At 35.7% G+C, this 496,476-nt stretch overlaps 3 protein-coding genes, 1 long non-coding RNA gene and 1 pseudogene across 7 annotated transcripts; 3 read left to right on the forward strand and 2 right to left on the reverse strand.

The window, feature by feature from the left end:
- The first annotated feature begins 67,977 nt into the window (after window positions 1-67,977).
- LOC148130189 (uncharacterized) lies at window positions 67,978-69,007 on the forward strand (annotated as a pseudogene).
- Window positions 69,008-237,484: 168,477 nt separating this feature from the next.
- Window positions 237,485-273,604, reverse strand: RASSF9 (Ras association domain family member 9). The gene is made up of 2 exons (XM_026667678.2): window positions 273,338-273,604; window positions 237,485-242,398 (listed from the first exon to the last, which is right to left on the reverse strand). The coding sequence occupies exons 1-2, from the start codon at window positions 273,382-273,384 to the stop codon at window positions 241,129-241,131; spliced, it is 1,317 nt and encodes a 438-aa protein (XP_026523463.1). The 5' UTR covers window positions 273,385-273,604; the 3' UTR covers window positions 237,485-241,128.
- An 18,494-nt stretch (window positions 273,605-292,098) lies between these two features.
- NTS (neurotensin) lies at window positions 292,099-314,102 on the forward strand. Of its 2 annotated transcripts, none has more exons than XM_026667652.2 (5): window positions 292,099-292,172; window positions 293,752-294,133; window positions 298,846-298,907; window positions 310,505-310,726; window positions 312,615-314,102. In XM_026667652.2, exons 2-5 carry the CDS (start codon window positions 294,061-294,063, stop codon window positions 312,762-312,764), a joined length of 507 nt encoding a protein of 168 aa, XP_026523437.1. In that variant the 5' UTR covers window positions 292,099-292,172; window positions 293,752-294,060; the 3' UTR covers window positions 312,765-314,102. The 2 variants fall into 2 exon arrangements, with proteins under 2 accessions (XP_026523437.1, XP_026523438.1); XM_026667653.2 differs by having other exon boundaries at window positions 312,618-313,021.
- Window positions 314,103-325,222: 11,120 nt separating this feature from the next.
- Window positions 325,223-351,876, forward strand: LOC148130190 (uncharacterized). Of its 3 annotated transcripts, none has more exons than XR_015750070.1 (5): window positions 325,223-325,343; window positions 334,815-334,885; window positions 339,721-339,787; window positions 348,212-348,262; window positions 350,024-351,274. It is a non-coding gene; the product is annotated as an uncharacterized LOC148130190 (long non-coding RNA). The 3 variants fall into 3 exon arrangements; XR_015750071.1 differs by having other exon boundaries at window positions 325,253-325,343; window positions 348,201-348,262; window positions 350,024-351,876; XR_015750072.1 differs by lacking the exons at window positions 348,212-348,262; window positions 350,024-351,274 and adding an exon at window positions 344,649-346,755 and having other exon boundaries at window positions 325,253-325,343.
- MGAT4C (MGAT4 family member C) lies at window positions 341,825-477,605 on the reverse strand. The gene is made up of 6 exons (XM_087968045.1): window positions 477,426-477,605; window positions 476,123-476,182; window positions 401,317-401,361; window positions 355,198-355,344; window positions 349,153-349,300; window positions 341,825-343,539 (listed from the first exon to the last, which is right to left on the reverse strand). The coding sequence occupies exons 4-6, from the start codon at window positions 355,324-355,326 to the stop codon at window positions 342,383-342,385; spliced, it is 1,434 nt and encodes a 477-aa protein (XP_087824171.1). The 5' UTR covers window positions 355,327-355,344; window positions 401,317-401,361; window positions 476,123-476,182; window positions 477,426-477,605; the 3' UTR covers window positions 341,825-342,382.
- Between the last annotated feature and the right edge of the window lie 18,871 nt (window positions 477,606-496,476).

Here is a 496,476-nt window from a genome sequence, read left to right on the forward strand (position 1 = left end):
GTGAGCTAATTTTCTGCATACCTGAACAGCTACAACTTATAATGTTTGCTACAAAAAGTCTACATTTGTTGCATGACATTAAGAATGTTTGTGTACTACAACAGGTAAATAAACATAGATCTGCATGAAATGCTTCACATAAAACATATCTACATACTGTGTAAAGGAAGCATATCAAACTACATGTGTAGGTATAATTTTGCACATGAACATAAAATATGCAGCAAAATGTTTCATTGAGAGGAATCTTGTATTGGGCTGCCTTACCAGGTGGCCTTGCTTTCTTTTAGGATATCCAGGTTGCTTCCTTTATCTAACACCAAGGGCCTAGAGTGACACAAACTATACCTGGCAAACTGCATTTTATATGGCTTGTCTTCACGATGCTGCTTTTGTTTCATCTCCGCTAAACAGATCCAATTTTTGCTTATTTGGAGGCCTTGATATGACCTACAATCAATCTCCTTGATTTTGATGATGACCCGCTTAAGTGCCAGAATCTGTCTAGCTTCTATTGCAGGCAGCCCTCCATGACCAGTTGGTCTGGGTTAAGAATAGATGGGAAATTGGCTTCCAAAGAGGCAGCTATACAGATGATGCCTGATTAGGGCTTTCCAAAGTCCTTTCCAAATCAGGAGCATTAGGCACATACATTTAATGACCTTTTGAAAGAATATTACCTCAGTCTGTTTGTTTGCTTTCAAAAATATGGTTTCAGTGGACATTTGAAAGAACCGTAGACCTGGGCTTAAAAAGCAGGACTGTCTCACTTGACAGAATGCTAGTCCTGTGCTTCACAAAAAGCTGATTTATAACCTAGAAAGAAAGCTGGTTCTATCAGGAGGGTGTTACTGGTTCTGTCACCATTGATTGGTTTACATGTTTTTGAGCACTTCTGCCAGAAAAGGGAAATATGATATTATTATTATTATTATTATTATTATTATTATTATTATTATTATTATTATTATTATTATTATTATTATTATTATTATTATTATTATCATCTTCATCGTTATCATTATTATTCAGGGAAGGGATGTTCACCATTTTATGTCAGCTTGCTATTCAGGGGCTTCTTTCAGAAGCTTTTGAGCATGGGGACTTGCTATCATTCTCTTGCTGTGGTAGATGCGAATAAAGCACATTCATCAGTTACGGCCTCCTGCTTCACTCTGCTCTGCTCCTCCATCTGAGGCCTGTCAGCCAGGCTATTTTTAGACACAGGTTTAGAGCTCTTTCAAAGGAATTTCCGAGCCTGTATTTTTTTAAAAAAACAACAACGGGCTAGTGCTGAGACATTGACCAGTTGACAGGTCACAGGCATAGAATACCTCTGATCTTTGTTTCTGGGCAAATTGGCATGGTGCTGAATGCACCACTCCAAGTCTTTATCTCTACTTGTCCCAGTTAAGTTAGGAAAAGCAAGTGGCTGTGGTTTCCTGCTGGCATATAATGCCTAGTAGGAGAGAAACGAGATCAAAGGAATGCATCAGTTGCTTCACTTACCTGGTCCACATTCAAATTTTAAGGTCAGTACCTGTAGCTGCTGTTGATGCTGGGTACATCTCAGGCAAATGTTATGCTAGCGTACTTTTCTGCCTCCTCAGGAATAATGGATAGCATTTTAACAGCCTGTTTCAGCCTTCACACTTAACTCATTTGGCTGTTGAATTTCCCCTGCAGTCCTCCCAATAAATTTTATTTTTGAATATATATTTTAGATTGTGAATAGAAGACTCTACTTCAGCTACAAAAAATATACCCAGACAAAGTTATGATTAACATAGTGAAAAAAAGATATAGCTCCATTGAGAAAGCATCTCAGTAATGACAAAAGGGTGACATCCACAGGAAAAAAGAAAGTATTAGAGGCATGACAAATAGGTGTAGAAGCAATATTATATATTTACTGGCTTTGCTATTTAAGTGTGAAGACTAGACTGAGCAAAGAAAGAAAGAAAGAAAAATAGATATTTTTTAATACTGGAATTGCATTCTTCCCTGTTGGTCCAAGTTACTGATCAAACTTATTAAATATTATTACTGATATGTTCATCTTGAGCATCTTGTGAGAAATGAAGATTTAGGAAGTGATAGTATCTATGGCAAACATTCTTAATATGCCTTTTAATGAATCTTTTTAACACATAAAGATACAATGGATTTTTTTAAAAAGATAATTTTTTCTGCTAATTTTAATGATTATAGGAAGATGAAAATTGCTATTTTCTATTGCTATTTAATGACAATCAGAAGAGATTGATAGTCTAAAAAGATCTGTACATTCATAAGATGTGTAAAGCACTATAATAATTGAGTTTTATGTTTCAATACAATATTTAATAGCAATCAAAATCAGATATTTTTATTATAACAATCCATTCACTTGTATTATGTTAATAACAGCTGAAAAGTACATTTTGAAGTAAACTTATAATTTATTTTGGTAGTATGAAAATGCAAAGTCCAAATGGAGAAGCACCCTAAGGGGTTTTGAAAAATTTTCTGTTAATAATGTAGACATATTTTTCTGATTTTTGTATAGGAAGAATAAATTTTCTAATTATTTCTCAATGAAAGGATACCTCTGTTAAAACCACAATTGCATCAATATATAAAAGGGAGAAAAAAGGAGTTAGACATTACTTATTTGCATTATATGGATGATTATGACATATTCATATATATTCCTTGGCTACCATTTGTAAATATTACAGACTATCACAGATATTTTTTTGAAATTCTTATTTTATTTTAAAATGAATGACAAATAGTAAGAAAATAAACATACAAGACACTATGTGTAAATCTGACACTTTTTGACACTGTGTAAATCTGACAAACATATTTACAAATATGCTGGTGAAGGATTTATCTTTAAGCAACATGGGTTGGTCTTAAGTACAATATCCGTTAATAGCTATTCTGCAATTATGGAAAATGTTTTTTTAAAAGAAAATTTAAAAAAAGATTTCCTATACCTTTTTTCCATGGGATGTTAAAAACAATAAATGAGCTGGTTCTCTTAAAATTTTAATATACTTTCAAAAAAAATTCTATGGATATTTATTTTGTTGTCAAAATTGTATCTGTTCTGTTATTGGGGTAATATTAGATATTAGGAGAAAGACAAAAATGAAATGATTAAATGATTCATGAATTTCTGTTCAACCTTTCCTACTTTTGCCAACTATTACTCATTTCCCACTCTTTCCTCTCCTTTATACATTTATAACACTTCTAATTCAGTTCTGGTGGTTCCCTCATTTTTAAAACTTCTGGATTTTATACTGCACATAAAACACTATGAATACTATCAGTATCTGTAGAAATTGGTTTTTTCCCATCCACAATACATGTCCATAGTAACTGAATAAAAATTTGATTCTTCCCAATTCACATTTTAACGGGACCTTTCAATCTCCTGCACTGATTCTAAATTCAAGGTAGTCTTTTTATGTACGCTTCTCCTCAGAAAGACATTTGCAGGTCACAACCCATGAAAGACAGTGCAGGGCAGAGGAAATTCATACACTCTTCTATTCCATGCAGCCTCCTATACCATGTCCAGACTGTTGTTTGTATGTGTGTCTATGGGGGGGGTAGGGGGGGGGTAGGTGAATCTCTGTGACTAAAATTCTGCTCAAAGGCTCTCTCAGTCCAGTTCATCATTCACTATTTACTAACCATTTGACTATATATTTCATGCTTGGGAGCCCTTCTTCAATACTAGAGGCATCTTGATGAAGTGACTCAAAACTCTCAGGAATCCCTTTTTCTTCTGCAAGGTAAGAAATTGCAGGCAATGTTGCTAATTCCAGACTTTTACTAAGCTGAAACATGAATTTGTAAAGTTGGAAGAAGATCTATAATAGTTCAAACTTGAGTTGAACTTTCAAACTGACTGCAGTCCATCTTAGTCAAGGTTTGTCTGTGTGGTATGTTGAATTGCGCATGATTCAAGGCAAAACTCCCTCTGACTGTTCATCAGGAGCGAGACAAAACTGCTGCTCCTTTACAGGATGTCAGTGCCTCTGTTATATGAAGGAATTAAATTGTCAGCAAACATTCTGAAATTTCTGGTAGGAGAGAAAAAAGAAACAAGGCATGTGTGTGTTGGGATGAAGGGAGGGAAGATGGAAGAGGGAGGGGGCATTGAAGAAAAATACTTTACATCTGGTGAATTGCTATCTGCTTTGATTTACTTCTCCTCCCTTTCCCCTGTCACATTCCGGACTCCTTCAGATGAACGAAATATTTGCTTCTTTGAAAGAAACATTCTCCCAAGTTCAGAAAGGCAAATACAACTTAATTGAAATAAAGGAATATTTGAGATTGGGCCTTGAGTAGAACAGGATACAGGCCAGCCTTTGCTCATTCTTGCTTTTTTTCTCACAACCCCTGAACTTCAACAGGAAGGGAAGACAATCTCCTTGCAGAAAGAAAGTCTAGGCAATAAAATTACAAGAGGACAAGAGGAGACACTGCATCAAAGATTGCTGACTACCACATTATGGTACAGTAGTTCCTTCTACTGTTAATATACTGTCAACCAAGCATTAAGTCTTTAAATTGCCATTTGCATGCTTCCTACTAAGAAGGCACATACAGGCACATTGACTGTACCTATAAGTTTATTTAGAAAATTGATATGGCACCCACCGTTTATTAATTCTGAGTGGCTTGCAAAAATACAGTAAAAACAGTCATAAAAACAACATTAAAAGTGTATGTCAGGTATAAAACACAAAGCTAAAATATTTTTTTAAAATAGATAAGTTTCATCTCCAATGACACTTCATTTAATAAGATGAATTGCAATACTTGAGGGCTTTTGAAAACAGATTATCAACAAGGTTGCACTCTTCCTCCTCCTCCCAATATACGGTAATCTATTTCACATTATCTCCTTGCCAAACTCAAGTATGATTGGAAAGGATAAAAACAATCCATTTCATCTCAGAACTTCTGGAACTGCAAAACCATCACATCTTTAACAATTGCCAAACATGGAGATAGATTCAATGAACTGGGTCCAAAGTTGACCCTTTAAGTAAAACTTTCAGTTTTATGTAACTTCTTTTAAGGTGCAGGGGAACAACGCCTGGAAAAAAAATGTGTGCATGTGTGTGAATTCTTTTCTTTGGTAGGAAGAAATTCTTAGGGACCCTTGTAAGCCAAGCAGTAAAACAGCATCAAATATGCAAAAATGGAGGCAAACAAAATCAAAAGCCTTATCTACTTCCATAAGAGAGATGTAATATATCTGATACAAATGAATATTATTATATGAGATATTGCATAAACTAGGTATGGTACTGCCCAAAGTGACACAAAGCCCACATGAGCTTAAAATGTTTTGTCTGAAAATATCTGCCTAAACTGTATGCAGTGAAGCTCAGTGATAAGAAAGTTTGGCTAGAATTATAGCAGGTTAAATCATCTTCCACACAACCCTCAAAACTCTTTTGGATGGTTCTCCTGAATGCAGTCAATGCCGCCAATGAGGACACACATTATTTCTCCCTGATTGCCATGACAAATTTCACAATGATACCTTTACTGCCTTTGATTGGATATGGTTCTGTATGTTCACACTGATTGTTCTCATTTCTGGACACTCTTGGTAACCAGCACAGTGATCTCAGCATGGGATTAACCTGAACTGGTGAGATTGCTCTGCCATCTAACTGGCATTGGTATTGCATTCTAGATTGCAATTTCCAGATTATCTCCAAAAGCTACCCCATGTAGACTGCATTGCAGTAGTGATCAAAGCATACATTATCATTGCCAGGGAATCTTAAGCACAACAAGCGCAGGAATTTTTTAGCAAGATTTGTGAAGCCAGCCCTACCTCATGAACCAGATCTTTTAGGAGGAAATGTGTCCCCAAATAGTATATTTGTTAGAGTCAGCATTACCACAATGTTTATTGCAAAATTCTGATCATGGTAGGAATTAATCTGAACTTGTTTCCATCCTTAACAGCTTCTGGATAGTGATTCAGACTTTTCCTAACCCTTGTAGTTTGGCCTGGAATGAGAATGTATAATTCTACATTGATATCTCATCCCAAATCCCAGCATATTATTAGCTTATCCAACAACTTCATAATGATGTTAAATAACAGGACAGAACTCTGAAACATTCCTGTATCGGAGCATCCAAGAATGTGAATGCTGCCTTTCAGCTGGCAGATTTCTTTTTCTTCCTCCTGTGATTATTTATGAGTATGTGTGTGTGTATGTGTGCATATATCCATACATTTACAGCTTAAATTTGTTGATGTTTCTTACTGCAATCTTTGTCCTTTCTTCACTTCAGCAGATCAGCTAGATGTGGCACTCTGAATCCATTCAATTTATTACATACTTTTACATCTTATTCTTCAACTCAAGGGAGCTTCCAATACCTTTGAATAGAAAATGCCAGAGGAAATTTGTTTCAAAATTAGTGTAACTAACCAATATCATCACCACATACTGGTAAGAGCAGCAAGAAGGTTGCAGGACAAGCTGAAGCACTTCACTTACATCTTTAAATATATACTAGGGCCCCAGTTAAAAATGTAGTGAAAAATATTGACTAGATTACATTAGCACCTAAATGGAATAAAATTCAAAATAACTAATCTGATTATTCAGTCTCAAGCCTATAATATTCTTCTGTCACATTAAGGTTGATGACAACTTTTAAATGTGGGGGGACATATGGGGTCCTTGGGGTTCAAATCCTGAATATCTTTCTTACAGTATAGTTGATTTGTTTGTTACATTTACTTGTTGCCTTCCCTCCAAATCCCCCTATTTCGATAAGAAACCCCATGAGGCAACTGATATTGAAAAATGACAAAGGTCACTCATTATGTATCATGTTTGAGTGGGGGGGATGCCATATTAAATCTAGAAGAAGAGTTACATGTACTGAGTCATTACCATGGCTACCCCCCCCCCCCGATATATTTGGTAGCTATAAAAAGGTTTTTGGTTTTCCACTTCTAATGAATGCATAGATAGATTTTCTCCATGATTACCAGGTCTTTTAAGTCCAATGGTGCACTCACCACCACTGTAACTGAATCCATCCACCTTGTAGCTGGTTGTCCCCTTATTCTCTTTCTTTCTGCCTTTCTCGATTTTACACCCTTTTCCAGAGACCTGGAGATATTTTGGGGATGTGTTAAACACATGCAAACTTATGAAACAAAGTGATGACTTATGTATACTGATAACTGAGCACAAACATTGAGAATTTTTGGTCACTTGAAGAAATTTAGAAGTAAACATCCATGTACACTTCACCATATACTAAAAATTTGTAGTGTGTGAGATAATCATTTCCAGGTAAGTAAATTTCAGAAAAGTCATTTCCACCTAAAAATAATGGACAATATTTTCATTTTTTCTTTAAATATTTATCTGTCAGTTGCTACTGTATTTTAGAAATTGTAATGCACAGCATTCACAATAATTTAAAGACATTCTAAATTTTAAAGAAGGCCTTATGAATGTTGCAGTACATACATTTATACACACACACACACAAACCAGATAAAAAACAGGGAACTTGTTTTACTTAAGGATTTTTGTGGGGAGAAGCTCACTCTTTAGAGGGAAATTTGTTTTTCTAAAAATAGAATAACTGTACAATTCAGTATACTGCAAATATAAGGAAAATTTAAATGCTCATGGTACAGATCTTAAACGTTAGAGTGGCTCTTGTTTGAATTAAAATAGTCAAGCTTAAAGCATATTTACTCATTTCTAAGGTATGCTATCATTACCATATTCAACACATTGAGATATTCTTTCTTGCCTCTAGTTGGTTAAAAATTACAAAAAAACGATAGAGCTGTCTCAAAATAGCTTGCTTGGGTAGAAATTGTCTAAGTTATAGTATATTAATTCTCATTCATGTTCTTGAAACAATCAGCCCAAGACCATAAACAATAAGGATAGTGCTCTGATGAATCAATGATTGCAGTGAACCTTATCTGTGTCTATTGGCTTGAAGAACTGAACATATGGTCAAACATATGCAGTTTATGGATTACATGGCCTTTAGAAATTTCTATGAGGTTTCTGAGCTTCCGGTTTGAGCGTCTTTGGCAACAGACAGAAATCCGTGATCGTGCGCGGTTTCGGTCTGGGCTCACCGCTGGAGCGCCCCGAGCCGGCTGGTTTCAGGGCTAAGCCACCCCGTAGAGGTGGTGAAGAGGGGGGAGACTGCCAGCAGGGTTGAGGAGAGCCGCATCTCTCCTCCTCAGCTGGCCATTACTCCCTTTCCTGAAGGCGGTTGCAGTGGTGGTCAGAAATGGCCACCTCAAAGACGAACTCGACCAGAAAAGAATGTGCAGGAGGAAGATAAGAAGTGAAAGTTCTGGCTGACCGGGTTAAATTGCAAAAGCAACAACTAAGGTACCCTGGAATTTAAACTAAAAAAAAATAACATTGTTCCCAAAGAAGATTCTGAAGCAGTGAAGGAAAGTGAAAAGGGAAAGGTTTGTTTTTTTTTTTCTCCTCTCCCTTTCCCTATATTGACAACTAAGAGACTTAAATAAGAAATCAGGAAAAAAAATCCGCTTTGACATCAATAGGCAATTAAGCTGAAAATAAAATAAAATGTCAAAGGGATAATAAAGATTTCTGGACACTAAATTTTTTTTAAAAGCAGGAAAGGAGAGAAAAAGAATAAAAGGGCAGGATCTGGAAAAAAGGGAGGAGACTGCCTGGAATTAAAAGGAATTTACAGTAAAACTTCAATAAGACTTCTAAAAGATACATTTTAACTGAAACTTGGCAACTAAATAGTAGAACCCCAGGAAGAGAAAGTGAAAAAAAGCAAAAAGAAACAGCTTGCGTGTATTTGGATTACTTGGTGATCTTTGGATTCTTGTTTATTGCATTTGAATGACTAAAATCAATCGGGTGGTTGTTTAAAAATTTATACAATGGCACTACTTCTGGATGAATTGAAAATGGAACTTAAAAAGTACAAAGAAGATGCACAAGAAGGGAGAGGTTCTTTTGGCTTCGTTTTTCAATTCTTAGAAATGGAGATTTGGAACTATGAGAAACAACAAGGAATGCCTGCAAAACAAGAAGACTGGGACAAAGAAGAAGCCATCTTTAATGAACAAGTAATTCTATGTGAGGAAGAAAAAGGAAAGGAGGGAAAGAGAATGGAGAATTTAAGACTTAAAAAAACAACCAAAGAAAAGAAAAATAGTTCAAAAAATAAGTATAATATTGGAAAGCAACAGAAGAGGGGAATACAGAAGAGAGAAATAGAGGCAGAGAGACAAGGGGGTAAAAAGGGGAGAGAGAAGAAGAGAGGGCAGAAGGAAAGGAAAAGAAGTTACAAAGGACAGACACAAGATATAGAGAAACAGGGCCTATTTAGAGATAATGGGTGAAAATTTAACTGAAAAAGGGATTCTGTAAAGGTACATAAGATTGTATTGTTATATTAGTAATAGAAATAATTTTTAGAAAATTGGAAACAATATATGATTAAAATGAGGGATAAAATAGTTATTGTATTCTAGTGAAATGTTTGTTAACAAAACAAATGAAATAAAATAAATGAGAGAATTGAATTAGGAAGGGACGGAAACATTTTAATTAGTTAATATTTTATAAAATATAAGTGAAGAGGGGGGGGAAATTATTTATGGAAAGCTTATAACTGTTCCCATAGAAGTATGATATTTAATTGAAAAGTAATGTTAAAGCAGTTAAGATTTTAATGAATATTAACATTAATGATAGAATTGAATTGGAATGGAATGTGTTGTTTTAACTACATATATTTATGATCTTTTTTTTCTTTTTTAAGAATATAGTGTGTATTTTAAGAATGTATCAAGCAGAATCCGAATGGAAGTTATGTATTATATTGAATGTTATAATTTTAAGGTATATATTGAAGCTTAAATAAGAGTTAAATGGATAAAATTAAAAGATATAAAGGTGTCATACTCCAATCAGCAATTACAGGAGAAACTTTGTTTAATGAGAAAAGATAATATGAAATTGAAACAGGACAGACAAAAAGTGTAAATATAATGACTTGAATTGAGATGAGATAATTAAAATAAAATTGAGAAAATTAAAAGAGGGGAGAAGCTATGTAGAAAATGCAAAACAGTAATAAGATATGGAATAGAACATAAAAATGAGCATGAAATTGAATTTGTGTCTGTACGAAGAAATGTAACCCGGGATTACGCTACTTTCAAAAAAGATGTTTTATTTGTATTTCTTTGTGAAAACTCAAATAAAATTTACAAAAAAAAAAAAGAAAGAAAGAAATTTCTATGAGGTTTCTTCGTCAAGACCTAGCAATGAACTTTTCAGTCACAGAATTCTCCTCAGAATGATGGATACAGAGAGCAGAATAAGGAATGTCCTTATCTTCTATTGATGTATGCTTTTATTCCTACTGAAGAGGAAGGGAGAAGGGAAGGGAAGGGAAAGGAAAGGAAATTTGGTTGAAGGTTTAGAATGGCTTAGAGCTGGAGGAATGAGGGAATAAATGGGCAGTCAGAATCATTTTCTGAACCCTTAAAACTGACTTGGAAAAAATATCCAAATGCTGGGATTTTTTAAGAGCAAGGACTCCAATAATTTCTTAAGTGGTGTGATGCAACTTTGGGGACCGTATTCATCTTTAATTATTATATTATTAACATTTAATATTTCAGGTCCCATTTATATACTGGAAGTTATTCAAATGTGAACATGGGCATAGAAATTTGCTTCTTAAATCAGTATTCCAGTTGGGAACTTGAAAGTTATGTTCTGTCTAAAGAATTGCTGATTAGTCACCTTCTTCATGAAGGAAATTTTAAACTCTTTTTTCTTTTAAAAATAGTTCAAAATAATATTAAAATTACTTACTAATAATGCACTTTAAATGAGTTTTTATACACTTATTTGTCAGGAAAAAATGTATTGTTCTTGCTTACAATTTTAAATTCAATATTGGCATTCTTTTTGAAATCATTTGCTAATTGCCATCTTATTTCTTCCAAAAACATGTCTACAATTACTTTGGAAAAGGAGGGGGGATGAAAAAAAAAACCCTTTCCAGGTTAGCATGAGATAAAATTATTATTTTTTGAAGTAAACTAAAGTGTCAGAATTTAGAAAAGATTATGATGTTTTCATATTGCAAGTAAATGATTCATATTGGAGTAAATGATTGCTATGAAGTGGTGTTACTGAGCTATAAATCCAAATATTTCTGTGAATTTGTTGGTGAGAATTTTCTCCTGCATTAAGGGAAATAAGAAGAGAAAATACAAGCATTTTGCAATTAAGTAGCAAAACTCTTCTTGAAAATGTTTTTTTATTTCTTAGAAAATTTCCACAGAATCTTGTTCAAGGTATATTTTCAGATAATTTTCTCAATACTATTAACAAGAGAGCAAGATTTCTTTCCCAATGTCTCCAGTGTTTTAAAGCCAGAATATCCTCTGGTCTTTCCCAGAACATGTTACTTATTGTTAGTATTATTTACGATGATGAAGTACAAAGCAATCTTGATAAGCTCTAAACAGCAAAATTCCTAGCAATAGACAGCAGTAGTGGAGACTTTGCAGCCAATCAACCATTGTGTAAAATTACCCCAACTGAGGGGAAGAGGGTGTGGATGCAAATTTCCTGCCATTTCTAACTAATTGGAAAGACTGTGTTTAAATTAAACTTTCCCTCACTATGTTTATGGTGGAAATTATTCTGGTTACATACTGCAGGCATACCCTGATGCAGTTAGACAAGCAGGTATTCACGATCTTGCTGGAGCAGAAGCGTGATGAGATGCAGACACCGCTTTAAACTTGTCATGCCTCTGCACACAGCTCCATAGCTGCAATGAATGAAAGTCTATCGAAGGCAGCTTTCCACATGATGAATGGGGAACCAGATAACCCATGTCAGTTTGAAGCCGTTAGATTGCAGAGTTATGTTAGATTAGTCTTTATGACCTTAAAGAGTCATAAGACAAGAATCATATTTTTTGAATCAAATCACTGATACAATATGTGCTTGAGCATCTTGTTCATTGATCTGGGAGATATTGAAAGTGGGCCTCATTTAGGAATCAACAAATTTTATGTGGTTGAAGACTTTGGAAGACTCTGAGGGATATGGTGAGAAAATTGTGTAAAACACAGGAGCTTCTTCTTTTTGTTTTTCTTGGGGAAGACTTTCTTATTTTATTCTGCTATGTGGAATATATTCTTGGGTTTACAGCCTTATTTTTGTGTTTCCCTTGCTTTCAAATGCTTTGGAAGCAAGGGAAATGATTATGGCCAGGAGAGCTCCAGGACCTGCAGAAAAAAGTCTCAGAACAGGTGGTCAGAGCCTATTCCAAATCTCAAAATGGTCAATTCTTAAATGCAGAATCATAGGGTGCTCATTTACCATGCAATCACTGAAGGGTTATTTCATGTGAATAGTTGCTTGTGTGAATCAGTTACCAGATGCTTACATGGTCATTTTCTGTCAATTGCTAGTCTGCCTGTCATCTCATGCAATATGAGATGAATGCAATAATGATCCTTTTTATAATGGCAAGGCCTAACTTGCACTGTTGGACTTTGTTTCAAAATGCTTGTTACCAATGGTGGGATTCAATTTTTTTTTACTACTGGTTCTGTGGGAGTGACTTGGTGGGCATGGCAGGGGAAGGATACTGTAAAATCTCCAGTCAGAGGTGATACTTGCCGATTCTCCGAACTACTCAAAATTTCAGCTACTGGTTCTCCAGAACGGATGAATACCACTTCTGCTTGTTACTAGGATACTGAATATATGAAAGATGTTTATGCTATAGCAAAGCCCATTGTAAAACATTAAAGTTTTGCCCAAAGTTGGCAGTTAATATAATGTGTCCCATTGATACAAGACTCTTCTGCTTTTTCAGGATGAGGATGATGATAAATCGCACTATTATTGTATAATCCAGTTTAGATCTATTTAAAAATAAGCTATTTAGATAAGGGTGTATAGATTTTCAGTCTGAAATAAAACCTTGTTTGTTCTGTCTCAAATATAAATCCTACCATTTCATTGGGTCTTAATTCCAGATAAACACTGAAAACATTGCACCCTTGATTTCTCCTCCTTTTTTCTCCCATTATGGTGGCTGTATGATGTTATGGTTTAGAATGTTCAACTAGGATCCAGATGACTCAGAGTCAAGTCCAAGCTTAGCCAGAGATGGTCCCCGAGTAACTTTGGGCCAATCACCATCTCTCATCCAGATCTACCTCACAGGCAGTTGCTAGGAGAAAACTGGAAAAGGGAACAACATTTATGCTCTTTTCATTTCTATGAATGAAGATAGATAATTCATTTCCCAAAGCCAACGTGGAGTCTCTCTAAAACCTATTTTTGGTTTTCAAAGCACTCCAGAATAGGTAGCTAACATTTAGCAACCAAATGGCTAAATTTTAGTAGCATATTATTTCATGTTTGTTTTTCAGAAATAAATGGGATTGCAAAATCTATGAAAGATGGACTGTACTCATCCACCCTTAATTTTCATCAACCCCCAAGAAAATACAGCAAAATTATTCTCCTAAAATTTGGCTGAAAAGCAACCCAATTTTATCAATCTCCTTACACTCGCCTGACTGCAAGAACAGTGATATTTTTTTCATCACGAGACCAACCTCATCTTGTTTGAATGTACTGGTGGCTGTTTACATTTTAAAATAATGGCAGCCGATTCATCTAGTGGCATTTTAACAAAACTCACTTATTTAAAAATATTTCACTCTTCAAAACAAATTTCCCATAAATCAGAATATAATGCAAGCTATACTAACAAATCTACCACGAGGTCCTTCAGTGATGACTTTTTAAAAATACAGTAAAAAAATGAGGATTTCATGATTTTTTGCTAGAATAAATAACACAATTTCATCAATTTTGCAGTGCTAACTTGTTCCAGGATATCTATTTAAATGTGATGATTGACTTGTAAAAATATGGTTTTCTTCCATTTTTTTAAATTCTAGTGATGATAGAATTAAAATTGTCTGTCTGTAAATCTCTGAATGGTTTGCAACATTTAGTTAAATATGTTTTGGCAGAGACAGCAGTTTAAGGCTTGTATTTTCCAGCAGAAAGCAAATGAGGCTGATTTTTAATGCATCATTAATACTGCATAATCCAGGATGCTACTTTCTATAAAGATACAAATTCTGATAACTGAAGCAGATAAACAATGTGAACAGACATGGAGTTACACTGATGACAGTTTGGCCCACACATTTCTCATGAAAGCCATCATTTGGGGCCAGGAAAAATTAAATCTCAATGCCAAAATCCTGTTAGATTTGCAAAACAAGTATGGAGTTTGACCTTCCTTTCCTCCAATTTGCTCACACATAAAGTATATGTCTATATTGCTTTCTCTGGCATTTTAGGAGACATCAATTGAGTATGTACTTTATGGGAGGAAAGCTGAGATGATAATGGAAATCCTTTCCTTTGACTTTGAAAAAGAAACACATAAAATTTAGCCTTGATGAGGGACATTCTGTTCAACTATTTCTGCCTGTTAGGATAGAACTAATTACTCCTTGGATCCACATTGTCCTTTATATCTGCTGTGTCCAGATGTTCCAGACTCCTGTAGAATTTTCCACTAGTAACTAAACTTCAAAATGCAGTTAGTCAGAACATGAGAAGTAACATTTTAACTGCAGAAGCTGATCTATAATTTAGGAACAACACAAATTGAGACAAAGACTGGGATGGATAAAGAAGTTTCTTGTATTTATATCCTGCATTTTTCTAGGAGCTCAAGTGGATGCATGTACTATAATCTGATGAGATATGTGAAATTTGGGCTCAGTTTACCATACTTTATTGAAAACTACAGATAGCTGAGTATACTCAATATGTTATATATTAAACTATCATTTAAAGATGATAATCCTGAATTCATACAATATAGGAAGTCCAAACCAAACTAAGATGATTGATGATGCACTGTGTGAACTAGGTAATGACCAACCTCAAGTCACAGACCGAGCTTTGTTACTGAGAATTTTGAATCTAGATTTTCTTGATGCCTCTCTGATTCACTGGATTTATCCTAACAGTGAAAAGTTCATTGGACACTTAATTAGAAACCCCAGGTCTTTACATTGTCAGTATTTCCTTGATTCTCCAACCACCGTGGTATTTTTTTGTAGGTGATGATGTTATAAAATTTACAGAAAGTATTGCTCTGCAATCAGTTATGTGAGTGTTTTAGCATCTGTCAGCTAAGAGGCTTGTAGTTTCAATTACTGTACTGCCTTTTATATAATCTAACTATATAATAAAATGTGACTATTATCTCCTGGGTAGAAACTTAAGATCTTTGCAGATTGAATGCTGGGTTTTAACCTCATTCTCAACACAACTGTAAAAAGGATATTATTGAATAGGGTATCTTCCCAATAGTTTTAATAAAGCAATAAAAATCATGTCCTGAAAACATAGACTCACTAAACTGGGCAAATAACAACTTTAAAATCACAGTGCAACATTGTATGAAATATAAATGCTTTAGAGACAAGGCTTAGGTGAAAGCCTGCTACAACACATTTAACAGTCAGGGGCAGCATAAAACATATTTTTAGTATAGCAGTAAGTTATAATTCCTTAGTTCTCATATAGTTCAATCATTTGATTGATAGATTATTTGCCATCAAATGAGTAACCATATAGATAGATTTTCTTCATGACAATCTATCCCTAACCTGGTCTTTCAGATCTTCCAAGGATGCTCACCTCACCATTGTAATTAAGCCCATCTTGCTAGTTGTTCTTTTCTTCTCTTTCCTTCCACATTTCCCAGCATTATAGCATCCTCTAGATCTTTGGTCTTTGTATAATTTGTCCAAAGTAGGATAATTTGAGTCAGGTCATTTGTGCCTGGGTTGATTTGTTTGATGATACATCTGTTTGTTTTCTTGGCTGTCCACAGGATTTCAGGAATCTTCACCAAAATCAAGGTTTAAAAGTATCAATATTGTTCCTATCTTGCTTTTTCAAATTCTAATAGTTCAATCACATAGCTTACTTAATTGTTGAATTAAATCTTGCAACTTAACTGAAATTTACAGCCGTATTTTCTACTCCTGTTATTGTTTGTCAGTTAAAATGCATTTATTGCAAGTAGAATCTCCAAATTAAGAAAAAAACCCAAACAAAAACGATTCTGATGAAGAAAAGCAGTTTTTGCAAATAATCAATTTCTGTATTCCCCCCCTCCCAAGTGTTTGGGTTGAAAGCCAGCATGAAATATTATATACATTAATTGACCTAATTCTCCTCTGGACTGTCAGCAAAGGATCTAACAAAGCTACTCAGAGAGCCACTTAAACCACTGTATTTATCCGCACTTCCTATTTATACTACTAAATGTTTAAAACAACACTGGCTCATTCATTTGCTCTTTCTTTCAAATTCCTTTGGCAGGGCTGTATGTTTTGAGGGTGTCACTGGGCCTCCTCTCAAATAAATAAGGGCTGTGAAGAAGAAGAAGGAGGAGGAGGAGGAGGAGGAGGAGGAGGAGGAGGAGGAGGAGGAGGAGGAGGAGGAAACAAAATCTGCAGCTACAAAGTAGTTTGGACTCATTAAATGCCGATGGCCCACAAGGGGGGTTAATTATAAGGGAGAGAACACACATCATGCTAAAATATAGCCCTGTTTTCTATCACTTGTTACCATTTGACTGTCTGTCTCAGGAAAGTGAATTTAATATATCTTCCTGGCCATCAGTTGCCCTTTTGGTTACTCCTTTTCCCTCTGATGTAGCTCGATTTTCTTAAAGGACATACAGAGATGAATGAGCTCTTACAACACGTAGAAGTGAAAGAAAACATTTCTTTCTGCACCAGAACAGATGAGATTCATCATTAAAAGAATGGATTTGACCTTGTCAAGTGAACCAAAGCAATTTATAAATAAACTCTCTTTTCTGTGTGGGGGGAGATACTTTCCATCAAGTACTAAATTAGAAGAGAAATAGTAATATCCATAGCTACCTTGCAGTGGGTTGAATTCAGCTGCTATTCTGTTTAGGGTAGGCTTGTTGAACTCAATGGAAGTAGTTACAATTAACTTAAATCCCATACATTTAAAATGGTTCATCCTTGTATCTTAGTTAATCATTATGCAAGTAAATAACTGCTTGAAATACATAATATTATATTGTTTTAATTGCATTGTTAAAGAAGTATTCAGAATGACAAATTGCAAATAGTTGGGATGCCAATAGGGGCACTGCAGAAATGCTGAAGTGCATGGGACTTGTGGACTAAAATTGAATGCTACTGCAATTTAATGCATCTTATTCCTAGCTAATGCTGGACATAATTCTTCGTGTGTGTGTGTGTGTGTAAATGTGTATATATATGTACACACATACACACACACACACTTATTGCTACAATCTTTTATTTTACTAATAAGTAAATTCAAACATTGTGGTTTTCTCCTTCACTCCATGTCCATGGCAGGAAAAGTAAAAGTGGATTGAATTTTTATGTTGCATGAAAATAATTATTATATATGACATCATTTTCAAGCCAAACTTTTAAACTTTACTCACTTGCCATTCCAAATAAAATATTTTTTTTACCAATGCAGATTAAAGTTGAACATGGCAGATAAGAACAATTAGAAAACGTTCAACTAAACTGGAGTGTGGCAATGAAAGTGTTAAGGGCATGATAGCTGGGGGACACACACACACCACGATGCCCCTTTTGTCTTGATTCTCTAAGCATGTGCCTGTTTTCCTTAATGGTTAATCCAGGGCTGAAGAATTGTGGTCCTAACTGAAGAATCTGCCAGTATTTATCTGCAATTTGTCATTAACCTAGCATTTTGAATATACTTATTGCTTGATTAACTTTCTTATATTTAATCTTAAACCAGCGAATTGCAGTTATTTTAAAACTGAGCTACAATATGTGAAATATAGATCTTGGACCTAGGTTTTCCCTCTACAAAAAAAATTATAATTCTAAAAAAAGGTAACATTATATCATAACTATGAAAAATGAAAATTTTGCTATACAGTGGAGTTTGACCTGCAGTTATTCCACAAGAATGTTATATATTCATTTATTTTTAAAATACCACATTCAGTATAGAGAGTAGGAGTAAAAAAAAGTGACCCTAATTCTTTGTTGTTGGTATGTTACAAATAATCAGCCCACTCTAATGTCAAACTTCAGAAAAAAATCTTACGTACAGTAGACCATCTGTGAAGCCTGTGGAAAAGCCTGTGGAAAAGATAGTCTATGAACTCTGCTGTGTGACCACAAAATGAGATTATTGACTCTCCGTCAACAATTGGGGCTGGAATATGACCAAAAGAGAATTTCTCAAGCAGTTACAAAAGGACCACACTGCAACTGTTCATAGCTCTTCAGCAGATTTATGTTTTAATTCATTAATGGGTCACATTATCAAGTGCAGTCTCACTAAGACAAAAAGACTGCAGGGAAAAATATCTGCTGCAGATCTACATTGCTGCATTATGACTCATAGATTTATAAGCTATGCTAAACAGTTTAAAGCAAAAAAAATTTAGTCTTTGCTATTACAGTATTTGCCTTGTTAGATCAAAATAAAGTTGTACTTAATACAATGCAGTGTTTCCATGAGCAGCTAAACTGGATACCAATAGAAGTCACAAATTGAAGTGATGCCCCAAATAACCCCCCAAATAACACATCTTTGAATATACCACTTTTGGCCATGAATATGCAATTAGTTATAATAATTAATAGTACCAACCTTCTTCATTCTGCCATGCTTACATTGTCAAGCCTTTTAGAGACAATGACTGCATTTTTATGAACTCACATACTAACGGAGTTAGAAAAAATCATGAAACTGCCTAGCGCAACTCCTTGCTCAGTGTAAAAATATATGATGCAATTATGATGTCCAGTTTACTCAATTTATCCAACAAAATGGATACCCAAGGAAGGAAATTTGATTAAAAAGTCCCTGGCCATTCAACCTAATACAGCACAACCAACACAAACCCTAAAAAGAATTACATTGCCATACATCAAGAATATCTCAGAAACCACCAACATACTACCACAATCATATGGAATCAGTATAGCATATAAGCCAACTAAAGCCCTTGAAAACATCCTAAGCAGATCAAAAGATCCAGTAACCCCTGAAGAAAAAACAGGAGTCATCTACAACATACAATGTAAGAACTGCAACAATCACTATGTAGGACAAACAGGCAGAAGATTGGCAGAATGCAACCATAAACACCAAGTCAGAAGACATGACAAAATTTATTTAATTTCACAACATATAGAGAGATTTAACCATAGTTTCAATTGGGAAAATGTGACAATCCTAGACCAGGCCAGGTCCAAAAATGCCAGGGAATTTCTAGAAGCTTGACACTCTGACAAATCATCCATCAATAGACACATAGACATTAACAACATCTATAGACTATGGAAAAGAGACAATCGACCAGTCCAAAAGAGAACAAAATGAATCCTGCATTTCTCCACCAGTAATCAGCACCCAAAGCAACACAGATTAACTCCAAGGTTAACTTCAAACCAACAGTCAAGTAAACAATACCCAAATCAAGAAACTGCCAAGGAGCCATCAGTAAACAAGCCAACCAAAGAATATCCAAGACCACCCCTACTCACACAGACAGGTAAGACACCAGAACATAAACTGACAGCAAACAGCACTCCTTTCTAGCAGTGATAATGTTACCTAATTAGAGTAATGAAATTTCTGCAAGAAAACAAAAGAGCACCAAGGACCCTTCATTTCAACCCTGAGCTACAAATATTGTCCTTTATTGAAACTTCTCTATGTTTTCCTCTTCTTCAATTGGTAAGAAGTTCCTGGGTACCATTAATCAGAGACTGGTTTCCTTTGGGAGCAGAAGTCACTGAAGCTTTTGCTTTTTAATGTATTTGCAAATATATAAATATTGGTTTTCAGCAAACAGTTTTTATGTTCATAACAATGCAAATTAGTATTGTGCTTTCAGGTTTCACAGCTTGATCTATGCTCCCCCTTTCTCTGCTTCAAAACTGCAAGAACTTGTGTTTCTTTCTGCTTTGCACATAGATATGCTTTACTAATCCTTTCATTCAACCAGAGGTTTGCTACTGAAATTCTCTAGTCAGAACATTTCAAGCTAACTTCTAAACTGCTTTGGATGGCTCAAAACATTAAGTGTTTATTTACTTAAGGAAAGACATATGCAGACTTATAACCTTAATGGATGAATATGTACTGCTTGATTCTGCCGTTTAGGATTTAAATAAGGAGTAAGTGTGACTTTCCTATTTCATCCATACATATAAAGAGCCAGCTTAGCCTAGCGGTTTCTTCGCAATCTGAGTAATTATACATACACAGAGAGAAACACAAGAAAAAAAATCTTCAAACTAAAGCAAATGAACTCAACGCTATGATCCAGGAGATGGATATTTTGTACTACTAGTAAAGAAAAAAAAATCAAATAATTAATGCCAGGGGTTGAAATAATTGGAGGCATAAAACTTCATCAGAATCATAGATTTCAATGTATCTTTGTTTTTAAAAGAGATGGGCTGGAATCTGGTTATCTCTATTTTATGGACAAGAGTCAAAGAAAGAGCAGTATAGACATAAATGAGCATTTCAGAGTACAGGTCATTTGGCATGTGGAGGAGGAGGAGGCTTCCTTTTTTTCCCTCCTTCCTTCATCTCCTCCCTAGAACTATTTGCAGATGTTTTAATGGCTATTTTTATTCTTTTGTGTCATTATACTGTATGATCCTCATCCCAACAAAACAATAAACTTCCCTCCCTCCCTCCCTCCCTCCCTCCCTCCTTCCTTCCTTCCTTCCTTCCTTCCTTCCTTCCTTCCTTCCTTCCTTCCTTCCTTCCTTCTTTTTAGTCAAATGTTGCTTTTTTCAGAGCTTTTGATCTTGATCTTCCATAACAACTGATTCCACATTGCTGTTATGCACCCCTAGAATCTTCTAAGATGTTTCCTTTCACTTTTCTAACTCCTTCTGGCTGTTGTTGCTACAAAAAGCAGAGGGGAATGATTTCTCTCCTCATTGGTATAAAATCTTAAATAACTGACATTGTAGGAGACAATGATCAACAAAATGGAGCCAGCTTTGAGCAGGGAAGGAGACAGAAGATAAAGAATAGTTATCTAATGGATATGAAGGATATTTTGTGAACAGAAGCTTGTGTGTAAATGGCTATTTTTTTTCTTGCTTTGCATTCTGGGATGACTTTTTAAAAAAGTGAACCATATTCTGCATTTTTAGAAAAACTTGAGCTATAAGCATGTTCAACCCAAGGCAACATACAGATATTTAATATCCAATTTATTCTTTTTCTCTGCAATCATATTTTTCAAAAGCAGAATCAAAGTGTAAGTTTTATTTAGGGAAATAGAAAAGGCCTGTTCACACATTTAAAAACTGATTTGCATCTTGTTATCTTAGTAAGCTTTATTTATTTAGCATATAGCATATTTTGGATGGTAGTTGTATTTTATCTTTTTTCCACAAAAGGCTACGTTTGACTACTTGCATGATGGTATACCCTAGGCAATGTTCTATCTTAACATAGTGGCTAAAAGTCTATACACACAGCAACTGAACTGGATATCCCTCATAGGCAAAAACTATAGAGGCAGCAATTAGATTACAACAGTTCTTTTAAGAACTTACTGACAAAAGATATTGGACCTCGGATCCATATTTTGCAACTAAAGAAGGTTTAAATAGAAATAAATGTGAATACTTAAGCAGGTTGGCCATAGATAATAGGACAGATGTTATACCACTACAAGAAACTCATTTGGTTGATGAGGAACCAATTAAAGCTCGAAGGAAAATCCTGGGATACAAAATTGTAGCTGATTTAACAAATAATGTCCATGGCTCCTTAATGTATCTTATTAAGCTTATGCAATGTATATTAATTGATGCTAACATTTGCCTTCTGACTACCAGCTAAGAAAAACTAAAATCATTTTGATGCATTTGAAGGAAATCAAACTGGTTGGCAAAGTTGGTCTAAAATAGCTAAACCAGCTCTATGAGATTTCTTAATCATGGTAATAGATGACAGAATATTAAGAACATATAATACATGTTTTCATGAACATTAAGCTGTTTTCTTGTATTCAGTCTATTGCACTGTATTGACCCACCTAATAACCTGCATTTTCTAGGCAGATTAAAATTTAAAGCATTAATAGCAATTTAAAGATAAAATAGAAGGGCTAAATGAATCCATCTGCTGTGAAAAACCTTCTAAATGCCTGAGGATTCAAGGCTTAATAGAATATATGTAGCTCAGGTTTGAATTGTGCAGTCCTTGGGCTCTCTGAGTTTGGTTGTTTTCTTGCTATCCGACTCCATGATTCAAGGATTCATGACTCTACAACTCCATGATACAAGGACTCACTGAATTCATAATTTCTTACATTCCCTAAAAAGAATGAAAAAAGATGCTGGATTTCACTCCTAGCGCGTAGTCAATGCTCCTGGTGGAAGTGCATATAGAAGAAAATTAATTTCATTTATTCAAGATAGGCCTTTTGTTTACCCCTCCAATGCACCTGCAGTTTTTGAACACAATCCTGTCACAAGTTCTAAGACTTTTTGAATAGATTCTGTTACTATCTTTTACTAGATATTTACATAGTCCAACAGTTGCATTTTAAAATGTTTTATTTCTGAAGACTTTGAGAGATATTTAATAAATATATCAGGCCAAAACTTACTCTCCCAGATCCTTCATATGTGTGTGTGTGTGTATGTTGCTTTTTAAAACTTTATTTCTTCTTGAGAGGGGAAGGAGGGGATTTTAACTTACAGATTTTTTTTAAAAAAAGAATCTCTATGAAGTTTCACTGAGATATTTCAAAAGTACTGACTTAGTCATTGTAGAAGTCATTGTTCATCTAAGATAATATTTAATGGAGGAAAAAAATGTTACTCTGTCTCTTCATCTATTTGTGTCCAAGTTATAATATATACAATGGCATTTCGTTCCCTGTGATTTTGTTTAAATCAATGAGAAAGCCAGTTAACAGATTTGTTTATTTTTATTTTTTTTGCTGTAATATATAATACCTTATCTGTCTGAATTTTTGTTCCAGCATTAGTACAGCTATGGCTGAGAAACCAGCAGTTCTGTCTACTATCAGGTTGCATTTTTCATATGCATCATGTTGTAGCTGAACATGATAGATGAAGTGTGAGCTTATGAACAACTCTTTGAAGGTTACAGCGGCCTTCACAAAAAAGATGGAGAGCTATATTGTTTGTCAGACAATGTAAAATACAGTTTATAAAGAAAAATATTTTTAAGCCAATGTATGACATCATCCTTAACTAAAATCTCTCTCTCTCTCTCTCTCTCTCTGTGTGTGTGTGTGTATGTGTGTGAGTGAGTGTTTAAGTGTGTGTGTGTGTTTGTGTATGTGTGTGTATGTATAACAGCATTTAGTATTTGGCAACAGGACAACTCACAACAGACAATGTGAGTCTATTTCATGAAAAAGAGTTAGCGTTCTTCATTTAATGTTATTTTCAAAAGTAATATAGATGAGTAATGGTTACTGTCCATCTTATGAAAAGCAATCCTGAGTTAATTCAGTTTGGATAATAAACCTTAAACTGTTTTAAATCTTACTGATCAATGCATCTCATGATGATCCTGGAACATTTAATGATAAACCATTAATTATAAACCAGTCTATCATCCATACAACATTCATGCTACTTTATAGTAAGGAACTTATTTATTTCACAAGTTTTAATACTGTCCTAATCTTTAGGCATGTTCTGTCTGCTTTCTTAAACTTACACATTAATGAACCAAAAGGATATTCTAAACAGTTTCACATCATGAAAGAGTCAATTTTAGCATTTATGGAGACTTACACTCCATAAATTCTGATATAAAGAACGATAAACAAATGTTAATATCTTGGGCTGCATAGAAATAATGCAATATCTAATTATAGGCATATCCAAAGTAAAAAAAAAAAATTTCTTGGAAGAAATCTTGAATATAATTGTGTTTCAGATTTCATTATCGGTTCAAGCTATGCCAGCCACCAAATTAATATTAATATATATAAAAATTGCTTTGAAAAATAAAAAGAGCTATTACAGATACTATTTATAAAAATGCAGTGGAAGTTTAGAAGACCATTAATAGCAAAAGAATATGATATGCATTAAGTATGAAAATTTAAATATGTAGTTCTACAGTTAGAAAGTTTTACTGTAATTTAATGGAAAATGCAGCACTTATTTTCTTTTTAAAGAAGATTGTGGCCAGGTTTTCCATGTTCAATCTGCTATTCAGGTCCTGACTATTAATGGGTGACCTCAAGGACACCCAGTTCTCATTTAACACAATTGTTTATCATGTGAAGACATGATAAAGAATCACATTAAGAACTTCATTTGAACAGCTTCATTTGGAACAGACAAAAGAGAATGAAAATGATATATGCAACTAGTTGTACCCATACAAGTAAGTTCTGATTAGCTTCAGTACCCACCAAATATAATGCTTGGAAACCTCTAAGGACTTCCTTTTAAAACTGAGGTCCTCAAGGTTACTCTGGCTAAACTCCAGCCATCATCTTTATTTCCAAAAATACCAGCAGATCCTAAGTAGAGCCATATGATGTTTTCTTAGAAATAAGAATGATAAAGTGGCTATGGCACACTTTTTAAAACTGTTTTTAACATTAAAATTAAGTTCATCTGCTCCAAGAAAAGGATAAGATAGCAAATATAACTGGAATCATTCTCCAGGAGTGGGCTACAAGAGGTAAATTTTGATAAGCCAGTACTTTGTAACTGTAAAATTTCTCATAGAATTCTCCCCCCACTTTTTTTATGACAAATGCCAAACATGCCAATCAACCTCATCAAATTAGGATTTCTGGTTGAAATAATATCAGGCATTATGATAAGCAAAAAGGAAGAAGGAACCCTTTAAGAAAATTAGTATAAACCACTGTTTACTGTTTGAATTTGACGGTTCATATTTATTTGTAGCTACATCCACTCAAGATGATTTGGAAAGTTGCACATTACCCATTACTCAAAAAGAAAAGTCCAGATTTTATGGGCAAAAATAGCCAGATGTCTAAGAATTCCCCTAGGAATGTATTTTAAAAGAAACCTGCAGCTTACAACAAACTGAATAATTGTCATGCTTGTAGGATTTATTTTATAGAAAACCATGTGATTGTTATATTTGTAAATAAAATATGGTCTAGGCAAAGCTTTATTTTAATCTTGCAGAAATGAATCAAGATCTGGTTCCCTGCAGCAATTATACATGAAGAAGGAGTGAATGTTTGCATTTCAGTTTCTTTGGCAAATGTAAGCCAGACAACAAGGCAGCCATTGATCTCCAAGGATTATCACAAAACAAGTTTGCTTTGCTTTGGGGTTGCCATTTATCATTCCAGACAAAAACCTGATTGTGTTTCTTTTTAATATTTAAAATTTGGAAGGGGAGGGGAAAATGGAATGATATAATTCCTGTGCGTGAGGTGAGGCCAATTTCTACTAGTCCTTGGCATTATGATTAAGACATCGTGTGCATTAGCTATTGATTTGCCTATATTTTTCTGCCTCTTTTCATATGTTTCTTTGTTGCATCCCACTTTCCAATATCCCAGTTAAAACAGTGATAACATGATTAGATATTGATTGCATATTTATTTTGATGACTGGAAAGAGAGAAATGGAAAAAGAATTTTTTCTTGGTATTATTCTCTTACTTTTTAAAATCTAAATTGGCCCATCCAATATGTTCTTCCTTACTGTATCTTACTTTCTGGCCCCATTAGAATGAAGATTTTCCCATCTCGTTCAGTCTTCTGAACTTTTCCACAGAAAGTTTGAAGATAAACAGACTGTTCCCACCTTATATTATCTTATTTCCATTTTCAAATTAATTAATTTGCTTCATATTTGTGAATGTATATTCAGTATATAATTTATCTATTCATTGTATTTTACATTTTCTGAAAATGTTGATATTTTCATTCTTTACCCTGGGCATTTTAATGGCATGATAATTCATCTTTATGTAACTGACAATAGTCTTTATTGATTCAATGGTATTTAAGTAGAATGAATGAATAATTCTCAGTGTGGATTGCATTTATAAAATGTTCAATTATTTCACTTAGCTTTAATTATATAATTCAGGCAACCTTATGTTCATTAATATCTCAGAATTATGGTTAACATTGATGTCAATCTTTCCCCCTCTTTATTTTTGGATGTTTAAATTGTCTGATTATCATAATGTTGGCAATGCCTAATATATATTGTGCAAATGTCACTGTGTCCAGCTGATATCTGGTTAAATATTTAAAGTTTTAGGAAAAACCATATGAGATTGAGAAACATTTGATATAACATTACTAAACAAAATTCATATGGGAGCTATTTCTAGTCTAGCTTGGATTTTATTGATCACTTAGCTCTCCTAAGTAATTCATGACTTCTGGCTTAGCTTTGCAAATAGGTATGCTTCTGTATACAAGTCAAATTGTATATATTTGTTATTTTGTTTTACTTGGAGAAGCAAATGTATTTCTAGAGACTAACCTTTAGAAAATCTTTAGGCATTTTACAAATATAGCTTAGTTCTGAAGAGCAATTGTATCAAATGACAACATTTTTCTTCCTTTTTTACTGTAGAAATATGATGCAATATACGATACATTATTGCATATATGTATTTACCCGAAACTTTTTCTGTTGTATTAGTTTTCACTGTGTTATCCCTTTGCCTTGAAATAATATTTTTTAAAACCTGGAACTAATAGTTTTGATATTTTTGCCATTTGGTATGAATGCCAGAAAAGGTACACAAAAAATATAATTGTCATTTGCTTGCTTTAAATAGTTTCATTAAATGCAAGAGGCTCCTCATAACAAAGTAGCTAGAAGTCAGAGGAAAAGCATGATCTCAACCTCTTCTCTGATCCTATCTTATTCAGATCAAAAAGTTGCGAGGAGCTGTAAATTTAGTATAAATATGGAACAATGTTCTAGCATACTGAGACATTTCTTGATATGATCACTTATTTTGTACAATAATCTGGATAAAATATATGATTGTGTTTAGAGGAATATGGTTAATAATCTTAGCACTTTTATACAGTACATCCTTTTGTAGTCAACCCAACCTACTTCAGATCTTCATGCTGAATATTTAAAGATAATCAACAGGGGATGTTATGGACAGAACTTGTTTGAGTCACTTTCCTTTCTATGAAGTTTAATGTTTGTGTAATAATTGAATAGAGCATAATATTGCTATACACTCCCCTCAAGGGAATTATTATGACAATTTTAATACTACTTTATGGATATATAATTAGTGACGCAAAACTATTTGATATCTTTCCAGTGATAATACTACTAAATTCAGAAAAAAAGACATCATTTGTGTCTTGTAAAAGTGAATGGAGTTTTAGTACAATATTTGTCAACTGTATAAGCTTTTATTTTAGATTATGGTAGAACAAGCTTTGCTATTGCATAAACAATATTATATTACTAACTTATACAACTAACAATTATATTATGAGTTTCTATTCCAAAACCAAGGCTGGTTTGTTGCAATCTGCAATCTGCCTTTTAGTCATAGGCTGAATCTACAAATTATTTAAAAAGTACAGGAACTTGAACAAACTTACTGGTTCAGTTTTAAAAAAAGGTAAGCCATGTTTCCAAACCACAATGGTAGCTTTATACATCTTGGTAAGCCAAAGCCAAATCACATTAAGCTATACTATGATGCGTGAACCCCAATAATATAGTGAAAGACTTTAAGCCAAGAGTAATTATTGATTTAGATAAAATATTTATTATAATAACCATTCAATATAGATTGGAAACCTACATGAAAAAAGAGATGCCAGAGTTCAAGCTAGGTTTAGAAAAGGCTGAAGAACATGAGACATGCTTGTGGAAGTTGTGGAATGAGCTAAGAAAAGTTGGAATCCCAGAAATTTAATTGTCAGGAAAAACATATATACAAAAACATATATCCAGAGAGAACAGAGTAAAACAGACTGGCTCCCAAATTGGCCAGGGAGTGAAACAAGCTTATCTACTCTTCCCATATTTATTCAACTTTTATGTGGAATATATATTAAGGGAAGTTGGACGGGAAGAAGATGAGCATGGTTTTAAAACTGGACAAAGGAAGATCAATAACCTGTGTTATGCTGATGCAACTATCCTAATAGCTGAGTATGCAAAGAATCTGTCAGCCCAGAATACAGTGAATAAGCAGGATTAAAATCAAATATAAAAATAACCAAATTAATGACAATTGGTGGAACAATCAGCTTTAGAATTGACAATGAAGATATCAAAGTGGTAGATAGCTCTGTTTTTTAGGACCAGCCTATAAACCACAGATTAGCACTCAGTAGAGCAGCTATGAAGGCCTTGATATGATTCATATGCCATGATAGCTTACACATATTAGAATCATGCAAGCCATGGTATTCCCTGTGATTCTCTATGGAAGTGAAAGTTGGATTTTTAAAAGTTGGGCACACTTGGCCAATAAAGAATCCATTCATTCATTCATTAAGAAGCACAATGGGAATACTATTAATGCTTCTGCATTTTGGTGTGGGAGATGACTCTAGAGAGTATCATGGATAGCCAAGGAAATAAACCAATGTATTATCGAACAAATCAAACTAGAGTTCTCACGCAAGGCACAAATGACCAGCGTCAAATTCATCCCACTTTGGACACATTATATGAAGACTAAGCTCTTTGGAAAAGGTTCTAATGCTAGGAAAGGTAAAAGGGAAGAAAAGAAGGAGATGACCAGCAGTGGATGGATTCAGTTACAGAGGCAATGAACGTACACATGAAAAAAAAGGTTAGGAATAGACCATCTTTGAGAAAATCTATCTGTGTGGTAGATAATCTATCTGTATGGTAGAAATCAATAATCTGATTTCACCAAAGCTCTTTTCCCTAAATGGTAGTAATGTAAGACTTTTCATGAATACATTATTATAATATTGAACTAATCCCAGTCAATTTATGAGGATTATAATATGTAACTTCTCAGCTATTTCTTCTAGCTATTTCCTGTTAAATTATCTCTCATGTACTAAACATTTTCCCTCGATAGTAAACATTTGATTTTAGGGTCAAAGTATTTTGGCTGTTGGCTGATACACCACAGAATATGAGAAAAGTTAAATTTCTCTTGCTGTATAAACATTATAAATTAAGCTATATTATATATATATTCATTCCATTTGACATACATTTTCATCACAATATTCCTTTTCAGAATAAGCAATGTTATGCAAATTATAGAAAGGAATTAAGAAATAGTAAAATAAAATAATCAAGGGCATGGGTAAGAAAAGAAAAAAAAAACATATCTAAACTAGTTATAAAATATTTGTTTCTACCATACCATAGGTTTATAGGCCACATTTTCTTCTTGAAATGTCTTAACTTTCTTTTCTTTTTGACAATTTCCAACCACATTTTTTCCCATCTTTCTGCTTACCTGTGAAATATTTGATGTTCTTCATATATCTGTTTGGCAATTTAATCCTCGTTCCAGAGGTGGTATACAGTAGATTCTGACCAGTTCTGGAGAACCGGTAGCAGAAATTTTGAGTAGTTTGGAGAACTGGTGGTAACTTTCCCCCAGTAGTGGGGAGGGAATTGAGATTTTACAGTATCCTTCCCCTGCCACACCCACTAAACTATGCCCATAGAATTGGTAGTTAAACATTTTGAATCCCACCACTGTCTCATTCATTCTGGATATATGGTCAAATCACTTTTTTCATAGTCATCGCTCACTTTAGTATTTAATCCATATTCATTCAGCACCCATTCAGTCTTGAACTATCTCTTTTTGTTATGCTACCCATAGTAATATATATTATGTTTCTTCTGACATATCAAACTCTCTTTGCCATTAGCAAAGAAGAAACATCTTCTTATACCCAGATGTTTTTACTTCTTTCAGCAAACATTCCTTCTTCACAACACACTATATATCTATCCCCCATTCTACCAGCTTTTGTATGTATTCAAACTTCTTCATCCACTTTCCATTTCTAATACACATTTTATTGACATATACAGATTCATGTTCCTTTCCTAGGTTTTTTTTCTTGCTGTTTACATAACCTGCAATCATTTGCTCCATTGACTCTATAATATAAATATAAATAACTTTGTTTTTGATAATAGCTTTTGCTCATTTTAAGCCATCTCCTCCTCAGTGCAACATAAAGTTTGTTTAATATTCACTGTAGGTCATTTGGGTTCTTAGACAAAATAATGACATTATTTCCATACAGTTAACATTGAGCAGGGATTACAATACCAGTGTGCAATCTCCTTAATTATGTAATGTATATCTGGATTAATTCATATGGAATTCTTTTGGTGACAAGAGATTTGTTGATCCTACCCTGAGGTAGAGTGAAGTAACCACCTTAGGCAAAGGAGGGAGGAATGATGGTAAAGCGTCAGAGAAAAAACTATATGTGCTACAGGTTATTCTCTGTTTCTCTGAAATTGTCTTTCAGTAGGCAGAATGTTGTCCCGCACTGAAAAGTTAATCATAATCCTAATGAGCCACAGTGGCACTGTGGTTAGAGTGCATGTACTGCAGGCTACTTCTGCTGACTTCTGCTGCCTGCAGTTTGGAAGTTCAAATCTCACCAGACTCAAGGTTGACTCATCCTTCCATCCTTCCGAGGTGAGTAAAATGAAGACCCAAACTGTTGGGGACAATATGCTGACTCTGTAAACCATTTTAGAGAGGGCTGTAAAGCACTATAAAGCAGTATATAAATCTAAGTGCTATTGCTATAAGTCTAGTTGGCTGCTAGACATGAAGCAGAAGATAGCATCTCTACTTGGCCACTTAATAGAAATGTCTTTGACTACTATTTTCCTCTCATCTTTTTCTTTCTCTTCTCTTTATAATATACTGTATTTGTTGTTATTTAAATAAGAAGTTAAGGTAAAAGGTAAAGAAGCACCTGCATATTTTACTCCACTAGTTGTTGCCCACTACATGGGGAGGTACTAATCTCTATTTCAAGGCCATTGAAATACAGTACTGTCTGAAGACATTTCTGTGGTCATGTGGCCAGCATGATGTCACAGGACACTTTTACCTTTGCACCAAAGTGGTACCTATTTATCTACTCATATTTGCATTCTTTTGAAGTGCTCGGTTGGCAGACATTGGGGATAGGATGGGAGCTCACCCTGTTGCATGATGCTCAGGTCTCAAACCCAGGCTGCCAGCTTTCCAGCTCACATGACTAGCATCTTAACTGCTGAGCTACTGCACTGCCCTAAATAAGAAATTAGGGAATGATTAATTTATGCAGAACATATTCTCTCTTTTTTAAATGCAGCAAAGTAAATTTAACAGTCCAATGACTTGATAGCAAGTTATTTCTGAAAGTGTGCTTACATTCAGAAGTGGTATCTGACTCAAATGCAGATGCTATTTTTAATTAAATACAGATAGATTTCGCATACTTCTTTTTTATTGTCTAGAGCACAAATTGGAGAACCCAATAATTTATGCATTGGCTTTTAAATTTTAATATTTGTGACTTATGGAACTGGGCAGTCTATTAGTTACTTCATGCATACTTCTAATTTTATATAAGTTTTATTTCCTATGTGCTGAAACATATTCAAATAGTACTGTTAGGACCCACACAATTTTTCCAATGCTAAAAATGAAAATATACTGTAATGGCTTCTAAGGAAGAAGGAAGAATAATTTATTAACTGTCCAATTATCGTATGTAGACTTTTATATTATTTTTTGAAATCTCAGTGGGATTTGAAGGTCATCTACTTTAACTATTGTACAAAAAAGTTATCTATACCGAATATACAATATATATTGTCAGTCTTCAAATTGTGGTTGTCTTCCATTGCTATCTTCCCCTGTAATGTAAATATTTAGCAACAGTACAACATATGCATAATTCACATCCTGTGGCCATATGTTTATTCTGTGGATGAAAGTACTTTAGTTGAGGTCAAAATTTCTATTTGAAAACATACTTGATTTGAATATATGTCCAGAATAACACTGTAATAAAGATTTTTTTAAAAGCCATTAGAATAGAGAAAAGGTATTATAATAGCTGACCATGAACAGTGAAGACTAGGGAGGTCGTAACATAAGCATTACTTTATTTCTATTTAAATATAATGTGTCTGAGATGTGTGTGTGTGTGTTTGTAACTACATATCTATATATAATACTATGCAAATATATATCTGCTTTGATCTTTCTTCCTCCAATTTACCCACAAAGATAAATAGAAAGTAAATCTTATGGTTTCTTTTGTTATAACATTTCAAATTATTTCTGCCAGTTCTAGATCCTTGAAGTGGGTAGGGAAAATAAGATCAGTGTGGTCAACATGCCTTCACATGTTCCAATAAACTTTCTTTTCTGGCACTGGATTCTGATAAACAACTTGTTTTAAAGACATACTTTTAAAGGCATGGAGGGAGAATTCTTTGCATATGCCCAGTTCAATATGACAGCACTCACGGTTAACAGAAACCACAGTAAGAACAGGACATCAAAAGGGAAGCTTACATTTTTCAAAGCAGCAGGGGATGAAGTTGAAGAAACCTCAAACTCTCTGCTCTGATAATATAAGAATCTGGCCAAATATATGCAACGAGTTTCATGTCTCTCACACCTGTTATCAACTCTCTACTGTGACACTTTCTTTTGTATTTATGAGGAATTCCCCCCCCCCCCAAGATTGATAATTTTATTCTTGATTACATTATTGTTATTCATATACTATTTTGGGCTCTCTTGGGAAGAAGACTGGTGCAACAAGTAAAGAAAAAGAAAGAAACAGCAGTAGTGATGTTATGATATATAAGCATTTGAAGATAGCTTTTTTTTCCTAGAGAAAGAAAAGTTACCGTTCAAAATTCTTAACTGCTACCCTTCAGAAAATGCTGTAATTAGATATTTTTTTCCTCTTTAAATTTAACTGGTGGGGGAAACTCTAAAAGGCCTATTGAAACAGAGCAGCTCAAGCTTTAAAGAGCGACAATCATGGAAAGGTTATTAAGAGTAGTCAAGATTGCATTATACTTGTCTCATGAAACAAGGTTTAGGGCACAGAGTCATTTTCCAAATGTTATTAATAGATAAAAAGTAATCCACAAGTAAATGATTCCAGACTGTAGCTACTGTGTGTATCTGGGCTAGACATATATATCTCTACGTATTGTTTTTCTAGTCTGACTAATTGTCTTTGTTTTTAATGACTCTCCTTTATATGTCTGTTTTATGTTTCACAAATATTTAACCATGGCATTCTTTGTCACCAAGAGTTCCATCCATTCTTGTGAGAGGTAGACACTGGCAATCCTAGTTCAAACAGAATATTGATCACACTGTCAGCTAAATGAGAGTACATAAAGTTCACTACTAACAAGGGCAACATCCTGCCCAACGCTTTTATCTTTCTTGGTGACCTCAATCTACCTCATATAAACTGGACCTTAAATGAATGTAAAACTGAACCCATATATGCAACCTTCTACAATGCAGTAACAAATCTAGGACTGGAACAACTAGTAACCAATAATACTAGACTTAACAACTTCCTCGACATCATCTTCTGCAATAGTCTGAATTCAATTTACGGAATACAAATTAAAGAACCCTTTTCCAATGGTAACCACAACATGATTGACTTGTGTCTCAACATACATCCACACAAAAATCATCCTAATGATGGGATGCCCAATTATAACTTCAAAAAAGGCAACTATGATCTTATAGACAATGATCTCTCATCTCTTGATTGGCAACTTCTATTCACTGGATGCAATACTGTAGAAGACCATTACAACTTATTTTTTCTTGAAGTCAAAAGAGTCATCAAACTATATGTACCAATAACAACTCCCAAAACTAGAAAAAACAAATTACCCATAACAATAAGGAAGCTTCAATCCAAAAAGAAATCACTTTGGCGGAAAAACAAATCTGGTCACATTGCCAACTTCAAAAGCCGATACAAAAATTTATGCCACCAGATAAAGACTGAATGCATCAATTATCACATTAAACAAGAGGAAAACCTTCTACGCACCAATTCCACCCATGCTTTCTACAATTTTGTAAACAACAAAGTAAAAGGCTCAAGGTCCATTCCACTCCTGAAAGGACCTAATGGTAAAGACTGCAATGACGACACCATTAAAGCAAACCTCTTTAACACATTCTTTGGGTCAGTATTTGTAAACAGCAATGGATCATACCCAGTATTTCCTAGTCGAACAACAGACAACTACAGTGATCTAATACAAATCGATTTTACAGATGACAATGTTGAAAAAGCACTATGCAATCTAAAACCATCTCTATCTATTGGACCAGACGGAATATGTGCCTACTTCTTAAAAAAGCTATCTACTGCCAAGCATAATCTTTGAAAAATCTTTTAGGACCAGCTCCTTGGCAAACCTATGGTCACAAGCCACAGTCATCCCCATCTTCAAAAAAGGAGACCCCAGCCTAGTTGAAAATTACAGACCAATCTCTTTATGCTGCGACTCCTGTAATGTCATGGAATCAATTATTAACCAATCCATTATCCTCCACTTAGAGACAAACAACCTACTCTCTAATAAACAATTTGGTTTCAGAAAAAAACTATCCTGTAATCTGCAACTCTTACACTGCAAAAACATATGGACTACACAACTCAATCAGGGCAAAGCAATAGACGCAATCTACATAGACTTCTGTAAAGCCTTTGATTCAGTGGTACACGACAAACTACTACTAAAACTAAAATCTTATGGTATCCCTGGACACCTGCATAACTGGATAGAAGCATTCCTGTCAAACAGATAACAAATGGTCAAAATTGGGAATGTCCTATCAAATTCTGTACCTGTCAACAGTGGTGTCCCCCAAGGCAGTGTTCTAGGACCAACTCTCTTCATACTCTACATAAATGACCTCTGTGATCATATTAAGAGCAACCGCGTTCTCTTCACTGATGATGTAAAGCTATTCAATACCACAGACAATACTGCTACCCTTCAAAAAGACCTCAACTATGTATCAGAATGGTCAAACAAATGGCAACTTCAAATTTCAACAAATAAATGCTCTGTCTTACATATTGGCAAAAAAATATATCAGAAAATAAAATACAAGCTGAATAGTCAAGACCTTGTTAATGATCCAAACTCTGTCAAGGTCCTTGGAGTACTCATCTCTAATGATCTAAGTGCTAGAGCCCACTGTAACTACATAGCCAAAAAGGCATTAAGAGTTGTTAACCTAATCCTGCATAGCTTTTTCTCTGGTAATATCACACTACTAACTAGAGCATACAAAACATTTGCTAGACCAATACTGGAATGCAGCTCATCAGTCTGGAACCCATATTACGTATCTGATATTAATACAGTTGAGAAAGTCCAGAAATATTTCACAAGAGTTCTCCACTCCTCTACTTGTTGCAGAATACCTTATGCCATCAGACTTGAAATTCTAGACCTAGAAAATCTAGAACTACGCCGCCTTCGGTCCGATCTAAGTATAGTATATAAAATTATACATTGCAATGTCCTACCTGTCAATGAATACTTCAGCTTCAACCATAACAATACAAGAGCACACAATAGATACAAACTCAAGGTAAACCGCACCAAACTTGATTGCAGGAAATATGACTTCAGCAACAGAGTGGTCAATGTCTGGAATACTCTACCTGACTCTGTGGTTTCTTCTCCATACCCCCAAAACTTTAACCTTAGACTGTCTACTGTTGACCTCGCCCTTTCCTAAGAGGTCTGTAGGGGGCGTGCATAAGTGCACCAATGTGCCTACCATCCCTGTCCTATTGTTTCTTTTTATTTTTCTTATATGTATCTTTTTCATGTATTCATAACTATGTTTATATTTATACCTGTTATCTTATAATCGTTTGACAAAATAAATAAATAAAATAAAATAAATACAGCTGTGTGAACTAATACATACATTGCCACTGTTTAAAAATAGCCCTGAAAAAGGAATACATAAGATGACATTAACACTATTGCAGGGAGGATGAGTCGGAAGCCAGATATACTCCATGATCTTCTTTGTAGTCTGAGAATGGCAGACTGAAGCTTGGACTGGAATGTAGCTAAAGCTGTCTTGTATTTTGGATTTGGGCCTGAGAAAGTTGAGGAAGTTCAAACAGGCATAGTCTGTGATATTGCACATTTAGCATATCTGCCTATGGATATTCTCAATCATCCAGGTCATGATTGTCCTAAAGGTGCTTTATCTAAAAGGCAACTGGATTTTCTTGGGTTTTTTGTTTGAGAAAAAGCCCTGTGAGGTGAAAGTTACAGGTAACCCTTGACCTATGTCCACAATTGAGCCTAAAATGTCTGCAAAGTGAGACAGTAAATTTTGCCCCATTTTGGGATCTTTCCTGCCAACATTGTCAAGTGAATCACTGCAGTTGTTAAATTAGTAATGCGGCTATTAAGTGAATCTGGCTTCCCCATTGACTTTACTTATTAGAAGGTAGCAAAAGGTGATCACATGACCTGGGACAAGCAAGCGTCATAAATATGAGTCAGTTGCCAAGAGCCTGAATTTTGATCAAGTGACCATGGGGATGCTGCAATGGTCACAAGTATGAAAAACGGTCATAAATCACTGTTTTTCAGTGCTGTTGCAATTTTGAACAGTCACTAAATTAACTATTGTAAATTGAACTGCCTGTATAGAATGAAGAAAATTCCCTATGAGGAATGCCAATTTTAGGGACCAAGGCTGTCAATTAGTCTTCTTCCTTCGCTTTTTCCATGTTGTGATTAACTCTTTTCCACAATCGTGTCATATAAGTTTACACAAGACCTCAGATAATTAGTTGTTAGACTGAATAGTAATAGGGCTGATAAAAATTTGTGTCGATCAACCAACTATAAGATTAGGAATAGGCTGGCTAAATGCAAAGTGTACCCCAACATGCATTCACTATTCCAGACCAATTGATCATTCTGTTTTAGCTGACTACATATGAATCCAATGGTCTCGGATTCTGATTACAGATGGAATCTGTCATTATATTGACTACAGTGGTTCCTCTTCAGCTTAAACCCCTTATTGTAGGTTATTCAATATCTGTAGTTATAAGACTAAGCTATAAGATGAAACGTCAAAAACAATTCTGTTTTAAAATTTTGTAGCATTTAGATTAACTAATGCTATAGAAATATTTAGGGAACAGCTACAGGAATATCAATGCAAAAAATCATTTAGGCTTCTGGAAGTGATTGGGAATGTGCTATGAGAATTTAGAATTACTATTTTTTTTTATTCTGTCACATAATTTTATATGGCAACTTATTTTTTACCCCAATCATTTCCAAATATGTTTTGCTATGGATTATGTGGGGCAGCTATGTACAGTAAAAAGCTCTTAGCATTCACAGTGATTAGCAACAGAATTGGCTGGCTCACTTGTGATTGGTAAGCAAGGAGCTTCTGTAAAATTAATTGAGTCTTAATAAAAACCGTAGGAGAAGTATGAAAAGTAACAACATGAAAACATTTTTTCAGTGTTTATAATTTGATAACACATCCTAACTCGACCTTACCAGGAGGCAAATTAGACTGATAGGTAATGTTTCCAAAAGTTTCTAAAATTGGAGGAATGAAAACAGTGAAAAATAGGGTCAGCTGTAGATCTTCCTTCAGACTCTTGATTTTTAAAATGTATTTATTTGTTTTGTTGAGGTAATTCCCCATTAGGAGAATGAGCGCACACAGGGAGACGTAGTGAGAGTAGTGAAGAATAATACACACACAGCACACAGATACACTGTTCAGTAAATGTAAGTTTTTACTTCCAATAAACGTTTAAGCACAGTCCAAAATAAGCAGTCCAAGTCATTCACAGGTAAGGCAGTCAGTGTTCAGTACAGGGATAATCCAAATATCAAAGTGCAGTATCAAAAAACAGTTCAGTAACAGACTTACATCAATGATCAGTAACAGTCATTAGGAGGAACGGCAACTCTCTCCAACAGAAGAAAACAGATACTCACTGAGACTAAACTAAACAACCCAGGTTTCTGGCTCCATCTTATGGCCATTTGAGGAAACACACCCAATTACAATTTTAGCATTCTCTTAAAGGCATAGTATTAAAATGTCTATCCTAGTTTATATATTTCCAACCCAAATAACTGTTAGGTGACTTACATTCCTAACATGTTTGAAAAATGGAATTGATGTAAATGAAAATATTTTGTTTGACTGATTGATTTACCTGCACTGGATTTCTGATAGTCTGGATGAAGTCTTTGTAAACAGCAATGGCTCATGCCCCACATTTCCTAGTCGTACCACAACTAACTGTAGTGACCTACTACATATTGACTTTACAGAAGATAACGAAGAAAAAGCATTACGAAACCAAAAACCATCCCTATATGTTGGCCTCGATGGATTATGTGCATACTTCTTAAAAAAGCTTTCCTCTGCCATAGAGGAACCCCTAATCATTGTATATGAGATATCATTCAGAACCAGCTTCTTACCAAACCTATGGTCCTTAGCTATGGTCATCCCTATCTTCAAAAAAGGTGACCCCAGCTTCGTTGAAAACTACAGACTAATCTCACTGTGTTGTGTCACATGCAAAGTCATGGAATCAATCATTAACCAATTCATCACTCTCCACTTAGATTAGAGTCAAACAACCTACTCTCCAAAAAATAATTTGTTTCAGGAAAAAATTGTCCTTTAATCTACAACTCCTACACTGCAAAAATGTATGGACTACTCTACTTGACCAGGGTAAAGCTATAGACACAATTTACATAGACTTCTGCAAAGCCTTTGGTTCAGTGGTACATGACAAACTAAACTAAACTCTTACGGCATTTCCGGATCCCTCCATAAGTGGATTACTGCATTCCTGTCAAACAGGCAACAAATAATAAAAATAGGGAGCGCTATATCAAACCCTGCTCCAGTTAACAACGGTGTCCCCCAAGGCAGTGTTCTAGGACCCACAATCTTTATACTCTATATAAATGACCTTTATGATCACCTTATAAGCAACTGCATTCTCTTTGCAGATGACGTAAAACTATTCAACATCACTGGCAATGTTACTATCCTTCAAAGCGACCTTGATTATGTGTCTGAATGGTTAAACATCTGGCAACTCCAAATCTCGACCAACAAATGCTCTGTCCAACACATTGGTAAAAAAAAATCAGTACACCAAATACAAACTAGGCGGATATGACCTCATTGATGATCCTCACTCTGTCAGGACCTTGGAGTTCTCATATCAAATGACCTAAGCACCAGAGCTCACTGTAACAGCATTGCCAAAAAGGCATTAAGAGTTGTAAATCTAATCTTACGAAGCTTCTCCTCCGGAAATATTGAATTGCTAACTAGAGCATACAAAACTTTTGCCAGACCAATACTCAAATACAGCTCATCAGTCTGGAATCCACACCACTTTCTTAACAATTCAACACTTGAATTATGAAACAGGTGGCTGTTTAACCTGAACAAATAATGGGTAGAAAGCTTTGGTTTTGGATGCATATTGAAAACCAGGAAGTCAGATTTGGCTATTCAAATATCTCAACAGGATGCTAAATTACCAGAGGTCTGGAAGGTGTTGCTGAACTACAGAAAATGTGAAATTTTTACAAGTGTGTGTGTGAAGTGTATTTGCATGTTTGTGTTTCTTTATTCCTTACTATCAATTTCTATTGCTATAGTTACAGATATATTCTTTACTAGCATAAATTCTTGTAACAAAATGCAAGAAATTATCACAGTGATATGAATTCTGAGAAACTGAGACTTGAATATGCCACCAAGCTTCCATTTCTTTGGCCAGCAGATGATGATACTGAATCTTTACCATGCGTTCATTTTTGAGAAATTAGTTTGATTAGATAATCTTTAGAAAGAAAGAAAAGATGTTTGACTTAAAATGTATTGTTGGAGTAGGTATTTACATTATCTAAATAAAACTAAATTGGTTTAAATCTGATCAGGAAAAGAAAACTGGTTATTTTCCATTGAAAGTTTAACCCATTCACATATTGACATAGGAATAAATAGGATTTATTCACTGAACCGTAATCTATATCCCACTAATTTCATAATAACTTGTTTGATATCTACATTTGATGGGAACTACAGAAGTTGGTCCACATTCTCTAATTACTCTTGTATTTGAAAATACATATAGATGTAATGTGAGATTGTATTTATAACTGTCATTGTTGTTTTTCTTTTTCTCAAAGGACTTTGGCATAATTAACATGGTTTCCAAAGGAGTTCCTATTATAAAAAGGCAGATACTTATTCTGCAATTGGAACATTACACAAGTAATGTTTACAGTCATCATGGTAATCTGGATTCTATGCAGATAAAACATCAAAGAATCTTCTGGTGTCTTACAACACTGAATACTTTTGCAGAATATGCTTTGAGAATCTATAATTCACTTTGTAAAATGCATCATTAGGATAAGATTAAGTCATAGAAGTTTACACCAATATATACATTAACTTTTATTTTGTTTCTTCGTGGTTCTTGTTGTAACATGGCTACTCTGGAAAATATTCTGCTACAAACCAAGTGTCATATCTGAAGTGTAGTTTACCAAAATTTCCCAGGATTTTAATCCAGAATATTCTATTGCATAGCTACATTGAAAATGGAAATGAGTAGAGGAAAACTCTCACATGCTGTGATCAGTATAATTTGAGTTTGAGCAATTTAGAAGCATACCTCCCAAACTCATAATCTATAGTCACTGTAAATGAACAGTCATTTTCATAATAAATTTTGTTTTCAGATGTGGTGCAGGCATCTGTCCCCTCATTTTATCATAATATTTGTAAGAATACATTTCTCATACTTTAGTTGAGTAAATCTTAACTGTATTTGAGAAAAAAAATAGTACTGTATAACTAGAACCACATTCTTTGTTTTGGTTTGGCTGAAAGTAATTAGAAGTCAGGTATTAGTGTTTACCTAGTGAATTAAGAGCAATGATAGTTCTTCCCTGTAACTAATCCTAGTGGAAAGCCAAAGAAGAATATTAAAGCCAGCTGAGCTCAGGTGGTCATCCAGCAAATATTTGGGTATGTTCCAGGATGACCACGGAGCACTCAGCATGGCTTCTTACTTGAGAAAGGAGGTGCTAATGCTTTTAATCCAGTTTATAATTCTTGTTAGCATTATTGGCAGTTGATCTCTTGGAACAACAGGGACTCAGCAACAACATCAATTTAATTCTGCTCTTAAACAAGGGATCCAGCTCAAGGATTTTCTGAATAGCTAATTTAAAAGTTGCACACATGTTAAAAATGACAGAATTTTTTTTTCTGAATTAGCAGTTGAGACAGGTTCCCCCAATAACAAAATATGGTATAAAAGAGACATTACAAATATGAAACCTTATTTAGCAAAGTAATTTTTTCAGATAAATTTTATTTATTTAGCATATGGCAAATACATGGACTTATAATAGGTCAAATGTCAATGTCCAGTCCACCCAGCCATTCAAGGACAGATAAATTTATTTTTTTCAGATAAAATTATGGGTTGACTCCACCCTTAAGTAATCAAATGCATCTTTCAGACATAATTAACATGAGTTAATTATGACTACTTTTATCTTAATTTCAGTGAACCTATTCTTAATAGGACAACTGAATGTATCCTTATGCACAAACTCCACAAACAAGCCTTCTGGTTCTTATAGGAGATTTAGTTCTATAAGGAAACAAATCCAGTCACAGTGATACTATAGGGAAAAAAAATGTATCCAAAAATTTGAATATTTGCTTGGCTGCAGAATCTCTACTCCTGTGGTATTGAAATTATACTGAAATGAAAAAACATGTTTTCAGTTTTTCTAAGCTTCATGAGGATATTCTCTAATGACTCTTACTTTTGTATCGTGTGTTCAAAATACCAAATAACATCTGTACAAAATTCATGCAGCTTTTCTTATAATTAGTTACCAAATTTAATTATTACACATTATTAAGTTTTGTATTTTAGCTTTTATTTATTGTATAGGAAGAAAAGGAACTGTATAAAAAGCAAGCTAGTCATTATGCAAAAATAGTACATTTTGCATGTTAATTTTAAAAAAATTGTATTATTGCATTGAAAAATATGGATAATACTTTATAGAATACTGATAGTAATTAAATTCAGAATTATTTATATAATAGAAAATGGTAACACTGTGATGATTAAAATGTATTAAACTTGTACAGATGAAAAAAAGTATCAATCTTAAATTTGATTTCCAAATGTTATTTGATCATATAGTTGCTTCTGTTGTGCACTAAATAGCAAATATGTTGTTGATAAGGAATTGTAAAGTGCATAAGATTATTTTATATTATAAAAAAATAGATCTTGAGTTTTAAATATTTTAAGTAGCAATCAGGGTCAGAATGACAGAACATAGAGATGGAGATTTAATGCCAAAATGGAAGACCTGAAGGAGCATATTGTGTTGAAAAAAATCTATATGGTTGTTAGAAGTCAATACTAACTTGTTGGCATTGACAATCTCCATCTCCAATATTAATCCCACTTCCTCACCCACTTAACTACCTCCCCACATACTTGGTACCAATGACAGCTGTCTTTTCCAGGAAATAGCTCTTTTAGAGCTGGGGTTGACATTAGTACAACAGTGTGGGAGAAAAGTTAAACCCATCTTTATGAACTTTGTTAGACTTCTTCACTAGTTCACTTTAAATATTAAAAGCAGATATGTGGAATGCATGCATTCATGAAACTCCTAGTTTGGCCAAAGGTAATGGAGCTTTCATTCTTTAAATAAGAAAAATTGATTCAGCAGCTTTGCTGACTTGATAATTTTAAGTATATTTTTGTAACTATTAAAAGTTATAGTAGTTAGAAAGATTTCTTCAGCCAATGTCAGATTCTGTGCATTTCTGTGGAATGTTGAGATATATCTATGTATCTAGAGGTGGGCATACAGAAAATCTAACCCAGGATTGTTATGACATTTTGTGCCAGAATAGGTACTGTTCAAGCATTTCTTTCTTTTGCATCAGGATAGTTTGTTTGATGTTGCCACATTAATTCTCACTGGTATGTAAGTTTCTTATTGATACATCTAGTAAGACTGGGTTATTAAATCAAACTTTATTTCTTCTTATAACATTCAGTCCTACGTACTTTCACCTATTTGTTTATTATAAGTGTATGCTATTTCAGTCAAGCAAATCAAAGTGGCTGGAAATATTTGACAATAAAATCTGCAAATATGTGTGTGAATTGCATGTATAGATAGTTCATCTTCAAGTATAATAGCAATAAAGAGTATCCAGACACTCTATGTACATATTTCATCAACACTTCAGTAGCTGAATGCCTAGCAAGGTTTTAACAGACTTTATAAGGGAGGTGCTCATCTTATTTGGTGGGAATTTTTCCCCACATGGAGGAATTCTGGTAGATAATGGTTACCCCTGAATACTCTTCCAGCTTCCTTCATGGGGAAAGGGCTCTAAGTACCCTCTCCCTACCAATGCTCCTTGGGTGAGCAAATTCTACTTGGAGTAATCAGTCTCACAAACAAGATTTTATAAGCACTTTCCTATTTTTTTATGTTCTTTTACTTTTGCAGAATTATTCTTGTGAAAGAGATGACAGAAGTTGAATTGCACTGTGTGAAATAATCAAAGGCCAGCTGCTTATAGAAAAAGCGTGAAATCATTTGTATTAGTTTTGCTGACTTGTCTCTTTATAAAACTTAATTTATGGTTTTCCAAAGACAGATGTTTTACTCTGCTCTGGATTAAATGCTTTGGCTTTCAAATAGGATTTGCCAATTTATATGGTGCAGGTAGAAAAAAACTTAGTAACTTAGTAAGCTCAAATGTTTTAAGTGGAAGCAGTGGTGGAAGAAAACAATAACAACAAAGCCATATTTGGATTTGGTAAACAAACCTGCAGATTGTTTAAGAATCATGGTTCTCTTTATCTGTGAAAATGGGGAAGAGAACTAACCTCAAAAAGACAGCAAACATTGTTGAAACTTTGGAAATATACACTTTTGTCATCTGCTATAAATAAAGTTAAGTGGTATCACTCTTTAAAGGAATTTTTATTTGAAATTTTTACCATTGTGTCCAAGCTGGGGCTTTGTGTTTTTGGCTTGAATATGAATGTAGAAAAAATAATTTTGTTTTAGCTCTTCTTCAGATAAATAGGAGTGTATAGTTGCAAATTATTGAGAATTTAAAGGGTACTCATATTTAGAAGAATTAGGTTTGATTGATACTGATTTATTAATTGCATATGTGACGAGATTACTGAATGCAATTTTACAGTTGTACTAATGTGTTTGAAGATGACATCTGGATAATTTGGGTGGATATGCAAATATGTCACATGTAGTTGTATCACAGCAGGTCAATCATGCATCAAATGTTGACACATCAAATAACTAGAATATGCTTCATATATTCAACATATTAGAAGTTTGGAAGCTGGGGAAGAAGGTGGAGCCTCCTCACTGACAGACCGTAGATCATATCTCTCTGCGGCTATGGTCTGTGCTCTTTCGTTGGAGAGCCCCGATCATTACGATTAGGGGCTGAAGCTGCCTTGGAGGGGCGGTGGAGTAAGGGGAAGCTGCAAGCCAGGTTGAGGGGAGCCTCATCTCCCCTCCTGGGCTTGGTCTTTTTCCTCCTGAAGATGACTGCAGCGGTGGTTTAAAATGGCCACCCCGAAGAGGAGGACTCAGCTGGATTAAGATTTGTGCAGGAGGGAAGAAAGAGGTGGTATAACATCTGAACCAGGACAATTGGGCGATGCAGCTAAACAAAAGTACCCTGGGATTAAGGTAACATGAAATTTTTAAGAAAAGAAAAGTGAGCAGCGAAATTACAAAGGGACAGGAAAAAAAAAGAAAATATTTCTGACAGCTAAGTGGGGCTTCGAACCGGGAAAGGAAGAAGCCGGAAGTAAAGATTTAACTAAGTTGGACTAAAATATTTTGGCAATAAACAGGCATAAAATAAAGCTGGACTTAAGATTGTCAAAAAATAATAATAATAAAGTTTACAAATTGGAGACTGGACTGTGTTGGAATATTGAGGTTCGAAAAACCCTAAATAAAAAAATAGGGGAAAAAAGTGAAGACTTTGTATAATGGAGAGTGCCACCTTTTGACAAAAACTTGAGCTCAAACAAGGGAAAGCATCCTGTTTCTGAATGAACTTGTGTGGATATAATATTAAAGAAATATTGAAATAAAGTAAGAATCTTAGAAAGTGAAAGCAGAACTAGAGTAAAGAAAAAAGCAAGGAAAGACTGACTGTGGGATTGATTGATGTTTTTGGTATAGACCCTGGGCTGGAACAATTGAGAACTTTAGAAAATTGAAAGAAGAAAGAAGGAAAGTAAAAGTGCTTTTTTTTGTGGACTTTAACGATCATAAAATAAAAGAGTGTTTAATGATGATATCTCTTCGGGAATTAAAAATGGAACTTAAAAATATGAGAGAATTACTACAGGAAAGAGGCAAATCACTTTGTTCTGTGTAAGAAAAAATGGAAATGGCGATTGAAGAACAAGAAGAAAGAGCTTCAGAGGAGGAGGAGTCGACTCAAGGAGAAGACATTTTTTTCAAAAAAAAATTTTTTATTGGTTTTTAAAACAAACATAAACAAACAAAACATAAAAACATCAAGCCATCTTCCATATATATACAAACAGTGTGCCGGTTAGTTTACAAATTGTTTTGTGCTTCCATTTCGTTGTCTTCAATTACAATTACATTGTATTATACTCTCATATTTTCAATCAAATATTAAATACATTGATATCATTATTAATCAATCATTTGACTACACTTTTATTCATTCATGTTTTACTAAATAATCACATTTTACTTAATTTGTTTTATGACGGTTCATATTATCATCCCAAATCTATCCTAAAATCATTTTGTAGATATAATAAGAAAGGAATACATCTTTATATATTTATTATTTTCTAAAAATCTACATATTTCATTACTATATTTTATTGTCTAACCATTGATAGAATAGATCCCAAATTTTATAAAATTGTTTATCATCTTGTTCTCTAATTTCAAATGTCAATCTACTCATTTCAGCACATTCAAATATTTTCTTAATGATTTCCTCCTGTGATGGTATTTTCTCATTTTTCCAGTTTTTAGCAAATACAATCCTAGCCGCTGTTAATACATTTACAATCAGATATTTCAAGTCTTTACTATATATTTCAGGTAAAATTCCCAATAAAAATATCTCTGGTTTCAAATCTATATGCTTTTTTGTCATTTTTTCCAACCACGTGTGGATTTTAGTCCAATATTTTTGGCATCTGCACATGTCCACCACATGTGGTAATATGAGCCAATTGTCTGATGACATTTCCAACATTTTTCGGATTTATTCTTGAACATTCTTGCTATTCTTGTCGGGGGGAAATGCCACCTGTAAAACATCTTATACAAATTTTCTTTATATGCTGTTGACATTGTCATTTTATAATTTTGAGACCACAGTTTTTGCCATTTCTCTAGATCAATCCCATATCCAAAATTCTTCCCCCAAGCAATAATAGTTTCTTTAACTTGTTCTTCTTCTAGTTTAATTTCTAATAAATATCCATACAATTTTTTAATCGCCTTTTCATCAGTACCTGTCAAAATCTTTTTTTTTTTAAACAAGTTTTATTTTCAAGACAAACAATACATAAATACACATAAACACAAAACATAAAAGCATAAAAAATCTCTTTTCTGAAAGTTGCTTAGTCCCGGGTCAAAACCCTTGGTACAGACACAAGTTCAGTTTCATATTCATTTTACATACCATTTCATATCTTATTAACATTTTCAATTTTCTATATAACTTCTCCTCTCCTTTAAATTTTCTCAATTTTATTTTATTTTTTTCCTCCTCTCAATTCATATCTTAATATTTATTATTCTTTGTCTGTTCTATTCCAGCCAATCATTTATTTTTCTTCTTTAAAAAAAAGAAGAAATACTTCTCCTGTACACTATATGGAGTATGGTGCCTTTATCTTTTCCCCTTATATTTATAGTACCTAATATAAAATACATAACATAGATTGGGATTCTGTCTGGTACATTCTAAAATTATACTATATTATCAAAAATAATACAAATGTATTCATTAGTATTGATATTCATTCATATCTTAGACGTTTAACTCATTACTTTTCAATTAAATCACATGCTTTTATGAGAGCCCTATTTTCCATAATTATCCCCCCCCACATCACATATTATAGCTCAATATTTGGTTGAAATGTTCCTCCTTCTTCTACTTCAAATCTCATTTCACAAAAGATTTTGCTAGTATACCATGTTCTAATCATTAATTTTAACAATCATTTATATCTTAAACATTTTATCCATTTCAATTGAATATCATGCCTTTGTGGGAACACTTATGCTTTCCACAATTATTACCCCCACATCACAATCTTGAATCATATTTCATTACAGTACTCTCTTTTTCTTAACAAAAATTTCACTTATTTATGTTAGATATTTTATCACATTTTAAGCTACATATTATTTCTAATTTTCTATAATTACTTCTAAATACAGATATAAAAATGCAATCTTATGTACCTTTCTAGAATCCCATTAACAATAAGATCTATCCATTATCTCTGAAAAACTTTTGCTTCTTAATATCTTGCTCCCCACCATTAGAGCTTCTCATCCCTTCCTTTCTCCCTTGCTTCTTCTTCTCCTTGTCCTCTTTAACCCCTTGTCTCTCCACCTCCCTTTTATTCTGCTTTCCCCCTTTCTGTTGTTTCTTAACATAATGTCCCTTTTTCACCTTATTCTTCTCTTTTTGGGCTGTTTTTTCAGATCTTAAAGACCTCTTTTCCTTTTTCTCTTGCTTTTTCCCATCTCCAATCAAAGTCCTTTTTTTCATCAAAGATGGCTTCTTCTTCTTCTTTGTCCCCATCATCCTCATTCTGCTTCGCATAAATATAAACCGCCATTTCTAAGTATTGAAAAATAGTGCCAAGTCCATCTTCCCCTCCTTGTTTTTCTCTTTCATATTTTTGATATATAAGTTCCAATCCATCCACAGGTGATGCCATTGTGTAGAGAAAAAGTTTTTCCAAACAACCACCCAGATGATTTAATCAGAAATAATTTCCAAAGGTTCCAAAATCACCAAACAATCCAAACAGACTGTTTCTTTTAAATACCTTCTTCTTCTTCACTTTTTCTTTCTGAGGTTAAAGTAATCACAAATCCTTTTCAAATATATTTTTTGGAAGTTTTTAAACTCTTTGCAATTCTAGGCAATCTTCTCCTTATTTTCAAATTTTGCTCTGATTTTTTTTTCACTCTCCCTTCCCACTCACAGCCAAAAAGTTTTTTTTTCTTCCCGCTGTCACTTTAGGAAGGAGAGTAGAACAAAGAAAAAAAAAACTTTCCCCTTTAGGGTATTCGCAGCTTGTGGCTCTCACAAGGAACAATATATCCTTAACAGCTTTCAAGGTTCCAAATCACTTTCTCCCGTCTTGTCCCGGTTAAAAGCACCTTTCACTTTCTCCAGCTTTCTCTCTCCTGCACTTGCTTACCCGGCTGCAGCTTTCTTCGTGGCGGCCATTACTGACCGCCGTTTCTCCGCCTCGGGAAAAGGGAGTTTAGCTGGCTGGGGAGGGGGTTTGCGGCACCCCCAAACCCCTTGTCGGATCCCCCCTATCTTCAGCTGCCTCTACGGGGCAGCTATATCCCCCAGATCCAAATGGATCGGGGGAACCTTGGCGGCGAACGCAGCAGGGATCGTGCGGTCGCAAATCCCTGCCACTGCCGAAGGCTAGCAAACCGGAAATCCAGTACCTGTCAAAATCTTATCTAAGTCAGTCAGTTTATCATAGAAACCTTCTGTTTTAGAATCTTTATCATACCTTGAATGTATTTGCACATATGAAAACCAATTCATCTTTATACCTTGTTCCTCTAGTTTTTGCATAGATTTAAGTTCACCCTTTTCATTCAATATTTCACCATATCTAACTGTTTGTTCCTTTTTGTATATTATAGGATAAGAAAATGCTTCAATAGGTGATAACCAGACTGGAATTTTCAAATAACATTGTCTTTTAATCTTCTCCCAGTTTAACCACAGAGACTCCCGTATATAATGTCTTCTGAAATACCCCTGTATTTTAGTTCCTTTATACCATAAAAAAGCATGCCACCCCAACAACAGATTATGTCCTTCTAATGTCAACAATCTAGTATTTCTTAATGTTATCCATTCCTTAATCCACATCAAATTTGTAGCTTGGTAATACAACTCCCAATTAGGCAAACCAAATCCTCCTCTTATTCTAGCGTCTTGCAAGAGTTTTAATTTTATTCTCGCTTTCTTACCTTGCCATATACATTTCAACACAATTTTATTTAAATCTTCAAAGTATTCTTTTCCAAGCCTAATTGGAATTGTTTGGAACAAATATAAAATTCTGGGTAATATATTCATCTTGATTGTTGATATTCTCCCTATTAATGACAGTTGTAAATTTTCCCATTTCACCAAATCTAGCGCTATCTGCTGCTTAAGTTTGATATAATTATTCTCTTTTAGTGTACTGCATCTTGCTGTCAAATATATCCCCAGGTACTTGATCTTATTCGTGACCTGGATTTTCAATAGATCTGCCAGTTCTTCCTTTTGTCTTGATAACATATTCTTTGTCAGGATCTTTGTCTTATCTTTATTTATTTTCAAACCATCCACCTTTCCATATGTCTCTATCTTTTCTATCAATTTTGATGCTGTTTCTAGTGGGTCTTCTAAAATGAAAACCAGATCATCTGCAAATGCTTGCAATTTAAATTCTTCCTTTTTAATTTTCATCCTTTTTATATTCTTTTCATCTCTAATATTTCTATTTAGCACTTCCAAGGTTAAAACAAACAACAGAGGTGACAGTGGGCACCCTTGTCTTGTTCCTTTTCTTATATCGATAGAGTCTGTCAGTTCTCCTTTGACGTTTGCTTGTGATATATAGCTTCTATTGCTTGAATAAATTTTTTAGCAAAGCCCATCTGTTCCAGCAGTAATAACATGAATCACCAATTCACATTATCAAAAGCCTTCTGTGCATCTAAAAATATCAAAGCCATTTGTTTTTCCAGGATGTGCCTCGTAGTATTCCAAAGTATCCAAGATTATTCTCATATTGTCTTTAATTTGTCTCTTTGGCAGAAATCTATTTTGATTAGGATGGATAAAATTGTTTAAGTATTTTTTAAGTCTTTCTGCCAATATTGAAGCAAAGATTTTATAATCTGCATTTAGTAAGGAAATAGGTCTATAGTTCTTGATTTGTAATGGATTGGCCTCCTCTTTTGGAATAAGTGTAATATAAGCTTCTGACCATGATTTAGGTATCCTCTTCTTTAACATAACTTCATTCATAACTTCTAGTAATGGAAGATTCAATGATTCTTGTAATGTTTTATAAAATTCTGCTGGAAGTCCATCTGGGCCTGGTGCCTTTCCATTATTTTGCTTCTTGAGTGCTTCAGTTAACTCCATCATTGTTACATTGCTTTCTAACATTGTTTCAATCTCTTTATGTATCTGGGGTAGATTAGCATTCTGTAAATACAGTTTAACTCTTTCCTCATCAATATTCTCTTTTGGGTATAGTTTCCCATAATAGTCTTGTATGATTTCCTTCTTCTCTTTACTGCCATAGCAAACTTGGCCTTGGTCGTCTATTAATTGCAATATTTTCCTTGATTTTTTCTCCTTTCTCAATTTATATGCTAACCATCTACCTGGTTTATTTGCATCTTCAAAGTAGTTCTGTTTAGCACCTCTAATTTTCTGTGCTAGTTCTTCTTTTTCTATTAGACCCATTTTATGTTTAGTTATATCCATTTTTAACTTAATGTCCTTTTTCTGTGGCATTTTCTGTAGCTCTTTTTCAAGTCCTTTATACTCATCCTCTAATGCCTTAGAGGCTAATCTTTTCTTGATATTTCTTTTCCTTGTATAATCTATTATCAAGCCTCTGGCATATGCCTTCATTGTATCCCATATGTTCTGGATTGATGTATCTTCTTTTTTTTTCTCTAAAGAAAAAAGCCAGTTCTTTCTCCATCTACTGTGTGAAGTCTTTTTCCTTTAAAATAGTATTATTTAACGTCCATCTAGATCTTCTTCTTTGTCCTTTCCATTTAATTGTTATTAGATTGTGACCTGCCCAAGTACTTGTTTCAATATTTATTTCTTGAATAGACAATTAACACAAAGAATGCTACAGAGAAGTGGGGAAAGAAGGAAGGTTAAAAAGTTGAGACTTAAGAAGGCAATCAAAAGGGGGAATACCTGTGAAGTTTGGAAAGACAGAAAGACTCAGCAGAAAAGGGGAAAGGAAGATATTAAGAAAGAGAGGGATATAAATTGGAATGAGAAAAGATATGGGGAAAAGAGGGGGAGGAGAAGCAGTAAGAAACAGGCGCATGAAATAAAGAAATACAGAAATAGTAAATGTTGAAAAGAAATTGTTTTTTCAGAGATAATGGTTGATGAATTAAAAAGGGGATTCTGCAGGGTGACAAGGGGTAATAAGAATATTTCTGCAATTAAAAATATTTAGAAAATAGGGTAATATAGGGTAATTGATAACTCTTATTAAAAATTAAGGGAAATATGCTGCGGAATCCAACTGAAAAGATGTAATGATTATTATTGTAACTTCTTAAAAATAATGGTTTATTGGGAATCAAGATGAGGGAATAAAGGTACATTTTAACCACTGAGGTATCACACTCAAAGCAATAAAATGGGGGAAACTTATACTTGTTTTTTTCTTTAGTGTTAAAACTTGTATTAATTTAGAATTTATAAAAAAGAATGTGTAATGGAAAGGGAATATGACAGACTAAAGAACCAACTAAATTAATAAGTCAATATAGACTATTAAAAGCAAGGAGAGACATCGACAACCTATTATTATTATTATTATTATTATTATTATTATTATTATTATTATTATTATTATTATTATTACACAAACACATATTGTTTATCTTTATTTTTGAAAATAAATATTAAAGGATTATATTTGAAATAATTGAAATGAAACAAGATGTTTCGATTGAGATTAATGAAAGAGGCTAGAATTAATGTGTTTGTTTCTCTCCTTACTGAAAATTTGGAATGGAAAAGATAATAATAGAATTAAGTATGCATATATGAATGTATCATTGCTGTCATATTTGTATGTAAAGGTGATGACCCGGAAATATGTTGTCCACTAAAAAGAGATTTTTGTTTTTATTTGAAAAACTGAATAAAATTTGTTTAAAAAAAAAGAAGTTTGGAAGCTGTATTCTAAGTAGCTGATATTCAAAGATGTAATGCTGCATCTCAAAATTTTGTAGAACGTTATGATAGTGTGATTGTGCTTTAACCAACCTTTGGTCAGTTTGCAACTGGACACCAGGAGTGTCAAACTCACATCGTCATGGTGCCATCACATGACCTATCAGGACTTTCCCCCTTTGCTAAATCGGGTGTGAGTATGGCCAGTGCGTGATGCATCTGGCCTGCGGGCCGGGAGTTTGACAACCCTGGCTTATACCAATGGATGGGCGGCGGGGGGGGTGGGTGAGTATTCATGGTTTTATGTCAAAAATATATATTGCTTGGAGCTTCAATGAAACAAAGCACCTATCTAAACCCTGGATACCTTCAGACACAAATATTTTGGAATATATAGAGTAGAAATTGACACAACTTTTGAAATTTTCTACCATAAATTCTGTATGGATAGAGAAATGGTAGAAATAATTTCTCTGAATATCAAGAAGAAATTGGTCAAAAGTAGGATTCTACCATAGTGAGGGCTGTATTGAAAAAGGCCACTAGGAGAAATTTAATGCCTTGAATAAGAATTAAAGCATGGAAAACTGGGGCAGCTGCTGGAGAGATTATTGTACAAAGAAAGCCTAGACATTGCCATATACTATATGTCTTGATGGCTACAAACTTAAGGACAGTCAGGAATGCCCTATTCAATGCGTAAGACATTCACCTATTTTCTTCTGAGTTACTATTAAAGCAAATAATCTAGTCAAACCAAAGCTAGGTAAGGAAAAGTGTAGTTTACTTGTGGGACTAGAACAAATTAGTGCTAAATGAGCCACCCAGATAGGAATATTCTGCTGCTTGGATAAAGGAAAGGAGGTATATTTCTAATATGTGCTGACAACAGTACATTATGCTCCACTTATTACATTTAAGAGCATACCATTTGGAACATCTAGCTGGGTCTTTTCTTCATTCACCAGCACTGCATGCCTAAAATACCACATTAGTTTGCTTATGGCACAGTCTGTCCTAAAGTTTGTTTTCTCCACATTTCGCATTGGAGTCTGCTATTGGATGGGAAAGAAGATATCTAAATCAGTATCAATCCATCCAGAATGGATGCCTGTGCCTTTACTCAGAGAGCCCTTACTTATTAGATAAAGAATGGGAGACAGCAAGAATATTTAATAGTGTTCTTTCCAGCCATTTTTTTCTAACAAAAGCAAACAGAAAACACAAAGAGAATTAGAATAGCATCTTGAGGAAACTGTGTCTCTTACTACTCTAAAAGTCTAAAAACTAATCATTAGAAACATGCCATCAATGTCATTTTTACTTCAGTAAGAAAAAGCACTTCAATATTCATCTGTTCTTCTTAAGAATTTGCTATGCCTTTATCTCCACACCAATTTTAAAAGAAAAAAAGAAAAACATTAAAAAAACAACCCTCTCCCACAGGCACAGAAATTCCTTACAATGCATAACATTCAAAAATGTCAATAAAACCAAACAATGCACTTTCCCCCTTAATAACAAATTGTATTCAGATTATTGTAAAAGTTACATTTTTCTTCCACTTATGTTTCAAGTCATTTTTCTACATTACATTTGTGAACTCAATTTAATAGGATTGAAGAGGAAAAAATGATAACAAAGAAGAAATGCAATAATATTAATTTATAGTCCCAACTGATGTGGTTTCTGTTCACCTAGGTGCAGAATTTTTGGTGTATATCATCTTCACTATTAGCCTGAACTACTTTTCACATCAGACTGGCAATAAATACTCATATATTTTAATTTCCAGGCCAAAGTAATTCTTTGTAGGGAAAAGAGGTGATATAGATCTTCAAGAAATTCTTAGTCTGCACACCCTATGTCTCCTGGGATGTATCTTCATGCTACAGGAGATGTATGATCATTCTTCAGAAGGTGAATTCTGACCCATAAACCTTCATCCTAACTGCAATAGAAAATTCTGCAACATATCTGTTTTCTGAAGAGAGGGAGAGGGAGGGAGGGAGGGAAAGAGGGGGGGAGAGGAAGGGAGGGAGAAAGAGGGGGGGAGAGGGAGGGAGGGAGATACATATCTTTCAGTATATGCTTAGAAGATACCAGCAGAGATAGTGGGGCTACAGCACCCTCAGTGACAATGATTTACAGTTTTCCTTAGATCCCATGCTTGTTCTTAGACCAAGGGCAGATATAGGCTATGCCAAAAATGGGTGTAGAATAAATCACCTCTAATTAAATTCAGAAGGAGTGAAGGTGCTTTAAAAGAGATGAAAAATGTTGTTGCTCCTTCTATCTACTTATTTTCAAAAACCAGATAGAGCAATGACACTTTTATCCTACCTTTGTTTCCAATGCAACATTGGATCCTTTCATTTACCTTCAGAAGAGGGTCCATGGCTGGCTTTTCTGAGGTTGTAAAGCCTTAAAGCAGGCAATCCAAGAGATTTTTCAAAAGCTCCTGTAGCTAGTGGGGTTTTAGGATTTTTTGCAGTGTTTCATAGTAAAAAAAGGATATATTTGTCAGTTAGGGATAGTAAGAGAAAGATAATGTATAGGTAGTCCTCGACTTATCGTTCATTTAATGACCTTTCAAAGTTACAACAGCACTGAAAAAAGTGACATGACCATTTTTCACACTTACAACCATTGCAGCATTTCCATGGTCACATGATCAAGATTCAGATGCTTGGCAATTGACTCATATTGATGATGGTTGCAGTGTCCTGGTGTCATGTGATTCCTTTTTGTGCCCTTCTGATGAGCAAATTCAATGGGGAAACCAGATTCATTTAACAACCATGTTACTAACTTAACAACTTCAGTGATTCACTTAACAAGTATGGCAAGAAAGGTTGTAAAATGGAGAAAACTTGCTTAACAAATGTCTCACCCAGCAACATAAATTTTGGGCTCAATTGTGGTCGTAAGTTGAGGATTAGCTATACCATGGAATATTCTAACTGTAACATTCAGACTCAAAACACAAGATTAATTATTGAAACAAAAGTGGAATTCCATACTCACATTGTGGCAATAAAAGTTTTTCTGCCTTCTGCACAGAGGTGGATTCATAAACTGTACAGATGCAGATAACTCAACAAGAGGTCCACAACAAAGAACATTTATTGGTTCATCAGATGTCCTCATAACTCACATTTATGATGAAGTTCTTCTTTAATGACTAATCCTTTGTATATCTGTCTTGCAGTAAAAGATGGTTATCTCCTAACCCATCTCGTAGCAATAGAAAGAAGCTGCCATGAGTTAGAGAGTTCAGGCAAAAGTGAGGGAAACTCCCCCAACCCATCGAGGGTCAAATTAGTGACCAATGGGGATTACAGATGTGGCCACGTGAAATGGACTACATTTCCCAGGATACCTTTAACTATGTTTACCATGATGCATTCCTTTAAGGGGACAGCTCATAATTCCAAAGTAACTATCCAATTCCCATAGACTGGCTGGGACAGCACACTCTCCGCCTGGAATTGTAAATTCCACTATTAAGAGAAGAGTTTAATATGAGAAATAATGCAGGCAGCTCAGTTACAGAACCATAGGCTGTAGCTCAGGACTATAGAATTTGCAAATACATTGTTTATATAATTATCTGTTCTTGGTAGCAAGAAAATATTGGAAGATGACATGGAGTTAACTAAAAAAACATCCCAGATGACTTTTGCATAAGATTAAAATATCTCATTTTTATGATTTGTATTATTAATAGGTAAAAAGGTAACAAAGCCATTTTTAACAGGATTTAATTGTCTGGTATATTTATGAGTTCCTGACTTGTCATACAGATTAATGAAACTAGAATGCAGATTACTTTCTTGAACCAAAGCGTTTGTACGCCAAGCAATATAACCACATATTATGTATCAGTCCAAAGTCATGGACTGATGCTGTTTGGCTCTTTCTATTCAGTTTTCTGGCATATGTAATTTGCATTTGATTGGTTGGTTCAGTAGATATTTAGTAGATTGGTTACAGGAAAGAAATAACTGACCAATTGCAAAGCTCCAGCAGTAATAGACAACACTTGATTCTTCAGAAGCTGAACTCCAATTCTTCTCAAGCTTAATCACGTGGCTAATAGTGAGAAATGTTGGAAACTGCAGTCCAACAATACTTGATAGATCACTCTAAACTTTCCTAGCAACAAATGTGTTTGTGCATGCTCACACAAACAGAATTTTAATTTGGCTATTGAAAATGTGCTGACTTTTTGGCTACATAGCTGGTAAGGTGGACATTAGGTTTTGTTACAAAATAAGCAGATACAGCTGATTGACAGGGCTTCCTAGTGTGTTGATATATTGTCTATTTGTCTTTAACTGATAGCTAGTGAAATGTAACTCCAACTCTGTAGTTTTATTTTCAAGAATGTTTGTTGTGTAAACAGAAGGCACAAGTCACAGACTTGCTTTGTATGTTTGAGTTGTGTGTCTGTATTTCCACTTAATTTGAATTCTTAATTTGTCCCATCTTTCTTCGAAACAATTTCTGTTTTCAATTACCAAGTTCTTTAAAAAAATGCTTGGTTTTCCCTTCTCCTGAAGAATGAAAGAAAGAAGAATGAAGAGAAGTGAAAAAGGGTTTTTTTTGCAGAGTGAAAAAAAAATCAAACAATGAAGAAAAATAATGATTAGAGCTACACTGTTAGCATGTTTTCCTGGAAGTAAATCTCATTGATTATAGTGGGATCTTTTTCCCAAGTAACTACTACAACTCTGTAAATCATCTGTTATTTTGAATTGTTTTTGTTATGTAATGGAATATTAGGAGAATCAATGGATAATAATGGAACATCAGGAGAATCAATACAATATATGAAGCATTTATATCCCCTAGTGTTAATGTGCTAGTTACACATATCATGTGTACAGATAAGAAATAAATAGAAAGAATTGAATTAATTCTAGATAAGGAAATATCAGTGTATCATTCTATCTGAAAATGGTTCACTAATATTCTCTCTGGATCCCAAAAGTATGTCCATCCTTGTGCATCCTTGTGCTAGAATGACAATCTCTCTCTCTCCCTCTCTCCCCCACTCTCTCTCACTCTCTCCCCCCCTCCCCCCCTCTCTCAATAAAATCTGTTTTCTTCTGTAATGTTCTATCATGAGGTATATCCTCTATGAATCAGGGCACTTTTTTATTCAATCATTTTTATTCCTTTCTGTTTAATGCAACTTTTCTCTGAGTTCTACTTTTTGGACATAATACTTTTCTGTGGCTGCCCTGACCTTTTGGTACAGTCTTCCCACAAGATTCAGAGGGCCCCGCCCAGGGTGGGATTCAATTTTTTTAACAACCGGTTCTGTGGGCATGGCTTAATTGGTGGGCATGGCTTGGTGGTCATGTGACTGGGTGGACGTGGCTTGGTAGTCATGTTATTGGCTGGTTGTGGCAACTCAATATCACTCACATCGAGGCACCATCTCCTCGCCTGGCCTCTCATGACTGTGGGGATGCTGCAACAGTCATAAGTGTGAAAAACAGTCATAAGCTACTTTTTTCAGTGCCATTGTAACTTTGAATGGTCACTCCACACAAGCAAAGTACTAGCAAAAGAGGGAAAAAAAACTCCAGAGAAGTTCCAGAGACAGGAAGTCTAGTCCTGCCAAGAATGTAATAAGGGTTAATGGAGAGGCAGTTTCTGTAAGCAACACCAGAATGTTTCCTTCCTGCCTTCCTTACAGGACATCAATTTCTTCTAACAACCGGTTCTCCGAACTGCTTAGAGTGTTAACAACTGGTTCTTGCAAATAGGTGCAAACTGGTAGAATCCCACCCCTGCCCCCGCCCGTTTAGTTTCCCAAGATCTGGGAAAACCAGGCATTGGGCTAGAATAGAAATAAAGCCAGGAAATGCAGGTGTAAATGTAGACTTTTGTTGTGGTATTGTGGTAGGGAAATATGGTGCAGACATGGAATTAAGTCTGTTATTAAGAATCACATAGGATATTGTTTATAAATAAATGCATAAGTGAAAGTATAACTGGAAGGTTTTGTCTCAAATTACAATGCTTTGACTGCCTCCAAATATCCAATTCTTCATTCCGTATAAATATTTGATCTTTGACTATAAATTAATAAACTAATAAATTATATTCTGTGGATGAGATCCTTGCACCATGGAAGATAAGCAAATACAGATATCATTGGCAGGATGATTAGCTTTTGACATAAAATATGCTTCTGAATATTTTAGGGGGACTCATTCCAGAATTAATTCAAACCTCTATCCATGCAGATGCTCAACTTTACAATCTACATTGTAAAGTAACTTTAATCTTGTTACTCAGATCCTTCCCAAACATCTTCTTGGTAGAATTTCAGGATTTCCATGGTCTTCACTTAGAGAAATATTTGAGAAAAGTCAGTTATTTACATATTGATGTCATCTTAAACCACACCTCTGCATCAACGTTTTTCAACCTTGGCAAGGAGGTTCAATTCCCAGAATTCTCCAGCTAGCATACTTCATTTGCATGTAAAAGCATAACAGATAATCAGAGTTGGAAGGGACCTTATAGGTCATCTAGTCCAACTCCCCGCCCAAGAGGGAGACCCTACACCATTTCTGACAAATGGCAGTCCAATCACTTTTTGAAAGTCTCAAATGATGGCACTCCCACAACTTCCGAGGGCAAGCTGTTCCATTGGTTGATTGCTCTCACAACACATAATGTAATACATTATTAAATTTTGATATATCTAAATAGATAAGCAGAGAAGCAACCTAGAACTAAGGAGAAATTTTCTGATAGGGGGAACAATTAATCAATGGAAAGGGGTTGCCTTCAAAAGTTGTTGGGGCTCCATCAAGAAGAGATTGGACAGCCAGAATTGGTATCAGGTTGCTGCTTGTGCAGGGGGTTGAACTAGAAGATTTCCAAGGTCCTTTCCAACTCTGTTATTCTAGTATACACTGTTAGTACATGCTGGCTCTGAGCCACTATCCCCAACCCTTTGTATTTGCAATCTGAAAGTGCTATTTATGGTACCCAGTGGTAAAGCTCAATTGGGATTGTGAACCAGCCTTTTCTATTAAAAGTTTATGGGGTTTTGTTTAGGTTTCCTGATGAATTAATTTCCTTCACCAAAAAACAAAAACAAAAAACTTCTTCCTGAAGCTTCCCATCTACAACTTCTGATATGTGTGTGTGTGTGTGTGTGTGTGTGTGTGTATCTGTACATGTGTGTGTGTGTGTGTGTATGTGTATGTATATACATATAAAGAGCATTCTTGTTCCTCAGGACTTGTTGTCTCCTAGTAGACATTTTCAGGCTATAGTCCTGGAAAATTTTATCTTTTAATGCAAATGAAATGAAACAAGCCTGGTCCCCAGATTTTCCTTGAGTTTGCTTAATTAGCAGGTAAAAACAGTGTATTTTGGATCTGGACAAATGATTTAAAGCTTAGTCAACTGATGAGATAATCTCCCTCTCATACACAAGCATGGAAACCAATAACTCTAATGGAAAACCTGCTTTCTGAAAGACATGCTGCTCTAAATTTCCTTGGCAGACAAGATGGTACTGTGCAACATTACATGTGGTTAATGTTAGTCACATCCTTGATGTAACATAACACAAAGTCACAAAAGTAATGGGATGTGACATATGACAGCATGGCAAATCAGTCTGGCAAGTTTCTTCTGGAATGTATATGAAATGTAGGCTTATTTCTACAGTGTTTACTGTGGTAACTGTTCCCTGCTATAGCTATTAGCTGCTAACTGGAGTTCTGTGCTGCAATGATTTAGAAATAGGGGAAATGCCCATTTGGAATATATAGTTTGGTCCAGATGGCAAGATCAGACAAAGTTGCATTTGACAAGAAGGATAGAATGAATTTAGATAAAGTTTGCATTTTTACATTGCCTTTTGCTGAAAGGATGGGATGTAGAAGAAATGATCTTGGTTTGGAATTTCATAGGCAATCCAGACACACAAAGCCAAGTTACAATTGTATGCAGTTGTATAGAGAAACCCTAATGACAACATGCATGTAACATCAATTATACTTAAACAAATGTATTTATTTTTCAAATGTAGAATGCAGGTTCTATCAATACCTATATCATTAAGATCTCATAAAATTTGATGGATTCCAGATGATTCTTATAATAAAATGTGGGAAGGTTGGTGGAAATGTAATATCACATCTAGCTATGCTGATCTTCCTTGCTATCTTATCAAATATGTTTTCTTTCTTTATGGATGGGGGCAGTGGTGGGATTCAATTTTTTATTACTACCGGTTCTGTGGGTGTGGCTTGGTGGGCTTGGCTTGGTGGGTGTGGCAGGGGAAGGAAAACTGTAAAAACTTCATTCCCACCCCTCCCCACCAACCTGCTTTGCAGCTCCATTCTCCTGTTCAGAGCAACAAAAGAAGACCCAGCCAATCAGCTGGGACTTGGGAGGCAGAGAATAGATGGGGGCAGGACCAATCAGAGGAGGCATTTTCTGGTTCTCCAAACTACTCAAAATTTCCTCTATTGGTTCTCCAGAACTGGTTAGAACCAGCTGAATACCACCTCTGGATGGGGGCTTTGAAGGGGAAACATTTGTAGTGCCATTGATTCACAACTAATTATTGTGACCACTTTTCTCAGCTTCCTTCCTAGGACATAGATCTCTCTGGGAATTTATTAATTAAAAAATCAGTGATGGTAGAGATATGCAAACATATCTTTTTGAAAAAGGTTGAAATAAAAGTAAAATAAAATTTACATACTATGGCTCTCTGTCAACCTAAGCAGAAAATAAATTCTGCTTATTTTAAAATGTTGAAAGAATCAACATAAATCTACTTATACTGCACTGGAGACACGCTAATGCTTGTATTGCTCAATTGAATAGAATCATTGGAGTTTCCAGGGTGCTCAAATGCTGATGTACTGCAATTAACAAGAGAACCAGTGTGTTTTATACTGTTTATACTATACTTAATTGATTTTTTTGCTTTTGCTTTTTTTTTTAAAAAAATCTATATTCAATTATGAAAATAAATATTTGATAGCTGTCATATATTGACACACAAATCAAATAAAAATTTGGGTCTATAATCCATTATATAAAAGTCAGTTTAATTTTGATACCCTTCATGTCAGATTTGCTTCAATGTAGAGATGTGCATTTTAACCTTCAGCTTTCTGCTTATAATCAAAAAGATGTAGCAGTTGACAATTTTATATAATTAAGATCCCAGTGGTAAAAATCTGTAAGTTCATATAATTAATCTTGAGAACTTTGGTTTAGTCCATTAAGATTAAATTGTAGGGACAGAACTGTGCATTCTTCATGCTTAGGGTCTTGTATCATTTTTCCCCCTCACACAGTTACTGTAGAAAAAAGGTCATATTAAATTAGCTAAGATTATGGTAACTGAGGCAAACTGATTTTTGTTTTTGAGTTTACCTTTTTCTTTCTGGAAAAATTATTGTTTTAAATTTAAGATAAACATGTGAAATAAATAATACAGTAGCTCTGGATGCTTATGCTCTTGTACCATGTATTAGTTGGTTTATTTCTGTACTATTCTACAAATAATGGAGAATTATATTTCATCCATGATTATGATTCCAAATGTGGAAGAATAGTAATGCTGTAAATATAGGACAGCAGCTGAGAGGAGGACTGGGATTGGGGGGTCCCTGGTTTGGGTCAACCCCCATTCATGAAATAACACACTGAGTGCCATCACTCTCTCTCAGTAAAACTTATTTCAGAGGGATAACATTGTGGATCAAAATGAAGAGGAAGTACATTTCCTTGAGTTTTTTATTTTAAAGGTAAGACATAATTGTAAAAAATAAAGAAGAATAATTTATTTTCATGACCAGGACAGAGCAATTGAGCCAAGTATTTTTCAAAGTTACAGAGGAATTCACCAGACACAGGACATGTGGAAGGGGCTTATGGTAGATTCTCTTGAAGTCTTTCTTTTGGTTAGGAATTTGATGATCAGAACATAGCAAGGAAGTTTATTGCTTGTTCCAAAATCCTCTTACTTGTAGAATTCAAATATCTGCTGCTGTCAATTTGGGTATAAAATTTCCTGGAGAGCAGCCTCTGAAGTGTTTCTCTCTTTGGCAGGTGTTATAGCTTCTGTCTTCATTGATTCCAGACACGCTCCTTCAGTCTCTAGCCTAGGTAATATTGTTGGCTTTCTTGCTCATGTTTGTCTCAGCCTAGCTGCACTGTTTTTACAGAATCTTGGATTCTGTATCTCAATCTCTGATCAATAATCTTCTATCATTTCTTTATGAATTATTGACCTATAACTATGAGGCAATGGAAATCAATAAAGCATTTATTAAATGACTTATCAAAACTTATCATCTTGATTCTTCAGGGCAATTAAAAACACAAGGCGCAGCTGCAAATTCACCAACTACAAACTATTGTAGTATTTTCACTGCAGTTATGAAGCAAATTGTAAGAGGTAACAGTCAGCTGATAGGAATGACTGTGCTAAAAAATATACTTTGAACTTTTAAGTATTCAGCTTTCATTTTAAATTCACAACAATATGATATTCTATAACATATTCTGTTTTAGCATTCATCTAAAGTGTAAATGATACATTCTCCATTAGAGGCAAGATTTCTACATTTTTCTGAGACTTTGTAAATTGTCTTCTTTGAAGGGCAACTTCATTGTAGTATTTGAAATTTAGGCTTCTGAATATATTTTTGGATGTCTAATGAAAACTCATCTCTTTATATGAACCTGCCTTATACGTATGCTGCATACCTGATTTTTGGTTTCATTTCTGCTTTTTCTGCTCCCCCCCATTTTTTAAATGGAACATATTATTTTTATACCGGTTTAATCTATCAATTATATTTGGTCCATTGATTGCAAACTGATTCAATATTTATTATAATAGTAAGTGATGTGTAAATACAGTTCATCAAACAATTTAATAGATTATTTCAGGTTTCTTGATTCTTTCTTGCTACTTGAATTATTAAGTGTTAAGATAGTTTAACACTAGAAAATCTCTTTGTGGACTTCTTGGGAACATCTTATAATCTACTATAGAAACGTAGCAGTATCCACATTATCCAGTTTGGTCTAGTGGTTAAGGTATCAGGATAGAAAGCAGGAGACCATAAGTTCAAGTCCTGTATTAGCCATGAAAGTAAGTTGGCCAGTCACTATCAGCCGAACTCATCTCATAGTTGTTGCTTTGGGGAAAATAGGAAGAGACAAGTATGGTGGATAACCCCTTGAGTTATTTGTAAGAATAATAAAGGTGAAATAAATAAAATAATAAAAAACAATGATACTCAGGTAGTTTAGGAATGGTTAATGTGTGGTACCAGCTGCCAAAATATAATTATTGAGTACCTCTTTTGCAGGGGCCACATTTTTGACAACTGTTATCCTAAATTGGCAGCATAGTTTTCTCCCACTTTGAAGCAGAAAGCAATATGAATATAATAGTGTAAAGATTAATAGAATTAAAACTAAGAAAACTCATAAAATCCTTTCTCGTCATAAAATGCTAGGAAATAGAAAATCTAGATCCCATACATGCATGTGATGTGGATTTGCCACTCTACAACATTATTCTGCCTGTTGTACTCATTTCCCTTTATGGTCCCTGACCATTAAATGGTTATTGCTTGGCTAGACGATCCAACCACCATGGACAAAATAACATATAGATTAAAAATGTGTGCAACATTTGCTACCAGATATGTCAGTCAAAATGGCTAAATTCTTCACCCAGTGCAATGTGTTTACCATAATTTGTGATTTATTTATTTTAGCTGGCTACCTCCAATGAACTCTGGGTGGCATACAAATATAAAAAGTTCCATAAACACATATAAAAATCAAAATACACAGTCAATCCAGACTAAGGCAGCATTTTAAATAACAGACAAGGACCCCAGAAATACAATAACACATTGATACATCAATCCTAGGCCTGGCAACAAAACTAGATTTTCAGAACTTCCTGGAACCCTAGAACTACAGTCCTTCGCTCTGTGGAGATGCTGTCGGGATGACAGAGAAGGTACATTTCCTTGATCCCACAAGATGGCAACATTTAATGGAGGGGGCTTAGAGTACACACGCTATGTACCTTGAATCACCTTTGGAAGTCGACTAGCAACTAATGCACCTCAAAGTAGTATATATGCTGCTGTATTTTAAATCAGCAGCAGCTTGTCCGTGGTCTTCAAGGGCAGCCCCATGTAGGGAGGATGGCGATAATCTAATATTGGAGTGAAAAGGCCTTCAGTAACTGAATAGTCTTTCAACTGAGGAAGGGGCATAACAGGAGCACAAGTGAAATCTATATAAAGGCTCTCCTGGCCATAGCTGCCACTTGTTCTTTGAACAGTGAATTTATAATTTATCAGACACTACATAAAATTGTGGTTGTATCTCTCTCATTTTTTAGCACATCCAAATCAATTATTTATATGCATTCTACTATCCCAATGGCAAGTGTAAAATATTCAACTTGGCCATGATGTAGAAAACTATGTATGGGAGTATAATATCTAACCTGATAAAACCCAGGTCACCATTACATAGCAGCAAATACAACTCCAATATTTTCGTCATCAAAAATTTGCAGGCCATTTATGATAACCCTAAGTATGCAGCTATAAATTTTTTATCTCATGGAACCCATAAACAAATGAAGGAATTAATGTTTTATTATATAACCCATCAGCAATAAAACTGCTTTACCAATTCCAATAGGATATAAATTAAGAAGTTATAGTGCTATATTTATGAAAAGAATACTGGAATTTCTCATGTAAGACAACTATATTAAAAATATACGAAGTAAATATATATTCCAATTCAATTGTTAACAGAATCATGAAATTCTATTATATTTCAGAAATGAATTATCCATGCTATTTTATTTTGTCTTATTCAGTTTGCAATTGTAAGAATTATTTCCAGTCTGGAAATAATAGAAGCAGAAAAACCATTGTAAGAATAGAAATAAGATGGTTTGTATCACCTGCTTAACTTACTTTATTTTCTGCCTTCAGGCTTTAAAAACCACTTCCCATTTTTTTCTTTTAAAATAATGTACATCAGTTTAATTTATTCCAGGTCTTGACAGAAGGATCTGATTTTAAGAATTTTATATTGTTTTTTGCACTATGGGGATGTTTTTAAAAATGGCACAGTGTTGGTAAAACAATTTTAACTTCACCTTTTACTCAGCAAAATTGAACTGTTGAACATCATACCTATAGTTTATTTCAAAACTACCAAAGCTACATGGCCCATGTAATACCATCAGCATGTTATTGATGATTATTGGAAAATATTTTATTGTTCAAAGAAATATTTATATAAATATTATAACATATTTATAATTTTAGAGGGAAAATAAAATAGAGAAAGAGAGATAGAAAGAGAACAGTTCAAGGATCACATAGCCTTCTTTTAAGAAAACTTTTGCCCCTTAATTAAATAATGATACATTTTCAGATTCTCTTGGGATTTGTATGGCCTTAACTGACTTTAAAATTACAGTGACATACTTTGCACATTGATTTATTTGCTACTTTCTTGACACAATAAATAACAGTGTTTGTAACTTTTATTTTCTTTCACTTTTGAAACAATAATCATTTGGATCCAGGAATTGCTGCTGCAAATAAAAGAAGTACTATATTTGAAAAAAAAAAGATTGTAGTAAAGAGCTACGCCTGTATTTTCTGTCTTCTAATAATCATTTGGATCTTTAGAACTGCAAATAGAAGGGCTTTTATTTATTCATAGTCATCTTTGTGACCAATGGAACATTTCCAATAGCAAAACAGAGGAGGAACAGATTATTTTGCAATTGGAGTTTTTGTACTGACATCTTACTCAAGTCATTGGCAGCTTTTCTTGACATAACAGAATAACAGAGTTGGAAGCAACATTGGAATACTTCTAGTCCAACTCTCTGCTCAAGCAATAAACCCTATACCATTTCAGACAAATCATTGTCCAGTTTCTTCTTTAAAAACTCCAGTGTTGGAGCATCTGCAACTTCTGGAGGTAAGTCATTCCATGGATTAATTATTATGTTAGGAAATTTCTTTTAAGTTCTAAGTTGCTTCTCTCCTTGATTAGTTTCTACCCATTGCTTCTTGTCCTGTCTTCAAGTGCCTTGGAAAATAGCTTGACCCCCTCTTCTTTGCGGCAGCTCCTTAGATATTAGAACACCGCTATCATGTCACCCCAGTCCTTCTTTTTTTTAAACTAAACATACTCAGTTCCTGCAACTGTTCTTTGTATGTTTTAGCCTCCATTCCCCTAATCATCTTTTTTGATCTTCTTTGCACTCTTTCTAGAGTCTCAACATCTTTTTTATATTCTGGCTACTAAAACTGAATCCAATATTCCAAGCATAGTCTTACCAAGGCATTAGAGCTCGATCAACTACCCTCCACACATGCCCTTAGATTTTAATGTTTGATTTTAATTTTATACATTAAAGTATATTTATATGTTAATGTATATGCATAGACATATTTTCATGACTGCAAGTCCTCCAGAGTTACCTTATGATAAGATGGGTGGGCAATAATTTTCATAAATAAATAAATAAACAACAACAACAATAATAATAATGTAGCATTAACGCTTCACATGATCTACTACAAGAAAGCATTAGATTCACGACTGCACACCTGTATCATCAAGTGCCTAGATGTCATTGGAATATGCAAATGCATTGGCACTTTCACTGCAAATGCGATGAAGCACTGGAAAACAGAACTGTTTATTGGAAATGAAAGCTACAGACTGTCAGCATCAAAAGAGGGATTTTCCAGGGTGATTCTTTGTCACCTCTGCTGTTCATCATCACCATGACCCCACTGTCAACAATTTTACAGAAAACTAACCTGGGCTATGAAACTGCTAAAAATTGACAGAAAATCTCTCACCATGGATGATCTGAAGTTATACAGAAAAATTGGAAATTGAAATCCAGTCACTGACCAATACAGTTCGAATTTTCAGCACTGACCTCAGCATGGAGTTCGGCCTGGACAAATGCACCACAGTGGCACTGAAGAAAGGAAAAATCATAAAAAGTGATGGAATCAAAATGCCCAATGGACAAACCATCAAATGCCACAAACCCAAAGCCTACAAATACCTGGAAATACTGCAGGTGGACAATGTCAAGCATGGGCAAGTGAAAAATGTGGTCAGCAAAGAATACACACAAAAGGGTCAGAAAATTCTAAAAAGCAAACTGAATGGCGGCAACACCATCAAGGCTATAAATACTTGGGCCATACCCGTCATCAGATATACTGCCGGGATCGTAAACTAGACACAGGCAAAGATGGACAGCCTAGATAGGAAAATGAGAAAACTGCTGACCATACACTATGCGCTGCATCTGCGTAGTGACGTTGACAGGCTATATTTGCCCAGAGAAGCAGGTGGCAGAGAACTTTTGCAAGTGAAGCATGTAGTCGAAGAAGAGAAGCATGCTCTGGCAGATTATGTGAAAGACAGTGTTGAACCAGCTTTGATGGAGGTCAACAGTAGGAAGCTGCTCAAAGTGCAGCAAACCAAGAATCAATACAGGAAAACAGCAATGCAAACTCAGGCTGGCAGCTGGTGTAACAAAGCACTGCATGGACAGTTCCTTGAAAAGATCCAAGGAAAAGTAGATAAGGAAAAGACCTGATTATGGCTGACCAATGGAACACTGAAGAAAGAGACAGCAGGCCTGATTCTTGCAGCCCAACAACAAGCCATCAGAACAAATGCAATCAAAGCCAGAATAGAAAAATCTGCTGATGACCCCAAATACAGACTCTGGAAAAGAAGTGGTCGAAACCATCAATCACATACTGAACTCACTTAGACTGACTACAAACAACGTCACAACACAGTCACTCAGATGGTCCACTGGAACTTGTGTCACAACTACCATCTGCCTGTAGCAAAGAATTGGTGGGATCATAAGCCTGAAAAAGTGGTAGAAAATTAGCATGTAAAGCTATTATGGGACTTCCGAATACAGACTGACAAAGTTTTGGAACACAATACCCCAGATATCATGATTGTGGAGAATAAAAAAGTGTGGATCATTGATATTGCCATACCTGGTAAAAGCAGAATCGATCAGAAACAAAGAAGAAAAAATCACCAGATATCAGGACTTGAAAATCGAACTGCAGAGACTCTGGCATAAACCAGTGCAGGTGGTTCCAGTGGTACTCGGCACACTGGGTGCTGTGCCTAAAGACCTAGGCAAGCACTTAAAAACAATAGGTGCTGACAAAATCACCATTGGTTAGCTGCAGAATGCCACCTTACTGGGATCTGCTCGCATAATCTGCCGATACATCACACAGTCCTAAACGCTTGGGAAGTGTTTGACTAGTGATTTGTGATACAAAACCCAGCATAGTTATCTCATTTGCTGTGTACACTATCATTTTTAATAATAATAACAATAATAATAATAATAATAATAATAATAATAATAATAATAATAATAATAATAATAATAATAATAATAATAATGGAGCATTAACATTTCACATGATCTTGAATCTATCCCTCTGTTAATGCAGCCTAGGGCTGTGTTAGGTTTTTGGGCAGCTGCAAAATACTGCTGACTCTTAAGTGATTGTCCACTAGGACTCTAAGATCCCTTTCACAGTTACTACTATTGAGTCAGGTATCACCTTCTGTACCTGTGCATTTGTTTTTTCTTGCCTAAATTAGAACTTCTTTTTCTCACCATTGAATTTCATTTTGTTAGATAAGGCCCAATGTTAAAGTCTGTCAAGATCCTTTTGTATCTTGAACCTATCTTTTGGAGTGTTGGCTATTCCTGCCAGTTTGATGTCATGTGCAAATTTGATGAGTTCCCCTTCTCTCCCCTTGTCTAAATCATTGATGAAGATATTGAAGAGTACTGAGCCTAAGACAGTGTCTTGGGATACCCCACTGCATACTTCCCTCCATGTAAATGCAGTTCCATTAAAGACTACATGCTGAGTGTGGTTGGTCAGCCAGTTTTGAATCCATCTGGTGATGATGCTGTCTAACTTACATTTTTCTATCTTATCAAGTAATAGATTGTGATCTACTTTACCAAATGCCTTACTGAAGTTCAAGTAAATTATATCCCTGTATATGCCATGATATAGGTGATTGTTCATGAACAAATGAAAATCATTATGAGATGTTCCAGATACTAAATGGTATTCTAGCTCATGAGTCAGTCTCCTACCTAAGTGTTCACTGTTTATTTTCAAAATGAGTGACCAGCATTTTTTTAAAAAAAATCATACCACCTTAAATGTTTTCAAAAATGATTATGTGGTCTAACATATTTTCCCCTCAAAGAATTAATTCTATTTTTTGCAAAAATAGTTTTCAAACTCAAATACATTAGAAGCCCATACATATACCACTCACATCCGTGTATTTATTAAACCAGAATTTATATATGAAATTAGGAATACTTTCTTTGGCATTCCAGAAATGTGTTTTGTTATTTTGAGATATGAGATATGTATCAAAAAACATTTGTTATCCTTCATTTCCCTGCTCACCCTTAGCATCACAAATCCTTGTTTCAAAGTTGCCAAGAAGAGACCAAGAAATTAGTGGATGTGGAAAATAAATTGTCTTGAGTCCTAGAAGTTGTTCTGTCTGGGTCAAAGGTCTGATGCATTAGTAAGTTACTGTGAAAAGATGTTCATTCTCAGTGCCATAATGATGGCATTTTACAGACCTCATCCACCAGATATTTCTAGCCATTACTACATTTCTCTCCTTACTCCTGATGTCTCTCTTTCCCTCTCCCTCTCCCTCCCTCCCTCTTTCTCTCCCCCCTCCCATGTGTGTATGTCCATATGTGGAAATACCAGAGACAACATCTACCTGACTGAAAAGAATGATAGCATGCTGTGTGTTAGAGGAAACCTCTCTGTTATATTGTCTTCCTATTGGAAGTATATGGAATGTAAAAATTCAAGCTGCTTTTAACAATGCATGGTCAAAAATAAGCTGGATATATGATACTGACCCTGCTCTTGTGCTACCCATTAAAGTTACGTATCAAGTCTAAATTTAATCAAGGCCACATTTTATTTATACATTTCATGCATTAAACTCATTTAAAGTTCTAGTCAGATTTCATTAGAGGAAATACTACCGTGTACATCATGCAGTAGTAAAGCTAATGTGCTTCAGGAATTTGAAAGGATTTAGAGATCGGAGTGTCTGATTTCAAAAAATTTTTTTTTCCCTTTAACTTTGTGCTTCTAGCCAGTCTGTGTGCTGTGCCCGATTTGTTTCCTAGGACACTAATACAGTCAGCATGCGCTCTACAAATGTGTAAACACAGACATTCCCTCTAATCAGTGAGTTTGGTGTCTTAAGGCAAGATTATGTTTTTTTAGGAAATGCAATTTATGTTCAGGATTAAATTTCTCCTGCCGACTGATAACGTCTGAGGTTGAGTGAGATGATAAGTATTGTGTCTTGGTTTCTTGTCATAACTGTTAAACCTTCAACCACCAAGGGTATTATTTTATGTGGGTTTATTTTAGTGATGGAAGTGATGAGTTAGCCATCAGAGTTATACATATAGAAAATGAAGTTCTCCTTGGGGAAAATAAGAAAGGACAATGCCAAAGGATCGATTGTTCTAGAAAATATGTACATATCTTAAATATTTCTGAACCACATCCAGGGATCACAGAATTGTGCTTTGAAATAACAAAAGATGGAAACAATAAAAATAAATCAAATATTTGGAAACAATTGCTGGTGGAGGATGGTTGAAGGACTCCACCAATATTACACCACAACACAAGAAGTGGTAGCCAACAGTAACTCTTGCTATCATTCTTTCCTTGGCCATCTTCTCCAGCCTAGCACCACCATGAAGAATTGATTATCAATAGTTATCAGTATTTCAATTTTCCAGAAAAACTAACCCTTTACAGTATAAAAATGAACATCAATAGTATGGAGGCATTTTATAAGATATATTACATCATGTTTTGGTTGAAAATTTTGAAAGAAATCTAGGAGAGGAAGAGGAAGTAAACTGTGTTTCTCTTCTTTTGAATTCTTAACATACCCAGAAGTCAGAAGATAACATCTACGCCGCCAACTCTTTCTGTAAACAACTTATCCTCTGCAAGCAGAGAAGTAATAACTTTGATAGAGCTTCTAAGGTTATTAGACATCTAATGATAAACACATGGATTTACAGCTTTTGATTAGGATCCTTATACGGGCCCTATAGATGTAAGGACTTAAATTCTTGGAATTCTTAGCAATGTCCATCCTGGTTGAAAATTCTTCCCTGGCAGGAAAAGGTCGCCTCATATGTTGTAGCCTGGGTCTAGTTTATTGGGGCAAACTAGACACAATGTTTTTGGAGATCCTGCTATGCAGTTTAGATTTAGCTTGGACTATTTTGGAGGCTACTTAATTCAGCTAGAGATAGCTAGAGAGAAATGCTGGGGAATCAGAAAATATGACAATTAAAGAGTTGGTGCTGGCCTTGTAAATATATTCCCCTTGTTTTAAAGTAGACATAAAACTAGATATTGTCCTCCCCTCCTTATCCTGATTATCTCCCTGCCCCCCTCCCTAACTCCCCTTATTTTTGAGAAGTGATATTTTGGAAACCATTCAATAAACCCATTACAAATTTAGGACTGATAATTAAACATGATGTTATGGAAGCTTCTGTATTTCATAAATTTGGTATATTAATTCTGATTTAACATTAGTGAACGTCTATGTATTAAAGGTTTTTTCCCACTAGGTGTCAGCATAAGGTAATAATATTGAAGGTCTTTGAAAAGTAAAAGGGAATGTTTTAATTAAGTTTTTAAAAAAGACATGCAAAATAACTGCTAACCTTCATTCTTTTTGTTTCAAACCATTGTAAAAATAATTCACACTTTCAAGGCATGTTTACAATTGATATAAGGATAGAAAGTAGACATCAGAAATTTAAAAAGCCTTGGATTAATAGGCAAATAAGCATCTGGTCATTGCATAAGAATTCTATAAATGCTAGAAGTGGGGATGTTTATTTAGCTATAATGTGTGATATTGACTTTTTAACTGAAATAAGATGTAAATATTATAGTTTATAAGTGCTAGACAATGTGTGCTAACTGGTCACTGGAAGGATATCTAACAATTCCTAAAGCTCCTAATCTTTTTGGAAATCTTTTTTTTTAGTTTTAGTTTTATTCAGCCCCAGTGCCACCAGGAATGACTGAAAAATATAAACCAATCTTTCCAAAGCTGGTTATTCTAGGTTGAGTTGGAATATTCTGAAGAATCAGAGTGACTAAAGAGTCCTGATAAACTTTTATTGGAGTCAACAAATCAACAAATATATGGAGTTCATCCCAGATTCAAGATAGAATATGTTAGACTTAACAAAGAGTTTGAAAAAAAAAAACTTGATGTTTTTAAATGGATGGTTTCCACTGGGTTTTTATAAAAAAATTTAACATTAGAGCAAATTGATCATAGAGATTGTTAAGGATACTAGAGAAATAATTTTATGTTTGCTTCTAAACCTTATAGGGAATGTATTCATTCATAAAGGAAGCCAAAACACAAAAGAAAGACGACCTTGGGGAAAAAAGAGAGCCTACTTTATATTAAATTTTTGTGTGTGTCACCTACTATATGTTGTCATGAATTAATGTTATAATCCATTTTAGCATGGAACTTGCCATTTAGAATATTGAAACTAAAGTAGATAAATACTACCCCTTTGCTGCAGGAAAGTATCTGAGACAGTATAATTATGGGTAGAATAATTGTTTTATTCCATTGAAAGCATCCAATATGAGACATGCTGATTTGGTTCAATATAGCAATTTAATATTCAATTTAATATAGCAATGTTATCAGCTACTGTACATTCAGCTTAATATAACTTGCTTAAGAGGGCTCTTAGAAAATGTATTTGTGGTTCAAAAATACTACAATAAGAAAAAGTTAAAAATCATAGTAGTGCATAAGAATAAGGAAAAATATTTTGGTATATGGAAAGATGTGGTCATGCATGCTGTCAAAGATATCCTATGGTGTGATTTCACAATGAAGGGAAATAGTTGAATTTGGATTATTAAAGGATATTTTTCCAGCTCATTCAAAGAAGTTATTTTACAATAATTTGGTACCATATACTGTAGCAACCTATTAGTTTGTCTCTGCAACTTGATGTTAAACTCAGAGGTGGTATTCAGCAGGTTCTGGCCACTTCTGGAGAACCGGTAGCGGGAATTTTGAGTAGTTCGGAGAACCGGCAAATATCAGCTCTGACTGGTGATTTTACAGTATCCCTCCCCTGCCACGCCCACCAAACCAGTAGTAAAATATTTTGAATCCTACCAGTGACCAAAGATATGTAGTGGTGCTACTAAGATTAAGGGGCCTTTGGGCAAAGTGCCCTTCCCCCCCCACCCAGGAATTTAAGCCCTTAGTTTGTTTTTCTTCCAGCTTTCTGTCCCAGTGACTTACTCAAGTATGCTTTCTTTTTAATACCTCTAACTTTCAGAGTGTGGATGCCTGAATAGCAAAGCTGTATCCCCAATGGTTCTGTAGGTAATGTTTGTGAGAGAAAACAAGGAGAATGTTCAACAGGCCTTTTATAGACATTTTTAAGGGGAAAAAAGTACAGCGTTGAATTGAGGAGCTCTGAGAAGAGTATGCTCTAGGCCTATGCCTGGTGGGCCTAGCTGGAGAGATGAAATAGTAATTTCATCTCTAGTTTTGACACCCCAAGCTAACATTTAATCAAGAGGCTAAAATATTAACCCATATCTTTGACAACTGAAAAGAATTTTGGGGCAGGTTTTTTCCCCTCACAGTAGTCTATTTAAAACACTTTATAAATAGGAGCTTAATATATCTCCATTATTAGCCCCTTACTAAAATCACATGTCCATTATATACATCATTTGAGTCAGATCATGCAAGGCTAATTTTAAGCCCCTCTGCAGCAATTATAACCCTATAATTGGCTGCCATTCGTATTTGAGGTGAATGAACTTCGTAAGGTTCACATTATGAAGGTAACATAATCTTATCCCCAAAGGTCCATTCATGAGGACTGACAGAGAACTAGGCTCAGCTGCTTTGCTTTAACATCTGCATAACTGCAGAGGCAAAATGCTATGAGAAATCTAATACATCTGCCAAAGGTCTTCAACTTGACCCTGGCCTCCAGTCTCTTAAATCATAGTATTCTTCCATATATGCTTGCTGTTGAATATGTTACCAGGAAAGAAGACTCAGGCTACAAGATGTAGGTGGTCTTTCTTATGCAATGTAGCTGCAAACAGAAACTTTATCTTAAGCCAGCAAGCTGATATTTTCCAAAGAGCTTGGAAATATACCAGCCAGAGGTTGGTTGGTTAATTGCCATTATCGTTTGTATTATTATTTTTATTGCAGTAGAATGAAGAAAAATGCCTTTTTGGGTGAGACTTAACTTTAGAGATATGACATTACCATCCATTAAGTAATACAAATAATTTTGGTTTCTATTGAACATTATGTTAAATTAAGAACCAATTTTCCTTATTCTTTTAATTTTTTTTATTTCTATACTGTTTCATAATAAACTTGTATACTTCAGGAAAACATTATTTGCTTCACTAAAGATACTATATGCAAAAGATGGCTGATGTAGCCATCTTTTGCCCTGCCCTGAAGGAAGTGAGCAAATGAGTGCATGAGGGAGAGAAGGGGGATTCCTCATTAGTTGCAGGATCAGATGAGCCCTGCCTACCTACTCTGAGGTCCAAATGGAAACTGTTAGGTATAACATTGATACCAAATATGGTTTGGGTGAATAAATATATAAAACTTAGATATCATGGTTTAAGTGCTTATCACTTTAAGCACAATGCAGCAGGCAATTAGCCGATTAAGGGTGCGGTTAGAAGTTACAATATAAGGAAGCATTAGAAGCTGGAAAGCTTACTGCGACTAACTGTGACTTACTGTGACTACCTGTGCTTACTGTGACTACCTGTGCTTTACTGTGACTTACTGTGACTAACTGCGAATACTGTTTGTGACTGTGCCTGTTACTGAGATGATCCTGTCTACTACTGTTTGCTGATTTATTGCTGAATTCAACTGTTCTACTGTTTGAGCGTATTGCTGAATATCCAGCGTTTGTTCCTCTGGAGAGAGGCACCGGAGGAGGAGAAGATATCTTTATCGGCTGATAAAGATATTGCAAGGACTCTTAACTTGGACTATACTAGTGAGTCTTACTGGATGGAAATACTGTGAATGACTTAATGGACTGAATGACAATGCTTTAAACTCTAAATGGATTAAAAACTATTTAAACTACAAACAGTGTTTGTGTTCAGTGTGTGTATACTCTGGGGCCCTTCCACTCTCATTTTGGCTGCCTGGCTTGACTACTGCTGCAATACTCTGCTAGGGGTTAATCCCGAACACTAACATTGGTTATGGGCCCAGCAGCATAGTCTAACTAACCAGGATATAGCAGAGAGAGTTGGTGTGAGTTGCACATTACTGTAAAAACAAACTGTTTTAATTAGTTTAAAATAGTTAAAATATCTGAAGAGTAATGGCACAAGTAAATTTGTCACAACTGTCCATGATATCCAGGCTGGATGGAACAAACTATGTTTCATGGTCAATGAAATGTAGTTTACTTCTACGCAGAGAAGGTTTGTGGGACATTATAGCAAACCCACCAGATGTGAGTAGCTGGGATCCTGCTGATGATGATGATAACGAAAAGTTACAAGACTTTAAACTGAAGAATGAGCAGGCTTTATGCATCATAGGACTGACTCTCTGTGATCAGCAGCTTGTCCATATTCGTGGAGAAGAAAATGCTGCAAACTGCTGGGAGAACCTCAGGAAGATTTATGTTCGGGACAGTGTAGGAGCACATATAAATCTTACACGGAAGCTTTTTCGAACGCATCTTCAGAGGAATGGAGATATGTTAGTTCATTTAAACTGTATGAAGAGCATTTTTCAAGAATTGCAAGAAAAAGAGCTTATATTTAATGAACTGCAACAAGTCTACATAATATTATCTTCATTAGATCAAAGCTATGATGACTATGTGACTTCGTTAGAGGTATTGCCAAAAGAAAGCCTCTCATTAACCGAGATTACAGGCAGGCTACTAGAAGAAGCCAGAAGAAGGCGTGAGCGTGACGAGCTGAGAGAAGATAAGAAAGAAGAGAAATTATCTTCAAAGCTTGAAAGAAACCAGCAAAGCAAATTACAGCACCCGGAAGAAGAGAATTTATCTTCGACGGCATACACAATTAAAAAGTGTTTTAATTGTGGAGGCAGAGGACATTTGGCAAGATTCTGCAAAAAGAGAAAAAGCCAGAATATAAAAAGCCAAAGAAAGCATTTGAACTAGCCATGTTTAGCAACTCTGATGTGAAGAATGATCTATGGGTGGTTGACAGTGGCGCATCCCACTGCATCACAAGAGATAAGACAAAATTTATAAAAATGTCTAAAAGTTCTCAACATATATCACTTGCCAATGGCTGGAACCTGAAAGCGAAAGGAGAAGGTCTTGCACATTGTCCGTGCATAAACCAGGATATAAAAATGTTGTATGTACCGCAACTAAAGTTTAATTTGCTTTCAGTAAGGGTATTAGATAAATTAGGTTATGTAATTACTTTTAAGGATAATAATTGCATAATTGAAAAAGATAACAAAAGGGTAACTGCAGCTTTAAATGGAACATTATATGTCTTAGATAATAGTAAGAAAGGGGAGGCACAAACTGTATTTAATAATATAAAACCTCATAATGAATGTATCCATTTATTGCATAGGCGTTTGGGGCATGTAAATTTTAAAATGCTAAAACGTACAGTTGAGTTATCTGAAGGAATAAGGTTAAAACCTTGTGATAAATATTTGCGTTGTAATGTTTGCTGTGAAGATAAGAGCAAAGTATTGCCTGCAAATAGGCTAAATGGTTTCAAAACAAAAGAACCTTTAGAAGTGGTATTTGCAGACATCATAGGTCCAAAGAAACCCAGTATGGGGGTGCTAGATATATACTGAGCATTATGGACCATTATTCTAGATATGGGTTTTGCTATTTAATGAAAAGCAAAACTGAAACATATCAACATTTTTTCAATTGGCTTAGGTTTGCTGAAAGAAAGTCTAAACGACAACTGATAACCCTGGTGACAGATAATGGTACGGAATTTATTAATAACAAATTCCAGAACAGACTTAAGGTAGCTGGAATAGAGCATAAGAAGTCTGCTCCATACAGGCCAGAACATAACGCTTTTATTGAAAGAAGAGGCCAAACACTACAGGCAATGGTTAGAACAATGTTAAATGATTCTGGGTTACCTGATTCTTTGTGGGGAGGCTACAATGTGTGCTAATAACATATTGAACAACGTTGTTAATACAACAACAGGTGAAATACCATTTACCAGGTGGCATGGCAGGAAACCTGACCTAAGTTACCTGCACACATTTGGTGCACCAGCATGGGTGCATATTCCTGCACAACTCAGAAAAAAAGGGCAACATAGAGCTAAACGATTTTTCTTCGTTGGTTATCAGGCAAACCATAGGGCATATAGATTTTGGGAGAAAGGCACATCTAAAGTGTTATGTAGTGCTAGTGCCCAATTTCTAGAACATGAAGGATGGGAGAAATTAGAACAGGATGCCAATAAAGATGTAATTATTGAATCCTATAGAAATCCCATTAGTTATCCCTGTAACTTTAAAAATAAAGTAAAGAGACAAGTACAGGATGAAATAGTGCCCATAAAGGAAGAAACAGATTCAATAGCTGAACAGGATGAGGAAGATGAACAGGTAGTAGTTCAACAAAGTCCTCCTGTAAGCCCTGTAATTCCCAGAAGAACTACACGTGTATCTAGACCGCCTGATAGGTACCAGGCTAACACAGTGTGCCAGATTAATCAAGTTCCTAATTCTGTAGAAGAAATTAAAAAGTATCCTACTAAGGAAAAAGAAAGTTGGTATGCAGCAATGAATAAGGAACTGAATTCATTAAGAGATATGAAAGTGTATGAGAATGCCAAATTACCTGTAGGTAAGAAATCCATTGGCTGCAAATGGATTTTTAAGGTAAAAACAGATAAAGATGGTAATTTAATCCATAAGGCAAGGTTAGTAGCCCAAGGTTTTAGGCAGAATGCTAATGACTACGATGAGGTGTTTGCACCTAGTCTTAAGGCAGCAACCTTGAGGGCAGCTTTAGTGTGGGCAGCTAGTAAAAACTATATAGTTAACCATCTAGATGTGGAAACTGCTTACTTGCACGCCCCATTAAAACATACTATTTATATGAAAAAACCTGTTGGTATTAAAAGTGAAAATAAGGATAATAATGATTGTTGGTTGTTAAAGAAAAGCCTCTATGGTCTTAAACAATCAGGCTATGAATGGAACCAGTATATTGTAAAGGAACTAAACAATATAGGATTTAAAGCTGGTTTAGCCGATCCATGTTTGTTTAAGAGGAGACAAATGGGAAAGTATCATTATTATTACTATTCACAGATGACATTGCATTGATAACTGAAACTAATGATGAAGCTAATAAAATAATAGCATCATTAGGAAAGAGAATAAAGATCAAGCAATTAGGGGAGATAAAGAAGTATCTCGGTTTGAATATAAAGAAAACACAGAAAGGTTTTAAGATATCTCAGGAAGATAAGATAAGCAAATTGCTAAAAGATTACAAGATGGAGCTTTGTAAGCCAGCTAAGACTCCAATGAGTCAGGAGTTTAGCAACACTGATGAACAAAGCCCGGAGTTTGATAAGGTGATTTATCAATCTTTAATTGGTAGTTTGAGTTATATTAGTAATTGGTCTAGACCAGATATATCGTACTGTGTGAATCAGTTGGCTAGATTCAATTCTGCACCATGTGAAAGACACTGGATTGCAGCTAAGAGGATATTAAGATATCTTAAAAAGACAATGAATTATTCATTGTATTTAGAGCCAAAGGGTGATTTAATTCTAAGTGCATATGCAGATGCTAGCTTTGCATCAGAAAGAGACACTAGAAAGTCGACTTCAGGAACAGCCATAATGCTGGGTAAGACATTAATAGGCTGGAAGTCAATAAGACAACAGCATATAAGTTTGTCTACTATGGAGGCAGAATTCTCCTGTTTATCTCTGTTATGTACAGAATTAATAATGTATAAACAAATGTTAATTGATATAGGTATAACTGTAGATTATCCTATAATTATACATGAAGATAATCAGGCAGCAATTCAAATGGCCACAAATATTGCAGTAAAAACAAGGAGCAAGCATACAGATCTTAGATATCTAAACGTGAGACAATCTGTAAGAAGTAAGATGATTCAGCTAGAGTGACTGTATGTCGGAGGACAATTTAGCCGATAATTTTACTAAAGCCCAAGGTGCCAGTAAGCACCAGGAGAGTTGTGAAAAATTTGGGGTTAGATTGTAAAGGTATTATATATTTATTTCACCCAAAAGGGGAGTATGTTAGGTATAACATTGATACCAAATATGGTTTGGGTGAATAAATATATAAAACTTAGATATCATGGTTTAAGTGCTTATCACTTTAAGCACAATGCAGCAGGCAATTAGCCGATTAAGGGTGCGGTTAGAAGTTACAATATAAGGAAGCATTAGAAGCTGGAAAGCTTACTGCGACTAACTGTGACTTACTGTGACTACCTGTGCTTACTGTGACTTACTGTGACTACCTGTGCTTTACTGTGACTTACTGTGACTAACTGCGAATACTGTTTGTGACTGTGCCTGTTACTGAGATGATCCTGTCTACTACTGTTTGCTGATTTATTGCTGAATTCAACTGTTCTACTGTTTGAGCGTATTGCTGAATATCCAGCGTTTGTTCCTCTGGAGAGAGGCACCGGAGGAGGAGAAGATATCTTTATCGGCTGATAAAGATATTGCAAGGACTCTTAACTTGGACTATACTAGTGAGTCTTACTGGATGGAAATACTGTGAATGACTTAATGGACTGAATGACAATGCTTTAAACTCTAAATGGATTAAAAACTATTTAAACTACAAACAGTGTTTGTGTTCAGTGTGTGTATACTCTGGGGCCCTTCCACTCTCATTTTGGCTGCCTGGCTTGACTACTGCTGCAATACTCTGCTAGGGGTTAATCCCCGAACACTAACAGAAACTGACAGAAGGCTTAGCCAGAAACTGGCAGTTGGAGCCATCAAGGAACTGAGCCAAAATTGCAAGCAGCAGCCACAATAAGAGGAGGTAAAGATGGATACTCAGTTGGAGGTTGGTTGCCTCTGTTATTGCCAAGAAATTGAGTTCTATTGTTGCCAAAAAATTCAGTGAGAGAAACGGTGGAAAGCAGGGTGTAGAGCTGGTTTGGAGGAAAGCAGGGTGGAAAGTGGAGAGCTGGTTTGGAGTCAATAGCCAAACTGGTCCCAGTGCAGCTCTCCAGCCAGCACAGGATTTTGTTTTCCCTGCCATGACAGACCTTTGATCAAAGATTGGAGAGGAAAGTTGCTGAGGCCAGTGGTGGAACAGCAGAGGCAAGGGGCCAGCAAGAGGTAGAGAGCCAGTCAGGATTCGGAGTCCTAATGCATTGGTGGGATAGAGCAAAGGGATGGCCTGGAGCTGAAACTAACCTGGACCAATGACTTCCAGAGCCAGCTCATAGATTGAATGGCAGCAGCCCCTGGCAGTGAGGTAGAAGGCTGGATGTCAAAATTCACAACCTAAAGACAAGAGGCCTCCAGAGAAGCAAATTGAATCTAGAGGTGATAAAGGGCCAGATGGAGCTGGAAGTCAGGTCCAATGATGAACATGGAATCCAGAAGGCAGCAGAAGGGAGAAGACTGACCACAACTCCGCTAAGGAAAAACATTGGGAAGGACTGGCCTCTACCGGAACTGATAAGGATTGACTGAGGGGTGATTTGGGGCTTCTTGAGAGCTCAGTTCCCCTTCCTCCATGAGATGATAGGGGAAAGGCTCCAGTCTGATTAGAATGCTTTGTATACTCCTCTCTGAATAAGAGATGGAGTAAGGGGTATGTATGCATGGGGTCCTTCCCCAACCTGGGGGGAGGTTACATTGAATGAATCAGGGATGGAGAGAGTGAAGGATCTGGCTGGTACTGAGTGTTAGTGTTTAAATGTTGTTGCAGTTCCCTACTTTTCACTTACTCCTTGACAAATTGGATGGCTGGGAGAATGCCAGGCCACTAGCCCAGATGGGAGGAGGCCAAGCAGTGGTGTATTAACCATTAAGCAGACTAAGCACATGCTTAGGGCTCTAGGCTCAAAGGGGGCACTACAAAGTTGAGAAAGGAAAAAAAAAACAATTAAGGTTTGTAAAAAAATCTTGTATGTAGAAAGGAAGGGGGCACCAAGATTTGTGAGTTGCTTAGGGCACCAATGAGTCTTAATCCACGCCAAGGTAGGATGCAGAGGATCCTCTCTTGAGGTTTGGGAGGGATAACAGATTCAAGTGGTGGTGGGCATGGTGTGAAATCAGAAGGTCATTGAGTGGGAAGACATCCCTAATACTTGACCCTAGGGTAGTTTAATCTGCCATCCCTGGGTTTGGTTTCAGAGCTGACCCAGGAGTTCGTGGCTATCACCCTTTATTTGTGATTAAATAAAGATCAGAATGATTAAATGGCATGTTAAACCAACTGATATTAAACAAACAAAACAAAAACACTCCAAGTACAGCATGGAAATTAAATAATAATTCATTAAATTTCTATGCTGCAATCAGTGTTTTAACATACCATTTAATCATTAATGTTTATTTAATGACTCATTTATTAACGATCCTTTAATAATTATTATGGCTGATTGCACAGTCAGGAAGATGTCTAAATTGGATCTAGTACTTTATCCAAATGTGGAGTGGATAATAAGGACTTGGGATAGGCAGTATTGTTGCTTAGTGGTATTAAAGTATTGTTTGCAGGATGTAAACTGTTCTAAATAAAGCTGCCTTTTGCAACTGACTGAGAATGATTCTGTCAATACTGATGGCATTTAAGTAGTGATCTAGATGTTTTTGCACCCAAGGCAATGTTTGTGCCTAAAGACTAGAACCCCATGTCTTTTAATTAGTCTCCAAGTAGTCTAGTAGTTTCTACCTGAGTACCATATCAAATTGGCTGTCATGAATCACCATAGTAAAATATTATCTATATAAGAGATTATAGCAGGCAATCCAAGTTCTTTAATGTCAGAAATATTTTGTAGCTTTCTTTTTGTGTGTGTTGAGAGGGTGCAATTCAATCCAAAGGTTAACTACCATGCATCTGGACAGATAAACTATTTATTATATGATTATATCCTATTTCTCTTTTTGGACTGAATTTCAGTGCATTAGTTATTATTGTTTAAGTAAACACTGATTTAGCAATTATTCCGTCTCTCCTGGATTTGGTGAAAAGGTTTGATAGAGATGATGAGATACACAGTAGGTTGCTGGTGCTTGTTTTAGATTTTTGATCTCACTCATTCATATTCTTACAAATATTACACAGTATCAGTTATTAAAATTGAGTTTTGTGTAATGCCGTAGTATATAAACACCTTGAGGTCAAGTAGAAATCTTCTATAATTATTTTGGGAGATGTTCAACCAGGCATGAATAGCACTTCTAAATCGTTTCCAAAAGAACTGATGGTCTATGACATTGAAAGCTGCTGAAAGTGCCAGGACAATCAGTAGGATTGCACTTCCTTGCCTTGCTCCTGCCAAGATCATCAAAAAAGTTAGTTTTTAGTGCAAAAACCAGCCCTAAAAATCAACTGAAATGCAAGAATATCTGGCTTTAATCAGCCACCAGATGCTTAGTATCTTGTCCATGAGAGGGAAGTTGGCTACTGGCCTAGAATTACTTAGATCTTCTGGTCCAGTGCTGTTTTTTTTTAAGAGTAGTCTCCAATCAAATCTAAATTTTAGACTTTAAACAACTTTGATTAAGTGTATAGAGAGAGTAGTAAAGTGTCAATTCTTTCAGTACCTTTTTTATGTTAACAATCTAAACAGGAATTCAGCTTTGTTCGGGTATTTTCCCACGTCATAGTAGTTGTGCTTTTAAAGTTGTAGCGACGTTTCAGCAGAATCTCATCTGCCATCATCAGGCTTCTGTATAGTGTTCATCTGTGAGTCAGGCTTTTACAGTGGTTTCAGATTTGAATTTGGGGCAGCCTATTGCTGTGCCAGAATGGTTTTTTCTTCATCCTGATTGGTTGAGAGTCTTAGTCTGTGTTTATTGGTCTTGGAGTTTGCTGTGTTCTGCTTGATTGGTGTTTCTAATATCTTCTGTCTGTTTTTTGGCTCTTTTTGTATCTTGATTGGCTGGCAACATTGTGTTACTTTATTGGAGGCCTTTAGTGCAGCTTGGCTCCGGGTGAATGGACGGCTATCTGTATATAGAAGCCTGATGATGGCAGATGAGATTCTGCCGAAACGTTGCCACAACTTTAAAAGCACAACTACAATGACGTGGGAAAATACCCGAACAAAGCTGAATGCTATATATATATGCATACATACACACACACATATACATACACACATTGTGTGTGTGTGTGTAATTTTATAGTAACATTAAAATGAATATTATATAGCCATGTAATTTGTGTGTGTATATAATTATATAGCCATGTACAAGTGAATGTACTAATTTCAAATTGCTTCATTTTTCATTTTATTCACCAATGTATAATAATATGTATATTTTGGTTTTAACTTTGCAGCCTATTTTTTTCTGCCAATGATTATCATCATCATTGATTTTAGTATTGGTAGTTTAAGATTTTTTTTTCTTGATTGTTTCCTAGTATGATTTTTTTATAAACAAGCATTACTATTACTACTACTATTAATCCTCCCTTCCTTTCACCCATCTCTTCCCACTTATGACTGTAGGATTGTAACTTTGTCGCTTGTATCCTAATGATTTTTATTGACTGTTTCCTAGTATGATTTGATTGTTTATTGTACCCTATGACTACTACTAAGTGTTGTACCTTATGATTCTTGACTCTTGATGAATGTACATTGAAAGCATATGCACCAAGACAAATTCCTTGTGTGTCCAATCACACTTGGTCAATAAAGAATTCTATATATTTTAAAAAGTAGCATAGGGAATAATGCTGAAATGCAAGCATAATCAGTACAATTTTAACATTTATAAGAACATCTTCAGTTTTGTTACAAATGTCTTGTGCATTTTAACTGATAACTTCTTTATTATAATTAGATTGTTTCGGGTTGTGGATGGATTTAGGAAAAAACATGTTATGGAAAAGTTCACAATAACATCAAAACAAATTTCTGTCTCATTATTATTTGCATTTTCCTATCCATATTACTGGCTTGTAGTCTTACCCTGGCTTGAAAAATTAAGCCTCAATGTACCTCAAGAACCAACTCTCTATATTGGTCCTAGAGATGTGAAGCCATTTCAGGATGTGTGGTTCCCCAGGCAGTATTCTGGAGAGGTGGAGAAAAAATGTCCTACTAGATTATCATCAAAGATATTGAAGACATTTGGAAAAAGATTGATAGCAATTTTGTAGGCTGTTAAAACCTGCAATATTTTTTTAAATTGAGTCAGTATATCCTAATTACAAATTTACCTACTGTAATATTTGTTCTTATTTTACTTTGGATATGTCTTTGCTGGTCTACTTGCTTTGTTTTTAAGCCAATTTGGACTCTCTCTCTGTGTGTGTGTTTTGTTAATTAGGTTTTTTTATACAACCCATCCCAGTAATTTCTCTTGAAACTTGGTAAAGGTAACTGTTGGTTTATGTCTGCTTGCAATCTGCTATGACTACAAGGCAGTGTTTAAGCCATTGTAATCGACAGCTTCTCAGTGCAAGAGCATTTGGTTTACATTGTAATTGGTCTCTTTCCTACAGAGAATTGATACTGGTTGCGATCCAAAGGGGCTATTTATATAAAGAAATAGTCTGTACAATTGGGGCTTTCTTTGCAAATTTCCATTACATCAGCAGTAAGCAAGTCAAACTGCTTTTTTAGATTATGACCACTGTCTGGTTCTGTAGTCAGAAAAGACCATTGATTATAGCAATGTAGGAATTAATGTCAGATTATTTGTTTGAATGAATGTATGAAATGGCTTTACATTTGTGGTCCAGTTTTTTTAAACTAAAGTATCCTACATAAGATAATGTGTGGTCTCTCCTTTTCAGAACGCTTTAAATCTCCGGGACAGATTCAGTCTGTCTAAACCAATCTGACTGGATTTCCTTAGATTAAACTGTCTTTCTGTTGACAGAAGAAGTGTCCAGGCTTCAGGAAACAGGGAGGTGCAAAATGAAATTATACTTGTTCTCTGTACCAATCAGACAACATTATAATAATGAAGCTATAATGAATAATTCATCAGAAACAAATTATGCCTGGTTGATGCTTGGTAACTTGAGGGCCCAGAATAACAAACTACAAGGAAGTTTCTACCAAAAAATAATAGCTGAGGAGAGAAATGAGGAGTTATGATTGGATAGTTGGCCAGTGTCATAAAACAGATCAAGGTGCATGTTATGATTTCAAATAAAAAAAAGTAAGATGAACAGCAAGGGGGAACCATTTGGTCAGTCCATCACACAGTGATTAGTTTAATTTTAATTTTGTATTCTTCTAAAGTACTTCCACTTAGAATATGTTTTTTTGCTTAATAAAGCCAACTATCTGAAACATATCAGAACTGTACAGATTGTACCACATCTGTGATACACTAAACTTAACCGCCTCCTCATAAAATCTCAATTTTATAGACAGTAGAGCACTTTTCACACACATCCCACACAAACTTCTAAGCCAAGAATATTTTGTTGTTTTTGGCTTACATTGCTCAGAATCTCTATTTTCACTTCACTAATGGGAAAATAACAGTTTTATATACTGAAAGGTGGAAAAGTAATTTTAATGAGAGCAGGAAATAGCTCCAGACTAAATCGCACAAAATCCTCCATATCAGTAACTTTACCCTTCCAAGTTAAACCATTATTTTGATTAAAAATCTTATGAACCAGCTTCACAGATAATCTGACTGGTTACATGCTTGCCACAGCAAACTAGGGCCATGATAAAGGCAGAAACAGCTCTTGGATATTAAAGGTAGGTTTCAGATTGGAATCTTTTACTGAAAGTTAATGTCTTTTAAGAAATTTTAGAACTTCCTTTTATCTGTCAAAGCTCCAATGAGCAAATGCCAGAGTGGACAGTCCTCTCCTAAAAGAACTCCTATTACTTTGCCTGTAAGAGAAGAGCACCATCTAGTGGCAGTGAACAGATAGAAATAACTTTTTATTTTATTTTTTAATTTTATTTTCATCTTCATAGGGTGAAAATGCTGAAAATGGGAAACAAAAGGAAACAAGTCAATTATTGTTGTTAATTGTCTATTGTGATTGGGGAAGGGCAGGATTGAGGCAATAAAACTGGAACCATGCTTTTAAAAGTTTTTTAAAAAAAGTATGACTGTACATCGGGGAAGGTAGTACTCTTTTAAAAAAACTTATTTTGCCCCCGTTGCACTGATTTTATATAAGCCTATTTTTGGATTGTGTAGACATCCAGCTGGATATGTGTGCTTTAGAGTTTTATGATTACATTTGTACTTTACATTTTTCCCATGCAAATACGTTTTTTAATTCACTCGATGTGTATATTTTTCTTTCTAGTCCTAAGCAGTTCACATTCACCTTCCCTTTCCTCTTCATAGCCCTGTGAGCAGCTTAAGAGGGGAAAAAAGATTAGCCAAACCCAAGTCCACAGATGGTTGCTGAGCTGAGCTGAGATTTCATCCTAGCTCTGCCCTACTTAAATCCAGTCATTTGGAAGAGCTTTCCTAACCTGTTTGTTTCCCAGCACAATAATGATACACCCAGTGTCAGCACCTCTTACTGCTCTTCTCTGACTAGACATTTGGCCAATTTATCTTTCAAATACTTTCTGCGCCCTCTAAGAGGCATCAGGATCTGGTGAATGATGAATCGGGTAAAATTGTCATCACTCTCTGCCTCATCTTGCTGTTATTACTTAATTTTTATTGTCAAGAAAACCAAATGTTTGTTAGGTGTTCTTTAATTTCTGTCATCCCCATATCATATAAAAGTTTTGTAGGAGCCCCCAACTCTCAAAATGTAGCAGGCAAAAGGTCAGTAAAAGCTTTTCTGAGAAAAGAAAATTAGCACAAGACTGACTGTCAAAACTGAATACACTCTTGTTTTTTCCTGCCTTGAACAGGCTAGCAAGCCACATCTATAACTTAGGCTTTATGATTCCCACTTGGTTATGGTCTAGAGCCAATGGAAGACTTATGTGTCCACATCAGAAAAGGTTTGCCCACAGAAAGCAAAAAAAATATATGTCAGAAATGAAGGTGATCTGTATTCAGGATCCAAAGATAGAGTTAGCTTTCCACTAGCCTTAAAAGGGATTTATTTCAAATGGAGCCATTTCTTCCACAGCTCCATTTCAAACTGTCTGCTGCATTACATATTTCATGTTTCATGAAAATTTGGTAACAACTATGTACTGTAGAGACATTTGGCATTTCATAATAGTTTTTTCAGCATGTCACAAAATGAAAAAGACTGAATGTGAAGAAAATAATGGGAAAATATCTATGATTGTGTTTGCTCAAATATACTCAAAAGGTCTCTGCTAAGAAATTTAATATTTTTGTTAAAAGGGGGGGGGGCATGCAGTGGGGACAACCAGGGTAAGCCAGTGGCAACCTTTGCAGACATTTGAGCAAATTAAAAAATTGTTTAGTGCTTTAAACTAAACTGGGCTGGGCATTGTTTGAGACACAAGTCCCATAGGCCACGTGTTGCAATGCACATCCTTGTCTTTCAGCAAGACAAGGTCTCCCTCCTCGAGGTTTGGTTCTTTGGTCTTCCATTTACAGTGATCTTGTAGGGTAGACAGGTACTCTTGCTTCCAATGGTTCCAAAAGGTGTTGGCAAGCTGTTTAACGTGTCTCCATTGTTGTTTGTACAAGTCCTTAGAATCAAAGTTCCCTAACAGTGCGGGCCAATCACCTGTCTTTTGAGTTAGCAAGGCAGGTGGAGAATGGTCGGATTCTCAGGATCTGAAGAAACCGGAACTAAAGGTAGACCATTTATGGTGGCCGCGACTTCTGCCATAAGGGTAGATAGAGTCTCATGTGTCAGTTTAGGTGCTTTCGCCAGCATCTAATCAAGGATCCGACGAGCTATTCCAATCATGTGTTCCCACGCTCCTCCCATGTGAGATGCGTGGGGAGGATTAAATATCCATGTGCATTTGCTGGCTTTAAGATAGCCATTGAGTGGTGAGTCAGGGCGAATGCCATCTTCAATTTGTAGTTCTTTACAAGTGCCTACAAAGTTCGTCCCACAGTCAGATCTGAATACCTTGACTGGGCCTCTGTGGGCTTGAAACCTTCTAAGGGGTTGATGAAGCAAGAGGCATCCATAGATTCGATGACTTTGATATGGACCGCTCGAATACTGAGGCATGTGAAGAGTACTGCCCATCGTTTGCTGTTAGCTTGACTGCCCCTGGTCTGTCAGGCATACAAAGACCAAGAGCCGAATAAATTGAGGCCTACATTGGCAAACGGTGGTTTGGAGCTCAGGCACTCGGGTGGTAGGTCAGCCATCATCTGGTGTCGAGTCTGGCCTCATTGCTTGTGACAATGGAAGCAAGACTGCAGAACAGTTGTAATACATCTTTTGGCACCTATGATCCAGAGTCCACTCACTCTGAGGGCACCTTCTGTGAAGTGGCGACCTTGATGATGGATTAGTTCATGGTGGTGTTGTACTAACAGCCTCGTTACATGATGGTTAGCTGGAAGGATGCTGTGGTGCTTGCTGGGTGAGTCCATTTCTGCTTTGTGTGGGCGACCTCCTACTCGCAGTACCTCCTGTTCGTCGAGGTAAGGGTTCAGTCTCAGAAGTGGACTGGATTGTGGTATGGGCCTCCCTGCACTCAGGTATCTGTATTCCAACGGATATGTGTCTTGTTGCACACTTCTCAATATTCGTCTCTCAGCATGAGTGCAGTGGTCTGGGAAGTATGACTTGAAGCCTTTCCGATGACCGAGGAGATGAACGACTGTGCAGACGAGCACAGTTATTCCCAGTATGAGAGGTTTCCATTGGGAGAAGCATTCAAAGCAAGCAGGTTTTAAGGGGCCTATCTTCTCGCGTTGGAAGGTTGTTGCTAGGCAGATGACTGGAGGGACAACCGGTCCTACCTTCTTGGCTAAGGGTCGAATGTCACCATCATTATCATCATACTAGGAGTTCATACAAATCAAAATCGGGTTTTTCTGGCTTCAAGGTGTCTGTACGCCACAAGAACTCAGGTCCTTTGAGCCAGGCAAAAGTTGAAACTGGGATGCAGGAATAGACCTTGTTGCATGATCTGCATGGTTCTGATCCATTGGAACATATTGCCACTGCACGGGTTTAGAAGATCTCCTGATCCACTCAGCTCTGTTGCTCACATAGACATAGAAGCGTCTACTCTCATTGTAGATATAACCCAGTATCACTCTGCTGTCTGTATAGAAGGTGGTGGGTTCTAAGGGAAGATCTATCATCTTCCTTATTGTGTCTGATAGTTCTGCTGCCAGCGCAGCTCCGCAAAGTTCCAGTCGTGGTATAGTATGACCTTTTTGCAGTGCTAGTTTTGCCTTTCCCATGACGAATCTGACATATACGTTGCTCTCCCCACCATAGACTTTGAGGTATGCCACAGCAGCTACTGCCTTTGTTGAGGCATCTGAAAAAACATGTAGTTCCTTTCTGTGTGCCATGGAGGGCGAGATGGGAACATACGTGTGATGTAGAGTCTTTTTTATAATGTGGTGACCAAAACTGGATGCAATAATCTAGGTGTGGTCTTACTAAGGCTTTATAGAGTGGTATTAGTACTTCCCTTGATCTTTTTTTTAATTAAATTTTATTGGTTTTTAAAAACAAACATAAACAAACAAAACATAAAAACATCAAGCTATCTTCCATATGTGTACATACAGTGTGCCAGTTGGTTTACAAATTGTTTTGTGCTTCTATTTTGTAGTCTTCAATTACAATTACATTGCATATAATCTCATATTTTCAGTCAAAAATTAAATACCTTAGTATCATTATTAATCAATCATTTGACTATACTTTTATTAATTCATGTTTTACAAGATAATCATAATTTACTTAGTTTATTTTATAACGGTTCATATTATCATCCCAAATCTATCCTAAAATCATTTTGTAGATATAATAAGAAAGAAATACATCTTTATATATTTATTATTTTCTAAAAGTCTACATATTTCATTACTGTATTTTATTGTCTAACCATTGATAGAAAAGATCCCAAATTTTATAAAATTGTTTATCCTCTTGTCCTCTAATTTCAAATGTCAATCTACTCATTTCAGCGCATTCCAATATTTTCTTAATGATTTCCTCCTGTGATGGTATTTTCTCATTTTTCCAGTTTTTAGCAAATACAATCCTAGCCGCTGTTAATACATTTACAATCAGGTATTTCAAGTCTTTACTATATATTTCAGGTAAAATTCCCAATAAAAATATCTCTGGTTTCAAGTCTATATGTTTTTTTGTCATTTTTTCCAACCACATGTGGATTTTAGTCCAGTATTTTTTAGCATCTGCACAAGTCCACCACATATGGTAATATGAGCCAGGTGTCTGATGACATTTCCAACATTTTTCGGATTTATTCTTGAACATTCTTGCTATTCTTGTCGGGGGAAAATGCCACCTGTAAAACATCTTATACAAATTTTCTTTATATGCTGTTGACATTGTCATTTTATAATTTTGAGACCACAATTTTTGCCATTTCTCTAAATCGATCCCATATCCAAAATTCTTCCCCCAAGCAATCATAGTTCCTTTAACTTGTTCTTCTTCTAGTTTAATTTCTAATAAATATCCATACAGTTTTTTAATCACCTTTTCATCAGTACCTGTCAAAATCTTATCTAAATCAGTCAATTTATCATAGAAACCTTCCATTTTAGAATCTTTATCATACCTTGAATGTATTTGTGCATATGAAAACCAATTCATCTTTATACCTTGTTCCTCTAGCTTTTGTATAGATTTGAGTTCACCCTTTTCATTCAATATTTCACCATATCTAACTGTTTGTTCCTTTTTGTATATTATAGGGTAAGAAAATGCTTCAATAGTCAATAACCAGACTGGAATTTTCAAATAACATTGTCTTTTAATCTTCTCCCAGTTTAACCACAGAGACTCCCGTATATAATGCCTTCTAAAATACCCCTGTGTTTTAGTTCCTTTATACCATAAAAAAGCATGCCACCCCAACAACAAATCATGTCCTTCTAATGTCAACAATCTAATATTTCTTAGTGTTATCCATTCCTTAACCCACAACCAAATCCTCCTCTAATTCTAGCATCTTGCATGGTTTTAACTTTATTCTTGCTTTCTTACCTTGCCATATATATTTCAACACAATTTTATTTAAATCTTCAAAGTAATCTTTTCCAAGCCTAATTGGAATTGTTTGAAACAAATATAAAATTCTGGGTAATATATTCATCTTGATTGTTGAAATTCTCCCTATTAGTGACAGTTGTAAATTTTCCCATTTCGCCAGATCTAGCGCTATCTGCTGTTTAAGTTTGATATAATTATTCTCTTTTAATGTACTATATCTTGCTGTCAAATATATCCCCAAGTACTTAATCTAATTCATGACCTGAATTTTCAATAGGTCTGCCAGTTCTTCCTTTTGTCTTAATAGCATATTCTTTGTCAAGATCTTTGTCTTATCTTTATTTATTTTCAAACCAGCCACCTTTCCATATGTCTCTGTCTTTTCTATCAATTTTGATGCTGTTTCTAAAGGGTCTTCTAAGATGAAAACCAGATCATCTGCAAATGCTTACAGCTTAAATTCTTCCTTTTTGATTTTCATTCCTTTTATATTCTTTTCATCTCTAATATTTCTGTTTAGCATTTCCAAAGTTAACACAAACAACAAAGGTTATCACCTGTGGGCACCCTTGTCTTGTTCCTTTTCTTATATTGATAGAGTCTGTCAGTTCTCCCTCTATCATTACCTTTGCCGTTTGCTTATAGTATATAGCTTCTATTGCTTGAATAAATTTTCTAGCAAAACCCATCTGTTCCAATGGTAATAACATGAATCACCAATTCACATTATCAAATGCCTTCTGTGCATCTAAAAATATCAGAGCCATTTGTTTTTCAGGATGTGCCTCGTAGTATTCCAAGGTGTCCAAGATTACTCTCATATTGTCTTTAATTTGTCTCTTTGGCAGAAATCCATTTTGATCAGGATGGATAAAATTATTTAAATATTTTTAAAGTCTTCCTGCCAGTTATTGAAGCAAAGATTTTATAATCTAGATTTAGTAGAGAAAATGGGTCTATAGTTCTTAATTTGTAATGGGTCGTCCTCCTCTTTTGGAATAAGTGTAATATAGGCTTCTGACCATGATTTAGGTATCTTCTTCTTTAACATAACTTCATTCATAACTTCTAGCAATGGAAGATTCAATGATTCTTGTAATGTTTTATAAAATTCTGCCAGAAGTCCATCTGGGCCTGGTGCCTTTCCATTATTTTGCTTCTTGAGTGCTTCAGTTAACTCCATCATTGTTATATTGCTTTCTAACATTTTTTCAGTCTCTTTAGGTATCTGAGGTAAATTAGCATTCTTTAAGTACTGTTTAACTCTTTCTTCATCAATATTCTCTTGCATATATAATTTCCCATAGAAGTCTCGAATGATTTCCTTCTCTTTGCTACCATGGCAAACTCGGCCTTGGTCATCTATTAATTGCAATATTTTCATTGATTCTTTCTCCTTTCTCAATTTGTATGCTAACCATCTACCTGGTTTGTTTGCGTCTTCAAAGTAGTTCTGTTTAGCACCTCTAATTTTCTGTTCTAATTCTTCTTTTTCTATTTGACCCATTTTATGTTTAATTATATCCATTTTTAGCTTGATGTCCTTTTTCTGTGGCATTTTCTGTAGCTCTTTTTCAAGTCTTTTATGCTCATCCTCTAGGGCCTTAGAGGCTAGTCTTTTCATAGTATTCCTTTTCCTTGTATAGTCTATTATCAAGCCTCTAACATATGCCTTCATTGTACTCCATACATTCTGAAAAATCTTCTTTTTTGTTTTCTCTAAAGAAAAAAAGCCAATTCTTTCTCTATCCACTGTGTGAAGTCTTTTTCCTTTAAAATAGTATTATTTAACGTCCATCTAGATCTTCTTTTTTGTCCTTTCCATTTAATTGTCATTGGATTATGATCTGCCCAAGTACTTGTTTCAATATTTATTTCTTGAATGTTAGTTATTAATTCTGTTGACATCCATATCATATCTATTCTAGACCATGATAGGTGTCTATTTGAATAGAAGGTGTATTGTTTAGTTTTAGCATTTCTTTCTCTCCATGTATCTTTTAAGTTTATTTCATCTACCATTTTAAAAAAAGATTTAGGGAGAGTCTTTCTGTTTTGCTTTATTGTTTTCTGTGCTGTATAGTCCAATTTATTGTCTACAATTCCATTAAAATCTCCCATCATAACTATATTAGCATAGTCCACTTCGATTATTTTCATATGTAATTTTTTGTAGAATTCTTCTTGTTTGTCATTCGGAGCATAAATTGCAATCAGGAGTGTTTTCATATTATTGTCCATTATTTCCACCATTAGTATTCTCCCATCATCATCGGTATAAATCAATTTTGCTGGGATGGTCTCTTTAATATATAAAACCACTCCTCTTTTCTTACATTGCGTCAAGGAAATAAATATTTCCCCTAATTTTGGCTGTACCAACAATTGTTCATATTGTTTTTTAATATGTACTTCTTGTAGACAAATTATATCCAATTTTAATTTCTCTAATTTATGAAAGATTTTCCTTCTTTTAACGGCTGAGTTAAGTCCATTTATATTAATTGTAATCAATTTTTTCTCTTCCATGGCTATATTTTATAGTTGGGTTTAGCAGCTCTCATAGATCTTAGTTTACATTGTTCTTTGGCTTCCACCTTTCCACCTACTGTACCTTCTTCTTTTTCAGTCGCCATTTGGCAGTCCTCTTGGAATTCAATTAGTGAGATCTCTTTTTTTGCCTCTTCCTCTTTCCCTCCAAAAAATTCTGTATAAAATAATTCCGCTTTCTCAATGAGTCAATTCTATGTCTCTGTTCTTGGCATGTGAACATTAAACCTTCTGGAATCAGCCATCTATAATTCACCTCTTTTTTTGAGTAGCATTTTAGTCAGGAATCGGTATTCTCTTCTCTTCTCATCTCTCTCACTCTTCTGGGTATTTGTTTCAAGACCACAATCTCCTTGTCTTTATATTTCAATGTTTTCTCTTTTGCCACTTGCAATATTTGCATTTTAATGGCTTTCTTTGTAAATCTAATGTGAACTTCTCTTGGTAAGCTATTTCTCATCGCATATCTTGTGAAAGCTCGATAAACCTCATCTATTCCATCCATCATCTTCTCTTGAGTTATTTCCAAAGCTTCAGCCAGTATTTCTATCATTATGTCAGTTAAGTTTTGTCCTTTTTCTTCCTCTACGTTTTGGAATCTAAGATAGAATTCTGATCTATCCATCTCCCATCTCAACATACCACTTTTATCTTGTTCAACCACCATTAATCTATTATCAATATCTCCAATCTTCTTGTCTCTTTGTTTATCTTCTTCAATTTTTTTGGAATCTCTCATCATACTTCAACATCATTTGTTGGATGTTCTCCACTTTTTCATTGGTTTTCTCTGTTCTTTGTTCAATGTTCTCTGTTCTTTGTTCAATGTTCTCTGTTCTTTGTTCGATGTTCTCTATTCTCTTTTCAATGTTCTCTGATCTGGGTTGAATATTTTGAATTCCTTGCATAATCATCTGCAGAGTCACTGAATTAATAAAAAAAGAAAAATATATATTTTTTTAAAAAGAAATAATTAAAGGGAGCCTCTAGCCTAAAATATTACAAAATCAAAAAGGAGAAGAAAAAAATAGATATAAACGAAAAAACCAGTCCAGTTTCAAAATACAAGATCATGTATAGAAAATCCAGCAATGAGAAAAAAAAACATTACTTTGACATTCCTGTTTAAAATTGCCACTTAATCACTTCTGTCAAAACTTTTACAGATTCTTTCTTTTCCTTAGGGTGTCCTTTCAGATCTTAGAATAAAAAAAAAGTTCTCACCAAATCAGCACACTCTCTGTTCTCTTCCATTTCGGAGCTGTCCCAACTTCAGCAGCTTTAATGGCTGCCTCTTTGCCACTGGCAAGAAGAGCTTCTCCTGGATCTACCAGGGACTTTGCAGTATCCCTGGGATCGACAGGATGCGCTCTTCACTTTCACCGTCTCTTCGGGATGGTTTAGATTCGATAGGACCGTCGAGGAGCAAAGATATCGGCAGCGATCTCAGACCTCCAAGATCGCATGCCTTATTGTGGCGATGCCAGCTCCGCCCTCAGTACTTCCCTTGATCTTGATTGTATCCCTCTGTTAATACAATTTAGGATTGCATTAGCTTTTTTGGCTGCTGCTGCACACTGCTGGATCATATTTAGCTGATTGTCCATGAAGACTCCAAGATCTCTCTTACAGTTACTGCTATTGAGCCTGGTTTCAGCCAGTCTATATGTGTACTTTTGGTTTTTTTTTGCCTATGTGTAGGACTTTACTTTTCTCTACATTGAATTTCATTTTGTTAGATATGGCCCAGTGTTCTAGTCTGTCAAGATCCATCTGGATCTTGAGCCTATCTTCTTGGGTGTTAGCTATTCCTGCCAGCTTCGTATCATCTGCAAATTTGGTAAGTTCCCCTTCTATTCCCTCATCTAAGTCGTTAATGAAGAAATTGAAGAGTACTGGGCCTAAGATGGAATCTTGTGGCAACCCACTGCTTACTTCCCTCCATGTAGACTTAGACCCATTAAGGACTACTCGTTGAGTACAGTTTGCCAGCCAGTTGCGAGTCCATCTAGTGGTGGTGCTATCTATTCCACTTTTTTCTAGCTTACTAAGAAGTAGGTTGTGGTCTACTTTATCGAATGCCTTGCTGAAATCTAAATATATTATGTCCACAGTATTTTGCTGGTCTACTAATTTAGTCACTGTGTTGAAGAATGAAATAAGATTGGTTTGGCATGATCTGTTTTTAACAAACCCGTGCTGACTGCTAGTTATTACTTTACTTGTTTCTAGATGTTGGCAGATCTGTTGTTTTATTATCTTTTCCAGCATCTTCCCGGGTATTGATGTTAGGCTGATTGGTCTATAGTTTCCTGGGTCTGTTTTTTTTCCTTTTTTGAAGATGGGAACCACATCAGCTCTTTTCCATTCCTCTGGTAGTACCCCAGTGCTCCAGGATTTATGAAAGATATGGTGCAGTGGTTCTGAGATGACCTCTGCCAGCTCCTTTAAAACTCTGGGATGCAATAAATCAGTCCCTGGTGATTTGTTTTCATCAAGATCAGACAGGTGTTCTCCTACTATTTTTTTTTTTTTTTTTGCTTATTTTAACTTTAATTTCTGGTCTGTCTTTTACAGTTATGTTTTGAACTATAGTTTCTTTTTGCGTGAAGACAGATGCAAAGAATGAGTTAAGTTGTTCTGCTTTCTCTCTGTTGCCTGTTTCTTCCTTGCCATCTTCTCTCTTTAGTGGACTGACTGTTTCCTTGATTTTTTTTCTTGTTATTTATATGTTGGAAGAAACTTTTTTTTATTATTTATTTTATTTATTTTATTTATTTGATTTGCCAATTGTTTACAAGATAATAAGTATAAGTGTATACATAGTTGTGAATACATGAAATGGGTACATATAAGAAAAATAAAAGAATAAGAGAAACAATAGGACAGGGACGGTAGTCACGATGGTGCGCTTATGCACGCCCCCTACAGACCTCTTAGGAAAGGGGTGAGGTCAATAGTAGACAGTCTAAGGTTAAAGTTTTTGGGGTTTGGGGAAGAGACTACAGAGTCGGGTAGAGTATTCCAGACATTGACCACTCTATTGCTGAAGTCGTATTTCCTGCAATCAAGTTTGGTGCGGTTTACTTTGAGTTTGTATCTATTGTGTGCTCTTGTGTTGTTATGGTTGAAGCTGAAGTATTCATTGACAGGTAGGACATTGCAATGTATGATTTTATATACCATGCTTAAGTCAGACCGAAGACGGCGTAATTCAAGGTTTTCTAGTTTTAGAATTTCAAGTCTGGTGGCATAAGGTATTCTACAACGAGTAGAAGAGTGGAGAACTCTTCTTGTGAAATATTTCTGGACTTTCTCAATTGTGCTAATATCAGATACGTAATGAGGGTTCCAGACTGATGAACTGTATTCGAGTATTGGTCTAGCAAATGTTTTGTATGCTCTGGTTAGTAGTGTGATATTACCAGAGAAAAACTACGTAGGATTAGGTTAACAACTCTTAATGCCTTTTTGGCTATGTAGTTGCAGTGGGCTCTAGCACTTAGATCATTAGAGGTGAGTATTCCAAGGTCCTTTACAGAGCTTGTGTCATCAACAAGATCTTGACTATTCAGCTTGTATTTTATTTTCTGATTTTTTTTTGCCAATATGTAAGACAGAGCATTTATTTGTTGAGATTTGAAGTTGCCATTTGTTTGACCATTCAGATACATAGTCAAGATCTTTTTGTAGGGTAGCAGTATTGTCTGTGGTATTGAACAGCTTTACATCATCAGCGAAGAGAACGCAATTGCTCTTAATATGATCACAGAGGTCGTTTATGTAGAGTATGAAGAGAGTTGGTCCTAGAACACTGCCCTGGGGGACACCACTATTGACAGGTACTGGATTTGATAGGACGCTCCCGATTTTGACCATTTGTTGCCTGTTTGACAGGAATGCTTTTATCCAGTTATTCAGTTGTCCAGAGATACCATAGGATTTTATTTTTAGGAGTAGTTTGTCGTGTACCACTGAATCAAAGGCTTTACAGACGTCTATGTAGATTGTGTCTATTGCTTTGCCCTGGTCGAGTTGTGTCGTCCATATGTTTTTGCAGTGTAAGAGTTGCAGATTACAGGATAGTTTTTTTCTGAAACCAAATTGTTTATTGGAGAGTAGGTTGTTTGTCTCTAAGTGGAGGATGATGGATTGGTTAATAATTGATTCCATGACTTTACAGGTGACGCAGCATAAAGAGATTGGCCTGTAATTTTCAACTAGGCTTGGGTCTCCCTTTTTGAAGATGGGGATGACTGTGGCTTGTGACCATAGGTTAGGCAAGGAGCTGGTCCTGAAAGATTTTTCAAAGATTATGCTTAGAGGTTTGGCTATGGCAGTGGATAGCTTTCTTAAGAAGTAGGCACATATTCCATCCGGTCCAATAGATAGAGATGGTTTTAGATTGCGTAGTGATTTTTCGACATTGTCTTCTGTGAAATCGATATGTATTAGATCATTGTTGTTATCTGTGGTACGGCTAGGAAATACTGGGCATGATCCATTGCTGTTTACAAATACTGAGCCGAAGAATGTGTTAAAGATGTTGGCTTTAATGGTGTCATCGTTGCAGTCTTTACCATCAGGTCCTATCAAGGGAGGGATGGACCTTGAGTCTTTTAGTTTGTTGTTTACAAAATTGTAAAAAGCACGGGTGGAATTGGTGCTTAGAAGGTTTTCCTCTTGTTTAATGTGATAATTGGTGCATTCGGTCTTTATCTGGTGGCATAAATTTTTGTATCGGTTTTTGAAATTGGCAACGTGACCAGATTTGTTTTTCTGCCAGAGTGATCTTTGATTATCTTTGATTTTTGTTGCAAGTCTTTGTTCGTTCTGAGCCTCTGCTATCCTGACTTCGTCTTTGCAGATTTTGGCTATCTGCTGATATTCTGCCTTAGTTGTATGTCCTTCTTTCTATTTTTTGTACTTGTCCTTTTTTTCTTTCAATTTGCCAGAGAGATCTTTGTGAAGCCATGCTGGTTTCTTCTTGGATTTCTTGTTTTTCTTTCTCAGTGGTATTGTGCTGGTCTGGGCTTCTAGGATCATACTTTTCAGAGTTTCCCAAGATTCTTGAGTTGTTTTCCCCTTTAGGATTTTCATCCATGGAATCTTTCCCAAGTTCTCTCTGAGTTTATTGAAATCAGCTCTTTTAAAATCCAAGACTCTGGTGTCATTATGTTCTGTTGCTTGTGTTTGTGTTATGTTGAATTCTAGTAGGACATGATCACTCCCACCCAAGGTTCCTGCATTTTCAACTCCCTCTATCACTTCTTCTCTGTTTGTAAGAATTAAGTCCAGTATGGCTGTCCCTCTACTTTCACCCTCTACCTTTTGGACAATAAAGTTGTCAACTAGGTTGGTTAGGAATTTATTTGATTTCTCACTTGGTGCAGAATTAGTTTTCCAATTGATATCAGGATAATTGAAGTCCCCCATTACTATTGTTGTATGTTTCCTGCATATGTTGGTTGGTTGGCTTGCAAAAAGGACATCTATATTTTCTGCTTGATTGGGTGGCCTATAATATACACCTATGGCCATGTCATTCTTTTTTTCTTTTATATTGACCCATATGCATTCTAGGAAATTTTCATCTTTGGTTTCATGCATTTCTGTAGCAATATAGTGGTCCTTTACATACAGTGCAACTCCACCTCCTCTTTTATGGGGTCTGTTTTTTTTTGAATAGTTTGTATCCTTCTATCAGTATGTTCCAGTCATGGGTTTCATCCCACCAAGTTTCTGTTATTCCAACTATATCATATTTAACTTCATGTATTCGTAGTTTGAGTTCACCCTGTTTGTTCCCCAGACTTTGTGCATAACTTTGTGCATGTCTACATAACCTGTGTTGTGCCTGCCTGCCCCTACTTTCTGTTTGATTAGTGCACGTGGTCTGGCACTCACTATTAAATGCTTGGTTTTGGTTGGCATCAAGATTGATAATCTTACCTGCACAAACATCTATTTTTGCATGCACTGGTGTCCTTATTAGTTTTAGGCTGCTGGGGACAGAAATATTCTGAATCCATTAATTCTCTGTCCCCGCTGTTCAGTTTAAATGTTTATCCAGGAAATCTGTGAATTTAATGCCAAGTAACTCAGTCCCTTTCTTTGATGGATGCAAACCATCTCTTTTGTACAGTTTTTCATTGGACCAGCTGCAGACATCATGACTAATAAAACCAAAGCCTTCCCTTTTACACCACTCCTTTAGCCACACATTAAACTCTGCTACATGCTGCCCTTTCCCTTTTTGTTCCTTGTATACTGGTAGAACCACTGAAAAGATAAGCCTACAGCCCATATTACTAAATTCATACCCCAAGCTCTGGAAGTCTTTCTGAACATATAGTAAATCCTTCAGGGACAGATCATTTGTACCAAGATGTATAATAGCATCAACATCACAGTCCTTGCTGGCATTCTTGACTATCTTAAGAATACACTTCTTGTCTCTGCTGGCAGTAGCACCTGGTAGACACCTGACCTCTTCCAAAACCTTAGTATCCTTTCCTAAATTTACATCCCTTACACTTGAGTCCCCAACCAGAAGGTGGCTTCTCTTTTTGGATGTCTTGCTCTTCTTGTGTGACTGGTGCATAATACCTGATTCACACTGTCTCCTTTCCAAAGTAAGTTCTTCTTCTAGGACCATGGTCCCCGGCTTACTTGAGTTATCATTACCACAACTACCTTTACCTGTCACTTTAGTGTCCCTATTAAGGTCAGCAAGGGTGCTGTATCTGTTATGCTGGGACACAGCAAAAGCTTTGCGTTTATGGTCCACAGCTCTCACCCTGCCAGATCCCACAATTGTCCATACTGCCCTTTTCCTGTAGGATCTTTGTGGTAGTGGGGGCTGGTAGCATGGCAGCTCAATAGATGGCTGGATTGGGCACCTAATTTATGCTTGGAGAGCACAGATTAGAGATTCTAGATAGGTAATCTGTCCATGTAGACTGGTAATTTTTTTACAAAGAGGACAGTATCCAAGTTTGAAAAGAGTACTGTGAAAGACAGCTGTAAAACAAGTATTACACTGAACTAAGACGGTCATTATGAAATAAAATAAAATCACAATCTCAAGCGCACTTACACTAAATGTCTTATTGGTATTCTTGGTTTATAGTTATATGATATGGCCGCTATCTTTCTCCTTTCTACTCACCTTCTGCTTCCTTCACAAGCAGCCAGCAGCTCCTCCCACAACCTCTGGGAATTTGAAATGCAATGGAAACAATTCAAACTGCCTATTTCTTTTCTACTCACCTTCTGCTTCCTTCACAAGCAGCCAGCAGCTCCTCCCACAACCTCTGGGAATTTGAAATGCAATGGAAGCAATTCAAACTGCCTCTTTCTTTTCTACTCACCCTCTGGTTCCTTCACAGGCAGCCAGCAGCTCCTCCCACAACCTCTGGGAATTTGAAATGCAATAACATTTAACAGAATAACACTTAGAAGGGATGTTGGGGGGAACCCTATACCATTTCAGAGAAATAGCTGTCCAGTCTTTTAAAAATTTCCAGTGATTGATCACCCAGAACTTCTGGGGACAATTAATTGTTCTCACTGTCAGAAAGTTTCTCCTTAATTTTAGGTTGCTTCTCTCTTTGTTCAGTTTCCATCCATTGCTTCTTGTTTGCCTCCTGGTGCTTTGGAAAATACATTCCTCCCCCTTTCTTTGTGGCAGCCCCTTAAAAGCCTGTTGCCTATATCACATTGTTGAGTAAAACATGTGAGCCATTTCCTCCTTTCAGTGGTCCATGAAAGTACATCTATAGTATGCAGATAATAAAGTCAAAAAAGGTGAACAACATTTTTACAGAACTATAGATAAATTGAGGCTGGGTGACAAGGAATGGCTGGGAGGGGAGGGGCCAGGTGAGGCACCCCTTGATGTGAGTGACATTGAGTTGGCCATGCCCACCCAGTCAAATGACCACCAAGCCATGCCCACCCAGTCACGTGACCACCAAGCATGCCCACCCAGTCACATGACCACTAAGCCACACTCACCCAGTCACATGACCACCAAGCCACACCCATCAAATAAGCCATGCCCACAGAACCGGTAGTAAAAAAAATTGAATTCCACCACTGAACAAAGCTTGAAATAAAGAGAAAGATGTTTGTAGCATATTTCTGGAAAGACACATCTCCCCGTCAGCCTATTTGAACAGGCTGCATACAATTGCTTTCGATGCATATACAAATCTGTAATTATGAGATTTTATTCTGGTATTCTAACTTTAAAATGGAAAAAATAGCTAATGTACACAAATATTGATTTGGAAAGAAACCTTGTCTCCAAAGAACTCTCTAGCCACTGTATATTTTTTGGAATTCAACCATACCTATGCAAACAGTGCCAGGACTAAATTACTGGGCACAAACTTAATAATATGCAGATGTACTTGGGTTGGAAACCTAGAGGTGGGCTCAAATGTTGCCAAAATCAAAAGAGATTTTTGTTTGTTCATATTTCAGTTGAATAGGGTAATGATAAATGATAAAGGTGATCCAAGCTTTCAGCTAACCTCAATCGTATTGGTACATAGCAGCCTCATCTACAAACCATTTAAGGCTGACTGTGGACTAAAGCCAATCCAGCCTCAAAGCAAATGTAACTAAACTTCAGCTACTTCGGCTCAATTCGTGTTGAATTGTTTTAAAATATATTTGAAGGAGCAAAACATACTTGAAGGAGCTTTGTAGAGATGTAGAAAAATTAGAGATTAAATTATATCTTGCATATTTTATAATGTCCTCTCTGTTCCAATGAAGATGAATGCTTCAGGATTGATTATTCTACCACATAAAAGGAGGGTTTTATTTTTCCAGTGTGAGAGCAGGAAAAAAAAAAGCCCAAGACATGCCAGGGACTTCTTTTAAATGGATATGCTACAGTTTAGCTCTAAATGGATAGCTATTTTAAAAAATAAAGCAATCACATTTCCTTTCCTTGAATTCTACTTTTTCCTATTGTGATTAGCACTATGCGTGCTATAATATTAAGTGACTAGCTGGTTTTTTTAAAAAAAGATGCAAAATTACTATAACTATCTGAAAGGAAGATGAGCCTGAGATTAACTCCCTCTCCAAAAGGGAAGATCAAGCAGAAAAAGAAAACATCTACTTCCTTTTTTACATTTTTAGCATTTCCAAGATGACTCTGCAATCTTAATTTTTTGAAGACATAACCAGCTTTCTTTTTAGTTAAATGCAGGATGTAATAATTGCTTGTCATGTTGATAACTGTTAAGGCTATGCAGATCTTCTTTTATCTTGCTTTGATAAAGTTCAAGCGGAGCATCCTCTCAATATTCAGGGATACAACACTTCATTTAATCATTATTAAAACTATCTAAGTTTATTGGAGGTAAAATCATCATTTTACTGTAGATGAAATCACTCTTAAGAAAAAGAGGAGATATAGTTTAAAATATGAATTAAATCAGGACTGTCTGTTTATATACATTCTCACCCTACCATCCATTGTAAAGAATATGAACTTCTGCAGAGGAAATAAATTTAATTTCTTTATGTCATAATCCTACCAAATTAATTTTCTAGGAAATCCCAGTATATTATTGTTAGGGATATACACCCTAGCAGAACCTGCAGGGCAGTCAGGCAGGCAGGCAAATATATGAGACAAACGTTTTTGTAGCTTACACTCAGTAAAACAGATACACTGTGCTAGTTAAATAGTTTATTCCAGTAAGATTTTTAGCATAGTCAAACAGTCCATATATCATTCACTAGTTCAGTCCGTCCGGGGATTAATCAGTTGCAAAGTCCAGTGTCGAAAAAGAGGTCAGTAAACTTACAAATATCAGTCCAGTAATATATCTCCTTGCAGTAGAGATATGAAGAAGTAAAACCTCCTTTCTTCCTTCAGCAACAGCAAAGAACACGCAATTAACAATCCATCATCGTCAGCAAGCAATCCAGTAAGCCAGCAATCAATCCAGTTCTCTTGATCCCTCTTATAGCGATTTACAGCCACACCCAAAATTACATGCTTTGCAGTTAAAGTGACACACACTTAAACTCACTATCATAGTTTATATATATTATTTTACCCAAACTACATTAGGTAACCTATGTTACTCCTAACAATTATACCCTTACAGTTATACCCTAATGCAGTGGTCCCCAATGTTTGCATCTTGGCAGCATGGTGGGAGGGAGAGGGGAATAGGGCCAGGTGAGCAGTAGGTGAGCAGTAGGTTTGTGTGCACATGCATGCGCAGCTCAACTTACGCGAGCAGCAGACCAATGCATATGTGCTGGCCTGCCAGTTACATGACCCAAATAGGTCACTGCAAATAGGCCATGGCCTATTCTCACAGGCCTTTATAACAGAAGTAACAGGCCTTTATAACAGAAGTAGTGAAACTTACTAATTACATTCCAATGAATCTATAATCAATAGTTTGGTTTTCATTGGAAAGTATGTGGCTTTAATTTAAGAAATTTATGTATAATTCAATGAAACATTTTCATTAGAGAACTTTGAGAAAAATGATTCCTGATGAATAATACAAAACTGTGTTATAACCAGGTAATAATTTAAGAAATATTATTTTAATATAGAAAATTTCTGTTCATTGATTGCAATGCCACCAAATCAAGGAGATATAGCAATGTCATGTTGATTGTGTTGATATATTGCACAGATCACAAGAAGGGCTGAGAAGATATCTACAGACTCATCGTATCCTGAATATAAACTGTTTCAAGTCCTCCCCTTAGGACAGTGCTACAGGGCATTGCATGCCAAAACAACTAGATACAGGGGCAGGTTTTTCCCTCGCTCCATCCAGCAGAACACCTAATTTTCACAGTGCTGTCTAATGTCTTTACTATATTTACCCCTGTAGTATGGTTGCAGTATTATCACTTATCCTTATTATCTTCTTTACTCCCTGCTTTTATTGGTATTGTTATTATTATTGTTATTATTATTGTCATTATTGTCATTGTTATTATTGTTATTATTGTTATTATTATTATTATTATTATTATTATTATTATTATTATTATTATTATTATTATTATTATGTTGCTTGGCACGTACTGCACCTGAGACAAATTTCTCACACTTGGCAAATAAAGTATTCCATTCCATTCTGTTCCATTCCATTCTGGAAGGGAGAAAGAACCAAGCCCTGAGACAGGCCACAAAGTAGAGGTTCTGGACTGGACCTTTCCTCCGTTATTAATACCAACTGGAATCAGCTCCACAGAAAGCAGAATTAACACACCACAGTGCCATCTCCTGGAGCTGGTCCGATAGAATAACATGATTGATGGCATTGAAAATTTCTGAGAGATCAAGAAGAGCTACATTGGATGTCCTACCCCTATTCTGTTCCTGCCGGAAGTCATCCAAACATGTGATCAATTCTGTCTCCATTCCCTACGTTAAGCTGAATATTGTCTGAAAGGGGTCCAAACAATCCATTTCATCCAGAAACCTTTAAAGCTTCACATCACATTCCAAGTGATGACCAAAATCTCAGTCAAACCATGTGCCAGTGTCTGAGGGCATCACCAAATTTCCTGTAAAACTGGGTCTGTCCAAAATAAAATATATAAATATGATGTTATTTCCATGACATATTAGTTTAAGAAAAAGAAATGACTCTGGAAAATACATAAAATTAAATTATTTGCAATATTTTTTGTTTTTTAAAAAGCAAATAAAAGCAATTTTTTAAAAGCAAAAGAACAATAGCAAAACAATATTTGAAATGATAAAGAATCAAGATGTGAAAACATACTTTGATACCTCTGTTGGAAACACCAGTTATATTATAGGTGAGCCATTGTAACTCTGCCATATTTGTCAAGTTAAGATATGCTATTTACTTTATTATCTACTTCAGATACCCCTCACCAAAAAATCTTCACAGATATTTTCATTTTTATAACTGCCTCCTTCTGACAGTTGCTACTCAGCAAAACACTGTGTACTTTCTGTGGTTCCATCTTGCATTGTAAAATTTATTTCAATCATCTCCAAATCACAGTGGATAATTTATTTTGCTGGAATTCATTAACATTAATATATTGCCTATGCTGGTATTGAAACATATTTCTGAACTTAACTGGAAAAGGAGATTTTAGAGTTAGCAGTAAATGAATTGACTGAAATTGAGGGATAATTCTCAAGGGTAATTCTCAAAGAAGAACATGGAGTAAAAAATGTAATTGAACAAACTGATGACTATACAAAAACTAACATTGTACCCAACTCAATAGTAGATGTAGCACTGCAAAGTCCCAGACCAGCTTAACTTATGTAGAGCTGATGATTCATATGTTTTCAGGGCATGTTTTGGAATTGCTAGTGTGACAGGGAGATTTACGTGTAAACGAAAAGAATCCAGGTTTCCTCTTTTCATCTAGTTATACATTAGAGCTGATTCTGCTTAAATTCAGCGAAACTGAATATTTTTGTTTCTATGTTTTCTAATTTCTTCATTGGTTCTACCTATTCTGATTTTTTTCTAACCAGATGCTGCAAATAGGTCATATTACTTATTTCCAAATTAGTTCTTTGTTGGCTTTTATGACTGTCTTTTACTTGATTGAATTAATTGTATTAAGTTACCTCCTTTTCTGTTCTCAGCTTTCCCTAACAGTAGTTTCTTCTCTTCACCCTGGTTTCCAGCATCTCTTACCTGGTGTTCTTTGCAAATCTAATTGGTGTTTCGTTTGTCTCTTCAAATAAGCAACGGAGATGCTAGATTAGTTTGGATTTTACATCCTGTTAGGAATGTGAGTCACCTAACAGCTATTTGGGATGGAAATATATAAACCAGGATAGACATTTTAATACTGTCTCTTTAAGAGAATCCTAAAAGTGTAATTGGGTGTGGTTTCTCAAACGGCCATAAGATGGAGCCAGAAACCTGGGTTGTCTTTGTCTTAGTCTCAGAAGAGTGTGTCTCAGTGAGTCTCTGTTTTCCTTCTGTTGGAGAGTTTTGCTGTTCCTCCATTTTTCCTAATTGACTGATATTCATGGATTTGATGTAAGTCTGTTACTGAACTGTTTTTGACACTGGACTTTGTTATTGGATTGTCCCTGGAATGAAAACTGACTGATCTTACCTGTGAATGACTTTGGAGTGCTTGTTTTGAACTTTGCTTAAAACTTTTTGGAAGTAAAAACCTACATTTACTGTACAGTGTTTCTGTGTGCTGTGTGTGTATTATTCAAACACTACTCTCAATACGTCTCCCTGTACGCGCTCATTCTCCTAATGGGGAATTACCTCAACACATCCTTTTGGGTTTCCCCCCTCCAAAACCATTGCACAATATTTGTAGATTATTATTTTATGAATACAACTTATTAGCTAAAGGTAAACTTTTTGCTTTGCCTCAGAATAATTACATGTAAGCTAATAATCAAGAAGAAATATTTCCTCAATTTAAAATATAAACTAAAATAATTTATTGTTAATTAATGAAATAACAGTGATATTGACTTGAAGGTAAACTTTGAAAGTTAACAATTGCTTCTGCTGAAGAAAGCAAAACAATGGTTTAGAGACATTAACAATTATGTAAGTAATATTTATTTCAGTTGGGTTATTGGATTAAGGAAATAAGAGACCAGATTAAACATGCATATCTATTATTTCATCTATTATTAACATATAACTAACTGGAAGCATAGCCTTTCTTGAAAATATTGTACCCCGTGACAAAATGAATGGGTCATCTGATAGCTATTTATATTTTAAAGCAAACATACATGTCTAATGCAAATTTCTGCATATGACGAATGAAGTTAAATTAAATATTATATGTTTTGCAAATGTTGCTATATATCTTAATATAGTATTACACATATATTACATGTTTAAAACATATATAATAAAATTATTATCTCTATCATCTTTTGGATGCTGCTCAGATTCATTTCATGGAAATGGCATGGAAAACATTTGCAATAAATATTTTTGTGGGTGTTATTAACTCTATAAGTTTTCTCTTACTAGGAAGCTCTTCTGAACTCATGTGCATGCATGTCTGCTTCCTGTGATGTGGCCTATTTGTTTAATATAAGTTAAATGGTTTTAAAGAACAGTTGATTTATTTTGCTTAGTGAACAATAAGGATCTTCTGTAGGGTAAAGATAAAACTAGAATTTAATATCCCAATTCAAATCAAAGTCATTAACCTTGACTTGATTAAACTCTGGACTAATCACAGCATTTAAGCTCTCTTTTTATGAACTTATCATAATGCACAGTTTCTAATTACAGAGTGTACATAATAAATGTAATACAGCAAGAATGGTACATAGTAGTTTCTTGCTCTTCTATTTAAATATATATTGTCACATAGGGAGAAAATAATTGGATGAGATTGAATAAAAATATCAATTTGTATTATGTTGCATTATGTTTGAATTTTATTTTTATAAGCATTGAATTGAAGACACAAGTGAATTTTATGTAATTAACATATTATAAATTTCAGTCTACCTTCTTTATCCCAGACTGTGATGTAATATTTCCTAGTTCACTGAGCAAATAGCACGATTTAAAAATATATAAAGTTATTCCACTAGATGGAGCTAGATCTCTGAAAGTGATTTATTTTTTCTTCTTGGTAGTCAGCAACTTACTGAAAAAATGAAACTTGCCAGCAATATTTTTTTTTCCATTTAATATAAATTTTATTTGGGTTTTCACAAAAAAATAATACAAATAAAACATCTTTTTTTGAGAATAGCATGATCCCGGGTTATCACTTCTTTATACAGACACAAACTCAATTTCATATTCATCTTTGTGTTCTATTCCATATCTTATTATTATTTTAACATTTTCTCTATAATTTTTCTCCTCCCTTGGTTTTCTCAACTTTATTTTTAATTATCTCATATCTAAATTCAATTATATATCTTTTTCTAAGTTTCAATGTCTTTCCAATCATTACATTTATACTTTTGTCTGTCCTGTTTCAATTTCATATTATCTTTTCTCATTAAACAAATTTTGAAATATTTTAGGAAATATTAAAAAGACAGAATATTATATTTCCCTGAAGGGAGAAATGGAGAAACATCCTCTTGGAGAAAAAAAGCAGCCCCCGCCTTCCTTAATAGTCTACAACAGATGTTAGCATAAAGAGAGAACTAGATAGCTCTATTCATAAGCAAATACCGAGCCAAAACAGGATGAAAACCATTAAGCCATAATAGGAATTGCCCAATGTCCCTTCATTGCATCACTCTCAGAAACTTCAACCAAATGTAGCTCACACAAACACCTAGGATTTGTACTTTGCCTATAGAGCCAGCTATGACCCCTACATAACCCCTATGTGGCCCCATTGACAACAACAGCTAATACAGTACATGTTCTTGCACTGCAACAGGAAGTACAAAGTACAAGTACAAAGCACAAGACAAGGTATAACCTGCCCCCACTCTCAACTCTATGTAGTCAGCTGCAATACTCTATGGTTAATATTGCGTTTTTTCATGACTTTTTGTCATGAACAGCACCATATTAACTACAGAGTATATGTCACCATTACCTCTCATAGCGCTATGGATATTTGTCCTTTAGCAAACTCATTCCGAATCAGTAGGAAAGCTTCTCTTTGACTATCCTTTTATAACTTTGAATTACTCCTTACTTGTTAAGGTATTGAAGATTTAAGACAGAGGTCTCCAAACTTGGCGACTTTAAGACTTGTGGACTTCAACGCCTGGGAGTTGAAGTCCACAAGTCTTAAAGTCGCCAAGTTTGAGGACCCCTGATTTAAGAGCTGACCAGCTGTTGTAAGGCTGCTGTAAATGCTAATGCTATGAGAATGAGTCAGCAGGGAATTACCACTTTAAGAAGCTGTCTATATAAGAGCGGCATGAAAGGGCATCTCTCTCTCCTCATATTGTATCTCCATTGTAGTACTCCATGCGGAGTAATGAAGATTGATTACTTACAGGTATTTGCCTACCACATATATTTATGTATATAGCAGTCTTGTATATAAACCACTGTTAAAAAACAAAGCCTCTATGTACTGTGTTGTGCTCCTGGATTGTCTCACAATAGTAGTTACACTCTGACATTACTTCTCATTTTTGTCATTTGAAGATCATACTCTCGGCTTGCTTCCACCAGCTAAACTTTCAACAACTCCTGAAAGTTTTACTCTTATAAGAATTCCTAAGGCTTGTTCTCATCAATTCTCAGCTCTCTTATGTTCTTTACACCTCTGTTTTACCATATATCAGTAATGCCTGCCACTTTCTTGACACTTTATCTCTGTTGCTATAACCTTTTGATTTCTTTTGGATTTATTTGCATTCATTTTATGCTTCAGATTTACTTTGGATATTTTCACATTTCCACATTTCCCACTTTATCAGTTCCATTCTAGTTTCTATCACTTTCTAAAGAAGTCATTTCAATGCAAGTGTATTATTATTAGATTTTGCATTTTTATCCACCTATTGAGTCCTTCCCACAGACCTGAATTAGAGTGATGTCATTGTTTGGTGGTGTTAAACGTATTGCTGCAAGATATAACAAAACTTTGTGACTAACCATGGACTGCAACCAGGATCTCCCAAATCTACCCAGCCACTTAATCATTATATCACTGTCACACCATTATCTCCTCTCTACACCAGAAAGTGATCACTATGGCTTCTAAAGATGATTTGTCTACACTTGTTCCTCTGTTTGATGAATTTTGTAGGTGAATGTGTTTTATTAAAACAAATGAATTGACTCCTTAAAAGCAGCATTTTTTTCTTTCAGGAACATATATTGTAATGACCAGTAGAACTGTGTTGTGCCCTTACTGTTTCTCTGAATCATTTGTGAGATTCAGGGCACTCTTGTAATTAAAGAATTTGGAAGTTAGCTTTCTCAACAGCATGCCAATTTCTCCTCTTTTTAATCATAATTTTAAAAGTAGCTTGAAAAAGTCTAATTGGGTGGGACTGACAAGGGAGTTTCCAGAAGCAAATGGTGCCTAGAATACTTTAAACTGCTTCATTGTAAAGTTAAGAAAGCCATCAAAGAATAGTGTACATATTTATCAAAAGCCATACACTTTTAATTTTAACTGACTTGTAACTAACTGGTAATTCTGTCATGGACAATCTGTTACCATATATTTATAAATTTTGCTTCCATCTTATTCCTTGATGGCTTTGTAAATGAGTTTACATTTGTTTAAATGTTACATAGCCTCAATAAAATGGCCTCAGTAATGAGAGTTATTTTCCTGCATATAATAAACTTTTAACTGGCCTTTAATAGTGTAGAAATCATGTGATAATATTTACTTAACTTCCCCTTTCTGGGCAATCGTTATTTTACAGCATTATGTTCTAAGAAAATAAGCATTTAGCAAATATAGAAGTCCTATTTTAAGTAACATTTGAGAATGTTTACTTGAACTAACTCAGGTGGCAGTAGAATGATAAGATTAAGTCATTTACCCGATTACTTATTCAACTGAGCTGGCATATGGATGTACAGTGATATGGTACTTTACGTGGAAACTAACAAGACTGAATTTAGTTTGATTATTTCCTACAGGATAGCTTGTCTTTGACTTGTGAAGTCTTTCTGATGCCATTAAAAACTGCTGCTTTCTTGTATATTTATTTATGTTTAGCTTTTATCTTTATGGAAAGGATTTTTATAAAGCCAAGCACAAATAAATATATAAGAAAAGAGAAAAAAGTACTGAGAACAAAGTCGGAAAGATATAAAGATAAAAGTGATAAGAGAGAGTGAGAAAGAAACAGAGACAGAGAGGCAGAGATTTAAAGAAACAATTTCTGCTCTTCTATACAATAGATGCAAACAACAATACTGTTTTCCTCCTCCAAAATTATAACATATTTCCCTTCTTCCCATGAAGACCCCTTTTTAATCCGTAAATCCATAAATCAGTAGTTCGTTTTTATCCATTTTCAGCAAAAAGCTCACAAAGGGTTTCCACTGTCTTTTCTAAAAGTAGTTGTATTTTTAGAACCCTAATCAAACAAGTCAATTTAGTCAGTTTTGCAGGTCTGCCACCTTCACAATTCTCTGGGTATCTCTGTATTTTTTCCATACATAACCTCACTGCGGTTACCCTATATAAAATCAGTCATCCCTGAGTCTTTTCTACTGGCTGTCCATAAGTCCTAGTAAAAAAAATTTTTTTTCACTTTTCACAAGTATACTATGTATGGTAAAGTGTCCCTTCATACTTTTCACATTTCCAACAACAATAAGGGACAGCTTTATACATCTTAGATAATTGCTCTGATGACATACATATACCAATCGTACATCATTTTATGAAAAAGTATCTCTTAAATCAGGGATCTGCAATCACCGATCCCTGTACCAGCACCGGTCCATGGCATAACCCTAACCCTTGCCAAACCTATGGTCACTAGCCACGGTCATTCCCATCTTCGAAAAGGGAGACCCCAGCCTAGTTGAAAATTACAGACCAATCTCTTTATGCTGCGTCACCTGTAAAGTCATCGAATCAATTATTAACCAATCCATTATCCTCCACTTAGAGACAAACAACCTACTCTCTAATAATCAATTTGGTTTCAGAAAAAGACTATCCTGTAATCTGCAACTCTTACACTGCAAAAACATATGGACTACACAACTCGATCAGGGCAAAGCAATAGACGCAATTTACATAGACTTCTGTAAAGCCTTTGATTCAATGGTACATGATAAACTACTCCTAAAACTAAAATCTTATGGTATCTCTGGACAACTGCATAACTGGATAGAAGCATTCCTGTCAAACAGACAACAAATGGTCAAAATTGGGAACGTCCGATCAAATCCTGTACCTGTCAACAGTGGTGTCTCCCAAGGCAGTGTTCTAGGACCAACTCTTTTCATACTCTACATAAATGACCTCTGTGATCATATTAAGAGCAACTGTGTTCTTTTAGCTGATGATGTAAAGCTATTCAACACCACAGACAATACTGCTACCCTTCAAAAAGACCTCGACTATGTATCAGAATGGTCAAACAAATGGCAACTTCAAATCTCAACAAATAAATGCTCTGTCTTACATATTGGCAAAAAAACAACAACCCAGAAAATAAAATACAAGCTGAATAGTCAAGACCTTGCTGATGATCCAAACTCTGTCAAGGTCCTTGGAGTGCTCATCTCTAATGATCTAAGTGTTAGAGTCCACTGTAACTACACAGCCAAAAAGGCATTAAGAGTTGTTAACTTAATCCTGCATAGTTTTTTCTCTGATAATATCACACTACTAACTAGAGCATATAAAATATTTGCTAGACCAATACTTGAATGCAGCTCATCAGTCTGGAACCCGCATTACATATCTGATATTAAAACAGTTGAGAAAATCCAGAAATATTTCACAAGAAGAGTTCTCCACTCCTCTACTCGTTGCAGAACACCTTATGCCACCAGACTTGAAATTCTAGACCTAGAAAACCAAGAACTACGCCGCCTTCGGTCTGATCTAAGTATAGTATATAAAATCATACATTGCAATGTCCTGCCTGTCAATGAATACTTCAGCTTCAACCATAACAATACAAGAGCACACAATAGATACAAACTCAAGGTAAACCGCACCAAACTTGATTGAAGGAAATACGACTTCAGCAACAGAGTGGTCAATGTCTGGAATACTCTACCTGACTCTGTGGTTTCTTTCCCAAACCCCAAAAACGTTAACTTTAAACTGTCTACTATTGACCTCACCCCTTTCCTAAGAGGTCTGCTGGGGGCATGCATAAGCACACCAACGTGCCTACCGTTCCTGTCCTATTGTTTCTTTTTTTCTTATATGTATCCATTTCATGCATTCATAACCATGTTTATACTTATACCTGTTAGCTAATAATCACTTGACAAAATAAAATAAATAAATAAAAATAAATGCCAGAAACCAGTCTGCGCAAGCAAGTGAAGCCCCATCCACGGGTTGCAAGAAGCATGTGAAACCATGATCCCTCCAGTCCACGGAAAAACCTCTCTCAATGAAAACGGTCTCTGGTGCCCAAAAGGTTGGGGGCCACTGTCTTAAATTATAAGACAATTAAACTTATAAGGATTTAACTTAAAAAGGATTGTGAATTCCAGTCCTTTTAAGAACTTTCTTTCCCATTGATCATCTATATATTAAAATCAAAATTCTTAGCCTATTTTAACTTGTTTAAATATCAACAATAATGTATTTATTTCAGCAATTGCATGTTTATCATTTGCATTATATGGTCATCATCATTTTCTTTCTATATATATATAACTTTGCCCTTAGTTGTGCTTGTGAAAACCATTTAAAATATATTTTTAGATGTTAAATAAACCAGCTAGATTTTTTTTGATAATACAAAAATATGATATTATTGAGGACTTCTGGTTTGTCGGCTTCGCTAGCGGCAGGGATTTGCGATCCTGCGCGATCCCTGCCGCGCTAGCCGCTTTGGTGTCTCCGATCCGCGGATCTGGAGGCTGGGGCTGCCACGAAGAGGCAGCCAAAGATAAAGGGGAGCTGGTGAGGGGTTTGGGGGTGCTGCAGACCCCCTTCCCAGCCGGCATAACCCCTTTTTCCCAAGACGGTCGAGCGGCGGTCTGCAATGGCCGCCTCAAAGAAGCCGGCAGCTGGGCAAGATTGAGCAGGAGGAAGAGAGGAGAAAGTTGTCAAGAGAAAATTTTTTTGGCTGACCCAGGATTTTAAGAGGCGTTTAATCCTGAGAACTATGGTTTTTTGAACAACACTTCGTTTCCAGAGGAGGATTACAAGCGGCAAAATTGAGCGCTGAAAGGGAAAGTTCACTCTCCTTCCTTATGGAATCAACAAATGGCCATTGAGAAACCTGTTGTTTTTTTATAAAAGGTAAAAACTTGGCTTCTTGTTTTAAGTAGGAAGGAAGAGGACAAATATATATATATATATATATATATATATATATATATATATATATATATATATATATATATATATATATATATATATATATATATATAATTAAGATTTTGTTGGAGGGGATGCCTTGAAGATTTTGAGATCAGAAATCAATTGCAATAAGGCTTTAAAGTATAGATTGGAGGTTTTTTCCTCTCCCTTTGATACCTCCCCAGGAAGAGAAAGTGAGAACTTTGTGTATTGTTTGGACTGATTGACTCTCTCTGGATTTTTGGGGAATTGCTCTAATTTTTGAAACATTTTGGTTGCTTTAAGAAGAAGAATAAAGAATGGCTTTATCTGTTGATGAACTTAGAGAATATGAAGAAAGAAAGGACGCTGTGAAAGAAGCCTTTCTCTTTTTAGAAATGGCGCTTGTTAATTATCAAATATAACAACAGATGGAAGAAATGGAAGGAGAAGAAGAAGAAGAAGAAGACACCATCTTCAATGAATCTAAAAATTTAGTTAAGAGAGAAAGGAGAAAGAAAGGAAGGAAAATGAAGGACTTAAGACTTAAAAAAAATACTTAAGAAAGGGAAAAATAAGAAGCAAAACCAACTCAATGTTAATGTTATTGAGCAAAAGGAGAAAGGAATACAACAGAGAGGGGAAGCTAAAGGGGGAGGGAAAAAGGTTAGGTGGGATAAGAAAGGAAGGGAAAAGGGAGGGAAAAGCCACAAAGGTATAAAACAAGATGGGAAAAAAGGAATTTTGTTTAGGGATAAAGGGTAATGTATAATTTTTTTAAAAAAAGAAGATTCTGCAAGGTACATAAGATGGTATTGTAGTATTCGTATTAGAAATAGAAAACTAGAATGTTATAAGAATTAACAAAAGATTAAAATGTTGAAATGTTTAGTAATGATAGATTTTAAAATTTAATAAAAGATTAAAAGGAATGTTTGAAATATTGAGTTTAATTAAAAAGTTTAATTTACTGTTGTTCTGATCTTATTATAAACTCATTATTGTAGCACTTGTTTTTTGAAATAGATAATTGGAATGTTATAAGATTTAAAATTTAGATTTATTATTTAATTATATTAATTATTATGGATTTATTATTTTCTCTCTTTAGAGGTTAGTAGGTTGAATGTACTAAGCAGAATCAGATTGGGAATTTTAAATATTTTTAGGGGGAGGATAGAAAGGCATCATACCTTGATCAGCGATTTCAGGAGAATTTTTTTTTTTTTTTTAATTTGCTCTAGGGAATGAGATAAATGGATAATTTGGAGAATGGACAAAAAATATAAATATAATGATTTAAATTAAAATGAATTAAATAAAATAGAAATAAGGAGAGTGAAAAGCGGGGAGAAGTTATATAGAAGATATAGAATGGTAAATAAGATAGGTAATGGTATATAAGATGAGCACGAATTTAATTGAAGTCCATACAAAGAGAGGTAATCTGGGGCCAAACTACTTTCTTAAAAGAAGTTTTTATGTTTTTGTGTTTTGTGTGTCTATGTTTTCTTTGAGAATTAATAAAACCTCGGAGGAATGTTGGATGAGAATAATGTTAAACAAGACAGAGAGGAATGAAGATGATATTGAAATGGTGAAAAACAGAATGATGTTGTATAAAATAATATTTTATCTGACTTGTAAAGTTAATAATGGAGGTTTTATGTATTTAAAGGTTAATGATGGTTTGTTTGTCTTCAAAATCAATAAAATTTGTTTCAAAAAAAAATAAATATGATATTATTCATTACCCTGAAATCAAGCAACATTTTGGGGAAGGTAGTTATGAAGGGCAATCACATTATCACAGGGCACTTAGCAACAGGTCATAAATAAGAGCAGATTGCCAAATGCCCAGATTCAATCACAGCCGTAACCACCAAACCATTCATAACTTTGAACAATTGTTGAACAAATAGTCATAAGTCAAGGCTCATCTGTACTCTGTTGCCCTTTTAGTTGTTTTTAAAATACGGCAGAATAATAAAGTAGGCAATGTTGGGATTTTGTCAAATTACCTAGTTGGCATTTCCTACAAACTGTGTTTAACAGCTTTTCAGAGAGAAAGAGTGAGAGACAGAGATCATTTTCCCCCATTCACATCTAAGGTGAGGATATTTATCCCACACTGTGGGACGATGATGAAGATGATGATGAACAACAGATGTTCCTTATCCCACTGCAAAAATATATCTGATCTGAATTCAATAAAATCATTAATTCTATTGTATTAGGAAGCATAGAAAAAGTATACAATTTTTAGGATACATATTTCTATAAGCACACTTTTTTATACATGTGCACCTAGAGAAAAAAATTACCCATATTTTTTCTAATATCCCAAGCAAAACTGATAGGGCATATTATATTTTATATTAAGATATTTCATTCTGATTTTGTAACATCTAAGGCCTTTTTACTTTCCTCTTTAGTTATATTTGTTACAGTTTTCTATATGCTCTTTGAAATATCCCAGGGGACTCCCACTGCTTTTTGATCAGGTTCAGAAACATCTGGGGCACAGGTACAGCGTCCACCACAGATGCTTTCTCAGTGAACAGGAAATCCTCCTGATCCTCTCCCTCTGTGGGAAGGTCCTGGGTGACCATGTCCTTTTTGAGATGAGCCATGCTCTTGAAAAGAGCCGACTGGAAAAGGCCCTTAAAGGAGGGGAGACCTGCTACCTCCAACTTCTCATCCGAAAAATCCCTTTCTGGAAGGAGGTCCCTCTCAGAGCCATAAAATTGGCTGCTTTCAGAAGGGGAGGCCGAGCGCTCTCTGAAGTGGATCGGCTGTTCTGCAGAAGCCTGCCCCTGCCCCTGCAGGACTCCTCTGTTAGTGTCCAAATAAGACAGCTGGTGCAGCTGGTTGACCTCTTCCTGCAATTCCTGTCATTGTTTGGGAGATCCAGGCTCTCATGAAGGGTGGCATTTCTTGCATCTAAGTCTTCTCAGGCCGTAAGCCAGCTGCTGTAGGCGTAAAGGTGGCTACAGGCACAGGTCTGGCTCCGCTGGAGACTTGGTCTGCAGGTGCCACCATCAAGATCCCCTGAGGTGGCTCAGAAAAATTGTAAGAGGTCTCAGCCCTGATTTGGATGTTTCCCTGCAAACCCTGAGTACTTGAGCCCCCAGGAGACCAGGCAGTCATATACTGCCTATCTGCCAATTGGTCTGGCTGCCTGTCATTTTGAGGAGGCAAAGTTTGAGAGGTGGCTCTGTTTTCAGCCATCCTGGAATCTCTCACTGCCCTGTCAAACTGTTTGTCTTTGACCTTTTGTCTATACTTGGCCTGTCTATCATCAGCCCTAGAGGGTCTCTTAGGGGCTAGAGCCCTGGCTCTAATCCTAGCTACTGCCTCTAGACCAGCAGACCTGGGCTTAGGAGATCCCTTTACAGCCTCCTCTCTACCCTGCTGAGAAACTGACAATTCTTGATCAGCTCCCCTGGTGCCCATCTTTGAGCCCGCCAAAAATAACTGTCACTTGACAGGGGTAGAGAAAGGGAAAAAGAAGTAAAACAAAAAACAAAAAAAATATTCAGCCTAAACTGTCAGCTACAGCCACAGTAGCTGTCCACCACTTCAGGAAGCTAGTGTGACCCAAAGTGGTGAGCTCAGCCCAGCTCCACAATTCAAAAGCTGAGTCAGGGGAAAAAAGTTGAAAAACGGCTGACTCTTTGAATTGCAGCAAGCCCTGACAGGTCAGAGGCTTGCAAGCCTGGCGCTGGCTGCACCACAATTATCAGGCAGACTCAAGCATCTTGCAGCTGCCACGGTGCTCTGGGGACTGGATGGGGGATCAGGATTTAATCTTGATGGCCAGAACCCGCCCCTTAAGGGACAATCCTGGAGACGAACTGCAAGATTGTCCGCAAAAGAAATAAATGGCTGCTGCTGCCGAAAAGGGACAGAAGTGCTTAGCGGCAGCTGCGGCTCGTCCCAGGCAAGGGAAAGTGGATCAGGAGAAGGCGAGTTAAATAAGATGCCAACTCCCACCCCCAGCCCGGGTCACACGGGCTCTCAGGATCACCTCCACCCAATTTTTGGCACAAAACAGAAAAAACCAGTCCACCAGCAAGGAAAGTCAAAAAAATTAAAATAATAAGCAAAAAAACGCGAACCGGAAAAAAGGCGCGAAAAAAATGAAAGTACTAAACCGGCAAGCCGGCTAGCTGTCAAACCTGATCTAAGCCTCTCTGCGAAAAAAAGCTTAATCCAGGGGGTGAATATTCTTCTACAATCTGAACTATTCAGAGCCCTTAAAGGGTGGTCTGAACACACTTCAACATCATTCAGAACTGGGGACTGTTACCAGGGGGGGTGTCCTCAGTTTTTCAACACGGTCTGCAGAGCTAAGAGACTAGAGACTACCCATCCTGGATTCTCCCTTTGGCTCAATGGAGAATGTTACACATACACATCGTACAGTAGAGAGGCAAAGGGAAATCAAAACCTAAACTGACATGCCTTTTGAATTTAATAAAATATTGATTTCAATTTGCGATAAAACAAAGTCAATCAGCGAGACCATACAGAGATACACAATCCAACTTTTGTTTAAAAACATAAATATCCATATACGTTATTATAAAAATACAGTTATGAGCAAACTCAGGCAGTTGTCTGGTCTCAAGATTCAAGTGTCTAGTAAGTCAGATAAAAACAAAGCCTTTACTACAAGTCTGACAAAGAATTTTGAAATGTATGTTTTGAGACTGTAGAACATGGTGTATCAGATCAGTCAAAACCGATAAAAAAAGAATCCTCATACCAATACCCAACTTGTTTATTTTTCTAACATGTTGAGTCTATAGTGGAAATATCTAAATAATCCACATTCTAATATATAGTTTTATTGCTTTATTGCTCTTCTGGAGCCAGTGGTTCTAGTGGTTAAAGCACTGGGCTAGAAAGCAAGAGACCAAGGAAGTTCTAGTCCCGTCTTAGCTGAGAAAGCCAGGAAGGGGACCTGGGGCCAGTCACTCTCTCTCAGCCCAACCCATGTCATGGGGTTGTGTTGTGGGGAAAATAGGAGAAAGATGTGTTGGATATGTTTGCCACCTTCAGTTATTTGTAAGAATAATAAAGGGGGATATAAATAAATAAATAAATAAATAAACATTTTCTTTATAAACAACAGTAAACACTTATTTAATATTCATTATCACAGAGTATTTCAGCAAATTTATGAGAATTGAAATGATTGGTGTTCAATTCCAATAAGCTTTTATAGACTACCCAAAGGAAAAAGAATTAATGAGAATTAATATTATGCCTTCAAGCAGAACTTCCTGTTATTACAAAAGTCCCAGTGGACAACTAAGAAATGTATTGTGGCATCTTGTTTTAGACATAACTCTTTCCAAGTACTATTGCTCAAGATTTCCTCAGTTCCGATATAGTGAACATAATTTTTCTGCAAAGATATTCCCTGTCTCTATAGTTTTTATTTATTTTTATTTATTAAATTCATATACTGCCTCTTCCTGTTATGTTTATGTTTTCAACATTCAAATAAAGAAGTTAACTTGTATAAGTACACAGATAAATTCTTGAGTAAATGTGAATTCAATGTTTCCTCTTGCCCTTTGTTTGAAAGACCAATAGTAGCCAATCAAATGTCTGAGTGAATAGTTTATACTTTATTTACATTCACATATAATTTTAATAACCATACATATCCTCCACCATGCATCATACACAAACACACACACACAGAGAGAGAGAGAGAGAGAGAGAGTTCAATCAGTATGAATATGACTACTTGTAGAAAAGTTGAGTGTAATATTTAATATATCTTGCTTATATATACAAATATTTTGGCTGCCTGCAGTTTGTATAGTGAAGTAGATGCTATCTGCTCCCAACAAACTCTTCATTGTACACATTAGGTATAGCTAGCAGTAAATTGCTTCATTTTGCACAATAGTTTCTCATTAGCTGTATAGTAGCAGCCCAAGAAGGATTTTGTATGAACTCAAATTTAATAACCTAACTCACTAAGGATACAATTATTTTGCAATTCTTACCATTAGAATCTGAGAAGCAAAATTAGAAAACTTATCAAATGGTTCAAACTCTGGCAATTTCAAACAATAAGACAAAATCAAGACATATCTCTCATGATATATTTGAAATAAGATAATAACATCTTATTAAATTTCAATAATAGTTGCTTGGTAACAATAGGGGCTACATCTTATTGGGTTTTTTGGACACATGTGACAACAGGGGCAGTCACTTGAGCAGAGAAAAAGTCTCTTTTTTTCAAAATCAGAATGCCTGCATTAAAACAATGCTGCAAATAAAACTAGAAATCATCCAACTATTCCATTTGTAGCTCTACAGAACAGGCTTATCAAGATTTATAAGAAGAAAATACAAAACCAAATTCATTCCCAAATAAAAAAGTCATTTCTGAAAACTTTAACTTGAATAGACACTATCCATTCTGCATTATTACTTTGCTTCCTCTCTTACCCACTCTCAAATCATTAAGTGCAGCTGCAGTTAGTTGAAAATTGGCCAGTCTCTGAGTAGTGACTTTGAAACTTTCTTCTACCAAGATACCATATTTCCAAATTATAATTACTATTATAATTCCCATCATATGGAAATTCTGGTTACCTCCAGTTTTTGGTCAAAAAACAAGTTTCCATTATTAGTTTAACTTCTTGATATCTATTAATGAAAGAAAGCTGGACCTGAATATTATATTTGTTTCCTTTTATGGACAAGTTGAACTCAAGAGTAAATCAGGAGGCCTTTCAATGAAATCTATATGTTTGGTAACATTTGCTTTTGCATTATTTGGAACGTTTTATCATTATTTGTTTTTTCTCATCTCAATACTTGTGAAAAGTCCATTGGTGGTTGTGTAGGTAACGTAGTGAACACCGTTAAAATTTTTATCTAAAAATTATACTGATTTTAAGAATACTTTTATATTTCATGATTTGTTCCCCACCATATCATTGTACATAAGAACTTGAAGCTGAATGTTCATGCAATTATCCAGTTAATAATTTACTAGGCAAATTCCAAACATATTTCTCACACTGCCAGGTACCTATGATAAAAAACAGAGCTACTTCAGATAGTAGGTTTTATCAATGCTACCTTACTTGAATGGCATGGAGGACGAACAAAGAACATTACATGCAGTATATCTGCTGTTCAAAAGTTTGCTACAATGAAATATTGTATTAGAGATCCCTTAGGTCATTGCAGAGGAATAGAATCAAAAACCATTTTGAAGTCTGGGATTAAAATAGAAAGCAAGATAAAATAACTCTAAACAGAAGCCACAAAATCATGCTTGATTCTGCAGCTGTCTATAATTGATTCACAAGCTCTGGGTCCATGATGATGGCCAATCTGTAGATTGACTCAACCTTCCATTCTTCCAAGCTCAGTAAAATGAGGATCCGGATTGTTGGGAGCAATAGGCTGATTCTGTAATCCATTTAGAGACAGCTAAGAGGGCGTAAAGCACTGTGAAATGGTATATAAATCTAAGCGCCATTGCTATTGCTATTGATCAGTTTATTTTTAAAAGAATTGGGGAGAGAAACCAAACTGATAAAGTTCTTAAAGATAGACTTGTTTACTTTTGTAGTTTTCCAGTTAGTATTGTTTCTCAGTAAAAATAATTACATAATTACAAATCATTATATGAGAAGCAAATAGATTTAAAAACATGCATATTATCAGAACAAAATGAATTGAAAGAAACCTTTTCTTCTATTTAAATGCATTTCCCAGTTGTTGTTTTTAAGAAATCCCTTAGCTCACATATAGTATTCAGAAGCTGTGTGAGCCAGTGCAGTTGTGGGCCAGTGTAATCTGTGCTACAAGCTTACTAACTAGTGGAACCCCACTCCTTTTTACTGAACCAGGCTGTTTTACATTGTTGGAAGTTAAAACCCACCCCTCTCCTAGAAAAATGAAATATCCTGGGAAATATTACAAAGGCAGAATACTTCCCCTAAAAAGAGTAGAAACTCAGAGAGGCAGAAACTCAGCCCCCCCACCTTTGTTAATGGGTGGGCCATTAAGGCCTGGGCCAGAATACTTTACATAACAAAGATCTCCAGGTAAAGGTATAGCAATTGCCAAAAACCCTTTTCAGTGCATCATCATCCAGCAAGGCTCAACCAAGCCTGGAACTCAGGACAGCTTACAGAGTTGCCCCTGCACAGCCCCATGGGAGTCTGACAACCGATCAGAATACAAGCTTCAATTCAAATCCCAACAAAGGTTATAAAACCCAGGCACTCTCAGCATATCAGCCCTTCTTGATCTTTTCCTCCACCTTGAAGCATGTGATCATCCTTCCTTCTTTGGAGCTCCAAGCCTTGTGGTCTTGTCCACCATTAAACTATCTTTGCAACAACTTCCATGTTTCCAGTGTCTTTTTCCCCACTTGGAACTGAACCCAGAAGGATATTTCTTCCAACAACATACTACAAAGAATGGATAAAATATATGTTCCTGGCAGTGGCTAGTGACACAAATATAGTGCTTGTTCAGCAGTTCAATTCTCACTGGTTAAAGGTTGTCTCAGTCTTCCATCCTTCCGAGATCAATAGAATGAGGACCCAGATTGCCGGGGGCAATATGCTGACTCTGTAAAACTGCTTAGAGAGGGCTGTGAAGCAGTATATGTCTAAGTGCTATTGCTATTACTATTTCTCCTTCATAGAGAAGCATCATTATTTATGATGGAATTCCCAAATTCTCTTAGAATATAAGAGTGAAATTATGAGACACCAGAACTGATAGCATGTAAAATCCTTGGTGTATGTTCATTAAATCATGAACTCAACTTTTTAAAACCTAACCTTCTCCAAAAACTTCAAAATCCTTTCACAACATAAACAGGCATGTTGGTGGGGAACAATTATTACCAGGTTAAGGAAGATTGTGCAAGATACTTCGTATGGTTTTGTTTCTGAATGGTTTTTAGTTTCACATTCTAGTTTCACATTCTTCATCCTCGTATATATTACTGGCAATTTTATTTTGATCTAAAGCCTAAATTTTCATGTGTTGTTTATTATCTTTTGGCAACTCTAAATACTGTATTATCAAAAGGCCATTTTTGTGCTTGAGGCAAAGGACAAATGCTGTCTCTTCCAATTCTATATTCCAAGTTTAACTATATTTCTAGCTGAATCTTACTTCAAAGTTGTGTCTTCCACTGAAGCAAAGGACACTCTACCAGCTTAAGGTGACAAGATGCTGTTACGTGGCACACAAAGCTTGGTATTTCAGCTTTTCATTGCTCTCTCCAACATATGTTGTCTGAGGAAACTCTAACACATATCCAGTTCTGCTCCTAGCAGGTGAATGTGTTGACTAACAACATATTTTTTCTGTTTTATTTTTTCTACATGAGAAAATGGCTTTTGATTCGGCCAATTCTGCATTTTAAAATGCTGTTAATGTGTGAAGGACTGAAAACATAAGGACTGTCAGAGTATATTCATGAACTGGAATAGAGCTTAGTAATAAGGTCATCCAATGAGAGCTGCATTGAGGGCTGAAACTTTTAAAGAGAGAATCTGGGCATGGTTTATCTCTATTTTGTGCTCAGCTCTAAGGTGAAAGAGAAATTAACTTGCTTGGTTGCCTGCTGAACTAAAGTGAAACTGATGTCTGTTTCTGAGCTCCTGAGTTGCAGTTCTGCTCTGAACCTGTAATATGTCTGCTTCTGTTTGAGTTCTCCATGTTGGAGAAATCTACAACTGGTATTGTAAAAATTTACTTGTGTTTATAAAGAAGTTAAATGAAGCCTCAGTCAGCTGTGTTTACTTTTCTGGTGCTGAATTTAGGCTGCAATACTCTGAACAAGGACTTCATCACGGGCTCAGTCTAGATAAAGGCCTTGTCATATAATAAGCAATTCTCAATTAAGTCACCAATTTATCTTTGTGATCCCTGAAATGTGAACATATTCCTTGTGGCATTTAACATATGAGCATTTTCTTTACTGTTGTTACTTTAGCTTCTTTTGTCCAACTTTGTGTTTGATTTTTTTTAAAAAAAAACATCTGCTCCTTGTTAGCCAGCTTCAACCAACTGAAACAAAAAAATATTAATTCTAAATACCAAAATGCATTCAGTGAAACAACAGCAATGGGGATTTAATTTCTTTACCTTTGATGACTTCTGTATAAAGAAACAAAATACTTGGGAGAATAACAAAGAATGAAGTCTTGATGTTTGCTACAGTGTACTCACTGGGTTGTCAAAAGCTGAACCAGTATTCATTTCCAATGTAAGCTGACCACCTGACAGACTAAATTTAACCAATAACTCACTCATCAGTCTACATACAAAGTACTGTAAGTAGCCTCATTCTGACTTTTCTTTCTCTAATATGCTACAAAAACAGAAAAGTAAAACAAGTATCCTTTGACCACTCAGATTAATTACAAAAGTTAAAGTTGTAGGGAACTATCATGTTTCTATCAATAACATAAAAATAGCTCATCCGTTGTTTCCTCATTATCTATTTTCACTTATTCTACAAATGTAATGTAGTATTATTTACAAACCAAGCATAGTTAAAGCATCTTTTTGTTTCTGATGAGAATATTAGATAATTTCCAATTTTAAGTCATGCTTTAAAAATAAGAAAACTGGCACTCGACATCAGATTGACTTAGAGTAAACTTCTCTGTATTCATACTTGGCATTGATCTTTAAGTGCAGTTTGGAATGGGGAAGCATGTAAAAAGGCAGACAATCAAGTGGTGCAAGTTTCTATTCCATTAATAGACACACTTCTGATGAAATTTTTCCTAATGTAACTGCACAAGACTTACTGCATCTCCAAAACTCTATAGCCTACTCACAATTTCTTCCAATATCTAATAGGCTTTCTGAATTGGATGAATAATGTAATCCAAATCATTGACTGAATAAACATTAACAGATAAAATCATGGACACAAGATGGCAAAGAAGGGAATCAGACACATGAGGGAAGGAAGGTGGGAAGGAAGGTAGTTTTAGTCAACCACCTCCAATACGGTGGTTGGTTGGAAGGCCTCCCCATTGGGTCCCCAAGCCATCTGGCAAAGCCAAGTCTTAAGGCATTTGTGAAATATCAGAAGGATGAGAGCCAATCTCACCTCAGGGGATAAGAGCTATGACAGAGAAGGCTCTTCTCCTTAACTCTGCTAGCCCTAACTCCTTGGCTGATGGAATCCACTGTATCACCCCTCTGCCATCATTGGTGGGAATGGGCCAGTCTTATTGGGATGAGACAGTTCCTCAAGTAGACTGGATCCATGCCATGTAAGACTTTAAAGCTGATGGCCAACATCTTGAATTGCAGCCAGAAGCAGACCAACAACCAGGGTAGCTTGCAGAGTAGCACTATTACATGGGCCACCCTTGAAGAACTGCCTGCACTGCTACATTCTGTGCCAGTTGTAGTTTCCAGATGCTCTTCAAGGGTGGCCCCCATGTAGAGTGCATTGCAATAGTCCAAATGGGAGATGACTAGGATTTGAATGACTGAGTGCAGGAACTCTTGATCCAGGAAAGGTTGCAACTGGCTCATAAAAGAAAGTTATGCAAAGGGTCTCCTAGCTGCAACTGCCATTTGCTCTATATTAATAATAGAGAATTTACTGGTTGGATGAATAATTATGCTACTGAGATTATATAAATGACAAGTGGCTGTTTAAAGTACATAAGCATAATTAGTAAGAGTAGTAATTAAATTTAAATGAATGCTGAATACCATCTTGTATTATATCTAGACTGTTACATTAATACGGAAATTGGCATTAGATTTTAAAAATCTACATTTGCATAGTTACCTAATCTGGTTTAATTTATGCCTTTTTCAAGGAATGCAGATTATACCATTAATAATTATTTAACAATTTATATTTTTGCTATAATCATCACTAATAGAATCATCAAAAATACACCAGTAAGTTTGGGTAAATATTTGTATCTAATACAAACAGAAAGGTGAGTTTAATTAAAATATACTTAAGATCTCTAACTACTCCAAAAAAATGAAATGGCATAAGGAAAGTATTCTGGGTAGGTAGTTTTTGCTACACAACCACTTCTTTTATGACCATTCAACGTTACATTCTCATTGGAAAAAGTGAATTATGACTGATTCTCACACCTATGATCATTGCAGCATCCCATAGTCACATGATCAAAATTCAGGTACTTGGCAATTGGCATGTAGTTACAACAATTGTAGCATCCCAAGGTCATATGATTGCTATTTGTGACCTTCCTAACTTGCTTCCAACAAGCAAAGCCAATGGGGGAAACTTGATTCTCTTAATGACTGCATGATTTACCTAACAATTGCAATAGTTCACTTAACAACCATGGCAAAAAAGATCATAAAATCAGGCATGAATCACAATAGCTGCTTTGTTTAGCAACAAGAATTCTGGTCCCAATTGTGGTCATAAGTCAAGGAGTACCTGTAATGTGATTCATCAGATTGCATCCTTCCAACATACTTTACCAGCCAGTAGAAGGAGTGTGGAAGAGTGTATTCATATGTAAAATTTATTTCTATAATTTCTATAATTTCAGAATTATATTAAGAGCCATGGTGGTGCAGTGGTTAGAATGCTACTTCTGCTGACTGCCGGCTGCCAGCAGTTTGGCAGTTCGAATCTCACCAGTTCAAGCTTGACTCAGCCTTCCATCCTTCCAAGGTTAGTAAAATGAGGACCCAGGTTGCTAGGGGCAATATGTTGCCTCTGTAAACTACCTAGAGAGGGCTGTAAAGCACTGTGAAGTGGTATATAAGTCTAAGTGCTATTACTATTATGTCACTGTGGGAGTGTTCTTCTTAAAATTATTTGAGGATTTTAAATTTTAATAGGTATAGGTTATATTAAAATAGTTTAGATTTCTGCTTAACTGTTTTCCAAACCTTCCTATATATCTTGAATACTTAACTCTGATATCAAGTTGTGCTTTTTAAATTTGAACAAAGTGATAAGGAGAAGAAAGTTTAAATACTTGCATAATCTTTGTGAGGGTTTGGAAATGCCATTGGGATCAATACTTTGATATGCCTTTTTAAAAAGAAAACAAATCGGGCATACAAGCACAGCATCTGAGCTACATTGGATAAGCAAGCACACAAAGTGACCTCATAGAACAACATAATTAACAGGTATAACATAAAGGCTTCAAATCTTCCATTATCTAACCATATTCAGGAGAGAAAGAAAGCAGTTCCAACATTACATTTTTAACATGAACAGATTCTTTTTTGAACAGTTATTTCCAGCTGTACAGATTCAGAACTAAATGGTGCTTTTTAAAATTGGCAAAGAATGCTTAAGAAATCCAAGTTTAATGCAACAAAACTATCTTAAAGGCACATCTACTTCTAGCCTGCCCATATAGTTGGCTGACTTTATTTAATGTAGTGTTTCTGAAGACCAGAAAGTAACCCATGTAGTTTTGCTTCTTCTCACAACTTGGCAAGGGAAATACTTTTGTTTCCACTGAGCCCTTGTTTGGATAGTTCTGACTGATGAGAGAACAAACATGGTGTTAAGCCTGAACATAAGGCTTTGGTCGGCAAAGATGAAAAAAAGAATCTATTGATCATTTTTTCCTGATGTGCAGAATGAGAAGGTTCCTTCTTTCTTAGTATTGGGGGCGGGGTAAGGAGGAAATTAGAGATTGATAACAAAATGAAATAATCAAATAAAATCCCATAAGATAATAAAACACAATCTATTAAAAACTATTAATATCTTAGAATATTTGTACGTATGTGTCTATAATACTTTGGCTTATCACTTTGAAAGTATTGTTTAATCTGAAAGGCTACCATTCACAATTTAGCTCAAAAAATGTAGAGCGAAGATGCCCATATTACTTGAAACCATTCAACAAATTTTAAACACATGGAAAGTAAAATTAACAAATCTCAATTTATCATAGCTTTCCATGCTGCTTGTATTTCCATTTAAATTAAAGCAATAATTTATAAATGTTTGTATATAAAATTATAACAGAATCTTTAATATAAATTTGTATCCTTTTTTGCCCTTTCTATTCTTTTTTTTGAGGGGGGAAGAGATGGTTATCTCATTCCCTACTTTAGTCAATGTTTACATAGATACATAATTCCTGGACACTTTCTTGTGGAAAAAAAGTTTTAAGGAAGACAAACTGGACAAAATAAAACAAAACAATAATTGCTTTATTAGTTATCAGAGCTTTGAATAAATATCACTTGACTTTGCCACGGGCAATTTTAGGAATCAGTCTTCAGTCTATGTACTATGAAATAAAACTAAGATAAAACATTAAGCAAACACATAATGATAATTGAGCTATTTAGACGGTAATTATTAAACTGGTGGAGAAAAAGGGAAAAGTCCTGAATGGAATGCCTGGAATGTAAGTTTTAGAAAAAAAATCACTGTTCTCTTGATATCAGTGTAAGATAGTCAGTGGGCTCATACAAATATTTAAGCAAGTACTGGAGTTTAACTAGCAATGTCAAAAACAAAATCACATAGAAAAATTCTGCTACAAAAGGTAGGACAGTCATTCAATATTTTTCTACTGTCTGGATAAGCTGGGATTTTAGCTCCTAGGCTTCTTAGCCAGGTTTTCCACACAATACAGAAGTGGCTTATTTAAGAAGGGAACTATTGATAATTTAAAGAAAAGGAACAAATGTAATGAGACCAGGAATCTATCACTAGTGAAGCTGCACATTTCAATTCCACAATTTTGGTGTTTTTTTTTTAACTTCTCAGAAGTTATAGAGCTCATCTCAGCAGCCACCAACTGAGAACCAATTTTCCTCCTGAAAGTTTCAGATACTACATTATTATGAGGTGCTCAATGGCTCTTTGTGTAATTGTCAGTGAAAGCTGCCATGTCTCTACAAACTACAGTTTTTCCTAGTTGGGACTGGGGAGAAGGGGGAGGATGGAAGTTAAAAACTGAAATATAAGGCCGAAAAAGAAAGAACCACTGACATCATATTGCCCCTTAAACCTTGGTTCTTAAATTTGTGTGATGCCACCATTTAATTGAAAGATGCCACCATTTAATTGAAAGATTAGTGTCTTCTCATGATAATTTTTAATTCAAAAGGTAAATGCCAATTGCATGTCTCCTCTGAGCCAAAATTTCTCACATGAAAACTTATGATCAATATCATTTAAACTATGGTTAGGAATATTGATTACAACATTGTTCAGCAATGTTCTGTGCTATGCATAATTTTAGATTCTGGAGATTTGTGTGTTTACCCATAATCTTAATTTATGGCAGATTCTAGAAACCTATCTGACCTGAGTAGAATAAATTTAAGATTTCTACAGTAATTTTGGTATTCTATTCTGTTTGAACTAATGTAGATTTAGATTTATTAATTTAGATTTATTGCAAAGTGCCTTTCCATGTGGCTGGCAGTATGGAGGACAGCAAAGATACCTTATGTCAGAAGCATTGACATCATAAGAATAAATTGGCATACTGCACACTGTCTCCTCCCCCCCCCTTTAATCTTATAAATTGAGATTGGAAAACAATGATTATATCAAGATTGGAAAGCAATGATTACATCAGATCTTAGCAACTGATAGTCATTGCTGACCTTGCTTGTGGTCAAAACTGTGAGATGGTAATGACAAGCCTCTTCCATATTGTTTTAATAATAATAATAATAATAATAATAATAATAATAATAATAATAACATCAACAACAACAACAATAACATGGACATTTCTAGGAATCAAGCTTGATTCAAAGATTTTCCTTTTTTCTCCTCTTCTAAGTCTGGTTGTTTTCAACAAGTAAGTTGCGTTTTTACATCCAACAGCACTATCTGTTCAGTATTCTGTTGTACATGCTGTTCCCTACACAGGAATCAACAAAATTACTTTATTTCCAGCATTTATCTCTCTATTTTTTTTTTTAGCACACAGAGGGTGTCTGTCTAAAAATCTTTATTGAAAATCAAGGAGAAAAATTATAGATTCACCCTATCTTTATGTCTGGCTGACTGTCTTCCTAAGTTAATATGCTTTTTCCTAATTACCCTCAAAGGAAAAAAAATAACCAAATATAAGAAAAGGCAAGGACATAATAAAAATCCCCATTATTTTGGGTGCAATATTACTTTTATTAAAACAGTTATTAAAATTAAAAATATTTTTAAAAGACAGATTTTCTGAATTTGATATGAACATGAATATTTGTCAGGAGCATATTCACAAAAAGTTGCAAATGCATTAAAATGCAGTGATCAGCATAGGTAAGTGTGTGTGTGTGTGTGTGTGTGTGTGTGTACGTGCATATGTGCATTAAGGCAAGGGCTTGCATAGACATGATATGTTCCTTCTGTTTATAGATGTATTGCAGGAAAATATCAAGATAGATATTTTGCATATCTATCATGTATACCTATCAAAATATCCATATAGAATCTATTTCATAATTTTTCTTCTTTAGGATTAAAGGTGCTTCCAGAATAATAGAAGCTACTTTATTATTTATGAAAGACTGTATTTTTATTTTCTTCCATTGGATAGGGAATTTATTAATAACTTACAGGTCTGTAATTATTGCTATGACATGTAAGGAAGATGTATCTCTGAAACAGTTGCCTCCTCTTACAATTGACAGAATTGGTATTGGTATTTATCCTTCCTTAGCAACCATCTCATATGTCCACTATTTGCAGTTAGGACAGTAATGAAAAAGTAACATTATGACAAGTTCTCCCATTTACAACATTTCTTTGTATTTATAGCAAAGAAAAGCTAGAGTAAGATCATAAGCACAGTTATAGTTTCACCTAGAGACTGCTTCACTTAATATAAAATGCTGGACCCAATTGTGGTTGCTAATGAGGACTGCTTATAATCAGGGGTGGGATTCAAATTTTTTAACAACCGGGTCTACGGGTGTGGTTTGGTGGCGTGGCTTGGTGGTCATGTGGCTGGCTGGGCGTGGCTATGTGGCCATGTGACTGGATGGGTCAAAAGAGAGAAACTCACTTTAACAATGCTCTTGGAACAGGGTGTTGGACTAGATGACCTAGAAGGTCCCTTCCAATCCTGGATTGCTGTGCTGTTTCAAAGCATCCTCTGAAGCTGCATCTAGTGGCAGGGTTTGTGGTCCTTCCTTCCTCTCCTTTTTTTCTCTCTCTCTCTCCCTCCCTCCCTCCCTCTATCCATCCCTCCATCCATATCTCATTCACTTTCCCTTCCCTCTTTCTCCCTTCCCTTCCCTCCCTTTTTCTTTCTTTCTTTCTTTCTTTCTTTCTTTCTTTCTTTCTTTCTTTCTTTCTTTCTTTCTTTCTTTCTTTCTTTCTTTCTTTCTTTCTTTCTTTCTTTCTTTCTTATGGTGGACTGACATTCGAAATGAGACACAGGGAAATGTCTGAGAAAATGCCAGCCCTGAGTGAACTCAGGTAGCAGTATTTATTGAGAAAAAACACAAGCAAAAATACAGTATGCATATTCAGAAACAATGACCTCTACAGGAGATTACTTCACCAGCATGAGAACATACAATCTTGGAAAGTCCCAGATGTTACCTTACTAGGATGAGATCATACAGCCACGGAAAGTCTCATGGGAAAGTTTGGAAAGTCCCATGAGAAAGCACAACTGTGTACCTTGAACTTTTACCTATTTTCCTATTCCTTCTAAACTTGCAGAATCAAACAGGATGAGACACTCATGAGCAAAGGTACTCCTACCCCCACCAAGAATGTCTATATCCCTAGACTTATTGCTAGTATTTCAAAGGCCTTACAGAAAATGATAAAATGATCAATAGATTATATTACCACATTCCCTCCTTTTTATTTATTCAAAGATAGGGGTGTTTTAGTGGCATAGTACACAGTTCCCTCACGACCTGATCCCACACGCCGGAAGACTGAGGTACACATTTGTAATAGATTAGGAATACATTGAATAAAACAACATAATAAGATACATATAGCAATAATAATAACAACCCCTTGCAATAAGGAGCGAAACCATGATCCATCAGGAAGCCAGGACCACAGACTGTCCCAGAATGATGCATTAAACCCATCGGCTCCAGATTGATGCTGAGCAATACGATCTTCCATGTCCTGAACAGTTTTTGTAATGTTTGGCTCATAATTATGTATAAAAACACAGCAATGCGAATGAATTAAAGCACAAACTCCTCCTTGAGCAGCTAACATAATATCTAAAGCATATCGATTTTGCAAAGTAACTGTCACGAATTTCAGACATTTCTACATTAATCATCTTAATATTCTTTATAGTATCATTAAACATAGCAACAGTAAAATTATTTAAAATATGAATATCCCTATAGTTCATAGCAATTCCCAAAGGCGGGATGAGACCTCGAGAAATTTGTGTCCACAGATTACGCCCATTGTCAACCCGAACTCAACTCTCGACGATTTCGGATCTGAACATCAGGAGGTAATGTATCTAACTTATAGATACCGGAATGACAAACCCCAAAGTACATGTCCCTGACCAATTTGCAGGGATTTGTCGATATGCCCACAGTCCGCATAAAAACCAAAACCCTTCCAGCTGTACATAACCTTGTTGACTTGCCGCTTGCATCAGCTGTTTCATGTCTAGATATTGATACTGGCTGAATGCGTCAGACTCATTTTCCCATTTACCCAAGTTATGTTGTTCTCTGAACCATTTGTCCATAATAGTGTAATTGCAGACACTATGATTCCCCAAGAATTGCGAGTTTGTAATGTTTTGGAAACATAAATGTGCTGGAGACTGCAGTGCAGTCTTCACCTTGACTGTGAAGTTCGTGGCATATGAAATGTTATGCCCTCCGGTCTGCAAGGTAGACCGATTAAATGGAACTCCATGTAGAGTCAGTCCTTCTCCCCCTTTTCCAGGAAGATGCATACACAACCAACAATTGGTGATGTTCAAGTTTTTGGCAGTTGTACGCAAATCTTTAATATAACTGTTCTCTGCCCACAAATCATCGCCCAAATCTCCGGCACGCTGAACATGCTGTCGCTGCTCTCTCCGCACCCGAGCAGCCCAGGACAGATTAGGCAGAATCAGCAGGATCAGGAACCACAGATACGCCATCCTGCTCCTCCGAAACTTCCTTCACGGGTGCCTGCGAATGATCAGGTCGAACACACCGACCAGGAACCCAACGAATTTGACCAAGATGTTCAACTGCTGCATAACCACGTCCCACGTTATCAGCTCAGCAGGAACCCATGCCGGATCAGGAAGGAACCGCACCAACACCCGAGGTCTCACTGCATCTGTAGAAGGAGAAGAAAAATGCCTGCTGGCCGCTGCAGGGGTTACCAGACAAATTTAAAAAAATTAAAGTATATAAAGCTAGATTTAATTGATCTTGAATCGCGGAAGCCCCAGGAGCTTCCCTCCTTTTTATTTAATTTAGTCAACATGGTCTTGAGCGTGGCATTTGAGCAACAAAACACACATTCACACGCTGCTCCAAACATCCTTGTAACAGCAAAAGCAATCTTAAAATATCAGGTGATATTCCAGGAGACAAATAAGAACCTGCTACAAAGGGTAACAAATTATACACATACAATGAATCCACTATTAAATTAAAATCCTGATTGTGAAAATTTTGAAAAGCCAAAACTACAGCAGCAAGTTCTGCCTGCTGGGCAGACTTCTGCTCTGAAGTCACTTTTGTATGCCAAATTCCAGATTTATCTTTCCAAACACAAGCACCAAAAACTTTCCCTCCATCAGTAAAAACTGTAGGAGCATCTGATATGCCCAATGGTATCCTTTCTTACATTTTGGGCACTGATTTAGGACGAACACCCTGTCCCATTGATCTCTTATTCTGCTGACTTTGACCTCCTCCAGGAGCCCGACATTGCGCTTTAAAATGTCCAGGCTTCCCACAATTGAAACAATTCCCCTTTTGAGCATGTCCTGTTTGTAAAGCCAGAGCTAAAGTTTCCATGTTAAAAGACTGACTCCCTACCTTCCTACATGCATTAATCAAATCCGCGATTTCTCGCTCTCCACTTGCTACAAGTGGATTTAAGATCTTTCTGCAATCTGTGTTAGCTTGTTCTACTACTAACTTTAAAAGCAACTCTTTCTGGGCGAATTGATTATCAATTTGTCTTTCTATAGCAATTTCAGTCTGCTAATGAAATTTTCATAGGGTTCATTGTTCCCTTGTTTGATGTTAGTAAAGGTCTTCTCACCACCTTCGCCGTCAGGGAGAGCCCCTATGGCTTGAAAAATTAATTGTGGGGAAGAGCAGACCCCTCATCAGGCATACCATCTCTCTGTTGTTCCACTGTTGTAAAATTACCAGCTCCGTAAAGCTGATCTGGGGTAACATTTGCTGTTCCCCTCTGGACTGCCAGCTGTCTCCATTTCTGATCTAACACCAAATATTGAGCTGGAGTTAAAATCATATTCAACAGAGCTTTCCAGTCGGCGGAATCATTTTATTTCCATAACCAACTGCTTCTAACAATGCCTGAGTATATGGCGATCTAACACCATATTCCTTTGCTGCTTGCTTAACTTCCTTCAAAATCCTGAGAGGTAAAGGCTTCCACTCCCGCTGCGGATTCAACGCAGCATCCATGACAATTTCTACTGGATTAAGTTGAACTTCTACTCCAAACTCCACCAAATCATCTCCTGATAGTTCCCCTCTATTCTTTGCTTCTTGAATAGCTGCAGTAACTGCATCCACCTGAACCCTTAAAGGTAAACTCTTATCCTCTGACAAAGTATTTCTAGCGCCGGACAGTCCCCAGATTTATCTGGAGGTGCCGTCGGCGGCAACAACGTGCCGCATGGTAAAGCGGCAAACCTTCTTCAGGGGTGCTAGGAGGCGGTTGTTCATAAGTAGCTAACGCATCCATAATCACCCTCCAGGTTAACAAAATTGAAGAAGGGGCACGAGGTTCCTCGTGCAAACATTTCCTATCTTTTTCCAGGACTCTACTTTAATACTACCTCCCTCCGGATATGACTTAATATTTTCCAAACATACTGTAGTAAGTCCTCAATTTCTTTCTTTCCTACAGCACAACCCCTACTGCCAATTCCAAACCCAAAACTATTCCCAATGATCCCTCTCAATTCCCTGATGTGCTCTTTCTGAGCCTTGAGAGATCTCCCCCATACTCACGAAAAGAATCTATCTTCGTCCAGCGAAGAAGATGAGGGCCAGTCGGCGTCCGCGCGATGAGTATAGGATGCAGGGAAAGCGTATAGCCTTCCAAGCTATCACGTCGGGGTCACCATTTATGGTGGACTGACATTCGAAATGAGACACAGGGAAATGTCTGAGAAAATGCCAGCCCTGAGTGAACTCAGGTAGCAGTATTTATTGAGAAAAACACAAGCAAAAATACAGTATGCATATTCAGAAACAATGACCTCAACAGGAGATTACTTCACCAGCATGAGAACACACAATCTTGGAAAGTCCCAGATGTTACCTTACTAGGATGAGATCATACAGCCACGGAAAGTCTCATGGGAAAGTTTGGAAAGTCCCATGAGAAAGCACAACTGTGTACCTTGAACTTTCACCTATTTTCCTATTCCTTCTAAACTTGCAGAATCAAACAGGATGAGACACTCATGAGCAAAGGTACTCCTACCCCCACCAAGAATGTCTATATCCCTAGACTTATTGCTAGTATTTCAAAGGCCTTACAGAAAATGATAAAATGATCAATAGATTATATTACCACATTTCTTTCTTTCTTTCTTTCTTTCTTTCTTTCTTTCTTTCTTTCTTTCTTTCTTTCTTTCTTTCTTTCTTTCTTTCTTTCTTTCTTTCTTTCTTTCTTTCTTTCTTTCTTTCTTTCTCCCTTCCCTCCCTCTTTTTCTCTCTCTTTCTTTCTCTCTTCCTGTCAGATCCATGTATCTACCATCCTTCAATGGAAGAAGAAGGGGAGGAGTTGGTACAAGTAATCCTTTTTGATGTAACCTGAATATATTAAATCTTATATTGATTCTGTATAACTTACACATGATATACAACTGGAGGATTGGAGCCAGGTGTCTAGAAACTTGTCACCTCTTGAAGAGATAACTAGATGAGAAGGGACCATGTTATGTGTATGTAAATAATGTAGTTGGGTTGACAATATATAAACTACAAATATATATTTTTGTAGCTTTAAGGAAAAATACTGTAATGTATTATGCTGTGTTCTGGTTGGTTAATTATGCTACAAGTTGCCATAAGAGGGAGCTAAAGATCATAGTTTAACTCTCTTTCTCTTTCTCTTTTTCACTAATGATCTCTCTTGATATTGATACTGACTGACTACGGACCGATACTGACTAACCCTGTTTATTTTGATATTCTGTTGATATCGAAGGTTATTTGTTGTATTATGGTTTGATATTTGTCTGCTGTAAAAGACATGGAACTGGTAAGAAGACTTTATAACTAGATGTAAGAAGACTTTATAACTGGATATTTCTGGACTGTTAAAAACATCTATGACATGGACTGTTTATTGGACTGTGCTATTTCTTCAAGTAAACATTAATACAGCTTTTTCAAATCTGTGTGGCTGTATATTTCTTCATAACTGTTCTCATAAACCATTTTCCATGTGCATATCCTTTTTATACAAGTGTTACTCTGCACATATCCTAACAGACCATAAAAATTCCAGCTCTGGAAGTTACCACTCTCCTAAGATATGTTCCCAGAGAAGGGGAGGGGGGAATTAACATGTTGGTTCTTTGACTAAATCCACATTTAAATGAGGGGAGGGATTCTAACTCCTTTAACTATTACTGTATGCCTGGAAACATCTTAGACTCTGCTTTGACTAGTGCTGGGATTCAGTCCCTTTCAATAAAGGATTCCTTTTGAAATATCCAGCTTTCAGAAATTCATTATTTTTGGTTGAAGGGGAAAAGTCCAGTGCTTACATAAAGCAGAGTCTACAATAGAGGTCAAACTGGAGAGGAATTTTTTTAAAAAAACTTCACTCGACCGAGGGGACCCTGCAAAAATGTCTGAATATAGCAAGGAGCAAGGGGAAGCCGAATGCTGGGAAAAAACTCTGACAACTCCCCAGCCAGACACTGACTTTGTGTACCCCATCCAAGACAGTGAAGCTGTCGGCAAAAATTCCACAAAGCCCCAGTGGTCTATAGGCATAGGAAAGAGAGACATCTGGGACAGAAGAACCAAGGGAGTAACCTTCACCTGGGGTAACCATAAACCTGGGTGGAAATTGGAGCTGGAGGCCCTATCTGATCAGGAAGAATGGGTCGAGGAACCGCCAGCAGATGACCGACTGAAATGGTACATAAATCACCTCATGAGGGAAGCCCTGGAGGACTCAATGTGAGGGATGGACCGGGTTGCCAACGTAGGAGAGCGAGGGAACCAGAAATTGGAAAAACCTGAGCTGTCACCCCTGATCCAGCTGAGAATGATCAGGCAGTGGAAAAGCTGAAGGACCAGCACCCATACCAGGTACCCAACCCCTTGTCGCCCCAGAGCAGGGGATTAACCCGGGCCAACCCTGAGACATACAACTGCAGAGAAAGGTCCTGCCCTTGGGGATAAAATTCGATGGGGACCCCCAGAAACTGGGATTTTTCCTGGCACAAGTCCTCACCTACATGCAAGACTATGGGCGGAATTTCCCAAGCCAGGGGGTCCGAGTGCGAGTTGTCATCCTGGCCCTAGAAAGGACAGCAGCCAGATGAAAGGTGACTCTCCACAACATCAATGCCCCAGAACTGAGGAACCTCAAGTGATTCATGACAGCCCCACACCACCGCTTCAAAGACTCCCTCGCTGATAGAAAAGCCTGTGACCACATTAGAGTCGTAAAGCAAGACTGTCGCCTGGTAGCTGAGTACACCGAGGAATTTCATGATCTGGCCAGCCAAGTCAACTGGCTAGAAGATATTCTAGTCTGTTGGTTCAAAGATGGACTCAATGACGACCTGTATGCTGCCTGCCTGACCCATGGGACCCCAAACCTCCTGCATGAATGGTACCTGATGGCAGAGGAGGAGGAGATAGACATGACCCAAAACCAGTACCTTAGTGGCAAAGTCTGGAGAAGATCCCCACCCCAGGGAAAGCAGGAATTTTTCAAACCCCAAACCATCATGACCCCAAGACCAGCTGGCTGCTTTAAGTGTGGAAGAGAGGGGCACTGCACAGCAGAATGCTGTTCAAAAACCCCTGCCAGGAAGCCAGACCACCCATAAGGGGAGAAACCTGGAAAATCCAACACTCAAGGAAAAGAACTGGCTTGAGAAGCTGAGAAGCTGTGAGGTTCCGGTCACCCCCCCGACCCAGAGGAAGAACCTCCAACGCCCCAAGGAGACCTGAGCCAGTCCAAATGCAATCCGTTGTAAATCTAACATATGTTTTATGTCTTCCAGGTGGATTTATCAAACTTTTGAGGAGGGCAGGATGTCAGATCCCTGTATCTGCTATTCTTCAATGGAAGAAGAAGGCGGGGAAGTTGGTACAAGTAATCCTTTTTTATGTAACCTGAATATATTAAATCTTATATTGATCCTGTATAACTTGCACATGATATACAATTGGAGGAATGGAGCCAGATGTCTAGAAAGTTGTCACTTCTTAAAGAGATAACAAGATGAGAAGGGACTATAAAAATTCCAGCTCTGGAAGTTACCACTGGGAACTCTCCTAAGAGACGTTCCCAGAGAAGGGGAGGGGGGAATTAACATGTTGGTTCTTTGTTTGACTAAATCCATATTTAAATAAGGGGAGGGATTCTAACTCCCTTTATCTATTACTGTATGCATGGAAATATCTTAGACTCCGCTTTGACTAGTGCTGGGATTCACTCCCTTTCAATAAATGATTCCTTTTGAAATATCTAGCTTTCAGGAGTTAATTCTTTTTGGTTGAAGGGGAAAAGTCCAGTGCTTACACTTCCCTCTCTTCCCTCCCTCTTTATTTCACTCTTTCTTTCTCCCTTCCCTCTCCCTTTTTCTTTCTTTCTTTCTCTTTCTTTCTCCCCTCCCTATTTCTTTCTTTTGTTCTTTCTTTCACCCTTCTGTCCCTTTCTTTTTTTCTTTCTTCCCTCTCCCTTTTTCTTTCTTTCTTTCTCTTTCTTTCTTTCTCTTTCTTTCTCCCCTCCCTATTTCTTTCTTTTGTTCTTTCTTTCACCCTTCTGTCCCTTTCTTTTTTTCTTTCTTTTCCACCCCTCCCTCTTTCTTTTTCTTTCTTTCTTCGCATCCCCAGCACCCCGTTTTGGGCCTAATAAGCCTTCCTGTCACCTCCTGGGAACAAAAACAGGGCATGGGGGGCTGTCACAATCCCCCTGCCCCATTTTGGGCCTAGCAAGCCTCCCTGGAGCCTCCGGAGATCCAAAACAGGGCTTGGGGGCATGTCATGCCCCCCATGACCCATTTAGGGCTAGGAAGCCTCCCTAGAGCCTCAGGAGAGCCAAAATGCTGCACAGGGGGGAATGCTACATCCCCTCATGCCCCGTTTTGGCCTGGACAGACTCCTGGGAGCCAAAATGAGGTGCGAGGGGGGCACCACTCCCCTCCCAAGCCCCATTTTGGGCCTAGAAAACCTCCCTGGAGCCTCAGAAAGCCAAAACCGTTTTGGGCCTAGGATGCCTCCCTGCACTTACCTAGGAACCAGAATCAGGTGAGTGGGGACTCCTGGGAGGGGTGGGTTGGGACATTTGGTCTTTGAAACTACTGGTTCACCAAAGTGGATATAAAATTAATATCCAGTTCACCCGAACTGGTCTAAACTGGCTGAATCCCACCGCTGCATAACATTCTGTCATCCTGATGACAGGTTTTAGGGACTAAGATAACTTAAGAAGCATAGATATTCGGATATATTATTCATATTTTCCACACATTTTAACTAGCGTTGAATGTGGATTAGGAAGTTATCTTCTGCTGGAATTAGAGCCAAGAAAAATATATATCATAATTTTGGTTTCTGCTATTAATCTTATGTTACTATGAGTTTTCCTAAGTAATTTATCAGGAATTTGTTGGAGTATAAAGGTTGTGATCAGCCTGTAAACTTTACTATACATTACAAAAATATCAATGAAAATCTAGGAAAAATATTAAAACTCTGGCAACCTTTCACCATTCAGAATAATTCATTTGCTCCCTCTGTCTATTCCAATATATATTTATTATTGGCACAATATCACAGTAATTCTAATTAAGTACAGGTACATATTTGAATGAATTGATACAAAAGAATGTTGTTGAAACAAACTACTGTATCTAAATCTTATGTCTGAAAAGAAGTGAGATTATTTTGAATGATAATAACATTGTGTAAAGAATATTAATGTCAATGAGTTTAAGCTATATTAATGTCAACATGTCTACGCTGACTTTTTCTTAGTAACCAGTGGGTTGCTGATAAATATTATGCTTTCTGGTTATTTTTTCCCTCAGGCAAAATATGCATGGATATGCAGTCTTGATGTGATGCCTGTGTAGTATCTTACTGATTTTGTCTGTAGTACATCACATCAAGACTGCCTTCAAAACAGACAGAAAAATAGCAGCCATCCTAAGAAACCCCAAAGATAACATTGACCTGGAAAACCAAGGCATATATGAAGTCCCCTGTGCACCATGCCCTGCCACATACATTGGACAGACCAATAGGAGAATAAGTACCCGCCTGGATGAACACAAAAATGCAGTAAAAAAGCTGGAACACACTTCCTCACTAGTCCAACACATGAAAGCAACAGGTCATAGCATCGACTTCAATGGCACCAAAACCCTAGCCACTATAGAAAACCCCAGCCCCAGAATTATCAGAGAAGCCATAGAGATTGAAAAAAGACCTGAAAGCATGAATAGAAGAGATGATTCCACCAGACTGTCAATTATTTGGAAGCCTGCACTCACAAACAAAAGAATATCCACACCACAAGCCAGGCAAACACCTGGGCGCAAACATATATAAGTAAAGAAAACAATCAAATACATATTTATCTGATAAATATGATACCTCCAGCTCAAACACACCCCAACTAGGCACCCAGATGAAACCTAGCTTCCTAATAAATGATAGCCGTCCATTTACTCGGAGCCAAGCCGCACTAAAAGCCTCCAATACAGGAACACAATGTTGCCAGCCAATCAAGACAAAAAAAGCCACAAAACAGACAGAAGATATTAGAAACACCAATCAAGCAGAACACACCAACTCCAATACCAATAAACACAGACCAAGACTCCTAACCAATCAGGATGAAGAAAAAACCATTCTGGCACAGCAGTAGGCTAGCCCCAAATTTAAAACTGAAACGGCTGTGAAAGTCTTACTCACAGACGAACACAATACAGAAGCCTGATGATGGCAGATGAGATTCTGCCGAAACATTGCTACAACTTTAAAAGCACAACTATAATGACGTGGGAAAATACCCGAACAAAGCTGAATACCATGTATGTATGTATGTATGTATGTATGTATGTATGTATGTATGTATGTATGTATGTATATATGTATATATAATTGCTTGCAAGAAGAATTAATTTATGTATCCTATTTCATAGATGGCTACATTCTTTGTAACTGCTATACTGCTTCGAGTTCGTGGTCGTGCTGCATCTTCAACTGACCCCCACCATGAAGATGCAGCACGACCATGAACTCAAAGCGAAAGAGCAAGATCACAGCTCACCAGCTCAAATCCCCCAGTAACTAAGACCAACCTGAGCACAACCAAGCCCCCACCTGAACAGAACACACCTCCAGCCAATCAGAACATGGCCAACCCCCAACCAATCAGAACACAGCCAAACCCCAACCAATGAGAACACACCCCCACCCAATCAGAACACAGCCAAGCCCCCACCCAATCAAGTCACACCCCCACTAGCAGTTAAAAGGAAGAAGCAGCTGCAAGCTCACATCACTCTGAGAAGCACAGAGCTGAAGACAGAAACCTGAAGATGATGAATGAGACTTCATCGAAACGTTGCCTAGATACTTCCAATCTTCACGCGGGAGAAAACCCGAATAACCAAAGATCTATCTATATATCTATCTATCTATCTATCTATCTATCTATCTATCTATCTATCTATCTATCTATATATATATATATATATATATATATATAATAAAATTAAGGAGAGATATTATTAAGTATATTAGACCTTGTAGTGATAAACTGAAGGGATTAGAATAAGATAAAAGGGAAGAGATAAACAGAGAAAACACAGAAGGGAGTTGATACAATGGATGATAATATTGAAAGACTTTCTTAAGAAAATAGGTAGATTTGGGAAGCCTAAGATGTCCAGAATGACAACTACCACTAAGATTGGGAAGAAAACAACATCCAACCCAACATCAACAATAACATCACCAGCAGGACAACGTTCGATAGAGGGCATGCTGAATCCTGAGAAGGAGAGTCAGGTATCAAATATGCAAACAATTCAAATGGCATTAACAACAATACAAGAAACGATGGTGAGAAACCACACAGACTTTAAAACTGAAATGGGGGAAATGAAAGGTAAAACATGGAAACTAGATGAGAAGATAAGTACAATCCAACGAACAGTAGTAAAGACGGAACATAAAATGAAAGTAGTGGAGGCAAAGGTTGAACAAACAGATAAGAAAGTAGAATCAATGGAACAGAAATTAATGGGAGAGAACAGGAAATTAGAAGAGGCAATTGCATATTTGGAGATGGAAAAGGCTGATTTCTTCCACAGATTTCAAAATGTAACAGAAGAAAGGAGGGAGGACTTGCCCAAATTAATGGCAGATCTCATAGCAGAAGCGTTACAAAAAGAGGGCTAAGAGGTTCAAAGGGAAATCAACAAGGTATATAGAATAAACACCAACTATACAAGATGTTTTAGATTTCCAGTCTAAAAGTCTTAGACTTTTACAGGTTCATATACCATTCTCAAAGAAACAACTGAGAGATGAGATATACAAAATGACAAGAGACGAACTGCTGATATTTAAGGGAACAGAAATTGTAACGTTGAAACAAATGTCAAGATGAATAAGGGAACATAGAAAGAAATACAGATTCCTGGCCGCCCAACTGAATAAGAATAACATCCTGTTCAAATGGCTCATCCCAGAGGGAATGTTAATATCATGGCAGGATAAAATTTTTAAAATAGATAGTATAGAAAAAGTGAGGGAATTCTTTGAACTGTGTGTGGTATCAGGAGAAGACCAGAACAGCAAAGAGGAAGTGGAAAGTGGGAGCCAAGAAGAAGATCAGGTGGAGGAAAGAGAAACAGAACAAGAGAAAAGAGAGCAGGAAGAAGTGGAAAGAGAAGGCGTAAGAACGAGACACCAAATGAGATTAAATAAGCTTCAACAAGAAACAACTATAGAGTAAGATGGCAGAAGAAATCAAATTGATTTCCATTAACATCAATGGTTTAAATTCACAAATTAAGAGGAAAAAAACAATAATTAAACTACAGAAATTGAACTTAGATATTATATGCCTTCAAGAAACACATATCCAGAAACATCCAAGTAAACTGTTAGAAGCACCAAAGTTAGAAGATTTATACGTATCTCTAGCCCAACAAAAAAAGAGGGGGATAGCAATATATATTAGGAAACATTTACAAGCAAAACAGGTATATGCAGACAAGGAGCATAGGATTTTGATGTTAGAAGTTTATATAAATTATAAGAAAATGTTATTGACAGTGATATATGTGCCGAACAAGAAACAAGAACATTTTTATACCAAACTATACAGAAAATTAGTAGAACAGGAATATGAGAACATATGCCTGCTAGGTGATTTCAATGCAATAGCAAATTTAGGAAAAGATTACAATAATGAAAATCCAGGAAAAAAAAGGAAAAGGAAAAAAGTATTCTATTAAATGGCGGAAGAATTAGGATTAAAAGCTATATGGAGAGAAAGAAATCCAGACCAAAAACAGTATACTTACTATTCAGCACCACACACATCATGGTCAAGATTGGATATGTTATGGACAAATGGGGAAATGGAATGTAATATAAAAGAAATAGAAATTGAATCTAACACATGGGTGGACCATAATCCCATTAAAATAATTTGGAAAGGATTGAAAAAAAACAGAAGATGGATGCTAAACAAGGAGATCCTAAAAGAAAAAGAATGTGTTAAGATGATGGAAAAAGAATTGGAGTTCTTTCTGAAGGAAAACAAAAAACAACAAACATCAATTTCAAATCTATGGGACATGACTAAAGCATATATCAGGGGCCTAGCAATTTCATATAGTACACATAGATATAAGGGGAAAAAAGGAGAACAATCTAAACTACTAGATACTCTTAAGGAGTTAGAAAAAACACTAGAAAAAGCACCAGATAATAAGACAGCAAATACGGAGAGGATAATGATTAGACATAAATTGAATATGTTAGCACAAGATGAATGGTTATAGGACATGAAAAAGATAAAACAGAATTATTTTGAACATGTGAATAAGCCAGGAAGGTGGCTAGCCTATAGACTTAAGAAAGAAAAAGAAAAAAGAGCAATCCAACAATTGAAGGATGCTGATGGTATGCTACATCAAACTGAAAAGAAAAAACATATTGTTAAAAGATTTTTTGAGGAATTATATAGTAGGGAAGATGTACCAGAGGGAAATATCCAACATTACTTAGAAGGAAAAGGGATACCTGTGATCCTGGAAGAGGATAAAGAAGAGATAAACAGGGAAATAACATTAAGAGAACTGCAAGAGGCAATCCTGAAACAGAAAAACAATAAGACATCAGGACCGGATGGTTTCCCAGGGGAACTGTATAAAACACTCCAAGAAAAATTAGAAATGCAACTATTAGAACTCTATAATGAGGCACTGATGACAACAAAATTACAAATTTGTCAATTAGGAAAAGAATGAGGGAATATGTAAATATGTAAATATACCATGGAGAAGATTGAGATGTAAGGATAAAAGATATTGATTTATAGTAAGAGTAAGATGTAATGATAAAGGAATAAGTAAATACATATACTGAAAAATGTGAGGAGATGCAAAAGATGTCTTGATGTTGAGAACAATGTAAAAAGTTTTATTTTATGTTTTTAAAATTTGGAAACTTAATAAAATTTATTTAAAAAGAAAAAAGAAAAAACTTATTTCTATACCTGTACAATTTGGTCAGTTTGACCTTGACATTACAAATTGAACTGTATTCACTAAGATGAACAAAATGCACATTGAGGAGATTAACTAAAATATCCCTATTTAGGATTGGTGTGTGTTAGTTTACTGCTCAGTAAATTAGACCTGGTGGGGGAGTTTTCTTAATTTTGCAAGAGAAAGGAGAAATTTTCCAATGTTTTTTCAGGAGTAGGAGTCCATCTAGAACATTACATCATTGGAGTGTTACATCATTGTAACCAAGATCTTTATGTTAGCTTCTAAACATGTCCTTACTTAAGATCTCTTTAAATTGCTAATTGTTCAACATGCGCATTACCTTTATGCTGTTAAATTCTGATAAATTCTCAAAATCCTTGTATTAATTTCGAGATTGCTCACTCTTTAAAATGTCTATGTTAGCTTGTGAACTATTAATTCCAGCTCTTCAAAGTGTATTTATCATCTTGTATGCATAATAACCAAAATAAATAAATGTTTTAATAAATATTATTGCTTGGTTATTAATTACGTTTCTAGAGATCTGGATCATATAAGCCCATTTATTAACCATTGGAGTTTTTTTTATTTGTCAGTTGCTTACAAGATAATAGGTATAAGTAAAAACATAGTTATGAATACATGGATACATATAAGAAAAATTAAAAAAATATAAAAGAAACAATAGGACAAGGATGGTAGGCACATTGGCGTGCTTATGCACGCCCCCTATAGACCTTTTAGGAAAGGGGTGAGGTCAATAGTAGACAGTCTAAGGTTAAAGTTTTTGGGGTTTGGGGAAAAAAACCACAAGAGTCAGGTAGAGTATTCCAGACATTGACCACTCTGTTACTGAAGTCGTATTTCCTGCAATCAAGTTTGGTACGATTAACCTTGATTTTGTATCTATTGTTTGCTCTTGTGTTGTTATGGTTGAAGCTGAAGTATTCATTGACTGGTAGGACATTGCAATGTATGATTTTATATACTATACTTAGATCGGACCGAAGGAGGCACAGTTCTTGGTTTTCTAGGTCTAGAATTACGAGTCTGGTGGCATAAGGTATTCTACAATGAGTAGAGGAGTGGAGAACTCTTCTTGTGAAATATTTCTGGACTTTCTCAATTGTGTTAATATCAGATACGTAATGTGGGTTCCAGACTGATGAGCTGTATTCGAGTATTGGTCTAGCAAATGTTTTGTATGCTCTAGTTATTAGTGTAATATTACCAGGGAAAAAGCTATGTAAGATTATGTTAACAACTCTTAACGCCTTTTTGGCTATGTAGTTACAGTGGGCTCTAGCACTTAGGTCATTTGAGATGAGTACTCCAAGATCCTTGACAGAGTTTGGATCATCAACAAGGTCTTGATTATTCAGCCTGTATTTTATTTTCTGATTTTTTTTTGCCAATATGTAGGAAAGAGCGTTCATTTGTTGAGATTTGAAGTTGCCATTTGTTTGACCATTCTGATACATAGTCAAGGTCTTTTTGAAGGGTAGCAGTATTGTCTGTGGTGTTGAATAGTTTTACATCATCAGCGAAGAGAACGCAGTTGCTCTTGATACGATCACAGAGGTTATTTATGTAGAGTATGAAAAGAGTTGGTCCTAGAACACTGCCTTGGGGGACACCACTGTTGACAGGTACAGGATTTGATAGGACACTCCCAATTTTGACCATTTGTTGTCTGTTTGACAGGAATGCTTCTATCTAGTTATGCAGGTGTCCAGAGATACAGTAAGATTTTAGTTTTAGTAGTAGTTTGTCGTGTACCACTGAATCAAAGGCTTTATAGAAGTCTATGTAGATTGCATCTATTGCTTTGCCCTGATCAAGTTGTGTAGTCCATATGTTTTTGCAGCGTAAGAGTTGCAGATTACATGATAGTTTTTTTCCTAAAACCAAATTGTTTTTCAATTTTCAAGGCCCAGTGTAATGAGCACCACAGAAAGCCATCTTTCATTAAAATGCTCAATAATATATGGTGCTTCACCCATTTCACCAACCAAAATGCTTTTAGTCTAGAAACAGAGAGTAGAAATCATGTAGTGATTTCTAAAAAGTGCAAGTCACTCTCATGGAATAGTTCAACATTCCCAAAGTTCCAATTGCTACATTTTGAGAAATGCTTCATTGAAACTAAGTGTTTACCCATGATGCAACTCTGCTGATGTCTTTGAAGGGGTGAATACTTTCTTTGTTTTCTTTTGTTTACCCAATCAGAATAAAAGTATTGATCTTCCAAAAACCCTGCAATTTATTTTCCATACTATTGAGATTCCTATGTCCCAACCTCCCATCCCCAAAAGAAGAAATAAGCTGCGTAAGTAAGGTAGTTTTGCAGCCATAATAAAAATGGTTATGCAGGCAAATTGTCCAGTGACTGGAAAGGAGATAACAGTTGGATCTACTAGGCCAATTGGAGCCAAGATGCAACCATATCATCCAGTGGTGGGATTCAAATATTTTTACTACCGGTTCTGTGGGCGTGACTTGGTGGGCATGGCAGGGGAAGGGTAACTGTAAAATCTCCAGTCACAGGTGGCATTTGCCGGCTCTCCGAACTACTCAAAATTTCTGCTACTGGTTCTCCAGAACTGGTCAGAACCTGCTGAATACCACCTCTGATATCATCCCAGGACTCCTTCACTGTATGAGCTAAATTGTCCACTAGAAATTATGTTGGGATAAGAAGGAAAGCACTAACTGAACAGTACATTTGATTCATTTTTAGTTTCTATTTTTATATCATGTAATCCTATTGTGTAAACTGCCCAGAGTTACTTTGTGAGTGAGGTAGTGTACCAATTGATAAATGAATAAATAAACCAGATTTTCGGCTAGCAATGAAATGAAAGCAATGGTGTGCAGCTATGCCCTCTATACACAGGCAGGTATATCCATGTTGCATCAAGGATATGTGAAGCCCAGCAACAGAAAAGTATCATGTATAGCAAGTGGCCCTTACAGGTAATCCTCAACTTATGACAACAACTGAGCCCAAAATTTCTGTTGCTAAGCGAGACAGTTGTTACGTGAATTTTATCCCATTTTATGACCTTTCTTGCCATACTTAAGTGAATCACTGCTGTTGTCAAGGGGATCTGGCTTCCCCATTGATTTTGCTTGTCAAAAGGTCGCAAAGGGAATCACACGACCCTGGGACACTGCGACTGTCATAAATATGAACCAATTGCCCAGCATCTGAATTTTGATCACGTGACCAAGAGGATCCTGCAATGGTCCTAAGTGTGAAAACAGTCATAAATCACTGTTTTCAATCCCATTGTAACTTCAAATGGTCACTGAATGAACTGTTGTAAGTCGAGGGCTACCTCTACTGATTTTTTACTTTTTCAGTCAATATACCATGTATTCCAAAATTCAGTCATTTTCTTGTCATCTTTTTTGTTCCATTCCAGTCCCTAATTCCTCCTCTATAGTTAAATGTTGTTGTGCAAATAATAAAATGTAGATTAAACACAGAGGAAATTAAGCTAAGCTCCATAAATTTTGAAATATTTCCTTTCTTTTAAATAGCTGAGCCGCACAGATTATACTGCTAACAGTGGGATGTTGTCAGTCGTCATACTGGCAATCTCATACCAGTATTACTGTACATTCTGAAAGTCATATTCCCAGGTTCCAGGGCAGATTCCAGTTCATCTAATTTAGAATTGAAGTAGCCATTGTAGTTTTACTATAATGAACTTCAAGTGTTACTTCATGTAATAGCAAGAATTCTGTTATAAACATTCTGTATGTCATGCTTTCTAAGAAGTCAGGTTGCTAATATATCCAATCAAAAGTGTCACACATGTTGGGCAAATAATGCCCCAATTGTGACTGTATAATCTTGCTAGATTTACAAATGAGGTAGCAGTAGCACTTTGACTTATATACCACTTCAAAGAGCTTTACAGCCCTCTCTAAGCAGTTTATAGAGTCAACATATTGCCGCCAACAATCTGGGCCCTCATTTTTCCCACCTCAGAAGGAGGGAAGGCTGAGTCAACCTTGAGCCGACACGATTCAAACTGACAAATTGCTGGCAGCTGGCAGTCAGCAGAAGTAGCCTGCAGTACTTCATTCTAACCACTGTGCCACCATGGCTCATGAGAAACTCTGCCCGCCCCCCGCCGCCGGGCTTCCTTCCGCCACGCGGCTTGGGGCCAGGCGCGCAGTGCCCGCGACTTAAAACGAAGCTTCAAAGTTGCTGGGAAGTTGCTCGGGTGCTGGGAGCAGGCTTTAAAGAGTGCCGCCTGAGCAGGACCGCCGAGCCGGTAAACGAGGCACCAAGGCAGGGCAAAGCCCACCAGCAGCGGCCTAGCTTTAGGTGGCTCCAAGCAGCCCGCCCCGCGCCGGGTGGAACCCTTCCCGCTCCTCGGCGGAAGACGCCCAGCCTGCAAGCTTTGCCTTGCAAAGTTTAAGCCTGGAAGCCCCGGAAAAAAAGGGGATCAGCGGGGACTCACCTTCGGAGAGGTCGCACCGAAGGTGATTTCGAACTCCCCAGCCGAGGCCTTTGCAAATTTCTTTTCTTTCCTACCCTAGACGCTTCCGCACTGTTTTGCAGCTTTGGGGGCCACGCGGCAGGGCAATTACGCCACGCCCAGCGATTTTTTTTTTTTCAGGGGCGGGCCGCATTGGACAGACCAATGGCAGCGATTTTTTTTCAGGGGCGGGCCGCATTGGACAGACCAACGGGCCGGATGTGGCCCACGGGCCGTAGGTTTGCCCACCCTGATCTAGATCATACATTAAAAGTGTTTTGAAGTGTATTGAAAAGTGTATTTACTCAGCAAGAGAGATGTGCACATAAATAGGTAATCAGTGACATTAGATCTGTTGGTTATGGCTAGAATACAGAGGTGGTATTCAGCAGGTCCTGACCAATTCTGGAGAACCAGTAGCGGAAATTTTGAGTTCAGAAAACTGGCAAATATCACCTCTGACTGGAGATTTTACAGTATCCTTCCCCTGCCATGCCCACCAAGCCACGCCCACAGAACCGGTAGTAAAAAAAATTGAATTCCCCCACTGCTAGAATATAAGAATGGGATGAATGAAAGCATCCCTCCACAAAACACTATAAAGCACTATAAAGCATTTGGGTTCTACATTAAGCATAAAAATGGTTTTTCTCTATTGTCCTCAACCAGTCCTTTCCATATTTTGTGACAAGAATAGAGTCATCATCTTTGGAAGAAGTATAACAAAGATGCTGGCAAGAGGAGGGAGCCTGTGTCATACATAAGCAAGTTAACTAAACTGCCTAACTGTCCAATGTCAGAAGAAGACAGAACTCCTAAAACAGTCATCTCTGGTGGGATCAAGAGAAATGTATGTTCAGCTCAAAATAGTTGCACCAAGTTTTTCCTTTGCCTGTGGAAAGAGAGGTAAAAAAGGAAGGTGAAGATGAAAATTGTTATAGTGGAGAGTTGTTTGCATTATTTTGTTTACAGAATAGAATACCTTTATTGTCATTGCATTCCATGAATACAATGACATTTGAAAGCTACTCCAGCACAGTGCCCCAAACACCACATCACAATCACACTACAGAGTATTTAAAAATTAAAATAATAAAAATAATAATAATAATAATTAAAAACCTAGTCTAAAACCTATCTAGTAAGTTAAATAGTTTAAAAATTATCTATCGATATATTTCATTATTTTAGTGTTGGATTCAAAATCTTATTGTAGATATAATGAAGATTTTATTTGATTTGCATTGATACTGATAATGAAAGAAACATTTAGGTGAGATGGGCAGTATAGAAATGTGATGAATAAATAAATAAATACAATAAATAACCAGTATCTGGAATTTTGAATTGTATGTCCCCTTAGTTTGTGACTTGTGTTGCTATTATTTTGTTGAGTTTGTTGGGTAGGTTGATGGCATTTCTCGATATTCACAAATCAGCTAGCATTATTATTCATAAAAATCTCTTGTGTGGTATTATGTTTCCTTTTTATCTATTGTGCAATATGATAAAACCTGCCAAAGCAGAGGGGTGTGTGTATATGTATGCTCTGGAGGGTAGAAAATTGTCAGATGAATTTTTTATTTTAACCAAAATATTGGGATCAACTTCACCAATGCAGTTCACCAATGTTTTACTGCTTCGTATATTGTTTAGCTAACACAGTGTGATACCTTTTGTTTTCTCCCCCCAAAACAAGCAAATACATATCATTCTAGAACTAATAAAAGATATAAGCATATATATTTAGGAGTAGCATATAATAGACTATGAAAATTGCATTTTATGTATGTATAATTACCCTAATTAAGCAATTGTATACAAAATGTAATAACAAATAATCATAGGAAATCTGTAGGATTCTCTGGGTAACACTAGAAGAAGCCTTTATCCTGTTTATAGGCAAAAGCAAATATAATCTGCATTCATAATAAAATCGATATCTATCTTGGGCATGGTTAACCCACAAGAATAAAGACTCTATTTTTCCAAACCTGAGAATCAGGCACTTTTTATTGCATCTCAGGAAACATTTTTTAAGAAATGTTCCAATTTATACAAAGGCCATGAGAGCAACAACAGAGATATGGGGCAAATACTTCTAAGCTCAATTCTCCATGTGGTATTTGAGCACATGGAGAATAATTTCTGAAGGTCTGTTGCATGTATAATGAATCGTGGCATTAGGAGAAAAATCACGGTTCAATCGTTGTTTTTTTTTTTTATAAAGAGACATTTTTAACTAAATAAAGAGGTTTGAGGAATCACTGGTTTCTTTTTTTCTCTCTCTTGTAAATCAAAGTCCATTTATTTATGTTACAAAGGTTACAATCTTGGGAATATACACTTAATGATACGTGGCATTACAAAGAGATGATGGTGAAGCAATTAAGGCTAATAAGGCTGGATATATTGATTTTTACATTAAATAGGCAAAAACAGAGCACAGTATGCATTACTGACCTAGGTAGGAGTATGTAAGAGGCACATAGAACAATAAAAAATTCCTTCATGAGATGTTATTAGTCATAAATATCCAGCTCCACTTCACCTCTGCCACCTTTTTATTGTAATTTTATTGAAAATTACAATTAAAAAGTTAAAAATTAATGCAAACCAAAAAAAGAAGAAAAAAGAAGCATGAATATAATAAAGAAAGAGAAAAGACTTGTAAAGAAATGACTTTTTCCTTTATCACAAGCATAAATAATTTTAGTAACTTTTCACCTTTTTTGAAAATACAACAAATGCTGTCTTATTATATTTCATGATTTTTTTATAAACAAATCCTGAAAGCTCATCTTTCAGTCCTGATCATCAAACGTCCATTAAGGTTTACCAGACATGACAACATATCTATTTTAACATTGATCAAATAAACCATGTGATATTCCTTTCTTTTGTTTTTAACAATCTTGATTTTTGATGTGTTCAATTTCATTCTTGTAGCCTGTTGTTTTAAAATCTACTCTCAAATCACTCTCAGTCTTATCCAGTAAACATATTCCTCTTCAATAATGTTTTTTAAATACTGTCTGTCTATAATTGTAGACATTCTTTTTTTAAAAAATTTTTTTTTTATTAATTTTCAATAAACAAATATACACAAACAAAACACAACACATGAAAACATAAAACTTCTTTTTGGAAAGCGGCTTAGTCCCGGGTTACATCTTTTTGTACAGACATAAATCAAATTCATGCTCACTTTGTATACCATTTCATATCTTATTTACCATTCTATATTTTCTATATGGCTTCTCCCCTCTTTTCACTCTCTTAATTCTATTTTATATATTTCATCTCAATTTAAATCATTATTCTTGTATCTTTTGTCCGTTCTGTAATTATCTACTTATCTTTTCTCTTTAACACATAATTTCTCCTGCAATCACTGATTGAAGTATGACACTTTTATATCTTTCCCCTAAATTTAACACTTAAAATAATATATAATTTTCATTCTGATTCTGCTTAGTACATTCTAAAGTTACATACTACATTTTAAAATAAGAAAATAGTAAGTTTAAAATATAATTAAAACAATAATCCATAGCAAATTAAACTCTATCATTAAATCTTAAGCATTTTACACATTCCCTCTAATATTTTATTAAATCATATAATATTCCAGTTTTCTAACTTTATTTCAAATACAAATACAACAATACAGTCTTATGTACTTTTGCAGAATCTCTTTTTTAATTATGTTTTTACCCTTTATCTCTGAAAAAAACCTGTTTCTTTACATCTTGTTTCAAACCTTTGTAACTTCTCTTCCTTTTTTCCCTTCCTTTCTTCTCCAATCTAGCCTTTTTACCCCCCCATCTCTTGATCTCCACCCTCTTAATCTCCACTCTCTTCTGCATTCCTCTTTTCTGTTGCTTTCTGACATTGTATCAATTTTTCACCTTATTTTTCCCTTTTTTGGTTGTTCTTTTAAGTCTTAAATTCTCCATTCTCTTTCCCCTCTTTCCTTTTTCTTCCCCAGCTAAAGTTGTTTGTTCATTAAAGATGGCTTCTTCTTCTTCATCCCAGTCTTCTTGTTCTTGTAATTCCTGGTAGGTAGAAATCGCCATTTCTAAGAAGTAAAAAACAGATCCGGAAGAGCCCTTCCCTTCTTGTTCCTCTTCTTTTAGCTTTTTAAATTCCATTTTCAATTCTTCAACAGATAATGCCGTTGTGAAAGTTTTTTAAACAACCCAAATGTTTTTAATCTTTCAAATAATAATTTCCAAAAGTCCCAAAGACACCAAGCAATCCAAATAAACACAAGCTGTTTTAGCACTTTCTTCTTTTTGTACTTTCTCTTCCTGGGGTACAGTTCTATTGCAAAAATTCCAAAATGTATCTTTTAGAAGTCTTGTTACAGTTTAACTCTGATCTTATAAGCTCCAAGCAGCCTCCTCCAGCAAGGTCTTAATTTCTTTACCTCTCCCTTCCCACTTATAGCAAAAAAGATTTTTTTTTTAATTCCAATGTTCAGAAATCTTTAATGTTCCCTTGACTTTTAATTTTCAAATTTGATTACCTGTTGATGCCAAAACGGGTTTTTCCGATTTCCATCTGCTATCTCCGTAGGGAAGGAGAGTGAGAAAAAACAAACTTTCCCTTTTAACTTTCATCCGCCGCTTTTTACAATCTTCTTGGGAACAATGTATCTTTAATGAAGTTGAGTTTCCAGGGTATTTAGATGTTACTTTTTATCCCGGTTCAGCCAAAAACTTTCACTTTCTTCAGCTTCCTCCTGCACATTCTTGTCCGGATGAAAGCTTCTTTGTGGCGGCCATTGCTGACCGCCGCTCCACCGCTTTTGGAAAAGGGAGTTTAGCCAGCTGAGGAGGGGGTTGCGTTTCCCCCGGACCCCTGCTGAATCTCCCCTATCTTCAGTCACCTCTACGGGGTGACTATTAGCCCTCAAATCCGGCTGGATCGGGGGCACTCCAACGGCGAGCGCAGCAGGAACCGCGCACGATCGTGGATTCCTACCGCCGCCAAAGCTTGCAAACCGGAAGTCCATTGTAGACATTCTTAACATTATCTTCTAGGTCCATTATTTATAACTATCCTTCAATAAGTCCAATGTTAAAATATATTGCTCACTGAACTTCATTAGTTGTAGTCATTGCTGTATTAGTAAGTCAAATTTAAGTGTTCTTCTCCTTTAATTGTAATCTTTAATTCCTTTTGATTCCCTCTAGTGTTCAACCTTCAAATTCCCTTCCTGTCATTTTTTAAAGAATCCAAATCAATGACGTTTTTAATTTTAAAAATATTATTTCAAATCTATTTGGACCTTTAGTTTGTTTACGATCAGCCAAAATCAACATTGTAATTACCCTTTTGTTATTTATTTAAAAAAATAATTCAAGAAGATTTTGTAAAGTAACTTTCATTTAAAATTTATTCTGTTAAGGATTGAAAGGAACTCACTTGGTATTATAAAACTTGTCAATCTAAAGCTTCTTAACAGCTGAAAAGAGGCTAAGAAGAAATTTCTGAAAATGATTAAGAAATGAGGTGCAATGAATTTTATGTCCATGTAGGCTACATTATGACTGTGAGCTTGATTGAAATCCCTCATCTTCCAGTCACTCAACTCATTAGCCAACTGCAAATTTTTTAGATCCTGTAGTCTACTCATGAAGAGCAGCTGTTCAGAGTGCAACTGGGTGATCTCACAATTTCTCCTTTTTCTGGAGAAATTTTCCCAGCAAGAACTCCCTGCCTGACCACTGATTTCCAATGCAATATCCATTCCCCTTTTTCTGGGACATCTAGTTCGCCATGGATCATCACTGGAAGTCCAACAATTACTGGTTTCCCAATGTAATAAATGTGTAATTTTTATTCACGTATTTGATCTAATGACTCTCAGTGGCTAGTAATGAACACAATGTAAAGCAATATAAATAAACAATAATTCAATGTAACTGAGGCTCCTACTAAGTCATCTCACATTATCTCCACACAATATATACTGGGCTCTACTGACATGATCCAACCTCAGCACCTGAGAGAAAGAACAAAACATGACTTTCTAGATCTAGAAGGCTAACAGAGTTGAAGCATCTGAATCTTATGGCAGAGAAAATAGATCAACTTACTTGTCAGAATATTAATCTCTCTATCGAAAAAATATGCGCGAATACTTGTTTTAGGTGTAGTTGAAATGTGGCTTAAAAGCAAAATAAAGTAATTGTTAATAATAAACCTATTCGTGTTATGGGGGGGGGATGAACATCTCTAGTAATGATATGTCCTCAATAATATTTATTTTTCAGAAGCATATCATGAAGTATAAATATGCATGAAGCTTATATAGAGGGAGACATATAATCATGTTTATGAAGCAGTCTGAGTTGTGGCTGGCAATATATCTGAAACTAAGAGAAAAACCAGCTTGATATATATAAATCACTTTAAAAGACAATAATGTAGTAGTCGTTAACATTTTAGAAAATAAATATTTTCAAACTAGTCTCTATGTAAGCTAGTTGATGATAATCAATCAATCAAAGAAAGAATTCTGTTTGTATGGAGGCCATCAATTAAATTGCTGCAGATTATAATACAGAATTTAATCTCTTAGTGAGGAAGAGCAAATTTTTCTGCATACGTACCACAAAAGAAATTAAACCACAAAGACAGTCCTGGAAAATTGTACTGGTGTTTTCAGTTTGCATCTAAAGTAGCTCAGTTACAACATCTCTCATGGCAATGTGATCATTTTTAATCATACAGCAGAAACAGCATGGTTTACTCACGTATCTCTCTCATATCATGGATTGGGGAATCAAGAACAGGTCAGAAGCACAGCATATATTCAAACAAATTATCTATCCACCCTTCATCCTTCCCTTAGTTAGCGTGGACTTTGTAATTATATTTGCATACAGCCAAATGTAACAATTCTCCTGCCCTTCTTGATTCCTTTTGACCTATACCTTCATTCTGTGTGTCATCAGATCAGCTGGCCCCACCCAGCCCCGCCCTATCCTCTCCTATATTTCTGAGCTTTTTCAGCTCAGCTGATTAGCGCGGCACAGTAGATTTTGTGCACCTCAGCTGTTCTACTTACCAGGGACCCCCTGTAGATGTTCAAAATGGTGGTTTTTGCTGCATGGGCACAAAGTGCACACTCGGTTGCTAAACCGGTTGCAGTCCACCACTGTTTGTACCTATCCCAATTAAATTCATTGGTTAATTAAGTTGTTGGTCAAACTTGACAAACTCCTTTTATCTAGGAAGAAACTCTCCTGGATCTTTCCCAAGCCCAAAGATTCAAGAGGTATAATCTCAGCTTGGCAAGTTGTTCCTAAGGAAAGTGTCATGACTTTTACTTTTATCTTTTGCTTTGACACAAATAATCTTGCTGCTAGCAGATGGAAAGAGGTTCTCTGCCTTCCATTTTCTAAGCATTCTTCCTTTCTTTTCTTTCCTTTTCTTTTTCTCTCTCTCCTTCTTGAGTGCCACATCCTGACTTGAGGTCTTTCATATGTCTCTAACTTAACTCTTTGTTTAGCCCCAAAGCTAATATTTCTCTCTTTCTAATATGCTCGCTATATTATTTTAACAGCTTTTTCATTCTTTGACTTCTTCAACTCTCTTTCCACTTACTATGTTGCATTTAAAAATACATGGAAGAGACTTGTTTATTTCTAAGGTCCAATTAAATGTAAGATAAACACAATATACAGTACATTAATAAGACTTTGCACATAGTCATTTTCTTTTAAATTTTTTACCAGTATCTTGAATTATGTTTAGAACTCAAAAGCTTTCTTCCATTCTAGGTCATTAATAGACACTGCTGTTTTATCTTCTATCTGCACTAGTTTGTGTATTCTGAATTTCTTTTTGTTTAAGACAATATCAAATATTAAGCTATTCAAAATGCAAATCTTCATGGTGCTTTTCAAAGACATTGGTCAGGTTTTGTCAGGAAAGCTCATTGCATATATCTAATACATCAAACCACTAACATTAATCCTCTACTTTGTCCATAGTCATATGTGTGTGAAGAAGACAGCTTTTCCAGAAATGCTAAAGGTGTACTAATCTTTAAATGTGATTATGTTTTTATCTAGAGCAAAACTAAATTTTGTCTTAACTAATTAGATATTCTTTCCCCAGAGGGTCAAAATTGGAAGATTAACTGCATCTGTTTTGCAAGATGGTAGTAAACAATTCTTAGGCCAAAGTGCATCAATGGACCTTAACAAAAACAAATAGCTTCTTCAGATCCAATTGGATGATACCAGATGGAATATCTTAGTAAAATTTCATCAGAGTCTTAATTCTTGACTTTCATGGATATATTCAAAGACAGCCTTTTTCTTCTGATTTTTTCTTCAGAGGAGCTGGAAATAATGTGTCCTCTAGTGTTAACTGATACACTGGATGTTAAGATAGAAAAAAATATTGCTGGTCTATGGTTATTTTTCATTCTTTTGCAAAGAATAAAAATCTTTGGAACTGGTTAAATATCAATAAGGTTGGGAAACAACCATCTAGAAAAGACAACCTCTTTCTTTTATGTACTTACTAGCTCTATAGCTGTGCTTTACTACGAAACTATGTGATCGGGCTTAGTTTTTGGGGAGGAAAATAAGGAGGGGGGGTATTGTGACTCTGCCTACCAGCATCCATCAGTATTCATCTGGCTAGTGTCCAGTCAGTGTGAGAGAGATGAGGACTGTTTGGAAACTGAAACAGTATTTGCTGTGTGATCAAGAAGGAGACAGCAAGGAGCCTGGGCATGGCTTAGCTAAACTGTTCTGTACTAAAGCTGCTTGGTGCTCTGAAATTAAAACTCCTCTCCTCTGCTTGTGTTTTGCATTTGAAACAGATTTCTTTTCAGGTGGATGGGGGAGTCGAACTCCTTAGCATCAGAGGGAGCGTGTTAATAATAATATATGAAATACTAATGCTCTGATGGTCATTTTTAAAAATCCTTTCTTGGTGAGCACCTAGAAGCCAAGAGGAATATATGTGCCAAATTTCAAGTTTATAGGCTTTATAGTTCTAGAGATTTTGTGATGATGCGCGAGTGGTATTTCGCTTTTATATATATAGATTTCTCAATCACCTAAAGACAAATTAAGAATAACCATTAGAAATTAATGAAAAGGAGAGAGAATTCATTTGGTGAAGTCATCTGCATGATTTTGAAAATACAGTTTTCTTATCCAAATATATTCCTTCAGCATATAGAATAGCACGAATAAAATAGTTAAAAAGAGGTCCAATGAAATTATATAACACAATTACTGAAGTACCATCTTATGAAACAAGCAATCATAACATCAAAATTATATCAACCCAATATGTAACCCAGATACCTTATTCATCAGGTAATAACAGTCATCAATATCAAAAGCAGCTAAGATTATATTTTTCTTGTTACGGTAAGGCAAAATAAATTATACTAAAAAAACATTCAAGAAAAGTGGGAAGTTTAGATAGTAAATTAAGTATCAAAAACTGAAGGCTATGTAATAACATCATGGTGAGATGGATGGCAAACAAATTTAATCATCATCATCAAGCATCCCAAAATACCCCAGTCTTAATAATTGTCAATAAGAAAGATAAAAGGTCTTGATAGTGGACGTGGAAGTACCTGGATACAGCAGAATAGAAGAGGAAGAACTGGAGAAGATAACAAAATAAAAAAGACCTACAAATAGAAATAGAATGACTGTAGCAAAAGCAAGCAAAGGTAGTACCATAAGTAATAGACATCTTGGGCAGAATCCCAAAACAACTGAAGCACCACTTGAACATCAACGGCATTGACAAATTCACCATTAGTCAATTGCAAAGGTGGCTTTACTTGGAACAGCTTACATCTTACAGCAATATTGTACAATCAAACATCCAGACTTGCCTAACCCAGGTCCTTGGAAAGGACTTGATAGGTAGCCAAAAATGCCAAACTCAGTCTGAACATCTGGCTGATTGTGCAATGAACCATAACAATAATAATTAAACAAACATTGGGCCAGATGGTGGTTTGGTCACCTTTATTAAAACATTTATATTAACTTTGAAGTCTATGTTCAATGCAAGAAAGCAGGCTTTATATTCCAATGTCTCAATGGTATAGGTATTTAAATGATACTTGCAATAAGGATATTTGCTCTTCTAAATAAAGGACTTGGTATGTTTTGAAAATCTATCACTAAATTATGGAACCAGCATGACTTATGTTGTTCTGGCATTTTTTAGTGCCTTTTGCTACTTTATATTGTTTTCAAGTTGATTAAAGTACATTGCAGATACTAATAATGATTTTCCCCTCTTGTTTCAAAAAGTAATTCTCCATGCAAAATGCCAATTGTTATATAAAACAGTGCAATTCTAACTTAAATTAATAAGCATGATGTGTTTCTTAGCCTAGGCAGCCAGTGTTGTCCAAGGACATTTTCTGTGGTCGTATGGCCAGCATGGCTATATGCCATGGAACACTATTACCTTTCCATTGAAGTTGTGCTTATTAATCTACTCACATGCTTTGCATGCTTTCAAACTGCTAGGTGGACAGGAGCTGAGGCAAGGAATGGGAGTGTCGTGTCCGTCGGGAAAGGAGACTCAGGAGCCAGTAACTTAGTTCAACTCTTTATTAAGTTCCGAGATCGGCTCGGCTCACAGAAGAAAAGCGGCGGCTTTTATTCTCTGGCTGTGGCGGCCGCGGCCAATGACACCGCTTTGAACCTCCCACGATTAGTTTCCACCAATCGCGGGGGATTCGTGGCGGGCCAATCAGTGTGGCTCGCTCAGCCAATCAGGTTGCTGTGCGTTCTGACCAATCACAGCGCGGCGCTTGCGAGTATGTTAATGGATCGTACAGAACAGGGAGCTCACCCTGTTGTGCAATGTTTGGGTCTCAAAACTGGGCAGTCAGCTTTCCAGCTGACAAACTCAGCATCTTTAATCACCAAGCCATAGCACCCTCATTTTGAAAGTATATTCACATAAATAAAAAACAAAATTAAAAAATCTGATTTGATATTTTTGTTTAAATTCTTCAGAACTAATAAAAATAATTTGTTTTTCTTGATTTGAAAGGTATAAATGCCTGCTTTAGAATAAAGAATGCATACATGTTGTTAATAACCAAATATATTGTATAATTAATTTTCACCTTCTAATTGAATTAACACTACACAAGCATACCTCACTATTAATAATATCATATATCTAATAACTATGATAATAAAAGAGACAAACTGAAAAAGGAGTAAAAAACTGACATATAAATATAACAACTTGGGAAAAAAAAGAATATTGCCTTGCTTGAAATTGCAGATTTCTCCTTCCAGTGTTATATGATCATTTTTTAGCCAGCACTACCCAAAAAACAAATCCGATCCTTGATGTCAGCATAGGTTTCAAATACAGTATTGGGAATACAGCCAAGAATATATGCACTTTTATAAACATCAATCAATCATAATAATGTGCAGCACTATGAGATAATGTTCTAACTCCTAGTTGCAGCTCCCATACCAAGATAATTGTTCTCTGACATTTCCAATACATCCAAAGCATTTTTTGTTTTTGCATTAACTTAATCTTAAATTTCACAGTTTAAAGAGACTCTAAATTGATTTACCAAGGAGACATTTGAGTTCTTTTCCAAAGGTTGCATAAATAACTAATATTCATTTTATCAGCTTTTTAAGATAGGGATTTAGAAGTTAATTTTTCTGAAAATCCAACAGCTGTGGAACATCAGAAACAGCAGCAGGAAACAGATTGAATAAGAAGTGTTTAAACTGAATAAACTGCCAAGGAGGATAAGGTATATTGAACTCATTTTTTTTTTAATTCTGTAAAAGTTTTTGAAGTGATTTTGTTAGAACTGAGTTGATCTCAATGGCCAAGTTTTATCTCTAAAATATATTCAGATCTATTTCAAAACTAAAGAGCTAAATTTTGAATTTCCATATTCTAGCCAGTAATCAAAGCTAGAATATCAGTGATAAATCTGAAACTATATAAATTTAAGCCATTGCTTTTTTTCCTAGTCTAACTTCTTAACCACAACATGACTAGAGAATCCTGGGAGTTGAAGTCCACAAGTCTAAAAGTTGCCAAGTTTGGGGACCCAGCACTAGAACCTGAATGTCTTAGATAGTGTGCTTTTATTTTTTGAATGTTTTACCATATTTGTAATGTCACATTTCTTGGAGTGAATAGGCTTTTATCTTTATATATGGCTTCAATATATTTTATTCTTTATTCTTTTTAACCCAATGCAATGTTAGAAAAGAATTATACAGTAAACAAGCTTGGGGCTATATTGGTCTGTCTATCAGGAGGAAAACTCTCGGGAAAACAGAGAGAAAATAGAATAAGACCAAATTTGGTATGGTTTGCAAGCTTGGCAAAAAGAAGCACAAATATCAAAAGTAGATCAGAACTGGCCAAGGTTTGCAGAAAGAAACAATGAAACAAACAAACAATCAGTTAAATAATCCCCTGGGCATTTCTATCACATTGACAGCAGCTCAGACTACATCTGATTGTTTCACTGCTAAACCTTCTCGACTCTAGGTGCATAATCCAGATTGGAGACACTGTTAAGAGGTTGGAAAGACACGCTCCGTACCTTTCCTATCTTATTTATACAGCCCATTGATCAAAACTATCTTAAACTCAAGTTTGACTTTTGGCGACTTAATAGGACATCAATGTTTTTTTCTAGGCAGCTGTATGGAAGTGATTTGCCATACCTTCTTCCACAATGTTTTTCTTTATCTCCCAATCTAATCTATATATCTCCTAGTTCCTGAGGGTTTTCAACAAAGTATTAATCTGGCCTAAACCTGCTTAACTTCTGAGCCCAGGAATGTTTGGCTAGGTGCTGGCATCTGTTTATGTTACTGAATATACTGAATAAATACCCGCGCTTTTTACAATTTTGTAAACAACAAACTAAAAGACTCAAGGTCCATCCCTCCCTTGATAGGACCTGATGGTAAAGACTGCAACGACGACACCATTAAAGCCAACATCTTTAACACATTCTTCGGCTCAGTATTTGTAAACAGCAATGGATCATGCCCAATATTTCCTAGCCGTACCACAGATAACAACAATGATCTAATACATATCGATTTCACAGAAGACAATGTTGAAAAAGCAATACGCAACCTAAAACCATCTCTATCTATTGGACCGGATGGAATATGTGCCTACTTCTTAAGAAAGCTATCCACTGCCATAGCCAAACCTCTAAGCATAATCTTTGAAAAATCTTTCAGAACCAGCTCCTTGCCTAACCTATGGTCACAAGCCACAGTCATCCCCATCTTCAAAAAGGGAGACCCAAGCCTAGTTGAAAACTACAGGCCAATCTCCTTATGCTGCGTCACCTGTAAAGTCATGGAATCAATTATTAACCAATCCATCATCCTTCACTTAGAGACAAATAACCTACTCTCCAATAAACAATTTGGTTTCAGGAAAAACTATCCTGTAATCTGCAACTCTTACACTGCAAAAACATATGGACGACACAACTCGACCAGGGCAAAACAATAGACGCAATCTACATAGACTTCTGTAAAGCCTTTGATTCAGTGGTACACGACAAACTACTCCTAAAAATAAAATCCTATGGTATCTCTGGACAACTGAATAACTGGATAGAAGCATTCCTGTCAAACAGACAACAAATGGTCAAAATCGGGAGCGTCCTATCAAATCCAGTACCTGTCAATAGTGGTGTTCCCCAAGGCAGTGTTCTAGGACCAACTCTCTTCATACTCTACATAAACGACCTCTGTGATCATATTAAGAGCAATTGCGTTCTCTTCGCTGATGATGTAAAGCTGTTCAATACCACAGACAATACTGCTACCCTACAAAAGATCTTGACTATGTATCCGAATGGTCAAACAAATGGCAACTTCAAATCTCAACAAATAAATGCTCTGTCTTACATATTGGCAAAAAAATCAGAAAATAAAATACAAGCTGAATAGTCAAGATCTTGTTGATGACCCAAGCTCTGTAAAGGACCTTGGAATACTCACCTCTAATGATCTAAGTGCTAGAGCACACTGCAACTACATAGCCAAAAAGGCATTAAGAGTTGTTAACCTAATCCTACGTAGCTTTTTCTCTGGTAATATCACACTACTAACCAGAGCATACAAAACATTTGCTAGACCAATACTCGAATACAGTTCATCAGTCTGGAACCCACACTACGTATCTGATATTAGCACAATTGAGAAAGTCCAGAAATATTTCACAAGAAGAGTTCTCCACTCCTCTACTCGCTGTAGAATACCTTATGCCACCAGACTTGAAATTCTAGAACTAGAAAACCTTGAATTACGCTGCCGTCTTCGGTCTGACTTAAGCATGGTATACAAAATCATACATTGCAATGTCCTACCTGTCAATGAATACTTCAGCTTCAACCATAACAACACAAGAGCACACAATAGATACAAACTCAAAGTAAACCGCACCAAACTTGATTGCAGGAAATACGACTTCAGCAATAGAGTGGTCAATGTCTGGAATACTCTACCCGACTCTGTAGTTTCTTCCCCAAACCCCAAAAACTTTAACCTTAGACTGTCTACTATTGACCTCACCCCTTTCCTAAGAGGTCTGTAGGGGCGTGCATAAGCGCACCAACGTGCCTACCGTCCCTGTCCTATTGTTTCTCTTATTCTTTTATTTTTCTTATATGTAACCATTTCATGTATTCACAACTATGTATATATTTATACTTATTATCTTGTAAACAATTGGCAAATCAAATAAATAAATAAATAAATAAATAAATATATTACTGAAATTTGTAAATTATTTTTACAGGACATATTAGAACAGTTGAAAGTGCAGTGCAGTGATTCATTGATTTTACCTTTATTTATATTACATTTCACTAGAACAAAGGAAAATGATTATTTTAAAAATAAAGACCAGAGGTCTTCTATAGGCTTGACTGGTTTATATAATGTGTTGGACAATATCCAATTGAGTCCATTAATTAGGAGCAAGGCTACTGTTTCAGAAAGTAAGAGAAAGTCCATTTTACCAACACCATGCTGTTGTCAAGCATCCAGAAAGTATCCAGTAAGTATTTGAACTGTGTAACCACTGTGTCGAAATAAATTCCAGTAACTACTTATGCTTTATTACAACTCATGGGTAGCAGCAACTGTACACCATCTTAAGGTTTTCTCTCATTATTAAATTCAAATTGACTTTGATCAAGAAAAATGGAATCCCCGAGAAGTTTTTATACAAACTTTTTTTCCTTTCTAGCTCCTTATTGCAGTCTTTGCATCATTTAAAATGACACTTCTGAAAATCAGTATATCTGTATTTTGATATGCAGAGGAAAATCAAAGGGGAGGATTTTGGTCAATATTACAATAGCTAGTCCGCTGTCAGGGATAGCAGAGCTTTGTTTGAAACGTGTTCCAGATTCAGTCCATATCATCTCCTGTTAGTCATATTTGAAATCCTAGAGAGCTATTACCAATCAATATTAACAGTTTTTGGTTCAATGGATCAAAGGCTTAAGTTGAATACAACTTCATATCTTCTTCTGTTCTGGCTATGAACATCATATTCAACAAACCATTATATATATTTAATTTATTGATAAATATGCAATCAATTACTTATTCTTAAGTACCAAGCATTCAACAAGGTTAAACTCTACACTATCCAAAATCTTCAGAATTTAGTACAGATTACTATGTATTATTTTCATCCAACTAGGTCCTTATGTTCCATAAAGTAAATAGCATTAATTTATTCAAATTTAATAAAAATAATATCCATTAAGGCTTAAGGAGATTTTACATGAATGTAAAATGTAGATACTAGATAAATATTTAGTGTCAAACTGAATTTTGACAAGGAAGAACTGCAATTTAAATTTGGCCATCTGCTCCAGTGGGATGTGTTAAAAGACAGATGAAACAAAAATCTGAATTAATTAACTTTTTTCTTTTTTCAAAACATGTGTCTCAATTAAAGATAATCATCTCAGAAAAGAATACTATTTTTTTTCTTATATAATACTTCCTTCATCTTATGTTCTTTTTTTGTAAAATGTTCATGTGACATCAAACATTGACCTTAACTCATATTGGGATTCTTCAGGCAAACCTTAGGTCTAAATTTAGCAAAATCTAGAAAGAAAATGAAGGGATGTAACTATTCAAGAAGTGGAAAGTATTCTTAGATCTTTTTAATAGATTTGAGATTGTATTAACTGTGAAAATGTGGAACTAAAATGTAGAAGTACAGGAAAACAAATGAATCATAAAGAAATAGCTTTAGCCAAATTCTCCCTCTCCCATAACAACTAGAACCTGATTAGGACATGGCATTACCCTGCTTTGAATTCATTAAATGTAAATGTAAAACATACCAATATTACATTAAGTAAAAATAAATAAACAAGTACATTATAGTTTGGAAATGTAGATAAAATGTATACCCGAAGGTGGTACGCATTGCAAGAAATACATAAATACATACAATAAATAAGAACACATTTCCATACAAACTTTAATTTTTTTAAAAAAATAAATATCAAACTGATATCAAAACAAAAACTGAAAAGAGAAATGAGAAACTAGGGCAACTTAAAGATATTGATACATCAATACCACACTGTTTTTTTCTGCTGTGTAATTCTAATTTTATGAAAACTGTGAGCCGTGGGGAAGAAAAAGGCCTGCTTTCGCTTTCTCTGCTTCCATTTTTATAAGGCACATTCAGGTCTGCATTGAGATCAAAGATTTTCAACTCATAGGCTAACTGTCCCTGAAATTTGTGAAGTCAAAATGCTATGTTAAAGCGTAAATGCACATGGGAATCATGTGATATATCTTCTGCTCTCTCAGCTAGGTAATGCAGTACATAAACTATCCATTAGGACAGTTTGAAAAAGAAGGCCTAGTATCTTCATTAATAATTGACATAATTGACACTTCTTGAGTGAGCGTGGTTCCTGTGAGAAAAGATTGTATTACATTTCCTCTCTAACAGTGATTGTTATCTACTTGCAAAAACAGGGCAGTATATGATAATTACATTGTGATAATGTGTCATACAATGTCTAATAATTATACTGTGATAATTTGCTTTTCTGTATAAACCATTTGGAGAAAGAGGGAAGGGGAGGGAAGGGGAGTAAATGAAAGGAAAGGAAGGAAAGGAAAGGAAAGGAAAGGAAAGGAAAGGAAAGGAAAGGAAAGGAAAGGAAAGGAAAAACACCTCAAAAACTGTTGCAATCTTTAGATGCATTTAAACAGGACTGAAAATTCATTTTTCCATAATAACAAAAACAGCATAAATCATAGATTTGTGATTAAGCAATGAGATAATCATGTTACTTCTGAGTTCTAACATAAACCAGCAATACCCCCTGCTCCATCATCCTGAATAAAATATGCAGTCAATGATTACTGCATAGAAAATTATTTGTTCTGGGTTCTAGAGAACAAACTGATTTTTTATACAAGCAGAGATAACACTATATATGTGTATAATGATGAGGTTGGCTTCCAAGGGATATCAATTCTGGCATCATTTGCGATGGAAATGTGCATTTGAGGAAACTGTAATGAATCCCTTATAGGTGATATATCTTTTGTCTTGAAAATCAATTTAAGTTTCTATATTTATATATTGAAATTCATGAATCGTATTCATATCAATATATATTTAAATATCAGTAATGTTTCTGGAGCACTGGCAATGCCGTATTCCCATTTTCATAATTCAGCCCATATCACCCAAATGCAAAAGAATAAATGGATAAAATATTTCAGTTCTCTGCTGAGCTCCACATTCAGTAAAAATATTTCAAAGAAAGAAACCCAATATATGCTATTGGATATTTGTATTTCATTGTTTGAGACTTTAGCAACTGAAACAGCTATAAAACTACCTATTGTTCTCTACATTGAGTTATTTAATTTGTAGTCTCTCTCAATTAAATATTTGTTTAAAATGACTAAAACATTGCACAGTCACTAAGATTTAATGGTCTTTCATTATTTTTTCAGGCTTTTTCTTCATGTACACCTTCATATTCCTGGCACACTGTAAACCATGATCAGTGTGTAAATTTTTAATATATCCCTAGATCAGGGGTAGGAAACTATTATAGTCCTTTTACGATCTGGCTCAGGAATTCTGGGAGTTGAAGTTCACAGATCCTAAAGGGGGCATAGTTTTCCACCCCTGCACTAGATATTTTGAAGATCATGCCTATAAGGTAATATATTGGATAGAGAAGCTGGATATAAAACAACATCTACATTATTCCCACCAAAATAAAATGTGATATTTCCAGGCTTTGTAATTTCCTGACACTCCTTAAACTGTATTCACAAAATGTTTCCTTGGATCCATCATGTTGAGTGAGGCTTTCAGATATCTTTGCTGGCCACCTTCCATATGTAGCCCTGAGGGAGAATATTATTTGATGTTCCATGAAACTTCACTGTGTGGTTAGAGGCACATTCTTTTTTTGCTCCTTTGGTGTTGGCATGTTGACATCCATAGAGCAGTCATCAAATTTGAAGAAGACAGGTGATACATAGATGTAGTTTAATTTATTTATTTTTTGGCTTTATTTAAACACTTGTAGGATGTATTATCAGGAGGAACTCACCCAACCTTCCCCCAAACCCCCCAAATTAAATATAACATAACAATATAATCTATTAGTACTTGTGAAAGTACTTGAAGAGAAGATAGAAAATAAAGTTCAATAACTATTTCAAGAGGCTTCTGGGACCACTCCCAATGTTTTTATGAACTTCATGTGGTATGGTGGGATGGGACATTGTAGAAATTTATAAGATTTGTATGCAATTGATCTTGCATTCACTTCTAAGATCCAGATAAGTCTGGAAAAAATTTATACATCTGAGGTGCATAATCTGAGGCTCCACAATCACATGCACTTTCTCAAATCTGAAAGCACATCCACACATTAGAATATTAATCAGATTTCTAATTCAAAGTTACTTAAACTTACAAGGTGAATTGGTGTTTTAGTTCAATCTTGGGCTGGGGATAGTTATGTCCAAGCAGACCGTTAAGAACTGAAGTTGCCAGACTCTTCACAGAGGTATTCCAAATGAAAGTATGCATGATAAACCTGCAGAAATACATTTGTCTAAAATGCCACCCACTATAATAGCGTGTGTGGTCCACCGGAGGCCAGCAGAGCTGGCAGCAGAGTCAGACAGTGGGGAGGAACATGGGCCAGTCCTGGAGTCTGAGGAGGGCTTGGATGAGGGATCTGTGTCTGACACAGAGATTGAGCCAGGACCACCTGAGAGTTATGTGCTGACTCTGGAGGCTCCAGAATCTGACATCAGCGAGGCAGAGGAACAGAAGGAGCCTGTTCCCAGTGCGCGCTTGTGCACAGCTGCCAGAAGGCAACAGTTAAGACAAAAGGGGTTACTTGGGAGTAAGGCTTGAAGATGATTGGCCCCTCCCACAAGACATAAAGGAGGAGCAAAGGGACATGAGCTTTTGCAGGAAGCAACTTTGTTCTTTCTGGTCGGTTTAAAATCTGATGCTCTGTGTTGACTTCGTGCTCTGTTTGGCCTTGTACAGCTAATTGACAATTTAGTTGTTGGCAGCATTAAGGGAGATAAAGATGGGTGCTTATCAGCCTTATCCCGAAAGACTGTGGCAAACTTCTGTTGGACCATTCATAAACTGTTTGGAACTCATTACGGGCTGTGAATGCATATAATTCACAGCCATTGAAATAAAAAAAAAGGGTTTTGGGGAACAGCATGTGATTGTTACCATCTCAGGAAGCCTTGGTCAGAACATAGTGTAGGAAGAAATATCATCTGGTTTGGTTCCAATCTGGAAGAAAGGCACTGGAGATAAAATGGAGGCTAGAGGATGATTAGAAAAAGGGTCTATTTATTGATGAACAGAACCATATATTTGTGGTTCTGGTGCTGTAATTGTATAGTGGAGTACATAGAAGGGTGAGATTAAGTAAAAACTAAATAGGAACAAGAAGTCACACAAGAGTCTTTTAAAAGGAAGGTAATTGTATGACCTGTAATGGAATATGTGGATGACCTTGAGGAACAAGGGGGAGAGAGGTGCCTAGGAGACAATCAGACAAGAGAGGCAGGCACCCTCGATGGCTTAGCAGTCTGAGAAAGAAACTTAAGAAAGACCCACCCTAATGGATCAAGCAGTTAAGAGTGGCAGCAGGAAGCTTGTCCCTTCAGACTTGCATGTTAACATAGCCTTACAATAAAGTAGAATTAGTTTATCTAGTCATGCTTCCTGTGTGGTTTACTTGGGAGAGATGACACTTTAAGAAGAAAATGTGTCAAAAAAATAACCAGGGATCATGTTTTGATGAAAGTGCATAAATAAGAAAAAGAGGCTCTCTTTTCTATCAATTGGAATAGAGAGACTCTAGAAATATTCCTTTTAAAAAGAAAGATATTTGTAGGCAAATGGAGAAAAGTAAGCTATTCCTGAGGAACCACTGAACTATCTACCCTGTGCCCAGAAATGCTGGTTCACTTTATGAGCCCACTTTCTGTCCAGTCATTGCAGCTGTTCACTTTGAGATACTCTTATAACTCCAAGAACTGCATGACAATTATTCTTGATCCTGCCTGAATCAAAGCACACATTTGCCAATTGTTTTATAAATGTACAAAGTGGCTGCCTTGAGGCTCCAGTAGATGTTAGGCATGTCTTTGTTTTGCAAAATGACTTCAAAAAGGTCTGCTTTGCTTCTGCTTCTGCTTTGATAACTTGGAAAGTATTTTGGAGCCCTCCTCTGTGACTGTGTATTTATTTATGTGTTCGTACACACTGTTCTTAAGCATGATCTATTGTTCTGCCTAATAATCTATAAAACCTCTGTTTTACAGGCTATAGGCAAAATGAAGTTATAGTTGTAAATAGATACAACAGAATATACATTAAAGGAAACAAAAAATAATCAATAGCGGCATAAAAAAAACCCCATATGTTGAAAGTTTGGGGGAAAGGATGAGATGGTATTTTGGTGCTGAAAGTGTTTTTAAAGTGTATTATCCAGCTGGGAACTCAAGAAGAGATTTTTCAAATGTGTACTGCAACGGCTTTAAGGAGTCAGATTTTCAGTAGACTGGGAAGTATGGGAAAGAGCTATAGTATGTGTGATAAGTATAATATTCAGGCTGGTTTGTGTGAAATTGGAGGAAGTCCATATTTAAAGATATTGAACATGAATTTGCTATTGTAATGTGTACATCCTAGTTTGGAATGAGCTTGGAAAATTTTTGATATTATTTTCCAAGTAATGGAAAAACATTTGAAAAAAATATAGAAATGCAGAAGCAACAACTTTTTATTTGGGGTAGAGGTTAGTAAGATATCAGCCCCCATCCATCTTGATTCAGATTTGGGGCTGCCACAAGGGAGGATGGGTAACTGTGGGAATGAGAGTGAAGTGAGAAGGAAAGATAGCCACAACAACATTCTTTCGCCAGAGCTCAGGGTCGAGTCACTGGAGTTTGGAGGGGAGTGACTGGACTTGGCAGGAGTTCAGAATGGAGGTGGATTGGAGAGTGCGACGAGGGTCATCAGTAAGGGGTTGGGTGTGAGTTTTAGTATAGCAGGGGAAAACATGAGAATTCAGATTCGGATTTTTCCAGATGAGCCAATATGAGTTCTCTAATAAATTTTTACTTGGATAGATTTTGTCTCTGAGTGCTGAAATGAGATGGAGAGCTTGGTTGGAACCAGTGGTGGGATTCAATTTTTTTTACTACCTGTTCTGTGGGCATGGCTTGGTGGGCGTGGCAGGGGAAAGATACTGTAAAATCTCCAGTCAGAGGTGGTATTTGCCGGTTCTCCGAACTACTCAAAATTTCCACTACCGGTTCTCCAGAATTGGTCAGAACCTGCTGAATAGCACCTCTGGTTGGAACGCTGACATGAAGTGGACTAAAGGATTTACTAGTGGAGGGTGAGGCTCATTCAAAGTATGGCTCAGTATTTAAGATCTTCTGATGGGTCTGTGCTTTGTATTCAAGCACTTAAACTAATTAGTTAAAATGTAGTTCCATGAGCTATTTTAGTATTTTTGGTTTTCACACATCTTGACTTGCCTGGAAAAATGACAAGAATTATTTTAACATAAGATGCAGTGAGAACATTGTGTGTGTGTGTGTGTGTGTGAGTTCAAACATTTTGCCCTTGGGCTTTTTACTATCTTAAAAAGACTTTGGTTGGTCACCTCTAGTACATGAGTTTTTCATTCTATTCCCTGATGTTTACCATGGGGACCCTTCAAAACTGCTCTGGAAAAGGAAGGAAGGAAGGAAGGAAGGAAGGAAGGAAGGAAGGAAGGAAGGAAGGAAGGAAGGAAGGAAGGAAGGAAGGAAGGAAAATTTGCAAATAGATATTTTAAAGACCTGGCTCAGACAAATTGGCATCAACAGGCAAAACTCTTTCTGGTTGTAGGATTGTTATGATACATGATACTTGATTTATCCAAGAAATCTTCTCTTGCTCAGATTAATAACTGAAATGAAATATAAAATTCAGGAGCTTTTACTGTTTGCAAGTATTACTGAATCCTGAGTATGCACATGCTCTCTCTCATGTGCATATGCGGTCATGCTCTCACACACACATTTTGTTTATTTATGCAATTAATCATAACAAAGAACTAAAAAGACAAGAGCAACAAACAACTATAAACTTAAGAGCTTCTCATACATGCATATGTTTATATAAAGTTTAAGTACAGTAAAGGATGTCTGAATTTCATTATAATTGCTAGTAGATAATGTATGCCAGAAACAATTTGTTCATAAGACATAAATATCAGATTTTCAATCCACTCAGTAATTAACCTATACATTTACCTTTCCAATTCTGAAGTCCTAGTCTCTTAACAGTAAGAACAGGCAGATATTTCATTTCCATTGTCCAGCCATCAATTTCCATTTCAATAGAAATGTGGTATGAAAGACTGTGGATCTCTGAAAATATTAAACCCTCTTTCAAAGTAAAATTAATGTATGCACTTTCTTCTTCTTTTCAGAACAACATTAGAAAAAAATTGATGAAAGTGCATAAATAAGAAAAAGAGGCTCTCTTTTCTATCAATGTCTCAGAGTGATTGATATCATGGATACTTTCTGGATGCCTTACATTTATACATGTTTAGTTGCTCTTTTCTTTTCTCTACAAATTCTTCCTTAACCCAGAAGCAGGAGAACTTTGCCGGACACCTCTAATAATGCCATAAAACAGTTTTCGCTGATGAATTAATGGCATTTTTATCATAGAGGTTTATAGCTCCATTAGAGATTCCAAGCTGTTGCTAAGATACCTTTCTGTTTTATCACGTATCAACATAATCTGAACAGGGGAAAATTGTTCTATGGTTGAACCTGACTTTAAATCTTCACTATGCTTTTCCATTAATACTGTGACGCATGCTTCCTTGATATGAGCAGAATGTATCTAGGCTCTCCCAATTTGTGCCCTCATTCTGATGTCATTTTCCATACACCATATGGGAATAGCATGGAAATTTTTACCCACATCTTTGCTGATGATTTCAGAGACAGCATTCATCTTGATCAAGGGCTGTCATTTAATCATTGTTATCTGATCCTTTTTGCTTGGCTTTGTTTTTGCTGCCATTGTTCTGAGGGCAAAGGAAGGAGAGGTCACTTTGTCCTGACTCTGCAGGCAGCTGTTCAGAATGTTCTTTGCTAAAGAGAGCTGTTACATAATAGCAAGAAAGCAAAAAGAGAATTTCCTGCACTCACTGAAAGGTATGCATGCTGTTTCCAAAAAGTAAAGGAACCAAAGGAGGAGGGGACATTAAAAAAAAAGCAAAACCAAACCAAAGCCCTTGTGCTTGATGGTTAAAAATCTTCTGACTGTTTTGTACTCAAAATATCCATAGCAAATAATTACAGGGTAAGAAGCATACTTAGAGAAGAAATATTCTTATTGGGTGATTTTCTCTCCTCCAAATCACTGATTTGATGAAAGTGCTCATCCTCTGAGAGGGAAACTTCAAAAAAAAAAAAAAAAAAAAAGAGGGAACCCTTCAAAAAGATCTTGACTATGTATCAGAATGGTCAAACAAATGGCAACTTCAAATCTCAACAAATAAATGCTCTGTCCTACATATTGGCAAAAAAAATCAGAAAATAAAATACAGGCTGAATAGTCAAGACCTTGTTGATGATCCAAACTCTGTCAAAGATCTTAGAGTACTCATCTCTAATGATCTAAGTGCTAGAGCCCATGGTAAATACATAGCCAAAAAGGCATTAAGAGTTGTTAACCTAATCTTACGTAGCTTTTTCTCTGGTAATATCACACTATTAACTAGAGCATACAAAACATTTGCTAGACCAATACTTGAATACAGCTCATCAGTCTGGAACCCACATTACGTATCTGCTATTAACACAGTTGAGAAAGTCCAGAAATATTTCACAAGAAGAGTTCTCCACTCCTGTACTCGTTGCAGAATACCTTATGCCACAAGACTTGAAATTCTAGACCTAGAAAATCTAGAACTACGCCACCTTCGATCCGATCTAAGTATAGTACATAAAATTATACATTGCGATGTCCTGCCTGTCAATGAATACTTCAGCTTCAACCATAACAACGCAAGAGCAAACAATAGATACAAACTCAAGGTTAATCACACCAAACTTGATTGCAGGAAATATGACTTCAGCAACAGAGTGATCAATGTCTGGAATACTCTACCTGACTCTGTGGTTTCTTCCCCAAACCCCAAAAACTTTAACCTTAGACTGTCTACTATTGACCTCACCCCTTTCGTAAGAGGTCTGAAGGGAGCGTGCATAAGCACACCAATGTGCCTACCCTCCTTGTCCTATTGTTTCTTTTATTTTTTTTCTTATATGTATCCATGTATTCATAACTATGTTTTTACTTATACCTATTATCTTGTAAGCAATTGACAAAAATAAATAAATAAATAAATAAAATACATTGAAAAATGTATTTTCATGGTTTGCTTGCACAGACAGAGCATCTAATTCCTCATGAATGTGTTCAGTTCCTTTTTAAAGCCATCTAAATTGGTAGTCATCATGACATCAGAGTGCAAGCTTTAAGATTATGGTCAGGCCACTGCTGAAAAGATTGAGAAATAATATCAGACAGACAGATTAACAGTCCAACACACTATGAAATAACTTTCTGTCCTTCTCTTTTTCTGTCAAAATCAATACAAACAGGGATTAAGGCATTAGTTTTATCAATCTGCTGTCTATATGTTTTTCTGAAACTATTTCCATAGTAATAGAATGAGTATCAACAGATATCATTGCTGAAGTACAGGAAGGCTTCAGACAGATTCTTTTATATTATACAATCTTTGATCATTCATATCTATCTATCTATCTATCTATCTATCTATCTATCTATCTATCTATCTATCTATCTATCTATCTAGCCATCCATCCATTTACCATCTGCCATCTATCAGAAATGGATAGATAGATAGATAGATAGATAGATAGATAGATAGATAGATAGATAGATAGATAGATAGATAGATAGATAGATAGATAGATAGATAGATAGATAGATAGATAGATAGATAGATAGATATCCATCATCATCCTATGCTCCCTCAATTGCAGAGTGACTCTAGGCAAATTACAGAATAAAATTAGAACAAGGAGAAATATGAGTAAAACAAAAAGATAATAAAATACTTAATGCATAGTAGAGATTGTTTGCAACTAAATATTCATAATCCCAGCCAACCACCATCAGAGAGCCAACTGATATACTCTAGCCATTAATAGAATTCAACAGCTTCTCTTAATAACTTTATTTAAGCCAAAATATGCATAAGGAACTTACTTTTAATATGAGTAACTCTAGAAGCTGCTTCAGGTTTAAATTTGTCTCCTTTGTCTCAGTTTAAAATAAAATCTTTTGAACAATTAAGGCATGATCTTGGCTTTTCTAAAAAAAAAAAACACATTGGTGATGTGTCCATTTATAAGTGAAGATACAAGTCCATACATGCTCCATTTGAGCTTTCAATGCTTAAAGCAATCTTACTGAAATTGCATAATCAACCATCTATTATAATCTGTGAGACTTGAATGTCACCAAGAGCTGATTATACATTCATGAATTCCAATCAATGCCATAAAGGAATTGCTGGTTAAATTAGGTAAAAAGTTCTTCCAGCAAATTTCAAATGATAAAGGATTTTTACTGTCTATGAATGAGGTTTTATATATATCAAGTTAAAAGCTGAAAATGCAGTATCAAACCTTAATAATTTATCCTCACTCTTTCATTTGCATATATACATATGCAAATGAAATGTGTGTCTGTGTGTATGTATGTGTGTGTGTGTGTGTGTGTGTATAAATGTATGTATACTGTATATGTGTGTGTGTAAAAGATATTTAGTTTTTGGCTATAGAAATTCAGTTTGTTTTCTTAGTTTACAGAGAGAAGAGAGTTTTAAATTTTATTTTCATTTTATTTTTACATTACAGAATAATGGAAAGTTCACAATAATTTTGCATGCATTGAATAGTGCTACTAACGAAAAATTGTTTTGTTTGTAATGTAAAATAACAGATTAATCTAGAGATTTTCTGGTAAATCTGTTGATCATCCATTTCTTGAATATATTTTTATAAATACCCATTGGCAAATAGCTTCTAATTTCCTTTCTCATCTTATAACAAGACTAATTATTTATAATTAGGAACTGAGATAGTATTAAAAACATTTTTAACTCAAGTAGAAATGCTATTGATTCCTTTGGTGAAAGATATCTCTTGGCTACAGTCTGACCTTCTCTATTACACTTGTGGCAATATTGCAATATTTATTTATTTATTTAAAAAGTCACCCAAATGGTTGTCATGGCTAAGGCAGGAATTGAACTCATGGTGTCCTGCTTTCTAGCCTGGTGCCTTAATCACTAGACAATGTTAATGGCTATTTCCAACTTTAGTGGTGAGCTTTGAATGGTAAAAATTCTTTCAATTATAATGAAAAAGCAGATTTCTATGTGGCAGTTTGAAAAGAGAAAGGTATAATGAAAAGGAGAGAAATGCATTTGCTGAAGATGAAGTCCACAATTCTGTTCAGAGTCCATGGTTTGCCTATTCTTTTATTAGGCCAAGTCTGGTTCACTGAAATATTTTAAATATGCACCTTGCAACATTGCTACATGAAATGATTATTAGAATTTGGGGGGATTAAAAAGTAACAATTATGCAAGACTATCAGGGGAGAAACATTAATATCACCCTGAGCCAAGAATGTGAGACCTGAGGAAAATGAGAAAGAACTTCATTTTTCATATCCTTATTAACCCACTATTAAAATCTATGGATTGAAGAGTACTGTGGTGTAGGGTAAATGGAACCTGTTGATGTTTAACTGTGAAGAGGAACCAATGTTAGACAGAGAGTAGTGAGGGACATATTTTGAGGTGACACAGTATGAAGGAACCGGAAGGGAGGAGTTAAAAAAATACAGCAGTTTGTGTGCAGAGAACTCACGTATTATTACAAAATATGACATGGTGTCAGAAGTTCTGTAACACGGTAACTGAACAACGAGGTCTACCCAAAAGAGGAAAATGAGCGGCAGTGGGGATGAGCATAATGAGGAAGGAGCTAGCAGAATGGCTAGCACACCCAGCGCTACCTTTAACATCCAACCACCGGAGCCCTTTGATTTTTCCAAAGCAAATGAGTGGACAAAATGGAAACGGCGATTCGAGAGATTTAGGCAAGCAAACAATCTTGCAATAAGCTCCGAAGAAAATTAGGTGAACACTTTGATTTACTGTATGGGAGACGAAGCAGATGATGTTCTACGTGGCCTGAAACTCAGTGAAGCTGATCAGCGTCAGTATACTAAAGTAAGAGACAGCTTTCAGTCATTCTTTGTAGTAAAAAAGAACATTGTGTATGAGCGTGCAAGATTTAATATGTGCAAACAAGAAGCAAATGAGACAGTTGATGCATTTGTCACAGCACTGTATGCTTTAGCAGAACACTGTAACTATGGAGCACTACATGACGAGCTCATCAGAGACAGAATTGTAGCAGGCTTGGTTGATACACGGCTATCAGAACGCATGCAAATGGGAAAAGACCTAGACCTCAATAAAGCTATTAATATGACAAGACAATCAGAGGAGATTAAAAAACAGCAAACCACATTGAGAAGTGATGCTAGTGCTATAAATCTAAAGGATGTGAACTCTTTGGACAGACTGTTTAAAGGCAGGCATCAGAAAGAAAAGCAAAAATTCAAGTTGGATACCGGAGCAGATGTCACTGTTGTTTCACAGAATAATTTTGCCAACATTTTTCACAACACACAGGTGCCAGTGCTGCAAAAAGCAGAGAGACCTCTACTGGGTCCAGGGAGAATTCCACTGGAAGTGATGGGGTTTGCCAAATTACAGCTAAAGAAAGGAGCAAAACAAATTACAGAGAAGGTCAAAAACCTGAGTAGGCCTTTGCTGGGAAGGGGTCAAGCTATTTTCTAAAGCGCCTGTAGGCCAGACAAGGAATAATGGATGGAAACTGAACAAGGAGAGATTTAACCTGGAAATAAGGAGAAACTTTCTGACAGTGAGAACAATCAACCAATGAAACAGCTTGCCCTTGGAAGCTGTGGGAGTGCCATCACTTGAGACTTTCAAGGAGAGATTGGACTGCCATTTGTCAGAAATGGTGTAGGGTCTCCCGCTTAGGCGGGGGGTTGGACTAGATGACCTACAAGGTCCCTTCCAACTCTGATTATCTGTTAAATCTGTTAAATAATAATTAGAAATGCTACTCAGGAGAATGGAATTCAGAAGAGAATGAAGTAAATAACAGAGAAATGGTGTTAAAATACGGATCACATATTAACTTCAAGAAAAAAATAATGTGCTATCAAGATAAGGACTGCAATTAGCCCTGATTAAATCATTTTTTATTTTGTATCTTTTAAGAACAAAATTAATGCCCAAATGATGTAAAAGGAAAAAGAAACCCCAAGTCTTTGTCAATCCTAAGTACTTTATTAGCCTAATAGTACTTGTGAATGCTTCTCATCCTGAATTCCTGTCATGAAATTTCATTAAAGGTGTATTATGGATGTTCTTTTTGTTTTATTGTTATTGTTTTACTATGAACTAACCATAAAATTAGAGTAATACTGGGGTTTTAAAAAGTTTTAACTTCATGAAATTTTACCCCCTCTCACTCCATTAAAAAACCAAACTTTTCCAAGTTAAAAAATATTATAGGGCTAAAACACCTAATTAGGCAGAAAAACTCAAATAACAAGTGTGATGAAAGCCAAATTAAACTCTCTTTTAAATGCAGTCCCAAACACAGTGTTTATATAAACAGAAACATAGCTAATTAAAGTCCCTGTGCTTTATAGAAGATATATTTATAGCTCTACAAATTATAGAATTTCTATAGTGCATAATTTATTTGGATCTCTTTAATCTTCATTAAACAATAATGTTAAATTGCACAATGTTTACAAAGTATTCAGATCCTAAAACTGAAGCATTTGGATTAATTATTTAAAGAACAAACCAGTCAATGAAAGAGTAGCTTGACAATATGCATTGTATAATGACTGGATATGGTAGCTTCCAATCCATAAATATCCAGAAGAAGAGCATAAGACAGTATTGTCTAAGTTGGTTGTACATAAAAGAAGGAACTTGCTTCTCTGCAACTCCCCAACCCCTTCCATTTTCTTTTCTGTAATCCACCTTAGTTCTGATGTTAGAGATTTAGATGGGAGAAAAATCAAATGGACCATAGGTATAAGAGAGTAGGCATGGAAAAGTTAGTGTTGGTTGTTTGCTTGCTAGTTTGTTCTTTAAAACACCCGTAGGAAGATAAGTATAATGACTAAGGATAATTGCTTTGACAGGAATGAAAATAAATCTACCACAGATTTCTGCGGGAGTAGATCTTCAAGCTTTATTCTGTTGTAAAAAAACATTGTAGTAGGTCTATGGTATCCCAAAATCAAAAGGAGTATGTTAGCACCTTTTCAGACTAACACATTTTATTTAAAGATGTACATTTCCATGAACTACAGCTTACTTCACCAAATTCATGAAGTGGCTAAATTAATTTATGGTTTTAAGTTGGAATGAGGTAGGCAGGGAAGAAAAGAAGGCATAACAGTTGTTACAGTTTTGTGGAAATATAGATCAGTTCAAAGTTCTCTGATGAATATCATATTTATAATCTTTACTAAACAATGTACTTAAATAAACGATACCTTTATATGACTTGGAGAAGCAAGAAAAAGTATGCTAATTCTGAAGTGCTCTTGTCACTTGACAGTGTACATTCAGCAATATTCCTATGGTCTCATATAGCTCTTGGTAACCTCAAGGTGTGGCAGATTGTATGCATATCTCTATAATCCTTTAATTATAAGGAGTAGAGATATTCCAGCTAACACAGCAAGAAAAACATTAAAACTCCCTTCCATACAGGTGCGAAAAAACCCCAACAACCCAAAACAATGAGGACACAAAAGAAACTCCTTAGCAAAGCTGATATTTTTACCCTTGTATGAACTAGGTTACAAAATGCAGAAAAACCATAGTTTCTTCATTGACTTTTTCCTCCCAGTATCTGATTATGCATTATTGATTGATCGTAGATTGCAAAAAATCCAAAAGTAGACTTGGCCTTGATTTGTGCTGAGATTGTGATCCTGCTATTATATTTACCCAGCTGGGGCCTTGCTAAAACTGGCTGGGAAATGCTTCAGCAGAAAATTCTGTATTGGCCATGGGTGTAAGTAAGGCTGGTAAATGAGTTTTACTAGAAAAAGCAGTAAAGGAAAGCCTAAGGTGTATGGTGATGATGATAGATTTGGTAAGGAGGTCCAATTTCTGTTATTTTACAGCTTTACTTTAATATAGTTAGGGTTGATAATGAACCTTGGACCTGTGTTTTAACCCCTTTACTAGAACTCCAGCTCTCTTCTACATGTGTCAGTGCTTAACCCGTCTCCAAATGCCAGCATTGGGCAACTTGCCAGTGCTCTGGACCTTTTAACTGTACAGAGGATTCAGAGTATACACAGAAAAAATCTCAGTACCACCTCTTGCCTATGTTTTGAAGTCAATGCAATGGATTAGCAAAATATATAAATACAAGACAAAGATGGCTAAATTACTACTGACAACTCATAAAACATTCCTATGCCTGTTTTAGTAGTTGCCATAAAAAGGGGGGGAAAGTGAAAGTACATTCCAACTCTTATCTTTAAAAGATTGTAACTAAAATACCAGAGTTTTTGTCCACAAATATATTTAATTGAAGAATGTGAATGATGACACCCAGCCTATGAACATGCTCAATTGGAGAATCTGGTTTATGAGACACCCAGGGGGGAAGGAAGAAACAGGATCACAGATGACTGTAAATTATGTATGCCACAGTTGGCTTGCTATCAGGATTTCAGCAATTGCTCTATTTAAAGCATGATTCTCGAGCCAAACTTCAAAAAACGTCAAAGGATTCATTAGAGGTGACATACTGGCACTGCCCTCTATGAAGCCAACTGTGGCATACGTAATTTACAGTCATCTCTAACTCTGAAATTAAAAAAAAACATATTTGAGTGGAGAAGAAATATTTTATGGAGAGAAATATTAGTAGGCATGAACCCAGAAAATAAATACATGGTAGTCATAATATCTTTGTAAACACTTGAGTTTTGGTAACATATCCCATTATCCATTTAACATGTAGTTATTACCAAGTTCTGAACAATAAGCCCTTCGGGGGAAAAATAAACTTGGCAAAGTAACTGGAGTTGTTCTGCACGGCCCAGTTTGTTGTAGATACCTTAGAAACTCATTTGTTTTTATCCAAACAATACGCTGACATTTCAATGTGTTAGAGAGAGATTCAGTGCAGCTAATTCATGAATTTAAAAGAAAAGGAAGAGAACCTGCTGTAATAGGAGGCTATAAATCAGCTGGGTGGTTAGAACATTAAATGAAGCTATGCATCCAAGTTCCCTGATTTTTTTTTAAATATTGGCAATGCAATGCATTTTCCATGGAAGTCTGCACAATTACTTTAACAGCGTCATTCTTACATAAACATAAAAATTTTAACTTCTCATCAGGCTCATTTTATGTGACTGCATAGCTCTTTGAATATAATCTCATAGTAGTAAACAAGCCCCAAGAAATCATCATGAAAACAGTGATACCTTGAATATTGTTGATGTCCAACTTTTTAAAATGAATGTTTAGCTATATTAGAAGAGTCATGTTTATTTGTTTGTTTTACTGCTCTTGGACATTTCTGAGCATTGGTGTTCGAGCTCACTATGTGGTATCTGTATAAAAAGCGCTCCAAGACAGACTCAAACAATTGTCAGGACACTTGTTTTTCACTGTGCAATTTTCAATCTAACAATCATTAACAGGCATTACAGGGATTGCATTAACAAACTATTGTAATCTTTAAAATGATTTATCACGTGAGCAATACATCTGTATTCTTCCCCACATTTCTACTCTTTAACTAAGTGTTGTAAACTATCTTATTCTATTTGGCTGTGTTGACAAATAAAAATAGTTAACTGCTAACATAATAAAATTAGGAAGAATATAGCCATTAAAATATACCATTTTTATCTAGATCATTTCCTCTCCATTAGCATTTTGCCATAATATATTGATTCTTGTTAATTCACCCCAAAATTAATACAGTTTTATATATTTCTGAATCAAAACAAAAGAAATCTGCTAGAAGAGATCAGTGACCCACACAGTTCAATTTTCTCTGTCACACAATAGCTAACCACTTCTATTCCAGAAGCTGAGATATAGAAATAGTAGTGGCTTCATGCTAGGTGGTATTTAAGACACTTGAATGTTCTTCAGTGAAAAAGTGCAGCATCAAAATAAAAAATTCTCAAAAACTGTTTATAAACTTTTGCTTATTTATTTATTTGGAATGACACTGAGGAATGTTCCTTGACTGACCTTGTGGAGAGAAGTAATTTTCCTGTCTTTAATTAGTGCATTTGGGATTATGTGAATGGAAAGGTTTATCCCTTTTGGGAAGTTTCACTGGGAAAACTTGGCCATTTCTGAGAAGGACTAAGAAGAATGATCATTGATTATTGTAGAATGACTAAGAAGAATGATCATATTGTGTATGGACCACTAATATAATCTTGCTGCCTAACTAGTTGGGAAGCTTAGTCTGTGATTATCACTAGTAAATCATGACAGAGAAGGTGGTACCCTGTGTTCTTAAAATAATCAATGTTTGGAGTTGTATCAGGAAGCTTTAGCTGGATACCCATGCAATAGTTTTAAAAAGAGATATAAACTAGCTCCAAGTCATGCTGAATTTTAAAATACAGTTAACCTAATATTATGTGCTGAACTGACAAGCCTTGAACCTAGAATCAGAAGGCTAACAGATGAACTGAATAGCATTTATGTTGGCAAGATCAGCATAAAAGTGGAATCTTCGATTAGCACAAGAGAAAGCAAAGTTTAATACTTGCAACTGGCCACTTTAAACAAAATTAATCAGATCTAACATAATTTTGCACCCAAAAGAGTTATAAATTGATTGATCTGAGCAGTCAGCCATGTCAAAAAACCAATTGGACCTTTGAATTCACTCAGTCCCCTTTGTTTTATAATTAAAACTGCAGGGTTATATATTGTCTGAAATAACTCCAAAAGCTGCAAAGCACATTGCAGCTATTTGGTTCTATGATTGCTTCAAAGAAATTCCTTGCTTTAGTGAGAAATTAGGTTATATATTCCAGTTTCCAAATGTAATTGAATCAAAACATACTTTAAAGCTGTACAAAACCTACTCTGACCATTTTACCTAGAGAGAAATTAAACAAATAAATCTGTGATTTCCCATGTTTTCCTCCACAGACCACTTCAAAATGAATTTTGTGATTTCCCGACAACAATGAGGAGGTTTTCATGAGTTCTCTGTTATTATAGTGGCACAAAACTATCATAGGTTTATTGACTGAGAATTGGTATGCATCCTAATGTTAAGAGGTCTGATGAAAATTCTCTTCTGATTTGTACTTTGTAATTGGTCTTACACCTTAGCACTGAGTACAGGTGAAACTCGAAAAATTAGAATATCGAGCAAAAGTTCATTTATTTTAGTAATGCAACTTAAAAGGTAAAACTAATATATGAGATAGACTCATTACATACAAGGCAAGATAGTTCAAGCCATGATTTGTCATAATTGTGATGATGATGGTTTACAGCTCATGAAAACCCCAAATCCACAATCTCAGAAAATTAGAATATTACATGCAATCAATAAAACAAGGATTGTACATAGAACAATATCGGACCTCTGAAAAGTATAAGCATGCATATGTACTCAGTACTTGGTTTGGGCCCCTTTTGCAGCAATTACTGCCTCAATGCGGTGTGGCATGGAAGCTATCAGCCTGTGGCACTGCTGAGGTATTACGGAAAACCAGGATGCTTCAGTAGTGGCCTTCAGCTCTTCTGCATTGTTCGGTCTCATGTCTCTCATCTTTCTCATGCAATGCCCCATAGATTCTCTATGGGGTTCAGGTCAGGCGAAACAAGCACAGTAATCTCACAGTCATTGAACCAGGTTTTGGTGCTTTTGGCAGTGTGGGCAGGTGCCAAGTCCTGCTGGAAAACGAAGTCAGCATCCCCATAAAGCTCATCTGTGGAAGGAAGCATGTAGTGCTCCAAAATCTCCTGGTAGATGGCTACGTTGACCCTGGACTTAATGAAGCACAGTGGACCAAAACCAGCAGATGACATGGCTCCCCAAATCAACACAGACTGTGGAAACTTCACACTGGACTTCAAGCATCTTGCAGTGTGTGCCTCTCCATTCTTCCTCCAGATTCTAGGTCCTTGGTTTCTAAATGAGATGCAAACGTTGCTCTCATCAGAAAAGAGGAATTTGGACCACTGAGCAACAGACCATTTAAAGGCCCAGGAACCCTTTGCAGGTGTTATGGCTTAATTAGCTGATTAGAGTGGGACACTTTGAGCCTAGAATATTGAACCTTTTCACAATATTCTAATTTTCTGAGATTGTGGATTTGGGGTTTTCATGAGCTGCAAACCATCATCATCACAATTATGACAAATCATGGCTTGAACTATCTTGCTTTGCATGTAATGAGTCTATCTCATATATTGGATTCACCTTTTAAGTTGCATTGCTGAAATAAATGAACTTTTGCACGATATCTAATTTTTTTTAGTTTTACCTGTATATAGGATTCACATCCATATATTATCTCCTATATACCGCGTCAAATTCTGCTTTGCAAAACAGCATAGGTATTTCTTTACCTTTAAAAAAATAACATTAAAAGTGAAATCTTCTGGATCATACCTAAGTATTTCAAACTTTTCTTTCCTTCAGAGGCCAGATGGTAAATATACATTAAAAACATAGACATTAGCTACTGCTATTCTTAATTTTATTCTAATGCAATGCAATACAAACATCACACCACATCATTCCAGACCAGCATTGATTGATTAAATCATGTTTTTTGTTGTTGTTAAACATCTGGCTGATCCTCTAATTTTACATTCTGTTTCATTTTTGTCCTACTCTATATTGTTCACGTGGAAGCTGCAGTGGATAACAACCTCCATTGTGTAAATATTCCATTTTTTATTTCCTAAGGAACTTTTCATGTAAAAGTAGAGATGCGTAGAACTGAAATTATTTATTTATCATTTAATTTTCTATAGGAAGTATGTGAAACTTTTCTTTTACACATTTTTTCTTTAAACACTTTTTATGGAATACTGTCTCATTATTCTTATAAAACTAAGGCAACTACAAATAATAACCATTGTTTGATCATACACCTCAAATAAATAATTTCCTCTGTAACAGAGACACTGGGTGTGCTTGTAATATGTTCTATATATCGTATTTTAAAATTCTCACAACTGTTCTAAGATAAATATTATTAATTATTAAATTACCAAGTTAAGGGTAATTTTAATTTTAGCATTACATCTTTCGCCTTCTTCTCAGGAGGCTTCCTTTCATTATAGCCCTAATTATCCAGTTATAAGGATTTTATTGCAGATGACATTTTTAGGGGGAAAAACAATCCCAGAGTAAATACCTACATTTTAATATGAAATCTTGTATATCTCAGTTCATGTAGGCTTATGACAAACTTTGCACTTCTCTTCTGCAGCTTCTACATATTTTTGCAAAACCACTAAATGTATACACTATTTTTTTGGGAGGGGGCTATAATCTCCTTGCTAGTTTCTGAAATGTCCAATTGGAGAAGTTGTATTTGATATTTATTAAGATGGAACCTCCGACTGGTTCATATTATTGATGAAGAATCTGGAGTACTCCAGAAACAATATTTTTGGGGAATGCTGGGTTAGAGTGAAGTCCATCTAAAATTCTTCCCTGTTCCTACAATATAACTGTAATATTTCAACATGATTGCACTGTCTAAATATCACAACATTATTGCTTAGAAAGTAAAGAAAAATCTTGGATATTTATCATATTTTCTTTGCTTTCATGATGATTCTATGTTTCTCTATTCTCTCATGAACAATCTTTCAGCAGAAAGAGAAGGAATAGTAGGAGAATAAAATAGGAGAAGAAGTAGTAACTGCAGTGGTGGGATTCAATTTTTTTTACTACCGGTTCTGTGGGAGTGGCTTGATGGGCATGGCAGGGGAAGGATATCGTAAAATCTCCAGTCAGAGGTGGGATTTGCCAGGTCTCCAAACTACTCAAAATTTCTGCTACCAGTTCTCCAGAACTGGTCAGAACCTGCTGAATACCACCTCTGAGGAACTGACCTACTAACTTATTAAAATATTACAATACTTTTAAAACTTTACATGATAAACTAATCTCTTAGTGAAATTTATGATTAACTACAGAGATTTCATAAATGAGTAATAATCAAACAAATGTAAAGGAATTCAATCATCCCACACTTAATGTACATAGTTTCTTTTTCAACAAGCTACCAAGCAATACAATTCAGAATTTTATTGTTACACCCAAAAGCTATCAAATAAGCTCTTACAAACAGCAAGAAAAGAGTGAGCTATTGAATTACCAGTGCAGAGCAAAGGATAAAAACTGGTAGGAATTTAATTATTCTCAAGTGTCACTTACCAGTTGATATAAAAGGTAATCAAGGAAATGTACAATACAGATACAGATAGTCCACAACAATCAACAGTTCATTTAGTGACTGTTTGAAGTTACAACAGCACTGAAAAAAGGGACTTATGATCATTTTTCTTACAAATGGTTGTGTACTGCAAACAGTTGTATACTTACAACTGTGGCAACATCCCCATGGCCATGTGATCAAAATTCAGATGCTACATAACTGACTCATATTTATGACAGTTACAGTGTCTCACCTTTTGCGTCCTTCTGAGATGCAAAGACAATAGGGAAGCAGATTTACTTAACAGTCATGTTATTAACTTAATTGAGGTGATTCACTAACAACTCTGTGAAGAAAGGTTGTAAAGTGGGACAAAATCACTTAATAATTGTTTTGCTTAGCAAACAACATTTTGGGCTCAATTGTGGTTGTAAGTCAAGGACTATCTTTACAGTACTAAAGGCATAATGTTTTCAATCCTAATCCACAGCATTGATATAATATACAAAGAAAATCTATATTGTACTTAAATCTATAGCAGTAACTTTATCGCTTAATTTTCTTCACATTTCCCAATATATACCTCTAATATTATTGGTGCTTTACTGATTGTGGAAAACAACAACTAAATTTAAACACTAGACTGCCTTTCTTAAACATTCTAGCCAAATCCAATTAAATATTCTGCTGACATATAGCAAAAGCATAAGTCTTGTGGTGGTGTTAATATTCAAATGCTGACTCCATTTTAATTTTCAAAAGAAAGGCCCCAATAATCCAAAGTGTTGATGGAATTCTGGATTGACAATTTATTGAATATGAAAAAAGAACATGCGGTAACAGAATATTTATCTAACTATGGCAAGCAGGAATACCCAATAGACCTAATTTGCATACACAAGTTTTTTAAATTATCACTAAGATTAAGATAGTGAAAAATCTTTTTAAAAAGTTTGCTCATAATGAACACACTAAATGTGATTGGGGAATTATTGTTTCTTTTTGTCATCATTTAGAAAGCAACTCTCTCACTTACTAGTTTACTACATACACAAAATTCTCCCTCTCCCCTATGTACTGTTCTCTCCAGCTTTAGTTCCTACTCATCTAACTGTGGAGAATTAGTTCAAAGTAGAAAGCATTATTTTTAGATTCAGTTTCTTTTCCCAGGGAAATATAACACCAGGTACAAGGAGGGCTTTGTTAGCCTTGGAACTTTGTTCTTTTGGACAAATAGTTGTTAGAAAGATGCCTCATGGGGGGAAAAAAGCGTAGAACATATCTGCAATTTAGACTGAAACTTTATGCTGTCCCTTTTCTGAAAAGCAGTAAATGATCGGGTCGAGTAAGATGTTGATTTATATCATGAAACTGCTGCTGTGAAGAATTGATCTGCAACTTTAGGTACAAGCAAGTTTGAAGTTCAGATGATTCAATGAATAAATATAAAGATATCACCACACTGACAAATATAATTGCAATTATTTATGACACAGAGTTTAAAATATTTGTAACAAAACATAAGACCCTGCTTTTCAAACTTTATTGTAAATTCAATTGAAAAAATTAGCATGTGTTTATAAAATGAAAAGTTTGCTAAATGTTCTTACTTTTCAGAATCTAAACATCTCAGTTATGTTACCATAGACATACACAATAAGTACACACAGAGAGCGGGGGAGGGAGAGGGAGAGAGTGAATATTTCTCCAATTCATTTAAATTCTATAAAAAAGACAGTTATACTTTGGCCAGAATTTCTTGCACATAAGATGAAAATGCTACAAATTGTAAAATGATATGTTTTCTCTATGAAAACAACCATCAAAATTTCATGATAGTTTTTAAAGTTGAATATGTCAATTGGTTGCTTACAATTGTTTCTTTTTTTACAATTGTTTCTTGTAGGTTACACTTTTGTGCTGAGAATAAAATATTCTAATTCTAAAGATATTCAAAATATTCTAATTTTGTTTGGTTTCTGCAACTCTGATATAAAGATGCTTCTTAGAGCAAATAAAACTAAATCATGTATATCAGTATATTTTGATAAAAATGATATTTTTGGATGTCATGGAAATTGGGAAATGATTTTCTTCTCCATTAGATTAAAACGTGTCAGCATAACTTCTTATTTGCTATCACCTATCCTAATGATTTATTTATTTATTTATTTATTTGATTTGCCAATTGTTTACAAGATAATAAGTATAAATGTATACATAGTTGTGAATACATGAAATGGGTACATATAAGAAAAATAAAAGAATAAGAGAAACAATAGGACAGGGACGGTAGGCACGTTGGTGCGCTTATGCACGCCCCCTACAGGCCTCTTAGGAAAGGGGTGAGGTCAATAGTAGACAGTCTAAGGTTAAAGTTTTTGGGGTTTGGGGAAGAAACAACAGAGTCGGGTAGAGTATTCCAGACATTGACCACTCTATTGCTGAAGTCGTATTTCCTGCAATCAAGTTTGGTGCGGTTTACTTTGAGTTTGTATCTATTGTGTGCTCTTGTGTTGTTATGGTTGAAGCTGAAGTATTCATTGACAGGTAGGACATTGCAATGTATGATTTTATATACCATGCTTAAGTCAGACCGAAGACGGCGTAATTCAAGGTTTTCTAGTTCTAGAATTTCAAGTTAGAATTTGATGTTAGAAGAGCAGACATATACTACAGACCAGAAATAAAAATTCAAATACACTTCAATGATTCAGGTTGGATATAAAAATAGAAAAGGAATTAAATATTTATCATATTAGGAAAACTTGCTAAACAGATACTTCTCAAATCTGTGTTAATTCCATTATTTCTAAATTTTATGATAATTCAGTCTATTAAACAAGTACATTTTAGGAGAAAATCTACACAAAATGACATACCATTTTACCCAGTTAATGGTAATAACAATGGGAGTTTTAGTGATATATAGGTTTTTTCCATTTTATGGCATTTCTACAATGTGTTCTGAGCAGGTATGAATGCTATATAAATACTGTAAAAATAAATAACAACAGAGAAATTCAGATTTCAGTTTTACATTTTTTTTACATAGCAGAGTGTTAGTGTTTCAGAAAACTTCTGCTTATTCTTAGTATGATTCTTGATTCTTAATGAATGTACCTTTTCTTTATGTATACTGAGAGTATTTACAGTAAGACAAATTCCTTGTGTGTCCAATCACACTTGGCCAATAAAGTATTCTATTCTATTCTATTCTATTCTATTCTATTCTATTCTATTCTATTCTATTCTATTCTATTCTATTCTATAGTAACTGCATAGAATTCAGTTGTAATTAGAAAGATGGGTGTAAAAGTACATTAAGTGCACTTTGTTGCCATGGCATGAAATTCATTTGCTGCAAAGCATATATTTGCTAATTTTATCCAAAACTCAGACAACTTTCTGTTTAGGAGGCTATTGTGGTCAAATGCAAATAATGTAATTACCTATTTGGATTTTATTAGCAGCATCTGTCTCTAAGGATCTCTAAATTTCAGCAATCAGCAGTGCTTAACTACAGTGGTCTCCTGAGTTTAAAACAGACAGATGTCACTGAATGTGGATATCTATACTTTAAACAAACACACAATCTGCTGTTAAATGGGTACAATAGCTACATCATTTCCATTGTGTGTGTGTCTGACTGTATCTTTATGGGGCATAATAGAGTACATACATACTATTCCCAGGATAGTATCTATAGTAGGTCTGAACTCTGCAAGGTTTCCCTATATCCAAAGTATGATTTTCTCTTCCTCAACCTTCTGCACTCATGTTCCTTCCCAAAAGTTTCTCCCACCACTTTCAAGTTGGCTGCTTGAAACATTTTCTCCATAAGATCTCATGCTTATGTCCATTTAATATCAATTAAAAGGTCTGTTCAAATTTTGGCACCTCATCATTGAGACAAATTAAAATTCTGCTTTTTGATTAACTATATACCATCAAGTCATTTTTGATTCCGCATAGATTTTTTTCCCCACATCACACTGTCCCTTATCTTGTCTTTCAGTATTTGCAATAGTTCACTCATTGCCATTGTAAATGGGTCTCTCCACCTTACTGGTCATCATCTTCTTCTTTTTATTTTACAAATTATTTTAGCATACTTTTCTGCCATTACAAAGTTGGGGGGAAAGGATGCTAATGTGACTGTGAAGAATAGCTCTACATATACCAATATGGGCTGTAAAATTGCAGACAGTTGAATTTCTTGACTTTCTAGTAGCTGCTTTTTGCAGTCCAGACTTGATGTGCTCATTTTTTCTCCCCCTCGTCCTTCATAAGAAAGAAGGAGGGAAAAAAACAAGCCAAAAAAAGAGAGTGGCCATCATGAAAGATCACCACAAAGGCTTCCAGGCCCTGCAAATCTCTTTTTCAAGGAGTTATGCTGCTGCTAGCTGTTGTTGTGATTGCTCACTAGAGAGCAGCACCCGTGGAAGAGGTGATAACAGAATGATAAAAGCTCTTCCTTCAGTTTTTCCCCTTGAAAAGGTCTTCACACAGCCTGGGAAAGAGAATGGAATTTGCAAAATGTTATCAGTTGCACAGTTCTCCTTTATTTTTCTTTGCCTACAAATAAAAACAGTTTCTCAGCATCTCAAAAATATTGTTGCTAATCAATATTTTTATTTGAAAAGCTATAGTGCAATGTAGTTTTCTTTTATTCTTATAGACTATCAATATGAATGGTAATAAAAAATGGAGAAATAACAATTGTAAATCAAACTGCTAGATTTTCTTGCCTTAATAAAATTATCTAGATTTTCTCTTATTCTGGCTCACATTGATTTAGCAATTTGCATTAAAGTAATATGGGACACAGTATAACAGACTGGTTAATTTATTAGGGTGGGATTTCATTTTTCTTTTATTGCTCTATGCTCAATGAAATCCTTTTTTTAGATTGGGGAGTAAAACAACATTTTCAAGAGGGCAGTGGAGGATGGGGAAGCCTCACAGCCTACATGATATTGTGCTAACAGAAAACACCAATTGAGCAGATGGCAATGATGCTTCACCAGTTGCGAAAACATGAGGGCATCTCATTGAGCTGCAAAATTCAGGCACAGCGATCTAGGAATGTTGGTAGTGGTAGTGCCAATGGTGAACCTTTACTGCATTTTAAAGGCAAATATTATTTCACAAAGCCTTCCTGTCCAATATGATTGCGCTCGAAACATGTTGATTTTAAAGGGATGGTCTCACAATTGACAAAATAGTAATGGGAACCTTATATCTATAAAGATTAATGGTTAGCAGCCTAAAGGATTATATTACAAAATTGGCAACAAATCAGTGCAGTTTAAGATTTTCTTTTGGAAATATGCAGCAATGATTTTAAGCAAATTAAAATGTGTTATTTATTAAATAGGCACCAATAGGCAATTTAGCATGAAGGTATACATTACTTTACACTGGATGTCCATTCTTTATACTTAGTTTCTACAGTCTTAGCTCTGGCCTGAAATTAAGAGTGTGATACAGTTCATTTCTGCTGTTGAATTCTAATTTCTAATAGTGCTGTTGAATGTTTTATGAATTTTCATGTTTAATGAAATAAAAAAGTGAATATGAACTTTGCCATATTCCACCAATTTTATTTATTTTGAAATGGATAAATTAAACTAATTAAAAAAAACTTCCTTAATCAGAATGTAAACTATATCACCAAAGGCCAATCCATATATAGATACATGTGTTCTACAAACATGCACGAATGCAGGCACACAGACATTTTTACATATCTTGAGATCCCATGTAAATTTGGATCCTATAAGTAACAAGAGTCTTGTGATAATAAATTCCCCAAATTAATTATGTATTACATAAATGGAAAATTAGGTGTAGGCTAAAAAATTGTGAAAGCTTATGTTAGCTTCCATTTCAAAGTTGCTTACAATAGTAGCTAATTGCAGTTTGACTATTAAGGGAGACATAGATGGTATAAAATACTGTAGAAAGACCAAAAGCCTGGTCATTCAAATATCCTTTGATATTTTGAACATGAATTTTGAAATGTTTCATCGAAAATGGTATGCTGCCAAGGAAATCTTACTTCTTTCATAATTTTTCTCTAAGTGTATGTTTGATAGATGGGCTTCATTGTAAACAAAAATTCTAAAAGTTGGTTTATGTGTGTGCATTAATAATGCAACATTTCAAAGCAAATTCACTTTCAATATCTGTAAAGTTTATGATAAAAAAGACTAAGATTAAAAACATATGGTCTGAAGTCTATGTATGGAACATTAATAAAACAAGAAAGCTGCATCTATTTTAAGAGTCGGTAATAAGAAAACTATTATAAGTTGCTTTTTCATTCAAAAAAACTACTGACAACATAACGAGGTCAGATCATTTTTTTCAAACCTGGTGGCAATGTCACAAAACTGTGGAAGATATTTGTCATAGAATAAAGCACATTTTAATAGTCATTTAAAATAAATTTAAAATAAATTTCCTTTTTTGTCAAGGGTTTTTAGAACAGACAGCAAAAGAAGAGACTTAATGACTATTATCAATAGGGAGCAAAGGTGAAGGACTACTTGGTATCTCAAAATGTATATTAATTGGTCTTGACTTTTGGTTCCCACAATGAATTCATATTTGTAGTTGGGATTCCATTACAGTATCAGACTCTGCTGACTTGTCTCGTGGGCACCTCACTCAAATAAAATCTATAATGGATTCTGCTTATATTTTCACTAATATATCATTTAGCAGCCAAGTTTCTCATGCTAAGAATTAAAAGTCCCATATACTTTATCTTTTATTTTTAAATCCCAAAATATAATTTTCCCGTTGTATTCCTTCTGCTTCTACTTTTACTGGAAGCATTTTCATTTAAATGGTGTCCCAAAGGTGCTTTTCAAGAGGCAACTGGAATATCTTAGCTCTGGCAGAACTGAAGTCAGAAGTCAGAACTGGAGTCAAAACTGAAGAAGCTTCCTGGATGAGAAGTGAAATGTCCTCAAGGAAGAAAAAAAACTAAGAAAGTTCAGTTGCATTTTGAAAAGCACCTTTGGGACAACTGTGACTTGCATGAATGAGAATTTCTATAGACATTTAAATAATGAGAAACCATCTTTCATGGTGTATATAGAATGAAAAGACAGAGTATGCTTTCAGTGCAAAATAAAGAAAGGTCTGTTTCTCCTCCTCTACTGTTATCTGAACTTAACTAAATTGAAAAAAAGTTATTAGTACCATTAAAACAATTATTAAATACAATTCATGCTAACTGATTCTCCGAGGAATAAATACATTCAACTGCTATTTATTAAAACAAAAATACATCGTTAAAGTAATAACAGTTTTGTGATCATTAATGTACTGTCAACACAAGTTGACATGATTGAATGCTTCCATATTATTTTCTTTACTGAAAACAACTTTTTCCAAGGCATTTTTAATGTTTTTGCATTTTTTTCAATACATTAATATTTTGAATGGAAATGCTTTAATTTAGCCGACATGCTATTATTAACATCCCACCTTAAACCCTATCTACCCAACTGATACCAGCTGTGCTTTGGGCTGAGTTCTACAAACACATTCACAAACATACAGATGCTACTGTCTATACTGATACCGTAAGCAAAAAAAAAGTCTGTTGTTATATAAAACAATAATATGAACACATGTGTTATATTTATTAAGTATACCCTTTTTAAAAAAATAATAATTCTTGCTTTGCTTTCTCCAGATGGGGTGTGTGCAGAAAGTGGAAAATGAAGCATGCTTTGCAAATATCTAATCTGGCAAATGTAGTTCAAGTCAGCAGGGCAGAAGACACCTGACAATTAGCATGAATAAGTGCAAAATGTAGCCTAACAATCACTCTAGGTTTTCTTTTAACTGAATATTCAAATGCAGTGTACCATATGTTCTTATGTTACTTGATTTACAGGGACTACTTAAGAAAGGATATATAACACATTATTATTATTGATCATTGCACAATCAGTCAGATGTTCAAACTGGGTTTGGCATTTTTGTCTACCTATAGAGTCCTTATCAAGGTCCTGGGATAGGCAAATCGGGATGTTTGATGGTGTTCCAGACGTTGTTGCAGGATGGTGTTCCAAGTAAATCAACCTTCTGCAATTGACTAATGGTGAATTTATCAATATGTTGATGTTCAAGTGGTGCTTCAGTTGTTTTGGGATTGCACCCAAGGCAATGATGATGATGATGATTAAATTTACATGCCACCCAACTCCCAACAACTATTAGGTGTGGATATTTTCTTGTTCTTATTGCCTCAGTGTGAAGGATAAGTTTCCAAAATAGACTTATGACTAATTCCTTAGTGGCAAATTGTATAACAGAAGAGTAACAAAGATGATAAAGGGCCTGGAGCCAAAATAGTATGATTAACATTTGAGGAGCTAGATATGTGTACCCTATCAAAGAGAAGGATTGGGGGGACATGATAACTGTTATGCCCCCCCCCATTCTTTTGGACACATGATAACTGGAAGTACTTGAGGGCCTGCCACAGAGAAGAGGGAAGGCCAGGACAAGAAGTAATATCTGGAAGCTTGTTAAAGAGAGGCCCAATTTAGAAGCAAGGAGAAAGTTTCTGATAATGATAATAATTAATGAAATAACTTGTCTCCTAGAGTTGTGGTGATTTTCATCACTGGTGATTTTCAAGAATTGACTGTACATCCATTTGACTGGGATGGTATAAAGTCCTCTGCCTTGAGCAGGAGGTTGGACTAGAAAACCCCGGAAGTTTCTTCTAGCCCTATGATTCCATGTCCTATGTTCTGTTTAGCATTCTCTTTATTTTGCAGATTGCAGAAAAGCAGAAAGATTCTGATTGGCACAGTAGCATCCTTAAGGAGAAGGAAAGGGGAGTAAAGCAGTCTTCTCAAATCTGGCAACTTTAAGATCTGGACTTCAAATTCCAGAATTTCCCAGCAAGCTAAAGTTGCCGACCTTGAGAAGCACTGGTGTGGAGTAATGCAAGCAAGACTTCAAGCACAGCAATGCACAACACTGTCCTTTTCTATGTTTATCACCATATCAGACATACATTCCCAAAAGGTGCAGGGCTTTTTTAAATGATGCTTTTATGATTCTGACTCCTTTTGCCTCTGCTATGGAATGTGACCACGCTATGGGAAAAGACTATATTGGCTTAATTTCTAGAGCTACTATTTGTTCAGATAATAAAAGAAGGAAAGGGGGAAAGCCTGTTGCTCTGTGTTTTTATTATGACAAAAAGAAGAGGAAGCAAATTTCAATGGGAAATTTCAATGGGAAAATAAATAAACTTTGTTCTAATAACAAGGCCTAGCAGATATTGGCATGATGGGAAGACTCATTTAAAATATATTATGCAAAACATCAAGTTGGCTAAAACTTCTGAAGGATTTTGTTCTAACATCAAAGAAAGAAAGAAAGAAAGAAAGAAAGAAAGAAAGAAAGAAAGAAAGAAAGAAAGAAAGAAAGAAAGAAAGAAAGAAAGAAAGAAAGATAATTTTTGGAATGAAACATTTTGTTTCAGAACTGAGGTTAAAATGACTTTCATGATTATTATTTTTAATCTGACTTTTCAAAATGAACAAGCTTTGAAAACACAAAACTGAACACTTGAAACATAATGGTTTTATTTAATGTTCAGAATGTTAAGAATCCTTATAACCATTCCTCATCATTTTGAAAACAGGAAAACCATATTCCCTACAAAGCCTACCACAAATACAAATAGTACTAAGCTGATATTTTAAACAGATATTGAGGTGACACAGTTAATTTGGTAGCACACAGCATAAACGTTAATGTTAACCACAGAAGAACAGTGATTAGGTTTTTCAAATCTTGCTTCTTTTGTATAAGTCCTTATTATTTGACAAATACAGAATAACAAAGTTGGAAGGGACCTTGGAGGTCTTCTACCCCCTGCTGAAGCAGGAGATCTTATATCACTCCAGATAAGTGGATGCCTAACCTCTTCTTGAAAACCTCCAGTGATAGTGCACCCACAACTTCTATAGGCAGGTTGTTCCACTGATTAATTGTTCTGTCAGAAAATTTCTCCTTAGTGCTACGTTGGATCTCTCCTTAGAAAGTTTCCATTCATTACTTCTTGTCCTGCTCTCAAGTGCTTTGGAGAATAAGTTGATCCTCGGTTCTCTGTGGCAGCCCCTCAAATATTGGAAGATGTTATTATGTCACTCTTAGACCTCTTCATTAGACTAGACATACCCAGTTCCTACAACCACTCATCATATAGTTTAGCATCTAGCATATTGCAGTGACCCGAACTGGACATGTTTCATGGTCATGTATTTTTCATTCTGATTTAATTGATTCCATTTGAGTCTTACATGAAATCTTTCATGTGCTTGACAGAAATTAGATTTCCTTCCTTTACTAATTTTGTTTCTATGGATGAAGTTTTAATAACACAGCTGTGTTATAGCTATGAATCTCAGGGAACGCATGGGTTTCCTAGGAAGGTTCAAGCTCTCCTTTTTTGGATTTATTTTTAAGAAATATCATTACAACTAAAGAAAAATAGATAACTTACAAATGAGAAGCAAATTAAACTATTAAAAATTCCTCCACTATCACTCAAAAATATTCTGCCTATTCAAGTCACCTTTATTTTTTTTCTTTATATTGCAACAACATAATTATTTCCCAAGGAAAGTTAATGGGGTTTATTTCCAAATAATAATATAAATATTATCTATCTGTTCTAGATAGAACAGATCTAGAATAGCAATATTTGTGAGTGCATTTCTAGGTGTATTACCACAGAATTTTACTTCATGCTTCTCCTCCCCATATTTTCTGAGCAAAACATGTTTTGAGGGTTCTGCTTTTGAGGATCACGACTGTAACTCTGCAATGCATTAAAATTGGACATGTTGAAATAAGAAAACTGCACATGCTGCTAAGAGACATGGAGAAGAAATGATGGAGGAAGAGCAGGAAGAAAATGTCTGATAATACATTTGGGATCTCTCAGAGAACATTTTCTCTAGGATCCAATCAATCCTAGTATCATTACTACACTGCATTGCTTTTGATCCACAAAAATATAGACAAAGCATATTAATCTTCACATCTTGCAGGAATAACAGTAGGACCAATATATATCATGTTTTCAGCATGAGTTTTACTGCAAATATTTAATAAAGAATCTCTGATGTCATACTGTTCCTTCATTTTAGTAATTTATTTTGTGTTCTTAACACTGCTTCTCATACTTCCATTAAGTTTTATCATCTACTATCAGAAAGGAAACATATCATTTTAAGTTTACAGACCTGTTCAGTTATGTATCTACACCATCTGCTTCAAATACTTAAAACAGAATTCATGTAGCTTTTATGCCCTAACAATAAATGGAATTAAATAGAACATACTTCAGATTTTGATTTAATTTAAGCTTATGTTGTCCTAATATTGCAGGTTTCTTGGCTATTATTTATTGGTAGGAGAAGTATAGGTCCCAGTTTATGTTTTGATATCTTAGAAGTTTATAAAATCCAGTACTGGCATATAAATTGCAACATCAGATCCTATTTATGGCTATATTGATTACCCAAAATTGTTTCATTAAGCAATTTAATCAATGTACTATTGCAACAAACCTACCATGCCAGGGGAAAAAAAAATCCAATGCGAAACTACAACCTAAAGAGAAAGAAATCCCCAACAATGAACCACAAGACCCCTGCACATGCCTTATATGCCATGAAACTCTAAAAGATAATGAAAATTCCATCAAATGTTCTCTATGTGATAACTACACTCATCATGGCTGCTTGGGATTAAACAAGCAAATGATTCAATTCCTAGAATCATCCAACCATTTTCCATATTTCTGCCAATCATGCAGATCCAAACTGGACAAACATATAGCCCTGGTTGAAAGAGTTGATACCATAGAAACACGAATAACATCCCTTGACACCATAGGAGCATCCCTGGACACTATAAAAGAAAGATTAACTAACCTTGAAAAAAAAGACACAACACAAAAACTTGAACATCCAATAGCTACAAACCACATCTCTACCAAACAACTGCAACCCAATCCACAAAAAAAAAAAAAAAATTAATCCAACAAATAATGAAATCCCAATCCTCGTCAGAGAAGCTGTCGAATGCAAACATAAGTGTCCAAACGCCATCTTATTTGGTCCAGAGAACATCAGACAATGATGACATCACAATTGTCCACAACATCATCAGTGACTATCAAGCATCAACCATCTCCACCCCCTGTAACTACTTAGCCAAAAAGGCATTAAGAGTTGTTAACCTATTCCTATGTAGCCTTTTCTTTGGTAATATCACACTACTAACTAGAGCATACAACATTTGCTAGACCAACACTCGAATACAGCTAATCAGTCTGGAACCCACATTATGTATCTGATATTAACACAGTTGAGAAAGTCCAGAAATATTTCACAAGAAGAGTTCTCCACTCCTCTACTCTTTGCAGAATGCCTTAGGCCACCAGACTTGAAATTCTAGACCTAGAAAACTAGAACTACGCCGTCTTCGGTCCAATCTAAGTATAGTATATAAAATCATACATTGCAATGTCCTACCTGTCAATGATTACTTCAGCTTCAACCATAACAATACAAGAGCACACAATAGATACAAACTCAAGGTTAACCACACCAAACTTGATTGCAGGAAATACGACTTCAGCAACAGAGTGGTAAATGTCTGGAACACTCTACCTGACTCTGTGGTTTCTTCCCCAAACCCCAAAAACTTTAACTTTAGACTGTCTACTATTGACCTCACCCCTTTTCTAAGAGGTCTGTAGGGGGTGTGCATAAGTGCACCAACGTGCCTACCGTCCCTGTCCTATTGTTTCTTTTATTTTTCTTATATGTATCCATTTCATATATTCATAACTATGTTTATTCTTATACCTATTATCTTGTAAGCAATTGACAAATCAAATCAAATCAAATCAAATCAAATCAAATAAATAAATAAAATTGTCTTAATCAAGCTAAGACAGTAAACATTCCTTATCCTAAAACAAAGAAGAAAATATGAAAGTCATATTGAAGGAAAAATAGCTCTCTCTCCTGAATTATTTTTCTTATGCTTATGTACTATTCTCCAAATATCCGTAGTGCAAAAACATGCCTTGCGAGATTTCAACAGACAATGAAAATGCGGCCAAGTATAACTATTCACCCAATTGAGGAGGTTTTTAAAGTGCTACTGACAATGCCAGGGAGATCTATACCTGTTTTCAGCCAATAATGAGTACAAGTCTCCTTCAGATCTTTCTGTTCAATGCTAGAATGTCAGACATCTGAGAGGATGGTACAAACGCCTTTCATGGGTATGAAGGTTAAGGTTTATGTGTCCTGCTCCTCCTATTTTCACATTTTATCCTTCAGTACACGAATGCCAGAAATCAAAGGAACTGTCTGAAGATTTAAGCCAGAGACAGATAATCGCTTACTTGAATCAGATGATATTCTGGCTAGAACTGTGTAGGATTGCATTACATTATTTCAGCATAAAGAATGTGAAATCGTCCTAACCTTGTCCTTCCCTAATGAACACATTAAAGCTTCTCCACCATTGCTTCAAAGGGTAGCTAAATTGCTCTCAGCAACCCAGCATATTCCTCTTATGGTGGAGCAGGATTGTTCCATGACACAAATACAGTTGATGCTAATAGGTTCATCCCTAACACCCTTTTCATCCCATAATCCCCGAACATCTCCAGAATGCTTTATTCTAAATTTGCTGCCTTCAAATGGATGTAGAAATTATCATCATAGAAGGACAGCCAGAAGTTTGAGCTAGTCCTCTAAATTATTCAACACACACACATTCACACACACTCTTCAACATTTATATTATACATTGTTTTCCCAATGCTGATAAAACCACTGTTCTGAATGTGATTTTTCTTTCATGATTTAAAAAAAAAACCTACAGATCTTTGTTGTTCACAAGAGTGAAGGTGAACTGCTCACTTAAGTCTGTTCTATAAAAAGTGCCATGGGACCTTTCATAGGAGTTTGACAGTTTTAGCAACATTTATTTAGATTCATATAAATAAATTCGTATACATAGTAAGGCCTACCAAGTAGGATGAGATTTAATTAAAATATAATTTTAATTTTGCTTTGAACACCATGATAATTAAATAAAGATTTTGTATATTGTCATTTTGGGTCAATCAATGTCATTTTGGTCTACTTCAGGGCAGAGAAACAGATTTCCAAATGGCAGTTTGCAACTCCATAGTTTTATTATGGAAGTTTGCCTGTGAGGACTAGAATCATTCCTTCCACAGACGAGCTTTATGGGGATGCTGACTTCATTTTCCAGCAGGACTTGGCACCTGCCCACACTGCCAAAAGCACCAAACCCTGGTTCAATGACCGTGGGATTACTGTGCTTGATTGGCCAGCAAACTCGCCTGACCTGAACCCCATAGAGAATCTATGGGGCATTGCCATGAGAAAGATGAGAGACATGAGACCGAACAATGCAGAAGAGCTGAAGGCCGCTACTGAAGCATCCTGGTTTTCCATAACACCTCAGCAGTGCCACAGGCTGATAGCTTCCATGCCACACCGCATTGAGGCAGTAATTGCTGCAAAAGGGGCCCAAACCTAGTACTGAGTACATATGCATGCCTATACTTTTCAGAGGTCCGATACTGTTCTATGTACAATCCTTGTTTTATTGATTGCATGTAATATTCTAATTTTCTGAGATTGTGGATTTGGGGTTTTCATGAGCTGTAAGCCATCATCATCTCAATTATGACAAATCATGGCTTGAACTATCTTGCTTTGCATGTAATGAGTCTATCTCATATATTAGTTTCACCTTTTAAGTTGCATTACTGAAATAAATGAACTTTTGCACAATATTCTAATTTTTTGAGTTTCACCTGTAAAATTTGCAATTTATTAAAGTGTCTTTATCAAATTCATTAGTTTCTCATTCTTCAAAACTTGGCACAGAAATTTAAGTGGATTTCTGTTAAGCTTCAGTTTTATTAAAGCACAGTACATAGTATAAATAAAAAATGCCCAATTAAAGCTTGCTACGTGCAGTATTATAATATATGAACATTTTGATTTCTAACTTCAACAGATAGTTATTACCATAGCAACCTACTGGATCATAACTTGCCAAAGTTGCCTGAATTCAAGATAATCATATTAAGGCTGAAATTATACATTGTGAATAATATGTCTTGTCTCAAATTGCTTTACAGCCTTGAAGGGAGAGATCTCCAGCTTCACTTAATTCAAAGCACCAATAGCCTCCTGCCCCACCTCTTGGCTGGCACAAGCAAAAATCCATACATATTGACATGACTATAAGTACCTTATAGCATTATTTATATAACGAACCACTTATCAACTAAAGGAAATAGTGTACATATAAGGACAGGGTTGTAACAACTATATTGTATCGATGGAGAATTATTTATTTACCCAATTTATATGGCTGCTCAACTATCTAAATATGATTGGTGGTGAACTCTAACGTGAACCTGGTCCCACACTATGTAGGGTTTTAGAGGTAACTCAGCAACTTGAATTGCATTCAGAAGCCTACTGGAGCCAGAGCAGTTTATGCAGGAGTGGTTTTACATGGGCATATCATAGTGCATCTAAAGAATAAAGTTTATTTATGTGTTCCTGCATTCTGCACCAAGCTTCTAGAATGCTGTCCAAGGGCAGTTCTGTGTAGAGTGTGTGTAGCAATAGTCCAATAGTGAGGTGACTTGACCCTGAGTCATCCTGAGTATTGCTTTTCCATCCAGAGAAGGCAAGCAACTGGCATACAAAATATATTTCTGTAAAAACTCTCATGGCCATGATTCCCACTGGCTTCTTTCTTGATTTTTATTCAGGAGCCATGAGTCCAAGATAACCCTCACATTGTACACCAACTCTTGAGTAGGGGATATAAGCTTATTCCGGGTTAACAATGGAAAGTCATAAAATCCAAGGAATATTAAAACCTACAGAAACTAGGACTTGTCAAGATTGAGCTGAATGTAGTTTTCCCCCATCCAGATCTGCATAGCCTCCAGTGACTGGGAAAGCACCTCAGTAAGATCACTTGGCCAGTCATGGCCAATATGTATCACGGAGTATCATGAGCAAATCTTCTGAAGGCAAGCTCTCACAGTTAGGAAATTTCTCAGTTTTAGATTACTTTTCTCCTTGGTTAGTTTCCATCCATTGTTTCTTGTCTGGTCTGCCCTTGACTCAACCCTCTTGAGTGCCTCCCCTATATGAAATATTCAAATGCCACGTGAAGAGATTGCTATTTTTTATAAATAAGCAGGCAAATTTATGTCATAATATAGCATTCTTTTATTCAATTGTCAAAGCATTTAAATTTGTGAGCAAAGAGCATAAGGTTACAATGAACTTTAGATGAAAATCAAAGCATGCAATTGATGCAGTTCTTAGCAATAGGAGGAGAAGAGGTTTATACTTTAAACAAACAAGAAATAAATACATTTAAATAAATTTTAAAACAAATTTTGTAGTTGTGTCAGTTTATGAGTCCATTGGTGTTCAAACTTGTAGAATGTTTTTGAGATTACATAGCCATAATCTTTGAACAGAATAACAGGATATCATTTTCTTCATGCCATTGTGGAGAATATTTACTCAATTTTGTGAAACATAACTTTTAGTTAAGTATTAGTTAGCTTTCATGATTTCATTCTGATTTTAGCATTGCTCTCTGTAAAAATAATTAAAAAGTGTAGATGACCAGGCTGAGCCCATGGGTGAAATCAAATGTGTCATTTGTTTGGAATTGCTCTGTTCCCACAAGAGATCTAAGTCCAGCCCATCTTGAATTCCATTGACTCTTATCAAACATCAATTTGCCTTGACCATTAGTAGATCAGATTCTTGTGTATTGCTGGCATGAAATAAATTTGCAGTACTTTTGAACTAGATCCTGGGTCCTGATTTCTTGTTTCTGACAAAATGCTTCTCAGATGTATCTTTTTGGAATAGCATACATTACATTGTGCACTGTATCTAGAATCTATAGCATAATTAGATAATTCATTAGGGTGTTGAAAATGGCCTTTTGCCATGAAGAGATTACAATCTCTTCCCTAAATCAGCATCCTAACATGTTTATATTCTGACATTTGATGCAAGGATTAAGTCACTTTTTTCGTTATTACATCATGCCTTTAATAACTTGCCTCTTCTTGTGAACATCTGTCAGGAACTATTTTAGGTGTGTTGATGCTTTACTTTGTTGGATTTTATTTCTTAACAGTTTAGAATAAATTAGCAGGTTTGGATGTTAAAATTAGATGTAACTAGGCAACATGTGCTTCCTATGTTTGCACTGGAAAATACACTGCTCAAAAAAACAAAGGGAACACAAAAATAAGACATCCTAGATCTGAATGAATGAAATATTCTTATTAAATACTTTGTTCATTACATAGTTGAATGTGCTGACAACAAAATCACACAAAAATTATCAATGGAAATCAAATTTAGCAACCCATGGAGGTCTGGATTTGGAGTTACACTCAAAATTAAAGTGGAAAAAAACACTACAGGCTGATCCAACTTTGATGTAATGTCCTTAAAACAAGTCAAAATGAGGCTCAGTAGTGTGTGTGGCCTCCATGTGCCTGTATGACCTCCCTACAATGCCTGGGCATGCTCCTGATGAGGTGGCGGGTGGTCTCCTGAGGGATCTCCTCCCACACCTGGACTAAAGCATCCCCCAACTCCTGGACAGTCTGTGGTAAAATGTGGTGTTGGTAGATGGAGCGAGACATGATGTCCCAGATGTGCTCAATTGGATTCACGTCTGGGGAACGGGCGGGCCAGTCCATAGCATCAATGCCTTCGTCTTGCAGGAACTGCTGACATATTCCAGCCACATGAGGTCTAGCATTGTTGTGCATTAGGAGGAACCCAGGGCCAACTGCACCAGCATATGGTCTCACAAAGGGTCTGAGGATCTCATCTTGGTACCTAATGGCAGTCAGGCTACCTCTGGCGAGCACATGGAGGGCTGTGTGGCCCCCTAAAGAAATGCCACCCCACACCATTACTGACCAACTGCCAAACCGGTCATGCTGGAGGATGTTGCAGGCAGCAGAACATTCTCCACGGCGTCTTCAGACCCTGTCACGTCTGTCACATGTGCTCAGTGTGAACCTGCGTTCATCTGTGAAGAGCACAGGGTGCCAGTGGCGAATTTGCCAATCTTGGTATTCTCTGGCAAATGCCAGTGTCCTGCATGGTGTTGGGCTGTAAGCTCAACCCCCACCTGTGGACGTCGGGCCCTCATACCACCCTCATGGAGTCTGTTTCTGACCATTTGAGCAGCCACATGCACATTTGTGACCCGCTGGAGGTCATTTTGTAGGGCTCTGGCAGTGCTCCTCCTGTCCCTCCTTGCACAAAGGCGGAGGTAGTGGTCCTGATGCTGGATTGTTGGCCTCCTCCACGTCTCCTGATGTACAGGCCTGTCTTCTGGTAGCGCCTCCATGCTCTGGACACTACGCTGACAGACACAGCAAACCTTCTTGCCACAGCTTGCATTGATGTGACATCCTGGATGAGCTGCACTACCTGAGACACTTGTGTGGGTTGTAGACTCCGTCTCATGCTATCACTAGAGTGAAAGCACCGCCAGCATTCAAAAGTGACCAAACCATCAGCCAGAAAGCATAGGAACTGAGAAGTGGTCTGTGGTCACCACCTGCAGAACAACTCCTTTATTGGGGATGTCTTGCTAACTGCCTATGCTTTCCATCTGTTGTCTATTCCATTTGCACAACAGCATGTGAAATTGATTGTCAATCAGTGTTGCTACCTAAGTGGACAGTTTGATTTCACAGAAGTGTGATTGACTTGGAGTTACATTGTGTTGTTTAAGTGTTCCCTTTATTTTTTTGAGCAGTGTAGTATCCAAAGCAATGCATTATGGAATATATCACAAATTGAGTTTATACCCCAGTTAAGGAACTACCAATTCAAACAAACAACATAATCAAGGAACTATCAAGGAGAAAACCATACCCCACCAATACTGACAGGGCAAGGTATTGTGTGGACATAGAGAATGAACCTCACTTCCTTTTAACAATGAAGATGTTACCTAGTCAGTTAACAAAATGTCCGCAAGCAAATAACCAAGCTCGAAATGCACCAAGGACTTCACATTTCAACCCTATACTACATATATTCACTTCTAAGTACTACATGTATACCAAAGTAAGCAACCTACTTTCAATTTCAGCTATTCCTTACCAGGAGTTATTAAAAGTTATTTATTATAGACAAAAGTAAGTAAATTTATATGTTTCCTCCTCATTGCCCCCCCGTAGTTTGTTTATGCAGTAACTGTATGACTTTTTAAACAAATGTGTAAAGACTATTTGTGCCTGACAGAAGAATGCCCTATACAAAAGGAAAGGTAGCAAGGGGGTGTATGAAAGTTACAAGAGGAATAATTTGTTAAGCATGCCTGGGAAGGCATTTGGCAGAATTCTCATGAAAAAAAGTAAAAGAGTGACAGTGAGCAAAAAGGGCACAATGACTTTAAGTTGGCATTAGAAGACAATATGCAAACAAAATATTTGTTTTTCAATGAGCCATTGAAAAATGTGGGTATGAGATAGTTTATTCAATATTTATATAGTTAGAGAAATGTATGTAATGCAGTATATATGCTTGGATTTTGAACATTCCACACAATTATGAAATCATGATGGATAGTTGTTTAATTCAACAAAAGGAATTCATTGAAAAACACAGAATACTTAAAAGATGGCTCAATTTTGAGCTGGGAGTAAGAAGGAAAGTACAATCCATTCTTATTCTTTAATGCATGGATGGATAAAACCATATACTAAATTGGAAATTCATTTTAGCATGAAAAATGAGATAATAATTAGACCTGACTATAGGGAAACTGGAAAGTTATGTCCTGAAGCCTGTGGTTATTTTTTTGCATTTTACTTATGGCCAGAAGACCCAAAAGCAGTTACAAGTGAATAAAACATTTTAACAAATAAAATATTTAATAAATATTACATAATTGATTTTAAACTCATTAAATAAACTCTAGAGCTAACACATACTGATGAGTGCTTATCTTCAGGGATGTGTGCATTTATCACTACTCATAAAACAGTAGCTATCCTTTTCTTATACTAGCACTTTTTCATCTTCTTCTCATAAACACTTTCCTTTTCCTGCTATTGCTAGCATTTGGGTCAAAGATTCAGAGGAAAGATTATCCCAACTACAAATAACAAGAAGTTATTGGAATGAGTCTAGAGCAAACTTAGTATTTAGTATTTATTTGATTTGTCAATCGCTTAGAAGATACAGGTATAAGAATAAACATAGTTTTGAATACATGAGATAGATATTTATAAGAAAAATAAAAAACAATAGGACAGGGACAGTAGGCACGATTGGTGCGCTTAGGCACGTGTTATCTTCGGGCAACACTAGCATCCAAAAACATGTCAGGTGTGAACAAGCAGATCCACATGTGAAGAGTTAAATTAGTTTGTTTTATTGCTCAAGTCAATACATAGGAATCTTCTTGGACTGACAGTTTTCAGCTAGGTGGGACTAAATAAGGTTCAAAGGTATTGAAGGAGGTGAGGGCCAAACTTTACTCTCTGTGCCCATGTAGGGATTGCAGGCTAAATTCCCATTTGGCTCAGCCAGTCTCCCCCTGGGTCAGGCAATCTCTCTCCAACACAACAAGGTCAAAAAAGACCCTAGAAAGTGTGAAAAAGGCTGAATAGAAAAGCCAGTATGAATCATGTGGCATGAGTGGGACAACACCATCCATTACCAATAAAGCAAGCCAATCCAAACAAGAAAAAGGTAGCTGTTCTAAGAAATTGTGTGGCTCGAAAAAAGATCCATCTTAGCCAAGTTAGAAGGCAGAGCAAATACTTTGTTCAGATGTCCTAACTTTATCATAAACAAACAAATCTTTATGAACACCCACAAATCAGTCTGCTAATTTACACATTTCTAAAATAACTCCTGTCCTTGCCAATAGATACATGAACATGTTTACTCTTGTACCACAGAATAGTAACTAATTTTTTTAGTACTTTTATGTTTTGGAATTGTAAATGAAATTTCCTGTATCCAGAGTCACCTGTATAAACAAATGTTTTGGAGATATTAGAGGTGTGGGGGTTAGATACAGTGCTTTGTTGTGGCAGAATGCTTGGCAGCAAAGGCTAGATAGATGAGGAAGAGCACAAGAAGTATGAAATGGTGCATTGAAATGGTTTGTTAATATATAAAGAATGAATGAGAATTAAATTGCAAAACAAATATAGGCGGGAAGGATGAATTGATAGAGAGGAAAAAAGTTTGAGGAAGTTGTGATTGAATGGAGATAATGAGAAAAGAGATGAAAAGTTTAAAGAACAACTCCAGCATATAAAATGGTTTGTGGCTGTGATAGACACAAGGATGAAACATGGTTCTCTGATTCTTATACCAGGAAAAACTATATAAACAAAGGACAGATAGCAACTTCCAGGTGATAAAAGGAACGAACAAAGAAAAAAAATGTTGATTCAAAAAAGTGGCAGGAAATGATTCAAGATTTAAAACTTGGGATCAGTGGCTTGGTGGATGGATAGATGAATCATAGATGATAAATAGATGGAGGATAGATAGATGGAGGATAAGGAATCTATAAAATGATAGCACTTTTTAAAACAAATTAAGGAAAAATATTATCTAACTGAAGAATGAATGAATGAACACAGATCTATATTAAAAAGACAACAAAACAAAAAGAACATAAGTTATACGTCAGGAGTCAAGTACAGTTAAACACTAGCAGGCACTATTTAAGCAAACAAATTCTTGTAAGGCATGATTCCATATTAATTCTGATTTGAAATAAATTGCTATGGTGTAAACTTTATTCTAATTCATGGCCAGATGTAGGAGATGACCAGGCTGAGTCCAAGGTAGGGGTCAGATGTGTCATCAGTGCAGTGCACACCCACAAGAGACCTAAGTCCAGCTCACCTTGAATGACTTTCTTATCGCTCACTAATTTCCATTGACCATTGGTAGCTCAGATTTTTGTAGCACTTAAGCTTGCAATAAATCTTTATACTCATTTGAATTGCCTGATTTTCTCAATTTTCCTGGCTTTTTGGATTCCATCTCTATTTTGCACATAACGAGGGTACAATTTAAGGAAAAACATGATCTGCATAATCCCTGCTAAGCAAATAAAATTTATTGTAGTGCTTTATACATTTGGGATAATTTCCAAAAGCCTTTGAAATGTTTAGTTATTATATACTGACTAAAAAGCATTGAATTCTTTTACCCTCCTTTTTGAAAGCTTTGCAAGTAAAAGAAAGAGACAATGGGAAATGTAGCATATTTTTTTCTGGTGACATTCAGAACCTACACTATTTCAACATAAGATGCTCGATGCATTCAATAAAATATGGCTATTTTTTTTGCTTTTTAAGCAGACCCTGACAAAGTTTTGTACTTTTCTTTATGACTACCTGCTGTGTAGTGGCTGGACAAAAATTTCAGGGACCTGTAGGAAGTGGGGAAAAATGCATTACAATTAGAAATACAACTCAAATAATGGACAATAAATCCCATTCTGTAAGCTTTAAAGGAGATTGCATGGAACTAAAGTCCTGATAGTGATAATACTCTTTTTCCCCTGTGTCTTCAGTTCTTTCAAATTTGCACACACCCTTTCATGTCATAACTTGAGAGCAGAAGTAAATGTTACAGAGAAAATTCCGAATTAAATACTTACTCATAATAATGCCTTTTATTATCAGATGCCTGACTCATAATTCTCAGGATATCTGCTGTGCAAAAGGTACAACTAATTAACACTTGTGGTTCAACAAGTGTTTTTCATCTCTTGCCCATCTCCTTATATTCATCCAAATCAAATTTCACAGACATGATTCTCCAATTATCTATCATTATGAATGTTGACATCTACAGACTAATTTTCCAAGAACTCATTTTAGGGTTCATGTTATTTATTTTTCCTTACATAAACTATGTGAAGTATAATCAGAAATTAAATCATATAGAAATAACATGACACTGGGACGTTGTATAAAGAAAACTCTAAGTGATGAAATCTGTTCTTACTACATCTCCATGTTGAAAAAAATAGTGGCTCCCCAGTTAAATATGCTTACTGTAAATAGAGTAAAAGCAAAATAATTGGTGCTTTTTTAAAAAAAAACATTAAAATGAAAATTTAAAGCAAAAGTTAAACTTTGGACCGCAGCAACATTTTAATGATTATTTATTCAAGCCCTCCATTTTTCCCTCGACAATTAATTTTCCTTGATAGTTAATAATAATACTAATTAATGCTTCATCAATATTAGCAATATTCCAGGTTCCTTGAATTTAAAAAGAACAAGAAGTACTCTCTAATTATCTATCCTACTAATAATTGATTATTCTAACTCATGTGGTAGATGTTTCTTTTTTAATATTTGGATTTGATCTCTAAAGGGAAAGGGGCAGAGAAAGGAAAAAGCAAGCAAGAGAAGGGAGGGAGGAAAAGGTAGAGAAAAAAAGAGTGTGCTAAGCCATGAAACCCTGGGAAAGTTTTGTGGGGTTTTTTTGGGGGGATTGGTAAAAACTTGTAAATGAAGAGAGGAACAAGCGAAAGAAAAGTGAAAGGAAAGGAAAGAGAAAGAGAAGAAGGGTGAATGGAAAACAGTCCCACAAGGAAAACTAGTGGAAACTGTTAAAAAAAATAAATGATTGCTATTGGACTAATGATATTTAGGAAATGTTAACACAAAATGCAATGGCAAGAAGATCTTTTCTTTGAATAGTAATATCATCCAATTGTTTGATAATGAAAGATCACATGAGACCATCATCTTGCAACGTTCCAGATACAATTCAATATCCCAAATCTTTGCTTGAAATATTTATAATGTAGGGTATTGAAACTCTTAAACACCAACTACTTTTCCAGTGAGAAAATAATGAATCCATTCCTATTTAGAACATTCTGAAAGCCAGAAACCAAGATTGCAACATTTTGCAACGTTAGTTAACATTACATTTTAAGTTATTCTATTTTTTTTTAAATAGCAGGGTTATCCTGCTCAAGTCTTTGATAGGTAAAGCTAAACGTACTATTTCTATAAAGCAGAGGTTAGACAAGAAATCTGTAAACACAATATCTCCTAGTCCATACAATTTGGTATGTAAATTGCTGCGTGGATGCTTTTACTGTATATTCTCATATTTTGTACATGCTGATTAAAAGAAAAATACATGCAGTCTTGAACTATACAGACTAATTATAGCCCTTCTAGAAACATCTGCTGTTTCCTACTTCAAGGGATCTTAGATAAAATCCCAGTTTCTAGGTTTGTACGTGTGCCTACTAAAGAACATTTGAACCACAATATTTTTTTTTTCTATAGCCAATCATGTGGCAGAATTTACACTGCCTTTTCAAAATACAATGTTTTAGCACTTTTTCATACATCTGATATATAAAAATGATTGCATGTATTTATAAAGCATTATTAAAATAAATAAAACACAATGATCAAATTTTCACCAAATTCTATTCATTGTTTTGAGCATGTATTATAGCTCTTTCCAAGATGAAAAAAAAGCTCCTGGGTGAAGCAGAATAAATTCTTATCAAAAGAAATGACCATCTTTATTTATTATTATCCAGGAGTTGCTATGAAGTTGGGCAGTCTTGAAATTAAAATAATAATTAAAGTTTATGGGAAGGCAAGTCAAACAATTACAAATAGTAATTACAGGTAGTCCTTGACTTATGACAGTTGAGCCCAAAAATTATGTTGCCAACATTTGTTAAGTTAATTTGCCCCATTTTACGACTTTTCTCCCTACAGTTGTTTAGTGAAGCACTGCAGTTATTAAGTTAGTAATAATGTTGTTAAGTGAATCAGGCTTCTCCATTGACTTTGCTTGCCAGAAGGTTGTAAAAGGTGATTACATGACCCCGGGACACTGCAACCATTATAAATATGAGTCAGTTGCCATGCATCTGAATTTTGATCACATAACTTTAGCAATGCTGCAACAGTTATAAGTGTGAAAAACGGTCATACACCACTCTTTTCAGTGCTGTTGTAACTTTAAACAGTCACTAAATGAACTGTTGTAAGTCAAGGACTACCTGTATTAACTTATGTTAAATTATAATTCTCTTATAATTTAAGTTTCCTGAAAGCAAAGCAGTCAGAGCATAGAAGGAGGCTGATCCAACAAGCATTTCCATCCTTTCTGCCCATTCTTTCTATTCCAATAGATACAAAGCATAACCAAAATTAAAATTACTACCAACCTGAAACAACCCCCTCACCAACTGCTGAGATATTTTAAAGATTTTTAAAAATGTTCCGATAAGCACATATTTCATGAAATGCATCATTTCCTATTCTTAAATCTCAAGAACTTCCAAAGAAGCCCTCCTGCCCTTGCAATCATTTATTGTTTTGTTTTGACTAACAGGAAAAAAGGGTGGGAAGTCAGTCAAAATAAAAGACTTTTTGAGTGCTTTAATTATCAACTAATTATAGAAGTGCTGAAATGATTGGAAGTTCATAGCATTTAATTATGGCTGGATTATGTCCCATCAACTGTATGAAAAATACTTTTTTATTTCGCATAGCATTCTCTTATTGATGTCATTTCCTTGCTGTCACATGTGAGTTTGAAGAGTGCCTCTAATAGGTATGAATCCCATTTCTTTGTTTAACATTACAGTTAATCATAAAAGTAACAGTTATTTAGGGAAGGTAGAACAGCTCTGGCATGTGCCTATGTCTGCTGACACTGCTCTAGCTATAAATTATCCAATCTGAACTAGTTGAACATTTCTTAGTTCAGATGACTTTGTGTGCACATCAGTGTATTCTGTACCATGAAAATGCAAATGACACATATTAGGAAGATTCCCACCAGAATAAGCATGCTTTTTATTTCACTAACTGTTACTCATGATTTTATATGCTATTACTTAGAATTAAGGTTCTTTGCTATGGCTTCTTAAGAAACTCATAGAAAAATGAATAATACATTTAAAAATCAGGTGGTTAAACATCCACAAGCATTCTGATTATGATCATGCATTTGTTTGTGCTCATAATTATGGGACAAGTTGAAAATCTAATATGGTAAAGCATGTGATTTATACAAATTCATTTCCTGATGTTACCACATAAGGCTCAGAAAATAATACTATATAATGTTCTGACACAGCATAAGGCAATTCCACCCCCAATCTGCCTGACTAATAAAATGTCTAAAATTTAATCTCTCCATAAAATGTATTCCCTCCACTTCTAATGTCCAAGACAAAACAGTACTGTCTTTAGGCCATCTGCTTTGTATAGACAATTACATAGAACAATACAACTAAGGAGTAAGTCTTAAACAGTTCCAGAGTAAGTGGAATGGTGTAAACATCCTCAGTGATCATTTATGGTCAGTTGCTTCAGATAGTGAGAAGAGACAACCCAGTGAGGGAAAAATAGAGTATCATGAAAGAAGGTTGACTGACAACTTGCACACTGAGGTATCCCACCCTATAAAATTTTATTCTATTGATCAGGTTTTGGTGACCTTTCCTCAATATAAAGAATGGGAGTTGAGCTATTGCATTTCCATTCATTCATGAATCTAGTCAGTGGTGGCAGGCAGGAATGAATTGGGGGACCCAGACACTTTCCTATGGGGAGCTTTATTTTTGGCTGCCAGGTGAATTCTAAGAGTCTAAGATCCATCTATCTTAAAGTTGCCAAGTTTGAGAAACACTGCTTCACTAGACAGACAATGTGCAGCGTTTTTTTTCCTGCTTCCAAGAAGAACCCAGCAGTCATATAATCATCCTTTTCCTCACATACTTATCTAATTTAGCGATCCCAGGAAACTAGCACTGTTATTTTGGAAATGGCTATTCCAAATCATAAATTCCTCCAGCAGTTAAATGTATCTTGATTGTATCTACAATATGGCCTACCAGCAAAGGAACATAATCCCAGTTTACACAAATTACTTAGCCATCTGATTTTTTTTCAAGACAGGAGGAAGGTAGTTACACCACATTATATTTGAATAAAATAATTTGCATTTCCTTGCAAGCTCTTTAAAAGATTTTTGGGTCAAAGTAATTGCTATATCAAAGGCAAGCAAATAATTATGCTGTCATTAGTAATATCATTGGTAGATTTTGATTTATGTTTTTATTACAATAATTTAAACTCTCTGTTCATTCTTTTCTTTTATCTATAAACATAAAAAAGTTTTCACATTTCACTCTTCTAGGTGTTTTTTTTTTCCTTGTGCAATCAGGTAGGGTTAACTGATCAGTATATCAAAGGGAACAAATAGGATCTGATCCCTCCATAGATTTCTTCAATTGGTTGGATGACAGAATTGAGAATGAGATCTATTCTGGATTATTTTTTCAGAAAAAAATATTGCTTTGCGACTCTCAGCAACTCCTTGAGATTGAAAGATGTTCTCAGCTGTGAACAAGATTCTTTGAGTTATTGTGAAATAGTGTCCTCAGAGAACAGATTTACCTACCCCAGTGGTAGAAGACAGAACAGATCATTTCATAACATGAACATTTACAACGCCTTAAAAGTCTGCAATGGCTAGTTTTGATTATCACAAAAAAAGAAGCCAGCTGTCAATAATGTTATTTATAGGATAAATATAAATACTGACTTTCAGATTTGTTTTTGTGTCTAATCATCTGAATGGTTGTTTTTTTCTAGTATCCAATATTTTGGCAACTAGAATCTCTTCCTATAAACACCAGGGAGAAATACAATCAGGTTATACTGCACAAACTACTCCTAAAGTAGACTCTCCGTCCCCCTCCCAGAGGACAAAGAACAGCTTGTTTCTGTTGTACCTTGGGGATTATGTTTTATTAACTGAAAAACAGACAACAATACTTTGAGCATTTCAAAACAAACATTAACAGTTGATTTATTATTCATGTCTCACTTTAAAAGTGGATAAAGCACCTTATAGTAAAAATGGCATCTTATTATCTATCAAGTTTGAATTCCGACTACTGGCAACTTACTACATTTATTGTAATAAAGCTAGAACATTAATTTGCAATATGATGTTAATAAGCCTTAAATTTCAGTGGGAGTTAAGTAGAACTTACCTTGGCTCCAAGTATTACTTTATTAAAGCAATAACAACTCAAAATAGAAATAGATTTTTTATGTATTTATTTATTTATTTTGTCAAGCATGTATGAGAAAACAAGTATAAGTATGAACATAATATATAAACATATAAGTATATACATAATAAATGAGTATGAATAAATGGGAACAGTAGGACAGGGACGGTAGGCACACTGGTGGCTTATGCATGTCCCCTCTTAGGAATGGAGTGGGGTCCACGGTGGACAGTTTAAGGTTAAAGTTTTGGGGGTTTGAAGATGTAACAACAGAGTCAGGTTTATACAGATTTCTATTGAGGATTTCCAAGTGATGTTGCTGCCGTTGAAAATTAATTAAGGAAACAATAGATCCAATTGCACTTGGGGATTTTTATGTATATCATCTTGAAGATACTGTATGTTTCTGCAAATTCATATGTAAGACGAAACACATTTTATCAGTTCCAGATTAACTTGAAAATGATATGAATAGATGTTGAATTAATGTGAGTCAGTATTCTCCCTGACAACATACAGGAAGGCTTCTCCCAAGCATAATTGTTCTGCTGAATTTGAACTTTTTTCAGGTACCATGTTTTGGATAAAACAAAAAAGTTTTTTTCTGCTTGTGTGGCAAACAGTGCTTTGTGGTTGATTTCATTAGGTTCCAAAATAACTTCACCTGGCTTTGTAAGCATTAGGTAAATGGTTTTATCAAGCATCAGTTTTATTCTGCAATACATTCCCAGATAGTGACATATAATGTTGTGCTTCTCTATACATTAGAGTAGGTCATGTTTTCAATTCCACTATTGTTTGGCTTGCCTCCTGTATATTCTATGAATAATTCCACAGTAGTGTAATAAAAAATGTATCACTTATTTTATAAAAAAATAAAGGGACAACTGACTAGAAAACGCTTTCTCCCTCCCTCACTCCAATTTTGGGTAATATAAATAAAACCAAATCTGTTTTATATTTAAATTTCTCATTCTCATTCTTGCCAAACCCACACCAGTCACTAAAACAATCTAAAAAAAATGAACATCTTTAATGAGAAAATGGCAAGGCAGCATTAAAGGATGTCACATGTGAATAAGTGTGATGGATGAATCCATTGGAATGAAACTTTATCAATTAATAGCTATAAAAACAGCTTGGGGTTTTTCTTTTGTACAAAATTAGTCAAGTTAAACTAATCAAACAGTGTGTCTTTTTAAGATTGAAGTTTCTATATGCCAACCATACCGATCAAACAAATACAACTGTATCTCAATAGATATTTGTGAACATTACTTATAGCAATAGCACTTAGATTTATATACCACTTCACAGTGCCTTACAGCATTCTCTGAGTGGTTTAGAAAGTCGGCATGTTACCCACCAATAATCTAGGTCCTCATTTTACTGACCTTGGATGGATAGAAAGCTGAATCAAGTTGTGGATAGAATGCAGTACTGCATTCTAATCACTATGCCACTATGGCTACTTATATCGGGGAAATTATGTTGCTGAGACAATGAAAAGGGGATGATGTTTGGTTTAGGACAGAACTAATTATAAGCTTAGTTTAACCTTTAGCAATGTTTGAACTTGGTTCATAATTAGCTTTCCAGTTTTTTCTTCCCAGCTGTCTAACTCTAAATTTAGTCTAACTGATTACATTCTATGACTCCTATATCATCAAGTATTTTAGTATATCATCCTAGAGATTAAATGGGAAAGGAGGTATAACTGTGACCGTAAATTTGTAAATAAGTAGTTACAAACACTTTATACCACATAAACTTTATACCACATAAATATAACAGAAGACATATTCTGGGCATGTCCAAGCTATAGCTAAGGCGTGCCTTGTGCTTTCCACTCAAAATCTTTCCAATTTATATGCAAAAAATTTCATGTTGGAACTTGATGGACAGATTAAGTTCCAGAGACAGGCTTAGCATTTGAAAGTGACGTGAAGATATGGGTTCATGGATTCAGGCTATGATTGAAGGGAATTTGTATCTAATGGAACATTTTTCAATTATGCCAATAAACTATGAAAGGAATGGAGAGATCTGACTTGCATATCTGTGATGGGATCTTGTCTGTGATTCTTAATCACAATAGTGCCGAGTATTTTAATTACATTATATATGATGCACTCATTATGAAACAAGCTAGGTGCTCTATTCCATGTGCAGAAGCCGGCCAGTATGTAGGTTGGATATTACTTCAGTTCTGGAGATTTGATGGTCTTTTGTTGTATTTTATAAAAGTAGTCTATTTTAGGGTTGTTGGAAAGATTTTGTAGCCATTGTGCCCTCCAGTTTCTGACCTCTGTCTGTTGTCTGCTTGCCTGTTCAAACAAATGCTTACATGCGGGGGTGGGATTCTACCAGTTCGCACCTATTCGCTAGAAGCAGTTGTTAACAATCTAAGCAGTTCGGAGAACCAGTTGTTAGAAGAAATTATTGGCCTAATCCTGTAAGGAAGGCAGGAAGGAAACATTCTGGTGTTGCTTACAGAAACTGCCTCTCCGTTAACCCTTATTACACTCTTGGCAGGACTAGACTTCCTGTCTCAGGAACTTCTCTGAAGTTTTTTCCCCCCTCCTTTGTTGGTACTTTGCTTGTGTGGAGTGACCATTCAAAGATACAATGGCACTGAAAAAAGTGACTTATGACCATTTTTCACACTTAGGACTGTTGCAGCATCCCCACAGTCATGAGAGGCCAGACGAAGAGATGCATGCCTCAATGTGAGTGATATTGAGTTGGCCACACCCAGCCAATAACATGACCACCAAGCCATGTCCACCCAGTCACATGACCACCAAGCCACGCCTACCACCTAAGCCAGTTATTAAAAATTTTGAATCCCACCCCTGCTTACATGCTAGAATAGTGGCACAAATGTGCCTCATGTAAGCAAAGTAATGTGTGATCAAGTGCATGCTAGGGTTTTGGGTTTTTTTTTGGCTGCTTGAGGTAGAGGTCTTTTTGAAATAGAAAGGAAGAAGGCAATAAGATAAGACAAATAGCTACCCAGGATACTAATTCAGGAGTATGCAAATATTTGGTAGAACTGAGGCTGCAAATATTGCTAGAGGTGGCTGTCATAGTTAAAATCAGATCCAGTGCCAATTGGAACCAAAACAATAATCTGCCTATCTACTATTTATTAAAACAAATATTTTACATAATTCCTTGTTGCAAAGCAGTTTTATTATAAAACATTTTCAATAATAACATAGTAAAAACCAGGATACAATCAATCAACCAGGAAAAAAAACCCAGAGACTTATTTCTAATTGGCAGCAGTGAGCTTGTGGTCCTGATATAGTATACTAAAACTATTGGAATATCTAGCTAAATGTATTTTAGACTACCTGACATCACTGCAATTTTGAGAGCAAGTGACTGTTACATGAAGGCCTTTCTGGGACTTAGAAAAATTTAATGAAAGGAAGACATTGCTGCTGGAGGCTCATGGTTTGCTTTGCAGTTCAGCAGAAATTCTGCCATATAATCTTATAATAGGTACTTACTCTACTGTCTTGATTCTGCTGAAGTCATTAAAAACCTAATCTTTAATCCTTATATTTATCTTTGTAAAGTCACTGAGGAACTTATATTTAATACTCTGTTACTAGAAATAGTATGAGAAATAAGTGCTTAAGTGCTTTTCAAGGAGAAGTTTGCAAATATATTTAATGTTTTTTTTTAAATATGTAATACAAACTTTCTGAGGCTAAAACCATATAATATATGGCAAACCACTATACATACGTCTATGCAAGTTAATGAAACTTTGCACAAAAATGATAGTCACATATAGGGTTTGATAAGTTCTGGATTGAAGATGTTATCATTGCATCTTTTAATGAATAAATAAAGGCATTTCCTGAATTAGAGCTATTTTTATTTGTTTTTCCTTTTTTATGACCAGATGTTTCACTTTGCTTAACAGTTAAAGATCCATTTTGAGAAATACAATAATCTGTTATACACACTTTTAAACCTCTGAATCATAGTACATTACCATTTCAAACCTCTTTCCCTTAGTGTTCATGATAAAACTCCACCTGTAATGAAGATGTGACACCTGATTATTTCATTAAAATGAAATTGTTTTCTTCAGTTTACAATACCACTTTGAAGTCATTGCTCTAAAGGAGCTTCTTCTTTAGAATAATATTAAACAGAAGATCTTATAAAGTAGAATTTAATTTATAGTCACAAATAGAGGACCCAGTGCTATATTTCATTAACTTTTCAGATTTAAGCTCTATTTAGATATAATTGAACAGAAGCTACTTTCCTTTCTTTTTTTCTTATCTTTTCTATGCTTATAATGCTTACAATTTTCTGCAATACAAAAGGATGCATTCAAAGGCACTTTTGTGTTTGTGAAATGCATATTCAATTCATAGCAGGATTAATTTACCTCTTGTATGGAGACATTGTATGAGATGCAAAACTATTCTTACACTTGCACAAAATGCTATTTGTATATAGGTTAAATTATAAATTTCTGCCAACCTAGCAGTGCGAAAGCATATAAAAATGCAAATAGAAAAATAAGAACCACTTTGATGGGAAGGTAACAGCATTCGTGCGCCTTCGGAGTGTGGGAATTATGATTCTTTGTTCTTTGTATACGTGCTAGGACAACGGAGCCTTTTGGTGGTTGGCTGGAACATGAAGCAAGGACAAATTGTTGCCATTTCTTAACCAGAACTGTAGCAAACTTAAACTTTGCAGCTTTGTATGCTTATGCGAATAATCAGTGCATTTTGTGTGATGTAATGCGTTTGTGATAGGACGCTAACAAAAATTGCTACGTTAACAAAGATTGCTTCTAATAAAAGAGGGTTTCAGAGTTTGCTCTGTGCTCTCATCCCGAGACAACCCTGCGTTGTGTCTTCTTTTCAGGAGAGACCACCACATCGGCGTTTAGTCATGCTGGCCACATGACCACGGAGATGTTTTCGGACAGCACTGGCTCTTTGGCTTTGTAACAGAGATGAACACCGCCCCTTAGAGCCAGAAATGAAATAAAATAATATTCACCTTTCTGGTCTTTCTACCTATTCTCTCTCTCTCTCCTTTCTACTTCCTTGTCTACCAATCCATTCCCACTCCATTTAATTTAGAACAAGAACGATCATATGTGTATTGAAAGACTTCTCAGAAGAAAGAACATCATCTTTTAGTGCCACAAGTATAGCATGCATGCAACAGCAGAATCTCCAACACCTAATATTTGCACATGCTAAAAGTGTATACTTGCACCAGAGAGGAAATGCTGTAATTTTTTTTCTCAGCTGAAAGTCAAATGACATATGATGGCTCCACTAAGGTTAGTAACTCTTTTTCCAATCATAAAAAAGGACCCCCAACTGTTCATTCACCTACTGGTTTTCATATTGTCTCTCAACTGCCCTGAGATGGTTTTTACTGGTCTACAGAACTGAATCTTTTGAACAACATGAAGAATATAGAATCTTCTAACCCTAACTCCAGGTAGGTACAATTTTCCTGTTAGAAGGGCAATGTTTATTGGGTTATTTGGACATCACAATGTTTTTGAAGTCCTACCAAACAAAACATGGTGTTTTTTTTCTGGAAACTTGCACATTTCCAGGTAGCTGGCCCACTTCACTTAAATAGATTGTTTATACCTTGGATCTATTTTTTTGTTTTTGTGTTTGTGTGTTTGTGTGTGCGCCTGCAACTTAAAGTCAGTGTTGACTGCCGGAGGCTGCCTTGATTAGCTCCTGAAGCTTTCTTGGCAAGATTTTGGATGTGGTTTGCCATGGCCTCCTTCCTAGGACTGAGAGAAAGAAACTTGTCCAATGCCATCCAGCTGACTTTGTTCTAGGGTAGGAATAGAGCTTATAGTTTTCCAGTTTCTATCCTTGGGTCTTAAACACTACCTGAAACTGGCTTATTATTCTAAATCGTGCAAAAAAAAAGAAGAAAAAGAAAACTTAACAGTGGCTGTTATTATTTTTACTTGTCATTTTTAGGAACTATTACTGATAAGTTCAACACTGCTAGACTAAGAAAATTTTGCAAAAGAAGGCAGTTGTGAAGCATGTCTGTATTTTTTCCCAAGAAAATTACATAGACACATCTATGAAATCATCAAGAGTTAACTCTAGTCAAACTCCTCTTGAAGGAAACTTGTTTTTTACATCTTCAAAAACAGCAAAATGTTACGTGCAAAATGTTATGAAATATCTAATTGTGAAAATTCTTTCTCCCCTATTAGCCCCCTCTCTATCAATTTATTCAATGAAGACATTTATATTAGCTTATGTGATACTATTCCAATGAAGTAGCAAATAGCAGCATAATGGATGTTCCATAATGTGGGAAAGGCATTAACCATTCTAACAGTTCTTATACAATCAAAAAGGAGTGCCTAAGTACTAGAAGTAACGGAGGTAATTTAAAGTATCAGTAGTGAGGTTCGCTTGGTGAATTTTGGCTGGTTATGGTCAGTACAGCCTCTTTCCTAGAGTTTTTATGAAGATAAAATTAGGGCAAGGTGGAACAACCATAAAAACATAAACAGGAGACATAAATGCAGTAAAGATAGAATGCATTTTTATTGCTCATATACATAGCACTTGCATTTTTGATGACCATACACAATTAATGCAATCTTAATAGTTTACTGTAAATTACAGTAGATTTTAGTATTTCACACCTGTTCCTCCTTCTGCCTGATTGTTTCTTCCATATATGACTGAAAAAGGTCTTTGTATGATCTAGTTCTAGATATTTTTAAGGGGTTACTTCATTGAACTTTCCTTTTCAGCCCATTAACTGCAAGTTATCCATTATCAGGTACTTTCCCCACCTGAATTCTCTCTTGCCAAGTAAAATGACTACATTTATATAGTATAATAGCAATTTTGAAATATATATTTCTGAGATCTTTATCCATAGGATAACGATAATATCTCATTCACCACCTTGAATTCCTTTTCACTGATAATTTCAATAGAATAGCTAATTAAGTTCACAGTGATGAGAACCATTGGGAAAGTGAAACCATTATATAATTTTTCTCCTTTCTAAGGTATAAAAGCTTTCTAACGTTCAAGTAAATGATATAATTTGGCTTATTTCTTATGATAACTATGATGTCCAGATTGCTGGGCAGAGCAAAGACAATCTGTGATGAAATACTAACAGTTAGCCTTACCTAAGATTTGCACATTTCTGTATAGCATTGGTACAGACGGACAGAAAATAAATACAGGGGCAAGAATAATTCCCTTAATAACTTTGCACAGTTATTCCAGAATCTCTTCCAGTTATTTTCTCAGGAATGAGAAGCTGAGGTTTGTACAAAAGAACCTGCTCCATGTATTTTGCCCTAATGATGTGTAGTAAATGATTATGAAGGAGAAACTTTTCTGGGATGGATCTGCCACTCTGGGATGGCCTTTCATGGATCCATGCTCTGCTGTTGTTTGCATTTGTTATTTGGGATACTTTTAGCACTAGAATATCCTTTTATTTCCCCCAGACTTTGATACTTGAGTTTGATGGTGATATACTGTATGCCATGTACAGAAGAGTTTTATATTAATACCAAGTTGGATTCTTTTCCTTTCTCCCAAGATGGTAAAAAAGTGGGGAAATTCTCAATGGTGGATGCATTATCTTAATTATAGATGTGACAAAAGGGTTCAATATGTGTAAATGGCCTATCTTTCCTATACAATTCACCCTCCAATATTTGTTATCCCCCAGTATTCACATTCTTTAAATAAATTGCAAAGGGAAATGATCCCATGATATATTTTTAGATGTGGAATCATGGGCATTGAGGCAAACCACAGAGTGTTGAAGGGATATATCACCAAGTAAAAGAACCAAGCAGAACAATAAACTTTCAGTCAATTCACAACATTAAAACAAGTTATTAAATACTGTCAGAAGAAATGCATCAAAAGAATAAAATATGAACAGCATAAGCTTTTTACCTTGGAACAAATATCCAAGAGATAAACCATTTATACATCTGTGAGGAATGGGGGAAATTATTACTTCATGTTTAGTTCCTGTCATGATTAAAAAGAAAAAAAGTGATTGACACCAAGACAGAAATATTTTAACCTAATCAAATTAAAAGTAGCTACAATCTTGTATTAGAAATTATTTCTCAAAGCAATATGATTATCCAAGATGAACATAGATACTATTTCTGGGAGTCAGAAATAAGCAAAAGTATTATTTGATTTATTGGAAAATTTCCATGGCGTGCCATACTTTATTCCTTTTTATCTGGCTGATAAACTGTCAGCTAGCTACCAAATAGCCCCATTTGGGAACAGGCAACAGCAAAACAGCAAATGAATAGAATGGGTTAGTAAATATTTTAGTAGAAGCTCATATACATGAGTGGTTTAAATATTTGTAGCATGAAAGGTGTTTGAACAGTGAAGTGGCAATGCACTTATTGGATGATATTGTTTAGTTTTCAGTTTTATGATAGAAATTGGCCATAGAAGGGAAAAATTTTGTGAATTTTTTTTTTTTTTAATAAACGAAGATAAATGACAGTAGGCCTCTGTCTGCGCTCCTATGTTCTTGTGATTCATTATTTGGAATACCAAAAATGGCACTACATAGCACTTAATACATTTAGTAGCACATCCAACTTCTAAAATGAGCCCTTCATTACTATTCAATGTATTGGCAGTCTTTGATGTTTAAATAAGTTGGATATTGATAGAGTCTTCATCCAATAAATACTTTATTTCTAAATGCATCACATTTTAGGAATGCGATGTTACCTTTCTTTTATAGCACTAGCTTTATTCATGTATTTAACAGCCAAGCAGGAAAGGTATGAATGGCTATGTATTGTTTTTTAAGTCCATTCTGTCATATTCAAAAGTTAACACTTTTTCCAGTTTCTGTGAATGCTAACTGCTTCATTCACATTCCCACCCCTAAAAGGACCAAATGGGAAAGACTGCAATGATGAAGCTGTTAAGGCCAATCTCTTCAACACATTCTTCAGTTCAGTCTTTGTAAACAGCAATGGTTCATGCCCCACATTTCCTAGTCGTACCACAATTAACTGTAAAGTCCTACTACATATTGACTTTACAGAAGATAATGTAGAAAAGGCACTATGAAACCTAAAACCACCCCAATCTATTGGCCCCGATGGATTATGTGCATACTTCTTAAAAAAGCTCTCCTCTGCTATAGTGGAATCCCTAGGCATTATATATGAGATATCATTCAGAACCAGCTCCTTACCAAACCTGTGGTCCTTAGCTACGGTCATCCCCATCTTCAAAAAGGTGACCCCAGCCTGGTTGAAAACTATAAACCAATCTCACTCTGTTGTGTCACGTGCAAAGTCATGGAAACAATCATTAACCAATTCATCATTCTCCACTTAAAGTCAAACAACCTATTCTCCAAAAACAATTTGGTTTCAGGAAAAAAATTGTCCTGTGATCCACAACTCCTACACTGCAAAAACATATGGACCAGAGGTGGTATTCAGCAGGTTTTGACCAGTTCTGGAGAACTGGTAGCGGAAATTTTGAGTAGTTCAGAGAACCGGCAAATCCCACCTCTGATTGGAGATTTTACAGTATCCTTCCCCTGCCATGCCCACCAAGCCATGCTCACAAAACCTGTAGTAAAAAATTTGAATCCCACCATTGATATGGACTACTCTACTTGACCAAGGTAAAGCTATAGACGTAATTTACATTTCTGCAAAGCCTTTGACTCAGTGGTACATGACAAACTACTGTTAAAACTAAACTCCTATGGCATTTCTGGATCCCTCCATAAATGGATTACTGCATTCCTGTCAAACAGGCAACAAATAGTAAAAATAGGGAGTGCTATATCAAACTCTGGTCCAGTTAACAGCGGTGTCCTCCAAGGCAACATTCGTGTGTGTGTGTGTGTGTGTGTGTGTGTGTGTGTGTGTGTGTGTGTATATATATATATGACCTTTGCGATCACCTTATAAGCAACTGCATCCTCTTTGCGGATGACGTAAAACTATTCAACACCACTGACAATGCTGCTATCCTTCAAAGTGACCTAGATTATGTATCTGAATGGTCAAACATCTGGCAACTCCAAATCTCGACCTACAAATGCTCTGTCCTACACATTGGTAAAAAAAATCAGTACACCAAATACAAACTAGGGGGATATGACCTCGTTGATGATCCTCACTCTGTCAAGGACCTTGGAGTTCTCATATCAAATGACCTAAGCACCAGATATCACTGTAACAGCATTGCCAAAAAGGCATTAAGAGTTGTAAATCTAATCTTACAAAGCTTCTCCTCTGGAAATATTGAATTGCTAACTAGAGTATACAAAACTTTTGCCAGACCAATACTCGAATACAGCTCATCAGTCTGGAATCTGCACTGCATATCAGACATTAATACAATCGAGCGAGTCCAGAAGTATTTCACGAGAAGAGTACTACACTCCACTGCTCGCAACATAATACCCTATATCACCAGGCTTGAGATTTTGGGCTTGGACAATCTTGAACTACGCAGCCTACAGTTAGACTTAAGCATAGCACACAAAATTGTCTGCTACAATGTCCTACCAGTCAATGACTACTTCAGCTTCAACCACAACAATACAAGAGCAACAAGAGATACAGACTCAATGTAACCTGCTTCAAACTTGATTGCAGAAAATACGACAGAGTGGTCAATGCCTGGAATGCACTACCTGACTCCCATTCCTTTAACTTCAAACTAACCACTATTGACCTCTCCCCATTCCTAAGAGGTCTGTAAGAGGTGTGCATAAGTGCACCATCGTGCCTACCGTCCCTGTCCTATTGTTCCCATTTATTTGTACCTATTTCCTGTATTCTTACTCATGTTTATACTTATATCTATTATCCTGTAAGCGATTGACAAATAAAATAAATAAATAAATAAACATTATTGCACATCCAACTGTAGCAATTCAACCAAGATACATAAATTTATTTATTCACCAATAATGAATTGATTCTAGTAAAGAATTTACTCAGGGCTGATCAATATTCATGTTCCATATGCTAAGTAATATCTTATTCCTTTGCTATTATATCAAAGAAATCTGTAACTCTTCAATTGCAGGATATAATCTCTGCATGTCAACTGGCAATTAGCTATGCTACTGCCTTTAAGAGTTACCTTGAGGCAAAACTAAGCTTAAATCTCAACAAGAGAACCTCTGAATAAAATCATTTAGATAAAATGTTGGTATACAGTAGTATTGACAATGGAATAAATTTTGTTCAATACTTTATGACGCTTCAGGAAAAATGTGGAATTATTTGCTAATTTTAATAAATACATAATACTGAGGATTTCTTGCTTCCTAAATGCCCAGTTAATGGATAAAATGAATCCTTCCATTTAAATAAAATGTGCATTTTATTACAATTATGTTTGCTAAAATAAATCCCTTTATACTTTCTCTGTGCTTAGAGAATTAAACACAACAAACATATCCCTGAATTGAAGTTATGCAAACCAAATTTACATAAACACCTCTATATTGCGGTCTCCTCTAGACAAACAGGGTTACAAACAGGGGTGGGATTCTACCAGTTCGCACCTATTCACAAGAACTGGTTGTTAACATTCTAAGCAGTTCGGGTAAATGGTTGTTAGAAGAAATTACTGGCCTAATCCTTTAAGGAAGGCAGGAAGGAAACATTCTAGTGTTGTTTACAGAAACTACCTCTCCATTCTTGGCAGGACTAGACTTCCTGTCTCTGGAACTTCTCTGGAGTTTTTTTCCCCTCCTTTCCTAGTACTTTGCTTGTGTGGAGTGACCATTCAAAGTTACAATGGCACTGAAAAAAATGACTTATGACCATTTTTCACACTTATGACTGTTGCAGCATCCCCATAGTCATGAGAGGCCAGACGAGGAGATGGTGCCTTGATGTGAGTTATATTGAGTTGGCCACACCCAGCCAATAACATGTCCACCCAGTCACATGACCACCAAGCCACACCCACCAATTAAGCCATGCCCACAGAACCAGTTGTTAAAAAAATTGAATCCCACCCCTGGTTACAAATATTTCTGTATTTGGAAGCAATGACCACACAACATGAGTATTTAAAACTTTATTCCAAGGCAGTATAAGAAAATAACTTGGCAGTATTTAGAAGGTAACATAATAATACTGAATAATGAAAAAACAGAATTTACAGCCTTTGTGGGAACTGTTAGGAATTCCAAAGATGACAGTGAGCAGACCACTTCAAAACTGGCAAATATGCAACATTTTCCAGGCTTGCTCTACATCAAAATCCCATCACAAAGGAGTTTCTGACAACTTACATAGACTCCTAACCATAATTAATTACAGCTGTTTTCAATGGCTTCTTCTCACATGATTTCCCAAAATTAGGGAGGATAAATTTATTGTATTTATTCTTTGAAAACTCTGCTTTTTGAAAATACTGTTTTGGGATATGGTATCATCTCTTGCTAGGCTTGTTAGGTCTTCACGCTTCATTTTTCTCTCTAAGGTCAAGTTGAAGACCTGTATATTGTACAAATACAGTATGTTTTCTCTAGTAAATGACAAAAGATAAACCTTTCATTGTACCTATTCTGAAATATCAAAAAGGCCAGATATTAGCTGTCTCTGAGAGCTAAATATGGTCTTTGCAAGTTACCAAAGCTCTTTATTACTATGGAGCAGATGTAAGCATTTTGGTTCTGACAACTCCAAGTAATGCTTTGATAAAGCTTGTTGGATTCAATCTGTAGACACTATGATAGTTGCTTTGTCCCTTTGTGTAACATTGGTATCAGCAAGAGCTGGGCCTGCTGTTACACTGTGAAGTATGCAGGTTTATAAGCTTCTGGCTTATCTTCTATGTCCAGATATCACAGTGGCACAACTATGTTGTCTTTTATACTGCTCACTACACTGGCTAGAGACTAATGCTGTTGTTTTTATCACTGCTCCCTGCCTAATCATTTCTTTAGTTTGACACAATGCTACTGAATCATCTCTAATTTAGATTAAAGTAATCCAAAACATTGCCGTAATAATTTGGAAAAGCAAGCCAAATGACAAGCATAAAAGATGTAAAAAAAATTCTTAGAGAAAAAGAGAAGAATATTTGCACTTATTGTAATATTACACTTTGGTAAAGAAAGCTCTGTGATGAACATTAAAAGGAAAAAAAAACTCTAGTAGTTCAAGTGACTTATTTGGAATTGACATTGTTCAAATGTCTTATTTGGAGATGAGTTCATATGTCCTAGTTGGACATTTGAACACAACTAGTTCTAGTTCAAATGTCTTATTTGGACTTGAGATTCTCTTTTCATCTGGAGATTCCATGTGCTAAAACATCTCTGTTATAGTTGTAGTTTCGGTATTCAATCCAAAGACTCCAACGTGCAAGCAGAACAACAACATGGAAAAGGGGATTGAGAAAACTCCAGTAACAAAAATGTTCTTTAAAAAAAAAGACAAAACAGATCATTGGGCTATAGGATGCCCAAATCTTCTCAAATACTATATAATATTATAATTTAAGATTATACAAGATACTAAGATATATTATTCCACTTAGCATTTATTCAAAGCTTCTGAATATGTATAATGAATATAATATATCAGCATGTACTATATTGAGGTAAATTATATTGTGGCTTGGAATGCAAAGCTTTATCTGTAGAGATATTGTATATTCTTTAATTCTTTATTTCTATAATACAGGTACTATTAGACATGCCATGAATATATAAACAAACTTCAGCATACAAACAGATATTGGTGAGTGTTGGATCATTGTCATCACATAGCATGAAATGCAAAGGAGAATAAAAATGCTTTCTATATGTTCAAAGATAGTAATATTTCTATTGATTCCTCATCCTAAATGGAATTCTGCAAACAGTGAGAGTTTAGAACCATATTTATTTACCATTTCTTTGAAATGGATTTGGAGCAAAAAAAAAAAAAAAAAGTTTAAAGTACTGGTTTTCTATTTCAATATTACAAATTCCACTTTTGCCATATATTGAGTATGGATTCACTGGCAAATTATTTTTCTTTTAGTTTCTTCAGTTGGCATGCTACATTCACTATCATAGCTTTTTTGTGAATGGCCAGTTCTTCTCTATAGTGGTTCACGACAGTCTGCTGTGTTCTACACAGACACTCAAGCAAACTCTTTGTGCTAGTTAGTTGATAACAGAAGGCGAGATTATCTGGTAGTTTGCTTTACTATAGGACAAAGTTCTCATAAGGCTATTGTTCTGGCACCACAGATAGTCTTAAAGATTAGGATAGGGTTAGAATGGTCAATATAATGTTATATTGCTGAAGCTTTGAGGATTTTTTTAAGTGGGGGAAATGGTGGAAAGTGTTGGAATAGGATCTAGAAAAATGTGTTGAAGAATAAGGGGAGGAATTGGGATGACAGAAGTCTCATCCCTCAGGTACCTAGCACAATGGTAGATAAGAAATTTTACTAGTGAGAGATAGTAAAACGTTTTGCCCATGTTTGTGTGGGCAAGACCAAAATCACATGGCCAAGCATGCTTGTATAGGTGGATCACATACAAAAAAAATAGGAAAAATAATTTGCATTGTTTTAAGCATCTAGTCAATTTCATGTGTTTCAGGAAGTTTTCTATTTACAGTTCAGCAGTTGGTAACTGACTTTCAATAATTTTTTTCCTCTTTCACTAGTCACGACAAGCACATGTCTCTCATGTTAGGAACATCCTGGTACCTGCAGGAGCACTTAACCTTGAGTATAGTACAGTTAAGTAGAATTCAGTCCCAGGTGCAACTCCATGAACATCTATAACTGACCAGAAATTGCCAGCTAGTAACTTTGTTTTTTCTTCATTCTACTTAGTATTCAGAGCATTTAGAAATAAAGAGGGGTATACATACTAAATTAGCTTAAACATATTTACAGAAAATTAGGTTGCACTACTCAGTAAATGAGCGGGAAGGAGAATCACATTTAACATAAAAATGGACAGAAAAAAGTCAGGAGAACCCATGAGTCAGCCTGCTTAGTACCTACAGTTCATTTGGCAGCATTTGAGAAGTGATTTGCCATTACCTTTTTCTAGGGCTGATGGACAGTGCTTCTTTATGGAAAGAATATATTCCAGGTAGACCTAAAGGATAGAGATATCAGATCTTTATTGAAAAAGCCTTTATTTATCTAGAAGATTTTTCTAATTACTGTTCAATCTCAACTATTTCATTGCTGGGTCAGATAATTTTTTTAAAGTCTCAGAACTTCAGATGCATTTGGAAGAAACCCATTATTTGGACCTATTTCAACCAGAGTTTCATCCAGAATAGCCACTGAGGCTGCTTGGGTTACTTCGGTGGAGCCTATGTAAAAATGATATACAGAAATGTCACCCTGCTAATTCTCCTGGGCTCTTTACATCTTTCAGAACCATTAATCATGGTATCTGTCATCTGGTACTGTTTGCACACTTGCACAGTGATAACTAATTGGTACAGCTAAGGCATGCGTGAACCTTCCCAAACTGATCAGACTTGAAAACAGTTATCCATGTCTTGTCCAATTCATCTTAATTACTGTAGTACACTTACATAGCTGAACTGTCCCAAAATTGCAATTCAAGCAAACAGGTCATGTCTGGTATAAACTATAGAAATCACTTGTTGCCTGAACTGATATATCTGCAATTCCTACAGACACAATTAAAATGTAACTATTAAATCTTTAAAGTCCTAAATGACTTGTCTACCTAAAAGAAAGGCTTTCAAAATTCATGAATTATAGTGACTAATTTTATTTCAGTCATTTGAATTGTGCTCCAAGCAGATAGCAAAAGATACTCTTATTACAGGATACTGGAGATCCTGTGGTATTCCCAGTACTCTCTGAGCTTGGTTATTGCTAGCAGATATCTCATTACCTAACTAGATACTGTAACATCTTAGTGGTGTTGAGTGTCGAGTTTGGTCCCTGTTTACATACAGTGGCTTGCCCTGTCAGTATTGTTGGGGGTGTGGTTTTCTCCTTAGTAGTCCCTTGATTATTATTGTCTGCATGATTGTTTGTCTGTTGTTAATCCCTGCTTATCTGGGTGTTGGCTGCTGTAAAGGATGTGCTTGGGTGTTTCTGTTTAACTTTTGTATTGTATCATCTCTTTTGAATGATATGTAAATATGATTTTTCTCTATGTCACTATGGATAACTGGTTTGTCTGAATCTCTACTTTCCAGGATTTCCTTATAGTTGAGTCTGTCCAAGTGTGGTGAAATTAACTTCCGACTGCTAGCTGATGTTCATGGATGCGCTCTGATACTCTTCCACCCATCTGTCCTACTGAAGGACTGTTACAGTAATTACACTGTATATTAAAGATGACATTTATTTTTCTTGGCCTATTTTTTTTTTTTGTTTATTTAAGATGTTTTGGAGGCTTTTAGTTAGTGTGCTACAGTGATGTGGTTATAATATCTGTTGATTGTTTCTGAGAAGTTTAGGAAGTTTATCTGTTGGTTGTTGAGTGATCAGGCACTTTTTGATAAAATCGTGTGTGTATCCATTTTGTTGGAAGATGTTGTACAGGCAATCTTTTTCCTTTTTCTAGTGTTCTGGTTTGCTGCAATATATTTGTGCTCATTTGAATAATATTCTCTTGTGGGAAGTTTAGCTGTTAATTTGGCTAACAGAAGAAATTAGAAGAAGATATAGATGATAACTATGTGAGCTTGAGAACTCTGGGATCAGAGTTGTTTTACTGGCTTCTTGTTTTGAAGATCTCTTACAGCCCATACAAAATATAATGAATCTATTTTACGGGGGTAGGTGGGTGGGGAGAGATGTTGGACAGTTGGAAAGAGGCTAATATTACATTAATACTAAAGAAGTACAGAATTTGATTTTAGCAAGAAATTACCAACCAATATCATTACTGAATATATATATATATATATATATATATATATATATATATATATATATATATATATATATATATATATATATATAAATGGATGTGTGGGTGTGGGTGTTCCAGCATGACCCTGAAACACCTCAAGCAATTTCAACCAAACATGGTAAACAGATGACTTACCCTCTGGAAACAAATACTGTGGGAGTAAGACACCCCTAATACCCTTCAGGGTATGTGTGTATGCCTTAAAATGGCTTTTACTGTACAGCACAGCGGAGTTTCCATGGTAATGGCTTCACAGTACTCCACAAGGGGGCTCCCTCTGGTAAGGGGGATTGGTTCTTACAAAAAACAAGGCAGTTCCCTTTGGTAAGGGGACCTCAGCTTCAACCAAAGAGAGCAAGTTGTTGGGGGAGATGCCTGCTAATGCAGACAATCACCTTAAAGGCTGTTCCCTGTAGAATTTTTCCAAGGCTGTTGGCCACAGCAATTAGATTTCTAATTCTCACCACAGTGGTTGAGGTAACTGGCCCAAGCCCAAGATACCTTCAAGGAAACATCAGATGATTGGCCAAGTGCAATCAAAGGCTACAAAAATGAAACACCAGCATAGATGAGAAACTCCCAAGGAGAGGAGTAGAAAACTTGCAACACTGCACAAGAGAAGAACTTCAGAGACAGTACAACAGTGTGAGGCCCGACTAAAAGATAAGAGAAATAGAGCTACTACATTTAGAGCTTCAGAGACAGTACAACAGCATGAGTACCGGATAAGAGAGATAAAGCTGTTACATTTACAGCTTCCTTTATAATTTGTATACTCTACTTATACTTTTAAAACCCTGTAAATAAAGTTACTTTGATTTGACACTGTAGATATATTCTTCCTTGGCGTTTCATTTTTGTGATTTCATTTTTTGCAATGCCATGCCCAATGCCCTCAGTGGATACATGATCACCTTAGCTGGGGAGATCACTTACACGGGCTCCAATGGTAATGAAGATGGCCTGATCGCCATTGTCAAAATGAACCACCAAGCCCTGGTTGAAGAACTCCCTGTCCTCACCAAAACCTCACAAAATTGAAAAACCCCATGTGAGAGAATGAAAGAGAATGGAAAGGTAGGCTTCTGTGAGGACCAAAATTTCCCCACTGCACCATTCGGAGAAGATGATTGGAGCACAGGAAGGATGGGCTTCAGAGTCGAGCTTTTTCTTTCTTAAATTTTGAGATGGTTCTTGAGAAATCGAGAGATGGCTTTTTTGTCGGAAATGAAATCTCTGCATTTCTTTGTAATGTCGGTAAGGACTTGGATCCGACTGATCTATTCTTTTTTTTTTTTTTGCATACTATATGATTTCCTCCCGATGGACAGTCTTAACTGAAGCAATGATTAGAAGAAACCCGAATTTTATGTTTACTTCAAAATGCAAACCAACAGCATGTGGAAGACGGTTACTCTCCCTCTCTCTCTCTGTGGGTTTTAATTATTTTTATGAGAACATTGCTTTGTTCCCTCATGTATCTTGCAAAAAATGGTGTGCCCCTGTGCAGTTCCAACTACTGAATATTATTGCTGTGATAAACTCTTGTGTGGCCCAGAATTTTTTCCCCCGAGCTTCTGATGTAAGACACGCCTTTGATCTTTTGTCCAGCTCTTTAAGCAAAGGATCATATGTTTGTGTGTGTGTCTGTGTCTGTGTCTGTGTATAATAATACATGAGTGGAATAAATAAATACATGGGCAACACTGAGTTATCAGCTAGTAATGATTAAAAGTTGTTAAAAGGGTTTAAAATAATTTCGCAAGAACTTGATGAAGGTCAATCTGAATTTTATCTAAAAGATAATTAAGGGATAGTAGTAGAATTTTCTTGGACATTTTGAAATATTTGAAGCAACATGATGAAAAATAAGTGGCACAAATTTTCTTACATGCAACCAAGGCCTTTGATGATTTGAACTGAACTATCTTGTTTAAAGTTTTAGAAGATATGAAATCTGGAGATAATTTTTATGAAATGGGTGAGATCAATTGTATCTCATAGAAAGCAAAAGTAATTAATAGAGAACTAACAGAATTTTGTGAGATACTGAAAGGAACACAAGGATATTTTCTCTCTCCTTAGCTGTTTATTTTAGTTCTTGAAATATTAAATAAAAAGGCAGGATAGGAGAATTGTAGGAGTAGAGATCAAAAGGGAAATTTAAAGTTTGAGGCTCTTGTTGACGATGTGTGTTGGTTTTGGAAGATATATTAAAGGGAATATAAATTTTAACAGGAATATTAAAAGAATTTGGTATGCCATAAGGTTTTAAGATTAATAATATAAAATATGTAATATTACTGAAGCTCTGAAAATTAAGACCTAGCAAAATCTCACAGAACTTCATGAAATCTCATGCATTTGTGTCATTGATGCAGAGAGATATGTTTGAGATCTAAGAATTCTTGCTAAAAGGAACTTTCCCAACTGCAGCTTATATTTAGAACAACAATAAAAGCTTAATTTGTGTTCATGATACTTTTCACCTGGCATGAGTTTAAATCCAGAGTTTAAACAAGGAAGGAGTGGGGAACACATTTGGTGCTTTCATCATACAAGATGGGTGAGTTTGTGGGTTGAATAAGGAAACATGTTCTTGAAAAGAATTAAGAATCTCCATCCCTGCTGACATTTGATTTCTTTTTAGCACCAGGACCAGCAAAACAATCAATACCTTACAAGCTAAAAAGGTTTGTATCAATATTAACCTCCATGGCATCCTTTTCTGGGGCTTTTGACATTTGTTCTAAGTATACTGAAATGAACTTTTCTGACAAGTACCAAACAAATATTGTCCCATGTTACAATTAAACATTAGCTAGGTTCCTTTTGTGTCATTTTAAAGGTACAATTGAGATGTAAAGGTCCTTTTAAATATATAATTGAGATGTACTATGTGTGGGTGCAATAAGTCCTTTGCTAGTGCTACTATGCTGGTAGCATTGGGTCTGGTTCTGAACATTTGATTCAAGTTCAAGGCAAATGCTGTACTTAAGCAAAAAATAGCAAAGAATTGCAGTTGTCACAATTTTATCGAATTTATCACTTAAAATAAATTCATTTGTTAAACTCCCAATTGATTGAATTCTTGTATTAGACCATAACCACCACCACCCTCTGTTTTCATATATTGCAATGAGTTTAGGTACTGAAGATTACCAGATAGAAAAGTATTCTTCTGGCTAACATGTCAGATTTCTACAAGTACATTTCTAGGTCAAGATGATACAACCAGAGGAAGCTGTGAAGCATTCTGGCGTTTGATAATGATACTATTGATATTCCTTCATAAGTAAATTGAGGAAAGGAACAAAGTAAACAAGCAAACAAATAAAACAAAGACAATAAAGTAAATCTCTCATTTTTGAATGGAACAAAGATTTCATTTTTTGATGGGACAAAAAAATCTCGGAGCAAGGGAAGTGGAGTGGAATATCTAAATGAATGTACGGCTAAATGGTGAAGAGGTGTACTCACACAGTTACGTGGGTCTGCACAATTCACTTGTCAGAATAAGGTAAGTCAGAAGAAACCTTAATTTGGTAGAGTTGTTTTATTTGGAACACACAGAGAACAATTATAAGTATTGCCCATGGTCATTTCTATACAAATTAATATTAATTAAATTCTGCAACAGTTTCTTGATAGAAGTAACAGTGGTTGTTAGTTAATCTGTCAAGTTATAAATATTTTAATTTGAACATTACTTTTTAATCTGGAAAAATATGATACTCAATAAGGAATGTTTTTCACAAATACTACAATACAATACCAAATAAATGATTTAGGACTCAGTTTCAGCCATTGGCCTGAAAATTTCTTGTTAATTACCACTCTAAACTAATAGGAAATTTATTAAAAGAGTAAACCCCTACAGAGTTCAGTGGGACATAATAACAATTAGAATTAGATAATTAAAGCTGAGGTTTAGTGAAATAGTGCACTAAATAGTTTTTGTAATTCTACCTCTCAGAGCAAGATCTTCCAAACTAATTTTTGCAAACCAAAATGAATTTGTTTGCAAACTTTCAAATGAATTATACACCTAATCCTAAACAGTTTGAAATTTATATCCAACCATTATGATTTAGAATATTAAAATGTATTCAAGAAAATGGAATAGAATAATATAGTAGTATATCTAAAATTTCAGTTGATTTTTCTCATGTTTTAGAAGGGTGCAATGCAGCTTGGATTTCCACCATAGTTAGGTCTAATTCTGATGTATATCTTCTTGTCATGCTTTGTTTGGAACATCGTTGTATACTTTTCTTCTGACCAAGAATTACATTAAAAAAAACATGGCTTCCATAGCTACACAAAGATGCCAATAATATAATATCAAATTAGAGGGTGGAACAAATTTTTCAGCACATTCCTGAGAGGCTACAAGTGAAATGGGTGTCCTAGGTCTTGTAAGGCACAATTTTTCCCTTTAAAATATCAAAACCAAAGTACAACCATTTTGAAACTGCAGTGTTGTGAAAGGGATGCTGGGGTAGGGATACTTTCAAGTGATTAAAGCAAACCATTTAGTGCAACATGAATCTATCTGGGAAGTCAATGGTTACAAGGTCCACTCACTTGAAAATACAGGAGTAAATCTTGAATATATTTCACAGTACTTAATTTAAAATAAATAGGTATAGGATTGAGCTAGGCTTTTGCTTATCTTAATGGGCTCTGGTTATAACTGAAGCCACTTCATGCAGAAGTAAGGAAAGAAACTTGAATCACACCTATTTCCTACACAATATCTTCCTCAACCTGTAGATTTTTGACATCTGTTAGATACACTGAATCTTATGCTTCTCCCACTCCCACTTTGAAAAAAAACTAGATGCAATAATGGGCAAAGGACAACACCACACACACACACACACACACACACACCCTGCCATCATAACTCCATTATTGTTATTTCCAGGAAAATTTCAAAGCAAATGTAATGGTTACTGATTTTCAGATAAGTACTGTAAGGTAGGTAGGTCTTGGTCTTCTATAGATTACCTTTCACCCAACATATATAACTTAATATAAAAAGAACATATGAATATCCATATGGGCTATAGAATGTAATGCAGCTACTTGTTTTGTAAAAAAAATTCATAAGAAAAGGAAATATTGCACATTAGAATTAACTCAACTATGGGACTATGCAAGAAAAATAAATTCATACATGAATAGGAGCTGTGGAGGTACACCTCAGTCAATCCTACATCTTTAGAAGGAGTGTGTCTGGAAGAAGTCCTAACTGCTTGCATCCCATAAATTAGTAAACGTTGAATATACAATAAACAGACACTTTTTATATAAAGACACTTGAATATACAAGTTGAAGTGATGAATGGAAGGCAAAAGGTAGAAGTTAATTGAGTCTGAAGTGAATACTGAACCCCATTCAACATAAATTTAATCCCGATTCACAACATAATGGCATTTAAAAGAATCAAGCAAACTGTTTTGTAACATTGCCAAAGATATGAATAATTATCTTTTTTATATGACATGAACTGCAGAAAGTTTTCAAATAATATAGTTTAGCATATTTTCAATAACAGAGATTTGAAAATTACAGTGTTTGTGCATTTGTATACATATGTATATCTACAGGTATCCTCGACTTATTATCACAATTGGGACCAGAATTTTTGTTGCTAAGGCAGTTCTTAAGTGAATCGTGCCCAATTTTACTATTTTTCTGTAATATTTGTTAAGCAAATCACTACAATTGTTAACTGAATCATGCAGTCATTAAGTGAATCTGGTTTCCCCTATTGACTTTACTTGTTAGACGCCAGTTGGGATGGTCACAAACAGTGATCCCATGGTGCCAGAATGCATGTTGGTTGCCAAACGCCTAAATTTTGATCATGTGACTATGGGGATGCTTCGTAAGTGCGAGGACCAGTCATAAGTCACTTTTTTTCTGTGCCATTTTAACTTTCATTACTAAATGAATGGCTGTCAGTCAAGGGCTATCTGTATATATTTATAATATTAATAAGTTATTATAAAACTATAATGTAACTGCTATTTGTCTATATTTCCAGTAGGAACAAGATAGTTAACAGAACTCAAAAATATTCCCATGAAGGTATTCAGCACAATACCAAATGATTCAACCACTTTTTTTTTTTTAAATAACAAAAAATATTTAGGGAAAATCTCTTTATGATGTCCAGAGGTTGGGGGGTGGGGGGAACCAAAGAAGAGAATTGTCCCAGTCATTAAAAATAACAATAGGGTAGCTGATGTTTGCAAAAAGTGAAACATCAAGTCAGAATGTAAAAGAAAAAAAAAATAAACATAGAAATAATGCTTTCGTTGTCCATTTTAGAAAGTGGCCTTTTACTGATGGCCTTTCTCACTGTATTGCTACATTAGTCCAAGGTAAATAGCATTCATATGCTGTAATCTGGGATTACTAGTTTTGTAGGCCTCATCTATAATACATTAAGCATTGTTCTCACTTGTTAAAGAGTTATCAGATTCTTATTTATATTATGGCACTGTAAAATTTATTTACTTCATTCTCTTACATTTATATTTAGGAAAACAACTGATTTTTAAAATCTGCACCTTATGCAACAGTGATGTATGATATACTGAAAATTTGATAAAACATTGCTTATATGCAACTCTAGAACTTTGACTGGAATAGCAATTTTGTTAAACTTTGTTTTATGATTTAATAAAAGACAGCAGAAGAAATCTGTTGTACTGCTAGCTCTAATGCAATGCATTTTCCACAAATATCATAGACATTCAAAGATTAGACTTTGCAGCACAAAATATCCACATTGTCATTGCATTGAATTGGCAGTGAATCAGTATATAAAAACAAAAGACAATATTCCCCATAGAATTCTATGGACTGATAATGCATACAAAGGAGAACTTCTGTCCATCTTTCCCAAGTCTGGTTAATTAGTCTGTATCTACACAATCGATTAACAGTTGAATTTGCTATATTATCTGAAAAAAGGGAATATAATTTTACTGTATATTCCTTTCTGTTTATAAGATTTGGCTCTATGATTTGCCTGATTTATTTCTATGAAAAAAAATCAGGGAAATGTATCCCATTAGAACTAGATTCAATTTTAAAAAGTGTCACATTTTCTATGTGATTTTTAAAGGGTGCAAATATTACATTTGCCTCAGTTAAAATAATTGTTTTCAACTATGTGGACAAAGCAATGTGTCTCCTATAGCAGTCTCTGAGTCTTGGCTGTGAGTAGAACTGATCCCAGTGTCAGAGTCTGTATCATTTAGATCTAAATTTGTCATTTTTTGAAGAAGGTCTGGTCCTGGAAAGTTTTTTGTACAGGTTCCAGTTTCATTGTCCTTCATTTCCTCTTCACTAGTTGGATATCTGAATACATTTTTATCTTTAGCATGCAAACCACTAAGTTCTTCTACAAGTAGTTCATATTCTTTTTCCTTCCTTTGAAGCATCAAGTCACAATATTTTAGTTCTTGTTCTATGCAATTCAACTGAGAATGAATCCTTAGAGCATCTTTCATACTTCTCTCCAGCTCATTCGTAACACTTTCTAGATCAGTGTTTTCCACTTCACCTTTAGATGCTTCTTCTCTCTGTATGTTTCCATTTTTTTCACTTTCCTTAACCTCTTGTTCAATTTCAGCAGAGAGCTTTTCAATCATTAACTTGTGGTGCCTTAGTCCTTCTTCCACTTGTAAAATCCCATCATATTTGTTTGAACTTTCCTGCTGATGGTTGTAAGGCATTTCCATTAGCTGTTCAGAGCTGCTACAAGAAGACATTAAATAAGACTCTTGGACATAATTTTCTCCATCACTTTCAAGCTGATTTAGATGGAATTTGGCTTCACACTCTTCAATTTCCATATCTAGTTCCTTCATTCTATTAATCTGTTGGTGAATAGTATGGTCTTGAGAAAGGATGAGATGGATTAGTGTTTCTATATTGTCCCTCTCCTGCAGAACTCCTTCCTGTTTAATTTTTGCCAGTTTCTTAAAGGTTTTTCTAAGAATTCTCTTTTGCTTGTCCAGTGACAACATCTTCATATAATTTGCTGGACTCAGATCCATGTGCATTTCTAGGTTTGGAACTATCTTGGCTTCAGATGTCCTCCACAAAGGCAACGGAAGGAAAGCATCTGCCTTGACCAAGACAAAGTACAAATTAGGTTGCTCTTCCCCCCAGGCTTTCCAGAGTCTGAGCATTTTTGTGAGAGGTGGAAGAACCCGCTCAGAACCTCTCCATTTTTCTATAATGCAATAATCTTTACATTCCCCAAAGAGAAATCTCTTCTCTGCCAATGTTGTCTGATGTTCTTCCAGCAAAGCTTCAACTACTTCCATGCAAGTTGTGTGTTTAGTCAGTCCACTGACAATCTTCTCTTCCTGGCAAACCCAGACTATGATTTCTTGTTCACTGGAGCCCATTTCTTTCACAGACGATCTGTAGTTAAAGAAATAAAATATTTTATAAGCCAAATTGTAGCTTTGGGTAAATTCTAGATTATAATAAAATATCATCATCATGCATTGGAACTATCATGTGAATATTTATACACATTCACACACATGTTTGAGAAGTGTTTCACAAACACAAGAAGTGTTTGTGTTTGCTCCTTTGCCTTTCTTCTTCCTTTAAAAAAATATTTTTGTTCTGTTTTGTTCAATTATAAAATATGCCCCCTGAAAACCCCCCAAACAATGGAATCTTAAAATAACTTGGAAGATTATGTAGAAAAGGTAGCCAAGAATCTCAGGAGAAATTAATTTTATGTGTGTGTGTGTGTGTGTGTGTGTGTGTGTGTGTGTGTGTGTGTGCGCGCACACACACATGTACACACACATACCAATGGTGGGATTCAAATTTCTTTACTACCGGTTCTGTGGGCGTGGCTAGGTGGTCATGTGACTGGATGGGCATGGCCAATTTAGCAGTCCATTTTGCCAATTTAGCAGTCCATTAAACAATACACAGCAGTCCCCTTTTTTATTCTTTTTCATACTGCATGAAGTTTTTGCACCAAAATAACCAAGATTATATAAGGTCTCCTGCTGGAGCAGGGGGTTGGACTAGATGATCTCCAAGGTCCCTTCCAGCCCTGGATTGCTGTCCTGTTTCAAAGCATCCTCTGAAGCTGCGTCTAATGCCAGGACTTATGGTCCTTCCTTCCTCTCATTTTTCTCTCCCTCCCTCCCTCTCCCCATATCTCATTCACTTATCCTTCCCTTCCCTTCCCCTTCCCCTTCCCTTTCTTTCTTTCTTTCTTTCTTTCTTTCTTTCTTTCTTTCTTTCTTTCTTTCTTTCTTTCTTTCTTTCTTTCTTTCTTTCTTTCTTTCTTTCTTTCTTTCTTTCTTTCTTTCTTTCTTTCTTTCTTTCTTTCTTTCTTTCCTTCCTTCCTTCCTTCCTTCCTTCCTTCCTTCCTTCCTTCCTTCCTTCCTTCCTTCTTTCTTTCTCTCTCTTTCTTTCCTTCCTTCCTTCCTTCCTCCTCCCTCCCTCCCTCCCTCCCTCCCTTGAAGGCTTACCCTCTTCCTTGAAGGCCCCCCCTGCACCCCGTTTTGAGCCTAGTAAGCCTCCCTGCAGCCTCCTGGGAGCAAAAATGGGCCATGGAGGGCCGCGCCGCACCCTCCCACCCTGTGCCCAATTTTGGGCCTATTAAGCCTCCCTGCAGCTCCCTGGGAACAAAAACGGGGCATGTGGGGACTCCTGGAGGGGAGGGGTGGGGTGGGGCGGGGCATGCCAGAGGTGGTGTTTGCCAGTTCTACGAACCAGTCAAAATTTCCGTTATAGGTATGCCAGAACCAGTCCGAACCAGCTGAACACCATCTCTGACATACACACACGCACGCACACATAGAGTTACAAAAACTATGAATGCTCAATCTTTAATCATACACCTTATATGCATTACAGTAATTCTCATGGAACTTAATGGGATATGTTTTTGCATATACTTGTACAGGACTGTATTGCAAATTTAATTTAGTTTCACTAAAGCTTACAAAGACTGGATGTTACCCTATACCAATTACATAGAATATAACACAGAGGCAGCTTAAGAAATTGATTATAATTATTGGAGTTGGCCTGAATAAACCTAGGTTCAAGGTTCAATTTACTGGGTGACTTTCCCCTCCTTCCCCCCAACCCACCTCACAGTGTTTTGTGGAAGAAAATGAGGTGCTGGAAGAGCACCAACCTGTAATATTCAATCAGCATTGAGCTGATTGAAAAAATACAAGATATAAATGAAATGAAATCAATCAATGAATGTATTTATGAATCAGTACATCAATGAAGCAAGCAAGCAAACAATTCTGTGCTGTTTTCCATCGGTTGAAGTATAAATACTTTACATAAATTAATCAGAATGAGAAAATGCAATAAATCTATACTTTTGAGTTGCATTTCATTTGTTATTTTTTGCACTATGATTTCCCTAAATTGCGTGTTTTCTTCTATGCACATGCTATCTTTTTGTTTGCTTGTTTTGAAATAGGCTTCCTTTTTTCCATTTACATACCTGTGTGGACTCCTTTATAGAAACACTGAACTATATAGAAAATATGTTTGCTGAAATGTACAGAAATGAAGGGCATTCATAAGACATTATGTACAAACAGATATTAAACATGGTTGTTTGACAGATGTCTACTTAGAGATGAAAAACAAAACAGGGAAGTCAGGAAAAGCAAGGATATGCATTTGTGGGAAACCAGTAATCATATAGTAAAAAGCAAACTCATTAAGGTGACATTGCATAGAAACCACCTAAGATCATTAGGAAGGCTTATTTCAGCTACCTACTTCCCCTTCTGCATGCTACATTAATTAAACAAGAATATGGGATCAAACAGTCTGCTTGAATTGGTTGCAGTATTTGAGCCATATGTCGTGTTAAAATTGGCTCTTGCACAGGCACTTCTGTCTAGGTTTTACCCAGTAACTGCATTTGCCAAAGATACCTTGCCATCAGTAGCAATTTTTCACTGAATAAATAAAATATATGTGAGAGGTGAGCATTCACAGATCTATAAAGAAGGCACCCCAGTGAGAACTGAACATCTTCAGAGTATATACTGATATGCTGGCTCCTGGAGGAAAAAAATAGAAAACTGAGGGGGGTTGGAATGGAATACAGTTTCTTGAAAAATAGCATGATCAAACACATCTAATGTTCAAAAGGAATGTCCCAGACTGCAAATATGAAGAGAGACTTCCCAGCCTACAATGAATGTTTGAATCTTAATTAAATCACTGGCATGGGATCTCTTTTCAGTCAAAGCATATGTGTAAAAAGAAGGTTGTGTGAAGCTTGTGGTGCAGGAGTATGGTTTTGCTTTCTTTTTGTCCTTTCTCCACCAGCATGGAAAGCAACATTTAAAGATTATAATATACATCATCTTGAGGGACTGCCTTCTCCCATTGCATTTGCCTGGACAAATCAATCTTACAAGATTGGCATGTTCCAGGTTCTTTGATTAAGCAATGTCATCTATGAGACTTCGAAAGTGTGCTTCCTCTGTAGCAGTGCCTGCCTTCTGGACTGAGGTTCTCCCAGTGATCCAGATGTCCTCCACTCTGCTGGTATTCAGAAGAGCTATGAAGAGACTGCTTTTCACTGATGTGGGAAGTGAGACTTCACACTTCATTCCATTTGATCTGCTGCACTTGCCATCTTTTATCAACTTTATTGTAGTATTTTGTTTGATTATTGTGAGCCATCCATAGTGGTTAGAAGGCAGGTGGTGGACAGATTATTATTATTATTATTATTCTCTGTTCACAACAATGTGAAGTTATAACTCTCAGTTCTTTATCTGGTGTTGCTTTTGTGTGCATCAGATTCTTCCTAATAGCCTAGGATATTGTAATGTAACAGTATTAGTTTATGTGTGGCTCCAAGCAATGGGCTCTTTTGCAACTGACAGATGGAAAGTTTGTCAAAGGCATATTTTCTAAGTGCTGTCCAAGAGTTTTTGGTATAGAACCCAGCATGTTGATAACCATTAGCACCACTATAGCCAGTTTATGCCATTATCTCTCACCTTTGATTTATAAATCTTCCCCAATACTCTGTCTTCTATTCTACTATCTCCTAGTATTGACATATCAATTATCCACACTATCTTGTTTTTAACCACTGTTGCATCAGGTATGTAAGCCAAGACTTGATAGCAGTGTCCCAATATCTAAGGAGCTGCCACAAAGAAGAGGGAGTCAACTTATTCTCCAAAGCACCTGAAGGCAGGACAAGAAGCAAAGGATGGAAACTAATCAAGGAGAGAACCAACCTAATAAATTTCCTAACAGAACAATAAACCAGTAGAACTACTTGTCTCCAGAAGTTGTGGGTGCTGAAAAATGGTTTTAAAGAAGAGATTGGACAACAATTTGTCTGAAATGGTATAAGGTTTCCTACTTGAGCAAGGGATTGGACTAGAACAGCAGTTGCCAACTGGTGGGCCATGGCCCACCGGTGGGCTGCAAGAAAATTTTGGTGGTCCACAGAGAAATGTGTCCCCCCCCCCCAGAGCACCCCCCAAAGCAATTAATCCAGGTTGTGCAGGAACACAAGGCTGCACCGCCCACATGGCCCATGGGAACCTTCCCCACCCACTCACTGTTTACCTGGCAAACTTGCCTGCTAAGTTGCTATTTTTCCTTCCCCCCCTCCCCACAAACCATCAGCTATTCTGCTGTGCCGGGAGATTTAGATTAGCTAGAAAGCAGGAAATTGTTGGATTTCTTGCTTTGTAGCTAATCTTTAGACCTTCAGCTCTTCTTTTAAGCAGAGTCGAGTCTTCCTTAGGACTGAAACTTCTATTATTCAGTGCAGATTCACGGCAAGCCAATTTTAGGTGACAGACTCAGGTAGCTGATGGCAGATAGATAGATCTCTGAAAGATTCTGTGAGCAACTCAATCTGCCTGCCTGCTTTGCCTGATTTTGGGTAAAAGTTGCTCTTTTTTAATAATAATAAAAAAATCAATATTTACATACACGGTGTGTTGTGAGTTAATTTTGTGAGTTTGCTTGCAAGCAAATTTTATGTGACAGACTCAGGTAGCGGATTGCAGACAGATAGTTCTCTGAATGATTCTGTGAGGAACTCAATCTGCCTGCCTACTTTTGGGTAAAAGTTGCTCTTTTTTTATAAAAAATTCAATATTTACATAAATATTTATAATATTTACATACAAGCCATGCCCAGCCAGTCACATGACCACCAAGCCACACCCACAAATTAGACCATGCCCACAGAACCAGTTGTTAAGAAATTTGAATACCACCCCTGCCTTTGTGTGTTTCTCTGTATGTGTCAGAGAGAGAGAGAGGTAGGGGGAGAGAGAGAGAGGTTAGATCAGATCTCTCCCTCTCTCTCTCTCTCTCTCACCAACATCAGCAAGCCACCATCAGTCAAAATTCATATTAATGGCCCCTGGGATTTAAAATTATGAGTTTGGTGGTCCCTGAGGTCCAAAAGGTTGGTGACCCCTGGACTAGAAGACCTCCAAGGTCCCTCCCAACTCTGTTATTCTATTATCTGACTTTATCAGTCTGTACTTGGAAATTCCACAATATTTTAACGTGTTCATTTTCAACTACTTTTTTGACTCTCTGTTCCCACCAATTATTCATTACTGCACATGATAATTTTTATTGGCTAGACAATTCATGTGGTCATCTTCTATCCTTACAATTCTATGGTATCATAAATTGCCCTGTCCTAAATAAAACAGGATTTACTTTTTTTTTTTACCTTCAGTTGTCATTTCAACATCCCTCAGGCTCTCTAGAATTTTAAGAAGTAACAACATTACCCATTTCATAAAGCTGGATAATATGCTGCTGGTGCTTCCATTGAAACATAATTTTAAAATATAAATTATACAAATTTAAGTTCTTTGTCCCATTCTGCAGATATTCTGGCTAGTTCTAAACTTCTCACTATCTGAGGCTATCTCTGTCTGAAATAGAGGCAATACTGAGGCAATATTAAAATGATTGTGGTTTTCAATTATAAATTGAATTATGCAATCTGGAGGAAACTAGGGATAAAGATATTTAGTTAATAAAGTCTGACATTCTAAGAAGGAGATTGGTTGTTTTAATCACTGAGCTTGTCAAAGTAAAAAATTATAGCAGCATGATAACAAAACATTTGCTAGACCAATACTCGAATACAGTTCATCAGTCTGGAACCCACATTACATATCTGATATTAGCACAATTGAGAAAGTCCAGAAATATTTCACAAGAAGAGTTCTCCACTCCTCTACTCGTTGTAGAATACCTTATGCCACCAGACTTGAAATTCTAGAACTAGAAAACCTTGAATTACGCCTGTCTTCGGTCTGATTTAAGCATGGTATATAAAATCATACATTGCAATGTCCTACCTGTCAATGAATACTTCAACTTCAACCATAACAACACAAGAGCACACAATAGATACAAACTCAAAGTTAACCGCACCAAACTTGATTGCAGGAAATACGACTTCAGCAATAGAGTGGTCAATGTCTGGAATACTCTACCCGACCCTGTAGTTTCTTCCCCAAACCCCAAAAACTTTAACCTTAGACTGTCTACTATTGACCTCACCCTTTCCTAAGAGGTCTGTAGGGGGCGTGCATAAGCGCACCAATGTGCCTACCGTCCCTGTCCTATTGTTTCTCTTATTCTTCTTTTATTTTTCTTATATGTACCCATTTCATGTATTCACAACTATGTATACACTTATACTTATTATCTTGTAAACAATTGGCAAATCAAATAAATAAAAATAAATAAATAAATGATGGAAGAAATGGTTAACTATTTGGAGAAGAGAGAGCAACCTTATGGATATTTCAGATTCGGTCTTTAAGAATTCTAATATGGAATTATTAGATCTTTACCTTAATGACTATGTAGGCAGGACATTTTTTTTTGTTGAAAAAAAAATACTAATTAATTGATAATGGACTGAGAGTTGAAGACTGGGGAAATGATATGACCAGAAATAAGAATGAGTCACCCATTTTATACACTACTTAATATTTCATACAGAGCCTGTGTATATGTGTATTATCCATAAGAAGATAGAATAGACTAATTTGAATAGAAGCCTAATGGGCAAAAGCAATATCCATTAACAGGTTCTGAAGAGATAGAAGGAAGAGAATAAGAGGTAAACTTGGCTTTTATCTTGATGGTTATACATATCTTGAACTGCTTTACAACATTGATAATATATGTACCAATGTTTTAAGATTTATAACAATAATCAAAGAGAGAAGCAACCCAGAACTAAGGAGTAATTATCTGACAGAACAATTAATTAGTGGAACAACTTGCTTCCAGAAGCTGTGGGTGCTCCAACGCAGGATGTTTTCATGAAGAGATTGGACTATTTGTCTGAAGTGGTTGGACTAGAAGACCTCCAAGGTCCCTTTCACCTCTGTTATTCTGTTATTAATTTCAAATTTTAATTTGTAGAGAATATGGGGATGTATCAATTTAGCTTGAATTCAAACATTAATTCTAAATGGTTAATCATGATAAATAATTGTCCTCATTTTATCTTGTAAACTTTGAAGCACAATCTCTCTGCACTAGTTTAGTGGGTGAGCAGGATATTAATGCAATGGAATTGCTATGCTAACCAGCAATAGTCAATAGCGTAGCCATTTGGCATTAAGGTGCTATAACTGCAGATATTCATAACTATTGAAAACCCCTTCATCTTTATAGCTGAGTGAGAGACTCTGCAATCCTGCATGACATACAGCTTAGAGTAAATCCATCTAATTCAGTCCACTAGACTATTCATACTGGGAAGAGCAGCAGAAACAGGCGAGACGTGCTGAAAAGCAGGACAACACTGAACTCTCAGTTTACAAAATGTAGATGCCTCTGTTGAATAGCTAACCTTAGAAGCAAACATACACAAACTTCATGATGGGAGTCTGTATTATATAGATTATCAAGTGATCTCCTCTGCCTATTCTAATATGACACAAATATGCATTAGAACCAAGAGTCCTGCACTGAGTCATAATTCACAGAAAGTAAAAGGGGATTTAGAAATTATTTTATTCAACCACTGAGTTATAGGCTATGGTGCTAATCAGTATGTACTTTAAACCTTTTAGCTAAATTTATTATTTCCTTCATCTCTAGGCAGTTATTAATACCAAATGTATCAAGCAGCATCATAAAACGGCAAAATCTAAAGCATCTGTTCTTTGTCAACTCATATTTCATAAGGTTAAATCAATAAGATTTAATATCATATGGTCCTCTCTGGCAAATTATATCATAATTCTTTAATTATAGATAATCCTGGTAATACTCAGCAAAGATACTCTGACTTCTGCTTTTGCTTGTCAGTAACAATTTCACATCATAAACATTTTTGCTCTACCACTCAAATAGAAGTTGATATAATTAATATTTATTGTCAAGGAAATACTTCATGGCACACTTCTTATGAAGAAATAAATTGTGTCCATTACCATCTGACACTGTTCTACTGATTATTTTATCAAGAAAGGGCTTATGACAGCTCTCTGTCTCTAGCCTAACCATAGAAACAACCCTTCTCATTAACATCTTCAATGTGCAGACTACTGTTCCACCCCTATTGGTATTTCAGAGACAAAAGCTGTTCCAATGTCCATTTGTTCTTAGTTTTATTAATTGTATTGCTTTAGTTTTACTAATTTATTGTGGGTGCTATGTACCAGATATCATATTTCCGTTTTTGGACTTTACCCCACTGAGAGTCCACTGCCCCACATTTAAGGCAGGCTAACCATATTGTAAAATTTATTTATTTATTCTATTGATTTATTTTGTCATTATCTTGCAAATAAATAAATAAAGTGTGTTCTGAAAATACAGTGCAATTTATATTTTTCCTGCATTGTACATGTCTATATAATATTCTTATAGCTAGAAAGTTGATGTATATCACCAAATAAAATATTTTTTCCTCCAGGGTTTCCATGCAGAAAAATGTATTATTAGGAAGAGAGGCCAAATGGGAAGTAGAATTCAGTTGATCAGCTGCAGATCTGGGACATACTGGTCAAGAACCAAATGCACTCTAGAATGCTCTATATGCCCAGGTTTCTGGGTTTTCTGATCCCTCTTTCCAGTATGGTTTACTTTTCTGGTATTTTCTCTTTCTGATCTTTCCTTCTCCCCTTGTTTCTTCTTACCTAGAAGGAGAAAAATATGCTTGCTTTATTTTTATGACAAGTGTGGAATTCAATTTGTAAATTTGCAATTTGCAGAGAAGAGCAGCGAAGATGAATAGGGGACTGGACATGGCTAGTCTAGTGAAGAGAAGAACCAGGGAGACAAGATAGCAGTGTTCCAATATTTGAGGGGCTGCCACAGAGAGGAAGGGGTCAACCTATTTTCCAAAGCACCTGAAGGCCAGACAAAAACTAATGGATGGAAACTGAACAAGGAGAGATTCAACCTGGAAATAAGGAGAAATTTTCTTTTTTTTTTCCCCCAAGAATTTTATTAATTTTTAAAAAGACAAACATATACAAACAAAACACAAAACATGAAAACGTAAAACATCTTTTTGGAAAGCAGCTTGATTCCGGGTTACATGTTTTTGTACAGACCATAAAATTCAAGTTCATGCTCACTTTTATATACCATTCCATATCTTATTTACCATTCTACATTTTCTATATAGCTTCTCCCCTCTTTTCACTCTCTTAATTCTATTTTATTTATTTCATCTCAATTTAAATCATTATACTTATATCCTTTGTCTGTTCTGTTTCAACTGTCTATTATCTTTTCTCATTAGCACAAAATTTCTCCTGTAATCACTGATTGGAGTATGATGCCTTTATATCTTTCCCCTAAATTTAACACTTAAAATAATACATAATTTTCATTCAGATTCTGCTTAGTACATCCTAAAGCTATGCACTATATTTTAAAATAAGAAAAAATTATAAATATATAATATAATTAAAACAACAATCCATAGCAATTAAACTATCATAAAAATTAATATTCATTTAAATCTTGAACATTTTACACATTCCTTTTCAAATAGGTATCATGCTTCTATGGGAACACTTATAAATTTTCATTTCACTTATATTATAAAGTATTGTATAATTAAGATGTTCCCATTCCTTCTTAGTTCAATTCTCTCATTTCATTTCATTTATTTTGTTCAAAAAAAAAAAAAAAAGAAAATTTCACTAAATTACATTAAATATTTTATGCCATTTTATAATCATATGTTGTTCCAATTTTCTAACATTATTTCAAATAGAAATACAACAATACAGTCTTATGTACCTTTGCAGAATCTCTTTTTCAATCATATTTTTATCCATTATCTCTAAATAAATCCTGTTTCTTTGCATCTTGTTTCAAACCTTTGTAGCTTCTCTTCCCTTTCTTCCTCCCTTGCTTACCCTTTTTACCCTCTTGTCTCTTGATCTCCACCCTCTTCTGTATTCCTCTTTTCTGTTGCTTTCTGACATTGTATCCACTTTTCACCTTATTTTTCCCTTTTTTGGTTGTTTTATTAAATCTTAAATTCTCCATTCTCTTTCCACCCTTTCCCCTTTCTTCCCGAAATAGAGTTGCTTGTTCATTAAAGATGGCTTCTTCTTCATCCCAATCTTCTTGTTCTTGTAGTTTCTCATAAGTAGAAATCGCCATTTCTAAGAAATGAAAAATGGAGCCAAAAGAGCCCTTCCCTTCTTGTTCCTCTTCTTTATATTTTTTAAATTCAATTTTCAGTTCATCGACAAGTAATGCCATTGTAGAAAAAAAATTTAAACAACCCAAATGTTTTTAATCATTCAAATAATAATTTCCAAAAGTCCCACAGTCACCAAGCAGTCCAAATACACACAGGCTGTTTCATTTAACACTTTCTTCTTTTTACACTTTCTCTTCCTGGGGTTGCAATTCAGTTACAAAGTTCCAATTAAAATGTATCTTTTAGAGTTTTGTTACAATTTAGCTTTAGTCTTTTAAATTCCAAGCAGCCTCCTCCAGCAAAATCTTAATCTTAATTCTTTTCCTCTCCCTTCCCACTTACAGCAAGAAAAAAAAGTTTTTTCAGTGTTCAGAAATCTTTATTGTCCCCTTGGCTTTAATTTTCCAGTTTAATTACCTGCTGATGCCAAAGCGGGTTTTTCCAATTTCTCATTCATCTGCTGTCGCCGTAAGGAAGGAGAGTGAGAAAAAACAAACTTTCCCTTTTCACTTTCATTCGTTGCTTCCAGACCTTCTTTGGGAGCGATGTATCTTTAATAAAATTTAAATTCCAGGATGTCTTGAATGTTGCTCGTTATCCTGGTCAGTCAAAACTTTCATTTTCTTAGCTTCCTCCTGCACATTCTTTTCCGGATGGGTGCTTCTTTGTGGCGGCCATTTCTGACCGCCGCTCTTACCGCTTTCAGAAAAGGGAGTTAAGGCAGCTGAGGAGGGGAGGTGCGGCTCCCCCCAACCCCTGCCGGATCTCCCCTATCTTCAGTTACCTCTACGGGGTAACTATAGCCCCAAAGCCGGCTGGCTCGGGGCACTCCAGCGGCGAGCACAGCAGAAACCGCACACGATCGTGGATTCCTGCCGCCGCCGAAGCCCTGCAAACCGGAAGTTTGTCAAGGAGAAATTTTCTGACAGTGAGAGCAATCAGTGAGAAGAATAGCTTGCCTTCAGAGGTTGTGGGTACTTTATCACTTGAAGCTTTCAAGAAGGGACTGGACTGCCATCTGTCAGAAATGGTGTAGGGTCTCTTGCATGGACAGGGGGTTGGAATAGATGACCTACCAGGTCCCTTCCAACCAGTGGTGGGATTCAATTTTTTTTTACTACCGGTTCTGTGGGCGTGGCTTGGTGGGCGTGGCAGGGAAGGATACTGTAAAATATCCAGTCAGAGGTGGTATTTGCCAGTTCTCTGAACTACTCAAAATTTCCACTACTGGTTCTCCAGAACTGGTCAGAACCTGCTGAATACCACCTCTGCTTCAAACTCTGTTAATCTGTTAAAACTTTCATTTTGGCATAGAGAGAGAGAGAAAGGGAGAAAGGGAGAGGGAGGGAGGAAGAAAAAAAAAGAGAGAGAGAGAGAGATGAAAAAAAGGAGCCATCTTTGCTAAGGAGCCACAGATAGTCCAGCTTCAATGCTTTCCTACTGTAATCCTTAATCAGACATTGCACTTGTGACTATTTAAAACCAAATGTCCAAGAACAGATTTCTATCATTTCTGCAAAAATCAAAATAGTATTCATGCCAGGCTTTCATTTAGTGTTTTCCCATTTTTAGTATATTTTAAGCAGTAAACAAATAAGTATTTGTTAAAGCTTTCATGGTAGGAGTATTCAAGTTACAACTGCATTTCATTTGAAATTCAAAGCTTTCCACACTCTGTGCTCATGGAACACTGAATCCTAGGTATGCTGGTTATTTCTTTTGTAATTTTTCAAAGACTCTTTCATGGTAGAAGTAAAATAGCACAACTGATAGATCTAATGAAACTGTATGTAAATGTATATACTGTATTTATTGTACATGTGCCTTCTTTTTGGCTTATAGCCTTCAATCATTAAATCCTGTTGAGATATTGCTTAAAAGGATATGACATCTCTCTCTCTCTCTCTCTCTCTCTCTCTCTCTCTCTCTCACACACACACACACACACACACACACCTTTCAAGACTCCTTATGTGGAAATGTTGGCTAAATGAATCAGTACATCTTCTATGGCGATTTGGATCAGGCACAAGGCACATAACTTGTAGTTTTCTATGTTTCACTAAGCCATGATGAATGTTCAACCCAGAGACAAATTTAAGAAGGAAGCTCAGCTGACTAAACTAGAACACAGGAAACCGATATCCTTAGTATAATCATTTATCCATCTAGTCCAGAATGCTTCACATTGACTATCAGCAACCCTACTACCTTAACCAAAAAATCAGATGGGAATTTTGCAGTTGTGTCTGCAATCTTGTACTTGCAAATGAAACTGTTTCTTTGTTTGTATTCTGCCTTTGTTATGTTTGCAAATAACTCCAGGCATTGAACATACTTAGTACTCCTTCCTTCTTCTATTTTCCCCACAACAACAATCCTGTGAGGTGAGTTGGACTGAGTGAGAGTGACTGGCCCAAAATTACCCAGTTGGCTTTCATGGCTAAGGGGGGACTGGAACTCAGGGTCTCTTGCTTTCTAGCCTGTGTCTTAACCACTAGATCAAACTGGCTCTATTCAATATCAGCCTGTCCACAGAAATAACATGGTGTAATTGAACCAAATCTGAATTGGGGGACAACAATAATAAAAAGAATAAATAAATGGTAAGTCAATCCACCTTTATTATAATTTATCCTAGATGACAGTTATCCAGTTCACCTCATAGAAATGAGTTTTCTTAAACCAAGAAATAAAAGCATTCTTAGTGACTTAGCCCTGACACTTTTCATCAGCACACTCTAACTTCATTATTAATACTTTTTACAACTTAGCTTTTCTCTGAATTAAATTGCTTTCTTTAAATTAACTCTGCCTCTCTGTTATTTCTTAGTACTTTTGATTTATTTCACAGGTCTCATCTGTTCACTGTTGCTAGTGAACCATCTATTGTCATCACATAACCAAAAGACAGCACAAACAAGCAACTGAACCTGTGGTATAAAGTGGCCTTATTTATCATTATCTATTGGAACTCTATGACAACCAAGTAATGAACAAATAAGAAGTACAGTGCAAAACAGAATCAGGTTCCTGTCATCTGAGCTCACAAGATGCAGTTATACTCAATTTACAATGAACTTGGACTAAAGCCTGAATAAATAGCTCTTCTGGAAACAGCAAGTTAGAACAAAATACTGAAATTTAAATGAGATATGTTTCATTTTAGTTTCATCATCTGGATAGTCAACTTAGAAATCTGACATGCTTGTATTTTATAATTTCAGTATGTCTTGTCTTGAACCAGGTTCATTTAGAAGAACACACACACACACACACACACACACACACACACACACAGAGAGAGAGAGAGAGAAAGAGAGAGAGAGAAAGTATGTATCTATGGAGTTGGTATAAAGCAGAGGTGTCAAACATCACAGTGGTGTCACATGATGTATCTGGACTTTTTCCCCCCTTCGCTAAACTGGGTTTGGGTGTAGCCAGTGTATGATGCATACAGCCCACAGGCTGGGAGTTTGTCAGCCCTGGTCTAAAGTATTTGAGCCACCTGATATCATGGAATAGGATTCCAAAGTGCAGTTTAGAAATTGAGTTGCAAGCAAGAGAAAGGGAATCCATTACCTAGACTGAAATGCATCATGGATCCCTGTGAACAAGCAAGATAAAGTTAATAAATCCCAGGTTTCATATTTGGGATAACTAAGCAGTGACAATACTGCATAATTTGCATGGGAGAAATCACTTTCAATTTACATAACTCCAAAGTCTGACAGGAAGCAAACTACTCCAGAGGAAGAGGGCCATAACATAAAATTTCACCATTGGATCCCTCTTTGTTAAAAATCTCAAGGGGGAGATTTTTGTTTATTTGCAGATGTTCCATTATTCAACTAGGATGTTACCTAGCCCAGAGAACACTAAGGACTCCACAGTTATAATTTCAAAGTGCCTTTCACTATCTTCCTACCTCTGTTTGTTCCTCCAACAACCTTACCTACTCTGAAAGACACTCTGATGTCTTTCAAATGTGCAGGATTTTTTTAAAAAAGAAACCTCCAATTTACAATAAAAAACCCCTGCTCGAGCAGAAGACTGGCTTAGAGGTGGAGCTCTCACCTCACAATCAGGAGGCTGTGAGTTCGATCCTAGGTAGAGGCTAATATATGGAATAGAATCTCCTGCTTGAGCAGCGGGTTGGACTAAATGACCTCCAAAGTCCCTTCCAACTCTGTTATTCTATGATATCTACTACTTCTAGCTTCTGCAATCATGATTCTTTCTTTCTATAGCTATTGATAAGAAATTGAATAAGCCATTCCATTACAAATGGCAATAGTATCCAGAAAGCAAATATCAATATTTGTTTGTGAATATTAGTGCCATTTCACTTTTGCTACATCCCACATTTTAACTTTATTGATTAATTTTGTCCATTTTCCATATCAATTTTAAATTGGGAAGAAAGATCAACATAGAAATTTGCATGTTAATACATTCAACTTAAGTTATTGAAATGTACTGGTTGTAATCCATCCTTAGTAGGTTACTGAGTTATTAGCTAAGACTTAAGTAAGGAATCTTAAAAGTCCAGGTTGTGAAGAAGACGGCATTTGGTGGAAGTTAGACTTAGTTTTCTGAACTGATTTTCACAGCACAATAAAATAATTGAGAATATCTTTAAAATTATTTAAAACACTAACTCAAAGGGCTTTAATACTCTGTTATTAATTTTTGACTGTCCCATTTTAAAGATGCCACAAGAGTCTGTATCGTTTCCAAGGTACAATTAAATCTTTTTGGTTAATGTGACATATTTTCATTTTGGCACATATATGAATACTGAAGTTTTCCTTCAATATGTATTCAAACTGATACTTAAAAGAATATTGAATTGGAGACTTCCAGTTTGCAACCTTTCGGCGGCGGCAGGGATTTGCGACCGCGCGATCCCTGCTGCGTTCACCGCCAAGGTTCCCCCGATCCATTTGGATCTTGGCGATATAGCTGCCCCGCAGAGGCAGCTGAAGACAGGGGGGATCCGGCAAGGGGTTTGGGGGTGTCGCAACCCCCCGTCCCAGCTGGCTAAACCCCCTTTTCCCGAGGCGGAGGAACGGCGGTCAGCAATGGCCGCCACGAAGAAAGCTGCAGCCGGACAAGCAGGTGCAGGAGGGAGGAAGCTGAAAGAAAAGTGAAAGTTGATTCTAAGCGGGACAAGATGGGAGAAAGTGACCTGGAATCTTGAAGGCTGCTAAGTATATATTGTTCCCTGTGAGAGTTTTAAGCTGCGAATATTCTAAAGGGAAAGTTTTTCTTTGTTTTACTCTCCTTCCTAAAGTAACAGCGGAAAAAAAAAACACCTTTTTGGCTGTGAGTGGGAAGGGAGAGTGAAAAAAAAATTAGAGCAAAATTTGAAAATAAGGAGAAGATTGCCTAGAATTACAAAGAGTTTAAAAACTTCCAAAAATATATTTGAAAAGGATTTGTGATTACTTTAACCCCAGAAAGAGAAAGTGAAGAAGAAGAAGGTATCTAAAAGAAATAGTCTGTTTGGATTGTTTGGTGACTTTGGAACCTTTGGAAATTACTTCTGATTAAATCATCTGGGTGGTTGTTTGGAAAAACTTTTTCTCTACACAATGGCATCATCTATGGATGAATTGGAACTTATATATCAAAAATTTGAAAGAGAAAAACAAGGAGGGGAAGATGGTCTTGGCACTATTTTTCAATACTTAGAAATGGCGGTTTATACTTATGTGAAGCAGAATGAGGATGATGGGGACAAAGAAGAAGGAGAAGCCATCTTTGATGAACAAATGACTTTGACTGGAGAAGAGAAAAAGCAAGAGAAAAAGGGGAAAAGGTCTTTAAGATCTGGAAAAATAGCCCAAAAAGAGAAGAATAAGGTGAAAAGGGGACATTATGTTAAGAAACAACAGAAAGGGGGAAAGCAGAATAAAAGGGAGGTGGAGATACAAGGGGTTAAAGAGGACAAGGAGAAGAAGAAACAAGAAAGAAAGGAAGGGATGAGAAGTCCTAATGGTGGGGAGCAAGATGTTAAGAAGCAATTTTTTTTTAGAGATAATGGATAAGCTTTATGGTTAAAGGAATTCTAGAAAGGTACATAAGACTGCATTTTTATACTTGTATTTAGAAGTAAACAAGAAAATTAGAAACAATATGTAACCTAAAATGTGATAAAATATTTAACATAAATTAGTGAAATTTTGGTTAAGAAAAGGGAGTACTGTAATGAAATATGATTCAAGATTGTGATGTGGGGGGGGGGGGGTAATAATCTTTGAAAAGCATAAGTGTTTCCACAAAGGCATGATATTTAATTGAAATGGATAAAATGTTTAAGATATAAATGATTGTTAATATTAATGATTAGAATATGGTATACTAGCGAAATTTCTTGTGAAATGAGAATTGAAGTAGAAGAAGGAGGTACTTTTTAATGAAATAATGAGCTATAATATATGATGAGGGATATAATATATAACTATGGAAAATAGGGCTCCCATAAAAGTATGTTATTTAATTGAAAAGTAATGAGTTAAATGTTTAAGATATGAATGAATATTAATACTAATGAATAGATTTGTATCATTTTTGATAATATAGTATAATTTTAGAATGTACCAGACAGAATCCCAATATATGTCATGTGTTTTATATTGTATTATAAATGTAGGGGAAAGAGATAAAGGCATCATACTCCATATAGTGTACAGGAGAAGTTTTTTTTTTTTTTTTTTAAAGAAGGAAAATAAAGGGCTGGCTGGAATAGAACAGACAAAGAATAATAAATATTATGATATGAATTGAGAGGAGATAAATAAAATAAAATAAAATTGAGAAAATTTAAAGGAGAGGAGAAGACATATAGAAAACTGAAAATGTTAATAAGATATGAAATGGTATGTAAAATGAATATGAATTTGAATTTGTGTCTGTACCAAGAGTTTTAACCCGGGACTAAGCAACTTTCAGATAAGAGATTTTTTATGCTTTTATGTTTTGTTTTATGTGTATCTATGTATTGTTTGTCTTGAAAATAAAACTTGTTTTTTTTAAAAAAAATATTGAATTGATGTTGCATCAGTCCAATTGCTCTACATGGCTTACAATACAGTAAACAATATAAAAAACAATATAATAAAGAACAAAGAATTGGATAAAGAAAAAGAACAAGTTGGCATCCTACCAACAACTGATATGTGGTGGAGGGAGCATCAACTATCATAGCTTCCTGAGAGAACAGCCAAGTCTTTTATGCCACCAATTGGTGCAAACACTAATATTTATAAAACTGAATATGGCTGGGGCAATGTTCACTTTAAAAGAATCTGATGAGATCTTAAAAGGGCTTAAGGAACATCACAAATAGGAATATCTGAAACACTATTTGGACCGATCTGCTGTTTTACTTGAAAACAGCAGCTTTCCTCCATTTCTGTGCAGTTTCCTACATTGATCCCATTGCAAGTCTTTGTCTATGGATTAAAGGCTTAAAGCTGATTGTTATAAATCAGCTATAAAGTTAAAAAGTGACAGTACAGTACTTGAAGGAAAAGCTTTATTTTATTTCACGTTATATGCTCACTATATGCATTCATCAATTCATCAGTACAAAACTATCGGTATCAAACCTCACAGCTATTTTTTGAATATAATTGTCTGTATATTCATTATGACCCACCTCCTACATTTCATTTTATTTCCACTTTTCCTACAAATGGATATATCTGTTGTTAAGATAATATTCCATGCATCTCATGAATCAGATTTAGCTCCAGATTTAGTTTATGCTGTAATAAAGCACAAAGAGTCCATTCTTGCTACTGGAGCTCTTACACCTACACTCTTAATTTTTTTATGCCATTATGTTCTTTAGTTACATACCTGCTGTGCAGAATGGTTAAGTATGCAGACCTTGTTAAGTACTTAATATGATTGCTCTTTGGTTTTAATTAGAGTAAACTGTAAATTTGCAACCACCAGAAACTCTTGATTCAACCAAATGCAATTGCAGCTTCAGATTCTAATCACAAAAATGGTGGTTAGACATGACACAAACTTTCTGTGGAAGAGTTGATTAACATATACAGTGTGCATAAATAATGAAATAAAATCCAGAATATTAACATAATAATAGAAGAGAACAGCTGACAAAAATACCACAGCTGGAAACATAGGAAATGTCGACCTGAGGATTGTTTGCAGCCATCTGAAAACAAGTACCTCCTTTTATGCAGTTCCTAATGCTACCCATCAAATGGCAATATAGAGCTAGAGATATCTTTTCTTTTTATTGAATTACTGATTAGTGAAGAACATCCGAAACTGTTCTAGCTCACTCACATACCCCAAAATCCTGTCTTATGAAGCTTCTTTTTAGCAAGTCTCCTTAAAAGGTGGAGAGCCAGCAAATTGGACAGCCAGTTTGGTGTAATCGATTAAGGTCCTGTCCTAGAAGCCAGAAGACTCTTCTATTACCGGATTATGCACAAAAGCCAGCTGGGTGACTTTGGACAAGTCACTTTCTCTCAGTCCAACTCATCTCACAGGATTGTTGTGAGGAAAATAGGAGGAGAAAGGAATATTAGATATGCTTGCCACCCTGAGTTATTTGGATATTCATTGACATACCCTTTCTAACAATTGTAATGAAGACATACTTGCATTGAAGGTTTTTAGATTGGGTCCTAAATTATCAGTCCTGCTGAAATCATTACCAGCAATCATGTGTAACTTCTTTTCACACCCAGTGAATCATTAAACATCAGGGGATGGCTATTTTACATCTGTAAAATCTGTGTGGCAGCACTTGGCAATTAGGCCTAACCAGTTATTATGTTAAGACTTCCAGACTAGGATCTGCTGAGATGAAAACTGTCTCCAAAATCTGTCTCCAAAAACTCAAATTATTTTAGGCACTATAACATACACTACTTTGTGGATGGTTTTGTTTTTTTTCCATATCTCAAGGCATCTTACTACTTTGACTCAGTTTCTCCCCCCCCCCCAAGTCTTACATTCTTTCTAAGTTTTTTTTTTTTTTTTGGCAACTATCCTGTAATCTACTTTTAGTTTTTTTCATCAAGGTAACCTCAGAGTAGCTACTGTATTTCATTCAGATTTGCTTGAAATTAAATCCTACTGAGTTGGAAGATGCATTTTTAACATTTCAGTAATGATGTCAAAGAGGAATTGTGTTACCTTTCAACAGTCTTATAGTGATGATTAAAAAAAAAAAGATTGGTTGGGAAACTGTTTTTCATCCTTGTAGAAATTTCCTAATGTGTAATTATCATAAGCATAGGAGAAAAAGAGGTGTGGTTTGCCATCAAGAAACGTAATAATAAACAATAATTAACAGAAAATTTATTTTCACAATCTCTTGTTTGAAATGCTATATGAATTGTCTTTTTAAAAAAACTTTCTACCATGTTGATTTGTGGGAAAATGTCCAAGGCCGACAACTTCTTTTTTATATACAACTTTAAAGCCTGTCTATGAATTTTAAAGTATACAAGAAACATCTGACAGCACAAGTAAGTGTGAATCAGACACCAGCCAAGTACTTTTTAACATATACATCACTTACCTTCTCTACAACTATGGGAAAAAAATAACTTCTTAGTGCTCACAGGCAGTTAAGGGATTGCTGTTCAACTTAATATAGTTGGCATCTAATTAAGCACACACAAATACCAGTAAAGCAATAAATAATTCAGTCTAATTTGTGGTAAGCAAATCTGAATTTATCTCACTTGAACTATCACAGGATAACTGCATACGGTTAACATAACTGGAAAAGTTCTTGGCTTTGGCAATATCAGCAAAATGGAACAAAGATAGCAAGAGGTAAAGCACAGCTCTAATATTCCACAAATTATGAATGATATGAGCATATCAAGTGAACCAATTCCATTAGTGCAAAACTGTCTACACAGACACAATCGCATACTGAAGATCTTTCAGAAAATTTCCTTATTCCTTATATCCATGTGTGTGGGAAAAGATCCTTCTATCTTTCTTATGCAGAGAAAGTGATACGTTTGCTACCAGACCATTTTTGATGAATTTGTTAATTAGATTTATATATTACCTTTTGTCATGTTTCCCAGTTCTCTTTATATCTGACATTCAGTCATGCATTTATTTAACATGGCAAATCTTCTGTATTAACACTTTGAAGTTTAATTTGTCTGTTTTACATTTTGCTTTATGTAAAACTCATATAATGGCTTAATAAACTTTATATGCACTTAATAAACTTGATGACAAACCCTATTCCTTCATGCTTTTTGTTATTTATTTGTAAACCATCCCATTTATACATCTTCTAAGCTTTGTACAAGTAAGAAAAATATTTGAAAGCAACAGAACATAACATAAAGAGATCTATGGCCCACACCTTAATAAGGTTTAGGAAGATATTAAAAGCCTGGCTACATTCCCAGGCTTTGAGACAGGGTGGGAGTTGAACCTGTATCAGGTGGGCATTTTGCTTATTATATGAATGTTTGACTTACCTTTGATTTTACAGTTTGTGTGTTTCATAATTTTTCTTACTTTTTAAATTGTAAACTATTTGGAATCTCTGGGAGTTGGACAATTTGCAAATTGTGGAAGTAAGTTGTAGAAATAATAAAACAGGTAATAGCATTGACAGCTATTATTGTTTGCTGCTATTACAGTGAATATGTGAAAGCTTTAAGGAAATTATACATTGTTCATAAAATTCTGGGTTATACAGGTATAGTTACAAAATCACAGTAACAAAAATGTCTCAGTACTGTTCTTGAAAGGAAAATGTCATTTACTAAGTTTATCAACTTTTAAACTTTCCTCAATATAAAAATAGTTCCTGAACCTAATCATAACACTCTGGATAAGTCCTCCATCCTTTAACCTAAGCCCCTCTAAGGCAACAGTGCTAAAGGCGTCTTAGCTCTTCCAGGAACCACAAACAATTAGGCCTGATACAAGAACCTATCAAGTCCCCAAGATCACAAAGATACAAAATTCAAAGCTAGAAGACTACAAAGTAACTGGGGTACTGCAAGAGAAAACCCAAAGCTCATAAGTCAGTACAAAGTAAATCCCCATGCAGTCCCTCCAACCAGTTTTGGTTGAGCACAGAATTGGATCAATGCCCACTTCAGCTGAGATTTCTTTTTTACCCTGGATTACCCAGCTGCTGTCCCTTTGTCGCCTTCCTTTTATATCTGGTATAAAACACAACTAGTTGAGCTAAATCTACTTTATTGTAAAGCTACATTAGCTTTATTGTACACACTACTGAAAATACATATTTCCCACTCTTCACCTTTAACTGCTTGCTCCATTACAGGGGTCGTCAACCTTTTGGACCTCAGAGACCACCAAACTCATAATTTTAAATCCCAGGGACCACTAACCGGTTCTGTGGGTGTGGCCTAATTTGTGGGTGTGGCTTGGTCATGTGACTGGCTGGGCATGGCTTGTATGTAAATATTATAAATATTTATATAAATATTTTTTTATTTAAAAATGAGCAACTTTTACCCAAAATCAGGCAAAGCAGGCAGGCAGATTGAGTTGCTCACAGAATCACAGATTCATTCAGAGATCTATCTATCTGCCATTGGCTAGCTCAGTCTGTCACATAAAATTTGCTTGCAAGCAAACTCATAAAATTTGCTAGCAAGCAAACTCACAAAATTAACTCACAACACACCATGTATGTAAATATTGAATTTTTTATTAAAAAAGAGCAACTTTTACCCAAAATCAGGCAAAGCAGGCAGGCAGATTGAGTTGCTCACAGAATCATTCAGTGATCTATCTATCTGCCATCGGCTAGCTCAGTCTCTCAAATTTGCTTGCCGTGAATCTGCACTGAATAACCTTCAGTCCTAAGGGAGGTTTGGCTGTGCTTAAAAGCAGAGCCGAAGTCTATAGATTAGCTAGAAAGCAAGAAATCCAACCATTTCCTACTTTCTAGCTAATCTAAATCTCCCAGCACAGCAGAACAGATGATGGTCGGAAAAAGGAAAAATAGTAATTTAGCAGGCAAATGGGTAAGGAGTGAGTGGGCGGTGAGAGTTCCTGCGGGCCATGTGGGCAGTGCAGCCTTGTGTTTCTGCGCAGACTGGATTAATTGCTTTGGGGGTGCTCTGGGGGTGAGATTTCTCTGCGGCCCACCAAAATTTTATCATGGCCCACTGGTTGGCGACCACTGCTACATTAGGATGGGTCTTTCCTTGGTTTCTTTATCTGACCATGAAGTGACTGCAGGCTCCTGCCCCTGATTGTTTCCTAGTCAGCACCTCTTCTATTGCTCAAAGCCACCCATACATTCCATTAGATCACCTTCTTCAGACTCATCCTTTCCTTCTGAGTTCTCAGGGAAAATAGGTTATGGGCTATGAAAACAAAAAGTAGTTCTGTCCCTCTCCTCTTCTCCAAGCAACTCCTTTTAAGCCCACAAAGTATCTATAAATCGGGGGGCAGGCAGCCCTTTCTTGGGAATCTTCTGATTCTCCTCTCTTGTATCTTGGGTACCTGATGTGGAAGAAGCTGAATCATTTCTCCCTAATTGTTCTCTTGGTACATACACTGAACACAGGAGCAGTTGCTTTATCTTGCCCTGCTCAGTTGTGTACTCTTTTAGGAAATATAGAAAATTCCAAAGAAAGAGATATAGACACTCATTTTAATGTATGATCAATATAAAATACTTTATTGACCAAGTGTGATTAGACACACAGATGCATAAGCTCTCAGTGTGCATGCAAACTAATAATACTTTGATATTATAATTATTAATAATTGATATTATTGATAATAATGTCAAGCATGGAAAATCAGGAAGCATATGCTTTCTACCAGAATTTGAACTTCTAATGGTCAAAGAAAATAGGAGGTAGATAAGAGTCAATGGGATTCAAGGTGAGCTGGATTTAGATCTCTTGTGGGTATGACATCCTCGACCTTTCCCTCAGGCTCAGCCTGGTTATCTCCTACATAACTTGTAACCATTAAGAGTCAATTCCTGTTTCTTTGCTATAAGGTCATGAGAACAAAGTCATAAAAATTAACAAAATCAAAGTTCTTTGTCAAGGTATAAAAGCGGTCAGGTGTTTATATCTCCCCATTATCTCCTGAGGATCTCTTTGAATTAAAGATGTAACTTTTTTCAGAATGAACTATATTTACGGAATTGCAATAACAATAGTGCTTAGACTTATATATACCACTTCACAGTGCTTTACAGTCCTCTCTAAGCGGTTTACAGAGTCAGCATATTGCCAATGCCTCAACAATCTTAGTCCTCTTTTTACCAACCTCGGAAGGATGGAAGGCTGAGTCAACCTTGAGCCTTAATTCGAACTGCCAAATTGCAGGCAACAGAAATACCCCACAGAACTGCATTCTAACCACTGCATCACCGAAGATCTTGTCTGTCTCCCTGTATCCAACCTTTATAATATATGAGCTGGAAACAATTGCCCTACATGGCAAACTCTGGAAGTTTTAGTACAAGTCAATTTATCAAGTGCTGTAAATGGCTGTTTGATTATTTAAAAACCCAGCTCTTTACATATCTCCTCCATGATGTATCTCTGCACCACATCAGTTATCCTCAATGAAACATTCAATTAAATTTAATTTGTTTTTCAAGAATGAGAGTAATGTCTTAAATATTTATTCTGATACCATAATTAGACTCTTAGACTGGAAATGCAGTCTGCATCTAAGATAGTTTATCTAACAACAAAACACTGTGAACCAGGAAACTTTGAATCTAAATTTGAATCCTAGTTGAATAGAATGTACTGACTTGTCCTTATTTATAATTCCCATTTCTATGGCTGTTCACTGGTAAATAACCAGGGGTGGGCTTCAAAAATTTTAGCAAAGGGTTCTCTGCCCAGTTGCTGAGTGGGTGTGGCCATGGTAGGCATAGCCTAGTCAGCCTCCTGCACCATGGTGGGGGGGGGAGCATTTTTTGCCCTCCCTGAGCTCTGGAGGTTTTCCTTGAACCTCCAGGAGGGTGAAAACGGCTTCCCTGGACTTCGGAGGTTCTCTGAAAGCTGTTTCTGGCCTTCCCGAACTTCTGGGAGGCCTGTTTTTCACCCTCGAGCCTCCATGCACACCCTGCACTTACCCACATTCAAAAGGACTGTGTCAGGACTCCTGGGAGAGGTGGAGCTGGGTGGGTGGGGCGAGCCAGGAGTGGAATTTGGGGGTTCTCCAAACTGCCCAGAATCTTAGCTAGGGGTTCTCCAAACCCCTGCAAACTCCCAGCAGCCCACCCTGTACATAACTTTGTTCAACACTTTGGCTTCCAACTATTTCTTAAACATTTTCATAAATCTGGTAAAATAATATATGGCCAATGAATACAGAATTCCACCCTTGGTGTTCTATCTACATGAAACAGCCTTAAAAGATAACCTGAGATTAATTGATGGTTGCCTCTCTAATTCATAAGGAAGCAGTGGGAATTGATGTTTGCATTATGTTTGTAATTACAGTGTTTGCATATTATGATGGTTAAGATAATGTCTGTAAAATATACCTTTAAGTATTTATTATTCTTATGTGTTCGAGGAACTTTTGTCCCCTGATGTAAGTAAATAATAATTTTCTGAATATATTTAGCTACTTAATGCCTAATGCTTAAAGGAGCTGCTGTCTTTTAATCTGTGCTCCCATGTTTAAAAACTAGAACAGATTCATGCAGAAGTATACTTTGCTACTGATTCAGTTTTTCAATATTCACCCTATAGTACAGAGAAACACACACACAAAGGTGTTTCTCACATACCTCGTAAATGGCCTCTTAGTGACCATTCAAAGTTATGACACACTCCCCCAAAGGTGCTTACAACCTGATTTTAAAGTTTCAAGGGTCACACCTCCCTCCATGGTCATGCAATACCATATTGGGTACTTGGCACCTGGCTCACCTTTATTCATTTACAGTTACCTGCAGTCATGTGACCATGAGTTTTGACATTTTTGCTGGTTTTCAGCATTTACTTACAGTTTCCAACAATAACAAAAAAATCAATTGGACAAGACAGATTTGCTTAATGACCACCATGTTGGCTGAATGACCATTGTGTTCGCTTAACAACCACCACAAAATAAGTTGTAAAATTGGATGCAGTCATATGGGTACCCACTTAACTACCAGAATGAGTTACAACCATAATTCTGGGATCAATTACAGCCATTAGCCAAGGATAGCTATTATTTCCTCCTAATATGGAAGTTTAGGCTATTTTTATTATATGGATGATCTACTCAAGTACTGTAGAGTTAATCATTCTTTGGCATATCATCTAGAAGGATTTTGATTCTTAGTTGGTCTGGTTTGTTTTAACAATGGATTTACAATCCAACTATATGTAATTTACAATCTTATTATTATGATCCAATGCACTAGATCGTAAATTTTGTAGCTCTTATAGACGAATAGTTTAAATTCAGAATGAAATATCTCAGGGCCTACAGTCCATTTATCAGATGCTAAAGAATATGAAGCAAGTAGACCTTGATGTGTTCATTAAGACCACACAGAAGAAAACAGGAGTAATGAACTGGCCTATTTTTCCAGGTCATTGTGACAATTTAAGGCATCTACACTGATTTCTACAATTTAATATATATTGTACTGATAATGGTCAGATGGGAACATATGAAGGACAGAAGTATATTAGTAGCTGTTCTTGAGCTCTTTTGCACATAATTTGTAAAGAAAGATATGACTTCCCTTTGATGAAAAACAAAGAATGTGTGATTCAATAAAATTTATCTTGCTTTACTGATTGCATTCATAACATAGTGTTCCAGTTAGTTTATCAATCTTTTAAAAAATCTATAGTAGTTTAACTGTTCACAGGCCTTTCTAACACATAACCTTTAAAAATAAAACTTTCTTGATCTGTTAGTTTCCACAATACATAACTTTAAAGAGTTAATAACAAAAACAACAACACTCTTTGGATCTTTGTTCTGTAAGTATCCCCAGAAATGCACTATTTGCTTTTTTTTTATGGAAATACATTCATTTGGGTTACATTATTCACAAATGAATTAATGTAATTTGTTTTATGAACAATCGGACCTAGTGAATTCTGCCTAGGGTTTCAGTGATCTCCAATTTTAGAGAGTATGGCATTTTGAAATAAAAGAGCCATTGTTGACTTATCTTACACTTCCAAGAGAAACATTCATGTTTCTCTATAGAAGACATGTTTACTGCTTCCTCATTTAAAACTTTCAAATGAGTCAATTCCATTTGTGATCAGCCTTTTTTGTTGTTGTTAAGTATTTATTTCTGACTATATTGCCTGTAAAAGCTGTAAACATTTTCATGTCCTGCTTTTTCTATCTGTTCTCAATAAGAAGCATTTTCATTTAGGGCCTACTTTTGGTACCACAGATATAAGAAAATAAATTCACAGTTCAATTCATTTATATATAAGTATTTTATTCACAAATCATTAAGATGATTCTTACTCTTTCTCTGAATTACGTAAGCTTATTCACAAGTCCATGTAATTTTCTCTACTGGAATGAAATCATCTCCTATCTTCTTCAAATAGTAGATAATACAGCAAAATATCTTCCTGAAGGTTAAATTAGTTCACTTCCATATATTACTAAGAATGCTTGCCAGTCTCATCCTCAGAAATCAGTCATACTAAGATTTAACTAATGGGAAAATGTTTTTTTTAAATTGCTCATTTCTTTGAGTGCCATTTTTACATTAAATACAGTGTGTAAGAGAAGAGAGCAAAACTCTCTGTCTGCTCTACCTCTCTACTTGGAGATGGTTTTTCCTGGTACCTCTCAGCCCAGCTCTAATACTTGGATTTGCATATTAATAAGCAAGAAGCAGACTCATTCCCCGCCTCCATTGGACTGTTCCAATTCAGTATGCTAGTCCGTCAGTCATGCTCCATTCTGAGATCCTGTTTCATTCTGGGTCCCACCCCACTTCAGCATTTTTTTAATTCTTTTCCACCACAGGCATTCAGTATTCAATGGCTATGAGCAAGTACAGCCGTTCATTTGGCAGCATCAGAAGGATTGTTCCTTTGGGTTTTAGCAGGAAATGAGAAGTTGATTTATTTCTGCACATCATGTGTTTCCATGATATGCATGTTCAAACTTAACTATTTTTTGACCTGGCCTCCTATAATTTACATGTATGTCAGAATTCAGTGGCTCAGTATGCTAATAGAGGGAGTAATATGGCATTCATGCTAAGACAAGTCATATATTTCATGTTTGTTTTCAACTTATCTCTTTTTCAAGTGCTGTTGAAAACAAACACAACAAACTATAGTTGATTGCTCGTATTACATTTCATCTCCTACATGATTTGCTTCCTTTATCTGAAAAAAAGCTTTACTGTTGTAGCATTGAGAGTCAGATAAGGATAATTTTCTACTTCAAGTCTCTCATGTAAGGCATCCTTCTCAAAAATCCAACCCTCTTAATAAATTAGTCCAGTAGAAAGAAGACTATTAATAACTCTAAATTATGGCATGTCCCATAGAGAGAGCCAGGCAGTAAGTATCACATTCAAGATAAGTGATATTTGTACAAAGACGTGTTAGATTGATCATGCTGGCTATGCCACATGCTTCTGGAGAAAGTGAACTGGGAAAACATATTCTGTTTGATGCAATGGATAGCTATCATGATTGGTTGTTTCAACGTTTTCACTACACAATTTATGGAATACCTTAACATTCTTCAGATAGTTTGTGAAGAAATGACAGCATGATTGGGGATTTTTTTGGAAAGCCACATTACCACTTAACCAGAAAACAAGTAAGTGATAATGTTGCTTTCCAAAAGTATCTCCATTCACACCTTCATATCTTCACAAACTATCTAAAGAATGCTAAGGTATCCTATAAATTGTATAGTCAAAATGTGAAAAGCCACAATTGTTTTAGAACCAGACTGACAACCATTGCTAAAATCATTTTTTTAAAAAATAATAAATAGCTGGATCAGTGTTTAGTTCTCATTCCTCAGATGTCCTCAGGTGCTGGTTATTAAGATAAAAGAAACATAACAGTCTAGCCATATAATGCAAATTATAATACAATAAAACTAAATAGAATAGAATAGAATAGAATAGAATAGAATAGAATAGAATAGAATAGAATAGAATAGAATAGAATAGAATAGAGTAACAGAGTTGGAAGGGACCTTGGAGGTCTTCTAGTCCAACCCCCTGCTTAGGGAGGAAACCCTACACCACTTCAGACAAATGGTTATCCAAGTATTCAATATATGACAAGGAAAGGGTGCTCCCTTTCTAGGTTGCACAGAAACATTTGGCTATTCAGTACTGAAACCCACAGAATGGATGCAGACCACTCTCTGAACTGACCTAGGTGGCGTCTGCTTATGTTGATATAATCTCAGACATGTGTTGAAGAATGAACACAACAATATTTACTGAAATCAATTAGAATGTATAGATGCTTTGACTTCACTTGAGGCATCTGGTAAAAAAAGAATTTATACACCAACCTGTAAGATGATTTATAAACAAGAATCATAATGATTTGGTTAATGCATTTCTTGCTATAGTTTTTTAAATTTGATATATTGATATGTCAATAATTGATATAGTATTTCAAATTTATGTTTAAGACGGTTTCACGAGCGTTATTCTGAATTCATGAAAGTTTGCTGAGCTCCCCGCTCTTAGATACATGACTCATAGGATTCTCAGTTTCCAAAAAACATCTGTAATGTTACAGATGTACCACTGTCCATGCATCACTTGTGTCTAAGCCCTAGAACTATGCATCAGGAAATCCAAAAGGTCTATTTCAGGGTGATTCTCTACATTCCAACAACAATGAATAGGTAAATCCTGCTCGTAGCCAATTAAGTTACAGTGTGGCAAAAGCAAGATAATGGTGATCTCATTACCATTCCAGCATTAAAACATCAATTTTCTATCTCTCTTGGCAGCTCTTGAATGACCAGGCACAGATTTGGAGCAGGAGTAAACTCTTGCCAAATTTGTTACAGTATAGTGGCTCATTGAAGGATGCTTCTGTCTACTTCATGCCCTTCATTACAGTGCTGGTTTAATGAAGTAAATGTGATCAAGGAGAATAAGTTAAATGCAGGCCAGATTCTTTGAGCTTTAAAAACAATTTCTTTCTCAGGAAAACCAAGGTTAGGATTAGTCCCAGTCTCATTTCAAATAATCCAAAATAATTCTAGCCAAGTGTAAGTCTTTAGAGCCTGCTGTAGTTACTACTCGGAAGTAATTTCCAATGTGCACAACAATTATGTGGATTCATGCTTGTATAAATTTATACATAATTACAACCTAAATCAATTCTTATGGCCAGAATAAGGTTCAAAATAAAACAGAAAACACATCTCAAAATATTGTTTAGTCTACAGCTCTTAGTAACATTGGAATACACCTATCTAGTAATATCTTCTTACCATTTATGAATGCCAGCACAATGCTGAAGAAAAGTCAAGGTACAAACAGGTACTGACTGAGAAAGGTCAGAATACATTAATTAGGGAGAACAGGAAAGTTTTTATTATGAAGGATACTTTTCAACAGCATCAAAATAGAAACAAAGTTCTAATCAGGATTACAAAAACCAGAAGACAGACTAAGTTAACACATTAACCTTGCCCTCCCCTTTTGTCAAGGTTAGGGTTGAATCACTCTCACATCAATTGCACAGGATGGTATTCCTTCCAACACACCACTAGATATAAAGCACACCAGCAGCTAAAAATAATAACAAAATTCCAGAGCATGCAATTTTGGGGTTTTTTTGGGGGGTCGGGTAGAAAGAAGCACATGGGAAGACGGGGGGAGGGAGGCAGAGAAAAACTAACAGAAGCCCCCTGAAATATGAGGGGACTAGTATCTCTTTGGTTCCCCTTTCCCATATATCATCCCAATGTCATACACTCCAGACATCTTAAACTTTAACTGCTCTTTGGAAAACGACTCCTCCTTCCGGGAGCGCTCAGGCAAACTTTGAAAAAAGTTTGGTAGCCAGCAAGTTTTTCTTTTTTAAATCCTAATGGTACGCGTCTTCGCCGTTTGCAGCGGGACCAACAGTCACCCCATTCCCCTCCCCGCCCCACTTTAAAATAACAGCGCTTTGACGTTTGTTGTGAACTTTCGTTCCAACCTGGGATATTCTGCAATCATCCATTCATCCAGGACGACATTTTAGAAGTAATCATCTCTTCCAAGGCTCAATTCGCAGGCTAGGTTAATAAGGCGATTGTGCTGCTAGGTACACAGACCGATTTTATATTCTGCTCTTTTTCTTTTTTTCTTTTATTTCCCTTTTGAAAAGAGCAGGCGTAGGAGAGAAACTTTGGAAAGTTTTTAAATTCCTTTGGGAGAGACTCACTTCTACCAGGCAATGGCGGAGCAGAGGTAAAGTGGGTAGCGGAAGGTATACATCCCCTCCCATCACAATCACCTCAGAGGCATCTGTTTCCAAAAACGTATGTTAATCTTTGGAGTACGCGGAGATCTGGGATAAAACTGGGACAAGCTGACATTTGGCTGAAAAAGAGACGAGCAGGTCCTCCGACGGAAACAAACCCACGCACTCGGACCCAGAGATGAGTTTCACTCCTCGCCTTACCTGTTTTTGTGGCGGGTTTTTAAGAGATTCCTTCCAAAGGGAGACATGGTGAGCCCCAAAAGCAGCAGGAGAACATCAAACTCGGGGACAGTGGATAAGCCGTTTCCCTGAGCGCTTTCTGTTGCTGCTGCTGCTACCGCAGCCGCCGTTCCAGCTTGTTAATAGTCACCCGGCGTAGAAGTTGTGCAATCCGTTGCTAACTTTGAACTCCTGCCTCTTGTTGTTGCTGGTGCTCTTTTGGAGCCCTGCCCAGTTGCGAGCTGGAAGGAGGCATTTAGGATAGGGAGAAGGGAATGACAACAAGAACAAAGGGAGGGGAGGGAAGAAGTGGGGGGGGGGGACCCTAATTAGATGCTCTTTCTGACTTCACTAATGAAACACCCATAGCTTGGCGAAGACTCAAGACTGGCAGTGGGCAGGAAAGAACTTCTCTGAAAATGCACAGCGAGGTCATGGCAAACTTAACCAGTGGACGGACCCTGCCGCTTTCCCCCTTCTAAGCCAAGGATGACTTTGTCTCTCATAGTTCAGGTGATGTTCCTCTTGTCCAGATGAACTTATTGAAAATCCAACCTGATTAGCAAACTGTTGAGCTTCACTGAATTCAGCAAAAGAGGAAAAAGGGAAAATCGGCTGGGAACAAAAAAAGGAAGCTCAGGTGAAATTGCAGAAGATTCAAATATAATTCCTATAGGTTGTTAGTTGCAATATGATTTCAGTTTACACACCACAGTGGCTTGCTTCACTGTGGTTTGTTTGAGTAAAGCAAGTCATTGCTGTATAAACTCTAGTTTATGTCTTAGTATGCATGTGAACACAATCATTGTGGTATATTTTTTAAAAAACTATGGGAAGCCATTTGTGGCATATCACAGCATGCTAGGTCACAGCAAAGAGGTCATAATAGAGAAAAAGAAAAAAATTGCTTGTCCTTAAATTAGCAGAATTATGAATGAATTTTATTCCAAAGCTAAGAAATATTGCAGAGTATACTTTCCCATTAAATCACATTTCCCCTTTTCATTCCTTGGAAGAATGATTGAGGGGACTATGAGAAGTTGAGATAGTGACCAGAGAAATATCTTTCCCAGCTTTAGTGATTTGGACTTTTATGTAATACCATATTTTTCCCACTAACCAACTGGAGGATATGAGATCACAGGTTTTCCACTGCTATTGTCAGTAGAAAAAAAAAATTCTCAGGGATTGTGCTATACAGTAGGAAAAAGTGGCTGGGCCTTCCTGACAGTTTCATGCACTGTAATTTTTCAAACAACATCTAGAAGACTATCAGCATGTTATTGTTATATGATTATTTATCATTTATTTTCTTGGGTTGGCTACTTTTAATCTTGTTTTAATAGGATTAAATTAGATAGATAGATAGATAGATAGATAGATAGATAGATAGATAGATAGATAGATAGATAGATAGATAGATGCACACATGCTTCATGTCATTGTTGACTCCTAGTGACTGCCTGAACAAGTCCCTAAGTTTTCTTAGCAAAATTTCAGAAGTGGTTTGCCATTACCTGCTTTTTTTCTAGGCTGAGAGAAAGAGACTGGTCCAAAGTAACCCAGCTGGCTTTAGACATTAGTAGGACTACAACTCGGAGTCTCTTAGTTTCTAGCCTGGTGCCTTAACTACTGTACCAAATTGGTTCTATGGTACTTATATAAGTTGATATCAAGTAATAAATACATACGGTTGGGAAGTCATGGAGATATGATAGGATCATAGGACCTTCCAAACAATTCAGGGAAAAGGAAACTACCCAGAGTAATTTCAAGACCTGACTCTCTTGCTTTGAATATTTGATCCCAAATAATTAATTTAAATTACTGGAAAGTTAATTCTAGCTGAATGTTAAATTCTGTAACAGTTAAGTCACAGACAGTAGAAACATTTACCCAGAGAGCTAGTGGCTTCATTGGTCTCCTGTCAAGGATGCTTTAATTTGGACTCCTGGAATCAGGAGAACAATAGAATCAAGGACCCAAATGTTCACTTCCAAGATGGTGACTAAAATATTTTTGCACTTTGTAAGACAGATAGAAAGAGCACATCCTGTAGCAATATAAATCTTGCATTTTGGAAAAACATCTGTGGTGCTTTGCATACTCACTAATTAAGAGATACACTTCAGGACTCAATGGACATAGTAGGATTATGGACATTAAACTTAATGCAGGAAGTATGAATGGGAACATGTGCTTGTTATTTAAGATCATGTAGACCCTCTGGGAAAGGTGTAGAAGTCTTTACTTTGAAAGTTAATTATATACATGACTCAAGGAATCACAAGTTATTTACCCTTCCTGTGTTTATTTACCCATATGATTAGAGTGCAAAGCTGCTTTTAGGGCCCATTCCATTGCCAGAATGCCATGAGAACATAACTCAGTATGAGTCTTTACCATTCTGTTCCACCAATGGGGTATACTTAAAATGGGAGCATATCCAGGCTCCTTGGTGATACCATATTATCTTCCTGTAGTACTCGAGATAATTTTTTCTTCTTGATATATTTCCCAGTTTGGGTACATGGATTTCAACTTATAATCCTTCTGTCTCATTATAAATTATTATGCTATCCCCAAGCTTGAAATATGAACTTTTTACTATATTATCTGTCAAATAACTTGAGTACATTAATGCTTTGAATAATAATGCTTTGAATAATTTAATAATGCTTTGAAGCAGAATTTCCAAGCCTTCCTGCATTTGGATAGCAATAGGATTTAGACTTATATATCACTTCATAGTGATTTACAACACTCTCTAAGTACATTACAGAATCAGCATCTTGCCCCCAACAATGTAAGTCCCCATTTTACTGAACTGGTCAGGATCAAACTCCTGGCAGTGGGCAGAGTTAACCTGCAATACTGCATTCTAACCACTGTGCTACCACTACTTAACCCTCAATTACTTCCAGCAATTAGGCACTTCTTAACCACTGTGCCACCACGGTTCCTATCCTGGGATGCTACTGTTGCTTCTGCTTCCCATTCCAGGAATCCCATCACCGAATATACTTCTGTTTTGGCATGCCAGTTACAGAGAAGAATGCAGACAGATCTCTCAATTTTCCTTATGCCACATAATTTCTGGATGAATTGGCAGAGGATGGGAAATCTAGAACACCAGCTGAATAGATAGGAAGTTTGCAGTGCCACTGGAGAGAAAAGAAGAGTTGTGTGAGGTTTCTTTCAATTAAAAATTTAAAAAGTTTATACTTTACCCCCTTTTCAGTTAAGTATTTTGCTTCTTATGAAAATGGTTCAATTTGCTAGACATCATTCTTATTTGAATCATCAAGAGTTTAGCATCCTAATTCTTCTTATGATGTTCTTAAAATGGTCAGTTTCGGATTTTCTTTATTCTACTAGCACAGTCATGGAAAACCTACCTGGGGAAATTGGCAGAATTTTTTTTCAACAGTGAAAATTGTTAAGTTTGGAGAATAATGGAGACCAGACATCTGACCAGTGACTTCAACTCTTTAATAACGGTAGATAGAACAGAACAGAGCAAGGCTATGGGCAGCAGTAACCCTTTTATAGGGTTGGCTGCTACCCTATTAACCAATAATATGTGCAACAAGTTCAACTAATACCCAATAAGAAGTGCCCTAATATTGGCCAATCAGGGACTTGTTATGGACCAATCCTTGTTTGTTGTTTAAGGACCAATCAGGTGTGCAGGCTTTCAAAACCCGTTTTGCATTTGGCTTAGTTACTTTTTATTTATTCACAACACCCCTCCCCCTTGGGCTCCGTTTGAGGGGAGCTGTAACAAAATCCTCAAGATAGACAGGCCGTTTGGTCTGTCTGGATGATTTCCGTGGTTCCACTGGGTTTGGCCTAAAGTCCGTTTCCGGTGGAGCGTTTGGATGATCTCTGTTAAGCTCCGTTTCGCTGCACGGAAATTCCGTGCTGCTTCCGTTGTGGTTGTCCCCACCAAACAGTGTTTCTTCGGGGTTTCGCAGTTCGGTTTCCCCCGTGTTAACGTCCCATGGGAAAGTCAACTCCCTCCCTGCTTCGATTCCCGGTACTTCGCTGGGCTGTAGGGTTTCCGTTGGCCTGCTATCTGTCATATCGAAGTCAGTTTCCTTGATATTTCCTCCCCCCTCAGTTGGTGAACCCGGGGAGCCATGGGCGCTGGGTGGTAATCTCGAACGGAGTTGGTCTATGTGGCGTTTCCACACCCTCCCATCGTTTTTGGCAAAGATTAAATCGCCTACCTTAAATTCCCGGCATTTGCTGCTGGAGCCGAAAGGCTTTTCGGGTGCGTATGCAGGGTGGAGCCGGTCAAGGTGCGATCGTAGTTTCCGCCCCATGAGAAGTTCGGCGGGTGTTTTGTTGGTAACGCTGTGGGGCGTGATGTGCTGCAACAATAAAATTCGATTGACTTTTTCATCGATGTCGCCGAATTCCATTTTGTGGAGGGTCTTTTTTACAAACTGTACCATGCGTTCTGCATGTCCGTTCGCCGCAGGGTGCGCGGGCGAGGTTAGCGCATGGCGGATGCCCCGGTCAGCAAGATATTGTTCAAATGGTAATGCTGTGAACTGTGGGCCGTTATCCGAGACCAGAACGTCCGGAAAACCATGTGTGGCAAATAGCCTGTTTAATTTGTTGATAACTGAGTCCGTTGTAGTTGTGTTCATTCGATGGATCTCGAGCCAATTTGAATAGGCGTCGACTGTAATAAGGAAAGTGTGCCCTTTTGTAGGCCCCGCAAAGTCAATATGAATACGGGACCATGGTCCCCTCGGAGTTTCCCATTCGGTTGGGCTTGCTTTAGGTGGGACCGTTGCTGACGTCCTGGCAACGTTGACAAGTAGCGACCCAGGCCTCGATTCTTTTGTCGATTCCCGGCCACCAGGCGTAGCTCCGTGCGAGTGCTTTCATTCGCACGATGCCCGGATGTCCGTCGTGCAATACCGCTAAAACAGTTCGTTGCAGTTTGCCCGGAATTACGACTCTATCGCCTCACAAGATGCAGCCCTTTTGGGAAAACAGTTCGGTTTGGCGGGCTTTGAAAGGCGCCCATTCAGGTGATAGTTGTTCTGTTGGCCAACCACGTTCAACCCAGCGTAGGATGTGTTGCAGGACCGGATCTCGTTTTGTTTCGAGGGCAATGTCTCTCGCCGTCAATGGCGGCGTGTGTAGAGCCTCAATTTGCAGCGTTGTGATGGTTGGGGCTGGATCTTCAACCGATTCTGGGAGTGGTGTTCTGCTCAATGCATCAGCGTGGAGAATTGATTTCCCCGGGCGGTGTTGCAAGGTGTAGTTGTACGCCGCCAAGAATTCAGACCAGCAGGTCATTCTGGGGGACAATATATACGGGGTTGGTTTATTACCCGCAATAATCCCCAGTAGTGGTTTATGATCAGTAATTATTGTAAACGCATGCCCATACACATATTCATGAAATCGTTTAACTGCAGCCACAATAGTTAAAGCTTCTTTATCTAGCTGACTATAATTTCTTTCAGCTTTAGCTAAAGTTCGCGAAAAAAACGCGACGGGAGCTTCTGCTCCGTTCAGTAATACGTGGGCCAGGATTCCTCCAACCCCAAAAGGTGAGGCGTCACAAGTAATAGTTAACAGCAGAGTCTCGTTGTACTGCATAAGTACAGAATCAGAAGTTAGCAATTTCTTTACTTGTTGGAAAGCGTATTGTTCACATTGTCCCCAAACCCACGTTGCTTTTTTGTCTAAGAGTCTATGTAATGGTTCAGCTACCATTGCTTTATTGGGTAAAAAGACGTTATAAAAATTGATAAGTCCAAGGAACGCCTGTAGATCTGCCTTGTTCCTTGGAGTGGGGGCCTTCTTAATTGCCTTTAATTTGTCCTCAGTGGGATGGATTCCTTGACTGTCCAGGTGGTATCCCAAAAACTCCACCCTTTCGGTACATAACTGGCATTTATTTTTTTTGACTTTGAGGCCGGCGTCTTGGAACCTTTGTAAGACCATTCGGAGTCGTTTTTCTAGAATTTCTCTGTTAGGGGCGGCGATGAGTACATCGTCGAAATATGGTACGACCCCTCTTATTCCTTGTAACAGCCTTTCCATTAAGCTCTGAAAGATTCCTGGAGCGACGCTCACCCCAAACTGGAGCCGGTTGCATTTAAATGCGCCCCTATGCGTGACGATAGTTTGCGCCTCCGCGGTGGCCGGATCTACAGGCAATTGTTGATACGCCTGCGCTAGGTCTAATTTAGCGAAAACTTTCCCGCCGCCCAGGGAATGGAGCAGGTGTTGCACTACCGGCACTGGATATGCACTTTGCTGAAGTGCGTGGTTTAGGGTGGCCCGGTAGTCTCCGCAAATTCTCAGTGACCCATCAGGCTTGATAGGCATCACTATTGGGGTTTCCCACCGGGCGTGGTCGGTGGGTTCCAGCACGCCCTGTGCTATTAGCTTATCGAGTTGTTCGTCGATTTTAGGTTTCAGGGTGAACGGCACCCGACGCGGCTTAAGGCGGATGGGTGCTACCTCAGGGTTCAAGTTAAATGATATCGGGGTCCCCTTGTACTTGCCTAGTCCGTTCGCGAAAACGTCTTGGAATTCTTGCACGAGGGCTTCCTCCCAATCGTTGCTCTCGGCACGGTGGACTCCGGCTACAGTGATTCCGAGTGGTCTGAACCATTGCAGGCCTAAAAGACTAGGCCGGTCACGGTCAACAACAGTCAGTGGCAGTGCGACGGTGCGGTCCTTGAAAGAGACCTGGAATCGGCGGGACCCGACAACGGGAATTCGGTTACCCTGGTAATCTTTGAGTATAACCCTTTGAGGGTTGAGGTCTTGGCGGTGAATCGTCGGAACGAGCTGTTGGAGCGTCTTCCAGGACACCATCGAGAGGGATGATCCTGAGTCCACCTCCATCACACAAGGTTTGTTTTCGATAGCGACCTTCACTCTGATTTTCCCGGCATCTAGGGATGTAGCGTGGCCTATGGTAATTGTCTGGTGGGTCTCTTCCCGCCTGGTTTCTTCCCGCCTGGTGGAAGTGGTGGATGGTTTGTTTCTGTAGGAGTGGCTTCCCCATTGGTGATTCAGTTTGTCTCGGGGTGTGCTGATGAATCCTGAAGACTGGCATTCGGCCTGTCGGGTTTTGGAGTTGGAGTTTTGTTTGCTTCTGCAAACCTTTGCGATGTGACCTCTTTTCCCGCAAACGCGGCAGAGTGCGTCGAGGAATTTACAGCTGGATCGTGGGTGATTCACTCCACATCCTGCACAAGGTCGAAGTGAGAGTTGTGTGAGCTGGTCTCATTCAGTTCGGAGTTGGTTGACCTCTTCCTCATCACTTTCTGACGGGGATTCTAGGTCTTCGTGGTGAGTTGATACCGGGTGTCTCTCTGAGCGAGGCGAGGTATCATTGGCGAGTTGACGTAGCGGTGCGCTGGTGCGGCGTATTCGGGCTGCCGACTTCTTGGTTGATTCTGCCGCAGTGGCTTCTTTAAGGGCATCGGTGAGGCTGATGTCCCCCTTAGCCATGATTTTGCTCTGGATCGTGCATCTTCTAGGCCCAGAACTAGGCGGTCTCGGAGGGCTTCTTCTAAGTTAGAGAATCCGCAGAGGCCTCCAAGGTTTCGGAGGTCTGCGACATAGTTGGCAAGGCTTTCGCCTTTCCGCTGGACCCTCTGGTAAAATTCGTGCCTTTTGACTAAGGTTGGCATGGTGGGCGCGTAGTGGGCCCGTAGCAAAGGCTCGAGGACGTCCCAGTCCATCGCTTTTACTTCGGCTGGCTTGGCAAGTGATTTTGCCATTTTAAACACGGTAGGTCCGCAGTGGGTTAGAAATACAGCTCTTTTTTTGCTGGCTGTTGCATCTTTCAAGTTGTTGGTCTCCAGAAACATCTGGAACCTATCCATGTACGACTCCCAATCTTCGGTTTCTGGGTCGAATGGAGCGGGTGGTACGGCACCGCTGGCCATGTTGCCGTTGATGGTGCGTGTTCGACCATGTGCTCTGTTGGTTGCTCTGTAGATCAGTCAGTTCTTCGGTCTCCGCATCCCACCCTCGTCGCCAGTGTTAAGTTTGGAGAATAATGGAGACCAGACATCTGACCAGTGACTTCAACTCCTTAATAACGGTAGATAGAACAGAACAGAGCAAGGCTATGGGCAGCAGTAACCCTTTTATAGGGTTGGCTGCTACCCTATTAACCAATAATATGTGCAACAAGTTCAACTAATACCCAATAAGAAGTGCCCTAATATTGGCCAATCAGGGACTTGTTATGGACCAATCCTTGTTTGTTGTTTAAGGACCAATCAGGTGTGCAGGCTTTCAAAACCTGTTTTGCATTTGGCTTAGTTACTTTTTATTGATTCACAACAAAAATCTTAAAAGGGAAAATTTTTGATCAGGGCAAAAAACTGTGAAGTATAGCAGAAAAATAGAAGAATCCCTCTATTTTCTGAGGTGCTGAATATGTAGAATAATCTCATTTTACCTTTTATGCTGAAATTAATTTAATATGAATAAAAAGATCACTAAAAGAAAAAGAAAATGAAAACCTGGCAGCTGAATGTAGATGTTGTTGTCTCTAAGCCATTTTATCGTAAGCATTTTTTAAAATAACCCCATTAATCTGCATGGGACGATGTTAACATCTATTCCATGGATCACCTATTAGTAGCAGAAGTGCCCTGCATACTTCAGGTTAACGCATTTCAAATTTATGTCATGTCACTAAAGTTCTTGAGCTGTGGCTTCATGAAGAAGGAGCAGAGCTGGGTAATGAAACTGAGAAAAAAGAGCAAGGAGAAAAAGAAGCAGCAACTAAATCCTATAAACTTGGCAATTGATCAGATGGTCCAAATTTATATACCCACAGAAAGTTTTCTTTTCATACAGCTAAGCTGGAGCTGAGTTCCATCATGGGGAATTTCCTCACTATTCAATAGTGACAAATATTTCCTAACCACCTGAAATGTTTCCCAGTCTTTCTTGGCAGAGAAACTTCATTCCACAGCTGGGAATTTTTCCAATACACATTAACACCCCTCTTCTCCACCCAACCTTCCTTTCTCTTTGTCTGACTTTAAATATTATGGTCAGATTATTTCAGCAGGCAGTTTTACATTATGACACTTTCTCTTATTACAAAGATAAACAATAATATAAAGGTTCAAAGTATCATTAGCTGAGCTCAAATCATTCTCTTGATATCCCAATTTAATAAATACATGTCTGGCCTTTCTTACAATGAAATGTTCTTCTTTTTCTAACAACTCAACACATCCAAACAGAAAATTGGAAGCATAGAAGCTTTTCCCTTTTTCTTGCTGCGGAGGGGGGAAGTGATCTGTTCATCAACAAGCTGAAAACAGCTGGGTTACACTTAGGCTGAATTGAGGTCCATGTACTGCAGTTGGAAGCCAATAGAAGAGAAATGGCAAATACAGATAAATGGGACATACTGAAAATTATCAAGCGGAATTCAAAATGAAATCAGCAATATAGTTGTCAATGGATCTCCCACTTATCTGATGAAAAAATCCATGATAGAGCAGACTAAATCAGAATTATCTCAATATATGATCAGAGCAGCAAGATTTGCACAAAGATGGAAAGACTTAATGCTACCCACTATAGAGGAATGGTAATAGTGAACTTGAAGTTTTGTCCTTTTTACCACCAACATGTAAAGTTACTGCATTTTCTTCAAACAACAGATAAGCATTGGTTCAAGTTGTGCAAGATTGTTGGGTGCCCAATTTAGGCTTTCTCTTCTCCATGCTTTCTTTGCTTTTTAAGAGAATGTGGGAGCATAATATCCATATCATCATCATCTTCCTAATGCAGGGGTGTCAAACTTAAGGCTTGGGGGCCAGATCTGGCCTGCGGGATGCTTAGATCTGACCCACGGGGCCTCCTGGAAACAGCAAAGGACAGACCAGTGGTGTCTCTACCAGTGAAGCCTTCCAGAGCTCAGTTTTTGTTGGCAGAGGGTTGCTGGAAGCCATTGCAGCCAAAAACAGAGCTCGGGAATCTGTTTTCGCTGGCAGAGCACTCAGGCCTCCACGGGTGCCCCCACAAGAGTGATGTCGATGATGCCATGCCCACCCTGGCCATGTCAACCGTAGTCCCCCAAGGTCAAACACAACCCTGATGTGACCCTCAATGAAATTGAGTTTGACATCTCTGTCCTACTGTTATTCCTGCAGGTGCAGAGTTTACATTTTGGATCGACAAACACCTTCTTACATGATCAAACACAGCATATGGTACATTGTCTGCATTTTGATGTAAATTGCTATAGATTGATTGGTTGCTACAAAAACAAAAACAAAACCCTGACTGACTGACTGGTTTATCACCTGGTCCTGACATTGGTTTGCTCTGTGTTTGGCTCAGCATACCCTGGTAGGTAGGCAGAATCCAGCAGCACAACTAGCAAGAACAGAACTCACAGCTAATATCCATTTATACAATAATATATATGCACCTGTATATGTCAAATATGACAGTAACATGAACTAGGAGAGTGATGCCTGCTCAGGCATTGCCCAAGTTAACAAGGTCCACATCAGATGTTGGGAAACCAGAATAATCTGATGATAAGTGGGCTACTGGAACAAACCATACATGGATGAGATGAGAGATCCTGTAATTGATGGTACACATGTAAAATCAAAGTCCAGATACATGCATTCATTCGTTCCCTAATGCATTCTGACAGGTACTATAACTCCCTATAATGGCATTGCCTACAACAAACTGAAGTGTTACAGATGATATAACTGGAAAAAGTGTACTTCAAAAGTAGATTAGAGAGATTTGCCCTGGGGCTAATTCTAAGATGAGTGGGACATGGCAGAGGGTGAAATTGTCTGTCTTGCCGATTCTGGTAATAGGGCAACTAGGCAGACAAGATAAATAGCCATTCTGGTTCAGAATGAGCCAAGGAGTATTCAATTGTTGGTTTCAAATAAAAAATAAAAAGGCCAGAAAAAAATAACATATACAGATAAACTGAATTGCTTCAAAAGGCTACTGAATGATGTGGCTGAAAGAATGTCACGGACTATTTGATTCAGGAAAGATTAGATAGATAGATGATAGATAGATAGATAGATAGATAGATAGATAGATAGATAGATAGATAGATAGATAGATAGATAGGCAGGCAGGCAGACAGACAGACAGACAGACAGACAGACAGATAGATGATAGAGATACATAGATAATAGATTGATAGATGATAGAGATAGATATATATATAAACTGTTAGAGGCAGAAACACATTTCTAGTGTCCAGAAACAAGTATGGACTCTTGTACATGAAATAGATCAACCCCCCCCCCTTCAAATGATAGTTAAGCCTAAGATTTATGAGAGATTTAAAATAATAATAATATATAATTATAAGGTAGAAAAACCCCAAGTATAGAAGATTAGGAGTTAGCATAATTAATGGCCAGAGAATGCTGACTGTAGGAGGTAAAAATGGAATCTGGATAGAAAAGAAAAGAGCTGTTTCACAATGTGTGCAGTGGTGAGTGCAGCATCTCTTTAAAGCAGATGCATCTTTTTCTGGTTTCTGTGTGAACTTGACAAGAGCTCATACTGTGTTCATATGGTGCAAGTGTTACATCTGCTTGTTGACTTGCTTCATTTATGAGATATCAGTAACTTTTAAAACATGGAATGTTGTCAGTAGTACTTCTCAATTTTCAAACATGTATAGAATTAATTTCTTCTTAATTTCTATTTTTATAAGTGATCATATCCATGATCACCTTCAAAGAAGTAGCAAAACATTTCTGAAATAACTATTTTCTATTCACTCCATTACAAATACCAAGTCTTCCTCAGAACAAAACAAAACTAAACAAATCAGAAAAAAAAACTATTTTTAAAAATAGAAGCCATGTTGCTTTTTAAATGAGTATTTAGAATGGTACTGCATGAAACAGCAGCAACAAGTTTTGATTCAAAGCAAAACTGTAAATCAGTCATCATTGAGTTGGGGTGAAACAGAAGCATTCCACTTATTTATTAACTGACTACACGTGTCATTTCCTGACTTAAATAGTGTTTATGTACTTCTAATAGGCATATTTCAGGAAAATGTTCACCAGGTGCATATCTAGAACCAGACAAACATGTTGCTTTCATTAAATTTTTAAAGGTATAGAGCAATGTTCAAGGCAGGTGTTAGCAGTCCTAACTAACAATTATGACTGACCTTCCTTTGAAAGATGTAATATTTTCTGGACATAAAGCTTTACTCCAGGTGGCTTACAAAATGAAAATTATAATACAATTAAGATAAAAATATAGGCATATGCGTTTAGTAGCCAGCAATGATAACCAGAGCACATTCCCAGATGCTTAAATCATGGGAGGAATGGAAGAAATTGTCCCTGGTGCCTAAAATTAGACATTGGTACCATGGAAACTCTATTAGAAGGGGTTCGTAGTTGAAGATGATTTTTATTTCACCTCTAACAAAAAGGGATCAGAGCCTAAACCATTCTGCCTAATGGCAAGAGGCCGAGAGCTATAATTTCTAACCAGATTATTTAATCCTGCATGTTAGATTGAGTTGAGTTTTGTGAGTTGAGTTCAGTAGGACTTCACTTTCACAAATAGGATGGTAGTCACAAAACAGAGTATATCTAATCCCACAGCACCTGCTTACTATGTCAATAGTTGTGATCATAGCACCTTTAAATCCTTGTCAAAAAGTTATAGGTCTATGGCATTTGCAGTCTGGATGTTAAAAATATATTACTCTCTCACATAAACTTTTCAGTTAAATTTGGAAGAGAAATTCCATGTTGGAAATGCATGTGTATATATCATGCCTGGCCAATAAATTTTTTATATGTTGTCTACTAAAAGTGAACTTTTGGTTTTACATGCTTCTTCCTGGTATTTAATCCTTGTTTTCCTGTCCTTGTAGGTCATGAAAATATGAATATTCCCCAATATAGTCCATTACTAGTTGTAATGAAGCATGCAATGGGGCAAGGGATATGAAAGATCCATTTTAAGACAATTTTTATTTATCTCTTTCTCTTGTCCCATCTATAACTTTGATTTAACTGATTTTATATTCACTGAATCAATCAAAGTCATTCTGTGAAGAAACAAAATTAACTGGGAATTAAATCTTAGCAAGAGTACAATTTAGTGTGTTTTGTTTGTATGAAAGATCTAAAGTTTGGGTGAATAAAAATGAAATCCTTGCCTGAAGACCAGTTGGTTTTGCAAAGATGATACAAGGATGCTATTGTGGACTTGGCTCTGTGCTCTACAGCTTCATAGTAATTATTTTACTTATTTTACTATAACCAGCAAAAATGTCATGTTTTAACCTATGCACACATCTTTTTTATGAAAAGTATATCTTGAATTAAAAGAGAAAGATTTAGTTTTGTAATGGTTACTGTTTATAATGTTTTCTATAATTTTCTATTAAAGCATACATATATTTTTGATATGTCTATCCATCATTTCTTTTGTGAAATCTGTAGAAAAATGGGTATTTCATAAACTACCTTGCAAGCGAACAGTAATGAGCTGTGCTCACAGATGGGAATGAATGATCCATCTAACCTATGTTTTAAACAAGCTGGAATGATTCTTAGCTTTATCTGGTATTATGTAATACAGTAATCAGTATTTGAAGGATCCATTATTTGTCTGGTTGAGATAGGCTCTTTCAATCAGGGTACAATTCAAGAAGTTCAATAATACTGATCCATTTTAGTTAAATATAATTATCTTATTTTAAGGCAAATACTCTATACATACTTATCTAGACCTAAGTCTCAATGAACCTAGTGGGCCATGCTTCTAAATGAGCATAGTATTACATTGTACATGCTAAAAACTACAGTTAATAGATCTAATCAAAAATGTTCAAGAAATGACATGTGGATTCTATGACTAATCACTCTTCCTGACTGCAAGTAATGAAATAATAAATCACAATTTTGTAAAAACATTACTGAACGAACAAGCCTTGATTTTCAGCAACTTATAAACAAGTATTATCAATTACTGGATGATTCACTTGGGATTTGTATGAAGTTTGAAAAATTAACCCATGAAATTAATACTCTGATCTTCAAACTGTCCTGCCAAAGCAAATCTTACTCATTGTAGGCAGTGCCAGGTATTTTGGATCCCCAGGCAAAGATACCTTGGCTGCTCCAATTTCATCATCTCTACCGGGTATTTTGGACCCTAGTAAGGCTGCCAATCTTAATTTCATATATTTCATACTTTCTACTAAATAACTGTGAGGTGCACAGGTACTTGATTCCAGGACTGTTGCTTGTATTTAAGGGTTGTGCCATACATTTGTTTTTTCAGGTTGCTCTGTTTTTATTCAAATGACATTGAATCAGTAATGGGTGTAGAAATAGTTCCAAGACTTGGCTTTCCTCCATATACAACTTCACAAAGATGATTCATTTTTATTCTTTAGTGTGTTTACTTGGAAATACATTCATTCTTTCAGTGGTGCTTATTTGCTGTTTGGACTTGTACTGTTAATCATTTATTTTTTCCTCTACAACCCTATTCTCCAAAAATTTACAGTGGGCATTTTTAAACAATTGGGTCAGCTTTCAGATAAAGTATCCTTAGATGTTGCAAATCATTCCATTTTATATTTCAGAAAAAAATAACTAATCCCATTTCAACATTAATGTATAGAGTTTTCTGTGGAAACAGTAAAATTGGAAATGAACAGAAGCATTGCAAGGCAGCATACTGATTGCCTTGATTTTGTGTTAAATGTATTAATTTGCATTGATCTTTTAAGAGTCCCATTGAAGTCCTTTATTAAACTGACTCTGTAGATTTGGATTATTATCTCACAACCCATCCTACAACAGGAGAATATGGGAAGGGAATGTTTTGTTAGGTTGTCTTGAAGTTCTGGAGGAAAAGTGGTTATAACTCTAATAAATCTCAGGTTCTCTATGCCAGAATACAGGATGGAATGGAACATAATGTAATATTATTTGGACTGAAGAAAGTTGCATATTTGTATTTTGACTAAATTTCAACTGTGAATGCCCTAACATGTATCAGAGCAGAGGGAAAAAAGCTTCTATAATTATAACTACGTAAGTTATATTATCACAAGATATGAAAAATGTCACTGTCAGTTACATCCTTTGATACACATATTTCCATCCATAATATCACTAGTGTGCTATAAATAAGATCTTATGTTTTGTGTAAAAAAAATAACAAAATGATTCACAAACTAACCATCTAACCAAATTACCACAATATTCCTTGTTTGGTTTATTTTATTGAAATAAATTCTGTAGTTCATTCTGATTTAATTCTTAAATAAACATGTCTCACACTTCAGAACTTCCACCTTCCTTTAATTTTAAAAATATCTAACATGCTTACAGTGGCACATGATTCTTTGAAAAGTAAAGGATTCATTCTGTCAATTCTGAAAATATCACATGACACCCAGTCAAATGAATATTATAGGTAGCTCAAGCAAAACAAAAAACAAAAACAAAAAACTTTACTTGGCAAAGATGAAAGAATCTGGATTTTGTCTCAGAACAGATGAAATGTTATCTCGGGGTGGTGGGAATTAATATCTATGCTTCCAACATTCAGATTACTCTCTGGTTGCTATGGATCTTTGCAGTCACAATAGCCTTTAGGGGGAGGAGGGTCTATTTAGTCAATGTGCCCAAGAAATCTAATGGCTCAATTTGATACTCTAGGTCCTGATGGGCACCTCTACCAAGGCTTTAGTCTGTCACTGGAATACAATCTCTTACTAAAATAGCATGATTCAGGGAAGATCCTTGTTTACTGAAGAGCTATGGAAGCAGAAAAAAGAGCAATCCTGGCAAAAAATAATAAGTAAATCATATCTAACTCAAGCAGGAACTCAGTGGCAGCAAGAGCATCAAAACAGCAATATTTTTCTGTTTTTATTACATTTGTGAATTGCTGCTTGGTGCTTCTTTTCAAAGTACTCTTTTAGGTAGGGATGAACCAGAAGAGAATTTGTTCTATAAGAAGTATATTTGGCATTTGGAGAATCAAATCATTCATTTAGTCAGAACTGGATGCCAGAGAGACTACACATTTTGAGATTATATGGGATGACTTTCAGCTTGTTGATCCTGAGGAACTAGACTGCTGTCAGCCTTATGAGGTAGTCCAGACAGGAAGCATGACTGATGAGCTACTTTATTATAAGGCTACATTAATTTGAATGTCTCCTCCCCTGTCACCTTTACAGCCCAAGAAACTTAGGGAGGGTCCCTTCTTATATGTTTACAATGTTCATATTCCCTTTGCAAGCTGAGCTGCCTCATGTCTGACTGTTCTCTTGACTCTTTGTGGCTTTTCACCCTGTTTCCCAAGGTCATTCTTGTACAGTAATACAGCAACTTTCTTAATGATATTAATTTTATCACCTGTGAATTGGATTCTTGCTCTTAGCATCTAGTGGAAATTCAGCAAGAAGATGGATCAGAATGGTGGTGAATGTATCCTTGGGATAGGGGATGGTGCCTCCAGCCTTAAAACAGGCAATGGTACATGCTTCCATAAAGTCCCATCACTTGAACCACCTATTATAGTTCCATGTTGACCTACTTTGAAGGAAGATTGTTGAGAAGGTAGTGATCCGGTAGTTGTAGAACACACTAGAGATGATTTAGACTATATTCAATCTTGTTTCAGACCTGGTTATGAATCCGAAGTGGTATTGTTCTTACAGATGAGCTGTGGTGGGCCTGGGACAGGACTGGTGTGACCTTCTTGCTTGATCTGTCAACTACCCTCAACATTTCAACTACATTCAATAACTACCGTTTAGAACATCTTTGGAGATTTAGGGCTATTGTAGTTTTCCTCTTCATGGATAACTCCAGTTGGCAGCAGAGAGATTTCATTACAAAGAAGCACAGGACTCATCCTTCATAAAATCTACAGGAAGCCTCTGGAGGAGAATATTTTTGGTATGGACTCAGGTGTCATCTATATGTGAATAATATTCAGTTTTGCATTTGACTCTAGACTAGCTGGGAGATGTGGGTCAGCCTATGTGTTGATGCATGGAAAATGTTAGATTCCAGATGGGAAGCAATGGACCCAGGATCAATCCCAGCTTGACTGAGTGGTTGTGGGTTCAGAAACCAAGTGAAATAAGTATTTTCCATTTTTTGTTCAGGAAAAGTCATGAATAACTATCATGCTGAACCAATACATAATCTCAGGTAGCTGTAATTAGAGACATAGGGCTTTTATACAGCTCCATCTTGTGTGAATTTCGTTTTTACCTTTTTCTGAGTCAGGAGGCCCTTTTATAGTCACTTAGTTCTTGGTCACCATTCACAACTATTTCAGTGCCTTTTACTTGGAGCTGCTCATGAAAACTTCATGAAAGCTGCAGCAATAAGTAGTTACAGATTGGTATGACACCATTTCTTGTAATTACATTTGATTGTTAGCTATTCTTCTCCCAAATAAGGGCACTTTTAGCCCTTGTTATCTCTTTAATGTATCATCAGAGCAGTATAATTTCTCAATGAGGCTTTTATGCAGCAATCATCTTATCTTTTTTATTTGACAAGAACAAGAACAGGAAGTATATAGATCATTGATGGGTGCTACCACAAGCCTTCCCTAATGGGTGCAATCTTATCTTTTTTTCCTCATTGGCCTGCTCACATTCATGCAACATTCTAAGCATGTGATCATTTTCATGTGAACATGCAGATGCCATCCCACGTCTTTAAAGAAAAAACTAAATAGACCACAGAATGGCAACCTGTGGCTCAAGAGATGACTTTTCCCAGCACCACAACTGCACCTCTGAAACATTCTCAAGAGTATGCCAACAAAACATTCTGGTAGAGAGAAGGTCCCTGAGGACGGGGCTCCAGCACGAGTCTAAAAGCTTGAAAGACTAAACTTCTGGTCCAGATGACCAACCCAGATTGGATCCTGCAACATTATCCTGGGACACGTTTGTCTTTATTCCTATCAGAATACCATATTTTGTACAGGGCATTGTGGTCCATAGCTGTTTTAAGTATGGTAATGAGAACACAAGGCTTCCATGCTGCCATTCCTACCTTTAATCCCAGATTCAAAATTAAAGGAACATTTGCCAGGTTTGGCCCCATCCCTTTCGGCAATATAGTATCACTGAAGGCTTCTTGCTGCTCCCAGAAGATAAATTGCAAGCCCTATTCCAACAGACGTTATCTGTACTGGTTTTGATGTCCTGTATCACTCCCTCCTTTTTCTTTATGCCTTTTGTAGAAATAGTATTATCTTCAAAGGATAATCAGGTTCTTTTCCTGCTTTAAAATTAGCCGGATCTTCTTGAAGATAATCTCTTTCATAATGTGATTCTCTATAATACCTTTACAACACAATCCATCCTTACAAATCTATTCAGAGATTACGTCCACTGAGTTCAAGAACCTTTAATCTCTGTTCTATCTCCAGATTCTTTGAGGTGGGGAGGTAGGAAAATTCTATTACAAAGTATCATTCTGTTTAATCTTAATAAATCATATTTTCTGGTCATGTTTTTCCTGAAATTTAAATCATGAATGTTTCTCATGTATCAATTATATTTGAATGTTACATGGAATTTAAAAACTTGTAGACTATCAGAAATATAGAAATAGAAATCAAAAACTTTTCATCAGTACGTGTTACAGAATAAAATTATCATAAACCAAAGTCACTGCTTTTTGTTTCCCATGTAGGTTCAACAGCAAACTATTTCCATTCTGCCCCCTAATGGAAGAAAAATAGAAAATGAAGGAACTTTATTTATAAAGTAAGGAAACACTTCTTTATTACAGTATCTGTCTACCAAGGGTATGCTTAATTACCATTGCAGGCTATCAAATATTAATAAACTATTCATTAAATTCTTTTTTTAATGAAGCTATTTGGCTCTTATGTAATTTCTACTTACTTCACGATGAGGAACACATATATAGTTCTTTATTGCCTGTTTTGTAGACCAAAATTTAAATCTTATTAAAAGCATACAGAAATTTCAGTCCTTGCCTGAAGGACTATTCCATTAAATGCCATACAAAGACATATATAGGGTTTATATTTAAAATGGAACAGCATACATTATCTCTCCATCAAATACAGTTCTTAAAACCGATTTATATGGTTCTACATTTTAGGACACAAAAAACATTCAACTTTCAATGGTTATGCCATTTCTGAGAGAAAACTACTGATTCTATTTTAAGTGTGATTGCTCAGTATTGCCATGTATGGCAAATTTATATTCAAAGGAAGACCTAAAAGTGTTTTAAATAATGAATATATATTATTGTAAGTAAAGTGTGCTTCTCTCTTCAAACTAATTATTATTTAATTAATCAACTATTTATATCTAGCTTTTTAACCTATCAAATATCCAAGCATAGTTCCAATCTAAAATCAAGTATAAACAATTAAAAACTGATTTAAAACAATGAAATTATTAGCAAAGAATCTAAACAGCATGAAGAGGAAGATCAATTTCTGTTCAGAAAACAGAGTATGAGCCGAACTCATCCAGCATCTTTCACTTTAGAGCATCAGTATGACACATCCAGGATGTGGAGTTGCATCTTCAAAGTTACACATTTGAGCTTGAGCTATCTTTCCACCAATAATCTGAATTATTAAATCCTGTGTTTTGTGGATGATTTTTGTCAATGTTTACTGGAATATAGTCTTGGAAAATAAAAATAAGTTATATCTATAAGTAGGAATCAGCAAAATACTTCTGGGTATCTAGGGAGAAAAAGGAGGAGGAGGAGGAGGAGGAGGAAGCTCATTTTCAGCATGCCAAGTTTATCTTCCCTAATCTGATAGTTTCCAAATGTATAGGAACCTCATAGTCTCTGGCTATGAATTCTTAACAATGCAGTCCCAACATTTCTTCTAAATGCCATTTTGATTTGGTCTCTTGCATAGGTTGAAATAAGTAAAGAAAGGGTGACATAAGAATATATTGCAAAATATTTATTTTAGTTAAACAAATACTATATTTCTCAAGTTTTTGTTAAATTCTTTTCCTGATTTACATGAATCATAGAAAAAGCTAAGTGATTTATACAGGTGACCTGTGATGGGCACACAAATACAAAGGTGACATTTAACTCACTCTCATTAGATTCTTTATACTAACTAGCCCTTTTCCAGCCACACATCCGTCAATTGTGCTGGGCTGCAACTTCCATCACCAAGCTACACTGCCTGCTATATGGCTGCAGGCAGGTGGAGGGGGGAATAATCACAAATCCCGAATTCCCATTTGGAGACTTGGTTTTAAAATTGGGCGCAACTGGTAAGAGTGTCCTTTTTGCGCTGTCTGCTTCAAACAGACCTCTTTCTTTCTGCTTCAGGAAGTGTGAAGCGCAGCGCAACTAATGGGGGAATCGCGTCAGTTTCGCTCTGAAGAAGAGGAGGGGACGGAGCAGGCGGGCGGACGCTTGGCGAAAAGAGAGCGGCTGCTGCGCGTTCGTGACATCACCCCTCCCTGCTTGCTTATATACTTAGGGGACATCCGGAGCTCCCTTTAGGGTCCAGTTCTTTAAAAATCAGCCCAAGGCAGCAGCTCTTTTTTTTGTCTGCGCGACTCTCTCTCTCTCACCCAGATAGCTTGCCCCTTTGTATATGGACTTCACTTTATAGAGGGAAAAGGGAGAGAGTGGATGGCAAGAATGGTGAAGATGCAGTTGGTGTGCGCGCTGCTGCTGGCGTCCTCTTCCTGGAGCCTGGCCACAGGTAAGCTCCGAGTGCGCTCTCTCTCTCTCTCTCTCTCTGGCTCTGGCACGGCTTCCCTTCCGATTGGGAGAAGGATTTGGGCTAATCCGGCGGTGCTGCTACTATGGGAGGAGTTTGTGTTGTCCAATGCAGGGAGGCTAATGCCTGGTCACCTTCAAAAAAGTTAGCTTCAAATATAAAATAGTTTTTTTAGGATAATTGCTTTGAGAGAGAATCTGCTGGATTAAAATGTGAGGGACAAATTCAAGTTTCTGAAAAGTGTTTTTAATCGGTTCATTTATCAGTTTGACACCCCCCCCCAAAAAAAAAATGGGTTAATTATATCTAACCAGCTACATACTCTCTTTCTGAAGAGGTTCTTTGAGGAGAATCATGCTGGGACAGGGACCATGTTTACAGGCTTATTGAAATGCACCTGTAAGTTAGTACAGGGAAGAGGAAATTCCATGCTTCCAGACTCCAGGGTTTTGGATTCTGTAATGGACTGTAGAAACAATCTTGAGCAGGAGGAAGAGCTGCAACAAAAACAACCATCAAATAAAAAGAGGCAGAAATTTAAGTATCTCAGACTTGACCCTCCTCAGTTCTCTACAAGATAAAGGGGGCATTAAGACATCCAGACTTGCATTATTCTGTTCCTGTTATTTTATAATAAAAGTAGCATTAGCATTTATGACTGTGGACTGCATGGACTGGTCTAGCTATAAGGGGTTACAGTTTCCTACTCCTATCTTTGATTTTTTCAGCTGGAATCTGTGGAATAGAGGCTCACAGTTCATCATAGATTCTCATGGATCAGTTTTTCCTAGCATGTTGGACCTACAGATTGTAGCATTCTGTGAGTTGTAGCCCAGCAAATATGAAATGCATTGCATGGCAGAAGACTGATAAACATAATCCAGATCTTGGGAGATGTGTGTCTGCAAGGTTCATTACACATCTATATCATGACAAGATGAATGAAATGTCACAAGTGTCTAGATTGAGGTTTGTAGGGTTAATATTGTTGTAAATCAAAACTCAAAGGTCTGCCATTCATACCAATAATAAATTAGCAGGGGAAAGAGATGGGGTGAATATTGCCCCCATGTGTATAATACAAAACCTACTATAGATCTGGAATCTTGATACAAAGGAACAAGACTTGTGCCAAGGCAATCAGTCTTCATATTTTCAGGTTTAAAAATGCATACAATTTTGTGCAATGTTTAGGGAAAATCATATATTTTTTGAATTTCCCACTAAGAAAATAGTTATGACAGTGATATATACAGAGATAATCATGATAACAAATACAATACAACTGCAAAGACTTTTTTAAAAAGTAGGGATGTTTTAAAACAAAAAACAAAAAACCCACCTGGCCCCAAATTGCAACTTTTCCATATATTTATTGCAGAATCTTGAAATCCATCAAGGAGAGTGTTAAAAATCAAAAAGGTTGAACTTTAGGTTTCATTAAAGTAGGAGATATTTTTACATAATGATATATGGGCAAATATTTATTGCAATATAACTAAGCTAATTTCTCCTTAAAGTTTTCTTTATATACCAATAATTATTGGACTGTGCATTTGCTTTTAAATAAATTATTTTTTATTTATACAAACATGGTATAATAAAAAATATGTACTTCTAGTAGTCTGTAACATGTATCCATACCTTCCCAGCAAGCATATACTTTCACATACATGCATCAAGGGAATAGGATAGGATAGGATAGGATAGGATAGGATAGGATAGGATAGAATAGAATAGAATAGAATAGAATAGAATAGAATAGAATAGAATAGAATAGAATAGAATAGAATAGAATAGAATAGAATTCTTTATTGGCCAAGTGTGACTGCACACACAAGAAATTTGTGTCTGATGCATAAGCTCTCAGTGTACATGCAAAAAACAAAGTGATAAGTTTTTGATTGTAAATCATAAGATACAACCATAATCATAAGATACAAACAAGTGATAAATCATAAGAAGTCAATAGTAGTAGGAAAGATGAGAAGGCAAGAAAGCTGAGAAGTTGACCAGGATAATACATGGGTAAATATTAAAAAAATATAGTTTTCTTTATAATTTGTTTCACAAATCATTCAAAGTAAAATCATAGATTAAAATCTAAACTTTTCCAAGTGCAATATAAAATCTATAAATAAGTTTACACAATACTCTTGAGATTCATATGTTTATGCCATATACCCTCATTTTTGCTTATTTGGTCATCTTAAGAATGAAAATCATAATTTAATGTAATGAATCTATTAAATATTTTATAAATCAGTCAGACTTCAGATGTATATATTTGTACTAAGTGATTCTTGCTAAATTTTGTTTCTAGAGCATATTTTAGAATTAAATATAATTTTTTTCCTGCAGATTGATTTATTCCAATCTAATATAATAAATAATTCTACTTTAAAATTTAAATTTAGCTGTAACTCATTACTAAACTCCTGTGCAGTTTCAAATATTCGGGCATCATAACAGTCTAAATTGATAAGCAAAGTAATAGTACTTAATCTTTGTTTTGATAGACAAATAATGCCTATGTTTGTTGAGGGCAATGTACCTATTTTAGCTTTTTTCATTTCTATGCTTTATTTTAATCTGTTCTAATTACAAACCTGAGGATTAATGTAGTCATATAAAAATATAAGTACATGACCACAATTATGATAAAAGGAGCTATGTTCTTCATTGGAAAAACATTTCATTTTTTCTTTTTGTTTGTAAATTGGGACAAAAAAAATATTAGTATAAATCAATGAGACATATTACAGAATATTATGATTCCTTGAGTTGGATCATAATGGAGACAATTCAGGCACAAATTCCTTCAAAATTTATTGATTCAAATTAAGAGAATATCAATAAAATGTTAAAGGAAAATTAATTGAAATAATAGTGCTAACAACTTTTCTGTGATCCCTGAATATCTGAGGAGCAAAGATCTCACTGAGCTTCTGAGAAGCCCTGATTTTGATGACATTTATTATAAGAATTAGTCAGTGAACGAACTGTAAAACAGTCTGATGAAAATGTTTAGCTTTTTCTCAGTAGTATTACTGTTATGCATGTAATTTTAACTTCACTCTGATGAGATATATTTCCATAATATCATTTCTGAATCCTGTCCAGATAACTTTCTCTAATCCCCATGTCCTATTTCCTGAGCTCATATGTTCTGAATTCTTTGTCATTAGCATTTGAAGGATGTGTTTTACTATAAGGACTATACAGTAATTTGGATTCAAAGGGGAAAATTTGTTTCAGAGCATGCATGGACAACACATTACACCTGTTGGTGACTCCTAAGAGTCTGATTTTTTCTGGGCTCATGCATGGTCCTTGGAGGAAGGGTGATGGACTTGATTTAAGACAGTGCCTATTGGTTCAGTATGTGCATGCTCATATGTTCCATATCATAGTTTCTTTTTGCAAATTTGGAACACTGCATAGCCCTGAAAAATAGACACACAATGCATATTATTTCTCATTCATCTTCCGGTCTTATAGATGCTTTTTAAAATGACATCACCTACTGGTACCTCTTGATTTATTTCTTTTATTTTTTTGGTTCCCTACTATCTTGCCAACATTTTATTTTTTAATAAAATATAATGTTTTATGCTTTTTGTGAACCATTTGTACTATAGGGCATATAAAGTGCATTGATTTTTTTTTTTTTTAAAAAAAGAGATATATTTTACTACTGGTTTCCATGAGACAGAGTGACCCTATTTTATAACATTGTTTTACTTTGCAGTACTGTAGTGAGGATGTAAACTTGAGAAGCAAGACAAAAGTAATATATTAGTTATATTGTATACATTTATGAGCTAGTACCATTTGCTATTTTTCAATTAGGAATGTAGAGTTTATTACTTTAGTTGGAGCCCATCCAATTAAAGTTACTAAAGACTTGGGTCTATTGAAATACATGGAACAGCAGCAGCAGCAGCAACAAATCACAAGAGTACAGCTATTTATATCAATTGGACTTATTTTCTATCTGCCTAGGACTGTTATTTCATCACTCACAATTACACGCAACTATAGAGTTTAGATGATGATGATATGATGGTAATGATTAGATAAAAACAGTTTCCCTTTTAACATATCATCTTTCTTTTATTAAGACATTCTTCAAGTCCTTCTAACATTGAACATGGAAATGACCAGGAATTTCAGTTAAACTCACTGAAACTTTAAATCTCTTTTCATGCTATATATACAGTATCCTTGTTAGTAATATAGTAATGTAAACTATATGAATATGTCTGTAGCTTACATATTCCCCATAGAAGATTAATTGGCTTCCATTGAAAGGATGTTTGCAATTATTCAATCTATAAAAAAAATAAGAGCTTCTTTTAAATATATACAGTACATGCTGTCAGTGCAAAAATATCTTAATTTAGAAATCAAATCTAATTCCATATACTACTACTTTCACTATTGGTGATCAGATCTTTAAATGTTTCAGTTGACCAATAATAAGCTGTTTTCATTACTAAAAATTTTTTCCCAATGAAATGGTATAATTTAACAAGCATATATTAAAGAAAGGAACACTTGCCAAACATTTATTTTAGTCAGTTCTTAACCCTAAATTTTCTTTAAGGGATATTTCTAAATTCTATATGTGAAATCCAAATACTAGTGGTTTATAATGCAACAATAAACATATATTTCCCTTTATCTTGCAGATTCAGAAGAGGAAATGAAAGCCCTAGAAGCTGATTTATTGACCAATATGTATACATCAAAGGTAACACTTTTTTGTCCCCTCCACCCTCTTTTAGGTTCAGGAATACTCATACCAAACATATATATTTAAATGTATAATAATACTACACATAAATGTTGAGTATAAGAAATAAGAAAAAAAGGCCCTTACATCAAATACAATAAATAAGAACAAGTGTGGGTAAAGAGACAGTGCCAAATAATATTTTATTCTTTGTATTATGGATACATTACTTAACTAGCATTAACACATTCCCACCAGCAGGCAATTATAGGAGAATGTCAAGTTATTGGCAGAGGTTATATTTCTAGACAGATTTTGCTTGATAAAAGCTATGTTAACCTCAAGGCACATAGCAACATTAGCTTTTCTTGTAATACCAATTGAGAACAATCTAACCCTTACAAGGAGTTATTAAGTGGGGTACCCCAAGGTTCTATCTTAGGCCCAGTACAGGTATTCCTTGATTTACAACAGTTCATTTAGTAACCTTTCAAAATTACAACGGCACTGAAAAAATGATTATGACTGTTTTTCACACTGATGACCATTGTAGCATCCCCATTGTCATGTGATCAAAATTCGGATGCTTGCCAACTGACTCATACTTATGACGGTTGCAGTGTCCCAGGGTCATGTAATCACCTTTTGCAATCTTCTGTCAAGAATGGGGAAACTAAATTCACTTAACAACCATGTTGCTAACTTAACAATGATTCACTTAACAACTGTGGCAAGAAAGTGGGGCAAATTCACTTAACCGCTGTCTCACTTAACAACATAAATTTTGGGCTCAATTGTGGTCATAAGGTGAGGACTACCTGTACTCTTCAACATCTTCATAAACAATTTAGATGAGGGGATAGGAGAGGAACTCATCATGTTTACAAATGACACTGAGCTGGGGGAAATAGCCAAAATTTTAGAAGATAGAATCCTAACAGATTTGAACACAGGGCCTCTTCCAACAAAATGCAATTCAGTGGTGAGAAAAGGCACTTAGGCAAGAAAGACCAAATGCACAAGTATAGAATAGGTGGTACCTGGCTCAACAGCAGAAACTGTGAGAGGATCTAACAGACAACCACTTAGGTATCAACTAACAGTGTGCTACAGCTGCCAAAAGAGCCAATGCAGTTTTAGGCTGCATCAACAGAGGGATATTATCAAGATCACATGAAATATTAATACCACTTTATACTGCTTGGTAAGACCACACTTGGAATACAGCATCTAGTTTTGATCACCACAATACAAAAAAGATGTTGAGAGTCTAGAAAAAAATGCAGAGAAAAGCAACAAAGATGATTGGGAGGCTGGAGGGCTAAAACATATGATGAATGGTTGCAGGAACTGGGTATGTGTAGTCTAACAAAGAGAAAGACTAGGGGGAACAAGATAGCAGTCTTCTAATATTTCAGGGGCTGCCATAGAGAATATGGGGTCAACTTGTAACCAAGGAGAGATCTAACCTAAAATTAAGGGGAAATTTCATGACAATGAGAACAATTATCAATGGAATGGGTTGCCTCCAGAAGTTGTGGTGCTCCAGTGGTGCTCCATCACTGGAGATTTTAAAGAAGAGATTGGACATCCATTTGTCTGGAACAGTACAGGGTCTCCTGCTTGAGCAAGAGAGTTCAACCTCCAAAACCTCTTCCAACTCTGTTATACTGTTAACACAATACATGTGTGTGCAACAGAATTTTGATGTCCCTCATATTTGATCAAATCATCTCAGGATCTCATAGATTCAAAATGTACTACATATGCTTTGACAGGCATATAATTCCCCATTTCCCAAATCATCTAAATACACTTTAATCTGTGATTTGAGAATGTAAGCAAATTTTCAATATTTTGCTGTTAAAAATGTATTGCATAAACATGAAATTCTGTTATGCAGCTGGTTATATTTTTCCAGGAATAAAAAAGAAAAAAAAAAGGATGCATTTCCTGTAAATGTTGATAAGCTGAAAATTCAGATGACCATTATTTATAACCTTTCTAGTTCATTGCATATTTCTGTAATATCATAGTCTGCATCCCGTAATGGCACTAGTTATGCTAGAATCTACTATTACTCCTCTTATTCTGAACTGAATAAATGCCATCTCTTTCTCTCTAAGTTTATTACAAAATAAGATTTTTTTTCTGGAAAACATAAAGCATTCACTAAATTCACTGGATTAGTAAGAAATAAAATCTCAGTTTCAAGCCCATAATACTGAAATCCAGATAATGGGCAGGGCAATTGATAAATCAATCAAGTTGTTTTGTTGCAAACCATCAACTAAAAATCAAATTACCCCCTCCATCTTCATAGTTTCATATTAACACAATATTGTAGATTAGGAAATAACATTCTTTCAAATAAGAAATAAGTACAAAGTGCTAAGAAAACAAATGTGATATGTGGTTAGATTTATACAAAATTTCAAACAAAGAAACAACAACAGCAAAACCTTAAACCCATAAAAATACACAAACACCATGTTTTGAAGGGCAACAAAGAGCACCAAAAGATAGCAAGAATTTGTCTTTCAAGATAAAAAAGTTGATCAGGCTGATTTTTTTAAGGTTTCACAATCTATGTTCTCAGGCACTTACTCATTATTTTGGAGAGCTCCGCCATTTTGTAAATGAGTGCATGGTAAATTGGGTATTTAAGTAATATGTGATCCATCTGTACAGAATTGATTTAAATTTCACATTGTTGAAATGCATATTTTGAAATTAAGAACATAAATAATTCAATGAAAGCATAGTTTCCTGGATTCTACATAAACTCATAAATCTGAACTCTGCACATTTTCAGAGTCTCCAATAGGAAGAATGATACACACACAGTAGTGCATACATACATAGAAACAGGAACTAAACAAATACTTAAATAGATTCTTCACTTCAGTGAGAATTCACCGAAAAGCAACACTTTGAAGCTGTTTCACAAATGACACTTCCCCTCCCAATTCTAAACAACAGAGCAGAGTGGCTTCATTGGAGAAAAGAGAAGAAAATGAACTGCAGTTGTAGAGAATAGCCCAAAGTTCGGTTGCAGTTCTCTGAACTTTTCATTTTTGCTCTCTGTTTAGGCAATATTTTCAAGTGCTATGATCTTGGAGAAAATTGATTCTCCAATCAATCTCTGATTTCTCGCAGATCAAATCACTGAAGATTTTGCCTAGGCAGGCAATAATCTATCTGAAAATGAAAATTTATGTGATTTGCTTTAAGAGGTGCTTTATAAAGGGAAGCATGTTGCTTTCATGCTTTGATGAGGTGGAGCACACATCCCATCAAACAGCCTTTATGTACAATAAAACACACACATAGGAACTGCAGCATTTATTTCACATATTAAATTTCAAGTCAACTTTTATGTTTATATAATAAATAGAATGTGCAAGATTTGGGGAGTTGCATTTTGTCCAAACTTGTTCAACTTCTCCATCTGCCAAAAATCAATATTAATAAACAAATGTTCTGAAAATAAGTAATTGTTCAATAGTTTATATGAAACTGACATGGAAAATTTCAATTTCATGTACAAAACAGACGTGTGTGTGTGTGTGTGTGTGTTGATGGAATATGAAGAGGTCAATTAGCAATAGCACTTAGACTTATATACTGCTTCACAATGCTTTACAGCCCTCTCTAAGTGGTTTACAGAGTCAGCATATTGTCCCATATAATCTGAGTTTTCATTTTACCGACCTCAGAAGAATGGAAGGCTGAGTGAACCTTGAGCCAGTGGGACTCCAACTGCCAAACTGCTGGCAGCTGGCAGTCAGCAGAAGTAGCCTGCAGAGCTGTTGTAAATCTGAATGGTTACTAAATGAACTGTTGTAGTCAAAGACTACCTGTTCTGAAATATACAAGGCATGATATATAGGGGTAGGATTCAAAAATCCCAACAACCGGTTCTCTGCTAGTTGCTGGGTGGGCAATTGGAACTTTTAGAGGGGCATTTTTTGCCTTCCCCAGAGTCTGGAGGCTTCCCTCAGGCCTCTGGGAGGGCAAAAATGCCCCCCCCGGTTCCAGAGGCCCTCTGGAAACTGGAACAGGCCCGTTTCCAGACTTCTGGAATTTCCAGGAGGGCCATTTTTTGCCTTCTCCAGAGTCTGGAGGCTTCCCTAGGGCCTCTGTGAGGGCAAAAACAGCCTCAGAGGCCCGCCGGAAGCCAGAAACAGGCTAATTTCTAGAGCATCCAGGAGGGCCATTTTTTGCCCTCCCACAGTCTCCATGTGGACCCTGCACTTCAAAACGTTCCATGTGGAGACTCCTGGGAGGGAAGGGCAGAGTGGGCAGGGCCAACCAGTCAGTTCAACTACCAGTTTGGTGAACCAGATGTAAATTTAACATCAAGTTCACCTGAACTGGCCCGAACCGGCTGAATCCCACCCGATGATATATGAGTTTGTGTTTATCTGTATTTTCCTTTCTATTTATGTGGCCCAAGAGAAATATAGAAAGAGATACGGCAAAGAAAACAATCCTATTAGATACATATGTCCTACTTTAAGTAAAGTGAGTTACTTACCTTTAGTTACCTCTAAATTGTTCCCCTAGGTTCTTTTCCTCTAGCTGTTCTCTTCTTGTGGAAGATAGAGAGCTATGTGTATCATGCAGCTTGAACTGCATCCATTAAACACATCTGCTGCCTTCTATCCTATTGCTTGCATTGAAGTTAGTTTTAACTGCTATGGTTGCTCAGCATGTGGTCTTCCAGATATTGTTGAACTAAAACATACAGGAAACCCAGCAGAGTGGCCAACACAATGGTCTCTTCAGTGCCAGATTTTAAAAGTAAAATTTTGTTTATTCAAAAAAAAGAGAAAATTTTTCCTCATGCCCAAGTTCTTAATGGGGAAGACTCTTTCTCATTCAGATAAAATATTGATTGTTAGCATATCAAACCCAGTTAATGGCATTATGAAGTAATTGTTTTACATTGGCATATATATTTCCTTAGGGAGATTGAATTTTTTGGGTTAGCTACCAAGTACTGCAGTTTTCTGAAACTGCACAGCATAAAATGCCAAATTCTATTATCCTTTGTCTGAAAACAACAACAACATGGCAGATACATGGTGAGAGAGAAAAAAAAGTATCAAGTAAACCATGGAACAAGACAAATTTCAATCTAGTTAAAAATTCAGTCTGGAACAATTATATATTGTAAGAAATTAAATATGATTTATAGGAGGATAATCGGGTTAATAAAAAAGAAGCCATTTTAATTTAAGAGGGAGGAGTTTGAGGTTGAAAAAACTGAAACACCTCAAACACCTTGGAATTTCTTTGTGGCGATAACCATCATGTTTAATAGTAAACATTTAATACTATAGTGGATGTTTTTAAAATAGGGTATAATTGCTCACTTTTCATAGGAAAATTTCTGTGAAAAGTGAGTAATTGTACCCTATTAAAAATCCACTATAGTATTAAATGTTTACTATTAAACATGATGGTTATCACCACAAAGAAATTCCAAGGTGTTTTGATGATCTTTTAGAAAGCAACCAACTGTTGGATGGCAGTGAATGGAGGATTGTAACCAACTAAGCTTATGTTTCTGTCTTTACCTTAAACATTTTGTATACATAATAATCAAAGAAAATGAAAGTGGGGAGAGGAATCAAAGTTCATATCTGCACAAATTGTTTCAGCAGTTTGCCACAAGACTTTGTGAAACATAATATCTCTCAGCCTTTGGGTGATATGAACCTGTGTGCTTAACTTTTAATCATATCTGTATTGTTTGTATTTTGGCTGACCCTCATTAAAATGTAACTGGATCATTTTATCTCTCTACTTCCTTGGGCATTATTTGTGAATCCTTCACTTGAAAAAAGAGATGTGTTTGGAGAAAACTGGAGTGTAAAAATTATTTGGATATTCAATGCGGAAGCATTTTATCTGAAGAGCTTCTAAGTAAAGAGGAAAGTGATCTTGATTCAATCAGTTGTCAACTTATGCAGTTACAAAAAGCTTGGAATAAAAGGGTCCTGATTCAGGGGTGGGATGCTACCGGTTCGGCCTGGTTCTATAGAACCTGTAGCCGCGAAGAGTAGCTGACACTGAACCAGTTCGGTGTTTGGCCCACCCACCTGCCCAGGCTCTAGGCTATCCTTTATTCCCTGCTTTTCCCTTCTCAGCTGCTTTGCATGGCACAGCTGAAGTTGCACACACGATTGTCCCCAGTTTGGAGAACTGGCAAATCACTCCACTGGCTGGCCTTTCCCCTCCCCGCCCACTCACTCCTTGCCTGGTTTGGTAAGTTGCTATTTTTCCTTTTTTTCCCCCGACCATCAGCTATTCTGCTCTGCCAGGAGATTTAGATTAGCTAGAAAGCAGGAGATTCTTGGATTTCTTGCTTTCTAGCTAATCTAAAAACAGAGCCAAACCTTCCTTAGGACTGAAGCTTTTCAGTGCAGACTCAGGTAGCCAATTGCAGATAGATAGATCTCTAAGTGAATCTGTGATTCTGTGAGTAATTCAATCTGCCTGCCTGCTTTGCCTGCTTTTGGGTAAAAGTTGCTCTTTTTTTATAAAAAAAAACAATATTTACATAAATATTTATAATATTTACATACAAACCATGCCCACCCAGTCACATGACCACCAAGCCTTGCCCAGTCAGTAAGCCACACCCACCCAGTCACATGACCACCAAGCCCAAATTAGGCCACACCCACAGAACCGGTTGTTAAGAAATTTGAATCCCACCACTGTCCTAATTTTAAGGCTTTCATTATTCACCTTTGAAATCTGGTAAGTCTCACTTTAATTCCTAACAATGTCACTGGAAATCAAACATTGTCTCTTCCTCTCATATTTAAAATTATAATTTGATGTAGTCTCTCCTTATAGGGCAGAGTCCACTTTTAGACCTTAGTTTTATTTATGCAACTTTCAGCATTTGTATAGTAATGATAAAGCAACGATAAATATATGGAACATAAAAAGAATTTGGTTTTGGAAATTTCCCATAGTCTTCTTCACTGTAGCTATCTGAATCTGCTAAAGCTCTTCTGTAAAAGAAAGGGAAGATTGAAAAAAGATGAAGCAAGATGAGTAAGGTTGTAATGGCCAAGGGAAACCATGCAAAATCAGGCTTGCCTTTAAGATCACAGAAAGAAAAAATCTGACCTCTCCAGCAGTTCTAATGAGAGATTAATTGGTAGACAATATGTCTCAGTCAACAAGCAATAACCACTGAGTTTCAAGAGCAGCTTAAAGGGCATTTAGTACAGAAACAGAAATCCACAGAAACATGTGAAGTGGCGGAAATGGGGGAAATAGCAGAGGGTACAAACTGCCACAAGCATAACAAGTGATTGCACCTTGACTTAGATGGAACAATTCAATGTATCCTATGACTTCGTTCTGTTTTAAAGTATTCTTGCTAAATTGATCTATGCTGAGTTCCAGACTTTGTCAGACTTTTTTGTATATAATGATTCTTTTTCCTATCCACCCTCCTCACAAACAACCCTGTGACTGGCCAGAGATGAGTGAGCATCTGTGACTGAGGATTTGCAAGAATCTGGGTCCCTGTGCTCTATTACAGCACCTTAAGAGCTGTGGTGCAGTATTGTAACCTAATTCTGCTCACTGCCAGGAATCTGATCCTGACTGACTCGAGGTTGACTCAGCCTCCCATCCTTCCAAAGTCAGTAAATGAGGACCCAGATTGTTGAGGGCAATATGCTGACATTTGTAAACTGCTCAGAGAGTTCTGTAAAGCACTGTGGAGTCTAAGTACTATTGCCATTGCTTAAGCACAACAGCTGCAGTTGAAGAGATTGAGTTCCCAACATTTTTGCATCATGGCTTTTTGATGCAAATGGCTCTATACAGAGGACATTGCTGTGAAACTTTCCTTTCAATAATTGATTGTGTCATTGGATTCAGGGGAAAAGAGATGGTGATGGTGGTGATAGGAACTAAAACTGAATCACTCAGCTTAAGTCTGAGGTGAGAGCTGTTTATAGAAGATATTAAAAAGTTCATTTACTCAGCCATTTCCTGCAGTTCTTGCGATAATTAATGATACATTGCAATGACCTCACACTTCTGAGGTTTGGTTATGGCAAAGGAATTATACTATTAAATGCAGTCTAAACTTACCCATTTATTATTTGCAAGCATTATAAATTACTTCAGTCATTATTATAATGCCTGGATTATAATTGTTCATTCTTTCTATGGGAAAAAGCAGCACCTAAAAGACAACAAACAGAATAATTTGCAAATCTATTGAAAAGCTTACTGCTATAGAGAACTAAAATGTATTTTGCATATTGGAAAGATAACTCTTCATAATGTAGTAAGAAATAGGACCCTAGGCAGAATTGCCGTAACTCATTCAGAATATAAGGGAGAAACAAGAAAGAATATAGAACAATTGGCTGGATGTGTCTTGAAGGTGGACGCTTCAAGAGGAAAAGTCAGCAATGGGTCAACTTACAGTTTATAATTAAAAGATGACAACAATATTTCAAAAATAGCCAAATTTGTTATTCTATGTTTTTGAATGGAAAATTAACCCATGGGGGGTGAAGTTTTGTTTTCCGAGCTTGTGGGTTAGTTTCTGAACTTTTCATTAGCAGGCTAGGTAACATCTTCAATGGAATTTAGGAAACTCCACTGAAGATGTTATGTAGCCTGGTAACAAAATGTTCAGAAATCAACCCACAGCTTGGAGAACGAACCTTCATCTTCATCTTACACCTGAGCTACAGATATTCACCATTATTGCACATTAGGATATTTCAGCCATTTCAAATTTATTTTATTTTAAAATGTTTTTATTTGCCTTTAAAAAAATTTGTAAATATAAATTAAATATAAATTAATTATAATATTTATAATTTAAATATTTTTTAATTTCAAGGGCCTTTACTATATTCCATACAATCTCACAATAGTTTCTGCCTCTCAAAAGGTTGCTGATTTCTGCTCAATGTCCAGTAGTTGAGCTTAATTTTAAGGCCTCGTTATTGATGTCTTGAAATACATGCCTTTATCATTTTTAAGTATATTAAGCTTGGTGGGCATCAGGGAAAGGATACTGTAAAATCTACAGTCAGAGGTGGTATTTGCCAGTTCTTCGAACTACTCAAAACTGGTCAGAACCTGCTGAATACCACCTCTGATTAGATGTATGCAGATAAAATTTTGCTAGTCAATTCTACCTAAAGACTCTGAGTTACATTCCAATGAAATAATACTGCATTTTAATACGAGACCTTTTCTCAGTTGTATATTGGGTGCTTGTAAAATTATAAACTTTACAAAATGGCTGGGAAGAGTCACATGCTCTATTTTCATGATCTGCAAGCTGCAAAAGACAAAATAAAACATAATGTATTACTATAATTAAACCAATGCAACATTTATTATATACCATACCATGAGTTCAAGGAGAAAGACCAAAAAAGAGGGAGATATGTAATTAAGAAAGAGTGAAATTATCTTAGAAACTTTTTTTTTGCAGACAAATGACTAATGTAACTTCTTGGTGCCAATATTGGTGCCAGAAAAAAAATCTGGCTCATCACCTTTTCACAATAAAGTGTTGGAACGTAGTTTATCATGCCAATAGACAAGAATACACCTGCTGAATAATTAAAATGTTCAAATTAATCACAATCAGTGCATATTTCCTATATAGTATCAAGAACAATCCTATTTTATTATGAAAAAAGTATCTAGGGGTTTTTTATTTTGATCATCAGAAATATTTAATTATTTAATGTCCTGTTTTGAAATTAAATAATTCAAATTTTCTTGTGATGTTGTGCCAATTTTCTATCATCAAGAAAGACATTTCAAAACATTGTTATGCAAATTTGTCCATGCCTAGCAGGCTAGTTGACACCATGATTAAATTATGTACTGCAATAACAGACAAATCCAAGAAACAACTCAAAATAGAAACAAAGTTCTAACCTAAAATTAAGTTTTGGATTCACTGAAGTGTATTCATTGTGAATGGTTTATTACTAGGATTGGAAAGACAAGAGTGTATTATTGTTAATCACATAGTATGAATACCAGTTATTTAAAGCTACGGTCATTTTGTATAAAAACAAACAAACAAACAAACCATACTTAAGTAGAAATATGGCTGAGTTTATTTTTTCTATCATGTGGAGAAGTCTCCCCTTGTACTGGGGATAGTGTGGATGAAAATATATTAGCTAGGGAGGGAAGAAACCTGCTAGTTTTCTTTCATAATTAATTCATTTTTCTGAGTAACAGCATTATTCATTATCAATAATTTGAAGATTTAATTAATTGTGCATAGGACTTGGTTCTAACTGCATCATCAGAAAGCCAGAATTCATAGCTATTGAAGCTTAGATATGACTGTTAGAATCATGGAGTATAGTTTTTATATACTACAGATGACTTGAACAATAGTTTCAGTTATATTCCTACTCAAATTCTGGAGTTTGAGGAAATGTATTTCATTTTAGTTCAGTTTTAATCAGTTTTCATTCAGTTTGAATGGATGATAATTCTTTTTAAAAAAGAAGATAATTTCAGTGTATAGAGTTCTTCAATGAGTTTATTTCATTATATGATTGTTGACTGGTGTGTCTGTAAGCTAATAGCCTGCTTCTTATTGATGGTTTGCTTCTTATTTTCTCAAGCTTCATTCAAATCCCAGGGGAAAATATCATAAAAGAACATCTTCCAAAGCATTTTTCAGTGTGGAAACTGTTAATTCCAGGATGGCACTAGAAAAATGGAAGAATGTTTGAGAAGGGGATGGATGGATGGATAGGTAGGTAGGTAGGTAAGTAGGTAGATGAGACCTATTGTAGTATAGTAGTTAAGGTGCCACACTACAGCTATAGTGAAGAACCTTCTATGCATAGGCCTTCATTCTGCAGTAGAATGGTGTGGCTAAAAATATAGACATAGGCATAAACATAATATTAGCAGTAGTACCGGTAGTATTATGTGCCTTTCAAATAAGCTCATCCAGAATCTGAATGGATATCTGAAATAAAGTGGGAAAATGTTTTCAAGAAGCAAGGAAGAGCAGGAGAACTGAATTCAGCACATTTGGAGGACCCAATGTTGAAGAATTTTGTTACACGGGAACAATAATTTCTGATTTCCAACCTGAATGACAGCAATAAGGACATTCTTTCCCTTTAGAGTCTCTAAAGCAAGGACAGCAAACCCTGTAATTCAAACTGCAACCTTCATTTTAAGTGGAATTTCACAATGAAAGGTTAACAGCACATTCCGGATAGTGTCATACAGAGAGAGATATAGATAAAGAGTTTTTTGAACTGTCAACTGCCATACTAGTAGAGAGGGAATCTCGAATAATCTGAGTAAGCAAAGGCAAACTGCCTTACAAAAAATATATGTAATGTAACCTGACTCATTTATCTGCACACATTTTTGGTTTACAATAGAATAGTTTCCTCCTTCTTAATGAATGTATGTGGTTCTTCCTATAATGTCTTATTTCTATACCAAAGTTGTCATTTGATATATAATAGCAGTTCAATTACACCTCCCTCCCATTCTTCTATAATATCCTTTTGCTGATAGACAATTTACACACTTGGTCTTGCCTTTTCCAGATAAACAAAGCAAAATCACCCCAGTGGAAACTAATACTTTGGAATATTTGTGACTTCATAAGCAACGTGAACAATCCAGAAGAAGAAACAGGTGACACTGAAGAAGATTTTATGATGAGAAGACAATTTGCTTCTACTTCTGAGAGCATCACTTTGGAAGCAATGTTGACACTGTATCAGCTTCAAAAAATCTGCCACACCAGAAACTTTCAGCAGTGGGAGGTAATATTAACAATTAGCACCTTATTATTTTGTACTATCTTATTTGTATTGCAATAATTTTTTCTTTCTTGGATGTTTTTTTTAAGTCTTATGTCCTTTTTCCTTCCTCTCTTTCTCCTTCCTTTCTTAATCAACTTTGTAGATTCGTTAAAGATGGCTTCTTCTTCTTCTTCTTCTTCTTCTTCTTCTTCTTCTTCTTCTTCTTCTTCTTCTTCTTCTTCTTCTTCTTCTTCTTCTTCTTCTTCTTCTTCTTCCTCCTCCTCCTCCTCCTCCTCCTCCTCCTCCTCCTCCTCCTCCTCCTCCTCCTCCTCCTCCTCCTCCTCCTCCTCCATCAATTGTTGTATTTGCTGATTAGCAAGCGCCATTTCTAAAAAGCGAAAAATTTCTCTCAAAGCGTCCTTGCTTCTTTCTTTATTTTTCCATATTCCTTTCTCAGTTCATCAACAGATAAAGCCATTATAAACCTTTTCTTCTTCTTCTTCTTTTTTCCCCTCTTCTTCTTCTTAAAGCAACCAAGACAATTCAAAGCTTAGAACAATTCCCCAAAATCCCAAAGTCATCAAACAATCCAAACAGAGCACAAAGTTCTTCCCTTCACACTTTTTCTTCCTGGGGTAATATCAATTGGAAAGGGGAATTAACTTCCAATCTCCAAATCTTCCAGGCATCTCCTCCAACAAGATCTTAATATAAATTTTTCTTTTGTCTTCTCCTTTCCCACTTGTAACAAAAACCTTTAAATTTTTACCTTCTATAAAATAGCAGGCTTTTCAATATCCATTTGTTAATTCCATAGGGAAGGAGAGTAAACTTTCTCTTTCAGCACTTTCACTCGCCGCTTATAAATCTCTTCTGGAAACAAAGTATCGTTCAAAAAAATCAAGATTTTCAGGATATTAAATGCATCTTATAGTCCCAGTTCAGCCAAAAAACTTTCGCTTCAAAACTTTCTCCTTCTTCCTCCAGCACAATCTTGTCCAGCTGCCGGCTTCTTTGTGGCGGCCATTACTGACCGCCGCTCCACCGCCTTGAGAAAAGGGGGTTATGCCGGGTGGGGAGGGGGTCTGCGAAAACCCCAAACCCCTGTCCGGATCCCCCCTATCTTCGGCTGCCTCTACGGGGCAGCCTTATCCTCCAGACCCGTCAGGATCGGAGGCACCAAGACGGCTAGCGCAACAGGGATCGCGCAAGATCGCGAAACCCCGCCGCCGCCGAAGCCTGGCAAACCGGAAGTCCCTTATAATTTTTGATTCATACTGTACATGTAGTTAATTATTTTCTTTTGGATAATGACTTGGCAAGTTACAATACTTAGCAAGTTACTAGTGAAATCTATCATTTTAGCAAGCACAGACAGTTTGGTATTTTTATTCTTAGAGCATATTCATAGTTTTTTTACTGCTAAATTATTAAGACAAATTAACAGGACTTCAATTTAGCCTAAAGTTTCAGGACCTATTTAGACCACTAGAGTACAGTTATCCATTTGTGAAGCAAGGCTTCAGAAAATCTGCTATTAAGAATGTGCCAAAGTATTTTATTTGTATGGAAATGTTGTCTTACCTTTCTAGGGCCAATATGCTATTCGTTACAATTGAAAACATATTCCAAAGCATATATTCAGTATTAATAACAAAAAAGTAAAAGTACAGAGGCACAAATGAATGAAAAAGCAACTTTTTAAGAAAACAGGTTCTCTCTCTCTCTCTCTCTCTCTCTCTCTCTCTCTCTCTCCTCCTTTAGAATACAATGAATGAAATTAATTAATTGTGCTATATTCATCTTTTTTTCTGCTAAGTAGCAGAATTCAGGACAACTTGGACAATATTCCTCACAGAAAAATTGTTCCAGGTGAAATAATGATTCCATATTCTCTCCTTATCACCAGCAGTTGCTCCAACAAGATATTTATGATCCAGAGAATGCTAGTCAAGATAAAGATCTGATGAAGAGAAAAACTCCATACATTCTGAAACGACAATTACATGCTAACAAAGCCCGACGGCCATACATCTTGAAGAGGAGTTCATATTACTGACTCAGCCTTTAAAATAATGTACATGTAGTTCTATGCTTTATGTCTCCCTTATTTCAACTCAAATCTTATGTGCGGAAATATATTATGGAACGCAATCAAGATGATAACATAATTGTGTATTTTTTGCTATTGTTGTTGGTTGATTGTGATGTTTTTCCTACTTAAAATTAACTGGACAAATACATTTACAAATAAATCTAGTTTCTAAGCATTATGTATTGTATGCCATTGATAATATTAAAGAATTGGCAATGCTATTTATACTGCATACTGTTTCTACAAAGCATAGTTCTATGAAAGCATAGAAAAGTGTCCATTTTATCATGTGCTATGTGATAGTGTTCATAAGCAAACAGATGATTACTTAAAACATTTAAAAATATGATTAATGAGTATTCCAATTAAATAATATAGAATTAATAAATTAATAACATCCAATCCAAATTAATTTGCTTGCATTTCAGCATAAGCTGGTGGAACAGATAATGAACATTGTTCAGAGTAAATTAGGTACATTTAAATAGTTAACAAATTAGATATTTACTGATCAACATGAGTAACAAACGTTCATTCTGTTCAATGGCACTGACTTCCATATATATATAGGTTGATGAGAATAATTCTTAAATATATTAAATGCTAAAATCATATCTTGTATGCATTTATGTCCACTGGACAATAGTTAGACGGAAGAATTTAAGATGTTCAAAATGGAATATAAAGTTTGGAGAATATTAGTGGCACATTGGTTAAACATCAGGTTTTTTTCCTATAGTTAGTACGAAAAACCACCTAACTCTAACCAAATATATTGTTGTAACAGTTAAAGCAAGGTAACAACTAACATCAAACATAACATGACAATTATTTCTGTTTCATTTTTAAACTCTTTAAATTTTATCTGCTTGTATTTATTGCTTGTAGATAAAGAATTTGACATTTGACATATTACAGATAAAGAATTTGACATTTGAATTGGAAATGTGATTCCCTGTTATCAAAATATAAGGCAGATTTGAAAAGAGGAGAAAATACCCCAAATGTTTGTTATATAGAAAAAAGATATATTATATAGATACACATACATACACTAACAATTGAGGAATCTTCTTGCTCTTTCTTTGGGGTTCCTATTATAAAAATGCATCAAGATGAGTCTCAGCTAACAATGTTGTTGTGTCAGTTCAGTTGCAAAGTCTGAAGCCAAATTCCTTTGATTCTATTACCCAAGTCATGTCTTTTATTAAATGTGACATTTCCCTCTCTGTTTTTCATCTGTATCCAAACACCCTATGATTGGTTATATAAACTATAAAAGTGGCATGCCTTATTCATAAAGTCTAATGCATGGATTTTCCTTTCTGGCCTATACTACCCATGTAGGACTTGTTCCAGAGATTTTGAGTTCTGAACCAGCTTAAATGAATCCCTAATTTAGTGTGCAGTTTGTACAAGGCAAAGGATAGTTGCATAATTAGGAACAAGCTATTACACTAGGAATGGGCTACCGATGGCTTGAAAGCCATGTGAGTCCTTCTGAAGCTTCATTAGGGTTCCAAAGATCACCTCCAGTATCTTGACATTGAACCACTAAAGTTTGGCAGCAGATACACACTACATTTTCTCATAGCAAAACAGGCAAAAAATATCCAGAAGACAACATGCTTGCTTTGTAGTCTTATTCCTCCCTTCCCCAAATATGGCAGCAAAAATCTGCATTAAATTTTTAGGCATTTTTGCTACTGAGGGGAGGGACGATAGTTAAAGATGAGTATACAAGAGATTTGCCATCCAAGGGCCTTCTGCTTCCATTCTCTCTCTTTGCTCTCTCAATGTGAAAAAAATATTAAATATAATTACATCCCTGCTTTAGGATTTCAAAAAGTTGAGAGGCAGAGGTATGGCTTCTCTCTCCTCACACATTATTCTTTGCCGTCTTATATATACTGTACTGCTACAAATCTTTTCCAGATTTTAAAGGCCCCCTTTTAACATTTCCTACTGTCTTCGTACCTCAACTTGACTGAACTTTAATAACATTTGTCTAAGTTATTGAATATTCTTCCTCTACAGTTTTGTATTTGTTCTTTGCATATTCCATTTATCAAACATATGTTGGGTTACCAGCAGCATAGTTGGGTTACCAAATTAGATGGCATAAGCAGCACTTCTGCATAGATCAATGAATTAAATAGTGTCTCTGCCGGGAATACTTCTTTTTCAAAGTACAAAAAAACCTCCTGTATATTTTATGCCAGGAATTCTGGACTATGCAAATATACAATATCTACAGGCATATTTGCATAAAGGAAATAATTCTTTTGAAAATTTTTGTTATAAACATTGCACTGATGAATAAATTGCTTTCCTCTTTTTCATAATTTGCATAGTGCAGATGTGTTGGACATGTTCCAACACTGATTTTCAACCATGTCTGCAAAAGTGTGGAAAGGGGGGGAAATAATAAAACATAGTGTGGATCAACAACTTTCACACTTTGCTTTTCTGTGCAACTTCATGACATAAATATGAAACAGTGGAACATTCACTATGATGTCACAATATATTTTAATTATCTTGGTATCATCTTAGCTTGCTCCATAAAGTTATGTTCTCCCTTCCTTCCTTCCTTCCTTCCTTCCTTCCTTCCTTCCTTCCTTCCTTCCTTCCTTCCTTCCTCATCAAAAACTCCTCAAGATTAAAAACAAAAAGGCTACTTTTTCAAAGAAGTGCATAATACACATTAGCAGTTTTACCAAATTTATCATTTATGGTAAGATTTGAAGGAGATGAATATTACAACGTTATTGTTGGTTTTTACTGCTAAAACTGTAAAATAACAAGTAAAACCTAAATTGAGCTGAAGCAATGTTTATTATTGGGGAGGGGGGAGAGAGAGTGCTTTCTAGCACTTTATATTATTTTTAGCTGATAAACTCAGGCCTTTCAGGAACTACTTCAGTTCCATTTTGTCTCTGGAGACTTACTGCTTTGTCCTGCACCTCTGTTCTTTGCTCATGTGTCCTTTTATAATTTGGTTGTGGAGTTGATTGACCATTAGTGATATATGTTCTTCTGGTTAAGAAACATGGTCTACTGCACTCTACTCAAATATTATTTATGTGTGCTAGCTAGAAAACCCATGACTTTTGCAAAACTCATAACTTCAGCAATCTAGAACTATTTGAGCAGAAACAAGTCTGACATATCAAATAGAAACAGCATATCTGATTCTTCCTTAAGAAGTTGCCAACAACTACTTTCAAGAATACTTTGACCTTGACATAATAATGTTTCCCCCGTTGGAATCACTGATGTTCAACTCTAACCAATAAGAAAGTTGGTGTTGAAATAATTGAAAAAAACTTAAAATAAGAGTTGGTTCCATTCCTTTTTATCACACATATTTTATTCATTTTAACACATACATACACGCATGTTTTGTTATAAAATACTACAAATTTAAACTAAATCTTGAAATATCTATGTACCCTATATTCTTTCCCTCTTCTTCTCTCCTGTCTTCACATGGCTCTTGCCCAGCTGCTGCTGCTATTATTATTGGTAAGTAAAGTAATGGAAAAGAGTGTTTTGTCAAAATCAGCTTCTATTATTCTGAATCTTTTTGCAAGGGTATCTGTGGACTAAGAATCATCTGCATACCACCCCTTTCATGCCTTTGATAGCCACTCTTCAGTGGCACCATCACTGCTACTTATTTTGGGCTCTCTGGACATCTCTCTATAAGATTTGTAAAACAACTCAGAGATGGTTTGGGTAAGGCTGTCACTTTGGCAGCTTGCCTTTGGCACAATAAAGCAACAATTCCAGGCAAGAGATCAGAAACACAACGAATGTCATTTGGCTGCAATTCACTATTCATTCCATGTCACCAAGTCAAATAGCTGCTTTATTTTTCATCATGGAAGCGCTGAACAGATTTATTTAATTCTGTTCAACTGATAATGTTGCCCACTTGCCATGTGACTCTATTGAGAAGTATCAGCTACAAATGCAAGTAATAAAATAAAGAAACATAAAATAAAGCATGACAACACTGAGGGCCAGGCCCATATGTAGTTACAAGTGACTCATATAGCACCCTGCAATAAGAACAAGGCCTTCAGAGTCTTTCTAAAGGTTACCAGCATCAAGGTAGAACACATTATTTGGGTGGGAGGCTGTACCATAAGGTAAGTCCTTTGATAGAGAAGACACTTCTCCTGAACCACATAATGTTACACTGTTTAATGGGATCCAAAGCATCCAACTCTCTTGGGTCTAATAAGACAAGAAGAGATAATGGAAGGCAGACATATCCTTGGTCTGTGTCATATGGAATGGCACAGGGAACCACTGTCACTTTGAATTTTACCCAGAGGCCCCTTGGTAATCAGTGCAGCTCATACAGTAGTTGTGTTACATGGGTAAACCAAGATAGGGTAATAATTTCTTGCACTCCCACATCCTGGATTAATTGCAGCTTTTCAATGGTTTTAATGGATAGCCCATGAAAAAAGCATGCTGCAATAACATAGATGAGACAGCTAAAGTTTTGATAAATTAACAGCTCATCACAAATGTTGCTTACCCTTCAAATATTATATTGTCACATTGTAATTTGATAGTAGCAAGTTATCAAATATTGCTCAATACTGCCCATCAATTTTTCAATGAATTTTTCTATTCTGAGAAAGGAACAAAGAAAAGAATATATTTTTCCACATTATGTATAATTTGCAAAAAAATAAAAGAAAAATGAGGTCATTGTAGTATTTTGGAGATTGAACTGGACAAGTTTTATTTTCATTATGTAAACATTCCAGTTCCCTGGATGTGAATTTAATTTCATTTATGAATAAATGTTGTTTACCATTTTTTATCTGTTGTGGAGCTGCCAAATATTTCTACATATTTTCTAACTGAATAATTCAATACTTAAGAATACTTCATTCAAAACTGTCTTGTTTTACATTTGTTTAATCATCTGCCTTCTTGTCTAGTTTTTCCAGACCATACTGGTTAAATGTCACATTCTTCCAGTTCTGAATAGATTTATTCTTTTTGCAATTTAAATTGAGTTTTTCTGCCAGTTGGCATTGATTCTTACTAGAGTAGGCTTTCTGCTTTTCCTGGTTTGTTGTTTAAAGATTTCAACTCAGACAGGATTAAAAGCCTAGAGAGTAAGCAAGCCCCTATTATGATATATGAACATTGTCATCTATGAACCCAAGAGCTTTTGGTACCACAGATTTTCTTTTTTTTTCTCTGTCTGTAGTTATATAGTACAGTTTTATGACATCACACTCTACAAAGGCTCATCATGAATACGATGAAAGCAATAATAAAAGTTAAGGTTGAGTCTGTTTGAAATTCTATGCTTTGCGAGCTCTAGTTTCCTGTCACTCTTTATAAACCATCAAAAGGGAGAATTTCATGAACTGAAGCTTTAGATAACAACTTTGAGCAAAAATCAATGAGAATATTCCTTTCTACAACATTAGAATCTATTAATCAGTATTCAGGTCAGAGAGAATATTATGTGAAAATGTGTTGGGGTTATTTTATGCACATTTTTCTTTTTTAATTGTTTTGTGTTTTAGTTTTACTTTTTTTTCTTTTGCAGTCTTTTTTTTGAGTTCTGTATTTTGTATTTTAATCTTTTTTTCAAACAAAATAAAAATATATTTTAAAAAAAGAATGTTCATTTCTTTCTTTTTATAAGTTTTCCCAAACTTCTTCATAAATAGGATAGAAATAATTATTAAAAGTAGAATATCGGAGAAATTAAGATAGATATGATGATCTATCAATCCAGGTAATATAGTCTGCTATTGTTGTTGTTGTTGTTGTTGTTATTATTATTATTATTATTATTATTATTATTATTATTATTATTATTATTATTATTATTATTATTAATTATTATTTATTATTTATTAATTATTATTAATTAATTATTATTATTATTAATTTTTATGCAGCTCAGTCTTACACAGTGTAGTGGATGAAAGAAAAAAAGAAAGACTCTCCCTAATGTTAAAGCCATAAAAGCTGTCACTGGAAAGGCAGAATGAGAGAGATAATAACAACCCTGTTTATTGCTTTCATTTTAGTATTAATTTTAATGACTTAATCATTTTTCTTGTTATGGATTAACTGTGAATCACCATGAAAGAATGGAAATAATAAAGAGAATAAAATTAAAGAATTAGTTTAGCGAATTTTGTTTTTTTATGATGATGATGATGATGATGAATATCAATACTTTTTTCCTGAAATATTTCCTATTTCTCTGGCAATTTCTTCTCCAACTCTCACCTATATCTAGCTGTATCTCAAAAGTACATGTTTATTCAAAATTGAATGTACATAATAGTTTACAAATTCTGAAGACAAAAGCATTTAATATGTTTTGCTCCAGAGAGAGCTTGATGTTCAGATTTTTTCAGGTTTATACAAAAAGTATCGATCACTTTTTGTTAACAATTATATTACTATTAACTATGATGTAATTTTATGGTGAAATTGAAACTAGTCGTTTTGCATAGGCAGCAAGAATTAAATCAGTATCTGTAGGAATACATTCAATGGCTCAAAGCAATCTATAAGGCACATGTCCTTTTCCTTTCTGATCAATCCATTCTTTCTAAGAAACTCCATTCTTGAAATATGACACTTGGAAGTATTTTGACTTTATTATTTGTGATCAATGCATCATTTTTGACTTCATATCATAGAGAAGTTCTGCCAGTTCTGCTCACTTAAGGATTCATTAAAACACACAGTTTAACAGGAGATGTCAAAATTTTTGCATGCAACTGTATAAACAAACCCAGTGATTTACCTGAATATATTTAATAGTGTACAGTAATAGTATTATTGATATCAATATCATGATCTCAGACTGCAGTATTTGAATGGTAATGTATGAATTGAAGTGAAAAGGAATACAGTGGCCAATATGAACAAGAATTTAAGCTCATATCAATCTAAGCAGAGATTATTTCATTTTTACACATTTGCAACAGTTGTGTATGTAATAAATATTGCATGAGAGAATACATTTTGCCAGTTTAAGCCTAGAGATCTCTAAACATTATATATAGGACTTTCTAATCACTGTAGCACTATTAAATTCCAATAAAATGCAATGCTCACTGTTAATGAATATAATAATAATAATAATAATAATAATAATAATAATAATAATAATAATAATAATAATAATAATAATAATAATAATAATAATAAAGAACTAAGTAAAAATAAAAGCCACCATTCTGATAACAAAGAAAACAAGGAAGGTAGCCTTTCGGCCTTTCTACATGAAAGTTCTGCACTAATCTGAAAGCAGCTTTACACTTCTGAGTTTCTGTAAGTTCCACACTAATAGAAAGTTGACCAGAATTATGTCCACTCAGGTGTAATGTGGCTGAAATTACTGCATGGTTTGTTATAATGGTGGTTGTGAAAGACATTCTACATTTGTTTGACTTTAGGCAGCAGCTTTCCCCTCCCTCCCCATCTTCCTGGTTCATAAACAATAAATGCTCTCAACAGATATAGCTTAGTGGTTTGCAGTTGCTTCTGCGGAAAATCAGCAAGAGTTTGTTAATTATTGATTTTCTTCAACAACAGCAAGTGGACTCCAAATCGCTAGGCAACTGAAAGGTTTTCCCTTTCTTGTTCATTGGACTGGAGATGAAGGAATTGTTAATGCTGAAGAAACTGAGCAGAATGATTTCCAGAATGTCAAAAAAAAACCACACACCCAGAAATAGGAAAATCACGCTTGATCTTCAAACACATGGTATATGAGAAGTAAAATAATTGCACCTTTTATTTTTCAAGAGCCTTTTCAGAAGCCAGTTGAAACTATCTATAGTGAATCCATGCTATTTTTAATATTAGACTACCATCTCGTGGATGTTATAAGAATTACTACACAAAGAAAAAAGCTTGCATCTCAAAGAAAAACGACCCTGAGGATATATATCATCTGCAAACTAGAAGTTTATATATATATCATCTGCAAACTAGAAGTTTGCAAGAAAGATAGGTGAAGCTGACAGGCTGCAATGTGTGTTTTTGCTAAAGAATGCATGTTTACTATTTTTATGTAGTTCTTATGTAGTTTGTTTTAGTGCATCATTGGCAATAAGTGAACACCAACACCTAAGCAATTGGTAGTCAGACCTGCTGCAACCATGGCATTAAAATAGTACATAAAGATTCTTACTTTAAATGAGATATATATTGGTTATATTTGTCTATATCACTAGTGTAGTTTCCAGCAAATGTTGAGTTTTTCTGAATCAAAAAAGTAATGACCTCTGGTTTAAATGACCCCATTTAAATCACAGAGGTTATCTATTAATTTCAATTTCAATCATTAATGATATGATCACATAGGAAGAAACACCTTTTACTTTAAAATAATGTCCACTTTTTGAAAGTAGTTACCTCACAAAAGTACTTGAAAAATAAACCTAAAACTTTTAGAAATTTCTCAAAATACAATTTGCGTTGACACCATAAATATTTTATTACATATTATTCCAGAGAATATAAATGAAAGATATCATTTATTAAGATAATATGTTGACAGAGGCAAGAGTCAATCTGGTACAACATTGGAAAAGAGAAACCTTGCCATCAGTACTGGACTGGGAGACTAAAATTGAAGAATATTCAGTCATGGAAAAAAACAACACTGCAGAATTCTAACCAAATTCAAGCAGGAATCATGTACAATATATTACCAAACAATGTTTGGCATAACTCAGTGCCACTGAATTTTTTGAATACTTACCTTTGATATCATCTCTGTATGTTGGCTAGAAAGCATCAGCTGGAAGGGACCAGAAGAAGTTTTCTTCTATTGTGGCACCTTCTTTTTGGAATATCTTCCCCCTCAGACTAGAATGAGGGGGTCCCTGTTCGCCTTTTGTAAAATTTGGCTTTGTTCTCAAGTCTGGGCCTTGCATAAGCATTAGAGTCTGTCACCTGGCTTTGTGGATGATTGGTTAGATGATGCCCAGCTGCCATGTGCTTTATTTTTACCTTTTATTTTTATATAGTGTATTTTATATATGTTACTAGTAAGATGCTGAAGTCATGTAAAAGAGAATGGCTGGTTATACAAATTGAACCAACCCAATCAATATTACAAAGCAACAATATCTGTTTATGAAGAAACTGTCAGGCAAAGAAGGAAGTATCTGCTTAAACTCTAGCTAACCCTTACTGACTAGGGACTTTCACACAGATACTGGTTTCATCGCCTCAAACCGTTTGCAACATTTTCACACCACCATAGGATTGTTTTCACTGCTTCCTCTTTCTTCTTCCCATCCTCCCTTTATGTCAGTTAGGGAAAACCACTAATTGGCTTTAAGCAGGGAGAAATGTGTAGGAGCTGGTGAAGTATGTGGGTTCCCAACAAATCTAAACTACTTATTTAGCAACCACAGAAGAAACACTGACAAACTATCTTTGTACTATTTTCTCCAGAGCAGTAACAGAGTTAAAAATTAATTGGCTCAGCTTGTAAAGACCTATGCAAGCCTCTCACCATCTTATGGATGTGGGCATGACATTTTAAATTAGTAGCTCCTTTGGTCAAGGAAGGGACATAATTCCAATGGCATGTTTAGCCAATTCTTGTATCATGTTTCTATTTCTAGCTCAGAAGGAATAGCAAGTATACTATACTACATTTTTAATAGAAGACAAAGTAATTAAAATAATCCAGAATGTGTATTATGGACTCATTTATTAATTTTGCATATAAAGCCATAAAGAATAAAACCTTAATTATGCTACATCAAATGTCTATGAAAGGCAAACAAGCAAAGTAAAAATTCAGAAGTATTTTTGCAGTAAACCAGGCTTTCAGTGGCCACTAGATGTTACTCTAACTCTAAACTTCATGTGGGAAAAGAAAATGGAAAATCCTGAGACATCATTCAAATGTAAAAAAAAAAAAAACTTATTTCAATTGTTATGAACTAAGTTTACAACAATATATGACTTATTAGAGGAGTTGCATTTTCCCCCTGGTTCCATTACATTATTATTTTGTGATTTAAAAATGGGGGAAAATAATGTTTAAAGACAACTGGCATGAGAAATAAATCCTTAATAATAGTTTAGAGTCCCATCCTATGTCTGCATTTCCTGTAGTGCAAATCAATAAATCAGAATAGAACTGGAAGGGACCTTGGAGGTCTTCTAGTCCAGTCCCCTTCTCAAGCAGGAGACTCTATACCTGTGATGGCGAACCTTTGGCACACATGCCAGAAGTGGCATGCAGAGCCAACTCTGCCGGCATGTGAGCCATTGCTCCAGCGCAGTTTCACTGCACATGAGTGCATGCCTCCCACCAGTCAATTGATTGTTGGATATCTGCTGCACATGCACAGGGGCAGGGCACATGTGGGAGACACACATGTGTGTGCAGGGGGCAGGGGAGTGTGGAGGTCACATGCATGCACAGGGGGTGGGGGAGCAGGTCACGCACATGCACATAGCATTATGGGTTCAAGTGTGTACATGCACACGTGTGCTCTCATACACTTTTGGCACACGATGACAAAAAGGTTAGCCATCACTGCTCTATACCATTTCAGACAAATCTCTTCTTAAAAGATCTTGACTATGTATCAGAATGGTCAAACAAATGGCAACTTCAAATCTCAACAAATAAATGCTCTGTCTTACATATTGGCAAAAAAAATCAGAAAATAAAATACAAGCTGAATAGTCAAGATCTTGTTGATGACCCAAGCTCTGTAAAGGACCTTGGAATACTCACCTCTAATGATCTAAGTGCTAGAGCCCACTGCAACTACATAGCCAAAAGGCATTAAGAGTTGTTAACCTAATCCTCACGTAGCTTTTTCTCTGGTAATATCACACTACTAACCAGAGCATACAAAACATTTGCTAGACCAATACTCGAATACAGTTCATCAGTCTGGAACCCACATTACGTATCTGATATTAGCACAATTGAGAAAGTCCAGAAATATTTCACAAGAAGAGTTCTCCACTCCTCTACTCGTTGTAGAATACCTTATGCCACCAGACTTGAAATTCTAGAACTAGAAAACCTTGAATTACGCCGTCTTCGGTCTGATTTAAGCATGGTATATAAAATCATACATTGCAATGTCCTATCTGTCAATGAATACTTCAGCTTCAACCATAACAACACAAGAGCACACAATAGATACAAACTCAAAGTTAACCGCACCAAACTTGATTGCAGGAAATACGACTTCAGCAATAGAGTGGTCAATGTCTGGAATACTCTACCCGACTCTGTAGTTTCTTCCCCAAACCCCAAAAACTTTAACCTTAGACTGTCTACTATTGACCTCACCCCTTTCCTAAGAGGTCTGTAAGGGGCGTGCATAAGCGCACCAATGTGCCTACCGTCCCTGTCCTATTGTTTCTCTTATTCTTCTTTTATTTTTCTTATATGTACCCATTTCATGTATTCACAACTATGTATACACTTATACTTATTATCTTGTAAACAATTGGCAAATCAAATAAATCAAATAAATAAAATAAATAAATAAATCCAGTCTCTTCTTAAAAACCTCCAGTGATGAACCACCCACAACAACCAACAACCCAGAAATCTAAATAATGTTGTACTATTTCAATTGGCACATTTAGGAAAGAAGCTGAAGTGTGGAAAAGCCAACAGTGTATATTTTTTTTTGCCTCAAATTTTTTTCCAGACTTTTCCACACACCTCCACCCCCTTTCTACCACATATGGCACCTCTTGCACATCACCATGTCATAAGCCTGACTTGCAGGGGTGGGATTCTATCTGTTCGGATGGGTTCTATAGTACCAGTTGTTACGATTCTGCGCAGTTTGGAGAACTGGAAAATCATGCCACTGGCTGGCCCCTCCCCTCCCAGTCACTCCTTAATTCGCATGCGCGCCTTCACCTAATTTTTGGTAAGTTGCTATTTTTCCTCCCCTCCCCCCGATAACCAGCTGTTCTGAATATCAGCTGTGCCACGCAATTTAGATTAGCTAGAAAGCAAGAAATTGTCTGATTTCTTGCTTTCTACCTAATCTAATTCACTATTGTACTGCTTTACCTTCATCCAGGAGGCTTCCCTGAGGTCCAGTCAGCAGTGATATTCAGGGGGTTGTGGGGGGAGAAGTGGCCTGAGAGCAGAGTTGAACCTTCCTTAGGACTGAAGCTTTTATTTTTCAGTGCAGACTCAGGCAGCAGATTGCAGAAAGGAAGATCTGTGAGTGAATCTGTGATTCTGCAAGCAACTCAATCTGCCTGCCTGCTTTGCCTGATTTTGGTTGCTCTTCTTTTTATAAAAAATTCAATATTTACATAAATATTTACATACAAGCCATGCCCAGCCAGTCACATGACTACCAAGCCACACCCACAAATTAGGCCATGCTCACAGAACCAGTTGTTAAGAAATGTGAATCCAACCCCTGCTGACTTGTACTGCTGCCTCCTCCCTCCCTCAATCAGCAGTAGCTACTTACTGCTGGCTGGTTTTAGACTTGCAATGTCCTGCAGGTAAGTAGTAGCTACTGCTGAGTGAATGAGGGAGGGAGGCAGCAGTACAAGTCAGGCTTAGGACATGGGGATGTGCAAGAGGTGCCATATGTGGTAGAAAGGGGGTGGGGTGTGTGGAAAAGTCTGGTTTTCCTACTGACTTTCTCTCTGCAAGTTTCCCACAAGAAAAGTAAAAGCGGAAGCTGACAGGAGGAGGGAGGGAGGGAGGGAAGGAAGGAAGGAAGATTTTTAATGATCCTGCCAGCTTCCCACAAGGAAACTCATTAGGGGAGCTTGCATGAAGTCGGAAGTCAGCCCTGTTCCCAGTCCTTTTTTGCCTACCCATAGTCATTCTGTTTCTTTGTTTTGTTTTAGTTTCTTTGTTGACTGAAATGATGACCCAATGCAGCACAGGCTGTCTACTATCCAATTATAAGTAAACTGTAGTTAGTGTTGTAAGAATAAATACAGGAGATGCATCATTAAAATGGACAAGTATGATACTGAGCTGCATAGCTGCATAGAAACAGTTGATTTGAATTGTTGATGTATCCCAGCTAACAGTGTAATACAATTGTCAAATCAGTTCAATAACATTTGATTCAATAATTTCATTTCACTTTCTTATTTGGAAAATATACTGAATAGATTTCTAAAATGAACGTTTGCACAACATAGTTCCATATTGAGCACTTGGGTGCAAAATATGTTACAGTGAAAAACAAACAAACTGGGCAGCCAGTTTTCAAGCTTGATTTAATTGAAGTTGGAATCATCCAGAAAAACTCACAGTAGGTAGAGGGTTATTTCTTATGAAAATATGATCAAATGTTCTTTATTTCTGGGCATATGGGACTAAAAGGTATTTGCTTCCTTATTGTTTTTTGATACTTCCAAGCTTTTATACATTAAAAAAATATATGAGCACTTAAAGGAGTTGGGGATAGAAAAAGACACTGCCCCAGTGGTTTTTTTTTTTTTAATGTCATCTTAAACTGGTGTAAGGGAATCTGGTGCCCCTGGATCACATTAGCTGATGGTGCCCCTTCCCATTGATACAAGAATTTGCATGTTTAAAATGATTTGAAAGTATGGGCAACATTGTACTCCCTAAGCTTTAGTGCCTATTTAGCCTTAGACTAAACTTTCAACTGTATAAATGAGAATTTAGAAGCTTATTAAAAATAGTTCTCAAATTCATTGTAAGATCTATTAAGGGCTATATGGAGACATATATTTGCATTCAAGCCAGAATATGTTAGCTATTTTTTTAGATCTCCAAGATAAATGTGTGAAAGTGAGATGGAGGAGATGAGGCTGCATGCATGGTCTTTCCTTCATTCGTGTTCAATCTCCTCCCCCTTTGTTCATGGAAGCATCTGAAAAGGACTTTAGCTGGGCAAGTATAAAATGGGCAAATTCCGTTTGTGCAGTTTGTAAGCATGATCATTATGCTCATCAATCTGTTTTCTTCCACAGTTTGCCGATGTACAAAGACATCAATAATTTGTCTGAATGACTCTACTTGCCCACAGCAAGAGTCTATAAAACTAAATAAATTATTGCAATTGATGTTGGAAGCAAAGCTAAAGAGGATGCTATGAGGGAAGTCACTTAGTTATTGAATGTAGAGAAAGGCTAATAGATACTGTGACCAAAAGAAATTTCAACTAGCTGTTCCTTAATTAAGAGACAGAAAACTTTGACTTCAGCTTTTTAAAGAATATATTTATATTAGGGTTGTGCAACCCACAAAACACTGTTGAAGGAGAATTTGGGACTACCTGCAAGTGGTTTGCATAGCTCTAATTGTTCAATCTAGTAATTTAACAACAGAGAAGTTTTTTTTTTTAACCCATGGCTATGTATTAATAGCTGAATGATTCTGTTTTTTTTAAAAATTGTCTTAGATTTCAGGTCAATCCAACAATAAAATACAGTATAAGTGTACACGGAGACAGATAATAAGACACACAGAGATAGAGAAAGATATAAACACACACTGGAGAATTTTGAGTAACAGCCCATTGTATATCATGAAATGCAAAATGAAAGTGAAGTTTTCCGTTTAGATATTGGTGAACAACCTTTAACAATAGCATTTATATTTTCATGTACCCCACAATCTAACTTTAAAAACATTTTACAAGAGGTTATATTAATTCAATCAACGTACTATCTTAACAAACCTACCATGCCAAAAAGAAAATCCAATGCCAAACCACAACCTAAAGAGAAGATAATCCCTACCAATGAACCACAAGACTCCTGCACATGCTTTAAATGCTACAAAAATCTAAAGGATAATGAAAACTCCATCAAATGTTCTCTGTGTAAAAAATACGCTCATCATGACTGCTTGGGATTAACCAAGCAATTTATTCAATACCTGGAATCATCCAATGAGCTTTCATATCTCTGCAAATCATGCAAACCCAAACTGGATCTGTTGGAAAGAGTTGATACCATTGAAACCATTGAAACATCCCTTAACACCATAGTAGCATCCCTGGACGCCGTAAAAGAAAGAATATCCAACCTTGAAAAAAAAGACACAACGCAAAAACCTGAACATCCAATAGCTACAAACCACATCTCTACCCAACCACAACCCAATCCAAAACCCAATCCACAAATAAACACAACCCAGACAAATATTGATATCCCAATCCTCATCAGAGAAGCTGTTGAGCGTGAACGGAAACGTCCAAACGCCATCTTATTTGGTCTAGAGGACATCAATGACAATGATGACATTACAACTGTCTGAAACTTCATCAGTGATTACCAAGCATCAACCATCTCCGCTGATGAAATACTTGACATTTCCCGCATTGGCCGAGAGCTCAAAAACAGAGACGGCTCTGTGGCCCCACGCTTGTGCAGGGTCATTTGCAAAAATGAATCAAGCAAATGTAAATTCATTTACACTATAAATTCACTCGCCAAAACCAACACCAACCATAAGAACCTCCGTTGTCGCCCTGACCTAACCATACAGCAACGTGCCCGCTCCCGTGTACTCCGCACTGAACTCAAAAAACGTCTAGACAATGGAGAGAAGGACCTGTACATTGACTACCATGCTGACTGTATCAAAAGTAAGCCACACAACCCGCAACTCAGCTTTAAACCTCAACCACAACCCTACCTCAACTGATCCACCATCACCCAAGACTAGGCATGCACGCCCTAACTACCTCAATTCCAACTACTGCTGGCCTTAAATGCAAACTACTCAATGCAAGAAGCCTCGTGAATAAAATACCTGAATTTTTCCTCCTACTAAATATGGCTAAATTCGACATTATATTTGTCTGTGAAACATGGCTCAATGCATCTCTCCCTGACTCCATTACCACAGTAAGAGACTATCATGTTTACCGATCAGATCGTGAAATTCGTAGAGGAGGTGGTGTTGCTATCTTCTATAAAAAGTACATCTAAAAATATCCAAGTTACCCAGGAGCTTGCTCTTCCTGAGACCATCATCTGTGAACTATCCTTAAATATCACAATTCGATTCTTACTATGTTACAGAGCACCTGATTATGACATCGAACATGTAAACAAGCTAAATACATTACTAACATGGGCTGCATCCTGCCCATACCCTTTTATCTTTCTTGGTGATTTCAATCTACCTCATATTGACTGGACCCTAAATGTTTGTACAACTGAAATCATACACACAACCTTCTACAATGCTATTACAAATCTGGGACTGGAACAACTAGTAACCAACAACACTAGACTAAACAACTGCCTCGATCTCATCTTCTGCAATAGTTTGAATTTAATTTACGGAATACAAACTAAAGAACCCTTTTCCAGCAGTGACCACAATATGATTGACTTTTGTCTCAACATACGCCCACACAAAAATCACCACAATGATGTAATCCCCAATTGTAACTTCAAAAAAGGCAACTATGATCTTATAGACAACGATCTCTCATCCCTTGATTGGCAATCTCTATTCACTGGATGCAATACTGTTGAAGACCATTACAACATATTTTTACTTGAAGTCAAAAGAGTCATCAAACTATATGTACCAACAACAACTCCCAAAACAAAACAAAAAAGCAGATTACCCATAACAATAAGGAAACTTCAATCCAAAAAGAGATCACTCTGGCGGAAAAACAAATCTGGTCACGTTGCCAATTTCAAAAGCCGATACAAAAATTTATGCCACCAGATAAAGACCGAATGCACCAATTATCACATTAAACAAGAGGAAAACTTTCTAAGCACCAATTCCACCCGTGCTTTTTACAATTTTGTAAACAACAAACTAAAAGACTCAAGGTCCATCCCACCCTTGATAGGACCTGATGGTAAAGACTGCAACGACGACACCATTAAAGCCAACATCTTTAACACATTCTTCGGCTCAGTATTTGTAAACAGCAATGGATCATGCCCAGTATTTCCTAGCCGTACCACAGATAACAACAATGATCTAATACATATCGATTTTACAGAAGACAATGTTGAAAAAGCACTACGCAATCTAAAACCATCTCTATCTATTGGACCGGATGGAATATGTGCCTACTTCTTAAAAAAGCTATCCACTGCCATAGCCAAACCTCTAAGCATAATCTTTGAAAAATCTTTCAGGACCAGCTCCTTGCCTAACCTATGGTCACAAGCCACAGTCATCCCCATCTTCAAAAAGGGAGACCCAAGCCTAGTTGAAAATTACAGACCAATCTCCTTATGCTGCGTCACCTGTAAAGTCATGGAATCAATTATTAACCAATCCATCATCCTCCACTTAGAGACAAACAACCTACTCTCCAATAAACAATTTGGTTTCAGAAAAAAACTATCCTGTAATCTGCAACTCTTACACTGCAAAAACATATGGACGACACAACTCGACCAGGGCAAAGCAATAGACGCAATCTACATAGACTTCTGTAAAGCCTTTGATTCAGTGGTACACGACAAACTACTCCTAAAAATAAAATCCTATGGTATCTCTGGACAACTGAATAACTGGATAGAAGCATTCCTGGCAAACAGACAACAAATGGTCAAAATTGGGAGCGTCCTATCAAATTCTGTACCTGTCAATAGTGGTGTCCCCCAAGGCAGTGTTCTAGGACCAACTCTCTTCATACTCTACATAAATGACCTCTGTGATCATATTAAGAGCAATTGCGTTCTTTTCGCTGATGATGTAAAGCTGTTCAATACCACAGACAATACTGCTACCCTACAAAAAGATCTTGACTATGTATCAGAATGGTCAAACAAATGGCAACTTCAAATCTCAACAAATAAATGCTCTGTCTTACATATTGGCAAAAAAATCAGAAAATAAAATACAAGCTGAATAGTCAAGATCTTGTTGATGACCCAAGCTCTGTAAAGGACCTTGGAATACTCACCTCTAATGATCTAAGTGCTAGAGCCCACTGCAACTACATAGCCAAAAAGGCATTAAGAGTTGTTAACCTAATCCTACGTAGCTTTTTCTCTGGTAATATCACACTACTAACCAGAGCATACAAAACATTTGCTAGACCAATACTCGAATACAGTTCATCAGTCTGGAACCCTCATTACGTATCTGATATTAGCACAATTGAGAAAGTCCAGAAATATTTCACAAGAAGAGTTCTCCACTCCTCTACTCGTTGTAGAATACCTTATGCCACCAGACTTGAAATTCTAGAACTAGAAAACCTTGAATTACGCCCTCTTCGGTCTGATTTAAGCATGGTATATAAAATCATACATTGCAATGTCCTACCTGTCAATGAATACTTCAGCTTCAACCATAACAACACAAGAGCACACAATAGATACAAACTCAAAGTTAACCGCACCAAACTTGATTGCAGGAAATACGACTTCAGCAATAGAGTGGTCAATGTCTGGAATACTCTACCCGACTCTGTAGTTTCTTCCCCAAACCCCAAAAACTTTAACCTTAGACTGTCTACTATTGACCTCACCCCTTTCCTAAGAGGTCTGTAGGGGGCGTGCATAAGCGCACCAACGTGCCTACCGTCCCTGTCCTATTGTTTCTCTTATTCTTCTTTTATTTTTCTTATATGTACCCATTTCATGTATTCACAACTATGTATACACTTATACTTATTATCTTGTAAACAATTGGCAAATCAAATCAATCAATCAATCAATAAATAAATAAATAAATATCACTTTCTGAATAAAAATGTTCTTTCTTTATAGTTTTCTACCAGAGGGGAGAAGAAGAAGGGTGGAAGCAATCAGAAAGTAAAAAAAAAAATAGGGAAGTCTGAGAAAAATGTGAAATGATGTTTCTAATCATTTTTGTTCAAACTCTCATCCACATAATCTTAAACCAGACATGTCCAATCCAAAGCTTACGACGACATGTGTCCCTGGAAATCTAGTAATGTGATAAGGTCCTAAACTTTTACTATTATTATGTGATTTATATACATTAATTATGTTATATATTTTATATGTGGCCCAAGACAATTCCTCTTCATTCAATGTGGTCCAGGCAAGCAAAAGGTTGGACATCCATGCCTTGAACCATAGAATACATATAACAATGGACCAACTTTCAACCCAAATTGTCCAATTGCTACTTGAGTTTTTGACATGGTATGATTATTGAAATATAACAATTAATTGCAATTAATCATAAATGGAATATAAGGGATCTGGAATATGAGTCAGACTTGCAACAATGAAGATCAAAATTGTTTGGATTCAAAAGTACAGTAGAAGAAATATTTCTATGAATCCTGTAGAACCTTATGCTTGCTTCTTTCACTCAGTTATTTTTATTCAGCATAATGAGATATTTCGGTGCAAATGTTGAAAATACATAAAATAGATAAAGAAGTTCACTTCTTATAAAGAAATTGATTTATTTCTAGAATAGCTAATGATGTTTTTATGTATTCATCATAATAGCCTTGGAGTTTACATGGGTTTGAAATGCATTTTAAATACAATAAGATTCTGATTTTATTATCTTTGAAAAACCCTAAACAATGACCAATATGAAGGTTATTAATAATGTTTGATGATTATTCACATATTGTGACAATTAATAATGGTCTTTTGTTCATTCATGCTGAGTAATGTCCTTGGTTAAGAACTATCAATTAGTTTCAACAATAGATTTAGGAAAGGAATGTATTAAACCAGTAATTGCAATATACCATTTATTAACATTTAAATAAAAATAACCCTAGAATATCTAGATATATTCAAAAGGAAAGCAACTCCTTATATCTGTGCTATTGTGTAATATTTAGAAATAAATTTTGTTTTGTTTCACTTGGTGAAAGGAAATTGATTCTTGTAGCTACAAAGAAATATACCAACATGCCCCAGTTTGGTTGTTTATGTGCAAAAGCTCTGATATAGCTATAAATAGATGCAAAAAAAGAACACAAGCAGAGATGTACATCCTTCATTCGAATGAAAGAAAAACCCAGATGCATGCTGGGCTTTAGATACATACTGGCTGAATAAATGATAAATTTTAGAACATTAGTGTAGAAGTGTAGAAGATGACCAGGCTGAGGGAGGGGTCCCGAGCCTGAGGCAAGGGTCAAATGCATAATCAATCATGAGTTCCTTTGCACTTGGAAGAGAGTCCTGCCCACCTTGAATTCCTTTGACTCTTATCTGCCACCAAGTTACTTTGATTGTTAGTGGTTCAGATTTTTGTACAGAGTTTAAGCTTGCAACACATCTTTTTACCCATTTGAATTGCTTAGAATTTCTGATTTCCCTGGGACTTGACAATTAGAACAATCTCAGTCCACAGAGATATTTCATATGTATACCCATAACTACAAATTTTATTATATCTTTAGAAACCTATGCAGCTATGTTCTCTTGTTTATTACTAGTATTCAAAACCTGCATGATAAACATCTGGCTTTTGCGAAATAAGCATATTAACTAAGGGGGAAAACCTTTAGCATTGGTTACTTTGTGTGTCTGTGTGTCTGTGTCTGTGTCTGTGTCTGTGGGTTAAACCTGATAAAGTTTTAAAATAAATAAGAATAATTATAAAATAAATATACAAAATCCACATTCCTAATTCTATAGAACAGAGATTTTAATCTCTGTTCTACAGGATCTGATGAATGAAAGGGGTACTTTTTGTTCCTACATTTTATTTCCAGATAAATAAATGTGCTCAACTGACCATACCTTCAGCATTCAAGATTTAAAGTGGCCATTTTGAGAATGATGTCCCTCCCTCCCACACATACACACACACTCGCCATTGAAATTTATAGAGTACAGTAGCAGCTGCTTTTACTTGTGCTGCCTTTATTTGGATCTAATTTAGAGGTGGAAAGGTGGGGGTGAGGAAAAGTCAAATAAGAAACGTCTCTCTGTGTTACATGTGTTTTTTATGCTTTTTTTTTACAGGCAGGTGGCCAATAGTGCACATGCATTAAGTTAGTCACATGTGAATAGTGCACATCCATTAAGTTAGAGTTGATCTGCTGTCAAACTTTGCAAAAATGATGTGCTTTGTTTATTGAGACTGCAAGCAGGTTGCTAACTATGAAACATGTGCACATTATAAATAACCAATATGCTATTGAGAATGTAGATTGCCAAATGTAAAACCTTCCTTGGTTTGTTGCTTATTGAGTTCTGCAAGCAGGGTCAAAGAATACAAGTGTATGGATTAAGGACTTCAGGCCAATTACCACATAAATATATATTTGCTGTTATTATATTATTTATGGACTGTGCTGTATAAGTAAATCCATTGTTGTTGCTTTTTTGTTCCACCTACTTCTGGGTCCATTTGTGAAGGCAGGCAGTAAATTGCTTCCACAATTTATAGTAGAAATAGTGAAAATGTTCTTGGTTTTTTTTAAAGAAATAATTCCTACAGTTATTTTTTATAGTTTGGTGATAAATAGCATTTGTAATGAACTAGCAATCATCTTTTTTGATGTCTAAAAGGACACATTAAACAGTAAGGAATTTATTTTGCTTTTCCATTGTTCCATTTTAAGTTTGTTTTGTCAAAACTGGTGGATACATCATTTCTGTCTAGAAAATGTTTTGCTTCATGATACAGAACAGAGAAAGAATCAACCAGAATCTTCTTTCCACCTCTATTCTGCATTTGTTATGTATATAAAACAGTTAAAACTAGATAACTAAAGGTGCTCTTTTTCAAACTGTCCATAATAACTATCCACAGCATTTGTCAGCCCTACAAATCAGGCCAAAAAAAGAAACCAATGTTCTATATGTTGGGACTACATTAATTGTAAGAGCAAGAGTAATAGAACATCGCAAGTCTGAATGTGCTTTCTATAGTATTGTTTCCAGTGGATCTGAAAGAATATTTATTCATTCATTGAACTATCATATTCATACGGCCACTTATCTCACAGAATGTGACTGTGGGTGGCATACAATAAAACCATAAATAACAATATTAAAATAAAATGTGATTTTAAATATTGATGTCATTATTTTTAGGCTGGGCAAGACCATTGGATGTTATGAACAGTAAAACCACTTCAGCAGAGAATCATTCCCTGAGATCCCAGGTACCTGTTGAAACAGCCAAGTGCTGAGGGATTTCTGGAAGGATGATAGGGAATGAACAGAGAACAGCATGTATTCAGGGGTGAGGGTATCACAGATTGGGTGCCATGGGAAAAAGGCTCATCTTCTGGTCCCACCAAATGTAACTCCTTAGTTGATGGGAGCCACAGCATAGTTCTTCTATCAGATCTGGTGGGATCGGCAGATGTCAGTGGGAAGAGGCAGTTCCTCAATAACCTGAACCCATGCCATGATAGTCCAAGTCAGCACCTTAAATTGGACCCAGAAGCAAATCGGTAGCAAATGCAGCTCTTGGAATGGAGGTGTAATGTGTGCTATTCTAGAAGCACACATATCTACCTGCACTGCCACATTCTCCATCAACAGAAGCTTCCTGATAGTCTTCAGGGGAGCCCCATTGTCCAAGTGACCAAGACATGAGTAACGGTGAGCAACTATCTCCTTTTGATAGATAGAACTGAGAATGCATGTTGTCCTGACAAAGTCCTTTGCCCTTTTATGTCTTGCCAATTGTCTCTTCTCAGCTTTTGTCGGCCTTCTATCTGTTTTGCCATTTAACTGACATTAGCTAAGATTAATAAATAAACTTTGAACGATATTTTTTGCTAACCGAACTGACTGACAGTTGTGTTTGCTTTCATGTGGATCATTGACTGGGAGTGTGCTGGATACAACCTAAACTGAACATTAGCCACAATAATATTCAAAAACCAACCAACCAACCCAAATAAAAACATTCCAAAGGAATATCCAATTGGGGCAATTTATTCCAAGTTTAGGGCAACATTTCTTGCTTTCTTTTCTGAATACCATTGATTAACACAAGTTAAAATATTATTTTTTTTAAACAGTTATATTAAATAACCCCTTTCAAAATTTAACTTTTTGCAATACTTTGTGACAACTGATAGAAATCAATATTTCTAAAAAATGATGAAATTTCTAAGTCAATATTTTGCATCAGGTTGAGTTCCGAATTACATCACTGACACCAACATCTTAAAGATGAAATCTGCTTCTATTCTTTACTAGCTGTAAAACATGACAAGTTACAGTGAGGTATCAAAAATTATACAGTATATTATTTCCAGCAGTGAATGAATAAATTACTGACATAGATGATATAAAGACAGTGACAAAGTTGTTGCAAGAATAGAACATCCAGTTCACAAAAAGGTCTCTAAATCACACATGACTTTGATTAAATTGATACTTAAATCTTGAAATGTTGCATGTACTCCTTGTACTGATTCAGACTTGGCTTGGCATATAGACATTCAATGCAACCTAGGTAGGTTTTCAAAACCTCCTTCTCATTTTCTAATTGTTGTTATGGATTCAATATACAGATCAGATTTTTTATCATTTAACATTGAGAGAAATATTTAACATTGAGAGAAATAAAAATGAAGAAATGTTTACTTAAGATTTGCATCTTCCTTCACATGAGAATTATAAAATAGAACTTGGAAAACAAATAAGTTTTTAAAGTATATTTTGATATGTTCTTAAAGTTAAAGGATGTTTTAATTGGCACAAATCACACCAGCATTTGAAACTGAGCTTCTTCCTGTTTTCCTAGGGATTAGTGACATGGATGGTTGCTAAGGAAATAGAGGAAATTTAAACAAAGGTCCTCCTCTTTGAGAAGGATAAACTTTTGTGCATTTTCCAGGGCTGTTTGTTGGATCATTTATTTTGTAGAACTTTGTGCTTTAAATAGCTTTTTTGTTTTTTGTTTTGCCAAGCTACATCTAAAGTTAGTTTGATTTATGATTCAAGAAAGCTTTTGGCCTACTACTTCTTGCAGCCACATGAATAATCTGTCCTTTTGAAAGAGCCTTACTGGCATATGCAATGCAGAATTTAACTTCTTTTCCTTTTGGCATGTCTGTACAGACATTCCTTCATCCTAATTTTTAATCAACGCAATGGAAATGGCACCAATTTTTGCAATTATGGATGGCCACTGCATTCCTAAGAGGACCAGTACAAGAATTTATTGTGCTACTTTTCATGAGTTGACTATTGGGAAACTAATTATACTCCAAGGAGATCTCTCAGCTTGGAAATCCTTTAGAAAGGTTTTTCTGTTCTAATGCACACAGAGCTCATTTAGATATTACATACAGATAGTCTTCAACTTACGATCACAATTGTGCCTAAAATTTATGTTGCTAAGTGAGAAATTTGTTCAGTGAATTTTGCCCCATTTTACAACTTTTCTTGCCACATTCGTTAAGTGAATCACTGCAGTTGTTAAATTAGTAACTTGATTGTTAAGTGAATCTGGCTTTCCCCATTGACTTTGTTTGTCAGAAGGTCACAAAAGGTGATGACATGACCCCGGGACACTATAACAATCAAAAATATGATTCAGGTGCTAAGCATTGGAATTTTGATTATTCTCTGTAATATGAAAAGCCTTGTAACAATCCCTAAAAAGAAGGTACAAATTTGTCCATCTTTTTATCTTACCAGAAAACATGCAGCTGCATAAAAAAAATTGCAGATATTTGTCATAGGGCTACTGAATTGGGATAAAGTAGGCAATATGCATTCCATAATGTGGCAGAGTATAATATGTAATGGACCACAATTTGTTGAGAAAAATATATTTTGAAAGCCTAACATTTCTTTCTCAGTTCCTGGCATCTTGATATGGACCTAGGAAATATTCATCTCTGAAACCCTAGAGAGATATTGCCAATCAGGATAGATGGTTTCAAATTAATGGATCAATATGTTAAACTCTGATAAGGTAATTTCTGTGTTTCCTAAAATAGTTAAATTATGATCTGTAGCCATTTTATTGCTGAAGGCATAATGCAGTTCATAAATCTAACTCAGTCTAGGAATTAATACAGAAGTAAATCACATTAAAATGATGGCCAGATGTCAAGATTTATGCTGGATAGTCTGGATAGTTTTGCTCTGTTCACCTCTACCCTCTGTCATACCCATCTTTATTAATAGTTTTATGTAGTGCAGGGGTGTCGAACTGGGGGCCCATGGGCCAGATGCATCACACATAGAACACATCCACCCAGTTCCGGGAAGGAGAAAAATGTTGTGATATGTCACGATAGCAATGTGATGCTGTGAGTTTGACACCCGTGGTCTAGTGCAATCTTCCATCTGTCAGACCTAGACTGCAAAAATATTATTGGCTGATGCAGATAGTCCCTGACTTAATGACCACAGTTGAGCCCTAAATTTTGGTTGCTAAGTGAAACACTTGTTAAGTGAATTTTGCTTCATTTTATGACTTTTCTTGCCAGAGTTGTTAAGTGAATTACTGCAGTTGTTAAGTTAGTAACATGGTTGTTAAGTGAATCTGTCTTCCCCATTGACTTTGCTTGTCAGAAGTTTGCAAAAGATGATCCCAAGACTCCTGGACATTGCAGCCATCATAAATATGAGCCATTTGCCAAAAGTCTGAATTTTGATCACATGACCATGGGAGGCATCAATGGTTGTAAGCATGAAAAACAGTCATAAGTGACTTTTTTCAGTGCTGTTGTAACTTCTAACAATCACTAAATGAACCGTTGTAAATTGAGGACTACTACCTATATATTAGCTTCAAAAATTAAACATTTTTTTGCTGCCATTTTCAGTCGTCCATATTTTAATAATCTAAACTCAGTAGCTGTCCTATCTTGACAGCCAGTGGGATGAAATTGGGGGACAGTAAGGTTACAGCGAGGCTCATTCAAATACCATGTGTTTTTATGTATTTGAAAGAAAGAGGGGAGGGGGAAGAGAAAATAAAGAAAAACTCTTTATGAATGTGAAAGAAAGGTGTACGAGGGTGGACAGGCTGTATAATTGAAGGATTTCTTTAATCTGGAGGTGCATTTAGTTGTAAAAACAATCATAAATCATCATAGTTCTAATTTGTCATGTCTTCCTTTCTTAGATTACCTTACTGGCCATTTGGTTAATAGAAACTAATCTTCTCAGTGATGCTCCAACAGTTGATGTTTGCAATAAGGAAGTAATGATAATCCAGTGAAACAGTTGAAGTAATCCCAATAGGCAATGGTCTATCTCTCACTAGTATACCAGTTGTTATTTTATTCACATTTTTTTCTCCAATGAATGCTCATTATTTATCGGTTACATTCTCATATCAGCTGTACTTATGTGTATCATCAGGAAGAAATAGGAACAGGCTCCTACTTGGCCTAGGCTACTGGCCGACTGCATCCCCAATCCTCTTATCATCTTCCCTTTCTTATTTTGGGGTCTCCTTTAGCAACACTTACCACTGTCCTTGCCTTTTCCCCATTGTTAACACTCCAAAATATTTTTGCTAAAAACAATGTTTCACTCTGTGTCTGCAACAAAGCATCTTCATTTCAATTTATATGCAGACCTACAGTATGTACCAGTTTTTGTGCAGAGAAGGCAAAGCCAATGTTCTTTGTACAGAACAGATCACATATGGAACAGTTGTAATACTGCTACCGCTAACATATAAACATGTGTTCCATATTTGTGTACTTTTAGAAGAAAAATAAGGGGCGACACTAAGCAGAAGACTGGTTTCAGAGGGTAGGACTCAAATGCACAAAAATAGAAGAAAAACAAATTCTAATATTGATTAGGGGAAATGGGGTAGGGGAGGAAAAATTGTTCTTATTCCATACCTGGATAGTGCTCCATTGAAAATATGGTTAAGAATTTGAAGTAATCAGGTATACATTTCATTCAAGTGAGTAACTGTCTGCTTGTATATCTGTTATTTATTTATTTCTGTCATCTCTCTCTCCCTCCCTCCCTCCCTCCCTCTCCAATTGGCTTCTATGAGAGCAACAATGAAGTAGGAAAAAACTCTGTGAAGATCAAGTATATACATAGCATGGACAGCTGTCATGGTAAGTTAAGGCAAGGGTCGAATCTACCACTACCATGAGAACTCCAAACCCTGTGAGTTGATTGAGAATATGGAACTTTGAAAGAGGTTTTAATCCTTACTAATAAGAGGGATAGAGTTTTTGTTCTTAGGTATATTCAAATATGATATGTACACCTGGGCATATAGCTTCACTTGTTGAAATGCTAAACATTTTTTCTCTTTGTAGAGTAGTATAAACTAAAAAGACCAAAATTTCAAATGAAGACTACTTTCCATTTTTGTCAGCTAGATCAATAGAAGGATGGAAATTCTTTACAATTGTTTCCATAGTGATTTATCACTGCTACTGTCACAATTGACACTGGTTATCACAATGAACATCACCTCCAACATAAGACTTCAGAAATGCCAATTTCACACTCTGTGCACAATGACAACTACTTCTAGCTTAGTAGTATGAAATATCACTATAGTTTGTGTATGAGTTTTGGGAGTGGGAGGTTTAAAGAAAGATGTTAAGCTTATATATGAAAGATAACTCAAAACGATTTGGGGAGAGATATATGGATTACTCTAGCAATTCCATAGCATAAAATCAAAACACTCCTATTTTTTTCTTATTCGAAACAGAATGGTCCTTCAGCAAAAAAAAATAATGGAAATTTTCTACCTTATCTGATAGCATCACATTTTCCCTCTGTGCAATGGGAATGCACATATATATAGATCAATGAAATATGTCACTTGAAAAATCACAGAAACCACAGAAAACAAAAAAAGTTAAGGGCATCAGACAAACAGGGAAATAAAGGATGGCAGTCAATATAAGGACAAACAAATGGCCTTAAGGCACATCATGAAAGTCTGATCAAAGAATTACAACTTTCCTTGTAGCAGAAAGAGATATACAGATGGTCACTGTACAAAGGATTATGGTCAGAGATGCAAAATAAAGTATACATTCCATGAATTAAACATGAGAGGAAAAAAAGGAATTCTCAAGATACAAATAACCCTTGTTTTGTGGAAGTTGGGCAATGCCAAAAACTCTATAGAAAAGACATGGAGTTGGATGGCTAAGTGGATCATGAGAAATATTTTGTATAACAGATAGCATAATGAAAAATGCAATCATTCATACATTTTCCTATTAATAGTTTCTAAGAAAAGTGAAGGGTAAAATATCATAAGACATATTAAAATGGAATGAAGCTATGCAATAGCACTAGTGTGTATTTGTGACAATGCAAATATTGGCAGGAATCCATTCTATGCAGGGTGCTTAGAATCAAATCCCACTTCCAATACATGAGACTGTAGATTGGTATTCCGGGACTCCTTGATAGCAAATTCTATAGAGGGAAATTATAGTTCAGTACCATAGCATACTTTATGGGGGGAAATATATAGTAGTTCCAGTTTTAAAGCAGTTTGATTAGAGTGGCTAGTGACAACCTTGGCCTGAATAATTGGCAATAAAAGCTGGAGCATGGCTTCACACACATCACCTGGTCAAGGCTGCAATAGAACTGGGGATCTTAAGTTCTGCAGTTACAGAAAAGTGGTGATTGAAATATTATAACTAAATAAAAGGTGGAGTGTTAGTCAATATAAGGCAGACTTTTACATTCATATAATTTATCATGCTTAAGTTGTGTTTAATTTTTATTTTAGTGTTTTGTTATATTTCTCATATTGAAAGAGAGGTTCCATGTTTGTATGGCAGCTCTAAAGAGCTTTAGTTTATATTCCTGGGAATATGTGTGCATAACAAATCATTGGTAGAATTCATTGTGACCTCACATAATGTATAATTCTTAATATTCTTTCAGGTCTAAGCTTACTAAAATAATTTGGATTCTACACAAATGCAAAAATCATAGTTTTGCATAAAACCTTGAATAATATTTCACATTATGGTATCAATCTGGTTTGAACAATCAAAAGTGGAAATTAAACATAGATGAAATTCAGTTACTCCATCAATTCTAAGTATTAAATCTGACTAGAACAACTAATGTTTGTAGAGAATTCAAGAATAGTGGATACACTTACTGCAGTTTATAGGATAAGTACAGATTTATAACCAATTGTGTAATTTCAAATGTAATTTCAACATATCTTTTTTACAATGCTCACAGTAGAGAACATCAGCTGTATTAACAGGACTTCTTTATCAAAATTATCTCAAAACAAGCCACCAACCACTGTACAATTACAAACCACCACCACATTTTAAATTCATACATGAATATGAGGAAGTTCAATTCCTTTGACAATCTATGGGCATGAGCCCACAAAATCCATAAATTGTGCAGTGTCAAAAATACAAGCAGTCCTTCCCAAAAGGGAAAAGAGAAGAAAACAACAAAGAAGTGGATTTGCGTTTGAATGATGGACAAAACTTGTTTACACTTTCTATAAAATTCAGACATTCCAACAATGTAATAGTTGAATATTGCCTCACTGAACTAGTAAAAACTAGATTGCTTTTATTTGTTTTGTGATTTCTCAGATTGCCAGTACCTGTAGCAAAAAGACTGGGGGGGAGTCATTTCATGGCACTATTTCATTGGATTTAGGCAATGGTATATTCTGCTTCTGTTGATTTTCCTTATTGACTTGGTAGCTGTGAAATCCATATGCTAATGCTTCTAATGATCAACCATTCCTTTTGGCTTTTGGTAACAAGTATTCTCATGCAGTTAATATCAAAAAGAACTTTGTGCTCCACATCTGTGACTTCCAAATTTCCATTTTTAAATTCTCCTAGTCTCAAGAAGGTAGTACATTGCCTTTCCTTTTTGCCCCCAACAATTTTTTCTCCAACTTCCAGAGCACCATGATGCAAAACATCATTTTGTCGATCTTCAGTGCCAGTGACAACTTTGATTTTGCTAATTTTAAGAGGCCTATCAAAGACAATGACATAAAAATCTCCAGTTGCGGGTGCTTTTGCCCAGAAGTATTCATCCACACTACTATACGCCTTGCTCGCCTCATAATTCTCAAATACATTCATATTGGTATGCAAGTTGGCAGGCGGGTTATCTGGAAGGTCAAATGAATCTTCTTCAAAGTCATCATCTTTTAATTTATTTTCAGCTCCTTTGTAAGATGAGTAATATCCCATGTGCTGAAAAAGGGATGGTTTGAAACGTATGACATCCTTTTGAGCCAACAGCCCACGGAAATGTATCAGCAACCAATCACAAGGCATTTCCTGGTAGAACATCAATAAAAAATGAGCAAGACGAGGGAGATCATGGGAATGATACAATTTCCCAATATAACCCAACTTGGAAAATTCTAAAGTTACCCAGTAGGTTCCCTCTCGTGAAGTTATGACTTTCTTAATAACAGTCAAGAAGTTTTTGGCACATCGAACATCATCTTCTAACATTACATAATAATCAGAAAGGTTAGCACAAAAGTTAAGCAAGAATGCATAATCAACATTTTGCTTGGAGCGAAATTTCACCCGGTCTTCTGGATCGTTGTAATTTCTCTTAAGTCCATCCAAAGCTGGATAATATTCCTCTGGCGTATGGATTACCATTAATCTGCCAGCAATTACATGATGGGCAAATTTCTGTGAAATATCTTGAACCATGCTATCACACCAGGTTGAGTCAGATTCTGCCAGATGTACAACCACAGCAATTTCTTTCAGTTCTTCATAACTTGACTGTTCAAATATGGACTTGATTGTCTCCAGTAAATAATTCCCTTTTTTCCGTTTGACTGAAGATAGTCCAATGGTAAGATATCCTGAATAATAACAAAAATAAAAAATATTTAAGCTCTATAGAACTGAGCAATAAAAGCAAATTTAATTGTTATTCATAACAAATGATCTGGAAGATAAAAACACAACCAAGATATATTTGTATATGTCCAGCAGAACGTTTCCCCCTTTGCCTTTGCTGCTTTTGAAACAATCTTTGCATATATTTCTTAGCAAACATTTTGCCTTGTCTGTCCATCCATCCGTCTATCTCCATATCTCAAAAAGAAAGGTCCTCTTACAGTTCAAGTAATAGACTTTTAGACTGTACGTGCTAAAGTGGGTGAACTAAATTATGCTAAAATATCTTCCATTCAAAGTGTTGGGATTGTAACTGTACTTAGGTCTATCTGGGTTCATGTAAGAATATATTTTGAATTGTCCTTTCAAAATTGCTTGGGTTACTTAATTTTGGCACTTTGAATTTAAAGCACCCAAACTGGCAGTTTTAGAAATAATATCTTCTCTATTGCACCTTAGTATGTTTGCCTTATTATTTTAGGAGAAATTAGGGCACATCTCTAACAAGCAGAGAAAGCAATTGCTGTTATATCAAAATTATCACGTGGTAAATATGGATAGAGAACCTCATGCTCATCCAAACAAACAAAGACCTATTTTTAGGAGCCTGGAAACAAAAAAGAATTAAGAATTCCCTTAATTTCTACAAAGTTTTGGCTATTTATAAGCTAAAGGTATCATTATTAAAATACAGCATAGTTACACAAATTATATGTCTGTGTTACTTTGGAGATCTGTAGATGTTGGTAGTCTGAATTTATCAGGACAAATTTGATCCCAGATTTTTGTTAAGAGTTCTCTGCTTATGGTATATTATGAAATATTTTGCATTGCATCTAATAAATAACTTTACTGTATATGATATGAGCCCATCAACCTCAACTATATGTTTGCATCATCACAGTTTTTTAAGAATGCCAAAACCTTAGAATGCCAACTGTTTTCTTTAATATGGTTATCAATCGATCTTTAGATAAACAGGAGATCTTGGTAGAAAACTGCATCTCTCATGTAATCCATAAATGAATATGATATAGTATTAAGTTGAACTATTTGTGGTGTTCCCAAACAGCTACATAATTCCAAGAGCGGACAAAGATTGTTGAAACTGCAATGAAAGACTGAGCAGGAAAACGTCTTCATGGGAATGTGTTTTAACAATGAATTCTTTTCAAACAAGTGATTTGAAGAAGCCAGAACTAACAACAGTTTTTGTAATCGTTTGTTCATGCCAGGAGAAAAGACATAAAAGAACTTAGCTGGCAATACCAATCATTTCCTGATATTCTTCTAATTTCCATCATTTTTCTTTCTTCCATTTTAACTAACCGTGCCCCAGGAAAGAAATCCCTGAAAGAAAAATAAGGCTATGTCCAGGGGTAGGATTCTACCGGTTTGGGCAGGTTCGGTAGAACTGGTTGTTTTGATTCTGCGCAGTTCAGAGAACCGGCAAATCATGCCTCTGATCGGCCCCTACCCTCCCCACCCCTCCCACTCATCATTTTCATGGTGTCTGGTGAGCCTTCCTTTGCTCACTCGCCTAGCTGCCTCCCATACCATGCGGCCACTCTTCACCTGGCCTGAGAAGATAAGACCAGGGGGGCACTGCGCTCAGCCAAAGGGGGTGCGAGAGGAAACCAGCAAGGCTTGTTACCACCACCGTATTGTCTCCCTGAATGGCCTTCCCCTCCCACTGTATTGCCCCCCATACTGGCTTCCTTTCCCACCATATTGCTTCCCCGAGCAGCCTTCCCCTTCTGCCATATTGCCTCCCTGAATGACCATCCCCTCCTGCCATATTGCCTCCCCGAGTGGCCTTCCCCTCCCGCCAAATTGCCTCCCTGAATGGATTTCCCCTCCTGCCGTATTGCCTCCCCAAATGGCCTTCCCATGCCGCTGTATTGCCTCCCCAAGCGGCCTTTCCCCTCCCACCATATTGCCTCCCCGAATGGCCTTCTCCTCCCACTGTATTTTCCCTCCCATCATATTGCCTCCCCCAGTGACCTTCCCCTCCTGCTGTATTGCCTCCCTGAACAGCCTTCACCTCCCACTGGATTGCCTCCCTGGGCAGCCTTCCCATGCCACTCTTCTCACCCTTCCTCCTCCTTCCCCTTCCCCAGGGAAGGGAGAAGGCAAAAGCAAGGGATTTCTAGCCTCGAAGCTGGTTAGCTGTGAGCAGAGGGCAATCCCCTTCTCTTGGCAAGGCTGAAAAGGAATAGAGATGGGGAGGAAGCAGAAAGAGGCTTCACAAGCCAGCAGGAATAAAGGGGTCATTCTCAATGAGCTGGAGACACCTCTGGTTAAACACACCTCTCCAAGATTCAGTGGATACCCCACGTGCACGCACCCCAACTTGGTCTGCCATGGCAATGCAGCCACGAGCAAAGCAGTCCGGGTTCAGAGTGACACTTCTCCCAAATAAGTTCTGGGGACCTGAGCCCAAACCTGCACAAACCCACTGTCCTTTCCACAGCCTAGAAAACTTCCATTCAAACCAGCACCACCTCACCCTCAGGAAGTGGTAGGGGAGAAAGAGAATGAATGGGAGAAAAGAAAAACTTGGGAGATGAGGAAAGGAGATCGAGAGGAACAGGGGAGGGGGTTTCTATACCCTCCTCCCAGGCTGGCCACAAATGTTGAAAAGCTTCTGATTGTGATCTCTCATTCTCTCATTCTTTCTTTCTCTCTCTCCTTCCATTCATCTTTTTCTTTTCTTTCCAACCACGGGAACCTCTCAGGCAGGCAGAAGGAGCATGAAACAAAAGAGACCCAAGAAATGGGGAAGGGGGAGGAGAATTGAGCAAACTCACCCCAAATGCCATGTCTGAACAACTTACTCTAGGGACAGGGTGGGAACCCAGGCATCTTGCTCCAGGACAATCAGGACGAGCAAGCAAGCAGCTATCTCTGATCTGGCCAATGCACGTGTTGGAATTTGGGAAATTCCAACATGTGGCAGTGTAAACAAGCGTGAGAACTGGTTGGAACCATGTGTGTGTGTGTGTGTGTTTGTTTGTTTGTTTGTTTGTTTCAGGTGGGTTTCCTACCTTTAGAAGGAGAGAGGAAAGGAGGAAGGGAAGGGATAGAAAGAGAGAGAGAAAAGAGAAAGAGAGACGGAAAGAGAGAGAAAGGGAAAGAGAGAAGGAAAGAGAGAAGGAAAGAGAGGGAAAGAGAGAGAGAAAGAAAAGAAAGAAAAGGGAAAGAAAGAAAAAGGAAGAGAGAAAGAAAAAGAAAGGAAGAGAAAGGAAGAAAAGGGATAGACAAAGGAAGAGGGAGGGATGGAAGGAAGGGATAACAAAAGAAAGAAAGGAAAGAAAGGAAAGAAAGAGAGAGGGAGGAGAAAGTGAATGAGATAAATGGATGGATGGATGGATAGATGCATGGAGAAAGGGAGAAAGGGAGAGAGAAAAAAAGGAGAGGAAGGAAGGACACAAACACTGGCTTCAGAAGACTTTTTGAAACAGCACAGCAATCTAGGGCTAAAAGGGATCTCGGAGGTCACTTTCTAGTCCAACCCCCTGCTCCAGCAGGAGACCCTTACAGAATCATAGAACAGCAGGGTTAGACGTGTGTGTGTGTGTGTGTTTGTGTGTGTGTGCATATGTATGCATGGCTGTCAAAACTCCAGAAATAGGTCAAGTAGCACTGGGGAGGTCAGTTGTAAATTAGAACACTTGCTAAGCAACTGGTCACTAAGCAAGGATATTTGGTTTGGACAGTCACATGGCCACCTAGCCATGCCCACCCATCACATGACCACCTAGCCACGCCCAGCCAATCACATAACCACCAAGCCACACCCAGTCAGCAAGCCATGCCCACCCAGTCACATGACCACCAAGCCACACCCACAAATTAGGCCACGCCCACAGAACCAGTTGTTAAGAAATTTGATCCCACTCCCGGCTATGTCCATATATGGGGCAAAGTTGCCTAGCACAGATGGAAAAGATAGTCTCTCTCTCTCTTTATCTCTTCCTCCCTCCCTCCCTCCCTCCCTCCCCCCTCTCTCTCTCATTGTCCCCTTATCAATAAGGCTTTTTTGCCTAGAAAGCAACCTCTCTTTTTATTTTCAGATTCCAAGTTAAGCTGTGACTTTCAACATGCTCAAATGTTCCCTGCTTAGCTTCTAAGTATGTGTTCGTTAATGTAATGCTACATCTTTAAAATCTTTACTTTTTTCTTTTTGCTGTAGCAAGAAATTTAATACTATATCTGTACATTTCTTTCTTTGCTATAACAATAAGCCTCGGGAATTTTCTCTTTCACTGATGCAGCAAGAAACCACATCTTTTTATATATTTCTTTTCTTGCTTGCTTACTCAGTCTGTGGCTTAATTCTCTGTATGTTCCATTAAAGAAGATCACTTCTCTAATTCCACTACTTCCTTTCTTTGAATTTGCATTCTCTTTTTCTGTCATTGAATGCAATGTAATTCCATTCCCCATAGATGGCTAACAGCTCAAGTTCTCTGGGTTAGCATTTGGACTATAATTGTTTAAGAAAGCTGTCTGAAATTGTTAATAGTATCTATAGAATATCAAAGAACTATTTAATTGCATTATATGCCTTTTGGATCAAATATTTCTCAATATAATATACTCATGGATTATTTAATTAAAGTTTCATTTTAGACTTCCAGATTGCATAAACTCATGGATCCTAGAGGGAAATGGTGTGATGTGGTAGGTCCTCCTCCTCCTATTTTTTTTCTTGTTTTGCAATTTGGGCCAAAACATGATTTGTTTGCTTTAGAATTTTGTATGCATCTACTTATGATGATACTGAAACATAATTATGCCTTGGCACATTCTAGCAAGTTGAGGTTGATTCAATTATTTTTGGTTAAAAAATGACTTATTGCAATTTGTAAACTTGCTTTTCTTCCCTAATTTACCTGTATGATCAGGTAGTTCGTTGGAGCAAAATATGAGCAAAATTTGCTGTTAGCTGCTTAATGAGAAAATGAGATATTATAAATGTTTTCCAGATCTATGAAAAATGTCATAACTACTAAAAGTAAAGCTGCTCTATTTGTTTGATATCCCACTTTTGAAAGGGAAATGGTTGAGCTCTCTTATATCTAAACCTCAGCATCTAGCTCACCTTTTCTGAACCTAAAAGTTTAATCCTGGTTAGTTCTTGAATTAACCAATGAACCCAAGAAATAAACAGGCAGGAAAGTAAAAAAAAATAAATACAACATCCTTTTGGAAGAAGAAATGACAAATTACTTCAATACAACTAGCAAGCATATCCAGGGGTCCCCCAGGAGTTGAGCTCATCTTGAGGACATGTTTACTTTTATAACATGTAAAGATAAAATTCTAGATGGATCAAAAGGGTGTTCCCCAGTTCAGTGAGATTACAGAACCCTACCTCTTCTTCTGAGTTGCACATAAGCTTTTTATGTTCTGTGAAAAAGGAGCTTATTATTTTAATGGCAACTTAAAGCTTTTTTCATTGCCCTCTAAAAAGCTGATGAACTTACTTCTGCCACATTTTCTTTGTGACATTTAGAACAGATAAAAACACTATTTGTTGTTAAGAAAATGGAAAAAATTCTGTTACTTACTTTTTCTTAGTAAAGGTGTGCCAGCCAGATAGCGATAGGAAACATTTATTGATCCTGAGAAGTTGGACAGATCTTTAAAACTGTGAACATACCGCTCGGAGTTTAATTGATGTGTTGCCGTATCTCTGATTAACTGCTTATCTCCATTCTAGAAGTTGGAAGAGAAAAGAAAGACAAACTAAAAGACACACAGCATAACTATTATAAGAAGTGGAAGGAAAAAACTAGCAATATGAATAATAGCTTGTATTATTTATTTGCTTCAATCTTACTTTATATCCAGTCCAAGTATGGACAGGTTAAACATATATATAATGTTTCCCATGTTCCAGCACCAAGACAGGTCATATCATGTTATGTCAGATATGTTCAGGCCTATATATAGGCTCTTATAGGTAGTTCTCAGGTATGGAACTACCAAATATCCCTAAGGTGAAAGCAAGCAGTGTTGAATACTCCAAAATGTAATGGGCTAGAACCCAATCTCTTTTGTTTGAGAAGAATGGTCTCTATTGTTTTGCTTTGGTAACAGACTGAAGTTTTCTGTTTGGAACTATACCAGTTCTCACATTTATTGACTTTGATCTCTTTGAACCAATGGCAGGTAGCTCTCTCCTCAATAAGACTGCCAGAACTCACAATTTAGTTTATCTATCTAGGCATTAACTGGATATATCTCAATCTAGTAGCCTGGTGCTTTTTTCCAGCAGTTGCACCCAAAATTATAGGAAAGAGGTTAGTGAATGTTGCTTATATTAGTAGAGAAAAATTGAAAGTTTTAGTGGATTTATGAAAGTGACTAAGTTTGTATAACAAGGGAAAATCAGGGATTGTATAGGGATTGTAAAAGCAATAAGTTTCTTATTTCTAGGATTAAATTAGGCTAAAGGATAAAGTCTTATCTGCTACAAAGCTCTGAATTCAGAAGATAGGCGAGATAAGGGCTCCTGTAAATGGAAAAATTGATTGGCTCCAAATCACATGAAACTCCAGTATTTTAGACTCGAAAATAAAAAGTTTAAAAATTCTTCTTATGACACAGCTGATACAGAAGAAAGTCCGCTCAGTTGCCCAACATGCCATGCTAAAACAATATAAATATCTTCATGTGGAAGTCCCATGAGTTCACTCCAGTTTCATATGGTCATCTTTTCTTCTTCAAGACCATCTCTAGAGTTAAAGATGATAGTCGATATTTCATTATTTAGTTAAATAATCATAAATAAAAATGTTATTTTTGTAATATGGTTATTGTTATTATTTTACTATATGTGGATATTTTGAATGTTAATATTTCATTTAACTAATTCAGATAGAACATTCAACGTACCCTTGGCTTTTTACTGTAGATTAATAAAAAGAGAACAACATGATATTTTTATTGTATAATCTCCTTTCTCTTCCTCCTGGAAATAAGGCTAGAAACCAGGATCTCAGAGTTTCTTTGAAATAATCACTGAATGTGATTTTACTAATACAAAATTTGGCTGTCTGAACAATGCTTCCTTGTGATTCATGTATCTTTTCTGCACAAGTGTCTTCTTTAATGCAACCCAAAGCTAGGCTTCCTCTACTGGATTTCTTTCTATTTCTCAGGGGATATTAATGCAAAACTGCTTTGTTGCATTGCATTGAAATAGAGATTTGGTCCCTTTTTTCATGGCAGTTTAATGTGGCTGATGCTGGTAAGCAGCTTTAGTCATAGCACATGTCTAGAAGTACGGAAAAGAAATTTTAATAAATCTTGAAAATTCAAAGAAGTCAATTTTGAGAAGACTCAGTAGTAATCAATCTATTTCCAATTTCTGACAGCTGTGTGACTTCTCACCTCCTCCTCTGTTCCTTGGCTGCCTGTGCCAATTTGTTTTTTCTCCATACCTTTCTCAAGGGAAGATGACAAAGCAAACTGAACTCCTTACTTGTCCTCTCCTTTCTCATCGAGTCACTCTGAAAAAGGTGACTTGATATTCACCAAAGAAGGGGGTGAAGTAGAAGATTTGATTATGGAAGAAAGGAGGGCTGCTAGACATTTTCCAGCTATGTTCTCACACCAAATGCCTATATTCACTTTTCCTTGACATTGCCTCTCTACTTATTTATAAACTGCTCATTCTCGGAAAGAGTATAGGTTATATTAATTAAGACAAAACAATAGGACCAAATGTAATACATAATGAACCAAACTGAAATATATACTGCATATGTCTCACTGACAGAGAAGCAGTAAAGGGACAAAGGCATGTTTAGAAAAAGGATCATATGCCCTAAGTGAGTGGTTAAAACCAGGTCTTCATCTGGTACAAAAGGCAAAAATTATTAACACTACTCTGGCCTCCAAAAGAAGATCATTCTAACTTGTGTTGTACTTTTATTATCACTGCCTCAATCACTTTCACATTTCATTCAGGGTCCTGAGGACTACACATCTAAGCACACCTGGAGAGTTTTTAAATGTTTGCCGTTTCCTATGCTTTTTGGATTTCAAATACAAAAGCTTTCAGAAAAAAAATGAAATTATTAATCTTCTTCATTAATCAGAAGACAAACAATATAATGGAGAAATCAGAAACACTGAGAGCTCTGCTCACGAAGAAAGAAAAAAGCAAAACAAAGAAACAAGCAAAGAAATCAAAAGCTTGATAAAGTTCAGCATCCATACTGTATCTATTTACAAATGAAAATAAATCATGCATTATTTTAACCATGATTTGTTGAATAAGCTAAAGCAAGGCAGGTGAACAGGGTAATAATTTGGCCAATTCCTGATTGTTGTATATCCTTTCGAAGGCAATCTTACCTTGATCCTCTGTGGATTGGTTATAGGTTTGTTGCAGCACAAAACTAACTCATCAATAAGCTATGAATTCCTGTTCACCTGGTACACTGAACTAGAAATAGGAAAAACTCAGTTTACTGGGAGCTGTAACTGAGCCAACATCATATTTAGCTTAACTTTTTAGTAATGTTTTGCAGAAACAATGACAATGATGCCATAATATCATTGATTCATAATGTCTCACAGCTGGGTGTGATTGGTCTTGAAGAAACATTGCAGAGAAATATTTGGTAAAGGTAGGAGAGTTTCTTCTTTTACTAAAAAAAAGTATGTAAAATTGATAGGAAACAATGTGTCTGTATTCTGATATTTGAATTTTGATGGGTTGGTAGCTTTATGGAAGCTACAAAAAGCTGATCTGATTAATCCTAAAGGTACTTCGCTGGTATATGTGAATTCAGAATCAATCAAAAATTACTTATGAAATTGAGTTTTGAGATGATGAAAAACATCAAAGCAAAATAGACATTCTCAATCTCTATCTGCTTGTTGTCTGCTTATACTATAATTTGCCTTCCCACCTCTAAGTCAACAAAAACTTCATTTCATGATATATTTAAAGGCATCTGCCGAATGGGCCTTAAAATTTTCAAAAAAAAATAGACAAGCAAAGCTGAGACTTGGCAATTAAATGTATCAGTTCTGTTTTGAAAGAAACAATGAGGAACAAACCTTTTTATTATTAAAAAAGACAAATTAAGTGTAAGACATCATGCCATCTGGGAAGTTCACATAAAGATCTGAAAACAAGCAAAACAGAAATAGCATAAACTGCAACAAATAGAAAGCAACAGGATGCACCTAGGGGATCTTGAGTAATTAGCAAACCAAAGTAGATATCAATGAATGTGACAAAAACATGGTGTAAAACAGATCAAATTTAATCACAAGTGAAGGGATGTGAATAAATAAAATCCTACAAATATTTTAATGCAGACAGTGCCATTAGAAGAAGCCATATTTCAAAAGCCTAATGGACTAAAATGTGTAAACAGGGAGTTTTCTTACTTTGAAAAAGAAATGTGATTAAAACTAGAATATCCATTTACAAAAGCAAATTTTATGAGTGGTAAATATGTTAAATTGAACATGAATCATATAGTCAGTTGAAAAAGGTATTTTGATTAAGTGAAATGATCCTAAAAATCCAGATTCTTGAGAAGTCTCCCATGCAAGAAGCAACGACAGAAGTCATTTTTGACTGTATGCATATGAACATCAAATTATTACCCATCAATTCCATGTCTTTGGCTTGCAAACAAATCTAGCCAGATGCTGTCGAGAAGAGTATGATGGTATAGACAAACTTTTGATGTAAGCCTGCAAGCAATTTATGTGTTCCTTGCCCTGATATTTCTTACTGAGGCTGAATTTTTTTTCTGAGAAAGAGGATATTTACAACATAATGTTGAATTATATTTCCATAGTGCTACAGCATCTGACCAATAGTAACTATCATTGTATTGAACATGGGTTCTTTGGGTGATACCAGACAACCCCTGACCTGCTGAGCCATTCTTTCAGAGATGCTTCCTTATTTAAACAGAGAAACTGAATGACTACAGGACAGAAAAAAAAAAGATAGTGAGAACAGGACTGTTTTCTGACTTCCTGCTGGCTTCCACATTGACATTTCTTCTAGGAAGCTGGAAGGGAGCATTAGAAATCTTCCCTTTCCTTCCCAGCAGACAGATAAGTGACTGCTGCTGGGTATGGGAAGGAGCATAGGATTGCAACAGTGGCTGGAAACTGTTGAGCATCATACCAGCAACCCCAGAGCAGACACAACTTCCCCAAATTTCATTCCTTTGGGTCCTGGATTTTGGATGCACATCTAAGTTAGCCTATTTGCAGATACCTTGGTTCAAAAATTGTTGCCCTGTGGTGCATTGTTTCAGGCAGTTCAAGTTACAGGAATGAAGAGTTTTAGCAATATATAGATTTGCTGTTCTCCGTCTACTCAACAAATCATGCAGGGATGAGGTTCTAACAGGGACTGTTACATTTGTCTTAGATCTTCTTTTTTGTCAGTACACCATTTCTTCATTTAGTGACTGCAAACTATTCCAGTGACTTTGTTGCTAAGCAAAATGGTTGCTAAGTTAACAAGGGGAGAGGAGACTAAGGGGAGGGGAGAGGAGAAAGGGAGACTGAAGATTGCAGATTGCTGATGTCTAATTTAGGCAAAGTTTTCTCTTGTAGCTATGCCAGCATTACTATGACTCCAACATGCACTGTTGTCAGGCATAGAAATTTGGTTATGAGTCTGCATATTGGTCAGAAAATGATTTTTGTTTTACTACAGTTTATTACTGGTTTATTTACAAACAGTTACTAACTGAAATACTGTAGTTGTGGCTATAAATGCTTTCTCCCCCCACCTTTACTAATGTTGATCAGAGATTTGATTTGAAGTTTTGACCACATTTCTGAAGGGAATTGCCTTTCCAAAATGGATTGACAATTTGAATCAAACCATTCAATTAGATGCCTCCAAATTAATCAAGTGATTTGGAAGGGCTTTGCTAAAAATATTCAAAAATCCAGATCAAACTAATTGCAGTTTGAATCAGAGCATCAACTGAAAATTTAAACCGAATTTATTATGCAAATAGAATCCAAATCTTTTTTTTTTTTTTTACATTACCCAAAAGTATTCATTTCTTCCTTTGGACTATTGCACTTTATCTGCTTTCGTTTAGAACAGGGATCCCCAACCTTTTTGACGCCGCGGCCCGGTACCGGCATCAACTGGGCGCCGCCATCTTTTTTTGATGAAAAAGTGCTTCCGGTGACCTCACCGGAAGCACTTTTTCGTCAAGATGAGCGCCGCCAACGCCCGGTGAGCTTTTCAGGTAGAAATGGCTTTCACCCAGAAAAGCTCACCGGAGCGCTGGCGCCGCCATCTTTTTGATGAAAAGTGCTTCCGTGAGCTTTCTACCCGGAAAAGCTCACCGAAGCGCTGCGCCGCCATCTTTTTGATGAAAAAGTGCTTCCGGTGAGCTTTCTACCCGGAAAAGCTCATCGGAAGCACTTTTTTACCAAAAAAGATGGCGGCACCCAGCAACCAGCAGCCCGGTAAGAGTTGTTCCGCGGACCGGTATCGGTCCGCGGACCGGCGGTTGGGGACCCCTGGTTTAGAAAGCCTGCTTGTTTTTGTTATCCTGTGCTATTAAAAAGCAATTAATTCTATATAACATCCAACTTACCAAGACATAGCTGTCTTCAATATATAAGTTCAAGAACAACAAGCAAATGACAAGGACTCCTAGAAAGGATACAGCAGATCGCTTGCGCAAACACCTCATTTTGTCCCAAAGCTTCAATGTACATCTCATATGGAGATACAGCACCTCCTAAGGGAGAAAAACAGAGTAAAATTTAGCATCAAAGCAACAAAGATGATTAGGGGATTGGAGATTAAAACATATAAAGAACAGTTGCTGGAATTGGATATGTCTAGTTTAATGAAAAGAAGGACTCAGGGTGACATGATAGCAGTGTTCCAATATCTCAGATATCTCAGAGGCTGCCACAAAGAAGAAGGAGTCAAGCTATTTTCCAAAGCACCTGAGGGCAGGACAAGAAGCAATGGGTGGAAACTAATCAAGGAGAGAAGCAACTTAGAACTAAGGAGAAATTTCCTGACAGTTAGAACAATTAATCAGTGGAACAACTTGCCTCCAGAAGTTGTAAATGCTCCAACACTGGACATTTTAAAGAAGGGATTGGATAACCATTTGTCTGAAATAGTATAAGGTTTCCTGCCTAAGTAGGGGGTTGGACTAGAAGACCTCTAAGGTCCCTTCCAACTGTCTATTCTATTCTATTCTATTCTATTCTATTCTATTCTATTCTTTTCTTTGGCTGGAGCATTTTGCTATTGCTGGAAATTTGCTTTTTTGGTTACATGTTTAAACAAAAAATATATTAAATTCATTTTCAGGTGTTGTTATTTCATAATACCCACAATCTTGAAATGGCTTGGTAGGGGTTTTTGTTTTAATCTGTTTGCTTTTTAAAATCTGTTTCTGGTCATTTTAACTGACCTTTTAATTTTTTTGGCTAAAATTGATCTATCGGTTGCATTTACTATCTTGGATAAAATAAGGAATACACTAAGGAATACAGTCAGTGGTGGGATTCAAATAATTTAACAACTGGTCCTCTGCCCTAATGATTTCTTCCAACAACTAGTTCAACAAACTGCTCAGAAAGTTAACAACCGGTTCTCCCAAAGTGGTGCGAACTGGCTGAATCCCATCACTGAATACAGTACTGCAGATATGGAAGCAATTCACTGGAATTTCTACACAATCATCATGAAAAATAATCTAAAACAATTTATGTTCATTTTTTTTTCATAGAACACTATAATTTGGGGCAGATTAAATGTTACATAGAATTTAAACTTTAAAAAAATGGTATTATTGTCTGTTTAAATGGAAAACAACCTTTGCAGCCTGCTAGTTTGACACACAGAGCAATTAGATAATTTGGTCAAATTACATAGGAAGGAAACAATATATTCATTAAAGGAAATTATCAAAGAAGTGAATAAAATAATTGACATATTTTGATTTTTCTGCAATGAAGTTGTAATAATAGCACTGACACTTAGACTTATATACCACTTCACAGTGTTTTATAGCCCTCTCTAAGCAGTTTACAGAGTCAGCATATTGTCCCCAACAATCTGGGTCCTCATTTTACTGACCTTGGAAGGATGGAAGGTTGAATCAACCTTGAGCCTGTTGAGATTTGAACTGCCAAATTGCAGGCAGCTGGCAGGCAGCAGAAGTGCAATACTGCATTCTAACCACTGCGCCACGACGGCTCAATAATCTTCCTCTTTCTTAAAAATAACATTTATTAGTAACTTTATTAATGCTTTAAAAATCTCATTAGGGCCCAAATAACCCATTTGGATGGTTGATGCTTTAAAATAAATGCTGTATAATACAAATGACATTGGGAGAACTTTCTAAAACATAAAAACATGAGCCTGGAACAAGTATATGGCTGCTTTAATGATTTAAGCTAAAGTGCTTTGAATCCACTCTTATGCATTGCAAATAATTTCAGAGCACAAGTAAAGTTCTACAACTCAATAGTACTCTAAGAGGTTTTGCTTCAATTAAAACATCATGCTTTACCAAATTATTAATGAATGGTGTCAACTAAAGTGGACTGCATTAGCTGCATCACGTTAAAAAGTCTAATTCATATTTCAATGTTGAAAGTGCACTGATTGGATCATTGTCATTTTGCTCCTCATGCTATACAGGAAAAATAAAAGTGTAGAACCCTATGGATATATGGATGGCAAATAAATTCACATATATGTGTATAATACAGTAGATTAAGTACAATATCTGAAAGAAAATGATACAGTAGATTAAGTACAATATCTGAAAGAAAATGACACCAAAAATGCAGAGTTTTAATAATAAAACAAAAATAAGATGTTGGTTATATCTAGAATGGTAATACCACTTTGTTAAAAAACAAACAAACCTAACTTCATTAAAATGTTCTGAAATCACTAGATGGCAGTATGGGCTTATAGTTGTTGTTTCTACATTACATTGGAATTCAAAACTGATGTGACTTTTTTCCCCTCTGGGTGAAAAAAAAAGTAAATAAGGCAAAGACAAAAGCTGTCTGCTCACTAGTAAAAGGCTGTTTCCAAAATTCATTAACTACATGGCTGCATATGTCACAGAAATAGAACAGTGAAAATAATTTATTTGAAATTGTGTATTTTAAAGAGATTAATTATACACACTGTACAAGAAAACAGAAAACAAAGAGAATAAACAGGAAGAATGAAAAGATAAGCAGTTTTGCAAAATATAAATATTATTTTACCTCCAAATCTGTGAAAAAAGATACAATGTAATAAGGCTGTCTGAATAAGAAATACAACTTTACTAATTAATTTGGAGATTCTTTAGGGGAGATATGTTCATTCATTCATTCGTTTGTTCATTTATTTCTTTGTTCATTCAGTCATTCAGTTTCTACACTGCCAATCTCAATTAAAATAACCAACTTCTTTCTTTTCACTTTTTCTGCAGAGGTCCTTACTACTAAAAGTTAAGAATGGGGAATATCTCCTCACTTTTCTAAGTTCCTTGTGCTTAACTCGAAGTATCAAATCTATTATTAAAAATTATCTTTGTTTTATACATTCCATTTACCTTAAAATATGTCTAAAGCTTCTGATCACAGTATTTCTTGTCAGTAAGGAAGTTGTCACAAAGGTGATCCAACTGTTGGGTCACCCACAAGACAATAAAATAAATGTAAAAAATGCATATATACCAGAATGCTGCTACAAGGGATCAAAGACTTACCTGGTCCAGCAATCTGTTCCCACAACTAGATACTTAGGGGATATTCAAAAGTAGGATACTAACTGCACTGTTTTTTGTTTATTTATTTATTAATCACTTTTAAAATGAAGAGAGAGAGAGAACTAGCAAGCAAAAAGAGAAAGCAAGAAATAATATTGTTCTGTATTTTATATTATCCTATATTATATACAGATATATAAATATTATCTATAAGTAAATAAAGGCATTCTCAAAGTTGCACAATTGGAACAACACTTATTAGAAATTAACCATAAAGAAACAAAGAGAGAGAAAAGAGAATAAAGGCAAATAAAATTACTAAAAATCCTATAGATAAATATCACTTTCCAACTTCTTTGTTGTACTCTGACTAATGTACAATATTTGTAGACTTTAATTATATCAACTGATATTCTAAGGTACTGTTCCCAATACTAAAAATTTCTACTAATCACTGAAGCTCTTACCCTCCATAACTTTCAAATCAGACCAACTATATCCCTCTATGCAAATCCTTTCAATCAGATTAATGGGGGAAACAGCCACTGTTTCTTAATTCAAGTCGGACAGAGATATGTGAACTGTAACAATTGCATCAGTTCATTCCTGGTTGTTTTGTGACCTTTTTAGGTTGGTTCCTCTTCTAGAACCAAATGGAAGCTTTGAGACAAGCTATTTGGGAAACCTTCAAATAAAATGCATGGCATTAAAATGTGTGTGAATAGAGAGCTTGTGTGTGAGAGCTTTTCTATAATGCTAAAGTAATTACAAGATAATCTTAGCTCTAAAACAATATGCACATTAAACACATTTGCTAATGTTCTTAGCTTTTAAAAAAGTAATGACTTATAAAGTTAAAAGTAAAAAAAAAATCCCAAGAATACTGGATACTAACAATGCACAGTATTTGCTTCCTTGGTGTCACTCTGAGTATATATAGTATATATCTTTATGCTTTATAGCTCAGTCTCATGCTCTGCTTAGCTGAGGTCATCATCTATAGGAGCTGATGCAAGCACACCTTCCCCATCACTTATATACAAGGACACATTTTATTCTCATTCCAATAGGAGGGTATAATTCGGCTCTATCATGTTGGTCCACTACTCAGCAAACCTGTTTGTCACATCTATGGAGCCATCAAATTGCACTGTCTATCTTGCATTAAACTGCTATTTAGGAAATATGGATGGTGCAAAGGAAATGCAAAGTTCTGCCTGGTTTCACTTCACATAAGTGCCTTGTTGAGCACTCTATTATTCCAATGAAGGCTTTTCCATTTTATTGTTTAGGAAGCATTAGTTGTTAACAAGATTACTATCAAATATGATGGATTTTTTTTGCAATGTACAATCTCTTAGATTTTATATGAAGAGATAATCTGACTAATGATGAAGAAAATGTACTTTTTAAAAGGTTATAATCTGTGGGACCTTAGAGTTGAGTTTGTTGTCTGTAGTATCCAACCAGGTACCTAGAAGGAAGCGGGGTTTGCTCCCTGTTTATATACAAGTGGCTTGCTCTGTCAGTGTTGGTGGGAATGTTCTTTGTAGTTCCTTGATTAGGCTATTGTTTACTGCTTCACTGTTGGTCTGGAATTAATCCTGGTTTTAATGTCTGCTTGTTCCTTTTCTGTCTACTCTAGTTCCTTTTTCATTATGACAAAGGTGCCATTTACATACCAGATCCATACTAGGGTTGTTTGTATGGGAATGCTATACTTTCTAGACGTTGCATTACATTCTGCTATGACTCCTGAAACTGGTGATTTGTTGGTATATTTGTCAAACTGAAAGTAGGCAGTACGGCTAAAGTTAATGAGATCCATGATTCTGGGTATTTCATTTTTACTATTTGTTTAGATCAGATGTGTGGTTTAGTAGTGCTACCATGGATTTTTTCACTAATTTTGGGACTATGGATGTAACAAGTGTTGTGACATCAAATGAAATGAAGATCTTATCTTCTGCTATCAATTCTCTGATTCTTTTGAGGCAGAGTGGGAGTTGGGAGAATATTGCCCAACATTTTTTTGTCAGGTATTTAGCTATGTTGTAGGTTGGGGTCCCTGATAATGATAGAATTGCACAGAGACTTTGGGGCATTCATAGAAGTGCAGGAGAATGGATCCATTGCTTTTCATTGGGTTTTTTGTGTGATTTGACCTTTCTTGTAAGGTCACTAAGGGATCTCTTGATCCAGTGGTCTATTTCTGTATTGGACTGATTGTAACTGGGATGTAGGTTTCTTTGTCTTCCAATAATTCTTTGGCTTTTTGTATATATTGTGATCTGTCCATCATAACCATGGTTTGGCCTTTGTCTATAGATAGGATGATGATAGTTTCTCTGAAACAGAAGAAGAAACAGAACCAACTCAAAGCAGGAGACATAGCAGCCCTCAGAAACCTAAAAGACCAAACCATCATCATCCTACCAGCACTTATATCAGAGTGCCATATTTTGATACATTATTTTCAAACAATGCGTCAAAACATAACCACCAGAGAAGCTTAAAATATTAATGCCCATCAATATTTGGCTGATATTATAATCATTTAGTTCATTTTATCCTGTCTTCATTATTTTTATAAATAATTCAAAGTAGTGAACACAGCTAATGTGTTCTCCTATTTTCCTCACAACAACCCTATGAGGTAGGTTGGGCTGAGAAAGAGTGACTGGCCCAAAGTCATCCAGTCAGCTTTTATGCCCCTCCCAGTTTCTAGCCTGGTGCCTTACCACTAAACCAAACTGGCTCCTACATCTACATTTCTTGAATATATTACTTTATATTTGTTTTTTTTCCCCTAAGACAGTTGCAACATATTGCATCTTTCAATTGATATGATCACTTATCTTCAAGTATATTCAGTTTTATCTTTCTATTCTTCCTCTTTAAAAGCTGTTAATGATGCCCCCAGGCCTATATATTATTGTCTTCATCAAACTTCAGAAGAGATATTTCAAAACACTATCAAAATAGCAGCATGTCTCCCATGGATAATATTAAATTAAATAGGACACATAATTTCAAAGTTATTAAACAGATTTGTGGAATTTCTTGCTAATGAAGTGAGAAACTGCAGGCAAAAAAGTATATTAAAGATCAAAATATAGGTTGTGATTTATAATAAAAGTTTATTGTCCAAAAGAAAAATATGGTAGTTCTCCTCAAATTTATTATATAGTACATTTATTATGTACTTATTATCAGAAAAGAGAAGGAAAATATCAAAAGGGGAGAAGAGAGAAGAGAGGGTCTGAGACAGGATTGGGATGGGGTGAGGCAGGAGCTGTGGAAGGTTTAGTTGGAAAACATTTCCTTTTCCTTCCTTCTTTCCTTCCTCCCTTCCTCTCCCCTTCCATTCTGCTATTTACTTCATTTAAAAAGCAGATTAATTAAAAAGCGAAGAAGTAAAAAAAAAAGGAAAAGAAAAGAAGTAATGGTCTCTTGGGGCAGAAGCCCTGCTGTTCTTTCTCATCATTCTCATAATCCTGCAGGAACTGCAGTGAGCCTGTCCTCAGACAATGCAATGTCAAGAACAGCCTTTCATGTCTACAAGCCATGTAGGGCTTAAAAAGAAGTTCAAAAAGCAAAGTCAAATTGAAAACCAATTTCCAAATAGTAGTTTTACTTTGAAAATGGCAACTATTTTCACAGGGGAAGAATGTTTTAAGTAGGTTGAAAGAAGAATGTGCATCAAAAAAATTCGGAGGAGGCACACAGCAAGAAGATGCCAGTAAATATAATTGCCAGGGATGCTTAGGAGTTCTATTCCGATCAGAATCTGCCTTGAAACACATTTTGGCAAAGGAAAGATGTTGGGGATTGGCCATGTCCCAACCCCTTGCTTGTAAACAAATGCCTTGTTTTTGAAGTAAATGTGATGTTTGCTTTCCTGTCATCCTTCTTCATTCAAGAAAAGGTTCTAGAACAGTCTATCACAACCTTGGGAATTTAAGATGCATGGATTTCAATTTCCAGACTTCCCCAATCTGCATGTTGGCTCTGGAATTCTGGAATTTTTAAGTTCCCAAGCATCTTAAAGTTCCAAAGGTTGAAAACAATGGTATAGCATAATGCCATTGGTGGCTCTATATTTTCCCTTCTGATATGCATCCTACTTCAAATTAAGCAAAAGAAATAAAAGGATGATATCCCAGGAGAAATTGTTGACATCCTTTTTGCAGCCAAGAAGGAAATATTCCCAAAACAATAAACCCGCACATAAAGAATATTTTAAAATAATAGTTAAAATATTACTAGTAACAGGTCTGGAAAAAGGGGAAATCACAGTGAAGAATTAGTTTGGAATAGATTTAGTTATGGCCTGCATTAATTTAAAATACTTATTTTTAGTTTCATGTGCTTATTTTTTTAGTAGAACTAAATTATGTAAATATTTGGAGAAGAGAACTCATATTTCTTCACCTCAGAAAGCTTAAAATGTTGCTCTATCTTAATACAAATATTGAAAGTTAGTTGCAGAGACATTTATGAATTTAGAGTCATATAGTAATATATAAATCACTTTGGAAGTGCTGATTTTATTTGAAACACAATATATTGTGTATCTATAGTCTTCAAAATTCTATTTTTATTTGTATATTGCAGCTATGTCTGTGTTTCTCATTAAATAAATGTAATAATTAATAACTGCTTTACAGCAGAACTGTGAACTTACCTGTTTTTCCCAAGTGCATAAACATTTTCTAAGCACCCAAACAAACATATATAACAGGATATAATGAATATGGATGATCCATTAGGAAATGCTCAACAACAACCTTCTCTAATTTAAAATTCTCCAGATGTATTGGGCTACAATTTTGCAGAATTCCTATGTAGCATGGCTTAGGAATCTTAGAATATCTGGAGAGAACCAGAATTAAAAATGCTTGTGTGTTTATACATATTGTATATATTCCAAATAATTCCAACATGGCAAAACAATTATTAGAATGGCCTTTGCTTTAAAAGCTGATTGTGGTTTGAAATTGAATTATATACAGAGATAAATTCTTCCACCCACAACTAATAAATCTTTTTCTCTTGTTATGTTGTTTTCCCAGATACTCTTCACTGCAGAGTATCCATATATCATCAGTTCATATATCATCAGTTCATAAGCTCATTAGGGATACATGAAAAGCATGATCAAGATGTTTTAATTTGTACATAGAACAGACTGGGATTTTGTTTGCATCTGTGTAATTAAGATCATACTCTATTCTAATAGGACTGAATATTATATTTTCTTTTGCCTGCCATCCTTTCATTTATAAAATGAATGATAAGAGGCTGTAGACTCCTCTTTGCTGCTTTGTAACACATGTAACAATTCAGCATCCCACTCAGTGGTGGGATTCAATTTTTTTTTACTACCGGTTCTGTGGGCGTGGCTTGGTGGACGTGGCAGGGTAAGGATGCTGTAAAATCTCCAGTCAGAGGTGGTATTTGCCAGTTCTCCAAACTACTCAAAATTTCTGCTACCAGTTCTCCAGAACTGGTCAGAACCTGCTGAATACCACCTCGGTCTCACTCAACAGGAGTAAAACAAAACAATGTCATCAAAACACTCCTTTACAAAGGAGGGAGGGAGGGAGGGAGGGAGGGAGGGAGGGAGGGAGGGAGGGAGGGAGGAAGGAAGGAAGGAAGGAAGGAAGGAAGGAAGGAAGGAAGGAAGGAAGGAAGGAAGGAAGGAATAATTCTGTACCACAACATAAATAGCTCTTGGCTATTTCTTAAGCAAACTTCAGAAAGTACAGTGTAGATTGCAGTAGGGTTGCCAAGGAGTTGGGCTGGTCCTCAGCTGGACTAGCTATTGCAAGGTGATTGCTCATTTCCTTCTTCTTGCCCTCTCTATCAGTATCTGTCTTTTCTTTTAGGGTTTATTCCATCTTCATGATTTCCAACCTCTGAACACTTTATTGTTCAGTTTTGGTGACTTGGATGTGATAGTTGCAATATTAAATGTAAAACATATTGGTTTTGTGAGTAGCATTAACTTATATTGTTATAAAAAGTTAATTATTGATTGTTGGTATTTATATTTACCCTTTTATCCCTGGACAAGTTAATGATGCTTGTGATTTTTATGAAGCCTTTTACTGGTAAGCTGTTCGCTACTGCTGATTCCAAAATATATTAACATTTATAATTGCAGACAATGTTTTCAAAAAAAACTTGTGTGTTGAGATTCAAAACTAACCCTGGAAGTCTTGTGGTCTGTTAGCATTTGCAGATGAGGAGCATGACAACACTCATCTGAATTATCCACATGGACCTGTGTGGTGTCTTCTTCAGTTTTAGCTTAATCAAGTTAATATAAAATTGTGTACTGCTATTTACTTTATGGTCTAAATAATTTTCTGCCCAAAGCATCAGACTATTTTCTGCAAACTTCATGTTTCAATATGTAGCACAAATATTTTTGGATATGAATATTTCTAGTGGTGCAACATCCATATTTATAAATCCCTCTTATTAGGGTTGTTCAAAGAAAACCATATTGACTTTGAGCTTGTTTGGATGACTTTGAGCTAGCAGAGGAGCATAGCTACTATATACCCTTGGCTGAAGATCAGTACGCTCCTTTTATATCAAGAGTCATCCTCTTCCACTGTGCACAAAGCTTTCAAAGGGATACATAGGGAGAAGTGAGTAAAGGAGATCTCTCCTTATCCAGCCAATTTAGTCTTAATGATCAATAGGATGACATATTACACCCAGCTTGTCATCACATCTAAACCCATATTAATTGATACACATCCACACCATAGCTCAAATTATTTACAAAAAAGAGAGCATCTGGGATATTTAAAAAGTGGGTCCATTTGCTTATGCTAAGCCAAATTATGATTTCTTCTACATTGCTAGTGGTTTATCTTTGACCAAAGTTATGACAGACAGAAAGGAATGGAAGGAAATGACCAAGCTGCAAATAAAACCATTCATCTTTAGAATGACTACATTCACGAATGCTTATAGTATGCATAAGTGTTTTGTGATTTCCAAAAACGTCCTTGGATTTCAACACAGGTCAATAACTGAGAGGTTGTAATTTTCATATATAAATGTCCATATGCAAAAGTAGGCTACAAAGAAGAAACTATAGTCATTCTGAAAAATAAAAAAAATATAAAGCCAGAGTTTCAAGTAATTCTCAAAGCCTTCATCATATTTTATGGGTTGCATTGATGTGTCATAAAGTAGAAGGAAAATAAAAAAGATCTTCCATTTAAGCACAGATAATAAATAAATAATAAATACAGAGATGGAGGAAAGGGATCAGAGGAACCAAGATGTAAGGAATAAGTCATGTGTTCATTTTCCTTCAACTTATTTATGACAGGAATATCAAGTCTCTCCTCAAGCCCTGAGCAGAGAGAAGTTTCTAAATGATTATCTCAAAGTCAATGGACTGAAATCTGATGAATGCAAATCTTATAATTTATTACAGCACAGTTTATTATTTATTTTTCAATGCTCTCCACTAATTAATGCAAATATTAACATCATTTGGGAGATACCTTTTCACATTTTCCTAAAAACATTTGACAGTCATCACCTCTTCAATATTATTCCAAAAGTGAATAGTCTTTTCTTGAAGACAAAGAACACTCCTAATACTTCTGTCCTTTTGTGATATAGAAAGGGAATCCAGGATAAGGTTAACAAAATTAACCTTGTTGATGGTCCAAACTCTGTCAAGGATCTTGGAGTACTCATCTCTCATGATCTAAGTGCTAGAGCTCACTGCAACTACATAGCCAAAAAGGCATTAAGAGTTGTTAACCTAATCTTACGTAGCTTTTTCTCTGGTAATATTACACTAATAACTAGAGCATACAAAACATTTGCTAGACCAATACTCGAATACAGCTCATCAGTCTGGAACCCACATTACGTATCTGATATTAACACAGTTGAGAAAGTCCAGAAATATTTCACAAGAAGAGTTCTCCACTCCTCTACTTGTTGCAGAATACCTTATGCCACCAGATTCAAAATTCTAGACCTAGAAAACCTAGAACTACACCGCCTTCAGTCCGATTTAAGTATAGTATATAAAATCATACATTGCAATGTCCTATCTGTCAATGAATACTTCAGCTTCAACCATAACAACACAAGAGCAAACAATAGGTAGAAACTCAAGGTTAATTGCACCAAACTTAATTGCAGGAAATATGACTTCAGCAACAGAGTGGTCAATGTCTGGAATACTCTACCTGACTCTGTGGTTTTTTCCCCAAACCCCAAAAACTTTAACCTTAGACTGTCTACTATTGACCTCACCCCTTTCCTAAGAGGTCTGTAGGGGGCGGGCATAAGCACACCAACGTGCCTACCATCCCTTTTCCTATTGTTTCTTTTATTTTTCTTATATGTATCCATGTATTCATAACTATGTTTTTACTTATACCTATTATCTTGTAAGCAATTGACAAAAAATAAATAAATAAAATAAAATAAAAAATAAAAATTCAAATTATGTTAGAATTGAACTACCTAGAATTAAAGCTTAGGAATGACTTTATTCATATAATCAAAGCTAATTGATTTTTTTTAAGTCATTTCTTTCACTAAGTGGTAACATATCTAAAGGCACCTCTACATGGGATCTTCAAACAAAAATCAGTTCCAGGGCTATATCTTCCCCATATTATTTGGGGCCAGAAGCAAGGCAAACTGATATCTAATTCAGCTGTAATGTATCAGACCGATCTCTCTTTCTTCAATATATGGTCATTTTAATTTGCAAAATATGAATAGTATTCTCTTTATCAGTGGTTTTTTTTTTTTAATACTAGTTTTTTATTCTTTTTATTTTTACACATCTCTTCATGTGAGCAACGTGGTTCCGGATTACAACACTTATACATAAGCATACTTTCATTTCCATCTATCTTATGTAATGTCACCTCATATCATTATCCATTCCACTCATCTTTAAATAAATTTCCATTTCATATTTCAATTCATTAATTCAGTATCAATATCATTTCATCCACACATAAATTTTCAGTTCTTTATCCCCTATTATTTCTGTTTTCAGCTTACCAGATATTTTATTTTACATTACACATCATTATTACCCTTAATTTTCTCTAGGCTGATATATAATAAACAACCTAAAAAGAGTAAAAATAAAATAAAACCAATATATTTAGGATCCACATGGTATATCCCCTCAGTTTATATAATTTAATAATTTTTCATTCCCTACTTTAATCATAACAAAGTATTCTCATTGTACATTTCTATTATCCATTAAATAATCAACTGTATATTTTAAAATGTATATATTTTAAAACACCCCCCCAAATCACAATAATAACTTCTTAATATCTGTCATTTTATCTTCACTTTTCATATATCATTAATAATCATGTTTTTTTTCTTTCTTTCCACTTAACCAAAGTTTATCTATATATTTTGATAAATTTCCATTCCCCTATTTTTAATCCTCAAAAGAAAGGATTCATAACAGCATAATTCATAATTTATAAATTATATATTCGGGTATTTTCCCACATCATTGTAGTTGTGCTTTTAAAGTTGTAGCAATGTTTCGGCAGAATCTCATCTGCCATCATCAGGCTTCTGTATTGTGTTCGTCAATAAAGTTGTTGCTACAACTTTAAAAGCACAACTACAATGACGTGGGAAAATAGCTGAACAAAGCTGAATACCATACATGTAAGTACCCGCGAAAATTTAAGAATATATATATGTGTGTGTGTGTGTTTTTTTTCTTATATTCTTATATTCATACACACACACACACACACACACACACACACACACACACACACACACATATATATATATATATATATATATATATATATATATATATATATATATATATATATATATATACAATCCTAAAATATTTCCCAGCAAGTTTTAAACTTAAACTTTCCCCAATCTAAAATATCATTATACATTCCCATGTAGTATCCCCCTTATACTATCCCTAACCCTTATTTCTATATCTCTCAGCCTTATCATTCGTTTTAATTTTAGCCAGCCAGCATTCTCTTTTCTAGGTTTCCCCGGTCTTTCTTCTTTTTTCCTGCTAATATTATTTTTATTTCCCTCTGCCTATCAGCCTTTCCCCCCACCCTTTTCAGTTCTTTTTTTTTGGGGGGGGGAGGTTCTTATACAATTCCTTCTTCTTCTGCTTAGTCTTGGGAGCGTTTTCTCTTTTATTTGTTGCCTCTGTCATCAATATCTCTATTTTAAGTCCTTTTATGTCTTTTGGCAATGGCCCTTGTTCTCCATATTCATCTGAGCTGCTGTCTTTCTCCTTTAACTTCTCCTCTCTGGGTTTTCTTTGTTCTTCTGTGAGCTGCAATGCCATTACTTTACCAGCAATTATATCCAGCAGTCTCATTCTTTCTTTTAATATACCTCACAGTTTGCAGTTCCGACTTAAATTCTTTGCATATTTCTTCCATTTCTTTAATCTGTTGAGTTAATCTTTATTAAAAGTCAAGTTTTTCTGTTATGGTCCTTGCCAAAAGTTTCCATTTATCTCAGTCTCTCTTTCTTCTGTTTTCGTGTCACAGTCAACCTCAAACAGTCCCAAAATCTTACATTCCTTTATACTTTACTGTAGTCCCCACTTTTTTAAGACTTCCGGAGTTCTTGTGTTAGTAATCTTTTATTCCATTTCTTTTCTCTTTCTGATATTTATATGACCAGTAATTTTCCATAAAAACATAAAGGAGGAAATATCTTTAACCATTAGGTGGTGTTCTATATCGCTTTCTTTTCAAAGTTCTATTGTTTTTAATTCTTTTCCATAGTATTAACATTAAATTTTATCCATTCCAGATAAGTCCAGCATTTTATCCAATGCCTAATTAGTGCCCAATTCTGTATATTATTCCAAATTTAATCTCTGATTTCATATAGTTCTTTTATTTCTGGTTTTTTATTTACCTTATATTTTCCTCTTATTTCCCATTCACCGCTACCACTCTTCCAAACAAGGGCTTTTTCTTTCTGCTTTTCAGGGTTATCAAAAAATGTTCAAAGTCTTTTATCCAGTTACATGCTGCTCACCACTTCAGTGCTCCAGCACAAACTTAAGCCCCGGCAGCTTCCTGTCTTCAGGGCAGCCATTAAACTGCCGCTTCTCCTTGACTCCTAGGGGAGTATACCAAGCCAGGGAGGGGAGATGCAGCTCCCCTCAACCCACCTGGTGGTCTCCCCATCTTCTCCCACCCCTACAAGGTGGATCAGATGGTTCCTGTCCCTCAGGGACCTCTCCAACAGGGCAAGCATGGATCAAAGCTGTGCATGATCACGGCCTCTAGTCTGTCTTCGATGGAAGCACCACTGGAAGCCCATCAGTGGGAATTCTTAACACCATCAAATCCCAAACTGCTGAGGACCAGAAGACATAGCATTTGTCCATTTTTTTTGAAGCATAGCTTAGATTTTTTTTAAAAAAAAAAGTTACCTGGAAACAAACACAGAGAGACAATAGATTCTGGAAGCATATTTTACTTTATGTTTTATTTTATTTTGGAATAAAGAGTGAGGAATTTTTGTTGCTTGGGGTAGGGTAGTGCTGCTAGACTGGTAGTTTTTGCGCTTTCACATTTAGTGGGAAAGATATAATTGACTGGCTCATTATGTATGCTAATTATTTTATTTACTTTTCTAATTCTTTGGTGGAAGATGATACTATATCTGCCTTCAAAACACATTGATGAGATTTTGAGAGTAGAGATGGTGCCATATAAAATGCCACAAGTTACTGCAAAGATTCTGGAATTCATACAAAGCTTTTTTAGTCTACCTTATCTATCTTTGTTCACATACAAGAAATTTATATCTTCTTTCAGTTCACAAAAAATGGGTATAAGAAAATATTTGTGTGGAAGAAAAGCACTAGTACAAGAATGAAAGGGAAGGAGATTTCAAAGACAAATCATTTATTGCTCAACACATTTCAAGTATTATATGTCCTCAGGGGTGACTTTGTGTCAATTCTTTCAAAGAAAAACCATCTTTGTTATAGATGGTGTGCTATACTACCTTAGAACCCCAGTTATATTATTTGAAATATGTCAGGAAATAAGTCACTTCTGAACATTTGTGAGCACACAATATGTTTATTAGAGAAATTTTGATTGATAAATGATCAGCTGCATTAGGTACCATTTTAAACTATATTGAATACAATTACTTTTTTGAATTCAAATGTATTCTTTCATGTTTTCCATTCATTTAAAATATAACAAGCAATATAAAATAATAATATTGATATTTGCATTGAGCTTTAGCAGAACTATCAGACATTCACTTGAAAAGAAGTAACAGGTAATAACCTCTTTTTCTGAGAAATTGTTCTTGAGATGATGAAACAAAGCAATCTATGTAACAGAAGAAACTACCTTATACTAGAAAAAGGCTCAGTTAATTGGTGGTGCTTGAAAAATACCCTTTGTGTACCCAATTAAAATTTAAGTACTGCAAACAAATATCTATTAATTCACTTGTGTGAGAGGAATATTTTTTTCTCAAAGTTGTCCAAAATAATATTAAGCGTTTTCAACATGGTTAAATATACCTAACATTGACACTCTTGCTATAGATGTTAAGGCATTAACATTGTCTAGACCAGAGTGTTAAACTTGTGGCCTGCAGGTCAGATGCATCATGTGCTGGCCACCCCCACCCCCAGTTTAGCAGAGGGAAAAAGTCACAATATGTCACATGATGATAACATGGCATAGCACAGCTTTTTCCCCCTTGCTAAACCGGAATGGGCACGGCCAGCATGTGATACATCAAGCCCAGGGGCCAAGAGTTTGACACCCCTGGTCTAGACAATATAAAAAAGTCAAATTCTTTATTCCACAATTAAAATATTTTCAGTATGTTAATTTCATTCAATTCCACTGGGTAATTTTTAAAAAACATATTTTAAAAATGTGTATGTGAAAATGTATACTATAAAAATATTATACTCTCTGTGCAAGTGTATTCTTAAAAGGCAGATAACCCTGCCCTTAAAAGTCAGGAGACACACAAGAAAGAAAGAAGAAATTTTGCCAACCTCTGTTTCAATTGTTTAAAAGCAAGGAGAAAATCTATATGCTGAAAAAGTGATCCAGCAAGTATAACAGCGAAGCAAGTTAACTTTTCTTATATGAACATATGTCATAATTTCTTTGGAAATTATTGAGATCGTAACATTTATTATTAAGTGGTAAAATAACATATAATTAATGTATAAATTTAACAAAAGAGCATAAAGAGGATGTAGGTGGTTTTCACAGGTTTCAAAAGCCACATGAACGTACTGCTCCAAAGTGTAAATGGAATTTTAATCAACCTTTGAAACTAGAATTTAGACGTGAAACATGTGAAAGAAATAGTGGAGAACTTTGACAGTTATGTACCATTTTTTAAAAATCTAATAAGTGGGTTTCTTAACAGGTAGCTAATTAATTGTAGCCAATTAACTGTTAAAGTAGGAAAAGTTCCTTATCTTTTATATTCTTCCAATATCCCAACAAGGGCAAATATAGCCAGTAGAACATTTTACTTCCTGTGTTAGGAACTCCATAGTATAAAAGCTATCATTCTGACCTCTCTCTGGCATCTAGGCTCATTAAGACTTGACTATCTCCTCTCAGTTGGAATGGTTTTTTTTATATTCAGAGTCACTTGTTCCCCTTTATCCTCTGAAAGTAACCTGCCTAAAGAAATATTATTGATAAGAGGAATATTGAATTTCAAAAGCATCATTTAAACCATTTAGCCTAACCACTTCTCAGTACAAAAATTCAATTTAAAGCATTGCTGAAAGATGAACACTACCAATGAAGGGATCCCATCACCTTTCTAGGTTCTGTTGTTGAATTGATATTCTGCTCTGAAGTTTTTCCTTATGTTGTTAGAATTTTCTTTTCTGAAATTAAAAGCCCTACCTCTGAAATGATAGAGAAAAAGCCTAAATCTTCTTTTCTATGATTTCCTTTCAGATGCTTGAAAAGTGCTATTGTATCACTCTTTAATCTTCTCTTGTCAAGGCTAAACATTTTCAGGTCATTTCTCCACTAGTGACTTATTGTATCTTCCTAGCATTACCAACTATCTCTGAAGATGCATAAAACATGGCCTCATTACTCTTATTTTTTCACAATGGTTGAGTGCAATACCTAGACACTATTAGAAATGAAAATTGTGAAATGGCCAAAGCTTCTTTACTTTGTCTTTGTAGGTCATATATTTTAGTCCCTTGTCATCTTCACTGCCCCTTTTGGAACCCGTTCTAACTTGACATGCTATAACTACCCAAATTTTAAAAATCATATTTCTGTTGTTACAGGCTAAAATTACAATTTCTCCTCTACTGAAAATGTGGGGGAAGGGGAGAAAGGAAGAAATCCAAGTCAGTCCTTCCAAATGGAATAAAAAATGTCTGGGGAAAGGCAGGAGTCACTCATAAAACCTGGTTTAACACATCCTTTGACAAGGATGTAACTATATAATATCCACCCACAGACATGGCCTCAGAATGCTTGCCTCACCCTGAGACCATTAAATATGCCAACTCCATCACAACATTATCTCTTCAGAAGATAAGTGTTCAGCTCTGCAAACAAGAACAAAAGAAAAACAGGAAGTATGTGTGTACTCACACAGACACCTATACCTATAAACAAACAAATAAATAATGTTCTGAAGATTTGGTCTATTATATTAACCCAAAAATTAATAGCTAAAAGAACTTGTTACAACTCTGTAGGAATGTCCAATGCAATGAGATTATATCCTATATTATTGATAAATGAGTGGACAAATGTTGCTTTGATTTAAGACAAGGCTTGAGAACCTGTCTTTATGGTTTATGGAATGTATCTAGCTGCAAAAGAAGAATATGCTTACCTTGGTATCTCAAAGAATTGCAAATTTATATTCTGGAAGCTTTAAAGTATCACAGGATATTATATAACCAGGCTTAGTTTTGTGTTTAATTATTCATTGGAGATCTATACAATACAAACCTTGAAATGAAGGTGTTCAAAGTTGATGGCATATCCAAAAGTCCCAAGAATTTCACCAACTTAAATCTGAACTATTTGATATTTCTGCTCCCTCTTACAAATTTTGAAAAAGATGTAATGTTAGTGGCAGATATTGTAACTGGTTCCAAAATTCACATTACATATGAAACCTGTGTTGTTGTTGTTGTTGTTGTTGTTGTTGTTGTTATTGCTGACTCCATTGTATCAGTCCAAGAGAATTGGCATTTCATATGAGTTAGTCCTGTAAAAGGGAATTGGGTGCAAGGCAGGAAAGATTACAGTTGTAAGCTAAATAATTAGATTGCAGAACACAAAAGACAAAAAGTGCTAAAAATGTAGGTACACAAATAAATTTTAAGAAGAGATGAGAACATTTTTCTGTGAGATATGCTGATGCCATCCCTAAAAATCAAGAAATGGGAGGAAGACAGAATGGAGGAAACAAAGTTGATTTGGGAAGCAGAATAGGGAAAAAGCAAATTGAACCACAATTTCAATAGGAATACATTTTACAAGGTCTGAGAATCTGCTTTGCAAATCTCTCAAGGATTCAGATACAGTATCAAGCTCAAAACCAACTCCAGTATCTAGGCATTGTACATGTAATTCAGGAAAGTATAGCAGAAAAAAGCATCACTTGGCAGTATCCAGAAAACTAATGAAATGAAAAAGGAACGCAAGATAAGAGCCATTTTAGCTTGGAAAAAATAACATGGAGAGAAAACATAAACTTGAGTCTCATAATGTGTACTCTACAATACTCATTTCTGTAACTTGTGGACACAATCAACCAAAAGAGAAGCATATTACTACTTGTTGAAGAATATTGAGTTATATTACAATAGTGGGAGTAGTTAATATTTACATACTTAAAACTTCAGTGACATGCTTTATAAATTCCTTGAGCTGCATAGAGTGAAGAGTGTCTTGAGCTATACACAAAACATATAATATGGTGAATGTACATAACAAACTTCCTTTAAAAAATATTTTTATTATGCCATAGGGCCATATTACCTAGTTCTCTAGGGCTGCATGAGGCCCATAGCCCACGGATTGGGAAAGACCTGCTCTATTAGCTTCATGTGCTCTTTTTAGTAATCAAGAATGCAACAATTTTAGAAAATGCATCACTTATTTGCAAATAGTCTACAACAGCATCTTGGGAAGCCTCATGAAAGCTATTAGAAAATTATATCAACGCTGATTTGAAGTATTTATGTGATTATAATATGAGATGATATGTAAAACACAAACTATGTGCAAGAAAATAAATAAAATGCTCTTAACCATGAAGAAGAAGAAAAAGATTAAGGATCTGAAATATCTGTGGTAGGGCAGTTTGGTCTGGTGATTAAGGCACCAGGCTAGAAAGTGGGTGACTGTGAGTTCTGTGAGCCTTAGCCATGAAAACCTCAATGACCTTGGACCAGTCACTGGTCTCAGCCCAACTCACCTCACAGGGCTGTTGTGGGGAAAATGAAGGGAGAGAAGTTGAATATTTTTTGCTGCCTTGAGTTATTTGTAAAAAATAATAGTAAAAACGGGGTACAATAAATAAATAAAATCAATATTTTAAAAATGTAGCAAAAACACTTTTATTAAGTTTTATAGACTATTTATGAAGTAAACAGTTACAACTGAGTGCAAAGGATTAAATTATTTTAGCCTTTTGTTTTATATGTAGCCATAAAAAAGCAGTAATGGAAATCAGTGATGAGGGACACTGCAAATGTTTGCTATTTCTCAACTATCACTGCCAGGGTAATAGTAATAAAAAGTCCTCTGAGAACACAGCTTGACTGCTTTAATATAATTAGACCACTATGGCTAATCTTAGCATGAACTGCTACAGAACTGTCTTACTTGTTTTAATTTTGCTCAACATTTCGATATTGCCATAAATGATTTTTTTCTTCACCAATATTTAAAAAAATTAGATGATAAAGAATCATCACTTTTTGAATATCCATTCCTTAGAGAAAATATGATCTAATGCTTAATATATTCTGTTAGGAGCAGGAAGACCAAGGCTGCACTCTCCCAGCCACAGAAGCTAGATCAGTTATTCTTTCTCAACTTAACTTTTGGCTTTGTGATGCCAAATGGTGACATACTGTAACACATTCAGCCATGATTTCTTATTAATTGCTTTGTGCTTTTAAGAGATTAGAAGTTAGTTTAGTTTCCAGTAAGACAAAAGAATCTCATAGGAAGAGGGTTATCAACTGGCATCAGAATGGAGTTTTGAAATGCCAGAGGAATTCTGTGATGACCCAGGATGTGGCACAAAGGCAACAGTCAAATAAGCAAGAAGTGTCCCTTTAGTACCTCCAACTTTCCCCCCAATGTCCAGGTTACCTTCAGCTGGAGAAAAAACTCTCTCAAGAACAGTCTTTAAGTGGAGGAAATTCAGTCCGAAAACAAAGTACATACAAACTGTAAATAAAAGTCCACACAAACCATGCTTCAGTAACTAACTTGACAGGGTAGGAGAAGGAATTGCAGACTTGAAAGCCCAGCAAAACACACACAGGTGGGAAGATGCCCGGAACCCAGATAAGACTTGACGATACTAGATAATTCACAATTTGCTCCCAACAACTTTGCTGTGCGCAGCTTCCCTTTTTAAATACTGTGTTCCTAGTTGCAGCTAATGAAGGGAATCTGGACCCTCTCCTCCCCCGTAAACCACGCAACTCACTTTGCTCCCTTCTCCATTCCTCCCTGCGTGCCTAGGATGAAGAGGGGGTTGGCTTGGGTCTTCCTCCGAATTCCCTCTCCCTTGTTCTCCCTCACCCCTGCTCTGCCCAGCCAGCCTTTGCCCTTCCCCAGTTTCTTCCACAGGCAATGGAGCCACACTCCCACTCCCTATCAGCTGCTCAGCCTCCACCTCCGAATCAGATTCTGGAAGGGGCATGCCAAATTTCTTTAAAAAGAATGAGGGAAGAGATTGTAACTGGAAGTGTAGATTCTGGCAAGTAAGAAAAACTAAATAGATTTGCCTATTTAAGATTGGTTGCTAGTTTTATGAAAGCAAATGGCTGGATGGTCATCCTGAAATGGATTTGACACTACTATACAATTGAAACTCCAGTACCAACTCCTAAGATGTTGGTTCAAGAGGAGTTTGAGACATCCTGAAGTGGAGTAGGGCGTAGCCCAGAGAAGAATGCTGAAGAGAAGTATAGAATAGCATAAATCTATCATGCATAAATGGTTACTCAGAAATAAAGCAATGGAAGGTAAGAGGTTTTAGCAGGCCAGAAAAATCATTTGCAAACCTGACTGACCCAGGGAAATTGTTGGCCAGAATCTTTAACATCTTTCTTAATTCTAAATAATAGTAGTTAAAACAATTTAGAAACCGAAAGAAGCTAAGACAAACAAAACTAAAAGTACTTTTTTCAATCTCTATGGCTTCTCTTTTGCTTCCACAAAAGCAAAATCACCAACTTGATCCACAAAAACACACTGAGACATAATAGAGACCCAGAAGATGAACAGACCCATGGAACAGCTGTCCTGCCCTACATAAGAGGCACTACAGACAAAATTAGTAAGATACTATACAGACACCACATCAAGATTGCCTTCAAAACAGACAGAAAAATAGCAGCCATCCTCAGAAACCCCAAAGACAAAATTGACCTGGAAAACCAAGGCATATACGAAGTCCCCTGTGCATCATGCCCAGCCACATACATTGGACAGACCAATAGAAGAATAAGCACCCGCCTGGATGAACACAAAAATGCAGTCAAAAAGCTGGAACACACTTCCTCACTAGTCCAACACATGGAAGCCACAGGTCATAGCATCAACTTCAATGGCACCAAAACCCTAGCCACTATAGAAAATTCCAGCCACAGAATCATCAGAGAAGCCATAGAGATTGAAAAAAGACCAGAAAGCATGAACAGAAGAGATGATTCCACCAGGCTGTCAATCATTTGGAAGCCTGCACTCACAAACAAAAAAATCTCCACACCACAAGCCAGGCAGACACCTGGGCACAAACAGATCCCCCTGATACCTCCAGCTCAAACACATCCCAACCAGGCACCCAGATGAAACCCAGCTTCCTAACTAATGATAGCCGTCCATTTACCCGAAGCCAAGCTGCACTAAAGACCTCCAATAAAGTAACACAATGCTGCCAGCCAATCAAGATACAAAAAGAGCCAAAAACAGACAGAAGATATTAGAGACACCAATCAAGCAGAACACAGCAAACTCCGAGACCAATAAACACAGACCAAGACTCCCAACCAATCAGGATGAAGAAAAAACCATTCTGGCACAGCAATAGGCTGCCCCAAATTTAAATCTGAAACCACTGTAAAAGTCTGACTCACAGACGGACACAATACAGAAGCCTGATGATGGCAGATGAGATTCTGCTGAAACGTTGCTACAACTTTAAAAGCACAACTATAATGACGTGGGAAAATACCCGAACAAAGCTGAAGGATATATATATATATATATATATATATATATATATATATATATATATATATATATTATATATATATTTGGTATATGGTGTTAGGTATTTTGGAAACTGTGTATATATGTATATATGTATATATATATATATATATATATATATATATATATATATATATATATATATATATATATATATATATATTTATTTGGGTTATCCGCGTGAGATTGGAAGTATCTAGGCAACGTTTCGATGAAGTCTCATTCATCATCTTCAGGCTTCTGTCTTCAGCTCTGTGCTTCTCAGAGTGATGTGAGCTTGCAGCTGCTTCTTCCTTTTAACTGCTAGTGGGGGTGTGACTTGATTGGGTGGGGGCTTGGCTGTGTTCTGATTGGGTGGGGGTGTGTTCTCATTGGTTGGGGGTTTGGCTGTGTTCTGATTGGTTGGGTGGTTGGCCATGTTCTGATTGGCTGGAGGTGTGTTCTGTTCAGGTGGGGGCTTGGTTGTGCTCAGGTTGGTCTTAGTTACTGGGGGATTTGAGCTGGTGAGCTGTTCTTGCTGTTTGGCTTCGAGTTCGTGTTCGTGCTGCATCTTCATGGTGGGGGTCAGTTCGCTTCATGAATGGCTCAGAGGGGTTTGAAGTGGGTAGTGATGCAGCTGCAGTGCGGCTTCTGGTCTGTGGACGCGGGAGAAAACCCGAATAACCAAAGATCCACATACAAACACCCGCGAGAACCTCAGAAAACATATATATAGTTGTGAATACATGAAATGGGTACATATAAGAAAAATAAGAGAAGAATAAGAGAAACAATAGGACAGGGACGGTAGGCACGTTGGTGCGCTTATGCATGCCCCCTACAGACCTCTTAGGAAAGGGGTGAGGTCAATAGTAGACAGTCTAAGGTTAAAGTTTTTGGGGTTTGGGGAAGAAACTACAGAGTCGGGTAGAGTATTCCAGACATTGACCACTCTATTGCTGAAGTCATATTTCCTGCAATCAAGTTTGGTGCGGTTAACTTTGAGTTTGTATCTATTGTGTGCTCTTGTGTTGTTATGGTTGAAGCTGAAGTATTCATTGACAGGTAGGACATTGCAATGTATGATTTTATATACCATGCTTAAATCAGACCGAAGACGGCGTAATTCAAGGTTTTCTAGTTCTAGAATTTCAAGTCTGGTGGCATAAGGTATTCTACAACGAGTAGAGGAGTGGAGAACTCTTCTTGTGAAATATTTCTGGACTTTCTCAATTGTGCTAATATCAGATACGTAATGTGGGTTCCAGACTGATGAACTGTATTCGAGTATTGGTCTAGCAAATGTTTTGTATGCTCTGGTTAGTAGTGTGATATTACCAGAGAAAAAGCTACGTAGGATTAGGTTAACAACTCTTAATGCCTTTTTGGCTATGTAGTTGCAGTGGGCTCTAGCACTTAGATCATTAGAGGTGAGTATTCCAAGGTCCTTTACAGAGCTTGGGTCATCAACAAGATCTTGACTATTCAGCTTGTATTTTATTTTCTGATTTTTTTGCCAATATGTAAGACAGAGCATTTATTTGTTGAGATTTGAAGTTGCCATTTGTTTGACCATTCTGATACATAGTCAAGATCTTTTTGTAGGGTAGCAGTATTGTCTGTGGTATTGAACAGCTTTACATCATCAGCGAAAAGAACGCAATTGCTCTTAATATGATCACAGAGGTCATTTATGTAGAGTATGAAGAGAGTTGGTCCTAGAACACTGCCTTGGGGGACACCACTATTGACAGGTACAGAATTTGATAGGACGCTCCCAATTTTGACCATTTGTTGTCTGTTTGCCAGGAATGCTTCTATCCAGTTATGCAGTTGTCCAGAGATACCATAGGATTTTATTTTTAGGAGTAGTTTGTCGTGTACCACTGAATCAAAGGCTTTACAGAAGTCTATGTAGATTGCGTCTATTGCTTTGCCCTGGTCGAGTTGTGTCGTCCATATGTTTTTGCAGTGTAAGAGTTGCAGATTACAGGATAGTTTTTTTCTGAAACCAAATTGTTTATTGGAGAGTAGGTTGTTTGTCTCTAAGTGGAGGATGATGGATTGGTTAATAATTGATTCCATGACTTTACAGGTGACGCAGCATAAGGAGATTGGTCTGTAATTTTCAACTAGGCTTGGGTCTCCCTTTTTGAAGATGGGGATGACTGTGGCTTGTGACCATAGGTTAGGCAAGGAGCTGGTCCTGAAAGATTTTTCAAAGATTATGCTTAGAGGTTTGGCTATGGGAGTGGATAGCTTTTTTAAGAAGTAGGCACATATTCCATCAGGTCCAATAGATAGAGATGGTTTTAGATTGTGTAGTGCTTTTTCAACATTGTCTTCTGTAAAATCGATATGTATTAGATCATTGTTGTTATCTGTGGTACGGCTAGGAAATACTGGGCATGATCCATTGCTGTTTACAAATACTGAGCTAAAGAATGTGTTAAAGATGTTGGCTTTAGTGGTGTCATCGTTGCAGTCTTTACCATCAGGTCCTATCAAGGGTGGGATAGACCTTGAGTCTTTTAGTTTGTTGTTTACAAAATTGTAAAAAGCACGGGTGGAATTGGTGCTTAGAAGGTTTTCCTCTTGTTTAATGTGATAATTGATGCATTCGGTCTTTATCTGGTGGCATAAATTTTTGTATCGGCTTTTGAAATTGGCAACGTGACCAGATTTGTTTTTCCGCCAGAGTGATCTCTTTTTGGATTGAAGTTTCCTTATTGTTATGGGTAATCTGCTTTTTTGTTTTGTTTTGGGAGTTGTTGTTGGTACATATAGTTTGATGACTCTTTTGACTTCAAGTAAAAAAATGTTGTAATGGTCTTCAACAGTATTGCATCCAGTGAATAGAGATTGCCAATCAAGGGATGAGAGATCGTTGTCTATAAGATCATAGTTGCCTTTTTTGAAGTTACAATTGGGGATTACATCATTGTGGTGATTTTTGTGTGGGCGTATGTTGAGACAAAAGTCAATCATATTGTGGTCACTGCTGGAAAAGTGTTCTTTAGTTTGTATTCCGTAAATTAAATTCAAACTATTGCAGAAGATGAGATCGAGGCAGTTGTTTAGTCTAGTGTTGTTGGTTACTAGTTGCATTCATTCAGCAGGTTCTGACTAGTTCTAGAGAACTGGTAGAGGAAATTTTGAGTAGTTCAGAGAACCAGAAAATACCACCTCTGACTAGAGATTTTACAGTATCCTTCCCCTGCCACGCCCACCAAGCCACACCCACAAAACTGGTAGTAAAAAAATTGGAATCCCATCACTGAATCCACTTACCATGTATTTTAGATCTCAGGTTGAGCTTTTACCCTCTTTTCTACTTGTTAATAAAAAAACTGGGTAAAAGAAGAGGAGGTAATACATTGGGTTGTGTGTCAGCATATTACGCTGCTGAGGAATGTGCCTAAAATGAAATTAGATGCTACTTGTTTAATAACAGAGGAAAAGAGTTTCCCCACAGAAATTTATTTATTAGATTTGTTAAGTTTGCCCAACTCAAAAGAGACTATTTCAAACACACTTGTGTGGGAAAATTAGAGGGCGTGCTATTTACATCACCTTGAGCTTCTGAATGAAAAAGTAAATATTTTCTTCTTTGAGGGGGAGGAGTGAGTTTTAAAAATCTGAGTCTGATTATGTTGATTCTTTAATACTTTGTGACTTACTAACCATAAGGGGACAAGTATGGTCAAAGAGTTAAAGATCTCTTTAATTTTCTGCCTCCTCTTTGTCTAAAACACTGATAATCTAAAGTAGTTGCTTTTCTTCTCAGGCATCACAGGCTCCTTTAACCTATTCCTAGTAAAAGATAGTGAGCTAATTGCTAAACTTTACTATATGTCTATAATTTGCTCATCTCTATAATTTCTAATTATAAAGTTTAAATACATTTACCATTAAATACAATGCTCTTGCATTGTACCATTATCATTAAATACAATGCTCTTGCAAATTTAAATAAAATTGTAACCTGCTTCACTAATTGTTGCCCAAATCAGATTTTTAGGCACCTTCACATGTGCACACACAGAATAGGAGCAAAGTAGAAATTAAATAATTGTGTCAAATAAAGGGATGAATGTTCCTAAAGGATGCTGGAAGAAGATAATTATTCTAGTATTTTCCATTGGCAATTATGTTCAGAGTATTGCAGCGTAAATTCAGCACCAGAAAAGTAAACATAGATGATTGAGACTTCATTTAACTTCTTTTTAAACATATGAAGTTAATTTTACAATACCAGTTGTAGATTTCTCCAACATGGAGCAAACTCAAACAGAAGCAGACATGTTACAGGTTCAGGGCAGCAACTCAGGAGCTTAGAAACAGACATCAGTTTCACTTTAGTTCAGCAGGCAAGCAAGACACACAGCAGAGGAGATAAGCAGTTTCATTTTCAATAGACAGACTCAGAGCTTAATATAGCTTCAGAGCTGCAGAGATTAATATAGAGCCATGCCTAGGCTACTTCTAGTTTCAGTTTCCAAACAGTCCTCATTGGCTGACTTAGTTGCTGTGCCTATTCATTGGCTGACCTTGTTACCATGCTCTATTCTAGTTCATGAAAAAACTCTGACAAATTCACTCTTGAATTCACTCTTAGGTTGAGCTAAAATACCACTATTGAGAGTAAACAATGTTTGCAGTTTTACAAAGCCATTTATGTCTTCAAAAAGAAAGTGGCATTGAGAAATTAGCATTGAATTCTTGCTGCCATGTTAAATTGATCATAAAATATTTGAGTATAGAGTTCTCTTTATTACAATATTATTTTCATTAAGGAAAAAATGACATTTGCAATTCAACAGAAATTAAAAGAATAAAGGCTTTTTTTAAAGCATATGTTCTCTCTATTTTCAGTAATAATGCTTTATGAGAGAAATGTGGCATGAAATGTATCTCAATGAGAATTTTGGTGAAAAATGTTCTCCTGAAACAAGTTACATGAGAAGAGTATAGGAAACGGACCAAAACACAAAGCCTGAATATGTAATTGTTCAAACTTCTTTTCAAGTACACTGTGATGGATAGCTAACTATTTTTCTTCACAGTCAGTTGATATATTAGCATGATGACAAGAATCCCCAGGATATTTTTCTCCTTTTCCTAACATTAATGTAATTAAAGAAGAAAAAAATTACTTCAGAGAGAAAGGAAAAGAGAAACAGTAAGGAACTGCCAAACAGAGTAAAAAAAAACAACCTATAGCATTATGAATCGTTTGTAGAACTGCAGTGGAAGATAATCCATTTTGTAAAAGTAGTGAACTATGTCCAACTAGGTGTCTATGAAAAACCATATGGAGCCCTTTTCCTATTCTTACTTTAAAGGGTTGGAGCAGAGGATCATGCTGGGTAATTCCCTTAATCTTGAGCCATCTCTTTGCAGTGTAGGAAGCTGTTAGACACTGATGCCATGAATCAATAGAATGGAGAGTTCATATTTCTCCAAAAGGCCTTTTCAGGTATTTCAAAATGTTTCCAAGGTCTTATATCTAGAGGGCAAAAGTTTATATAGGAGAGATACCTTGATGCAGAAACCCTAGGTTGTTCTTGAAACATGAAAGCTTACACATTCTTTTGTGCCTTTTCAATAAACTAATATGGCCATGGCTGTGTTTTATGTCCCTAGAAAATTAGATTTTAAATTCTGTGGAGAATATTCAAGCATTATAAATTGGGACGTGTGTGCACCAGTTGAGCTCAACATCCATACGCCTCTGGAAATAACTTTGTACCTGACAAAGTTGAGGAAGCCTTTAATTTTTTTTTAAAGGAGTCAAATTGCAAAGTGTAAAGTTTATCTTAGTGTAAAGGATTGGAATGTGAATGCTGAGACCCATGTTTATATTTTTGTTGTCTGTGGAACTTGCACAGTTCTTCTGGATCAATCACTCTCAAATCAATCTACCTCATAGAGAGTGCCCTCATATTAAAATATGTTCCAGCATTTTGTTTTTAATCCTCCTTCCCAAATACTTTAAAAAAACAGATGTAATTACTGTCTTCCTACAAAGTAGTTGAATCAGTTTTCTTCTATGCATTGGACACGTTTATTTTACACATCAATGTATAGTATTTCATTTTAATGCTATCCACCTTGGCTAATTAGAACATATATAAGTAACACTAACAATATTAATAACCTAATGCTTTGATTATGACTACAAATGTCACATTCTGGAGGACCATCTTTTCAGATATCTAGAAGGGTTTCTGCTCCACAGAACAGACCATAGGAAGTGAAACAACACTTCACTGCCAACTTTTTCACTGTAGTGGCTGTAACTGTACAGGTTTATATAGGATAAAATCAACGTCTAGATCTCCATTTGGAGAAGCAGCAATGTGCGTGTGTGTGTGTATCTGCATTGCATTAACTTTGATGACATGCAAAGTGTACCATCCAGTGGTGGGATTCAATTTTTTTTACTACCGGTTCTGTGGGCATGGCTTGGTGGGCGTGGCAGGGGAAGGATACTGTAAAATCTCCATTTTTGCCGGTTCTCCAAACTACTCAAAATTTCCGCTACCAGTTCTCCAGAACTGGTCAGAACCTGCTGAATACCACCTCTGGTACCATCCCCAATTGCCTCCCCCTCCCAAAGAGCCTGGAATGTGGAAGTATGAAAACAAACAAATATTCATACATATTCAAGTTAGGGAATCTGCAGTAATTTTCAAGTCATAAACTCATAAAACTGCATTATTATATTTATCTTTAAAAATGAGATTTAAAAGGTTGGGTGAAAGAAGGAGCTTTCAATGGTGCTAAATTGCCTAAAGCTGTTTCCAGGTGCTCTTTATTTTTCTTTCTGAACTTAGATATGGAAAAAAGCCCTTTTGTCAAAAATTGAAAAAAAAACCCCACAATTCATGGAAATTAGGTATACTTTTACAAATTCTTTGTGAACCCAAGAATCCTCTCATTTATTCAAGTTTTTTTAGGCAGGTGTTTTCTTCAAGTATTTGAATTCTAAATAATGGACTGCTATTCTTGAATTGTTCATTAGAATTAACTGAGAAATAAAAGAATTATTATTTCAATAGAAATATTCATTTCAAAAGAGATAATAGTTGGGACTGTTTGAAATAAATATTGCTGCCTCAATCATATTGATCAATATTAAATGCAATAATAATTTCTACCCCACAGTTAAAAGCATTGAATATTACTAAGCTCCATTTAAAAAGAAATAGCTGAACATCTTTGTAGCACCCAGGGCTGACAAAATTTTTAGTTCTACTGTTGGAGGGAATCAGATTGGTGAAGGCTGCTCTGCATTGGAAGCTGCACCTCTAATTTGCTTCTTTTTTGAATGTGGCAGATTTATCAACACAGCACAGAAGTGTGGAGGCTTAATACAATGCTCTGAATAAAATTCAGAAATAAGAAACAGTTCACTTAGAGTTTTGTAATGTTCCAATTTCGTGTGCGAGAAAAACAGCTAATTGAGAACTCTGGGAAAAAAAATCAGCACCAAGCAAAAGTGTTTTGAAAGTTTGCTGGCATTCTGAAGGAAATTCACTCACCCAGAAAGACAAGTAGCACTGCATAACTTTTTCTTTCCTGTAAAAGAAATGTGTTCACTTATGTGTGAATGTTCCAAGCAAATCATCCTCTTTTTCTTGCTGCATTTCTCCCCTTACAAAAATAATCCCTTCAGTATCTGATTATAATTATTTTGAAATGTCACCTCATTATTATATGAAAATGCAACTCTCCCAGAAAACCGTCCTTCAGTTTGATTGGGAGCATGGAGACAAATGCAGCCCAGCCCAGCCCAGCCCAGTGGCGAGATTCAAATAATTTAACAACCAGTTTGCCCATGGTCAGGTTGGCTGTTGTGGGAGGTATGGCCCATCCCCGTCCTCCAGCTCCACCACACATGCAGGACAAGCTTCCTGACCCTGGGTGAACTGGTGTTAAACTACCCCCGTCTTTCTATCAAAGTGGGGAAATGGGAAAGGGAGTGGCCAGCACAAGGGAAGAAGGAGCAGGGAGAAGAAAGAGGAAAAGCAGACTTCTCCTTCCCTTGCGCCGGCTGCTCCATTGCCCATTTCTCCATTGCAGCGCAGTGCCCAGGATCTACTTTGATAGTGTGTGTGTGGTGGGGTTAATTTAACAACTGGCTGAATCCCACCACTGGTCCAGCCTATTTCCAATTAGAATCAAGTAACTTAACTTGCCCCATCCTCATGGTTCTTTGCCTACTCATCAGCTCTATGCAGCAAGATTGTTGGATTTTTTTGGTTTTATTTTTATGTATGCACTCAGAAGCAGGTGGGACAATTACATCCAAATCCAGATGTAGTCCATCCACATTGCATTCATAGGTGACCTATATACTAGGATAGGAGTGTACAACTTGGCCCTTGAGTCATATACAAGGTTCAGCATTCAGCTGGGGCCTGAACAAACAGTGGCACTTACTCTAAACTAAATTAATTAGAGATAACATGGTTTTTATGCAATTGTTTCTTCTTGCTAGCATGTTGAAATTTTTTAATTGGTGGCAACTTTAGTAGCACTTCTGAGATTGCACTCAAAGTTTTTATGTTTTGTATTTGGCTCTGAGAACTCAAATTTTGAACCTCCAAATTAGAATATTAATACAAATGAAAGCATGTCTATATATATGCCTAGTTAATCAACTACATGTGAAAAGATCGGGTTAAGGGAATAATGGCAAATAAAGAACAGTTTCAGAAATATATGCAAAGAGTTGCCAAAAAGTTATGAGTCTGTGTAAGATGGATATACAACTCCCACCTGGCCATTTTAGTTGTACAACACAAAGAAATTAATCACTGACCAAGTTTAAGACCTGTTGGGAAAAAAAAGGACATTGAAATGATACTGAAAATGAATGGAGTAAACTTCTATCAATCTGACTATTAACTCCTAAGGTGATAAAGAAGGTAAAGGAACAGCAAACTAAAACAATCTCTACCATGTTTTCCAGAACTTAATAATGTCATCTTAGGATGAGAAAAACAATCCAATAAGAGACAAGTCTTGAAGAACTCCTGAATACCTAAAAAGACAGAAAATCAATACGGGCCATAATTATTGGCAGAGACATGTAATGAAGTGTAAAACTTTGGTGTAACAAGAAATTAAAATACCATTAATGTCTAGGTTAATGAGGGAACATAAAATGAATTTTAACATATACATGTTCTTTGCTTCCCTCTTTATTAAAGGGGCTGTGAAGCATTCCATTGAGAATGTCAATGAAGAATTAGGACTGAGAATAATCCATTAAAATCCAACCCTTCTCAAAATTTTAAAGCCAGTGCCATAGTTTAAACGAGTAACAAGCTTTGAAGGGAAAAAAATAACATGAAGATTGCAACAGGCAGGTTAATTGGGTTCATGTCTTGAAATGTCTTCTGAATTGATTATCATCCATTTTTTTCCCATTGATACAGCTCCAACTTCTGACAAGAGGAAAAAAGCATTCTCACTGTAGATTGAGAGTAGTGGGAGCTGAACCATTTTGGAAAAGAGAAGCCAGATGTTTGTAAAGAGAGAATTGATGATAGATGATAGATTAGATAGATAGATAGATAGATAGATAGATAGATAGATAGATAGATAGATAGATAGATAGATAAAAAATAGATAGAAAGATAGGTAGATACTGTAGATAGACAATAGATACAGATAAACCTGACACTTCTTTTGCTTCACTTTTATCTACAAATTCAATGCAATTTATTTCATTTAAGATGTACATTTCTGGGAATCCTTTTTTCAATTATTGTCATTTTGCTTTACATACATAAATTGACCTTCTGACTACACTGTAATTGTTTGTCCTAGCAGTGCTACTGTACATAGTTGCATTTCCATTTTCTCCAGAAGCATGGAGGTTCTTATTTAAAAATAGTGTCTGTTCTGACAGATGTTGGCCTGCTAGATTATAGAGATTAATGACCTCCAAAGTGAGAGGTAGATGACAACATGTTCAGTTCATTTAGAGCAGGAGTGTCAAACTCACGTCGTCATGATGGTGTCACGTGATGTATCAGGACTTTTTTCCCTTTTGCTAAACTGGGCGTGGTCAACATGTGACGCATCTGGCCCATAGGCCAGGAGTTTCACAGCCCTGATTTAGAGGTTCAAACCTGGAAGCATCTTGTGAAATGCATTAGATGCAAAAGTGAATTGATTCCTATTCATTTTAGCACTATAGCAATAGTTGCAGTAACTTTTTTTCCAATTATAATTATGATATAGAGAAAATGTCTAAATCATATAGTTACTTTCTGTAATGTTATTAACTGAAAAACAATATAATGATTCAAGCCTTCATCATGTTGTACTTTCCATCCTTAGCTTTGATGTAGTTTAAAGCAATATTAGGTGACATTCTGGGAAGGCTGAATAGCTGAATGGTAGAGTGCAATCTTTGTATGCAAAAAGGTTTAACCAACACAATCCCCGCAAAGGGCTGGGAAAATATTTTTTGTCTTAATATTGAAGAACCATCAGTAATCAGCAAAATATATCAGTATCAGGAATTGTGCTATGTTGCTTTAATGTTCAATGAAGACTTCTAGAGTTCTATTTAAATATTATATTCAAGAGACTTTCATCAAAAATCATAACCTAGAGAATCCAAATCATGCATCAAGAGTTACATTTCCAAAAACCCATTTATATTTTAATGTTGTAATCCAGTACAGATGGCTGACCAAACTTTATAACATTTTACCTATTATTTCTTGCCACTGTTCTTAAACAGTATCTTAATGCATCCTCCTCTACCCATGACCCTTTTGAGAATTCTGGAAGTTAAGCTGCGCAAATATAAGAAGTACTCAGATTTGGCAGATAGAGTAAAAACTGTCATCAAAATTCTTCTTCCCTATAACTACTTGAGTCTTATTTTTCCTCAAAGAAGATATCACATTGTTGAGATTACTTCCTTAGGATTGTCTCCAAGAGAACTAACCCAGTTGCTTTGGTAATGTGATCAAGGGACAAGCTAATATGTCAAATTTGAGCTTCTATATGTTAAGCAGTAGGATATAAGAGAAAAATAGCACTTCTTAGAAGTAAGACTTCTTAATCCTTGACTATGTTATAAGAAGAACAGAAGTAGCATACTATGGAAGGAAAAGGGTTGGGAATCACACAATGCTAATATAGCACTATGTGCTATAAAGATTCTAACAGCCTGCTTAAATGGCTCTGTACATCTATATGATGCACCCCTAAAATTGCATCCTTCTTTTCTTCAGTAGAAGAATAGAATAGAAAAGGGACTCGTTATGTCCAGGAGCTGAGAGTGGTGGTGAAATAAGAGGAAAGCCAATTTAAAAACAAATTCTCCACAAACTCCAGTGTGACCTTGTGCTCCCCCTTCCAACCTTGCTCCAGTTTTATATAATTGGCATGAAAACACAAAAACACCATTCAGGCATTTTCATGGCTGAAAATGAGCCAAAATCATGGATACAGACTGACCTGAGAATATTATTTTAAACATTGCTTTAAAGGCAGCAACTAAATGTATATAATACAGAACACATTAAGCATGCATGAGATTTGGATATTGATGAAAGACAATCCTAGTAATTCAAAGCAAAGTAACCAGTATCCAAAACATATTGAAATCAATACATGTATTCCTATTTAATTTAATTTGGATCAAGCTAATTCTATACTGATTTCTTTCTAAGAGAAGACAACTATGTAGATAATTGGTACACTCTTCATTCCTCTGAATCAATGGCAGAACAATTACAAGTTATACTCAGTTTGTATGTCTACTATATTTATGATTCTGAGCATGTATCTTGGCAACATGAATCTGAGCTAATAATGAAAAAAAAGAAAGAAAGAAAGAAAGAAAGAAAGAAAGAAAGAAAGAAAGAAAGAAAGAAAGAAAGAAAGAAAGAAAGAAAGAAAGAAAGAAAGAAAGAAAGAAAGAAAGAAAGAAAGAAAGAAAGGAGACAAATATGTTTTTCAACATATCAGAACCAACACAGTAGCTTATGAAAGCAGTGGTTCCTGTGACCAAGACTGCTAAAGAAGAGCGATTTCAAAACTTAATGAATTGTTTCATTTTTTTTTTACAGAGGAGGACATAAGTATGATCCCCAGAGCAATATTTCCAGCAGAGTTTGAAATAATGGATTAAAATGTATTATAATTTATTACATATACAATAGTGAAAACACATTTATCAAACTTTTTTTAAAAAAAATAGGGCCATACATATCCTTTTTCAATTTAAAAGTGATGAAGACTTTTGTACCATTTAATATATTTATTTCTAACTGTGTGTGTGTGTGTGTGTGTGTGTGTGTGTGTGTGTGTAAAATCTCTCCCACACACGCACACATGCTGAATATTGCAAAGCTATCTTAGTTCAGCATTTTGTTTCTTACAGTGATCAGCCCAAAGCCATCTCATAAAGTGTTTTTTAATTGTTCTTCTGCAGTGAATATTTGGAGGCAAACTATCTTCAGTTCAGATATAACAGTGAATCACAAGGCTGATAGTCCTAACTAAAACCATCTTCTTTGAACTTCTCCAATTATTTTTAAAGCCATCCAAGTCAGTAGCCATTATCAGTCATTTGTGAAGATGAATTACATAATTATTTTCTAAGTAAAAAACAGTAGCTTCTTTTGTATATTCTAAAAATTTCAGTCAGCTCTCCAACTAAGTTAAGTTCTGTCCAAAATTAAATTAACATGTGAGAGTAATATTCCACTAATTACATCATATGTTATTTAACTGTGAAAAAATTAATTAATTATAAATAATTAAGGAAATTGTTATATATAATATTCATTTGCAGTGTCCTGTAGGTAATGCTAGGATTAGACATTGTGCTTTTAACATGACATCCATGTTAGAAGATAGTTTTAATCCAAATTCTATTTAGCATGTATTTCAATGACATTTTCTGTGTGAAGAAAAACCTTCTTGTAGAATTCTCAAGAAAAAATATTATATATTGAATAAAAATTATTTCATAATCATAACCCCTTTGACTAATATTTTCTGTCTCTAAAATATTCCTGTACCTATTATCAAAATATAATCTTATGAATTTCTCTATCTCAAGCTACTTGATATGCTAATTTTGACCTACAGTTTAAAAAATCCATACATTTTACACTGTGATTTCTCAGTGTTCTAAAGAAGACCAAATAAAAAGAAAAGAAGTCTTTTTTCCTTAGTCATGTCAAAACCAAACATGCCACCAAACTACCCTTTTATTTAGTCTAGTATAGAGGTTACTAAACACATTTTTATTTAGTAAGTAACTTCACTGCTCTTTTAAAGTTAGTTGCATAAAGGAGCTAATTTGTATAATTCAGCATGACTGTCCATAAGGAGAAAATAATGGGAAAGAGAATTCCAAGGAAGTGAATATTCAGGACTGGTCTAATATATTTTGCTTCCCAAAAGGAAGCAACATCATGATGCCTATCACTCAAAAAGCACAGCATCATTGTAAATGGTCCCCCCAAATCACCATCTCTTTGATGCTCTGAAAATTATAACAATATTTAAAAATAATAGAGCTATATGCAGAAAAAAATATAAATAACAAAATGCAATTTTTCTAATTTTTTCAACGTCTAAACTTTTTCACTGTATACAAGACATGATTTTTTAAAACAATACAAAAATTCAGTCATGATAAAGTTTTCACTATATAATGATTTACTTAAATTGTATCTTATTAAGCAAATCATTATAAAGTCAAATTATAAAGTTATCATTTTCTTTGAAATTCAAGTTTTCCCAAGGAATTGCCAAAATTATCTTGAAATTGGTTCAGCTCATATTTGCAATGGGACCTATTGAACAGTTCACAATGGGATAAAATGATATGCAGATTTATTGAGATGGATTTAGAGTATATATACTCTCTGTGTGTCTGTATATGTTTGTTCCATCAAGTCATTTTTGATTCCTGGTGGCTACCTGCATTAGTTGCTGTTTTCTTGGCAAGATTTCAGCAGTAGTTTGCCATTGCCTTCTTCCTAGGGCTGAGAGAGAGAATGACTGGCTCAAGGTCACCCACCTGACCTTGTGCCTAAGCTGGTGCTTGAATTTATGAAGTCTCAGTTCCTACCATGATGCTTTAACTACACCAAACAGGCTCAACATTGTTTATTTGCTTAGCTGCTCCAGTAAATGAAATGGATATACACAAATGCAGCATTATTATTAATTTAATGTTTCGTACTATATTTGTATCCATAAATGTTCCATAAAGGAAACATGTAAATAATATAAGAGAGGGCATGTAAAGAAACTAGCAAAAATTATAAATGAATTTGTTCAAACCAGTGGTGGGATTCAAAATTTTTTACCACCAGTTCTGTGGGTGTGGCTTGGTGGCTGTAGCACGGCTTGGTGGGGGTGACTTCGTGGGGGTGGCAGGGGAAGGATACTGCAAAATCTCCATTCCCTCCCCACTCCTGGGGGAAGGATACTGTAAAATACCCATTCTCTCCCCACCCCACTAACCTGCTTTTCAGCTCCATTCTCCTGTACAGGGCAACAAGAGAAGGCCCAGATGATCAGCTGGGACTTGTGAGGCAGAGACTACATGGGGGCAGGGCCAGTCAGAGGTGATATTTGCTGGTTCTCCGAACTACTCAAAATTTCTGCTACCAGTTCTCCAGAACTGGGCAGAACCTGCTGAATACCACCTGTGGTTCAAACCTTTTATGAAGTGTTTTGTTGAATCCTCAGGTTAATAATTGAAATAATTGAAAATAGAAAAAAAAAGTCAAAATCTTGCATCTACAGATGTCATTACCATAATGCTGAGTGTAGTACAAAATTATTTTAAATAACTAATAGAAAATCACAGTTGGCTAAGTATGAAGAGAGACATTTTTTTCCTTAAAAACCATCACATTTCTAAAGTAGATGGCAATTTATAAATTAAAATTATTGTAAAGAACAGAAGAGTTACATGTTCCAAGATTTGAAATACTAGCAAATCTATAGTAAGATTATAATGTGGCAATTGCTACACTGTTGACTAGATACAAAAGTATATTAGTTGCACACTGGCAGCCAAATAATATCAAGCAGATGTGTTTGTATAGATGGCATGAGGAGAACATTACTTCTGTTTCTGTAACCAAATCCATTCTATTCTAACACCATATAAGTTCAATGCCATGATAAAATAGTTTGAATCTTTGGGGAGTTGTGCAAAAAGATGGTTGTTTAAAAATTGGTGTTAGATGTAAGACATTTTCATGATATTTTGAAAATGGAATAGCTGGTAATACATATTGATCAGTGAGTTGTCCAAGGCTACTTAGAACCTTTCCTATACTTCACTGAGTATATGAATTACAAATTTATCCAATACATGTTTGTGATTGCTTTACAATGATATACACAAAATTTCCAGAGGTTTTTTTTTTTTTTGCTCCTTCTTGAAAGTGCCACAAATTCTTTGTTATTTCTTTTGCTAAAAAGCAATAATTTAGATGCTCCTAAATAAATATAACTGTTTCAGGAAAGCTCCACCAGATTCAAAGGATACAATTGTCAAGTAGGTATTTAATTTTTTTTTCAAACTTACAGTAGTTTACTATATTTAATTTCCATTGCTTTATCCAGATGCACAATGAAACGGCAGCAGTATATGAAAGGTTGTAGGAGATCCTATAATGCCCAATATTGTACTTCTGTGCCTGATGGACTGTGCCTCATATTGCAGAGTCTTCCCAGCTATCAGACTAGTTTATGTCAGTGTTTTGTACAACCACACTGACATTAAGAGAAAAAGAAATTAAATTCGTTGAATGTGTAACTATGAATTATGTTTAGTCACTGTATGCTTTATTTGAGGTGACTAAAATATAATGTCTAAGATTTAACTTTCTGAAAGGTTACAATTAAGTCCATTAAAATATTTTAGGGACATTTAACTGTCCATTAAATGTTACTTTTTTCTGCTGTTTCTGTAGACATTAGTGATTCTTTAACGATCCTTTTGAGCTTTATGTGATTTTTGCTTTCACACCCATTTTTAAAATGGAATCTTATTTCTTTTTGTTCAGTTTATCAGGAAAAGTTTGGAAAGAAGGAAGGAAGGAAGGAGGAGGAAGAGAAGGAGAATTTTTTGCTTGTCTACACCAAGCAAATTTAATATTCTAATGAAATAAGCAAATTTAATATTCCAATGAAACAAAAGACAATGTTCTACCTGCCCACCTCAAAGTTGATGCATGTTTTAGAAGAAAAAAAATACCCAAAATCAGTTTCATAAAAATAGCTAAAACATTAGTATTCTATGCAAGGTTTTAAAACAACTGTTTAATGCTTCTATTTATTCCGCAGTCAAAAGACATAATCAACAAATGATAAACTTGTTATAGGTCAGGAGTGAAGCAAAGAGATGAATCCTGAAACATCGCTGAAACAATCCAGAGAAATCAAGTCAGACAGCATCCCAAAATTTCAACTACCAAAGAAACCTGGATAACAAAACTCAAATCTTGTCATTTATTAAGTATTCAACTGAGTCATGACAAAACATATTTATCATTATCACATCTTATACTTTTTTGTCTCAGTTTTCTTTTCAAAGTGCATTCCTAATTTTACATGAGTTGAATATGGAGATTCTACACACACACACACACACACACACACACACACACACACACACACAGGTGAAACTCGAAAAATTAGAATATCATGCAAAAGTTCAGTTATTTCAGTAATGCAACTTAAAAGGTGAAACTAATATATGAGATACTCATTACATGCAAAGCAAGATAGTTCAAGACATGATTTGTCATAATGGAGATGATTATGGCTTACAGCTCATGAAAACCCCAAATCCACAACCTCAGAAAATTAGAATATTGTGAAAAGGTTCAATATTCTAGGCTCAAAGTGTCCCACTCTAATCAACTAATTAAGCCATAACACCTGCAAAGTTGTTCCTGAGCCTTTAAATGGTCTCTCAGTCTGGTTCAGTAGGAAGCAAAATCATGGGAAAGACTGCTGACCTGACAGTTGTGCAGAAAATCATCACTGACACCCTCCATAAGGAGGGAAAGCCTCAAAAGGTAATTGCAAAAGAAGTTGGATGTTCCCAAAGTGCTGTATCAAAGCACATTAATAGAAAGTTATGTGGAAGGGAAAAGTGTGGAAGAAAAAGGTGCACAAGCAGCAGGAATGACCACAGCCTGGAGAGGATTGTCAAGAAAAGGCCATTCAAAAGTGTTGGGGACTGAGGCTGGAGTCAATGCATCAAGAGCCACCACACACAGACGGATCCTGGGCATGGGCTTCAAATGTCATATTCCTCTTGTCAAGCCGCTCCTGAACAACAAACAACATTAGAAGCATCTTACCAGGGGTAAAGAAAAACAGAACTGGTCTGTTGCTCAGTGGTCCAGAGTCCTCTTTTTTGATGAGAGCAACTTTTGCATCTCATTTGGAAACCAAGGACCCAGAGTCTGGAGGAAGAATGGAGAGGCACACACTGCAAGATGCTTGAAGTCCAGTGTGAAGTTTCCACAGTCTGTGTTGATTTGGGGAGCCATGTCATCTGCTGGTGTTGGTCCACTGTGCTTCATTAAGTCCAGGGTCAACGTAGCCATCTACCAGGAGATTTTGAAGCACTACATGCTTCCTTCCACAGATGAGCTTTATGGGGATGCTGACTTCGTTTTCCAGCAGGACTTGGCACCTGCCCACACTGCCAAAAGCACCAAAACCTGGTTCAATGACTGTGAGATTACTGTGCTTGTTTCGCCTGACCTGAACCCCATAGAGAATCTATGGGGCATTGCCAAGAGAAAGATGAGAGACACGAGACCGGACAATGCAGAAGAGCTGAAGGCCGCTATTGAAACATCCTGGTCTTCCATAACACCTCAGCAGTGCCACAGGCTGATAGCTTCCATGCCACCCTGCACTGAGGCAGTAATTGCTGCAAAAGGGGCCCAAACCAAGTACTGAGTACATGCTAGTGCAAGCAAAGCGTGATCAGAGCTGTTGTCTCTCTACAAATACTGGTGGGGAGGTTGGCTGTGTTGTTATTTCTTGATTAGTTGATGGAGTTGATGTTTGCAGATTGGTTGGCTTTTTTATAAGACCATCTGTGGCTGAGGTATTACCTACTGAGCCAATATCTCAACACACACACACACACACACACACACACACACACACGCAATCTGAGTTTTAAAAACCTTATGTGATTGCATTGTTAATAAGTACATCTGGATCAGATACAGCTGGAATGAACTTTCAATTAATGTTCACTAAAGCTGATTGAACAGAAATATTGAATAACCCAGTCTAATAAATTTGCAATTATTGTCTGAGATGAGTTCATATATTTTCAATAAAGAATCTGGACTCACAAAGAAAGCATGAAATAACATTTTAGATTCTGGGTAATTTTTCATGGAGATAAAAAAAAAAGAAATGCTTCTAAAATGTCTGTTGAGTATTATGGCTAAGATGCCCTTTGAACATCTTTTTTCTTTCAAAAGATGACATAATTTCAAATTGCTTTGCAGACCTCTCTTTCTCTTTTGTAGTTATTATGTTGCTTAAGTGTCATGCAAACAAGATAATTTTTTATATTAAAATGGCTGAGCCAAACAGAACTTTAACTTATAACTGTAAACATTTCATTATTAGAACTCATACAAAACTGAAGATCTCCTTATTATAACTTTTCCCATTTCATTCATAAATTTCATGGTAGGAGAAAGAAGAAGACGAAAGAGGAGGAGGAGGAGGAGGAGGAGGAGGAGGAGGAGGAGGAGGAGGAGGAGGAGGAGGAGGAGGAGGAGGAGGAGGAAAGAAAGAAAGAATTTAATACAGGCTGTAGTTTCTATTTTACAAATGTAAAATCTAGAATGGAATTTATCATTAGCCATATAGTTTGCAATTAAATTACATACAGTAAGAGGTGATTTTATTTATCAAAATGTTGTGTTTCACACTCATTCTTTCTGCAGGTTTTGTAATACCCTTATTAAGGGGTTAAGTTGTAAGAGAAAATCCAAGTCAGTGCATCAACCGATCTGTACTCAGGCAATAACAGATTTATGAGAGAGTCACTGTACTATTAACTCTTGCAAAAAATATTTCCATTTGACTTTGTGCGACTCCCCCCTGTGGCTATGCTGTCTTTAAATTTCATTTCATTTTTCAATGAACAAGTCTGTCAGGGCTTAAAATATATGTTACTCATTCCTGTGGGGAAAAATGATACATGAACTAAAATACAATAAAGGAATTTGTGTGGCTGAGAATATAAACAGCAGATCATTCTAGGCACCAAATTCAGTTCTCGGTTTTTCATGAGTTGGCTCAAAGCCATAGTCATATGCAATATACACAACATACCTCCCTGCAGATGTCTTTTATCTCAGGTATCAGTCCACCTTCCAGTTGGCTGGTAGTTGACCAAGCATTGACAGCATAACTACATCCTTGTGGATATAGGCAAATGCAATTTTTGAACTGCATCCTGCAGTTCAACCATGTGTTAGTGGTTGAAGGGCAGGGGACTGATATTAAACCTGACCATTCCTGGTCTTAGTTGCTTCCCAAGAATAGGTGGTAGAGTCATTGGCTTATTTTTGCTTTGACTTTCCTTCTTATTCAGAGTTAGTAAAATTGAAATTATTTTAAATTATTTCTTGAGCTGTAAATAGTCCCTGCAGATTTTATTCTGCTAGTTGTTGCTGACTATAGGGGTAGAGCTCATCTCCATTTCAAGGCCATTGAGCCAGCAATGAAACGTCTGAAGACATTTTCACAGTTATATGGTCAGCAAGACATCATGGAGCACTGTTACCTTCCCACTGAGTGGTACTTATTAATCTACTCTCATTCTCATGTTTTTGAACTGCTGGGTTGGCAGAAGTCGGGGCAAGGACGGGAGCTCACCCAATCATAAGACCCTCAGGTCTTGAACCTGGGCTGTTAGGTTTCCAGCTGACAAGCCCAGGGTCTTAACCTCTGAGCCACAATGCTGCCCTTGAGCTGCAAATACAATCTAGTAATGCTCAACATTTGCAGACAGAAAAAAAGGACAAACTTGCCAAATGCACATCTCCAAGAGGAAAGAGGAATATATATTGAGGATTTCAGACAATGGAGTCCCCAATAACAGCTTCTAGCTTATCTACTATTTTCCCTTCATCATAAAATAGGCAAAGATGAATATTTAGATGAGATATGTTTCTTTGTCTTTTAGTCATTTATTAATGGATTAATATAAATCCAGTAGATAATAACAATAATAGTAAAATGTATGTATTATAATAAAAAGTAATACATTAATAAATTACCGTAAAAAGCATGGTTCAAATAATATATCAAACAAAAATAACAATGACTGTCATGTTATTTATTAACAGTATCTATTCAGAACAATTTTCTTATACAACTACATAAAATAGTTCAACAGAGGCAACATGTGTTGTCCTGCAATTTTTCCTCGTTTGCTTTAGAATATAACATTTAATATTTTCTTTTTACAAAATTCCCAGTGAACAATACCTTTGCACTTTTTTCTATATTTCAAAGTATACCCTTCATGTTCATTTTATTTCTCTCTTTGCTCTTTCTAATTCTGAGAACATTTTTTATGTCAAGCTTACAAGTAGATCCCAAACTTTTACCATCCATTATTTTATAGATGAAAATTTTTTAAAAAATTATTTATAACAGGCTGTTATTTGAATAAACAATCATTTCCATGTTTTCTTGGAAAATATCACATTTTACATATCTACCAGCAGCACTAAAGAAATCTTGAATATATAAATTATAAGTCATCTAGAGTAAACATTCCCATCCTACCTCATATAATTTCTGGACAAAGTCAACGTATATATATATTATATATCCTGTCATACTTCTCTGTACCTTGAACAGAAATCTTAACTGGTATATTATATATATAATTTAAATTGACTTCTTTTTCTGGTGTGTATCAGAGATAGTTATACTTATTTGTTTGCTTGTTAAATGTACATCCTTTCTTTTATTAATCATTATTCCTTTATTGTCAGAGTACAATATGTGTACAATGAGATTGGCTGAGCTTCCCTTCGTGCACCCACCCGAACACAACTCACAGTGAGGACAGTAGTCCCTAACCCAGTCCCAATCTTATTACACTGTGACTTTGTTGCACAACGCACCGGCCCTGCAAGTCTATCATACAGTGTTGATATTAAGACATTCAAACTTTATGTAATTATCAAATTGTATAACTATAAAATAATAGATATGCAGAATTCTATCTCTAAGGAAGCTCCTGAAAATCCTTGATAAAGTAGCTGAAAATCTCCTGACATAGATTAAGTAGAATCTCTTTCTCTTTTCAGGAAGGAAGGAAGAAGGAAGGAAGGAAGGAAGGAAGGAAGGAAGGAAGGAAGGAAGGAAGGAAGGAAGGAAGGAAGGAAGGAAGGAAGGAAGGAAGGAAGGTTAAAAATACTATAATACTAAAATACTTAATACTTAAAAATACTATAATCAGGCCAAAAAGAGAAAACTTCAGGTTTTGTCCTCCCAATAAAAGCCTTTTTAGTAACTTGGAAAGTTTGTTAGAAAAACTCAAAAGGTATTAATATTGGAAGCTTCCTGAGTACATATATATAAATCTTGAATATTCATTTTTTTCAGCATTTAACTTTCCCAGAAGCTCACTGAGATTTTAAAATTTACAACATTAGTCTGAGATAACTAACTTTAAATATTTACAATAAATACCCTTTCCCTGAAATAATTATGTCCAGATATTTAAAGGAATTGAAATAATAGTTTAACTTTTACAAATTTCTATAGCTATACTGAGCCAAAAGAAAAGCAATTAATTAATTAATTAACCCAATAATTTACCAACAATTAAAAAGAGTATCAGAGGGAGTTCGCAAGGTAAGCCTTGAATATCCAGAAAGTGAAGATATCCCCTTTCACTGTCATATTTCATGATAAACTGAGGGAAGGTGGCAACCCAAACAAGCATAATGATATCTATACCATTGATACCAATTTGTGTTTATGAACATATTTATGCTGACCCAGAAAGAAAAAAAAGCAATTGTTTCCCACCCAAGAACTACCCAATCTGACCATTTAGAAAATGTGTTTTAGTCACAGTGAAATATATGTCAAAAATAGTTTTTTAATCAAATGCAATAAATTTTATGTTCTCTTATCAGCAAGTTCAGCAAGAAGAAATGTTAAGGAAATCATTCTTATAGCAATTGGGATTGTATTACCATAGAGTTGATTGAGCTTAAAAAGCTAAATAATGTTGTTTATTTTAGATGGGAAATGACCAAGGATGTGGTAAATTGAAAAAAATATATTCCAGAATATTCCAGAAGGCAACAATATTAAACTAGGTCCACACCTTTAAAAAAGGCAACAACTTGATGTGTGTGTGTCTGTGGCCGACATGAAGGATATTTATATTTTATCTTTATCTCATTGAGACATTACTTCGGGATAAGACAGCAGAGCAGAACAAGTTTTAATCACTTGTTCATTATGTAATATTCTATTCAGAAGTATATAGTTCTTATCCATGATCAGATTCATTAGAATAAGAGTGTGACTATGAAAATTAGCTAGATACTGGGGGTTTATATATTATTTTTAAAGGAGAGACAGAGGGATCTATCACTACACTGAATTACTAAAACTGAAAAGGGAGGACTTGCAATAAATTCCTCAATTAGTTAGATGCCATTCAGTATAGTTCCTTATTTAATAATAAATCATAGTTCTTACAAGTTTCTTAGTAATAAGATCATCACCTTCCTTATTAAATGTAATAAAAGAGATGGTAACATGATTTCTGTCAAGTCTCACACAACTGGGCAAGATCAAGGAAGTAAGAATTACATACGTCTGTAAGGTATTTTTAATGCTAGTCTTTGAATAAATAGCAGTATTTTGGAAAATGTAAGAATAATTTCCTACCTTCATTTGTAGTGAATTCATTAAAGAAGAACCTCCTTGAAAAGTTTGAAAGGTTTCTTCGCAGGTTTCTTGCCATATGGGCTGAGTTGCTCTTTATAAGTAAAATACCAAGGGATTTATCTTCTATCTCTTTAATATTTTATTTTTAAAAAACTTTGCTTTCCCTCATATTTCCTAGCCTTCTTACAATCTTTCACAATATCTTTACATTGATTATCCCTTTCAAATATCAGTTGCCACTAGAAATCAGGAAGGATAATGGACAATATCAGGACAACATATATATTTCTTCACTGCCTCTTTTAGCGAGAGAACATTTATATGACATGATACAATGTTTAGGACTGATAGAGGATGAATGGGAAAATACAAGATGCTTACTGGGTGAGCTTGAGATACTTACCATCTTTTACCACCTCTCATCTTAACTCACCTGTCATCAAGATGAAACAGAGCCATGGATGCTTCCTTAAGTTTCCTGGAAGAAAGATGATACAGAATGATGATTTAAATGCTGATAGAGAATGGTGATATAAAACTAAAACACAGAATTGTTCTGTGTTTTTTAAAAATATCAAAACCTTGATATCTTCTTCAGTCTGACAAGCTCATTGTCAGCATGTGTCATTTGGATTGCTTCCAGCTAGTTTTTGTCTGAATGATACCTGTCCACTTGTACAACAAATGCATTAATTTGTTATCCAAGAAATTTCAAGTACTTTCTTTTTGTATTTCACAAAACTTCTAGCAAATTAATGAAGGAAATAGAACAGGTATTATGTTGTTTAGTAACATTCAGCATCCTCATTATTTTTGTAACAATATGAAGAAGGAAGAAAATAGAGACACAGAAGGAAATAATACTGCCATTTGATTATTACTGATTATTACTGAAATGCTAGCTTTGCCAGCATTCTGCGATGCTGCCTCAACTACAAGTTTAGTAGATCCATGAGGATTCATAACTAAGAAAACTGGCCTTAGAATCCATTGTTTTGAATTTCAGCCTTGGTAACAATTTCAGCTCAGATGTTACCCCTATAAATGGGATTAATTTAATTTTTAATTTCCTAAGTGTCAAAAGAAAGTGGCTTAATGGATTTGGAGATATTTTCTATTGATCACACATAGTTCAATCTCTGGTGTTCTGTGTTATCACAGTTTGTTTCTGTGATGAAGGAAATAGAATGAGATTAAAGAAATCTTTAAAGTGGTCCACAGAGGAAGGATTCAAGGCAGTCTGTAAGAGAAATATCAGAGTGTGTTTTGTTAGAGAAGCTTATGTCTTTCTATAGTACGAAACAAGAATGCAAATTCAGATAAATTGAAAATTAATATAATTAAAGTATAATTAATCTCAGTTGAAGGATCTTTCTTATATGTGATATCACATGGGTTCACAAAACTCTTTATTCTGAGGTTTGCACCAGAGGTGGTATTCAGCAGGTTCTGACCAGTTCTGGAGAACTGCTAGTGGAAATTTTGAGTAGTTCGGAGAACCGGCAAATACCACCTCTGACTGGCCCCACCTCCATCTATTCTCTGCCTCCCGAATCCCAGCTGATTGGCTGGGTCTTCTTTTGTTGCCCTGCACAGGAGAACAGAGCTGGAAAGCAGGTTAGTGGGGTGGGGAGGGAATGGGGATTTTGCAGTAACCTTCCCCATGGAGTGGGGAAAGAATGGAGAATTTACAGTATCCTTCCCCTGCCATGCCCACCAAGCCACACCCACCAAGCCACACCCACAGAACCGGTAGTAAAAAAATTTGAATCCCACCACTGGTTTGCATAGATTGCTGGCTCAGTGGTCATAAATATGTGTGGACCCAATGTGCATTTTCACACATACCATATCCATAGATCCATTAATCTCTTCTGGTGACATACTTTGCATGATATATCTAATATGCTCATGTTGAATCCCATATATCCTTTGAGAAATCTAGGTCTTTATAGTCTTTTCAAAATTTAATAGGGTTGGGGATAGTCTCAGCAAAACCCTTCCACCATGATTCTAACTGAAGTACTCCTTAAAAATGGGAATCTGGAGAAAGCTCTCTCCTCTACAGTAAATATTTCTAGGCAGGCAGATATTAATTGAGGAAAGCAATCTTAAAGATACCAAATGAGTCATTTAAATGTGAGAACCAACAGCCTGAATTGCACCCAAAAAGCAGATGATAACCACAATGGAGAAGTTAGACAAAATTTACAGCAGATGTGTTAGGCAAATCATATGGAACAGTGGTAGGATTCAAATAATTTAACAACCAGTTCTCTGCCCTAATGACTGGGTGGGTGTGGATGGATGGTCATGTGACTGGGTGGGTATGGCCAACTTAATTGGTCTCATCCTAAGGAAATTTCTTCTTAGTCCAACTCACAATAAAATAGCACTGTTCCAATGTTTAGAATAGAATAGAATAGAATAGAATAGAATAGAATAGAATAGAATAGAATAGAATAGAATAGAATAGAATAGAAGAGTTGGAAGGGACCTTGGAGGTCTTCTAGTCCAACCCCCTGTTTAGGCAGGAAACCCTACACCATTTCAGACAAATGGTTATCCAATTTCTTCTTAAAAACTTTCAGTGTTGGAGCATTTACAACTTCTGGAAGCAAATTGTTCCACTGATTAATTGTTCTGTCAGGAAATTTGAGGGGCTCCTATAAAAATGAGGGAGTCAATCTATTTTCCAAAGCAGCAAAAGGCACAATAAGAAACAATGGGTGGAAACTAACCAAAGAGAGAAGCAACCTAGAACTAAGGAGAAATTTCCTAAGGGTGAGACCAATCAACCAATGGAATAGCTTGCCTTCAGAAGTTGTGGGTGCTCTGTCACTAGAGGCTTTCAAAAAGAGGGAGGGAAGTACATCCCAAAAGGACAGTGCCAGGAACCACTAAACCAGGGGTCTCCAACCTTGGCTACTTTAAGCCTGGAGGACTTTGCTGGCTGGGGAATTCTGGGAGTTGAAGTCCTCCAGGTTTAAAGTAGCCAAGGTTGGAGACCCTTGCACTAAACAATGCAGAAAACTTAAAAGAGCCATTCCCCTAAAAAAAAAAAAGTCAAAACCCCAAGCAAAAGCACCAGCTGAGAGGAAAACTAAAAGCAGCTGCTCAGGCTATTTGGAAGCCTGGGCATGCTGCCAAAAGCCATTAACCTTTCCAACTCTATTATTCTATTTTTTCTATGTTCTAAATTGGGTGCTTCACAGCAGAAGCAATACAGCTGGCTGGACCACACATGGATTGAATTCACAGTCTGTATAATCAAGCAGCATCATTGTCCCTTCCTGTATCTTTTTCTCCGGGAAGAAACAAGAAGTAGCCAACACTGCAGCAGCTATAAAAGGTCTTGGAACTCCAGGGAGTATCAGCTGATCACAGAAGTTTTACTTAATACTCTTTATAATGAAAATGTTTGTAATCTGGTCCTTCTTCCTGAAATTAATCCCATCCCTAGATGGGTGATTGATAGGTTTCCCTGCCCTAATCCTGTCAGTTTCTGTTGTTTATTGACTTGATTCAGCCTGTATGTCTGCATTCCAGCTGCAATTGTTAAGTGGTTCTTGGCTGTCTGCCTGGAGCTATTAACTGGAGAGAGAGAGAGAGAGAGAGAGAGAGAGAGAGAGAGAGAGAGAGAGAGAGAGCCTCTCTTGCACTTAATTTTTAGCTACTTCTCCAAACTGCATAAGCAATTAACTAATGGTTTGGGCGAACCTGTGAGAACTGGCTGAATCCCACTTGTGGAATGTGTGCTACTTTTGGACAAGTTCAAAACTTCAAATGTTCTTCATGGGAAGTTCCACACATAGCAAATTTCAATCACAAGGTGATCCTTCTTCAGTCCATGATAACATAGGCCTATAAGCCCCCAATTACAATGGTAAAATAAGTGTTTATTCAATTTCTGTCAAGATAAAATTATAGATTTATCTAAAAAGATTCAAAATATTTCAACTTTCTATGAAAAATGAAATCATAATGACATAAGTAAAGTGAGTCCCCATTCTAAACATATTTTTATTCACCTTGATATTTTACACTTAATGTTCGAGTTCTTAAGCTATTCCTGGCTTCTTGAAATTCACATATGTAGAAAATCAGATATACAGTGTGCGTAGAATGCCTTACTTATGTTTATATTAATTAGGGTATTTTATAAAACATATTGTAAGTTATACCCTCCCTGGAGATGGATAACCACTATATAAATACATAATTATTTAACTGTAGTAATATTTCTTAAAACATTAATTTGAAATATTAATATTTGCATATTATTTAATGATATGTCAAGTTGCTCTTTAATGAAAGAATTAGTAACAACCAACTACACTTATTTCTATGCTGCCACAATTAAGATAACTTTTAGTACTCACATAGAAAAAACACTGTCAAAATACAAAAATACATCACCACTAGAGGCATGCCATATTAATGTTCTTATACAAAACTTATTTAATATACTGTTGAGTATCCTCACAGGGAATACAATTTCTGACTTGTAAGTAAGAGAATAGATACCTCCTTATAAACTCGGATAAAACTCAGAGTCTTAACAGTGGACAATTCTCATTTTGATTTCTATTGTTTCTTTTGTCAGAACTCAGGGGAAGAAAATGATAGGTCTGCCATCACTAGTTTTCTGGTTTAATTAGTGTTTATAAATTCATCTGAAAGCTGATAACAGATTATAGGACAAAGCAGCCGCTTCTACTATGCTTCAAAAATGAAAGCTATTGTTCATTTCCTCCTATTTCACCTACATTAATGAAACCGGTAATCGTTCTGGACCTCATGGCCTTCTGTCATGTAGTTACAGCTTGTCCTTTCACAAAAGAAAATGAGAAAACTGCTGAGTATTAGAGATATTAATGGTTGCGAGAACAGTATAATAAAAAGGCTCTTTTTCAAAAGCTTTGCCAAGTTCATGTCATTATTCATGAATGAGTAATGGATTCACAAGGAGAATAAACCTGTCCTCTCACTGATGTGGAGCAGCAAGAAAGAAGAACAAAAACAAACAAACAAACAAACAAATCATGTAAAACATGCACATCTGGGCATATGGAACAGTTTTAGCCTGAAGTGATAATAAAGTCCACTTACAAGAAATGAAGGTGCCTTGGCATTCTGAGGAGGCATTGCTTAACATTCATAAATCTACAAAGATAAGCAAACATTTTCAGGAGAAAAAAAAAATCCCTCAACCCTGGAGGCTTTCCATAGAACTGTTCGCTTCACTAGTCCATTCAAATTAAAAATTTAACAATGCAAGATCAAACTTGAATATATATTGAAAGAAGGTCTGCCAAGCTATACTTGACCTTTGCAGAAGGAGATGGAATCCATATAACAAAAGTCAGAAATAAGTCCCATTGTACCCAGTCAGCTTTTCTATACCCCTTGTAAGGAAGTATAAGTTTGGGACATAAAATAGATGGTTTATTGTGATTTATTTCAGTGGAAAATATTCTGCAAATGTGCAACCTGATTATATGGAAAACTAGACTGTGAATTCAACAAGGCATATTCTCATGTAAGGATTAGAATAAATAATAAATGTTCTATTCGTGATGAGATTGTATACAATTCCATTTTTAGTTCAATGAACATGCAATGTCTTATTTTTATCCAGATTGGATCACAATCACATAACTCTACTAAACAATAAACATTTTCTATATGGATAAAGGAACCACATGTGTTTAATCTGAGTATGATTTCTTCAAGGAGTAAAAATATACTGTTTGAGCTGAATATGCTACAAATGTTAAGTCTTATCAACCTACAATGATTTTAAATAATTTGTATGATACAGATATGTCAAAGAGGAGTCAAAAAAGTCAAGATGCTAGTCACAATCATGCAATCAAAGCCTTGCCACCTTTTAATGTGTCTTGTGATGCACACAGAAAAGGGCGAAGCTTTGATCACATGGTTGTGACTGTCATCTTGACTTTTTAGCCTTCTGTCCCGTCCCCCGTCCCCGGACACCCCTGCTTTGATGTTGCTTGTGGGATTGTTTTTAAAGATGTTACATGTTATGCAAAATACAATGACCAATCAATTGTCAACATAAAAATAACAAATAGAACATTGAGTTTATTAAAACCACTTTGTTTTCCTGTATTATTGTCCTCTGATTAAATATTTTAAGCCCTGCTCACATTATCTTTCTGTCAAGATTTAGAAGTCCAGTGTTCCAAGCCTGCTGGGATATTTCAGACTTTTGTTATATGGATTCCATCTCCTAACTTTGAAATGTTTTACTTCTCAGAGTCACAAGAAGGAATTAATCATTTGACTGACTTTGGGAGATGACATTGAGCCTCACATAGTTTCCCAGATTATTTGGTAGAAGGTAGGAAAGGCAGGGGTATCATCATACTATTATAGACAGCTTGAGGTATACTAAAATAAATGATTCCTCCTTTTTCATCTTCACAGAAGATATTACATGCTAGAGAAAAACAGGGTGACAGCTATAATTAATGGCAGGGAAAGTGGCATGCAATATTCTTTTGGGCAGCTATAAATTGTATGCTACCTTGATCATAAAGAAGTTTCAAGCTCTCATAACTAGGATACATAAAAATGAGGGGTGAAATGATGAGATTTAGGGCCTTTCTAAAGATTTTTTTTTATTGTCACCTAAATTCTGTCAACCACAGTGGAGAAGATAATGATAACATGTATATTTGCAATACAGCATGTGAATTATTTCCTTTAATCAAGGAGTGCAAAGCAGAAATTTTCAAGAGATTATTCACAAACAGGTCGATTCAGGCTGAACTTCAGATTCTCTGCCAACTTCAGTATATTAAACCAAGAAGCATTGCATTATTATTAATTTCAGTGAACAGTGTGCACTTAAGCCCAAAATGAAATTAGGATGGTTATGTATTACAGACCACTAGAAGACTGTCATTTGGATGATGTACAATAGAATACTAAGAGCTGCTCTTCTGGTGAAATATTACACCTCATGTCATCACACCAATGATATATTTCATCATAGAATAAGGACCAATGTGAAAATAGATCATTGGAAAAATATATCCCCTCAACAAGGGCAATCTACCCAATGTTGGATGATAGCTTGCACAATGTATATATTTCCCATATTCCTAGCATAAACCATTGTTGGATCTTGTTTCCATATTTCTGTTATGGTATTTGTATATGTCAAAAGTCTGAACCTGGGATTTCATATAGCTGCAAAATGCTTAGGAAAGTCTAAGTTAGACAGTTGTATTTCTGTGTCTAAGCCAGCTTAAAATAGCTGGCTTAGTTGCTTCCTACAGTGCAGTAACACATTAGCAAGGAAGTTAAGCAATCACTTTGAAAAGTATGAGTGCCATGGATAACTACTTTGTATAGCAGTAGGTTTAGCATTTCCTAATGGACAGATACTGCTCCCTTTGTCAATTCTGTAATAATAACAGTACATTTTTGTACCATAGTGGGCAGCTTTTAAAATGTTGAGCTTATTGCTCCTCTACAATCAAAACACTCAGTGGTTTAATTCTCCTAAATGAAGAGAAAATGACTTTGGATTGCAGAACTTAAATGTCCAAAACCCAAATGTGTTTTTTTTAAAATTCTTCTGGAACAGATGGTGAATCTCCTTAAGTAAGAACTACTTTATCTGTAGCACATCAATACTTAGTTTCTCCCCTACTGCAATCACTATCTATGAGAAATGGCTGCCAGAAGAAGAAGAATGGCATGATTACTTCCAATAGCAGAAAGTTATTGATTTATTGTTCCCAACCCAGTAGTCTAAATTATCTGTCTTGAGTTTAAGAAATGTATTAAAGGCTGTACAGGTAGAAATTAGGGAAAAGGGGTAAAACCTTTTCATTTTAGTTATTTCTGGCTTTTTAGAATGGCTACAAAGGTTGGAAACTGGGTCTAATTTTGGAAGATAACTTAATAGCACTTACTTGTTGCCCAGTTGTTGGAACATCACAACAATTTTTACAAGGCAGAAATAGAAGTTGCTCTTTATTCACCTCCATCACAATTACAACCTCTCCATGTGTTTTCTTACTGCAGTTTTAACATAATCTTTTCCCCATATGTCTCCTTGAAAATTCTAATTATTTTGTCTCCTATTTACTTTACTCCCTTTCAGCCTAATCCAAGCAGTTCTATGGGTACTTCAGGGAGGAAAAAACAACAACAACCCTTCACCTCATTTGCAAAAGTTTCTTCAAGAAATATGTTTTCTGTTTCTCTGTGGTGTCACAGAACATTTATTTTATTAATAAAATATTCCTAGTTTGAAACTCAGCAGAAATTTTTTGAGTTTTCTAATTAGTACTTTCCCCTGACTTCTCTATTTCCCAGTTTTGTATGGTTTTAGGAAGTCTAGGGCTACATCTTTCTACAAGCATTCTTTTCAATATTTCTAGAAACAGATTTGTCCCTACCCTCAAACTAGCTTAGACTTACACCATCATGAGTATAGGACAAAAATAGCTTATGGGAGCGCAGTGCAAAAAAGCTTATAGCAACCCTTCTCTCTGCCAGCTTGTGACAATTGTTTTTAATCACAGGATTCTCATTGTGTTCAGATTGATTTCATGCCATTAATCAGATAGTTAGATGAGCTTTGACTGGTAATATGCTGGAGATTTTTTTTTCCTCCATGGATTCAGTTCTAATTCAGCAAACACATTTAAAAGTCATTGATACACTTACTATCTCTGGGCTTGTTCCATTCTTAGCTCTCCATTAGTTAAACCTGAGGGAGAATTTCCATTGAATTATATAAGGAACTGAAAATTTTGGAAGAAATGTTTGCTTTACAGGTTCCCTTTAGTATCTGTGTTGTAATGTAATACAAAAAAGTAAAATAAAAATAAAAATATGAGAATAATGCTAACAAAACAATAAACATTAAATATTAAATCAAAATCATTAAAATTGCACTGTAACATGTAGCTGATATAGCATTTAGCATATACTATAGGCACTCATATTATTTAACAATGGTATCTGTATGAGGAAGACAAACTCACTGCTTTGTAACTGTAATGAGGTAACTTTCAAGTCTGATCTACTTACATGGAAATGAATTCATATGAGTGCTTATATTTGCATTATGATAAGACCATGAAAAATATGGCAATTTTCTTTACAATTTTTATTGTTTCTATATTTTTATGCACATACACACACACATATTTCTAGAAAGTCTTTCCATTGTAATATGTGTTTTGCTCTGATACTCTTAGTTTGAGTATAGAATCTAAACTTCCATTACAAAGTATTAAACAATTATTTTAGGCAGCTTATTTAAAACCTGGTTAAATATTTTTGACTTAAACTGTAAACATGCATTTCAAAAAAATAATGAAATGTCAAGTCCTCATATTTTCATGAAAAATGCATTAACTACTTCAATTACATTTTTAACCTAGCCAATCCTTTTAAATTCTTTTAAATACTGAGATGTTTCAACCCAAGTTTTGCTACACAGATTTTACATTTTTACTTAGAAAAGTGTCACAAATGATCAAATTTGCATTAAAATGGTGTAGTATGTAGACATCGCAGTTTGGTTCTACTTAGTTTTATTGATCAACTTGAATACAGTCTACAAGGCACATATAACAACTAAGCTTCTTGGATGGGAAACAAAATGTGAAAAAATAAAAGCCAATCACCTTTTGGAAAAAGTACCTATGGGACAGTTATAGTGACTATATTTTCTTGCTAGATTCTGCACAGCAGCACTGGGGATTCATCGGAAACACATAATTAATCGACCATAGCTATTTTACACAACTAATACAGCAAACCCTTTTGCATTACTACTATTTTGCATTTTGATATTTAATGACTATCGGCCTTTCCATTTAAGGATTCATATAATTAGGCCATGGTGTGTTTTGCTCGTGGGTAACTGACAGCTTGGATGTCAAATTGTGATTTTAATATAGATTTTATCTGTTGTTTATTATTTTATTCTATATTTTTAACTGGATATTCCTGGAATGTTTTTAACTTGTTCTGGTCTCTGGTCTTTGACTGTAATAAACTTACTTGACTTCAGTGGTGGGATTCAATTTTTTTTTACTACGAATTCTGTGGGTGTGGCTTGGTGGGCATGGCAGGGGAAAGATACTGTAAAATCTCCAGTCAGAGGCGATATTTGCCAGTTCTCTGAACTACTCAAAATTTCAGCTACCAGTTCTCCAGAACTGGTCAGAACCTGCTGAATACCACCTCTGCTTGACTTGATAAAAAATGTTTATGTTTATAATTTTGCTTTGCAAAAGAGAATTTGAAGCCAAGAAAACAAAGAATTAAATAAATCTAAATAAGACTTTTTTGAAATAAAGGACTGTACTATATAATAAGGGATATATGGTCACTGTTTGTATAGTTCAGTGCATTAATGGAATTCAACCCACAAAATACCAGATGTGGCCATTATTAACTACTATCATGATTACTATGTTCTAGAAATATTCTAGTGATTTAAAAAAAATGCTTGGGTTGCAGTACAATTAATATATTCATAAAGAAGGTGCTGAATTCCATTAATGCAGTAGAACTATACCTCATTCTTTTACTTCTCTGACCCACCAAGTACTCTATTTGTTGTAGATGTGTGTGAGGTTGGGTTGTATGTGTCTTTGTGCTTGGAAGACTAAGTGAATGTATATTGGGTATGATACATTAATATCTGTGTGCAAAGATTTTATATTGCATTATTTCTTTGTTTAATAAATTTTATTTATATTGTATATACTGTATCTACTTTGGTAAGCATTCAAAGTGCCTAAGAAAGTTGAAAAGCCAAAGGAAAATATAGAACATCAATACATGTTAAGACTAACAATAACCTAGATCAGGGGTCTTCAAACTTGACAGCTTTAAGACTTGTGGACTTCAACTCCCAGAATTCCTCCTCCAGTCATGTCAGTTCAGGAATTCTGGGAGTTGAAGTCCACAAGTCTTAAACTTGCCAAGGTTGAAGACCCTTGACCTAGATACTAAAATGAGAACCTATTTGCTATGGTCTTAAGGTACTAAGCAAGAAACCAGAAAATTAAATTCTAGTCCTGCCTTAGGTATGAAGGGACCTCAGTGACCTTTGGCTAGTTACTTTCTCAGCTATAGAAATAAGACAATAACAAACCACTTTTGAAATCTTGCCAAGAAAATTGATGAGCAGTTGCTAGGAATCAACACTGACTCAAACGTACATGCACACAAGTATTTAATAGCTGATAATAAATGGTTTGAGAAAAAACAGGTGTTGATAGATTTCCAAATACTGTGAGAGTAGAGGACAAATGCAACTCTCAAGAGAAATCATATAATCTCCCTCTTTTATGTTAGAAAGACAGTGCACCCTCTCCTGATGATCTGAACTAGGCAGGTTTGCAAGACATGTCAACATTCCAAGTAACAACCTCCAAAGAAAAAGATTCCAAGCATCTCATCTTCCCAAAGATACATTTTATTAGGGATGTCATATTGGCACATCTGGGAAAAACCCAAATCTAAGAATTCCAGATTTTCTCTAAACCAAAGAAAACCCCAAATCCAACCCCTGCACCCAATCGTCCATCACATGGTTCAATGATTACTTCGTTCCAACTGGAGACTGCCCCCAGTTACTCCCCTCCAGGTGCAGGGTAACATGTCCTTGATTTTCTGAGAAAGGAATGTTGCTGTGGCTAATCTTCCACTGCTCCTCAAAATCCCCCTCTCAAATTCCCAGGTACTGAATGTGGCAGCCCAGAAGCCTCAAAGAAAAATGGCTTCCAAGCTGACACATTGATGTGAACTCTCTCCAAAGCTTGATTTCAAATGCTATATTCTGCACCTCTCTCCCTCTCTCTCTTTCACTCTTCACCCTCTCCCCCTTTCTCCATCTCCATCTCATCATCTCTATCTCACTCTAGTATCTTCTCTCTCTTTCTTCTGTATCTTTATCATCTCTTTCATCCCTATCTCTATCATCCCTATCTCAATCATCCCTATCTCAATCATCTCTATCTCATTCTATCTCTATTACCTTTCATATCTCTTTCTTTACACATACATATACACATATGTACCCACAAGCAAAGCACCATTTTAAAATTACTGAATGTATATATTCTAATAAATTCAATGATTGTTACATTAAAATCAACATGAGGCATAAGAAGGAACAAGAAAAATTATGAATCATTTATTGACTGGTTCATGAGAAAGCTTTCAGCTAATAGTTCAAAGTAAATAATTCACCTCTATATACCCATAACACATCAGAATTAATAACCTGTCAAGGAAATGCAAAAAGAAGGATATGTTGATTTAGCTGTCTTTACTATGCTGAGAGATCACTTTTACCAATCTCAAGAGATAGAAAAAGAAGAGGATAAAACTAGCATACATAACAAGTGATATACATACAAATGAAGATTTACTGCATGTCAGCAAAATAAAACATACTGAAAAATCCAAATAAGAAAATAGAAGAATATTGGGTTAGTTTCTGGTAAGCTCTTGATCCATCCAATTTTAAAATTATACTAGTTAACCAATACTATTATTTATCTGAACTTCATACACATTTATTATGGATTATATTTTGAGAATTAGTGTTTGTAGTAAATACAGTAAAAATAAGCAGAATACAATATTATAACAAACAAAATTATTGAAAAAGAAACAAAATGAAAATACAATAGATGTATTCTGTAAGAAGAAAACAACAGCTCAAATTAAAAATAATACCAGGATTACTCAGGATTTGTTTTAAACCCAGCTATATTGATGCTCTGAATAGTGGTTTCTTTTTCTTCTTTGTTTTGTCCTCTCATATTAAGGAGCTCTAAGTGTTAATTTTGTCTGAGCCAGATTTCCCACAAGTAGCCCTCAAAGTTGCTGCTTGTGAGGAGACCACTCAAATTGTATCATGTCTAAACTTTTTAAAATTATTTAAAAGCATCTCAATGTAATGCAATACAGCATATCAGTTCAATTTGCTTTGAATGTTTGCATTGAAGTGGTGACTCATTCAGAAAATTGTGAGTTAACTTGTTGAAACTGGTACTACATAAGTAAAAATAAATGAATATCCTTTGAATTTAATCTTCCAAATGAATTATTTCCATGTCCTTATATACTTAAGATCTGTACAAGACAAATTGATATTGTATTAAATTATGCAATATATAATAGTATAAAATTTCAACAAATGTTAGCCCTTTCATTGTTTACAGTTCTTGATGTGTCATTAAAAAATTGAAAAGAATATTTTACTGCCATTGCTATTTGCCTACATTTTCAAAGCTCTCTCCCCCCTCCCCCAAATTTTGCACTGAAAAAATTAGGGGAAAAAGATTTTCCTTCTGCTCTTATGAATTGAACTTGGGCTCATGAAATAAGTTATGGTAAAAAATTTAGCTTTAAGATGAATGGAGGGAAGCACTTCTAAATAGCAATTATTATATAATCATGCCACAATTTGCCACTGGTAGGAAAAAATAATGTACAAAAAGAGCAGATGCTTATATAACATTGATTAGATATACAGTGTATTAAAGGTAAAGGTTCCCCTCGCACATATGTGCTAGTTGTTTCCAGCTCTAGGGGAATCATCTCTATTACAAAGCTGAAGAGCCAGTGCTGTCCGAAGACATCTCCATGGTCATGTGGCCAGTATGACTAAGCGCCAAAGGCACATGTAATGCTGTTACCTTCCCACCAAAGTGGTCCCTATTTTTCTACTTGCAATTTACATGTTTTCGAACTGCTAGGTTAGCAGAAGCTGGGACAAGTAACTAGAGTTCACTTTGTTATGCGGTGCTCGGGATTCGAACTGCCAAATTGTCAGCCTTTCTGATCAACAAGCTCAGCGTCTTAGCCTCTGAGCCACCGCATCCCTATACAGTGTGTTATGAGGACATTATCACTAGGGCTCCTGTACTTTTCAAGAACATTATTTTCCAAATACTTCATTTGATGAAGAACGTCTTTCTACCTTATGGAATGTCTATGGAGAAGCTTCTTGGATAAGAAGTGAAATATTTTCAAAGAAAACCAGAACGTCCAATTGCCTCTTGAAAAAGTACCTTCGGGACTACCTTATGGAATCTTTATTGATTCTATAAGCCATATATATACAAAGCATTACAACGGTCCCATCACTCCACTGCCAGATGAGCTAAACTGTAGTACTTCAGTTTATTTTATCTTGTATTTAAATTCATTTCGATATTTTAGCACTGCCAAGAGTTTAAAAACATACATTCAACATCTACTCAAGTCTTTTTTCTCCTATTTCTTTTGAAAAATATATGATACATTTAATGGTATTAGCAGTTTGCTGTAATTCTCATTTTCTGCAGTTTAACACATAATCAGAGCAGTTATGTACTATGAAAACTGGTAACACAATATTCAAGTGAGCAGTACTAGCTATAAAAATATATAGCTACAAAGTCTGAGTGTTAAATAAATACATTCACAGTGGGTCTTATTAGATCTGTAAATCCTTAATTCAAGCTTTTAGTACCCTGATGTCATTGTATAACACACTGTCAGTTTATGTCAACTATTAGAATATATACTGCTTACCATTATTCTCTTACAATTACAGTATGTATAGATGGGAGAAGGAAAAAAAAAAGAATTCACATGGAATTCTTACTACAGCTCAGTATTTATTTATTTTATTTATTTATTTGATTTGCCAATTGTTTACAAGATAATAAGTATAAGTGTATACATAGTTGTGAATACATGAAATGGGTACATATAAGAAAAATAAAAGAATAAGAGAAACAATAGGACAGGGACGGTAGGCACGTTGGTGCGCTTTATGCACGCCCCCTACAGACCTCTTAGGAAAGGGGTGAGGTCAATAGTAGACAGTCTAAGGTTAAAGTTTTTGGGGTTTGGGGAAGAGACTACAGAGTCGGGTAGAGTATTCCAGACATTGACCACTCTATTGCTGAAGTCGTATTTCCTGCAATCAAGTTTGGTGCGGTTTACTTTGAGTTTGTATCTATTGTGTGCTCTTGTGTTGTTATGGTTGAAGCTGAAGTATTCATTGACAGGTAGGACATTGCAATGTATGATTTTATATACCATGCTTAAGTCAGACCGAAGACGGCGTAATTCAAGGTTTTCTAGTTCTAGAATTTCAAGTCTGGTGGCACAAGGTATTCTACAACGAGTAGAAGAGTGGAGAACTCTTCTTGTGAAATTTTTCTGGACTTTCTCAATTGTGCTAATATCAGATACGTAATGAGGGTTCCAGACTGATGAGCTGTATTCGAGTATTGGTCTAGCAAATGTTTTGTATGCTCTGGTTAGTAGTGTGATATTACCAGAGAAAAAGCTACGTGAGGATTAGGTTAACAACTCTTAATGCCTTTTTGGCTATGTAGTTGCAGTGGGCTCTAGCACTTAGATCATTAGAGGTGAGTATTCCAAGGTCCTTTACAGAGCTTGGGTCATCAACAAGATCTTGACTATTCAGCTTGTATTTTATTTTCTGATTTTTTTTGCCAATATGTAAGACAGAGCATTTATTTGTTGAGATTTGAAGTTGCCATTTGTTTGACCATTCGGATACATAGTCAAGATCTTTTTGTAGGGTAGCAGTATTGTCTGTGGTATTGAACAGCTTTACATCATCAGCGAAGAGAACGCAATTGCTCTTAATATGATCACAGAGGTCGTTTATGTAGAGTATGAAGAGAGTTGGTCCTAGAACACTGCCCTGGGGACACCACTATTGACAGGTACTGGATTTGATAGGACGCTCCCGATTTTGACCATTTTTGTCTGTTTGACAGGAATGCTTCTATCCAGTTATTCAGTTGTCCAGAGATACCATAGGATTTTATTTTTAGGAGTAGTATAACTTACCCAATAATCATAAATCCTTTTCTAAAAATTCAGTACAATATTACCTACTATGGACCACTCTTCAGGTGAGTCTCCATTGACAGAAGTCCTTCTAGCAACTCTACCTGTCTAAGCAAAAGGACATATAGCAAGGGGTAGAAGTAGTTTCTCAGTTATCAGTGCATTTCAGTAACATTTTCAGTAACAATAGTAACATTGTAGAAATGAAAAAGCTTTGAGAGGTATTATTCTAGCCACAACTGATACAAGAAATCTAGAGTTAGAGCAGCTTTATCAAAAGCCTATTAGTTTATTCTTATATTTGTATTCAAGAGAAACTTACACTTTTTTCTAATTGTGCTTGTTTATTATAACAGCCTCAAGACTTAGCTATTTGAAGAGCATTATGTCTCCTGATGCTGTTGCTAGTATTCTTAATGGAATTCAAAGTAACAGAGAGATATGTGTTCAGGTCATTTTTAACTCTTACAAAGAGAGATACTAATGAAATCTCCATTAATGCAATCTAAATGTCTTCTTATAATATATTGTAATATATTCCTTAGAAAGAGAAAGACTTTTTCCAGTACCGCATATATTCTTCCAAGGAAAACAGATAATAGTTGTCCACCATAATCCACAAAGGGAAATATGCTAGTATATTTTCATTCCAGATAGTGATGGTTTATGAAATAAAAAATAAATGATATTTTTATATTTTGTAAGTAATAAGCAATCTGAAAAAAATATTTGTTTCTTTGTTATATGATTTCTATAGCTACCCATCTCACACAAGTGACTTGGGGTAGTTTGCAGAATTAAAAAAATAAAAAATGAAAAAAGCATCGGAACACCTCTAAGGACATAAATGAAATCTCATCCCATTCATGTCAGAAGCACAGTTTTGGAGCTTCCGGGTTGAAAGGATTAAGCCAGTGACATTGCTGTTGCCTGGGGGCCACCAGTGGGGGCTCCTTTCATGTCCCCATCAAGGAGCTGGAGTGAATGACGAGCTCACTCTGCCATGCAGCAGCACTTAGGTCTTAAACATGGGCTTGCCAGACTCCAATTCAGCATCCTAACCAAATGAGCCACCACACTCCTATAAATGAAGTGAGGAACATTCATTTTAATAACATTGATTTTTTTCCCCATAATATTAAGGGATTTTAATCCAACTATTTAAGTCTAATTCAATCTTTTGTAAAAGTTTCAGCATACTTATTTTCACATATTTAGAAATATTTTAGAAACATAAACTCCGATATTTAATATAATAATTGGACAAAACCCAGCTCTATACTTAACTGTGTTGACATGTTCAGATCTAAAGAAAAGAAGCAAGATTTATCCCAATTAATCTTGTAGACATATTACATTCCAAAACCCTGTGCTACCTTTGCAAAATTAAGCAGACTTACACTCCACCAAATTAATATTCTTAATTTCAAAGATTGCCTTACAATAGTAGCAAAAACTTCAAGGATCAAATTCAATAGTAAGGGTGAAGGTAGATAGACTTGCCAAATGGCACATTACAACTCAAAAGAGACAATAATTTGATTTGTTACAATTATGATGCACAGTTGTATACAATAAATCTCACCTCATTTCAACAAATTTCCTTGGAAAGTATAATCATTAATTGCCTTAAAAATGTAATCAAACCAGGGAAGAAGGTGGAGCCTCCTCGCTGACAGACCATAGATCACGACTCTCTGCGGCTATGGTCTGTGCTCTTTCGTTGGAGAGTCCCGATCATTATGATTAGGGGCTGAAGCTGCCTTGGAGGGGCAGTGGAGTAAGGGGAAGCTGCAAGCCAGGTTGAGGGGAGCCGCATCTCCCCCCCTGGGCTTGGTCTTTTCCCCTCCAAAGACGACTGCAGTGGTGGTTTAAAATGGCCACCCCATAGAGGAGGACTCAGCTGGATTAAGATTTGTGCAGGAGGGAAGAAAGGTGGATAACATCTGAACCGGGACAACTGGGCAATACAACTAAACAAAAGTACCCCAGGATTAAGGTAACATGGAATTTTTAAGAAAAGAAAAGTGAGCAGCGAAATTACAAAGGGACAGGAAAAAAAATAAGAAAATATTTTTGACAGCTAAGCGGGGCTTCGAACTGGGAAAGGAAGAAGCCGGAACTAAAGATTTAACTAAATTGGACTAAAATATTTTGGCATTTTGGCAATAAACAGGCATAAAATAAAGCTGGACTTAAGATTGTCAACAAATAATAATAATAAAGTTTACAAATTGGAGACTGGTCTGTGTTGGAATATTGAGGTTCAAAAAACCCTAAATAAAAAAATAGGGGAAAAAGGTGAAGACTTTGTATAATGGAGAGTGCCACCTTTTGACAAAAACTTGAGCTCAAACAAAAGGGAAAGCATCCTGTTTCTGAATGAATTTGTGTGGATATAACATTAAAGAAATATTGAAACAAAGTAAGAATCTTAGAAAGTGAAAGCAGAACCAGAATAAAGAAAAAAGCAAGGAAAGACTGACTGTGGGATTGATTGATGTTTTTGGTATAGACCCTGGGCTGGAATAATTGAGAACTTTAGAAAATTGAAAGAAGAAAGAAGGAAAGTAAAAGTGTTTTTTTTTTTTTTTTTTGTGGACTTTAACAATCATAAAATATAAGAGTGTGTAATGATATCTCTTCAGGAATTAAAAATGGAACTTAAAAATATGAGAGAATTACTACAGGAAAGAGGCGAATCACTTTGCTTTGTGTTAGAAAAAAATGGAAATGGCAATTGAAGAACAAGAAGAAAGAGCTTCAGAGGAGGAGGAGTCGACTCAAGGAGAAGACATTTTAAATAGACAATTAATGCAAAGAATACTACAAAGAAGTGGGGGAAGAAGGAAGGCTAAAAAGTTGAGATTTAAGAAGGCAATCAAAAAGGGGAATACCTGTGAAGTCAGGAAAGGCAGAAAGACCCAGCAGAAAAGGGGAAAGGAAGATATTAAGAAAGAGAGGGATATAAACTGGAATGAGAAAAGATATGGAGAAAAGAGGGGGAGGAGAAGCAGTAAGAAACAGGTGCATGAAATAAAGAAATATGGAAATAGTAAAATGTTGAAAAGAAATTGTTTTTTCAGAGATAATGGTTGATGAATTAGAAAGGGGATTCTGCAGGGTGACAAGGGGTAATATTTCTGCAATTAAAAATATTTAGAAAATAGGGTAATATAGATACTGATAACTCTTATTAAAAATTAAGGGGGAAAAATATGCTGTGGAATCCAAATGAAAAGATGTAATGATTATTATTGTAACTTCTTAACAATAATGGTTTATTGGGAATCAAGATGGAGGAATAAAGGTATATTTTAATCATTGAGGCGTCACACTCAAAGCAGTAAAAGGGGGGAAACCTACACTTTTTTTTTCTTTAGTGTTAAAATTTGTATTAATCTAGAATTTATAAAAAGAATGTATAATGGAAAGGGAATATGACAAACTAAAGAACCAACTAAATTAATAAGTTAATATAGACTATTAAAAGCAAGGAGAGACATTGGTAACCTTTATTATTATTATTATTATTATTATTATTATTATTATTATTATTATTATTATTATTATTATTATTATGCAAACACATATTGTTTAATTTTATTTTTAAAATAAATATTAAAGGATTATATTTGAAATAATTGAAATGAAACAAAAAGATGTTTCAATTGAGATTAATGAAAGAGGCTAGAATTAATGTGTTTGTTTCTCTCCTTACTGAAAATTTGGAATGGAAAAGGTAATAATAGAATTAAGTATGCATATATGAATGTATAATTGCTGTCATATTTGTATGTAAAGGTGATGACCCGGAAATATGTTGTCCACTAAAAAGAGATTTTGTTTTTAATGTGAAAAACTGAATAAAATTTGTTAAAAAAAATGTAATCAAACCAAATCAAAGATTTTATTTCATCTGAAGATATAAGTTCAGCAGGGTTCATCCTATCTTTAGCTAAATTCAATATATCAATTGATCAACATAAATTGTCGGATGTTTTATGGCACTGTGAGGTGTGAATTATATTCAGGAGTGGGATTCAAATTTCTTAACAACCAGTTCTGTGGCCATGACCTAATTTGTGGGTGTGGCTTGGTGGTCATGTGACTGGGTGGTCATGGCTTGCTGATTGGGTGTGACTTGATGGTCACATGACTGGCTGGGTGTGGTTTGTATGTAAATATTGTAAATATTTATGTAAATATTTATTTTTTTTAATAAAAAAGAGCAACTTTTACCCAAAATCAGGCAAAGCAGGCATGCAGATTGAGTTGCTTGCAGAATCACAGATTCACTCACAGATCTACCTTTCTGCAATCTCCTGCCTGAGTCTGTCACATACAATTTGCTTGTTAGCAAACTTATAAAATTAGCTAGCAAGGAAACTCACAAAATTAACTCACAACACACCATGTATGTAAATATTGATATTTTTTTTAATTAAAAAAGAGCAACTTTTACCCAAAATCAGATAAAGCAGGCAGGCAGATTCACTCACATATCTACCATGCTGCAATCTGCTGCCTGAGTCTGCACTGAGAAATAGAAGCTTCAATCCTAAGGAAGATTCAGCTCTGCTCTCAGGCCACTTCTCCCCCCCCCCGCCAACCCCCTGAATACCACCCCTTACTGGGCCTCAGGTAAGACTCCTGAGAGAAGGCAAAGCAGACAGTGATTTAGATTAGGTAGAAAGCAAGAAATCCAATGATTTCCTGCTTTCTAGCTAATTTAAATCACCTGGCACAGCTGATCGTCAGAACAGCTGAACATCGGGGGAAAAAAGGAAAAATAGCAACTTACCAAAAATTAGGTGAAGTTGGATAGTGCACATGCCAGGTAAGGAGTGACTGGGTGGGGTGGGGAGGGGCAAGCATGGAGGGGCCAGCCAGTGGTGCCATTTTCTGGTTCTCCGAACTGTGCAGAATCGTAACAACCGGTTCTATAGAACCGGTTTGTACCAGTAGAATCCTACCCGTGATTATATTTGATAAAACCTTCTGCAGCAGTCTTGCCAATAAAGTGCCCAAATTTTGAATATCCACAACAAAATAAGCTATACTTTTAGGATTTAGGATCTTTATTTGGTTTTAAAACCAACCCTACATATTCCATAGTGGCAATTTACCAGCCTGAAAAGATTCATTACACATCTTCAAAAGTATATTTTCCATCAAATCCTTAAATGCTTTGTACCATTGCACTGAAAAGTCACATGGACCAGGAGCTTTACTATTTTACAGCAATTATATAGAATCAAATAGTTCATGAAATGACAAAAGAGCTTTTAGAATAGCAGTTGGACAATAAGAATTGAATTCCACCTGATTAAAAATAATAATTAGCTTCATATAGTTCTCTTTATCATCAAAACTATATATTAATTTACAGGGGTAAAAAAAACCCTGATAACTTCTGAATCAGTCTGGTCCTCCTCAAAAACTATTTCAAAAATTAAATTCTGTTAATTTTGTTGAATAAAATGCTGTGCCAACAACTTATCAGCTTTGTCAATGGACACCCAATAATTTAATTGACTCAATGAGAATTCTATCTTGTCAGCAGAAAATTTCCCTAAGTATATAGCTTGGCTAATACGAACACATTATTAGGCCTGACCTATTTTGCATAATCTAACAATCTTTCTTTAACTAAAGTGTCTAGCTATTGATGCAGAAGATATCTTTCTCATTTCCTCTTATGAGCATATATGACTGATAAGCATCTCATTCGTTGTGTGAAATGGAATTAATTTCAAAAAAATGGCAAAGTTAATTGTCTAATATGTAAAGCTTCTTTTTGCAATAAGAAAGGATGAAAATGCCACCTTCCATAAGCTTAAACTTTTCAAATTGAAGAGTTAATACGATAGGGGCATGATCATCTATAACCATAAGAGGGATAGAAAAACCTAAAACAAATTCCAATAAGAAAGAGGAAATAAAAGAAATCTGATCTAGATTATTTTAGATGTCTATGAGCATAGGAAATAAATATATAGTTCTTAACCTGAGGCTTATAATTTATTTAGGAGTCAGTTTTACATGAATCAGCCATTCAGTAAAATATTCAGGTCATTAAATACTTTGCTTATGAAAAAGCAGATGGTATCCCCTGTAGATCATTGAACGGTACAATGAAATATTCATGAAAAGAAAGGTGTTGTTTATTATTAATAAACCTGCTATTCGCTATGGAAATAAGGGGGTACATTTCATTATAGAAATCTGGACGGCTTAACAACTTCCAAGCCATCTTTTCCTTGAAACTTTATTTAAGATTTTAATAAATAATTTTGGTGTCAAAAACATATTGTACAATATAGTGCAGTGCATCTTATAACAGAATAGACTTTTACATTCTAAACAGCACATCTGGGTTAAAATTAAGCAATAGAGGAGGAAATACTACATAAACAGAACCAGAAAAGATGAAGACTTAAACAGCACAGTTAAACTTGCTACTTCAAAGCTCCCATATGGCCTTGCTGCATGAATTACTAAGTAAATATTTGATTTAAAATGGAGCTTTGTACAGCTACCATTTTAACCATGTATTTTTATCACAAGTTAAGTACTATATGTGCATTCACTAACCACTAAAAATGCAACCAACAATTTACATTCAGCTCAGTTTATTAATTTATAGAATTGTCCATAAGGTGTATTATATCCATTTGACTATGAAAGATCCTTATTTAGAGAATCTCTAATATAAAATAAGAAGAAAGTCTGGGCACCGAATGAAATCAGAAAGGGCAGAAGTAAACAGAACTTGGATATAATTAAGAACAAAGATTAAGGTTGATTTCAAGCAATATTCCTATGATAACCTTTTCCTGTAGAATGTCTCTTATTGAGAACATCATGTTACCCACCATGTTGTTAACCTATAGGAAAAAGTTAAAACCTTTTTTTACTTAAAAAAAGTTACTCTATGTTTAGCAGCAGAGATCAATTAACTGAGATTAATTTCAGTCAAAATACTTCTTGGAATGCATATTAGGAGGTAGTCTAGTGCAGGGGTGTCAAACTTGTGGCCCTCGAGCGAGATGTGTCACGTGCTGGCCCCACCCCTGCCTGGTTTAGTGAAGGGGGAAAAAGTCCCGATAAGTCACGGCATTATCACGTGACTGCGAGTTTGACATCTCTGGTCTAGTGTTTCAGAGATTGTGAAAAGGCTTGTAAATAATGAGAAGAATGTTAGACATAAGCAACAAGAAATAAGAACCCATTCACATTTTGTCTCTTAAATGGCAACTAAATCCAGGAAGAGGCATCTAGAAGGGAAGTAATTGACACAACTGTTGCATGGATTTATTTATTTATTTGTTTATTTATTTATTTGTCAATCACTTACAAGATAATAAGTATAAGTATAAACATGAGTAAGAATACAGGAAATAGGTACGAATAAATGGGGACAATAGGACAGGGACAGTAGGCATGATGGTGCACTTAGGAATGGGGTGAGGTCAATAGTGGATAGCTTGAGGTTAAAGGAGTAGGGGTTAGAAGATGTAGCAACAGAGTCAGGTAGTGCATTCCAGACATTGACCATTCTGTTGCTGAAGTCGTACTTTCTGCAATCGAGATTGACGCGGTTTACACTGAGTTTGTATCTGTTGTGTGCTCTTGTATTGTGGTTGAAGCTGAAGTAGTCATTGACTGGTAGGACATTGTAGCAGATAATTTTGTGTGCTATGCTAAACTACGCTTAGGTGGCGTAGTTCAAGGTTGATAGAAACCCTTTGAATGTGATGCAGGGCACATATTAACAAAGGGCAAGGCCCAGTGGCATCTGCCAGTGTAATGTCACAGATCTCCATCTTGCAAACACTTCTGAGTCAAGGTTTCAAGAATCCTAGAGATAAATATTTCAGAACTTTCTAAGAGTTTCCATCTTAATGAACTTACTAAAATGGGTTAAAAATATTCTTGCTATTTCTAAAATGTATCCCTAATTCTAGTGTTAAAGACATCTTACTGAAGCCTATGTAATTCTTTCCTTGATTTTCCTCAGCTGTGTGGGGCTCAGAGTCACATCTCTTTGCACATCTGGCAATATAGGTCTACTATGGATAGAAGGATTTTGCTGTGACTATATACTAAGTTTCTTCCTGCCACTAATGTATCTGAAAGATAAAATTAATATTCCTTGCATGAATGCAAAAATCATTTATTTAATGATGAAATATAATAACATAGCAACGGCATAAGTAGTAGATCTCAAGCACCCAAAGATCAACAGCATCTATCAATTTCCATGACTTGAAAATTAACACCTTGGAAAGCAGTATGAAAGTGAGGTGGAGGGAACAGAAATTCAATCCTAAATGAGGTTAGCACTTGAATTATTCAACTCCCAGAACAAATTAATTGTTTTGTGAAGCCCTGCAACAATATCATTAAAAGTTTGTTTGGATCAAAGGAAAAAAAAAGATGGTATGCACAACCTCACTTTGCTAAACTAGACTATTCTTTGCTAAAGAATATTAAAAGAATATCAGTGGATTTGTTGTATTCAAAATTCCATGCTTCAGTCCTGAAGTATTTCAGCATGGTACATATACATATAATTCCATTTTTTTAAAAAAAGGAATGAATTGCTTTCACACTGGAATGATCCTTTGTTTTTTGTAAGTATGTGTTCCAGAACAGGAAATGTTTTTCAGCATTCTGGATGATTAAGAGAAAACTAGAATATATGTAGTCTTCATTTAGTGATCACAATTGAGACCAACAACTTGGTTGTTAAGTGAAGCAGTAACTATTTGAAGTTGTCACTGTGTGTATATTACTACAGCTTTTCTTTTCTTTACAGGGTCATAAAAGTGTGGCATTACTCATAAAGTTACTTTTTCCTCATCGCTGTAACTGTCAATGGTTATTAAACAAGGCAGTCACTAAATGAAGCCTCTGTGTCTTTCATAATACTGAGTATTGCACATCTTTACAGTAAAACTGTTTGGTCAGTTCCTGTTACTTGTTCACACATAATATCAAAACTTTTTTGTGCATGAGAAATCAACTTTGAAAACAATATGGAAATTTTAGCCTGTGCACAAAAAAACTTGAGTAAGATGGATATCTCTCACCCATCTCAACAATTAATTATGATACATTTCAGGGGCCCCATTGAAAGTACTGGCTTTAGAATATACAATAAGCCTCAGATAATTCAAGGTCAATATGTCTGTCAGTTGGTATTTAAAGAAGAGAGTTTCTTAATAACATCAAAAATAAGACATTCTTTGCCAACTTACATTGCTCAGGTCTCAGGATTACAGAACGTTAAGATATACCATATATTTACTAAACAGAGGGAGCTGATTTTCCTTGGTAACTCAATTCTTTCACTCCACCATCCATACTCCATTGGAGCCTGCTTTACAAAATAGATTACCTGCATAATTCAGAACCTAAACATAATAATTCTTACTTTTGCAAAATACTGTGATTTGATTTGTACATAGTAGGAATAGTTGAAAAACTAAAAAAAGACACAAAAATAAATGTGCAGTAGTGTGAAATTAACGTCTACCTACTTGTTCATTTATAGTTACATCATTTTAACTTGAACAACTAGTAACCAACAACACTAGACTGAACAACTGCCTCGATCTCATCTTCTGCAATAGTTTGAATTTAATTTACCGAATACAAACCAAAGAACCCTTTTCCAGTAGTGACCACAATATGATTGACTTTTGCCTCAACATACGTCCACACAAAAATCACCACAACGATGTCATCCCTAGTTGTAACTTCAAAAAGGCAACTATGATCTTATAGATAACGATCTCTCATCCTCGATTGGCAATCTCTATTCACTGGATGCAATACTGTTGAAGACCATTACAACATATTTTTACTTGAAGTCAAAAGAGTCATCAAACTATATGTTCCAACAACAACTCCAAAAAACAAAACAAAAAAGCAGATTACCCATATCAATAAGGAAACTTCAATCCAAAAAGAGATCACTCTGGCGGAAAAACAAATCTGGTCACGTTGCTAATTTCAAAAACCGATACAAAAATTTATGCCACCAGATAAAGACCGAATGCACCAATTACCACATTAAACAAGAGGAAAACCTTCTAAGCACCAATTCCACCCGTGCTTTTTACAATTTTGTAAACAACAAACTAAAAGACTCAAGGTCCATCCCTCCCTTGATAGGACCTGATGGTAAAGACTGCAGCGACGACACCATTAAAGCCAACATCTTTAACACATTCTTCGGCTCAGTGTTTGTAAACAGTAATGGATCATGCCCAATGTTTCCTAGCCGTACCACAGACAACAATAATGATCTAATACATATCGATTTTACAGTAGACAACATTGAAAAAGCACTACGCAACCTAAAACCATCTCTATCTATTGGACCGGATGGAATATGTGCCTACTTCTTAAGAAAACTATCCGCTGCCATAGCCAAACCTCTAAGCATAATCTTTGAAAAATCTTTCAGGACCAGCTCCTTGCCCAACCTATGGTTACAAGCCACAGTCATCCCCATCTTCAAAAAGGGAGACCCAAGCCTAGTTGAAAATTACAGACCAATCTCCTTATGCTGCGTCACCTGTAAAGTCATGGAATCAATTATTAACCAATCCATCATCCTCCATTTAGAGACAAACAACCTACTCTCCAATAAACAATTTGGTTTCAGAAAAAAACTATCCTGTAATCTGCAACTCTTACACTGCAAAAACATATGGACTACACAACTCGACCAGGGCAAAGCAATAGACGCAATCTACATAGACTTCTGCAAAGCCTTTGATTCAGTGGTACACGACAAACTACTCCTAAAAATAAAATCTTATGGTATCTCTGGACAACTGAATAACTGGATAGAAGCATTCCTGTCAAACAGACAACAAATGGTCAAAATTGGGAACGCCCTATCAAATCCAGTACCTGTCAATAGTGGTGTTCCCCAAGGCAGTGTTCTAGGACCAACTCTCTTCATAATCTACATAAACGACCTTTGTGATCATATCAAGAGCAATTGCGTTCTCTTCGCTGATGATGTAAAGCTGTTCAATACCACAGACAATACTGCTACCCTACAAAAAGATCTAGACTATGTATCTGAATGGTCTAACATATGGCAACTCCAAATCTCAACAAATAAATGCTCTGTCTTACATATTGGTAAAAAAATCAGAAAATAAAATACAAGCTGAATAGTCAAGATCTTGTTGATGACCCAAGCTCTGTAAAGGACCTGGGAATACTCACCTCTAATGATCTAAGTGCTAGAGCTCACTGCAACTACATAGCCAAAAAGGCATTAAGAGTTGTTAACCTAATCCTACGTTGCTTTTTCTCTGGTAATATCTCACTACTAACCAGAGCATACAAAACATTTGCTAGACCAATACTCGAATACAGTTCATCAGTCTGGAATCCTTATCACGTATGTGATATTAACACAATTGAGAAAGTCCAGAAGTATTTCACAAGAAGAGTTCTCCACTCTTCTACCCGTTGTAGAATACCTTATGCCACCAGACTCGAAATTCTAAAACTAGAAAACCTCGAATTACGCCGTCTTCGGTCCGACTTAAGCATGGTATATAAAATCATACATTGCAATGTCCTACCTGTCAATGAATACTTCAGCTTTAACCATAACAACACAAGAGCACACAACAGATACAAACTCAAAGTAAACCGCACCAAACTCGATTGCAGGAAATACGACTTCAGCAATAGAGTGGTCAATGTCTGGAATACTCTACCCGACTCTGTAGTCTCTTCCCCAAACCCCAAAAACTTTAACCTTAGACTGTCTACTATTGACCTCACCCCTTTCCTAAGAGGTCTGTAGGGGGCGTGCATAAGCGCACCAACGTGCCTACCGTCCCTGTCCTATTGTTTCTCTTATTCTTTTATTTTTCTTATATGTACCCATTTCATATATTCACAAATATGTATACACTTGTACTTATTATCTTGTAAACAATTGACAAATCAAATAAATAAATAAATAAATAAAATAAATAAATAAATATAATATGTATGTTTTGGCTATATTCCTAGTTGTGTTAATGAATCTTCATCCCATCCTAATTATTAAAAAATCATTTATTATAATTCTTACATTCCAATGTGATTAAATGATAATTAACATTTGAAAGATAGTTATAGAAATATTTTTAATCCAAATTTACCATGCTATATGTTCCTTCTTGCCTGATGCAACCAGTACTCTATTATGTAGAGAAACAATAAACTAACATATAGTAGATAAACTTATGAATATAAAGAACAGAGCCTTGTTTCAGAAGGCAATTATTTTTGGAACAAAAAGAGAAGAAGAATAAAAAATAATCTTGTTATAAGGTTGTTGTTTTTTCCCGATTCTGTTGCCTCTAGGTACTGCCATGTCCATTATCCAGATCTTTTTGTCTGCCTTATTGACAATTTTTAAGTCTGGATTGTTAATGTGGCAAGTGTTTGTCCATTTTAATTCTAAAATCCTAGAGCATTTTAACTTCTTCATTTCTATTAGTTTGATTTCTCTTCAGATTATATAAACAGTACTATATAAAATTGTCCATTTTTGGTCCCACCAATTATATTATAATTATTGTTGTTGCTGCTGCTGTTGCTGTTGCTGTTGTTGTTATACATACAACAATGTGAAATCAAAGCTGCCTGTTCTTTAGTTGATGTTGGCCTTCATATGCATTAAGTTCTTTCTAAGAATTCCTAGGATGTTGTAAAATATTGGCATAGTATATGTGCAGATCCAAGCAGTGTGGATTTTTGTAATGGTGAAAATTTTGTCAATGCATAGATTTCCAAAGTGCCACTCCAGAGTTTTGTTTTGTTTTGTTTTTTGGTATTACATTATTATTATTATAGTTCATTGTGCAGTCAGGCAGTTGTTCAGACTGAATTTGGCATTTTTGCCCATCTATCAAGTCTTTTCCAAAGACCTGGGATGTTTGATGGTGTTACAGATTCTACTTCTACTTCAACTTCTCCTATTACTATTGGTACCACCATTGATTTCTTCCTTCACAATTGCTCAAATCCAATGTGCAAATCATGATATTTTGATATTTTTTCTAGTTGTTTCTTTTCCATTCCTGCATCAACTTGTATATATCAATGAACCAGTCTTTTTCCACAATAGTGATGTCAGGCATATTGTGGGCCAGATGTCTGTCTGTTTGGATCCAAAAGTTCCACAGGATCTTGACCTGTTCATTTTCAAGAACTTTGTCAATTTGGTGTTCCCAGTGATTTTATCACATTCAAACCCTAAATTGTGGCAAATGTATGATTTTGACAACTTGATCATGACATTGTAGATCATCAGTCTGTAAAATTTTCCTGTAGCCAGTGATAAGATGATGCACTGTTTCATCTTTCTCACTGCATAAGCAACATTTGTTGTTGTTACTGACATGTTGTATTTTTGATTTCATGGAATTAGTCTGCAAGGCTTGTTCTTGAACAGCCAAAATGAAGCCTTCATTTTCTTTCTTCAAATTTGATCTCAACCAGCTCCATGTTAGCTTTGTATCTGCCTTTTCTTCAATGTCCTTCAGATATTGACTGTGCATAGGCTTCTTTTTCCAGTTAAAATTAGATACTCAACAGTTTCCTTTTGATATTCTGCTTTCACTCTTGTTGTTTTTCAAGTGGTTTCTCTTGTTCACTTGCTTCAGCAGAGGCTCTTTTGCTTTTTTAATGTAGCCATTTCAACTGTATTTTTCCTATTCCACAGTTTGTTTCACCTGTAAGAGTCCTCTGGTACTCTGAGATCTTGGCAAGTACAATCAATCAGTATCATTTTTTGTGTGCAGAGCATGGTGCATTGTTATTAGTTTTTTTCCGGCTCTCGGTCCAAATTATCAAGTTTTAGCTAAGTCCAAACAATTATTCCATATTATAGGCACTGCCCAGGTGTTAATTGCCTTTATGATATTCCCTCTGCTCAGCTTTGATCTCAAGATTTTCTGAACTTTATGTATTTTGTTGAAGTAGCTTCCTTGACTTGGTTGTGCAACAATTACTACTACTATGATGATGATTAGTCAACCAGATATTTAGACAATATTTGACATTTTGTCCATCTACCTAAGTACTATAATTATTATTGTTTGTTTACCTCATTTTAAGATATGAAAAGCTCATCTTAGTTTCTGAAAAAATTACTGAAAGACCAAATAAAGGACATGTCATCATGAAGAAAATCTACCTATGTAGTTGTTATAAGTCAACACTAACTTCATGACACTTAATCAATCAATCAACCATTCAAATTAATCAGCACATTAAAAAATGAATTATGACGAAGCCAGTTCTCTAACATGGTGATTCCAATTAGAATTATGAAAGTTAAATACCCAATGTATTTGGACACCAGTAGTTTGATGAAGCTTCTTTTAAATTAAATTAATACCAAACTATCTTTATCATATATCTGAAAAACAAATGTTTACCATCTGTAATTCCTTAGTATTGTGCTTTTATAGTGAAGAGATAGACTTTTTATATGTATCAGAATCTTTGCTACATTGAGAAAATATCACAAAAAGTGAAAATTTGTACAGAAAAGTGTAAATAATTGGACAGGAATATCTTCTTCTTTTATTTGCTCAGACTTTCCAAATTCAGGACAGCATATGACAATGGAGTTCTAGCTGAAAGAGTTTCTTCACCACAGCTATGAAAATGATAGTTGATAGATGTCAAAGACATTCAAAGGTCTGAAAGAATCCATAAAAATCAGAGGAGAGGGGAAAGGCAACAGCCTGCTAGTTCTATAAAAAAGAATTACCACTTATTCAAGTAACACTAATAAGAATATGATTTTGAATAAAGTGCAGTATTTCTATTGATTTAACTCAAGATAGGACAAAATTTAGATTGGTTGTGGCTGCTTTTTTATTATTTGTGGGTTTGGGGGATCTAAAGATCACAATGGATGTGTAAAGGCTTGTAATAGCTTAGGACCCTCTGTTTTAAACTTAATATAATTTAAACCTACCTTTAATTATGCCACTGATCATTTTAACAAGACTCAAATGCACAATGTCCCACATTCTTTTGTTAACAGTTATAAAGTCAAGTTCTTAAACACAATAACGAAAGAAAATTGTTCCTAGCATCTTCTCATCCACAACCTCCCAGTATTATTTAATAATTCACAAATTGCAATATGTCCTACTTCCATCTGTCTGATTTCATTTATGTCTGATTTGTGATTGTCACTTCCTTTCTTCTATAGACTCTCATTTTCCACTTGAAATATCATCCTGTGTTTGTAACTTCAATGCACTCTTCCAAATTTACAAAAGCATTTGAAATAAATACTCCCAGAATTTTATAAGGTCAGTACCTCCCACAGCACTGGAAAGAAGCCCTTTAGCAAACGTCCACAATATGACTAATGTGGTTAGCTTGGAAACCTCTTAGCATGTTTTAAGGTTTTCATGGTTGGGTAGTTTCAACAATCCTGACTGGCTGGAATATGTTGTACTGCAGAGAAGGTGGTATTTTTCCCCCTTTGGTGAGTACTATTCAGGATGCAGCCCTCACTTCCTTGAGGCAGCTTGTCAAAAACTTTGTGCATCTAAGGTCTTTCAGACTGGACAATTCTGTCATGCAATGTGTGCTTAGTATATAATAGTCTGGACTCCTCTTGGTCTCCTAGGCTATATTAAAGGTCATCTGGATCAAGTAGCATTGATACATTCTGCGGGCAATCAAAAAGCTAACTTCTTTATCTAAGATAGTATACAGTTTCCTGCCAAAGCAGGACTAGAAGACCTCCAAGGTCCCTTCCAACTCTGTTATTCTATTCTATTCTATTCTATTCTATTCTATTCTATTCTATTCTATTCTATTCTATTCTATTCTATTCTATTCTATTCTATTCTATTCCATTCCATTCCATTCCATTCCATTCCATTCCACTCCACTCCACTCCACTCTGTTCAGTCAGCCCTTTGACAACATGATTGGACCAGGTTCTTGACTCCTTTGTCTAAGTGAAGTATTGCTATAAAGTTCTGCATAGCCAATATAGCAAAAGAATAATAACCTCTGTGTTTTTTATTCAAATCAAGTTATGATGGCTTACTGATAAAATTCATGAAATCAAATTCGTACAGATAGTGGAGAACTTGGAGAAAAAGTACAAAACTAACTTATTTACACATAGTATTTAATTTGTTAAAGATAAACTTGACTATTTCCTTAATTTTATATCATTTCCCCAAAATCACTGAGAAATATATGTTTCTTTTCCCCACTAGTTTAGAGTAAACATCTACAGGCAACAACTATGTTTTCCCAATTAACATTCTGTTTTTGCCTTTGTGATAAAAGACATCACTTGAATGCAAATAAGCAACAATAAATTGTCAACATTCAGAGTGGAAAAATGCAATAGGGTCTAGCAGGAATTATGTCATCTCTAGAATTAAAAAATCTCTGGAAACTATCAAATACCACATACACAATTATAGTAGGCGAGTCTTCAAGCATTTCTTGTATTTGTTTCAGGAGTTAAGATTACAGACCTTTATTCACCAAAATGCACATGTGAATTTCTTCATTGCATTTCTCTACGGCATTATGACAATATAAGGAAAGCACATATATACAAATGGAAACCACTGAACAAAAAGATGGTGTGAAGTGATTGCAAATTCTAATAATCTGGGGGACTAAAGTTTATGCAGCTCATTCAAGCATAGAGATAGCTCTATGGAAAGAGAAAATCAGAAGTTCAAAATGGGATATATTGTGTTGCCTTAGTAGCATTTAAATTGCTAGCTAATGTGTTTAGAGTTATATTCAGGAATTTATCTGATGGAGCCACCAATATTTTCCTTGTATGACACAATTCTTAATATGAAAAAGAAAAGAAACATTTGGTAAATTAAAGTCCAGTTTATTTAGTGTCTGTTTTAACATATTCACAAAACATACATACACAGTTAATTATGATGCACTTCATAATTAAAGGCACATCATTACCAATTTCATTCCATTCTCAAAATTGTTGAAATATTTATAAGTATATAGTTAATACATTAGCCACTAATTGAGATTATGTTTGTACTGTGCTATAGGAAGGACATGTGCTAAAAATGAGTAAACTAGAAAAAAGCAGGTCAAATTAGCATTCTCCTTTTTTTTCTGAATTAAATATTAAACTTATATTAAGCAAAATGAAGATGTGCTACTTGAGACTGGCAAAACAGATCAACCAAGTCTCAAAACCTCAAAAGCTCAATTATGCTCACTCTCATATCTTTGTTCTGTTAATTCTCATTTTTAACCTATTTAAAAGACAATAAATTCCAGAGCATAGATTTTTATAGGACAATTTACTTCCTTTGTCTAAAACCTGACACTTATTATAATTAGAACATATATCACAAAAATGTTTGTTTAAATGACTGTATTTAGAAGGGAGCAGAGGTGGTATTCAGTAGGTTCTGACCAGTTCTGGAGAACTGGTAGCGGAAATTTTGAGTAGTTCAGAGAACCAGCAAATACCACCTCTGACTGGAAATTTTACAGTATCCTTCCCCTGCCACGCCCACCAAGCCACCTCCTCAGAACGGCAGTAAAAAAATTTGAATCCCACCATTGGAAGGGAGGTATGTTTTTTTAAATTGTGAAGCGAGTCCTTTATATCAAATTCAGCAATTAGCAAATGGAGTTCTAATTCTCCAAAAAAAAAAAAAAAATGCTTCAAGATGTTTTGCAAAATATGATGTTAGAATTGACCAGGTGAAATTTGCCTTGATAAGCCCTTTCTTAACACCTACATTTCAGTCAAAACTTAAAGTCTTTTCCATCTGTTTCAAACATTCAATGAGGCACTCAAAGCAGGCAAAATGAAGCATTGGAAATGAGGGATGCCATGTTTATGAAGTAATTTAGTGGGGATGGTTTTCTCAAGTTTTCTCAGAACAAAGCACCTTTTCAAAAATCAGTGTGGCCTACTCTAATGTGATATAGTTCTTAAAATATTTTTCTTATGTTTATTTTCAATCATTTAGTTTTGGAAGTTTTCAGTAAAAAACATGTTGTTGCCATGTAGCTGGAACACTTCCCCAGGGAGTATACTGTATATGGTTCAAATCCTTACTGCCTTTGCAATAAGCCTTGGTTTTTTTTTCTGTTGCAATATGTTCTGTTCTAATCAGAGTTCTGAATTAAATATTTCTGAATTAAATATTTCTGAATATCTACTATTGACCTCACCCCTTTCCTAAGAGGTCTGTAGGGGGCGTGCATAAGCGCACCAACGTGCCTACCGTCCCTGTCCTATTGTTTCTCTTATTCTTTTATTTTTCTTATATGTAACCATTTCATGTATTCACAACTATGTATACATTTATACTTATTATCTTGTAAACAATTGGCAAATCAAATAAATAAATAAATAAATAGAATTAGGTTGTACACTGATTAAATTCTTCTTCATCTCAGTTTTGATGTATTCTTAACCAAAGTACATATTTGCATGTTTAAATTGTTACATCTTTTAATGTTATAATTACAGTATAAATGTCTGAATTGTTGGTTTTACTGTATGTTATTTTCCCACAATTATTTTTAGATTATTTCTTATTATTTAAGCTAAAAGCTTATTTTTAAAAGGCCTTTGTCTTGCAAATAGGATTTAAAGGATAGAGAATATATTGAGAATTAATCTATATTTTAATTATGGGACTTCTCCTTAACTAACCTGTAGGTCTTAGGATTCTCTGAAAGGTTATCCAACAACTCAGTTAAGAACCACATTTGGCTACAGATTTGTTCTTCTTCCAAACAACAAATATCATTGGATATCATCCAAACACTTAAATTAAAAATCAATTATTGTTGTCTTCGTGCTTTCTGTGCTACTATTCTATATTCAAAGAGGATTATGACATTAAAGGATGTAATATATGAAGGACATGCTTGCTTGATTTTTGTGGTTTTGTTTTCAATTCTGCAGGGCAGAAAAAGGGGGCAGGTTCATTTTGTAGCAGAATTTCCACCTCGATCATTGTAGCACATGATTAGATAGTGATGGGTGAATAACAGTTTCTGAGGGATACCAAAAGTTAATTCACTTTCTAATGAAATTAGGAAGCATTCATCTGTGGCATGGCTCAAATACACACTGACAGTATTGGAGATGTAGCTTCTGATTTGAATTGTGTAACTTCTGAGTTAGATAAAAAAAGGAAAACAAAGAATGCAACTGTGAAAATTTGAGATAACTCAGGAGTTTTCAGTAGACATCTGGGGAATTAGTTTCTCAGTTTAAATATGTACTTATAGTTAGCAAAATAATCACTCAGTAAATAAAACCTGATAGATATTATTGTTAATATGTGGGAACAGTAGACATTTGTTACTGATGGGTAATTAGGAGATAAAAATTAGGATATGCAAAATGGTATTCTGCCTTGACCAGCTGCTTTGTGCTGCTTAGGAAACTTGATTCACCTCAAAGCTTCAACACTTTCCAAGGAAGATGGCTTGTGTATGCATAGTTGTTTTGGTTGAATAAAGTGGCATAGTCTTGTACAACGCTATGAAGGGCAGGAAAAGCATAGGAAAATGCTCTGGTAAAGACATAATTGTAGAACTGAAAATGTTTTTTTTTAAACTAAATATGACTTGATACAGTTTTTATGACTGGAATCAAGTATTCCCCAAAAACTTTAATTTGGATTGGAGGAGATAAATGTAAAGAGACTTGCATTGTGAGTATTTTTAAATGCAACCAATACAGCATAATTATTAAATATTGCTGCTGAGCCTCAGTGTTAGAATGCATGGTTATGCAGGAGTTGAATTCTATCATTCTTAGTTGCAGTTTGGTCCATTAAATAGCTGGAACTTCATTCACCAAATTCTCTTGCTTTGGTACTTGTTTTACTAACCTACTTTATTTAATTTGAATACTGCTGTAATCTATAGGAACTCAAAGATATTACTTACAAATGCCAGTACTTTAATTTACCATTCCTCTAGTCTGAGAGGGTGAGTCCCTAAATGACACTAAAAAGGAAAAGCAGGACTACCAATTAATTCTTCATTGGGTCACATTGGCAAGAAACAAATGATAAAAATGAGAAAAAAGTAATTTGGAAAGGTAAGGAATGTAACTTGAGAGAAGGTCACAGTCCATTTAGAATTCTTGTTCCCCAAATCCTAAACCCTGAACTGCCACTAGGTTATATGTGTTTGAATGCTGCTTTAAGCAAGTATTAAACTGAACAGCATCTTATATTTATTTAAGGATGAACAATTTATAAAGAATTATTATACTCAAAATTCTTCTGGCTGAGTTGAGGTGCTGGAGCTGTTACTTTTTAAAAGCCTTTTCTACTTCCTTTGTGCTTTAAAAATATGTCCATATTTATAGATACACTTTGAAATCTGAATTAGTAACTAGGATTTAGAAAGGTTTTGATTTAAATTAAATTATTCAATTTCCATTCAATTGAAAAAATGGGGAATTTAGTAATGGAAATTAAGATAGAAACAATCATTTAAGCACTATGAAACCTCAAGCTTTGCTAACATTAAGAGAATCAACATCTTACTTGACCCAATAGTAAGATATAAATTATATCTATTCTTTATTGCAATACAACTATGGTTTAGAGTTTTTAGCTAACTTTTCTATTTTTAAGGGATCTAAGTTCATGTTAACAATACAGAAAACTACATTGTTAGGAAATATAAGTCAACATTCTTTACACTTAAGAAAAGGAAACATTGAAAGACAGCCATATGATGTTCGTCTCTTAATAGTAGCAAGATGCAGATAACTCTGCACTGAGTTCTTTTAGGTAATGAAATACACACACACACACACACACACACACACACACACACGTATGTATTGATAAAGTGAGCCAGATACTTGAAGAAAGAAGGATGCGGTTAGTTTTCAAAGAGTTCTATAAACAGTCTTTCAGAAAAAATAAATAAAATATGTTCAATTTACACATTAGTGAAAAGTGACTCTGCCTGTACTGGCATGCCTCTGCGGACTCTGTGCCATCCCCCTTTTTTTCCTAGATAATAGCTGAACTAACACTTGCTATTTGTGCCAGCTATCAAGATAAATTGGTGGCTGGAGGTTATTTTTCTCATTTACTAGATATTTCCTGATAGCCTTGCCCTTCTAGCATGTAGCATTACTGATCTAAATTGACAGATCAATTAGGCTACAGCAACATCCTCTCTTATAGGTCTACCTAGCAAGAGAATTGAGTCTTCTGTTGTTCCCAGTTTGTGAACACTGCCTTCCATGGCTAAAGTCACACTCAGCAAAGTAGGATTGTTCCTTGTATGGTGAATAAAGAGGCTGATCCAGAGGACACTGGTATGCAAATTTCAGACTTATAAAAGTGAGCTAATATAGGTCATGTAGCATTTTTTCAAATCCAATTAAATGAAAAATGTTACTGTAAATGCAAGTAGGTGATTATCACACTGGTGCTATTTCATGTAATATATATTTTTTCTGTCATAGAGGATTACAAACAAATGCACAAAACAGATTTCCTTCCTATAGTTTATATCTTGTATTATATGGTTCAGATAACATTATATTTAGTATAAATTATGGGTATCGACTGCTATGTATGAGATAATTTGGGATCCAGACTTTGTCTTGTTTAGGAAAATAAAGAAATAAAAACCTCAACAACTGTAGCTGTATTCCTTTTAGTGGGTGTGCTCTCTATATAACTTTGTGGCTTCTGAAACTAGCCCAGTCTGCATCTTACCTCATATTTGGATCTGGATTGTGATGTAGAAAAATAGAGCTTACTGGGAGGATTCTCCGTATAGTAGAAAAAAAAAATCACTATTCCAGAAGTTATGGGCTATTATTCTATCTATACTTTCACTGAGAGATCAGTCACATTAACCATATGATGTCTAGAGAGAGAAGTGGAATATGATGGAAGGGATAAAGGTTAACATTTCCTGTTCTAAATCCTGTATTGATGCTATCACAACAAATACTTCAGCAACAGTAAGTCTAGTGTTTCTCTAGCTACATTACAGTCCTTAGTTAGAATGCAAAAAAAAGCCCAAACCTAAACTAACTTTTCACATTGGATTTTTGCTTTAGAAACTATACTTGCTGATGCTGGTTTCTAGTGGCAAGTGAATCACCCTTTAGAATTACAGCAACAAATCTAGTAAAGCTTAACAAAACATATAATCAGTATTTTAAAATAATTATCCATATGAATGTTACAGATTAAAAATGAATAAAGAAATTACCCTTATTACTCTAATGATTAGTTAATTCACAGAATGATTGATCTTAGTGGGAGATATGGTATTAGCTAATATACAGAAAACTAAAATTGCACAGATCTTTCACACTGTTATAGAAAGGACTTTAAACCCTAGTAATAGGTGGGAAATACTTTGCTTGTATTTGTATCCAGTTTCTATTCTTGTCATATTGAGTTAGAGCACTTCTCTCTAAATATATTAGGACTACAACCACATAAGTTCTTAGCAAGCATGGCTAATTTCAGAAGGCTAGGAACTAAAAAAAGGTTAAATGTAGAGATGAATAGACAATAAAGGTATCCTCCAGTGTGAAATACTTGTATTTGGGCATTTTTCTTTTAAAAATGTGGTTAGTAATGTTGCCATTTATTTTAATTGTTCTTAGAGAATAGGCTTTACAACTTTTACATACATCTATAAAATGTTTAAAAAAATTGCCAACATCCAAGCAAGGCAATTTGGGGATGGATTGGAAATACTTACATATCATGTTGTTCCCAAAGCATTTTGGGAAGTGACATGAGCAATTAAGCTATAGACCAGCGATGGCCAACCTTTATGTCCTTGTGTGCCAAAAGTGCATGTGTGCACATGCACCCGCATGAACATGTGCCAGCACCCATAAGGCAATGCACGTGGGGGGCCACACCTACTGTGCATGCATGCATGATCCCTGCACATATTGCAAATCTCTGCACATGCAGATGCAACCCCCATGCACACTGTGCATCTCTGTGCATGCGCACATGACCCCCACATACGGCATGCATTTCTGCTCATGCACAGTTGTCTCCTGCATGCGCCCTGCTCCCCGCACATGTGCAGCAGCTACCCAATGATCAGCTGGTGGGCGGCGAGTGCACCTGTGCAGTGGACCTGCTCTAGGGTGACAACTCACGTGCTGCCAGACATGGCTTTGCATGCCACTTCCAGCACGCGTGCCAGAGATTCACCATCACGGCTACAGACAGTGTCTTATTCAACTATCCATGATTCAGAACTCTGTAAAAGAAAATCCTTTTTTTTTAAGCAAGGGGACAAATTCCTACAAACATCACTGCTCTTCACAAATATTCTCCTACTTCTGCCCCCAACCAAATCAATAGAAAAAAGGTTAAATTTTCATAAAGGATTTAAAAAAACCTAGGATAATAACAGTGGCTTAGCATAATAATGAAAAAGATTATTTGGTTCTAAGATCTAGCTAGCTTAACTGCTAGAAACCTCTTCAGCCTTCTGTGACTACAATTACTGGAAATAGTCAGCACAGTGAAGTTGTAACGTAAGCTCCAAAACAAAACAGATTTAACAAATTGGGGAAGGGCTATTCTCCAAACTCAGAAAAATGACAAGCAAATCCTAGTACAACATATTTGAATCAGTACTGCACTCTTAGATCTGTAGACTGCTGGTGTCAGACTCCAAGAATCAAGAAAGACATGCTGAGGTTCTTCTAAGCAGTTTCCTTTATTGTTCCTCACCAATAGACAGAAATCTTGTCAAATTAACTACTTATACAATTAAACATATAACTGTGAACTTCAAAGGAAGGGCCGTCTCTTCCTTCCACTCAAACTATCTAAACTGTCTTACTTCTCCAGAATGCCTTCCCTCCTTCTTAGGAATCTGGATTACATTCCACCATACCTCCTAATTATAACTACAACATTCAGCCAATAAAATATTACCCACCCCTACGGTATAGTTTCCAGTTACAGATAGAATTTTGGAATAAAAAAAATGTATAAATGTCTATTTCATATCCATCTTTAAGCAGAAGTACATATTATGTCCCAATGTGAGAACATCAGAGATTTTTCATTTTTTAATTGATAAATTGTCCACATATAAAAGAATACAGTGATGAAGCTTTGTATTGTGTATAGGTATTGTCTTCTTCCAAACTGCATCATGGAATATCTCTCTGGTAGTATGTTAGTATCCCTAAATCTCATCTTGTTTAATATTCAGGACTATGACATCTATTTAAAAAATCATACTTGCCAAAAGATAGCAATCTGTGCATGCCTATTCAGTGTCACAAGTTAATTATATTTCCCAAAATGAATGAATAGAAGATAATAACTGCAATCCCATAGACATTTATGAGGATATAAATCCCATTGTTCACTGTAGTTGACATCTGAGTATGCAGGATGCACTGTTATTCCATTTATTTCTAGCATTTACTAATTTAAAGTCAGTTTTTATATGTGCTTAATAAGCATGCATTATGAAAACAATCTAAAATAAAATTCATCATCAATGCTGTTACAAAATCAATCAATTGAGCTGCAAATTTTATGAGCTACATCCTTCAATTATTATACAAATCTTTCTCATTCTCTCTGTTGGGATAGAGCCAACCATTGTCCCCCTACCTAATAAATAATCAGTAGATTACATTTATTTGATATAAAGTTAACAGTTTAAAATTATTAACAATTCTAAGTTATGTAGACTATGTTTATGTAAGTTGCTTTGCATATATATCATCAAAAATTATCATTCTTTATATGTGTAGAGACAGAGAGAGAGAGAGAACAACCATCACCTGAATATTGAACTACTGTGTAAGAACAATTAACTTGATACATTATTCCATCATGCCATTCCCCAATGAGCAAACATTATTTCTAAATTAATATGCATTTATGTCTCTTCAGATTTCAACATGTTGCATTAAAATCAGGGAAACTGCTCTAATATACATCACTCCTAATTTAAAATCTAATTAAAGAAAAAACATGTCTGCGGGTTATTTGTCTGCTGCCAATAACCTGCAGATAATAATTCCTTTCTTGAATTATTTGTGCAGTCTGTAGAAGGTTTGCTTTTAATGATGCTTTTGAAAAACCTACATAGAACTATTAAATTAAATGGATGCATCATATTCTTCTGATTATACTCTTCACATTATAAATTGTTATTTGAAGGCCAATTTATCCTTAGTGTTCCACTAAATGTAATTTTTCCTTGATATTTTTGATTCCATTATAACTGAAATCCAGTTTTTTATTTTCATTCTTAGAAGGACTTGTATTCTAAATAGAAAAGAAGGGGGAGGTTTTTTTTCTTTTTTTTTTAAATATCCTTAGCAACAGAAGCTGATTCCTTAGCATACAAATGGGAACGAAACTGCAACAGCTGGTTGTATAAGTTTAAACATCATTCCAAAAATCTCTAGTGGTGTGGGCTTTTTTTTTTTTTTTTTACTTCTGTGCAGTATGAAAAAATAGGGTTGATTATAAGTGAACTGATTTACATACTCCATTATCTAATTTGTGCATGGTTCTATATGTATGCTTTTCCAGGTAGGACTTCCTTTGTCGTTTTTTCTCCCAACTTAGAGCAACTTACTCCTCATTTTAAGGGCACATTTTGAGTTGGAACACATCGCAGGTTCTAACATTTTGAAATTATATGCATATAATTTTTTTCATTCTGATGTATGAATAAATGAGTTGAAATGAATTTATGAATGCATACATAATTTAAGCAAAACTTGGATTGACCTCTCCATCTTTTAATTTCAGGAATTTCATTCAATTGTTAAAAAGATGACAACCTAAAGTATACATATGAACTCTGTAATGCAGAAAATGTTTTATGGATGAATCGCTTTGATTCCAAAGCTTTCCCTTCCAACATTAGTACAAGACTGTTCCATTTTTGGGAGGGGTCTGCCTGTGAAATAGACTGTTTCATCCACCAAATGTTTTGCTATTTCTAGGATGGGAGAGAATTTGTTCATATTACACAAACCTTCTGAACATCATGTTTTAAATTTATTTAGTTCTACTAAATTCCATGATGCAAGGATGTAAACGTGGACTAAATTTGTCTAAACTTCTAGGAAATTTTAGGAAGGCAGAAGAAAAGTTCAGTGGCTATAATCAGTGTTCCACCCCAAAATAAACAACAAATATTATGGACTTCCAGTTTGAAGGGCTTCGGCGACAGACAAAAATCCATGATCGTGCGCTGTTTCTGTCTGGGCTCGCCACTGGAGTGCCCCAAGCCTGGTTTCGGGGCTAAGCCACCCCGTAGAGGTGGTGAAGAGGGGGGAGACCGCCAGCAGGGTTGAGGAGAGCCGCATCTCTCCTCCTCAGCTGGCCATTACTCCCTTTCCTGAAGGCGGTTGCAGCGGTGGTCAGAAATGGCCACCACAAAGAAGAACTCCACCGGAAAAGATTGTGCAGGAGGAAGATAAGAAGTGAAAGTATTGGCTGACTGGGTTAAATTGTAAAAGCAACAACTAAGGTACCCTGGAATTTAAACTTACAAAAAATAACATCGCTCCCAAAGAAGAGTTGGAAGCAGCGAAGGAAAGTGAAAAGGGAAAGGTTTGGCTTTTTTTTTCTTCTCTCTCCTTCCCTATACTGACAACTAAGAGACTTAAATAAGAAATCAGAAAAATCCGCTTTGACATCAATAGGAAATTAAGCTGAAAATAAAACAAAATGCCAGAGGGATAATAAAGATTTCTGGACATTAAAATTTTTCTTTTTCATAAGCAGGAAGGGAGAGAAAAAGAATAAGGGCAGGATCTGGAAGAGGGAGGAGACTGCCTGGAATTAAAAAGAATCTACAGTAAAACTTCAACAAAACTTCTAAAAGATACATTTTAACTGAAACTTTGTAACTAAATAATAACCCCAGGAAGAGAAAGTGAAAAAAAAGAGAAAAAAAGACACAGCTTGCATGTATTTGGATTATTTGGTGATCTTTGGATTCTTGGTTATTATATTTGAATGACTAAAATCAATTGGGTGGTTGTTTAAAATTTATACAATGGCACCACTTCTGGATGAATTGAAAATGGAACTTAAAAAGTACAAAGAAGATGCACAAGAAGGGAAGGGTTCTTTTGGCTTCATTTTTCAATTCTTAGAAATGGAGATTTGGAACTATGAGAAACAACAAGAAACGACTGCAAAACAAGAAGACTGGGACAAAGAAGAAGCCATCTTTAATGAACAAGCAATTTTATGTGGGGAAGAAAAAGGAAAGGGGGGAAAGAGAATGGAGAATTTAAGACTTAAAAAAACAACCAAAGAAAATAAAAATAATTCAAAAAATAAGTATAATACTGGAAAGCAACAGAAAAGGGGAATACAGAAGAGAGAAATAGAGGTAGAGAGACAAGGGGGTAAAAAGGGGAGAGGGAAGAAGAGAGGGAAGAAGGAAAGGAAAAGAAGTTACAAAGGACCGGAGCAAGATATAGAGAAACAGGACCTATTTAGAGATAATGGGTGAAAATCTAACTGAAAAAGGGATTCTGTAAAGGTACATAAGATTGTATTGTTATATTAGTAATAGAAATAACTTTAGAAGATTGGAAACAACATATGTAGTTGTTAGTATAATTTAGTGAAATGTTTGTGAATAAAATAAGTGAAATAAAATAAATGAGAAAATTGAATTAGGAAGGAATGGGAACATTTTAATTAGTTAATGTTTTATAAAACTTAAGTGAAGAGGGGGGAATTAACTATGGAAAGCTTATAATTGTTCCCATAGAAGTATGATATTTAATTGAAAAGTAATGTTAAAGATGTTAAGACTTTAAAGAATATTAATATTAATGATGGAATTGAATTGGAATGGAATGTTGTTTTAATTATACACATTTATAATTTTTTTCTTTTTTTAAGAATACAGTGTGTATTTTAAGAATGTACCAAGCAGAATCCGAATGGAAGTTATGTATTATATTGAATGTTATAACTTTAGGGAAAAGATATAAAGGTGTCATACTCCAATCAGTAACTACAGGAGAAATTTTGTTTAATGAGAAAAGATAATAGATAATTGAAACAGGACAGACAAAATATATAAATACAATGATTTGAATTGAGATGATAATTACAATAAAATTGAGAAAATTAAAAGAGGGGAGAAGCTATGCAGAAAATGTAAAATAGTAATAAGATATGGAATAGAATATAAAAATGAGCATGAACCTGAATTTGTGTCTGTACGAAGAAATGTAACCCGGGATTACGCTACTTTCAAAAAGATGTTTTATTTGTATTTTTTTTCTCTTTGTGAAAACTCAAATTAAATTTACAAAAATAAAATAAAATAAAATAAAATAAACAACAAAAATTATAACAGTAAAATAATAAATGTAAAAGCAAAACTAACAATTAGCCCTGGCCTGTTAAAACTATGTTGATAAATGAAAGAAGGTATGAGGATAAAAAAAAAAAGGTAACTATGCAAACAAAATGATGAGGTTTCTGTTTCAATTTGGAATCCTGAATATGAGAACCTTTACTAAGTATGGAGGACATTTTCATTTTTTTTTCAAGATCTGTAGATGGCATTCTAGTCATGAGAAATATATTAAGTAAAATAAATGTTAAGGAAAAAACCATTCACATTCAGGTCAGGTGTGGTTTGTAGGCAGAACTTTCAAATCCTATCCCAATTAAGAATGGAGTAGGGCAGAGTTGTGTTCTGGCTCCTCTTTTGTTTAATTTATTCTTATCTGACTTGGCTTTTCACATTGGACGTATTGAGTCCTACGCCCCAAAGTTGTCGACTACGAAGATCCCGCTTCTCCTTTATGCTGATGATGCGGCCCTCCTTTCATTGTCAAGGCCAGGTCTGAAAAGATTACTTTCTGCATTTGGCTCTTATTGTGCTGAGAACCACTTGTTCATTAATTATGACAAATCCAAAGTATTGGTGTTCTCTAGAGCCCAGAAATTGTATAACTGGGCTATCAATGGTAATGCTGTTAAGCAGGTTTTCCATTTTAAGTATTTAGGTATTCAATTTCAGAACACCGGTGCTTGGACTAGACATTGAACCCAGGTGCTGAATTCGGCCTCCTGTAGTCACCAGCAGATTTTAAGATTTTTTTATACCCAAGGAGGCCAGTTTATTCCTTCTGCTCTGCGTATTTACAAAGCCAAAACTTTGGCTCAAACTCTTTACGGAATTCCCATATGGATATGGGGCTTCAAGGATTGTATTGAAAGAACCCAGGCTATCTTTCTTAGAAAACTTCTGGGTTTTCCTCCTTGTGTTGGTTTTGCTCGATGTACCTGGAACTGGGCACTCGATCAGTTGAATGTATGACGTGAATTAACACCTTTAAATGGTGGTTTCAGGTGCTCTTTCTGGCAGTTCCTGGTAACTACCTCTCCCTGGCATTTGCCAACTCTCATATTTCTTGTTGGGAGAGGGAGCTGATGAAGAAATGATACCTGCTAGGTTTTACGGGAGATGCCCTGGGAGATTATGGCCTTAAGGATGCCCAATTTAGGATAGTCCAATGGCTTGTGGACATTGACTTGCAATATCTACGAGCCAGAGCTAACAAAACTTACCCCCCTCTGATTTTCAGCCAATTTAATAATTATGGACTGAGGATGGCTTCCTATTTTTACACTCTAACCATTCTCAAGTATAGAAGAGCTTTCTCCCTAGCTCGCTTTAATGTTTTGTCCTCAGCACTACTGGATGGGCGATTTAAGAGGATCCCGATTAATGAGCGGCTATGCCCCTGTGACAGAGCTGAGACTGAAACTGTGGAGTATGTCCTTTTATATTGCCCTATGGATAACGCAGGCAGATCTAAGTTACTGTCTCTCCTTGAAACAGACCCTTCTAGACCCAATGTTAGTAATTTGTTCTTATATTGTCTGGGGGACAGCTCCTCATACATCACTTCTCAGGTTTCCAATTATTATTTTTTAAGAGCTGTAACCATCAGAGGAGAATGTTGTAATTCTCCTTAGTCACGTGTTTGGTGACCAAATGTTCATGATTAATTTTCCTATGTTCTTCTTTTGTTGTACTTGTGTTTTGGTCTGTGACCGCAAATAAAGTATTATTAAGTCAACCATTCACATAAAATAAAGTGAAATCCAGAGAAAGCATCAAAATAATGTCTTCACAGAAGGGAACTCAATATGATGGAACTCAAAAGCTAGTCAACAACAAAAACATCAGACCATTCTTTGTTATTCCCATGGTGCTGTCATTTTTAAACTGCCTTTTCTTAGAGGAAAAAGACTGGTTTAGTAGAGAAAGTCAAGTCATCCATCAGACCCGTATGTGAAATAAAAAAGTACATGGTAATTGCTTGTACCAGATCTGTCACAAAGATGTTTCTAAACATTTGACCTTTATCAGATACTTGCCATCTTTCTATCGAGTTTTTACTTAATTTATATGTGAAATGGAGAAAGGCACAGATTATGAACAGATCATTCTCCATTCTTCAGTGTTAATAGGTATATTATTCCAGGATCAAAACAATCAATGACTGGAATAGATTAATCATTAACACATCATAGCTGGTATACTATACTATACAAAATGACAACATTCTCCAATAATACTGTGTTTCTTGCAGAAAGCCCAAGTTAAAACTACAAGACCTACTGCCCCATTGTGACCTTACACTAGTCTCCAAAACTCAGTGCAACTTTTCAGTTCAGTGGTGCAAACCAGATGTTCATTAAATATTTTCAAAAAGAACACTTCTCATCTTCCAGCCATTTTCTGGTCTTTTTCAGGCACAGGCAGAGCATGGTTAAATAAGTCAAGCTGATGGCCACAATAAAGTGATCAATGCTGCAGATATTTTTTTTTAATATACAGGTGAAACTCAAAAAATTAGAATATCATGCAAAAGTTCATTTATTTCAGTAATGCAACTTAAAAGGTGAACCTAATATATGAGATAGACTCATTACATGCAAAGCAAGATAGTTCAAGCCGTGATTTGTCATAATTGAGATTATTATGGCTTACAGCTCATGAAAACCCCAAATCCACAATCTCAGAAAATTAGAATATTGTGAAAAGGTTCAATATTCTAGGCTCATAGTGTCCCACTCTAATCAGCTAATTAAGCCAAAACACCTTCAAAGGGTTCCTGAGCCTTTAAATGGTCTCTCAGTCAGGTTCAGTAGGAAGCACACTCATGGGAAAGACTGCTGACCTGACAGTTGTGCAGAAAGCCATCATTGACACCCTCCATAAGGAGGAAAAGCCTCAAAGGGTAATTGCAAATGAAGTTGGATGTTCCCAAAGTGCTGTATCAAAGCACATTAATAGAAAGTTATGTGGAAGGGAAAAGTGTGGAAGAAAAAGGTACACAAGCAGCAGGGATGACCGCAGCCTGGAGAGGATTGTCAAGAAAAGGCCATTCAAAAGTGTTGGGGACTTTCACAAGGAGTGGACTGAGGCTGGAGTCAGTACATCAAGAGCCACCACACACAGACGGATCCTGGACATGGGCTTCAAATGTCGTATTCCTCTTGTCAAGCCACTCCCGAACAACAAACAACGTCAGAAGTGTCTTACCTGGGCTAAAGAAAAACCAAATTGGTCTGTTGCTCAGTGGTCCAAAGTCCTCTTTTCTGATGAAAGCAACTTTTGCATCTCATTTGGAAACTAAGGACCCAGAGTCTGGAGGAAGAATGGAGAGGCACACACTGCAAGATGCTTGAAGTCCAGTGGGAAGTTTCCACAGTCTGTGTTGATCTGGAGAGCCATGTCATCTGTGGTGTTGGTCCACTGTGCTTCATTAAGTCCAGGGTCAATGCAGCTGTCTACCAGGAGATTTTGGAGCACTTCATGCTTTCTTCCACAGACAAGCTTTATGGGGATGCTGACTTCATTTTCCAGCAGGACTTGGCACCTGCCCACACTGCCAAAAGCACCAAAACCTGGTTCAATGACTGTGGGATTACTGTGCTTGATTGGCCAGCAAACTCACCTGACCTGAACCCCATAGAGGGGGTTCTAGAAGGGTCTATGGGGTATTGCCAAGAGAAAGATGAGAGACATGAGACCAAACAATGCAGAAGATCTGAATGCCGCTATTGAAGCATCCTGGTCTTTCATAAAAGCCTCAGCAGTACCACAGGCTGATAGCTTCCATGCCACGCAGCATTGAGGCAGTAATTGCTCCAAAAGGAGCCCAAACCAAGTGCTGAGTACATATGCATGCTTATACTTTTCAGAGGACCGATATTGTTGTAGGTACAATCCTTGTTTTATTGATTGCATGTAATATTCTAATTTTCTGAGATTATGGATTTGGGGTTTTCATGAGCTGTAAGCCATAATCATCACAATTATGACAAATCATGGCTTGAACTATCTTGCTTTGCATGTAATGAGTCTATCTCATATATTAGTTTCACTTTTTAAGTTGCATTACTGAAATAAATGAACTTTTGCACGAGATTCTAATTTTTCAAATTTCACCTGTACAACACACCATCATTACTTTTTCTTTTTCAGCACACTCTGTGGAACCCATGTCCCCTTCATTTCAGTTCTTGGGTTGGGAGATGCCAATTGCACGCTGTAACACAAACAACTCTTTTGAGAGCTAGGTTGCATGTTCTCATTTATCAAAGCTGAGGAATAATTGCTCCCGATATCCAAGGGCTATAACATGGTGTGATTGAAAGCGTAGATGAATTAGTACAGTAGGAAACAAATGATTTGTTTGTTTTCTTATATCTTCTAACTTTAAAACTTCTCCTTTTTTAAAATGAAGAAAGAACTACTTGTACAATAGAAGGAAAAAATTAAAAGGAGGTGACCAGAACTAAGCTCTGTTGAATTCTGAACTGAACTGATAATTGGATAGTACCATGTAGTAGATTTTATAGATATATACATTTTAGAAACTATTCCTGTGATCATATTAATCATGATCAACAAATTAAAAAAGACACATTTTAACTACCATCCATCTTGTAAAATAGCCTATATCCCAAAGCAGTTGGCAACATTTTAAATACCAGCTTGAACTTCTACACACTATTTTGAGAACTAGTTCAATTCTAATAATAGCTTATAAAATATTGGTAAAAATACTGGTGAACAATGTGATACCTTAACACAGCGAATGCACAGGAATTTTCTTTAGTGATTTGAAAGAATGGAAGAATGGGAGAAGAACTGACTTCGCTCAGCACATACAAACAAACATACTTTGGCTCCTTGAAGATAGTGTGATGGAATGCCTATTAGACTTTGGGGACAAAGCTGAGGTAATTAAAATAGGAAACTGGGCTCTTAAAGAAGAAATTCTAAAGTTCAAGAAAAGGGAGGAAGCATCAGAAATAGATCTAAAGTGACTCCTCTATAATTAGATTAGGTAAAAATTGTGCAGGAGAATTGCTTTGTTGGGCTTGCAAGATTCACAATAAAAGTCTTTTCAAAAAAATTCAAGCAGTTGTTTCCTGAACTTCCCAGATTTTCAGGGCTTGACAGACAGGAGCATAGCTAACTAGCCACAAAACATATAGGGATATTTTAAGCATTGTATTGATTTAAACATGTATATAAAATATGTTTACATTGTCATTTATGCAGATAGTAGTAACATTCCTTGCCCTCTTTCTTGATTATTGCTCAGATAGTCTGAACTTCATGAAAGTGGGATAGACAAGTAAGTCACTTCTAGCTTTCAATGTCTTCTCTTTTGTCTGCTTGTTGACAGTTAATAAACTTAGTATATCTGGCTTAGTCTCTTGCATATCATTTGCAGTTTATTAAAATCAAATAAAAATTATGATATTCATTTAACTCAAGGTTGTTATTTAAATTGTTTTATTGTTTTGGACTACTGGCAATTTCCAAAACTACCTCCTCACACTTTTCTCTTTCTTTTTCTCTCTCTCTCTCAGAATAGACATTTAAGCAAGCCAAAAAATTATTTTTTTTTAGAAAGTACATTATGCCTTCATGTAATTTTATACATGCTAAAATCTCCATAAAATATTCTTTTAAAACAGATATATGATTTCTTAAAGTTTATGGATGAAGTTTAAAAGTATGCCATATAATGAATGCAACTGAATCATTCGTTTAGTAAAGTTAGATACAATTTAGGCAGACAGTGATTTCCATCTCATCTTGTCCATGAAAATAGAATGTTCATCCATGAAACAGTAGCATTTATCATAATAGCCTAAGTTATTTTCAGAACCACAAATGGAATTTATCATTATCTACTAGCAGACAGACTATCTGAAATTCTAACATCATTTTGTATTGGTGAACAAAAAATATATATCCTTGCTTCATGGTTAAAAGATAGATTTTCTTCTAATCATAGTTATTTTAATGTCTGGAATAGAAGAATGTGATATGACAAAACCTCTGTGATGAATACACACACACACACACACACACACACACACACAATTATTTATTGTAATATACTGAAACACGTGATACAATTAGGATAGTGTTGCGTATTTATTGTTAGAAATACCTGGCATAGAGAATTATTACTTGTATATGAAAGTTCAAGAAAGTAAATAGGTTATTCAATAACATCTGTTCCAAAAGCAGACCTACAAATTACTGTACTGTACGGGACACGCAATCAGGGGTGGGATTCTACAGGTTCACACCTATTCGCTAGAACTGGTTGTTAACATTCTAAGTAGTTTGGAGAACCGGTTGTTAGAAGAAATTACTGGCCTAATCCTGTAAGGAAGGCAGGAAGAAAACATTCTGGTGTTGCTTACAGAAACTGACTCTCCATTAACCCTTTTTATATTCTTGGTAGGACTAGACTTCCTGACTCTGGAACTTCTCTGGAGTTTTTTCCCCTCCTTTGCTGGTACTTTGCTTGTGTGGGATGACCATTCAAAGTTACAATGGCACTGAAAAAAGTGACTTATAACCATTTTTCACATTTATGACTATTGCAGCATCCCCACAGTCACACACCAGGTGAGGAGATGCCTGCCTCGATATGAGTGATGTTGAGTTGGCCACGCCCAGCCAGTCACATGACCACCAAGTCATGCCCACCAACTAAGCCACGCCCACAGAACCAGTTGTTAAAAAAATTGAATCCCACCCCTGCACGCAATGATGTATGAAATCTGATTGCAGCTGCAATTTTTCCTGTAATGATACCACAGAAAGTATAGCTGAATATCTTTGCAATGCTCTCATAGATACTACTATCTTTGGATATAGCAGATAGCTTGTATTGCAGACCTGTAAACTTATTTTAGTTTTTGGCTGACTTATTCAGCCACTCTGCAGATGAAAGATAAGGAAGTTGAAGCCTTCTAAATGTTCATTAAATTAAAAACATCCCTCATCATGGGTGACACTTGCTGGAAATGTTTGAAAGTATAATTCAGTTTCATTTGGAGAGTTACCATTTCTCTATTCCTGATGGAGACAGAAAGACAGCTTGTTTAACAGGTTATATGACACTTCCGCATGGCTAAAATACTTTCATATCACAGTACTCAAAAGCAGCTTGAAAGTGTCTTCCTTTCTGCCAATTCAAAAATGCTGAGAAGAAAAAACACAAATCATGTCTACACCATGAGTAGATTCTGTAGGAAAAGAAACAAACCAGCAACAACCCTTCAATGCCACTCTGTGCTAAAGAGAAGGAAAATAAATTCTTTTCCATTTTCTATCCCATTGAACCATATCCTTTCTGTTATGGTAATTTCTTTGACTGTTTCAAATAATGTCAGTGGTTTCCATGTGGAAGAATTGAAAAGCTGCCAAGCTTTTTTTTTCCCCTTGAAAAATGTGCCAACATGGCTGCAGGCCAGGAACTAGGAAATGTGATGAGGTGTTTCCATAAAAGAAGTAATAGTCCATCGTCAAACACCACTCAGCTTCTTTATCTCCAAAAAACAAATTTACTTTTTAGTAGTCTGAAATGAATTGCCTCATCTTCAAAACAGAGACATTATCATGGGATATAAGAGTTGATCCTGGAATAGTATAAATGGCAGATTAGAGGGCCCTATCAATTTATCATCAGGTTTGTTTAGAACTGCCTGTAAAGAAAATTAATAAAGGAAATAAAATGAAATATAATCTTAATTTTGGTGCCACATATTCTTTTTTTTCTAGTTGATTTGCTCCTGCCACTCCACTCAAGTACAGCCCTCTCAGATCAAAAAAATGCTGTGTCCCAATTTAAATGTTAAAGGAGATCCAACATGTACCTCATGAAGGTTATAAAGATTAAGCAGATTTATCTGATCAATCTTTCAATTTGATTGACAAAAGATTGTTAACCCACATAGTAAGCATAAAGTCCTTTAATATCTTTTTGTTACAGTTCACCAGCTCTCAGCATATATAGGAGATAGAATCACAGAAGCAGCAGTAGCTCTTTAGTCACCAACCCCTTTCACAATTGAAGATTTACTCCTGTACATATGCAAAATATCCAAAGTCCAATATATTCAGAACAATCTACCTGATTGTTTAGCCTGCATATTAGATTCAAGATGATGAAACAAGGAACCACAGTGTCCTTTTTATTCATTGAACACTTTATCTGATGTGAACAAATTATTAAGGCATCCAGTGGTGGGATTCAATTTTTTTTTTACTACTGGTTCTGTGGGCGTGGTTTGGTGGGCATGGGGTGGCTTGGTGGGTGTGGCTTGGTGGGCATGGCAGGGGAAGGATACTGTAACATCTCCATTCCCGCTTCACCAGAGGTGGTTTTCAGCAGGTTCTGGCGAGTTCTGGATAACCGGTAGCGGAAATTTTGAATAGTTCAGAGAACCGGCAAATACCACCTCTGACTGGAGATTTTGCAGTATCCTTCCCCTGCCACACCCACCAAGCCACCACACCCACAGAACTGGTAGTAAAAAAAATGAATCCCACCACTGCACCCCACTCCAGGAGAAGGATACTGTAAAATCTCCATTCCTTCCCCAGTCCTGTGAGAAGGTCCCATCCCCTCCCTACTCGTGGGGAAAAGTTACTGAAAAATCCCATTCCCTCGCCACCCCACTAACCTGCTTCCCAGCTCTGTTCTCCTGTGCAGGGTAACAAAAGAAGACCCAGCCGATCAGCTGGGACTTAGGAGGTAGAGAATATATGGGGGCAGGGCCAGTCAGAGGTTGTATTTGCCAGTTTTCTGAACTACTCAAAATTTCTGCTACTAGTCAGAAGCTGCTGAATACCACCTCTGAAGGCATCCCAACTTTCTTGGAAATAGGACTGTCAATTAGTTTACTTTATTGTCATTGCACCTCGTACAATGAAATCAAACACCATCTTCAGTGCACATTATGACCATGACCATGAAAATAAACACAAACGCACATCCTTCACCCTTCACACATTGAACTGGAAACCCCCGACACCACACCAACACTGCACTATACAGCAGAATTCAAAAGAGCTACTGCCCTGGGATAGAAGCTGTTTTTCAGCCTATTTGTCCTTGTTTTTATTATCCTGTACCATCTGCCAGATAGTAATAGTTCAAAAAAAGGGTGCCTAGGATGAGATGGATCTTTGAGAATGTTTTGAACTTTCTTAAGGCAGCGGGAGCTATAAAGCTCTTCCAAAGAGGGGAGAGAGCAACTAATGATCTTCAGGGCAATGACATTAACCCTCTAGAGTGCTGTCCTATCTGCCACTGTGCAATTGGCAAACCATAGAGAGGTGCAGTATGTTAAAATGCTCTCAATGGTACAGCGATAGAAGGTCACCAGCAGTTTTTCATTCAGTTGTTGTTTTCTGAGAAGTCTCAGGTAGTATAATCTCTGCTGGACCCTTTTGACCAGGGCTGCAATGTGGGCACCCCAGGTCAGGTCCTCTTTTATAATAACACCCAGAAACTTAAAACTGGCCACTTGCTCCACTCGGTCTCCATTGATAAGCAAGGGCTGGATGTCTGATCTGTTCCTTCTATAATCCACTATAAGCTCCTTGGTCTTATTGGTGTTGAGGACCAAGTTATTGTCTCCACACCATGAAAGCAAATGGTCCTCATCTCGGTAGGCAGACTCATCCCCCCTGGAGATAAGTCCCACCACTGTTGCATCATCTGCAAATTTAGCAATAGTATTACTAGCATGAGTGGGAATGCAGTCATGCACATAAAGAGTATAGAGTAAGGGACTCAACATGCAACCTGTGGTGTACCAGTGTTAAGAATAAGGGCTGAAGAGTTATGATTACCTAATCTGACCCTCTGTGAGCGGCTAGATTGGAAATCCATAATCCAAAGGTAGATTAAATTAGAAAGCCCAAAGTCCAGAAGTTTAGACACTAGTCTATGTGGAAGAATTGTCTTAAATGCAGAACTAAAATCCACAAAAAGCATCCTCACATAGCCCCCCCACTGTTCTAGATGAGTCAGAGCAGTGCGAAGAGTGATGGCTATAACGTCCTCTGTAGATCTATTTTTTCTGTATGCAAACTGATGTTTATCAAATGTATGCGGAAGACCAGAAATGATGTGCCGGCAGACCAATTTCTGAAAGCACTTCATAATGATAGGAGTGAGTGCCACTGGTCTGTAATCATTGAGGTTATTGATAGATAACTTCTTTGGCAGCGGAACAATGGTGGAAGCCTTCAGCCAAGATGGAATAGTGGACTGGGTTAAAGACCGATTGAAGATCCTGGTAAAGACTCCAGCCAACTGATCAGCACAATCTTTAAGCACTCGGCCAGAGATACTGGCAGGATCGGCAGCCTTTCTAGGGTCCACAGCCCACAGAATGCTCCTCACCTCCTGTTCCTCCACAATGAGGTGGGGGCTACAATTGGCTGGTAGTTGTGTTTTATCTGTCTCTGATGTCTCCACTTCAAAGTGAGCAAAGAAATGATTCAGTTCCTCTGCCAATGAAGCATCCCCCTCAGCAGGGATGACATTGGTCGGTTAATGGTTTGTCATTTGTTGAATCCCTCGCCACACCTGCCTCATGTTATTGCTATAAAAATTATCCTCAATCTTCCTCTTATAATCAGTCTTGGCCTTCCAAATACCTTTCTTCAGATTAGCTCTGGCAGCACTGTATCTCGCCCCATCATCGGACCTAAAGGCCTTGGTCCTGTCATGCAAGAGGTGCTGGACTTCCTTGGTCATCCAGAGTTTCTGATTGGGATAGATCCTAATATGTTTCTCCACACTGATAGTATCTGTGTAGTGTTTGATATAGCACAGAACAGTTGCAGTGTGCACCTCTAGGTCAGGGTGGTAAAAGGTGTCCCAATGTCAATTAGCTGAAATGTAAAGTTTGATAGAAGTTCTAAGTCAGGATATTAATTAATATCCCAAAATATTGTTCACTATCTCCTAGACTGGATAATGCTGGAAATAAATATAGAATAATGTTTTACAGAACAATATGATTATTACTGTTTCAGATATAGGTAATAAAAAATTCCCCACAAATGAAGACAGTATTGAAATAGCCCAATACAATATCTTCTCTGAGAAACATCTGTATGCCCATTACTATTAGAAATGACTGCAGAAGGGCTTGCAAAGCAAAATTTTGCCTCCATACCACATAGCCTCCAGATGAAGTCTCCCTGTATACCAGGCAATCATGGAGAAGTGGAAAAAGACAGTGTGAGTTTCCTGCTTGTTTTTGTATATATCAATCTCCCCATTCTAACACTTTATAAAATACACTTTTATCAGAAAAACACTATGAAAAGACAAGACAAATGTTTGGCCCAAACAGCAGGAATTAAATCTCTAAAGGATTCTTGATTTCAGTGCAAGAGTTCAATGGGAGTTGTCTATTGGTAAGGCACTAGGCTAGAAACTGGGAGACCATGAATTCTAATCCTGCCTTAGCCATAAAAGGATGACCTTTGACCTTTTCTGAGCTGAAATCTTTTCACAAGGTTATTGCTCTGAGGAAAATAGGAGGTGGAAGGAGCATTAGATATGTTCAATGCCTTGACTTGTTTATATAAATAATAAAAGCAGGATTAAACAAACAAACAAACAAACAAACAAACAATTCTTGTTATACTTTACTGAAAACAAAACCCAATGGAGATTATTTCAGAATAGACATGCAACTATGATATACATCTCTTTCATTAAAATCAATATAATTTAAATGCTTCTGCACACTCAGTTTAAAATGTCCTCTAAAGACCCAAGTACTAAAAGATGTTGACAGGAATCATCTTAGCAAGGACCATACCATTTCTCTAGACTTTTACTTTTCCATTTGACTGGCTCTACTCTAAATCACTTAATGTGTTGTAGGTCGCTATAGCTAATCACATATATCTGACTTATAGTTTACCCACCAGTGTGGTTACTAATAAAACAGCCAATGGCACTCCAGAGTGTTCATCCCTTGATTTGAAAAGGGATCCTCCTCATAATAAACATTTTTAGGAGAAACATTTAATAGTTATATGCAGTAGACTTTGGATATATCACTAGCACATTGAAGCACATTAAGATATATCACCAGCACATTGAAATTACAGTTAATACTAACCACCTTTCAAGGCTACTTAATCAGTCCAAATAGGAGCTTTATGCAGGAAGTGTTTGGGCATACCAAGTAGGATTCATTAATAAGTTATGTAACAAAATAGCTAGAAATGATATCTGATGTGGAATGGGAGGAAGGTTGCTATTTGGCAAATTTGTGTGCCTAGAACACCTCTTAGTGTGCTGGTCCATCTTTACTTCTTTCAAACCTAGATCTAGTATTTCCCTGCTGTCTCATTTATCTAAATGCTAAAATGCATTTAAGATTCAATTAAAGTCTGTGTTCAGTTATATTATTAAACACAGTTTTCAAAGCTTGATTCAATCCTTTTCCATTCAGACTTCTGATTCAGTATTAATATTAATTGATCTGCCACTGATTCCCAGAACTTTGAGCATAAATGATGATTTTTTTATCTTATCCCATGTCATTAATCTATCTTCCTTTTTGCAATAACCAGCATAAAGTGTAATCAGCAGACTGAAACCAGCACATGAAATTTAATGCACTGCCCCCCTTGGCTGAAGCTTTGGGTTTAACTCTTCTCTTTTCCAGTTATAGTGGATTTTTTTTCCTCCAAGGACCAAATAATATATTATGAATAAAAATTAACACATTGTCCCTATTGTTTATAAAGAAGTAAATATTAGTCGATTGAGAAATGTAGAATATACAACACATAAATCCTTATGGTAAAGTTTTTAATTGTAAAGGGACTGAGATTTGCCAATTTGAAAAAGGAAACTCTTTCAACAATAATAATAATAATAATAATAATAATAATAATAATAATAATAATAATAATAATAATAATAATAATAATAATAATAATAATAATAATAATATTGTGGGACTTTCGAATACAGACTGACAAAGTTTTGGAACACAATACCCTAGATATTATGATTGTGGAGAAATAAAAACTGTAGATTGTCGACATTGCCATACCAGGTGACAGCGGAATCGACGAGAAACAACTTGAAAAAATCACCAGATATCAGGACTTGAGAATCAAACTGCAGAGACTCTGGCGTTAACCAGTGCAGGTGGTTCCAGTGGTACTTGGCACACTGGGCGCTGTGCCTAAAGACCTAGGCAAGCACTGAAAAAAAATTGGTGCTGGCAAAATCACCATTGGTTAGCTGTAGAAGGCCACCTTACTGGATCTGCTCTGCTCGCATAATCCGCCGATACATCACGCAGTCCTAAACATTTGGGAAGTGTTCGATCAGTGATTTGTGATATGAAACCCAGTATAGTTATCTCGTTTGCTGTGTACACTGTCACTTTTGTGTATAATAATAATAATAATAATAATAATAATAATAATAATAATAATAATAATAATAATAATAATAATAATAATAATTTTAAAAATAAGTCATTCATCTATTTAATAAAATAGTTCTTTGGACCAGAAATATTTGAGGGTAAATGTAAAGATACTTGAAAATACTTGGATTACTCAAACTGTTATTAATGTAGTTTAGTATTAGCTACACTAAAAGGATTGTCATTGTTATTTGTAAATGTGAGACACTAAACCAGAATCTTTTGTATTCAAATAGGACTGTGTGGATCAGATTAGTTGTGTACGTTGCTTTAAGAAAGCAAGTTATTTTATCTTGAGGCGTCAGTTTGCATTTCTTGAAGTTTCTAACTGAATCTAGACAACCTGTGTCCCATTGAGTCATCCTTTCAGAGATATTGCCTTACCAGATTCCTCAATGCCTTTAACAATGACAGAACTTCTTCTTTTTTTAAAACAAATTTTATTAATTTTAAAGACAAACAAATCATCATTAACCATTACATACTTGAACCTTTTTCCATTATAAATTTTACAAGTCAAATAAAACCTTATTTTATACAATATAATTCTATTTTAAACCATTTCCATATGAGCATACAAATACCTCTTATCCAGTTTCTCTTTACTTCTCTTTACTCTTATTCAATTTCACTATTATTATTTCATCTATTTCTTTCTGACTTGGTTACCATTATTCTCATTCTATATTTCTGCAAGGTTTTATTAATTCTCCCAAAAACATAAACACACAACACACAAACATATAAAAAATCTTTTAGGAAAGTAACTTGGCCCCAGGTACTTCTCTCTACATGGACTTCAATTATATTCATGCTCATCTTACATGTCATTACCTATTTTATTTACCATTCTATGTCTTCTATATTAGCTTCTCCATACATTTCACTCTTCTTAATTCTATCTTATTTAATCCATCTTAATTTGAGTCATTATATTTGTATCTTTTGTCCATTCTTTATTATCTCTTTGTCTTATTCCTTATAATAAAAAAAATTTCTCCTGAAATCACTAATCAGAGTATGATGCCTTTCTATCTTCCCCCTAAATTAATTAGATTAACATTTAAAATAACACCTAATACCCAATCTGATTCTGCTTGGTACATTCTATCTACTAATTTTTTTTTTTTAATAAAAGAAAAATAATAAATCCAAAATGATTAAATACATAGTTAAATAATAGATCTAAATATTGAATCTTATAACATTCCCATTGCCTTTTCCAAAGACAAATGCTACAATAATAATTTTATAATAACATCAATACCATAGTCATATTAAACTCTTTAATTAAAACTCAATATTCTAAACATTCCCTTTAATATTTTATTAAATTTTAAAACCAATCATTTCTAAACATTTCAACATTTTAATCTCTTATTAACTCTTAAACCATTCTAATTTTCTATTTCTAATACAAATGCTACAATACCATCTTATGTACCTTGCAAAATCTTTTTTAAAGAAATTATACTTTACCCTTTGTCCCTAAAAAGATTCCTCTTTTCCCATCTGATTTCAAAACTTTGTGGCTTTTCTCCATCTTTTCCCTTTCTTTCTTCTCCCACCAGACCTTTCTACCCCCCTTCTCCTAGCCTCTGCCTTACTGGCTTCCCTTCTCTGTTGTGTTCCTTTTTTCTTTTGTTTACTATCATTATATTGATTTTGCACCTTATTTTTCTCTTTCTTGAGTGTTTTTTTAAATCTTAAGTCCTTCATTTTCCTTCCTTTCTTTCTTCTTTCTTTCTTAGTTAAATTTTGAAATTCATTAAAGATGGCTTCTTCTTCTTCTGCTGCTGCTGCCTCCATCTGTTGTAGTGTTTGTTGATAGGTAGCAAGCGCCATTTCTAAAAAAAGGAAGGCTTCTTTTACACCATCTTTGCCATCTTTTTTTGTTTGCTCATATTCTTTTCTCAGTTCCTCAACAGAAAAAGCCATTATAAATCTTTTATTTTCTTTTTTTCCCCCTCTTTCTTCTTGCAACAACCAAGATATTTCAAAAAATAGAACAATCCCAAAGTCATCAATCAATCCAAGCCAAGACAAAGTTCTCACTTTCTCTTCCTGGGGTAGTATCAATCAAAAAAGAAAGTCCAAATCTGTATCTTAAAGCCTTATTGCAATACATTTCAGTCTTCAGATCCTTAAGGCATCTCCTCCAACAAAATCTTAACATATAAATATATTTTTGTCCTCTCCCTTCCCACTTATCACATAAAGCCAGTTTTTACCTGAAAAAGACAGGTTTCTCAGTATCCACTTGTTGATTCCGTAGGGAAGGAGAGTAAACTTTCCTTTCAGCACCTCAAAATTTCCACTTATTTTCTCTTCTGGAAAGTATCATTCAGAAAGCCATAATTTCCAGGAATTATGTTAAATATGTCTTAGAGTCCTGGGTCAACCAAGAAACTTTCACTTTCAAAGGCTTTCTCCTCTTCCTCCTGCGCATTCTTGCCCAGCTGCCGGCTTCTTTGTGGCGGCCATTACGGACCGCCGCTGCACCGTCTTGGGAAAAGGGGGTTCTGCCGGCCGGGGAGGGGGTCTGCAACACCCCCAAACCCCTCTCCGGATCCCCCCTATCTTCAGCCACCCCTGCAGGGCAGCCTTAGCTCCAAACCCGTCCGATCCGGACAATGACAGAACTTCTAATGCATTGCCTTCACTGGAAAAACTGGGGTGCATTCAGAGATGTATCTGTCTTGAAAGACAGTATAGTCTAGTCAAACATGGAAATGTTTTGAGACATTTTTGAATTACAGTATGTAAACTGTTTTAGGATAATTTTTATGTCATGAAATTTATAGTTTGTCAAATTTCAGTTCCACAGCAACTGGGGTGCCAAATTTTGGATACATTCTATAAATTAACCCATCCAATATACTTGGTACAAATGTTTTGCCCCATGGGACACTGTTTCATCCACCTAAGGTTACAGGAACCAAAGTTTTAATAGTGTATACATACCAAGTTGGGACTGATTTAACTTATTTAGTCATTGCAGTTTTATTGTAAACCATGCAGACAGCTTCAGCTGTTGTGTGATTTAATTATGTTTAATAAATAAAAAATATAAATCAAATATATCCTCCCAATCTGTTACCAACCACATCAAAGTGAAGCAGCAAGGCATTATGTTAATTCTCTCTGTCATTTTGAAATAGGGCAACTATGTTACTGTTACATGTAGAATTGAGGTGACACTTTTACTTTCCTTTGAAGCAGTGGTTCATTTGAAGTTCCAGCAAAGCAAAACAGGTCAGATCCCCAGGGTCAGGGGATCAAAACTGAGACACCTGGCAACTGATTCATATTTATGATGGCTATCATGTGATCCCCCTTTGCGACGTTTTCACAGTCAAAGTCAATGGGACAAGCATATTCACTTAACAACTGTGTTACTAACTTAACAGTTGCAGTGATTCATTTAACAACTGTGGTAAGAAAGGTCATAAAATGGGGAAAATGTGTCACTTATCAACAGAAATTTTAGGCTCCATTGTGGTCAGAGGTTGAGGACTCCTGTCTATACTTCCCTAAATTCCCCTCTCACATTCTCATGCTTATTATTAGTTTGTCAAAAAAATAATAGGAAGGAAGGAAACAACCTTAGTGACACTTTGCATGATTTTTCTATTATTTCTACACCAGTGACAAAATAAGTACATCAAAATTAGCTACTTAAATTGAAACTTTAACAACATTTCATTAATGCAGAACAACAATCTCTGAGCATGATGAATGCAAACAAATATACATTAAATTGCAAGTCTGTGCACCATAGCAGAATATCTTCTTGTTCAATTTCCATTTTAATGTGAACTTAAACAATGTCCCCTTTGATTTAATCAGATAAATTATACATCCATATAAGTACTTTCCAGAATTAATAATAAAGTAAAAAAAAAGTGTATTAAAATACGTAGAGCGGATAAAAATATGCACAAAACATGTATATCATGAAAAAGTACACACTAATTGCATTACATTAGGGAGAATTGTCAAGGCAACCAGGTGACACCCTAACCTTTTCATATTTTGCTAAGAGAATAGTTTCATTCTCCTGTTTAACCAGGAATATGTGATGTCTCCCTGTTTTATTTCTTTCTCTGGTTCTTGGTATCAGCTCTCAGAAGAGGACTGGTTTGCTGGTTTCATTCCCCTTCTGAGTCTTATCTTCTAGTTTTCTCTTTCTTTATGGTCTCTTTTTCATTACTTGAGGATAAGGGTTAACATGATGTTTGTAGTCATCCACACTTGATTATTTGATTATGTCTCTGGTCAACCATAGTAGAAACATCTCTCGACAATCTCTTTTTTCCCCTATATCATATTTCGCTAGTTCATGAGAAATCAGGCTATGTCAATGTACAGTATTCCAATTTTAACAATGTTTTCCTCTTAAAGGAAACAGCCACTTAGGAAAGTTTCAAGAAGTGAAAAACTTGATCTATTTCTTCAACTACTCCAATGGGGATGTTGATAGTGTGAGGCCTATCAACCACTTGAGTCTGACATAAAAATGCCCTCCCCTCAGATTTAAAAACTCTCCTCTGCTGCCCTCCTCCTTCTTTCTCCTCCACCTCGTCTTTCTTAACTACTGCCATTGATCATGTCATTTCCTCAATCCTAAATCTTTTTTCCTTATTATTTATAGATAAAATGGAAGAAAGAAAAAATATTTTATTTTTAGAAACCTAGCAATGGAAAGCTATTTTTCCATTCTCCTGAAAGATTATTTGCAAATCATATTATTAAAGGAAATTATTTAAAATATATTTCTAGCTAATTTATTATAAAACACAGTACAGTTATTCCTCAACTTACAATAGTTTGTTTAGTGTCCATTCAATGTTAAAATTGCACTGAAAAAAGTGACTTATGACTGTTTTTCACACTTACGACCATTGCAGCATACCCACAGTCACATGAACAAAATCCAGATGCATGGCAACTGATTCATATTTATGACAGTTGCAGTGTCCTGGAGACATGTCATAACTTTTCGCAACCTTCTGACCAGCAAAGTCAATGGGGAAGCCAGATTCACTTTACAACCATGTTCTAATTTAACAACTGCAGTGATTCACTTAACTGTAGCAAGAAAGGTTATAAAATGCGGAAATATTCACTTAAAAACTGTCTTGCTTAGCAACATAAATTTTCAGCTCAGTAGCAGGGATTCTATTCTATTCTATTCTATTCTATTCTATTCTATTCTATTCTATTCTATTCTATTCTATTCTATTCCATTCCATTCCATTCCATTCCATTCCATTCCCTACCTGTATTAGTAATTTATTTAGTTTAAAGCTGTGGGCTACTGGATAACAGTCAGCATGTTCTTCAATCTGAAATCTATATTACTGAACCATCATCTGATTTTCAATGCCTGTCCTTTGGCACCACTGAAGAGCTACACTTACCAATATTTCAATGACATAAGAAGACACTAATGTGAGATAGATTGAGATTTTTACTTGGAATGTCTCCAAAGCAATGATTATTTAATAATGCAAGAGCTTATCTTTTTTTTCATATGATTAATGCGAGTTGGGGATCTCTTAGTAGCTATAGAAAACAATCAGTTCTATTTCCATGGCAGATTGATTGCTCACCTTACTAGCTGAAATAAAATTTTGGGAAATAAGGCAGTCAGTAAATCACTCATTAACTGAAGATTACTTGAAGACGCATTGCTGTATCATTAAAGAGAAAGTTTTAAACAAGTTGAGTGTAAATTGATGCAGATCTATAGTAGATAAATTAAGTACTGTAATAACAGTGTCGGTTAAATTTCATTCACATTTACTCAAAAGTAAGACTTGTTGCATTGAATGGTCACACTCCAAGGATGCATGACATTTGAAAGAAAGCCCTCACTGAGTACATCTCTCACTATCTTTATAAATAATACTATTAAAATGCATAAGAGACACTACAAATGGAGTCTTGGAGAAATGAATAAGAGACAATACAAATGGAATCTTGAGACTCTTCATAGAGATGTGTGTGTGTGTGTGGGGGGGAAATAAAGCATCGGTATATTTTAAACAAGAGCCCATACATATGTCTTTCTGGCAGATATATGGAAATACTAAGAAAAGGAAGTTTATTAGCTTACTGTGTGCTGAAACTTTGGAACATCTGCTTAAATGAAGCTTTCAGGATGAGATAGCAGCCCTAGTATTATCAATGGATCATATTATATAATAATATATAAATTAATTTATGTTTAAAGTTATAAAAAGGAAAAGAAGAAAAAAAGGAAGAGAAAAAGGTCCTTACTCAATTCCCATCTTTCTATCTTCTTTTAGAATACTAGATTGAATTGTTCCAAAGTATTCATTTTGAATGTTGTATAAACAATTCAACAGAACCTCTCTCTCCATGGATGGGCAGGAACCTGGTTGTCAGTAGTAATACTTAAGGAAAGATTATCATTATTTATTAAATTTATATGGCACCCATCTCACTATGAAGCAAAAAAAAAAAATTCTGAAAAGTGAAATCTAAAGTTTTTCATGTTTCTAAATGTACCACACATCAACCTAGAATTGTCTTAAGAACTTTCATCTCTGAGAGAGGATAGAGGAAGTATAATATAAGATACACATACTTGTGTCCAATTTTTTGCTATTCCATGGACCATAATATGCCAGCCCCCCATTTTCCACTATTTCCCAGAGTTTACCCAAATTCATATTCATTTTGTCAATGACACTGTCTAACTAAATCATCTACTATTGTCCCCTTCTCCTTTTGCTTCAATCTTTCCCAACATCCAGGTCTTTTCTAATGAGTCCTGTGTACTCATTAGGTGGGCAAAGTATTTGAGCTTCAGCTTCATACCTTCCACAGAACAGTCAGGATTGATTTGCTTTAGGAACTCACACATATACATATGCACCGGTGTTCTGTCTCGCCTTTCCTCTTTCCCAAAATATGAAAGAGTACAAACTCACACCAACACAGGCAGGCAAGCTGGCTCGGACTTCACAGAGTTAATTCTTTGGAACTGATAATATTCTTGGCATTCCCAAGAATGCTGCTCATGTTTCTCCCTATGACGCTGCTTAGGATCGAGCCAACACTCTTCCTCTTTACTCCCTGTCAGGGGCTGCTCTGATATGCCTTCCTCCTGATTAATCTCAGGCTGTTCCTCTGGGTTGTCTGATGGAACCTGAGGCATTATCAGGGAGGAAGGTCCTGGGGAGGAAGGCATTGACAGAGAGGATGGACTTGGGGAGGAAGGCATTCCCAGTTCCTCCTCCTCATGTGCCAGGTCCTCTTCCTCTGACAGCATAGGCTCGGGAATCGGGGCCACAACACACTGGTATCAATAATTTATGTTAGGGTTTGGGAATTAACCCCTAGAAGAGTATTGCAGCAGTAGTCAAGCCAGGAAGCCAAAGGAGAGCGGAAGGGCCCCAGAGTATACACACACTGAACACAAACACTGTTTGTAGTTTAAATAGTTTTTAATCCAGTTAGAGTTTAAGCATTGTCATTCAGTCCATTAAGTCATTCACAGTATTTCCATCCAGTAAGACTCACTAGTATAGTCCAAGTTAAGAGTCCTTGCAATATCTTTATCAGCCGATAAAGATATCTTCTCCTCCTCCGGTTTCACTCTCCAGAGAAACAAACGCTGGATATTCAGTAGAATTACGCAGTAAATCAGCAAACAGTAGCAAACAATAACAGTTCAGTCACAGGCACTCACAGTCAGTAATCACAGTTAGTCACAGTAAGACACAGTAAGTCGCAGCAGCACACAGTTACAGTCAGCACACAGTTACAGACAGTAAGCTTTCCAGCTTCTAATGCTTCCTTATATTGTAACTTCTAACCGCACCCTTAATCGGCTAATTGCCTGCTGCATTTTGCTTAAAGTGATAAGCACTTAAACCATGATATCTAAGTTTTATATATTTATTCACCCAAACCATATTTGGTATCAATGTTATACCTAACATACTCCCCTTTTGGGTGAAATAAATATATAATATCTTACAATCTAACCCCATATTTTTCACAACTCTCCTGGTGCTTACTGGCACCTTGGGCTTTAGTAAAATTATCAGCTAAATTGTCCTCCGACATACAGTACTCTAGCTGAATCATCTTACTTCTTACAGATTGTCTCACGTTTAGGTATCTTAGATCTGTATGCTTGCTCCTTGTTTTTACTCCAATATTTGTGGCCATTTGAATTGCTGCCTGATTATCTTCATGAATAATTATAGGATAATCTACAGTTATACCTATATCAATTAACATTTGTTTATACATTATTAATTCTGTACATAACAATGATAAACAGGAGAATTCTGCCTCCATAGTAGACAAACTTATATGCTGTTGTCTTATTGACTTCCAGCCTATTAATGTTTACCCAGCATTATGGCTGTTCCTGAAGTCGACTTTCTAGTGTCTCTTTCTGATGCAAAGCTAGCATCTGCATAAGCACTCAGGATTAAATCACCCTTTGGTTCTAAATACAATGAATAATTCATTGTCTTTTTAAGATATCTTAATATCCTCTTAGCTGCAATCCAGTGTCTTTCACATGGTGCAGAATTGAATCTAGCCAACTGATTCACGCAGTACGAAATATCTGGTCTAGACCAATTACTAATATAACTCAAACTACCAATTAAAGATTGATAAATCACCTTATCAAACTCAGGGCTTTGTACATCAGTGTTGCTAAACTCCTGACTCATTGGAGTCTTAGCTGGCTTACAAAGCTCCATCTTGTAATCTTTTAGCAATTTGCTTATCTTATCTTCCTGAGATATCTTAAAACCTTTCCGTGTTTTCTTTATATTCAAACCGAGATACTTCTTTATCTCCCCTAATTGCTTGATCTTAATTCTCTTTCCTAATGATGCTATTATTTTATTTGCTTCATCATTAGTTTCAGTTATCAAAGCAATATCATCTGTGAATAGTAATAATAATGATATTTTCCCATTTGTCTCCCTCTTAAACAGACATGGATCGGCTAAACCAGCTTTAAATCCTATATTGTCTAGTTCCTTTACAATATACTGGTTCCATTCATAGCCTGATTGTTTTAGACCATAGAGACTTTTCTTTAACAACCAACAATCATTATTATCCTTATTTTCACTTTTAATACCAACAGGTTTTTTCATATAAATAATATGTTTTAATGGGGCGTGCAAGTAAGCAGTTTCCACATCTAGATGGTTAACTATATAGTTTTTACTAGCTGCCCACACTAAAGCTGCTCTCAAGGTTGCTGCCTTAAGACTAGGTGCAAACACCTCATCGTAGTCATTAGCATTCTGCCTAAAACCTTGGGCTACTAACCTTGCCTTATGGATTAAATTACCATCCTTATCTGTTTTTACCTTAAAAATCCATTTGCAGCCAATGGATTTCTTTCCTGCAGGTAATTTGGCATTTTCATACACCTTCATATTTCTTAATGAATTCAGTTCCTTATTCATTGCTGCATACCATCTTTCTTTTTCCTTAGTAGGATACTTTTTAATTTCTTCAACAGAATTAGGAACTTGATTAATCTGGCACACTGTGTTAGCCTGGTACCTATCAGGCGGTCTAGATATACGTGTAGTTCTTCTGGGAATTACAGGGCTTACAGGAGGACTTTCTTGAACTACTACCTGTTCATCTTCCTCATCCTGTTCAGCTATTGAATCTGTTTCTTCCTTTATGGGCACTATTTCATCCTGTATTTGTCTCTTTACTTTATTTTTAAAGTTACAGGGATAACTAATGGGATTTCTATAGGATTCAATAATTACATCTTTATTGGCATCCTGTTCTAATTTCTCCCATCCTTCATGTTCTAGAAATTGGGCACTAGCACTACATAACACTTTAGATGTGCTTTTCTCCCAAAATCTATATGCCCTATGGTTTGCCTGATAACCAACGAAGAAAATCTTTTAGCTCTATGTTGCCCTTTTTTCTGAGTTGTGCAGGAATATGCACCCATGCTGGTGCACCAAATGTGTGCAGGTAACTTAGATCAGGTTTCCTGCCATGCCACCTGGTGAATGGTATTTCACCTGTTGTTGTATTAACAACGTTGTTCAATATGTTATTAGCACACATTGTAGCCTCCCCCACAAAGAATCAGGTAACCCAGAATCATTTAACATTGTTCTAACCATTGCCTGTAGTGTTTGGCCTCTTCTTTCAATAAAAGCGTTATGTTCTGGCCTGTATGGAGCAGACTTCTTATGCTCTATTCCAGCTACCTTAAGTCTGTTCTGGAATTTGTTATTAATAAATTCCGTGCCATTATCTGTCACCAGGGTTATCAATTGTCGTTTAGACTTTCTTTCAGCAAACCTAAGCCAATTGAAAAAATGTTGATATGTTTCAGTTTTGCTTTTCATTAAATAGCAAAACCCATATCTAGAATAATGGTCCATAATGCTCAGTATATATCTAGCACCCCCATACTGGGTTTCTTTGGACCTATTATGTCTGCAAATACTACTTCTAAAGGTTCTTTTGTTTTGAAACCATTTAGCCTATTTGCAGGCAATACTTTGCTCTTATCTTCACAGCAAACATTACAACGCAAATATTTATCACAAGGTTTTAACCTTATTCCTTCAGATAACTCAACTGTACGTTTTAGCATTTTAAAATTTACATGCCCCAAACGCCTATGCAATAAATGGATACATTCATCATGAGGCTTTATATTATTAAATACAGTTTGAGCCTCCCCTTTCTTACTATTATCTAATACATATAATGTTCCATTTAAAGCTGCAGTTACCCTTTTGTTATCTTTTTCAATTATGCAATTATTATCTTTAAAAGTAATTACATAACCTAATTTATCTAATACCCTTACTGAAAGCAAATTAAACTTTAGTTGCGGTACATACAACATTTTTATATCCTGGTTTATGTACGGACAACGTGCAAAACCTTGACCTTTCGCTTTCAGGTTCCAGCCATTGGCAAGAGATATATGTTGAGAACTTGTAGACATTTTTATAAATTTTGTCTTATCTCTTGTGATGCAGTGGGATGCGCCACTGTCAACCACCCATAAATTATTCTTCACATCAGAGTTGCTAAACATGGCTAGTTCAAATGCTTTCTTTGGCTTTTTACATTCTGGCTTTTTCTCTTTTTGCAGAATCTTGCCAAATGTCCTCTGCCTCCACAATTAAAACACTTTTTAATTGTGTATGCTGTTGAAGATAAATTCTCTTCTTCGGGTGCTTTACTTTGCTTTGCTGGTTTCTTTCAAACTTTGAAGATAATTTCTCTTCTTTCTTATCTTCTCTCAGCTCGTCACGCTCACGCCTTCTTCTGGCTTCTTCTAGTAGCCTGCCTGTAATCTCGGTTAATGAGAGGCTATCTTTTGGCAATACCTCTAACGAAGTCACATAGTCATCATAGCTTTGATCTAATGAAGATAATATTATGTAGACTTGTTGCAGTTCATTAAATATAAGCTCTTTTTCTTGCAAATCTTGAAAAATGCTCTTCATACAGTTTAAATGAACTAACATATCTCCATTCCTCTGAAGATGCGTTCGAAAAAGCTTCCGTGTAAGATTTATATGTGCTCCTACACTGTCCCGAACATAAATCTTCCTGAGGTTCTCCCAGCAGTTTGCAGCATTTTCTTCTCCACGAATATGGACAAGCTGCTGATCACAGAGAGTCAGTCCTATGATGCATAAAGCCTGCTCATTCTTCAGTTTAAAGTCTTGTAACTTTTCTTTATCATCATCATTAGCAGGATCCCATCTACTCACATCTGGTGGGTTTGCTATAATGTCCCACAAACCTTCTCTGCGTGAAGTAAACTACATTTCATTGACCATGAAACATAGTTTGTTCCATCCAGCCTGGATATCATGGACAGTTGTGACAAATTTACTTGTGCCATTACTCTTCAGATATTTTGACTATTTTAAACTAATTAAAACAGTTTGTTTTTACAGTAATGTGCAACTCACACCAACTCTCTCTGCTATATCCTGGTTAGTTAGACTATGCTGCTGGGCCCATAACCAATGTTAGGGTTTGGGAATTAACCCCTAGAAGAGTATTGCAGCAGTAGTCAAGCCAGGAAGCCAAAGGAGAGCGGAAGGGCCCCAGAGTATACACACTGAACACAAACACTGTTTGTAGTTTAAATAGTTTTTAATCCAGTTAGAGTTTAAGCATTGTCATTCAGTCCATTAAGTCATTCACAGTATTTCCATCCAGTAAGACTCACTAGTATAGTCCAAGTTAAGAGTCCTTGCAATATCTTTATCAGCCGATAAAGATATCTTCTCCTCCTCCGGTTTCACTCTCCAGAGAAACAAACGCTGGATATTCAGTAGAATTACGCAGTAAATCAGCAAACAGTAGCAAACAATAACAGTTCAGTCACAGGCACTCACAGTCAGTAATCACAGTTAGTCACAGTAAGACACAGTAAGTCGCAGCAGCACACAGTTACAGTCAGCACACAGTTACAGACAGTAAGCTTTCCAGCTTCTAATGCTTCCTTATATTGTAACTTCTAACCGCACCCTTAATCGGCTAATTGCCTGCTGCATTTTGCTTAAAGTGATAAGCACTTAAACCATGATATCTAAGTTTTATATATTTATTCACCCAAACCATATTTGGTATCAATGTTATACCTAACAATTTCTCAAATTGCCCATGTGTGCTCCAGGCAGATGCTCCACAGAGGAGACTATAGTTGGTTTGAGTGTTAAAAGACAAAGCAACTGCAGCAGAGTGTTTTTAAAAATACTTAAGTTTGCAAGCCTCATTTTCTAATCATTTTCAGAAATTGCCTGTCAACCATTTTAAGCTAGTAGAAAACTAGCCTTCAGAAAACAAGTTTAAAAATTTTCTAGATGAGTTTAACTTCACCTCTGAACAAAAAAAATAACAATTACAAGAACTTAAGGAATTTGAAATAAACAGCGGAAAGCTAGACAAGATCTTAAGGATTTTGATATAAGAAAGTTATAAATGGATTAAGGATTGAATTATATTTGGAACATTGATTTTTACTACAAGATATGGAAATTAACTATAAAAAACAAATAAATTTTCATCGGAATGAGACCTGTTTTGGCTCTCTTGGTCCATAACAAGTATAAATAATTTTATGATTTTAGAAAGTGGACACTAGAGGGGACTAAAGATTCTAAGCAGGAAGGAAGAAAAATACAAGCTAGCTTTTGGTATTGGTTAACTACAAAATGTCACAAAAAGTCATAACATTGGAAATATTAAAGATCTTTTCAGAATGAATCCAGGAATTAGTAGCTACAATATCAACAATGCTCATAATGATGTCTGCTTCTATAGACAAATTCTGTCCAAAAGATATCAATGAAAGAATGATAAATGTGGAACGATATTTTAAATTTTCAAAATTTGAAAGCAGCATGGAGAAACCCAAAGGTGCTTTTCAAAAGGCAACTGGACTTTCTTGTTTATTTTCTTGAAAAAAAAGTTCAGTTGCCTTTTGAAAAGCATCTTTGGGACAATCATGACCTAGATGATTGAGAATCTCCATAAACATTCAGCATGGGCAAAAGTTTGGAATTCTGGGAGTTGCAGTGAGGAGGTTCGGAATGTCAGAACTAGGAACTACTGCCTCAGCTCCAATTCCTAAAACCTATTACCTAAAGCAGGGGTCCCCAACCTTGGCCACCTTAAGACTTGTGGACTTCAACTCGCAGAATTCCTCAGCCAGCAAAGCTGGCTGAGGAATTCTGGGAATTGAAGTCCACAAATCTTAAAGTGCCATGGTTGGAGATCCCTGACCTAAAGTTAAGACACCAAGGTGTGTGGAACTTGGCTTGGAGTGAATAGAATGGGGTCTACATTTTAAGGAGAGTATTTAGCCAAAAAAAAAGTATTGTAACACATAAGTCTCATGATAGTTGGATTTAATTTAGCCAAATTAAAAAATATATAAATAAATGCAGGCCTCCTTTTTTTCTACTCTCTATTTAACAGGTAAAGAGGTGTGGTTCTTGACAGTTGAGCCTTGGTGCTTTGTTATATTTGTGTTTGTATGAGAGAAAGAGAATAGAGATGCAATGAAGTGTTGCTACAAATATGAAAGATTTAAGTAGGTGGTGACCTTATGGAATACTTTTTAAAGAATTAATAATGAAGCAGGTTTGTATATCACATTTCAGAATCTAAAAGCAAATGTATGCCCACCTCAGAAGCAGGAATGAGATTTGCATTGTGATAAACAAAAGTTAGCATTATAGTTTTTAAGATATAATGTTAATTAAGCACATTATTATGACCAAACTTTTCGTTTCACACACATACACCCCCCCCGCCGCAAAATATCTTCTGGTATTTTTATTATTATTATTATGTCAGTACATTGTACATTATTAGTACATAATATTGATATGTTCCAATTACATATATAAATAACACAGAGAACATAGAATATGAATAATCCAATACAGTTATATCACTTGAATAAGTAAGGCCACTTTGTAATCCTCAACTTATTAAATGCTCTTACAATTTGTGCCATTTGTGAGGAAGGGACTGAAATAAGAGGCAATATATTACTTCTTTCTTTTCATCTGAAGAATTCACAGAAGATTCATAGAAGATTGACAAGACGAAGAGTTTTTAACTTCATTCAAAACTGAGGGATATCAATAAGTTTAACCTTGAAAATGTAAGACTAAGTAGAATATTACAAATAGGTTTTTTCAACTCATAATTCTATAATTCAGTATTTATGATTACATGAACATGTGGTAGAATTAGCATTAGGGATGGAAGTTTCCTGAGTAGGGGCTCCATAATAAATAAGACCCCCATTTGGAAACCAATATGAGAAAATTGGTTGAATGTTTCTTAAAATTATTTGGCTCCCAACTTACTTATGAGCTTTAAAGAAAACCTGAATTGGATGAGGATACAAATGAGCAGTCATGAAGACTAAACATATAGTTTAGTTTTAATGGTATCAGTATTCTTAAACATTGGTTTCTAGTATGCTCTAATCTTTATAATACTTAGCTCTTGTTATTTGTTCACCCTTTAGAACTTAATCCTTCCTGGATTTACCACAAATCCTGATCTCTCCAAGGCCAAATCACCCCATAAATATAAGAAGAGGTGCATAAATGCTAAAAAAAAACACACCACAATGTAACTTTGCTAATACATCTACCAACATGGGAGAATTACAATAAGAATGTGCCTTTTAAAAGACTTAGTGGAAACATGAATGAAAATAGATGCCAAAGCATGACTGAGCTGTTGTAATTCCCATTTACTATGAACATGTTTCATATACAAAAAGACACAATAATTAACTTATATTTATATCTATTCCATATATAAATAAAAATAAATGTAATATCTTTATACATCTTCTGAAAAATATAATATTTATTCAGGATATTTAACATTACATATTTTTCCAAACAGTTCTTTTAAGTATTGTAGAGAATAGCATCTGTTGTAAAATCGTTATGATAGGAACTAATAATAATAATAATAGTATGCAATCATAATGTGGCATTTCTTTTACATAAATTATTACATATTTTTAAGATGTGTAATTTCTATAAATATATTTTTCATCCTGATCTTATGCAGATTTGTTCAGAAGCATAAGTCAGCATAGTAGAGCTTATTCCTAAATCAAGTAATGGCTGTCCAACTGGGCATTGTTAAAATGGAAATATACAAATCACTGAGAATAAAATTGTCAGTGATTTCTAATCACATGGGCTATATATTATACTTTTATGCAAATTGGGAACCAAACAATTGTCAAATTATAAATCCTCAAATCCCTTATCACTGGGATTCAATATAGTTGTTCTTCAGTAATATCTGTAGATTATTCCAAACTTTTGAAATATTAGATCTGAGAAACTAGATTTTCTCATGAAATCTTGCTAATGGTATATGGTTTGTTATTAATAGTTTTATTATAACTCTCTATATTACTTATTTTTCCCCTTAGGGCACCATACATAATTCATTCTCAAACTTGTGAGATTTTAGAATAAGCAGCAGCCTGAGTCATTGAGTAAGTATGGTTTTGAGCTCAGTCTATGTAGTATTATTCTACCACTCTAACAGCAACACATTCTATCTGTTTTTTCATACTTAAAAGCAATATCATCATCCACAACAATAAATCTCATTTCTGATGGAAATGAGTTTTGAGGAGTTTATAAAGCATCCTGATGCAGAATAGAGAGGGATGAGATCCTTTTTTCCTTGCAGAAATAGCACAGTGACATTCCTTTACTCTAATACTGTATATTGCAGTAGAAGTATAGTGCTATTTGGGAGTTACTGTTTTGTTTAAAATGCTTAAGATCCTGACTATAAATCCACTATAGGAAATCTGACTCAGAGAGCCATTATGGTTATGATGAGGTGAAATGATGTATGGATATATCTGTTTCTCCTTCGGTGGGCTAATGCTGCAATGCTATACATTTCTTTTCAAAAGGAATTCCCACTGAGTAAGTGGATATGGGATTACAGCCTTAGGGTTCTAAATGGAGTAGCTCTGTTTCTTGCTCAATAAACATCATAGCCATGAGAAGCTGGCAAGCAGGTCCTAAATTATTGCTTCAATAGTTTCATCCTAATGGCCATTTGGGTCATAAAACAAAAGTAATGTTTTCACTGTAAAATGAATATTTCTGATTCTGTTGCTATATTATGCATCACCTTCCTCATAAAAGAAACTGGGATCATTCATAACACAAAACAGCTAGAAACAAGCAAACTGCACTACCTAACAGACTATACAAAGAGAAAAAAGCAGCAATATAATTAAGGAAGATATAATTACAGAAGATAGCCCAGAGAGGAATGAAGTTTGGGAGATTCAGAATTATTCCACCTTCATTACCCTATAAGTTTTATGATAGAATTACTTAGGAGGCTTCAAAATTAATGTCAAGCCCTGCAAATTTAGGAAACAAGAACCACTTGGACTTCAGAAAGTATCTTCATTGCTAATAGGAAATGGAACAGAATCTTGAACACCTTCTAGAGCAATTCTCCTGCACAAATTTTATCTAGTGTAATTAAGGCGGAGTAACTCTGAGTCTCCCTCCTCCCTTGGACTCAAGAATTTCTTCTGTAAGAAGCCCTGTTTTATTCCTGAATTGTCTTGCTGCCTCCTTGGTGTTTCCAAAGTCTATTAGGCACAACTACTAACCAAAGCTTTTAAAATAAATGTTAGTTATAGTATTATAAATGAATAACATTCCATAAGTAAATATGTACTTGTAAATAAACAGCAGAGAAAAATAAAAAATAGATTCAGAGATGTTATATTGCCCATGGTTGGATGAACAAGGACTGTCTTCAGATCCTCATGCCTGTCTGAAGAAAAATGGCATTATAGGTTTTGCTTACCATCTCCAGACGTTTGGGCTGTGAAGTGGAGAAATATCCATTCACACTGAAATGTGGGATCTGGAAACGTAATGAGATAGTTATATGATCTCATCTCCATAAGGTTAGATTCAATCTATATTGTCACTCATCATCCAATGTCATATAGTTCTATGAGTCTCCTTGCTTAGTAACAATCTTTTGTTTCAATTTAGTGTAACTCCTAAAGCATTAATATCTCAACACAAATCATAGATATAGATTAGTAATGGAATTATAATTGGCATTCCCTCATAAAAGTTCCAGTTATTAGAAAACAACTTTTACTGTAGTCTCACAAATTAGTTTTAAAAATGCACTCAGAAGCTAAGTAGTAAATATTCAATATAATCAAACCTTTCCTATATAAATAGAAATTCAAACTAAATTAACTCTGGTCTGCTGCTTAGTTCTTATTATTCACACTATTTGATTATTTAAACTGGTTATTGGATTGTTCAGACAGTAGCCTTCAACTCCTTCAGTCAATTAAACATTTATTATATCTGATTTGTCAGAGTCACTGTCACAGCTAATCTCTTAAATCCACATCAGTTCAGGAGCTTTATATGTGTTTACTCTCTTGCAAAATGAGGTGGGTACATATAAGAAGACTCATAAAGAAGAGCCATAGATAATCACCACTGCTTTACTTTGCGCATGTAGATAGAACAGCAATTTTTAATCCCACATATAGACAAACACAAACATATATTTCCATAAATAGGGAACTGACATTTCACTACTGCTCTCAGGTTGTATATTCTACATGTTGATCATTAGGAATACACAACCAGTATACCTTCTCATAAAGAGGAAAGGCAAACAACGTATTTGGCGATCATATCACTGATACAAAACTACTCCACAGCATTTTTTTTAAAAAAAGTTTGATGTTAAATTATTCTTTTATGCACAAAAGCTTTTCCATACATTTCACTGAAGTGATTAAAGTGCATACAAAGAGTAGGCAGGAAACTATAACAAATAACTGATCAGAATTACAGATTTATCCAGAGAATGCCAAATATTTAGAGAAATATGCATAGGCTTGTCATGCTGTTGGAATTTCACTCTGGCAGGCAGGCAGACAAGCAGGCAAGCAAGCAGGCACACGTGTTTTTCTTTCTCTTTAAAAATTAACCTTTTCATAACAAAGGCCATATTTAAACATAACAGCAGGAGCTCCAGGTTTCTAAACCAAGCTCCTTTTTCTTAGGCATCAACAGATATCCACCATCACCTTCATTTTGAAAAGAAAGATAAAAGCAGAATAATCTCTTACCACCGGAGTAGAAAAAGCAATTTGTTCAGCTGCATCCAACTGAGGCTTTGTGAATGAAGCTTTGTGCAGGCAGGCAACACAAGTGATTCTCGGGCCTCACATAAAAGCAAAATAATTGGCTCTCAATGAAGAGATGTAAACATCCATCATAATAGCAGTGGAACTGAAGCTGAAAGCTACCTCAGCTGTTCTATGTACTCTGACTATAGGATGATGTCACAAACATCAACTGGGTGTACTCTCATTGGTTTCTGTTACCTGGATTCATATCTTAACCCTAAGCTGGCAGCTGAAAATTTGAATGGGTTTGCTGTTCATTTGGGGATGGGTCAAGATGCTCAGAGATCCTCCAATCTGAGAAAGCAGAATAACAGGTGTTTATTGATTAAAGAGAGAAAATAAGATGCTAGTGGGGAGGAGGCAGTTCACCCCTTAATTTGCTTATACAATTAAAGCTTTGGTAATTGCATTCCCACACTCTGTTTACTAAATGACAGTAGTAATCACAATCTCATAGATAATGGATATTAAAGGAAAGATAGCACATTACATACCATTGCATTTAGAGGGTTGTCTTTTCTTTTGGCATAAGCTTGCTGACAAAAAACATGTTTAAAAAGAAATAGTGGGATAAGCATGGTTTGCAAATAATTTGTAAGCACGGTTATAATTAAGGTTGTTGAAGCTAGAATTGGACTTCTATAGAATATTTTTTGTCAATGTAATCAAGCCTCAGAAAAAAGTTCTCATTTGTACATAAAATTGGAGTTCAAATATTTTATAGTCAAATTAAATGAAAAGATGAAGTTCAAATTGCAATTCTATGATCCTGGAATTGATCCAAAGTCAGTCACAAAATTCTACCTTCCAAGAAGTGAATTCAACATCATCTTTATTGTTCAGTCTCCCAACTGTGTTTCTGCCTGTACTGTATGCTACACTGCCATCAGTCTAGTCATTATCTAAATATCTTCCACCATCTTATGATCAACACACACATACAAACACATACACACACTTAAAATTATCATTATCGTTACCTGGGTAAACAGTGCATGAATAGACCAATAATTTTTGAACTAAGATGCTCAAATGAGCTAAATTATAGGTGTCCAAAATCCAAGATTCATGACTCCTGAGAGAATGAAATTTAGGAAAGGTGGGACTGATTCTGTACTACTGATTATTCCTATGCTATGTGGCTGATACTGCAATCACATGATCTTCAATGTCAACATTATGTGACAGTTTCCCAGACAGTCTCACAATCCCTTGCTCCCTTCTCCACCCAGCAGCAATGAATTGACTCATCATATGGCTCTTAAACAGGGGTGTCAAACTGGTGTTGTCACAGCTTCATCCTGTGACATATCATGACTTTTTCCCTTTGCTAAACCGGGCATGGCAGAATGGTTAGAGTGCAGTACTGCAGACTACTTTTGCTGATTGCTGTCTGTCTGCAATTTTGGCAATTCAAATCCAACCAGGCTCAAGGTTGACTCAGCCTTCCATCCTTCAAAGGTGAATAAAATGAGGACCCAGATTGTTGGGGGCAATATGCTAACTCTGTAAATCACTTAGAGAGGGCTGTAAAGCATTGTGAAGTGGTTATAAGTTTGAGCACTACTGCTATTTGCAGCTCTTTGTATTTTGTGGCTTTCTCCCACTTCTTCTATTCGGCTATCTCCAGATACTTGCAGCAAACCCAATCCAGAATTGTCTTTCTTAATGATAGTTGTTAAGTCTGGGGTGTCACATGGCAGGTGCTTGCCTATTTGAACTTTATTAATATTGTTATTCCAAATTAGGTCATCTTAATGGCTAGATCAGTTTTGGGCTGAGAAAATCACAGATCAACTCCTCCGCACACTGTCTGGCCTATTTTGGTGCAGGAATGTTCTCTAGCAGCTTTTTAATTACTTTTCTCTTTGCAACATTTTGAGCCCAGGAGTGCTGAGAGGCTGTTGCTATTTTACTTAGAATGTCTAAAAATTTTGGATCGCAGCACTGTGACACAGCTATTGTCATCCTGAACTCCTGTCTACTCTATGGACTCTCTGCCATTTGAACCACTTCACCTATCAACACTGAAGGATCTGGATACTATTCTTCACTGAAAAAACAATGTGCTGGTATTCATACACACTAAATATACTAAAATGGGTTTCTTTTGTTATAAAGATAATAAATGATACTATGAAAACCTGTTTTGTATAAACATTGGATTGATAACTTAAGCACAATATAGGCAAAACTGAATGAGACAGAATACAGCACTGCCAATTGCTAACTTTCCTTAAGTCAATTTTGATTCCTGTTATCAACCATATAGTTCTTTTAACAATAATGCAGAAGTAGTTTGGTATTGCTTTTTCCAAGAAATTATTTTTTATTTCCCAGTATAGTCTGCAGTCCTGGTATTTTCTTAGGAATCTCATCTAAGTACTAACCAGCTCAGAATTGCTTTGCTTTTACAGATCAGCCAAGGTCAATTATATGAACCACTCTTGCTGAGCTATTTCTTCCATTCTCAGGATCTCTGTGTGGTTAAACCTGAGGTTTGAGGAAATACTGCAAAGACAACTGGTTATTCCCTTAATTTTTGTTTTGCTTTGCTTTGAAGCTAAGCATTCTCATTCTCTACAAAGAAGACACAGCTAAGTGAAAAATACAAAAAAAAAATAGACATAAATTCAATAAATCACTCCATCATTGCCCTGTGGTTCTTAAACAGAGTTGTACAAACTCAGGACTTGAAATTCAGGAGACTTAATAAACAACTGTTTTCTGTGGAGGGTCCAATACAAGGTATTTGTTAAAACGTACTTTAAGTAGAAGTGAAAACTTCTCATTTATTTCTGGCTCAAAATGTGGCTTTTGAGATGGAAATATATAGTGAGAACAAGATTCATTGCCATGCAAAATGATATATTAGTGATCATAAAGATTAATTTGGACAATGGGGATGCCAACTTTGGAGGTTTCTAATGATTAATGATAAAAATAAAATATAGTAATTGTTAAGGTAATATGAGCCACGATTAAAAGAATTATTTATGAAATAAAATCTGCTTAGGCATATCACATGTATAAATTATATTCCTCTGAAAATTTACTACTATAAATAGTCAAGGTCAAGAAGAGAGACATTCTCAATAGAAATCAGTGTGTGGTTGCTTCATTCAGCTACCACTTCTTTTTTGTTTCACTGGAGAATTTCAGAAGTCCACATACTCTGTTTTTTTTCTATGACATGTGTTAGGAATATGAGTCACCTAACAGCTATTTGGGTTAGAAATATATAAACTAGGATAAACATTTTAAAACTGTATCTTTAAGATTGGATTGAAAAACTGACTGATTTACCTATGAATGACTTTGGACTGCCTATTTTGAACTTTGCTTAAACCATTATTGAAAGTAAAACCTTACATTTACTGTACAGTGTATCTGTGTGCTGTATGTGTATTATTCAAACACTACTCTCAAATACGTCTCCCTGTATGTGCTCATTCTCCTAATGGGGAATTACCTCAACACTGGTTATGGGCCCAGGCCATACCAGGCTCAGATAACTGAGAGTTGGTGTGAATGCAGAGTACTGTATACAGACAGCTGTTTACTGTTTAATTGTGGGTTACTATCCTAGTAAAGGTGGCAAAAGTCACTTCAACAAGTCTATCACTGATAACCCGGTTGGATGGAACAAACTATGTTTCCTGGTCTATGAAGTGCAGTCTACTTCTGCGTAGAGAAGGTTTATGGAATGTAGTTCAAGACCCACCAGATGTAAATGCTTGGGATCCAGCTAATGAGGATGATGCCAAGAAGCTTGCTGACTTTAAACAGAACAACAAACGAGCTCTTTGTATAATTGGACTAACACTGAGTGACCAGCAGCTAGTCCATATTCGTGGAGAAGAGTCTGCTGCTAAGTGTTGGGAGAATTTGAAGAGGATTTATGTTCGTGACAGTGTAGGTGCATACCTACATCTTACACATAAACTGTTTAGAGCACATCTTCTGAAAGGTGGAGATATGTTAGCTCATTTAAACTTCATGAAAAGAACTTTTCAAGAGCTACATGAAAAAGAACTGATATTTTCAGAGCTGCATCAAGTTTACGTCATTCTTTCCTCATTGGATGAAAGTTAAGATGACTATGTATCTTCACTGGAAGTCCTGACCAGAGATAAACTGACATTGACTGACATAACTGGATGGTTGTTAGAAGAAGCAAAAAGATGGCTGGATAGGGACCAACTGAGGAAGGAACAACCACAAGAAGAGAATTTGCCTTCAACTGCCTATACTGTTAGGAAATGTTTTTCTTGTGGGGCTAGGGGACATATAGCTAAATTCTGTAAGAAGGGAAAACAACAGAATACTAGTAAACACCAGAAGGCTAGGAAGAATATTAGTTTAGTTATGTCTAGCAATTCAACTGTAAACAATAATTTGTGGGTTGTAGTGGAGCATTGCAATGCATTACTAAAGATAGAAAAAGGTTTGTAAAGATGTCCACAAGTAAACAGCATGTATCATTGGCAAATGGATGGAAGATTAAAGCATCAGGTGAAGGTACTGCATATTGTTCTTGTATAAACGAACATTTAACTATGTTATATGTACCAAAACTAAAATTTAATTAATTATCAGTAAGGGCTTTACTTAATATTGGTTATGTAGTAACCTTTAGGGGAGATAACTGTATAATAGAGAAAGAGGGTAAAAGTGTTACTGCTACTTTAGAGAATGATTTATATGTAATACATCATGATCAGTTGCAGATGGCTAACTCAGTTTATAACAATGTTAAGCCACATGATGAATGTATACATTTACTACATAGACGTCTAGGGCACATTAATTTCAAAATGCTCAAACAAACTGTTGAATTGGCAGAGGGAGTAAAATTGAAACCCTGTAGCAAGTATTTAAACTGTAATGCTTGTAGTCAAGAAAAAAGTAAGGTTACTCCTGCACACAGACTTAATGGGTTTAAGACCAAAGAACCTTTAGAAGTTGTTTTTGCTGACATAATTGGTCCTAAAAAAACCAAGTTTAGGAGGTGCCTGTTATATTTTGAGTATTATGGACCATTGCTCACGATATGGTTTCTGCTATCTTATGAAAAACAAAACAGAAACATTCCAACATTTCTTTAACTGGCTAAGGTTTTCTGAGAGAAAAATGAAAAGTAAAGTAATTACTTTAGTAACTTATAATGGGACTGAGTTTGTTAACAAAAGATTCCAAACTATGTTGAAATTGGCTGGTGTTGAGCATAAATGTTCTGCACCTTACAGACCACAACATAACTCATTTATAGAACGAAGAGGGCAAACATTACAAGCCATGGATCGCACTATGTTATCTGATTCAGGTTTACCTGAAACACTGTGGGGTGAGGCCATAATGTGTAGTAACCATGTTTTAAACCATGTAGTTAACACAACAACTGGAGAATTGCCATTCACTCATTGGCATGGCAGAAAACCAAATTTAAGTAATTTACACACATTTGGAGCTCCAGCATGGGTGCATATTCCCTCACAAGTAAGACTGAAAGGGCAACATAGAGATAAGAAGTTATTTTTTTGTGGGTGATGAGGCCAACCATAGATCATTTATATTTTGGGATCAAGGCACAGCTCATGTTTATTGTAGGCTAATGCAAAATTTCTTGAGCACGTTGGGTGGGATAAACTGGAACAGGAATCCAGCAATGATATTATTATTGACACCCAAATAGTCCCTAAAGATAAAATCAGTAAACCACAAATAGCCATTAAAAAGGAAGAGGAAGCACAGGAGGAAGTAGGAGAGCAGGGACAGGAAGAGGTAGAAGAACAGGAGCAGATGGCACAGGAAAGTCCACCAGTAAGCCCTGTAATACCAAGACGTTCAACCCGAGTAACACGACCACCGGATAGATATCAGGCTAGTGTTGTATGCCAAGTGAATACAGTTCCAAGTAATTATAGTGAAACTGTATCCTGCTAAGGATCAGGCTGCTTGGCAGAAAGCAATGGATAAGGAACTGGAATCATTGAAAAAGTTAGAAGTATACGAAAATGTTAAGTTACCACCAGGTAAACATGCCATAGGATGTAAATGGATATATAAACTTAAGACAGGTGTAGATGGGACTGTTACCCATAAAGCCAGGTTAGTAGCACAAGGGTTTAATCAGACAGCAAATGACTACGATGAAATGTTTGCACCTAGTCTGAAGGCTACTACATTAAGGGCAGCATTAGTATGGACAGCTCAGGAGAAATACATCGTAAATCATTTAGATGTAGAGACAGCTTATCTGCATGCACCGTTGCAACACACTATATATTTAAAGAAACCTTTAGGTCTCAAAAATGATAATACTGATAATAATGATTGCTGGAGATTGAAAAAGAGTCTTTATGACTTAAAGCAATCAGGATATGAGTGGAACCAATGTATAGTTAAAGAATTAACTAAGATAGGTTTTGTAGCTGACATGGCTGATCCATGTTTGTTTAAAAAAGAAAGTAATTGTGTAGTGTCATTGTTGCTATTGTTCACTAATGACATAGTATTAATCATCAAAACTGAACAAGAAGCTACTAAAATAATCTCACTGTTAGAGAGGAAATTTAAAATAAAACAATTAGGAGAAATCAAACAATATCTTGGTTTAAAGATAGATAGAACTAGGGGAGGATACAAAATCTCACAGGCAGATAAAATTAACCAATTACTAAAAAGTTTTAAAATGGAACTTTGTAAACCGGCTAAAACACCAATGAGCCAGGAGTTTAGCCATAGTGATGTTCAAAGTCCTGTTTTTGATAAGAACATTTATCAGTCTTTGATTGGTAGTTTATCTTATCTCAGTAATTGGTCAAGGCCAGATATTGCATACAGTGTTAATCAATTAGCGAGATTTAACGCTGAGCCAACTGAAAGGCACTGGCAAACTGCTAAACATGTGTTATCTGAAACAAACAATGCATTATGCACTGTATTTGGAGCCAAAAGATGAACTGAATTTAACTGCATATGCTGATGCAAGTTTTGCTACAGACATAAATACACAAAAATCTACATCGGGTACTGTAGTATTATTGGGAAAAGCATTGATTGGATGGAGATCTATTAGACAGAAACATCTAAGTTTGTCAACAATGGAGGCTGAATTCTCATGTTTGTCTTTACTATGTACAGATTTAGTTTTGTATAAGGAATTATTAATTGATATGGGAATTGATGTAAAAGATCCTATTGTTGTTTATGAAGATAACCAATCAGCAATACAGATGGCTTTAAATATTGCTGTTAAAACAAGAACGAAACACACAGATTTAAGATATTTAAATGTGAGACAATGTGTGCAAAAATGATTAAGCTAGAATACTGTATGTCAGAAAACAATATAGCAGGTCATTTTACCCACTTAGCCCAAGGCTCTATAAAGCATAAGGCTAGCTGTGAAGATTATGGACTTAGAATGTAAGATTGTATATGTTGTCTTACCCCAAAGGGGAGAATGTTAGGAATATGAGTCACCTAACAGCTATTTGGGTTAGAAATATATAAACCAGGATAAACATTTTAAAACTGTATCTTTAAGAAAATGCAAAACTGTAATTAGGTGTGGTTTCTCAAACAGCCATAAGATGGAGCCAGAAACCTGGGTTGTTTAGTCTGAGTCTCAGAAGAGAGTGTGAGTATATCTCTGTTTCCTTGTGTTGGAAAGTATTGCCGTTCCTCCATTTTTCCTAATTGACTGATGTTACTGGATTTGATGCAAGTCTGATACTGAACTGTTTTTTTGACACTGGACTTTGTTATTGAATTATCCCTGGATTGAAAAATTGACTGATTTACCTGTGAATGACTTTGGACTGGCTATTTTGAACTTTGCTTAAAACTTTATTGAAAGTAAAACTCTACATTTATTGTACAGTGTATCTGTGTGTTGTATGTGTATTATTCAAACACTACTCCCAAATACGTCTCCCTGTATGCGCTCATTCTCCTAATGGGGAATTACTTCAACAACATGTTTCAATGTAATATCTTCCTCATCCAAACTCCATTATTCCTTGGGAAAAAAATTCTAGTTCAAATGCATTAGTAAGGTTTTATGCATAAAATAGCTAGTTGTAATTCCTAGCCCTCTAAATAAATAAGCACAATTCAACCATTTTGTTTTGTTTTCCATTTAGTCAAGTTGCCAGTAATGATAGAGGAACATCATAAAGTGTTACTTTTGTTTTATACATACATATATACATACATACGTACATACATACATACATACATACATACATGTGTGTGTGTGTGTGTGTGTGTGTGTTTCTATCTGTACATCTTACCTGAATAGATTGCTCATCCTGAGTTCTTGCCAAGAGCATTTTTTCAGTTTTTCCCAATCTTAGTTCCCTCCAGTTGCATGGAGACTGCAACTTGCCTTGGAACAGATGTTTAATGATTTGGATGTGGATAGCAAAAATATTTAGCCCTTTCCCATGTCTGATCATTTCCCTGTCACAATAAGATCCATTGCTTCCTCTGACCTCATGCCCATTCATGTGGCCTGCTCCAAATGCCTTTTATGGATTCTTGTGGTCTCTTGAGCATTTTTCTGATAATTCAATGGGCAGTTCTGTCAGTTGCCACAGGCAACAGGAAGGGACCCAAGTTCTTGATTGGTCTTCAGTGACCTCTCTTGGTTCACAGTTTGTTTTTGCTGGTGACTGCCAGTGGACAGAAATGATAGAATTTGTTCTAGATAGAAGTGATAGTTGTTATTCCAGGAGTAACGGTGGAGAAAAACCAGAAATGAACTTGATCTATGATGGTTTTGAGCTCACATTTAAACCGATACTAAACAAATAAAAGAGCTTTCCTTCCCTTATTTCATTGGGGAGGACAGCTTGTTTGGGGTGTCAAATTTCCTTTATGTCAGGAAACATCTTGCAGGTGTTATGGCTATTAAAAGGAAGCTACTTCAGAATACCTAGAAAAAATAATTACTTAGATAATGTTCATCTATCATGGAATAAAAACTAGAACTATCATGGAATAAAAACAATATTGGTCACATTTGATATAACCTAGTTAAGAAAGTTTATATCTGATTCAATTAGACCTCCCAGAGTCTTCAATACCATCCACAATAATCTTCTTCTAGAATATTTCTGGGGACTGAGATTAGGGTACTAGGGTCCAGTGAATCCATTCATTTCCAAGGGCAATTTTAGTTGGATGGTTGTAAGTGGGGAGAATTTAACCAAATGTTAATTGGTTAAATACATGTTGGTGTATTGTGTTGTAAGAATTTTTCAAGTTAGGTTTTGGGTAATAAATGATTAATTACCATACTAGTTAATAGTGCAGGAGATGTGCCAAACTGAGGTTAGTTGACTGGCAAATGTTATGCAAATGAATTATTGGAGCTGTATCTTGTGATAGATCCATGAGCAGGATTAAATCTGTACTAACTGCTAACCATTGGCGTGTCATGTGTCTAAATATTGAATTGAATTATTTTATTTCACTTCATTTGTATGCTGCCTGTTCCTGAAGCTCTGGACAGATAAGTAGATCAACCTAAAATAATGAGCAAAATAATAAATCTACCTATAATATAAACAAAGTTGACAATATCAAATAATCATAAAAACTCATATACCTGCCAGATTTATGTTCACACAAAATTCAAAATAAACAACAAAAAGATAAGAAGGAAATAAAGGCACACACCCTCCCTGCCAACATCCAAATAAGAAAGGATTAACAACAGACAAGCAATCAAGCAGAAAATAATACTTAAATAAAGGAACTACACATCCCCACCAACACTTACTAAATCCCACACTTACTAATATTGACAATTGTTACATCGTTGGGTAACAATTGTCTGCAAGCAAACAACCAAGCATCAGATAGTATCCACAGTTGAACCTTGAGCCATACTTATTCTCTTCTATTGGGGTATCCATGTCTTAACTGTTTTTCTGAAACTCAGAAAGGAAAGGAAAATCCATGAGAAGAAAATTTCAACCAATGGGCAATAAGAAATGTCTGCTTCCAAAGTCCTGTTAGATGGCAATTGTATATGTTCAGGAGGGGAATTGACCCTATTCATTTTGATTAGAGAGGTTAATGCAGAAGAAGGCAGTCCCTCCTCTGTTTAGGACCATGCAAATATTTTAAGGTAATTCAAGGTGACAACCAACACCTTCAACTGGCAATCAAATCTCTTGCATTTTTCAACACAACGTATTCTAAAATTTCCATCAGTTCCCATTGAAATTACATCTTAGATTGTCTATTTGGAAGGAGGTTAGTGGTACAGTATACCATCCTGTGCTTTGCCTTCTAGTTGATCCTTGCAGATATGTTTTACTAATCTCTGTCTGTATATAGTGGTGTTTTTAGCCTTTGGATTTTATTTATATATAATTCCTATTTTGTTTTCATTTAGCATTTTGGATTTGGACATAACAGTTTCTGTGCTATACTTATTCAGAATAGTTAGAATAACTCCTTGGATAAGAAGATCTAGATGTATGGGGTTGTTCTTTTCATGGCTATTTGGTAAATAAATAGACTTTTGTGATGTTACTGCTATGGCAGTTGGATGGGTGTGTCTTTTTGGATGAAGTTGTGTGAAGATTGGTTGAGCTGAACAGTGTCTTATAGATAATTTATTTCTGTGTTTTATGATCTGATGTGCTGTAGTGAATACTCTACCTGACTCTGATTTCTTCACCAAAACCCCAAAAACTTTAACCTTAGACTGTCTACTATTGACCTCATCCCCTTCCTAAGAGGCCTGTAGCGGGTGCGCACCAATTGTGCCTACCGTCCCTGTCCTATTGTTTCTTTTTATTTATTTTTTATAAGTATCTATCTCATGTATTCAAAATTATGTTTATTTTTATACCTGTATCTTGTAAGCGATTGACAAATCAAATAAATACTAAAATACTAAAAATATTATTATGGCTGATCTCTTTATCTGTATGAAAAATTTTCAACTATAGATAAGGCAGAGGTGGTATTCAACAGGTTCTGACCAGTTCTGGAGAACCGATGGTGGAAATTTTCAGTAATTCAGAGAACCAGCAAATACTACATCTGATTGGAGATTTTACAGTATCTTTTCCTGCCACGTCCACCAAGCCACGCCCACAGAACTGGTAGTAAAAAAAAATGAATCCCACCACTAAGGTAAGGGTAGCTGCAGAAAGAAAAGAAGGAAGGAAGGAAAGGAAGGAAGGAAAGAAAGAAAGGGAGGAAAGAGAAGGGGAGGGATGCAGCCTATTTGCAGAATTAATATTAACAATACAATATCAAATTACAAGAGTGTACACTGAATCTTTACAAGAACAAATCAACCCAAACCAACATAAAATCTTTTCATTTACGAAGAGCAAATGAATCTCTTGGAAGATTTAAGGGAATACATAAACTGTTGTTCCATACCAAAAATTAATTAACCAAAAATAACTTTTACACAATCCTAACATATTAGCATTACTTGGGTGAAGTGTATCCTTTGCATTACTTGTCAGGAAATATACTACAAGAATACACACTGGTAATCCACCATCTACCCATATGAACTCTGACTTTCCCATAGGGAAGAAAAGACAAAAGTAATTTAATAAGCAAGCTGTCATGCACCAGCTGTGAAAAGTCTTCTCTCTGGCCATGCGTTTAACTGCTTCTGTCCTCCTGATGCTTCTCAGACTCATCACTCCATTCATCCAAAACTAAAAATAGAAAGGATATGACTGGTCACTGTTCTTCTATTGGTTAGGTTTGAAGTTCTATTGGCTTTGCAAAAAAAGATAGGCTCAGTCATAAGCCACTAGACAACAATCCAATTTCAGTGCTTAAAATAGCTGTAATACTCCAAAAATGCCTTTTGAAATAACCATGGTGGTGATTGTTGTGGTGGTCATGGTGATTATAGCAATTCCTTGAAATACTTATATTTTTGTTTCATGCTTGAATTATTCAAAAGAGTAATTATGAGATTGGAACATTTTAAAATTGTTTTGGCATATTTTGTCTTTATTTAGGTGACACCTAAATAATTGGAACAGGCATCCTGAATTTCCTTTAATGTATACCTATTCTTATCTACCTTAGCACTGCTTGTCTTTGGATTTATCAGCCAAAGCACAGCCTCTCTTTCCCTATGCCAATTTACTTATCAAGCTGTTTTATCCATGGGCAAACTTTATAGCCATTTATTACTGCATCTCTCAAAACACAGTAGAGAATTTTTCCCATTTGGTTATAAGCACAATTAAAAAGCTAATTCATCTGAAAACTTCTAAATTATAGATGAATGTGTTTCTTTCTTCTGGTGAATTATTACAGATTAATTCTGCTTATGTCTGGTAACATAAATCTTTTTCTATTGCTTTGCCTAGTTTTGCTTCAGTCCTGCCATCTTAAAGCAATGCATAGTAGAAAGCACATCTTTTAAAAAGCCTGCTATCCATAGTCAAAAACTATTATACAACGAATGACAAAATCTTCTTGGCATTTAAAGAAATGTCAGTATATGCTCAAAATGATGAAAATATTAAGGGTTCAGAAAGGAATGAGTAGAATAAAACTAAATGAAGCAGACAATAACAATCAACACCCTGAGGAATCTACGCTGCAAAATTTCATGACATATAAGAGATTTAGAAAGATTTCAGTTGCCTCAGCTGGGAGAAAAGTATGTGTGTGTATACACACACACACACACTATAGGCTACTCATTAGTTGTTGAAGTTATAGTATTCAGTCTACTACATTAAATTGCAAAACCTCTTTTAGCTGTTTTCAATGACTGAATAAAAAATAGATTCTGGAAGATTTAAGTAGCTGAAATATTTTCCTTTATTATCCCAGTTCTTAATGTGACAAAAATCAGAACGACTTGATATCCTGCACTAGATAGATGATTGATAGATAGATAGATAGATAGATAGATAGTAGATAGATAGTAGATAGAATGCCATACAGTATTAATATGTATTTTAATGCATAAAAACAAATATGTAATATGTAATGGTGGCTTCCACTGATTTAGCAGTATTCATCTTTGGGACAGCCTTCACTTCTCCCTTTATCACCTCTTGTATATTCTAATTTTAATTATATAAAGGGAAGAACTTGGGGGAGTTGCTTTAATACTGCAATCAAGAAGCAAACAATACCCCAATTAATGAACTGCCAAATAAGCCAATAGTAAACAGCCCAACCAAAGAACCAAGACCAACTTCACCAACACTGACAAGGCAAGCTGCCAGAATATAAAATTAGAGTAAACTCCACTCCTACTAGCACTGATGATGTTGCATAGTTTAAGTAATGAAACATCTGCATGAAAACAATCAAGCTCAGAAAGTACAAGAAAGACCCCTCATTTCAATTCTCAACTCAAGCTAATATATTCTTTTCTAGATACCTATACAGAAAAGCTGGGTTTATAGAAAATATTGGGCTAAAATTAAATTGGATCACATAGGCTCTAGCATGTTAGGTGAACTTGACTGACAAACTCAGCCATAATACTTTTTAAAAATTTATTACAATATAAGGTGAACACAGCAAATGTATTTGTGGATTGAGCTTTAGCTTTAACATGTAGGAACTTAAGCAAAGATTTTGCATGAATCTGTGTCCTATTTAAGGCAGAACAGTTCTTGCAGTGGTAAACACAGCTTCGTCTTCAATTACTAATGTCTTGTTATATTGGAACTAGGATTTGAGAGACCTTGAGAGAGAAAGTGAGGTGTGGTGAGAAAAAAAAACCCCAACAATGAATACATTTGGGAATAATGGTATATGCAGTTTGTTAGATAAAGCTGAGGGTTCTTTCTCCTAATTTTCCTGTATTTAAATTATTCTGATATTATAGTAGGGCAAATGAGACATCATGTACTGAATTTGAACTACACTAAGTGTTGGGTTTGGCATAAGAACCTCATTATTTACATCTAAATAAGGACTTAGCCTTCAGTTTTTGATTTGTCACATTGAACCAAAGTGAAATTTTTGATTGACCATTAAGCTAGTTATAATAATTGAATATGCAGTAAAATTGTCCAGTTTACAACAATTAAATTAAAAGCTTGAGAGATAGACAAGAAAAATTATTAACATATTTATGATTTTTGGTTTATTGTCCATAAATTCACAATATCTGTTTAGACAATCACTTTCCACTCTAGTAATTGTAACATTCAATATCTTCTAACACATTTTTAAAAAATATTTCCAATGTCAAAAGAAGCTGTAAAGCAATAAATCACTAAAGTACTGAAGTGGGATCCATAACTATAGATTCTAGAAATCAATGAGAGTTCATTTAGTTGTGATTTAATTAATTCTTCTTGGTTTGCTTTTTAAAATTATATTGCTATAACACAGAGAAATAAATAAGAGGGGAAAAGATGCATTAAACAAAACAAAATTCAGTGAATTATAATAAGGAGGAAGAAATATAGCCCAGTCAAGCCTATAAGGCTGGTATCAGGCCTACTAGATGGACCAGACCAGGAAAATAACCCCACAATGAGGCTAAAACTACTTTATTGAGTTTTGATATCGTAACAACTCTTCTGGAAAGTAGTGTTGGACTAAACATTACTTTAATGACCGTAGTAATGATAAGAACAAGTCCTAACTACAAGAGTGATATTGAAAAATGTGCTATGGATTTGAAAATAGATTTTCAAAAATCAAGCTATAAGAATAATATGCCCTCTTTAGTTATTAAGACAATTGATTTACCTTTGATACTGGCTGATGTCTTAATAACTAAAGAGGGCATATGAATAATAAATCAAAAAAGTCATTTGGGAAGCTTGAATATCAAAGGGGACATGTTAAACCACTGAAACTGTTCCTGAAAGAGAAAATGATAAGAAGTCAAGTTGGGGACATTATTTAATAGGATTAATGATCAAACTGTTTAAAAAAAATAAAAGGAGAAATATAAAGTAAAAACCAGTTAAAATATATGTGTTGTGGTTTCTGGCAACTTCTAATGGATGTTTTTTTTAACTAGGACTGAATAATGAGGGGTTAAAGATCTATTTATAAATGGGAAAAATTATTTTGTTTCTTAAAGAAATTGATGAGTTGAAATATGCAATTGTTTTATTTGACTAAGGTTAAAATTATGTATGCATTAGCTGATAGTTGGTAGCTTTTAATAGGAATGAATGGTGAACTTTTAAAATTTGATTATTGATAAGGACTGAGATACAGGAAGAAAAGATTTTTTAAACTGAAAAATTAGAGAAGGTGTTAAGTTACTGAAATTGTTTATACTTGTCTAAAGGAAGGGCTGAGTCATTTTTATATACATTTTCTTTTCTTTTTTCTTTCTTCTAGCTCTTCACACTTCTTTTTTTCCTTTTCTTTAATTTGTATGTTTTCTTAGTCTGTATTATTTTTTTATCTTTATATTTGTAAACTTTTATAGATAGTCCCCAACCCATGACCATAATGGAGCCTGTCCATTATGCTTATAAAAGTGGTAACGTTGTGAGACAACCTCATTTAACAATCCCACTCCCTTCTTTCTCTAATGGGGTACATCATGGATGTGGGAGGCCCTGCTGAGTCCCTAAAGAAGGTAGACAAGCAAAGGTTTCCAATATTTTCCTGCCTGTCTGACTTTAGAATCCAGCTTCTGCTGCAACCATTTTCTGCATGTTTATGGTTTAACTGCTTTTTCATTTGAGCTAAACCTTTTCTATAGCTCCTCAATGTAAACAAGCTGCAGGGAAAAAAAATTGCTTTCTTTCTTCTTTTCCTTTATTTTTCAGCCTGGCAATCACTCATTAAGGTAAGTAACTTAGAGATTTTGCCACCCTCTTCCCAAGAATGCAGTAAATTTAGTAAATGAGGTAGTTAAAAAGAACTGAGATTGGAAGCCAGAGGTAAGAGTTGTTAACCTAACCTTGTGTAGCTTTTTCTCTGGTAATATCACACTACTAACTAGAGCATACAAAACTTTTGCTAGATCAATATTCAAATACAGCTCATCAGTCTGGAACCCGCATTACGTATCTGATATGAATACAGTGCAGAGAGTCCAGAAATATTTCACAAGAAGAGTTCTCCACTCCTCTACTCGTTGCAGAATACCTTATGCCACCAGACTTGAAATTCTAGACCTAGAAAACCTAGAACTATGCCGCCTTCAGTCTGATCTAAGTATAGTATATAAAATCATACATTGCAATGTCCTACCTGTCAATGAATACTTCAGCTTCAACCATAACAATACAAGAGCAAACAATAGATACAAACTCAAGGTTAATTGCACCAAACTTGATTGCAGGAAATACGACTTCAGCAACAGAGTGGTCAATGTCTGGAATACTCTACCTGTCTCTGTGTTTTTTTTCCCGAAACCCCAAAAACTTCAACCTAAGACTTTCTACTATTGATCTCACCCCTTTCCTAAGAGGTCTGTAGGGGGCGTGCATAAGCGCACCAATGTGCCTATTGTCCCTGTCCTATTGTTTCTTTTTTATTCGTATCCATTTCATGTATTCATAACCATGCTTATACTTATACCTGTTATCTTATAATCGCTTGACAAAATAAATAAATAAATAAATTAATAATAATAATAATAATAATAATAATAATAATAATAATAATAATAATAATAATAATATAATATTAATAATAATAATAATAATAATAATAATAATAATAATAATAATAATAATAATAATAACAACAACAACAACAATAAAGAGTTCAGTTTCAGCCTTTAATGCAGGGGTGGGGTGATGGGGAGGAGAGATCAACAAGGTCTATCCTTCCCAGATATTTTGTTTTATTTATTAAAGAAATATGTGCTTCTGGGGAAGAGAAGAGGTTAAACAGGAACAAGGTTTTAGGAAGCTCATATTGGGGGTATCTAGTAGCTGGCTTTCCCAAAGACTAGCAAAAGCCAGGAGAGGCTTGCAGTCTCCAGATGGCCAGCTGATCAGGGCAAAAAGCTCCAAAATCAGCCTCCAATTCCACAAGGAATTTTCAGAACACTAAAAAAGGCAGCTACTTCAAGGAGGCATGGGAAGTAGGTCCAAGCATTTAAGGGACCAATTGGAGCAGGATGGGTGGGGGCAAATGACTGCAAGGGTGCTGCAATTGCAGAACTTTGAAACAGGTCATATGTTGTAACTTCGAATGACCATTAAGTGACCTGTCATATTTTGAGGATTACCTGTACTTAAAAATATTTTATTTTTTAAAAACAGATTGGCTGTCACAGAACATTGAAAGTCTGGTTGTGCTATACATCTTCCTCCTCCTCCTCTTCCTCCTCCTCCTCCTCCTCCTCCTCCTCCTCCTCCTCCTCCTCCTCCTCCTCCTCCTCCTCCTCCTCCTCCTCCTCCTCCTCCTCCTCCAAGTTCAGTGAACATTCAATGGTTTCAGCCATTTCTGAATGTCTGGTTTTGAAAATTATTTAGCCCCTAGGCAAGAATCCCTGCATCATTCTGTCAAAGTCATCTTCCTTACTGCTTCCCTTGGCAGAGCTTCATTTGAAACATTTCAAGAAATGTTCAATATTTTCTGTAGAAATATTGGCTGAACTATCTCTATAGGGGCACAGAGTATTTGAGGGATTAATGTGATAAAGCAGAGTTTTGTACTATGTACTATGTGTTCAGTAGAAGATGGCTATGATGGCTTCAGATATCAAAATGTTTTATACAATGGACTTTATGAGGTTAGTTTAAACAACAGATGTTTTCCTGAACATTTTAACATTTATATTTGCCCATTTATTTGTCATTTGTGTTCATGGCTACTTAGACAAAGCTAAAACTTTAGAATTGGAGTAATTTATCAGTAGTTTTTCCTCCTTGCATAATTTCACTAGGGATTATAGTGCTTGGAAGTCCCAAAGTCCCAAAGTACTTTAGCATCTTCATTTTTGATTATTTTATCTATGTTGTGATCCTCCATTCTTGTTTGCAGGCAAATAATATTTCTTGCAAATATTCCAATGGTTGCTACTTTATCATGATATTGTTTGTCATTAATCTGTGTGATTTTCTAGCAGCAGCTAAGTAGTCCATTGTTTCTTCAGCTTCTTTGCAGAGGCAGCATTTGCTATATGTTGCTGTTTTCTCAATTCTGGCTTTGTAAGCAATAATTACATACAAATATAGTACATGTGCATAATTATTATTTCAATCTAATCTTGAACTGGCCTTTCTTGATACCCATGAGAGATTCATAGAGGCTATTACAGTCAATTTCTTGTAGGTTTTGGAAAGTGGAAGCCAGTTTCATGAAGCAAAACAATATTGTTGCCTTGGAAATATTGAGAAAAGAGAAGAAAGATATGATATACCAAAGGAAACTTTTCCTTCTGCAATGATCAGTAGATTACTGTACTAAATGACAGAAGCATTTTAAGTAGTTTCTTTTAAAGCATGTAACCTTTTTAAGGTCTTTGTTTTTAAAAGAACTTTCTCCTTCACATTAACATTTTTTGTCCTTTTCATTAATGTGGCTAGTAATATTTGACAATATCTGACAGTCCAAATTTGACACTCCTAGTTTGATTTTCACAAAAGCAAGTTTTATTGATTGCTGCCATGTAATAACCTACATGGCCCCATGCTTATTTGCTAAATTGTTTTATCCTATCTTTAAGATTTTCCAATAGCTTTCACTGTCCTTACCATGCAAGGAAGGATCAGATGCCATAGCTGCTGCCTAGTTAATTGAGTAACTCTTTATAGATACTAATAGGTGATTTTATTTTGACCCTGTAAACAATTACACAGAAATAATAAGTAATTTTGTCAATTTCATGTAGAAATTAGGAATCATCCATTTGTTTAATAAATGAAATGTACTGGCACTGTTGCTTGGCAGTTCAATTTTCAGTAGCTTTCTGAATGTTTTTTAACAAGGTCCTTGTTAGTTACCACAATATAAACGGATTTTTCCAATACTTTGGCTGCTTCCATTCCTGCTTACAAACCATAGACAGCACTTTCACTGC

The sequence above is a fragment of the Notechis scutatus genome, chromosome 6, assembly GCF_049901735.1.
Source record: "Notechis scutatus isolate UNSWTSFEM ecotype Mainland chromosome 6, rNotScu1.2, whole genome shotgun sequence".
NCBI lineage: Eukaryota > Metazoa > Chordata > Lepidosauria > Squamata > Elapidae > Notechis > Notechis scutatus.

Excerpts from the sequence above, each read along its gene's own strand:
- NTS (XM_026667652.2), top strand. The coding sequence starts at position 294,061 with ATGGCAAGAATGGTGAAGATGCAGTTGGTGTGCGCGCTGCTGCTGGCG. Across the intron at positions 294,134-298,845 it reads TTCCTGGAGCCTGGCCACAG|ATTCAGAAGAGGAAATGAAA; the intron begins GTAAGCTCCGAG and ends TTTATCTTGCAG. Across the intron at positions 298,908-310,504 it reads CCAATATGTATACATCAAAG|ATAAACAAAGCAAAATCACC; the intron begins GTAACACTTTTT and ends TGCCTTTTCCAG.
- MGAT4C (XM_087968045.1), bottom strand. The coding sequence starts at position 355,326 with ATGAGATGTACATTGAAGCTTTGGGACAAAATGAGGTGTTTGCGCAAG. Across the intron at positions 349,301-355,197 it reads TTGAAGACAGCTATGTCTTG|AATGGAGATAAGCAGTTAAT; the intron begins GTAAGTTGGATG and ends TCCAACTTCTAG. Across the intron at positions 343,540-349,152 it reads CACACCTTTACTAAGAAAAA|GATATCTTACCATTGGACTA; the intron begins GTAAGTAACAGA and ends GTTATTATTCAG.
- RASSF9 (XM_026667678.2), bottom strand. The coding sequence starts at position 273,384 with ATGTCTCCCTTTGGAAGGAATCTCTTAAAAACCCGCCACAAAAACAG. Across the intron at positions 242,399-273,337 it reads AAAACCCGCCACAAAAACAG|ATCGTCTGTGAAAGAAATGG; the intron begins GTAAGGCGAGGA and ends CTTTAACTACAG.